Source organism: Ovis aries, chromosome 2, assembly GCF_016772045.2.
Source record: "Ovis aries strain OAR_USU_Benz2616 breed Rambouillet chromosome 2, ARS-UI_Ramb_v3.0, whole genome shotgun sequence".
Lineage (NCBI taxonomy): Eukaryota > Metazoa > Chordata > Mammalia > Artiodactyla > Bovidae > Ovis > Ovis aries.
Window position 1 is genome coordinate 231,376,702 of NC_056055.1, and position 409,558 is coordinate 231,786,259.

The 409,558-nt window shown below is 42.9% G+C and overlaps 1 protein-coding gene and 1 non-coding gene across 2 annotated transcripts; one reads left to right on the plus strand and one right to left on the minus strand.

Annotated features, from left to right (window-relative positions):
• Positions 1-10,509: 10,509 nt before the first annotated feature.
• Positions 10,510-389,296, minus strand: DNER (delta/notch like EGF repeat containing). The gene is made up of 13 exons (XM_027964863.2): positions 388,928-389,296; positions 246,522-246,824; positions 244,243-244,337; positions 241,471-241,637; positions 201,588-201,733; positions 163,515-163,668; positions 139,422-139,535; positions 105,893-106,117; positions 66,638-66,760; positions 50,652-50,765; positions 33,959-34,090; positions 18,761-19,007; positions 10,510-11,533 (listed from the first exon to the last, which is right to left on the minus strand). Exons 1-13 carry the CDS (start codon positions 389,180-389,182, stop codon positions 11,422-11,424), a joined length of 2,187 nt encoding a protein of 728 aa, XP_027820664.2. The 5' UTR covers positions 389,183-389,296; the 3' UTR covers positions 10,510-11,421.
• LOC114113326 (U6 spliceosomal RNA) lies at positions 44,810-44,918 on the plus strand. Its single transcript, XR_003588385.2, has one exon. It is a non-coding gene; the product is annotated as a U6 spliceosomal RNA (small nuclear RNA).
• Positions 389,297-409,558: the final 20,262 nt, after the last annotated feature.

Genomic DNA, 409,558 nt, shown 5'->3' on the forward strand with positions numbered 1-409,558 from the left:
CTTTTAGCTTTTTATTTATTTTGAGATTTTTATTGGAATACGGTTGGTTTACAATGTTGTGTTAGTTTCTGCTATACAGCAAAATGAATCAGCTTTATGTAAACATACATCTCCTCTTTTTTGGATTTCCTTCCCATTTAGGTCACCACAGGGCAATGAGTGGAGTTCTCTGTGCTAGAGTAGGTTCTCATTCAGTTCAGTTCAGACGCTCAGTCATGACCGGTTCCTTGCAACCCCATGGACTGCAGCATGCCAGGCTTCCCTGTCCATCACCAACCCTTGGAATTTACTCAGACTCATGTCCATTGAGTTGGTGATGCCATCCAACCATCTCATCCTCTGTCATCCCCTTCTCCTCCTGCCTTCAATCTTTCCCAGCATCAGGGTCTTTTCCAATGAGTCAGTTCTTTATATAGGGTGGCCCAAGTATTGGAGTTTCAGCTTCGGCTTCAGTCCTTCCAATGAATATTCAGGACTGTTTTCCTTTAGGATTGATTGGCTGAATCTCCTTACAGTCCAAGGGACTCTCAAGAGTCTTCTCCAACACCACAGTTCAAAAGCATCAATTCTTCAGCACTCAGCTTTCTTTATGAGTTTCAAGAGAGCAAACGCAGGTGCTCAGGGCTGCTAGAGGTCTAGGTTCAGACCTGGCACATTATGGCTTCTGCCACGATCTCTTGGCCAAAGCAAGCCAGCAGGTCAGCCTGGATTTAAGGGCCAGGGGAGGGAGAAGGCAATGGCAACCCACTCCAGTGTTCTTGCCTGGAGAGTCCCGGGGACGGCGGAGCCTGGTGGGCTGCTGTCTATGGGGTCGCACAGAGTCGGACATGACTGAAGCGACTTAGCAGCAGCAGCTTTCTTTATACTCCAACTTTCACATCCACACACGACTACTGGAAAAAAACATGGCTTTGACTAGATGGACCTTTGTCAGCAAAAATAATGTCTCTGCTTTTTAATATGCTGTCTAGGTTGGTCATAGCTTTTCTTCCAAAGAGCAAGTATCTTAATTTCATGGCTGTAGTCACCATCTTCAGTGATTTTTTAGCAAAAAAAAATAAAGTCAGCTACTGTTTCCATTGTTTCCCCATCTATTTGCCAGGAGGGGACCGGATGCCATGATCTTCATTTTCTGAATGCTGAGCTTTAAGCCAACTTTTTCATTCTCCTCTTTCACTTTCATCAAGAGGCTTTTAGTTCCTCTTCACTTTCTGCCATAAGGGTGGTGTCATCTGCATATCTGAGGTTATTGATATTTCTCCCAGCAATCTTGATTCCAGCTTGTGCTTCCTCCAGCCCAGCATTTTTCATGATGTGCTCTGCATGTAAGTTAAACAAGCAGGGTGACAATATACAGCCTTGATGTACTCCTTTTCCTATTTGGAACCAGTCTGTTGCTCCATGTCCAGTTCTAACTGTTGCTTCCTGACCTGCATACAGGTTTCTCAATAGGCAGGTCAGGTGGTCTGGTACTCCCATCTCCTTCAGAATTTCCCACAGTTTATTGTGATCCACACAGTCAAAGGCTTTGGCATAGTCAATAAAGCAGAAATAGATGTTTTTCTGGAACTCTCTTGCTTTTTCCATGATCCAGTGGATGTTGGCAATTTGATCTCTGGTTCCTCTGCCTTTTCTAAAGCCAGCTTGAACATCTGGAAGTTTACAGTTCATTTATTGCTGAAGCCTGGCTTGGAGAATTTTGAGCATTACTTTACTAGAGGGTGAGATGAGAAAAATTGTGCGGTAGTTTGAACATTCTTTGGCATTGCCTTTCTTTGGGACTGGAATGAAAACGGACCTTTTCCAGTCCTGTGGCTGCTGCTGAGTTTTCCAAACTTGAACATTCTTTCGTATTGCCTTTCTTATTAGTTATCTATTTTATACATAGTATCAATAGTGCATACATATCAATCCCAATCTCCCAATTCATCCCCTCTCCCCTTCCCCCCTTGGTGTTTATGTTTATTCTTTAGGTCTGGGTCTAGTTTTGCTTTGTAAATGTTAAGATCATCTATACCAATTTTTTCAGATTTTGGTTTACACACACAGTATAGCACAACCTCGGACTTTCCTGGTGGCTCTAATGAGAAAGAGTCTGCCTGTAATGCAGGAGAGCTGGCTTTGATCCATGAGTTGGGAAGATCCCCTAGAGAAAGGAATGGTTACCCAATTTAGTACTCTTGCCTGGAGAATTCCATGGACAGAGGAGCCTGGCAGGCTACATACAGTCCATGGGGTCACAAAGAGTTGAACACTACTGAGTACTAACTCTTTCACAGTCACAGGACAAAGAAAAACACATCTGTGGATCAAATCATATGTATGAAAGTCAAGACATAGCCTCTGAAACTGCTCCAACTACTCAATATCGAAAATGACAAAGCATCATCCCAGAGAGGTGACATGACTCACCCAGTTCCATCAGCTTGTTACAGCAAGAGTTAAGAGAAGAATCCAGGTTTGTAAACTCCCAGCCTAATGCTTCGTCAATTTCCCACTCACTCATCATTCCTTTATCTATATGTAGACATAGAGGACATTTCTGGAAGCCTCCTAATACTATTCTCACCTTTCCTCATTATAAAGGCACTGTGATTTGGGGTCTTCTCCCACCCCACCACTCACTGTATATTCCCTGTGTTCGAAGAGGTGAGGAGCTCTTCTCCCAGTTCCAAGACAATGCCACGCCCTTCAACAGTGATAGGTTCAGAAACTGGGACCTTCACCAGTGACTGTATGCCACACAAAGTTATTTGGCAGCAGAGAAGCCTGCTGAACACACTTCAGCCCGGTGGTCAAGTTCACGTCAGGGGTGATGAGCCATATTGGTAGTTTGTAGACATGACATGATATGATGACAATGGCACTCTATCTCAGCGGACTTCCTCTCCAGAACCTACAACCCCCGTCTGATCTTGAAAAAACAATCAATGGAAAAATTGCTGTAGAGGATCAGTCTATGAAGTATTTGGCCAGTACCCTTCAAAACTGTCACAGTCATCGGAAACAAGGGAAGTCTGAGGAAGTGTTGTAGCTGAACGTTGCCTCAGGAGACGCGATGACCAAATGCAATGCAGAGGTCCTGGGACAGAAAAAACACATTAAGTAAAAAAGTGAAATTTGAATCAAATATGGGCTTTAATAATGATACATCAGCAATGGTTTATGAGTTGTTACAAATGTGTTGTACTAATGTAGGATGTTAATAAAAAGGAAAACTATGGTATGTTATGTCTGCACGCTCAGCTGTGTCTGACTCTTTGAAACTCCATGAGCTATAGCCCACCAGGCTCCTCTATCCATGGGATTATCTCAGTCAAGAATACTGGAGCGGGTTGCCATTTCCTCCTCCAGAGGATCTTCCTGACCCAGGGATTGAACCTGTGTCTCCTGAAGCTCCTGCATTGGCTGGTGAATTCTTTACCACTGAGTCACCTGTGTGGTGTAAATACAAACCCCTTGTAATACCTTCACAACTTTCCCATAAACCAAAACCTATTCTAAAATAAAAATCTAATTAAAACATACACAGCCACTCTTGGCTGTAGAACAGGCTGTACAAAAACAAGCTTTGGGCATGTTTGGACTGCGGGCCATAGCATACTAACCCCTGCTTTAAATTAGCTACTTTCATTCCTATTTGGTAGCTGAAGACACTGAGCTTGAAGAGTAATTCAAATCTTATCAGAGGTCATTGAACCCTGTTATGAACAATTTCAAAGTCTGTGCCCTTTCTATCTGCAGCATTATAAGATTCTTCTTTCCCAGCTCAAAGCCATTCATGCCTCTTCACGGACTCTAGGAAAATTCTAGACTCCACAGGCTGATCATTCAGGTTGTCCACACCAGGCTCTCACAAGCCCTCCAAGCCCCTCTCCTCTTCCTTCCCACAGCCCCTGACTCTCATCTCTAAAAGAATGACTAGTAAAATAATTCTTGCCCTGTGACTCATTGGGTGATTAACACAAATACAGCACAATTTCAAACGGAGTTTACATTGCTTTAGACTGCAAAGATTAAGAGTACCCAACTTTAAATGACTTAAAACAATAAACACACTTATCTAGATCAGCACTGTCCACTAGAACTTTCTGTGATGATGAACTTGTTCACGATGGGGCTGGGCCTACATGGCAACAATTCAGTACATACGGCTCCTGAGCCCTTGCAATGTGGCTAGTGCAATAGAGAAGCTGGAATTTTAAAATTTTATTTGTGTGCTAAGTCACTTCATTCATGTCCAACTCTTTGCGATCCCATGAACTGTAGCCTGCCAGGCTCCTCTGTCCATGTGATTCTCCAGGCAAGAACGCTGGAGTGGGTTCCCATGCCCTTCTCCAGGGAATCTTCCCAACCTAGGGATCTAACCCGCATCTCTTACCTTTCCTGCACTGGCAAGCAGGCTCTTTACCACTAGCGCTAACCAGAAGTTCAAATGTAGTTAACCATATATTATGACCAACCTAGATAGCATATTGAAAAGCAGAGACATTACTTTGCCAACAAAGGTCCATCTAGTCAAGGCTATGGTTTTTCCTGTGGTCATGTATGGATGTGAGAGTTGGACTGTGAAGAAAGCTGAGCGCCAAAGAACTGATGCTTTTGAACTGTGGTGTTGGAGAAGACTCTTGAGAGTCCCTTGGACTGCAAGGAGATCTAACCAGTCCATTCTGAAGGAGATCAACCCTGGGATTTCTTTGGAAGGAATGATGCTAAAGCTGAAACTCCAGTACTTTGGCCACCTCATGTGAAGAGTTGACTCATTGGAAAAGACTCTGATGCTGGGAGGGATTGGGGGCAGGAGGAGAAGGGGATGACAGAGGATGAGATGGCTGGATGGCATCACTGACTCAATGGACTTGAGTCTGAGTGAACTCTGGGAGTTGGTGATGGACAGGGAGGCCTGGCGTGCTGCAACTCAGGGGGTCGCAAAGAGTTGGACACGACTGAGTGACTGAACTGAACTAAACTGAACTGAACCATATACGGCTAGTGATGCTGACAGAGCACCTCAGAACTCAGGGGATCTAGTATCAAAAATACAAGAACTGCAAATGCTGGCAAGGAAACTCTTGTACACTGTTGGTGGGACTGTGAACTGATACAACTACTATGAAAACAGTATCAAGCTTCCTTAAGAAATTGAAAGCAGAACTACTATATGATCCAGCAATCCCAAAGGAAACAGAAAGACCGAAAGGAAACATAAACCCAAAGGAAACGAAGAAAACAAAATCATTATCTTGAAAAGATTATCTGCTCTCATGTTCATTGCACCATAATTCACAACAGCCAAGTCGTGGAAACAACCTAAGTGTCTATCAATGGATAAATGGGTAAAGAAGATGTTTCCTTCCTTAAAAGGGAAGGAAATCCGGTCATTTGCAACAACAGGGATGCACCTGGAAGGCATTAACCTAAGTGAAACAAGCCAGACAGAGGAAAGCAAATGCCTCATGTCATTTATATGTGTGACTCAAAAAAATTCACACTCACAGAAAATTGAGTTTTCTAAGAGAGTAGAAAATGGGTTGCCATGGACTGGGGGAGGTAGGTTGGGAGGTGGGGTCTGGGAGTGGAGAGAGATTGGTAAAAGGCTGAACAGAGTTTCAGCCATTAGCTGAATAAGGTCTGAGTATCTAAAGTAAAACATGGTGACTATGGTGGTGGCTCAGACGGTAAAGAATCTGCCTGCAATGCAGGAGACTCAGGTTTGATCCCTGAGTTGGAAAGATCCTCTAAAGAAGGACATGGCTCCCCACTTTAGTATTCATGCCTGGAGAATCCTCATGGACAGAGGAGCCCGGCAGACTACAGTCCGTGAGGTCGCAAAGAGTAGGACACGAATGAGCAACTAACACTTTCATTTTCACTTCACATGGTTGATAACACCATACCGTAAAATTGAAATTTGCTAAAAGTAGGATTTAAACGTTCTCTCTCTCACACACACACACACACAAAAGATAAGATGTGTTAACCAGCTCTACGGGGGAAATCCTTTCACAGTGTATATGTATATCAGATCATCATGCTGTACACGAAATATCTTGCAATTGTATTTGTCAATTACACTTCAATAAAGCTCAGAAAAAATAAATAAAGCCCTATTTTAAACCCCACCCCCAAAAGCTCCATTTCAGCACTAAGCACCAGCTCTCTGACTTCTGCCATCCTTAGAATTGCACAGCACCCTCTCATGGATGAGGGGAGTTTGCAGTCACTACAAGCCTTTGGTCTTGACAGAAAAGCACCCAAAAGCGGGAAGTAATGGGCAGCAAGAAGTCTGTGCTCCATCTTATCGCTCTTATCAGGGAGGAAATTCATTTTAGGAAGTCCAGAGAGATTTCCTCGAAGGTTCCAGCGACCAACACTTAGCCACACACTCAGCCCAAAAGCAGAGGCAACTGGAGCAGTGGATTTCTGGCATCTCCACCCGGGAGACTGAAAGAGGAATAGAGAAATGGCAGCTGCGGAGGCATCAACAGCGTCTCCCAGGGCTGTTGTCAGCGGTTCCTTACAATTTTATAGTTACTTCATGTGCATCTTAATGACCACAACGGAGGCTGAGCAGTGAAGAATTGAAGCTTTTGAATTGTGGTGCTGCAGAAAACTCTTGAGAGCCCCTTGGACTGCAAGGAGATCAAACCGGTCAATCCTAAAGGAAATCATATTAGAAGGACTGATGCTGAAGCTGAAGATCCAATACTTTGGCCACTCATTGCCGACTCTTTGGAAAAGACCTGATGCTGGGAAAGATTGAGGGCAGGAGGAGAAGGGGGTGACAGAGGAGGAGATGGCTGGGTGGCATCACTGAATAATGGACATGAGTTTGAGCAGATTCCAGGAGACAGTGAAGGACAGGGAAGCCTGGAATGCTGCAGTCCACTGGTTCACAAAGAATCAGATACAACTTAGCAGCTGAACACCAACAAATGTACATGTTTCTTACAGCTTTTCTGTTTGCCCCAAGAAGTAACCTGCAAAATCCTTTAACTGTAAAACTATGCCTTAAACTTATTTATACCTGAAAAGGTTTTCAAGTGTTGTTTTACACTCCACCTACAACATTGTTTGGAAATAAAATCAATTCAGGCTCCTAGCCATCCTTCAGTTCCTGTAGACAATCACAGTGTTCAAATAATTATAGTCCCATGAAATGAAGAAGCAGAAGCCATTAGAGTAGGGGAAGGGTTGGTGATCCCAGGCCAGCTGGACAGTACTAAGTAGAGACCTTGGTACAAGGGTCAAAGAAATCAGCTTTTGGAAATTAAATTTAAACTGCTTGTAAATGATTCATCTGTGTATGCCATGCCCTTGCAATTCTGAAAAAAACACTAAATGATCTGGAGATAGAGCTGGACCATTTATAGGCAGTGATGCTCTGCTGCGCTCAGTCGTGTCCGACCCTTTGTGACCCCATGTGGCCCACCAAGCTTGTCTGCCCATGGGATTTTCCAAGCAAGACCCGTGTCTCTTGCGTCTCCTGTACTGGCAGGCAGATTCTGTACCATTAAGCCACCTGGGAATCCCTAGTGGGTGAGAATCCCTGTTCTTAGAAACAGTTATCCTGTCTTGTGAGAACCCACACATGAGAACAGGGCTAATTCCAGCTCCTCTACGTTGTGAGACTATCACCGGTTCAACAAGTCCTGCTTACTAAATGCTTCTTTCTTCACAAATACAGCAAAGTAAAAAGTTAAACAAGATGGCAGAGTGTTTGATACACTGAGAAGAAGGGCACCTATCTTTCTCATAACTCTTCCACCATCCACAATTCATAAGCTGCAGATCACAGACATTAACCTTATTAACCTCCTTTGCGATAAGATCTGTGTCTAAAAGAAGAACGAAGGAGACAACAGTAATCACTAAAGTGCTAAATGCTTAATGTGTACTGGAAGTGGGCTAGGTGATTTACATATATTCTGGTGTTTAATTCTCACAGGGACCCTTACTGCCCTGGAGAAGGACATGGCAATCCATTCCAGTATTCTTGCCTAGGAAATCCCTTGGACAGAGGCATCTGGCAGGCTACAGTCTATGGGACTGGAAAGAGTTGGATACTACTTAGCAACTAAACAACAATGACAAATACTCCAATAAAGAAAGAAATTGCTTCATCACTAACTCACCATTAATAAAATACAAAGTTTTCGAAAAACAAAGAGTTCATCTTTCCCCGACTCCAAAAAAAAAAAACAAAAAAAAAAAAACAAAATAAAGCCCCTCCAGAAAAACAGGATAGGCTCAGAGTCGTGTGTTCAAAGTTGTTAGCAAGGAAACAGGTGAAGCACAATTGCAATCCACTCTGCTACAAATAAATTGCCGAATAGCAGTGTTTACCTTTCCTTCACCAGGCCCTTCCAAGTGTGATTCTGTGCTTGTTTATTACATGAAAGTATGATTCAAAACAAGCTGGAAACTCAGGAGCCAGAATCCTTCTGGGCAGCCCTTGTTGCTCACCATCTGTCTGACACAGAACAAGTGCTCAGTGACAGGTATTATTATTGAGTCTTCAAATGAATAAGCGCAGGCCTTTAAATGGGTTTGGGGTTGGCCGCAGACCCTCAGAAGGCAGTCACGTCAGCTTACAACCTAAACAAATGGCTCTGTTAAATTGCTTTAAAAAGACAAATTATCACTGATAAAAGACCATTCAGTTTTCCAAGCAAGTCCTTGAAAGGTATCATACCTAATGAATTTGGTATCATATATTACCAACATATGGCACTTCCTTGGTGGCTCAGATGGTAAAGAATCTGCCTGCAATGCTGGAGACCCAGCTTCGGTCCCTGGGTCAGGAAGAGCCCCTGGAGAAAAGATTGGCTACTCACGCCAATATCCTTGCCTGGAGAATTCCATGGACAGAGGAGCCTAGCAGGCTGCAGTTCACAGGGTCAGAAAGAATCAGACACAACTGAATGACGAACACACTATATATGGAATCTAGGAAAATGGCACAGATGATCTTATCTGCAGGGCAGACGTAGAGAACGAACTTATGGACACAGCGGGGGCAAGGGAGGGTGGGATGAACTGGCAGAGTAGCACTGACATGCATGCACTGCTCTATGTGAGACAGGGAGCTATGGGAAGCTGCTGCACAGCACAGAAAGCTCCTCCGCTCGGCGCCCTCTGATGACTTCGAGGGGTGGAACGGGGGACGGTGGCGGGAGAGGGGTCTGAGAGGGAGGGGATATTTGTATACTTATAGCCGATTCACCTTGTACAGCAGAAACCAACATGATACCGTAAAGCAATCATCCTCCAAATAAAAAATAAATTTTCAAAAAAGTAAAAAAAAAAAAAGAATTTGGAAGATTAAAAATTATTTGAGAGCCTGTGTGGGAAGCAGCTCCAGATGAAGGTCACGGCAGCACTTGACCATGCCCTTGGGAGTCCACAGGAGATGGGTGGTTTCCAGGCCGTCTCCTGGGGATGGAGGTGTCTGTGCCCCGCACAGCCGAGTCTTCCCCGGGAAGATGGAAGTAAAACGCCTGCCTGTGTTCCATGGATGCTAATCAGCCCTGCTCAGATTTTGTTCTTACTTCACTTCCAAACACTCAAACTAAAAATATTACCCTATTGCACTGTATCATTTAATAATCGGAGTGTGAGTGTATCGCTATATCACTTGTAGGATTGGGGACAGATGTTCTAAGGGAAGAGAAAGAAGGAAAAGCATCGTAAATGCTTCTTTTTGCCTAAAGCCTTCCCTTGCACCTAATTTCAGAGCTTCTCTTGGTCTCACCAAATGTTCCCATGTGAAGATGAAGCAGTTTTTTTGTTTTTGTTTTTAAAGCCCCTGGGACTTCAGTGCCACATTTAGATGCAAAATGGAATTGAACACAGGGTGACTGTAAGCTGCCTTCCAGCTTTAAGGACCCAGGTGCTGCTTGCTGATTTCATTTGACACCCCTCCCCCTCACTGCCAAACCCCTGCAGGAGAGCAGCCTTTGTAAGACATTTCGGAAAGCTGTAGGTTCTCTGCACATCATGTCCAGAAGCATTTCTGGATTTCAATGTACCTCAATAGTTGCACGTGCTACATTTCACTGACAAATTCTGATGCAAGAGCTACGATGGGAATTTTTGTTATTTTTTTCACCATATAAGACAGTAGGGATGGTTCACTGACAATTAGGAGGTCAGAAGGGCTTCTGGAAGAAACAGGGAATGACTCCAGCAGCCACAAAAATGTATTTCTTGGACTATTTAAAATGTAAAAAAAAATTTTTAAGTAAGATTTTCTTTTTGTTTGATGTGTGTGTATCAGTTGCTCAGTCGTATCTGACTCTGCGACACTGTGAACTGTAGCCAGCCAAGTTCCTCTGTCCATGGAGTTCTCCAGTCAAGAATACTGGGGTGTGTTGCCATTCCCTTCTCCAGGGGATCTTCCCAACCCAGGGACTGAACCTGGGACCTCCTGTATTGCAGGTGGATTCTTTACCATATCAAAACCAAATGTTTCCTATAATTTAAAAAAGAGAGAGAGAGACAAGTGCGTCCTTGACTTGGTAACATTTATTCAATATTCTTTGAAATTAGCAAGAATCAGAAGAAGCACATATCAATCAAATACAGCCACAAAAATGTCCTGAATATAAATAAAGATGCACTATGAGATATACTCACTACTGAAGGAATCGGTATGCTCTTACAGTTACTACCTCTTAGCAAGGAACAACTCCAACATAAATTGAATTTACTCACAATACAAACACCTTGACTTGTAGAGGAAAATACAGATTCAATTCAATCACAGTTTGCCTCACTAGACCCTGTCATCATGTATGTTTTCAAGGCCTAGCTTGATGACTGGTACAAAAACGACAGGAAAACCAACAAACTCAAGAGAATGTTTCCGGTTTCTGCAAGGTTCAACAAAACAGTGCAGAAATAAGTTACTTACCCATGCACAGAATAAGGCAAAGGCTAATTTCATTCAGGTTAGGAATAGTACATTTAACTAGTTTTTCACAGAACAAACATTTCAGACTTCTTTTTAAGTTAATGGGTATACTGTATTATAGTTCATACTACAAGTGTTTCCTAACTCTACTCAAAAAGTCAGCACTCACACGTCAAATACAAACTTGTCCTTGATTAGACTTACTCTGTAACCACTGATGAAATCAATCTGGTTCATGAGAGTATCTACTGTGGAAGGTCCACACACTAGTCGAAGCCTACCATTTAGAGAGCAGAAAGTACATGAAAACGTAGCCTACAGATTTCACAAATTCCATTTTTAAAATATTTTTTTCAAACTAAAAGCTGCAGAAAATTAGTTCTTAAATAGTCTACTGAAAACTTTTGAGCAGCTAACATCTTAAATTTCTTAAGCTTTTCCTTTTCTTAAAAATATTTAAACGAATGTAGTAGCCCATCTTTTGGAAAAATAATCCCCCAAAAAGATTACAAATCTTTTGTTTTAATCAGTGTGACCAAGGGCTTGTCATCAGGGCTGTAATCCTCATAGGCGATGGGGGTCACGTCATACATCGCAGGCCGGGATTTCTTTCCAAACCTGAAATTGCAGAGAGAGGACTCTGGTTAGAGAAATAGTGGCTTCTCAAGTCCTATTAAAGGTAAATGGTGACAATAACTTACATTCAAGAATCAAATGGAACTATAAAATTCTCCAAGATATCCTCTCTAGCAAGTACAGACATTTAAGTCTTCCTGATCTTAATATTGAGTGAGTATAAACCTTAGCCTTTGGCGTGGGAGGCAAAAAATGGATTTCACACAAGGTAGAGTCCAAATTAATACTGAAGTGTGTAGGTTAAATTTTGGGAAAGCAGTCAGGCGTGGGGGCTCTTCAATAGGTTTTGAGAAAACATGTATCGATTGGTCTTTTTTCTTCTCAGACCCAGAGCGGTTTGGAGAGGTGAGTTTATTTTATATCCACTCTGATGCCTGGAATGTGGAATGGATGGGTGGGCTTCCCTAATGGTGCAGACTCCCCCCTGGGACTTGCAGGAGGGCTGGTGAGGGCTCAGAGGCAACCTGAGGTCCCAAGACCAGGAGAAAGGGAGAGGGAGGAAATGATTTCCAATAATGAGGTCTTGGTCCAGAATCTGTGTGGGCCCTCCATCCCATCCCACCCACCTATCACTCCCCAACCCCCAAGGACACGCAGGCCATTGCTTCTTTGAGCACAAAGCCTTTGTCCCAACAGATTTGTGTGTATCAAACACCCCTTGACGGCAGGTCTGATGCACAGAAGCCCAAGAGTGTCAAAATCCAATTTCAGGACCTCCCGCTAAGCCAGTGTTGAAATGGCAATTATTAAAACAAAATCAATTCAACTTCTGGGTGGTCTCTTCCCATTCAGGACTTCACCTTCCATAAAGGTCCCTGGAGTGCAATGGGATTTAAACAATCTTCCCCACTAGCCCACCAACCCTCCTCTCTTTTATAAACAACATTTTTTTAACCATTTCAAGTCCAATGAAGTCTATTAAAAAAGAAATTTAAAAGGAATCTCAGATTTTAAGAGGATTGCCAGGATGGGCCCCCAAGGATTTCTTGGGACTTGTTTACCATGGCTTTAAACCCATCTCTCCACCTTTCCTGTCTCTTCTTTTTATATCTTGGAAAGTCTGTCTTCTCACGTACAGAGATGAGAAGTGGAATCAAGTGGGAAGTGAGAAAACGTTACATTCTTCACATGATCGTTTATTTTTAAACATTTATCCATCTTGTAATTCCAATTCACTCAAGACTTACTGACCTTCAGGAGAGCAAAGGCACAAACATGCTAGATGGGCACCAGGCAAAGTACAAAGATAGAGAAATGGGGACTTCCTTGGTGGTCCAGTGGCTAAGATTCCATGCTCCCAATGTGGGTTCAATCCCTGGTTAAGGAACTAGATCCCACACATTGCCTCTAAGAGTTTGCATGCCACAATGAAAATCCCGTGTGCCACAACAAAGACACAACACAGTCAAATAAATAAATAAATATAAAATAAATATTTTTTAAGAAAGAGTTAAAGCATTTTGCCACTAAGAAACCACAGCTCTTGGAGGAAATATTAAAAAGGCTTCGAGAATATCATGCCTAAAAGGTTAGCCTCACTGAAGGTCCGGAGTTGTGTGGGCATAAGTGTGGGTTGGATTCCAGCCTGAGATGTGTTTATCTAAATTGCCTGAGGTCTGCACAATCTGAGAACAGGAAAGAAGCAACAACGTCAAAGCCAATCGGCTCTTAACACTTTCTCTGAAGTCTGAACATTTCAGAGGCTACTTTACGGAGCAAGCATTTTGACAAGATATTTCTCATAAAATAGCTCAATATATCGGTAACAATCTACCACTAATGATATTAATCTAATTAATATTGAAAATCAGGAAATCCCAGTGTAAAGGCCTCTGTATCCAAACATGGCAGCCATGGGATGGTTTCCTGCTGGAACTCCGACAAGAGGCTCAGTGAATTATTGCCTATGAATCAACTGGCTGGCCAAGAGCAAACATCCGAGCAACTTAATAGGTTGAATATAGGTTTACAATACCCGTTTTTGTTTTTTATGTGATTCCAGTTTGAAGAATAATGTTTCCTCCAAAGCTAGAAAATTGAATGCATCCATGTTAGGCAATCCATCCACATGCTAAGGGCTGTGACCTTAAATTATTGTCATGGAGCTGGATACTGACAAGACAGGTTTGAGGTTGAGTGTCCCACTGAACATGAAGGCAGTTAAGAGCTTCCATGCATCTACTGTAGACATGCAAAGTCAACTAAAGGACAAGGAGGCACTGCTTTGTGTCTACATGGGAAGCTCAGCTGTGTGCATCAGTGCTAATGGGGTCACAGAGTATAATGCTGGTAACAAATCACCGCAGATGGTGACTGCAGCCATGAAATTAAAAGACGCTTACTCCTTGGAAGAAAAGTTATGACCAACCTAGATAGCATATTCAAAAGCAGAGACATTACTTTGCCGACTAAGGTCCGTCTAGTCAAGGCTATGGTTTTCCCCGTGGTCATGTATAGATGTGAGAGTTGGACTGTGAAGAAAGCTGAACACAGAAGAATTGATGCTTTTGAACTGTGGTGCTGGAGAAGACTCTTGAGAGTCCCTTGGACTGCAAGGAGATCCAACCAGTCCATTCTGAAGGAGATCAGCCCTGGGATTTCTTTGGAAGGAATGATTCTAAAGCTGAAACTCCAGTACTTTGGCCACCTCATGCGAAGAGTTGACTCATTGGAAAAGACTCGGATGCTGGGAGGGATTGGGGGCAGGAGGAAAAGGGGACGACTGAGGATGAGATGGCTAGATGGCAACACTGACTCAATGGACGTGAGTCTGAGTGAACTCCAGGAGTTGGTGATGGACAGGGAGGCCTGGCGTGCTGCGATTCATGGGGTTGCAAAGAGTCGGACACGACTGAGCGACTGAACTGAGCTGAACTGAACTGAATGCCCAGCACCACTGGAACTGGATTCCTTGCACCATGACCTAATTAGCAGCTGAGAAGCCTCCTAATTCCTTAGGTGAGACATTGAGGTCTCCACCCAAAGCACAGTGTCTACCATATGGGGGCTAAGATGGTTTATAAAACACAATAATAGGACTCTCCTTCAGTCTCCCACACCTATCACAGTGGCGAGTGCCAAACAAATGTGCATTCCTATTTAAATTTCCCATGCTAACAGCTCTGCATATTTCCTTTGTGTCTCAGAACTGGGTGGATGTTAAGGAATCAGCTAACACCTATAGAATTCCATTTTAAACTATCAGGCATTAAACCAGTGTCAGAGCTTGCCTATGTTATGGCAGGAGTTTTCATGCAACTGTTGTTTTCAAGAACAATGCAGTTTTTCCTTATCCTAAAGAGATATATTAATTATTAAAACAATTTTTAAAAGGTGGAAGCCAAAGAAAATTACAATGTAGGCCTAGGATTAGCAAACCACAGTCTGCGAGCCAGTAATAGCCTACTGCCTGTTTTTTAAAATAAAGTTTTATTGGAACACAGTTGTGCCCATTCATAATGCCTCTGGTGCTTTCACAGGACAAAGACAGAGTTGGTCATGGAGACTTAATGGCCCACAAAGTCTAAGATGTTCTACAGGCCATTGATGAAGACTATAAGGGTCACCCGTGGTCCTCTCTCCGAAGGACTTAGCACTGTGTCTGGCCATGTTACCGTTGTAGAAGCACTAACAGCAGCTGTGCAGCGTGGTATAAAGGCAACTGACACTCAAACACCACAGTTGGTGACCAGTGCTGTGTACCTTACTTTATTAAAGAGACAAAAGACACCAAAACCAGTGTCGAAGGAGTCAAAGTATATACATTCTTCTAGTTCATGTTTCCCTGGAAATCAATAGCTAGTCAACACCTTGGAGAAGAGCAGGTGGATGTAAGCTTTAAAAAGGCCATATCAAGGGACTTCTCTGGTTATCCAGTGGCTAAGACTCTGAGCTCCCAATGCAGGGGCACAGGTTTGATCCCTGGTTATGGAACTAGATCCTTTGTGTCCCAACTAAAGATGTCACATATCACAATTAAGACCCAGTGCAGCCAAATGGGGCTTCCCAGGTGGTGCTAGTGGTAAAGAACCTGCTTGCCAATGCAGGAGATGTAAGAGATGCCGGTTTGGTCCCTGGGTGGGGAAGATCCCCTGAAGGAGGGCATGGAAACCCACTCCAGTATTCTTGCCTAGAGAATCCCATGGACAGAGGAGCCTGGTGCACTACAGTTCAAAGGGTCACAACGAGTCAGACATGACTGAAGCGACTTAGCATGCGTGCAGCCAAATAAATAAATATTTTTTTAAAAAAAGGCCCACATTGGGAGATGCTCTTTGAGAAACAGCGACTTTGTCCTTTCCCAGCTTTCTGCTTTGTCTCCCGTAATCGGTGGTCAGCCTCCGAGTGTGACCTCAGATACAGAACTTGGAGAGTCATTACTTCCCTCCCGCCAGTCTGTTACAAAGTCTTTGCAGCCTGAGTATAAGCGAAGCAGCTGAGGAGCAGATGAGTCCTAGGGCAGGGCGGAGTAGGGGGGGCACTGCTTCTCAGCCCATCATCAGCACCAACAGACGGTCTGCTGAGGTCAGAGTCACCGGACACTTCCTGGGGAAAAGGGGAACGTCACCAATGACCCAGACAGTGTTCGTCCTGTGCAGCTTCTGAGCTGCAGCCATTCTGAGCCAATGTCATCTCCAGCACAGTGGCAGGGAGACAGGCCATGAAATAGACACGCTAGCCATAGGCTGTTGCTCAAAACTAGGAAGTGCAGAATACCAAAAGGACTCTGTTTTTGTCATTGCCTTTCCAGGGTTTCCAGGAAAAGGGAGGAAAAGCACCAATCTGCCAGAGACCCAGGTACAGCCTCTGGAGAACCAGGCTGTGGAAACTCTAGGTCATAGCTAAAGAAATGTTTAGACGGGAATGTTCTCAGATATATGTGGAAAGGCACTGTAATAACATCAAAGATTTTATCTGCAGTCACTGGTGCATCCAGGAGTTTGCTGGTTAGGAATTCTACAGTAATTATTTTTGATAAAAATCAGTACCAAATAAGAACCAGGTTTGTAAACGCTTTCAAGTTTCTCCTTTCCTTCCAAGGGTATTCAGTTAAATATCTTCCCAGTGGGCTGTACAAGCAGGAAGCCCAGAAGAATCTATCTTAACTTATTCCAGGGCTGAGATAGAATACTCTTCCTCCTGGATGCAAAAGGACCTTAGCCAGAGATTCCTTTCAGGGGAGGGGTTGGGGAGGGAATCTGATTTCCTTGGGTCTCCCAATATATCCCCATATAGAACCATGGATTCTGTTCTTTCTGGGTGAACTAAGCCCTTCTGGGAAGAATTCTGAGTCACAAAAGATTTTGCCTAGTCTCTACTTTTAGGTCTTCCCAAATGGTAAAGAATACACCTGCCGACGCAGGAGACACAAGAGATGTGTGTTCAATCCCTGGGTCAGAAGGATCCCCTGGAGATGAAACGGCTACCCACTCCAGGATTCTTGCCTGGAAAATTCCAAGGACAGAGGAGCCTGGCAGACTACAGTCCATGGGGCCACAAAGAGTTGGGTAAGACTGAGCGACTGAGCACAGCAACCATAGCCTCTTCTTTTTACATTTTCACTGCTCATACAATAATTTCAAGATACTCCAAATACTCCTGCAAGCTGTACCACTGACTAAGCTGGTGCCCTGGGATGAATCTATTTCTCAGGCAGATCAAGACATCCTGTGCCAATTGCTCACCGAGAATCATCCATTCATTTCAGACCTTACATTTTAGTGAGGTCTATCACATGCCAGGACCCACTGCACGTATAGTAATAAATCACATTGCCCTTTGGGCAAGAGGAAAGATTAACTAAACTAGAAGAGATTTGCAAGGATTCATCTCAGGGTTTCCCGGAAGCTGTGTTGCTGAGGTGATTCTAAAATAGGGTCCATGACAAAGGCTGATCTGTGGAGCCTGATGTGGAAGAGGGTTGAATCCTCCTTTCTCTCTCAAAGTTACAGAAATGGGGATAGTGCTACTCCTACAAAGAAGTCTCCTTTGGCTTTGGGACAGATGCCCTAAGTCCCCCAACTTCTCTCTTTCACTGGCTCTTTCTCTAGAACCCAAGTTCTGGTTTTTGTTTCCGCTGGACTCATCCTAAGATCTGAGCCCTGGGTTTGGAGGTTTCCTTTTGAAGAAGGCTAATTTTCTGACTCCGGGAGTTGGTGATGGACAGAGAGGCCTGGTGTGCTGCAGTCCATGGGGTCACAAAGAGTCAGACACGACTGAGCGACTGAACTGCACTGAACTGAACCTTCTGACCCTCTGAGCGTCCATTCCATTCAGACAGAATTTGGATCTGCTTGTTCCTCGAACAATATTGGTCACAACATCCCAACAAAGATTATACAGATAATAGTTCCCTGGAGGTCCAATCATAAGACACCAAACTCAGCCCTCTTTTCGCTATAGCACATTGACTTTCTGAATCAGGTCCTTTAGATTGTTCTACCAATTAAAGGAAAAGATGGTGTTTTAACATTCAATATCACTATCATTTTGATATAAATATTCTTGACCAAAATCAACAAAATTAGATTAGTTGATTTTTTTCACATGTTGTAATACATTGGAGAAGTAAATACAGCATTATCTGTTTATACAATCCTTTACTATTTATAATTTGATTGTCATAACTCTTTAAGGAGGTAGTTCTCCCTTCCTACAGTTGAAGGAACTGTATTTGTGGAAGGTTGAATCATCTACCTAAACTATAATCAAGTAATGGAGCAGCTGGGCTTAATGTCAGATGTCTGACACCCTGTCTCAGGTTATTTCTATACCACACTAACTCCTGTCTCTCCAGGAATCTTTCCCCCAGACACTATTTTATACAATAAGAACTCTAACAACAGAGTGACTGCTATGTGACTTTCTTTAACTAAGCCCTTAAATCACATGTGATCATTTATAGTCACACTGAAGAACAACACAGCTAAACACATTTCAAAAAGAAACCATCAAAACCTGCTTCATACACAGTGATGAAGAGTCAAGTGTTTATAGCAGAGATAAACACAAATTAAACGAATGAATGTATCCAATGAAGATAGAAAGTTGGCAGCAAATTAGAGGGGTTTGTTTATAAAGCAGTCTCATTATCTGGTCCCCCAGTACTACCCTGAATCTACGCTTCATTCTTTGAAATCCCCTTTGCAGATGTAAAGTCCTATCCATAATGTAACCCTGGTACCTAGCATGCTGACTCCCGCCACTCACCTGGCGTGCCGGATGGAGGCGATGGCGTTGCTCAACTCGCTGTCGATGCTGCGGCAGTTGTAGAACTCCTCGTAAGCTGGCCGGGCCGAGCCCTGGTACTCAATGCGGCTGATGCGGCAGATCCCCACAATCAAAATGATGAGCATCAGGATGAAGGCGACACAGAGCGCGCCGATGATGATGTAGAGAGAGTGCCGAGGCATGTTGGTTAGACTCTCCGCCATATGTCCAGACTTCCACTGGAGGTCTGAAGGTGAAAACATGCAAATGCCTGGGTATCAGCTGGGGCCTTTTGAAGGGGAGGGACTTCCCTGTTCTCACACCAGGAACATAAATGATAAGAGCTGTCCAAACTGCAAAGGATTATTTTCTATGGGTAATCCAGATGGCAACCCACTCCAGTATTCTTGCCTGGGAAACCCCATAGACAGAGGAGCCTGGTGGGCTATAGGATATATATTAATATCCTTAATATATAAAGACCTCTTACAAATCATTAAGAAAAATCAGGAACATGCCATAGAAAATGGGTAAAGAATATAAAAAGGAATTCATCAAGGAAATATAAGTAGAAAACTGCTTGGCTTCATAATTTTTTTTAACTATGCAAGTCCTACATCAGTTCCCAAATATTATTTTAAAATTTTGATAACCACAGTAGACAAGCGTGTAGAAATAGGGACTGTGTGAACTGATACTACTACTACTAAGTCACTTCAGTCGTGTCTGACTCTGTGCGACCCCATAGACGGCAGCCCACCAGGCTCCCCCATCCCTGGGATTCTCCAGGCAAGAACACTGGAGTGGGTTGTCATTTCCTTCTCCAGTGAACTGATACACAACCCCTGTATGGACTACATAGAGTACCCTTTGACCCAGAAATTCCAATTTTCAGAATTTTTGCTGAGAAAATGGTCCTAAAAAATGTATAAAGCCCTGTGTACAAAGATGTTCATCTCAGAAACACAATTTTCAAATGTTAGATTATCAACTATCACACATTTAGAAAATAAGTTCAGAAAATAAGCACAGACCCAGATGTATTCCCTGCTCAAAGTTAACATATATTCATATATTACCTTCTTTGCTTTAAATGTTTATGGTTTTTTTAAAAGAAATGAAATGTTACAAATAAAATCTAGTGTAACTGCTGAAAAGCTAAAAAAAAATTATCTTAGCGATTTAAAACAATTGTTGAATGAGGCTTGAAACTTCTAATCCAATTCTGAGAATATTAAAAAAAATCATGATGTAAAAAAAACAGGAAATTAACAAATGATACATATTATTAACTAATATATAGATTTTGTTCAAATTTCACAAAATTTTATGCTAGTGTCTATTATTTGTTTTCATCTCTTATTCAATTCTCCACATTGCATTTAATTCCACTGAGCAACTTCAGCTGCATGCAACAAATTCAGGTAAATTCTCTTTTCATTTTTACTCTATTACCAATATTTTCTAATTTTCCTTGTGATGACTTCTTAGATACACCCAACATATAAAAGTGGACATTTAACTTACAAATACATGGGATTCTATGAAAGCATCTTTAATATCAATTTCTCATTTTGATACTAATTTTTTTCATTTAAATGCTTTCTTCTCTGCAATCACCCTCTGTGTTTTTTTCAGTCTAACTTTATTGAGGCTTTCAATGGCTAAGTCGAAGATCTCTACATCACACTGCACTTAAAAATATGTGGGTTATTTTCAAATATCTTTTGATGCTGATTTCTGACATAATTCCACAGTGATAAGAGAACAGACTCTGGATGATTTCAGTACCTTTAGACCATGAAATTTCTGCACCTGCTGTTATCCCTGGATATGCTTTAGGCTAGTTTATAGTCTAGGGCTTCCCAGGTGGCGCTAGTGGTAAAGAACCTGCCTGCCAATGGAGGAGATGTGATAGACCCAGGTTTGATCTCTGGGTTGGAAAGATCCCCTGGAGGAAGAAATGGCAACCCACTCCAGTATCCTTGCCTGGAGAATCCCATGGACAGAGGATCCTGGCAGGCTACAGTCCATAGGGTCCCAAAGAGTCAGACACGACTGAAGTTGACTTCACACACATGCACACATGCAGCTTACAGTCTATGGGAACCTGAATAGAATTTGTACCCTACTGCTGTGTGAAAACTGTATAAATCTTAATTATGCTGAATTAGCTCACAGTGCTTTGCAGGTTTAATATATCCTTCTACTTCTCTGTAGAGTCATTCTATTAATTTTGAGAATTTGATATTGAAACTCCAACTAAAAATCTTAATTTATCTATTTAAAAAAATAACTGTAATATATAGTGGAGCTGTATATAACCTTGTCCTGTATTTTCCAACTCTCCTGTAAATGTGTTATCATACTTCATAATTAAAAAAATAAAAATTAAAAAAATTACAGATATAGCTAGAGTTCTTCAACCCCATACTCTCTCTACCTCACCAACAGACAACACAATTCATAAACATGGAAAAATAGGAAACAACCTAAATATTCAACTCTTAGTGAGATGATTTTATTGTTGTTCAGTCACTAAGTTGTATCTCACTCTTTGTGACCCCATGGACTATAGCCCATCTGCCTCCTTTGTCCAGGGGATTTCCCAGACAAGAATACTGCAGAGGGTTGCCATTTCCTTCTCCAAGGGATCTTCCTGACTCAGGGATCAAAACCGTGTCTCCTGCATTGCAGATGGATTTTTCACTGCTGAGCCACCAGAGAAGGCCTAGTGAGATGGAGAGCTATTGATCAAGTAGCAAAAGAATAAAAAGAGATTACCAAACAGAACCTAGTGGTACTACAATCACATATGAGCTTCCAAAAGTGAAGTCGCTCAGTCATGTCCGACTCTTTGCAACCCCATGGACTGTAGCCTACCAGGCTCCTCTGTCCATGGGATTTTCCAGGCAAGAATACTAGAGTGGGTTGCCATTTCCTTCTCCAGGAGATCTTCCAGATCCAGGGATTGAACCAAGGTCTCCCATATTATAGGCAGACACTTTACCATCTGAGTGACCAAGGAAGTTTCAGATGAACTCCCAAAGTCTATCTATATACTGAAAAGCTCAGGATGGAGCAATGATAGTGATGAACCTATGCTGTTTTCTTACTACACTAAGCTTTTTGAAAACATCTCATTTGATCAGCACAAATACCAGAAAATATATCATTCTTTTTTCCCATTTCTATAGACAAAAGCTTAGAAACTGACACCACTTCCTGGGTGAGAGTGCTGACTGTAACTCCAGGTCCAACTTCTCAGCCTCTGCCTCACACAGCAGGGTGCTAATAATGGTGATCTCTGAAAAGCATGGTTACATGTGATTTTTACCTCCTTTATATGTCTCAGTCTTCTTCAGCTTAAAAAAAAGAATATAGTCTCTTTATAATAAAAAATAAGTGACAAGTCATTTGAAGAAAACACCCATGAGATTATCTTCCAGCATAACTAATGGAAGGCGTGTGAGCTTTGGGATCACACCAACCTTGCTTTCATCGCAGTTGCGGTATTTTTTAAAAATTTTACATATTTATTATTTTTGGTTGCACTGGGTCTTCATTGCTGCATGTGGGCTTTCTCTAGTTTCAATGAACAGGGACTACTCTCTAGTTGCCATGTGAGGGCTTCTCATTGGAGGGCTTTTCATTGCAGTGGCTTCTCTTGCTGCAGAGGATGGGCTCTGCATACCACAGTGTGCACACTTCAATAGTTTGTGACATGTAGGCCCTAGAGCTGGAGCTTGGTAGTTGTGGCCCATGGCCTTATTAATTGCTCTGAGGCATGTGAGAGCTTCACAGACTAGGAATCGAACCCATGTCTCTGGCATTGGAATGTGGATTCTTAACCACTGGACCACCAGGGACAGTCTCCAGCTGCAACACTGGCTTGACCTCCCTAAGCATCAGTTTCTTCATTTATAAGACAATAATTATAACATATCATGTTGGGAGAATAAGTTAGAAAACATGTAAAGAAAAGAAAGTCCACTTCCAGGCACATGATGGGTGGTGGTGGTCCAGTGGTGGCGGAAAAAGGAAGGATACAGAGGAGAAGGATGGTGTCCTCAAGGCACCATCTGAGTTGAAGATTACTGAGCACTGCCCTGTGCCCATTCAAAAAACACCAACCTGGACGGGCAAGGAAAAAGTAGATGGATGGGGCATAGTCTCTGTGTCTGGCACAGATAAAGAGTGTCAAATTATGTCCTGTTTACAAACCTGCAAACAAATGGAATGATCCAGGATTTGAAAGGAAGTCACAAAGGTGAAAAGGGGCTAGGTTAAGATCAAACAGAAGCTAAACTTCCAGGGGAAAAGGGTTGTCTTCTCTACTTTACCCACTCTACCACCTCTACCAGCACCCTTTCCAGGCCATCATTTCCACATTAGGACTCTGGGTGCTTGGAAATGAGATTCAAGGTATGGGTGAAAATAGGTCTGTCTTCCTGTGAATGGCAACCCCCTCCAGTATTCTTGCTTGGAAAATCCCATGGACAGAGGAGCCTGGCAGGTTACAGTCCATGGGGTCGGAAAGAGTCAGACATGACTGAGCAACCTCACTTTACACTTTACTTCCTGTGAAATCCTCAGGCCTCTTTCCACTGTTCTCTTTTAGGTGAAAGTATGGAGTCTCAGAATCAGCTATTCTTTCCCTTGAAAAGTTACAACCTTCAGAAGAGCACAAGTAAACTGCCAAACAAGGATCAGAGTGTGCAGACCATTTTCCAAGAAGCCTAAAGGGAAACTGACTCGTGCCCCGAGCCTGCGTGGTTCCTGAGAGCTTGAGAAGACCGGGGCAAGTGAAGTGACTTCTGAGTTTGTGTCCAGATCGTCTGGCCCCTGAGTTTTTCACCACAGCCCTTGAAGACTGGTTTTGCCATTTGAGTCTGCCTACCCAAGCTCACACAGCCCGTGGAACAAGAAGACTGCCTGTTTGTGCATTATTCACCATGCTGTGTGAGCCAACTCGCACACAGGCAGACAGAAAGGACATAAGTCACTGCAAATAAATGCTTGCAATGGAAGAGAGGAGGTGTTTTGTGAAACCAAGACTCCATCCCGACTGGCAGCCATTTCATTTGGCAATACCTGGTGCACATAGAGAGAGACAAGTCATCGTTCTGGCTGAAAAGGAACATGACTCACTTGATTTCCAAGTATTTCAACATTCTCTGAAAAACTCAGTTGTAGGCTGGAGTCCAGGGCTCATGGAGTGTGCTATAACACTCATGAGCATCATCACAAGGGCAGCCAATACTGTTTCTACTCCAGCTTGGTGGAGAGCTCAGATCTGATTGCTATGGCTGCCACGGGAATTCTCGATGCACACCTTCATGAAAATAGCTTACGTATCACACTGATGGCATATACATAGCCAGTACACAATTGCACAGGGCCACTGTCACAGAAAAACAAACAACTGTGCTGGGTTATGTGCTGGGCTCACTTCCCCAGGCCTGATGAGCTGTCTAAACCATTTGTATTTCTGACCATCTGTTCTATTTCCCCAAACTCTGAATTCCAAGTTGTTTAGACCTTTGAAAAAAATATCCCCAGATTTCTCCTGACATCTCTGTTTCTCCCCCTCTTTCCTTTCTCTTTGCTCTTTCCACCTTAAACTGTCATCTAAAACTTGCCTGATAAGGGAATATGGCTGCTTTGCACAGTAATTGGGTTAGTAGCCAGGCTGAATCTGAATAAATCCAACATTTGGTCTGCAAGGCGGAGGATATGTCAGCAGCAGGTGGCTGCAGCTGCCACTCCCAGATCACTGCACCACATCCCAGGAGTCCCAAGGCAGGAATCATTTACTATGTTGGCTACTGCAGAGCTCGGGGAAGAACCATGCACCAGGACACACTGGACGGCATGACCTCACCAGCCCTGGCAGGTACATGACCAGGAATGCACACACACAAGCTATTCAGGGAAAATGTCATACTCCTGCATCTCAGGGAGCATTTGCATTTCAGCATAAACTCAATTTGCTTGAGATTTGTTATTTCCTGAAGTGCTGTCGCCTTTAAGATTTCAATGGGTCCTAAAGTGGGAGCTACGTAGGAGCTGGACTCAGAGCCTCTGCTTAAGGTAAAAACACAGTCAGCCTCCAAGCTGACCCACTGACCATCTTTCCTCCACCAAAAAGAGACCTCGATCAGTTGGTAAATTTAATTCTAAAATACATAACCTATATCTGTGCTTCTTTCACTTCAGTTCAGTTCAGTTCAGTCGCTCAGTCGTGTCCGACTCTTTGTCACCCCATGAATCGCAGCACGCCAGGCCTCCTGTCCATCACCATCTCCCGGAGCTCACTCAGACTCACGTCCATTGAGTCCGTGATGCCATCCAGCCATCTCATCCTCGGTCGTCCCCTTCTCCTGCCCCCAATCCCTCCCAGCATCAGAGTCTTTTCCAATGAGTCAACTCTTCTCATGAGGTGGCCAAAGTACTGGAGCTTCAGCTTTAGCATCATTCTTTCCAAAGAAATCCCAGGGTTGATCTCCTTCAGAATGGACTGGTTGGATCTCCTTGCAGTCCAAGGGACTCTCCAGAGTCTTCTCCAACACCACAGTTCAAATGCATCAGTTCTTCAGCGCTCAGCCTTCTTCACAGCCCAACTCTCACATCCATACATGACCACTGGAAAAACCATAGCCTTGACTAGATGGACCTTAGTCGGCAAACTAATGTCTCTGCTTTTGAATATACTATCTAGGTTGGTCATAACTTTTCTTCCAAGGAGTAAGCGTCTTTTAATTTCATGGATGCGTCACCATCTGCAGTGATTTTGGAGCCTCCAAAAATAAAGTCTGACACTGTTTCTACTGTTTCCCATCTATTTCCCATGAAGTGATGGGACCGGATGCCATGATCTTAGTTTTCTGAATGTTGAGCTTTAAGCCAACTTTTTCACTCTCCTCTTTCACTTTCATCAAGAGGCTCTTTAGCTCCTCTTCACTTTCTGCCATAAGGGTGGTGTCATCTGCATATCTGAGGTGATTGATATTTCTCCCGGCAATCTTGATTCCAGCTTGTGTTTCTTCCAGTCCAGTGTTTCTCATGATGTACTCTGCATATGAGTTAAATAAGCAGGGTGACAATATACAGCCTTGACGTACTCCTTTTCCTATTTGGAACCAGTCTGTTACCTGGGTGACTCTAGTCAGATTATTTAATTTGTCCACCTCTGTATTTAAAACCCCTTCATGGATGACAGCCTTGTCATGGCGAAGAGGATTGTCTAACTCAATGAAGCTATGAGCCATGCCATGCAGGGTCCCCCAAAATGGACGGGTCACAGTGAAGAGTTCTGACAAAACGTGGTCCACTGGAGGAGGGAATGGCAAACCATTCCAGTATTCCTGCCGCAAGAACCCCATGAACAGTATGAAAAGTCAAAAAGATATGACACCAGAAGATGAGACCCCAGGTAGGAAGGTGTCCAATATGCTACTGGGGAAGAGGGGAGGGCAATTACTAATAGCTCCAGAAGGAATGAAGAGGCTGGGCCAAAGTGGAAACAACACTCAATTGTGGATGTATCTGATGAAGTGAAGTGAAAGTGAAGTGAAGTCGCTCGGTCGTGTCCGACTCTTTGTGACCCCATGGACTGTAGCCTATCAGGCTCCTCCGTCCATGGAATTTTCCAGGCAAGAGTGCTGGAGTGGATTGCCATTTCCTTCTCCAGGGGATCTTCCCGACCCAGGAATCAAACCCTGGTCTCCCACATTGCAGGCAGACGTTTTACCGTCTGAGCCAACAGTCTGACATTGTAAAGAACAATACTGCATAGGAATCTGGAATGCGAGGTCCATGAATCAAGGTAAATTGTATGTGGTCAAGAAGGAGATGCCCTAGAGAAGGAAAGGGCAACCCACTCCAGTATTCTGTCCTGGCGAATCCCACAAACAGAGGAGCATTGGTGGGCTGCAGTCCATGGGGTCGCAAAGTCAGACACGACCTGAGCGACTAATCACAAGAAGGAGATGGTAAGAGTGAACGTCAACATCTTAGGAAAACAGTGAACTAAAATAGACTGGAATGGGTGAATTTAATTCAAATGACCATTGTATCTACTACTGTGGGCAAAAATTCCTTAGAAGAAATGCTGTAGCCCTCATAGTCAACAAAAGAGTCCAAAATGCAGTATTTGAGTGCAATCTCATAATAGAATGATCTCGGTTCCTTCCCAAGGCAAAGCATTCAGTGTTACAATAATCCAAGTCTATGCCCCAATAATACTTCTAAAAAGTTTGAAAGCGAGTAAAAGTCTATGGTTTTTCCAGTAGTCATATATGGATGTGAGAGTTGGACTGTGAAGAAAGCTGAACGCCGAAGAATTGATGCTTCTGAACTGTGGTGTTGGAGAAGACTCTTGAGAGTCCCTTGGACTGCAAGGAGATCCAACCAGTCCATTCTGAAGGAGATCAGTCCTGGGTGTTCTTTGGAAGGAATGATGCTAAAGCTGAAACTCCAGTACTTTGGCCACCTCATGTGAAGAATTGGCTCACTGGAAAAGACTCTGATGCTGGGAGGGATTGAGGGCAGGAGGAAAAGGGGACGACCAAGGATGAGATGGCTGGATGACATCACCGACTCTATGGACATGAGTCTGAGTGAACTCCGGGAGTTGGTGATGGACAGGGAGGCCTGGCGTGCTGCAATTCATGGGGTCGCAAAGAGTCGGACACAACTGAGAGACTGAACTGAACTGAAAAGTGTGTTTTAGGTAGATATCACTTAGATAGCTAGAGAATTTTGGAACCATCTATTGCCTAGAATAACTGTGAGGAGGGATTTCAAGTTTCTTTATGTTTTCTATAGCTAAAAATTAGCTTGACAACCAAAGCAGTCAATGAGACTGGGAAAAGTGAACACCCTTGTTAACCTTCATAAGAGGCAGGAGGGGAGGGAACAGAAGGCAGAGCTTGAATCCCTCCTAGTGATCCCACTACTGAACAAGTATCAGTAAGCAACTACTATGTACTATATATGGACTGATGCTGAAGCGCCAATACTTTAGCCACCTAATTCAAAGAGCCAGCTCATTGGAAAAGACCCTGACGCTGGGAAAGATTGAGAGCAAGAGGAGAAGTGGCAGGCAGATAATGAGATAGTTAACCTGGCATGCTGCAATTCATGGGGTCACAAAAAGTCGGACACGACTGAGCGACTGAACTGAACTGAACTGAACTGAAACAGCATCACTGACTCAATGGTCATGAGTTTGAGCAAACTCTGGGAGATGGCAAAGGACAGGAACACCTGGTGTGCTGCAATCCATGGGGTCACAAAGAGTCAGAGACGACTTAGGGACTGAACAACAATGGCATGTACTAAGTGCCAGGCCTCACGCTGGATGCCTGGGATAAAGAGCGAGGGAAAACTCAGAGAAGAGCGTGCACATGGATCCCCTAGTCTTTTCAGAGATGTGGAAGTGCAAGCGTGCTAAGCCATGAGGGACCAAGGCGACAGTGCCTCGGGAGGGGACAAAAGCTGTGCCATCTAACTGGGGAATGAGGAGAGCTTTCATGGTGGGGTCCACAGCAAGCAAGGCTCTAAGGGGGAGTACCTATTAGCCGGGGATGGAGGGGAGAGAAGGGAAGGCTGACCCAGGCAAAGACCTGGGAGGGGTGGAGAGCAGAGTGAGGGACTGGAAGGGGGACAGGGTGGCTGCTTGCCCCCAGGTAGCGAAGCAGAGAGTGGCCAAGTGAGGAGGGGGCACCTCCCCTCAGTGCAGGGGCAATCCTGCAGCTTCCAACAGGCAATAGCATGGCCTTTGGTCTTTAGTCGTTAATGTATTTTAATAGCAGCTTGGTGTGAAAAGAATGGAAACAATGGTGGGAAGGAGGGTCTGAGGGATTTAGATTTGCATCTTTGAAAAGATGTCCCTGCCATTTACAACCACGTAGATGAACTGGAGGACATTCTGCTGAGTAAAACAGACCAGACACGGAAAGATAAATATTGTATGATGTCAGTTACATGTGCAACATAAAGAAAAAAAAAACACACACACACCCAGAGTGGAATGGTAGTTACTAGAGGCTGGAGTGGGAGGCAGGTGATGGAAGGAAGGAAGAAACAGAAAAAAAAAAGGGGAGAAAGGAAGAAAATAAGAAAGAAGGAAGGTAGGTAGGTTACTGCCAGGGGCTAGGGGAGGAAGTATGGGGAGTTACTGTTTTGCAAGATGAAAAGAGTTCTGAAGAAGGATGATGGTGATGGTTGCAATACCACATCTAGCCACAATTGCTCCCCAGAGGTCAGTGGTGTTCAAAGTATTTAATAAAGTAATTATGGATTAAGTGGGATTTGCAAATCAACCTCAGACCCCAACACCATTGCTGCCAAGAGGAGAAGTTTTATTTGCAAAGAGTCAATTTTTAAGTAAAAGCTCATGAAAAATTCAAGGACCCCTTCATTTGACTATTCCATTTTTGAGAATTTATCCTACTAATATTCTGATATTCTCACACAAGTAAATACATATATAAGCATTTTCACTCTACTATTCTTTTTAATGCCAAAACCCTGAAAATAAGTTATTTGTCAATCAATAGGGGTCTTATTAAGTAAATTATAGAGAATTTAAGAAATATTGTGTGATGTTAAAAATTGAGGAAGATCTGTACTAAGTCAGCATGGATAAGCATTCAAGATATATTAAGGATAAATGCAAGCTGCTGAACAGTGTCTATGAAAGTGAAAGTATTAATTGCTCGGTCATGTCTGACTCTTTGTAACCCAATGGACTGTAGCCCCCCAGGCTCCCCTGTCCATGGAATTCTCCAGGCAAGAATACTGGAGTGGGTTGCCATTTCCTTCTCCAGGGGAACTTTCTGACCCAGAGATTGAACCTGGGTCTCCTGCATTTCGGGCAGATTCTTTACCATCTGAGCTACCATAAAATGGGGTTTACATAGTGACTAAAATCATCGAAAGAATCCATAATAAATGGGCAACACTTGTTACCTTTGGGGAGTGAAGTGGGGGTGTACTGATGGGGAGGAAGATTAATTCATTTTACTTTGTTTTCTTATTGCAGTATAGTTGATTTACAATGTTGTGCTAGTTCCAGGTGTATAGCACCGTGAACAGGCTCCTCTGTCCATGGGATTTCCCAGGCAAGAATACTGGAGGCAATTGCCATTTCCTTCTCTGGGGGATCTTCCCAACCCAGGGATCGAACCCACATCTCCTCCATTGGCAGGTAGATTCTTCAGCAACTAGGGAAGCCCATATATAGTGGTGTATATATGTTAATCCCAAATAAGTTTTGTTTTTTAAAGAATCCTAGAAGGCAATGGCACCCCACTCCAGTACTCTTGCCTGGAAAATCCCATGGACGGAGGAGCCTGGTAGGCGGCAGTCCATGGGGTCACTAAGAGTCGGACAGGACTGAGCGACTTCACTTTCACTTTTCACTTTTATGCATTGGAGAAGGAAATGGCAACCCACTCCAGTGTTCTTGCCTGGAGAATCCCAGGGATGGGGGAGCCTGGTGGGCTGCTGTCTATGGGGTCACACAGAGTCCGACACGATGGAAGCGACTTAGCAGTAGCAGCAGCAGTTTATAAAAATGAGAACCAAAGAACTGAATCTATCTGTACAATAAAGACTGCTCATATCACTGTTTGATGGGTTTCTTTAACCATTATTAAATTCCATGCATTTGGGGACAAGGAAGCCCCAGACATCCAACCTTGCTCCTTGCCTCAGTTCCTGGAGCTGCCTGAGCGAAGTCTTATACAGCAACTCCCATCACATAGATGGATCGACCCTTGGATAATGAGATCCTGAAGGCAAGGGCTACTTCATTAATCTTTATATTCCAGGCACTATGCATGACTGAACAACAACAATGCTTGACACTTGACAATAGGAGGCCCTGGATTATTCCATTATTCCATTATTCCACTAAATACATAAATCCAAGATACCCTGTTCTCCTACTTCTCAACCGCAGAATGTTATTAATTCAATGGCTTAACAATAGATTCAACTGCTCAATATACATTGTTGTTGTTGTTCAGTCACTAAGTCGTGTCCAACTCTTTGTGACCCCATGGACTGCAGCACTCCAGGCTTCTCTGTTCTTCACTATCTCCTGGAGTTAACTCAAATTCATTTCCATTGAGTTGGTGATGCTATCCAACCATCTCTTCCTCTGCTGCCCTCTTCTTTTGCCTTCGATCTTTCCCAGAATCAGGGTCTTTTCCAATGAGTCAGATCTTTGTATTAAGTGGCCAAAGTGTTGGAACTTCAGCTTTAGCATCAGTCCTTCCAACGAATATTCAAGGTTGATTTCCTTTAGGATTGACTCAGTGTATAGAATTGGCCGATTCTCAATCAGCAGGACTGTCTGTAACTCTAACAGCACTATTGTTCTTCTGAGCGTTCCTGTTGAGATTTACCAACGTGACCTTGTATCTTTCAGGCACCCTTCTCCTGGTTTCCAGCTGATTCAGAAAATCACAGGTATTCCAGGTTAGAAAGAAATTCAGAGACCATGGGTCCCTTGGCTCACAGAGGACTAGAGACCTCATATCATCTCTGCCCACTCATGGCCCAAACTTTCCTTTCATTCCTGGCCCTTAGATCTCTTCTTTTGATTCAGGTCCATTTATCTCGGCACTGGGCACTAGCTCCACCTGTGTGTCATCACGAATCTTACACATTCATTCTCCATTCTTACAGTCAGGTCAAGGATGGAAGCAATCAACACTGAAACATGACAGAGCCTTATCTGTGATAACATTTATTTTTAACACCTTTGACTGAATGGAGAGTAGAAGTGAGATCACCAAATGGAAAGTGCTATTCTGGGAGAACAGGGGACCCAATATGTACTGGGATGTGCCCAACACATCCACACACTCAGAGTGGCCTGTGCCCTGGGCATACATCTCCTAAAAACACGATTGTCAAAGGCAAGTCCTCGCCTGCTAGCTCAAGGTATAAGGGCTACAGTAGCACAGAAAGACAGAGAAAAGGCAACTAGCATCTATTTAAGTGTCTACTGCTGCACAGCAGAGATCGGCACAAAGGATCCTTAATCTCAATCCTCCCAGAAACTTTTCTATCACCATTTTACAAGTGAGAAAGATGAGGCTGAGATATAGTTATTTGTCCAGGTCACAGAGCTAGAATATGATGTCACTAGAACATGAAGTTACCTTTCATCCTGATTATTCCATCCATGTATATCTTTTGCCTACAATATCATCACCAGAAAGAAGTAAAATTTAGTTTTTTTTTAAAAAAAAATAATGATACGATTTTACTTCAAAACTTCTCAAGGGCATCCTTTGTGTTTCTGAGTTCTTATCCATACTCTCCTCTCCTATATATTTATTTTCACAACTAGAAATTTAAAATTATACATAGATCTGCCATGCTGCTGCTGTTGCTGCTGCTAAGTCGCTTCAGTCATGTCCCACTCTGTGCGACCCCATAGACAGCAGCCCACCAGGCTCCTCTGTCCCTGGGATTCTCCAGGCAAGAACACTGGAGTGGGTTGCCATTTCCTTCTCCAATGCATGAACGTGAAAAGCAAAAGTGAAGTCGCTCAGTCATGTCCAACTCTTCACCATCCCATGGACTGTGGACTACCAGGCTCTTCCGTCCATGGGATTTTCCAGGCAAGAGTACTGGAGCGGATTGCCATTTTCTTCTCCAAGATCTGCCATGAGGCATGAAATTTGACATTTCGCAGAATTACCAAATTTTAGAATGAAAATGGGTCCCATTTTCACAAGTACTCTGAATAAGTACTTATGTACTTATCAGTACTGGGTAAGTACTCTGAGGCTCAGCACAACTAACACAAGAAGTGCCACAGCCAGGACAAGAACCAAATCTGCTGGCCCAAATCTGGGATCCTTTCCTTCAACAGATCTCACTAGACAGAATTTAATCACCCTGGACCTACTTTAGTTTTAATATCCTGCATCGAATCATAGCCCTTAGCATTTGTACCACTGGAATCTCTTTCCTTCCCTTTCTCCAACAACAGAATGTTTCTCACCTATTGTGACCAAGAATCGCTAAGACCATTCACTGTATGGGTATTTGAAAAGACTGAGGATGAGTATTTGAAAAGATTGAAGGGGGAGTCCTAAAAAGAGTTCCTCTCCCTCTCTCAAGCCCTGAGCCAAGACGAGAGACAAAGAGTAGATAGGAACACAAATACCTTTACCGGTCAAGTTGATGCTGAAGAATATGGTCCATATTTGTGGATAAAAAGGTTTCCAGATACTGACCACACCTCCACTTCAGACACACACTAAGAATTAGCAGACAAGCCCGAGCTGGACCACCAGGAGGGGTCTGTTCTTGAAACACTGCCACCTGGAGGAGAAGCGGCAGCAGGCAGGCCAGCCCAGGAGGGAGACTGACAGACAGGGCTATGTCTACATAGCTGCCTCTTTGTCTTTGTCTGATGAAGAGGAGGTGAGAAGGCCCCAGAGAAATATGCAAACTCAACTGCCTTGCCTAATTTAAATGAGAAGAAAAACACCATTCAAAGTTGAGTTTTTAGTGATTGACAAGATAACAACAACCCAATTCCAGTGCAGTTCTCATGTTCACCTTGATCCTAGTAGCTACCTGACTTTCATATTAACGTATATAGTCCTGATTCTGACACTGTCGAACTTCTGTGAGTCCATCTGCAGAGAACACCTCGCTCTAAGCAGCTCAAAATGCTTTTCAGGTTTTGTGTGACGCCCATTCTTCCTGGACTTCTTTCCGGGAAACTGATGGAACCGAATACATTTGAAGACACAAATGCGAAGTGAATTTACATTCTTTGTGTGTGTGTGTGTGTGGTGTTTTTTTTTTTTTAATTTATGCTTTCAACACAAAGATTCTCTTTTTGGATCGGATTCTAATGCTTCTCTGCTAAGCATATTTTTGGCCGTCTTGCAGCCGTGAACTCGGGATGACATCGGCGCATTCTCATCCTGGTATGAAGGCTGGATTCAGGCTCAGAAAGGAGGGGGAGCAGCATAAAGCAGTGAGCAAAAATACTCAACTGGGACCCGGGAGGTACAGGGGGCTCCGGGTAACACTCTGGGCCTCACTGCCTCTTCTAAGAGTGACATGGGGCTGGCTGGACACAGTCAGCCTCTTCGTCTCACTGAATGAAAATTGAATGGAAAATCACAGAGACTGAGCTGCAGGAATACTCACGGATTTCACAGTTTGCTCCCACCCAGCCATGTGGGCAGTGGCAGGTGTAACCATTGGGCTGGTCCAGGCAGGTGCCGGCGTGATGGCAGGGGTTACTGTCACATTCATTGATATCGATGTCACACTCTTCCCCTAAAGAGATAAAGGAAAGCAGCAGTGAGCCAGCTAGCTGCCCCAGTGGCTCTGACCCCCGTCACTTCTCTGGCTCAGCAAAGATCTATGGCTAGGTTCAAGCTCTCCATGGATTTCCCAGGTGGCACTAGTAGTAAAGAACCCACCTGCCAATGCAGGAGACATAAGAGATGTGGGTTTGATCCCTGAGTCGGGAAGATCCCCTGGAGGAGGGCAGGGCAACCCACTCCAGTATTTTTGCCTGGAGAATCCCATGGACAGAAGAGCCTGGTGGGCTACAGTTCATAGGGTCGCACAGGGCTGGGCACTACTGATGTGACGGAGCGCACGTGCTCGCCTGCATTGCAGCCCAACTGGCTGTTTGCATAAAGTTGCAGAAGTCTCTCAGAATTCCAGACAAGACATCCTTCACTCAAGTGAAACTTAAAAAAGGAAAAGAAATGGTGCCAGTAAAAAGAATTTCCTTTAATCTATCAAATTCGTGATCTGAAGCTGAGTCTCATGTCTGAATAATCCTTTCACGGTGTATGGGAGAAACAAACCTGGGTTCCTGATTTTATTAAAGAAATCATTTTGTTTTAGATGGAATCAGCTGAATCTTCTTATTTGTTTTTCTGAAGCTCCAGAAAGCCAAAAAACTCACAGTTTATGATTTTTGGGGGAGCCAAGTGTTTGACTGTGAGTGTCTGGACATCTGACTATTTTCTGGATAATTCTAGGGCACAGCTGTGTGCCTTGCCTGAGTCAGGAATACAAATGCAATCTCCTTTCCAAACCCCGGGGTACGCTTCAGGGAGAGCATCAAGCCCACCTAAGGAAAGACAGCTGTGATCTCTCAGGGGAGCCCAGGCTTTAACCCATCTTCCCTGGGAACAGTGCCCAAGGGGAGCTCACCACTGCTTGGGTCCATCCATAATGAAAATCGTGACCTGGGCTCCTCACGTTGCTACTCCCAACATCTGGGGGCATCCTTGCCCCTCTCAGAGAAAGCCTGGTTTAAACTAACAAGCCAGAATGGGGGCTGATGTCACTGTGGTCAAAAGGCCAACTTACAAGCAATAGCTTGCTATTAGAAGTTACCAATATGAAGCCATCTTTGTGTGATTTAAGGCCAAACTGTGAGTCAGCACTAAATGAGTACACCTCTAGAAGAGATGACATCAAAACTGAATACAGGATACTTCAAATTGAGGTAGTTACTTAAAAAGGTTTGAAAATGAGAAAAGCCAAGCTTTTTTTTTTTTAGAAACCTCTTGCTATCTTTTTTCAAAAAACGTTTTATTTTGTATTGAAGTATAGCCAATTAACAATGTTGTGACAGTTTCAGGTGGATAGCAAACACCCACACATATACATATATCCATTCTTTCCCAAACTCCCCTCCCATCCAGACTGACAGATAACATTGCACAGAATTCCTTGTGCTATATATATAGTAGGTTCCTGTTGGTTATTCATTTTAAACATAACAGTGTGTACATGTCAATCCCAAGCTCCCTAAATATACCTCCATTTGCTGAGATAAATGAAATAGGTGATATTAAAAAAAAAAATCTCTGATCACTGCTATCGTCATAACTAAAGCCAAGGAGCAAATCAAATATTTTGTCAGTCTTCAAAGGCAACGGCTCAGTATGCATTTGGGTAATTGCTTCCAGGCTTCTTTAATTAGTGTTAAAGTGCTTTTCTATCTGCCATGGGTTTACCTTGCATTTATAAAACCACCATATGTTGCTCACAGACCATTTTAGAGGCAGAATCTCAAACCAAAATAGTTCATGTCTGTTTCATTTCATACTTTTATCACACCTGGCATCTATTTTTAAAGTAAAATCTGTCAAATGAAACATTTACTACGTCCAGGTCCTACTAGGTTGATTATAATTCAGCAGTGTCTAAGTGAATTTGTTTCCTGCAATAAATAGTCATTTATGTCAATAGGAAAGACATGAAATTGATTGCCTCTTACTAACCTATTTCAAAGGTTGTCTTGCTATTAATGGGGCAATCACTTTGACTGGAAAAGCGCATAGACTAAACTATTACAAATGGCATTACCTGGTATAGACTAGTTGAAGAGACATATAAACGAGAACGTGCTGGGAAACAACAAAAGGATGAAATCACAGGCCCTGACAAATATACACATCAGTACTGCTTTCCATCCATTTAGCAAGACAAGCTCAATTGAGGTATTTACTAAACAATAGCTTTCTTTCCCTGGCTATCTGAATCCTGCAAATTCTGAAATAAGAAGTTTTGCCACCTTTGCAGCAATAGCTACAGAAATGACCTGACTTCTCCCTACTGCCACAGCCTGAAAGTGAAAGTGTTAGTCACTGAAAGATCAGTCCTGTCCACCTCTTTATGACCCCATGGTCTGTAACCCACCAGGCCCCTCTGTCTGTGGGATTCTCCATGAGAGACCACTGGAATAGGTTGCTAGCCTAGCAAAACTCAAAAGCCCCACTCTGCTCCAGAAGTTTAACATCAGTGTCAAACCTTTCTAATTCCCTACGTTCTGGGCAGTCCTAGAGCTGTCAGTCCAGTCCTGCTCAGATCCAGAGCTTTCCTGGGGAGATAAATGCCAAGTTCAGGTCCAGAGCAGCCCTAATGCATGTTTTGGCTCTTGGAGCTCCAAGTGGCTCTAAAATCGTTGAGAAAAGTCCAAGATCCTCAGATTTATCTCTTCTTAGCTCTCACTTATTTGGAAGGACTTGGTAGGAATAGAGAATGGCAGGGGAAAATAGGATTAACTTATTCTATAGACATTTATCAACTCTCTAAGATCCAGGAACCAAAGAACCAGGACCCAGAGAGAATTCCAAACCTACCCCAATCTGGTTTTCATCACCACCGTATTCTTAGAGCTATACTTGGGGTTCAGTGACATTAGTTTATGATGAAGCTCCATGCCAGTCAGGAGCCCAAATAGCCAGCAGCTATTTCCACAGCACAGGAAGAATCTCAGAGCAGTTCACAGTACAAAGATACCTTTGGAATTACTCCACTGGCCTATTTTACATGAACATGCCAACATTTCTACTTGAGGTCTTCATAGTGTTGCGTGCTTGGGGTAGGAATATGTGGTGATTCTAATGGTGGAGCCACTCAAGGAAAATTTCACCCAGGAGAAATCCAAAGACAACTGCTCCCTTTGCCTTAGAGTAATAATGCACTTTGTTATTAGTCTTATGCAAAGTATGTGAAGATTTATTACAAATAATGGGCTTCCCAGGTGGTGCTGGTGGTTAAGAATCCGCCTGCCAATACAGGAGACACAAGAGACATGGGTTAGATCCCTGGGTCTGGAAGATGCCCTGGAGGAGGGCATGGCACCCTGCGCCAGTATTCTTGCCTGGAAAATGCCATGGGCAGAGGAGCCTGGTGGGCTACAGTCCATGGGACCACAAAGAGTCAGACATGACTGAGCAACTGCGAACACAGGGAGTAAATTGGTTTCATTTATGTTTCTTTGTATTAGGAGTACTATATTTTTATGTCCATTTCAACACCTCACCATTCGATCTCCAAGCAATATGCATTCTAACCTATTTTAGTAGACGAGTCTTCAGTACATTATAGCATCTTTCTCTACTCATAGTTTACTTAATAAATCTTTATGTTTTTGCTGGCTTGAGCCAGATTACTTTTTTCTTGAGTTGCTTACTTTTTTTATTTGAGTGGGGAGAATCAATTACTTTTAAATCATTATTGTGCTTGAATAACATTTGCAAAGAGAACATGAAATTTCTACTTGACTAAGGCTGGAAATCAGAGTCTGAGCTTTACATCTTTTCTAATCGCTTTTCAATCTACTACTTTCTAAGAGGCAATCTGTACAGTAGGTATCACTTTTGGTAGTATTTATGCAAATTTAATTCTGTATGCTTCCCTTGGATAAATTAAAATGAGAAAGATAAGAAACCAAAAGTCACTGCTGTCAATAAATCCCTGGGTTAATAGAGCCTCCACTGAATGATATCAATGAAAGTTATTATAGCCATAGTATCTAGTGTTATAAAATTTCAGCCTGCTACGCGCCAGGCACTGGAACGGGTGCTTGAACTATAGCTCCTTCATACTGGCTGCTGCTAAGTCACCCCAGTCGTGTCCGACTCTGCGCGACCCCAGAGATGGCAGCCCACCAGGCTCCCCCGTCCCTGGGATTCTCCAGGCAAGAACACTGGAGTGGGCTGCCATTTCCTTCTCCAATGCATGAAAGTGAAAAGTGAAAGGGAAGTCACTCAGTCGTGTCCGACTCTTAGCGACCCCATGGACTGCACCCTACCAGGCTCCTCCGTCCATGGGATTTTCCAGGCAAGAGTACTGGAGTGGGGTGCCATTGCCTTCTCCACCTTCATACTGTACAAGCCTTTTATTTCAGAAGAAATGAATCTAAATAATTACTTGGAACCTCTACAATGATGGAGTAACTGGAACCTGACTTGCCTTCCCACTGTAAATAATTAGACAAGTGAACAAAACATATGTATTTAAAAAAAAAAAAAAAAACCTTTAAAACATTAGACAACAGGCAGTGTCTAACTGATTGCTGAGAGAGAGAAAGAAAACAGCGGAGTACCAACACCATCCTGGCTTTCTGCCTGGAACCAATTTAGAACACAGTGGTTTTGCTAAACTGAGGGGCATAATTGGAATTTGGAGCAGCTCAGGCTTCACAGGTGGTGCTAGTGGTAAAGAACCCACCTGCCAATGCAGGAGGCATACGAGACATGGGTTCAACCCCTAGGCTGGGAGATCCCCTGGAGAAGGGCACAGCAACCCACACCAGTATTCTTGCCTGGAGAATCCCATGGCCAAAGGAGCTTGGTGGGCTGCAGCCCACAGGGTCACAAAGAGTTGGACATGATTGAAAGGACTTAGCATGCAGGTAGAGAGTCCCTTGGGCTGCAAGGAGATCCAACCAGTCCATCCTAAAGGAGATCAGTCCTGGGTGTTCATTGGTAAGACTGATGTTGAAGCTGAAACTCCAATACTTTGGTCACCTGATACGAGGAGCTGACTCATTTGAAAAGACCCTGATGCTGGGAAAGATTGAGGGCAGGAGAAGGGGATGACAGAGGATGAGACGGTTGGATGGCATCACCGACTCAATGGACATGGGTTTAGTTGAACTCCAGGAGTTGGTGATGGACAGGGAGGCCTGGTGTGCTGCGGTTCATGGGGTCACAAAGAGTCGGACACAACTGAGCGACTGAACTGACTGAGCTATAATTTGTAGGACAGACCACCATAGAAGATAGAGCCACACAGAAAAGGAGCACCAGAGATATGCTGCACCCCTGAGTTTGTTGTTGAATACTGTGCCTGAGTCGGTAGGAATGCCACAGGCAGAGCAAAGGGGAGGGAAGATGAACAGTGTCCACAGCTCACAGAGGACTGGGAAGTATTTAAACTTTCACAAGTTGGAATACGGACATTTCACTGACCTCCCCACCACCCCTGCCCCAGGCATTCACAGAGGAAAAGGTCACATCTAAGTAGCAGGATAAAATTATCTCTACTGTAAGCACTACTAGAGTTTCACCTTCCAAAATAGAAAACAAACCTTGAAAGAATCAATCGGGTCAGCAAGTAACTTACCTACTTGCCACAAAGAAGCCCTGCACTTTTTAAAGAAATTCAGTTACTCAAAAACTTAACTCACAATGACCAGCAGTCAGACAAAAAAATACCAGATGTGCACAAAAAGCAGGAATATGGGATCCATATCCAGAAGGAAAGTCAGTCAAAATTCAGAGATCCAGAAATATCAGCAACAGATGATGGTGAATAAATAAGAAATTTGTTCAAAATGTGAAGGGAAAGCATGGGAAAGATGAGGATGAAAATGGAAGATATAAAAAAAAACCTGCATGGAACTTCTAAATATAAAAATGTCAAAGACAATATTAATAAAAAGAGAAAACTACGAATATGCTCATGAATATGGGCACAAAAACTCTGAACAAAATATTAAAGGACAGGATTCAGTGACATAGAAAAGAATTGTACACTATGACAAAATGGTGTTTATTCCAGAGAGACAAGAATTTAACTCAATATTTGAGAATCAATCAATATAATCCATCATATTAATAGGTTAAAGAAGAAAAATCATATGATAACATCTATTGATGCAGAAAAAGCATTTGGAAAAATTCAATAGTTATTCATAACTAAAGCTATCAGCAAAGAAGGAATAGAGAGTAACTGCCTCAGCTTGATAGACATAAATCTAAAAACTCTATAGCTAACATTATACTTGGGACTTCCCAAGTGACACAGTGATAAAGAATCCGCCTGCCAATGCAGGAGACATGGGTTTGATCTCTGGCTCAAGAAGATCCCCTGAAGAAGGATATGGCAACCCATTCCAGGATTCTTGCCTGGGAAATTCCCTGGGCAGTGGAGCCTGGCAGGCTTCAATCCGTGGGGCCACAAAGAGCTGGACATGACTGAATGATGGAGCGTGCACGGTAATAACGATGGAGTTGTAATGGCAAAGGAATGGAGACATAGATCAACAAGATAGAAGGGAGAATTCACACAAATATGGCCAACCGATTTTTGACAAACGTTTAGAAGCAGTTCTATTTAGGAAAGGCAGCCTTTTCAAAACATGGTGCTTGAGAACTGTACTTCTATAGGAAAAATAAAAGCAAGCCCTCTAGTTGGAAGATCCCAGAAAAGAATGCAGACTGTGAAGAAAATAATCCAAGGGTATTTACAAATGTATGACACAAAGCTCACTGAGGGGAAAAAAAAAAAAAAAAGCTCACTGAGGGGTGAGGGGCAGTGCTGACCTAAGTAACCTTGGGATGGGGCAGAGTTGGTAGCACCAAAGGCAAAAGGAGCCAGACACCAGCTCTGTACTCTCTAGTGTCCTACAAGGACACAAGCTTAAGAATTCTGATACTGCTCTGCATGTACACAGGAATTAAACACGTAAAACAATGTTGGATGGTACTTGCCAGGAATCTTGCTGTTGGTGTGGGAATTCCCAGATAAACAAGAGAGAAGACTGGAATGATCCATGTAGTAATGGAGTAGAGTTGGAGAAATTAGTGTAAATTCATGTTTAGCTTAATTCAGATATAGATGGCTATGCAAAACTCAGCAGTGGCCACAGGACTGGAAAAGGTCCGTTTTCATTCCAATCCCAAAGAAAGGCAATGCCAAAGAATGCTCAAACTACTGCACAATTGCGCTCATCTCACATACTAGTAAAGTAATGCTCAAAATTCTCCAAGCCAGGCTTACATGAACTGTGAAATTCCAGATATTCAAGCTGGTTTTAGAAAAGGCAGAGGAACCAGAGATCAAATTGCCAACATCCGCTGGATCATGGAAAAAGCAAGAGAGTTCCAGAAAAACATCTATTTCTGCCTTATTGACTATGCCAAAGCCTTTGACTGTGTGGATCACAATAAACTGTGGAAAATTCTGAAGGAGATGGGAATACCAGACCACCTGACCTGCCTCTTGAGAGACCTGTATGCAGGTCAGGAAGCAACAGTTAGAACTGGATGGAACAACATACTGTTGTTCCAATAGACTGTTGTTCCTAATAGGAAAAGGAGTACATCAAGGCTGTATATTGTCAGCCTGCTTATTTAACTTATATGCAGGGTACATCATGAGAAAGGCTGGGCTGGAAGAAGCACAAACCGAAATCAAAATCACCAGGAGAAATATCAGTAACCTCAGATATGCAGATGACATCACCCTTATGGCAGAAAGTGAAGAAGAACTAAAGAGCCTCTTGATGAAAGTGAAAGCAGAGAGTGACAAAGTTGGCTTAAAGCTCAACATTCAGAAAACTAAGATCATGGCATCCAGTCCCATCATTTCATGGCAAATAGATGGGGAAACAGCAGAAACAGTGTCTGACTTTACTTTTCTGGGCTCCAAAATCACTGCAGCCATGAAATTAAAAGACGCTTACTCCTTGGAAGGAAAGTTATGACCAACCTAGACAGCATATTAAAAAGCAGAGACATTATTTTGCCAACAAAGGTCCATCTAGTTAAGGCTATGTATGGTTTTTCCAGCAGTCATGTATAGATGTGATAGTTGGACTATAAAGAAAGCTGAGCACCGAAGAATTGAGGTTTTTGAACTGTGGTGTTGGACAAGACTCTTGAGAGTCCCTTGGACTGCAAAGAGATCCAATCAGTCCATCCTAAAGGAGATCGGTCCTGGGTGTTCATTGGAACGACTGATGTTGAAACTGAAATTCCAATACTTTGGCCACCTGATGCGAAGAGCTGACTCATTTGAAAAGACCCTGATGCTGGGAAAGACTGAGAGCAGGAGGAGAAGGGGACGACAGATGATGAGATGGTTGGATGGCATCACTGACTCAATGGACATGAATTTGGGTGAACTCCAGGAGTTGGTGATGGACAGGGAGGCCTGGCGTTCTGCAGTTCATGGGGTTGCAAAGAGTCAGACACAGCTGAGCGACTGAACTGAACTGAACTGAACGCAATGGCAATATTTATAAATACGTGGGTTAGTATACAGGCGCATTCACTTGCTGTCAGCTGAGAGGATCTAGAAGCAAAGGCATGCCTGGAATATCGAGCACAGCTTGAGGCCAGATCTTGGTTTCTAGTACCATTCTGCAATAAAAGGAACCATTCTCCTTGGAGAGATGGCTGATTCTAAGACTGGAGCAAGAAATATACAAGATAAGCCTGGGGTATCTTCACTGCCAGAAAGCATATAAAACACACACAACCACCACCAACACAACAACGGAGTATGTTCATCGGCCGGGGACAATAGGAGCCAAATGAAAGAACTCCCAATGTCCAAATCTGGAACATTCTGAGCAACAAAATAAATACAAATGTTCTGAATTCAACTCAAAATATAAAATAAATATCCATAACGTCACACTGATACAAACACATGCAGCGGAACAGACAAATCCCTCCTACAGAAGAATTTCACACGGTTTATAAATCAACTTTTCCTTCAAAGAGGTTGGTATAACTCCCTATTCCTTCAGTGTGGTCCTTCCAAAGAGTGAAATATGCAGAGTGGGGAAGAATGACATTACAGGGGAAAAACTTGATAAACACTATCTCAGCTAAATGATCAAGGTCAACGTCAGTGGTCAGAAATCATACTGATAGTATGTAGCCTTGATATGTGGGATGAGATTAGAAAGTCAACAAAGGACATGCAGGGATACTTGGCCAAAGAGTAAGTGTAGATGTAAAAAAAGGACACGAAAAGGTGTCTAACATCATTTATCATTCGTGTTTGCATCAGTCACTCAGGCATATCTGACTCTTTGCAATCCCACAGACTGTAGCCCGCCAGGCTCCTCTGTCCATGGGAGAGTTCAGGAAAGAACAGTGGAGTGGGATGCCATTTTCCTACTCCAGGGGATCTTCCTGACCCAGGGATCAAACCCATTTCCTGTGTCTCCTGCACTGGGGGCAGATTCTTTATTTGCTGAGCCATCAGGGAAGCCCATATGTATCATTAGGGAAACTTGAATTAAAACCACAAGACATCACTAAACACATATCAAAATGGCTAAAATAAAAAATGAAGACAATATCAAATGCTGGCAAGGAGAGAGATAAACTGGATTATGATTCGTAGTTAATGAGAAGGAAAAAATGGTTAAGCCACTCTGGAAATATTCTGACATCTTTTTGTTTTTTCTTTTTTTGAAAAGTCCACATCAACTACTTAATGACCTAGCACTTGAATTCCTGGGCAAATGTTACAGAAAAAAAGTGAAAACTTATATTCACACACAAAAAACTGTAAACAAAGATTTATAGCAGCTTTCTCTGTAATAGCTCAAAATTGGAAAGACCCCAGATTTCTTTCAACAGGTGAATAGCTAAACAAACTGTGGAGTATTCATACCATAGAAGGCAGATCAGCAATAAAAAGGAAGACACTTGATACACGCAATGATCTGGATGAACTGCCAGAGAATTATGCTGAGTGAAAAAACTTGAAAGGTTACAGGCTATATGATTCCATGCAGAAAATATTTTTGAAATACCAAAGTTATAAAGATGCAGAACAGATTAGCACTTTCTAGGGATTAAGGAAATTTTCCTGTAGTGGACAAGAAATGGGCATGGCTATCGAAGGACAGCATAAGGGATCCTTGTGATGGAAATGGTCTGGATCTTGACTGCGTCAATGTCAGTAACCTGGGAAAGACACTGTACTGTAGTTCTACAGCATGTTGCCCCTGAGGGTAAACTGTACACTGGATCTCTCTGCATTATTTACTGAAACTGTTCACGAAGTCTGAAGTTTCAATTATCTCAAAATAAAAACTTTGATTTTGAAAAAACAGCCAAAGGGATAAAAAAAGACATACAGATAGTCAATCATCTTCTTAAAAAATGTGCTAATGAATTCCGTTAGTTAAGTTGCTAGGATAACTTTGTACTCATATGGGGAAAAAATAAACTTCCAGCCTTAAGTCACACCATAGCCACAAAAAATTAACTCAAGACCTAAACCTAAAAGCAAAATCTATTTTTAAAAATTCTAAAAGAACACATTGGGCAAAATGTCATCATTATAAGGTAGGCAAAGAAAGAATAAACCAAAAGAGAAAAAAATTGATAAATTAGAGATTACCAAAAAAAAAAAGCACTTGCTTCTCACCAAAAAAACAAAAAACAAAAAAAAAAAAAACCACAACCCATTAAGAATGTATGGAAGGTGCTCACTTTGGCAGCACATATAGTGAAAATTTAGACCCATACAAAGAAAATTAGCGTGGCTCCTAAGCAAGGATGACATGCACATTCATAAAGTGTTCCATATTTTTGCTATATGGCTCAGGAAACTCAAACAGGGGCTCTGTATCAACCTAGAGGGTTGGGATGGGGAGGGAGATGGGAGGGAGGTTCAAAAGGGAGGAGATATATGTATACCTATGGCTGATTCACGTTGAGGTTTGACAGAAAACAGCAAAATTCTGTAAAGCAATTATGCTTCAACAAAAAATAAATTAATTTAAAAAAAAGAATATATGGATGGATGTACTGCTGGGGGGAGAAAAAAAAGAATGAATGGACAAGCCAAATGTTTATCTGACAAAGGATTTGTATCTAGAATATGCAAATTACCCTAACAACTCAATGATATGACAAAAATTCAACTTTTAAAAACTGGGCAAAAAATTGAAAAGACCTTTCACAAGGGAAGACATATGAAAATAAAAAAGTGAAAGTAGTTTCTCAATTGTGTCCGACTCTTTGTGACCCCATGGACTGTAGCCCGCCAGGCTCCTCTGTCCTTGGGATTCTCCAGGCAAGAATACTGGAGTGGGTAGCCATTTCCTTCTCCAGGGGATCTTCCCAGCCCAGGGACTGAACCCATGTCTCCCTGAACTGCAGGCAGATTCTTTACCATCTGAGCCACCAGGGAAGCCCAAAGTTACCTGAAGGGTCAGTAATTACATGAAAGATGCTCAGCATCAAAGAAAGGCAAGTTAAAATCTCAGTGAGAATAAAGCACTGATGACATTCGCCTGTGAAAATGAGCTGGAAATCACAGAATATTCTCCTGTGAACTGAAAGACAAATACTGAAAAGTAGCTGGAAAATGTTGAAGAATGACTACAGCTGAGGTATTTGTTATTTTCAAAGACCAGTTGGAGTGATGTTTGAGCCTACTTCAACTGGAAGAGTCCTCCTGCTTGCTATGATTACAGTAAGAATGATAAAGGCCTGCTGCTGCTGCTACTAAGTCACTTCAGTCGTGTCTGACTCTGTGCGACCCCATAGACGGCCTCCCACCAGGCTCCCCCGTCCCTGGGATTCTCCAGGCAAGAACACTGGAGTGGGTTGCCATTTCCTTCTCCAATGCATGAAAGTGAAAAGGGAAAGTGAAGTCGCTCAGTCATGTCCAACTCTTAGCGACCTCATGGATTGCAGCCCACCAGGCTCCTCCATCCATGGGATTTTCCAGGCAACAGTACTGGAGTGGGGTGCCATTGCCTTCTCCGAAGGCCTAGGGGTGGACTTTCCACCTAGAACATGAGTCGGACATGATGTAGCAACTAAACAACAACCAAAAGGTGTATGGCCAGTGGGGGAGGCAGAGGGGGTTGAGAGGCAGGAGGCACACAGGAAGAACATTACTGATAAGAAGAGCATGACACTGCTGTTCGGGAATCAAGCAGGCAAAGGGGGCCCAGGACAAGCCTAAAAAGACGAGATGTAGCCAGACCTCCCAGGTCTTGATGATCCAGCTAAAAGTCTTAAAGACAATGATATGCCAGTAGGTGATTTTAAGCAGGGAGAGACAAAGATTAGATTTGCATTTAAAAGGTCTCTGTAGCGGATTCATGTTGATGTATGGCAAAATCAATACAATATTGTAAAGTAATTAAAATAAATAAATAAAATAAAAATAAAAGGTCTCTTCAGAGCTTCCCTGGTAGCTCAGTGGAAAAACAATCCGCCTGCCAATGCAAGAGATGCAGGTTTGATCCCTGTGTTGGGAAGAACCCCTGGAGAAGGAAATGGAAATTCACTCCAGTATTTTTGCCTGAAAAAAAAATCCCATGGACAGAGGAGCCTGGCAGGCTACAGTCCATGGGATCACAAAGACTTGGACACTACTTAGTTACTAACATTTTCACTTTCAAGGAAATAAAAGTTTCTTTGTACTCTGGATAGGAGTAAATATTGGTACAAGGTTTCTTCCTGGAGAGCAATATGGAAATAAGTATGTATTCTCCTGGATCATGGGTTTCCATTCCTAGGAAATTAGCTCAAAGAAATAATCACACAAGTTTACAAAGACATGCATGCAAGAATATTCACTGTAATATTGTTTGCAATAAAAAGTTCCATCTCCCCAAAAGTTGAATTGAGCATGGGTTAAAAAAAGAATCCTGACATATCATGGACTGGATGACAGGACAGCCAATAAAAATGATAAACAGAAGAATATTCCTTAATGTGAAAGTGCCATTTATGAAACACACATATCTTTAAGTGAAAAATAGTCTGAACAGTATGATTGCTTTTATGTTCAAATAGATGCATTTACGGGCTTCCTCAGTGGCTCTGCGGTAAAAAATCTGCCTGCAATGCAGGAACTGCAGATGTGGGTTTGATCCCTGGGTCAGGAAGATTCCCTGGAGGAGGGCGTGGCAACCCACTCCAGTATTCTTGCCTGGAGAATCTCATGGACAGAGGATCCTGGTGGGCCACAGTCCATAGGGTCGAAAAAAGTTGGGTATGACTGATGCAACTTAGCAGGCACGCACATATGCATTTACACTACACACTGTATCTTAAACACAAACAGACCTTCAGGAAAACCCCTGGATATATGCAACAAAATGTTAACAATGGCTGTCTCCTAGTAGCACAGTTTTAAGTGGTGGGTTTGTTGTGTTGTTTTTTTTTCCCCCTCTATGGTGCTATATTTTCTCATTTTTCTTCCAAGCTTTTTATTATTTGTGGGATATAAATGTCTGGGGGGGTGGGGATGGAATGCTTCCCCAATATTTAGTTCAGTTCAGTCGCTCAGTCGTGTCCGACTCTTTGCGACCCCATGAATCGCAGCACGCCAGGCCTCCCTGTCCATCACCATCTCCCGGAGCTCACTCAGACTCATGTCCATCAAGTCTGTGATGCCATCCAGCCATCTCATCCTCTGTCATCCCCTTCTCCTCCTGCCCCCAATCCCTCCCAGCATCAGAGTCTTTTCCAATGAGTCAACTCTTCGCATGAGGTGGCCAAAGTACTGGAGTTTCAGCTTTAGCATCATTCCTTCCAAAGAAATCCCAGGGTTGATCTCCTTCAGAATGGACTGGTTGGATCTCTTTGCAGTCCAAGGGACTCTCAAGAGTCTTCTCCAACACCACAGTTCAAAAGCATCAATTCTTCTGTGTTCAGCCTTCTTCACAGTCCAACTCTCACATCCATACATGACGACAGGAAAAACCATAGCCTTGACTAGACGGACCTTAGTTGGCAAAGTAATGTCTCTGCTTTTGAATATACTATCTAGGTTGGTCATAACTTTTCTTCCAAGGAGTAAGCGTTTTTTCATTTCATGGCTGCAGTCACCATCCGCAGTGATTTTGGAGCCCAAAAAAATAGTCTGACACTGCTTCCACTGTCTCCCCATCTATTTCCCATGAAGTGATGGGACCGGATGCCATGATTTTCGTTTTCTGAATGGTGAGCTTTAAGCCAACTTTTTCACTCTCCTCTTTCACTTTCATCAAGAGGCTTATTAGCTCCTCTTCACTTTCTGCCATAAGGGTGGTGTTATCTGCATATCTGAGGTTATTGATATTTCTCCCGGCAATCTTGATTCCAGCTTGTGTTTCTTCCAGTCCAGCATTTCTCATGATGTACTCTGCACAGAAGTTAAATAAGCAGGGTGACAATATACAGCCTTGATGTACTCCTTTTCCTATTTGGAACCAGTCTGTTGTTCCATGTCCAGTTCTAACTGTTGCTTCTTGACCTGCATACAGATTTCTCAAGAGGCAGGTCAGGTGGTCTGGTATTCCCATCTCTTTCAGAATTTTCCACAGTTTATTGTGATCCACACAGTCAAAGGCTTTGGCATAGTCAATAAAGCAGAAGTAGATGTTTTTCTGGAACTCTCTTGCTTTTTCCATGATCCAGCAGATGTTGGCAATTTGATCTCTGGTTCCTCTGACTTTTCTAAAACCAGCTTGAACATCAGGGAGTTCACGGTTCACGTATTGCTGAAGCCCTGGCTTGCAGAATTTTGAGCATTACTAGCATGTGAGATGAGTGCAATTGTGCAATCCCCAATATTATCTTTGCATTTATTGATGAGAACAAATGTCCCTGCGTGTTTATAAACCGGTCAGAAACAAAACCACCTGCAGATAATTTTCTGAGTGAGCCCGCTTCCTAGTCCCAGGAAAAGCCAAAAGGAAAACAAAGGATATGACACAGATAAGCAGAAGGAAGATCAGAGGTCGCTCCTCCTGATCTTGACTGTTGGCTTCTTCCCCAGAAGCACAAACGAGGCTCCCCAGGGATGGACTGGGGTCCAGGCTCTGCGGAATTCTTCAGGGTTGGGGAGGCGGCCACTGTAGATTAGCAGGGGGAAGTGAGCATGCAAGGCACTCTCCAGCCAATGACAACACATTTCCAGAAACTTTGGTGCCCACCTTCTTCTGTCTGCCCCCTGTATATTAACCTTTCCCAACCTGCAAGCCAGCGTGACCCTGACGCTCTTGTTGGCTGAGCAAGTGCTCAAAACAGACACCTGACCTGCGCTCTACATCTCCGCACTCCTGTGCTCAGTTAACAAAGTGAAGGATGGCATCTCCACTACCCAAGGGGTTCCTAACTTCTTTTGAGAATCTGATGAAAATTTAAGAACTCCCCCCTCAGTATTTACACATGCATACGACATTCCACATCTGTTGGGGTGTGTACAGCCCCCTAGATCTTTGAGGGGTGACTTCGAAGGGCTCTTGTTAGGCTCGTTCTCCTTGCCCACAGTGACTTTTCCCACTCAGATCCCAGGAGCCTCCGAGGCTCCTCTTGAACCCAGCCCTGTCCTCCCCACCTGTTCTTCCATCAGATGTTTTCTCCCCCATCTACTCTCTCTGCCCACACCTCTCCTGTCCTCACCTTCACTACTAATTCAAGATCTCCCCCTAACGCCCCCACCATCTCTCCATTATGCAAAATCCAGATGTTAATATACGATATTTGCCTTTCTCTTTCTGACTTACTTCACTCTGTATAAGAGGCTCTAGGTTCACCCACCTCACTAGAACCGACTCAAATGTGGAGGGCAGTAAAAGAGACGCAGACATAAAGAGCAGACTTTTGGACTCAGTGGGAGAAGGAAAGGCTGGGATGATTTCAGAGACTAGCACTGAAACATATACCTTACCATATGCAAAGCAGATAACCAGTGGGAGCTTGATGTATGATACAGGGCACCCAAAGCCGGTGGTCTGGGACAAGCTGGAGGGATGGGGTGGGGAGGGAGGTGCGAGGGGGGTTCAGGATGGAAGGGACACATGTATGCCTATGGCCGATTCATACTGACTGAGTCATATTGATGTATGGCAAAAACCATCACAAGGTAGTAATTATCCTTCAATTAAAATAAATAAGTAAATCCAGACACTGCCGTATCTTTCGATAGAAATAAACCTGGTGGCGGAATGCAGTTGCTGCAGAAGACACATTTGACCCTTCCATTCTCCTTCTCACCCCCATTAGCACTGACACTTTATCAGGTGTGAGTGTAATGGCTCATGTCTCACGTTCAAAGCTACAGGTCAGAAAACGTACACAGCAAGGACAGTCTCAGCAAGTCTTCAAACCAAACGCTGATCTCCTAAGAGCCTCACTTAATGACAACACAGTAAATTGTTTTAAAACAGGTCTCCATCCAAGCGATCCCTGCTTACCTTCTGCAGTGCAATTCGTATTTTGCAATAATGTATGCATAGAGGTTTCTGGGTTTTCTTCACAGCTGCAATCTCAGGGATTCTGCACTAATTTGAAAACTCAGCTTCTGTCTCACTTGCCTGTAAATCCTGGTGCGCAGACACACGTGCCATTGAGACCTTCGCTGTCACAGGTGCCTCCATTCAGACAGCTGACATTAGCGCATGGGTCCTTGTAGGATTCACAGTGGATTCCTGCAGAGACACAGATGCAAAAAGGGTAACTTGCTAAGGTCTCCAGCTCCCATAGCCTTTGAAAGGAAAGTGTTTGAATAGGTTTGAACAGTGTGAAGGCTGATTCCCAGAGGGGTGCATGTGTGTGTGCATGTACACGCATGGGTGCACACATGTAAATGTATTCAAGTGCCCACCCTTGACTTTTGCTAGTGTTTAGTCACTTAAGTCATGGCGGATTCTTCGCGACTCTATGGACTATAGCCCATTAGGCTCCTCTGTCCAGGGAATGCTCCAGGCAAGAAATACTGGAGTGAATTGCCATTTCCTTCTCCAGGGGATCTTCCCAACCTAGGGATCAAATCCATATCTCCTGCTTTGGCAGGCAAATTCTTTACCACTGAGGCACCAGGAAAGCCCACCCTTGACTTTAAGCTGTAAAAACACACCTTACTCGAAAATAACAAATTCAGTACCTGATCATAAGTCCCATCATAAAGTCTTCTCTGTATTTTCTCTGACCCCACACCCCAAAGTCTGGGCAACAAAAAGTTAAAACATTGAAAGATAAAATTTATCAGTGACACATGCTTTCTGAGTCTCCAAAAGAAACAGAACGTAGCCAGACAGTCTACAAAAAATGTCAATATAACTGATAAACAGTATCCTGAAGGTAAAGATTTGGAGTCAGATATTTAAACGAGCTCCAGTTGTAGTTTTGGAAAACTTCAGGGGAGAGGAGGTCCTTAGACTTCATCCCCAAAGATCAAACCAGTTCACCAACAGAAAGGCAACGTGCTGCACCCATACTGTGTTCCAGACCCTTCTGCTGCGCTTTATGTATAAGGTGATCCTCGAGTCAACACTAGGAGACAAATATCCAAATGCAAGGTCACCAAGCTGGTGGGGAGGGACCCAGTGATGATGGTCACTTGAATGTGATCCTGTGCTCGCTGAACAGTTCATGAGATGGAGCTTCAACTGCCGTGGAAATATACAACAGTCTATGGAGCTCTGCACCCATTCAACAACAAACAAAAGAGGCACTGAAAAACAGTCTTTATAACAAAAACAGCTCCCATTGTTGTTAAAAAGTAGTCTACGTGTATATGTATATATGCAGAGGCTTGAAGCTGAACTGAGGGAAAAATGAATTACTTTGAATGTCACTTTGTACATCTCTACATTGTTAGAATTTTTCACAATGACTATATAGCATTTTCATAATTTTATTTTTAAAAAGAACTTTAAAAATCCAATGCTCTTTGAAAGGTAGAATTTCTGGTATTTCACCGGAAGGTCAGATAGATGAATAGACTAATCTCTTTCTTTGTTCCCCTCCCCTTTGGAGAGGAAGATAAATTACATCTTTGTAAGAAAGTATATAATGATACGCTTATCCTTTCTGACAGTCTCAAGAAAATAAAGCATAAATCAAATAATAAAAGGATATTTATTTAATTTCCACTTCCTTACTTCACTCAGATTGTACAAAAGACTGCCACACCCAGTGACTCATGTTGACACTGAAATTATTCTTGCTGGGACTTTTTTCTCTCCTTTCTTTTCTAATTTTCAATGTCTTAAGAAGCAAGGTTCAGGAAACAGGATGGGATGGGGGCGTGGAATGCAAGAGAAAAAGAAAACAGAACTCCCTATCTGTAGTCACACTAATGATTTATTGGAGCCTGGTAAAGGGAAGAGGAACTAAAGAGCCTCTTGATGAAGGTGGAAGAGGAGAAGGAAAAGCCTTAAAACTCAACATTCAAAAAATTAAGATCAAGGTATTCAGTCCTGTCACTTCATGACAAATAGATGGGGGAAAGAATGGACACAGTGACAGACTTTATTTTCTTGGGCTCCAAAATCACTGCAGACAGTGATTACAGACATGAAATTAAAAGGTGCTTGTTCCTTGGAAAAAAAGCTGTGACAAACTTAGACAGCATATTCAAAAGCAGAGACATCACTTAACTGACAAAGATCTGTATAGTCAAAGCCATGGTTTTTCCAGTAGTCATGTACTGATATGAGAGCCGAACCATAAAGAAGGCTGAGCACCAAAGAACTGATGCTTCTGAACTGTGGTGTTGGAGAAGACTCTTGAGAGTCCCTTGGACTGCAAGGAGATCCAACCAGTCCATCCTAAAGGAAATCAATCCTGAATAGTCACTGGAAGGACTGATGCTGAAACTAAAGCTCCAATCCTTTGGCCACCTGATGTGAAGAACCAACTCATTGTAAAAGACTCTGATGCTGGGGAAGATTGAGGGCAGGAGGAGAAGTGGGCAACAGAGGATAAGATGGTTGGATGGCATCAACGACTCAATGGACATGAGTTTCAGCAAACTCCAGGAGATGGTGAAGGACAGGGAAGCCTGGTGTGCTACAGTCACAAAGAGTCAGACACACCTTAGAGCCTGAGAAATGAACAACAACAAAGCATCTTAGAATGGATGCGTTTTCATTTCTTTTTATCCTTTGCCATCATATCCAACTTGTGAACAATATTCTAACAAATATTTTTCCAAACTGCCTTTCATATCTTTGCCTGACTTTTCTCCCTGCAACCACCACCCCAAGCCCACTGCCTCACACCTGGTGGGAAGCACTCCCAGCCCCCAAATATCTCCTAGCTCCCTCTCTGCCTCCAGAGACTTGATGGCACCTCCCTGACTCATCCTTAACAAACCCACAACTCACAAGGTCAAACTAATTTAAAGACTGGACTTCCCTGGTGGTTGAGTAGTTAGGAGTCTTCCTGCCAATGCAGGGGACACAGGCTCAATCCCTGGTCCAGGAAGATTCCACATGCTGCAGGGCAGCTAAGCCTTCGTGCCACAACTACTGAGCCTGCGCACCTAGAGGCCGTGTTCCACAAGAGAAGCCACTGCAATGAGGAACCTGCATACTTCAACAAAGAGCAGCCCCTGTTTGCTGCAGGCAGAGAAAAGCCCATGGGCAGTAATGAAGACCCAGTGCAGCCAAATAATTAATTAATTCAAAAAACTAATCTAGAGATTAAAGTGTAAAACTGGTAATTGCTCGTTGCTTGAGTGTGTACAGTCTCTTCACCCAGGAGTCTCTATTTTCATCTTTCCAGTGATACCCAAGTAGCGCAGGCTGAACTGAAACAGTAAAATCCAAAAGAGCATTTTTCGCTTCCAAGTGTTATGAAGAACAAGAATTCACATATTTGCAAGTCCAGGGAAGCCTGATGTGCTGCAGTTCATGGGGTTGCAAATAGTTAGACATGACTTAGCAACTGAACAACAACAAGAAGTTCCTAGGAGGCTGATCACTGGGAACCACATGACAAACAAGGCTTTTGATTATAACAGGAAATACAGCCACACCAAAGTTCAGAAGTATTCTGAAGTCTAAGAGCAAAAATATCCATTAGAACTAAAGTAAGAGCAATCAAGGACATGTTTTTCTTGATTTTCAGTAATACATTTGCCAACTTAATCTTAAAATATTCATATAACTAATACATTAACACACAAATTACCACATTCCTCAAATAAGGGTGAAAAGCATATTCCAGGCTGAATATTTAAGCATCTCAACTTTAAAAGCCTTCAGTAAGATACATTTGATGAAAACACTCAAGATAATAAGCAACTTCAATCTTTTGCGTGTTTGGGCAATGATTTTATCCTTTGTTATTTCTCTTTTTCAAAAGATAAGATATTCAGTCACTTGAGGTTCATTGAGAGTTTTCTGGCAGCAAGATGGGACAAAAACTAATCCTCTTAGCAAGAGGATAACTTTGCAGCAAGTCAGTCTCAAATGTCCCCAGAGAGCACTTTGCCAACTCATGTTTCTATACGCTGAGACTCGCTAAGCCCTTTGCAAGAAACACGTGCCATGTTGTTCAGTTTGTTGGTCAGAATTGAACCACTATGAGCTACAAATCTTAAATGCAGAGAAGAGAGAGTCATGAATACCACTGAGATGCCCAGGATACATCCCCTTCAACTCTGCTCTTCAGGGCCCCTGGGTTCCCTTCATCTGCACCCCCAGAGCCCCCATTCCCTTGCACAACACTGAGTGTCAGGCATCCTGTGTCCTCTGAGCAAAACGCTTTCCTTCGCCCTCCCTCCTGAAGTTGACTCTCCCAAGGCAGGACTCTGTTCTTCTGCCACATTGAGGGCATGTGGAGATCCCACGATTCCAGAGTTCAGTGTTAAATCACCACTTATGTGTTTTGCTGTCTGATTCCCCCATGTATCTCTGAGGTTCTTTAGAGCAGAGGCTGTATCAGACCGCGGGGAAGAAATGATGGCTATGCCACCAGAATCCTGTCCTTCCAGGAGGGGCGACAGTCTGTGTACTTTGGCCGATACACAGGTAGAGTTGCCAGAGGAGTGAGACACCATTCCAAATCTGCCTCAGAAACACCCTATTCTGTCAGGGAAAACCAGGTCCACACTTCAGACTAAGTCTGTAGAATGACGCACGCATCACCCACTGGCAAGGGACACAGCACGCACTATTACACAACTTATGTTTAGTCTCAAGCAAAAATAAACTGTAAATCAGTCAAAACTAATAAAAAAAATCATATTTTTTATATTAAGGCATAGAGCGGCAATGTTTCGGAAGAGATCTTTATTTCAACAGGGCTCTTTCTAGCAGCTAATTTTAGAATTAAAATGAGCAAAAATTCAAAGAGTCATGCTCCAATTATAAACCTCTGTTGTCATCATAATTTTTGGTCGTGATTAATATTTTCACAACTGAAAAATCTTTATTTTATCTCTAAGAAAATTAAGTCAGGTAAAGAAAATTAGCTTGAAGTGTTCTTTGAACTTCCTATTCATTTGAAGACATCATCTTACTTTATTCAAACTGCTTTCCTCCAAGAAAACTTTTCCAGGGTTTCAGCCTCACAGAGCTCCACCTTTTCTAATCTGTTTTAGAAATTACAACTGACACCTCGACCTTCGCCTCATTATTTCTTGTGTGTGCCAGTCTCAGTCTGTTCTTCTGGTTAAACAATAAGCTGATAAAAGGAAGAAACCCTGAGTTACCCATTTTTCTATCAATCACAGTGCTTGAGAATGGCTAGGTATACAATCCAGAAATTCTCGTCCACTGGTTATATAGAGGAAATAATTCTAGCCAACAAAGAAAGAGTTTTCACCTTTTCAATTACACACTTTTCTGGACTTTAAAAATCAACAACCAGGTACAATGTGATCAAACTCACAACCCAATAAACTTATTTCTGAGACTCTATCCCTCCAAAAAAAAATCCAGAAAATATGAAAATTATATGAATAAATATGTTCATTCCAGAATTATTATAGGAGCCTCACATCAGATGTAATAAGGGAATATATCACCATTTTAAATAGAGCTAGTACACTACTGATACTAGGTGTAAAATAGAGGGAAGAGGGGAAGGGGAAGTCGCTCAGTCGTGTCTGACTCTTCGCGACCCCATGGACTACAGCCCACCAGGCTCCTCTGCCCATGGGGTTTCCCAGGCAAGAGTACTGGAGTGGGGTGCCACTGCCTTCTCCATAAAATAGATAACTAATGAAAACCTATGGTTTAGCACAGGGAACTCTACTTAATGTACTGTGGTGACCTAAATGGGAAGGAAATCCAAAAGGGAGGGGGGATAGATGTATATGTATGGCTGATTCACTCGGCTGTACAGTACCAACACACACTATAAAGCAACACTACTCCAATAAAAATTAATTTAAAAATCAAGTAAAACTAGTAAAACTTGCTAACAATTTCTAAATCAAAAATAACAGTATTTATTTTCATAAATTATTTTCATTATTCATAATCATATTTTTATTATTAAAAATGGAAGTATTTTCTTTCTAACTTCTGTCACCAAAAATTCCAAGTGGGTATAATCTTGACCATTAAATTTGTTCTTCTATAAATAATAATTCAGCATAATGTGGGTCTGTAACTTGATGTTTTGGCAACATAAGGTTGATGAATGCTAACCAAAGTCCCATGGTGAATTAGCTGTGAACTAGTTTTAAAGAAGTATCAGCTTTTCAGTATATCTGAAAAGAGATCACTCTGAGTCCCTCCGTGTATTTTGTTTCTAACAATTTCATAATCCACAGTGGAAACTTATGGGCAAAAAGCTCAAGTTGCTTTGGTGTATTTTACTAGTGTGTTAAGCAGTAGTTTCCATTCAAGTACAGATAGCTATGGAGTGTTTACTTTGAGTAAGCCGCCATACCAAGAGCAGATGATTAAGTTTAAAAAAAAAGAAGAAGAAAAGGAAAAAAAGAGGGATTTCCCTGGTGGTCCAGTGGTTAAAATTCCGCTCTTCTTCATGAGTTCAATACTGGGTTGGGAAAGTTCCACATGCCACGCAGTATAGCCAAAAAATTACATTAATTAACAACAACCAAAAAAAAAAAAAAAAGCCTTTGTAGTCACTGCCATTCAGGAGATTATAATTAAGTGTCAAGAAAAGGAAAGTCTGGAGCCAGAAAGAGCTGACTACAAGGCTGACCATAACTGTCATATCAAATATCAAGAAAATGCTTTGAAAGTTTAGGAAGGAGAAATCATGCCTGTTCGGAGATCAGTATTTCAGTCAGTGGATACAGACGCAGGACAGGATGATGGCAAAGAGGAGGAGAGAGAAAGGGCCAAGAAGTGAAGCCTGCAAACAACCTGCATCCATGGTGTCCAGAGGACAAGGATTCTTTCCAAAAGACCAGAGGGAAGACTAGGGTTGGGGGTGGGATGGGGAGAGGAACAGGGCTGTGGAGGCTAATGCAGGTGAGTTTCATGAGGAAGCCTGTGATCACAGAGTGATGGGGCAAGAATGTGGAGTTGGAAGCTTTGGGATTTCAGTCTTTAATTAGGTCACTGGACAGCAAGGAAATCAAACCAGTCAATCCTAAAGGAAATCAACTCTGCTTATTCACTGGAAGGACTGATGCTGAAGCTGAAGCTCCAGTACTTTTGCCACCTGATATGAACAGCCAACTCATTGGAAAAGACCCTGATGCTGGGAAAGATTGAGGGAAGGAGGAGGAGGGGGTGACAGAGGATAAGATGGTTGGATGGCATCATGGACTCAATGGATATGAGTTTGAGCAAGCTCCGGGAGATGGTGAAGGACAGGGAAGCCTGGAGTGTTGCAGTCCATGGGGTCACAAAGAGTTGGACAGGACTAAGTGAATGAACCACAAATCCATTTAGCAGAATGAGATCCAAATTGTGAAGGGCCATGAAAGAAAATTAAAGGAAATAGAGGCGTTGTCTGTACAAACTCTAAGGAAATTTGATTGTAAAAGACAGAGGAAGAAGGGAGGAAGTAAGCAGATGAGGATGCAAAGTCAAATAAGAAGGGACTTGTTTTTTCTTAATTCACACGGAACTTATTTAGAAGTGTGTGCAGGGACATTTCTTCTTTTCTGTCTAGCAACTCAGTTTTTTTTAGCACCATTTCTTAAGGAAGAATTCCCTTCCCATTTCATAGCAATTCTTTGTTAAGTGTCATATATTATTACAGATGAGGGTTTCTAGGCCATTATTCAGTTTTGGTTAGCTGTCCATTCTCACACCCATTACATGAGAATGCAGTAATAACTGCAGCATTATAATGGGTTTCAACATCTGGCAGAAGTTCCCCCTCAATGCCTTCTTTTTCCAAAATGTTCTTAGCTATACTTGCCTGACCTTATTGCACTCATTCTTTTCAGGAAGTTATATTCATTTATTTACACTTTTTAAAAACAGAAAAGATTAGAAATCACCATGTAAAAAGCACATATGTAGAGTAAGAAGTTAAAGTACCAATCTTCCCCTCAACATATCACTTACCCAAGGTCTAACTGCAGAGGTGAGTGCTAGTTAAGAACTAATGTTCACTCATCTGATAGTTTTCTAAGTTTATACAGACTTCTCATATGTAAATACATGTTGGGAAAAATGTCTACAAAGAGGGACAGGAAAGACAGGTCCAGGGTCTTGTGACCTTCCTCTGGATTGAGGGCATAAATTGGCCCCTTCTGCTTTTCTTTTAATCCCTTCTACCTCACACCTCAACACCTGCCCATCACTCTTTTTTTTTTTAATTTTTATTTATTTATTTATTTATTTTAATTTTTATTTTTACTTTATTTTACTTTACAATACTGTATTGGTTTTGCCATACATTGACATGACTCCACCACAGGTGTACATGCGTTCCCAAACATGAACCCCCCTCCCACCTCCCTCCCCGTGACATCTCTCTGGGTCATCACCATGCACCAGCCCCAAGCATGCTGTATCCTGCTTCGGACATAGACTGGCGATTCGATTCTTACATGATAGTATACATGTTACAATGCAATTCTCCCAAATCATCCCACCCTCTCCCTCTCCCTCTGAGTCCAAAAGTCCGTTATACACATCTGTGTCTTTTTTCCTGTCTTGCATACAGGGTCATCATTGTCATCTTTCTAAATTCCATATATATGTGTTAGTATACTGTATTGGTGTTTTTCTTTCTGGCTTACTTCGCTCTGTATAATCGGCTCCAGTTTCATCCATCTCATTAGAACTGATTCAAATGTATTCTTTTCAATGGCTGAGTAATACTCCATTGTGTATATGTACCACAGCTTTCTTATCCATTCATCTGCTGATGGACATCTAGGTTGTTTCCATGTCCTGGCTATTATAAACAGTGCTGCAATGAACATTGGGGTACATGTGTCTCTTTCAATTCTGGTTTCCTCGGTGTGTATGCCCAGCAGTGGGATTGCTGGGTCATAAGGTAGTTCTATTTGCAATTTTTTAAGGAATCTCCACACTGTTAGAAAACTACAGGCCAATATCACTGATGAACATAGATGCAAAAATCCTCAACAAAATTCTAGCAATCAGAATCCAACAACACATTAAAAAGATCAAACACCATGACCAAGTGGGCTTTATCCCAGGGATGCAAGGATTCTTCAATATCTGCAAATCAATCAATGTAATTCACCACATTAACAAATTGAAAAATAAAAGCCATGTGATTATCTCAATAGATGCAGAGAAGGCCTTTGACAAAATTCAACATCCATTTATGATAAAAACTCTCCAGAAAGCAGGAATAGAAGGAACATACCTCAACATAATAAAAGCCATATATGACAAACCCACAGCAAACATTATCCTCAATGGTGAAAAATTGAAAGCATTTCCCCTAAAGTCAGGAACAAGACAAGGGTGCCCACTTTCACCGCTACTATTCAACATAGTTCTGGAAGTTTTGGCCACAGCAATCAGAGCAGAAAAAGAAATAAAAGGAATCCAAATTGGAAAAGAAGAAGTAAAACTTTCACTGTTTGCAGATGACATGATCCTCTACATAGAAAACCCTAAAGACTCCACCAGAAAATTACTAGAGCTCATCAATGAATGTAGTAAAGCTGCAGGATATAAAATCAACACACAGAAATCCCTTGCATTCCTATACACGAATAATGAGAAAGTAGAAAAAGAAATTAAGGAAACAATTCCATTCACCATTGCAACGAAAAGAATAAAATACTTAGGAATATATCTACCTAAAGAAACTAAAGACCTATATATAGAAAACTATAAAACACTGATGAAAGAAATCAAAGAGGACACTAATAGATGGAGAAATATACCATGTTCATGGATCGGAAGAATCAATATAGTGAAAATGAGTATACTACCCAAAGCAATTTACAAATTCAATGCAATCCCTATCAAGCTACCAGCCATATTCTTCACAGAACTAGAACAAATAATTTCAAGATTTGTATGGAAATACAAAAAACCTCGAATAGCCAAAGCAATCTTGAGAAAGAAGAATGGAACTGGAGGAATCAACTTGCCTGACTTCAGGCTCTACTACAAAGCCACAGTCATCAAGACAGTATGGTACTGGCACAAAGACAGAAATATAGATCAATGGAACAAAATAGAAAGCCCAGAGATAAATCCCCACACGTATGGACACCTTATCTTTGACAAAGGAGGCAAGAATATGCAATGGAGTAAAGATAATCTCTTTAACAAGTGGTGCTGGGAAAACTGGTCAACCACTTGTAAAAGAATGGAACTAGATCACTTTCTAACACCGCACACAAAAATAAACTCAAAATGGATTAAAGATCTAAATGTAAGACCAGAAACTATAAAACTCCTAGAGGAGAATATAGGCAAAACACTCTCCGACATTAATCACAGCAGGATCCTCTATGATCCACCTCCCAGAATTCTGGAAATAAAAGCAAAAATAAACAAATGGGATCTAATTAAAATTAAAAGCTTCTGCACAACAAACGAAAATATAAGCAAGGTGAAAAGACAGCCTTCTGAATGGGAGAAAATAATAGCAAATGAAGCAACTGACAAACAACTAATCTCAAAAATATACAAGCAACTTATGCAGCTCAATTCCAGAAAAATAAACCACCCAATCAAAAAATGGGCCAAAGAACTAAATAGACATTTCTCCAAAGAAGACATACGGATGGCTAACAAACACATGAAAAGATGCTCAACATCACTCATTATTAGAGAAATGCAAATCAAAACCACAATGAGGTACCACTTCACACCAGTCAGAATGTCTGCGATCCAAAAATCTGCAAGCAATAAATGCTGGAGAGGGTGTGGAGAAATGGGAACCCTCCTACACTGTTGGTGGGAATGCAAACACCTGCCCATCACTCTTAAGTTTTGAAGTTCTTTCGCTTATTGCTACTTTGCTAAGGTTTACATTCCTGTTTAAACCTAAACCTAAAGATCTCTGTAAATACCTCAAAATGAAATAATCACTTTATCTGCCCATTGAGATGAGATCTCTAACACACCCGTGTGCCTTCCAATCATTCCCAAACACCCACCAACTCACATGGTGTCACACTCTAGGGTGACCCTCCTCAATGAGTCAGACCCTTGTATAATTCCCTCCCCTTGAATGAGAACTTCTAACCAATGGCATTCAGCAATGGTTAGGAAGGTTTGAAGATGAAAAATCTAATCAATTGACTTAGAGTTAACCTTGGGTGGGCCTTCCCTAATCAGGTGAGAGCTTTAAGAGGGTTCAGGCCTCTCTTGAAGTAAGACGCTTGAAACAGCAGAGGTTCTCTCTCATCATATTCAAGAAACTGTCAACAATTCTCCAGCCACAAGGATATGAATTCTACCAACAACTTGAGGGGACTTTGAATCTGAATCTGATCCTTCCCTATTTAAACCTCAGATGAGCATTCAGCCCAGCCAATATCTTGATTCCAGCTTTGGATACCAGACCTTGAACAAGGAATCCATTAATCCATGCCTGAACGTAGGAAATTGTTAGCTAATTAAAAGGGTATTGTGTTAAGCCACTACCTTACAATAATTCACTATGCAGCAATAATATTAATAATTAATACAGTATGCATGTCTATTCTTTCAAGAGACTTTTCTTTACCACTAAATTAATTAGTATTTACAATCACATGAATGCCATCTGTTTGGGTTTATCACCACAAGTAAAGAAGTCTGCTCAACCTCCTTCTTCTTGCTGTCTCTTGTCCCCTATCCGGTTATCTTTGTTCTGATTTAGTTCCAATTTGATGAGTATACCTTGTAAAATAATTTTCTTAGACAGGGTACATGGGGTTCCTTAAGTGTAGAAAATGTCTTTCTTTATCCCTCAAACATAAATGAACCTTTAACTACCAGACTTTTTCTCTGAAAAAATATAAAACACTCTTCACTGTTGTTTAGCCTCATTTTATTTTTTTTAATATTGATTTATTTTGTGGCATCAGGTCCTGCTGCAGCACACAGGATCTTCACTACAGCACACAGACCTCTCTAGTTGGGGGGCATGGGCTCCAGAGCACATGGGCTCAGTAGTTGCAGAACGAGGGGTTAGTTACCCTGAGGCATGTGGGATCTTAGGTCCCTGACCAGGGATTGAACCCGTGTCTCCTGCATTGGAAGGCAGATTCTTAATGACTGGACCACCAGGAAAGCCCTTAGCTTCATTTTAGAGAAGGGCAGTTCAATGATGATTTGCCTTTTTTGTGTGTGTAACTTGTACTCCCTATAGAGAATCTTGCAAAAAATATTCTCTGTATTCTTGGATTTGGAAACTCTACCAGGAAATCACAAATTATATATCATCTCCTTCATTAATCCTCTGGCACTCTGTAAGCTGATTCTCTGTGAAAATTTCAGTTTTATTTATCTCATAGCCTTCTCCTTCTAGAATCTGTTTGTTTCTGGTTTTATTGCCGTGTGTTCTTCTTCCCCAGCCATCCATCATTCAGATGAAACACTATCTCTTGGATCATTTCTCCATGTTTCATGTCTTTTCACTCACGGTTTCCATTTCCTCATACTTTTACTTCTATCATGACATAGTTCCTCCTTTTGCTTCTCCAGACCTAAATTCAATTCGGAGGGGCATACTTGACTTTTTTCACTTCCCTTTTTGAGTGTTTAGAGTTGTGGGTTTTGCTGCAATTTTGTTTTTCCTTCCTAGATTTTGTTTTGTTTTGTTTTTTCCCTTATTGAGTTGCCGGTGCAGACTCCCTGGACTGGCCAGGCTTGAGGTTGGCAATGAAACAGATGATACTGGAGATTCTCCTCCAGTGCCGGACAGGCAGGTCAAGCCAGCCCTGTCAACGAGGGGTAGAGGCCTCCCAGTTTGTGTTTTTCAAGGTTCTCCAGGTGTGAGCAGGGGCCCATTCTCTTTATTTCTCTTTCTCATAGACACACTCACATGTACACACAAGGACCAGCTCAGTCTGACTGCAATCTTCTTTTTTCTTTAATTAGAGATTGTTTTATTTTGTTTATTTCTGGCTACACCCGGTCTACACTGCCACCTGTGGGCTTTCTGCAGCTGCAGTGTGAGGGCCTCTCACTGTGGTGGCCTCTCTTGTTGTGGTACTCAGGCTCTGGAGCGTGGGCTTCAGTAGCTGTGGCATGTGGGCTTAGCTGCTCCACGGCATATGGAACCTTCCCAGACCAGGGATGGAACCTGAGTCCCCTGCACTGGCAGGTGGATTCTTAACCACCGGACCACCAAGGAAGTCCAGCCAGGATCCATGAGCTAGGGAGCCCTTTGTCACATGCAGCACACCATGGTGCATATTTCCTCTCTATAAGCTGAGGGGTCTTTATGGCTCAGCTGGTCTTTGAGTCCTCTGTTCTCCCCAGAACCCTATCTCCTAACCCTGTGGTACATAAAGGCTCCTGGCACTGCGCCCTCTTCTTGAAAACCCACATCCTCAAATGCAATTGAGATCCCCTCCAGGATCTTGAGTCATCTCAAGTCAACCCTATCCTCTTGAGTCATCCACAGCAGGGCATCTGTAACTGATGGAGGAAAGTCACAGAAAAATAGAAGGGGTGGAATGAGGAACATATACGGAAGGATTAGCCTTGAGCAGAATGGGGAGCATTTGACAGTTAATAGGGAGGACAATAAAATTTGAGCAGTTGTGATTGCAGATGAGTTTGTAGGGTGGGGCTTCTCAAAGGGCAGCAAGAATCAGCATATCGGCATCATCTGAGAACTTACCAGAAATTCAAATCATTGGACCCTACCCCAGATATATTGAATCAGGAACTCAAGGGTTGGGGCCCAGCAGACTATGTTCCAGGAAGCTCACCAGCAGATTCTAACACATGCTCAAGTTTGAGAACCACTGTTGTAGGATGTGGAAAACTAGGGAAATTTAAAAATGTCTCTAAATGATAAGCTCTTTTTCATTCCATGAAGGTGAATGAGTGATTTAATATAAGGCTTGAAAGAAGCAGCAAAATTTGGAAATACCCTTTGAGAAAAATGGATTGAAAAAATAAAAGTGAGGCTCACAGTCCATGAATTTGTGAAGTCACTAGCAGGTCATCATACACAATTTCACTTTTATTTCTTGGTCATGATATCATGAGCACTGCTTCCAAGCCAGGAACACAAGAAGCATATTCGCAGTACACCTCATTAATAATTGTGTCACTTATAAAGATGAAACTTACTCTCTAAAATTCTATCATAAATTAAAGAATTCTGGGATTTAAATTTTTGAAGCACATCTGCCACTACTAACACTGTCATTGAAGAATCTCAAAATCTCTCAATCTCAAGTCAATTGAAGAGGTTTATCCAGGGTCATTCGTATGCCAACGGCACAGTGAGGATGTGCTACCTAGGTCTCCAAGTTCACTGCTCTTTTATTCTTTCCAGACTTGAGAGGATGCCCTATTTCCTGATACTCAGATCCACCTAGAACTTAAATCCATGTGGATGAAGCTAGAACACCTGTCCTCATGGGAGTTGGCAGAGTTCAGCTATAAGTGGGCATCATGCTGCTGCTGCTGCTGCTGCTAAGTTGCTTCAGTCGTGTCCGACTCTGTGCAACCCCATAGATGGCAGCCCGCCAGGCTCCCCCATCCCTGGGATTCTCCAGGCAAAAACATCAGATCTGCCAAACATACAGCAAAGATGGGGTTCAGCTTCAGCCCTTCCACCCAGGGGCTAGATCAGGTTCATCCATGTGCCCTACAAACCTTCAAGGCTCACCAGAAAGACCTCTAAATAAAGGTGGGTCCATCCAAAGAGAAGCAATGGCAGCTACAAAGCAAGGTCACTAGCAGATCAATGCTATCAAGCAGGCAGTGGTATGGGCAAAAGGTTAAGTGAAATGGATATAAATAGAGCCCTCAAAGGCATTACAAAAGTCTACACCAGCGCTGAAGTCATGGCTTAGAGAAACACATGCAGAGCAGCTGATGGCCAGGCCCCTGACACAGTGCCGGCTGAGACCAGTGAGCCCACAGGGGAGGAAGATGGAGGGGCTTATGAAGGCTGACACTACGTCCTCTTGAATTACTCCCAGGTCTTTTTTATTAGTTTACCCATGTAAGGACTTAGAACAGGGTTTGTGTGTGTGTTAGCTGTTGAGTCATATCCAACTCTTTGCAAACCCATGGACCACTGTAACCCGCCAGGTTCCTCTGTCCATGCAATTTTCTAGGCAAGAATATTGGAATGGGTGGCCATTTCCTTCTCCAGGGTATCTTCCTGACCCAGGGATGGAACCCAGGTCTCCCTCACTTCAGGGAGATTCTTTACCGTCTGAGCCACCAGGGAAGCAGAACAAGGTTTGGATGCTATTAAAAAAAAAAGTGACAATGTTAGTCACTCAGTTGTGTCCAACTCTTCATGACCCATGGACTGTAGCCCACCAGGCTCCTCTGTCCATGGCAAGAATTCTGGAGGCAAGAATACTAGAATGGGTTGCCACGTCCTTCTCCAGGGGATCTTCCCAACCCAGGGACTGAACCTGTGTCTCTTGTTTCCTGCACTAACAGGAGTCTTTACCACCAACACCACCTGAGAATATTATAAACTCTTCATCAACATCGGCCATTTTTCCAGAGTGACTTTGACACAAGTTCACTCAAATGAACTAACGCTTGCCTCCCCTTTAACGACTCATTTAACGAGAATGAATTTTTCCTGCCAACGTGTGAGACTCCACCCGCCTCCTCTCACTGAAAAGCACAGCACTGTCTCCTCACCCGGAGAGCACTTCAGGGCAGATGCCCTCCTCCCCTGGTGCCACAGCTGCATCCTCTGACCTGAGCCTGAGAGTCCACTTCACATTCCTTTTTAAGCTCAGCTTTTTACATAAGAGAGGAGAAGAGAAGAAGGATGAGAAGGAAAGGACAGGAGAGCGACGCTTCAGTTTATCAAGAAGAAACCAGAGACGTGCACACTGCTCTCCTTGGCCCCTGTAAATCATTCCACTACCAGCTTTCGATTCTTACTCAGAACAGTTTCAGGCTCCAGTCAGAGGTCTACGCACGTGTGTGGAGAAATCCATGACGTCACGGAGAGCCACGCCGGCACACGTCTGCCCCATGATGCTCACCTTTGTACTCTGCCAGGCACACACACTCGTAGCCATTGACGAGGTCCCTGCAGGTGGCAGCATTCAGGCACGGGGCGGAGAGACACTCGTCGTATTCCTCCTCACAGTAGAGGCCATGATAGCCTGAGGGACAGAAGGAAAGATCTGAGGTCAAACCAGAACCATCTAAACGCACACTGGGTCAGCCTGCCAGGGAGGCAGTGGGTGTTCAAGGGAAAGTGAAGCACAAATAGATGGGACTGAAGGAGCTGGGTCTCTCCGGATACACTGAAATGTAAATTTCCAGAAAGGTTGTGAAGAATCTGTTCTTACCACTTTTTGTCACGAGCCCAACCACTGTCATGATCCACAAATGACCCCGTTATGTCACGTCCCTGACCCAGGGATGGAACCCAGGCCTCCCTCACTGCAGGGAGATTCTTTACCATCTGAGCCACCAGGGAAGCAGTACTGTGACCAGGAGACATAGGCTATGGAACCACACCTCCTGCTGTGATCACACAGGAGGTAGCACTAGGTACAGGACTTAACAGCCAAACAGTTCCTTTCAAGGATGTGGACTCCATATTCCCTCCAATCAATTAGAAAAATAGACCTAGCTAGAGAGAGTTTTATTCCAGAAGAAAAGGATCCGCGAGTTCCTTTGTTTTCCAAGTCAGGAATGAAGCTCAGCTAACAAGGGCTTAACTGAACTTCCTGATGAAATGTGGGGTGGTTTTTTTGTTTATTTAAAATGACAAATATCTAAATTATAATATGGTACTCTGTGCTTAAAGTTTTTAACTGTTAAAAATAGAATAACAGCAATGAAGAAAAAGCAACGATTTTTCAAGAAAGATGACTCTTCCTCTCTTTTTTTGCAAAACAGGTGTTTATTCTAACGGACAAGAAGACAACATTCTTTGAGATTCACTCACGAATGTTAGGCTGTTTTTAACTTTTAAAAACATGTGTTCCTGCCAATGTGCGATGAAACCAGGCCATTTTTTTGTCTGGCCCTGTCCAAACAAAGAGAAACATGTGAGCACTTTCAGAAATCACTCTGCCTGTGTTGGTTCTGAATTCAGATAAGCAGAAAAAATAAACGCTTGCTCAAGTGGGCACTGGAACCGCCAGCTCATTTCCAGCAGCTCAGAGCCAGCCCTGGAGCTCAGAATGTCCCGTTAGCACAGGCTAATGTGTTGAATTGTTCTGTTTTTGGTGCCTATCACTAAAGTAGGTTAAGCTCACATTTGCATTATTTATGGAGCACTTTTCAAGTAAGTTGCCACTTCAGTCCTTTTTGAATTGTTTTCCATCTTTCAGCAGTGATAGTGGCTCCTTTAAGGGGACCTTGACCCTCTGAGACAAATACCCTATGGATTTCCATTCTTCTATCTCTCCAGGCTTCTTGTAGCTTCACAGAAATATTGCCTATCACCCTTTATCAGATTATTTTAATCATCTAGATCAGAGTTCTCAGCCAACCACAATTTTGCCCCTCAGAAGATATCTGGCAATGTTTGGAGAGATTTTGAGTTGTCACAAGGGTGGAGAGGAGGGGATCACTTCTGGCTTCTGGTCTAAGGCTCCTGCAAACCATCCTATGATGCACAGAACAGCCCCCAACAAAAACTCGCCCAGCTTAACAGTGAAAGAGACAGATGCAGAAACCCAGCTCTAGATTAAGAATCAGCAAATTGTGGTCCACAGGCCAAATTCATCCCTGTTTTTATAAATGAAGTTTTATTGAGACACAGTCACACCCATCCACATATATATTGTCTATAGCTGATTTCATACAATAATAAATTGAGTAGCTGCAACAGAAACATGTGGCTTGAAAAGTCCAGAATCTTTACTCTCTGATCGCTTATAGCACAAGTCAGGAATTTAGATTTCTGATCTAGATTCAACAGAAAATCTTTCTTTTTACAAGAGTTTTAGATATTAACAATTTATTAAAGATAGAGTGTGCAAACAGTTTCTTCCACTCTGAAGTCTTTCTGGATAGAAGCATTCAGTTTGATATAGTCTTACTTTATGCTTGCTTTCGGTGCCTATACTTTTGGTGTCATATCCAGAAATCAATGCTGAGATCAATTTTATCAAGGTTTTCCCCTAAGTTTTCTTTCAGGAGTTTTATAGTTTCAGGTTCTTAGATTTAAGTCTTTAATTCAGTTGGTATTGTTTTTGGTGAACTGTGTAAGTATACCAACAGGTATACATAAAGGTGTTCAACATCACTAATCATCAGGGAAGTGAAAATCAAAACCACAAAGAAGTATCACCTCATCCCAGTGAAGCTGGCCATAAGAAAACAAAGCAAAAACAGAAATTAACAAGTGTTGTCAAGGATGTGGAGAAATGGGAACTCTCATACATTGTTAGTGGGAATGTAAAAGGCTGCAGTTGCTATACAAAATACAAAAAATACAGAGATCCCTCAAAAATGAAAAATAGAATTACCATATATCTATAACTTCACTTCTAGTTATTTATTCAAAAGAGTTGAAAATGAGATCTTGCAGATACATTTGCAGTCCCATGTTCATTGAGTCATGCTTCCCAATAGCCAAGAGGCAGAAAAAACATAAATGCGCATCAACAGATGAATGGTTCCAGGAAATGTGATACAATATATACACAATGAAATTTCAGTCTTGAGAAAGAAGGAAATCCTGTCATATGTTATAACATGGATGAACCTTGAGGCCATGTGCTAAGTAGAATAAGCCAGTCACAGAAGGAAAAACCCTTCATGATTCCACTCAAATGTGGAATCTAAAGTAGTCAGACTCATAGGGGCAGAAGAGAATGATAGTTGCTGGGGTGGAGGAGAGGGGGAACAGGGAGTTGCTGCTGAATGGATATAGAGTTTCAGTTATGCAAAATGAAAATGTTCCAGAGCTCTGCTATACAACAATGAGTATGTAGTTAACAATACTGCACTGGGCACTTAAAGTTCTGTTAATAGGATAGATTTCATATTATCTGGTTTTTTTATCACAATTTTTAGAACTTACACATCTAAAGAGTTAAGTCTCTTTTGCCTTCTTCTCAGTGTGGAGCAACGACCACCAGCAGCATTTTTCTGCTCATATTTGCCCTTCCAGCAGATCTTTCAAAAATCAACTTGCAAGGATAACACATAACCCTATAAGCATCTTTGACCTCTGAATTGCGGCATTATTTATACAGATGAAAATCAAAAGCAAATTTCTTGAAATCCTCTAGAATTGTTTTTGTTTTTTGAAAACAGTATCATCATCTTTTTCCACTAGCAATATGAAGAGCAAAGGAGGAAGTTATTTTACAGAGATAATTAAGCTGGTGATGTTTTTCTTCCTTGGGGGAAAAAAAAAATAAAGATTTCACATTCTAAAACTGTTTCTTTAGAGAGGGTAACATTTAAATGTCTTTATGGAAATGTCAAGACACCCTTTGCACTGCCAAAGTACCTAAATCGGACTGTTTGAGGAAAAAGGCATCTCTTCCAAAACAGAAGGATTCTATGAAAATGAGACTGCCACCCCCTGCTGGTAATTAATTTGGGCAAACAAATTAGCTCAGGGCAGTATGCCCAAGGTCTAGAAAAATTAGGTTAGTGCAGAATTTAAAATAAAATAAAATTGAAGATCAGAAGGGTGGGATAAGAGTAGTCTCTTCTGGGGCACTGTTTTTCATCCCCAGTGATCTGATCTTTGCAGGACTTGATCCAGAATATTCAGCTCCAATCACTCCCTGAGTCTTGAGAAAACAGATTAACCAACTGGATGTGAGGAGTGACAAAGAGAGGTTAAGACAGCTGCCATGCCTAGGATGTGTGAGTGGATGATGTTGCTGTGAACGCAACAGTTATGACAAAAGGAATAAGAAGTTTTAGAGGAAGCTGACCAGTTGGATTTTGGACATGTTTAACTCGGAGTTCACTTAACCAGGTCCACGTGGCAGTTGGGAAAATCAGCCAAAAAAGCATAAGAACAGCACTTTGGATGTGAGATGCCTGGAAGATGCGTTCAAGTTTTCATCGAAGAAGAACATGCAGAGAAAAAAAGAAAAGATCAAGGTTGTATCTACATGAATGGGCAGGTGGAGAGCAAGAAGCTAGAGAGAGATGAGCAGAGATGGGGAAGAAGAGGGGAAAACCCCAAGGGGTGTGGGCATGGAAGCCAAGAGAAAATCGAGAGCCAGGGAGGGCTGGTTAACAATGTCAAAGACCCCAAAAGCAAGAATAACGACTGGCTAGGAGATCAGGAGGCCGCTGCAGACCTTCAAAACTCTGGCTCACAATGGGTGCCACATTGCCTTTTAGAAGCTATTTTGGCAATTGGGGAGTGGGAGGGACTGTTTATCACAATGACTGTAGGGTTTTATTAGAATTTGATCGAAAGTGAACATGAAAGTGTTAGTCAGTCAGTCGTGTCTGACTCTTTGTGACCCCATGGACTGTAGCCTACCAGGCTCCTCTGTCCTTGGAGTTCTCCCAGCAAGAATACGGAAGTGGGTTGCCATTCCCTTCTCCAGGGATTGAACCTGGGTCTCTCATATTGCAGGCAGATTTTTTTTTTTTTTACCATCTGAACGACTGATAAGCATTTGACTAAACACCTTGAAATATCTGGGATTCTCCTGCACAGCCAGTGGTGGTCTGGCATCCTTCACAACTTTAGACCATCCCACTGGACATTCCCATAGGTGAAAACCCTGTTTACAGCTTTCAAGGCCTAGAATCTGACTGCTTTACATGTACAATGGTTTTTTAAGAGATACTGAGCTTTCCTGGAATGTATTATACCAGTATATATATATGTGTGTGTGTACATATATAGAGACAGATAGATAGATACAGTAGATAAATCAAGAGAAGATTATACTAACAGTTATTCCCTATTTTGGAATATCACTTCATAAGAGCAATAGCTCTTAAAGAATTTATGTCACCAATAAAATACACCTATATCAGCAAACAAAACAAAACAGAGTAAAAATCCCTTCTTCGGATAATTTTTCAAAACACTCTCCAAAGCAGCGTCCCCCGCCCATTTCTCATTACAACACTCAACTGATATCCATCAGCGTACTTCCAATGATCTGAAATCGTATTAACCTTGTTTTTTATCAATTGCTGTTTCTCTTCCTTCACTGGAATATAAGTTTGAAGGTAGAGGCTGTGATGGCATGGTTCACAGCTATGCCTGCAGGATCTGGTACAGAAAGAAAGCTTAAAAAACAGCTTTTAAATGGGGACCTAAAATGCCATTGATTAAATCAACATAAGGATTGACATACACACATTACCATGTGTAAAAGTGATAGCTAGTGGGAACTTGCTGTATAGCACAGCACTCTGTGATCACCTAGGTGAGTGGGATGGTGGTAGAAGGGAGGTTCAGTAGGGCGGAGATGTATGCATACGCATAGCTGATAATGGTTTTTCCAGGAGTCATGTATGGATGTGAGAGCTGCACCATAAAGAAGGCTGAATACCTAAGAACTGATGCTTTCAAACTGTGGAGAAGACTCTTAAGAGTCCTTTGGACTGCAAGGAGATCAAACCAGTCAATCCTAAAGGAAATCAATCCTGGATAGCCATCAGAAGGACTGATGCTGAAGCTGAAGCTCCAATAATTTGGCCACCTGACATGAAGAGCCAACTTATTGGAAAAGACCCTGACGCTGGGAAAGACTGAGGGTAGAAGAAGAAGAGGATGGCAACGATGAGAAGATTAGATAGCATCACGGACTCAATGGACAAGAGTTTGAGCAAACTCCAGGAGATACCGAAAGACAAAGGAGCCTAGTATACTACAGTCCATGGGAATGCACAGCCAGACGAGACTTAGCGACCGAATAACAATAGCTGATTCACTTCACTGTACAGAATAACAATAGCTGAGTCACTTCACTGTACCGTGGAAACCAACACAATATTGTAAAGCAATTATACCCAATTAAAAAAAAACCAACACACATCTAAGATGCGTCTGTGATATGCCAGAAACTTCCAGATGCGGTGACCACACAACTAAATGGCAAGGTCTCCACCCACAAGGGGTTTTTGTCCAGTAGCACGTGAGTGGCCTCTGCTTCCTTACTGACCCTTTACCTCTGTTAACTTGTTTAACCCTCATAACATCCCAAATGATGAGCGTGACGAGTCCCAGCTGAGAGATGAGGGATGAAGAGTCGGAGAGGTACAGAAACTCACTCTAAGGCCACCCGCTCAATGCTATGGGATCTTCCTACTTTCCCGGGTTGTTGCAAAAAATAAATTGCACTGTATAGGGCTGTCATAGCACAAGAACACAGACTGGGTGACTTAAGCAACAGAAATGTATCCTGTCAGAGTGCTGGAGGCAGGAAGTCCTAGATCAAGGAGTCAGCAAGTTTGGTGTCTCCTGAGGCCGCTCTCCTTGCCTTGCAGACACTGCTTTCTCACTGTGTCCTCGAGTGACCTTTCCTCCATGGCTACGCCTCTCCATGTCTCGTCCCCATCTTATATGGTCAGATGACACCAGTCATAGTGGATCGGAGCCCTGTTCTGATAACCTCATAGAACCTTAATTACCTCTTTAAAGGCCCTATCTCTGAACACAGTTATACTGGGGGACTAGGGTTTCCACTTACAAAACATGGAGGGGACACTTCAGTCTATGACACCCAGAATCAGGATTTCTTAACTGTGACACTGTCGACATTCTGGACCAGGTCCCTACTGTTGGGAGCTCCGCACAATGCTGAGCAGCCTCCCTGGCCTCGGAATTCCCCCACCAGATTCCTGCAGCATCACCCTTCTCTCCCTCCAGATACCACCGTATATCTCCCAGAGAACAAAATACCCCTTTAGAGAACCACTGTCCTAGACCTTCTTTATAACATGACTGCAACTTGAGGAGTTTTAAAGATGTGCAGGTTTGAAACTCTGGTTGGGCACAGTAAGAGTGAATTCGTCAAGAAAAAAGATTGGGAGGCAGAACCAAGTAGTCAGCTTGCGATCATGGATCTAAGGGAACACCAGTCAGTGGGGTGACTCTGTCCAGGAGTCCCATCCTGCAGAAGCAAACAGGCACTCCATTCACTGGGCTGCAAACATGCTAGACCCAATGGGATAGAAAGAGGAGAGAGGATGGGGCCCCCGCCTGATAATTATTAGGCTGCTGAGAATCCTGTCGAATGTTCTGATGCTGGGGTGGGACTCCTCTGTGTCCTCCTGGGAAGACCAAGGTCTGCCAGGATCGACTGACTCAGCGAAGGCACAGTGAACCAGATTCCACCGTCCAGGTCTGAACTGTCCAGACACAGCGGCCGCCTCCAGGTTTAAGAGGTGCTTGCTTCCCACTCTCCCCACTGAAAGGCCTCCGCCACATTTTCTTTGCCTTCTCTCTCCTCACCATCCCAAGACAGAATCTTCCTACCAGCAGGGGACAGGATCCTGGCCCCACACCGCGTTTCTTCTAGAGCTCTTTGCCCCTCCACCCCTACTGCCCATGACATCCCACTTGGAAAAATCCCAAACTATTTGAGTCCAGTTGTAACCAAATGGCTTCACACTTTGTGTAACAAGTTGCAACCACTCCTCCCTTTGTATCACACCTGGAGAGCTATCTGTGCCTCCTGCTGCCTGGACTTTCAAAGCTCTCGGGCGAGGACCTCCCTGGTGGTCAAGTGCAAGGACTTCCCTGGCGGTCCAGTGGTTAAGTCTTCACAAATTTCACTGCTGGGGATGCAGGTCAGATCCCTGGTCAGGGAAATACATGCCACACAGCCAAAAGAAAAAAAGGAAAGAAAACTGCTTGAACTGAATAAAAACAAAAATATAACATATCAACTTAAAAAAAAATTATATGGGAACAGGAATAACAACAGGGGCTTTCCAGGTGATGCTAGTGGTAAAGAACCTATCTGCCAACACTGGAAACTTAAGAGATGCCAGTCTGATCCCTTCACCCCTCACCATCCCTGGTCCCTGCTGGTTCAGGCCAAGCTCAAAGTCAGAGTAAATCTGAAGTGTCTAGGGGGTTTTGTTTGATTTTTTTGTTTTGCTTTCAGCTCAGACCTGAGCGACTCCCTTTCACTTTTCACTTTCATGCATTGGAGAAAGAAATGGCAACCCATTCCAGTGTTCTTGCCTGGAGAATCCCAGGGATGGGGGTGCCTGGTGGGCTGCCATCTATGGGGTCGCACAGAGTCGGACATGACTGAAGCGACTTAGCAGCAGCAGCAGCAGCAGGTCGAAGTGAGCAGGGAGACAAGGAGAGCCTCTTCTCTTTAGGGTTGTCGTGTTGGATTCAAAGGCTGTCTCCTCCGCATTTCAGATGGAATGGAGAAAATGTGAAAACCCAACACCCCCTGATTCAAGTCTAGGCCACCCCCCAGGAGATCAAATTTCCAAACATCTGACCCACAGTAGTTAAAGATGTGGGCAAAGAAACAATAATCCTGTTCTTTTAAGATGACTGTGAGCTTTCAAATTGTGGCTAAACTCATTCATTGTCATAGAGTCAGCCTCTCAGCACTGCGGAGGGTCAGGCAATGCATTCACTTCACTGAGAACTTTGTTTCAAGGGAAACTGTGTGTGTGCCCATGTGTGTGTGTGTGATTCTCTCTCTCTTTGCTAGTATATTCACAGTAGGAATCTTAATAACAGAAAAACATAGGCAAGAATCTCTGCTTGCACTAATCCTATCAAAAGGTGAAATGCTGTGTTCTGAATCTAAGCAGACCTGCAGTATTGCTATTTTACAGATCTCCATGGAGTCATTATGCTCCTGGTACACACACACACACACACACACACACACACACACACAAGAAAATATCAGTGAACATGCAGGAAGCTGAATAAGTAAATACAGAGTATTAGTTGGCTGTGGAGATCAGTGCTGATGTTGCTTCTTTCTTATACACCTTAATTTCTTACCCTTTCATCACTAGGGGCTCCTGGGCCAGACAGAAAATTGATGTGAAAAGATGCAGATCAGTTAATATTTCCATCATTGTGGTTCTTACTGATACAAACATTCAGTTGGAAAGGACGATAGAGGCTAAGTTGAAGTGTTAAGATTCCTCAGCCTCCCTAGTATTTATGTTATTGAGCCATCTACAAATTTCCGCCTCCTTCCCCGTCTTCTGAAAGAATGGATAATCAAAAGCGAGCTGTAAGTCATTTCCTGACTGTTCATGTGCTGAGTCTATATTCTCCATCACTGCAAAGGCCCGCTGCCTTCAGTAGGCATGTAGCGAAGGTCGGTGACTCTCTGAGGCTCTTGTCTCCTCCATCAATTCATTCTTTAATTCAAGAAATAGTTATTAAATGCCTACTATGTGCCAGGGCTCTGTGACTTGGTGAAAACACACAATCTCTCTCTACCAGGATCATTTAAAGGGGAAAGACACCAAATAGGAATCTGAATACATGTAAAATAATTGAGTGAGTGATGGACAGGGAGGCCTGGCATGCTGTGATTCATGGGGTTGCAAAGAGTCGGACACGACTGAGTGACTGAACTGAACTGAACTGAACTGAACTGAAACAATGAGGAGCTTAGGATGCCAGGAGGAAGAAGGAACAGCAGAGCTGACCTTGGCTGAGCTCCAGGGGGCTGCCTTCTGAGGAAGGGAAAGGGGGCTGCCCCTTGAGGAAGGGACAGCGGGCTGAGAGGTCAGGCATGCGTCACATCAGTGTGGTGGGAAGAGCGATGGGAAATTCAAGGAGGCAACCAGTGTGTGTGGAAGTCCCATAGTACAGGGAGCGTGGCTCGGGGCTCCTCCTGAAGATGGGAAAAACCCACTGAAGAGCAAAGGGCAGAGAAGAAACAAGAGGCAGGCAGGTTCCAGATCAGGTAGGACCTCTAATGAAGTGAGTGAGTGTGTGTGTGTGTGTGTGTGTGTGTGTGTGTGTGTGTGTGTGTGTGTTGGGATGAGTGGTATTAAATGACAAAATCCGATTTGCATTTCAGAACAATTACTCCAGTCATCTTTTGGAAAATGGAGAGACCTGCAAGAACCTAGGTTGAGAAACCAGGTAAGAGGTTATTTCTGTAGTCCCAAGAAAAACATGGCTAGAATGAGGGTGGTGGCAGCACCAGCTACAGAATGAATGTCAAGAGCCATTTAAAAAGTAAAACAGGGACTTCCTAACCCTGGTAGTCCAGTGGTTAAGACTCTGTGGTTCCAATGCAGAGGACACAGGTTTGATCCCTGGTCAGGGAACTAAGATCTCACAAGTGGCACAGCATAGTCAAAAAAAGAAAGAAGAAAGAAAACAGGTAGTTTTGAAAGTAAAACAGCAATACTTGGTAATGAATACTATGTGAAGAGTGAGAAAGAGGGAGAGGTTGAGGATGAGCCTAGGTTGCTGGCTTGTTTTAGTCAGAGATATTACAATACCTTTCAGAAGGAATCGAGGAACTGACAGTTGTTGAGTCGCTTTCCCTGGACCAGCTTCTTTTCTAGGCATGTTCAAATACAACAGAACCCTATTAACAGGAGCAGGGTAGGGATGGGGATGGGATGTTTGTTCTTGCTACCCCAGCTACAGCAGGGGCCCCAATTAAGACTTGCATGAATTTCTTGTCTGACCTCCAGTCAATTTCTATTGATGGGGGAATATGAAGGACCCTACTCAGTATAAGCTTGATTACCCCAAGTCACCGCTTCACATGGGCAGCCAAGACCACTTCCTGGAAAAACACCAGTATCATCAGCCCTGCACTCTGATGATTGATTAGCCCAGCTCCCACCAAAAGTCAAAGTGAAAGTTGCTCTGTGTGTCTGACTCTTGGCGACCCCACGAACTATACAGTCCATGGAATTCTCCTGGCCAGAATACTGGAGTAGGTAAGCCATTCCCTTCTCCAGGGGATCTTCCCAATCCAGGGATCGAACCCATGTCTCCCACACTGCAGGCGGATTCTTTACCAGCTAGGTCAGCAGGGAAGACCAGTTTTCACCAATCAGGAGCTCAAATGCCTGAATTTTCCCACATATGAAACCCAGTTTGTTTATATTTGGCGTTTAGAAGACCTCCTCTTTTCATTTCCTCAGCCTCATCCCCGAGATCACCCTCTGTGCTGGATCCAGCGTCCTGCTTGGCAGTCACGCTCCGAAACTCTGCTCAATCTTTGATCCCAACTGTGTTTTCCCTTTAACAACTGTCTGTCCTCTTCTCATGTTCTCAGCACACAGGTGGGTGAATACAGGAGCTGCTCAGTCACAGTGGGTGAGTTGAAGTTGCCAGGAAAGTGGCATCATCGAGCAGAATAACCTTTGACACAGAAATACAAAAGAGTGGTCCTTTTCTTTACAAATGCCTGATTTGTACAAATGCAATAAAAAATGTATTCCCAAACTGACAGTGGGTTTTGTTAGGCAGTGAAACTAAAGGGATTATTTTTTATATTTCAGATATGGATGCTCATGTTTTCTAATTGTCCATAATGGAAATATGTTACCAATCCTTGTGTAATGCAAAGGGATAATATGATAGATACTTTATAGGTATTTTCTGGGTAGAATCACAACTCCAAGACAGGTGGCCAATAACCAAGGGAAATGACAACTGTGACTGGACAGCAAGGATACTTGTCATTTAGGAAAAGACTGGCTTTATTTAAGGTACTTTTTAGGTGGAAGTGAAGGAAGTGGGGCAATTATCATAGTGTAGAGAGGGGGAAATTCAGTCTTATGATAAGAGGAGACTGTTTAAGATGTAAGAATCAGTCAGCCATCACATATGGATACCAAGGGGGAAAGGGAGGCAGGGATGAATTGGGAGATTGGGACTGACGTATACACACTCCTCTGTATAAAACAGACAACTGTGAGAACCCATTGTACAGCGCAGGGACCTCGACTCAACGCTATGTGGTGACCCAAACTGAACAGAAATCCAAAGGAGAGGTAATATATGTATATGTATAACTGATTCACTTGGCTGTCCAGTAGAAACCAACACAAAATTGTAAAGCCAGTGTACTCCAATAAAATTGTTTTTAAGTTATAGACATAATTGGTAAGTATATGACAGAAAAGCAACCAACCACTACTCCAAGACAGTCCTTACAAAAATCAACAGTTGGCATTCTCCTTTGAAAACTATTTAAGAACAAAGGAAAGAGCGTATTTTAGGTGATACAGCTGACTTGGGACTTAGGAAGGGCCTCAGAAGTCCAGAGAACTCAGCAATGAACACACGGAAACAGAAGCACTTGCAAATCGAAAGGCATTTGAATCTTAAACGTGTCCGTTATCTTGGGAATTATTTTACCCATGCAGATCTAAACATTTCTAGAAGCTTCCTCTTGAATGTGCCTTCAGAATTAGGTCACAAACTAGTCACATGAAAAAAAATCATTCTCTTCCTAACTTTATAGCCTAGTCTTATAAAAGTCTTTTTTTTTTTTTCATGATGCTTTTGGCCACTAGAGGGTGGATTTCATCTATGATCTATATCAGCTAAAATGAAAAAAATGTCACCAGGGATTTTAACAAAAGGGAGCAATGTAAAGACATGTTTTACAAAAGGGAGATGTACGCATGAAAGGAAGCAAATCTGTAAAGAAGAAATACTGTTTCCTTTAATAATAAATTTTAATATTCATCTATTTCTTTTATAGTTTACAAATGCCTCGATACATCCTCTAAACATACAGTGTGTGCGTGCATGCTAAGTCTCTCAGTTGTGTCCAACTCTTTGCACACCCATGGACTGTAACTCGCCAGGCTCTTCAGTCCATGGGAGTCTCCAGGCAAGAGTACTGGAGTGGGTTGCCATGCCTTTCTCCAGGGGATCTTCCCGACCCAGGGATGGAACCCAGGTCTCCTGTGTCGCTTGCACTGGCAGGCAGCTTTTTTACCACTAGTGCTACCTGGGAAGCCCAGACATACAGTGGCTACAGTTAAAACCATCCATGATAAAGTGGTCTATTTTTCTTAGCGATTCTCTATAAAAACTACTTTTTAAAAAATGCAAATGCTTGTAACACCATGACAAAGCTCCAGGGTTCAAGATTAAGTATAACGACAAGAGAGTATCTTCAACTTCATTTTAAAGATAATTGTCATATGTGTATTTAACAATAAGTAAAATATTTTAATGGAATAATCTCATAACTTCAGTCGATCATCTAGGATGTTTATTAATACATGTAAAATAACTTGGTTTGTAGTTGAGGTGAGGATAATGAGATTTGGACAAGAAAAGGTAGGCATAAAGCCTTCAGGTTCTAGAGATTTTCAGTATAAAACAAACACACCAAGTTGGATGTGGGGCCCAACACAGACAGCAGATAGGTGACAGGGCAAAATCAAAGATCAAGGTTCTAATAGGCACTTCGGAGAGAAAATAAAACCTAGATGACTATTTTCATGCAAATATGTATGTGAACAAGTATGTATGTGAACCAAGAGGAATTTTAAAAGGCTACAGTCATGACCAACCTAGACAGCATATTAAAAAGCAGAGACATTACTTTGCTGACAAAGGTCCGCCTAGTCAAGGCTATGGTTTTTCCAGTGGTCATGTATGGATGTGAGAGTTGGACTGTGAAGAAAGCTGAGCGCCGAAGAATTGATGCTTTTGAACTGTGGTGTTGGAGAAGACTCTTAAAAGAGTCCCTTGGACTGCAAGGAGATCCAACCAGTCCATCCTAAAGGAAATCAGTCCTGAATATTCTTTGGAAGGACTGACGCTGAAGCTGGAACTCCAATAGCTTCGCCACCTGATGGGAAGAACTGATTCATTGGAAAAGACCCTGATGCTGGGAAAGACTGAAGGCAGGAGAAGGGACAATAGAAGATGAGATGGTTGGATGGCATCACTGACTCAATGGACATGAATTTGAGTGAACTCCGGGAGTTGATGATGGACACACAAGGCTGCAGTCCATGTGGTTGCAAAGAGTCGGACACAACTGAGCTACTGAACTAAACTGAAAATATAGGAACATTCTTTAAATGTTTCATTCCTTTTCATTTATTTTACAAACTATTGGTTGAAATTTATTTTAACTTGCTACCCACCCAGTGATCACAATATATTCTCTTGAGCTGTTTGCCCTCATGGGGACTTGTATCTGTGTTCATCACACTAAACCAGTAGTCCCCACAGTATGGTCCCCAGACCAGCAGCATCAGAACCTGGGAATTTGTTAGAAATGCAGGTTTCAGGTCCCACCTTAGACTTGCTGAATCAGAAACTCTGCAGGTAGGGCCCAGAAATCTGAGATCTAAATAAGGATTTTACCTGATTCTGATCACACACTTGAGAATCCCTGAGTTACAGAATAGCAATGTACCCATCTCCCACCAACTTCTGATTCTCAGAAATGTACGGCTTGATACAGCAGAGCAATGCTTTGTAATAGCCTTGGCGTCCCCTCAGCATATCAGTAAACCAACCACAAAACACACAGTCAGAACATGCACCAGTCTCAGGCATAGAAATAAACCGACAGGGAAACGCGCAGTCAGATAACCTGCCAGCCATAGACATGGGGACTAAACGAAATGACACTCTTTTGGGGAATGTCACTCCTTTGCTTCAGGGAAGAAAGCAGTGCAAAGAAATCCCGAACCAACAGCAGAGGCCACATTTGAAAAGGAAGACCAAAACGAGGGAAGGCAATAAGGATATTGCAAACATTTATGATTTCTCACTGTGTGACTAGGAGTCACATGTACCTACTCAGAAGAAGAAGTCTAAATTCAGATTAGTGCACAGAATTTTTTCTTACATCTGCTGTTGCAGCTTCCTTAACCCATGGGAACAACATTTTGGCTGAAAAGAACACTATCAGAAAATGGCAGATGAACTCATAGAAACAGAGAGGAGAATGGTGGTTGCCAGAGGCTGGGGGTGAGGGAAATTGGAAGAGACTGGTCCAAGGATATAAACTTCCATTTATAAGATGGAAACATTCTGAGCACCTAATGTATAGCTGAGTGCCAAAGAATTGATGCTTTTGAACTGTGGTGTTGGAGAAGACTCTTGAGAGTCCCTTGGACTACAAGGAGATCAAACCAGTCAATCCTAAAGGAAATCAACCTTGAATACTCACTGGAGAGACTGATGCTGAAGCTGAAGCTCCAATCCTTTGGCCACCTGATACAAAGAGCTGACTCATTGGAAAAGACCCTGATGCTGGGAAAGACTGAAGGCAGGAGGAGAACGGGACGACAGTTGGTTGGATGGCATCACTGACTCAGTGGACATGAGTTTAAGTAAACTCTGGGAGATAGTGAAGGACAGGGAAGCCTGGTGTGCTGCAGTCCATGGGGTGCAAAGAGTCGGATATGACTGAGCGACTGAACAATGATGACAGTGTATAGCATGGCGATTAGAGTTAATAATACTTACTATACTATACGCCTCAAAGTTGCTGGGAGTGTGGGCCTTAAATGTTCTCACCACAAATAAAGAAACAGCAATTAGGGAGGTGTTAACTGACACTCTGGTGGTTCTGCAATACACACACGCAGCTCATCCGCCTGCTGTCCACCTTAAACACGTTACATAGCAGGTAAATTTCAATACAGCTAAAACAATTGTTAATTTAAAATTTTTAAGGAAATAGCCATCTACCATGACTTTCACGAACCAAAAATTGGGGAATGTGATCTGACAAAGTTGTGCCATTTCTAGTGAGAAAATGCAGTTTCATGGAAATACAGCTTGGTACCAAGGTGTTTGTGTGATGGAAGGCAAAACTTGTGATCGGGACTTTTCAAGAAAATTCCAGTGCTTGGACTCTGCAATGCAGAGTAAGTATACCCGTATACTTACTTTCACTCCCGTATCACCGGGGACATTCAAAGAGACAATGCAAAGATACAATCCTCTAACTGCCTATTAGTCACTGTCATTCTCAAGTAAACATGCTGAATACTACAGATTGTTAAACACTATGGAGATGCATCATAGTCATTCAAGAATATTTTTAGAAGCGCACACCTCCCTCCCACTTGGCGGCCATCCCCCGGGGCTGCAAACTCATAAAGGCTGAAGCTGACTCTCAGAGTAAGGACTTCAGCTAAGGAACTTCATGGAGAAGATTAATCCCCCAAACTATATCTCAAAGCAACTGGATTACAAAGAACATTTTAAAATGGAAATAAATTGGAGTCAGAACTCAATGATTTCAGTAAATCTTAATCCTATTCCTATTACCTCTACTGAATGAATATTAAAGGATGCCTAATAATAAGGCATTTATTCATTTAGGAGGTGATAAAGCAGTGGAACATCAAAAGTATGGGTTTTATTTGGTGTCTTAAGAGACTAGTAGAATATGTACATTAATAACCTAAAGTGGAAAATGAAGCTTTGTTGCAGTAGAGCAGGAATGAGGCTCAAGCTACACAGAATTGTGAAGAAAAGAAGTTGTCTCCTAGATTCCTTATCACTGAGTAGGCAAGTCAGTGGGGCCTTAACTGTACTTTAAGCAATCAGTGACTACGTACTGGTTTTGTTTCTCAACCTTCCTTCTCTTCAAATCAGCATTACATACACACACGTGCGCACATACATACATACATACATACATACATACATACATACATATATATGCGCTAAGTCGCTTCAGTCATGTCCGACTCTTTGGGACCTCATGGACCATAACCCTCCAGGCTCCTCTGTCCATCTCCCATGGACAGAGCAAGACTACTACAAGCAAGAATACTACAGTGGGTTGCCATGCCCTGTTCCAGGGGATCTTCCTGACCCTGGAATCAAAACCATTTACATTTTGAAATGTTCTTTGTAATCCAGTTGCCTTGAGGTACAGTCCAGATGATTAATCTTCTCCAAGAAGTTCTTTAGCTGAAGTCCTAACTCTAACATCACCTATGTCTCCTGCCTTGGCATGCGGGTTCTTTACCACTAGTGCCACCTGGGAAGCCCCACTCATGTGCACACACACACACACACACACACACACACACACACACATATGACTCATTCACATTTTTCACATGTGTAGGTTAAGACTGTTGTTACAACAACAACAACAACAACAACAAGCCACAAATTCTTTGTAGCTTCTCCCATCACAAAATCAAGTGCATGGGCTTGGTCCTCTGATTTGCTTGTGCCAATCATACATTAGCAAACATAACAGAAAAAGAATCTGACCCTGCAATTCCATAGTTGGGCATATAACCTGAGAAAAACATAGTCCAAAAGGATCCATGAGGCCCAGTGTTCACTGCAGCACTACTTACAATAGCCAAGACCTGGAAGCAACCTAAATGTCCACTGAAAGAGAAACGGATAAAGAAGATACGGTACACATATGTAATGGAATATTATTCAGCCGTTAAAAAGAATGAGATTATGCCATTTGCAGCAGCATAAATGGACCTAGAGTGTCATACGGAGTAAAGTCAGTCAGACAGAGAAGGAGGAATATCTATGACATCCCTTATAGGCAGAACCCAAAAAGAAATGATACAAATGAACTTATTTACAAAACCAGAAAAAGACTCACAAACTTAGGTAACAAACTTCATTGCTGGGGGGGGGGGCGGCCGTGTGGGGTGGGAGGAAGAAGGGAAAATAAGGGAGTTGGGGATGGACATGTACAAACTGCTATATTTAAAATGAATAACCAACAAGGACCAACTTATAGCACAGGTAACTCTCTGCTCAATGTTATGTGGTAGCCTGGATGGGAGGGGCATTTGGGGGAGAATGGATGCATGTATGTGCATGTCTGAGTCCCTTTACTGTCCACCTGAAACTATCATAATAGTATGAATCAGCTAAACTGCAACACAAAACAGAAAGTTAAAAAAAAAGAAAGAAAAGGAAAAGTGTAAAGTGGGCTTTGTCCTTGCTTGCAGCTTTTGGGACCCAAATGCCAAACTGCCATGTGAAAAGGTCCAGACTGGTCTGCTGGGTGATGAGAAATGTGTAGCCTGGCTGCTGCCATCACTCCAGCCACTGCCAGACATGTGAGTGATGTCATCCAGGATCAGCCAAGTCCAGCTGATCTGCCAGATGACCACAAAAGCAGAAGTGAATACATTTGCAACCACACGGAGCAGAGAAGACATATCCTAGTTGTTGTTGTGCAGTCGGCCAGCTGTGCCTAACTCTCTGTGACCCAATGGACTGAAGCATGCCAGGCCCCCCGTCCCTCACCATCTCCTGGAGTTTGGCCAAGCTCATGTTCATCGCATTGGTGACATCCTAGTTAAGCCTGCCCAAATTATCAACCACAGAATTATAAGCAATAAATGTTACATTGAACTATCAAGTTTGGGGGGCGGTAGACAACATATTGAAAAGCAGAAACAATACTTCGCCAACAAAGGTCCATCTAGTCAAGGCTATGGTTTTTCCAGTGGTTATGTATGGATGTGAGACTTGGATTGTGAAAGCTGAGCACCAAAGAACTGATGCTTTTGAACTGTGATGCTGGAGAAGACTCTTGAGAGTCCCTTGCACTGCAAGGAGATCCAACCAGTCCATCCTAAAGGAGATCAGTCCTCAGTGTTCATTGGAAGGACTGATGCTGAAGCTGAAACTCCAATACTTTGGCCACCTGATGCAAAGAGCTGACTCATTTGAAAACACCCTGATGCTGGGAAAGATTGAAGGCGGAAGGAGAGGGGGACGACAGAGAATGAGATGGTTGGATGGCATCACCGACTCAATGGACATGAGTTGGGGTAAACTTCAGGAGTTGGTGATGGACAGGGAGACCCGGCATGCTTGTGGTCCATGTGGGTTTCAAAGAGTTGGACACGACTGAGAGACTGAACTGAACTGAACTTGTTACTCAACAGTACCTAACTTATACTAAGGTTTAATTACTGGGAACAGTGCCTAACTTGAAGAAATAAAACTACAGACATGAACTTTTAGGCATCAGAGAGCTGGTAGGAAAGGTATTTTCAGGGGAACATGGATGAAGGGGAGTCATATCATCAGGCTCTATGTATTCCTTAGTTCAGACTTCCTTTCAGTTGGGTTTATCCAACCTAAAAGAAACACTTTTACTAATGAATTAGACCTGGGACATTCACTTTGATCTATACTATCAAAAAACCACATTAGACTGTTTACAAGAGCAAAGACTTGGCAGCAACCTAAATGTTCATTGACAGAGGGATGGATAAAAAAGATGCAAAACCTATACATAATGGAATATCACTCAGCCAATAAAAAGAACAAAATCATGCCATTTGCAGCAACAGGAATGGACGTAGAGAGTGTCATACTGAGTGAAGCAAGTCAGAAGAGGAGAAATATGACACCCCTTATATGGAATCTAAAAAGTAATAACACAAATGAACTTACAAAACAGAAAGAGACACAGACTTAGAAAGTGAATTTATGGTTGTCCGTGGAAAGGGATAGGTAAGGAGTATGGGAGGGTCATGTACAGTTCAGTTCAGTTCGGCAGCTCAATCACGTATGACTCTTTGTGACCCCAAGGACTGCAGCACTCCAGGCCTCCCTGTCCATCACCAACTCCTGAAGTTTACTCAAACTCATGTCCACTGAGTCAGTGATGCCATCCAACCATCTTATCCTCTGTCGTCCCCTTCTCCTCCCACCTTCAATCTTTCCCAGCATCAGTGTATTTTCAAATGAGTCAGCTCTTCACATTAGGTGGCCAAAGTATTGGAGCTTCAGCTTCAAAATCAGTCGTTCCAGTGAACACTCAGGACTGATCTCCTTTAGGATGGACTGGTTGGATCTCCTTGCAGTGCAAGGGACTCTCAAGAGTCTTCTCCAACACCACAGTTCAAAAACATCAGTTCTTTGGTGCTCAGCTTTCTTCACAGTCCAACTCTCACATCCATACATTACCACTGGAAAAACCATAGCCTTGACTAGATATACCTTTGTTGGCAAAGTAATGTCTCTGCTTTTTAATAAGCTATCCAGGTTGGTCATAACTTTTCTTCCAAGGAGTAAGCATCTTTTAATTTCATGGCTGCAATCACCATCTGCAGTGATTTCAGAGACCAAAAAACTAAAGTCTGCCACTGTTTCCACTGTTTCTCCATCTATTTGCCATGAAATGATGGGACCAGGTGCCATGATCTTAATTTTCTGAATGATGAGCTTTAAGCCAACTTTTTCACTCTCCTCTTTCTCTTTCACCAAGAGGCTCTTTAGTTCCTATTCACTTTCTGCCATAAGGGTGGTGTCATCTGCATATCTGAGGTTAATGATATTTCTCCCGGCAGTCTTAATTCCAGCTTATGCTCCATCCAGCCCAGCATTTCTCATGATGTACTCTGCATATAAGTTAAATAAGCAGTGTGACAATATACAGCCTTGATGTATTTCTTTTCCTATCTGGAACTAGTCTGTTGTTCCATGTCCAGTTCTAACTGTTGCTTCCTGATCTTCATATAGGTTTCTCAAGAGGCAGATAAGGTGGTCTGGTATTCCCATCTCTTTCAGCATTTTCCACAGTTTATTGTGATGCACACAGTCAAAGGCTTTGGCATAGTCAATAAAGCAGAAGTAGATGTTTTTCTGGAACTCTCTTGCTTTTTCTATGATCCAGCGGATGTTGGCAATTTGATCTCTGGGTCCTCTGCCTTTTCTAAAACCAGCTTGAACATCTGGAAGTTCACAATTCATGTATTGTTGAAGCCTGGCTTAGAGAATTTTGGGCATTACTTTACTAGCATGTGAGATGAGTGCAATTGTGTGGTAGTTTGAGCATTCTTTGGCATTGCCTTTCTTTGGGGTTGGAATGAAAACTGACCTTTTCCAGTCCTGTGGCCACTGCTGAGTTTTCCAAATTTGCTGGCATATTGAGTGCAGCACTTTCAGAGCATCATGGCTCAACTGGAATTCCATCACCTCCACTAGCTTTGTTGTTAGCGATACTTCCTAAGGCCTACTTGACTTCACATTCCAGGATGTCTGGCTCTAGGTGAGTGTTCACACCATCGTGATTATCTGGGTCATGAAGATCTTTTTTGTACAGTTCTTCTGTGTATTCTTGCCACCTCTTCTTAATATCTTCTGCTTCTATTAGGTCCATGCCATTTCTGTCCTTTATCGAGCCCATCTTTGCATGAAATGTTCCCTTGGTATCTCTAATTTTCTTAAGGAGATCTCTAGTCTTTCTCATTCTATTGTCTTCCTCTATTTCTTTGCACTGATCACTGAGGAAGGCTTTTTAATCTCTCCTTGCTATTCTTTGGAACTCTGCATTCAGATGGGTATATCTTTCTTTTTCTCGTTTGCTTTTCACTTCTCTTTTTTTCACAGCTATTTGTAAGGCCTCCCCAGACAGCCATTTTGCTTTTTTGCATTTCTTTTCCATGGGGATGGTCTTGATCCCTGTCTCCTGTACAATGTCATGAACCTCCATCAATAGTCCATCAGGCACTAGATGGACTAGTCCATCTGTCTATCAGATCTAGTCCCTTAAATCTATTTCTCACTTCCACTGTATTTAGGTCATACCTGAATGGTCTAGTGGTTTTCCCTACTTTCTTCAATTTAAGTCTGAATTCGGCAATAAGGAGTTCATGATCTGAGCCACAGTCACCTCCTGGTTTTGTTTTTGCTGACTGTATAGAGCTTCTCCATTTTGGCTGCAAAGAATATAATCAATCTGATTTTGGTGTTGACCATCTGGTGATGTCCATGTGTAGAGTCTTCCTTGTGTTGTTGGAAGAGGGTGTTTGCTATGACCAGTGCATTCTCTTGGCAACTCTATTAGCCTTTGCCCTACTTCATTCTGTACTCCAAGGCCAAATTTGCCTGTTAGTCCAGGTGTTTCTTGACTTCCTACTTTTGCATTCTACACACTGCTATATTCTAAATGGATAACCAACAAGGATGTATTGTATAGAACTTGGAACTCTGCTCAATGTTATGTGCCAACCTGGATGGGACGAGGGTTTGGAGGAGAATGGACACATGTGTATGTATGGCTGAGTCCCTTCACTGTTCACCGGAAACTACCACAACATTGTTAATTGGCTATACCCCAATACAAAAAGGTTTAAAGTTTGGAAAAAAAAAAAAAAAAACCTATGTGCTAGAGAAAAAAATAAACTGTGATCCTGGTAATCATTAGCATCTCATTAAAATTTCAGTCCAAACAGTTAAGGACCTCTCTAGGCAACCCTCTGAAGCCAAATGGGATTTTAAATGGGGCAGCATGGTATTGCATAAGGAAGCACTTGGGTGACATGGGAGGGGACATGCTGTTCTGAAAAGTCAGTAAATGCCTGAGTTGATCATGTGCTGGACTGAAAAGGAGGTCATGTATCCATCTGCTTCAGGCAGGCAAACATGAACGCTCTGAAGCATCATTAAAACTGAAGCAATTCTGTAAAAAGTACTCAGAACAGGCAGCAACTTTCATTGTGTGCTTTCAAACTGAAAACCTAAGGCTATGATACAGAAACAAAGGAAGAAATGCAGGGCCTTGTCCCCAGGTTTTTATCCAAGTCCAAATCAGCAGAGAATTTAAAAGCACACCGAAGGCTAGAAGGCCAGAAAAAAGTGGAACATGCAGACGAATCTCCATATTAGTGGTCTAACTGGGACTCAGGCCACAGGCCACCATCAGTCACTCTATACGTCAGATATCGCCAGAGGGTTTAGAGCCCTGGGGTTCTGGGGCTCAGCAGACGCTCCATCACTGACAATGACAGCCGATCAGTGCCACTGAGGCTAGCTTGTGGGAGGTTCTGGACATCAGTGCTATCGCAGGGAGAAAACGAAAAGAACAGAAGTCAAATATGAAGAGGATCTAAGATGACGACAGGGCCAGGTGACCAGAAGCAGCATCAAAAGCATCCATGAATACAAGGATCAGCGCAGGAGACTTCCAGAAATTCAAGCGGTAAGGAAGAAAGATTAAAGAGCTACTAGACTTGAGTCCTTGGGGTTGTGGAGTCAGACAAGACTGAGTGACTTCACCTTCACTTTTCACTTTCATGCATTGGAGAAGGAAATGGCAGCCCACTCCAGTGTTCTCGCCTGGAGAATCCCAGGGATGGTGGGCTGCCATCTACGGGGTCGCACAGAGTCGGACACGACTGAAGCGACTCAACAGCAGCAGCAGACATTGGAGACCCCAGAAGTGAGAAGCACCCATCAAGAGAGACCAGCTAAGCTCAAGGGTGACCCATCTGTCACATGGCTATGCCACTATGCCTGTACTTTCCATTTGAGTCACAGGAAGGCTGGTTTGTTTGTTTGTTTTTTTTTTTTTGAATGAAGAAAATAGGGAATGAATGAGTTTTTATTACACTGCAGATTTCTGACTTCCTTTTGCATGTTTAAAAAAATATTTGCATGCACACCACTGACATCAGTAAACGGATACATCAGGCATGTTGTAGCTTCTGTATCTCCTACTGGTGCTAGAAACCAAGTAAGACAAACACACTGGTTGTTAAAAGGCACTGTAAACAGTAACGTTCCACAACAGTGTTAGTTGTTGCTGTCATTAGCTCAAAGTTATAAGAAGGAACAATGGTTTCTCATCGTTAAATTAGTCCTGAGATCCCAGTATTTATAAACTGAAATACTACTGTTCTACACTCACCCATTCAACTGTATTTTATAGCTAGCAAAGTCTTTTAATTTTAAAAAATCTTTACCTACCACTTGTATATCCTTTGGAATCCAGATTGGGTGTTCTGAACCCTGGCATGTTTACACTGCCTCCCCTTCAGGAATACATAAATATTTGAAACCATGACTATAAAAAGAGGGCTTCCCTGGTGGCTCAGATGGTAAAGAGTGTGCCTGCCAATGCAGGAGATGTGGGTTCAATCCTTGGGTCAGGAATATCCCCTGGAGAAAGGAATGGCAACCCACTCCAGTATTCTTGCCTGGAAAATTCCATGAAGAGAGGAGCCTGGTGGGCTACAGTCCACAGGGTTGAGAAGAGTCAGACACGACTGAGCAACTAACACTTTCACATTCACTACAGAAAGAATAAAGAGACAAAACAGTCCAAGACAGTAATTTAAAAAAATTCTTTGAGATTACTTGGACCTCTGCTCTGTTTTGAAGCAAACACAAATTTTGTGATTTTTTTTTTCTATTAGGAAATTTGATATTTTCAAACATACGAAAGCAGTGCAAGAGCAGCTTCTTTAATTAGGTGCGCCAAGCAGATATCATGTCAAATGAACTCATAAGTCTCAGTCACAGGTTAACTCTCAGCATCAACTGTGAAGCTGCTGAATCTACAGTGAAACAAGAGCAGAAGAGGCTCATCTTCCTAGGGGAGGCTCAGCTTCCTTGGAAGTCAAAGTTGTGTTTCTCTGTGTTGGTCAGTCACTGGACCAAACACAGCTTTGAGGTGTCCTCTTAGAGCCTCATCTCATGAGTCTAGAAGCTTGTTCTTACAGTTGCATCCAGCATAAAGTGAGTGCTCACATTCACACACACTGGGTTGGCCAAAAAGTTCATTCAATTGGTTTCTGTAAGATGTTAACTTACAAAGCACAGCTGGGTTGCTGCTAAGTCTAGCGTCTTGGTCAAGAACTTCACGTCAAGCAAATTTAGGTTAAATCTGAGTTTCTATCACTTCTACCTCTTGTTGTTTAAACACTCAATATCTCAGTTTACTCATCCTCAAATTAAAAAAATAGGAATCCTGGACTTCCCTGGCAGTCCACTGTTAAGACTCCACACTTTTGCAGCAGTGGGGCCCTGGGTGCAATTGCTAGTCAGGGAACTAAGATTCCACATGCCACCAAAAAAAAAAAAAAAAAAGGAATACTATAATACTATAACCAGGAGTGAAATAAGAGAATATTTAAGTGCTCAGCAGAGTCTCAATGCAGTAAATTCTCAGAGATAGAAGCTCCTCTGGGCAAAGCTAGTATCGAGAAAATACATCATCTGGGTCAGCAGAGCTGAATCGATGTCCCGACAAACACCAACTTAATGTGCTCATTTGAGGTAACTATTAAGACAACTACCACTTAAAAATCTGGTTAAGGGTTTCATTTTCTCAGCCAGTTATTTACCCCGAGTGAATCTGGATCACAGCTTGACCCCATTTCCTGTTTACTCTGAGATGATAGAGGCTGCTGGCATCAATCTCAGTCTCATCCTTCACTAGGGCAGAGAAATGACAACCACCCGGGGCCCATTTCATAAGGACTGTGGGGACTCAAGAAGCCATTGAGGTTAAATAGCTTTGCCCAGCCCCTGGCACTTAGATCTTTATCACTGCAGCCACCAAGAGCCAAAGCAGCAAGCAATCCCTTAATTCCACACAAAGCTTGAGCTAACCCATCATTCATAGATGCCCACCAAGCCCACCAAAATTGATTCCATCTCTGGTCTGACTCCTTGGAAAAAAAACTATGACAAACCTAGGCAGCATATTAAAAAGCAGAGACATTGCTTTGCAGACAAAGGTCCATCTAGTCAAAGCTATGGTTTTTCCAGTAGTCATGTATGGATGTGAGAGCTGAACCACAAAGAAGGCTGAGAGCCGAAGAATGATGCTTTTGAACTGTGTGGTGTTGGAGAAGACTCTTGAGAGCCCCTTGGGCTGCAAGGAGATCAAACCAGTCAATCCTAAAGGAAATCAACCCTGAATATTCATTGCAAGGACTGGTGTTGAAGCTGAAGCTCCAATCCTTTGGCCACTTGATACAAAGAGCCGAGTCACTGGAAAAGACCCTGATGCTGGGAAAGATTGAAGGCAGGAGAAGCGGGCAACGGAGGATTAGACGGTTGGATGACATCACCTACTCAATGGACATAAGTTTGAGCAAGCTCTGGGAAACAGTGAAAGACAGGGAAGCCTGGTGTGCTGCAGTCCATGGGGTCACAAAGAATTGGATACAACTGAGCGACTGAACACAGCTAGTCTGATTCCAACCTTGAACCTCCAAGGAAAAGCAGCAGAGCACAGACTGAATGCTTTCCTCGGCAGTCTTCCCCAGGACACAGAATATCCAACACCGGCACTACTTGTACCACTGCTCCATCATCTGCATTGCCTCACTGGAGCTCCTTTCTGTTCAACCCCATTTTAAAGAAGAGAGAAGGAAGGCCAGCAGGCCAATGGTGCAGCTGTTCAGTGGTAAAGCTGGAACTGAGATTCTGTTCTACTCAATTCTAAGCCCAGAGCCCTTTCCATCACACCTGGTAAGGAGGTGAGGCGTGCCAAATGTCAACTCTAAATTCCAGATTCCCAGACATTCTCAGCAAGCCCACAAAACGTTAGTGATAACAGATCATAACAACTTCCAGTCGCAAAGCAAGAGTCACTGGCTCAGTCATAAAACAGCTTAAAATGAGCCCCCATCTGACCTCCATGGCCACGAACTTAAAGAGAATTTCCTGAAATTATATGCTGGCAGTTCTTCAAGTAGAACAGTTCTCAGAAATGCACTGGTTCGTGACGTAGCTGTTATCAGCTGCCATTTCTGACTTTCATTCCAGGTAAGAAGATGTAAAATGCTTTCTGCTGGCCCCGCAGTCGATGCTAACTCCTACCACCAGAAGGTAAATCTCACCCAATAGTTCAGCCAGGAATAAATTCTGAATGACCTGAACCTGAAGAGGAGTTGTGGGAGCAGAAATCCCTCCTAATTAAAGGCCAGTTCATTAGCACTTTCATGCATATGGATTAGCCATTTAAAGCGAAGTTAAATAGATTGGGGAAAGATTTGTAATGTCAAGAATCTCATCAAAATTCCTTACGCAGCACAAGCAAGCGCCCTTCATTCATTAACACTGTCCTTCCTGCCCTCGTATTAATCCCTCAGGTCACTCATCTAAAGAAGGCAAATGTCACAAAGTCTCCCTGAACACGCCCCCAAATTAGAATCACAGTGAAATGGAGATGAAGAATGGCTGTGGTGGTAACCATGAACACCATTAAGACAGGGCCCTTACTGACAGGGCAAATCTAACCCAGCTCCTCGCTCCTGGACAGTCTCCTCTCCATCATCCTCCCCTCTCATGAACCTCCAGGGCTCTGCCCTCTCCAAAGGGCCCTGCTGCCCCACGCCACCTCTTCGGCCTCTTCTGCTGCTGCCTCCAGCTCTCACCTCAGTGCAAAAACCCCCTAATGCTCTCACCAGAGCTTCTCCTTTCTGTTTTTCGCCCCATCAATCTTGATAGCTCCCTTGACTTTCTTTTTTTTTTTTAATTTTTTTTTTAGTAGTTTTTTTTAATAGCTTAAGGACAAAATTACAAACTTTATTAAAATAAATGCAATTTATATATTCAAGTATAGCAGCTGAGTCAGAGATCGTCTGCTGCTGCTGCTGCTAAGTCACGTCAGTCGTGTCTGACTCTGCGACCCCACAGACGGCATCCAACAGGCTCCTCCGTCCCTAGGATTCTCCAGGCAAGAACACTAGAGTGGGTTGCCATTTCCTTCTCCAATGCGTGAAAGTGAAAAGTGAAAGTAAAGTTGCTCAGTCATGTCTGACTCTTAGCGACCCCATGAACTGCAGCCTACCATGCCCCTTAATCCATGGGATTCTCCAGGCAAGAGTACTGGAGTGGGTTGCCATTGCCTTCTCCTCTCCCTTGACTTTCTCCAGCACCCACACACCGGGAACTCCATCCTCATCTCTCTGGTAGCAGCCTAAAGACCAGTCCCAGCCTCAAAGAACAGCTCTGTACCTGCATATCCGCTTGGTTGGCCTGTCATTGCAAAAAGGCTTCTGCACATTCCCTGTTTCTTTGAGTTTCTCAAGTCACAGCCTCAGGGACACCTTTGACTCCACTCTCACCTCTGTTCCCGGCATTCAGCTGACACCCAAACTTGGATGACTCCACTCCTCAAAGAGATTCAGGTCCTCCTTCCATTCCCACCTCCATTCGAGCAAGACCTCACTTCCACTCACCTGAGCCTTCTGACTGGTCTCCTCGCCTCACCATCTTTTCTTTACTGTAATATCTAACTCCATCAGAATAATCTTTATGAAAGTCACACCGTCCTTCTAGTCATCCCTTAACTGTACCAAAATCATCTTGGTAAAGCAAAGATCAGTTCACATATGCAGCTTCCAAGTCTTCTTTTTCCAAACTCCTCAGCACCTAGATCGCCCCAATCTGGCCCAACCATCACTTCCAGCCTTACTTATTGTCCATCACTGCATCCAGAGGATCTTATGCCGCAGCCAATTGTCCTGTTCTCTGAACTTCTGCTCCACCCCGTCTTTTGTTCCATGGAGATGTTCCCCATCTTCCTCACCCAAACAATACTTCAATGTCCAATTCACTGGAAATTCTTGTTGAACTATCATTAATATGAAAATTTAATCCATTGGAACCCTCAGTATTTTGAGAAGCTTAATCAATTAAGTCCCACCAATGCTGTCACACCAAAGGCCACTAGGGACAAGACTGTAGTTGAGATAGTTGGGTTTGTTACTCCTCACAGCGAGGGAGCACGCACACAGTGGGAAATCTTGGGGTGTCTCAGTCAGAGGGTGCTGTGCTGTGTTGGTCGTTCAGTCGCGTCCAACTCTTTGGGACCCCATGAACTGTAGCCCACCAGGCTCCTCTGTCCATGGGGATTCTCCAGGCAAGGATACTGAAGGCATGGGTTGCCATGCCTTCGTCCAGGGGATCTTCCCCACCCAGGGATCAAACCCAGGTCTCCCACATTACAGGTGGATTCTGTACCATCTGAACCACTAGGAAAAGCCCATTAATACTGGAGTGGGTAGCCTATTACTTCTCCAGGAGATCTTCCTGATCCAGGAATCAAACCAGGGTCTCCTGCATTGCAGGTGGATTCTTTATCAGCTGAGCTACTAGAGGGTGTTAGATGGGGCTTATTATAGGATTCATTCTGCATGCTGTTGGAAAACAGGAGCAATTCTATGATTACGTCAATAAATCTTGTCTATGAGTAGGAGCAGATGTGAGCAAGGCTAAAGTTGTAGCTTGTGAAGAAGCAGCTGGCCCTCATTTTATCTGCAGTAAAAAGGGGACGTTTCATATTTTGTGGGTTGTATACTGACCTTGTTTTTCTCTGTACTTAGACAAAGTTATGAAATGGTCTTGTTTGTCTCATTTTAAGTTGGACATGACTTGGCGACTACACAACAATAATGAGTGATCACATCTAAGGACTGTGTTCTGTGTATTTATGTCCTTATGTCCAACAGGAGACACCACAGCCCAGCTGTGAGCACCAGGTTGGCGCCTAACAACTCCAAGACCTGCTTGTAAGTGTCCAACAAGCTTCCAGATGACAGACGCTGCTCCTCTCTTTCTCAATTCTTAGTGTTATCATGACGTCAATGTAGAGCCTGAGACATTTTCTGAGGCAGAGGACAGATTAGGAAAACAAGACAAGCTGCAGCTAGGTAGACAAGATCCTACCTGGGAGCCCAATGGTGAGAGCACTTATCATATTTCACAATATAACAGAAGAAGGGCCTGATAACAGGATTAAGATGTGGGGAAAAGGATAACATATTCTGTAAAAGCAACAACTCTCAAGAATAATGTGATATCCAAACCAGGCACCACCTACAGCATGTTAAACCCAAGAAATATCTTCATCCTAGTCAGTCTGATAAGGTTTTCTGGTTAATAAAGATGAAAGTTGTCCACTGTATATATCCAAGAATATTAACGCAATTAGCCATCCGTTATCAAGCTAAATGTGTTCATATCGTTGTGTGTGTACATTTTCCTTTATGGCTATTAAAGTCCTGATCATTAAGTCTTATCTTAGATTCTGTTTCCAGCAGACACTATCAGAGTGCTGATACTGCCAAATCTGAGTTTAATAGAACAAAGTGATGCCAGTTGTGACTTTCAGGCTCATCCAGACCAGAAATGTAGCTCACATATTAGGCGTATGAAAAAAAAATAGAAAAAACAGCATCTGAAATTCTTATAACTTCCTTTAAAACGATTTCATTTGGGGGACTTCCCTGATTGTACAGTGGATGAGAATCAGCCTGCCAATGCAAGCGACGTGGGTTCAGTCCTTGGTCTGGGAAGATGTCACACGCCACAGAGCAACTAAACGTGCATACTGCAACCACTGAGGCCCGTGTGCCTAGGGCCTGTGCTCTGCAACAAGAGAAGCCCATGCAGCACCACAGAGAGTAGCACCCGCTCACGGCGACTAGAGAAAGCCCGTGCGTGACAACTAAGACCAGCGCAAGCAAACAAAAATTCTTCTGGAAAAAGTCCGAACACCCTTTCTTTTATGGTCTAGACGGTCTGCGTGGCCAACCCTATGACAGAAGAATCAGCAGACACATGAGCAGCAACTCTTTCCAGAACCAGCCTGTGACAATTAATGAGCATCTGAGGTTATTCCTAAAAGATAATGCTGTTAAAAGTGCTGCACTCAATATGCCAGCAAATCTGGAAAATTCAGCAGTGGCCACAGGACTGGAAAGGTCAGTTTTCGTTCCAATCCCAAAGAAAGGCAATGCCAAAGAATGCTCAAACTACCGCACAATTGCACTCATCTCACACACCAGCAAAGTAATGCTCAAAATTCTCCAAGCGAGGCTTTAACGGTACATAAACCAAGAAATTCCAGACGTTCAAGCTGGATTTAGAAAAGGCAGAGGAACCAGAGATCAAATTGCCAACATCTGTTGGATCACAGAAAAAGCAAGAGAGGTCCAGAAAAACATCTACATATGCTTTATTGACTATGCCAAAGCCTTTCCCTGTGTGGATCACAACAAACTGTGGAAAATTCTTCAAGAAATGGGAATACCAGACAACCTTACCTGGCTCCTGAGAAATCTGTATGCAAGCCAAGCAGCAGCAGTTAGAAACAGATATGGAACATCGGACTGGTTCCAAATTGGGAAAGGGGTACATCAAGGCTGCATATTGTCACCCTGCTTATTTAACTTCTATGCAGAGTACATCATGCAGAATGCCAGACTGGGTGAAGCACAAGCTAGAATCAAGATTGCCAAGAAAAATATCTATAACCTCAGATATGCAGATAACACCACCCTTATGGCAGAAAGTGAAGAGGAACTGAAAAGCCTCTTGATGAAGGTGAAAGAGGAAGTGAAAAAGCTGGCTTAAAATTCAACATTCAAAAAACTAAGATCATGGCATCCGGTCCCATCACTTCATGGGAAATAGATGGGAAATAATGGAAATAGTGACAGACTTTATTTTCTTGGGGTCCAAAATCATTGCAGATGGTGACTGCAGTCATGAAATTAAAAGACACTTGCTCCTTGGAAAACAGGCTATGACCAACCTAGACAGCATATTAAAAAGCAGAGACATTACTCTGCAGACAAAAAGTCCATCTAGTCAAAGCTATGGTTTTTCCAGTGGTCATGTATGGATGTGACAGTTGGACCATAAAGAAAGCTGAGTGCCAAAACACTGATGCTTTTGAACTATGGTGCTGGAGAAGACTCTTGAGAGTTCCCTTGGACTGCAAAGAGATCAAACCAGTCAATCCTAAAGGAAATCAGTTCTGAATATTCATTGGAAGGACTGATGCTAAAGCTGAAGCTCCAATACTTTGGCCACCTGATGTGAAGAACTGACTCACTGGAAAAGACCCTGATGCTGGAAAGATTGAAGGTGGGAGGAGAAGGGGCTGACAGAGGATGAGATAGTTAGATAGCATCACCGACTCGATGGATATGAATTTGAGTGAGCTCTGGGAGTTGGTGATGGACAGGGAAGCCTGGCATTGCTGCAGTCCATGGGGTCACAAAGAGCTGGACAAGACTGAGCGACTGAACTGAACTGAACTGAACTGAGATTATTCATGGGGGAAAAAAAAATCCCTGTTATTTTTATTTCCATGTAGAAATCCTCAGTCTTCCCAGGCTGGACTAGTGGTTAAGAACCTGCCTGCCAATGAGAGAGATATAAGAGAAGCAGATTTGGTCTCCAGGTCAGGAAGATCCCCTGGAAGAGGGCATGGTAACCCACTCCAGCATTCTTGCCTGGAGAATCTCATGGACAGAGGAGCCTGGTGGGCTACAGTCCATAGGTCAGGAAAGAGTTGGACACAGCTGAAAACAACTTAGCACCCATGCACACACATAGAAATCCTCTAATGCCTTATAATATAAATTCCTTAAACAGTAACTTAAGGCACCCTCTGTAATGGCAGTGTTCATTCAATTCAAGAAAGTGAGAGAGCAGCATTGACATACATGGGGCTTCTCTGGTGGCTCAGCAGTAAAAACAAATCTGCCTGCAATGCAGGAGCCACAGAAGATACAGGTTCCATCCCTGGGTCAGGAAGATCCCCTGGAGGAGGGCATGTCAACCCACTCCAGTATTGTTGCCTAGAGTATTCCATAGACAGAGGAGCCTGGCAGGCTACAATCCATAGCATAGCACAGAGTCAGACACAACTGAAATGACTTAGCATACACGCAGCACGCATGCTGACACATTCACACTACTATGTGTGAAACAGATAGCTAGTGGGAAGCTGCTGTATCACACAGGGAGCTCAGTTTGGTGATGGCCTAGATGGATAGGATGGGAGCGGAAGGCAGGAGGTTCCAGAGGGAGGGGATATATGTATACATATATCTAATTCACTTCACTGAAAAGCAGAAACTAAGACAACATTATAAAGCAATTATACTCCAATTTAAAAAAAAAACAACAACAAGGTTGGAGTAATAACTCAAGAGTATCAGGCAGGGGTCAAGACCAGTGAACTCAGGCAAACCACCTTCCCTCTTAGCAAGGACTCCTTCCTGCACTGGTCACCATCCAAACGGCCTTTCGAGACCCCACCACTGCTTAGAGATCACCCTAGATACCACCTGCCACCTGTAAGGGTTATGGCAGGTCCCTGGCAACCACATGCATGTTGGCGATGTCCATTAGACTCCATGCTCTCACTTCCTCCGTCCTTGGGAGATTTCAATTTGTGATTTTCTTAGAGAACACATGGCCTATCACTTAACACTGTCCCTGAAAGATAACTTTTCCATGATTGCTCACTGCTGACATTTTAGTATTTAATACTAAAATCCCATCAGAGCTCCCTAGCCTGATAAGCTAAAAATGAGGTCTGAAAATAAAGCACCTGGCAAATCTGATTTGCAGTCATATCCAAATGGCATTTTGTCAGATGGGAGCTAATTATCAACCTGACATGATTTCAATCTGCTTCCATTTTATGAAACGGGGTCTGCGTGCTCCTCTACGAAGAGGATCAGCCTTGCCGCTCTTCAGCTCGACACCCAATTTCACCTACTCTCATGAGATTCTTCTATTATGCAAACTATTGGTAAAGCAATTACATGCTCCGAAAGATTAAGACTAGAAATTTAGCATTCAGAAAATTGTCATTTTCACCTCTTAAAATGTAAATTCTTGCCAGATGTTAAGATGCCTTTTTTACTTTACACAATGTCACCTAATGATCTGAGGAAGCAACCCCTCTTAAAGCAATTTCATCTCCCCAGTTTGATGAAAGCGTTGACTGAACTCCAACTGCCTAATGAGTGCAGGCATCCAGAAACAGGACACTTGTTTCTTCAGGCTTGTCAAGGCTTCTTAGAGGCTGGGCATTGGCCATATCAAGCGAAAAGCTCCAAATGGACACAAATGAAGGCTGGGCAGAGAATAGCAGGTGGGAAAAGAGGGACTTCACAGGAGACACTTCACCCTTTTGACTTGAGGACAAGTGCTGGAATCTCCATGGATAGAAAGCAACTGCATAACTCTTATTGCTCTTGCCAGGAAACATGCTCTGTGTCTCTCATCTAACACCCTTGCACACAACAGAAGATCATGGTCAGCACAAGGACATGGAAAGAAGTTCCTTCTGTCTAAGTACAAGAACGTCCCTGGTGGTCCAGTGGCTAAGACTCTGTGCTCCCAGTGCAGGTGAAATGAGCAAGGTCCCTGCTCCACCCACGCCCCTCAGTGTCCTCTGCCTGCCTTCTGCCTGTGGAAAATTTTAGTCAAAGAAAAAATTTAATCAGAGACGGGAGAAATGGGGAAACAAAGGAAGACAGTCACAGGAGACTACATAATAATAACATAGTCATTAAGCATAGTCAAGGATCTTTAGTTCTTTCTCAAGGGATGTAGATAATATTCTGAGCCATATCCTGTGAGCTGTCTTAAAGATATGGAAACACTAGGTGGAGAATTTTACTACACAGTGACCAGACTGTACCCAGAACATGAGCTGCTACAATTCAGAGAATTAGCTTTGAAGAAATGGTAACAAATGGACCCTGGAACTGAAGATTAACTGTACCTAAAACAACCAAGATGGTGCTGGTCAGACCACTGATGACCATTCCAAAGATGACTGTCAGAGCTGGCTGTTGTTTCTGCACGTAGTATTCCCCCACTTTGTCTATAAAAGATCTCATCCCACTGGCTGCCAGCGGTGGCGGGTCAACCTTTGCACAGACGTCTGCCACCCACTCTCCCACCAATTGCTGACATTTGAAATAAAACCAAATTTCCTTCCCACCAACCTGGCCTGCTTATTGGCTTTTGAGCAGCAAGTAGCCGGACCCCTCACTCTTTCAATAATACAGCAGGTGAGGGCTCAATCCCTGGGAACTAGATCCCACACACTGCAACTAAGAGTTTACCTGCTGTAACTAAAGATCCTGCGTGCAGCACTGAAGATCAAAGATCCTGCCACTAAGACTTGAAGCAGCCAAATAAATAAGTAAATAACAACAACAACCAAAAAAAAAAAAAAGAGTGAACGCTGGAAGGGTGAGATCAGTAACTTGTCCCAGGTCCAGTCTGTGGGTCTGCTGCTGCAACTGCAGCTGAACTGATGCGCATCTAACACGTTATGTGTGAAAATGGACACCAAGGCCCCGAAACGGCCTGCAAAGTCCTACAGGGATAGCCAACAAGTGGGGGGATCTCATGAGTCCTTTCTCCCACCCCCTCAGCTACTCCTCTTTGTGTGGACAGAGAGATACCAAGGAGCGTATTTTCTATTTAGGATCACGTAAGCCTCCCACCAGGGGCTTCCCTGGTGGTTCAGATGGTAAAGCGTCTGCCTGCAACATGGGAGACCCGGGTTCGATCCCTGGGTCAGGAATATCCCCTGGAAAAGGCAATGGCAACCCACTCCAACACTCTTGCCTGGAAAATTCCATGGATGGAGGAGCCTGGTGGACTATAGTCCATAGGTCGCAAAGAGTGGGACACGACTGAGCGACTTCACTCTCACTTTTCACTTTCAAGCCTCTGCACAAGGCTTCCCAGCTGGTGCTGTGGGAGAGAATCCGCCTGCCAATGTAGGAGACACAGGAGACTCAGGTTCGATCCCTGAGTTGGGAAAGATCCCCTGGAGTAGGAAATGGCAACCCACTCCAGTATTCTTGCCTGAGAAATCCCATGGGCAGAGGAGCCTGGCAGACTACAGTCCATGGGGTCACAAAGAGTTGGACATGACTTAGCACACAAGCCTCGACACACACGTTGACAGATATTACTAAGAAGCAGCAGGTCCTTCTACATAACTACATCCTCACTGCAAGTTTTCAAAAAACACCAACTAAATATGAGGGTTAGGTGAGTATGTTTGAGAACAGAAGTCAGAGGACAATGGGAGGAGAAACCTTCCTTCCAGAAGGAGAAAATGGCCTTCTGGTCCTGTGACGGGCGATTTTCTCCGTGGAGCTCACGGACAAAACGGGGACTCTCGGGAGACTCGTGTGGAGGATGCGCTGAGGTTCTTCTCTGGACCCTGGCCCAGGGCATTATCACTACCCCGTGTGTCATGACATCCAGAGCTCTGGGAGCAGTGGGCTCCTGAGTCGTGACATGAGGAGGACAGAAGAAGCTTGCTTCATCTGCAAACACCAGTGCTCCCAGGGCCTCACGTTCCAAACAGGTAAGGGCACTGCGCTGCACACCTCCTCCTTCGCCTTGGAGGTGCCCCGGCACGTGCCTGCCAGGCACACGGAAGGACACTGGCCCCCAAGGGGAAGCGGCTCCCACCTCCACACGGCTCTGATAGGGGAGGACGGGTATACTCGCAGGAAGTGCCCCGTGCCACGTGTAGACTACAGAAACGCCTCCACCACGAGGCTCACGTTTTGTCGTTTAGTCACCAAGTGGTATCTGACTCTTTGCAACCCTATGGACTGTAGCCTGCCAGGCGCCTCTGTCCATGGGATTTCTGAGGCAAGAATACTGGAGTGGGTTGCCATTTCCTATCGTCTCGACCCAAGGATCAGATCAGGATCTCCTGCATTGCAGGTGGATGCCTTACCACTGCACCCCCGGGGAAACCCACGAGGTTTATGAAAAACCCCCAAAATGTTACTGGAATAGTTCACGTCATGTGTCAGCTCAGCTAAGCCACAGGACCCAAATGTCTGGTCAGACGTTAGGCTAGATGTTCTTGTAAAGGTATTTTTTAGGTAGAATGAGTGTTTACAACAGTAGGCTTTGAGTAAATCATTACCCTCCCAGAAAGCAGGTGAGCTTCATCCAGTCAGGTGAAGGTCTTAGGAGCAAAGACTGAGGTTTGCTGAGGCAGGAGGAATTTGAGCTCAAAACTGTAACATAGAAATCGTGCCTAAGTTGACAGCCTGCCAGCTTGTGCCACATTTTGAACTTGCCAGGCCGCACAATTGCGTGAGTCAGCTCCTTAAAATTGGGCAGTGGTTTCTTTTTCTGTCTCTCCCCCTCTCTCTTCTGTCTGTCTGGAAAATCCTACTCATGCAGTTACCAGGCAGACTAACCAGGTCCATTCCTGCTATATTTTAGAGGATTGGGGCCCTTGGAAAAACATCAATCCCATGACTATTTAGAAAACCAGAGAAGCAGAAGCCTACATGAAAGAGGCTTTTCAATACCCTTCAAAGGCTCAATTGTATTTCCCACTCGCTCCTTAGGTGATGGATGAGTAGGAGCTGTGCCCCTGGAAAGTTCCAGACCAGGCATAGCACAGGGGAACCGGGGCACCTGGGCTGGAACCCGGACTCAGCCTGTGAGAGGGTGAATGGCCACGGACAGGTGACTGAATCAGGAATAAGGCATTTCATACCTTGGTGAAAACACACTTCCACCACATCCATCCGGCAGAGAGGGCACATAAAAGGACCAGAGACGTAAAGCACCCAGCTCAGGACCAAGCAAGACTGAGCTCACTAAATCGTACCTTATTGTAGACAAAAGATACTGATAAAACACACTTCCTTCTACTCCCATCCGCATGGGGGCAGAGAAACACATCCAAGGATAAATTTTGTTTGCTTTGGTTTGGTTGTTGTCTTTTTTATTGGAGTGTAACTGCTTTACAGTGTTGTGTCAGTTTCTGCTGTGCAGTGAAGAGAAGCAGCCATACGTAGGCATAGGTCTCCTCCCTCTTGGACCTCCCTTCCCCTATCCCACTCCTCTAGGTCATCACAGAGCACCAAACTGAGCCCTCTGTGCTGCACGGCAGGTCCCCACCAGCTATCTGTCTTACACACAGTAGTGTGTACATGGGACTTCCATGGTGGATCAGTGGTAAAGAACCACTCTGCCAATGGAGGAGACACAGACAGGTTCAGTCCCGGGGTCAGGAAGATCCCCTGGAGAAGGAAACAGCAACCCACTCCAGTATTCTTGCCTAGGAAATCCCATGGACAGAGAAGCCTGGTGGGCTACAGTCCATGGGGTCGCAAAGAGTGGGATTCGACTCAACAACTAAATACGTGTATATATGTCAATCCTAAGCTCTCAGCTCTTCCCACTCATCTGTCTCCCGCTTTGTCTACACGTCCATTCTCTACATCCGAGTCGCTATTCCTGCCCTGGAAATAGGTTCATCTCTACCGTTTTTCTAGATTCTACATTTGCCTGCCCGCCTACTATTTGCTCAGTTGTGTCTGACTCTTTAGCAACCCCAAGGACTGTAGCTCCTCAGGCTCCTCTGTCCATGGAATTTTCCAGGCAAGAATACTGGAGAGGGTTGTCTTTTCCTACTCCAGGGGATCTTCCTGAGGTATCAAACCCATGTATCCTGTGTCTCCTACATTGCAAGCAGATTCTTTACCCATCAAGGAAGCACTCTATAGATTCCACATATATATGTTAATAAAAACATACAAGGATAATTAATATAGAGTTTCAAATACCATGAAAGGGATACTGTGGGTGATTGTGGGAACTCAAAGGAAGGAAAGCTCATTCAAGCTCAGAAGGGGAAGTTTGCAGGCGAGATGGGGTGACGGGGGAGGAGGCACTCCAGGCAGAGGGTACTGCGTACTAGAACCAGGAGTGGAGCCAACCAGGGGACTTGTCGGCCGTGCACATGGGCCGGAGAAGTGGGGCGGGGATCACTGTGCTGGCAAGCATTCTAAAGAGCCAGCTCGTGCAAGGATGCAGACGTGGAGAGAATATAAATCAGGAAAGACAGAGCTGCTGGTGTGCGTTCTTTTCAGTCACACCAGGAGGCTGCGCAGACACAAACTTTAACTAGTAACTACCCTGACTTCTCAGTCTCAAAACTTTCACAATCAACAATCAGTGATACAAATGCAGAAGACATCCAGAAAATAAATGATGGAACTTGTGAACGCTTACACAGGAAGCCAGAAAAGTCCTCTAACATGAACTGTGCCCCAAGTAAGAATTTTAAATGAAGATAAAATGCTGAATGGACTGCATTCTGCTTTGCGTGCACGTGAAAATGAAAAACATTCCATTAACCTCAGAACCCAGTAATAAAAGATATACAATGCAGGAAAGGCTCTGAAGCGACCTACAGTCAATTGTCCAAAATAATTAAGCTATTATCAGTCCATGGGGTCTCAAAAAGAGTCAGACATGACTTAGGGGCTAAACAACAACAAAAAGATTAAGCCTGGTTTTCATTTTCTTCATTTTGCTGACTTAGATTTTCTTCGTTTTCTATAATGACTGTGGAATGTTCATGAAAAGAAGAAAGGGTATTTTTCAAAGCCTGCCTAAGGGAAGTCTAAAAAGAAAGGGTGTTATACTTCTCAGGCAGCATTAGTGGTAAAGAACCTGCCTGCCAATGCAGGACTTAAAAGATGAGGGTTGGATCCCTGGGTTGGAAAGAGGCCCTGGAAGAGGGCAGGGCAACCCATTCCAGTATTCTTGCCTGGAAGATGCCATGGACAGAGGAGCCTGGTGGGCTACAGCCCATATGGTTGCAAAGAGTCGGACACAATTGAAGCGACTGAACACACACACACATACACACACACACACACACACACACACACAAGTGGGGTCCACTTGGATGGACAAGCAAACCCCTGCAGCGGGCCAACCTGTACTCAGATGCAAAAGAAAAGTTAAAAATTGGGAAACGGAAGGAGAGGGCTTCCAGCCCGGCCATGGTACCCACCTGGGTCACAGAGGCACTTGTAGCTGGTGCCCACACTGCGGCACGTGCCGTGGGCACAGGGGCTGAGCGCACAGAAGTCCACAAGCTGCGCGCACGCTGGGCCCGTAAAGCCCGCACTGCAGCTGCAGCCGAAGTGCAGCCCATCGGCGTAGCAGGTCCCGTTGTTCTGGCAGGGTGCCGAGGCACACGGGTCCACCTTCTCCTCGCAGGTGGAGCCCAGGTAGCCTGCGGAAAGATGCAGAATGGTGGAGGGGTAAAAAGAGATATCACATTCCACTTAATCACCGAGAAACTCGGGCTGCTGTTCAGAACTCTGCTCCATTGTCAATTGATGAATACCACACAACCCAGCCAGGTGGGTTTTCTTTGCTTTGATAACCAAGATACCTCCATTTTGGTGGAAATATAAAATGTATGATTGCTTAGGTGTAGCAATGGCACCCCACTCCAGTACTCATGCCTGGAAAATCTCATGGACGGAGGAGCCTGGTAGGCTGCAGTCCATGGGGTCACAAAGAGTCGGACATGACTGAGCAACTTCACTTTCCCTTTTCACTTTCATGCATTGGAGAAGGAAATGGCAACCCACTCCAGTGTTCTTGCCTGGAGAATGCCAGGGACGAGGGAGCCTGATGGACTGCCGTCTATGGGGTTACACAGAGTCAAACACAGCTGACGCGACTTAGCAGCAGCAGCAGCAGTGAAATACAGGGAGATAGATATATCGGGTTGGCTAAAAAGTTAATTCGATGGGTAACACCCTATGGAAAACCCAAACGAACTTTTTTGGCCAACCCGATATGTATATCTATGTATGTACAAAGTAGAAAGATGGCAAAAATAAACTAATGGTGATTGATTTCAGGAAGCTGGGATTGGGATCAGTGGAGAGATTTCACTTATTATTTAATACACATTGCTGGAGGAAGATATTCCTTACTTTGTTTTAATAGATGAATATTCCTGAATTTAAAACCTTAAATCCATATAAAATAGGAAATGTGAAAAATATCATTCTCCCACCTTTATTCCTTTGTTCCTCACTCCTTTCTCTAGAATAACCCGCTGTTAGCAGTTTCTTGAATATATAATTGTTAACAATTTGGTCATTGCAATGGAAAAACAAACTGGGTGTATCCATACAATGGAGCACTATTACACAACAAAGAGGAAATAAATTTTCTGACGCGTGTGCCAACATCATTGTAGTTTAGTCACTAAGTCCTGTCTGACTCTGTGACCCCATGGACTGTAGGCCACCAGGCTCCTCTGCCCATGGGATTTCCTAGGCAAGAATACTGGAGTAGGTTGCCATTTCCTTCTCCAGGGAATCTTCCTGATCCAGGGATCGAACCTGTGTCTCCTGCATTGGCAGGCAGATTCTTTATCACTGAGCCACCTGGGAAGCCCTGTGCCACCATGGATGAACCTAAAGGACATATGTTAAGTGAAAGAAGCTAAATAATAAATACCATACGTTGTATAATCTCATTTATAAGGAATGTCCAGAAAAAATAAATCTACAGGTAAAATAAATCTCTATATAAAGTAGATGAGTAGTTGCCTGGGGCTGGGGTGGGAAGAGGGGCATGAGGGAGTCTATTGAGGTTGATGTAAATGTTCTAATGTTGGATTGCAGATTGTGGTGATAACTGCACAACTCTGTATATTTAATAAAAAGCACTGAACTGTACTCTTAAAATGAATGAAATTTATGACACGTAAATTATACTTCAATAAGCTTTAACTCTTTTTCATTTTAAATGTATGTCTTGTGCATATGATTTTTATTCTGTGTGTTTCAGTATTTCTCAATTAAAAAAATACATATCCTTCTACTATAGCACAGGGAACATATTAAATATCTTGTAATGAACAACAGAATCCGAAAATATACAACTAAATCACTTTGCTGTACATCAGATATTAATACAACATTGTAAATCAACTCTACTTCAATTAAAAACATTTTTTAATTATCAGTTCAGTTCAGTTCGGTCACTCAGTCGTGTCCCACTCTTTGCGACCCCATGAATTGCAGCACACCAGACCTCCCTGTCCATCACCAACTCCCGGAGTTCACTTAAACTCACGTCCATCGAGTTGGTGATGCCATCCAGCCATCTCATCCTCTGTTGTCCCCTTTTCCTCCTGCCCCCAATCTCTCCCAGCAGCAGAGTCTTTTCCAATGAGTCAACTCTTCGCATGAGGTGGCCAAAGTACTGGAGTTTCAGCTTCAGCATCAGTCCTTCCAAAACACACCCAGGGCTGATCTCCTTTAGAATGGACTGGTTGGATCTCCTTGCAGTCCAAGGGACTCTCAAGAGTCTTCTCCAACGCCACAGTTCAAAAGCATCAATTCTTCAGTGCTCAGCCTTCTTCACAGTCCAAGTCTCATATCCATACATGACCACTGGAAAAGCCATAACCTTGCCTAGATGGACTTTGTTGGCAAAGTAATGTCTCTGCTTTTGAATATGCTATCTAGGTTGGTCATAACTTTCCTTCCAAGGAGTAAGCGTCTTTTAATTTCATGGCTGCAATCACCATCTGTAGTGATTTTGGAGCCCCAAAAATAAAGTCTGACACTATTTCCACTGTTTCCCCATCTATTTGCCATGAAGTGATGGGACCAGATGCCATGATCTTAGTTTTCTGAATGTTGAGCTTTAAGCCAACTTTTTCACTCTCTTCTTTCACTTTCATCAAGAGGCTTTTTAATTATACAGACATGTATATGTGAATCTGTAGGTCTGTGTGTCCAAGTAGGTCTTTAATAATACTTGAGTAAAACCTATTCTTCTAATATTTTAAGAGCAGTTTGGAAATAAACTGAAGACTATTCAGTTTTAGAAACAAATTTAAATAACTTTATTCATATACAGTTTTTATTTCAATATTCTATTTCACTTTTCTTATCTAGATTTAAATTTATATTAACCATCTTCACACAGAATGCTCAGCAATATCGGCAACCTTTGTTGTCAAGGACACAGTGAATATATAAACCAAACAAAATTAGTTTCCACACTTTAAACCATCACTCATAAATTGACAGTATCAACTTGAAATTTTTCTGTACAGAAGTAGAAAATTCAAAAAATTTCCAGTGCTATTCAACATTTTATAAACTTCCCTGTAGCTTTTAAATTTTAAATATCATAGTAAAAATGTACCAAACAATTGGTATTGATAGCACTTGAATCCTCCAAAGGGCCCCTCTGCAGCCAAGGGTGGAATGTAACTCCATTCTTCGTGAGATACATTCCATTTTACTCTGAATGAAAAGAATATACTTAAATATGCATCATATGGAAAACTCAACAATGAAGGCAGTCCTGACCTTTCTCATTTTCCACCTCACCTAAAAAACAAGGCTGAAATTATTTTCATCATCAAGTTGTTGTGGGTTCTAAAATGATAATATCAAAATTTCTAGAACAGTTTCCAGTCCAATGCTGAATGAATGAATAAAAAATGGTAATAATAACAGTCACAACTGACATCCACTAATGGCTGAGATGTACCAGACACTTCTAAGCCTTCAAATGCATTAATTCACTTAACCCTGGGGTAATTGCACGATGTAAGAACTATTAATAGCCCTGTTTTAAAAAAGAGAAAATGGTGACCCAGAAATGTGAAGTATCCCGTTCAAGTCTACCGAGCTAGTGAGACAGACTAGACAAAGATTTTACAATAACATAACACTGTCATGTCAGAGCCCAATTGATGATGGAAGAACTGAAGATTGGGCAGGGCCTAAGGACACAATGCAATAACAGTCAAAAGTGCAGATGCCAGTGGGAGTCCAGCAGACCGTGTTGCTGAAGGAAGTGGGCCAGTTATAAAGCAGTGGGGAATGGCAGGGACAGTGGCTAACTACAGAAGGCATGGCCTTCCAAACAGGGCGGCCACGATCCCCCTGAAGCCAACTGCTGCCATTGGAATGTTAGACCATTTACCATACCTTCTGAATTTTCAAGGAATATCTGAAACCCAGATTCTTGTGTGAACCCTTACTATTTTACAGTGTTGATAAGTCATTTCTCTGGGCCCTGTATATATGGTTTCTCAGTCTGACAAAATGTTAAGCACAGGCTTTGGAGTCAAAAGACATTGGATTCAAAAACCATCTCTGCCCACTAAACTGTGGGACTGTGGGCAAGGACTTAATCACCCTCATCTGTTTCATGGAATGGAGACAACAACGCCTATAGCATATGGTTTTTATGAAGCTTAAATGCAAAAACCTACACAAACATTTGGTATGATGACTGATAAGTAGTGTTCAACAAGAAGCAGCTAAAATTATAATCCCCTTCATGGATCATAACCTTGTCATGCCAAAAGGGCTTGCATAATGCAATGAAGCTATGAGTCGTACCATGCAGGGCCACCCAAGATGTACAGGTTATAGTGACGAATTCTGACAAAACGTAGTCCACTGGAGGAAGGAATGACAAATCTCTCCAGTATTCTTGTCACGAGAACCCCACGAACAGGCAAAAAGATACGACACGAGAAGATGAGCCTCTCAGGTCAGAAGGTGTCCAATATGCTCAGCTCCAGAAAAAATGAAGCAGCTGGGCTAGAGTGGAAACGATGCCCAATTGTGAATGTGTCGGGTGATGACAAAATCCACGAAATTATGTGATTCCCAGGTTTTCCAGACTGGAGAACAATGTGGATGGTATTGTTACCAACTGCAAGGGAAAATACAGGAAGAGATTCCCAGGGCAAGCTTATGATTCCCAGGGGAAGAAAAGACAGACAGATGGATAGATGGATGGAGACACAAACAGATGGATACATTTTAAGAAAAGAAAGTAAAAGTGAAAGTCACTCAGTCATGTCCAACTCTGCAACCTCATGGACTATATAGTCTATGGAATTCTCCAGGCCAGAATACTGGAGTGGGTAGCCTTCCCGTACTCCAGGGATCTTCCCAACCTAGGGATCAAACCCAGATCAAATCCCGTACTGCAGGTGAAATCTTTACCAGTTGAGCCACAAGGAAAGGCCAAGAATACTGGAGTGGGTAGCCTATCCTTTCTCCCGGGGATCTTCCTGACCCAGGAATCAAATCGGGGTCTCCTGCATTGCAAGTGGATTCTTTACCAACTGAGCTATGAGAAAACATCAGAAAAGCAAACAGCGAAAGGAGAGTTGCCTGAAATGTCACTGAACCCTGTCTAAAAGCCAGGTGGGCTGGCCCAGACCAGCCTGCTAGAGGACAGGAGACCCCAAGGAGCAAAGCATCCAGCCCAGTGAAGCCACCCTAGACCAGTTAGCCAGCCTGTGGCTCTCTGAAATCCAGCACAAACTGCCAACCCCACAATCATCATGAGCTAAATAAATAATTGTTGTCTTAACCACTGAGTTTTGAGGTGGTTTGTTATGCCGCAAAAGCTCATTGACACACGAACAGGAGACAGCACTGTATCTAAATAGGAATGCAGGCAAGAGGGAGGCCTTTGTTTTGTTTGCTTTATGCAAAAGGACTTAAAAGACAATTGAGGGACTTCCCTGGTGGTCCAGTGGTTGAGACTTTGCCTTCCAATACAGAGGGTGCCAGTTCGATCCCTGGTCAGGGAGATATAATCCCATGTGCCTCTTGGTCAGAAAACCAACACATAAAACAGAAGCAATATTGTAAAAAATTCAGTAAAGACTTTAAAATGGTCCACATTGAAAAAAATCTTTTTCAAAAAAGGAAGAATTGATTATGTACTAGAAGAAATTTTAACTAAAGAAAGGATCAATAATGTTTGTTGAACTGAATATCTAAAAGATTCACTGCAATTGAATCAGGAATCCTGCATTTTATTATTATTAATAAATAATAATTTCTTTTCCTTTTTCTTACCAATTCAAGAAAATATAAAAACAAGATGAGAATGCATAATGTTTTATACTTTCAGAGAATCTTAATATACCTCAGGAAATATTGAAGACAGAAAATCCTTTTAACATATCCTAGTCAGAAGGAAAGATAACGTAATCTAAAATGTCATTCTGTTATAAAGGATGATGACAAAGCAAAAATGAATTCAAGCTGTATCTCAATACATTTTATGGAAATGCATGTGATTTAGGGCAATTATGGAATAATTTTCCTGGCTTCAGTTCAGTTCAGTTGTTCAGTCGTGTCCGACTCTTTGCGACCCCATGAATCGCAGCACGCCAGGCCTCCCTGTCCATCACCAACTCTGGGAGTTCACTCAGACTCACGTCCATTGAGTCCATGATGCCATCCAGCCATCTCATCCTCGGTTGTCCCCTTCTCCTCCTGCCCCCAATCCCTCCCAGCCTCAGAGTCTTTTCCAATGAGTCAACTCTTCGCATGAGGTGGCCAAAGTACTAGAGTTTCAGCTTCAGCATCATTCCTTCCAAAGAAATCCCAGGGCTGATCTCCTTCAGAATGGACTGGTTGGATCTCCTTGCAGTCCAAGGGACTCTCCAGAGTCTTCTCCAACACCACAGTTCAAAAGCATCAGTTCTTCGGCGCTCAGCCTTCTTCACAGTCCAACTCTCACATCCACACATGACCACAGGAAAAACAATAGCCTTGGCTAGACGGACCTTAGTCGGCAAAGCAATGTCTCTGCTTTTGAATATACTATCTAGGTTGGTCATAACTTTTCTTCCAAAGAGTAAGCGTCTTTTAATTTCATGGCTGCAGTCACCATCCACAGTGATTTTGGAGCCCCCCAAAATAAAGTCTGACACTGTTTCTACTGTTTTCCCATCTATTTCCCTTACAAGATCATTAATGAACACTACACGCTAAGTCGCTTCAGTCATGTCTGACTCTTTGCGACCTCATGGACTGTGGCCCACCAGGCTCCCCTTACCATGGGATTGTTCAGGCAAGATACTGGAGAGGGTTGCTATTTCTCCCTCCAGGGGATCTTCCCAACCCAGGATCCTCTCTTATGTTTCCTATATTGGCAGGCGAGTTCTTTACCATTAGTGCCACCTGGGAAATCCAGTGAACATTAGAAAAGGAACTGATTCACAGATTAAGTGCTGAGCCAATTTTCAAAATGCTATTTGTTATGGGCCAAATGTTTATGTCCCCTCAAAATTAATATACTGAAGCCTTATCCCCAAAATGTGATGACATGAGGAGGTGGGGCCTTGGAAAATCATGATTAGATAAAGGTGGAGCCCCCATGATGGGATTAGGGGCCCTGTAACAAGAGGAAGGTGTAATCACCCTCATGGCAGAAAGCAGAGAAGAACTAAAGAGCCTCTTGATGAAAGTGAAAGAGGAAAGTGAAAAAGTTGGCTTAAAACTCAACATTCAGAAAACTAAGATCATAGGATCCAGTCCCATCACTTCACAGCAAATAGATGGGGAAACAATGGAAACAGTGAGAGACTTTATTTTGGGGGGGCTCCAAAATCACTGCAGATGGTGACTGCAGCCATGAAATTAAAAGACGCTTGCTCCTTGGAAGAAAAGCTACGACCAACTTAGACAGCATGTTAAAAGGCAGAGACATTACTTTGTCAACAAACATCCATATAGTCAAAGCTATGGTTTTTCCAGCAGTTATGTATGGATGTGAGAGTCGGACTATAAAGAAAGCTGAGGGCCAAAGAATTGATGCTTTTGAACTGTGGTGTTGGAGAAGACTCTTGAGAGTCCCTTGGACTGCAAGGAGAGCCAACCAGTCCATCCTAAAGGAAATCAGTCCAGAATATTCATTGGAAGGATGGATGCTGAAGCTGAAAATCCCATACTTTGGCCACCTAATGCGGAGAACTGACTTATTGGAAAAAAACCTGATGCTGGGTAAGATTGAAGGCGGGAGGAGAAGGGGATGACAGAGGATGAGATGGTTGGATGGCATCACCGACTCAATGGACATGAGTTTGAGTAAGCTCTGGGGGTTGGTGATGGCCAGGGAAAGCCTGGCATGCTAGTCCATGGGGTCGCAAAGAGTGGGACATGACTGAGACTCAGCAGCAAGAAGACACACCAGACTTTTCTCTGCCATGTGAGGACATAGCAAGGAGGCAGCCATCTGCAAACAAGGAAGAGAGCCCTCACTAGAACCTGACCTTGGCATCCTCATCTCCGACTTTTTCATGACACAAAGAATTCAGAGCTGGGGAGCCAAAGCTTGAATCTTACTTGTGTGTGACCATGTTCATGAATTGGAAGGCTTGATATTATTAACATCCAAATTGATTCACTGCAATTACCAATCAAAAATCTCAGATGGCTTTTTTAAAATAAATTAACAAGGTGACACTATAATTTATAGCAACACACAAGGGACCTAGTACCCAAAAAATATTGAATAAAAGGACATATTTGGAGGATTTACACTAGTTGGCTTCAAAACTTAGTTTAAAGCTGCCTTAATTAAACCACGATGATTGGGTGTCTACTATTTGCAATTCAATAAATCAAATTCTGATTGATAGACCATATTGGCACAATCAAATAACTAGTTCTTGCATGTCTTAGCATCCTCATTTGTTCAGAATGGAGATTATAGAAGAGATTACAGCTGTATATATCAAGTAGTTATAGTTGTGTTAGCAGAGAGAAAGAGACAAATTCTGGTGTTAATAGTGATAGCAAAGACTGAGTTCTTTTTTTTTCTGAGTTCTTATTATATATCAGACACTATGCTAAGCAATTGGTATCTATCTTTTATTTATCACCACCACTAACTCAATTAGGGTCTACCATTATGGGGTCGCAAAGAGTCAGGCACATCTGAGTAACTGAACTGAACTGATCATCCACTTTTATAGAAGAAGGCCTAGAGACTTGATATTAGGGAACTAGTCCCCCAGGGACACTCAGTAAGTAGGAAAAGCAAGGTTCAGACTAAGGTCTATAACCACAGCTGTGTTCTCAAGCCCCGTGTTAGGCTTCCTCGCGTAAGGGTTTGCATAAAAGCACTTGAAAAGTTCAAGGTGCCATGCTAGCATGTGGAATTAGAGTCAGATTAGACCCGTCAGTGTCCTTAAGTCTCAAATTTAAAACAGCTTTAGAAAACAAAAATTACTTAGCAATGATGATTTTTGAACTCAGGGCATTTGAAATGTCCCAAGCCTGACTAGTTCTCAGTATTTCCAATATCACATGCAAGATGTTTTTTAAAATATAAAAATAAAACTTGAATCCTAAGGAGTAAACTTATTGCATGCCACCTTACCTACCAACTCCTTATAAAATTAGAAGTCATCTTTATATTCATCCAAATATTTTAAAAATCATCCAAATATCAAATTTAGAGCCATGATGCCAACCAACACAAGCCCGCCCTTCCAATGTGTTGATCAAAGCTAGACGTTAGCTAGTTTATGGTTCTTGCTACACTGCATCATACAGGGGCACTAATCTACAACTTTTCAAAATTTTGAATCAAAACTGGCTTGGAAACATGATGCTGGCCACAGAAAGCCTGAATATTGCATGAACTTAGTTTCAAAATTTAAGCTGCATCCCCAATAAGAAACACTGTACATTCAATATACATATAAAAATGTAAGTACCTTTGGAAGTGATCCCAAACTCAGATATGGCAAAATATGAAATGATTTCTCTGTATAAAAATAGGGAAGTCAGTGACCCAAAGCTAGAGCAGACAGGTGTAAAATGAAACTCTGCACTGAATTTCCAGAACGCAGGGCAGTTCTGAGAATGCTGGTAGAAAGATGCTTTACAGCACACGGCAGAAATGGCCTTGGATCATCTGAAACTGAGACTCAGCCAGAACACATTTCATCTTTCCAAGAACCATTCTAAACATGGACCAAGATTCCCATTCACTCTATTTTCTCCTCTGCCTCTCCCTCTATCCCTTTCTCTTTACACACACACACAGACACGCATTACACAGAAAGAGCTTTAAACTCTATCTCCAACAGTAGGAACTTCTCTGCATTCTCCTGTCCCTGAAGACTGTTACCAGTTCTAAAAGTAATTATTTTAGAGAGCTTTTGGGAAAGCTTCTCTTTTTATCAGTATAACCTTTGAAGAACTTTGGTCAGCCTATCAATCATCTCTTAAGGTAAATGATTCTGAAAATTCCTCTTGCAAAATATGCAAACCAAATTAGTAATGGTGGCAAAGGCAAGAATGTTGGAAAACAAAATTTAACATTCTTGGGTTCAACTACCTTCCTGGACACATACAAACTCCAAAACGTGAAGAACTCTATATGGAACAAGTGAAGTACAGTTTGGTGGAATATTGAAACATAAGTAATAAAAATAATGATAGTAATGTATCTGAAGCCACTGAAAGGTCAGTAAGTTACCATAACAGAGGGATAACATGTAAGTCCTAATTGGATGCTGATGGATTAGTACATCTGGATTTTCAATCCTACTTGAAGAGTAGAAAATGAAAGGCTATTTGATAATGTTAACCAAAAGGTGCAGAGAGAATGATGAAGATGGTGATATTTCTTATTTGGAATAGTTTATTTCAAGCCATATGAACTTCCAATGACGGACATCAGGAAATGTTGGAAGGAAAATGCAATAGCTCCAGAGAAAAGCCTCTATTTCCAACACATGGAAGCAACATCAGCAGCCAAGAGATTTAAAACAGCCCATTGCAACAAGAAGAAAGTTCAGAAAAGGATGGAGGATTTAAGGAGTACAGAAAATAGAACTGCCAACGAAATCTAACCAATGAGGGGCTAATATTAAAAAAAAACAACTTTGCCGACTAAGGTCCGTTTAGTCAAGGCTATGGTTTTTCCTGTGGTCAGGTATGGATGTGAGAGTTGGACTGTGAAGAAGGCTGAGCGCCAAAGAATTGATGCGTTTGAACTGTGGTGTTGGAGAAGACTCTTGAGAGTCCCTTGGACTGCAAGGAGATGCAACCAGTCCATTCTGAGGAGATCAACCCTGGGATTTCTTTTGGAAGGAATGATGCTAAAGCTGAAACTCCAGTACTTTGGCCACCTCATGCGAAGAGTTGACTCATTGGAAAAGACTCTGATGCTGGGAGGGATTGGGGGCAGGAGGAGAAGGGGACAACTGAGGATGAGATGGCTGGATGGCATCACTGACTCGATGGACATGAGTCTGAGTGAACTCCGGGGGTTGGTGATGGACAGGGAGGCCTGGCGTGCTGCAACTCATGGGGTTGCAAAGAGTTGGACACGACTGAGCGACTGAACTGAACTGAAGATTTAGATAATGGACTGTTGCCTCAAATTTTGTATCTGAGCCAATATTTACATGAATATGCCCGCTCAACATTTACTATATAAATAAAAAGTCAACATCCTTGAGATATATACATTATGGAAATCAGATATTTAAGAACAAAAGAAAACATTTCCAGAAGATTTTAAACTACAAAACAATAAACTCATTCTATCTAGAAAGCTATCGAGATGTCAGAAGTTTCTGCAATATTAGTAAGGAGAAAATGGATACAGCAATACTGGCATTTTCGCTGAGAGTGTAAAGATAATTTACATACAAGAAATGCTGTGCGTAGGCATTTAAAACTTAACTCATGATTTCACTGTCTGGGCAGATGGTTCAAGTCAGAAACCTGGGAATCACACCTGATGCTTTCTCTATCTTAATCCCCATATTGAATCAATCAGTGGTTATTAATTTGAGCTCCCAAATACTTTGGGAACCTGAACATTTTGTTTCATCTGCGCTTCCACCATCCTAGCCAAAGTTCCAATTATTTCTCTCCTCATCTGTTACAACGGTTCCCTCTGATGAGATTCCCTGTTCATCTTTCCCCGTCACCAATTCTCCAAAGAGCAATGAGCATTATTTACTTAGAATGTACATATTACCATGGCTTCCAATTACTGTTAGAGTAAAATTGGACCTCACCTCCATAAGCTTCAAGCCCTGCAAGCTAGGACTCACTCTGGCCCCTCTCTCTAGAAGCCAGCACACTGGCCTCCTTCAGTTCCCCAAAAGACCACGTACAGCCTTGCAACATGCCATCTCTGTGGCCTGGACATTGCTGGTCTCCTATCTGCCTCATAGTTGGTTCCTTCTAAGGTTTGGGTTCTCAGCTTCAAAGTGAGACAGACGGGTCTTCTCTGATCGTCCTAGTCTAGACAGCCCTTTCTTATTCTGTATCACTGTGGCCCGCTCACCACCTTTATAGGACTCCTTGAATCTGTGTGTTCCCTGACTATGATCTGTCTCCCATGGACTTTCTGGACGAGGAGTCATGCTGATTCCTCTCACCCTCAAGCCCCAGCACCCAGCATGGTGGCTACTCTGTAAATATCTGTGCCATAAACGGGCAGATGACTGAACACATGAATGACAGAGGACGTACTCTAACAGACATTATACATTAGGGTAGTTAGCAAAACAGGATTGATAACGATGTTATAAGTTTGGGGAGTTATGGTGAGGAAACATGAAAAAGATGTTAGGTTATTCCCTTTTTACTGATAGAGGTATAAGTGAATTATCGCTGAATCAAGCTAAAGGGAGACGGGGTAGTTCATCTAAGTGCCTTGATGAGCAGCAAAGGGAAGCAAGGATAAGGAAGAGCTTGGACTCTCCAAAATATATCTTTTAATTGAAGCGACCAGGAGGGCATACCTAGGATGATGCAGGAACAACTTGAGGCTGTTTCTTTTTCTTTCTGCAAACATTTTACTGAATGATTCCAGTGTAACGTGAGGTTGGAGGGACTGGCCCAAGCTGTCAACATGGGGTCAGTGTGTGTAGCCCAGGCTCTAGAATGGCAGAGATTCCAAAGAAAGGATTATTACGAGGGTGCGGCAGGCCAGGAAAACCTCCTGGGAGAGTTGGGTTTTGTGCTGGGCTTCAAAGGAAAGCCCGAGTCTTGGCTGGGCGGAGGAGGACAAGGAATGATATTAGAACCAGAGAAGAGGTTTTGGCTGATGTTTGTGGAAAACTTAATTGAGACCACATTTGTTCTGGTTCTCAGAAAGCAGACAGTTATGTAAGATAAAGAGGAAGAGGGAGGAATATCTAGGAAAAGCAATTACAAAGCCATCAGACGTAAAAGGCCCACAGCAATTACATATAAAATGTGACTTTTCATTTTTAAGAAAATCCATTTGAGAGAGTAAAAACCACCTTAAGGACTTTCTCTTTAGGAGAACAGAAAGACAAATTTAGATCTAAGACAGGAAAATGAAAAATAATTAGGAAATAGAGGAATCTTAAATCAACTTTTCCCCAGTTTAGCCTAGAAAAGAGAAGGCAGAAGAGATGAAACTTATTTAAAGTAGATGAATTATATGAGCAAACATAATTGGCCATTAACCATGGAAATTTAGAGGTTTAGTCAGAAAGCTCTATGATTTCCTTTGGGCATTCATTTATCGAACCTGTACTAATTGAGACCAACCATGTGCCAGGCACTGTTCAAGATCTTATATTCTGGTGAGGAGAACAAGTAGAAAGACAAGCAAACAGACATCTGGTACATACTACTGAAGCAGGTAAAGGGCAGAGAATAACGGGGAGGGGTGTCTTAAATAGTGGGGTCAGTAAGACCTAAATGACCAACGGGCATGAGCCATCTTCAAGCCAGGAGGAAGGGTTCCCACAGGTGCCAATGTCCAAAGATCATTGTGTCCAGAGGTGAATGGTGCCCCCGGAGGACAATTCTCAAGTAATTGTGCATTTTGAGGGCTTCCCTGATAGATCAGTTGGTAAAGAATCCACCTGCAATGCAGGAGACCCCAGTTTGACTCCTGGGTCTGGAAGATCTGCTGCAGAAGGGATAGGCTACCCACTCCAGAATTCTTGGACTTCCCTCATGGCTCAGCTGGTAAAGAATCTGCCTGTCTGCCTGCAATGTGGGAGACCTGGGTTCAATCCCTGGGTTGGGAAGATACCCTGGAGAAGGGAAAGGCTACCCACTCCAGTATTCTTGCCAGGAGAGTTCCATGGACTATTTAGGCCATGGAGTCGCAAAGAGTCGGACACGCCTGAGCAACTTTCACTTTCACTTTCAAGAACAACAAGCTGCCAGCAAAGAGTAGCAAGAAATGATGCTGGGGAGGCAGCCAGAGATGTGTAAGCCCTGGACCACATTTCTGATGGGTAATCACCTGAGGTTTGAGAGACATAGGCTGGAAACATGGGCTTTCCATTTCAGAAGGATTACTTGGCTATTGTGTGGAAAATGGACTGCAGAAGTTGAGAATGAATCACAAAGAGAAGCCAGGAGCTTCCCTAGGAGTCCAGACAGAACTGGAACCTGGAGCGACTTCCCTGGAAGTCCAGTGGTTAAGAGATTTTATTCCAATGCAAGGGATGCAAGTTCAATCCCTGATGGGGGAACTAAGATCCCACATGCTTGGTGTGATCAAAAGATATTTTTTTTAAAAAGCCAACATACAACTGGAACCTGGAAAAACCCAAGAGGTTAGGAATGTTGGCCAAATAACAGAATCATTCTCTCTGACATGAGAACGAGGAAAATTTCCCTGGAAGAGAGTCAGAGGATTGCCTTCCATATGTAAGAAGGATCTTGATGTCTCAGTTTATGGAAATTCTAAGTTTGGAGAAAAATGGAAAAAAAAATATCAAAGACAGGAACTAAGAAATGAGAAATGGAATGAAAATATAAGTCCCTAAATGCCTATCATACAGTACCCAGCAAGTTCACAAGACAAGTGATCTCATACACAGTATGAAACTGAGGCCCAGAAGGGTTAAGGAACTTGACCAAGTTCAGTTCAGTTCAGTCGCTCAGTCATCTCTGACTCTTTGTGACCCTATGAACCATAGCACACCAGGCCTCCCTGTCCATCACCAACTCCCGGAGTCCACTCAAACCCACATCCATCGAGTTGGTGATGCCACCCAGCCATCTCATTCATCCTGTCGTCCCCTTCTCCTCTTGCCTTCAATCTTTCCCAGCAACAGGGTCTTTTCAAATGAGTCAGCTCTTCACATCAGATGGCCAAATTATTAGAGTTTCAGTTCCAACATCAGTCCTTCCAATGAACACTCAGGACTGATCTCCTTTAGGATGGACTGGTTGGATCTCCTTACAGTCCAAGGGACTCTCAAGAGTCTTCTCCAACATCACAGTTCAAAGCATCAGTTCTTTGGTACTCAGCTTTCTTTATAGTCCAACTCTCATATCCATACATGACCACTGGAAAAACCATAGCCTTGACTAGACGGACCTTTATTGACAAAGTAGTGTCTCTGCTTTTTTATGCTTTGTCTAGGTTGGTCATAACTTTCCTTCCAAGGAGTAACCAAAGCCATCCGATAATTGACAGAAGTGAAATCCAACACAAATCTGTCTCTCTCCAAGGACCTATGAATTTCTAGCCCCAGTTTCTTGATCTTTTTTTCTTTAATAACACTTATTTTCATGAATTTTAAATAGGCTGGTGAGTGGAAACACCTAATTTCCACTTCCATACAAAGAACATCAAAGGGGTGCTAAGCCCTGTTGCCAGGTTTGACAGTGTCAAGATCGTACCAGACCCAGGGTTATTATTATCCCCTTTCTTGTGAATGTCAGGGCTTCTGTTGGCAAAGAAGGCTTTACAGAAACTTCCTTGGACTGCTCCAAGAAATTAATCCCCGAGGGAACTCTGCAGCTCTGCTCTTCAAGCAAGTGGCTCTCAACCCTGGTGGCCGTGGAGCCACCTGGAGAGTTTCTAAAAATCCAGAGCCCGGTTCCCAGCTCTGGGGCTGCTAATGTAATTGGCCTAGGTGTGGCCCGCCATCAGGATTTTTATGAGGAGGATCCACCTTTCCTTCATACAGTCTTTTCTCTGCTGGTAGACACAGTGTTTCTTTCTATTTAGTCCTGAGGAATAGAATACATAAACTATTACAAGTTTCAATTGGCTTCCCAGGTGACACTAGTGGTTAAAAAAAAATAATAAAAAAAAAACCTCACCTGCCAACGCAGGAGACATAAGAGATATGGGTTTGATCCCTGGGTTGGGAAGATTCCCTGGAGGAGGGCATGGCAACACACTCCAGTATTCTTGCCTGGAGAATCCAATGGACAGAGGAGCCTGGGGGGCTACAGTCCATGGGGTCACAAAGATTATAGTTTCATAATTGCCTTTTTTCTCCCACCCAAGATAGATTTCATCTTTGCACAGGGTATGATAGCAGTCTACTGCTACAGTGTTTACTTACTACTTTTAATCCCCTGAAATTCATTGTCCTTTATTTTGACAACCGTGTGCCAATTTTCCTCTTTTCATAAACCAAACTTGCCTCTTTGCTCAGACCTTACGCTTTGATGGAATGGACCCCAAATGCCAGATCCAAGGGTGACCCTGTGTCTAAAGTCTGGCCAGCCAAAGCATTCCATAGCATGGCCACAGTGGTTCAGGGGTGGGCAAATGTCTCAATTCAAAACAATCCCAAGTCAGCCTTATGGCTCTCGCTTTATTGGAAGAAGACAGACTCTGCCCAGTCATTTTGACAGTGGACCCAATACAGATAAGACTGTTGGTGAGATGGAAACTCAGGCTTACTGACATTGAAGCCCTGGATCAAGACATGCCTGAATTCATCCTGAATATTTGTAACATGAGCCAATACACTTCGTTGTTTTTGCTAGCCTATTTGAGTGGGATTGTTCATTTCTTTAAAATCAAGATTTTTAATGGATTCAGAGATGTTCTAAAAATTGTCTTGTATGGATGACAAATGGCTACCAACTAACCTAGCTAGTCCTCCTAAAAACATATAATAATAATAATAAATCATAAATGTAGGATAAGAGTAAGGAGAATGAAAGACATACACAGAAAAGCAGCTGTGGTCTGAGGAAATGGGGTAGAACAAGAAAAGATTTCACAAGCATCTCTAGGAGTTAGATATAATTTAGACCCTTGCAGAATTCTCAAAGGCTTCAGATAAAAGGTAAGGATGGCTTGGATTTTTTTTTTTAATTGATTGGAATTTCTTTCACCAAGTCACACCTCTTTACCTGGACCACAAGGTTTCCAGGTTTGTAAAAGTTAAATGCAACTTTTAAGCTCTTTTAAATGGTAGTTCTAATCCCAGGCCCACGGAAACAGATGATGTGTACGAGATGTTGTCTGTGACATGATAAAACATAGCAAAAAATAAAAAATGAATAAATCTCCCATTGGCAGACTCCATTTTCTCAGGGATCCTTAAAATTTGGCATTCCTCATTCTGTCCTGGCCCCTCTTCTCTTCTGGGCCATGCTCTTGCACGGAGGGCAGGGGAAGGGCAAGTGGGTGGGGAGCGTCTTATGTATATCCATGGCTGAAAATTAGGACCTGTAAGTAGAAACTTCCCAAAGTGACCTTTCCAGCCCAGCTCTCTCTCCCATGCTCAGCATCATTTTTCATTTGACAATTCCACACTCGCATCTGACTATTCCCTAGGCTCCTCGTGTTAATGTCTCATCCTCCCCTCTCATCAGAGCTGCTCATCACCCAAGTGCACCTCCATACAAGGAGGTGCCTAAAGCCTATGAAAGCTCTGCTTGTGCTGCCTGGCCCTCCTCCTCCTCCTCTTACGGCCAGTCCATCCGTGTCCCTGGGTCTCCTAAGCACCGCACAGCTCACTTAACTTACGGCAACAGAGTCCTAATAGGTTTCTCTGATTTTCTTCCTCCTCCAGGCCCTTCCTTCCCCTTCAGCCACCACGGTGGTGGTAGTTTAATCACTACGTTGTATCCGACTCTTTGCGACCCCACGGACTGTAGCCCGCCAGGTTCCTCTGTCCAAGGGATTCTCCAGGCAAGAATACTGGAGTGGGTTGTCATTTCCTTCTCCAGGGGATCTTCGCAACCCAGGGATCAAACCTTGCAGACAGTCTCCTGCATTGTGGGCAGATTCTCTACCTACTGAGGCCACCAGGGATGCCCTAAATCCCTCCCAAACACTGAAGTTCTACCCTTCCCCTGCTAAGACTATTCATGGAGTCACTCTTAGACTCTGAATCGCTTTATTATGGTGTTTAATTGGAAGAGTAGCATTGACATATATATACACGACCATGTGCAAAATGGATAGCTCATGGGAACCTGAGGCACAGCACAGGGAGCTCAGCTCGGGGCTCTGTGATGACCTAGGTGGGTGGAACGGGGTGGGGTAAGAGGTCCAACAGGGAGAGAATATATGTAGACATACAGCTGATTCATTTCTTTGTACAGTAGGGACTAGTACAATATTGTAAAGCAAGTATACCTCTAAAAAGAATAAAATAAATTTTAAAAAAATTTAAGGCCCTCGCTTATAGTCACTGGAAGTGTTGCTAAGTCTAGGCTAGTTGGGGATTGGAAATAAGGAAGCGATTCCATAAATGACAAATTCTTCATAGATATTACAATCAAATATAATTGGGTCGATTTAAAAGAACAGTGGGGAAATGCCTGCAAAGGGGCTATATTATGTAAGGATGTCTAGCATGGCTCCTAGCACATCTCCAGCCTTTATCTTCCCTCCGTCACATGCTGTGTTCCAGCTCTGCAGAATGTCCTTTTGTTCCTCAAATATGCCACCCCCCCACTCCCCTGCCCTAGGCTGTCGACCCTCTTCCTGGAAGGCTCTGGCCTTTGCCCACAGCCCTCACTGATTCATCTTGCTTCTGCTTCTCCTTTGGGTCTTGGCTGAAACATCAGCATCCTGGGAATACTTCCTGACTTTCCTCTCAGGCCCCAGCCTGGGTGAAGCATCCTTCTTCTCAACCACCCAATCACCCGGGCCCAGCCCCATCAGACCCTAGATCCTATCCTCACACCTGCTCTTCCATAAGCCCCTGAGCTGGAGCCCCACCTGTGTTATTCACTCCTGGATCCCTTGTGATCAGTTGCCACAAGTTAGGTAATCAACAACTGGCATGTGAATAATTAAATCTCTTAGTAAGTTATCATGCCACAATCGTAGGATGGAATAAAACACAGCCATTAATAACCACCCTTTAGAGAAACAATTTAACAACACAGAAGAATATTTGGAACACACACTGTTCCCTTTTAGAAACTCATTACAAAAGACAATGTACAGTGAGATCCAATTTCAGTTTTCTGAAATGTATAATAAAAAGAAGATTTCAAAGATGTGTGCCCAGAATTTAAAATGATCTCTCTGGAGGATAGAATCGTAGGGCTTTTTTCTTTGAGCTTATCTAAGCATAGATTTCTTTGATAATCAAGAAAAATGAAGAAAAAGTATATAAAATGTTATATGAAGTCCTGGGCTGTCACAGCAAAGAGAGTCAGAGTTGAAAGCAGTGATAGTGGCGAGTGGTGAGTCAGGTCATCCCAGGGAAAGGCTCTGGCTCCCAGTGACCAGAAGTGTCGCTAAGCATAGACTAGTTAGGAGCTGGACATGAGGATGGACTCCGAAAACAGCAAATTCTTCATAGAAATTATAACCAAATAGAATTGGGTCAACTGAAAAGAAGAGCAGTGGGAAAATGCCTACAGAAGAGGGCTATATTATGTATGTGAAAGTTGCTCAGTCGTGTCTGACTCTTTGGGACCCCATGGAATATACAGCCCATGGAATTCTCCAGGCCAGGACACTGGAGTGGGTAGTCTTTCCCTTCTCCAGAAGATCTTCCCAACCCGGGGATCAAACCCAGGTCTTCCACATTGCAGGTGGATTCTTTACCAGCTGAGCCACAAGGGAAGCCCATATTATGTAAGTAGAAGCTTAAACATCTGTCTTCAGATGCCTTTTCTCAATATGATATCAGGTCACATTAGAGGAGAACTAGATTGGGAAAACAGCCAAGGAAAGGTTTATTGAACCAAAGATAGGATTTGAACAAGCATTTACTTCCCAGCTTCATTTGTTCAGTTTGTTTCAGACCTGGGTCTCCCTATGAGCTCCACTGTAAGATGCTGGTAGGAGTCAGAGCCTAGATCTGAACAGTTCAGAATCAGACCCGACACTGTACCACACGGTATTTGATCCAAATGAGACAAAAATGTCCCTCTAGCCTCCTCCAATGGTTACAGTCTAGAGAGAGGTACGTTGAAGTGGATAAAATCTGATGCAGGAAAAAAAATGAAAATTCCATTTATTTTTAAGTTATTTGTTTTTTGTTGGAAAGGATCTTTGTTGCTGTTAAGAACAACTGTATGGACATTCTGCTTCTGATGTGGGAAAGTAAGCTTTGAACAAGGAAAAGTGTTAGTCACTCAGTCATGTCTGACTCTTCATGATCCCATGGACTATAGCCCACCAGGCTCCTCTGTGGAATTCTCCAGGCAAGAATACTGAAGTGGGTTGCCATTTCCTTCTGCAGGGGATCTTTCCCACTGAGGGACAGAACCCAGGTCTCCTGCATTGGAGGCAGATTCTTTACCATATGAGCCCAAACCCGAGAACAAACAGATTGGTCCACAAATAACTGAATTCCAGGCCAAAACACCCTAACACTACTTCATGACTCTGAAAGTGAACAAAAGCAGGCAGGTTGTGGAGAAGAGCCAAAATATGGACAGCATGGGCTGAGGTTCAGGTTTAGGAAGCCCCACCCTGCAGGCATCCTTAACTGGACCTATGGCCCAGAGAGGCCAAGACACTAGCCTCAGGACTTCCCTGATGGTCTAGTGGTTAAGCATCCAGCTACCAATGCAGGGGACACAGGTTCAATCCCTGGTCGCGGAAGATCCTGCATGCCATGGAGAAACTAACCAACCCCGTGAGCCAAAACGACTGAGCCTGTGCTCTGGAGCCCTGGAGCCGCAACTCCCAAAGCCTACACACTCTAGGGCCCAAAGCCACCCTAGAGTGTGGCCATGCATGAGAAGGCCATGCACCATAATCAAGAATAGCCCCCGATCGCCACAACTAGAGAATGCCCATGTGCAGCAAAGAAGACCCCGTGAAGCTAATTTAATTAATTTGCTAATTAATTAATTTCAAAGGAACAAGGGGAAGGAGTCCAGGACAGGCACCCCTCGAGGAGTGAAAAGGGTTCTGGGAAAGAAGACAGTTAGAGAAAAGGGTCCCCAAGTTCTGTATCTGAACTCTGTCCACGTCTCTCGGTGACCCCTAAACCATACACAAATGGGACACTGAAAGCCAAAGGTTGAGATTCAATTCCCTGCCTCACTGCTGCTATCACTGAGCTTGCAATGGATCTAACCAGTAAGAGTCGCCTGGTTACATTAGTGAACACTGGTTAATCCATCTTGGCTACAGTTTCTTTCCACATAAAATGATACTGTTGCCACTGTTGCAAGCTGTTGATTCATTCCTGAATTCAACATGGCTCACAGGTACTCCAGAGATACAAAAAAGCGTAGCATCACTGCCTTGAGGAAGTTGGGAGTTCCAGGAGAAAGAGCAGAGCTGCGCCCAAGCAGCTGCCACACAAGCTAGAACTTGACCAGAGAAGGAGCTTGGTGCAGCAGAGAGAACACGGACTCCAGAACCAGACAAAGCTGGGCTTGAACCCTGGACCCACCAAGACCTAGAGCCTCAGAATCCACCTTGTACAGCAGTTGTGGGGAATAAATAGTGCCCTTTATATTAATCACTTACTTTATACTAGGCACTTCCTATGCACTGGATAGGGCTTCCCTAGTGGCTCAGATGATAAAGAATCCACCTGCGATGCAGAAAACCTGGGTTCGATCCCTGGGCCAGGAAGATCCCCTGGAGAAGGGAATGGTTACCCACACCAGTGTTCTGGCCTGGAGAATCCCATGGATAGAGGAGTTGGAGGGCTACAATCCACAGGGTCACAAAAAGTCAGACACAATTGAGCGACTAGCACTTTCACATGCGCTACGTACTAATTTAGTTCTTATAACAACTCACTGTGAAGTGAAAGTCGCTCAGTTGCATCCAACTCTTTGCGACCCCCATGGACTATACAGTTCATGGAATTCTCTAGGCCAGAGCACTGGAGTGGGTAGCCTTTTCCTTCTCCAGGGGATCTTCCCAACCCAGGGATCGAACCTAGGTCTCCTGCATTGCAGGTGGATTCTTTACCAGCTGAGCTACAAGGGAAGCCCATAACAACTCACTGGGTAGATATCATTAATACCACCACCCTTACTTGTATCTTCCCTGGTGGCTCAGAGGTTAAAGCTTCTGCCTCCAATGAAGGAGACCTGGGTTCGATCCCTGGGTCAGGAAGATCTCCTGGAGAAGGAAATGGCAATCCACTCCAGTATTCTTGCCTGGAGAATCCCATGGATGGAAAAGCCTAGTAGGTTACAGTCCATGGGGTTGCAAAGAGTCGGACACGACTGAGCGACTTCACCTCACCTCACCTTACCACCCTTCCTCTAGAGATGCAAAAAATGAGGCACATGGAAATGTTTTTATTGGAGTATAATTGCTTTACAACGTTCTGTTAGTTTCTGCCGAAAATGGGAATCAGCTATATATACACATATAATCCTTTCCCTCTTGAGCCTCCCTCCCACCTCCCACTCTTACCATCCCATCACACAAGGTCATCACAGTGCACCAAGCTGGGCCCCTGTGCTATACAGCAGCTTCCCACTAGCCACCTAGCCACATGGCAGTGTATATATGTCATTTGCAGCGACGTGAATGAACCTAGAGACTGTCCCACTGAGTCAGAAAGAGAAAAACAAGAATCATATACTCATGTGTATAAGTGAAATCTAGAAAAATCGTACTGATGAAACTATTCGCAGGGAGGCATAGGGAATTTCAGTTTACTTGCCCCAAGTCAGTAAGTGCTAAAGTGATCAAACAGATTAAGACTCAAGCAGCAAGGCTGCTTGGCCCCCGCTGCTACGTTCTGCTGAAGAACAACTTCAAGTGCCAAACACAGTGCTTTGACACACAGTAGGCACTCCACAAGTGGCAGGTACCATCACGAGTGTTACTGTTACTGCTGATGCCACGTGATTACAATGGAGCCACAAGAGAGAAAGGGCTGAAGTTCACGGTGTTTACCTGCAATAATGGTAACTAATCTTCATGTGCTTGACTGGACACACACCTTGAGAAATCACAATTAGTGGTGAAATGGCAACCCACTCCACTATTCTTGCCTGGAGAATCCCATGGACAGAGGAGCCTGGTGGGCTACAGTCCACAGGGTCGCAAAGAGTCGGACACGACTGAGTGACTTCACTTGTTCTCTAGGTATATCCTTCCTCTTTTCCAAAAGAAAAGCACCAGATTATCATTGTTTATCTCTTCATTCACTCATCGCACTGTCACTTTGGACCCCCATCTGTTACACTAAACCGAGTATCACATGGTTCCCAAAGGGGAAGTATTAATAAAAATAAAGGTGAGGGACAGGCTCCGGCACTCACTAAAGTGAGTGCAGCTGGGAGAAGCAAGCAAGCAACAGGCTTTGCAGTGTTTTGAGACAATCTCAGAGAAACTGTGTCATGTGGGAAAAAGAAAGAGAACAAAAAAAGAAATATGAACTTAAAAAAAAAAGAAATATGAACTTAACCCTAAATCAAAAATTAATTAGCATGCATCAAACATAGAAATAACATTTTTACTCACACTTAATAAGTCTTAATACCCTGCTTTGTTTCCCAAAGATGAAACCATACACCACTTGGAACTCCAAGGATCTCAGCTGCTACAATTCCCCAATGAAGTGGTGATTTAGGGATAATGCCAGATTTTAAAAGAATAAGAGCAGTATTTTATTTGGGCTTTTATGAGGGCATGTTGCACGTTTCTTAAATAAATACATGCAGTTTCATATGATCCTAAGAGAGTACTTTCACCAAAGCTTACATACCAGGATCCTGGGGAAAACAACCAAATCCCAGGACTATTAATATATAAGTTCTAAATCCTGATGGGGTAATAGGTCCAGTTTCTGAACAATACACATTATCTTGGAGATAAATTTTATGACATGTGTGGCTATTGCCTATAAATCAGTTTAAGATGAAAGGCATTACCCTGATATTTGAGCTGGACAAAAGGATTTATATGGCTAGATTCCTCAAAGCTATAAAATGTAGAAAAACAAAAATAGTTTGGATAAACCCTTGGAGGGTGTTGCAGTGGGGTTTAACCTACAGGGGCCTTTGGGCTGACAATGGGTTTTAGACTCAAGCTTTCCTTAGAGTCGCTTAGAGGTTATGAAACTTCTCTCTTTAAACATCACTTGAAACAAAAAAATGGATTTATTGACTGAGCAAGGGGTTCTTAAACTGATATATTTGAATCAAAGACTTAGGAGTAGGGACCCTTAAAGGTAACAGTGAGCCCTTTTACAAGGAAGCATGGCTGGAAAAGATAAAAATGACATGACTTTCCCAAGGTGATATGACTGCATTCCCACCACCTTCACCATCATCAAACATTCATTCAGCACTCAGCCAAGCACAGTGCTGAGGGCTTCGGGTCTTTTTCTATTCTTCAACTAGTAAAGGATTTACAAATATCATTCTCCTTTCCTAAATGAGGAAAATGAGCCCAAAAATCTATAAAAGAAGTGGGTCCAGACTTCAAACCCAAGCAGTGTGACCTGAAAAACCCACATTCATAACTACGCCACTTTCCCATTCCTCATCAGGACCAGATTCAGGTCCCCTGATTTCCACGCCACCAAAGGCACCGGCTGTCCACTCTTGGCAATGGAGCTTCCGTGTTACACGATCTGCATGTCTGTACAGACGGCCACATGAAAAGGTGCTCAACATCTCAAATTTAAATGCAAATTAAAACTACAATGAATTTTTGACAAGTTTTGACAGAACTTTAGGTCTCAAAAGACTTGTGTAAGTCTACAATAAACCTGGTTTCAGGGATAGAGTAAGAAAACAAGTGAGCTTCCCCTGGTGGCTCAGTGGCACAGAACCCACCTGCCAAGGCAGTAGACTCTGGTTTGATCCCTGGGTCATGAAGATCCCCTGGAGAAGGCAATGGCAACCCACGAACAGTGTTCTTGCCTGGAGAATCCCATGGACAGAGGGACCTGGCGGGCTACAGTCCATGGGGTCAAAGAGTTGGATAGACTTAACAACTAAAACAATAACAACCAGCAGTCCCACTCCTGGGCATCTACCAAGACAAAACTATAATTCAAAAAGATATAGGCACCTCTATGTTCACTGAAGTACTACTTACAACAGCTAAGACATGGAAGTAACCTAAATGTGCATCGATATACGAATGGAAAAAGAAGATGCAGTGCATATACTATGGAATTCTACTCAGCCATAAAAAAGAATGAAACAACGCCATTTGCAGCAACCTGGACGGACCTAGAGATTATCACACTAAGTGAAGTCAGAAAGGGAAAAACAAATATCATATGATATCACTTATATGCAGAATCTCCACGCTCCCAATGGTTCAATGCCTCGTCAGGAAACTAGATGCTGCTCACTGCAACTAAGATGTGGTACAGCCAAATAAATAAACAAATAATGTTTTAAATAAAATACGATACAAATGAACTTATCTATGAAACAAAAACAGACTCAGAGACATAGAGAACAGACGTGTGGTTGTCAAGGGGAAGGGAGGCTAGGGAAGGGGTGGATTGGGAGTTTGGGATTAGCAGATACAAGCTACTATATATAAAATGGATCATCAACGAGATTCTACTGCACAGCACAGGAAATTATATTTCATATCCTATGATAAATCATAATGGAAAGGAATATAAAAACAAGTGTGTATATATACATATAGGGGCTTCCCTGGTGGCTCAGCAGTAAAGAATCCCCCTGCAATGCAGGAGATGTAAGAGACATGGGTTCGACCCCCTGGGTCAGGAAGATTGCCTGGAGGAGGGCATGGCAACCCACTCCAGTATTCTTGCCTGTGAAATCCCATGGACAGAGGAGCCTGGTGGGCTACAGTCCATGGTGCTGCAAAGAGTCAGACACCAGTGAAGCAAATAAGCACATAGCATATACATGTACTGGGATTCCCAAGTAGTTCAAGCGGTAGAGAATCTGCCTGCAAAGCAGGAGACCTGGGTTCAATCCCTGGGTTGAGAAGATCCCTGGAGAAGGGCATGGCAACCCACTCCAGTATTCTTGCCTGGAGAATTCCATGGACAAAGAAACCTAGTGGGCTATATAGTCCATGGGGTCACAAAGAGTTGGACATGACTGAGCAACTTTCACTTTCATATACATGTATAACTGATTCACTTTGCTGTACCACAGAAAATAATACATTATAAATCAGTTATACTTGCATAAAATTTTTTTTAATGTTTTAAGATCTGCAGGTCTAAAAAAAGAAAAAAAAGATCTGCATGTCTGATAGTGGATCTAACCTTGCATCCAAAAAGTGAGAGAACTGACATGTAGGTCCTCTTCTTGGTGGAAGTACTTGTCTTCATAATCGTAGGGCAAGAGCAGTTCATACAAGTTCTACTTGCCTTAATCCTAGCCAAGGGCATCACACCAGGAAATACCTTTACAGTAATGTCTTTTAAATACATTGGATGAAATATTTCCTCAAAGTAGTCATGAAGCCCCATATTCTCACGTCATCTCTGATTAGCATCTGTCTTCTCTAAAAGGTGGATGCCAGGAAGGGCCTCAGGTTCTAGGAGGCGTGCCAGCAAGATGCAAATGGTCACACAGGCAGGACTGACAAATGTGCTTCACTACTGAATGTTCTCATCACTACCCACTTCTTTTTATTCTTTATTCTACTTCAAATTTCCAAGGGAAAAAAATTTTAAAGGAGATGCGGAAGCAAAGATGATGGCTAGGCAGTAATATACAGATTGTACTTATTTGTGTATTTAGATATGCTCACATATTTAAACATACGTATTTAAATACCAATAAGCAGTGATGATAAGTATCTATAATTAAACCTCCTCAGATTTAAGATGCATTTATTTCAAAAGTTAAGGGTCTCAAAGTTGTAAACCAAACATAAAGACAAAACCGATATGAAGAGTATATTCAGAGGCAATAAAATCAACTCCCAATTACTTTATCTTTGTTATCGCTCAATAAGTCAAACCAGTCAGTTCTAAAGGAAATTAGCCCTGAATATTCATCGGAAGGACTGATGTTGAAGCTGAAGCTCCAATCCTTTGGCCACCTGATGGGAAGAACAGACTCACTGGAAAAGACCCTGATGCTGGGAAAGACTGAAGGCAGCAGAAGAAGGGGAAGACAGAGAATGAGATGGTTGGATGGCATCACTGACTCGATGGACATGAGTTTGAGCAAGCTTTGGGAGTTGGTGATGGACAGGGAGGCCTGGTGTGCTGCAATCCGTGGGGTCGCAAAGAGTTGGATACAAATGAGCGACTGAATTGAACTGAACTGAACTGAAACATAAGGAAGCACTCACGATAAGCTTACTTTTGTTTCTTATCACCCCTACTTGAACCAGAATCTGAAACTGCACTTTTCAAATAGGGACCTGATGAATATTAAGTTGAAATTCAAAGAAAAGGCAGGGCTCGTTGAAGGAAGCATAAAAATATAAGAATAAGAGAAGAGCAGATACCTTCTGGAAGGTGAGCTCATGGGATAATCACAGCACAAGCTGTCTCTCAGGCCTCCACAACCTTGAACTTTTGGAGAGAGGTTAAAAAGAAGACAAAAGTCAAAGTAATGAGTACCCAGGAAGTAGTTCAACCTCTAAGGACTCAGTCCAGATCAGATGGAAAAGGATCCTTGAAGGAAATAGGATGGAGATGAAAACGACAGAGAAGAGCAAGGATGTGATGGAACAGTGTTGAAAGCACTATCCAGAGGGAGAGCCAGGTTTAACAGCCTTCTGGATGGGGCAGGACTGTCATAAAAGGACTTCACTGTACTTAACAAAAAAAAGCGTTGGGGGTAGGGGTGGGAATTCTAGGGGTTTTTTTCCATGCTTAAGAATTTTTAGCAGGAACTTTTAGAAGTTTGAAAACCCAACTAACTTTGAATTTATTTGACTCATGACTTGGTCAAACAAAGGCCATATTTTAAAATAAACCACATTTTATTTATTTTAAAGACCATATTTTTAAATAAAATAAAATTCACTTTAAAGAATATATTCAGAGATGGTATAGGCCAAGGTTTAAGAATGCTAGTGCCAAGTTGCCTGGGTTTAAATTTCTAGTTGTGTGATCGCAGGCAAGTTATTCACTCTCTTGTGTTTCAGCTTCTCAATCTGTTCAATGGAAATATCGATAGTATTTCCTTCACACGACTATTGTGAGGATCAAATAAGTTATTAAATGTAGTGCTGCTAAGTCGCTTCAGTCGTGTCCAACTCTGTGCGACCCCATAGACGGCAGCCCACCAGGCTCCCCTGTCCCTGGGATTCTCCAGGCAAGAACACTGGAGTGGGTTGCCATTTCCTTCTCCAGTGCATGAAAGTGAAAATTGGAAGTGAAGTCGCTCAGTTGTGTCTGACTCTTTGCAACCCCTTGGACTGCAGCCCACTAGGCTCCTCCATCCATGGGATTTTCCAGGCAAGAGTACTAGAGTGGGTTGCCATTGCCTTCTCCTTAAATGTAGTGAGCGATAGCTAAATGTTGACTTTTTTAATGCTTTTTTTTACTGTGGTAAAAATCACGTAATATAAAACATGCCATTTTAACCATATTTAACTGTACAGTTAGAACCGAACATGGAACAATGGACTGGTTCAAAATTGGAAAAGGAGTACATCAAGGCTGTATATTGTCACCCTACATATATGACCTATATGCAAAGTACATCATGTGAAATGCCAGGCTGAATAAATCACAAGCTGGAATCAAGATTGCCAGCAGAATTAACAACCCCAGATACACCGATGATACCACTCTAATGGCAGAAAGCAAAGAGGAACTAAAGAGCCTCTTGATGAAGGTGAAAGAGGAGAGTGAAAAAGCTGGCTTAAAACTCAACAATCAAAAAACTAAGATCATGGCATCTGATTCCATTACTTCATGACAAATGGAGGAAAAATGGAAACAGGGACAAACTTCATTTTCTTGGGGCTCCAAAATCACTGTGGATGGTAACTTCAGGCATGAAATTAAAAGACGCTTATTCCTAGGAAGAAAAGCTATGACAAACCTAGAGAGCATATTAAAAAGCAGAGACATTACTTTGCCAACAAAGGTCTATAGAGTTGAAGCTATGGTTTTTCCAGTAGTCATATATGGATGTGGGAGCTATACCATAAAGAAGGCTGAGGGCTGAAGAATTGACGCTTTTGAACTGTGGTGTTGGAGAAGACTCGTGAGAGTGCCTTGGACCACAAGGATATTAAACCAGTCAATCCTAAAGGAAATCAACCCTGAATATTCATTGGAAGGATTGATGCTGAAGCTGAAGCTCCAGTACTTTGGCCACCTGATGAGAAGAACCAACTCATTGGAAAGGACTCTGATGCTGGGAAAGATTGAGGGCCGGAGGAGAAAGGGGTGACAGAGAATGAGATGGCTGGATATCATCACCCACCAGTGGACATGTGTTTGAGCAAACTCCAGGAGATAGTGAAGGGCAAGGAAGTCTAGCATACGCAGTCCAGGGGGTTGCAAAGAGCTGGACACAACTTAGGGACTGAACAACAAACTGAACAGCTCAGTGGCACTGAGTACATTCACATTATTGTACAACTTTCATCCTCATCCATCTCCCAAATGGCTTACCTTCCTAAACAGAAACTCTGAAATTCCCTGCCTGCCCCTGCATCTACCAAAGTACTTTCTGACTCTCTGAACTTGACAGTTCTGGGTACTTTGCATAAGTGGAATCAAACAGTATTTCTATCTAATGTATAATGGAATGCATTTTTAAGGTTAACTGAATATATGTCCTACAAACAGATAGTACCTTCTTTTTTTTTCCCTGTGCTATACAGTATGTTCTTATTAGTTATCCACTTTATACCTAACAGTATGTTCTTATTAGTTATCCACTTTATACCTAACAGTGTGTGTGTGTGTGTATATATATATATATATATATATATTATCCTAATTTCCCAATTCAATAGTTAGGACATAGAAGCAACTTGCTGACTTTTATAATTAATTCATGTAACAAATAGTTATTAGCTTCCTACTAGCATAAAATACAGAACTAAAAGCTCTGTGATATAGGATAGTTGGAGTTGATGAAAGAACGATGGATAAAACACACTTCCCACCCACAAAAAAATATCATAGGGAAGCGAAGCAGACAGAACCTATGCATATATCCAAAGAAGCAAGTGAAAACAGGGCAGATAGCAAATAATACTAGAAAATAATTACTAATCTTCTTTGGCATGGTATCATAGCTATCAAGGAGAATGTTCTTATTCTCAGAAAACACAAACTCATTTATTTGGGGATAAAGTGTGATGATGCCTATAATTTACTTTCAAATTACTTTACAAAAACAACAAACTAGATACATAAATGCACATATACAAAGTTAACATGCCAAAATGCTAATCACTGGGGAGAAAAAAAGCTGGCAGTCAAGGGTCAAGTGCTGGCTCCAAACTTCAGAACATTATGTGGACTTGAAACTCTTTTAAACTTGTTCTCACAGCATGACTGATAGGAGAAAACTTGCAGACACGGGCTGTTTTTTAAGCGCAAAGTGCTCTATAAATAATTCCTACAACAACCACCGTGGGACAGGTCCGTGGGAGGGGCTGCTTTTAAAATGCCAGTTGCTGAGAGGCTTCAAAACATGGCAATGAATCCTTCTGATTTATAGCTGAAGCCCCTTTCCCTGGTCAATCTTTAGTGAAGGTAAACCTGTGGATGAAAGTCTTCATACAAAACCTTGCTGGGAAATTCATCTGAATCATTTCAATTCACTTCTCTACACTTTATCAAGACAGAGTGGAGGAACTGATGGGCTAATGGATAAAGGAGGTCTCTAGACAAGCCTATCAACACCCAGGTTGAGATTACAGTCTATAGACCAAGGTCTCTGAGTAGAGACATGGTCAGATGACTCTGCTCACTCCCAGACTCACAGCACCTGCCCAGCTGCCATCTCTCACACTCAATATGTCCAAAATAGAACACTTCCCTTCCATGGTTTTGTTTTTTCTCTCCATGAATGGCACGACCAACAGTAAAGCAACAGAAGCCATAAATTTCCCCATCACTCCCCCTCCACCTCCATATCCATCCATCCCCAGACCCTTCTGTTTCCCCTCAAAAGTTCTCCCAAATCACCAGCATCTCTCCTTTTAAGATTCCACCTTCCCTTCTTAACAGGCAACATGGATTTCCCAAACTTCAGCAACCCTTCTATTTCCATACTTGTCTCTCTCCAACCCACACTCCATACTGGTACAAATGGAAAATTACCAATTCCTGTTTACATTTTTCAACGGTTTAATGGTAATCATTACTAGGAAAACAGTCGTGATACAATGCCTAATACTTACTGAGCACTTAGCCAGGCACCCTGCGCTAATAAGCACCTCGTCTAAGCATCTTCTCATTTCATCCTCATGGACCCTAAGAAGTGAGGGTTATTGCTGTATCAATTTTACAATTTTCTCTGAGACACAGAGAAGTATGAACTCTTACTTGCCCAGGGACAGAATTGGTTAGCAAGAGGCAGACAGGCTTCAGGCCTAAGCCTCTGCTCTCTCCCCTCTGGGTTGAACAAGACATGCCCCACTCATGCCCACAAAGTCCTAAAGCCCTGAGGACTCAGCCCTTGTCACCCACATTCCTCCCTTTTCCTTTTGCTTGTGGGGATGCCCTCAACTTTTCGCTCTTCCTCCTCACTCACTCTCCACATGTGGGCATCTCTTCTAGGTCCCCAAGGCTAAGCAGATCCTCGTCATGCATCTTAAAGGCACACATTCTGGCTTGTGATTAGGGACTTATTTGTGTCCGCATCACAGGAGGGGCCATCTCAGCTTTTCTGACCCTCCAGGCCAGCACCCAGTCCAGCGCCTGGTATGCAGGACTTGCTCAACAAGTCTTTATCAACTAGAGAAACGGAGCGCACATGAACACAGAATTCCTGGGCTGCTGCTCAAGGGTCTGGCTTTACTATCAGTGTGAAGTGAAGTGAAGTCGCTCAGTCGTGTCTGACTCTCTGTGACCCCATGGACTGTAGCCTACCAGGCTCCTCCATGGCATTTTCCAGGCAAGAGTACTGGAGTGGGTTGCCATTTCCTTCTCTATACTATCAGTGTGACCTTGTGCGAATCACCACTTCTCAGAGCCTCTGGGGTCCGATCTGAACCTTCTCCAGCAAAACTATGATAATAAAGAACTGCGGAGTTTTCAAATATCTTTCCACAAAATCCCATTCAATCCCGGGATGGCCCTATGAGGGAAGCAGGGTTCTCATGGCCCATAACCACTTAAGACAGAAAAAGGAGGATCGATCGGGTGGGGGAGGAAAACTAGTGACTGGCCAGCAGTCACTGAAACCTTCCTTTGACTCTAAGCCCAGCCTACAACCCGGGTTAGGTGGCAACCCACTCACCTGGGCTGTGGCAAAGCTTTGAGAAGCCGCCCAGTGCTCTGTACATGAGTGACCACTGGTGCTGACTCTGTCATCCTCCTGTCCAGCTTTCCCATTTGCTTAAGGCACTCGAGTGAAGAGTGGAGGCCATCCAGCACCTGTAGCGCCATCGTCATGGTAACCATGTCTATCATAGGCACGCACAGCTGGGGGATAACCAGGAGAACCCCAGCCACCCGCTCCTGTCCCTGCCCAGGGGAGCAGAAGCCAGAAAAAGGCTCCACTTCCTGAGTGGCTGTTTGGGCTTCAGAATATGAAAGCATAAAGTATACGAGGCAGCGCCCATCATGGCGCTGGGGTTACCTGGGAGTCAGTGGTCTTTTATCAACATCCATCTGTACCACTGTCCCAGTCCAGCCTCTAAGCCAGGAGGTAATTCAGGTTAATGAGTACAGAGATGTTTCCTTATTCACGAGGATTCAGCATGCAATCTCTGCAAAGGATGTCAACTGACTCTATGTAACTGTCAGTGTCCCTTCTGTGCATAAGGAGCTTACATGCTGGTTTTAGGGGGGAAAACACCTTTAATATCATGTTATTCTTATCATGTTAAAGGTTTAGGGTAATTCTTTCCATAACATTTCTCCAAGCAGAAATAGAAACAAAACTTCCTCCAAGTGCAAAATTGTTCCTTAACACCAGCTCCATAACTAGGACCATCTGTCTGCTTCTTCAGGTGAAATCGAAACAGTATGACTATTTTTTAATAAAAATTGCCTTGAATATGTGACCTTCCAGGAGACTATATGTGTCCAAGATGTCATAAGGTGGATTTAAAGACAAAAACAGGTGAACTTTATGGTGAAAAAATTTTAATGTAAATTGGTATCAAAAACCTAACACATAATTTAAAAGAAATCTTATCAAGTGAAATTTGTCATTATACAAAAATTCCATTTTATTATAAGTTGTTCATTTTCAATGTGTAAATGAAAACTGCAGAAATTTTGAGATTATATCTAATATTCAGACATACTTTCCAAGCTATTTTAGCACAGAGCTTTCAAAAAAGGAGCCATCTTATATTTTGTTTTATAAATGGGACAAAGTAGGAAGTTCTCTTGAGGAGAGTTTTTCAGAAAATTGAAGTACAAAGGTCGTCAAATTAACGTAGGATTTAAAATGGAAAATGAAAGTTATTCCTGTAATGATACTGATACTGACCTTCCAGACACTGGCAGGTGAATCCACTGAGATTAGAAACGCATGTTGCTCCATTTCTGCATGGTTCTAGGATACAGTAGTCAATCTTGGATTGGCAGAGCTCTCCAGTATAACCTGAGGAAACGAGAGATAGGTATAAAACACTCTGTCCCCAAAACCACGAACCATCCCGCAAGTCGATGGAGTTAACTGGTACCTATCCAACCAAGGCAGCAACCTTCACTAGTCTCCCAGGCACTTTGGTTTTGTAACAAGAAACAGAGTGCTTTATTTTTTATTTAAGAATATTTGCTTTCCATTGTTGTGTTAGTTTCTGCTGTACAACAATGTGAATCAGCTATATATATAATATATATAATACACATATATCCCTCCTTCTTCGACCTCCCTCCCACCTCTCTCATCCCTCCCATCTAGGTCCTCACTGAGCTGAGCTCCCTAAGCTATACAGCACGTTTCCTCTATCTCACTATTTTACACAAGGCGGTGTGTGTATGTCAGTCCTAATCTCCCAATTCATCCCACCCTTCCCATCCCCCTCATGTCCAAATGCCCATTCTCTATGCCTCCACCTCTCAGAATCATAGTTCAAAAGTCATTTGCTTTGCAAAATCTTTTTTGCAAAGAGAGATTTTTTTCACCATTAGCTCTGCATTTTATTTTGAAATATTAGAACCTTCAGAAGCTGAGACTGAACACCCTGTCCCTTTCTTCTGACCTAGAGAAAAACAGTCTCTATAATGTCTTTTTTATGACTTTTTAAAACTTTTATTTTTAAATTTTTAATTGGAGGATGATTGTTTTACAAAGCTGTGTTGGTTTCTGCCATACATCAACATGAATCAACCATAGGTATACATATGTACCCTCCCTCTTGAACCTCCCTCCCACCTCCCTCCCCAGTCCCACCCCTCTAGGTTGTTACAGAGCCCTGGTGTGAGTTCCCGGAGTCACACCGCAAATTCCCACTGGCTATCTAGTTCACATATGGTAGTGTGTATGTTTCCACGCTACTTTCTCCATACATCTCACCCTCTCCTTCCCACCCCCGCTTGCTTGACCACTGAGATGACAGTCACTTTCCCATGATCATCTCACTACCTATTTTTAAAAACACCATTAGGAAAATTGCTAGATAGGTATTAAATTTTTTTTAATTTGTAATATTTTACTGTTAGAAGACCCTCAGTGTTCACCCCCTCACCCTTCATTTTTAAAGCTAATGAAGTTGAGACACATAATACTAATCACATTTCTATATTCATCTTAATTCTAATTTGAAGCACAAACCCAACTCAGTTTTTCCTGTAAAGCAATGGTGGTTTTGTCAGATAATAACATCACCACATATGTGTGATGAGAAAAAAAAGGACCTGAATCTACTGGAATACCCATGCAGCCAAGAAGCCTTAAATAAATTCCAAATATTTTGTTAACTTTGAAAACAAAGCCCTCCCAAAAGGCAAGTTTAAGAAATAACATGCAATTATGTTTTTTAGCTTAAAGTAGAAAATGATTATGAAAGAAAATTTGGAAAATGCAAGATTTAAAATAGAAAGAGAAAAAAGTTACCCTCAGTCATGTTATTTGAGTGACATAATTATTAATACTTTGGAGAGATTCCTATCAAATATTTATGCACAGATAGTTCCTACTAAATTATAATCATACTATAACGTTTTGATCTTTCCAGGATGTACATAAAGTATATAAAAACTTATCTTTCTGAATTATTAGTTTTGAAGGAGTGTCATTAGCACCATACTTGATATTTGCAAAAATAAATCAATGAGGTTAGGGGAGAGATGATTTGCCTGAGCTTCACTGACCTGCCAATCTAGTCTAAATTACAGACTGTGAATGTGGAGGCCTTGTTTGCAATTCTACTCTTCTTTATGTGTTTTTTAAAACAGTCTAGGGAGGACTTCCTTGGTGGTCCCGTGGTTAAGACTTGTCTTCTAATGTAAGAGTTTCTGGTTTGATCCCTGGTTGGGAAGCTAAGATCTTACATGCCTCTTGGCCAAATAAAAGAAACAGAAAAACAGGAGCAACATTGTAACAAGTTCAATAAAGACTTTAAAAATGGTCCACATTGATAACGGAATAGTCTAGGGGACTCTAGCTAATTCATGGGTATGGGAAAAATAAGACAATTACGTAATCTAAAAATCTAAACACCAGGACAAAAAGCCACTCCAGAATTCAGAAGATGACATCTTACTCTAACAAATTTATGGTAATACATTTTCAAATAATAGGTCTAAATTCAGATTAACATTCTGTCCATTTAACTTCATCTAGTCTCCTCAATGGCACCCCACTCCAGTACTCTTGCTTGGAAAATTCCATGGATGGAGGAGCCTAGTGGGCTGCAGTCCATGGGATCGTGAAGAGTCGGACATGACTGAGCAACTTCACTTTCACTTTTCACTCTCATACCTTGGAGAAGGAAATGGCAACCCACTCCAGTGTTCTTGCCTGGAGAATCCCAGGGACAGAAGAGCCTGGTAGGCTGCCATCTCTGGGGTCGCACAGAGTCGGACACGACTAAAGCGACTTAGCAGCAGCAGTCTCCTCATATTTCCATATCATCCCTATGGGTATCTTAAAGAAAATTTTACTTCACCTATAAAGACTTCATTATACATCCCTAACTAAAAGTGATTTTCACAAAGATCACTTTTAACGCCTTCCTTAATGAATATCTGGTCCCACTTAAAATTTTAGTTAAATATTCAAAACTATATTAATAGCAACAATTTCTTTTTAAGAACCATATTGTCTGATAACACACATATCTTCCCATGCTTTTAATTTGTTCTTATCTAATTGATCTAATATTAAATCTATAAGCAAATTGAATCTTCAGTATTGTTCATTGCTCCAATATTGCAAGCAAGTTTAATAAGATTTCAGTCTAAGAGAATAAACCACGTTTGTGATGTGTTCAGGGATTGTCTATAATGATCTGGAGGTCACACTGGCATTCTGTGGTAGAGATTCTGAAGCTCTGCACTGCCTGAGATGGTTCTAGAATAACAGTTTTATCACTCAAATGCCAATTGTCCCCTCCAACGAGGAACACTGGTCAAGGATCAGTCACTAGCATTGCTTTCTGTTCCAGAGCTTTAAAAGGATTATATTAAAGATATTTAAAATATGAGAAACATGGAACTATAAAGGAAAAGACCCTGTGTAACTAGCTAGACTACAAAGCATATACATACTGGCATGTCTGAGTTCAGTATAATTGGAGATGAGAAACAACAGTGGAGGACTGTGTGGTTGGGGATCAGAGAGACAGAGAGGTAGGGCTGGGGTCATGGGATTATGGAATTACTAGCATCCTTAGCTGCAGGTGGCGGGTTGGTCAGCTGATGCTTGTCTATACAGGGCCAGGTATTACTACTGGCTCAAGCCAGTGGCGAGTTCAAAGTTCCAAGAGCACCCCCCTCGACTGCACTGGTCTCACTGACCGACTGAAGCCAGCTCTGGGAGAGAAGAGGTGGAGGGCAAGGAACCACGAAGACCCTGAAGCTGTCTCCAGGGACTCTTAAAGAAAAAGCGAGTCATTTCTTAGACCCTCAGAGAGCAGTGGGTGACATCCGGTCCCATCACCTCGTGGCAAATAGATGGGGAAAAATGGAAACAGTGACAGACTTTATTTTCTTGGGCTCCAAAACCACTGCAGATGGTGACTGCAGCCATGAAATTAAAAGACACTTGCTCCTTGGAAGGAGAGCTATGACAAACCTAGACAGCAGAGTAACACACAGAGACATCACTTTGCTGACAAAGGTCTGAATAATCAAGGCTATGGTCTTTCCAGTAGTCATGTATGGATGTGAGAAAGAAAAGAAAGTAAAGTCGCTCAGTCATGTCTGACTCTGCAACCCCATGGACTGTAGCCTACCAGGCTCCTCAGTCCATGGAATTTTCCAGGCAAGAGTACTGGAGTGGGTTGCCATTTCCTTCTCCAGGGGATCTTCCCGACACAGAGATTGAACCCAGGTCTCCCGCATTACAGGCAGATGCTTTGCTGTCTGAGCCACCAGTGGGATCACAAAGAAGGTCGAAAGCTGAAGAACTGATGTTTAGAATTGTGGTACTGGAGAAGACTCTTGAGAGTCTCTTGGACAGCAAGGAGCTCAAACCAGCCAATCCTAAAGGAAATGGCTGAGTCCCTTTGCTGTTCACCTGAAAACCACCACAACATTGTTAATAAGTTATACCCCGATACAAAATGTTTGGGGTGTTAAATAAATAAATAAATAAAATGCTTTTAAAAATCCTAAAGGAAATCGACCCTGAATATTCATTGGAAGGACTAATTCTGAAGCTGAAGCTCCAATATTTTGGCCACTTGAAGTGAGAAGCCGACTCATTGGAAAAGACCCTAATGCTGGGAAAGATTGAAGGCAGGAGCAGAAGGGGAAGACAGAGGACAAGCATCACTGACTCAATGAACATGAATTTGAACAAACTCTGGAACACAGTGAAGGACAGAGGAGGCTACTGTGCTGCAGTCCATACGGTTGCAGAGTTGGATACAACTTAGTGACCGAACAGCAACAGAGAGTAGGTTTACCTGCAGTTGTCAGACAAACCACTGACCTTGAGCTACTTGTGATACTCTCAGCTGGATACCTAAGGCTCACAAATCTCCCTTTCTGTGTCTTTTGTTTTTTTAATTTATGTCATAACCATGGAGTCAAAACTAAATAAGTGATTGGTAGGACTTTAAATGAAAAAAGATGATTCGATCATTAAAGCTTTGCCTGAGTTCTTCCTTCCATCCTGCTGAAAGCCAGTCTCTGTCTGGGGGAATGAAGTAATTATGCCAACCATTAATAATGTTTCTTTATCTTACCAAAGCAATGACAGGCACCCAAAGGACCTTGTTAGTAGATGGTCAAGCCAGTGATGGAGTCAACCCAGTGGTTGCAAGCAGTAGTAAGTGGTGCCATTGGGATATGTCAGGGAGGATCTGTTCTAGCACACAGACACACAGACACAGACACACACACACACACACACACACACACACGTGTATGTATCAAACTCATGTCTACTGAGTCGGTGATGACATTAAACCATCTCATCCTCTTTTGTCCCCTTCTCCCCTTGCCCTTAATCTTTCCCAGCATCAGGGTCTTTTCTAGTGAGTCAGCTCTTCGCATCAGGTGGCCAAAGTATTGGAGTCCTACCCATAGAATGTTCAGGATGGCTTCCCAAAAGCTTGGAATAAAACCCTAACACTTTACCCCATGACTCAAAACCACACCATGTCCTGGCCTCTGCCCCCTCATCCTCCCATTCTCCCCATTGACCAAAGTACTGCAGCCCCCCTGGGTCAAACAGGCCCAGCTCCTTTTCAGACTTCAGCATTGTTCTGGGGCTGTGGCCGCAGGACCACACAAGGATATGAGAGGGAGACAGGATTCAAGACAATCAGTTATGACCCTATCCTAGAAAGAGCTAGATGGTGCTAATGTTAAACCACTGTGTAACAGAAACTATTGAGAAGAAAATTAGCAACTAGCTTTGGCAGGGAGGGAAGGGGAAGAGGTGAACACACAGTGGAATTTCACCTATAAAATCAGGAGATAAGAGAGGAGAGGTTAAAACTGAAGTACATAAGGCAAAGAGGACCTAACATAATAACATGTAAGTCACCTCTAGAACCAGTTAGGGAGATGAAAAAATGTTTTAGAGAAGCTAAAAAAAAAATGCAAAATCCAACTAAACAGAAAAGGAAGTTGGCTACAATCTTTGTGGGGGTTCCAAACAAAATCAGAATAATTAGGTCAAGACTTCTCTTGAACCCAAGGGTTGTGCAATCTGCTGAAAAATCAGGACCCATTGGAGGGTCCAGCCCAGAGCTAACTGTAGTTGGAGACAGTAAGGAAAAGGATGGCCCCTGTGTGTTCATCACTGATAGGGGAAGAATTGCCCTCGATGCCCCGGTCTTGTAAGACAGCCGACTTTCCTGGAAACAACCTTGGTTGTCTAAGCATCAAATCTAACTCACCTGGGTGAAGAACTGGAATCTGCCAGAGATAATAAAGCTCTTCCCTCGGTAGGATGAGTCTCCTAACTCAGAAAGAGATGGAACCAAGTAAACAGAGGAGGATGTCATGACAGAGACCTGAGCCCTGTGACTGCCACTGGGTGTCTGGCTTAGGCTGATCTGAGCACGCTGGTGTGCAAAGAAGGTGTCACCCTGGAGAAAGTGTGGTGCATGAGAGCATCTATCAGACCTAGGATTAAAATTAAAATGCATAGCTGAGTAATTGAATTTTTATGCATTTAAAGTTGAAAAACAGGGTTAAAGCAATGCACGTGGAGATGTTCAATGGGGCTTGAGAATCACTATTGTTCATAACTTTAATTCTTGCAAGGAAAAAAAACACAAAGATTATTTCAGATAGTCTTCCACGTGTACAAGAGCCCACCTAAGACATCAGAAACCACAGCCCACCATCCCTTTGTTCCCTCTGACCCTGCACCCTTCTGTGGCTGTTCTCTCCCACTAGTCAGATCTCCACTCAGGAATCACCTGCTCAGACCTTGTGTCTCTTGAAAGTGAAAGTGTGAGTCGCTCAGTCATTTCTGACTCTTTGCAACCCCCTGGACTGTAGCCCTCCAGGCTCCTCTGTCCATGGAATTCTCCAGGCAAAAATACTGGAGTGGGTTGCCATTTCCTTCTCCAGGGAATCTTCCTGAACCAGGAATTCAACCCAGGTCTACTGCATTGCAGGCAGACTCTTTACTGTCTGAGCCACCAGGGAAGCTTCCTTATTCTTCACCTTAGTACTTAACTTTAAAGAACCCGGCTGCCAATGCAGGAGATATAAGAAACACTGGTTCTGTCCCTGTGCTGGGAAAATCCCCTGGAAGAGGGCATACAACTGAAGTGACTTAGCATGCACGCAGTACTCCACAAAACGCACATCTACCGGCTGCCTCCCCATCTAAAAGGAGATGCTGTGGGATGAAGGCTTCATCTCTGAAGCCACTTGTGGTCCTCCCAGGGTTCCTGCATGCTCCATTACAACAGATTTATCATTACCTGAAATGATATTCCTTTTTGGTTCCCTCTTGAGACCATAAACTCCCTGAGAATCAGGACTTTGTCTTGTTAATCGCTGAATCTTTAGCACTTAAACAGTTTCTGGCACAAATGAATCCATCTGCTTAAAGTTTTTGCCCTAATGCCTCCCTGGTGGCTCAGCTGGTAAAGAATTCGCCTACAGTGTGGGAGATCTGGGTTTGATTCCTCGGTTGGGAAGATCCCCTGGAGAAGAGAAAGGCTACCCACGCCAGTGTTCTGGCCTGGAGAATTCCATGGACTGTATAGTCCATGGGGTCACAGAGTCAGACACGACTGAGAGACTTTCACTTTCACTTGACCCTAATAACAGTCATATACCTTTCAAGTTAGATGTGGCTTCTCCCTAAGCAATCATACCCAGAACATCATAGGCATCATTTGCTAGTTATTCTTTTTCCCAACACCCATGAAAATGAACACATAGCTATTAAAATAAAAATTTAACCTCAAAAATGTGCTATCAAAAATCACCTTGCGCTTTGCAATGGTCTGATTTCCAATCTGGGGATACATAGGATTCCCCTGCCCCAGGCAGACTGAAGTGGGTGGAACTAGGCTGACTCTCTTTTGAACATTAGTCTCACTTCTCCAACTAGCATTCAGCACCTTCAACAGTTCCCTGAAATAAGGCATCAACAGACCTGAAACAGAACTCCTTTTACCTGCCCAAGCCCCTATTCAAGTTTAATTCCTTAGGTCTGTGATTCTCTACCAGCTGACTCTCACCCCCGGGGAATATCTGACAGTGTCCAGAGGCACTGCTTATTGTCCCACCCTGGGGATGCTCCAGCATCTATTAGGTAGAAGCCAGGAAATGTTGCTAAACACCCTACAAAATACATGACAGTTCCCTGCAACAAAGAATTGTCTGCCCCCAAATAACCCTAATGTCAGGATTGAGAAAGCCCAGTTTAGGTCAATGAGACCTTAGCTTATCAGACTAAAAACCGTTGGTTTTATTCCAATGACTCTCGTCTGCTCATATGTAGACACTGACCCTTTACAAAACAGGGAAACAGCACCTTTAGAACATTTTTACAAATCTGAATCCATAGGAATATTTATAACTCCTAGCAAGTTAAAGGGGCTTTCCTTGTAGCTCAGCTGGTAAAGAATTCACCTGTAATGTAGGAGACCTGGGGTTTGATCCCTGGGTTGGGACAATCCCCTGGAGAAGGGAAAAGCTACCCACTCCAGTATTCTGGCCTGGAGAATTCCATGGACTGTATAGTCCATGGGGTCGTAAAGAGTCGAACATGACTGAGCGACTTTCATTTCATTGAGCAAGTTAGAGACCATTTTAAAATACACTATTTGACTACAAAAACTTTAAGGTATTGAAGAATTTATCATTGTGATTGTCAGTTTGTAAGTAAAATAATTGCTTCAAAAACAGATGCTATCGGAAATGCTGATCTCTTAGGGAATCACAGGGGTTCTATTGCCTCTTTGGAGAATATTTTTGTATAACAAAAAAGATATAAGTGTTAAAATTGTGCCTCAGGAAACACATAAAATAAGGATGACTTTCAAGGACATACAGGATGATTGAGAAAGCTCTAGACTGAGGCTTAGTGCTTTTAAAGCAGTCCGACCATTAGGAATGGTGTCAGATGAAACGCAGCACACGTGCTAGTGAGTGAAGCCTACCAGATGGAGAAGATGACCTGACATCTGTAAGGAGATGCACTGAACTGATTCATTCATTCAATGGGTGTGTGACCAGGTTATATCTCGTCTAACACAGCCTGGGAACAGGAAAGCCATGACAGACTTAGAAAGCGTGTTAAAAAGCAAAGACATCACTTTGCCGACAAACATCCGTACAGTCAAGGCTGTGGTCTTTCCTGTAGTCATGTACGGATATGAGAATTGAATGTGGATCATGAAGGCAGAGCACCAAAGAATTGATGCTTTTGAACTGTGGTGCTAGAGAAGACTCTTAAGAGTCCCTTGGACAGGAAGGAGATCAAACCAATTAATCCTAAAGGAAATCAACCTTAAATACTCATTGGAAGGACTGATGCCGAAGCTGAAGCTCCAATGCTTTGGCCACCTGATGCAAACTCCTGACTGATTGGAAAAGACCCTGATGCTGGAGAAGATTGAAGACAGAAGGAGAAGATGGTAACAGAGGATGAGATGGTTGGATGGCATCACCGATTCAATGGACATGAACTTGGGCAAACTCCAGGAGATGGTGAGGGACAGGGAAGCCTGGTGCGCTGCAGTCTGTGGGGTCACAAAGAGTTGGACATGATCTGGCGACTGAACAACAAAGCCTGAGTATTTAATTTCACACTATGTTGTAGTTAGTATAAATATAATAAAAATTTATCAGTGTATATAAAGAGAAAAATAGCTATGTTTCTCTGTGAACATCAGAATGGTTTGAAGATAACCACATCCTCCTGGTGTTGTTTGATTGACAGCAACATAAAAAAAATATACCCTGCAGTTCCCCCAAGTCACTATGTACTGGCTGTACTCTTCAAATGGAGGAAAACCTGCCAGAGTTCAATGGCAAATTGCATGAAGTGTAAACAACGCTGACTAAATGAGTCAGACAATTTAAAAAAAAAAAAAAAAACAGGCAATTGACCAGTTGTTTTTCTAAACATTCTCCTTCTTTGCAACAATGGTTTTTTGGTACCATTGTTATGATTTCTCTACTGAAATAAAGACTCTTCTGCGATTGCTTTGACTCTGGGAGGTAGAATCTAATTGTTTCTTTGCAGAGCTCTCCTGAAAGCTTCCAAGGTGGGAATTGTGGTGTGAGCTATTTTTAACATTCCTGGTCTTTTAATAGCCTGGCCTCTGCAGTGAGACGAAATGACTGGATTTGTACTGAAAGTCTGATGCCACCGACAGAGCCCACCAGCTTCAGCTCTCGCCCTGGGGGGATCAGAGCGGCTGGGCAGGGCCTCAGCTGCTGCTACAGAGATGAAGTGTCTAATATTAGCAAGCAATAAATAGCAGGAATCTGTGTGCCATCAAGACATTCAATCTCAGAGGCCTCCGATATCAAAGTCGGAAGGCAGAAATTATTTAACAGAAAAAAAACTAGTAAGATCTGCTGGCAGGGAAAAACAAACACATCTGAGCAAATGCAAACATGCTCATAAAACCAAAGGCAAAGAAAGGAAGATATAGGAGGCCCATGCGCCAAAGACAATCAATAAAATACAATTAAAACGGGAATCTGCAATGGAAAAGCACGAAAAAAAGCAGACATTCAGCAGAACTGGAAAAATTAACCTCAAGGTTAGAAAAAAGAAGTAACCACATCTAATAAGCACAGAGGCAAGAGGCACAATGGAAGGACAACGGTTTGGAGAGTTAGAGGTCAGGGTGGTGACACAATGATCAGCTGAGCGAAAGCATCTGTGGGCTGACTTTGACCTTCATTCCCCTCCTGGGTGAAACAGGGATAACAATCACACCTGGCTCCCAAGACAGTTGTGATGAATGAGATCAACCCCAAATAGCAGGAGCCATTTCTATCAAGTGCACCCAGCCTGGCACAGTGTGGGTAGCTCAATATTTTTGAATGAATGAATAACTTAGGATTTTTATTTTGGCCACACTGTGCAGTATGTGGGATCCTAGTTCCTCAATCAGGGATCGAATCCATGCTCCTTGCATTGGAAGCACAGAGTCTTAACCACTGGACCACCAGGGAAGTCTCTGAATAATTTAGGGTTTTGACAGTGGTAAGCATTATGCCAATATTGTTTGTTCTCTCAGCTTTTAACAGGCAGTGGAGTGCAGTGGTTCCCCAAGTCCCCAGACCAGCAGCAGCAGCAGCAGCAGCTGGGGACTTAGTCACCACAAATGCAAATTCGCCGGCAGTACCCCATACCCACAGAATACTCAGGGGATGGGGCCCAGCAATATGAGTTTTAAGAAACCCTGCAGGTGACTCTGAAGCAGGGTTGGTGCTAAAGTTTGAGAACCACTGATCTGGAAAACTAGCAGCACATTTTTAAACATCAAATATTAATAGTATTCATTAAGAGTTACATATCTGATGCAGGTTACAAAGAAAAAAAAGATCAGAAAGTGAAAGTCAAATATTATATAACATCAAAAAGCCTTTACTGGCTGCATGTTGACATGTTTTTTTCTTTTCATGAGTGGGAGAGCCCCTAGGCTCAACTACCATACCTGTCACTGCACTGTTTCCATAGAAACTTCCTTATTCTTGAAGAGCATCTGTTGGTGACTTTTGTCCCCAGCCCCAAGCACAGAGCCAGGAATGCCATGGGTACTCACTATAAAGTAATTAATGACTGCATAAGCACCATGCATTGCTGTTTTAAAATAATCCCTTTCATCTCATTTCCCTAGAGTCCAAATAAGAAATATTAATTGAAATATTAATATAGCCAGACTAGAAATGATACCTCTGTCTCCTGATCTAGTGGTTACAAAGGGGGAGATTTCAAGGAAGGGCTTTTCATTAAGTATGTTCTGAGAAATTGAAATCAAAAGGGAGAAAACATTAATTAAAAAACTGATACAATAAGCAGGCATGTTAGGCAAGTGTCTGACTTAAAGTGACGTACCTGTTGAATTCTAAGCTTGTATAATTAACTCAAAAGGTGGTACAGTTGCCAGTGCAGGAGACACAAGAGACATGAGTTCGAGCCCTGGGTCGGGAAGACCACCTGGAGGAGGAAATGGCAACCCACTCCAGTGTTCTTGCCTGGAGAATTCCATGGACAGAGGAGCCTGGCAGGCTACAGTCCACGGACTCACAAAGAGTCAGACAAGACTGAGCAACTGAGCATGCACGCATAGAGGAGGCATTCATTGCTTCTTTCAGAAAGAATTTGGAGAGAGCAGACAGTCACATGGAGAAGGCAATGGCACCCCACTCCAGCACGCTTGCCTGGAAAATCCCATGGACAGAGGAGCCTGGTGGGCTGCAGTCCATGGGATCGCAAAGAGTCAGACACGACTGAGCAACTTCACTTTCCCTTTTCACTTTCATGCATTGCAGAAGGAAATGGCAACCCACTCCAGTGTTCTTGTCTGGAGAATCCCAGGGACGGGGGAGCCTGGTGGGCTGCTGTCTATGGGGTTGCACAGAGTCAGACACGACTGACGTGACTTAGCAAACAGTCACAAGCGAAGAGTCTAAAGGATGCTTAGAAACAGTTCCTGCCTGCAGGGAGCTTACACTCCAGAAGAGGAGAGAAGACACATTCATAGCAAACAATGAAACACAGTGAGAGGAAATCCAGCACCTGGTACCAAGTCAGGCCCATGTGGTGCCCTGTGAGGCTTGACCTCCTGGAGCGGGTGAGGGGAGGAAGGCCGAGGCCAGGCCAGGCTGTGACAGCTCAAATCTGTGTAGCAAGCAGCACGGGGTCACCAGCAAGGTGCCTTTGAAGGTTTCCGAATGCAGCACAGTCATGAAGAAGGAGTTCTGCTTCTTGTTCTCCTTTGCTATATTTGGGAAGAAAGCTTAAGACTTCCCGCCCTTCTCACTGGGAACAGGGGCTCTGTTCTGGACAGAATGAGGCGACTCCAAATGGACAAGCAGAAAGGGGCAAGGAGGGATGGGTACAGCCTCAAGGAGACAAAGAGGAGAACACAAACTCTGATCCTTCTCACGTGCTTCCTCTTACCCTTGTTTCAGTTTAATTCAGTTCAGTTGCTAAGTCGTGTCCGACTCTTTGTGACCCCATGGACCACAGCACACCAGGCATCCCTGTCCATCACCACCTCCCGGAGTTTACCCAGACTCATGACCATTGAGTCGGTGATGCCATCCAACCATCTCATCCTCTGTCATCCCCTTCTCCTGCCTTCAATCTTTCCCAGCATCAGGGTCTTTTCAAATGAGTCAGTTCTTCACATCAGGTGACCAAAATATTGGAGCCTCATCTTCAACATCAGTCCTTCCAATGAACATTCAGGACTGCTCTCCTTTAGGATGGACTAGTTGGATCTCCTTGCAGTCCAAGGGACTCTCAAGATTCTTCTCCAACACCACCACAGTTCAAAAGCATCAATTCTTTGGCACTCAGCTTTTTTATAGTCCAACTCTCACATCCATACATGACTACTGGAAAAACCATAGCCTTGACTAGACGGACCTTTGTTGGCAAAGTAATGTCTCTGCTTTTTAATACCAGTGCCCTTTATGGATCACCTATTCTGTGCCAGATGTATGCATGTAGATGCAGACGTGTGCTTAGGTGTATATAAGTATATGGGTGTGTATGCATGTGTATGTCTATATACGTTTGCACATGTGTGTGCGGACATGTTCTCTTTAACCCTTATAAGGTCAGTAAGGTTTCTTTTTGCAGACAAGACAACTTGGGCTCAGAGGAGTAAGGTAGAATCGGTGAGTGACTCAGCCTGGAGTTAAACCCAGGACCGCAGACTCCAAATCCCACACTCATTTATTCCTCCCGGGTCTTTTCTCTCCTTTTCATGAGATTTGTTTGGAAAGACTGTGAGAGCCAGGCCAGCCCTGAGGCAGAGACCATGGCAGGGAGTGACCCATTCAGGTCTGGCTCTTCTGGGTCTTAGCAGAGGACAAAAGGATGTCCTGAGGGTCCCCCGTGGTCCAGGTTGGCTCCCCAGAGAGGGAGGCCACAGAAGGAGCTGAAGCCAAATCTCTGGCCAGAGGGGAGTACAGAAGCGCTCTGTGCAAGGCATCCGACTGTGGACTCGACAGCAGTGACAACAGTAAGATCCAGTGACACTCGCCAAGCGCCCCGGGTACCCTTCCAAGCACCCCGCGTGCATCACTTACCCACTGAACTGTGAGCTGTGGCTTCTGTCACCCAGCTCGATTCACAGAGCGAAAGCTGAGACCCAGTGAGATTAATTTCCCCCAAGGTCACACCGAGGATGAGTAGCAAGAGCAGGCTTTGCTCGCCCTCGGCTGGGCTCCGGTCCTGGGCTTCTGGAAGGTTGCCCTGCAGTTATAAGCAAGGCAGTGTGGCGAGGGTGACAGGCTTATCACAGTCATTCAGGCAGCAGATGACAAGGTTTGAATCAGGGCACTGGAAGGAAGCAGTGTGCATGGCAGATAGGGAACCATCATAAACGGGGAGACTGTCCAGAAATAAACAAAGTAGCAGGGGGTGGGGGGCAAGAATCAGGGCTGAGCTTGCAGCCCGAGACATGAGGGAAGTGATGGCACCGATGATGGAACCTGGAGCCACGGGGGGAGAGTGAGGTTTGAAAGCCTGTGTGGGAGGCTGATGGAGGAGGGTCTGGAGTTGAGTCTGAGGAGGGGGCTAAGGGTTAGCAGAGCATCTCTCTGAGCCCAGTGCAGGTGCTGGGACTGGGTGACTGGCCAGGCTGCAAGGATGGGTCTGGAAGCCATCCACTTAGAGGTGATAGCTTGGAATGAGTGGCTGCTATCCCAGGAAGGAGAAGACAGCTGGAGCGGGTGGTAAGGACCGAGCTCTAGAGATAGAACAGGAGGGAAAGGAAGGCGGGGAGGAGGCTGGAGAGGCCCCTGGAGAACACACACAAGGCAGTCCTCTGTAAGGCAGGAGAACAAGGCTGTGAGAGAGAGGAGGGCTAAGAGAGAGCCCTGGCATCCGTGAGCAGGACGCTACATAACCTTGGAGAAGTAGATTCATGATGCGTCAGTTCAGCCGCTCAGTCGTGTCCAACTCTTTGCAACCCCATGGACTTCAGCTACGCCAGGCTTCCCTGTCCATCACCAACTCCTGGATCTTACTCAAACTCATGTCCATCAAGTCGGTGATGCTATCCAACCATCTCATCCTCTGTCATCCCCTTTTCCTGCCTTCAATCTTTCCCAGCACCAGGGTTTTTTCCAAGGAATCAGTTCTTTGCATCAGGTGGCCAAAGTATTAGAGTTTCAGCTTCAGCATCAGTCCTTCCAATGAACACCCAGGACTGATCTCCTTTAGGATGGACTGGTTGGATCTCTCTGCAGTCCAAGGGACTCTCAAGAGTCTTCTCCAACACCACAGTTCAAAAGCATCAGTTCTTTGGCACTCAGCTTTCTTTAGAGTCCAATAGAAAATTATGAATTGGACATAGAGCAGTGATGAGGAGGATGACAGAGGGAAGGAGGGAGAGGAGGGGAAGGCAGGGAGGAGGTGAGCACACAGAGCCACCCCAAGGACTTAAGAAATCCTTGCTTGTTTGAGGGACTGGTTTTGAGCTGAGACCTCCAGTCCTTACGGACTAGAAATCAGGGCTGGAATGGGGGAGGCGGGTGGCAGGGTGAGAAAGCCAGAAAAGTGTGGAAGCATAAGATCCCAGAAGGAGAAAGAAAGATGAGCAAGGTGGGTTCCGAGGCTCCTTCCAAGGCCCCCTCCATCCTGAAACTGAACTAACCCACCTCTTAGAACCTGCACTCATCTGCACAAGAACTCAGCACTCAAGCTGAGCGAGAGTAGGTGTAGGGACCCAGCAAATTCCACTCAGGATTTTTCTCCAGGAGGAGATGACAAACTCCAAACCCCCACTCACAGGCACCTTGGTGTTTAAAAGAGTGAAGCTGGGATGGCAACACACGCCAAGTTCCCCTCACCCCGGAAATGATGAGTTTTTAAAGTAGGCTGAAATCATCAACTAGGCGAAACAATGAAGCGCACTGATGTTGAGATGGGCTTTGTACAACACTTCCAATATTGTGGTAGTGGTGCACCACAGCCATTCTTTTCAGAAAAAAAGGAATAGCTCCTCGGAGGAAAAAAATCACCTTCTCAGAATTAGGAGGTTTTTTAATAAAATACATTCTGATTAAAGAAGTTAAATCCTGTGTCTACTATGAGCAAAGCACAGGGCATGGCACCAACCCGGGATGGAGAAATGAGTCATATGATAGATCAGCACCACCCCCAGGCCAGCCACAGTCTGACATGGAAGGAAAAAACACACAGTGTGTAAAGAGAGAAGTAAGGGTACCCAGCCCTCAATACATATGTAGGTGCGCTGGGTAGAATCCCATCTCATTTTATTCATTCATTCATTCATTCAACAAGTCTTTATTAAGCACCTACTATGTGTAGATGTGTCACCAGAATTGGAGTTTGTGTTCTCATATTTTAAAAATAATTTTATTTATTTATGTTTGGCTGTGCTGGGTCTTCATTGTCTCGCAGGCTTTTCTCTAGCTGTGGCGAGCGGGGGCTACTCTCTAGCTGTGATGCACACGCTTCTCACTGTGGTGGCTTTACTCATTGTGGGCACAGGCTTTTGGGCACGTGGACTGAGCACAGGCTCAATAGTTGTGGTGCCCGGGCTTAGTTGCTCTGCCGCATGTGGGATCTTCCCGGATCAGGGATGGAACCTGTGTCTCCTACATTGGCAGGCGGATTTACCATCTGAGCCACCAAGGAAGTTTCTAGGCCACATAAAAACCGAGTGACTGTGACTGTCTCCACATGTGGGTTGCCCTTCAGCGTGTTTGGTAACTTCCAGGTACCCTTCCTTGCCTCTATCCCTGGATGTTGTGTTTCAGGGAGACCTCAAAGCTTCTGAGGTGCCCTTATCACCTCAGTGTAAACAAGAGGCCGCCAATGGCTTGGACAAACCTGTGGCCACAGTCAATAACCTTCCCTTAGCTCCTCCTGAAGTATTTGGTACTACTGACAATCCCCTTCCTTTTGAAAATATTGCCAAAATGTTTCCAGAAAAATATCAATCACCCTCAATAAAAATTCCCCCCAAATAGAAATTTGATTGACCATAATCTACAATTCATCTCATATTGTACACCTATGCATAAAATATTTATCAGGGTTTCACTATTTAAGAAAATTAATTCCTGCTTCCAAGAAATGGGCACAAAAATCAAAATGAAAAAGACAGCAGAGTCTATTACTTAATTGACTCAGCATCCAATCTGCCATCTTCGAACATCTCTGGATTACCGATGATGCACAAATCCTCTCTGTACTGGCTTGATGTAAAAATTAAAGCAAAATACCAAAATATTATCAAAACTACAGCAAAAGCTTCTTTGCTAAAAATAATATTTTTACTTACCGAGAAACACTCCCGAGAGAAACGAGCATGGAATTAATACAATGTCTCTGTGAAGAGACTTTCTGAAACTTCTGTTCTCTGCTGACAAGAACCTGGCTTGAATTAATTCATTCATCAAACAAAACCATGCCTCGTGATCAGACTTGCAAAAATGAAAGCACAGCGGGATAAATTTTGAAAAAGAAACAGACTTCCCACTGTTGGAGGGTTCTTATGTACAGAGCTGGAGCTTCAGAGGTCAATTAATTGATGTTAATTAACCTGTAAATAGTTTTTTTTCACACAGGAAATAGAACTCTCTTGTGGAAGCATGAGTTTTTCAAGGACATTCGGAACTAAACTGAGTGGAAAATGCCTCATTTCAAGCATCCAGTCCCCTCTCTGGGGACAAAATGGCCTAATGTTTCTGCTCTTCAGAAGGTCCTATTTGATAGGAGAAAGCTGAAAGCATGACGTGGTCTTGAATCACATGTTTGTACCAGGAAAATCCTCAGCTCACAGTGTGGCTGAACATATAGGAAAAGAGTGTGGTAAGATGATCAAGAACATGGGCTTGGGACACAGAGGACCTGGGTTCAGAACCCAGTGCAACAGTTACCGGCACACGTACCCAGCACAGCAGAGACCATGGGTGCGCTCACCACACTGACTCCCTTCCCAGGCAGAGCCTCTAGGCACCAAGTGACCAGATTCTGGCAAATGGCAGGTAGCAGAAGTGATCTAAGACACGTCCAGGCACCGCTCTCAGTACATCATACAGACCATTCAGATCCCTGAGTTGCCACCTGGAGACCAGATGCCCTCATCGGACTATGACAAGGTGGAAATGAGTCTTTCCTTGGAAGTCAGGAGATGTGGGAATTGGTGTGTTCCTGCAGTACAGTTCCATGCCACGCTAATATTTTTGACCAAGTTACCACATTCTCCGTGTCCTAGATTTCTCATCTAGGAAATCAGTATAATTGAGTATTTAACCCAGAGGTTGTTCTAAGAGCGGCATTGGAAAGCACTTGGCACAGCCCTGGCATACGGTTAACACTGAGTGTTGCTGCCGCTGTTGTTCAGTCACTAAGTCATGTATGACTCTTGGTGACCCTGTGGACTGTAGCACGTCAGGCTCCTCTGTAACACTGAATAAACACTAGCTATTCGTGTGTGCATACATCTGTGTGTGTCTGCATGTGTGTGTGTACTACAGTGGAGAGAAGATGGAGAGTGAGTTTTCTGGTTGTCCAGTGGTTAAGACCCCATGCTTCCCAAAGGGGGCACAGGTTCGATCCCTGGTCAGAGAACTAAGATCCTACATGCTGCAAGGTGTGGCCAAATTAAATTAAATTTTTTTTAAAGCAGATGGAGAAGTAGATGCTAAAAGGGGGAAGAGCAGTTGTTCCCATAGGACACGAGAACTGATCAAGTAGGAATGTGCCTAAGAGAACTCAGGTAGCAGCTGAGCAAAGACAGAGTTAAGTACCAGAGTTCCTAGATCTCTTCTACCTCTGCTTGGGAGGTTCTAGAGCAGGAGGAAGGAGGAGAAGAGGAGGAAGGAGGAGAAGACCAAGCCAATGTGAAGCCACCTTTGGATAAAGTAGAAGATGACAGAGATTCTATATGCCATTCAAGAACCTCAGAAATCAGCGCCATGTCAACACCAGTGGAGATTATTTAAAGTAGCTTAAACTATGACTCTAACATATAGACACTCCTTTATAAAAACTAGACAATTGCAAGGACCTACTGTATAGCACAGGGAACTATGCTCAATATTTTACAATAATCTATAAGGGAAAAGAATCTGAAAAGAATATATATATATATATATATATATATATATATATACATATAAAAAGAATATACATAGGACTGAATCACTATACCATACACCTGAAATTAATACAACATTGTCAATAAACTATACTTCAATTTAAAAGCTTGAGTGGCTTGCCATTCCCTCCTCCAGTGGACCACGTTTTGTCAGAACGCTTCACTATGACCTGTCCGACTTGGGTAGCCCTGCACAGGCTACACACTGAGTTATGCAAACCCCTCACCACGACAAGGCTGTAGTGCTGCACTCCATATGTCAGCAAATTTGGAAAACTCATCAGTGGCCCCAGGACTGGAAAAGGTCAGTTTTCATTCCAATCCCAAAGAAGGGCAGTGCCAAAGAATGTTCAAACTACAACACAATTGCACTCATCTCACATGCTTAGCAAGGTCATGCCCCAAATCCTTCAAGCTAGGCTTCAGCAGAACATGAACTGAGAATATCCAGATGTTCAAGCTGAGTTTAGAAAAGGCAGAGGAACCAGAGATCAAATCGCCAACGTCCGTTGGATCACAGAAAAAGCAAGAGAATTCCAGAAAAATATCTACTTCTGCTTCATTGAATATGCTAAAGCCTTTGACTGTGTGGATCACAACACACTGTGGAAATTTCTTCATGAGATGGGACTGCCAGACCACCTTACCCGCCTCCTGAGAAACCTGTATGCAGGTCGAGAAGCAACAGTTAGTTACAACCTGATATGGACCAATGGACTGGTTCAAAATTGGGAAAGGAGTACATCAAGGCTGTATATTGTAACCCTGCTTATTTAACTTATATACAAACTAGATGAAGCACAAGCTGGAATCAAGATTGCCAGGAGGAATTTCAACAATCTCAGATATGCAAGTGATACCACTCTAATGGCAGAAAGTGAAGAACTAAAGAACCTCTTGATGAGGGTAGAAGAGGAGAGTGAAAAAGCTGGCTTAAAACTCAACATTCAAAAAATGAAGTTTATGGCATCTGGTCCCATCACGTCATGGCAAATAGAAGGGGAGAAAGTGGAAACAGTGACAGACTTTATTTTCTTGGGCTCCAAAATCACTGCAGAAGACTGAGCATCAAAGAAATGATGCTTTAGCATTGTGGTACTGGAGAAGACTCTTGAGAGTCCCTTGGACAGCAAGGAGATCAAACCAGTCCATCCCAAAGGAATTGAGCCCTGAATATTCATTGGAAAGACTGATGCTAAAGCTGAAGCTCCAATACTTTGGCCACGTGATGGGAAGAGCAAACTCACTGGAAAAGATCCCGATGCTGGGAAAGACTGAAAAGGAGAAGAGGGAGGCACAGAATGAGACGGTTAGATAGCATCATCAACTCAATGGACATGAATTTGAGCAAACTCCTAGAGACAGCATAGGACAGGGGAGCCTGGCGTGCTGCAGTCCATGGGGTAGCAAAGAATCGGATATGACTTAGTGACTGAACAACAACAACAGCGATTTTTAAAAATCCCTCAGAGGGAAAAGACAGATTACAAACTTGGAGAAAATATGTGCAATCCATACAACTGGCGAATGATTAGAACAAAAAAAGAAACAACTTTTACAAGCCAACAAGAGCACACACACACACACACAAATTTGAGTGAGAGACAGGAAAACAAGCAATAAACACAGGAAGAGGACCTCAGCATCCTTAGTAAACCACAAAGTGCAGAAGCCACAATGAAGCACCTTTTCTACACCCATTCCTCACGCAAAAATTAAACCTTCCGACCCTACACAGTGCTGGAGAGGATCTGAGTCCATCAGAGCACTTATGCGTTTCGTGTGGGAGTATACATGGGTGTCACCACTCTGGAAAACGGTCTGGCATGATCTCCCACAATTGATCAAGCACATTTTCCAGCAAGTCCACTCCTAGGTTCAACCTCAAACAACCCCTGGCACATATTCCAGAGAAAATACACGAGAATGTGATGACTGGTGCCTGTCCCCAGGAGAACAGAGCAATGAAACTTTACATAGCCTTCCAAAGGAAGGCTTCATATAGGTGCATTTTAGCAACACGGTATTAAGTGGAAAAAGCAAGCACCGAGAAGTACATGCAGGACACCACAACGTGATGCATGCATGATTCCATTTTTATAAATTCAAGAACCATTAAAACAAAAATAAAAATTTTCTATGGAAACATGTAAATGTTTATGCAAGCGTGCATACTCAGTCGTATCCAACTCTTTGTGAGCCCATGAACCCTAGCCCTCCAGGCTCCTCTGTCCATGGGATTTTCCGGGCAAGAATACTGGAGTGGCCATTTCCTATTTCAGGGGATCTTTCCAGTCCAGGGATCAAACCCGTGTCTCCTATATCTCCTGCATTGGCAGGCGGATTTTTTTTACCACTGTGCCACCTCGGAAGCCATGTAAATATTAAGATCATGTAAGAAGGAAGACAAAGGAAGGATCAACTCAAGGTTCAGGTTGACTGTTAACTTTGGATGGGGAAATAGAGACCGAGAGATGGGCTGGTGAGGAGACTATATAGTTAGTTATTAGGTCTAACTTCTGGTTATAGTGGTAGTTCCACCACTGATTACTGTATATTGAAATAGCTAAGTAAATAGATAAAAGTATGCTATGGATAAGAAGAGAGAGTATCACAAACCAAGCATTATGGTCATTCCAATTCTGTGCACCTGCATTCTTTAAAAATAGAAAAATCTCCTCTGAGAACAGACTTGGATTAAAAAAAAAACAAACATCAAACATAAATCATTTCAGTTCAAACAGTGACAAGCTCCACCTACCAGTTCTGATTGAGACTATGTACAGAAGGATTTTGATTCATCCTAGCATCACTTACAACAAAGAAATTCAAACTCTCTTAAAGACTCATCAATAGGGGAATGGTTTAAAACATCAGGCCACGTTCATACCCTTTCATTAATTCACCTTCATCAACACATTGCCTGAGCATTCAGGACTCGTCAGACACAGTGGGAAACGATGTAGAACAGAAATAATTCAGGTTGTGCGCTCATGGGATTGATTCAGGTGGGGAGACAGGCAGAAATCAAAGAATCACACGTGCACACGTCCACTGCAAACAGGGGAGAGCTGTGAAGGAAAGGAACACCCAGCTACAAAAGAGGAAAAGGGCAGGAGACCTAGATTGAAGCATTCAACTGAGACTTCCTAAGGAAAAGGGGTATTTAATGAGATCCAAAATAGAAACCTGGCAAAAGGGAGGCAGCAGGAAGAGCTGTCCAGGCACAAAGAAGCAGACGAGGTCCTGCAGCAGCTCGAGCACCCAGGGAGATGAAAGCCAAGGTGGCTGGTCCCTGAGAAAGGGAAGCAGGGGGGCGAGATGGGGCTGGAAAGGTGGGTGAGCGACAGATCACAGAGGAGAATGAGGTGGAGGGTCCTGGCCTTCACCCCAAGAGCCCCAGGAAGAAGGGGATTAAGTCGAAAGCAACAACATCAGATCAGATGTGCAGTGGAAAATAATCACCCAGGAGAAGGGAGAGTCTGGGTCACGGAACTGACATAATGAGAACCAGGGCTCACTCCGGGGTGGTTGCTTTGGCTCCAGCGTGTAGCATGGACAAGAGCAGACAGAGATAACGTGAGAGGTTATCTCGGTCACACAGACAAGGGGCAAAGGCAGTGGCAATGGGGCAGTGGCGATGCGGCTGCAGACAGGGGGGTGATTTGAGAAGTCTTTAGGGGGAAAGATGGAGAACACTCGGAGGCAGGAAGAGCAGGAGGTAGGGGGCACCCAGGGTGACTTGTAGAGGTCTGGCTCGTAGAAACAGATGGAACACCGGAAGCTGAGCTGTGTGGAGCTGGGAATAGAATGAGCTCAGTTTTGGAATGGCTGAGCTTAAGGTGGCCTGGAACATACAAGCAGAGACAGCAAATACAGGCAGCAGTTTGGCCTGGACATACAATGTTAGGAAACATGTGATGGAATTATTAAAATGAATAAGGTAACTCTATATATACTGACATGGAAGTATACTTATGATCAACTGGTAAACACTGAAAAAAGTAAGTTGTAAAGCAGTATGTATATTATAATCGCTTTTTCAACATACAGAAAGACAATCATTTGATCTACAAGGGAAATACCCATACTTATACATAGATACATACACACAAACACTGGTCTGGAAAACATAAACCAAACTATTAACCTACCCTTATGACCTTATAAAGTTTGAGCTTGGACAGATGCGTGAAGAACTTTTCCTTCTTTGTTTATGAATTTCTGCATTGATGGACCTTACACTGAGCAGTTAATCGCCGCAACTCCCACTTCACTCCATCCGTCTCTCCATCCCCAGCCCTTACATCACCCTGAATCCCTGCCCAGTGGCAGAGATTGGCAAGAGGATGAGGTGGCAAGGGGAAGATGATGTCAGTTATACACATTATTGATGCTAAAAAAGGAATAATGTGGTGTTTGCTTTTAAGCTGCATAGAAACAGTTATATCAAAATGTTCACTGGTAAAATGCCATTTCCTGCTCCTTAAGGGTCTATAACTGATTTGGCTGAGCAGTAAGTCAATAAGATGACTGCAAGAGAACAGAAGTCTGTGGACACACCGTCCACTGCACTTTCTTAAAAGTTACCCTTTGTGTTCTGAGATGTGAAAGTCTCATGCAGGGTCAGTGACTCCCCCATACTAACCAGGGAGTATTAAAGACTTGCCCAATTGTGCAGGATCATGTTCCAGGAGCCTGGACTAAAACATACATGAACAACAGAAAGCTAAACAAAAGAGAGGATTGGGTGGCATTACCTGCCCACCTGCATAGTTTAGCCTAAATTCTTCTTAAGTAACTTAGCAAAATCAGCCAGTACAGCACCAGCCCACACTCAGAACATATTTGAAGAACTGTCTTTGAAATATCCAGGCCTCCATCCAACCAGGAATATCATTGTCCCAGAACAGAAATGGTAGAATGCTAAGAGAGAAGCATCATAACGTCAGGAAAACAGCCAAGGGACACAATGTTTATCCCCAAGCAACTTCCTTCCTCCATTCCCAATGACATGAAGCTGGACTGATGGAACTAAATGAGACCTGGGAGGCACCTGTCCAACAGCTGGACAATGCATTGCCTGACCATTGTTAATTAATAAGTGTCTGTTCTACAGAGAGACAGACAGTAACTCTGAACTATGGAAACCTTACCAGCAAGGCAGACACAGGAGAAGTTGCGACCATCTTGCTTTTCCTTTGCATCAACACAGCTGGCATTGTTCTGGCAGGGTTTCTTCTGGCAGGCATCAAACTCTTCACAGAAAGTACCCGTGTATTGATCATCACAGTTACAGGAAAATGTTGCCTAAAACACAAACATACAGTATATATTACCTGAGCCCTCTAAAATGTGTGGTTAGCTGTGAAACTCAAAGTTCAAACATACCTCTCATTTTCATAATTATACCAACACTGAGTATTTTTATCATATCACTTATACCATGATCTGACTAAAATCAAAGCTTTCAGAGGAATAGTCTATTTCTTTACAGTTGCATTTCAAACATGTCTTTTCATTGATATGTATCCCAATGGTTTTTAATCTTCCTAAACCAGAAATGGAAATAATAATTACTTTAGGCAAAAAAATTAAGTTTTGCTGACCTGATATGGAAATGACAATTTTGCTAGAGCACATATGTTGTGCTACAGCCATTAAATGAGATGTCACTCCAACTAAAAGACTTCAGCACAGAGAGCATGTGGGACCCATCATCACCAAATGTGTTACTACACCTGTCTTTCCAGAGCATTGAGAGAATTTACCGAATCACCCTGGAAATTAGCTTCAACGTACAGCCGCGTAGATGAACTGAGTGTAAGGGAAAATAATAGGAACTATTTCATTGGGTTTGTTATATTAGTAAAGGACCATAACTCAGACCCAACAAACTGAATTTTAGTATCTACTTACCTATTTGGCTGTATTGGGTCTTATTTGCAGCACTCGGGGTCTTTCCTGGTGGTGCCTGGGCTTAGCTGCTCTGCAGCATGTGGGATCTTAGTTCCCCCTCCAGGGTCTGAACCCTTAACAAATAGACCACCAGGGAAGTCCCCAGAGAACTGAATTTGACTGGACGCTTCATTTCTGAGACAGTTGTATAATCTCAATAAACTGAACCTTCCTGCTGTCTTCCTAATGCTGGCCTGAGGGTGATGTGTCTAAAACAGACACAGATCTGGGTCCAAACACTATGTAGATGGGACTGCAGATTCTCATGAAGAATAGAGGGGAGGAGGCAAAGGAAAATGGTATAAATAAAGTTTACTGCTTAAAAAAATCAAAACAAAATTGGGGAGAATGGATACATGTATATGTATGGCTGAGGCCCTTCACTGTTCACCTGAAACTACCACAGTATTGTTAATTGCTACACCCCAATTCCAAATAAAAAGTTCAAAGTTTGAAAAAAAAACAAACCAGCCCAAAGCACCTTTTCCAGCTTTCCACATCAGGCAAGTGTTTCAGAGCCCCGCCCACAGCCACACCCAGCCCCGCCTCCCTCTCCTGGTGGTGGAAGAGGGGCATTGGTGTGTGTGTGTGTGTGTGTGTGTGTGTGTGTGTGTGTGTGTGTGTGGTGGGGTGGGGGAGGGTGGCCCCTTAATCTTATAGAGACTCTCAGGATCTCCCCCAGTACCCACTTCCCCACCAAGCACTACACCACATCTTCTGTCCTAAAAATCAAAAAGGTTGCTCTTTCTTCTCTTTGATTTTTGTCTCTTAATCAAGTTTTCTATTTCTTGTCCATCTCTTGATTAATTTACTCCTGAATGTTCGGTTTCTTTGTAGCTATTGCCAATGAGATTCTTTCCTCACTCATCGCTTTCTTGTAATTCCCATCATATCAGCTAGGGATTATCACTGATGAATAAATGCTAGTGTGCCTGTCTTCGCCTTGACTCTCAGAGTCAGAGGTTTCAGTTGATTCAGGTCAAAGGTTTCAGTTGATTCTCTTGGGTTTTCTAGATAAAACAACCTCCTTCCCCAAAAGAAGGGAACAACATTGGCAAATCATGATGTTGCCTTCTCTAGTCCTCATGGTTACATCAGTGCAGATCCAGAATAATTTTGATTTCAAAGGGAAATTTACAGAATTCACTGTAAATAGAACACTAAATAGAACACTTGGAATGACAATCAAATTTTATCAAATGCCATTTTAGCTTCTTGGAGTAGAAAGAGCAGCCACTTCAGTATTTTTGCCTGGAAAATTCCATGGACAGAGGAGACTGGTGGGCTATAGCCCACGGCATCACAAAGAGTTGAACACGACTGACCACACACACCCCTTAGCTTCTATTTTTAAAAATCAACTTTTTATCTCACCTATCAGTATATGAACTGAATGTTTAAATTCCCTACTACTGACTTCTTATATTCCTAGAAGAAAAGTCCACAGAGGTCCTTAAGTCAAACTGTTTTATGGCTGAATTCTTCTTGTATTTTTATTCTACTTGTATTTTATGACTGAATTCTACTTATACTTCTGTGACTTCCACCTAACATGCCCTATCCCCACAGACTCCTTTCCTACGAAAAACTGTCCCTTGCCTGGTGAGATCATAGTTTACACCATAAAAGTGAAAATAAAAGTCATTCAACTCGACTCAGAAAGTCGAGTCTGACTCTTTGCGATCCCATGAACTGTATAGAATTTTCCAGGCCAGAATACTGGAGTGGATAGCCATTCCCTTCTCCAGGGGATCTTCCCAACCCAGGGATAGAACCCTGGTCTCCCACACTGCAGGTGATTTCTTCACCATCTGAGCCACCAGGGAAACCCTTATACCATAAAAGGATGCCCTTTGTCACAAGGGGCTAAACCAGGAGTGGATGGAACTCTGATTTCAGCAACCAATCAAGAAGTCAAACAAACATGACATTAAGCTCAACCAAAACAGCCAGATTTTATGTAGGTGTATTTCTTTTGTTAGTTGAATTTGCTGTTGTTGAGGGAATGTGACAAATACTTACAAACTACAAAATCAAGTCCTCTTTAGTTTAAGGATACACTCTTCAATTATATCTTAGGAACCAGAACAAAACAAATAAGAGCAGCAGCTTTTTCTATTTAAGTTAAAGATAAATTGTCTGCCTTCTATTCCTATCATCTCACACCTCCTTGTAGCAAATGGAAGTTGCCTCTACATTCTAGCAGTAATTGATTCCTGTTTTTTTCATGATGTTGTGAGTTTTTTTTTTTTTCCTTTTGTGTGTGTTTGTAGAGACTATTAATAGTTGCATGCTGAGGAAAGCTCATCAAGGACTATTAGAAAAGCAGCCTTGTAATTAGGAAAACTCCTTTTCTGGAACTGTCTTCTACCTAAATAGATACTTCTCCAGAGAAAGGCACCTATTTACAGATGGCCAATAGGCACATGAAAATATATTCAACATTGCTAATTATTAGGGAAATGCAAATCAAAATTACAGTAAGGTACCACCTCACACCAGTCAGAATGGCCACCATTAAAAAGCCTACAAATAACAAATGCTAGAGAGCATGGAGAAAAGGGAGCCCTTCTACACTGTTGGTAGGAACGTACATTGATGCAGCCACTATGGAAAACAGTATGGAGGGTCCTCAAAAAACTAAAAACAGAGTTGCCATATGATCCAGCCAGCCCATTGATGGGCATATATCTGTAGGAAGCTCCAATTCAAAAAGATCCATGCACCTCAGTGTTCACTGCAGCACTGCTTACAATAGCCCAGACACGGAAGCAAGCAAAATGTCCATCAACAGATGATCGGAAAACACATGGTACAGGGGCTTCCCTCATGGTCCAGTGGTTAAGAGTCTGCTTTGGCACCAGTTTAATCCCTGGTCTGAGAACATCCCCCAGGCTGTGGAGCAACTAAGCCTGTGGAGCAACTAAGCCTGTGCACCGCAGCTACTGAGCCTGAGCTCTAAGTCCTCGAGCCACAACTACTGAAGCATGTGGACCTAGGGCCTGTGCTCCACAACAAGAGAGGCAATGAGAAGTCTGCACACCTCAACAAAGACTACCCCTTACTCACCACAATTAGAGAAATCTCACATGCAGCAATGAAGACCCGCCACAGCAAAATAATAAAATACATAAATAAATCTTTTTTTTTTTTTAGGAAAAAAGAAGATGTGGTACATATATGCAATGGAATATTACTCAGCCATAAAAAAGAACAAAACAATACCATTTGCAGCAACATGGATGGACCCAGAGATTATCATAATGAGTGAAGTAAGTCAAAAAAAGAAAGACAACTACCATATGATATCACTTATATATGGAATCTAAAACACAACACAAACTTATTTACAAAATATAAACAGACTCACAGAAAACAAACATCACCAAACAAAAAAGTGGTGGGGAAGGGATAAATTAGGAGTTTGGGATTAGCAGATACAAGCTACCATATATAAACAGATCAACAAAAAGGGCCTCCTGTATAGCACCGGGAACTATACTCAATATCTTGTAATAAACCATAATGGAAAAAATATGAAAAAGAATGTATAGGTATACATATACATATAACTGAATCACTGCTGTATACCAGAATCTAACACAATATTGTAAACCAACTATAAAAATAATAAAATAGTTAATAAATAAATAAACTAGTAAAAATAAAACAATACAAAATTTAAAATGAAAATAGAACTATTTTCTTTGAAAAATCTTGTCCTTGCTCAAATGGACAACAGTGCACAACTTTGATATTTGCAGGGGACTATCCAGACCCCCTTGTGCATCTCCACAGAGCTGTGACTGCCTTTGACTGTAAAAGCTATGCATACCCTGTGCACACAGTTCCAAGCTGGGCCTCAGCATTGTAATAAATTACTCCATGTCATTATTTTTGGCAGCTGTCTTCTAAAATTTATTTGGTTTGCATCCAGTCATTCCATTTTGCAGATAAATTTCTTTGGTCATTCAAGGGATACATTTTGCATATAATTCATCTGGCATGTTCCACGGAAAATATGTCACTTGTGAAAATAAATTACGGAAAGCCCCAAATCAAATATCTCTGAGTTAGATTTGACTGAATTTATGTATATATATATATATGTATATATATGTATATATATATATATGAAGTATAATTGAATGAATTCAAAGCTAAAATGAAAGCCACGTGTTTTGTTCTAAGCAAGAAGCTTGACAGAAATGTCAAGAAATTGTTGAAACAATAGCTTTTGACAAAGCAAAGCGCCAAACTGATTCTTAAACCTTGATTGATGGATGAGGAAGAAGATTAACAACAGTTTATATACTCGTGACCATAAAATTTTAGTTCTATCTTTGTGTATTCTGTGCCACGTTGCCCATAAAGTTAGATCTCTTCTGAAGTCCACTTGGATCCCAAAGTCCATTTGGAAAGAACAAAGAGCTTTCCTATAATATTAACAAGATTTTTAAAAAAAATAGTCTCAAGACTTTGAATTATAAGGGGCCATAAATATTTATTAGGAAACTCTATTTTTAGTGTATTTGTTGTAAAAATACTGTATTCAATTACTGACATTTGTGAACTATTCTATTAACCTTGAGAAGTTTAACCCACTCTGATAGCACCAAGTTGTGTCCTGGTTTTTTTTTTTTTTTTTTTTTGGCTGCACCATGTGACTTGTGGCGTGTTTAGCTCCCCAGCCAAAGGTTGACCTCTTGCCCTCTTCAGTGGAAGAGCAGAGTCCCAATCACTGGACCACCAGGGAAGTCCCAAGAGCAAAGTTGGTTTTTCATTTATCTATTTATTTAATTTATTTGTTGTGCTGGATCTTCGTTGCCGCCCTCAAGCTTTTCTCTAGTTGTGGCGAGTGGGGGCTATGCTCCAATTGCCGAGCTCAAGCTTCTCATCGTGGTGGCTTCTCTTGCTTCGGAGCATGGGCTCTAGGGTGGGTGGGCGGGTTTCAGTAGTTCAGGCACGTGGGCTCAGTAGTTGCGGCTCCCGGGCTCTGCAGCAAAGATTCAATGGTTGTGGTAGCTGGGTTTAGTTGCTCTGCCGTATGTGAGATCTTCCCAGATCAGAAATCGAACCCATGTCTCTTATGTTGGTAGGTGAATTCTTTACCACTGAGCCACCATGGAAGCCTCCGAGAGAATTTTTTTGAGGAGCTTTATTTCTCTCTTTCAGAGTCATAGTTTTTCAATTCTTATACACTTGCTCCCTTAAAGTGTATAGAAAACACACATCTCTTTTTGTCATCCCAGCAACATCAGTATGAACAGAGAACACCCAGCCAACTAGACACGGAAGCTCATTGTTTATAGAGTTTGCTGCTGCTGCTGCTGCTGCTAAGTCACTTCAGTCGTGTCCGACTCTGTGCGACCCCGACTCTGTGCGACCCCATAGACGGCAGCCCACCAGGCTCCCCCGTCCCTGGGATTCTCCAGGCAAGAACACTGGAGTGGGTTGCCATTTCCTTCTCCAATGCATGAAAGTGAAAAGGGAAAGTGAAGTCGCTCAGTTGTGCCCAACTCTTAGCCACCCCATGGACCACAGCCTAGCAGGCTCCTTCGTCCATGGGATTTTCCAGGCAAGAGTACTGGAGTGGGTTGCCATTGCCTTCTCCGTTCTAGAGCTTACTCACAGTGAATTATCTCTTTAATCTTCACCATGTGAAGATTAAATCCCTTTAATATTCACCCACCAGGTGGGGCCTCCCAGATCCATTTTAGGAGTTGAGAACAGACTGGACAGAAAGATGAGATAAACTGCTTAAGGTGTTCCAGCTGGTAAGTGTATGGTCACGGCTTAAATTCCTATCATCCAATTCCAAATCCTATTCCACTCACATATTGTCCAATCACCACCGTGATCATCCATGGGTACCACAGACCCATGTGGGGATACCCTTCACCCTTGCTCTAAAATAACCCCAACAACAGCTGTATTTGATTTCTAGCTCCAGATTTCTATAGCTTTTCTACCTCCTTCCTTGCTATCTGGCTGTCTTCCCCATCAGCATCATTGACTGTGCTCTTGGTTCACTGGTCCTAATTTCCCTCAGTTGTAAGAATAACACAAACTTTATTCAAATACATCAAAATAGAGTAAAAACGTCCTTCTTGAGGGTTGAATGCATCTCTTGTACAAAAAGTGCCTAGTCACTTATGGACGGAATTGGAAACTTTGCGAAGTTCTTCACCAGAACTGGAGGTCCCTGGTGTCTGCATACATGATAGACATTTGAGTGTTCATTGAATTAAGCTGACCTGATAGTCCACTCCTTAAAGGTAGACTTATGTAAGAGTTCTGTGCAGTACAAGGGTCCTCTTCATCTACTCCCTTGTCCATTTCTGATGGTTTTGTGTCTTATTAAGATAGAATCACAGCCACTTATGCATTCTTCATCCACACCTTCACACTAAAGGCCATGCTGAAAAGGATTAGGAGGACAATCCCAAACCAAAACTTAAAAAGAGCTAAAGCTCTGATAATGGAAAGGAGATGATTTAAGCCTCTCTTGGCTAATGCACACTCAAAGCCAATTTCAACTTCTGTCATGGACCAGCCTGATTCCAAACAACACCTGGGCAATCCAGAGTTAAATGTCTGAACATCTGCAAGGTCAAAACTTGGGCTAATGAGTTGATAATTGCTGAAACAGGCAATGCAGACATGGTGGTTTGCCAAACTGCTTTCTCTACTTTCAAATATGATGAAATTTTTCAGAATAAAAGATTTGCTGTTTTTATATTAAGAGTTTGGCTAAATCTCAAGAAAGGAAAGATAAAACTCTGAACACTAGAATCACATTTCAGCATCCTGTGTCCAGCTCCTCCCTGTGGGCTGTGCGATTGCATTTAGCATAGGGATGTTGTGGAAAACACTGCATGTACATCACCAAGTCCCTGTATATGAAGTCCCCCTCCAGAAATTCATTTCACATTCAAATGCAGGAAAAGCTCTGCTCGGCCTAAGGGACTGACATGTCTTCTTCTGAGGACAAAAGGAATCACGAGACAGAACATATTTCCCTCTGAACAACCCAGTTGTCTTAAAAAAAAAAAAAGGAGGCTCAGTCATTCCAATGCCAAGGGAAGGCGTGACCATGTCTCAGCTTGCCCAGCATGCCAGGGTCATAAGTAGGGCACACCCAGCCCATGTCACAGCTGGGAGAGTGGAATTCCTGCTTACAGAGCTCTGAAAATTCAGAAGATCTCCTAAACTAGTATTCCATACACAGCAAGGTCAAGTAGGGTCTATTTCCTAAGGTTGGAAAGCTCTGGAATCTTTTTACTCCCAGTTAATAGAGGAGCTCCAGTTGAGCTATTCAAATCTTAAAGATGATGTTGTGAAAGTGCTGCACTCAATATGCCAGCAAATTTGGAACACTCAGCAGTGGCCACAGGACTGGAAAAGGTCAGTTTTCATTCCAATCCCAAAGAAAGGCAATGCCAAAGAATGCTCAAACTACCGCACAATCATCACTCATCTCACATGCTAGTAAAGTGATGCTCAAAACTCTCCAATGCAGGCTTCAGCAGTACATGAACCGTGAACTTCCAGATGTTCAAGCTGGTTTTAGAAAAGGCAGAGGAACCAGAGATCAAATTGCCAACATCCACTGGATCATTGAAAAAGCAAGAGAGTTTCAGAAAACATCTATTTCTGCTTTATTGACCATGCCACAAAGCCTTTGACTGTGTGGATCACAATAAACTGTGTGGAAAATTCATCAAGAGATGGGAATACCAGACCACCTGACCCGCCTCTTGAGAAATCTATATGCAGGTCAGGAAGCAACAGGTAAAACTGGACATGGAACAACAGACTGGTTCCAAATAGGAAAAGGAGTATGTCAAGGCTGTATATTGTCACTGTGTTTATTTAACTTATATGCAGAGTACATCATGAGAAAATGCTGGGCTGGATGAAGCACAAGCTGGAATCAAGATTGCCAGGAGAAATATCAATAACCTCAGATATGCAGATGACATCATCTTTATGGCAGAAAGTGAAGAAGAACTAAAGAGCCTTTTGATGAAAGTGAAAGAGGAGAGTGAAAAAGTTGGTTTAAAGCTCAACATTCAGAAAACTAAGATCAAGGCACCCAGTCCCATCACTTCATGGAAAATAGATTGGGAAACAGTGGAAACAGTGGCTGACTTTATTTTGGGGGGCTCTGAACTTACTACAGATGGTGACTGCAGCCATGAAATTAAAAGACACTTACTCCTCAGAAGGAAACTTATGACCAACCTAGACAGCATATTAAAAGTAGAGACATTACTTTGCCAACAAAGGTCCATCTAGTCAAGGCTATGGTTTTTCCAGTAGTCATGTATGGATGTGAGAGTTGGACTGTGAAGAAAGCTGAGTGCAGAAGAATTGATGCTTTTGAACTGCGGTGCTGGAGAAGACTCTTGAGAGTCCCTTGGACTGCTCATCCTGATGTTATGGGGAGGGAGGTGGGAGGGGGTTCATGTTTGGGAACGCATGTAAGAATTAAAGATTTTAAAATTTTAAAAATAAAAAACTAAAAAAAATAAAAATAAAAAATAAAGGAGATCAGTCCTGAGTGTTCATTGGAAGGACTGATGTTGAAGCTGAGACTCCAATACTTTGGCCACCTGATGCAAAGAGCTGACTCATTTGAAAAGACCCTGATGCTGGGAAAGATTAAGGGCAGGAGCAGAAGGGGACAACAGAGGATGATATGGTTGGATGGCATCACTGACTCAATGGACAGGAGTTTGGGTGGACTCTGGGAGTTGGTGATAAATGGGGAGGCCTGGCGTGCTGCAGTCCATGGGGTCGCAAAGAGTCGGACACAGTGGAGTGACTGAACTGAACTGACTGAGTAAAGGAGATCATCCATGAAGATGATCCCCTCAGTAAGGGCTTTCTGTAGCTCCTTGATCAAATGCTTATGTTGCTCTAAATGGACTTCAGGCAAGGAAGGTGATGAATCCTAACTCATGGAACAATGCAGCATCATATTCTAGCCTGAGGTGTCCATCATCCCAAATGCACTGACCCAGAATCTATGGAGGTAGAGGTCACAGAAGCCTCATCCTTGCCATTCTAAGCCTAGGACCTATTATTCCAACTTGAGGAACTAGAGCAGCTGGTCATTCAGGTCTGAAAGCACATAGTTGACAAACACTAAAACTTTGATAAAAAGTGGTAGCTCTAGCACACATTTTCATTTCATTAAGTATAGATGAGCTATAACTAAAGGGTCAGACAGTCTAGCATGTTCTTTTAGATATATGAAATTTAGACTTTTACTAAACCCAGATTTAGCATTTCAAGGGACAGAAATGGTTATTCTGACATAAAATTTTAAGAGACTATCTGAGAATTCTATTTAGGATGTTAAATTCCCTATAAATGTCTTTTCCTGAGCCCAGGCCACATAAGAACACCTGGAGTCCAGCCATAGAGATGAACTGTTGCTTCTTACTGGGAACACAGTGAACCATCTCAAAGGAAAACTCGCGACGAATTAGTTTTAAAATTCTGGTCCATTGGCTGGGTCTTACTGTTTTATTATTCACATTTAAATAACGTACTCTCATTGCTTAAAGCTCATAATATTATTATTTTCCCATTAGTCTTAAATATACCATTGCTCTTCTCTTTGGGTCATTAATTGCAAATGTAGCAGCTTACTTTTTAAATAAAACATGCAGATCATCTAAACACTGAATTCAAGACTTGACATTCATGAATTCCTAGAATTAATTTCTTTGGCTTAAACAGTAAATTCTAAAAAATAGAAATGATAATGAATGAGATAGCCATGCTCTTTCCTTGCAAAAGACTTTGAAGTTTACTTAATTACATAAGGGAGAAGAAAGTAAATGTCTTTCAGGAAATTTTGTAGAAGACTCTTCTTGAAATTGCATATATGGGTTGGCAGAATGGAAGTGTTCACAAGCAGTTTCCCAGGGTAGGAACAAGGGGACAGACGTAGAGAACAGACTTATGGACACTGCAGAAACAGGAGATGATGGGACGAATAGAGAGAGTAATGTTGAAAACATATATATTACCATATGTAAAATAGATGGCTAATGGGAAGCTGCTGTATAACACAGAAAGCTCAACCTGGTGCTATAAGACAACCTAGAGGGGTGGGATGAGATGGGAGGTGGGAGGGAGGTTCAAGCAGGAGGGGACATATGTATACCTATGACTGACTCATGCTGATGTATGGCAAAAACCACCACAACATTATAAATCAATTATCTTCCAATTAAAATAAATTTAAAAAGAACAATTTCCAACCAAATCACTGCAACTTATGTGCTCTCAGCATACATTAGGCATAAGATTTTCACGTAATCACCCTTGATCTCCTGTTGACCAACATCTGTGTATTTATTTGCTGTAAAATTCTAATCCACTAACAAAAGTAGCGTTTGACTTTTTTTAAAAAATGGATGTCATTGAAAACTCGTCTTCTATTGAATTTCCTGGAAAAACAAATCCACCTGATCCTACAAGTAATTAACGCACCATTCTACTTTTCTTATTTTAAAATTCAATGTAGCCTCCTAGTTATTTCCTTGCTACATCAAAAGAAAATGATAAAGAAAAAGCTTTAATAAAATGGACATTTTGATGTATAAATTATTGATGAGATGGATTCACTGAAGAATAAAGAAGCTTCCCAACGTCTTCTTCAGGTTCCCTGGGCAGGAAAACTCACTATGAATTGCGTTTTGAAATGTAAAGCAAAGATGATAAACCAGGGATAACTTTCTCTCACGATGAAAAGTCAATGGGGACAGGGCAGGGTTTAAAATCATCATTTACTGCAGAAATCTCCCGTCATATGCCAACTACCCTGTAAAGATTCACTTAATCTTTGCAGCCATCTTGCAGGATGGGTATTGTTTTTCTATTTCACAAATGAGGAAACAGATTGGCGAATGGAAGCCGTCTGCTCAAAGTCATACAGCTACTCAGAGGCAGAGGAAGGCAGATTTGGTCTCCTTCCAAAGAGATCTTTACAATTTAACATATTGAGAAATGCAAGGAATTGAGTTACAAACAATGAGGGGCAGGGTTCAAACAACATTCTGAGAAAAGGGATGAGGGCAGCCTTTGCCCATTGAGAATCTGAAGGGGATGACCTCCAATGGCCTCTTCAGCTTTTACATCTGCTGGACCTGGGTTTCAGTCACTATCCCTAATAAGCCTCTAATGTCACTATCCTCCTCCAAGTGATTCCATGTCATTTTATTCAGTCACTAAGTCATGTCTGACTCTTGGCGATCCCACGGACTGTAGCCCACCAGGCTCCTCTGTCCTCCACTATCTCCCTGAGTTGGCTCAAATTCATGACCATTCAGTGAGTGATGCTATGCTGGACTCGGTTGCCATTTCCTTTTCCAGGGGATCTTCCCAACCCAGGGATCAAACTCGAGCCTCCTGCATTGGCAGGTGGATTCTTTACCACTGAGCCATCAGAAAAGCCCCTTCCATGCCACACTGGGGTGCGAACAACCGTCTTGTGGGTTTCTTTCCTGTTCTTGCTATTACTTTGATAGCAGTATCAATGGCAGGGCTGCCATAACAGAGCAGCAAGGCTGGGTGGCTTAAACAACAGAAATTTATTTTCTCACAATACAGGGGCCTGGGAAATCCAAGGTGTCTATAGGGTTGGTTTCTTTGAAGATCTCTCTTTTTGGCTTACAGACGGTCTTCTCTCCCTATGCCTTCACGTGATCCTCCCTCTGTTTATGTCTATGTCCTAACCTCCTCTTTTTATAAGGACATCAGTCATTATCCTAAGGGCTTTGCAAAATGCATATACCCTCATTGTTACCGTTATTCCAATTTTACGTTTGAGGAAATGGAGGCACAGAGACGGTGAGTAAATGGACCAAGTTCTGCCAGCTAATCAACTGAAGTGTTAAAATGTGAACCCAGGAAATCTGGTTCCAGGATCTCCCCTCTATATAAAAGAAACTACAGTCAAACTGAACCGCAGATGACCATGTAGTGTAGTAAGAAAAACACACTACACAACCTGCTGAGATGCTATTCCCAGTTCTTCCATCTCTTTGACTTTGGGCAAGAAATTTACATTATTTATGACTTGATTTCCTGTTGGACCTCAGGCCAATAAAAAGGAGAAAATGAAAGTAGATGCGCTATAACCCAAAGATTCTATTATTTATGTTGCTGGCTTTAAAAATTTAACTGTTGTAATATCTAAAGTTACACAAAGGATACTAGAGAACCCTTATCCAATAATGAAAGGGTTCAGCACAGCCACTTAACAGATAAAATGACTGTATCGGTAACACAGGAGGAGTGAGGGGCTGGGCCCCAGTCTCAGTTCCTATTTGAGTCAAGTGATGAAAATCAACAAATCAATTAACAAGCTAGATTCAGGGACCAGGATACACAAATGGAGACTAGAAATTAGGCTTGGGTAAGATCATCAAAGCCACCTTCCCTTACGGCTCAGCAGTAAAGAATCCACTTGCAATGCAGGAGACTGGAGTTCAATCCCTGGGTTGGGAAGATTCCCTGGAAATCCTATGGACAGAGGATCCTGGGATGCTACAGCCCATGAAGTCGCAAGAGTCAGACACAACTTAACGACTAAACCACCACCACCAAGCTCATCAAAACCCTCAGTCTCTTTTTTTCCATTAAGATTGCACTGAAAGTGAAGAAAAAGTGAAAGTGGCTCAGGTGTGTCTGACTCTCTGTGACCCCCATGGACTATAGATCCCGCGGAATTCTCCAGGTCATAATACTGGAGTGGGTAGCCTTTCCCTTCTCCAGGGGATCTTCCCAACCCAGAGACTGAACCCAGGTCTCCCGCATTGCAGGCAGCTGAGCCACAAGGGAAGGCCAAGAATACTGGAGTGGGTAGCCTATCCCTTCTCCAGCAGAACTTCCCGATCCAGGAATCAAACCGAGATCTCCTGCATTGCAGGCAGATTCTTTACCAACTGAGCTCTCATGGAAGCCTGCAAGACTGCACTAGTCCTTCACAAATCTTGGAGACAGGGACGGTCAACCCCTCAAATGGATGTGGGGACCAGGCAGGAGGTGTACTTGCACGTGGTCAGGTAAAGGGTGCAGATCCTTACAGAGAACCCCAGCCCCCTGTCCTGCCTGTTCAAACAGTCTGATTGCTCTAGTCTACCCATAGGTCAGTCCTGAGCAGAAACTTTTGTTCTTTTGGGGATGAACTGCTGAGTTCTCAAGACCTTTGTCACCATCTGACAGTCAAGACCCCAAGATGGGGAGACAGACCTGAAGAATTCCGCCAGTGGGCACCTGCTTCAACGCTCCTCTCCTAGCACATCCCTCTTGCACGTGGTCCCTCTTCCATATTTCCTCTCTCCATCTCCATCCTCCATCCCTGTCTCCTATTTATCTTCATTCCCTTTGGACTCCACACAAATGGGCTACTATGTTCACAGACCATGGCTAACCCAACACACTTCTCAGTTCCCATCTTTAGCCAGTACCTGAGCCTTCCTCTATACATTTGCAACTTTAACCTATGTTTACTCTTCCATACCTGGAATTCTCCTTTGCCTCAGCCTTCAGATCTACTTTCCTCTTAATACATTATTTTATAGTTCACATGCCTTTGTGGACAGTCACAATGCAGGAGACCCTGGTTTGATTCCTGGGTCGGGAAGATCCACTGGAGAAGGGATAGGCTACCCACTCCAGTATTCTTGCCCTTCCCTTGTGGCTCAGCTGGTAAAGAATCTACCTGCAGCGTGGGAGGCCTGGGTCTGATCTCTAGCTTAGGAAGATGCCCTGGAGAAGGGAGAGACTACTCACTCCAGTATTCTGGCCTGGAGAATTCCATGGGGTCGCAAAGAGCCAGACATGACTGAGTGACTTTCACTTTCACCAATCCAACTCAAAATGAGAGACTGTAGGTAAACGAAAAAGTAGAACACAGCAGAGTTGGTAGGATCATCAGTTCAGCCTTCTTTAGGGAGGATGAATACAATTCTTCATCCCCTTGCCCTCCTATTGAAAGAAGAATGCACGCAGGACTCTAGATTCATCTTATTAGTATTGGTATCACAGTCTGAACTCCAGGAAGTCTGTCTTGATTATATAATCCCTGACACCACAGCATTTAATTAAAAATATTTCCTCAGTATTACAGGGGGAAAATCTTTTCATTTTATTGTCAATGATTTTATTTATAGAGAGTCCCTGATCTGATGGATGTTTTTCTTTATTGAATTTACACTCACACAAACTGAAGTAACACCAGCAGAGGTGGGAAGGTCTTATCATTCATTTTAATTAAATCTTATCTCGCTAAATGCTTGCTGCTTTCATGGTTTTCACACTGAACAAAAGGCAGGTTATACCTAATAGATGTGTTTCTCCAGGATAATTAGAAAAGAATGATTCTAACAATTTCCAGAAGAAGTTCATCAAAAGCTCTGACTCAAGGGTGGCAAAAGAATTAGGTAAGTAAGTTCATGGGCACGGTGAATCTTGCTTGCTTCAAACTGCTTTTATTAATGTATAATATTCTCATGAATATTCTCCATCCTCCATCCCTGTGTCTTGTTTATCCCCATTCCCTTTGGACTCCATCCATAGGGGCTACTATGTTCACAGACCATGGCTGACCCAACACACTTCCCAATTCCTGTATTTAGCCAGTACATGAGTCTTCCTCTATACATTTGTAACTTTAACCTGTTTTCTCTTCTATTAAACCTAGAATTCTTCTTTGCCTCAGCCTTCAGATCTACTTTCCTCTCATGCCAAAGAATGTTCAAAGTACCACCCAATTGCACTCATCTCAAATACTAGCAAAGTAATACTCAAAATTCTCCAAGTGAGGCTTCAACAGTACATGAACTGAGAACTTCCAGATATTCAAGCTGGATTTAGAAAAGGCAGAGGAACCAGAGATCAAATTGCCAATGGCCGTTGCATCATAGAAAAAGCAAGAGAGTTCCAGAAAAACACTTACTTCTGCTTTATTGACTATGCTAGAGCCTTTGACTGTGTGGATCACAACAAACTGTGGAAAAAACTTCAAGAGATGGGAATACCAGACCACCTTATCTGCCTCCTGAGAAACCTGTATGCAGGTCAAGAAGCAACAGTTAGAATCATGGACCAATGGACTGGTTCCAAATTGAAAAAGGAGTTCATCCAGGCTGTATATTGCCACCTTGCTTATTTAACATCTATGCAGAGTACATCATGCGAAATGCTGGGCTGGATGAAGCACAAGCTGGAATCAAGGTTGCTGAGAGAAATATCAATAACCTCAGATATGCAGATGATACTACCCTTATGGCAGGAAGTGAAGAGGAACTAAAGACCCTCCTGATGAAAGTGAAAAAGGAGAGTGAAAAAGGTGGCTTAAAACTCAACATTCAGTGAAGATCATGGCATCTGGTCCCATCACTTCATGGCAAATAGATGGGGATACAATGGAAACAGTGACAGACTTCATTTTCTTGAGCTCCAAAATCACTGCAGATGGTGACTACAGCCATAAAATTAAAATGATGCTTGCTCCTTGGAAAAAAAGCTATGACAAACCTAGACAGAGTTTTAAAAAGCAGAGACATCACTTTGGTGACAAAGGTCCAACTAGTCAAAGCTATGGTTTTTCCAGTAGTCATGTATGGATGTGAGAGTTGGACCATAAAGAAAGCTGAGCACCAAAAATTGATGCTTTGAACTGTGGTGTTGAAGACTCTTGAGAGTCCCTTGGACTGCAAGGAGATCCAACCAGTCCATCCTAAAGGGAATCAGTCCTGAATATTCATTGGAAAGACTGATGCTGAAGTTGAAGCATCAATACTTTGGCAACCTGATGTGAAGAACTGACTCATTGGAAAAGACCCTAATGCTGGGAAGGGTTGAAGGTGGGAAGAGAAGGGGACGACAGAGGATGAGATGGTTGGATGGCATCACTGACTCGATGGACATGGGTTTGAGCAGGATCCTCGTGTTGGTGATGGCCAGGGAGGCCTGGTGTGCTGCAGTCCATGGCGTTGCAGAGTCAGACACAGCTGTGCAACTGAACTGATTGATTCTCAAGAAGTGATTTCTTTCGGGTGATAATGTAGTTCTCCAGTTCTGAATCAGAGAAAATCTGCATATAAATTTTGAATGTAAGAACACTAATACTGTTCAGATCTTCTTTTCAAAAGTTTCCTGGTTAATATATTTTAACCATTTTGATAGTTGAAGTTTCTTTTCTAATTCATTTATGACTCTTACAATAGGATAGTGAATTTAGGCTTTTTTTTTTTTTTTAAAAAAAAAAAAAGAAATGAGTGCTTAATTCCTTAGAGTCTCAGGATTGCCATCATCAGGAGGTGGTAATGAAATGTCCATGTGACAGTTCAGTTCAGTTCAGTCGCTCAGTCGTGTCTGACTCTTTGCGATCCCATGAATTGCAGCACTCCAGGCCTCCCTGTCCATCATGATCTCCCGGAGTTCACTCAAAATTACGTCCACTGAGTCGATGATGCCATCCAGCCATCTCATCTTCTGTCGTCCCCTTCTCCTCCTGCCCCCAGTCCCTCCCAGCATCAGAGTCTTTTCCAATGAGTCAACTCTTCACATGAGGTGGCCAAAGTACTGTAGTTTCAGCTTTAGCATCATTCCTTCCAAAGAAATCCTAGGGCTGATCTCCTTTAGGATGGACTGGTTGGATCTCCTTGCAGTCCAAGGGACTCTCAAGAGTCCCCTCCAACACCACAGTTCAAAAGCATCAATTCTTTGGCGTTCAGCTTTCTTCACAGTCCAACTCTCACATCCATACATGACTACTGGAAAAACCATAGACTTGACTAGACAGACCTTTGTTGGCAAAGTAATGTCTCTGCTTTTGAATATGCTATCTAGGTTGGTCATAACTTTCCTTCCAAGGAGTAAGCGTCTTTTCATTTCATGGCTGCAGTCACCATCTGCAGTGATTTTGGAGCCCCCCAAAATAAAGTCTGACACTGTTTCCACTGTTTCCCCATCTATTTCCCATGAAGTGATGGGACCAGATGCCATGATCTTCGTTTTCTGAATGTTGAGCTTTAAGCCAACCTTTCCACTCTCCTCTTTCACTTTCATCAAGAGTGAATTTAGAGAATTTTAGTTCCCTTCACTTTCTACCATAAGGGTGGTGTCATCTGCATATCTGAAGTTATTTATATTTCTCCTGGCAATCTTGATTCCAGCTTGTGCTTCTTCCAGCTCAGTGTTTCTCAGGATGTACTCTGCATAGAAGTTAAATAAGCAGGGTGACAATATACAGCCATGACGTACTCCTTTTCCTATTTGGAACCAGTCTGTTGTTCCATGTCCAGTTCTAACTGTTGCTTCCTGACCTGCATATAGGTTTCTCAAGAGGCAGGTCAGGTGGTCTGATATTCCCATCTCTTTCAGAATTTTCCACAGTTTATTGTGAATGTCACAAGAAGCCCTTAAATAACACAGATCCACATAAGTGCTAGGAAAAAACCTTCATCTCACTTCCTGTTTCCTGTGCACAGGCTCTGATAAAGGCTGATACACCTAGTAGTGTTGTTATACATGACAGTTCCCAGTGAAGAGGCCAATCTCAAATCATTTTCTCTAATTATAATTTTTGAATGCTTGTGTTAGAAAGGAAAAATAAAAATCCATGAGTGAGCTCCAGTTCCTCTCTTCTCTGAGAGCTGCATAAACAGACCTTTGCTATAGAAAGAGGTTCAAGGTCATTTACGTCATCTGATGAACATGTCTTCTAGGGCTTCTCAGCCTCTTCTGAAGTAAAACTAGTTTTGAACTTCCCTGGAAGTCCAGTGGTTAAGACTTCTCTTTCCAATGCAGGGAGCACAGGTTCGATCCCGGGTCAGGGAATGAAGATCCCACATACTGCACAGTGGAGCCAAAACCCAAATGTAAAACTAGTAGTTTTGTTTATTTGGCATATAACATCTGTCTCAGAAGAATGGCTCATCAGTTTCCCCTGTTTCTAAACTTAGGAAGAAGAACTGGAAACTGAACGTGAGACTCTGATGCTGACCCATCTGACAAATCTCAGCCCCCGCAAATCCAGATCCCTGTTTTCAGATCCAACACCTCCAGCTGGATTCTAGAATTACCTACTCTTCTCTGGCCTACTAAAATCAGCCCCTGCTTAAGTTAAGTTATTCCAGTTTTAATAATAGATAATGCCTTAATGTGGTACCATTTTAGGGACATTTGCATTTAAATAGGAAATCATGCCTTTATTACAAAGAATTAAGCTCAAATACTAAGACTCCAGGCATCCCGCCAGGCTGGTGCGTCAAGGAAATTTGGGATGAAGGGACCTTCCTAGATGTCCTTGACTGTTTGCGCGTGTGCGGTTGCTCAGGTGTGTCCAGATCTTTGCGACCCCATGGACTGCAGCCCGCCAGACTCGTGTGTCCATGGGATTCTCCAGGCAACAATACTGGAGTGGGTTGCCATTTCCTCCTGCAAGGGATTTTCCCAACCCAGGGATCAAACCAGCATGTTTTTTGTTTTGTTTTGTTTTTAACCACCAAGCCACCTGGGAAGAACTGGGAAGCCCCAGATGTCCTTGAACCCTACACTCACTCACTCTGCTCCCCAGTCCACTGCCTTCTGTCCAAAGCACGGGCAACTAAACCGCACCCACGTCTCTGGGCGTGTGTGTCTGTTAGTCACTCAGTTGTGTCCAACTCTTTGCGACCACATGAACTGTAGCCCGCCAGGCTCCTCTGTCCATGGGACTCTCCAGGCAAGAATACTGGAGTCGGTAGCCATTCCCTTCTCCAGGGGATCTTCCCAACCCAGGGACTGAACCCGGATTTCCTGCATTGCAGGCAGATTCTTTACAGTCTGAGTCACCAGAGAAGCCTGTATCCACGTCTAGTTATGTTTATTTTTTTAAATTCAGTTCAAAATAAAGATCCTCATAATTAAAAACAAAAACTATCTCATACTACAACTGCTGGCTGGTAACTATGTTGTGCTGTTTATTATTGCTCCTCTTGAGGAACCATTATATGTTCATGAGTCTTTCTGGATAAAATTGATATTTGTCAACAATTTCATTTTTAACTGCAAAATTAAAAATATATAGAGTTGAACAGCTCTTCAAAACAATAGATAACAATTAAGACAAACAACCAATCACCCATTTTTGTGGTCAACTGCATCCTCTCTTGTCTCAGCACAGATCTTAAAGACAAAATAAAACCAAAAACACTAATACATAGAGCATATGCTGGTGACTTGGATTCAGAAATTCAAGTATCAGCTTTCTCCCAACAATTTTCCTTTAAAATGAGAACTCTGAGAAGGAAATTAAATGTGAGTCTAGCCCTGAATGTATTCCACTAAAGTCAATTAAAATCTGTCATGCAGGCCAGAAGCATTCCTGGGTTGTTCAAAAGAGGATAAGGGTAGGCAGAGACATCCAAGGATAACAGGGTTGAATGCCAAGAGCAACAAGGGCCACAGGAAGGAGGCTGTTGATGGAGACAACAGATGCCGCTTTCATCATTTGTGTATCGCATCACCTTTTATTTCCAAAGCACTTTACAAAAGGCTCGCACATGTATGACCTCGTTTCAAATTCCATTAGGATTTTCTCCAGCACCTCTGCAAGACCTGGTCTCGCCCAAGGTCTTCCACATGCCACGGCCCTGTTACAGGGACATTTCATCTTTCCCATCGTCAGACAAGGATACTGAAGCTCTAGAGAATTAAGTGATGCAACTTCAGTAAGTGCCAGAGTTAGATCTTGACCCCTAATCTGACCTGTGTCCGCTGGCCTCCACCTGCCCACAAAGCCTCCTACTTCATCAGAATGGTCCATAGAGACATGGAAGCCCACGCTGACAGCACCTGGACCAAGTAGAGGAGCCCTGTGCACTCTTTAAACACACTGATATCTAGAGCCACCTTGAATTCTCTCTAGATGATAATAATAATAAGGCTGGACTGGCTTCTCGCTGACCTAAACAAAACTAAAATGCTAGTACCTTTGGAAGTCCTACAGAATTTTTAAATTTCAGGGACTTTCCTGGTGGTCCAGTGGCTAAGATTCTGCACTCCCAACGCAAGGGGCCTGGGTTCAATCCCTGGTCATGGAACTAGATCCCACATGCTGCAACTAAGCGTTCACATGCCTAAGATCGCACATGCCACGATGAAGACTGACGATCCCGCATGCCACAACTAAGATCTGGGGCCGTCAAATAAATAAACATTAAAAATAATAATAAATAAAATGAGATTGCAACCCTTCCTGAAATGAAGTCACCCCAAGAGCCTCAGTACCCCACATGGTAATTCTGATGAGGCAATGTCATGTCACAGGGCTGTGATGAGCAGAAAACCATTTCCACCAGGAAACAGCCATGCAACTGATGTCTCACTTAGCATCCTGTGAATTTAAACCAAGCTAAATATAATGGAGTATTTTTGATTAAATTGCAAAACGAATTGTTCTTATGATAGAAATGGAAGCATAATATTATCTAAATATGGAAGTTGCTAAAGTAGATTTTAAAATGTATTATTAATTTATTTTAGCAACTTCAAACAGCCCAGAGGCAAAAGTCAAATTCGTGTACTGCTTCTGATTTTAGATGTCACAATATGAGATTTTTTTTTTCTAGTCCTCAAAGTCTTCCATGTGTGAAGAAATTCTTAAAATAGAAGATTAAACTTTGGTTTAAAAATCAATAAAATAATTCAAGCTTAAGGAAGGGTGACGAGATTTTGAGTACAAGTTCTCACAGTCCATGACCCTGGCCTGTGGGGCAGCCCCTTCCTTAACCTAATCCAAGTTCAAGCTGGCCCAGGCATCTTTACTTCAGACTCCTACAAAACTTCTGCCAAAACTTCAGACTGTGTTCTCATCATTTCAGCCAGTGCCTTTCACAACATATAACCCATCCCTTTAATATTAATATGTTAGTTTGGGGACCTTCCCAGTGGATCACTGGCTAAGACTCCACACTCCCAATGCAAGAAGCCCAGGTTCAATCCCTCCTCAGGGAACTAGATCCCACGTGCCACAACTAAGAGTTCCCATGCCCCAACTAAGACCTCGCAGAGCCAAATAAATAAATTAAATTAATAAATATTTTTTAAAAGTACATTAGTTTCCACTAACCATTAATGCCTCTTGCTTCGATGTTTAATTTGCTTGATTTATGGAACTTTGTTCAATTCTCTACTCCTGACAACACTTGATGATTACATATTACACTTTGCTTACCAGCACTGAAACATATACAAAGGCAAACTGAGACCAGATAATTACAAAGAAAACAATAAAAGTAAAATGTGACAAAGAAAGCATATAAAGAAATGGAAATGGTTAATAGGAAAGAAAAACCAAAAACACACCAGTGAATCTGGCCCAAATTACTAAATTATAACGTGGAGACAGAATGAAGGGAGGAAAGTGAAATGTTTTTTTTTTTTTTTCTACAGATATAGACCTAAACACACACGCATGACTATTTTTGTTGTTGGAGTCACTCCATCGTGTCTGACTCTTTGCAACCCTATGGCCTGCAGCCCATTATGCTGCTCTGTCCATGGAATTTTCCAGGCAAGAATACTGGAGTAGGTTGCCATTTCCTCTTCCAGGGGGTCTTCCTGACCCACGGATCAAACCTGCATCTCTTGCATTGCAGGCAGATTCTTTAACACTGAGCCACCAGGGAAGCCCCATGGCTATCTTGGGCAAGTATAAACAATATCATATAAGCTGCTACGGGTATTTTCTCTGTTCATGTGCTTTGTTACACTGGTTTCCTGCCAAAATGTTGTGATGGTGTGAAAACAAGACATGTAACTGACAGTTCCAATGTCCTACACAGTGATGACCTCTGGATTCTGGACAGCTCTGGAACTTTCCACATTTGCAGGGGCCTCTGTGGACTCCTCAGAAACAGTCACACCAGCATTCTCTGCATCTTTCCCGCCAGCCCAAAGTGTCCCTGCACATAACACACGGTCACCGCTAAGACACAGCTCGAATCTTCTGTGCAGGACTGTGCAGCAACCAGCCAGAGGCATGTAGACGATGGTCTATTACATTCACGGAGATGACCCCAGGGGCCGGCAGTGACCTTGCTCTGCTTCTCTGTAACAAAGCAGTCGTATCCAGGGAAAGTGTTCATACTACCCATCCCAGCCCGCTTCTCCATCCTTTATTGACTTGGAAATATCCTGTTTAACTGCAGGATCATCATGAACCAGAAATTCTCCTCCAGCATGAACCTGGAACGGACACATGCTGTGGCTCAATTAAATGCTGATCTTAGCTTCCGAAAGCCCATTACATGAAAGGAAGCTGAGCACAGAACGAGTTCCCTATTGCTAATGAGTAATAGACACGCAGGTTTGGGCCAGGTTTTCAGGGACTACTCTGGGATACAAGCAGAAAGCAATCTGAGAGAAGAAAGCCACGTGACAGCTCAGGACAGCCTGACAAGTATTGGAGTAATGCCTGTCTCCGCCCCCCTGCCCCCCACCATGAAGATTGTCGATTTCTGGCCAGTTTCCAGTGGAGGCAAGATCTTCTCTAAATCTGCCTTATCTCATGTTCCCTAGAAATACAACAAGCTTCTAAATGGTTTCTTCACCCTGTTTTGTGCAGGTGAAACTCCATGTCTGACACTCAGAAGTGCTCACAGAACATGGGAAGAGGGATGGAAATGTGGAGAAATAAATGATTCTCTGGGCGTCCCCGGTGGCTCAGTGGTAAAGAATCTGCCTGCAATACCGGAGATGCGGGTTCAATCCCTGGGTCAAGAACATCCCCTGGAGGAGAAATGGTAACCCGCTCCAGTATTCTTGCCTAGAAAATTCCATGGACAGAGGAGCCAGGCAGGCTACAGTCCACAGGGTCACAAAGAGTCAGACATGACTGAGCATGCATGCATGCAAATGACTCCCAAATGGTAAGTGGAATAAACTCCTTCTGTGTGAGCAAGCAAGGCTGATGGTTTTCAGAGCCCTAAAGAAGAGCAGACCCACCAGATGTCACAGGCAAAGCCATTTAGCTGCGTTATTCCCAGGGGCTCCCACTCAGCTCGCTGACTTATGGACTGAAAAACAGGCCAAATGGATAAGCACCTTGGGGAGAGGAAAGACAAGGAAAGTAACCCACCGAGTTCTAAAGAGATGGTTTTCTTCTCTTGGGCATAAAGTCTAATCAGAGCCTTATTTCTGTATTCCAAAATAGTTATTAAAATCTAAGAATCATAGTTATCTGTCTCTGATAAAGAATTATAGAATAAATGCCTCTCCTTTTTGTAAAGACTAAGCTCTGTGGGTTTCCTGGGTGGCTCAGTAGTAAATAATCCACCTGCCAATGCAGGAGAGACAAATTCAATCCTTGATCGGGGACGATCCCACATGCCGTGGGGCGACTAAACCTGTGCACCCCAGCTACTGAGCTGGTGCTCAAGAAACCAGAAGCCACAGCTACTGAAGCCTGTGCACCCTGGAGCCTGTGCTCCACAACGACAGAAGTCACCGCAGTGAGAAGTCTGTGTACAACTGGAGAGTAGCCGCTACTCGCTGCAACTAAGCCCACTTGGCAACAAAGGCCCAGCACAGCCAAAAATAAACAAACTAAACATTTTTTAAGATGGAGAGTTGTAACAAACAGAGTATAAAATCAGAGGCTGCAAAAAACAGTCCTGGAACTATTTTATCTTCCAAGTGGAACTTTTAAAGTCCTGGGGATGTAACGTACTGCATGGTAACGATAGTTAATAACACTGTACTGCATTTCTGAAAGTTGCTAAAAGAACAGACCTTCAAAGTTCTCATCAGAAGAAAACAAAATGTGTAACTGCGGTGATGGATTTAACTATTGTGGATGGATTAAACTTATTGTGACAATCATTTAATAATATCTATATAACCAGATCATTTTGTTGTACACCTAAAAACTAAAGCAATGATGTAAGTCAATTACATCTCCCTAAGCCTGCGGGGTAGTAGCCTAAAAAAAACAGTTTTGGGGCTACGCGTAAAAGGCTGCCAGGCATACCTGCAGGGTTTTTCTCTTTCCTTGTGTTCCTCATGTCACCTATATCATGATTTTCTCAAAATTTACTCTAGAATAAAAGAGTCCCAGAGAACTTAGTCCCCTATTGTAACTGATGCCAAAAAAAAAAAAAAAAAAAACCCATGGGAGTGGGGTTTATGAATCTAAATCTCTTCGGAAGATCTTGAGAATGGTGACTTTTAAGGTCTTGGTCTGATTTCTGCGGCATTTCACAAGGTTACCAGCATCTCATCTCAGGTCCCATCCAAGACCCACTGGGTCCAGAGCTGCATTTTTAACGAGATGTTCACGAGTGCACATGAAAGCTGGAGAACTGCTGCACCAACAGGTCAAGAGGTCGAATCATCTGAAAAGGTTTCGCCCTGATGCTCCCTGCTTTTCCTTGAAGTAAACAGTAAAATTTCGCATGAAGATTCTAAAAACAAGCACTGACTCACTGTTAACACTGAAGGTCCTGCAGAGACCATGCTTCCCAGCAGGGGGAGCCCTGGAGCAAAAGTCCAGAAACCTCCCTTCATTCTTTTCCTGGTTCAATTAATATCATGAATTAGCTCTTGGGCTTTGAGCAAATAGCTTAAATCTCCCTTCGACCTCGGTTTCCTGGTGTTTAAAACAAAATAGGTAGGGAGGCCTCTAAAACCACCCTCCACTCTAAATGTTATAACCCTGGAAATGTCACCAGTGACATATATAATCCTCACCCTAATATATTTGGAATGCCACCAATCAATAATGCCTCTACAACTGTCTGTTAACATGAGGGGGACACATTTCAATATTATGGAAAACTCTGATGCCAAATATAAATTTGATGAAACATCTATCCTTTGGGAGAAAATTTTGCAATTTTGAAAATAATTTATAATGACTCAAATATTAATATGTTGTCATATTTCATTGCAGGCAAAGATATGATTATCCTTCTGTCTATTACACAAAATGCAGCAATGAGTCTCTTTAAAACTTTTTAATTTATGGGAATATAGCCAATTACCAATGTTGTGACAGTTTCAGGTGAACAGCAAAGGGACTTAGCCATACATACACATGTATCCATTCTCTCCCAGGGGCTTCCCCGGTGGTTCAGTGGTAAAGAACCTGCCTGCCAATGCAAGAGACGTGAGTTCAATCCCTGGGTTGAGAAGATCCCCTGGAGAAGGAAATGCCAACTCACTCCGTATTCTTGCCTAGGAAACGCCATGGACAGAGGAGCCTGGCAGGCTGCAAGTCGATGCGGTCACAAAGAGTCAGACTTAGGGATTAAACAACAACAACAATCTCCCCCCAAACTCTCCTCTCATCCAGGCTACCACATAACATTGAGCAGAGTTCCCCGTGCTGTATACAAGAGTTTCTTGTAGGAGGTCTGTTTAAAATATAGGAGTATGTTCATGTTTATCCCAAACTCCCCAACTATCCCTTCTCCCATCCTTCCCCCTGGCAACCACAAGTTCATTCTCAAAATCTGTGAGTCTCTTTCTGTTTTAATTTAATTTCTGTAAGTAAATTCATGTGTATCAATTCTTTTCAGATTCCACATATAAGGAATGTCATATAGGATTTCTCCTTCTCTGTCTGACTTACTTCACTCAGTATGACATTCTCTAGGTCCATCCAGGTTGGTGCAAATGGCAATAAGCAATGGTTTTTCATTACATTAGCACCAAGGATTATAATTTAGACCCAAGTCCATGAAATTCTAAATGGGCTGATCCTCGACTGTTGAAATAGCAACAGCTTGGCTGCACTTCCTTTTATGAACTCTGTATTTAGTATTTAGTATGCTTCCAATATTTATTATTCTATTTTTAGTATCCATGAAAGTACTTTGTCTCTCAAAGGCCCACAGAGTGGTTTCTGGAAATATAATCTGTGGGAGAAATGATCTATCTTTTATTAGCACATAACTGTATCTCAGACTCTTTCATTTTGGCCATTAAGCATCTATGCTCTGGGCTTCCCCAATAGCTCAGCGGTAAAGAAGCAGCCTACAATGCAGAAGACACAGGAGACACGGGTTCAATCCCTGGATGGGGAAGTCGAGAGCATAAATGCTTTCTCTGGCTCATAGATCTATTATTTGGCTCAGAAGTCTTTAATGAGTGCTGTCAATAAGCTATTTGTTCAGACAAGAGAAGGGACCCCCTCGCCTTGGAAGGACAACCTCTTAGAATAAATTAGTCTTTCTTCTTCTGTCGTGTCACCAACCCCTGGCTCATCGAGTATTTTCCCATCCACTAGTATGCTACTCTGACTCTCCCATACTGTGTTTCATTCCCTACTTAAAGGAGAAATTCCGCTCCAGTGCTGACAGAGCCGTGGGAGACCTAACCCCACCACATACTGAACAGAACTTTTAGAAACAGCTCCACAGCCTGATGACCAGCTGCTGTTTTGATGGAGAAGGATACAGTGAATGCCTGTCGGTGATGCTTTGATGGGCTTTCTCGTCTACACTCTTGCCCTGTTTCTTTCTCAAAACTCTAAAGGGTCTCAGTTCCTTTTAGAACTCTCACGAGGGCCTTTATATTCACTAATGATGGTGGAGAAAAACAGCTCTCAGAGAAGTGAAGGACGAATGAATATGGCATCTATTTCCGCCCCCTGGCACGTTGCTACCTCCTAACCTAAAGAGGAGCTCGCCCCGTGGTTTCAAAGCAAGAGGAGGGTGGCATCAAAGATTCCATTGGTTCAAATTATTCTGACCTATTTCTTTTTAAAATGATACGGAAAGGATCGGCAATACTGCTTAAAATGCGCCTAAGGGGTTCTGACAACATTCTGGGTCACACTGTCTATAATGCTGCCTTGGATCAAAGAATGTGTTCTGATTCAAGAATTTATAAAACAAATACACCACGTCCTTTCCATGGTCCCATATTTACCAAACATAGAAACCCCTAATTTCATATCTAACTGAAAACTTAAGAGAACTGGTTCTCCATCACATATTTGTTCTTTTATTTATTTTGTCCATTAGGTTCATAGATGGTTTTTGAGCACCTCCCATGCAGAAAGCACCTTTCTAGTTGTTACAATGGATACAGAAGGGAGCAGCTGTTGTTCAGTCGCTCAGTCGTGTCCCACTCTTTTCGACCCCAAGGAATGCAGCGCACCAACTTCAATCGTCCACTATCTCCTGGAGTTTTCTCAAATTCATGTCCACTGAGTTGGCGATGCTGTTCAAGCATCGCCTACGAAGGACGCAGACACAACAGCTAATGTCAACTATCTGAGATGCCCCTGGGAAGGGCCCCATGATCCCAGGTCTAAGCTGGATGTTTCTCTGGCTCCCAGAACACACCTGCAAGCCTCCCCCAAAGCATGCATCTCACTGCTCTCACCCATGATTTACTGGCCAGCATGACCCTGAACCTCCTAGCTCCTTCTCAAAGGCCATGTCTTATCTGAGCAAATCTGCATCGCCCAGAGGCTCAGGCAGTACCAAGCGACAGGCGGTGACTCCACCCTTAAAGTGGCTCAGGGAGTAAAGTGAACACAAAGAATAATGGACATTCCCTGGTGGCTCAGCAGTAAAGAATCTGCCTGCAGTGCAGGAGACCTGGGTTCATTCCCTGAGTTGGGAAGATCCCCTGGAGAAGGAAATAGCAACCCACTCCAGTATTCTTGCCTGGGAAATCCCACGGACAGAAGGAGCCTGGGGGGCTACAGTCCATGGGGGTCATAAAGAGTCAGACATGACTGAGTGCCTAAACAACAGCAACAACATGAAACAGAAGCATAAACCAAATGTGTCTCATAAGAAAAATAAAATGTGCGGGACTTGAGAAGAGAGAGTTTGCACTGGGAGAGGAGGAACAGCATCCCAGAAGGAAAAAGATCTTGAGCTGAACCTGAAACATAATTGGGCAGGTGGGAGGGCAGGGGGCAGAGGGCTGGGGCAGGGTGGTGAGACACTGGGCATTACAGGTAGAGGAAAGGGCATGAAAAAACCTTGCAGATGTGAGGGAGGAGTTGGGGAGGGGGAGGCAGGGGCTGTGAGAGGGGCTGAGGCTGCAGCTGGAAGGGGTGCCAGGAACGCAACTCACGGCTGGCGCCTCACTCTGTTCTGGGAGTCAGAACTGAAATAAACAAACCTCAGAGATGGGAATTTACCCGGAGCCCTACCAAAGGCAAAAGTTCTTGAAAAAGGGAAAAACACACAGGGGGGTGTTGACATGAGGCAGACAGACTCCTAGAAGGACAATGTTCCCTACCTAGACCACATGGGCTGTAGAAAAAGGACAGTGGGTATTACCAAGCAATAGACAAAGCACCCGGTTCAGGTCACTGATGCATTTCTAAGCCCAGCTTAACCAAAAGAACTTAGCTATAGGAAGACCAGAGCTTCCCAGGGCTTGAATCTTTGACTTCCAAGAGTAGGGAGGGAAGTCACAGAAAGCCAGGGATCTTCAGAAGCCACCATGCCACGGCTTTGCTCATGCACAAGCCCATACCTCAGGACAGAATTAAGACACTGACTCGTGAAGGAAATGAGAATGGCTTCTGGCCGTGATGACAGCCCAATTCTCTTTCCAAACAAAGTCTGAGTCGCTACTAGAGTAGCTCTAGTTTCCAATCTAAACAGCCTAAGGATGCTGGATTCAGAAGGCAGGAACTAGAGATCTCTAACGAACCTTCTAAGGATGGAGGCCTGACCCCATTTGCCTATCAATATAGACCAGGGTCAATGAACAGGAAAGCTTTGGGATATGGATTGGACCACCTCATTTATCAGCATTTATCTTTTCATTAACTCCATGCGATCTTGAAATAATTAGCAATAAAATCTTTGAATAAAATATAGTGCCTTTATGTTTTAGGGAATCAGCAGGAATAGGAAGATGATAAGCACTGCCCTTGAGACCTCTCTTTTCAGAATGATGGTCCATAATTGACCTTTGCATGAGAAGTGCCTGGCTGCCCAACAAAAGGCATCATAATCTAAATGGTGGGCCTGGAATAAGACTTCTTGTCAACAGCCTCAGGTGAATGCTAGGGGATCCAAAATTTAAAACCAATCCTTTAATTGTATGGGAAAAGGATGTAATTGGGTAGAAAGAGAACCATAATGAATCAGAGAGAAAAAATGGAAAGAATCTTGGGACAGTTAATTTTATGTGACAACTTGGCTGGGCCATATGTCTAGATAATTGATTGAATATTATTCTGAATGGGAGTGAAAGTCGCTCAGTCATGTCTAACTCTTTGCAAGACCATGGACTACACAGTTCATGGAATTCTCCAGACCAGAATACTGGAGTGGGCAGTCTTCCCCTTCTCCAAGGAATCTTCACAACCCAGAAATTGAACCCAGGTCTCCCACACTGCAAGCGGATTCTTCATCTGAGCCACAAGGGAAGCCCAAGAATACTGCAGTGGGTAGCCTATCCCTTCTCCAGCAGATCTTCCTGACCCAGGAAGCTAACCAAGGTCTCCTGCATTACAGGCGGATTCTTTATCAATTGAGCTATCAGGGAAGAAGAGAAATGAAAGGCAAAGGAGAAAAGGAAAGATATACCCATTTGAATCCAGAGTTCCAAAGAATAGCAAGGAAAGATAAGAAAGCCTTCCTCAGTGATCAGTGCAAAGAAATAGAGGAAAACAATGCAGTGGGAAAGACAAGAGATCTTTTCAAGAAAATGAGATACCAAGGGAACATTTCATGCAAAGATGGGCTCAATAAAGGACAGAAAGGGTATGAACCAAACAGAAACAGAAGACATTAAGAAGAGGTGGCAAGAATATACAGAACTGTACAAAACAGATCTTCATGACCCAGATAACCGCAATGGTGTGATCACTCACACTCACCTAGAGCCAGATATCCTGGAATGCAAAGTCAAGCGGGCCTTAGGAAGCATCCCTATGAACAAAGCTAGTGGAGGTGATGGAATTCCAGTTGAGCTATTTCAAATCATAAAAGATGATGCTATGAAAGTGCTGCACTCAATATGCCAGCAAATCTGGAAAACTCAACAGTGGCCACAGGACTGGAAAAGGTCAGTTTTCATACCAATCCCAAAGAAAGGCAATGCCAAAGAATGCTCAAACTACTGCACAATTGCACTCATCTCACACGCTAGCAAAGTAATGCTCAAAACTCTCCAAGCCAGGCTACAACAGTACATGAACTGTGAACATCCATACGTTCAACCTGGATTTAGAAAAGGCAGAGGAACCAGAGATCAAAGTGGCAACATCTGTTGGATCATCGAAAAGGCAAGATAGATCCAGGAAAACATCTACTTCTGCTTTATCAACTATTCCAAAGCTTTCAACTGTATGGATCACAACAAACTCAAAAATTCATCAAGAGATGGGAATACCAGACCACCTGACCTGCCTCTTGAGAAATCTGTATGCAGGTCAAGAAGCAACAATCTTCAGAAGACCAGATTTCCTGGTTCTAAATCAGGAAAAGAGTACGTCAAGGCTGTATATTGTCACCATGCTTATTTAACATATATGCAGAATACATCATGTGAAATTCTGGGATGGATGAAGCACAAGCTGGAATCAAGATGGCTAGGAGAAATATCAATGACCTCATGATACGCAGATGACATCACCATTATGGCAGAAAGTAAAGAAGAACTAAAGAGCCTCTTGATGAAAGTGAAAGAGGAGAGCGAAAAAGTTGACTTAAATCTCAACATTCAGAAAACTAAGATCATGGCATCCAGTCTCATCACTTCATGGCAAATAGATGGGGAAACAATGGAAATGGTAAGAGACTTTATTCTGGGGGGCTCCAAAATCACTGCAGATGGTGACTACAGCCACGAAATTAAAAGATGCTTGATCCATGGAAGAAAAGTTATTACAAACCTAGACAGTATATTAAAAAGTAGAGACATTACTTTGCTGACAAGGTCTGTCTAGTCAAAACTATGGTTTTTACAGTAGTTACATATGGATGTGAGAGTTGGACTATAAAGAAAGCTGAGCACTGAAGAAGTGATGCTTTTGAACTGTGGTGTTGGAGAAGACTCTTGAGAGTCTCTTGGACTGCAAGGAGAGCCAACCAGTCAATTCTAAATGAAATCAGTCCTGAATATTCTTTGGAAGGACAGATGCTGAAGCTGAAACTTTGGTCACCTGATGCAAAGAACTGACTCATTGCAAAGACCTTGATGCTGGGAAAGATTGAAGGCAGGAGGAGAAGGGGACAACAGAGGATGAGATGCTTGAATGGCATCACCAACTAGATGGACATGAGTTTGAGTAAATTTCAGGAGCTGGTGATAGACAGGGAAGCCTGGCGTACTGCTGTCCATGGGGTCACAAACAGTCAGAAACAACTGAGTGACTAAACTGAACTGACTCTTCTGAATGTTCCTGTGACGGTGTTTTTGGATGAAATTCTCATTTAAACCAGTGAATTCAGAGTAATGCAGATTGCCCTCCATAATGAGGGTGGGCCTCATCCAATCAGTTGAGGCCAGAATGGACCAAAATGCTGACCTTCCCCAGCGAAAGGAATTCTGCCTTCAGACTTCACAGGCAACATGAGCTCTTCCTTGTTCACCTGCAGATTGCCTCTGTAAGAATTGCAACTCTTTACTGAATCTTCAGCCCAGCATCCTCCATTAGATTTTTGATTCTCCAAGACTTCATAATGGTGGAGCCACAATGAACACCATGAATTAAAAGATGCTTTCTCCTTGGTAGAAAAGCTATGACAAACCTAGACAGCATATTAAAAATACGAGACACCACTTTACCAACAAAGGTCTGTATACTCAAGCCTATGGTTTTTCTAGTAGTTGTACACCATCGTGAGAGTTGGACCATAAAGAAGGCTAAGCACTGAAGAATTGATTGTTTCAGACTGCAGTGCTGGAGAAGACTCTTGAGAGTCCCTTGGACAGCAAGGAGATCAAACAACTCAATCCTCTAGGAAATCAACACTGAATATTCATTGGAAGGGTTGATACTGAAGCTGAAGCTCTAATACTTTGGCCATCTGATGTGAAAATCCAACTCATTGGAAAAGACCCTGATGTTGGGAAAGATTGAGCACAGGAGGGGAAGGGGGCAACAGAGGATGAGATGGTTGGATGGAATCACCAACTCAATGGACATGAGTCTGAGCAAACTCAGGAGATAATGAAGGACAGGGAAGCCTGGTGTGCTGCAGTTCATGGGGTCTCAAAGAGTCAGACATGACTTAGTGACTGAACAACAACAACAATGAACCTGTTTCTTAAAACAAATTTCTTTAATTGATTGGCTTATATATGTGTGCATTTGTGTGTATATACATGTACATATATAGAATATTAATAAATATTAAAATTACATAAATTTTCCATCTATATACATCCATATATAACACAGACACACATAGAAACATATGTAGATATAGCCTATTGGTTCTATTTCTCTGGAAAACCCTGATTAATAGACATCTCTTACTCTTGGGAGACAGAGTCATGGAACCTATCTGATCAAAAGAAGGCTAAAGGTCCACATCAGAAAAAGCCATGACAGTTACCTTTAAGGTAATTAAAGAATCATCAAATAGGCAGCAGCCAACCTTGCGGACAAAGTTCAAGAAGGAATGCTCAACAGCCAAACATTTTTGCATAAAGAGAAGATCAGAATTAACCCTTGTAACAAAAGCAGTTTTCAAACATAGAGAGCTCCCAGTCTCCAAGTTTGTCCCCCTCTCCCCTTCCCCACCATGTCCACCTGTGTATTCTCAAAGCCTGTGTCTTTTTTCCTACCCAGCAAACAGGTTCATCTGTACCATCTTTCTAGAGTCTACATATATGCATTAATATACGATATTTGCTTCTCTATTTCTGAGTCAGTTCACTCTGTATGACAGACCCTAGGTCCATGCATGTCTCTACAAATGACCCATTGTATTCCTTTCTATGGCTGGGTAATATTCCAGTGTATATATGTGTCATAACTTTGTTATCTACTCATCTGCCAGTGGACACTTAGGTTGCTTCCCTGTCCTGGCTATTGCAAATAGTGCTGCAGTGAATACTGGGATGCATGTGTCTCTCTGAACTGTGGTTTTCTCAGGGTACATGTACTGCCGTGTGTAAAGTGATGGTTAATGGAAACCCCCTGTATAGCACAGGCGGCTCAGCTCCGTGCTCTGTGATGACCTACATGGGTCTACACAGGCGGCATGGGGGTGTCGAGGGAGGTCCAAGAGGGAGGGGATATGTGCACACATATCTGGGTTGAGAAGATCCCCTGGAGAAGGGAATGGCTACCCACTCCAGTGTTCATGCCTAAAGAATTCCATGGACTGAGGAGCCTGGCAGGCTCCATGGGGTGACAAAGAGTTGGATACGATTGAGCAACTAACACAACATAGTTGATTCACTTCATTGCGCAGCAGAAACTAACACAAAACTATGAAGCAACTATACTCCAAGTTTTAAATAGAGCTCCTAAAAAGCCTCCCCAGGTTGGTGGGATATCTAAGAACAGCAAACAAACGCTTTGTCACAAACCACCCATCACTCGAAACTGTGAAATATTCTCCAGCTAAAGCACTTTCGACAAAAGAGAAATGAGTTCCATTATCAAATGAGAATAGTGTGGAAGTAACAGAATTGCTTTTATTTGAATGGATGATCTAACAAAACAATAGAAAAACAATTAGAAACAATAAAATTAAACCACCAAATACAGTTCTTTTTGTTTTGTACGATGGAACAGATTCTTGCATTAGGTGAAAGGTTGGACTATATAATTTCTAATTTTAAGAAACAATAAAAAGAAAGAATCTTGAGAACGAGTCTTTTATTACTAGCAAACTGCTCCTAAATCTCTTCAATAGCCATGACGACAATCATAGAAAACCACAAGACTCAAAGAGACACAGGAAAGATTCTCCACCTTTCCATTCTCACTCCTACCAAGGCTCGTTCAGCTTTTGAGGAACAATAAGGCTGGTTTCCAGACATTTCTCTCCAAGATAACAATGTGGTAGGTCCATGAACAACATGGTAATTCCAGCCTGACCAGTTGCTTACAGTCACCAGGGGGTAATTATCGTATCTCAGATGAGATGACTGGTCACAGTTTCCTTAAATTCACTGAAGGTAAATTCAGGCTTTGACAGAATCAACAACACTTTAGAAGCACCTGGTATGGAACTAGGAGGTGCAGACGGAGGGTAGAGGTATTATCTCTGGACAGGGCACTCAGAGCTCTTCAAAGGGGCTGGAACCCATAAGAAGCTGTGCTGACATTGGCATGGATTCCAAGGCTTTTGAGTCATTTTTTCAAAGGAACAAAGAGCTCTGACATTTGCCAAGTTGCCTGCCAGGTGCTAAATACTCCTACCACCTTTGGAATAAGTCCATTCTAAGCCACCAGGCAGAGACTCTGAGCTAAGCTTTCATGCAGATGAAACCCAAAGGCAGGCCGAATGTCACCAACAGGGATGTTTTAAGATAACCTGGCAAATGGTTTTCAGATGAAAAGTGTGACCCGAGAAGGGTCACATTATAAGAGAAAGCACTCTATGAGTCCCAGATTCCAAACACAGCCCTTGGTTCTTCATTGAAGACGTTTCCCTGCCATCCACATGGCTTTTGAGGGCTAATCAGGCTGCAGAATTGGTCACTGGCAATATTAAGAATGAATTTGGTTAGACTTTCCTGGTGGTCTAGTGGTTACAAATCCGCCTTGCAATGCAGGGGACACGGGTTCCATCTCTGGCCCAGGAACTAAGATTCCACATTCCACAGAGCAACTAAGCCCGCATACCACAGCTAGAGAGTTCATGCAACTCAGTAAAAGTTCCTGAGGGCCTCAACTGACTCCCACCATGCCACAAAAATAAAATAAATAACACTTTTTAAAAAAGCCTTCTCTTTTTGACGTCCTTTCTCAAGCTTTTATCAAGCATAGTAGAAAAGTTTTTGTATACAATATATATAAAATAGGTAAAATATATATTTTAGAAAACTTATGCATTTTTTCCTAACTAAAAAATTTATGACATTTTGATTTCACTAGTTTGACTTGGTATGAATAAAATGCTAGATTTCCCATTTAAAAATAGATATGCAATGAGCAACAAAGGTTTACTGTACAGCACAGAGAACTACAGTCAATATCTTGTGATAACCTATACTGGAAAATAATCTCAAAAATAATATATGCGTGTGAAAGTGAAGTGAAAGTGAAAGTCACTCAGTTGTGTCCAACTCTTTGTGACCCCATGACAGTCCGTGGAATTCTCCAGGCCAGAATACTGGAGTGGGTAGCCTTTCCCTTCTCCAGGGGATCTTCCCAACCCAGGGATCGGACCCAGGCCTCCCGCATTGCATATGACTGAATCACCTTGCTTGCATACCTGAAACACTGTAAGTCAACTAGACTTCAGTAAATATATATTAAAAAGAAGAGTGAATTTGGGGAAGACCCTTGTGCCTCCTCTTTGCAGCCTTACTGGGAAGATCTGGTGATTTTCCACCTCGAGAGGCTGGCCTTCCTCAGCCTCTCCCCTTCATCTCTTCCAGAACTTCCGTATCAAACAAGCACCCCACTGCTTCCATCACTTCTCACACTTCTGTATTAACTTGGATGGTCACAGAAGAGCACTCAATAGTCTTTATTTGCTTATTAATAGAATAAGTGGATAAATAAAGCTTCCCTTCAGAGGTAAAGTCTCTGCCTGCAATGCAGGAAACCCAGGTTTGATCCCTGGGACAGGAAGATCCCCTGGAGAAGGAAATGACAACGCACTCCAGTACCCTTGCCTGGAAAATTCCGTGGGCTACAGTCCATGGGGTCGCAAAGAATCGGACACGACTGAGCGACTTCACTTTCACTTTCAGGATAGAGAAGAAGCAAGTCCAAGCTGGCCAAGAGAGAAGAAAATGGGAACTACAGGGCAGGCTCAGCTTGAGAAAGAACTCTCAGGCTTCCCCATGTGATGTCAGATGCTAAAGAGAAGGAAAGGCAAAGCTCAAGTCTTATTTGTTTTTTAAGGTTTTTTTGATGTGGACCATTTTTTTAAAGTCTTTATTGAATTTTCTACAATAGTGCTTCTGTTTGATGTTTCACTCTTTTGGCCAAGAGGCGTGTGGTATCTTAGCTTCCTCACCAGGGATTGAACCCATATCCCCTGCCTTGGAAGATGAAGTCCCAACCACTGGACCACCAGGGAACCCCAGGACTCACGTCTTCCAGAGCTCATGACGCTGGTCCACAAAGGCCAGAGTGAATCTGCCTTCTCTCCCTGCCTCCTCCCCATTCCTTTCCTTACTTTTCCCTCACTTCTGTAACTGTTGTCACCACTGGGGACATGCAAAGTCTCAGGAGGGAATTAGGTCACAACAGGGAGATAGATAACTGTCTTAGCTTTTCTTTATTCTGCTTCTCTTGATTCTGTGACCAGATATGATAATTACTTCTCACAAAATCTCTACTTGATACTGAAGTAAGGGGGTCCAGCACTGCACAATTTCCCAGTATTTACCTTGAAAATTATATGGAAATTTATATATCTGTAAGTTGCATACAAATAATTGAAACCAGAAATTTGGCGATATTTTCAGCAAATGCACTTGCTCTCTCCCCTTTCATTCTTTATACACACACACACACAAACACACAACATATATGTGTGTGTATATATATATATGGGCTTCTCTTGGACTACAAGGAGATCAATCCCATCAATCCTAAAGAAAATCAGTCCTGAATATTCACTGGAAGGACCAGTGCTGAAGCTGAAACTCCAATACTTTGGCCACCTGATGCGAAGAATTGACTCATTGGAAAAGACCCTGATGCTGGGAAAGATTGAAGGCAGGAGAGGAAGGGGACAACAGAGGATGACATGGTTGGATGGCATCACCAACTCAACAGACATGGGTTTGAGCAAGCTCTGGGAGCTGGTGATGGACAGGGAAGCCTGGCGTGCTGCAGTCCATGGGGCTGCAAAGAGTTGGACACGACTGAGCAACTGAACTGAAGTGATGGGCTTCCCTGGTAGCTCAGAGCGTAAAGCATCTACCTGCTATGCAGGAGACCAGGATTCAGTCCTTGGGTTGGAAAAGGAAATGGCAATCCACTCCAGTATTCTTGCCTGGAAAATTCCATGGACAGAGGAGCCTAGGGGGCTGCAGTCCATGTATATATACATGTGTGTGTGCTTATATGTAAATATACCCTAATGTAAACACACATTTTCAAAGCTCCCAGGTGCCCCCCTCACCTCTGACGGCTTCGTGGAGCACCTTCCTCTTCCGGAGCACTCCAGGCCGTTTGCACGGCTCTCGCCCGGCACGCAGGTGCTGGTCTTCACCACCAGAGTCAACCGCAATGCCACGATGGATTTAGTAACAGAATCATTCACAAAACCTAAAAGAAAACGGGATAATAGGAAGTGTAAAGCTTGACCAACATTCCTTTGACAAGACTATGGATATAGACTACATAAGAATCAATTCCGGCAAACAAATCAAAATGCAGTAAGTCAGGCCAAGGAACAAAGCATGTGGCGAGTGGTCATTCAGACCTCGGGCCATTAAGGTAGGACATTCTTCCCAAGAATCACAAAGAACGGGTGATACCAAGGACCCCAGGCACTCCGACATCACCTGAAATCCTTTTCCTGCCCTCGAGGGGACACTCTGTCTGAATTCCAGCCCTGCTTTTGAAGCTGTCTTTTCCCTGGGAGCCACTATCTTGCAACTCCCAGTTCTCCATTCTCTTGGGTACTTTGAGTAGTCGCAAGCACTAAATCTCCCCTGCTATGGGCTTGTCCAAGCAGCTCAGTGCCCTCACAGTGGCATGCAACAGGAGACACATTTTACATTGAGTTTATTACTAAATTCTACTTGATCACCAATCTGACTGCATGGTATCAATTTCAACCACTTCAGTATTCTTGCCTTGAGAACCCCATGAACAGTATGAAAAGGCAAAAAGATATGGCATTGAAAGATGAACTCCTCAGGTCGGTAGGTGCCCAATATACTACTGGAGAAGAGTGGAGAAATAACTCCAGAAAGAATGAAGAGCAGAGCCAAAGCGAAAACAACGTCCAGTTGTGGATGTGACTGGTGATGGAAGTAAAGTCTGATGCTGTAAAGAGCAATATTGCATAGGAACCTGGAATGTTAGATGCATGAATCAAGGTAAATTGGAAGTGGTCCAACAGGAGATGGCAAGAATGAAAATCAACATTTTAGGAATTCACAAACTAAAATGGACTCAAATGGGCAAATTTTAATTAAGATGACTATTATATCTACTACTGTGGGCAAGAATCCTTTAGAAGAAATGGAGTAGCCCTCATATTCAACTAAAGAGTCCAAAATACAGTACTTGGATGCAATCTCAAAAACGACAGAATGATCTCTGTTCATTTCCAAGGCAAACCATTCAGTATCACAGTTATCCAAGCCTATGCCCCAACCACTAACGCCAAAGAAGCTGAAGTTGAACAGTTCCATAAAGATCTACAAGAACTTCTAGAACTAACACCCAAAAAATATGTTATTTTCATCATAGCGAATGCAAAAGTAGGAAGTTAAGAGATATCTGGAGTAATAGGCAAGTTTGGCCTTGGAGTACAGAATGAAGCGGGGCAAAGGCTAATAGAGTTTTGCCAAGAGAACGCACTGGTCATAGCAAACACCCTCTGTCAACAACACAAGAAACGACTCTATACATGGACATCACCAGATGGTCAATACCGAAATCAGATTGATTATATTCTTTGCAGCCGAAGATGGAGAAGCTCTATACAGTCAGCAAAAGCAAGACCAGGAGCTGACTGTGGCTCAGATCATGAACTCCTTATTGCAAAATGTGGTTTTAACCATCTAATAAACCAGGACCAATCATAGCTGAATGTTGATTGCAAAAGCAATAATATGTCATAATTATCACTGAATGACAATCTTTATGTCAAGTACAGCTATCTGTACATAGTAGATAGAAATAAATGTCAAATAAATAATAGCCTCAAACTGGAATAAGGAAATAATACTGTGAGGACTATGCATCCACAAGATCATTATTTTGCAAGGACTGATGCTGAAGCTGAAGCTTCAATACACTGGCCACCTGATGTGAAGAGCTGACTCGTTGGAAGAGACACTGATGCTGGGAAAGATTGAGAAAACAGGAGGAGAGGGGGCAGACAGAAGATGAGATGGTTGGATGGCACCATGGACTCACTGGACACGAGTCTGAACAAATCCCAGGAGATAGTGAAGGACATGGATCCTGGCATGCTGCTGTTTATGGGGTCACATAAACAGACTTAGAGACTGAAGAACAACAACAACAAAGACAGTGTACCCTTTTCTAGTAAGAATATTCATTTGTTTAGGAATAATTTTTAATTTCAAAATGAACAACTTATAATTAACACCATCATCACCCAGAAGAAAGATTCCTGCATTACCCAGAAAAGATGCTTAAGACGGGGAGTAGAAATGATTCTAGACAGCCATGTCTCTCTAAATCCCCAATTTTCTCATGTAAGTAAAGACAGCAACCCCTGAAGAGGGTAACCATAGAATTTATCATCAAAACTGGGCTCTTTTAACATCAAAAAAGGATGCTTTTTATGGTGACAGTTGGACATACGCAGACAGTGAGGCTGTCTGACAGGCTCACCCCCTGCTTCTTGAACCCTGAAAAGCATCTAGGAACAACAAATCTGCAAAAGGCAAAGCACTATGGTAGTGCAAGGGTGTTTTCAACAGGCAGAAGATGGGTTCAAAACAGCAGCAGAAAATTTAACTCCATTCACAAGCATCAAGGTTATCTTGGGAAATTGACCCAAGTTGCTGTAGAGACCCACCTCAACTTCAAGTCTGTAATTAGGAGCCAGTAAAGATGGACACGGCAAGTCGGGAGGAGTGCTTTTTACATCCACAGAGAACTATTTGCTCTCTTCCTAAGATTTCCTATTGAAAACTTTACGGTAAATCGGCTTTGGAACAGAAGGCAAAGGACAGTTTAGGCAAACACACCAGAGTTTCTACTCCTTGGCCGTGGCCCTGCACCCTGCAGACACCTCACACCTCCTCCTCACGTGCCTTCACACGCCCTGATTACCCCAACTCTGCAAGCGTTCCCACAGCACCCTTACCTGGAATACGCCTCCTCCTCCTGTCATCATAGCTCGGATTCCACCCTATCCCACCTTTACCACTAGTACCACCTGGGCTTCCTGGATGGCACCGATGGTAAAGAACCCCCCTGCCAGTGCAGGAGAAGTAAGAGACTCGGGTTCGATCCCTGGGTCGGGAAGATCCCCTGGAGGAGGGCATGGCAACCCACTCCAGTGTTCTCGCCTAGAGAATCCCATGGACAGAGGAGCCTGGCGGGCTACAATCTATGGGGTCACAAAGAGTCAGACACAGCTGAGAGACTAACACACACATTCACGAGCAATACCCCCATCCTTTCCCAGCTGCACAATGTCAATCCGCACTGTTACATGAAGGTCTCTGATTATTTTATGTCGTGAATGATTATCTATCAAGCTGCCCTTACTGAAACTTCCTTGAGGGCAAGGGACAAGTCTCAGGGAGGTGGCAAATAGTAATTCAGGATATAGATGCATATAGGACCAGCACAGCACAGACAAATCCCAAAGAGGATTTTCCAGAATGTGTTGTCAATCTGAGTGCACTTGGAAGAACAGCTATTATTAAAATACACAAATTACAGCTTACTAAAAAAAAAAAAAACAACTTTGATAGACAAATAGAATCTGGAACAACATAGGGGAGCTACCAGAATTCTTATTCTAAAAGACATTTTACCCATAAAATAATGGAGGTAAAAATCAGATAGTAATTAAAAACCTATTTGTCCATCTCTCTGCTTTGTTCTCTAGTTTCACATCAAATTACCTGAAAAATCTACATCATCTGTCCCCTTCATAAGCATTTAGATCACAGAATGTTCTCTAATTGTCCAGAAGATGCATCTCTTCAATGGTTATTTTAAAAATTCTCTTCAACTCCTTGCTAAGCCAGTAGAAATTTACATGAGTGAGCAGTTTAAATGAATGCACAATATGGCTTTCTAAATAGTTTGTTTTCATTTTCTCAGCAAACATTTCTTCACTCACTTCTACAAACCAGGCATCGTCCAGGATTTTAAGGCTACAGGGAGGGGTCACCCTTGGTTTGTGCTACTCCAAACTTTCAGTCAAGAGCAGTGGTCCTTCACTAGTTTTTGCTTTGTTTTGTTTTTGGAGTATAACTGTTTTACAGTGTTGTGTTAAGTTTCTGTTGCACAATGGAGTGAATCAGCTATAGGTATATGTGTGCTCCCTTCCTCCTGAGCCTCCCTCTCCCCTCCCCCCATCCCATCCGTCTAGGTCGTCACAGAGCACCGAGCTGAGCTCCCTGTGCTTACGGAAGGTTTCCTCTATTCCCCTCTTTAACACATGGTAATGTATACATGTCAATCCTAATCTCCCAGTTCATCCCTCCTTGCCCTTCCTCCCCCATGTCCACATATCCGTTCCCTATGTTCCCTATGTTGTGTCTCTATTTCTGCCTGCAAATAGGTTCATCTGTTCCATTTTTCTAGATTCCACATATATGAGTTAATAATATTTGTTTTTCTCTGACTTACTTCACTCTGTAAAGTGAAGTACTTTACAACTTCTTTAACCATTCAGCCATCAGTGGGTATTTAGGTTGCTTCCATGTCCTGGCTACTGTGAATAGTGCTTCAGTGAACATTGGGGTACGTGTGTCTGTTTGAATTATGATCCTTAACTAGTTTGAAACCAGATGCTTCACAATTTTGCAGGGGATTTTTCCAAGTACCTATTTCCAGGCTCCAACACAAATGACTCAGTAGCAATAGTCTGGGCTAGGCCCCTGTAGGCATGTGTTATAAAAAGACTTCCTAAGTAATCTGGACATGTGCTTCCAGTTAAGAACCACTGGTCCAATAGAAAAACTAATCTAAATCACATAAGTAGTGTTCTTGCGAAGGTAACAATCACCTTGAATTAGAGACACACATGTGAGCCTCTTGAAAGCACATTTTACACATCTATTTTTGAAAGTCTACACAACTCTGTGATATTTAGGCCATATTCCCTGACTCATCATAGTCTCTGAACTTCCGGGAGACAACTTTGATACAAGTTTCTCTATTAGCTTTATTTGCTTAATAAGCCTGAGTATTTTGACCTTCAAATCCCTCAGTAAACTATTAAAGAAATCAGTCTTTACAACAGAGTGTCACACACTCCTCCCTCATTTCTGACCATGTCACCTAATCCCCGAAAGTGAGTCCACAGCATAACAAGCATGTTATTTTCAGCAGTCACTCATCACACGGGGGAAATCGGTGCCCAGCGGCTCCTTCGAGGTCTGTTATTTCAGTAAGTTGCTTGCATCTCCCTTTGGCCACGTCTAAGGGGGAAATGCTTGGAGCTCCTCCTACTGAAAAGAGTGCATGCATGCATGCCCTGTGTGCTGAGTCTCTTCAGTCACCTCCGACTCTTTGCGACCCTGTGGACTGTAGCCCGCCAGGTTCCTCTGTCCATGGAATTTTCCAGGCAAGAATGCTGGAGTGGGTTGTCACTTACTTCTCCAGGGGATCTTCCCCACCCAGAGGTCGAACCCGCACCTCCTGCATCTTCTGCACTGCAGGCGGATTCTTTACTGCTGAGCCACCGGGGAAGCCCACTGAAGAGTAATCCCATCCAGTTTAAGTTTCCTCAAAGCGCAGCTGGGTTAAAGCAAAGTAGCCCTCAGGAGAGCCCACATGCCAGGAGCAGGAAGTGTGCTCTGTGATCTTTTCAAAAACTGGAGACCTGGTGCCATATGGGGGGCTATGAAGTTGCTCAGGCAAAAGCCTGGCTCACATTAAAAGCAGGAATCTGAATAAATCAGAATTCACTTTTTGAGAAAAGAAGTTCTTCGGGGCTTTATGGGTGATCACTGGAGAGCTGCTGAAAAGACGATGTGACTTCTTTGACTCACCCGTCAAACAATGGCACTTCTAACACGCTTGTAAAAAATGTCAAGCAAATGGTCATGAATTTTCTTTCTTCCTTAATCATGTGAAATCAATATATGTAACATAATTCCTGAAACAGGCCTGGATAGAAAGACTTGTCCTTATATACAGAATTCCAAGATCTGTAGACCAACCAATCAACTAAAGACAAAAACTGGCAAAGTCAGAGTAAGGGTGACTCCCCGGTTCTGTCTGCAGAGCTGCTTGAGAATGAGCTTGTGTCAACACCTGTGCCTTCTATGGTCTTTTCAAAAACTGGAGAACTGATGACACATGGGAGGCTATGAAGTTGCTCAGGTAAAAGTCTGGCTTAAACTAAAAGCAAGAAAGAAGGCTAGAAAGAGTATAAATACAAAAGGGAAAGAAAAAAGAAAAGAGGAGGGAAAAGAAGAGATGGGGGGCGGAAGAAGGAAGACTGAAAAAGCAAAGCAAAGCAGAAGATAGAAACTTCATGAGACACAGGAAAAGGGGACACTCAAGACAAGGAAAGCAGAAGTGGAGAAAAGGAAGTGAAGGCTTTCTGGCAAAAGTTTCAGGGGTTCTCCCACCTTTTGTCAAGGAAGAATATCTCATCATCTTCTCACGCTTGCGGCCTTAGATTCCTTCATTCCGACCACAAGGCATGTAAAATTAGAGTTCTCTGAAAATGTTCATGGGTAAACACGTGTTTGAATCATAACTGTGTTCAATCCAAGTCCATGATTCTGATTATGAGGCCAAAGTGCTGAGTCCCTCTAAGAGGAGAAATTGTGCATCCTGTGTGCATAACCCAACTGTGAGGTGGGGAGGGGTGAAAGGCCGAACAGGACAGAGCAGAGTTAAAATCACTCAGCATGTGATGTCTGAGCGCCAGACAGGAGGCAGCATTTAGGCTGAGCCCTGAAGGCTGAGGAAAAGCCAGTGAAGCAAGCTGAGGACATCATCAGATGGATGAGGAGGTCAGTGTGCCAAGGGCTAGTGCCCAGATGAGGATACAGAGCAGGAGGGGCTAGATAAGAGGGGATCTCGTGGGCCTTAGTCTGATGAGCACCCACTAAATAGTGTGGAAAACACGAGCTTTATGCTTTTTCTTTTTTTCAATAAATTTATTTTTAATTGGATGATAATGGCTTTACAATATTGTGTTGGTTTCTGCCATACATCAACATGAATTGGCCATAGGTACACCAATGTCCCTTACCTCTTCAATCTCCCTGCCACCTCTCGCCCCATCCCACCCCTCTAGGTTGTCATAGAGCACCAGGTTTGAGCTCCCTGCATCACACAGCAAATCCCACTGGCTCTATATTTAAGGAAAGATCTATTTAAGGAATGACTGAGGGCAGAGGGAGAAGAGGACCTCAAGGGTGAGACAGTTGGATGGCATTACCAGTGCAATGCACATGAACTTGGGCAAACTTCAAGAGACGTCAAGGGACAGGGAGGCCTGGCATGCTGCAGTCCATGGGGTCGAAAGAGCCGGACACGACTGGGCGACTGGACAACAACATCTGTTTTACATATGGTAATATATATGTTTCAACACTACCCACTCAATTTGTCTCTCCCTCTCCCTCCCCCACGGGGTTTACAAGTCTGTTCTTTTTCAAAGATCGCATTTTGGAGGAAGAACCAAGGCTTTTGTCTGGACTAGATGAGGGAAAAGAAGAAATCATACATAGTACAGCAACCTCATGTGCAGTGGTGCTGGCCAGTGATGAGAATTTCCACTGTGTACAGATTAAGTCTGAGATTCCCCCATCCATCCCCATCCCACCAAAAGGAGCATCCAAGGTGGTGGTCCAACATAGGACATGAGTAGTTAGAATCGTCAGGGCTGAAGATTTACAATCGGCTCTCATCTGAATGAGGGGGATTCTAAACCACTGGGGAAAAGTGAACTTCTGGAGAAAAGAGAGAGACCAGGGCCCAGAACCAAGTTTTACAGACCAATATTCACAATATAAACTTGGTGTTACGTTTATGGGCGTCCCCGGTGGCTCAGATGGTAAAGAATCTGCTTGCAAAACAAGAGACCCGGGTTCAGTCCCTGGGTCAGGAAAGATCCCGTGGAGAAGGGAATGGTTATAAATAGCTATCAGACCAGACCAAAATCATATTAGAAAACTGTATTGAAATAAATAACTACATGACTTTTCCAGAGTGTTATCGATACGAAAAGATCCCTGCATCATGCAAGAGATAAAGGAGGACACTGGGTCCATGACAGAGAAAACTATCTCAGGAGTTGTTGTTTAGTCATATGTCATGTCCAACTCTTTTGCGACCCACGGACTGTAGCCCACCAGGCTCCTCCGTCCATGAGATTCTCCAGGCAAGAATACTGGAGTGGGTTGCCATTTCCTTCTCCAGGAGAGCTTCCCCACCCAGGGATCAAATCTGTGTCTCCTGTTTGCAGGCAGATTCTTTACCACTGAGAGTGATTTCCCTAAGGAGTTTTAAAAACAACGATGAAGGAAAACTCTCCTTCATTACCTTGGGGTCTGTGAACACTCCCCAGCAACTAGTTACAATGACAGATAAAAACTGGGTTTCCTTCTCCCCACGCCCCCAACTCTTGCACAGACATACACAAACACTCCGTCCTACCCATGGCCCCACACTGTGCTCATTAATACAGTAATAAAATGTCCTGCCATCATTATGGTCCTTTCAAAACAGTGACTTTGCCAAACTCACTCCCCTGGTGCCAATGAGAAGTTGAGAACAACCGAAAGGGGGGCCCTGTCATTACTTCTGGAATGGAATGGGCCCTCATCAGTTAGCACGCACGAGAGGGCTGGCTCCAGGCCATTAGCTGTTTATTTTACCACTCGTCTTCTTCAATATTAACACCAAAGAGTCTCAAATGGACTTTGTAGTAAATACCTCATTGGGATTAAGAGCAAATGAGATTTGCATTTTCACTTCAGTGGTTTGGCTATAAAGACCGTTTTCTTTCCTGTTAAGGGGAATGCACACATGCAAAATAAAAACTCTAACCATAAGTACGTGAGCAGTAGGTGTTGGAAACAGATGGCTGAGTTTTCCTATTAAGACTTGGCGAATCACTAGGCACAAAACTATAGCCTATAAAAACTATTCACAGTCCTGGAAGTCCCATGGCTGGCACCAGATAGGCATGAAAGGTTTAAAACATCACAGCTTTCAGCTTCAGCTGGAGACCCAGGGCTTCTACAGTAACTTGGGCCTTGGGAAGGCAAACACCTCCAATTCCCACAATTTGATCCACAGAAGCAGGAATGAGATGGCGTCTCTGCGCCAGCTCTTTAACAAGGTGGGCTGGAGGCTAATGCAAAGCTTAATAAGCTGGTCAGGATCCCTGTGAATTTGTGTCTCAATACCTGGGGTTGAGAGGAAAAACCTGAGAAATAAATCACCTTTTGACAGTATCTGGCCAGAGACAAGAAGAGAGCTTGATGCAGGGTACAAACTTGAACCAAGACCAGGTCCAGGGTGGCATGATGCTACAATAAGACTTACGAATATACTTCCTGCTATAGGAACACAGCTCTCCTTCCGTGGCATGTATGCAGAATGCAGTCAGACCATGAGCTAAGCAGGGAAAGTGAAGGAGTACTGAAGAGCTGTCACTACCTTCCAAGTACAAACGCAGTGATGTCTCATTCGCTGGAGAACCTACCTGGCCAGTCTGACCATCCTGACTTTATTCTTTTTATCTTTTCTAAACAAGGCTTTCTTTGGATTTCCTTGTGAAAGTTTATGTTCTGTTGTTGTTCATTTCCTTGTCTGCTTGCTTTTAAGCTCTGTTGCTTGCAGCAGTAAATTGCTTTTTGAAAAAATCACCTGTTCAGAATATCCCATTTTCTGGGGGTTCCTGAGTCAGGTATGGCCAAAAATGCTTTCTGAATTAGAGACAAACACAACAGCCCATAATAGCAGCAATCCAAGTACTGTCAGCACTGTCACTGATCTAAGTCATCAGGTGGACTCCACCTAGCCAGAAGACGAGGAAAAATATATATTAAGCATATCATTTGCTCCAAAGGGAAAAAAGCCATTAGAAAGACAATGGGAACATATTATAGGAAAAAAATACAATTCGCTTGCTACTCCCTGCATAGAGATTGGTTTATTCTCCACAAATCTTACCATCACACACTGAAGTGAAAGTGTTAGCTGCTCAGTTGTGTCTGACTTCATGGACTGTAGCCTGCCAGACTTCTCTGTCCATGGAATTCTCCAGGCCAGAATACTAGAGTGGGTAGCCATTCCCTTCTCCGAGGAACTTCCTGACCCAGGGATCGAACCCAGGTCTCCTGCATTACAGGCAGATCCTTTACCATCTGAGCCACCAGGGAAGCTCCGCTGTCACAACGGAGCAACCCTTAACAAGCACCTCCTGACTTGGCCAATACGTCAGCAGCACCATCTCCCTATTCACCCTGCAGGGAAACCTGAACATACAATATGGACATACAGGCTGAAAAAATGAACAAAAAGGTTTAGATTAAGAGTTCTCAGGTTGACATTCTACACTTTCTCAAAAGAAGTATCTGCGCCACAGTAAAGGGTTAGTAGCTCAGAGTGCTATAATTTTGTTCAGTTTTTTCAAGGTATTCACCCTACCACACTCCTTTCTCCACTAATATTAGACTGAATCATTGGTCCTGAGTAAGACTTGAGTGTCTGAATCATGGGAGGTTACCCATTGGCAACCATTCTCCCCATGTTCAATAATGAAGTTGGGAACTGTTGCTGGGAACAACAGAGCCACCCAGCCTCTCCTCAGTGACATGGGGACAGGCTGTGTGGCCCTTCTGCGTGTTGCATTTATGAAGATTAAGCAAGTGCTCCCTTTGTCCTTCCCCGCTTCCCAGTGGCTGATACACTGAAGCAATGGTGGCAGCCAGGGCAGCCGGTTTAAATCCAGAGCTGGGATCTGTGTGCTGAGGCTCCAGGACTGCCTGCCACCCTGGACCAGACACCGCTAGATTGCAACAGGACCCCTAGAAATGGAGCAGGACCCTATGGTCCTCCCCTCTGCCCATCACGTCCTCTGTCTGCATTCTGTCTGTAGAAAACTTTTAGCTAAAGACTAAGTTTGATCAGAGAAGTGAGACAATGCAGAAGCAACGGAAACTAGTCAAGCAAACAAACAAAAATAACAATATATTGTTTGCTCATTAAACAAAATCAAGGACCTTTAGCGCCTCTAAATGGGAACCCACTCCAGTATTCTTGCCTGGAGAATCCCAGGGACAGAGGAGCCTGGTGGGCCGCCGTCCATGGGGTCGCACAGAGTCAGACACGACAGAAGCAACACCACAGCAGCAAGGGCTACAGATAATATTCAGAGCCATACCCTGCAAGCTGTCTTACAGATACTGAACCCCCCCCAAAGTGGGAAAAATTAACTACTTGGTGATCAGAAAGCAGCCAGGAGATGAGCTGCCACAATTCTGAGAACTGGCCTCAAAGAAATGGGAACAAACCGACCCAGGAACTGAAGATTAACTGTACTTAAGCAAGTTGATGCTGGTCAGACCACCGATGACTAATTGCAAGATGACCGTCAGAGCTGTGTTGTCGGTGCATGTACCCCCTCCCTCTGTCTATATACCCCTGAAACTCCCCTTGAAAAATCTCTTGCCCACTGATTGTCAGTGGGGGAATCAGCCTTTGGACAGGAATCTGCCCTCACCATCCTCTCCGCACCCTCTACCCCTTCATCACCCCTCCCTTGCCCTGTTTGCCAGCTTCCAAAATAAAGCAAACATTCCTTTTCACCAAACTTGCCTCTTAATTGGCTTTAGAGAAACAAGCAATCAGATCACATTTTCAGAAACATGAGGGAGAAATTAACTTGTAATTTAAGCACTATATTTGAGATCTCCATTACAATGGCTTAGATAGCACTCTGACCAACACAGGCCTGCAAAGAAACCACATCAAACTCCTTCTCCTGTGTTATATCCCCACTTCTGCCACTTGATGTAGAATGAATCACTGTTTAGCTACTACTTAGCATTCCAAATTCACAAAACACTAACTCCATCACTTTCCCCTCTTCTTCCTCTTCCTTATTACTTACAAAGTACTGTTGGCCATCAGATTGGCTCAGCTTATATCAGACACAAGAGGACTGGAAGGTAACTAAGCAATAGCTTAGGAAAAATACTTAATTAATATTATTCTACTGCCTTTTATAAATCCAGTTTGAACATCTGGAAGTTTTCAGTTCACATACTGTTGAAGCCTAGCTTGGAGAATTTGCAGCATTACTTTGCTAGCTATGAGATGAGTGCAGTTGTGGGGGCCAGGCTCAGTAAATCTTTAATCCAATTGTCTGATGATGGGTGGAGCTTTGCTCCCTCCCTGTTAGTTGGTTGTCCTGAGCTTCTTATTGCAAAATTCAGGCTTAAATTAAAGAAAGTATGGGGGAAAAAAAACAACACTAGGTCATTCAGGTATGACCTAAATCAAATCCCTTATGACTATATAGTGGAAGTGACAGGTGGATTCCAAGGATTAGATCTGATAGACAGAGTGCCTGAAAAACTATAGACAGAGGTTTATAACACTGAACAGGAGATGATGACCAAAACCATCACCAAGGAAAAGAAATGCAAGAAGGCAAAAATACTTTGTTGTCTGAGGAGGCCTTACAAATAGCTAAGAAAAGAAGAGAAGAGAAAGGCAAATGAGAAATGGAAAAATGTACCCAATTGAATGCAGAGTTCCAGAGAATAGCAAGGCGAGATAAGAAAGCTTTCCTAAGTGATCAATGCAAAGAAATAAAGGAAAGCAACAGAATGGGAAAGACTAGACATCTCTTCAAGAAAACTAGAGATACCAAGGAAAAATATGATACAAAGATGAGCACAATAAAGGACAGAAATGGCAAGGACCTACCAGAACCAGAAGAGATAAAGAAAAGGTGGCAAGAATACATAGAGAACTATACAAAAAAGGCCTTAATGACCCAGATAATCATGATGATGTGGCTACTCACCTAGAGTCAGATATCTTAGAATGTGAAGTCAAATGGCCTTCAGGAAGCATTCCTACAGAGAAAGCTAGTGGAGGTGATGGAATTCCAGATGATCTATTTAAAAATCTAAAAGATGATGCTGTTAAAGTGCTGCACACAACATGCCAGCCAATTTGGAAAACTCAGCAGTGGCCACAGGACTGGAAAAGGTCAGTTTTCATTTCAATCTCAAAGAAAGGCAATGCCAAATAATGTCAAACTACTGCACAATTGCACTCATTTCACATGTCAGCAAGGTAAAGCTCAAAATCCTTCAAGCTAGGCTTCAACACTACATGAACTGACAACTTTCAGATGTATAAGCTGGATTTAGAAAAGGCAGAGGGACCAGAAATCAAATTGCCAACATCTGTTAGATCACAGAAAAATCAAGGGAATTAAAAAAAAATACATCTACTTCTGCTTCATTGACTACGCTAAAGCCTTTGACTGTGTAGATCACAGCAAACTGTAGAAAATTCTTAAAGAGATGGGAATACCAGATCGACTTACCTCTCTCCTAAGAAATGTGTATGCAGATCAAGAAGCAACAGTTAGAACCTTACATGGAACAACAGACTGGTTCAAAATTGGGAAAGGAGTACGTCAAAGCTGTATATTGTCACCCTGCTTATTTAACTTATATGCAGAGTACATCATTTGAAATGCCAGGCTGGATGAATCACAAGCTGGAATCAAGATTGCTGGGAGAAATATCAACAACCTCAGATATGCAGATCATGCCACTCTCATGGCAGAAAGCAAAGAGGAACTAAAGAGCCTCTTGATGAGGGTAAAAGAGGAGAATCAAAAAGCTGGCTTAAAACTCAGCATTCAAAAAACTAAGATCATGCTATCAGGTCCCATCACTTCATGGCAAATAGCAGGGGGAAATGTGGAAACAGTGACAGATTATTTTCTTGGGCTCCAAAATCACTGTAGATGGTGACTGCAGCCATGAAATTAAAAGACACTCTTTGGAAGGAGAGCTATGACAAACCTAGATAGCGTATCCAAAATCACAGACAACACTTTGCCAACAAAGGTCCATTTAGTCAAAGCTATAATTTTTCCAGTAGTCATATACGAATATGAAAGTTGGTGCATAAAGAAGGCTGAGCTATTATTTTTCTAGTAGTCATATACAAATATGAGAGTTGGATCATAAAGAAGGCTGAGTGCCGAAGAATTGATGCTTTCAAATTGTGGTGCTGGAGAAGACTCTTGAGAGTCCTTTGGACAGCAAAGCAATCAAAACAGTTAATCCTAAAGGAAATCAACCCTGAATATTCACTGGAAGGACTGATTCTGAAGCTGAAGCTCAATTCTTTGGCCACCTGATGTGAAGAACTGACTCATTGGAAAAGACCCTGATGCTGGGAAAGATTGAGGGCAGGAGGAAGAGGAGACGACAGAGGATGAGATGGTTGGATGGCATCACCGACTCAATGAACCTGAGTATGAGCAATCTCCGGGAGATCGTGAAGGACAGGGAAGACTGGCGTGCTGCACTCCATGGGGTCACAAAGAATCAAATACTTATTAGTGACTGAATAACATCAACAACTCTGACTTTGGAAGAGTTATGTACATCTTTCTCGCCTTGGATTCCTTCTCTGTGAAATAGAATAATAACACTACCTATTTCTTTCTGTTGTTCTTATGATTAAAGATCTTAATACATGCAAAGCTTTTAAAACATTGAAGCCTATTAAAAGGACTCTATAAGTCATCTTCATTATCATCATCCCCACCATTGTCTTAAAGCAAGGTGGCTTAAACAATCAACATTTACTTCTTGCAGTTTTGGAGACTACAAGTCTGAGATCAGGGTGCCAGCTTGCTCAGGTTCTTGATGAGGACCCTCTTCCTGGTTTACAGATAGCTGCTCTTTCTCTGTGTCCTTCTATGGTGAAGAGAAATGTTGGTCTCTTCCTCTCCTTATCAGGCACTCTTCTTATAGTGAAGGCCCCATCCTCATGACTTAATCTAACCATAATCACCTCCCAAAGGCTCCACTTCCAGATACCATTTATTTGGGGGTGAGGATTTCAACATATAAATTTGGGAGGGGAGGGACAAACATTCAGTCCCTAGTAGTCAACATTACCACCATCACCATCATCACCTCCATCACCACCACCACAATCACCATCACCATCACTACCATTGTTACCACCATCACCACTATCATCACCGCCACCAACACCACCACCACAATCACCACCATCACTGCCACTATTACCACCATCATCATTATCATCACCTCCATCACCACCACTATCATCACTATCATCACCTCCATCACTACCGCCACAACCACTATTACCATCATTACCATTGTTACCACCATCACCACTATCATCACCACCACCCCCACCATCATCATCACCACCACCACCACCATCATCATTACCATCACCTCCATCACCATCACCACAATCACCATCACCATCACCACCATCATCACTATCACCACCACCACCACCACCATCATTACCATCACCTCCATCACCACCACCACCACCACCATCACCATCACCACCATCACCACCACCACCATCATTACCATCACCTCCATCACCACCACCACAATCACCATCATCATCACCACCACCACCACCACCACCATCATTACCATCACCTCCATCACCACCACCACCACCATCATCATCACCACCACCACCACCACCATCATTACCATCACCTCCATCACCACCACCACAATCACCATCATCATCACCACCATCATTACCATCACGTCCATCACTACCACCACAACCACTATCACCATCACTACCATTGTTACCACCATCATCACTATCATCACCACCACCACCACCACCACCACCACCATCATTACCATCACCTCCATCACTACCACCACAACCACTATCACCATCACTACCATTGTTACCACCATCATCATCACCACCACCACCACCACCATTACCATCACCTCCATCACCACCACCATCATCACTATCATCACCTCCATCACCACCACAACCACTATCACCATCACTACCAGTTACCACCATCATCGCTATCACCACCACCACCACCACCATCACCATCACCATCACCACCATCATCATTACCATCACCTCCATCACCACCACCAAAATCACCATCACCACTATCATTACCTCCATCACCACCACCACTACCATCATCATCATCCCCACCATCATTATCATCACCTCCATCATCAACACCAACATCACCATCATCCCCATCATCAACTCATCAACAGCTCTATCCGACAAACAACATCTATTTAAAGTTGGGTCCTGAATGAAACTTAGATTTATGTAGGTTTGAAGAAAAGGCTCTGGGAAAGTAGGTCCCTTGAGAAAATAGCAAATCCAAGATGCAAGCAAGAACATCATTTAGAGAGTTGCCTAACTCAGCACCTCTCATATCAAAACTTTGAAATAAATTTTTGATTTCATTATTGCTACTTTTAAAAATTATAGCTAGAACTTTAAGGTTTAATGTTTAATGCTTAACATTAAATATGTTAGACCTTAACATTTAAGGTTTAATATTTAAATAACAGTATATTCATAATAATATGATTTATGTTATCTGCCATTTTTAATAATTCATGAGCAAATTCTCCTTTAAAAACTAAGCTCTAAGTATATATATATATATGTATCTATTGTGACTATGGGGCTATGGCCGCAACTCATAGGATTAAAAGACACTTTTTTAAAAAGTATAACCAGTGACTAATAGAAATAAAATTTAAAAGTCCTTTTCAAATTATAAAATCCTTTTTTGAAGCAAAATTTACAACTGAGCTTATCAAATCTCTCCATGTGCCTATTTTTGACATTAAGTAATGTCCATGTAGCAAAAAAAAAGAAAATTCTCACTGCATATGAAATGGACAATTTTTTTCTTTTTTCTTTTAAATACTTATTAGTTATTTGGCTGCTTTGAGTCTTAGTTACAGCACATGGCATCTTCTGTTGTGGCGAGCATTAGACCTCTCTCTAGCTGTGGCACACAGGCTTAGTTACCCCATGGCATGTGGGATCTTACTTCCCTGACCAGGGCCTGAACCAGTGTCCCCTGCATTGAAAGGCAGATTTTTAACCACTGGACAACCAGGGAAGTCTCTGCACACATTTTTTAATGCCAATTCCTGAATACCCATTGGTAGAGCATGAAAATTAATTTGTGCTTTCCTTTGAAATTTTGTTGACTCACAGAATGTACAACTGAAATTCTTTTTATTTATTTAATCCCTTTTTAAATGTCTATCTGATCACCTTTTCATAATCAGAATTATATCACTTAATCGTCCATTAGTACACCTTCAACTCATCAAATACTACTAAATCAATTGCTAAATTACTGTAGAATTCACATACAATTGTCCACCAAGTCCAGTTATTAATACCCAATAAATGCCTCCTGATTAATGACATTACTATGAATGCCAAAATAGTTAATCACTTCTCTGTGTTGATGTGAGAGTAATGGGAGATTATAAATGCACAGCTAATTGGGCTACAGATGACTTTATAATATTAGGGAGTCAGGGGATCAGGCCTTCAAAGGAGCTAAAATGAAAAGCTGTTGATTGACATGTTTACCTTCTTGGCTGTTGTGAGCATGGTCTTTTGATTGTCTTTGCTCTAAGACTTCTCTTTGCTCCATTTTGATTCAAAATCCCACATGTAAGTGGCCACTGACAAGACAATCCTGTAACTTCAAGGTCATATGGAAGACACGGTGACCTGAATTTACAACTGTTTGGTGAGATTTCTAATTTGAGATGCATTGGCTTCTTGAATTATGCATAACAACTTCATGTTTCTGTGCAGGTATTTATTGCACTAAAAATAGAATGAGCCAGTGTGTTTCCATGAGGCCCCAGTGACGCGCCATGATTTGAAGGGAAAAAAAGGTGGGGGGGGGGGCCGGTATGCAGAGGCTGACTCCAATTCAGCCTGTTTGGCTGGACTATTTCTGGCTCCTATTAGCATTCTCATCACAAGAGTCACGCCCTCTGTCCTCAAGATACTCAGAGGCAGCCTTCTGTACCTGCTCCACTTTCAGGAGCTCCAGGAAAGTCTCCACAACTAGAGCCCTCTCCTGTCTGGCTCACAAACCCCTGGAATCAGAATTACCTACAGAGTTTATTTAATAAACTGTTCTGTTGCCTCCACCCTGACCCAGGGAAGCCAAATCTCTGGGAATGTGGCCACAGATGCTTGTGGGTTTACCACCATTAATTTTCAGGTATGGAAGCTGCTGTCTTAAGAGTGACTTCGTTCCTGCCAAATTAATGTGCATGTATTACAATAGGGACCTTACATGGGAAGAATGTATTTATCAGCTCCTTCCATTCAATGACTCCTCACTGCCACCAGGATTTTCACGTGGCCTCTACAGCCCAGCATGGGAGGCTCTTTGATCAGCTTCCCTCTCCACCATGTCTCCCCCTGTCTTGCCCTTGCTCCCTGAGCTCCAGGTTCATGGCTTTGCTGCAGTTCCTCTGAGGCTATGTATTCTTTTCAGCCACAGGGCCTTTGTACATGTGGTTCCAGCTTTCTGCCTGGAAGGGTGTTCCACTGTCTTGTCAATTGCTGTTGTTGTTCAGTGACTAAGTCGTGTCCTGTTTGTGACTCCATGGATTGTAGCCCACCAGGCTTCTCTGCTCCATGGGATTCTTCAGGCAAGAATACTGGAGTAGGTTGCCATTTTCTTCTCCAGGGGATCTTCCCAACCCAGGGATCAAACCTAAGTCTCCTGCATCTCCTGCACTGGCAGGCAGATTCTTAACCACTGAGCCACCAGGGAAGCCTTGTTAATATCTCAAATTAATCATCTTTTTTCCAGGTAGTGATCACCACTGCCCTAATGTTAGGTCAGCTACAGTCAAAGCACAGTGAGCTTATCAGAGTTGTCATTCCCTATTTATTTGTAGAATTACTTCTTTATTACCTGTCATCCCATTAACACATAAAATTGACAAAAGCTGATATTTTTCTTTTGTTCATTGCTCTATTGCCAGCGCCAAGCAGGTAGTTAAATCAGCCGGGGCTCAATAAACATTTGGGGGCGAAAGAAGGAGGTGGAAAGAACAACAAGCAAACTGAGTGTGGTGCCTGCAAATACTGGATACAGGAGAGACACAGGACCAAAGAGAAACAAAAAAAAAGAATGCAAGTAGTGATCACAGTGACCCGGGCCAGCTTCCCTGATCTCCTGCTTTAGCTCACAGCCTCTGTGGATGCAGTCAATAACAGTGCTGACCATGGAGCTAAGTGGCTTTAACCTCACCCAGGAGTTACGTGAACACAGAGCCCCAGACCAATGTAGGCAGTAAGCCTCATGATAAGCCATGCCCTGCTCCAGACTACAAACAATACCTTCAATCCCGCTTTGGGGACTGACCAAGAAAGAATAAATTATAGGCTGTCCTTGTTGCCAATCAACGCTCTCCCGAAATTAAATTCCTTAGTTCAATGTGACCATCAGCTCAGTAGGCTAATAAGGGTTTCCTTTATCTGTCCCAGAGCAGATTTTATTTATGCTTCAGTCTTTACGAAAGTCCTAGGAACACTCTCTGATCATCAATTCTGTCTCCAGCAGTTAAGGTCGCAAATTAAAAATTCTCTCCTTCTCTCTTACAAACTCTACCATTCGAAATACCAGTCTGACTGCGTTTGGACAGCCTGCATTCACTATTGGAAAATCTAACAGGAATCACAGTGTGTATGGCAGAGGTCCAACAGAAAACAAAAGGGACCTTTGTGCGGCTGTTCCCATTTGAAACAAAGAGAGAATGATCGAACCAGTCACGTGGGCCTCCGTCTTCTCAGAGCTGCCATTTCTGATGCTAATTGTAGGCCCAACTGACTAAGCAGCTGCCTGCCACTGAGGAGACCAGGCTCCCCAGAGTGAAATTCAAGCTTTGGAATCAAGCCCATTTGTAGAAGCCAATTACACTTTCACATTCTAAAAGGTATGTTTCTTAAAATAAAGACTATCACCTTAATACAAAATTAATTCATCAATTTGCTGTTGGTTTTCAATTCATGAACATGATGTACTATATTCTCCATATAAATACTAGCAATATTTCCAACTCTAAAAATTTTGTTTCTTTCCAAACTAATGGCTCATGCTTGTGTCTCCCTACATGCTCCCTCTCACATGCTCCAAGCTGTACCTTTTTTTTTTTTTAATTGGTATCCTACTTTATTTATTCATTTTTTTGAGGGGAATGCTTTACATTTCTTTTTTTTTTCTTAATTTTACTTTATTTTACTTTACAATACTGTATTGGTTTTGCCATACATTGACATGAATCCGCCACGGGTGTACATGAGTTCAAGCTGTACCTTTTATAAAAGGGTACCACTTATCAAGTCCTTTAAACCCTATATGCACATATACATATCTGTGTCTCTTTATTTGCAGATCTATGTACAGATATGCATCTGTGTATGGCAACCCACTCCAGTATTCTTGCCTGGAAAATTCCATGGACAGAGGAGCGGGGCAGCCTACATTCCACTAGGTCTCAATGGGACACAACTGAGCATGCACACTATTTACACAACATATAGACATATAAGCATCCCTGTGTATGCACATGCAACTTTGTGGTATAAGAAACATATGTGTCTTTGCGTACAAGACACATCTGTGTCTCACACATACGTATGTACACCATTTGCGTATCTGTGTATGATGGATGGACATAAGGGTGCTTACATCTACGTATCTCAACAATGTATTCCGGACGTCCCCGATGGCTCAAGGGTTAAGAAACTGCTTGTTAATGCAGGGGACATGGGTTCAATCCTTGATCCGGGAAGATCAGCTAAGCCAGATCAACGAAGCCCAGAGCAACTAAGCCAGTGCATCACAAGTACTGAGTCTGTGTGCCGCAACTACTGAAGCCCGTGAGCCCTAGGGCCTGTACTTGCAACAAGAGAAGCTGCTGCAGGGAGCAGCCCGCTTGCCACAGCTAGAGAAAAGCTGGCGTAGCAAGGAAGACCCAGCACAGCCAAAAATAAATAAATAAAAGCTATCACTAAGCACTCACAAAAAAATGTATTCTACAGAGTAAGATGACGTACACAAAACCTACAACAAGCCCAAACCAAATGTTTCTGAGGGTCATCATCTCCTTGTAGGATATCCATCTGATTAAATCTCCAGGACAGCTGATTTCGAGCATTCATTTTCACCGCCAAAAGCTACACCACAGATCTCACCATGTAATCTCACCACCATTGTCAAGACCTGCACTTCTGCTGAAAAACTTGGGTCATCACTGCCTACAAGATAAATACAAACCTCTTAGCACGGTGCAACCCACTTCATGGTCTAGCTTCTACATCCTATCCTTTCCCTATGTTTCCATAGTGTATTTTTTTCAAGATTTTTTTTGCTGTGGGCCATTTTTAAAGTCTTTATTGAATTTGTCACAATATTGCTTCTGTTTTATGTCTGTTTTTATGTTTCAGTTTTTCGATCCCAAGGCATGTGGGACCTTAGCTTCCCAAGCAGGGATTGAGTCTGTACCCTTTGCATTGGAAGGTGAAATCTTCACCCCTGGACCACCACCCCATTGTTTATTTACTGAAATCCGCTGCTCCAGGCAAATTGATTCACTATTCTGAGGCATATGCATCCGCCCTCCCACATCACTGCTCACACCACTCCTCCTAAATGAACTTCTTTCCCTCTCAAACCGACACTGGAGTTCCAGACCAAGCTTGAGATAATACCTCAGGTCTAAAGCTGAACTTTCCCCTTGGTGATGACTCTTCCATTCTGCATTCATGTAGCCCTTACAGGGACTATACAATCCATCTGATATTTAATATATTGAATACACTTCTTTGAATTCTCATTTACCATTTTGTGTGCAACGTCATTTCAAATCATTAATATCTAACAGGGGAAAGAAGCGCTTATTATATTTGCAATCTTCCTCTTACTTCCACTTCTCATGGGGAAGGACTCCTACTTCTTGGGTCAGTTCTCAGGCAAGTTCTTTGTAGTGAGAACCTAGATAATGGGCCAGAAAGAGAGAAGTAGAAGCAAACGATCAACAGAGAGGCTACACTGATACACAAAATAAACACCTACAATAACCGGAAAAGAAAGGAAGGAAAAGCCTCCAAGACTGGATGGTGGGCTGAGATTTTGGGAAGCAAACACTGAAAGTGGGAGAGAGATTTCACAAACCAAGTGCCAAACACACTGGAGACTATTAAGAGAGCAGTGAGAGGGAGATAAGATTGATAAGATTTTTACGGCACAGTAGAAATGTATTTTCCACACTCCTATTCACATGCCTTCAAAAAGATCAATGAAGATTTTAAGTGCTCTTAATTCATGTTTTGGCTGCTAGACTGTGTTTATCTGAATGTGACTGCGAACAAGAGTGAACCACAGGACAACAAGATTTATCTTGGTTACATAATGAGTATGGCGTATGTCCTGTCTGACTAGAGGCTAAAGCCCCTCAAAAACAGAACTTGGGATCTTCTATATCCTTGCATTCACAGTTCTCAACACTGTGTCCTACACATGGTAATTAATCAATAAATAGTTGTTGATGATAAGCAGGTCTGTGGATGAATAAGCAGGTGAAACAGATCCTGCATTTTAACATGGTCACGTCCCAAAGGCTGTCATCTGTTATTAGTGATGTAGCCAGACAGTATTAGTCAGTGTATTTATTTGAGGAGATTTTCCATTTGCCTACCAAGCAAATATAACTTTTGTAGGTCAAACTCACAATTACAGCATTAAAACAGGACAGTCAAGAGAGCATTGTGCTTGTTAAGGATGCATGTGAATACCAAAAATATCATGGCATTCAACACCCAAATGTCAGACAGCATTAGAGAGGAAAAGGCAAGAGCATCTTTCTGAAATGCAATCCTAATTATTTACATTCCTCACCAAAGACCAGACAACTTTCTCCAGTTGACATGCCCTACTTTGGTCCACTTACTTGCTGCCTTTAGGCTTTACCCAAGATCTTTGTGAAAAATAATTACAACTACCATGACTTTGTGTCAAAAATGTAATGATCATCTCTAAAGCATCCCTGGTAGGTTTTCTAAATATATGCCTTTTCTGGAAAACCATCTGCCCCCTTCTCATGGAAGAATTATGACTTTGTAAAAAGTCCATGATAAAAGGAACTTAACTCTCTAACAACAGTGGAAACAGTGGCTGACTTTATTTTGGGGGGCTCCAAAATTACTGCAGATGGTGATTGCAGCCATGAAATTAAAAGACACTTACTGCTTGGAAGGAAAGCTATGACTAACCTAGACAGCATATTAAAACGCAGAGACATTACTTTGTCAACAAAGGTCCGTCTAGTCAAGGCTATGGTTTTTCCAGCGGTCATGTATGGATGTGAGAGTTGGACTATAAAGAAAGCTGAGTGCAGAAGAATTGATGCTTTTCAACTGTGGTGTTGAAGACTCTTGAGAGTCCCTTGGACTGCAAGGAGATTCAACCAGTCCATCCTAGAGGAGATCAGTCCTGGGTGTTCATTGGAAGGACTGATGTTGAAGCTGAAACTCCAATACTTTGTCCACTTGATGTGAAGAGCTGACTCATTTGAAAAGACCCTGATGCTGGGAAAGATTGAGGGCAGGAGGAGAAAGGGACGACAGAGGATGAGATGGTTTGATGGCATCACCCACTCAATGGACATGAGTTTGGGTAAACTCCGAGAGTTTGTGATGAACAGGGAGGCCTGGAGTGCTGCACTTCATGGGGCTGCAAAGAGTCGGACATGACTGAGAGACTGGACTGAACTGAACTCTCTACCTCCAGGACCCTGAAATGGAAAAGCAGAATAATTTAAGAGAAGGAGATGGAAAAGGAATCAGGGGTTGTAGTCTTACAGATTTTTTTTTTTTTGAGTGACGATTAAATGACAGAAATGTCACTAGAACTTGACAATGTAATGGGGAGCATGAGGGCAGCAACCATGTGTTCATTCCCCATCCTCCTGTCCCCATTTTACTTTTACTCTGATGTGAAAAGTCAACGATCTAATGAAACCGTTCCATGTACCATCCTTTGAGGTATAAATGCAATATTGTAATGAAGCCACTTTAAATATCTTCTGCTTAAAGAGACCATACCATCCTTTTTCTGGAAACTGTGATGGTCACTTTAGTCCTCGAGGAGATCCCTAAATGTCTCAGACTGCTAAGGTTGCTGCTCAGTTATATGTAAATTTCCAGTGGGTCAAGTTAAAAGCATCTGGTCAAAAGTTGGAAGCAGGGCAAGGTGCCATTCCAAAAATAAACTAGCTATCATGAATGAAAACTGGAAGAACATTAAGAACAAATTGATAATATATTTCAATTTGTCATTAAAATGTGCAGACTCACTGATCCAATAGATTTCATACCTGGAAATGTAACCCAAATAGATCACAAGAAAAGACACAAAGATGAAGTTATCATGATGCTTGAAATTTTGTTTAACAAGGAAAAAGGAAGGAAGAAAGGAAGGAGATAATTGCTTAACAATAGTGTATTGATTAAATCATAGTGCATCAGTTCAGTGGAACACTATACAGTCATTAAGAACACTAGGGCTTATATTTATTAACACAAAAGAATGTCAATGATACATGAAGTGAAAGAAAGCAAATAACCAGACAGCATATGAATGTGTTCTGTTTCTAAAAAAGCCTGTTATGTACATGCCCACACTGCCATATAAGGAAAGCACCTGGAAGGAAATGCCACAAAATGTAAACACTGGTTGTCAGCGGGGGGTGGGGGGTTACAGAAAGTACACGTCAGTTTTTCTTACTCTTGTATGTACTACTTTTATAACAAGAAAGAGACGGCAGAATCCTCTTTTATTTTCTAAAGGAGTGTAAACTGGAAAACTACATTCTGCTGAGGAAAAAACCATACTCCCTTGGGTTTAGATATTTAGCCTTGATAATCAATCTCTTTCTCTCTCTTTTTCTCCCGTTTCCTCCCACTCCCTCCTCTCTTCCTCCTTCTTCCTTCCTCTCTCCCTTCCCACTTGCTTAGAAAGAAGAAACAAAAGAGATGCTATCGAGCAGCAGGGAGATGGCTATAAAAAAGGCCACAAAAGAATTTACTTTCTCAGTTGAAATTTGCACTGAAACTAAGGAAAGCTTTCAATGGTAAACTGGCAAAGCCCTGAGAAAGTTTATCTTTAAAGGAATCAGGGGAAAAAAATTTTTTTAATATTTTAATCAAATTCAGTGGATAAGATGTGGGTTAAAATTCACTAGCACCAACTAAGTAAAAAAAGTATTTCCTTCCAGAGTTAACAGGAAGTTCCTAGTAGTCTGGTGGCTAAGACTCCTTCTTCTACTTCTACTGAAGAGGGTGAAGGTTCGATCCCTGGTCAGGGAGCTAAGATCCTACATGCTGTCAGGACCTGCCCCGGCCCCTGGGTCATGGACAATGTACAGGTGTCAGAGCTATGCTCTTTCTTTTTGGAAGCAAAACAAAGGAAAACCTTGAGAACAGAAACTAAAGATGTAAAATTTTAAATAACCAAAAGTAAAAAAAAAAAAAAAACACTAGTATCAATTAAGTAAAAAGGCATTTCTTTCCAGAGTTAACAAGAAGTTCTTAAAAATATAAAAGTAATTTATATTACTTAATGTTTCAGAATTAATCTGTAAGTAAAATGCACTATTTTATTTTTTAAATAAAAGACTGAGAGAGAAGAAGAGAAAATAAGGAAGGCAGAATGGGAAAACAGAGAGGGGGAGAGTTTATGGTTATAAAGACATCCCTTGAGTTTGCTTCTGAAAAACAAGCAAACCCCCTCCTTCCCACTTGAGGCATCAGGCTCATATAACAGGAGAATTACTTGCACCATCTCCTTTTTTACTTATTTTTTATTGAGGTGTAATCGACATACAACAGTATATCAGTTTCAGGGGGACAACAAAGCGATTTGATAGTTGCATTATTGCGGAATGACTAGCACAGTAAGTCCAGATAATATACATGATCATCCATAGTTACAAATGCTCTTTCTTGTAAAAAGAAATTTTAAAGTCTACTCTCTTAGAAACTTTCAAACATGCAATATAGTATTAACTACAGTCACCATGCTGTGCATGGTATCATCAAGTTTACTTATTTTATAACTGGAAGTTTGTACCTTTTGACCCCCTTCATCCATTTCACACACTCTCCATACCCCACCCACTGTCTCTGGCGACCACCAACCTATTCTCCATAGGCCAGCAATCTGCCTTTCTGGGAAGCCTGATTCCAGGAGCTGTCTTGAAGGGTAGGAGAAGTGTCTCATTCATCTTCACTCACCTGCCCCAATTTCACTACAGTCTGATTAACCAATGTTCAGTGGGGCCCAATGAGTATTTTACTGTTAACTTTAGGGACCGTGTGTATTTATAATAGAGTGATTTTTTTTAAAAAATGTCTGGTTTATCACCACAATCAGTAAGTACCAATAAACAAATGATGCTCACCATGACAATATTGAGGAAGATGGCAAAGCACTGTGGTTCAAAGCCAACTAACAAGCAAAAATCCTAATAGTCATTACCAATTATAAAAAGAATACTCTTGATTATCAATAATATTGAAATGTGACTTCAATTTGAGTAAAACTTAAATTGAACAGAAATCTCCTAACTAGGTCAATGTGAGCTATAAAAATTATATCTAAATTATGCTGTTCAGGACAGACTGTTTTTGTTCTCTTTCAACTATTGCCTTTATTTGAACGTTCCCAAGTTTTTCCCCCCTGTAACAGGGAGTTCAATAGACCATATTCGACTGTGGCTTTAAAATGACCATGAAAACGTGAAATATTTGCATTTTCTTTGTTAAATCTTAACCTTTTAGCAAAAGAAGATGTTAATGATTCTACAGCTGGTATCCTTTCCAAACTTTCTTTGACAGTGTTACCCATGGTCCCCGGAGCAAGACATCTTAAAGGACAAGGTGTAAAATGTAGCAATCCCAAAAGAATGATGAAAAGTTTTTCTTTCTTTCTTTCTTCTTCATTTGATCCTCTACTTTTAATGTAATAAAAGGAGGTAAAGTTTAAGTGTCACAGAGGTGGGCTATGAAAACTTTAAAAGAAATCTTAAGATTGGTACTGGCAACTGGAAATTTTCCTCATGTGGCATTTACTGAGCAGAATAAATGTTACATATGAACAAAGTGTAGGGGCTTCCCAGGTGGCTCAAGGGTAAAGAGTCTGCCTGCAATGCAGGAGACACAGATTCAATCCCTGGGTTGGGAAGATCCTCCAGAGAGGACATGGCAATGTGCTCCAATATTCTTGCCTGGGAAATACCATGGACAGAGGGACCTGGCAGGCTACAGTCCCTGGGATCACAAAGAGTTGGTTGACTCTACAACGCTTTGCGACAAATGAACAAAATGTAATCACTCGGGTTACCAAGTGACCATCACGGTGCAAGGAGCAGTGACATGGTGCCTTCTCTCTAGACATTTATAGTCTGATGAAAGATACAAAATCAACATACCAAAAAAACTCTAAAAGTATAGGGAACAATTTAGACACTGACTTGTGTGATGCTGGCTGCAAACTTGATTATCAAAGGGGTGGGTGAAATTTAAGTGGTTGGAAATCAATGATTTTATAAAGGAGTTAGAAGAAGGAAAAGAAGACAGGGCTGAGGGAAAAAAAATGATGCCAGCTACCCAGAGAGAGAAATAAATGGGAAATTTGCAGGATTGGAGCACCAAAGAGTTGATGCTTTTGAACTGTGGTGTTGGAGAAGACTCTTGAGAGTCGCTAGGACTGCAAGGAGATCCAACCAGTTAATCCTAAAGGAAACCAGTCCTGAATAGTCTTTGGAAGGATTGATGCTGAAGTTGAAACTCCAATACTTTGGCCACCTGATGTGAAGAACTGACTCATTGGAAAAGACCCTGATGCTGGGAAAGACTGAAGGCAGGAGGAGAAGGGGACAACAGAGGATGGGATGGTTGGATGGCATACTGACTTCATGGACATAAGTTTGAGTAAAGCTCCAAGAGCTGGTGATGGACAGGGAAGCCTGGTGTGCTGCAGTCCATGGGGTTTCAGAGTCAGACACGACTGAGTGACTGAACTGAATATCTGGAAAGGGTGACCAGTAATTCCAACCACAAGATTCAGAAGGGGGAAAAGACAGCCTCATTCCAGGCTGGCATCAGTGTGCAAGACCACCTTGGTCCAGGAAAAACTGCTCCAGGTTTTAGGAAGACAGGATCCAGACCACAAGATGAGGGCCTACTATGGGCAGAGAAGCTGGACAGCATGACAGCCCTGAATGGGAACTAGAGACAGTGCGGCCTTACACCTGCAAGAAATTAGATGTTACAAACACCTCTCCTCAAAGTCCAAGGAAGTTCGATACTTGTGGACTTAGAGAGGAAGATTCCAGTTCAATGTACATCCAAGGGGCCAGGGACCTCAGAGCCCCATGTTTGGATGGTATGATATATACTCCATCCATCTCTACCAATAAGAGCTCATTAAATATTGTAGGCTTGTTGGAGGATGACCTGGAAACTGAGTCTTCATGTAACTAAGCAGGTCGGGAGAATGCAGGTTCTGACACTACGAGAATGAAAGTTTTGAAAAGTAGGCAGCAACCTGAGTACAAGAAAGATGAGCTAAGACATTTTGGAGGACCAACCCTGCTTTGCTGATTCAGAACTAGGGTGCAAATACTTATCCTCATACTAATGGTCTTAAAATATATCATACTCAATTAAGATACCATCAAGGTCTAGTATGGAATATTCTGAAATGTTAAGTGCCCCAATCAGTACCTTATATCTTTATATCTTTATTTAGCCTATTAATGTAAGATCTGAGAGGCTTGCAGAAAACACATACCATTAAATGTGCTGCGCTTAGTCGCTCAGTGATGTCCAACAGTTCGCAATCCCATGGACTGTAGCCCACCAGGCTTCTCTGTCCATGGAGATTCTCCAGGCAAGAATACTGGAGTGGGTTGCCATGCTCTCCTCCAGGGGATCTTCCCTATCCAGGGATTAAACCCGGATTTCCCACACTGCAAGTGGATTCTTTACCATCTGAGCCACCCGGGAAGCTCATACCATTAAATCAGTTCAGTTCAATTCAGTGTCTCAGTTGTGTTCGACTCTTTGTGACCCTATGGACTGCAACATGCCAGGCTTCCCTGTCCATCACCAACTCCCAGAGCTTGCTCAAACTCATGTCCATTGAGTTGGTGATGCCATCCAACCATCTTACCCTCTGTCATCCCCTTCTCCTCCTGCCTTCATCATTAACATTAGTCGCTATGCAAGGCTTCAGAGTGCTTCAACCAAACTATGATGCTTAAAAAACTCTCCTGTCCCTACTTTTTTACTCAAAAATTTCCCCTTTGATTACTGCCCACCACCTTCACCCCAGCCAGTGCAGTCCTCATGGAGTCCCCTAACTTTTGAGAATACTTTTGCCCAAATCCCTCTTTTCATCAAATTTATGGTATGAGACATTCAACTCCAGCTAAACTACTTTGACCTTACATTTTAAAGGAAAAATCTTATAGGAACAGTGTACCCAGAAGGGAAGAGAGAGAGAGAGTTCAAGAGTAAAAAAAAAAATAGAGTTTTATTAAAAGCTTCTAAAAGACTTTCTGAAAAATCATGTCAAAAACTACTTCCTTTACCTGTTGAGGATAAATAGAGAACCCAGGACATAAATTCACCCCTTTGAGCACTTAACTTTATGTGTATTTGTTCATGTTTAAGAAGCAAATAGAAGAGTGGATGGGATATTCCAAGTTTCTATTATGGGCCTGTTGAAATTAAAGCCTATTTCTATTTGTACTGACCATTAGTCAATTTTAAGCACTATTATTAAGTTATCTTAATTACACAGACGCCTGTGCCATTAAATTGTCACCCACTGCCCTTTGCACAGCCAAGAATAATCTTTTGCCTGCCCACCACAAACCCTGCCCCCATCCTCCTGGAAGAGTTAGCTACTCCTTAGTCTTTGACACACCCCCTTGTCTCCTCCTCCTCTCTCCTTGCCCCTTGAACTCAGAGACCACACCTAAATCAATTTCCCATTTACAGATAAGCACAGGGTCTGAGTGCAGATGTGTGGTAGTTGGAACACTCTTTGGCATTTCAAATGCTAGCAAAGTAATGCTCAAAATTCTCCAAGCCAGGCTTCAACAGTACATGTCCAGAGAACTTCCAGATGTTCAATCTGGATTTAGAAAAGGCAAAGAACCAGAGACCAACTTGCCAACATTCACTGGATCAGAGAAAAAGCAAGAAAACTCCAGAGAAACATCTACTTCTGCTTCATTGACCATGCCTTCAACTGTGTGGATCACAACAAACTATGGAAAATTCTAAGTGAGATGGGAATACCAGACCACCTCTACCTGTCTCCTGAGAAACCTGTATATAGGTCAAGAAACTGAAGCTGAAGCTCCAATCCTTTGGCCATCTGATGTGAAGAGTCAACTCATTAGAAAAGACCCTGATACTGGGAAAGATTGAAGGCAGGAGGAGAAGGGGTTGACAGAGGACAAGATAGTTGGATGGTGCCAGGAGCCAGCATGGGGAATCCATGGCAAAGGTCATGAGGAAAGGGGCCTGACAAACACAAAGGCGGGATCAGGCCTCAGGGATCCCCCTGGACTTTCTTGAGCATCTACCCCCAAAACCAGAGTCTGCCTGCTTTACTGTGTTATGCTTTCCACCAACTCCTCTGACATTAACAGGGGGCTGTCCCCCCACCACCTTAATTTAGAGCTTTTAGATAATAAGTCTCCTGGGCATAATAAGAGTGTTTCAATCCAAAACCCCTCTGATGACTTTCTAGCCTGCCTGACAGGTTTGTCTGGACTCTTACAGCTGTGCATGTGATTGTTTGCGGCCTCCCGATCACGAGAGGCACAGGAAGCTTAAAACATCCTAGGAATGTAGCGGCTTGCGAGGAGTCAAAATCATTAGAATAGGACTGATTAAGGGTTTCATTGTTGAGCCAATACTTGCTGCCAAGTTTTCATATCTTTTATTTGTTGATATAGTTGGTATGTAGAAAAGACAGGTAGTAGCCCTGGTATTAGCAACTCTAGATCTTTGAGTTAAGTACTTTCTTTGTTATAACCCACTGCACCTTTGTTCTATAGGAATGTAACTTTATTTAGTACTTTGAGGGTAATGCAGATTAAAGAAAAAACACTTCAAGGGAAAATGAGTTTTCTGGTTGATAGATATTTATCTAGGAAAAGAGCCATAAAAATGTTAACAGGCCCCCTGGCCAGAAGATGATGTAAAACCACCTAAGACCTTTTGTATATGGCAGAGTATGCAAAAAGAAAGCCTGGTCTCAATGATGGTCAGGACTGCTGCCCCTGCATAACTCTGCATATTCCATTATTTCTTTATGTACAACTTGGGGTATATAAGCTGCCTTTGAAAATAAAGTTGTGGGTCTTACACCAATGCTTGGCTCCCCCATGTCGTTCTTTTCTCCCTTTTCAGGCTGAATTCCCATCTGGAGCATAGAGGCTCGCCATGTCTACTTATTTGCCTGGGTTTCTAAGACCCATGCGAGAGGGAGCCCAAGATGGGGCACTCTCCGCTATTCAAGCAGGTGCCTGTGGCCTACACAGACAGTGCAAGCTCCTTGTCTCGGAACTTTATTGACTTTCTATGTAAACAAAGGAATTACAGCCTCTTTTCTCCTCTATTTTCTCCTCTACACTATTCTTTCCTAATCTCTCTTTATATCTCTAAATAAATAAATCTCTCCTCGCCGACTCTGTCCCCGCTTCGAATTCCCTGGATCCAACGGGGCTGGACCCTGGCAAGATGGCATCACTTACTCAATGGACATGAGTTTGAGCAAGCTCCAAGAAATGGTGAAGGACAGGGAAGCCAGGTGTGCTGCAGTCTATGGGGTCCCAAAGAGTCAGACACGACTGAGTGACTGAACAACAACAGCAGTGCCTGAAAACTAAGGCATTCAATGCAGATTTTCAAAACTAATAAGGAAAGATTTCCCCCAGTTCTGCTGCTTGCTGCTGCTGCTGCTAAGTCACATCAGTCATGTCCAACTCTGTGCAACCCCATAGATGGCAGCCCACCAGGCTCCCCCATCCCTGGGATTCTCCAGGCAAGAGTACTGGAGTGGGTTGCCATTTCCTTCTCCAGGGGATCTTCTCGTGTCTCCTGCATTGGCAAGTAGGTTCTTTACCACTGAGCCACCTGAGATGCCCACAACAGCTTAACAAGTTGGTTCTAAAAAGACACAGATGTCTCTGAGAATCCAATGAAGTTTGACCTTTCTCCTAAGAAGGCTGCACAAATACACAAAAGTCTATAGTGCATTTTAAGAACTTCCTGGGCCCCGTGAAGTGAACTTTGACAGCCACAACTATTGCAAAACAAGGGGCCAACTGAGCCCAAACTAGGAACTTCCACCTATGAATAACAGCATCCATCCACTGGCTGCATATTGAAAATTTCATTTAAAAAAAAAAAACATACCAGAATAAACAGACTACAAAAGATTGTATCTCCAAGGAAGCATCATGATGTCACTGAAAACAAATGTAATAGGTAAGTCCATGAAGCTTTAAACCCCTGGGGCTGTGATGGTCTATTGTACCAAAACCATCTTATTCAGTTCAGTTCAGTTCAGTTCAGTCACTCAGTTGTGCCCGACTCTTTGTGACCCCATGAATCGCAGCACGCCAGGCCTCCCTGTTCATCACCATCTCCCGGAGTTCACTCAGACTCATGTCCATCGAGTCCGTGATGCCATCCAGCCATCTCATCCTCGGTCGTCCCCTTCTCCTCCTGCCCCCAATCCCTACCAGCATCAGAGTCTTTTCCAATGACTCAACTCTTCACATGAGGTGGCCAAAGTACTGGAGTTTCAGCTTCAGCATCATTCTCTCCAAAGAAATCCCAGGGTTGATCTCCTTCAGAATGGACTGGTTGGATCTCCTTGCAGTCCAAGGGACTCTCCAGAGTCTTCTCCAACACCACAGTTCAAAAGCATCAATTCTTTGGTGCTCAGCCTTCTTCACAGTCCAACTCTCACATCCATACATGACCACAGGAATAACCATAGCTTTGACTAGACGGACCTTAGTCGGCAAAGTAATGTCCCTCATTTTGAATATGCTATCTAGGTTGGTCATAACTTTTCTTCCAAGGAGTAAGCGTCTTTTAATTTCATGGCTGCAGTCACCATCTGCGGTGATTTTGGAGCCCAAAAAAATAAAGTCTGACACTGTTTCCACTGTTTCCCCATCTATATCCCATGAAGTGATGGGACCGGATGCCATGATCTTCGTTTTCTGAATGTTGAGCTTTAAGCCAACTTTTTCACTCTCCTCTTTCACTTTCATCAAGAGGCTTTTACCTCCTCTTCACTTTCTGCCATAAGGGTGGTGTCATCTGCATATCTGAGGTTATTGATATTTCTCCCGGCAATCTTGATTCCAGCTTGTGTTTCTTCCAGCCCAGCGTTTCTCATGATGTACTCTGCATAGAAGTTAAATAAGCAGGGTGACAATATACAACCTTGACGTACAGCTTTTCCTATTTGGAACCAGTCTGTTGTTCCATGTCCAGTTCTAACTGTTGCTTCCTGACCTGCATACAGATTTCTTATTACCTCTATAAAAGTCTCAACCTTCATTGTACCTGCTCAGGTAGTGAGTTATTTCTCCTTATTTCTCAAGAGAAGAAAATCAGTAGAAAGCACGGCTTTACAAATTATCATTTTGCAAGAGCAGAATCTTTTTTATTGGAAATTCAGAATCAAGGAAATATAAAGCATTCTACAGCTCCCAGGTGGCACAAAATGGTCGTGGGCAGACTGGGATCATTTCTCATCAAGTTATGATGTCAGTTACAAAGATCTGAAAGTCACTGATTTCCAGTGGTTAATCTGTTATTGAGTGCAAGTTCACAGAAGAGATGAGGTCCAGCTGACCGAGAAGATGGCAGACTAATGTCTCAAAATAACCATCTTATCAAGGTCTGGATGCCAGGTTTTTGTTTGTTTGTTTGTTTTTGTTGTTTTTGTAGATCAGAGATGCAGAGATGGGGGGCGGGGGGAGGAGATGAGGAAACAAAGTAAAAAGGTCATTCATCTTGTAAGTATGTCCTAGAATGACAAGGCTCAGGCAGGGGATGTGTTAGTTTCTTCCTTTCTGTACCCATCCACAGGTGGACAGTGTCCTGAACAAAGGCACTTCAGTTTAACAGGCAGGCAGAGGGGCAGAATTCCCTGAGGCAGGTCATTATGTATGATTATAATAACAAAAATCAACAGAAAGCAACTCAAAGAAAGTTTCAACATGAACATCTTCGTTCAAGATTCAACAAATCTATTAGATATAATCCTGAAAAAGTGATCCCAGCTCCTAAAGTTCAGTTCAGTTCAGTCGCTCAGTCATGTCTGACTTTTTGCAACCCCATGAATCACAGCACGCCAGGCCTCCCTGTCCATCACCATCTCCCAGAGTTCACTCAGACTCATGTCCATCGAGTCCGTGATGCCATCCAGCCATCTCATCCTCGGTCGTCCCATTCTCCTCCTGCCCCCAACCCCTACCAGCATCAGAGTCTTTTCCAATGAGTCAACTCTTCGCAGGAGGTGGCCAAAGTACTGGAGCTTCAGCTTTAGCATCATTCCTTCCAAAGAAATCCCAGGGCTGATCTCCTTCAGAATGGACTGGTTGGATCTCCTTGCAGTCCAAGGGACTCTCCAGAGTCTTCTCCAACACCACAGTTCAAAAGCATCAATTCTTCGGCGCTCAGCCTTCTTCACAGTCCAACTCTCACATCCATACATGACCACAGGAAAACCATAGCCTTGACTAGATGGACCTTAGTCAGCAAAGTAATGTCTCTGCTTTTGAATATGCTATCTAGGTTGGTCATAACTTTTCTTCCAAGGAGTAAGCGTCTTTTAATTTCATGGCTGCAGTCACCATCTGCAGTGATTCTGGAGCCCCAAAAAATAAAGTCTGACACTGTTTCCACTGTTTCCCCATCTATACCCCATGAAGTGATGGGACCGGATGCCATGATCTTTGTTTTATGAATGTTGATCTTTAGGCCAACTTTTTCACTCTCCTCTTTCACTTTCATCAAGAGGCTTTTTACCTCCTCTTCACTTTCTGCCATAAGGGTGGTGTCATCTGCATATCTGAGGTTATTGATATTTCTCCCGGCAATCTTGATTCCAGCTTGTGCTTCTTACAGTCCAGCGTTTCCAGCTCCTAAAAGGACAGCACTATTCCTTCCTTTGTAAAGTTCAAATGGATCGAAAGTTATAAGGGCAGGGTTTTTTTGTAAATTATAAACAATATACTATTGGTCTAGATAAAACAGAAATGTATTTCCTTTTAAAATATAACTTAGAGATAAAAATATACTAAAAACTGTAAGAAAGAATGATACAAAAGTGGTAAAAGTGATGAAAAAACAGTAGGTAATGAGCAGGAAAAGATAATGAGGAAAGTGAAAGAAAGCAAATACAAGCAGCTAGACCACCGCAAAGAAAGGAAAGAGTGGAGAGAGGATGAGCTAGAGGGAAAGAAAAATAAAATCAAAGAAGAAGAAAAATAAAATATCAGATTGAGGAAGCAACAAATACAGACCATAAAAGAAAAAAGCAAGAGGGGAAAAAGCAGTGTTTCTCTGAGCAAATAGGTCGATAAGAAGCATCAGTAAAGCACACATGCTCTGCTGGGTTTTCTGATCAGAAAGAGAAACAACTATGAGGATCTTCTGGAGTCATCTGTGTGTCTGTAGGAATTTGTAAGAGTTCACAGATATTTGAGATTTGGGAGTCCGTGTAGAGTAGAACTTCAGCTGGCTGTTTTTCTCCTGTGGAGCTCCAAGTGAGGAGAGTTTAAATGAGGTTTTCTTTCTTTCTTTCTTTCTTTTTGACCAAGCTGCACAGCTTGTGCAATTTTAGTTCCCAGACCAAGGATCAAACCGCAGGCCCATCACAGTGACAGCGTGGAGTCCTAATCACTGAACTACCAGGGAATTCTCTAACAGACAGATCTGGCCATCTGAGGAACAGAGAGGGTGGGAGAGTGGACGAGGTCCAGGTGGGGAAGGTAGCAGGTGACTGGAGCAGAGGTCCATTGAGTATGCGTTACTTGCTCAGTTGTGTCCAACTCTTTGCAACCCGTGGACTGTAGCCCGCCAGGTTCCTCTGTCCATGGGATTTTCCAGGCAAGAATACTGGAGTGGGTTGCTATTTCCTCCTCCAGAGGATATTCCCCACCCAGGAATCAAACGTAGGTCTCTTGCATTGACAAGAGGATTTTTTACCATCTGAGCCACCAGAAAAGCCCCCATTGAGTATAATTGGAGGAAAACATGCCTAAGGACAGGGGACAAGAGGAAATAAAAGCTTAGAGAAGGAGTCCAATGGGGCTTTCACCCTAAGGATATGGAGACCTCCAATAGCTCTCCAACCCAGAGAGCTGGTTTGGCTCCACCTCCTGAGACCATCCATCAAGGCAATGTCTGCAAGCAATAGCAAGTAATACAAAACTGAAGAAAGACCATACATCAGTCAAGCAAGCCACAACTGCATTTCATGGAAATGCACCTGGAACCATGAATCTTCCCTACTTGGGAATCCAGAGCACTGGGTGAATGGATCCTCACAGAGCTAAGAGCACCTCAGACACCTCGCAGGGAAAGGTGCGAAACAAGGTCAATTCAGTTCTTTAGCACAAGTGTGCTAGTCATGTCCGACTCTTTGCGACCCCATGGACCGTAATGCCAGGCTCCTCTGTCCATGGGATTCTCCAGGCAAGAATACTGGAGTGGGTGGCCATTCCCATTCTCATTCCCGAAGCAAGTATCGAACCCAGGTCTCCTGCACTGCTGGCAAGTTTTATAGTCTGAGCCACCAGAGAAGCCCCTTTAACCCAAAAATATTGCCTGAAGCAAATAAAATATTTGGAAAAGACACATTTAGGGAAAACAGAAAGGATGATTAAGAAGAAGGTGGAAGAGCTGAAGTTGGGTGGACCGCACAGGAGCAAAGGGGCGGGTACACTGAGGCCCAGAGGGAAGAGCTACCCATTGTGTTACAATGTTAAGTCACCTCTTTCTTTCCAAGAAACAGTATAAATATTCATAAGGTCATGGTAATGGAGGAAAACTGGAAGAAACTGAAAGGAGTAGCACTGAAAAGGTCAGAGGTAAATACATTCTCATCATTGGAATGTGTAGAATATTAACATGAGACTCTCAGTGACAAACTGTAGAAAAGAACATTTATGAGAAGCTGGTAATAGCAACCAAATTTGTCTCTCAAAGACAGAAAATGGGCTCCTCTGCTCTGTTGCAGAGAAATATTAAAACTCCTGGGAACCTCAGTTATGGACAGGAATCTACCGGGAGTGAGGGAAAGAAGGCGGTTCCGGAGACGGCCTCAGGCTTCTTTCTAAGACGCAGCAGTGACTGACAGCGCCACAGCTCCACAAGCAAGCTTTCCCCACCTGCACTGGCATCCCTGCATTCATCCATCGGACAAATGCCATTGTATCCTTCAATATCGTTTTTTGGTTCTTAGCTAAAATGTATTCATACCTACAGAGTCCAGTATTGCAAAAAAAGAAATTATTATAAGAAGCTGCTTTTTAAAAAATTAAACTCTCAAAAAGAAAGTTAAAAACACGTCAATGTAGGAAGCAGAAGGCTTCCACAATGATTACAAAAGCTAAATCTTGTTTCTTTAAGGCAAAAAGAATTTGTAAAAGAAGTAGCTGGCACTGTGGAGGTGTCCCCAAACTCTCACTGAGGAAGCAGACGCTTTCTCTCAGAAGGAGCTCGTGAAACACGACGCTACCTTTAAAAAGAGTAACACTAAAAGCCACATAAAATAGGAAGCTCTAGAGAGGAAATCTAAAAAGATAGCAGATCACAAATTTTCACAATGGAAAATAATGATTTGGAGAAATAAAGGATCAAAATCATGGTCTCCTCATCATAACCTATATAAGTTTTGAGAAAGAATTCCTTACCTGAGTTATCAATATGTTAAATTAATTTTTTGGAAATTACTCCTCCAAGGAATAATTCAACCAAAGGCATGTTTTTCTGTGAAGTTTTCTGCTAGCAAAAGGAACACAAGTTATGTTGGAGTTCATAAAATTCCTTGTATCTCAAAAGAATAAATTAATATTAACATTGGAAAATCTTTCTCTATTAATATTTATCCCTACTCCCATTGTCAGTCTAAATCACAGTTATGTTACAACCCAAAGTAATATAAAATGTAAGATAACATTTCAAGTATATATATTTTGGCAAAATTAATGACATTTTAAAGAGTAGTAACAGCTCATACATTTTCTTGAAAGAGCTTCAAGTCATAGAACAGGCTAATCTACTAAAAAGAAAACCTTACAAGCTTAATATAAAATTAAATTGAAACTATATATCAAAATATACAAACCATTTCCTCTTAAATAAATTGTTACAACAGACATGGATGCAAATAATAGTTACTTGTATCAGGGAGTAAAATTGAGATTTGACTGTTGACAACACATTACATACTTTCTAATAATCTATCTTAATAGCTATCCATCTTAATAGCCAAAAATGGATCCAAAGGTGATTACTGTCCCTCTTTCACCAGCATGTCCACATCCCAAGCTGATTTCTTTTTTACCTTCTCTCCATCCAATAAAATCCCTGCCCTTAACTCCAGTTAGATTTCTAAAGATTAGGAAATGACCTTATCATCAGAGAAGGACCCAATATAAAATAACACTATAAATTATATGATCTGAGCATTTTATTTTCCCAGTTTATCTTCATTATATTTGCATCAGACACATCTCTTTGAGAATACATCTTAATGCTTCTATTTAGTTTAGCAAAATATTTAGTGTACCTCAGGAAACAATGGTGAAATTAACCAAAAGCATCCCTAACATTTGTAATTTATACTTTTACATCCATTTTCATTCAACCTTTTCAATACCCCTGCGAGACAGGTGCTGCCTCTGCCCTCTGGCTCCCCCGTCCTCAAGCTGAAGACTGTTAGAGAATACGACTGAACAAGACAGGGTACCGAGAGCAAGATGCAGCAGCCACGTGGGCGCACTGGACTGGGATGGGCAGAGTCTAAACTTGAGCTTGTGTCTTTGAGTGGCAGCTGTAGGATGCCACATGTCTAACTAAAATCAGGATGCTGTTGACATGCTAAGGGGCTGGACTTCAAGTCCCATCCCTAGGATGAAGATAATCGACAGCACAGAGTTCGAAGGCTAAGCCAGGGAAAGTCTTGTGGGAACTGCCCAAGTGTAGTCCTTGAGGGGGCAGGAGGTAAGAGGGGCAGAGGAGGTCAGGAAGAATCACACTTTCTGAAGGCCATTTCTCCTCCAGGACAGAGGAATCTAAAAATCGGCTAGTTGGACAAGTGGCAGTTTAGAGAAGGTTAAATGACAGGTTTAACCATGTTCAAGAAAATGTAAAAACTCAGAAGTGACCCATGGAGGAAGGTGGTATGGGCAAGAGGGACCCCCAAAGAAACTTGGGATTCCCCCGAGTTATCCTGAGTCAGAGGCTCAGGTGCGATCAAGCGCTTGCTCAGGTGCTGAGCCCCTGGCTCTGGGTCAGGCCAATAGCAAGTGACAACCAAGCTTCCCCTGAGACACTGACATTCACTGCCTCCAGTTGCCCACAGTTCCAGGAGAAAGAAGACTGAAGACTCAAAAACAAAGCTGAGACTCAGAGCATTGGATGCCAATGACCACACACCAAGGACACTCGGCTCGGTGTTGGGATACAATCTCCGGATTCCAGAGCCCACAGTTTCCCCATTTTGAGCCACACTGGAAATTACATCTCAGAAGCCAATTTTGATTATATGTGAAACCTCACCTAGAATGGAGGAAATTTTGCTGAGGGCTGGAATTCAGATTATCTGAGCAAAATTCCCTACATACTGTCTCTAACACAACAAACTGAGGTCAAGTTGAATCCCACGCAGTTTTAGATACAAGATTTCCACAACTCACCAATGAAGTGATTCTGCCCCAGGGCAAGCATCTCCTCCAAGAGAACAAGGCCCCCAGGAGCCTGGAGGAGGGTTACGCTCCGACCATCGATGAGGGAGCACTGCTGAAATCCCGTCGCCGTGACCTTCCACAGCAAAATCAGCGAGGCAGTGGCGTCTTGCCGAATTCTGAAAACGAGAACGACATCAATGGAAACTCCCTTTCAGAAAAATTCATCTTAGAATCAGGCCATCAGGTTAACACTAAAAATGAAGATGATGTATACACCCATAAAAGTATCAAGAAATGGATGACATGATCTTCTAAACAGGCACCCGCTTTATGTGGACTCATGATGATCAATTCCCATGCTGTTAAAAACACCCATCTCCCACTTGATCAAAAATATACCACAAAACCACTAATAGGTAATCTAGGTCATAATTTTCATCAATAATAAAAGGGTCTGTTGAATTTAGAGACAACTTATTCCATGCGTGTGTGTTAGTCACTCACTCATGTCCAACTCTTCGTGACCCCACGGACTACTTCCCACCAGGCTGCTCTGTCCATGGAATTCTCCAGGCAAGACTATTGGAGTTGGTAGCCATTCTCTTCTCCAGGGAATCTTCCCGACCCAGGGATTGAACCCTGCATTGCAGGCGGATTCTTTACCATGTGGGCCACCAGGGAAGCCCAACTTCTTCCATATCCACACGATAAAGAGTTCTGCTAGAATGTATTACACCTGTGTAACACATCCCAAATCACCTGAGTTTGCTGCTAAAATAAGTGAAAGTGTGTCAGCTCCCATGCTTCAGGTCTCCCCTGGTTTTTCCTTGTTTTCAAGATAAAATCCAAAGAATAAGATGCCCTAGCAGACGAACCCACCCAGCCTCCATGCCTCTCAGTCTCGGATTGTGCCATCCACGCAGTGGCCACAAGGAGCTACTGTGTCTTCCCCCAGGACATCCTATCCCAGCTCCCAGCCATTGCTTCCCCCTCCCACTGGGAACCTGTCACTCTTCAAGGCCTACCCCACTAGCACCCCTCCTCCAGAACCTTCGCCTTTCTTCCCAGCACTGGTAGCTGCTACTCCTCCCTCTGTGCCGCTGGGGAAGGGGTTCACAGTGCACAGATCTGATCCCTCCCCACCCAAGGCAGAGCTCTTGGCTTGCAGCAAGGGTCTCAATAAAGGGTCGTTAAACGATCAGATTCACCAATAAAGGAAAGCGTAAGGGGCTAGCAACCCTCCCACGTGAACCCAGCACCCAGAGATTGTTCTGCACTTCCATCTTACTCAACCTGCTGCTGCTGCTCCTGGGTCACTGCTGTTTCTGTCTAACACTGCAGCCTAAGGGTCTTGGGAATTTCAGAGTTGCTGTGGGGGCAGTGGGGAGTGGAGAGGAAGGCAGCATTTAAAAGCATAGACCAGAAGTTTCCCGAAAGGCTTATGCAAGTAAAGCAACATGACCCAGACAAGAAAGAACTGGGGCATGGTTTCATAAACATAAAGGAAACCAATGATTTCCCTGAAACCAGCTCTGGCTGGTGGGGTTTCCGTGTCCTCAGTAGGAGCAACAGAACACTTAGGACAGGGGTCCCCCTACTGGTAGAACTCGGAGCTGCTCCCAGGCCTCACCCTCCTCCCTGCCAGACATCTTCCCTGTGTCCATCCTGGCTCTTTCCCACCAGGTGACTTCAAGGTGGGGGCAGGGGATACAGAGGTAATGGAACAAAGCCCCTCGTCCAAACATTTTTAGAGACTCCTTTGTTTAGAAGACAAGGTATACAAAAATGACCCTGCGTGGTCCAAGTGAAGAGTGCCCACTGTCCTCTTTCAATGGAGTCACTGCAGTATCCTGGTTAAGCTGGGCCAGGTCCTCCCCCTCCCAAAGTCCTACCCTCTCTTCTGAAGTCCCTGAAGACTAGACAGCAAGTGCCCATTTGGGTACATGACAGGTAGCTTCCCTGGGAGCTCAGCTGGTAAAGAATCTCCCTGCAATGTGGGAGACCTGGGTTTGATCCCTGGGTTGGAAAGATCCCCTAGAGAAGGGCATGGCAACCCACTTCAGTGTTCTTGCCTGGAGAATCCCCGTGGACAGAGGAGCCTGGTAGGCTACAGTCCATGGGGCCTCAAAGAGACAGACATGACTGAGTGACTAAGCATAGCACAGCACAGGGTGGGGAGTTGTCAGACAGGTCAGGGGTGCTCCATGCAGCCTCCACCCCCACTCTCCAGCCTCCACCCCCACTCCCCAGCAATGCACAGCACCTGCTGTCCCCACAGGTATTGTCAACACCACTTCCCTTTGCCTCCTCCCCACCCCCTGCAGTGACATCGAGCAGTATGTAATTTGAAGGAGCATAAATTGAAAACACAACAAAACACACATCTCACCTGCTTGTTTTTAAAGAGATAATTGCAATGCTTGATGTTAAACGTGGGGTAAATCATGCATACGAATTTAACCTATGGTCCATTAAAATCTGAAGAAGCCAAAGAATCTGGGAAGCAAAAGTCATTGAAGAAGTGAAGGATCTGGCTCTAGACCTTAGCTAAGGCTCCTGGGTTTCTTATCTCCCACCTAACTCATCCCACCCAGCATCCCTGGAGTCTCCTCTGAAATCGCCTCTGAAATCTAGTTCCTAAGGGACACAGGCCTCGTCTATACATGGAATTCCATCCCTGGTTCCCACTGGGCTGACCCATTACAGGCCAGTTTTGTGAACAGACGCCACCCAGCAGCCAGAGTACCGATGGTAACCACATTTCACTAGGAGCTTTCTTACTTGACCGAGGTGTTCTGTGGGACTTCAAAGGATACCAGACGGCCCCCTGCAGAGCTGTTGGCACTGGCATTCCCACAGGCAATGTCTGGAACCACCTGGAGGGGAAAAAAAACACCACAAAAAAGACAGGTTATTAGGGTTAATCTTGGGGCAAGATCCTATTAGAGAGCAAAACCCCAAGGACCGCCTCCACTCCATTCCCTGGATGATGCTGGGGATCGTGACTCGAGAAGCCAAGTGAAATCTTACAAACGCTAACCACAGTGAAAGCTTTGCCATCTGAGTTTGTGAAACACAAAAGCTTTGCTGCGAGCAGTCTGCAAATTACCAGGATGACTACACGGCTAATAGGATGTTGCAGGGAAGGGCGGGATATCGGCCCCCTTCTCCCTTTCATCCTGCGCGCAGTCACGGGCCTCTGCTCTCTGCTCAGTCTGGGGGGTAATGAAGGACTAAATGCTTAGAGAACAACGAGACGGCCTTAGAGGAGTAGCTTCCACATCGTGGGTAGAAATCCAAAAGACTAGAAAAGCAAGCCTTCCAGAGAGCCACAGATAGAACGTGTCTGGTCCAAATGACCCTGCTCACTTCACAGGTGGATGTGGGAGCACATGCTGAGGCCAGGTAGCTGGGAGCTGCCCTTTTCTGTCCCCTGTGGACCAGACCTTCATTTTTAGGTGACGTGTTCCGGAAAGCATTATACTGATGTGCATTTAGGAAAAGGAGCTCGAGGGGGGAATTGTGCTCATCAGGAAGCATATTGCTAATACTTGAGCTGTATCCAGTGACGGGCTTCTGACCCGTTCATTCGTTTATTCCTCATGCTATGACCTGTGCTCATCCCCTGAGAGTTGGCATAAAAGGATATTAAAAGCATTTGTCATCACTGAATTAACAGAGGGCAATAAAGAAATATGCTCAGCACTTTCACCCCATTCCCAGCATGCACAACTTATTGTCCAGAAATATATTCACGTGTTCCTCTGGCACTTGTAACTTGCTTATTGAATGGCCTAAGAGATCACGGCATGATAGGAAGGTGAGGCATTTCTTTTTCACATTTACCAACCGCAGGAGAGCATGGTTGGCTGGGGAGATTTTAACTGTTGGCTGGGGAGAAATTTTCTTTAAGGGACAGTTCCTTGATAAACATAGGACCAAACCTAGTTCAAATTCAAGAAGTGTGTCATTCAGCAAAGAGGTATTAAAGTCCTAACTTCAAAGCCTTGATTGTAAGTTTGAAATCAGAACAAGTTCTCAGTTTTTTAGGCAGCATAAAAACACTGCCCTTCAACCTCAATGGGCCTTCACAAATTGTGTGGCAATGAAAAAAAGTGGGTTAATTGGTTAGAATTACCTAGGATCACAAAACAAGAAATGCTGCCTTACTCTTTTATAACCATAATCAGAATTTCTGGACATATTCTTTGGCTCTAAAAATGCTATACAAAGATCTATGTGGGCATTTTTTTTTTTTCAGGTAAGCTAAAAGCCTGTCATAACATACAACCACAGGTCTATACTGATAAGGAATACTATATGGAATGGAATTGCACTTTATCAATGTTAACTCAAACCCACGATTTCCATTTGTCCAACTTCAATTCTTCTAGCTAGCAAACTTATATTTTATGTTAACTTTTAAAGGTCTGCTGGAAAATCCTCAGCGTGAGACTTCTGATGGGCTTGAAGGTACAATAAGCCAAACCCAGACCAGACAAGACTCAATGAACAGAATCTGCTGTTGCCAAAATGAATCAAACTTGGAAATTTCACTCTTAAATGTACTGCCAAAATATTTTAAAAGTCAATAATATGTTTTTTTTTCTAAATCCCACTGAACTGCTGCAAGTAACCAACAACAGAATCTAAACAATAACAAACTAAAACTGAAGCATAAAATTCCATGGAGGAAAATTAGGTCAGTAATTGAGAGTCTATAATATGTCCATTGATAATACTCTTCATTGAGCTGCCTGTCCCAAACCTAAGATTATCTCACATAAAGGTATGTGGATATCGTTTCAGAAAATAATTTCATTCATTTTCTTCCTTGTTTTTTCTTCTTATGCTCATAAAACAATCATAATTGGCATGTCGTATTTACATAACCAAGAGAGATTTCCTACACGGAAAGGCAGACAGGAAAAAAGTATGGCATCTTTTGTTCAATGTGTAACTTCAAGGCTTTCGATTCTTATTGCTAATATTAGAACCACTGGAATGATTTTAACCATACTGGTTTCTTACATAAAAACATGTTCACTTAATGTTCTCACCTCCACTTGATCCCATTTCATTTCTACAACTTTCTGGCCTGTTTTCGGCTGCCACGTCGGCAGGGTGATGGTTGCCTGAGAGCGTGGGAGCATTATCTCGGGCTCCTGGGTGGCAGGGACAGGCTGAAGCTGCCTGGGTGCTGTGGACTCGGTCCAGCCAGAGGCGGGGACGCTGGAAAGTGCCTGTTCACAGTTTGGACCTTCGTAGCCTTCATTGCAAATGCAGAGGTAGCCATCGCCGCTGCCGCTGCTGCTGCAGTTGCCATGGTGACAGGGGTGGCTGGCGCAAGGATCCGCAACAAGCTGAAACGAGACCATAAATGGGTCAATTATTCCCTCATAAGGAATGTGGTGCCTTTGCTGGGAAATGAGTTCCGTGACTCAGAGCTGCTGGTCTAAAAGAAATGTTATTCCTGTGGAATATACATTTTAAACTATTCGTGCTGTTGAGGGGTGGGGGGCATCTCCCAAGGTCATCACAACACTAACCCTTCCGCAGATAACAGATGTCTAACAAAGAACTATGTAGTTAGTGAAAAAGAGCCTCCCCTAATCCAAGGCCCTAAATCAAGCTGATTTCAGGAACACTTATTTAGAGAAGTTTTCTAAGGCGAAAATAGTTAAACCAGAGACTCGTTAGGAATATACAAACTTCGATCTTTTTAGCTGCGGGTCAACGGATACAGGAATCTAAATTGAAATCTCTTCTTTCACACCCTGAACCACTGCAAGGTCTCCTTATGAGAAATGACTGCCCAGTTTATCGCCTCTACAGATGCACTTACCTATGTCTTCCAATTTCCTACCTGATGAACAATTCTTTTTTAAGGTGATATTTAATTAAAGGCTTTCCAAACTGATCAGCTGGCATGACAACTGCAGGTTAGAAGGAAGCATGGTGGTGACTTCTGTTAAGCAGAGTTTGATGAAAGTTTCTAACCTCATTATTTGAAAGGGTGATTACAGAGATATGTGACCCGGCTGCAAATGGAAGATAAAAATTTAACTACATATCTTTAAATTATGCTCCTGTTCTAAGAAAAGTGTTTATGCCTGAGTTCCTTGCTGACCTTTGAGTTGGCTTTGTTATCACTTACAGATGTTACAAAAACAATATGAAATGAAACACCATAACAGGGCTTCTCTCCAGACAGCCCAAGGGTTGAGGCATGTTCACCGAGCTAATTCCATTATTATTTGCTTCTATGATAACAGAAAATTAGACTCCTATCTGATGTACCCCTGGCTTCCCAGGGCTGATAATAGAACAGAACTGAATGAATAAGAGACTGCAGAAAAACAGGACCTTCGACTTCTCCTGGTGAAATGAGTTCATGCTTTAACACACATAGATAGAATTCTGCCTGGAAAAACAGCTACTCGCTCTGCTAATTACCCTCATCACACAATTTCCAGCAAACTCCTTTAGGACGATTAAGGGATTTTGGACTGAATAAAACAGCTCCCAAAATACCACACTGTTAATTCTGTGCTCTCACTTGGAAAAAGCTTCACAAAATCTCAGATACAAGTAGACAGGTGGGTATCTGAAGAAAATATTTAAAGTGTAAATATTTTAACATATTTACAGTTTTTATCAACTCAAAGTAAAATCCAGACTCCTTCCAGGGAAGACAAAGCCCTCCCTAATCTGGTCCCTCCCCACTCCTGATGCCGTCTCTTCCCCCACACTATCCTTGTCCTTTACACCCAACCCCTCCACCTTCTTTCTGTCCTTGGATTATGTCAAGGTCATCCCCACCCCAGGGTCTTTGCACCTGCTGGGCCGCACCTGAAATGCTTTCTCTCAGACTTTTCATGCTTTTTTCTTCATTTTGCAGAGTCGGATACAACTTAGCGACTGAACAACGGCAACTACCCTCTTCCACAAAGTTCTCTGCTCAACCGTTACCTCTTCCAAGAAGCCTTCCCTCACTGGAAAATCTAAAGTAATCCCTTTTTTTCTCCCACAGTGCCTGGATTTTTCTGCCGTGTTCACAGCTCTGTTCCCAGCATGTTGACAAAAACAGAAAATGTGGTGGGGTTTCCTTTTAAAAAGCATTGAAAAGATAAAAGCAGACAGATGACTTGGTTTCTGAAAAGCAATGGGTGATGAGGGACAGACTGAATTGCTCCTTTAGTCCTGATATGTGCCTGTGCTTTGGATTTATTTTTAGGAAGGCTTCCTGGAGTGGGTATCATCTCAAGAAGGAGGAGGAATTTAATTCTCTGGGATAAAGGAGGCATGTAAACCAGGTTTCTGACACCAACTCTTAAAGCAAGGTCAGAGGTGGACCTCATCACAAATTAAGACTTTTAACACATGCCTAAAAACACAGACATATGTTTAAATCATTTTAAAAATTGTAGAGATCACTACAAAGAAATAGGTTCTGGAAGTGGAAACCTCCATGGTGCAGCTTAGGGAATGACATCACTAAGACAAAGACCACCTGTCTGATGGTCAGAGCAGCCCCAGGGCTTCTGTCCCATCGTCACAGCCCACTGCTGGAGACCACCAGTCCTCAGAGACTGTCTAGGTGGGTCACTGCATACAGGCGTCCCGTCGTGGGCAGTGTGAGCGTGGGTGCTGGTGGGGAGAGCTGGGTGGGAAGGGCAGGCTCCCAAGTTCACCAGGCCCAGGAGGCAGCTCCACCAGGTGAGGGAATAAAGAGCTGAAAGAAAAACATGCTGAGGATGAGCAATACCATCTAAGTGCTGCTGTCTGGGCCTCATAGATGAGAGGAAAGCAAGAATAGCAGATAAGATTCAGTAAGGATTGACTTATGTAGAAGGTCTGAATATTCCTTGGAAGGACTGATGCTGAAGCTGAAGCTCCAATACTTTGGCCACCTGATGCGAAGCGCTGACTCATTGGAAAAGATCCTGATGCTGGGAAAGACTGAAGGCAGGAGAAGAAGGGAGCGACAGAGGATGAGATGATTGGATGGCATCACCAACTCGATGGACATGAGTTTAATCAAACTCTGGGAGACAGTGAAAGACAAGGAAGCCTGGCATGCTGCAGTCCTTGGGGTCACAAAGAGTGGGACCCAACCTAGTGATTCTACAACAACAATGTAGAAGGCCAGGAGAAATGCTCTTAGTAAAGAAAAGAGGACAGAAGCTAAAAATTAAACTATTAATTGTATAGATTTCTAAAGAGACTCAAAACAGTGAATCCTATGATGGTGCACACACGTACACATATGCGCTGAAGACAAAGCAGAGTGTTAATTGCCCTGGGAGGTCACTGACCCCTTCTTTAAAATAATTGTGTCATATTTATGCTACTTCTTGGGCTTTCTGCTAGTGGCTTCAATAACAATGTCAACTACCTGCTCTTCTATCCTCTAACACTTCAGACTAGTTTCACTTTAAAAAGTCAGTTGCCTAACAACAAATATAAGATAAAGTGCAATCATGAACCTTTAAGCAAAATCTTGGCATCATAAATATTTATTGTAAGTCCTGTTTTTCTGTACACAGCCTATTCAGTGTTTGGTTTTTTTTTTTAAGTTTGTATGTGTATTTTATCTCACAGGGAAAAAGTCCTATTATAGATGTCACTACTGCCCTTGAATCCATTACATGTGAACCATAAGCAGAAAGTAACCAAACTGCCAAGATATCATAACTAACAGACCTGACTTTGGGAATACTCAAAATTTAACAGGTGATAGCTTCTGGTTTCTAACAATGGGGGAAAAGGATAAAGACATTGTCATATCAGCAGAAAGAGTAAAGAGAAAGCTCACGGGTTAATGGTTTCCTGCTTACAGTAAACAACAAGCTCATGTATTAAATACTGTATGCTCTTTTCATCTGATTAATTCATCTCTTTAAGCCAAATTCTTTCACATCATGGAACTAATCTAACACTATTCACATTTTATTTCAACTCTCCACCTATGTCAGATAATTGATGCTACAATCAAGAGCACTTCTGGGGTGTAGACAGGGTAAGGTGGAGGCCAGGCCAGAGAGAAGGTGCCTGCCAGCCCCGGGTGATATGAAGACAGTCTCATGTGACACTTTAGCAGTGACCTGCTTTCTTTCCTTAAATTGTCTGCTGCCCATATTTTTGGCAATTCCAGTGCCCTCTGCAGCATATGAACAGAAGGATAAAAGGTCAAACTTAAAACAGGTATAAAAAAGGCCCACTTACAGAATCATTAAATACAAGAACATCAAAGCTACCAGAGTCACTGCAAAGTGCTGCATATGAACCTCTTCGTCTGTGTTCCTTGGTGATGGGGACCGGGGGAGGGGGTTGCCTGGGAGTCACATAAGCACCTCACTGGTAATCCTTCTATACTAGTTTAGACACTAAAGTGCCTAAATGGGCCTCCTTCCTACTTCTCCTGTGCTTTTACAGAAAACTCAATGCATCGGTCAGTAATTCAAGTGATGTTTCTCCAGCCTCTATGATGTGCCAGGTAATGCCTAGAAGAGAGGTCAAGAGGATGAAGCAAGCCTAGTTCCAGCCTCCAAAGAACTCAGTCCAACAGAAGGGTCAGACAAGTGAGCGGAGACATGCCTTGAGCTGGCTAATTTCAGCTAATGCCCTGCGGGTATGTGTGTCAACCATTATGGTCCTGTGTTTTATTGAGTTAAAGTTGCTAAAACTGACAGTTTTAGTGAGGTAGATGAACCTAGAACCTGAGTGAAGTCTGAGAGAGAAAAACAAATATTCCATAGTAATGCATATAAATGAAATCAAATGGTACCGATGAACCTAAAAATGGGAAGAAATAGAGCCGTAGGCATAGAGAACAGACCCATGGACACAGCATGGGCAGGAGAGGGTGGGACAAACTGAGAGAATAGCATTGAAATATACACATCATCATGTGTAAACTAGATAACTAATGAGAAGCTCCTGTATAACACAGGGAGCTCAGCCTGGTGCTCTGTGACAAGCTAGAGTAGGGATGGGGTAAGAGGTAAGTGGGAGGTTCAAGAGGGAGGGGACATATGTATTTAAAAAAAGAGAAGAAAATATATTTTTTTAAATGAAGACATAATTTTTTAAGTTCCTAAGACTGAAAGAGAGAATGGGCTTGATAACTACAAGTCTGAAATGAGCCAGTCTCTTAGATGGCAATGGCAGCTCTCACAAAAGACACAGTAGAAAGGAATGTTCTAGTGGAAAATGGAGCCAGCTGAGCACCCAGCATCCTGGTGATCACCCTGGTGTACAGGTAGCCAAGCGGTTGGGGCAAGTCCCTTGCCTTCCCTGGGCACACATCCCTCCAGCATCCAGGGTCTGGGGTGGAACATGTCCAGATCGGCTCCAGCTGTTCTCAGAGGGTCCATAGGAGCACAGAGCACCCTGGGGTCACCTCCCTCACTCATTTATACCCACACTCAGTTAGCAGAGTCATCCGGGCCACGGAAAGGGTGTTTGAGGAGGAGAACCTACAAACACTGATGGAACACACAACGTGGCCCGGGCAGTTGAGGCAGGTTACCTGGGTGGGTGGGGGACACGGTGGCCTCAGTGCACTTAGACAGGAGGGTAGGCACAGAATAGAAAGAACTGCGAGGGAATTTCTGTAAGTAAAATGGGCCAGAGTTTTTGTAATTTGAGCAGCAGAATCAATTGAGGAAATTTTAATACAGATTTCGATACAGATGTTAGTACTGTTGGAAGAAGAGATGCCTTAATAAGTAAGGAGCAAAAACAAAAACCTTAAAGCAGGATTTTTCAACTTCTGCACTAGTGGCTCTTCGGGCTGGGTAATTCCTTACTGTGGAGGCTGCCTGTATATTGTAGGATGTTGGACAGCATCTCTCATCTCTACTTACTAGATGCCAGTAAGACCCTCCCACCAACAATGACAGCTGTGAACCCCAAAAATATCTCCAGACATTGCCACTGTCTTCTGGGGAAAACCACCTCCAACTGAGAACCACTGTCTTAAAGGAACAGACTGAAGCATTTCATTCCATCAGTATGCTTTGACTATCCATGAGACTCCATAAATGGAATCAAAAGGCAACAACATGGGAAAATATGTACAACCTACTACATAGGACTAAACCCTTTATAATACAAATTCCTAGACATCAATTAGAGAGAAAAGCCTCAGTAAAAAGGACAAAGAAATAAGCAATATTCAGAATGATTTGCAAAGAATCATGCCATTTTTACATTATTTTAAAACACAAAACACAATATTATGTGTTTGTTTATTGGTAGGTGGCTCAGTGGTAAAGAATCTGCCTGCCGATGCAGGAGACACAGGTTCAATCCCTGGGTTGGGAAGATCCCCTGGAGAAGGAAATGGCAATGCACTCCAGTATTCTTGCCTGGAAAATCCCATGGACAGAGGAGCCTGGTGGGCTATATATATAGTCCATGGGGTTGCAAGAGTCAGACATGACTTAGCCACTAAACAACAACAACTCTTTAAGTACAAAAACAAACTTTTAAAAGTAGAAGGGACCGTTGTTTTAGGAATTTAAGCTGCAGAATCCTCTAAGGGACATTATAAAATACAGATTCCCTGGCCCCAAGCTGTGAATGAAATACTGAGGACAAGGCCTAGAAAGCTTTATCTTTCAACATTCTCCAGAAGATTCTGGAGCACTATTCCAAAAACCAAAATTCAGAATTTGTCTGTGTAAACCAGGGGTGGGCAAATTACAGCCACAGGCTGGAGCCAGTTTGTTTCTGTAAATAAAGTTTTATTGGAACATGGCCATGGCCATCTGTTCATATTTTACCGATTTTGCACAACATCGGCAGAATCCGGCCCACAAAGTCTATACAATATTTATTATCTGGGCCTGGAGTTTGCCAATCCCTGACCCAGAAAAGATGAATTTGAGGATTCACAAAAGGAAGAAAACAAACAGGTGGGCTCCTCTAGGAAGACTTCAGAGAAGAAGACAAACTTGAACAGGGCCATGATAAAGTTGCTAGCAATTCCATCTAATTGTTTCTCCTTTACTAGAGTCGTGTGCACTATGAGATTCAATCACAGAGGGACCGTTCACAATACAGCTTAAGGTAGAAAAGGGATCAGATGTCCTTTTTTTTCCTTTACTTTTTATTTTATACTGGAGGATAGCTGACTAACAGGGCTTCCCTGGTGGCTCAGTGGTAAAGAATCCACCTGCCAGTACAGGAGACTCGGGTTCAATCCCTGGGTCGGGAAGATCCCCTGGAGAAGGAAATGGCATCCATTCCAATAGTCTTCCATGGGAAAACCTGTAGCCAGAGGAGCCTGGTGGGCTCAGTCCATGGGGTCATAAAAGAGTCAGACATGACTTAGCAACTAAACAACAACAGAAATAACTGATTAACAATGTTGTGAAAATTTCAAGTGGACAGCAAAGGGACTCAGCCATACAGACAGGTACACACTGCTACACCCACACGTCCTTTCAGTTTTTCATATCATGTTTCTCCACCCAAAATAGAGATTGCACTGGTTAGAAATGTCATCTTCATGCTGAAAGACAAACGAACATTGTTGGGGTCCAACTGTCATAGTATTTTTGTCTTAAAAATGAATTTTTCCCACTTTCTTCAATAAAGATCTCAACTATATTCCAACACCAACTGCTTACCCACTAGGAGTAAAAATGTGTGGAAAAAAAAAAACCATTATAATGCTTATGCCAGTTAGTAGTCTTGGCCAAGAAATGCATCCCATGAATTTTTTTTACCAAATCCAAATAACAAAAATGCTCATTCACTTTAAAGAAGCAAGAACTATATATCTTTGTGTGTGTGTGTGTGTGTGTGTGTGTGCATGTGTGTGTGCTCAGTTGCTCAGTCATGTCTGACTCTTGCTACCCGATGGACTGTAGCCAACCAGGCTCCTCTGTCCATGGGATTTCCCCAGTAAGAATACTGGAGTGGGTTTCTATTCCCTTCTGCAGGAGATCTTCCTGATCCAGGGATCAAACCTGAGTCTCCTGCATTAGCAGGTGGGTTCTTTACCACTGAGCCACCAGGGAAGCCCATATATCTTAGTGAAATACACTAAGGAAACAATTCCCACGTGTTCTGATATTGCTTTATTTCTGTATTAGGAAATTACTTGAAAAATTATTCTTGGACTGATCTGGGTAGCCCATTTCTACCCCCACCCCCCACTCCCCCAGTTCAGAGTCACTTTCTTAAAATCAGCCTGTCCTGGTTTTGGCATGCAAGTTGAGTCACATCTGTAAGTAAGCCGAAAGGAAACTGCAAGCAGAATTCAGACTTTTGACATGAAACGAGTCCATTAAAAATAAACCACTACCTATCTAATTACTTTCCAACTTTTCTATGGAATCTCTTTAAGACCTGATACTTTGGGAAATTACCTTGAAATTGCAGTCCCTTTGCTGTAGTCCAGGTAACACACACAGTCAATACTCCTACTGATGAATCTTTAATCCCTGTTCCTTGCAGATATATCAAAATTAAATAACTCTTCTTCAAAAGCCTGGCAAACTCTCTGTCGCTTGGTGTCCTTATTCAACTACATTCTAAAGGATAACATTCGGCTGCATTTACTGCCATAGGCACACCAGCCTCAGTGAAATGCTTCTTGTCTTGTTTTTCTTTGAACCATTTGGAGATCATTTTCTTGAATCAGAAACTCACAGAACAATTCCAGCACATATATTCTTGTTCCCTCTCTCATCAGAGACACTCAGACCTCCAAGCAAACTCTTGACAAAACAACAATGTCACGAATACAGGAACTATGTCAACTTTTACCTCCTTGCTTATTCACCAAAAGGAGCCTGCAGCAAAATGGGAATTAAATAGCTTATGAAGATCATATAATCATCTCAACCAATGCGGGAAAATCATTTTATTAAATTCAACATCCATTTACAGTGAAGACAGTTATAAAACTAGGAATAGAGGAGAACTTCTTTATTCTGGTAAAGAGTATCTATTAATACCAAAAAAAAAAACCCTTCAGAACATAATGGTTATCAGTGAAATGTTGTAAAGTTTCTCTCTGAAGTTGAGACCAAAAGAAGGAATCTGCTTTCACCACCTCCACTGAACATTACATTCAAGGTCCTAGCCAGTGCAAGGGAGTAAGAGTAAAAGAAGTTATAAAGACTGAATAGGAACAAAAGTGTCATAATGGGCAGACTACGTGATTATGCATGCAGGTAAGTTATTAGAATATGGAACTTCACCAAGTTTGCTAGATACAAGGTCAACATTAAAAAAAATTTTTTTTGAAAGAACAATTGCATCTCCATGTATCAGAAACATAAAAAAAAATCTTCTTAAAAATGTGGTCTACAATATTTTTTAAACCCTTAGGAATAAATCAACCTGAAGAAGTACATGGCCTCAACAGAAAGCTATAAAATAGTGAAGCAGTATTTAGAGAAATTAAAGACAGTATATATAAGTGGAGAATCTAGTTAGGGACCAGAATACTCATTTTTACAAAGATTCCAATTTTCCCCAGTGACCTACAGATTCAATGCAACCCCAAAAAAATCACAATGGCATTTCTTTGTTCTGTAAAATGTCCCTAAATAGCCCAGACAGTCCTAAATAAGAACAATGGAGGAGGGGTTGGTCGCCCTCCTCTGAAACTTTAACGCTATAGTAATTAGGACAATAGAACAGAGAATCAAGAAACAGAATAACCATACGAACACTTCATTACTGGACTAGAATAGTGTGATAAATATAGTCCTTTCAATAAATTGATAACCATATGAGGGAAAAAATTAAGCTTAGCTCATCCATCACAACAGATACAAAGATAAATTGCAAGTGATCTGAAACTAATATAGATTAATTATACTTCAATTTAAAATTTTTCTAACTTAAAAAGTTTCTAAAATATTTCTAAATAAGTTACATTAATTAATTAAATACATACAGGCTTCCCTGGTGGCTCCGATGGTAAAGAATCTTCCTGCAATGTAGGAGACCTAGGTTTGATCTGTGGGTCAGGAAGATTCCTTGGAGAAGGAAATGGAAATCCATCCCAGTATTCTTGCCTGGAGAATCCCATGGACAGAGGAACCTGGCAGGCTACAGTCCATGAGGTTACAAAGAGTCAGACAGGACCGAACAACACACACACACACACACACAAACACACACACACACACACACACACACACACACACACAAATACATGCAACTGGATAGATGACAGATAGGTTGATAGGGGATTGTAATCTAAACATACATGCATGAGATACGCAGACAGTGTGCTATGAAAAACAGAGAATAGGGCAGTGAACTCACTACAGGACTCTAAGAAGTCTTCCTGTGTAAAGTGTCAAGGGTTAAAGAGGAGCTACCCAAGGAAAGAAGAACAAGAATGGTGCTTCCTGCCAGAAAGAACAAGTGCAAAGTCCCTGAGGTGGTAAATGGGTGGGGTGAGGGGGGAACTACAGATGGTTCTATGTAACTGGAGAACATACCACCGGTCTGCCAAGGAGTTTTAAAAGCAGATTTTGCTCAAAAGGATGATGACCAGTTGGAAGCATCTGGCCTTTTGTTCTGAAGGCAAATCGATCATGAGTTTTAAGCAGGGATAGGGGAGATGAAATATTTTAGATAAATGCCTCTAGTAAGAATGGGATGATGTACTTGAGGAGGCCAACCTGGAGACACAAGGATGTATCAGGAAACCACTATCACCAGCCAGCTGAGAAGGGATGTGAGTCATGTCTAGGGTTGGGTCAGCATAGTTGGAAACGTAAAGGTGAGCTGGAGAATCCATAGGACTGGAGGATAACTGATTGCGTGTGACAGGTGAGAGAGGAAAGGCGTTGTGTTGAGGAACTCCAGGGATTCTGGCCTGGACAAGCAGGTAAAGGGTAGGGTCACTTATTGAAATACAGGTTTCAGAAAGAAGAGCAAGTTCATGAAGGAGCAGGGAGCCGTGGTTTTTGGTATAGGGAAGAAAGATATTTGGGTGTGTAAGAGACATCGAATAGGGGTGTCCTTAAGAGATTGTCAGTAAGATCTGAATCTCATGGGGAAGGGATAAGTTGATGTTCCCAATTACCAGAATATTGGGGAGGGGGACAGGGGAATCCTGCATACATGCACGATCATTGAGGGGGAGCCTCAGAGAGCTTGGGAAGAGTCCGCTGAAGGAGATAGGAAACCATGAGCACAGAGAAGGGAAAAAGAGGTTACAAGCAAAAGAGTTAAAATTTGTTGAGAGCCCATGTATGTCTCAGGCTTCCCAGATAGAGCTAATGATAAAGAACCCACCTGCCAATGCAGAAGATATGAGAGATGCAGGTTCAAACTTCAGTATTCTTGCCTGGAGAATCTCATGGACAGAAGAGCCTGGCGAGCTACAGTCCATAGGGTCACAAAGAGTCAGACATGACTGAAGCAACTTAGCACGCACTCATGTATAAGGCAATGGCACCCCACTCCAGTACTCTTGCCTGGAAAATCCCATGGATGGGGGAACCTGGTAGGCTGCAGTTCATGGGGTTGCTGAGGGTCAGGCACGACTGAGCGACTTCACTTTCAATTTTCACTTTCATGCATTGGAGAAGGAAATGGCAACCCACTCCAGTGTTCTTGCCTGGAGAATCCCAGCGACGAGGGAGCCTGGTGGGCTGCCGTCTATGGGGTCACACAGAGTCGGACACAACTGAAGTGACTTAGCAGCATGTATGTCTCAATTCATTTGCTTTTAACAATCCAATGAAACAGATCCCATCCTCGTTTTATCTGGGGAGCTAAGGCTTAGAACAGTTAAGCAGCTGGTCTAAAATCACACATAGTAGGTGTCAGAGCCAAGATTTGAATCCAAGACTGAGCGACTCCAAATTGTAACTCTTTCCCACATAGCCTGGAGAAGGGAAAGGCTATCCACTCCAGTAGTCTGGCCTGGGGAATTGCATGGACTGTAGAGTCCATGGAGTTGCAAAGAGTCAGAGATGACTGAGCGACTTTCGCTTTCACTTTCCCATATTCCAGAGCCTCTTATTTTATCTCATCAGGTCAGTGACTGAATTTCAGGAGAGTATGGCTGACAACCAGAGGCCACAAGGGGAGGGTAACATGATTACTGGAAAGTGGACCCTGGATTTGACACTGGCCACATGACAAGGGCAATTTGGGTAGCTCGAGGGGTCAGAGGTCACCTTCCAGTGAGTCAGGAAGAGGAAGGAAGACACTCAGGACACCGTGGGAGAGAGGGGATCTGGCTCCAGTCGGCTGTGAAGGGCTTCCAGTTAAACAGACCACAAACCCAGCTCATCAGACCTTAACAAGAATATGAATTGAGCCCACCCAGCTTAGAGAGAGAAGACGCCTGCCCAGAGGCCCGGGTTCATGGTTCTCTTCAACACCCAATTCGGCACACATAAAATGTGAGAAGCCTGAAGGCATGCCCAGGAGTGTGGAACCCATAGGATTCTGCAACCTGTCCAGGCAGGGTGAAGAACTATGACACGTCCGATTTTCATTGGCATTTTTTCTGGCAAACAGCCCCCAGGAAAACTTCTAGGAATGTGTCTGCTGGATGAACCACAAGCTGACCGAGTTTCTGGAATGCATAGAAGAGCAAAGTCTAAACCCCAAGAACACAAACAAATGGAGCTGTCCTACCCAGACAAATTCAGAGAGAACATAGCATGTGACGTGCCCACAGCAGAGAACCAAGGTGCAGGGCCTCGAGGATGTAACCTAAACAGGTCACACTGGCAGTGAGAGGATATGGGGGAAGCTGACTTTTATCCTGAGAGCAACTAGTTCATTAAAGTCAGGGGTGGAACTCTCCACAAGTATGTGGGACTACACCTTTCTGGTTGACATTTCCCACCCATCAAGTGAAAGAAGCACATTTTGTTTACATCCCCTTTTTAAATTGTCATCAGAAATATCTTTGCCACCTGCCAACTTTCTAACCAACGTTACAACCTGAGACACACACCCTCAGTGTTTCCTGAGATGGACAGGTAACTGCCCTCGGAAGAGACCCTAGTAAATACCATCCTGCCGAAAGCAGTGTCAGCTGAACTCCTCATTTTTTTTCACCTTTTCTGCCTTTTTAATTAAAGTGAGCTGATTTACAACATTGCATGAGTTTTAGGAACTGCACTCCTATTTTGAGAATTTCCTGCACGCAGCATTCATGACATGGTTAGATGGCATCCCCGACTCAATGGATATAAGTTTGAGCAAGCTCTGAGAGTTGCTGGCGTTCTGCAGTCCATGGGGTTGCAAAGAGTCGGACACAACCGAGCGACTGAACTGAACTGAGCATTCCTCTTCCTGAAAGATCCCAGAAGCTGCTGGCAAAGATGATGGCACCAGCCTGCCTTTGCCCAAAAGTAAACTCAATGTTCCTTCTTGCCTTTCCTCCTGGATGACAGAGCAGCACACAGATTCCATGAAGATGCTCCAGCCACACAGCAGCCATACAGAAGCTTCAGGGAAGTCAGCAAGAGCCCAAATACAGCAGCCTCTGTTATTCCAGTGGGTTTGGTTGCCATCCTGGAAACTTTGGGAAGATGATGACATGTATTATACCAGACTGGGGACTCGAGTCAGTCTCCCTCTTTCAAAAGAGCATTCCAGCGGCCTAAACCATTCAACCTTTTTGGTCCAACCACACCGCAGTCATTAAAGGTCTATTTAGAGTCAAAAAAAAAAGATCCTTTAACATTTGTTGGGGGCCCCAAAGTAGTCTCCAAATATTAACATGTGTTGATTTCTTTATTATTTAAATTAGGTGTAAATGACAAATGACACTTCTGTGGGGTAGCAAGGAGCTGCAAAACCAGGCACATAGTGGGTATTCCCTAAATATCTATTGAAACGGAGAGGACCTTGCTTTCATTTGGACCATTCTTCACACAATCTGCCAGGCTTGAGAGCCCAGGATCCTTAAGAAAACTTGGGGCAGAACTTACTCCTGCTGTGAAACCGGGGTCACCTTGGCTCTCGCTCTAAGCTCTAAAGTGCTCTGTACGCTTGTCTACCTGCGTGGCCTCCTGACTACGCTGATGTGTGCTTTTCTCTCTGCAGGCACAAAAATTCCCTCTGCTCTGTTTTCAGTTTTTCTAAACTTAAGTGGAAATAGCTGCTCTGATTTTAACAGCCATCTGCTCCAGAGATGAGGACAAGGGTCAGTGGCTCTGAGGCTAAATCTCAAGTCTGTTGTCCAACGTCATTCACCTGGAGGTAAGCCTTAAGTGGCGCTAGTGATAAAGAACCCGCCTGCCAATGCCGAAGACATAAGAGACTCAGGTTCAATTCCTGGATAGGGAAGATGCCCTGGAGGAAGAAACTGCAACCCACTCTGGTATTCTTGCCTGGAGAATCTCATGAATAGAGGAGCCTGGCAGGCTACAGCCCATGGGGTCGCAAAGAGTGGGACATGACTGAAGCGACTTGGCACATACACAAAAGCCTTCTAGAATGAGCAGCCTTCATACAGAGATCTTCACTTCTTAGTGAAGCTAGGAAGCCTCACCTCCTTAGAAAGGTAGGAAGGGAAAAAAAGATGAAATTCAAGCCACCAACAGCAAGGCCTAGATTGTCGTTCAGCCGCTATGTTGCGTCTGACTCTTTGTGACCCCACAGGCTGCAGCACACCAGGCTCCCCTGTCCTCCACTATCTCCCAGAGCTTGCTAAAATTCATGTCCATTGAGTCAGTGATGTTATCTAACCATCTCATCCTCTGAATCCCTTTCTCCTTTTGTCTTCAACCCTTCCCAGCATCAGAGTCTTCCAAAGAGACGGCTCTTCACAAAGACAGTCAAAGTGTCGGAACTTAGCGTCAGTCCTTCCAGTGAATATTCAGGGTTGATTTCCTTTAGGATTGATTGGTTTGATCCCCTTGCAGTCCAAGGGACATCCCTAGATATCCATTAGCAATTGTTTTTAAGTCCACAAAAGCCAAATACCCCCAAAGAGCATGCATGCTCAGGTTAGTCATCCTAGGACATGGTTGGAAAGAAGCTCTCTGATTGGCTAACATCTACTACCAGGCCAATTTTTTTTTCCTTGAGGAAGCTGAGAGGGTCTTAAACATGAAAGATGAAAGAAAGCTAATAAAGGGATAGAACAGGCTGAGAGTGAATGAGGTCATCCATGGAAGCCCTGTCAACCAGAAACAGCCATGAGTTGTGACACCCAGAGAAGAGGAAAGTGACGAATAGAGATTAGAGTGTCTGCAACCTGGGAGTTAGGGCAGGAGGGGCGGCGGCGGTTTATTCACTAAGTTGCGTCCAACTCTTGTGACCCCATGGACTGTAGCCCACCAGGCTCCTCTGTCTGTGGGATTCTCCAGGCGAAAATACAGTGACTTGCCATTTCCTTCTCCAGAGGATCTTCCTGACCCAGGAATCGAACCCAGGTCTCCTGCATTGCAGGCAGATTCTTTACCGACTGAGCTATGAGGGCAGGAGCGGAGAACAAGGACAGAAAGCCGCCACCACCTTAACTGTGCAGCCCTGTGAACACGGGACTGTTTTTACCTGGAAACAGAAGGGAGAACATTCAAAGTGCATTTCAGGGCATTGTCTTTAAGACACAGAGCAGTTTTCTCAATCATGACAAGATAAACCTTAAATCAGTAGATAGCTGACACCTGTGTAGTCATGTCTACAGAAGCAATACGACAGACGTGCTGTAGTTTCAAAGACACTCAACTCATACAGATGATCGCTTTAAAAACACAAATATTTAGCATTTCCAATTAAGTTATGAAATTAGAAGGGTAGAAAAACCAGACTGGAAAAATAGTCAGTAGGCATAACCATGAGAATTAGGGTTTTTCAGCAAACTCATTTTTGAGCACAGAGCATCTCCTGAACTGTTTTAGTATGTTGATGAAACCAATCACATTTACTAATGCTTTCCAAGTTGGACAATGTGAATTAAGTTACTGCATAAAGATTATAGACACCGTGATTTTCCCGGCATATGTAATACAGGCACACAGAAAATAAAAGCTTAATTGATGGAATTTTCATTACTCAGGACTTTTATTATATCAGATTAAACTGATGGGCAGACCCTTCTCTGGCTAAAATCATTTAACAATTTTAGATAATATAGAATATAGTTTAATTCAAAGGTGAACTTTAAACGGAGGCAGGGGAGAAGGAGAACCTTCAAGTTTCAGAAATGATAAGAGAAGAGGACTCGAAACCAGAGCCATTAGCTGTTCATTGACCACAGGGGTTATGGACCTAGAATAAGACCTAGGGACTGGGGAGCTGAACTCTAGAAATCACGCAGGGATGGAAACGTGGCCATGAGCCCAGGAGACATAGCGGAGCTATACCTGAGTCCATAGTGAAACCTCTTAGGGTCATGCTGCCTGCTTAAAAAAAGGCTAGTGATCTGGAGATCCCACAGGGGAACCAGCTGAAAACCTGGCATAGCTTCAGGGCTTGGGGATGAAAAAATAGTTGTCCAGAAGTAGCCAAGACCTTCCATATAAATATCCCATGAAATTGACAACAGCCCCTTGATATGGAACCCTAAGCCAAGAAATGCACATTGAAAAACTTGATCAGAACCAACAGAGTGATGGAGTGACACTTTCACAACAACAGAGTATAAGACACACACACATGTGCACACACTGACACATACTATAATGAGCTCACAATCCAAAATCACAATTGCACAAGGAAACAAACCACCATCAGCATGTGGAACTACAGGTGAGATTCAACAGAATCCTTTCCCTTACTGCATGAACATACGTTTATATATCTTAGGATAAAATAGATGCTTATTGCCAAATGCCAAAGAATGTTCAAATTGCAGCACAACTGCACTCTTTTCATACGCTAGTAAGGTAATGCTCAAAATCCTCCAAGCTGGGCTTCAGCAATACATGAACCTAGAACTTCAAGATGTACAAGCTGGGTTTAGAAAAGGCAGAGGAACCAGACATCAAATTGCCAACATTCATTGGATCAGAGAGAAAGCAAAGGAATTCCGGGGCGGGGGGGAATCTACTTCTGTTTCACCAACTATGCTAAAGTCTTTGACTGTGTTGTTGTTCAGTCGCTCAGTTGTGTGTGACTCTTTGTGACCCCATGGACTGCAGTGCATCTGGCTTCCCTGTCCTTCACCATCTCCCAGAGTTTGCTCAAACTCCTGTCCATTGAATTGGTGCTGCAATCCAACCATCTCATCCTCTGTCACCCCCTTCTCCTCCTGCTTTCAATCTTACCCAGTATCAGAGTCTTTTGCAATGAGTCGCTCTTCGCATCAGGTAGCCAAAGCATTGGTGCTTCAGCTTCAACATCAGTCCTTCCAAAGAATATTCAGCATTCACTGTGTGGATCACAACAAACTGTGGAAAATTCTTAAAGAGATTGGAATACTAAGCCACCTTAATTGGTCCTGAGAAAGCTTTATGCAGATCAAGAAGCAACAGTTAGAACCAGACATGGAAAAACAGATTTGTTCAAACTTGAAAAGCAGTACATTAAGGCTGTATATTGTCTCCCTGCTTATTTAACTTCTATGCAGAGTACATCATGCAAAATGCAGGGCTGGATGAAGAACAAGCTGGAATCAAGATTTCTGGGAGAAATATCAACCTCAGATATGCAGATGATATGGCAGAAAGTAAAGAGGAGCTGAAGAACCTCTTGATGAGGATGAAAGAGGAGACTGAAAAAGCTGGCTTAAAACTCAATACTCAAAACACAAAGATCACGGCATCTGATCCCATCATTTCATGTAGATGGGGAAAAAGTGGAAGCAGTGACAGATTTTATTTTCTTGGGCTCCAAAATCACAGTGGTGACTGCAACCATTTAATTAAAAGACACTTGTTCTTTTGAAGGAAAGCTATGACAAATCTAGACCACACATTAAAAAGCAGAGACACCACTTTGCTGATGAAGGTCCACACAGTCAAAGCTATGGTTTTTCTAGTAGTCATGTACCGATGTGAGAGCTGGATAATAGAGAAGACTGAGCGCTGAAGAAATGACACTTTCAAATTGTGGTGCTGGAGAAGACTCTTGAGAGTCCCTTGACCTGCAAGAAGATCACACCAGTCAATCCAAAAGGAAATCCACCCTGAATATTCATTGAAAGGACTGATGCTGAAGCTGAAGCTCCAACACTTTGGCCACCTGGTATGAAGAGTCAACTCATTTGAAAAGACCCTAATCCTGGGAAAGACTGAGGTCAGGAAGAGAATGGGGTGAAAGAGGGTGAGATGGTTAGATGGCATCACCGACTTGATGGACATGAGTTTGTGCAAACTCTGGGAAATACTGAAGGACACGGAAGCTTGATGCACCACAGTCCATGGGGTCATGAAGAGTCAGACACAACTTAGCATCTGAACAACAATAACACAAGATGCTTACAGTATATTTGAAACATTTGGAGGATTCCCCACTTAACTTCCTTGATAAACTGGCCTGACACTTTTGATAAGAGGGTTTCTACCAAAGAATACCAATAGCTTATAATAGCTAAGATTTATGAGTATTTACACTGGGCATTGCACAGTTCTCAGTGTTTCTCATGTTTTAACTCATTTCATTTTCACTATAACTCTACCAAGTAAACAGAATTATCTGCATATATATCAGGCTCGGAGAATTATAATACCGGTCCACGGTCATCAGCTAATATGTAAGAATACTAATCCAGGGACTTCCCTTGAGGTCTACCGGTTAGGACTCTGCACTTTCACTGCCTTCAGCCCAAGTTCAAGTTTGGACAACTAAGATCTCAAAAGCTATGTGGTACATAAAAAAAAAAAAAAACCATTAATCTAGGTCAAAAGACACAATTCCAACTCAAACCTCATGTCCTTTTTTCCCTAATTTGTCAAATTGATTTAAAAGCTTAAGTGGAAGATGAAAGGACCGAGTATTTCCAAGATAATTTGAAAAAAATAAGGATACATTTTCCTGATCAGATATAAAAATTTACTAGATGTCTATAATCATTGTAAGAGTATAGTAGTGATACAAAGATAGACAAATTAAACAGTACATCATAAAAGAGAGCAGAAACTTAGCATATAAAGGAACGTACTATATAACAGGAAACGCATTAAAAATCAGTACAGGAAAGATAAAGTATTTAGTAACTGGTGCTCAAATAATTGCTGATCCCTGTAGCTAAAATAAATGTCACTCATGCCATATATATCCATATAAAAATGAATTCCAGATGGATTGATATTAGAATGCCAAAATATATAACCTGAAACCTTTTATATCAGAGCTCTATAAACTACAGCTCACAGACCAAATCTGGCCTATTATCTGATTTTTGTACAAAAGTTTTATGGGGACACAGTTGTTCCCACTAGTTTACATATTGCCCATGGCTGCTGGCATAGAGTTGAGCAGTTGCACAGAGAAAATGTGGGCAGCAAAACCTAAAATATTTACTCTCCGGCTTTCTGCTGAAAGATTTGTTGATTCCTATTCTAGATGAAAATATAGGAGACTGTTTTCATGATATCAAAGTCCAAAAGAATCTCTAGAGTAAGATAAAATATGAATATATTAAACTGAATAAAAATTTAAATAAATGAACTAGAGTTACATCTGACAACCATGGGAAAAAACCGCAATAGTGAGTGAAAAAAATCAAGTTGCAAGACAGATGCAGAATGACTCTTCTATGGACATTTTATATCTGTGTTGTAAAAATATGAAAATGCAGAGAGAAAGCTTACATATCACCAACTCAGAATATCAATTCTTTCTGGAGAGGAAGGGAAATAGGGTCAGGGAGGAGTTTGCAGCTTACACAATTAATACACAGAAATCTGGTGCATTTCTATACATTAACAATAAAAGATCAGAAAGACAAAAAATAATCCCAGTTCAGTTCAGTCACTCAGTGGTGTCCGACTCTTTGCAACCCCATGAATTGCAGCACGCCAGGCCTCCCTGTCCACCACCAACTCCCGGAGTTCACTCAAACTCACGTCCATCAAGTCGGTGATGCCATCCAACCATCTCATCCTCTGTCATCCCCTTTTCCTCCTGCCCCCAATCCCTCCCAGCATCAGGGTCTTTTCCAATGAGTCAACTCTTCGCATGAAGTGGCCAAATCAGAAAGAATAAGATACCTAGGAATCAACCTACCTAAGGAGGCAAAAGACCTATGGTCTGAAAACTGTTAGACACTGATGAAAAAAATCAGAGATGACACAAATAGATGAAAAGATATACCATCTTCTTGGATTGGAAGAATAAATATTGTCAAAATGCCTATACTATCCAAAGCGATCTACAGATACAATGCAATCCCTATCAAATTACCAATGGCATTTTTCCCAGAACTAGGACAAAAATTTTTTAATTTGTATGGAAACACAAAAGAGCCCCAGTAACCAAAGTGATATGGAGGAAAAAAAAAAAAAAAAACAGAGCCAGCTAAACCAGGCTCCCTGAGTTCAGACTACACTACAAAGCTATAGGAATCAATCATATACACACTTTACTGACTTCATTGATGAGCTTTAGTAGTTTTCTCATAGAGCCTTTAGTATCTTTAGTATCTCATAGCATGTATAATATCTTGTCATCTGCAAACATATTGGGGCTGGTGGATTTTAATTGTATCTGTTAAAAAAATCTGAAGCAAATATGACATAATGATGTTTGCTGAACCTCAGTGGTAGATACTAATCTGTGCTTTTTTGTGTGTTTGAAATATGTCTTAATAAAAATTAAGTTGAATCTGTGATCCTCATCATTAACAAATATTTATGAATACTTGTGTGCATTTATCTAGCCCAGAGCTCAGAACTCTATGATTTACAGGCCAAAGCCAGCCCACCATGTCTGTCCAGCCTGTGAAGTAAAATGACTTTACATTTTTAAAAGGTTGAAAAAAATACAAAGAAGGGAAATATTTCATATCATGTGAAAATCATGTAAGGTTCAAGTGCCAGCATCCATCAATAAAGTTTTATTAAAATTTCATTAAAATAAAGTTTTATTTAAAAATTAGGAATAAAACTACCATGAAAAGTGTTCATCACTCAGTTGTGTCAGACTCTTTGAGATCCCAAGGACTATAGTCCATGAGGTTTTTCTGTCCATGGAATTCTCCTGCCAAAAATACTGGGGTAGGTTGCCATTCCATTCTCCAGGGGATCTTCCCAACCCATGGATCAAACCAGGGTCTACTTCATTGCAGGCAGATCCCTTACCATAGGCTCTAGATTCATCCACCTTATTAGAACTGACTCAAATGCAGTCCTTTTTATGACTAAGTAATATTCCATTGCATACATGTACCACAATTTATTTATCCATTCATCTGTTGATGGACATCTTGGCTGCTTCCATATCTTAGTTATTGTAAATAATGGATAAATAAGTTGTGGTACATATATACGTATGTGGCATGTACATGTAAACAGAATATTATTTGGTCATAAAAAGGAATGCATTTGAGTCAGTTCTAATAAGGTGGATGGGTCTAGAGCCTATTATACAGAGTGAAGTAAGTCAGAAAGAGAAAAATAAATATTGTCTATTAGTGCATATATACGGGATCTAGAAAGATGGTACTGATGAACTTATTTGCAGGGCATCAGTGGAAACGCAGACATAGAGAAGAGTCAGATGGACACAGTGGAAGGAGAGAGTGGGGCAAATTGAGAGAGTAGCACTGAGACATAACATACACATGTGAAACAGAGATAGCCAGTGGGGATTTGCTGTATGACACAGGACGCTCAGGCCAAAGCTCTGTGACAACCTAGTGGGGTGGGAGGTGGGAGGGAAGTTCAAGGGGGAGAGGACATATGTATACCTATGGCTGATTCATGTTGATATATGGCAGAAACCAACACAGTATCGTAAAGCAATTATCTTCCAATTAATAAATAAAAATTTTTTTAAAGAATACAAAACTTATTCTTGGCTGCTCCCACCCTAGATCAGCAGAGCTGAGTAACTGCTACAGAGACGATATGATTCACGAAGCCAAAAATATCTACCGTTCAGCTCTTTGTAGTAAAAGGTTGCTGAGCCTAGCACTAGGCCAGAGTCTCTGCTCCCACTGTGCTGGCGAAAGGACTCAAATGATAAACACTGTAGACACATCAACACTGTCACACATCGCTGCTCATATGTATCACCTAATGCAGAAAAAGACAAAGGCAATTTATCTACAATCCACTTTTTATAGCTTGAATTTTTAAAAAAGCTAAATGATTATAGAGCTCCCTCAAAGAGACAGAGGTAATGTCTGGAAATACTTTTACTATCCTCTTCCCCAGAATTATATCACCGATTCAACTCATCAGCTAGAAATATTCAGGACATGAAACTTTATCCATCAGAAATCTCCTGAGAAAAATCCATCAGTCTTGCAAAAACCAGAATAGGAATTAAAGTAACTGTTTAGTGGTAGAGATGACTCTTTTACTGTTGTTAGTGTCTCTGGTTCTGTGCAGAGTTAAGATATTAAAACTGACCTGGTGCCATCTGCTGTGATGAAGAAAAGTTATCAGACTTTGGAATGCGCCACACCCAATACGCCTAAAAAGCTCAGGTCCAGAAATAAACATGGATGTGTGTCCTTTATCAATGAAGAGTGTGAATGGTACAGAGAAGGCAGTGTTTGTGGTCCACTGTGTCATGGTGTAGATTTTGATAAGAAACACTCAAAACAGCCCCCAAATCAGTGAACCCTAAATCAAGTGGTTTCCTGAAAAGCAGTCAGTTTGCCTAGAAGAGTATTAGCCAGACACCCGTTCACCCGTCAGGACTGAGACCCATGTTCAGAAGGATGGTCTGTCTTCCGTATCTTTCAGAGGGGCATCAGCAGCTGATGCTCCTAAGGATGACCCAAGGCCCTAGAGATCACGATCCATGGGTTTCCATTGCTCCATCTGGCCATGCACAGAGGACAGCATTTCCTTGACCATCCACAGCATACTGGAAGACCACTCAACAGGACCAACTTCCAGGCTAGGGTCCTTCCATTAGACTGGCACACTTTGGGCAACTCCAAGCCATTTGCCCACTGTCTGATGGCAGCAGCCAGTGCATACACTCCTATATCTACAGTTCCCATACTGGGTGTCAAACATCATGGGCCGTTGCAATCAAGTCACAACACCACCCAGGATTATGCAGATTTCCTTGTAATTTTCTAGGAGAACGCAGGACACACAACATCTACCAGACATCGAGAATGTCCAGCTGGAGGTAGTTCATAGCGCCACCATTCTCTTCCACTACACTTCTTTTTACAATTTATTTTATGGACGTACAGTTGATTTACAATGCTGTGTTAATTTCTGTTATACAGCAAAGTGATTCAGTTATCACTGAATGGAAAAGAATATGAAAACTAATATACATATATATGTATATAACCTTTTTCATATTCTTTTCCACTATAGTTTATCACAGGATACTGACTAGAGTTTCCTGTGCTATACAGTAGGACCTTGCTGTTTATCCATTCTGTGTACACTAGTTTTCATCTGCTAATCCCAAGCTCCCAGTTCATCCCTTCCCCACACACCCTCTCCTGTAGCAACCACAAGTCTGTTTTCTCTCTCTGTGACTCTGTTTCTGCTTCGTAGATAAGTTCGTTTGTGCCATATTTTAGATTCCACATATATGTGATAACATATGATATTTCTTTCTCTTTCTGACTTACTTCACTTAGTATGATAATCTCCAGGTCTGTACATGCTGCTGCAAGTGGCATTATTTCATTTTTATGGCTATTATTCCATTGCTTATATATGTATCATGACTTCTTTATCCAGTCATCTGTCAATGGACATTTAGGTTATTTCCACGTTTTCATTATAAACAATGCTGCTATGAATATAGGGGTGTGTGTGTCTTTTTGAATTATGGTTTTGTCCAGATATATGCCCAGGAGTGGAGTTCCCACTACTTTTCTTTTGATGCCATCATATCTTTTCAGCTGGGTTTGCAGCAGTTGCCATGATAAAAAAGCAAATAATCCATGAAAGTCATCATGAACAGGAAATGAGGTGGTGGTGATCAATTTGAGGAGCTGTGAGTACCCAGAAGGCACCACATCCCCCTTAGAGGTTATCTGAGAATGAGACAACAGTTACCATCTTTTTCTTTCAATGCATGTGCATTATTTTTTCAAACAGTTACAAAGTTGTTAGGGCCAAAGTTGGTAGTCCTAACTCTACTCACAAAGATTCTCTTCTTGACCAAACTCTCCTTAAGCTCTAATGAATTTTTCAGTGAAAGTGAAAGTTGCTCAGTCACGTCCAACTCTTTGCGACCCCATGGACTGTAGTCCATAGAATTCTCCAGGCCAGAATACTGGAGTGGATAACCTTTCCCTTCTCCAGGGGATTTTCCCAACCCAGGGATCAAACCCAGGTCTTCCGCATTGCAGGCAGATTCTTTACCAGCTGAGCCACAAGGGAAGCCCACTGAATTTTTCAACTAGGTCTCAATTTTTGAACTTCTGTGTTTGTATCTACACTGCACAGTTTTAGCAAGAATCCTATTAGGTCGGTTTAACCAAAATCTCCCTGTGCCCTCAATGTTTCCTGTGAGTAATTTTCCATCCATTGATACCCACCTCCCTCTGTTATAAACTCCCATTTGCCCAGGCTGTATTCATAACTAAGCCCAGTTCTGTACTAAGGTCCCTTTTCCCTAATGCAATTGTCTTGAATAAAATCTGTTTTCGCTCTTTACCCACTGTCCAGCTCTCATTTTTTCTTTAATATTGTTTTGTAAATGGAACCACTAGATATTTATTTTTGGCCTAACATTCTGTGAAAAATTTACTGTGATGCTAAGACCACCATAAATAAGGCAGTTTGAGAACCTCTGGCTTATATCCAAGAGGCTGTTGTGAGGTAATCCATAAAAGTTTTGCATCGTGTGTGTCGCTCTATAAATGACTTCCATAAAAAGTAAATTTCTGCCACTTCAAATTATAGAAAGTACAACAATCTGGAGGCTCAGCTGTCTACTTCTCTTCATCTCCTAAGAAAGCCAAATAGCTGACATTTCAAGAAAATTGTATACAGGGCAAACAAGAACAAAGTTACTGATCAATGACTGAAATCAATGGGTTGATGATGCATGAGACTGACCCAGCTCTGAGCAATTCCATACCACTGTGAGAAGCAGGCAGGCAAAAAGATTTCATCTCCAGTTTAGGGAGAAAAAATCAAGGTCCTAGGAGATCACATGAGTTCACAGGGTCCCTAAGTGACAGAATATTATTCAGCCATAAATAAGAATAAAATCTTGCCTTTTGCAATGATATGGATGGACCTTGAAAACATTGCTAAATGAAATAAGACAAATCCCATATAATCTCACCTACATGGAGAATACTTTTTAAAGAAAGCTCATAGATACAGAAAATAGGTTGCCAAAAATGGGGGTGGGGACAAAATGGGTGAAGAGGATCTAAAAGTACAAAATTCCACTTATAAAATAAGTAAGTCCTGGGGATGATGACTATACTTCACATGTGAAAGCTGTTGAGAGAGTAAATTTTAAAGGTTTCCATAAGAAAAAGCATTTTTCTATCTACGTATGGTGACAGATATCCACTAGACTATACATTGTTGAGAATATCTTGCAATATATACAAATATTAAAATCTACATGTGAAACTGAAAGAAAGTGAAAGTGAAGTCGCTCAGTCATGTCCGACTCTTTGCGACTCATGGACTGTAGCCCACCAAGCTCCTCTGTCCATGGGATTCTCCAGGCAAGAATACTGGAGTGGGTTGCCATTTCCTTCTCCAGGAAATCTACCTGTGATATACCTCAAAAATAAAAGTGTTAGTTGCTCACTCCTTTCCAACTCTTTGTGACCCCACAGACTGTAGCCTGCCAGATTCCTCTGTCCATGGGATTCTCCAGGTAAGAATACTGGAGTGGGTAGCCATTCCCTTCTCCAGGGGATCTTCCTAACCCAGGGATCAAACCCACGTCTCCTGCATTGCAGGTGGATTCTTTATCATCTGAGCCAACAGGGAAACCCATATACCTCAAACTAATAGGTCAATTATACTTCAGTAAAACAAATTAATTTTTTAACGTCCCAGAGAGCAATACACTCTAAAGGCAGAGGTGTCTGGTAGGGCCAGCTACTGCCAGCAAGGGTACCTCAGGTCAGGGAGAGGAAGGTTATGAGTGAAAAATTTCAGCAGATTCTGGAGTAAGGATTTGCCAGCTGTCCACCGCAGGTGTTCACTGAGAAAGCTGCAGCTCCAGCAACCTAGCTTTGGGCCCAGCACAGACTGGAATATTCTAGGATCACGCTCCTTTGCACCTTGCAAGAATGACCTGGAGATGGGAGTTGGCAGCACCCAAGTGCTCAGCTCAGCTTCTGTTCTGACCAACAATAGGCTCGATGAGTTCCAAACCACTTATGTTTGATCATTGGTGCTCACCTCTGAACTTCCTGGTGGCTCTTTGGTTAAAAAAAAAAAAAAATCCGCCTGCCAATGTAGGAGACCCAGGTTCCATCCCTGGGTCAAGAAGATCCCCTGGAGAAGGGAATGACTATCCGCTCCAGTATTCTTGCCTGGAGAATCCCATGAACAGAGGAGCCCGCCAGGCTACAGCCTATGGGGTCATAAAGAGTTGGAAACAAGTGACGAGACGGGTTCAAAATTGGAAAGGAGTACGTCAAAGCTGTATATTATCACCCTGCTTATTTAACCTCTATGCAGAGTATATCATGCAAAATGCTGGGCTGAATGAAGCACAAGCTGGAATTAAGATTGCCAGGAGAAATATCAAAAACCTCAGATAGGAGATGATACCACCCTCGTGGCAGAAAGTAAAGAGGAACTAAAGTACCTCTTGATGAAAGTGAAAGAGGAGAGTAAAAAAAGTCAGCTTCAAACTCAACATTCAAAAAATGAAGATCATGGTGTCTGGTCCCATCACTTCATGGCAAATAGATGGGGAAACAATGGAAATAGTGACAGACTTTATTTTCACGGGTTCCAAAATCACTGCGGATGGTGACTGCAGCCATGAAATTAAAAGACACTTGCTCCTTGGAAGAAAAGCTATGACCAACCAAGACAACAAATTAAAAAGCAGAGATGTTACTTGGCTGACAAAGGTCTGTTTAGTCGAAGCTATCGTTTTTCCAATAGTCCATGTATAGATGTGAGAGTTGGACTATAAAGAAAGCTGAGTGCCGAAGAATTGATGCTTTTGAACTGTGGTGTTGGAGAAGACTCTTGAAAGTCCCTTGGACTGATCAAGCCAGTCAGTCCTAAAGGAAATCAGTCCTGAATGTTCATTGGAAGGACTGATGCTGAAGCTGCAATTCCAATATTTTGGTCACCTGATGCAAACAATTGACTCACTGGGAAAAATCCTGATGCTGGGAAAGACTGAAGGCAGGAGGAGAAGGGGACGACAGGATGAGATGGTTGGATGGCCTCACTGACTCGATGGACATGATTTTGAGCAAGCTCCAGGAGATGGGGATGGAGAGGGAAGTCGGGCGTGCTGCAGTCCATAGGCTCTCAAAGGGCTGGGCATGGCTGAACGACTGAACATATGTGTTCACCTCCAGATCCTGTGAACAGTTCTATGAATTTATTATATTATCACATCTATTCACATATATAGGGAGAACAGGATGAACTAATATGAAATTTGAAAGTGACAGCCCCACCTGCTACATCACTGTGTGTTATACAGCAAGAACCTAGTCCAATATACAAAATTATTTTTACTACAACATATGTTTGCATATTTAAGACAAAGTACAAGTGACCCACTGTAAAACAAAACAATGACTCAGCTCTATTTAAAATTCTATCACATTTGTGTCCTCGTGACAAGGTTTACATTGCAAAACATCTGAGATGAAGTCCACTTATCAGTAATTTTATGGTCTCTAATTCTGCAGGGAAGATTTTTGACAAACAACGTTATTAAAAGATATAATTTTGCCAACTATAATATAGATTAATAGCCAGCTAACTCTATAAATATTGCTTCCAAAAATAGAAGTTTTGCTGGTAAAGGGAAGAAATGAAATCCAAACAGCATTTTCAATACCTGCAGTAGCATTTTTAGTAGTTTGGTGATCAATGGATACTATTGTAAGAAAACACGAGCAAGCATTCGAATATGTGAGTGCAAGAGTCAGATTATCTAAATTATAGTCACATTATCCTCAGCTTATGAGATGTGACCCATCAGGATACTGCGTCGAAAATAAAACTGATGATAGAAATTCTCATATATTGAGCGAATGTTCTGCAGCGGTGCTATAATCATTACAAACATTGTTTCTGAACGTTGAAATGTCCCTTTAGGCAAGTGTTATCAACTCTATTTTATAGGTGAGAAATATGAGACTCAAGAGCCACGAACATATCACAAACATACAGCAGAGTAAAGAATCAAACCCAGGTTGCTTTTACTATGTTTTACCTTTCAAAACAAAAAAAAAGATGAAGAGCTGCTAAGTCTTTCAGATGATTTTTTTTTCCCCCTATTAATCCTTCACCTTTCAGGAAGGACAGCTAGAGTCAGGTGAATCCAAGCACATCTTTGGATACAAATGACTACACCTATTAAGGCCCAAAATCATTAATCTTCATTTTAGCTGCCCCTCAGAACTGCTGAGCCTTAAATTCCTAATTATACATGCTGAGGAAGGCCTTCAGGGCATAGCCAAAGCAAGTAAGAAGTAAAGCAAAAATAATTTTACATTTGGGCACCCCCCAAAATTTGTGATTTATACTTGAAGATGAGTGTCTGGGAATTTAATATATGTCAGAAAAAAAAAATATGAAACACAACTAGATGGAATGTTCACGTTTTCCCAACTAGATGGAATGTTCTCCTTTTTCCTAACCTGCCCAGCCTCTCCAACATCCACTACCCCTGAGAGCAAATGGGGCCAGTTCGATGCTCATTCCACCCTCAGCTTCATCTCTGCCCTGCTTCCTAACCTCTTGCCAGACCCTCCTATGGGACAGTTTATTGGCAAAGTCACAGTTTCTTGGAGCAAGAGGAAGGTTCATGGACCAAAAAGACTTTCTTGCAGTTCTGCTGGGACTAGACCAGGGTTGTCACTAAGCTAAAGGACCAGTAAAGAACAGTGCTAACAGCCTGGGCTCTGGGGCTTGGGTTCTAGCCCCACCTCCTCTGCTGACTGAACAGAGATGTCGAATTGCAGTTTCATCACATATAAAATCAAGGTGACAGTCCCCACTTTCCTCATGGCTGATCAGGAAAATCGAATGTACTGGGTAATAGATTTTGGGCTTCCCTGGTGGCTCAGTAGTAAAGAATCAGCCTGCCAGTGCAGGAGTCTCAGGAGACATGGGTTTGATCCCTGGGTCGGGAAGATCTCCTGGAGAAGGAAACAGCAACCCACTCCGGTATTCTTGCTTGGGAAATCACACAGACAGAGGAGCCTGGTGGGCTACAGCCCACAGGGCTGCAAAGAGTTGGATACAACTGAAGTGACTTAGCACACACATAGAAAACACAAACAAGCCCTGCTTCTTAGAGTGATATTCATTATAAAGTGGTCATCTTTGATCCAGGGTACTGATGTCAAAATGAAAGCACACATTACATACCATTTCAGTCAATTTCACATACCTCCCCAAAAATACACTCATAGACAGTGTGTGACCCTCCTTCCTGTCCCTGTGCCTATAAACACCACTGTAGAAGAGAGGACACTGCCATGGTGAACTCCATCCACTGTAGAGTCATGTCCATCTCAGGGTAAAAGGAGAGAGTTTTGTAAAGGCTAGGCCCTTGGAAGGTCTGACATCTACAGTGCAATTAATCTCTAATACCCTGGGGTGACACCAAAAGAATTGACGCTTTTGAACTGTGATATTGGAGAAGACTCTTGAGAGTTCCTTGGACTGCAAGGAGATCCAATCAATCCATCCTAAAGGAAATTAGTCCTGGATATTCATTGGAAGGACTGATGCTGAAGCTGAAACTTCAATACTTTGGCCAACTGATGCGAAGAACTGACTTATTGGAAAAGACCCTGATGCTGGGAAAGATTGAAGGCAGGAGGAGAAGGGGATGACAGAGGATGAGATGGTTGGATGGCATCACCAACTCGATGGACATGAGTTTGAGTAAGCTCCGGGAGTTGGTGATGGACAGGGAGGCCTGGCGTGCTACAGTCCATGAGGTTGCAAAGAGTCGGACATGACTGAACAACTGAACTGAAGTAACTGAACACCATACACAAAAATAAACTCCAAACAGTATAAAGATCTAAATGCTAGCATTAAATACCATCAGAGTTTTCAGGAAAATATAGACTGAACATGCTTTGGTGATAATTTCAAGAGAAAAAAGCAGATTGGTACTTACCAGTGACAAGGAGAAAAAGAGAATGAAAATAACTGTTTAATATATAAGGGGTTTTACTTTGGGGTAATAAATGTTATGGAACTAGAATGATGAGAGGATTATACAACATTATGAATGCATTGTTTTCCACTGAGTTTTTTACTTTGAAATAGTTAATTTTATGTGAATTTCAAAAAAAAGAAAAGCAGGCATTGCTACCTCACATTAGTTTCAAAATATGCAAATTGAATTCCGTAAATAGGAAATCCTTGATCCTTGATCCTACTTGATCTTATTTATCAAAGTTCAACATTAGCTTGATGCAAAACATCAGGCTAGAGAGCACGTTGACTTGAAAAGAAAAGAAATTGCACCCTTCCTTGATTCTATAACAATAAACCTGCATTTGGATAGATATTATGACACAGTTTCCAGGATTTAGATCCAATTTATTCAAATAATTGCAACCTAATTATATAGAACTATTTAAAATACCAATTTGCTTCTCATTTGCATTAAAACTTTGTCACCTGTGACAATTATTCCAAATATGTTCTCATAATTTAGCTAATGAAAAATTAGTTATTTTTCAAATTAGTTTTGCTTAGATACAACTGTTCTTGGCAACTTAACAGTGCTCTGAAAACTGATGCTAAAAACAGACCTATCAAACATATTAGTCGTATTCCTTCATACTTCAAATTTTTACCAGAAAAAAAAATTGAATTTGTTTTCTAAAATTGTAAGTAATTTATTCCCGTACCTCATAAAGAAGCCAGAAAACAAGAGTGTGTGGTAAGCATGAAAAGGGGTCTGGATCAGAAAGCCGTCCCCAGTTCTCTGAGCCTGGACGAGTCACCTGATCCCTAAGCTTTGGTTTCTGCATCCGTCAGATGAAGATAACCACCCTTTTCCTGCATGAAAGGCTGCTCCGAGTGGCCTTCAGAGCCCAAGAGCTCCATATTCTAATAGGCAAATATTTCATGTATGATATTCATTACAACTCCTTTTTTTTTTTAACTACTTACGCTACCAGCCTGGAAATAGTTGATCCAAAATTCCATAGTTTCCAGAGGTGATGGAAATATTTAGTATTATTATACAAAGAGCTACATGGTATAAAGGCCCCCAAAGAAGTCAACATTTCCAGTCTAGAGAGAAGATAATGCGAATTCAAAGCAATTGATTCGGGCAAGAGCTCTCACCAATTCCTCCGTGAGGAAAAGACAAGACTAAGACAGAGAACACACCAAATATGTTTTAACATGTGTTTTATATGTGATGCCAGAATATATGTGAGCTCAGTAATTCTCAGCACAACTTCTGCTGGCTTCATGAAGACCCTTTTTCCAGGACCCTCACATAATGTGAAAATGTAGCTCACCACGTATCAGCATCACAGAGCTGAAGCCTGAGTGATTAAAACAGGACATGCAGGCCACCTCCTTGAATTCTGACTCCAGCAGGTTCAGTTCTTCCACCCAGCAACATGCTCCAGTGGCCTTTCAAATTCTTATGTTGCAGATTTCATATTCTACTTGTGACTCTATTTGTCGACTATGGTTAAAAAATTTAGTAAAATTGCTTAATTTAGTAATTTGGAGGCATGTCAATTAAGTAACTGTCATATAAGCCAAATGAAATGATATTTCTCTTTCTAAATTCTTTTGTGTTTTTCTTTTAACACTTTAATGTGGTCTCATAGTCTAATCATAATTTTGTATATTAATTCACCTACTTAGCACACGCTATTAAATATAACTGAAAATATAACTATGGTTTTTCCAGTAGTCATGTATGGATATGAGAGTTGGACCATAAAGATGGTTAAGCACCGAAGAATTGATGCTTTCAAATTGTGGTGCTGGAGAAGACTCTTGAGAGTCTCTTGGACTGCAAGGAAATCAAACCAGTCGATCCAAAAGGAAATCGACCCTGAATATTCATTGGAAGGACTGATGCTGAAGCTGAAGCTCCAATACTTTGGCCACCTGATACGAAGAGCCAGCTCATTGGAAAAGACCCTGATGCTGAGAAATATTGAAAGCAAAAGGAAAAGGGGACAGCAGAGGATAAACTGGAGAAACAGCATCCCTGACTCAATGGACATAAATCTGAGCAAACTCCAGGAGATTGTGGAGGACAGAGAAGCTTGGAGTGCTACAGTCTGTGGGGCTGCAAAGAGTCGGACACAAATTAGTGACTGAACACAACAAAACATCTAAACTGTCTCAGCGTCTCAGCATCTAAACAGAAGAAGTAAAGGAAAAAATTAAATATATATGTATATGTGTATATATACATATACATTACATATACAAACTTTATTCTGTTGGAAAAATCACAAAATTGTCTTCAGGATCTTTTCTAGACAACGATGCATGAACAATCATGAAGGGTATTAAGGCCGATATTATTACCCTTTGCCCATCACCAAGTCAAGAATCCTACATACTTTCCCTCTGAAGAGAATGGCACAACTCGCCCAGGAGACATACAAGGGCACTAAGACCCGGAGGAGTGAAATAAGTTACTCATGGTCTTAGAGCTGGGGCAAGTGTCTCATTCCCTAACCCCGTCCTCCTCATCACCGTGAAACAAATCCATGACCAAAGGGGAAACAAAAGTGCGGGTGACGGGTTTCAGAGAAAAATCATCCAAAGCAATCATAAGAATGAAGAAAACTCAGGAGAACCACCAAGATCGCTTCTACATCAAAGCATCATTCAGCATCTAAGTCATGTTCATAACAGAAATCAAAAACCTTACACAATAGCAGCTGACATTTAGTGTGTGCTTAGAGCATACCAGACATGTGGCATATATTAACTTATTTAACCTCCTCTAATAGCATATATTAACGCTATTTAACCATAGCGTACCTATGAGGGAGACACTGTCATTATCCCCATTTTACAGACCAGGAAACTGAGATCAAGTGGTTTGCCAACTTGCCAAGGGAACACAGCTACAAGTGGGGAAACAAAATCAGAAACCAGGAAGTCTCCAGAACCTGAGATTCTAACTATGCCACACTGACATAGTCCTTACATTATCCACTATTTACACAATGGCTAGGAACTAGGGGTAAAGAACCCACGTGCCAGTGCAGGAGACGTAAGAGACACAGGTTCATTCCTTGGGTTGGGAAGATGCCCTGGAGGAGAGCATGGCAACCCACTCCAGTATTCTTGCCTGGAGAATCTGCATGGACAGAGGAGCCTGGCAGGCTACGGTCCATAGGGTCACAAAGAGTCGGACACGACTGAAGGGAGTGAGCACAGGAAACGTGGAACATGATTTAGAAACTGATGCTAACAAAGAATGCTTTGACAGTTGAGGAGGAAAGCTTCATTTACCTGGAAATTTCACTTTAGAAACACTCACTTCATAACATAGCCAGATCACATTTTTACAGTTTAAGTCTCAAACTCCTTTTTCCTACTATTCTGACATTCCCAAATGTTTTCATCTTGAAGATTTAAAACATATTTTTTAAGAAAAGTAAATAGAATCAAAAAGTTTTTAAAAATTTTTTTAAAGGGAGGGAGGAGTTTTAAATATCTATTAACTATTTAAGGAAAGTCTCTGACCTCTGAGGGTGACTGGCACCGTATGTAACTCTTTAATTATAGCCAGGACAAGACATGCACGTTTTATTGGCTTCATAATATACGAAACAGCTGTGAGTTTTCATAATTAAAACATCAATGATAACAGCAATCCTTAGTCACAATATTCTAGTATTAAAACTGAATCAAACTCAGATTCTTTACCTAATCGGTATTTCATATATACACACAAATCTATTTAAGTCTTTCCCCAAGTTTTAATCAAAATAAATATCCAAGTGACTTTGAGATTAGCTAAAATTTTAATTAGGTTAAAAAAAAAAAAAGGACAAACTTCCTATGCCTTGAATTGCAGTAATGTTACTCAGAAATGAGTGATCCGACCATTTCCTGACCTGTCCACGTGACCTTCAGAGGTCCCTGCGGGTTCAAGGATTTGCTTTTCAGCCTCACTCACAAAGGACAAAGTCTAATTTGTGCTCACTCAAAGGACAGCTCCACCAGGACACCGTGAAAGAAAACCACCCAGGTCTTCAAAGGCTTGAAGGTCACCGCTGGAGGAGAGACAGATACGAACAGTCTGCTAAGAACTGCACCTGAACAGGAACAGATGTTTGTGAACAGCTGCATGTATCTTATGGAATGAAAGGGGACTCAGCGCCGCTGACGGCTTCAAACTGCGGGACACTATAACACTTGACCCTCTCCTTCAGGTTTTAGAAGAAAATATAACATGAAAATAGGAATTACTGATCATAATTTTACACTGGTTATTAGCAATTAATAATGTTACTTCTCAGACGTCTAATCACTAGGTAGGTGGTCTTTCATGCAGGTTTATTAGGAATGACAGCAACACTGCTAGACATACTGTGTTTGCTTATTCTGAATTTGACAGGTTAACCTGGTATGAAAGAAGAGAATCAGGTTTTTGGCTTGATTTGTTTAATTTTTAATTTTTTGTTCATCATGGATTTTTTTTTTTTACATCAGTGTTTATTTTTATTTTTGGCTATGCCTCCTGGCATGTGGGATCTTAGTTCCCTGACCAGGGATCTAACTCATGCCCCCTGCAGTGTAGGCACAGACTCTTAACCACTGGACATCCAGGGAAGTCCCAAGAATCAGGTTTTAAACAACAAAAGTGGCCCTGGCTTCAAGCCGGCCCCTGTACTTTTCTAGCTATATAATGCAAGGCAATTTTTCTGTCTCTAGCTCTTAAAATGTAGCTAATATCAGAATTTAATTCAGAAGATTGTTTGGCATTGCATAAGAGAAAGCATAAAAGGCCTTTAGCACAGTGCCAGATACAGAGTAAAAGTGTAAATATGTTAGCCAACATTTAGCACTATTTTGAATCCTAAGGACGCAAGGATTAAATGGCGATGAGTTTATGGATAAGCAATGCAACTTTTTTTTCTAGTCTCATCCCATGGGTCATTCTCAGCCTGCTCTGCTGTTCCATCCTTGCCATTGTTTTTGAAAAAGGAAAAACCTTGAGATATTAGGTAACTGTGGATACTTGTATTATTAGGAAACTGAGAAGTACAGAAAAATCACCAGGGGGGAGTTTCTTCACAGGTGAGAAAGCAGATTCATGGAGCTAATACGGAACATGTTGAAACTTTGTTCTGAACTCAGATGACTCAGATGAAGCACAGGTTTGCCAGCCCCTCCTGGGACTGAATAGCTCCCAAGACATGCAACAATGAGAAAATAATGGAAAAGGAAGAATTCAGAAGCAATTAAGAAATTGCCAACAGGAAGGACTTAGCAAAAGTAGACATTATCATTACTAGTTCATTTTTTGTGTGTATCTCTTTGGCTCAAATGACTTTCATATCAAAATTATAATTATGAACATCAGTACAATCCACACATTGACCTCACTGATGACAGTCTCCTTACTCTGACAGATTAAATGTCATCCGTCCAGTTTCAGCCATCAGCATCTCTTTCAATAAGGGTTCTTGTCCATCACCGTACTGAGTGTGATGAAATGTGGAACAGACTTGAGACAGAAGCATCTCTGGATGGTGCTGGGTGTTGGAGTCTTTTGGAGACAGGTACTGTTCTCTTTAGCTTTCCTGACAGAGATCCCAGCGTAGTCCTGGGGAAAACACCCACCTTGTGCTCTGATGGGGCACAAGACCCTTTAGAAGTACTATGGACTGAACTGTGTTCCCGCAAAATTCATCCATTGAAGCCCCAACCCCCAGTACTGTTGACAAAAGTCCCTGTGCCAATGCTGAACCATCAGAGTTCAGAGCAGAGGAAGGTTTATTGCAGGGCCGAGGAGGAGATGGTGGCTCATGCCCTAAAAAGCCCTGAGCTCCCCAAAAGGTTTCAACAAAATACTGAAAAGCCAGGTGAGGGAGGGGGTTGCCAGGTCTGTGATCACCTTGGGCTCGTTTCTCTCATTAGCTGATGGTGACATGGCAGGGTGGTATCAAAAGGGTTAAGTTTATCAGTCCTTAGGAGAACTTTGACTGTGTGGATCACAACGAACTGGAAAATTCTTCAAGAGATGGGAATACCAGACCACCTGACTTACCTCTTGAGAAATCTGTGTGCAGGTCAAGAAGCAACAGTTAGAACTGGACATAAAACAACAGACTGGCTCCAAATCGGGAAAGGAGAATATCAAGGCTGCATATTGTCACCCTACTTATTTAACTTCTATGCAGAGTACATCATGCAAAATGCCAGGCTGGATAAAGCACAAGCTGGAATCAAGATTGCTAGGAGAAATAAATATCAATAACCTCAGATATGCAAATGATACCACGCTTACAGCAGAAAGTGAAAAGGAACCAAAAAGCCTCTAGATGAAGCTGAAAGAAGAGAGTGAAAAAGCTGGCTTAAAACTCAACATTCAGAAAACTAAGATCATGGAATCCAGTCCAATCACTTCATGGCAAATAGATGGGGAAACAACGGAAGCAGTGAAAGACTATATTGGGGGGTTCCAGAATCACTGCAGATGGTGAGTGCAGCCATGAAATTAAAAGATGCTTGCTCCTTGGAAGAGCTATGACCAACCTAGACAGTGTATTAAAAAAGCAGAGACATTACTTTGATGACAGGGGTCCATCTAGTCAAAGCTATGGTTTTTCCAGTAGTCATGTGTGAATGTGAGAGTTGGACCATAAAGAAAGCTGAGCGCCAAAGAACTGATGCTTTTGAACTGTGGTGTTGGAGAAGACTCTTGAGAGTCCCCTGGACTGCAGGGAGATTAAACCAGTCTATCCTGAAAGAAATCAGTCCTGAATATTCATTGGAAGGACTGATGCTGAAGATGAAGCTCCAATATTTTGGCCACCTGATGCGAAGAACTGATTTACTGGAAAAGACCCTGATGCTGGGAAAGACTGAAGGCAGGAGAAGAAGGGGATGACAAAGGATGAGATGGTTGCATGGCATCACTGACTCGATGGACATGAGTTTGAGTAAGCTCTGGGAGTTGATGATAGACAGGGAAGTCTGGCATGCTGCAGTCCATGGGGTCACAAAGAATCAGACACAGCTGAGCAACTGAAATGAACTGAGGAGGCCTGGGGCTATGTGCTTAGGGTCCTCGAGTACTTAACATTTTCCTTTTGTTGGAGAGGGGAAGGTGTTTTACATCTGCAAAACAACTCAGGAAATGTACATCAAATACTATTATCTAGGTACTTCAGAGAGGAGCTAAAGCAGAGGATTATCTTCCCCTTAGGGGAAGGCCCGTCCTGGGAAGGCCCCAAGGGGTCCTGCTTGGTTACAGTACTTCAAAATGTAACAGTATTTGGAGATAAGGCCTTTAAAGAAAGGATGAAGGTAAAAATGAGATTGTTGGGGTGGGGCCCCTATCCAGTAGGATTGGTGGCCTTATAAGAAAATGAAGACACCAAGGACGTGGGTGCAGACAGGAAAGGCCAGAGGACACATCCAGAAAGTGGTCCTCTGTGAGCCGAGAAGACAGGTCTCTCTCAGCAGAAAGCAAACCTGCCAGGACCTTACTCTTGGACTTCCAGCCTCCGAGCTGTAAGAAACAAGTCTCTGATAAGTAAGCTACCCCGCCTGTGCTATTTTATTATGGTAGCACTAGCAGACCCCTACATGAAAGCTCTGCCAGCTTCCAACAATAAGCAAATTCCTTAACGACCCCAAGAACAAATGCTTTTACTGTTTTAGTATTACAGGTATTAAAACAAAAATGATAAATAATAACTATATGATTATCTGTGGCATGGGACTTTATTGCAATAACTTTCTAACACGGTTCCTCACAGTCAATCTTTTTCCCACTTCAGTGTGCTGCTGCTGCTGCTGCTGCTAAGTCACTTCAGTCGTGTCCGACTCTGTGCCACCCCACAGACGGCAGCCCACCAGGCTCCCCCATCCCTGGGATTCTCCAGGCAAGAACACTGGAGTGGGTTGCCATTTCCTTCTCCAATGCATGAAAGTGAAGTAGCTCAGTCATGTCTGACTCTTCACAACCTCATGGACTGTAGCCTACCAGGCTCCTCCATCCATGGGATTTTCCGGGCAAGAGTACTGGAGTGGGGTGCCATTGCCTTCTCTGCACTTCAGTCTACCTCTGTGGAAATAAAATCTTCCCAAAGCACAGCCTTGAAAATTTCTGCTCAGAAATTTTCTCAGGCTTCTCATTACCAAACAAACGAAACTCCCATGCAAGGCTCTGGAGATTCAGGCCCCAACACGACCTTTCCAGCCACACCTACTACAATGCTCCCTACACATACCCCATCCTCCAACAGGCCTGCCTGCTGCCACCTGGTCACCCCTGCAGTGTCCTTGACTCCTTGCCTTTCTTTCTTTATTTTTGGCTGTGCTGGGTCTTCACTGCTGTTGTGCGGATTTTCTCTAGTTACAGCAAGTGGGCCTTTCATTGCAACGACTTCTCTTGTAGCACAGCACAGGTTCTAGGGCACAAGGGCTCAATAGCTGTGGCACACGGACTCAGTAGCCTCGAGGCATATGGGAGCTTCCCAGACTAGGGATGGAAGCAGTGTCCCATGCATTGCAAGGTGAATTTTCAACCATTAGACCACCAGGGAAGTCCTGCCTTTCTTTACTATTTTGTTAACCTAGAACTTATGGACCTCTATAGTTCAGAAGGCTCCAAAGAGTCTAAGAATCCACTGAAATTGTATGCAAATATTCACATATCTCTACATGTGAGCATTTTTTTCCAGAAAGAATGCTCATCATTCTCATTAGATTTTCAAGGAGCTTGAATTTTACCTGAGGCCTGTAGTCCTGGAAAACTGTGTTGGCTGAGAAACCCTGACCTTTAGTTTGCATGCATGCTCAGTCCCTTCAGTACTGTTCGACTCTGCAATTCGATGGATTGTAGCCCACCAGGCTTCTCTGTCCCTGGGATTCTCCTGGCAAGAATACTGGAGTGGGTTGCCATGTCCTCCCCTAAGGGATCTTCCCAACCCAAGAATCGAACCTGCATTTCTTGTGTCTCCTGCATTACAAGCAGCTTCTTCACCGCTGAGCTAGCAGAGAAGCCCAATCTTCAGTGTAGAAACTGTTTACTACAAAGAACCATCTTTCACATATGACTTAAATCTAACAGACACCAATGACAAGGCAAGACGCAGACAAACTCTCCATACTCCCATTTCTTGTCTCAAAAACGATTAGCTGAACTGTCCCCATAGACTCTTCTGGACAAAATCTGCTAACCTGATTTAACCAAACACTAGCCAGGCTTCCTTCCCTGCAGACCTATGAACTTTGATCCATCCTCAGCCCGAGTGGCATCAGAGTACAGCACAACCTCTTTAAGGGCCCCTGGTGCAAGGTGAGCTGAACTGTGTTCCCCTGTTTGTTGAAATCCAAATCCTCAGTTCCTCAGAGTGTGATCTTATTTGGAAATCGGGTCTTCGTGGATGTAATTAGAGAAAATGAGGTCACCCTAATTAGTGTGGGCCCTGATCCAATATGACCAGCAAACTTGTAAGAAGAGGAGACACATAGACACCCAGGGAAAACATCATGTCAAGGCATAGTGATGCAGCTACAAGCTGCGGGACGTCCAGGCCTGCCAGCTGCCTCTGAGAGCCAGGAGAGGGGCAGGCATCAGAGTCTCCCTCGGGGCCTCCAGGAGGAACCCACCTTGCCAGCACCTTGATTTGGGACTTCCAGCCTCCTGAACTATGAGTGAGTAAATTTCTGCTGTTTTAAAGCAACTGATTAGTGGCATTTTATTACAGCAGCTCCTGCAAATTAATACAGCAAAAAAAAAAAAAAAAACCAGCTGTTCAACTGCCAGGTCACACTACCTGTGGATGCTACCCTTGCACCTACACTCTTTCTAGACCCATTTACTCCTCCCTATAAAATACTTTCTGCTTGCCCTTTGAGATGTTTGCCAAGCTTACAGTCATAACATTCTCCGTATTACAAAATCCCCCTCGTGGTGCAGTGGTAAACAATCCGCCTGCCAGTGTAGGAGACTAGGGTTTGATCCCTTAGTTGGGAAGATCCCCTGGAGAAGGAAATGGCAACCCACTCCAGTATTCTTGTCTGGAGAGTCCCATGGACAGAGGAGGCTGGTGGGCTATACCCCATGGGATCACAGAGGGTCAGACACAACTGAGCGCACGCACACACATACACACACACACACACACACACACACACACACACACACACACACCTCCTCTTAAACAGTCACTCACCTTCTCAGCTGCAATAGCCCTTTCCAAGGAAGTCTCTCCTTCCCTAAAGCCCAGGCTTGTTTTCTTCCTGACAAGCTCTATGGTCCCTAAGTGGTTAAGAACCAGTTTGAGCCGAATGCCCATCCTCCCTCCATGCAACTCTGCAAGGCTATTTCCACACATCCAGTCTGCCTCCTCTCTCACCAGCAGAAAGGAGAAGAGGAGTAATGTTGAAGTATTAACCAGTGGATTGAAAGTGAAAGTGAAAGTCACTTAGTCATGTCCAACTCTTTGCAACCCCATGGACTGTATAGTCCATGGAATTCTCCAGGCCAGAATACTGGAGCGGGTTGCCGTTCCTTTCTCTAGGGGATCTTTCCAATCTGGGGATCAAACCCAGATCTCCCACATTACAGGCAGATTCTTTACCAGCTGAGCCACCAGGGCAGCCCAATTAATAGGTTCTCTACCCCCAAAACCACCTTGTATTTCAAGATCCTGAGCTACTCACCCTTAGAGGAGGGCTACTACTTGGGCTACAGAAAGGAAGTGTTAAATCGTGGCATTTGGGTTTCAAAAGTCATAATACGGGAAGTCCCTATTGGCCCAGTGGTTAAGAAGTTGCCTGCCAAAGCAGGGGCATGAGTTTGATCCCTGGTCCACATGCTGAGGAGTAACTAAGCCCTTGCACCCCAGCTACTGAGCACGTGTTGCAACTACTGAAGACTGCATACCCTACAGTCCATTCTCTGCAACAAGAGAAGCCCCTGCAATGAGAAGCGCTCACACCACAACAAAGAGCAGCCTCCACTCACTGTAACTAGAGAAAGCTGGCACAAAGAAACAAAGACCCAGCACAAGCAAAAATAAGTAAAGGAAATATTTTTTTTTTAAGTCACAATAAGGAAGAAGGCAGAAAATGCTGGACAGGTCTTGTTCATTCTCTCTATTGCAGATGATGAAGAGACTCTGTGGGCCAGAGCAGGAGATGGGTGCAGAGTTGCTTTCATTTGAGAGCATAGATGGTTGCCAATGTCAGAGGTCTAGCCAGAACCTGGGGACATCCTGCCCCAATGCAGGGAGTGCAACCTTAGTGCAGCTCACCCTTCCCCAAGCCGAGGACCTCCCATGGGCTGCAGCCAGCTCCTCGATCCAGAAGTGACCACGAGTGCACTCAGTCTCCATCTTATCAGCCCCGTGAAGTCAATCCCCTTCCAATGAAGCAGAGCCCTCATGACACCCATCCCCAGTGGGACAGATGGAAAGAGAAACCCTGACAATGCAGGGTGGCGGGTGGAGGCATTATAAGGAAAGATGACTCCTGGACAAGGCAAGATTGAAGGAACCCAGCAGGAAACCTAACACACACTCATACACTCTCTCACACACACACACATGCACACTCACTCACACATGCACACTCTTACACATTCACGTCTCTCACCACTCACATACTCTCACACACTCAAACATGCACACTCACACACACATTCTTACACATTCACATACTCTCACACACATGCACTCACACATGCAAGCTCACACACTGTCTCACACACACATACTCTCACACTCACACACACGCACACTCAAACACACACTCATACACACATGCACATACACACTCACTCACACACTCACACATGCACACTCACACTCACACACACACTCTTACACACACATTCACATACTCACACACCCCTATATGAGCCCAACGCTGGAACTCTCCCAAACCACTTCATCTGACTTGGGTTCTGGTACACTTACCCCATGGAAATTCATCTTTGCAATTTTTTGGTAATAGCTTAACCTAACAGTGGGGAAACAATCCTATGTTCATTTCAATTACTGCAACGTTTTACTACCAAATGGAGAAGGAAATGGAAAGCCACTCCAGTATTCTTGCCTGGAGGATCCCACGGACAGAGGAGCCTGGCAGGCTACAGTCAATGGGGTCGTAGAGTCGGACACGACTGAGCACCTAACACACACTTTATTACCAAAAAGGTCACATCAAACCCTCTTGGCCGCCACCTAGTTTCACCAGCCTAGTCTCAGAGTAAAGCAAGTACATTCACACACTAGTGCTAAAACTCTGCCAAAGCCAAGGATGACTCTACTCAGTGTAACTCACCAGTGTTTTGCAAATCCTGCTCTCGAATGCACACTTGCAGTTTTGTGTCCAGTTAAGAAACAGCGACCAAGAAGGACTAGTATACAGTTAATAGCTTTATTGTTATTAGTATCTGATGATTTAGTTGATTATATCAGTAACAAAATAATTGGGGAAAACCATAAAAGCTGGGGATGTCAAGGTGTTATTTGTTATACTGGTGGCTCACTCTTTTGATGTTTGTAAATATCTCACCTCTGAAACTAATTAAGAGAAAACTAGTTGATAAAAGGACCCAATGTTCTCCCCCTAGTAGTTTGGCAAAAACAAATCCAAATTGAAATTCTCAGCAGTATCACACTAATTTCACAATGTGGACACCATCACTAAGGAATAGGAATAACCTCATCTAAATGTGGGGTGGGGTGGCATATTCATTTTAGAGTGCTTGAGAAACACAGTTTTCTTAATTTTCAGTTATATAACAATGACATAAATAGCAAACAACACAGGAGTTCACAGAAATCCTGACATTTTTCAATAAATTGAAAATACCTGGAATAAGCACCGTGCTGCAACCAGCTGCACACACATGGATTGCATATGAATGCTAAGGCCTTTCAAGAACGCTTGAATTTATTTTTGTAAATGGCCTCTATAATCTCTCTATGACATTAGAAACACTATTACTCTTAGCATACCATTTTCTTATAAATTAGACAAATATAAACTTCAACTTCGTCTGGATTTGAATCACTGAGGCCTGGCGTGCTGCAATTCATGGGGTCGCAGACAGTCGGACACGACTGAGCGACTGAACTGAACTTAACTGAACTGAATGAAGTCCAAGTTAATCATATATTCGTCTCATCAGTCTGTGGTTCAGCTCCAAAGAAGCAGTGCTTCTCAGCCTCCTCTGACATCAGCTCCATCACCATCACCACCCCCTGCCCACCCCTCACCACCCCAACAATGCCCCCAACCCTGGGAGCTGACACAGGCCCCACCCTGGGCCCAGCATACCAGAACCTTCAGGTACGAAGCATATTCAAGGCATCCCAACTGCTTGCAGTGCACAGTCAAGGGTGAGGATAGCAGCCTAGACACACGTATAACTCAGGGCCTGTCTCAAGCTCGGCCGAGGCCTCGTTTGGAGGGTTGCTTGAATCAGAATCACTTGGAATGTGTACCTGAGATGCAGGTACCTGAGTCCCACTTCGAATTACCACGTCAGCATCTCTAATAGTGGTACTCTAAGTCCCCATGGGTCTCCTCCTCCACCAATGCCAACACCAGGGCTTCTGGGTTCCCCATTGTCCTCTGTGGGGACCCAATTCTGGGTCCCTCGATCTTCAGCTATTAAGAGCTTCCCATTCACCTGGACATTGCACTGATGGCAGAATTTGCCCAGAATATACCTTCACCTTTTCTAGCCTAGCTCCAAATTCTTTTCTAAAGTAGAATTTGCTTTTCATTTACTGTAAAAAAGATTGTTTTCTTTCCATCCATCTCACCATTACCCATGGAGACAAGACAAACACTTGAAAATGGACCTTGACAGGCCAAAGGAAAATCTGTAGGCTTCCTTCTCACCCTGCTCCTCACAGTTTCACGTATTTATCTCTAGGAATCAGACATTCTGCTGCTAAAAGGCACATCCTAAATGTTCAGTGGGCTTCCCTGGTGGCCCAGCAGTAAAGAATCTGCCTGCAATGCAGGAGATGCAGGTTCAGCCCACACATTGGGAAGATCCCCTGGAGGAGGACACGGCAACCCATGTCCTAGACTAGAGGCAGTGTCCTTGCCTGGAGAATCCCACGGACAGAGGAGCCTGGCAGGCTACAGTGTATGGGGCCGCAAATGAGTCGGACACAATTCAGGGACTAAAACAACAACAAAATGTTCAATACTGTCCAGTATTGAGTGTTACCATCCATTAATCTGGGCAGTCAGGTTTCATATGAATACCTAACACCTAAGACAGGTCTTCATAGATTCACAGAGCTTCTAGATTAGAAAAGACTTTCAGTTCAGTTCAGTTCAGTCACTCAGACGTGTCCGACTCTTTGCGACCCCATGAATCGCAGCACGCCAGGCCTCCCTCTTCATCACCAACTCCCGGAGTTCACTCAGACTCACGTCCATGGAGTCAGTGATGCCATCCAGCCATCTCATCCTCTGTCGTCCCCTTCTCCTCCTGCCCCCAAACCTTCCTAGCATCAGAGTCTTTTCCAATGAGTCAACTCTTCACATGAGGTGGCCAAAGTACTGGAATTTCAGCTTCATCATCATTCCCTCCAAAGAAATCCCAGGGCTGATCTCCTTCAGAATGGACTGGTTGGATCTTTATGCAGTCCAAGGGACTCTCAAGAGTCTTCTCCAACACCACAAGTCATTAAAATCCAACTCCCCAGCCATCCAAGCTTCTTCACAAGCATTCTTCAGACAGTGCATTAAAAACTCCTGGAGATGTAAGTTTCCATGTTACTCTTTCCATGCATCTCACCCTCTCCTCCCCTCTCCTCATGCCCATAAGTCTATTCTCTATGTCTGTTTCTCACTTATGGCTGATTCATGTTGAGGTTTGACAGAAAACAACAAAATTCTGTAAAGCAATTATCCTTCAATTTAAAAAAGTAAAAAAAGACCCAACACAGCCAAATAAATAAATATTTTAAAAGAGGAAAAAAAAAACTCTTGGCAAGACAGCAGAAAGCTGGTACTCACCTAATTTTTTCTTCCTGAGCACCTGGTAAGAAGTGTGTCCAAAAAAAAAAAAAAATGACATAGCAGAGAAGGAAGGCAAAAATATAACCAAAAGGAAAACAAAAACTTCAGTTAGAAATGAAGTTAAGGAAGAGAAAGAAAGCAGAAAAGTGGTGTAAGCCATGACAGACCTTGGGGGTGGGTGTGCTCAGCCACGTCCGACTCTTTGTGATGGACTAGGATCCGCCAGGCTCCTTGTCCATGGGATTTCCCAGGCAAGAATACTGGAGTGGGTTGCCATTTCCTTCTCCAATGCATGAAAGTGAAAAGTTAAAGTGAAGTCGCTCAGTTTTGTCCGACTCTTCACAACCCCGTGGACTGTAGCCTACCAGGCTCCTCCATCCATGGGATTTTCCAGGCAAGAGTACTGGAGTGGGGTGCCATTGCCTTCTCCAATGCATGAAAGTGAAAAGTGAAAGTGAAGTCGCTCAGTTTTGTCCGACTCTTCACAACCCCATGGACTGTAGCCTACCAGGCTCCTGCATCCATGGGATTTTCCAGGCAAGAGTACTGGAGTGGGGTGCCATTGCCTTCTCCAATGCATGAAAGTGAAAAGTGAAAGTGAAGTCGCTCAGTTTTGTCCGACTCTTCACAACCCCGTGGACTGCAGCCTACCAGGCTCCTCCATCCATGGGATTTCCCAGGCAAGAGTACTGGAGTGGGGTGCCATTGCCTTCTCCAATGCATGATAGTGAAAAGTGAAAGTGAAGTCGCTCAGTCATCATCTGACGCTTTGAGACCCCATGGACTATATAGTCCATTAAATTCTCCAGGCCAGAATACTGGAGTGGGTAGCCTTTTCATTCTTGAGGGGATCTTCCCAACCCAGGGATCGAACCCAGGTCTCCTGCATTGCAGGCAGATTCTTTATCAGCTGAGCCACAAGGGAAGCCCCAGAATACTGGAGTGGGTAGCCTATCCCTTCTCCAGGGGATCTTCCCAACCCAGGAATTGAACCCAGGTCTCCTGCATTGCAGGTGGATTCTTTACCAACTGAGCTATCAGGGAAGCCCACACACTACTATATATATAATAGATTAAAAAACAAGGATCAACTATATAGCACAGAAACTATATTCAATATCTTGTAATAAACTATAATAGAAAAGAATCTAATATATATATATGTAAAACTGAATGACTTTGCTGTACACCAGAAACAGAACATTGTAAGTCAAATACACTTCAATTAAATAATAATAATAATAGCTTCAAGAGACTTTCAAAACTTTTCTTCATACCAAAAATAAAAAATCTCTTCACACCTCTAGCAAATTAACAAAGCATAAAATAGTCTGCATCTTAAATATAGCCATTATGTCCTGATTTCAACAAGATCAGGTATGTTTGCTGCACACAAAAATCAGCAGTTTCCACCAGCACTGAAATAACTTAAAATCACTTTCTCTCTGCATTTTTTAGGCTGTGGCATTTAGCCCTCACTTCCAGGCAATCTTGACAGAGCCAGAGTTGAGCTGCATCACACCTTCGTACTTGTGTACATTTCTGGAGGCTATACAAAATTATCATTTCAAATCATGCCCCTTAATTTCATTCCTGCTGAGGTTAGCGCAATGTACTCTGGGACTCCAACCTCTATTATGCCTTCTTTCAGTCGATTTTTTCCTCAGATTTCCAATATGTAAGCAAATCCCCTAAAGTCATTCTAAGTAAGAGTAAGGCACCCACTATTATTTCATTTTATTATATTGAGGATAAACAAGACTATACGAGAATTCTCTAGGATGAGGACATTTCTTTCAAATAGACCTCTGAACCCTAGGCTAAATAGAAACTGCAACCAAACCAAACAAAATCTGCTTCCCCAAAGAAGTTCTCTTTTATTTTATTCTCCTGGAGAATCAGTAAGGACTGGGAGGGAGCAGTTAGGGAGGGGAGTATGAAAAATTGAATGTAGGCTGAGATCAGCTCTTCTTCCTCCCAAAGGTCCTTGTTTCCTCCATCTAATCCCACACTTTCCCCCACTTCTTCCCTTATAGCCACCTCCTCCATCCTCAGGGACATCAGACCTTATCAACCCAGCCTCCTCCACAGCTCAGATAAAACAGAAGTGTCTCAGCCAGAAAGGACCACACTTCAGTCGCTCAGTCGTGTCTGCTTCTTTGCGACCCCAAGGACTGCAGCATGCCAGGCTTCCCTGTCCATCACCAACTCCTGAAGCTTACTCAAACTCATGTCCGTCAAGTCAGTGATGCCACCCAACCATCTCATCCTCTGTCGTCCCCTTCTCCTCCTGCCTTCAGTCTTTACCAGCACCAGGATCAGCGTCAGGTGGCCAAAATATTGGAGCTTCAGCTTCAGCATCAGTCCTTCCAATGAATATTCAGGACTGATTTCCTTTAGGATAGACAGGTTTGATCTCCCTGCAGTCCAAGGGACTCTCAAGAGTCTTCTCCAACACCACAGTTCAAAAGCATCAATTCTTTGGGGCTCAGCTTTCTTTATAGTCCACCTCTCACATCCATACATGACTACTGGAAAAACCATAGCCTTGACTAGATGGACCTCTGTCATCAAAGTAATGTCTCTGCTCTTTAATATGCTGTCTAGGTTGGTCATAGCTCTTCTTCCAAGGAGTAAGCGTCTTTTAATTTCATGGCTGCAGTTACCACCTGCAATGATTTTGGAGCCCAAAAAATAAAGAATAGACCACAGTCACTGTCAAAGGCTGGAGGGTAGAAGAGATGGAGGGAAAGGAAGGACTCAAGAGCCAGAGGAAAAGCCCACTTTCTGCATAGGTAGGGTTTAAACCTTAGAACCAACACAGAGACTCTTCTCAGAAAGCTTACATGTTATAAATCAAATATGTTATCAGCAGGAAACACAAATTACTGTGGAAATGAATCTGAGTTTGAATCGAGAGGAGAGCCTATGGAGATGCTGGAAACATTTCCCCAGTGTGTAAAACAAGTAAGATTTAGAAATGGGAATCCATAAAGCACCACTGAAGACCACCCAAAGAATTCCAGCAGGTTAGACTGGAAAGAGAGTTGCAACATTGTTGGAAATAAAAAGCTCACCGGGTAGGGCAGGCTGGAAGAGCCTGCACTAAGTAATTTTCACAACAATAGTTGGACCAGAAGTTTCTGTTAACTCCAAGGGCTAAAAGGAAAATATTGAGTGATACAGAAATACATCATTCAAACCATTATATTCAACTCCATAAAATTGACTGGAGGATAATACATAGTTTGTGAGCTAAGCAAAATATGTATTGACTGGTTTTCTAAATTTTATAGACAGGAGAGCTAGACAAAGCACAATTTTAATATCTTCTCCTATTTGCTTATACAACCATTATTTAAGACCTTTGCTGTAGCCCTTTTAAAAAATTCAAACACGGGTTACCAAAAGCAGTAAGCGAGAATCAAGCAATTACAGAGAATCAATGTTACTTTTATCATAAAAGCCTAATGATAAGGAAAGATCATATTGAAGCTAAAAAAGAGGCAGCATTTTCCTTTCCCACATTTGCCTTTTTGGGAAACAGTATCAGCCCTGAAGGCAGATCAATAAATCCATATATTCCACAAAAAGCCACTTGTTATTAGATATTTTAATTGATTCATCATAAAATCTGGACTTGTTTCACGCTAATCTTTTCACTCCAAGTAAATACTGAGCAGTTTGAGTATTGAAACTGTCTTTGATTACAGTACATATATTTTCTCCACATTCATAAAGAAGAGATCATGTAGAAATGTGTATTTTAAGAGAAAGCCTACCCAACTGAAGTCACCTTTTAAGAATATGAGAGCATTTCAGAGCTGATGGGAACCACAGAGATCATCAACATGACCCCATTATCAATCAGGTTAAAAACCAGGTCATGAGAGTTTAAATAACTTACCCCAAATCCCAGCACAGGCAATGCACTTTTCCTTTTCACTAAAACACACTGTCCCAGTGAATTTACCAGAATGTCTTTTTGTGTGCAGGGTAAATCTTTTAGGTACCTCAACTTGGACTTATCTGCCCCTTCAAATTAGCCTCCAGAAACAATGTTTGGTCCCAAGGCATTGTCTGACAGGAAACTGGTGACTTACGGGTTCTTTCAATTATTTTCTGCACAAGTGCCTAGAGAATACTGATTGCAAATACACAGACATAGATACCACAACAGGCCACCTAAAATCAATCGTTTCATTTATTTCACAACTTTAGAGATAAAGGTTTTGGCTAATGATGGCTTTTCCTGACGTTAATAAAAGCTCACCTACTTGGTACTCAAACTTCTAGGCTTCTATCTAGCTCTTGAGGAAAATAACTTTTAAATATTTAAAGAAAATAAACAGGTATTTGGGCTTCCCAGGTGGTGCTAGTGGTAAGAACCCACCTGCCAATGCAGGAAATATAAGAGACACGGGTTCGATCCCTGGGTCAGGAAGATCCCCTGGAGGAGGGTATGGCAACCCACTCCAGTATTCTTGCCTGAAAAATCCCCAGGGACAGAGGAGCCTGGAGGGTTACAGTACGTAGGGTCGCAAAGAGTCGAACATGACTTAAGCCACTTGGCATGTGTGTGCACGCACACACTAACAGGTATTTACCACCTATTAACAATGAACAACACCACAGAAGGAAAGACTCAAGATGACATGAGTGAAGCCATGACTGATTAGAATGCCCTGTGGAAGAAAGAGGTCTGATGAACAGGTGATACCTTATAAATGGCACTTGTTTGCTGAAAAGTTAAGACATGGAGAAAAGAAGCTGCAAACAGAAAGGCAGGCGGTGAGAAGGAAAAGAGAAGAACCATTCCAGAAGCCATTCATGCACTGATACGAGCGGCAAGCTGGGAGCAGTGTAACAAGGCGAGGAAAGGGACTCTCACAGAAAAGGAAGCGAGAGAAGAGCAAAGGGGAATGGAGGGAAGCAGGCGGCAGGGAGAAACTCCAGCATCTGGGAGGGGTGAGAGGCTGAAATGGCACATGGTGGTGGTGAGATAAGACAGACTGTATTTTCCAAAATGGCGCAACAATGACTCGCAGCCAGTGTCCTCTTCTGCAATGCGACCTCTCCTCTTTCCCACCAGGAGCTGGAGTCTTTGTCTACATTCTTTCTTTTAAAAAATGTTATCAGGGTGTAGTTGATTTACAACGCTTTAGTAGCTTCAGGTGTACAGCACAGTGAATCAGTTATACATACACACTTAGTGAAGTGAAAGTCACTCAGTCCTGTCTGACTGTCTGCGACCCCATGGAGTCCACCAGGCTCCTCTGTCCATGGGGATTCTCCAGGCCAGAATACTGGAGTGGGTTGCCATGCCCTCCTCCAGGGGACCTTCCCAACCCAGGAATTGAATCCAGGTCTCCTGCATTGCAAGCCGATTCTTTATCATCTCAGCCACCATGTAAGCTCAAGAATACTGGACTGGGTAGCCCATCCCTTCTCCAGGGGAACTTCCTGAAGCAGGAATCAAACCTGGGTCTCCTGCATTGCAGGCGGATTCTTTACCAGTTGAGCTACCAAGGAAGCCCACTGCTGCTGCTAAGTCACTTCAGTCGTGTCCGACTCTGTGCGAACCCATAGACAGCAGCCCACCAGGCTCCCCCGTCCCTGGGATTCTCCAGGCAAGAACACTGGAGTGGGTTGCCATTTCCTTCTCCAATGCATGAAAGGGAAAAGTGAAAGTGAAGTCCCTCAGTCGTGTCCAACCCTCAGTGACCCCATGGACTGCAGCCTTCCAGGCTCCTCCATCCATGGGATTTTCCAGGCAAGAGTACTGGAGTGGGGTGCCATTGCCTTCAGTAGGTCTTTATTAGTTATATATTTTATATACTGTAGTGTGTATATGTCAATCTCAATCTCCTAATTTACCCCTCCCTCCCTTCCCCTCGGTAACCATGAAATTGTTTTCTGCATCTGCGATTCTATTTCGAAAAGATACACACACTTCAGTGTCCATTGCAGCACTGTTTACAAAAGCCAGAACATGGAAACAACCTAACGCACACTGACAGAAGGATGGACAGCGAGGATGTAGTGCATATACATAACGGGCATTACTCGGCCTTAAGAAGGAATGAAATGATGCCATTCGCAACACAGAGACAGAGAGTGTCATGCTGAGTGAACTAAGTCAGACAGAGAAGGACAAATATCGTATGACAGCGCATACACGTGGAATCTAAAAAAAAAAAATAGTACAATGAACTTATTTACAAAACAGAAATGGAGTTTCTCGATGTTGTTGAATGTGGGAGATTCCATGGCTGTTCCTGTCCACAGAGCAAGGTGGAAGTAATATTACACCAGTTCCGGAAAGGGTCTTACTTGGCCAGGTAGCTACTGCTTCCTGCCTCTTGGAAGGTAACCACCATGTTCAAAGGGAGACTGCCCAGAAACCACCATACCATAAGAAGCCTAAACCACATACCGTTGTACAGTCATTCAGTCGTGACAGACTCTTTGCAGCCCCATGAACTGCAGCACGCTAGGCTTCCCTGTCCTTCACCATCTCCCGGAGCTCAGATTCATGTCCATTGGGTTGGTGATGCCATCCAGCGATCTCATCCTCTATCATCCCTTCTCCTCCTGCCTTCAGTCTACCCAGGATCTGGGTCTTTTTCAGTGAGCTGGCTCTTCACATCAGGTGGTCAAAGTATTGACCACATGGAGACACCATAAAGTACAAAACCCTAAGACTGGAGATGGAGAGTTAAGGAGAAACTGAGAGCAGTGAGGCGCCAGACTTATGGGGAAAGAAGCCGTCTCAGCAGCAGATTCCCCAGCCACAGGAACTCCAGGTGACACCTCTCGGATCTGAGACAAATCCCTCAGCAGAGGCCTTCCCAAATTCCCAGCCCACAAAACCCTGAGCAAAATAAAATAGCAGTTTTAAGCAAATAAATTTTGCAGCAATTCGTTACATAGAAATAGATACCCAAATAACTGAGAGCACCACAGTAACAATTCAAGTCTGACAGAAAAGCATATTTTGACAGATTTTGGATGCCTGAACCTTTTGTCCAAAAGATATCTTATTCGGAACCCAAAAATAAAAGACAGAAAAAAAAAAAAAAAGAGGTGCTCCGATTTAGGAGAACAAGGTGGCAGGGGCCCCAGGAGTTCTGCTCTGTAGTTCAGCACGATCCTGGAGCTAATTAGTTCTGAACCTGTCAGCTCCAGAGAGGGGACCCACGACACTCACCCAAGAGGCCCTGACTGTGAACCACCTCGCCAGGCAGCATCCAGATGCAGGCAGAGAGCTCTTGATCTTCGCCTCGACAGCCAGAGGGAGCCTGGTTCTAACAGTAGGTGGGAGCCTGAACCCAGGACATGAAAGAGATAACTGCCCTTAGACTAGCTGCTTTCCCCATCTCGGGGCCTGGCACTGACTCATCCAGTTCCCATTCTGCACAGTTCCTCTAACTTATTTTCAAATAATCTTAACAACCTTTTAGAGACACCAGCAATTCTACATCCTGCTCCTTCCTCTCTCCTCAACCTTCCCCTTCCTCTGCATTGCTCTCAGTGAGAAAAGGGAGAACAAGAAATGGAAAATTGTTCAGCATGGTTTTGCAGGATGTTTGGGTGACTGGAGACTCTGACTCCAACCAAACTCTAGATTTCCTAGTCCTCGTTTTGCCAACCACTCACTGGGCCGCTGGGCCTCCATTTTCTAAGCTGTAAAATTCATGTGATAGTAATAGAACCCTGCTCATAGAGCTGATCAATACTTAAATGAGTAATATGTGATAGTCAGGGCTCGGTAAATGTTAGGTCATGACTGTCATCCTAGCTGAAGCTGACAGCTTTCCAATATTTTAGTAAGGAAGACTTTGTAGGTAACACCTGAGATGTACCATAGATAGTTATGCTTAAGTTCATTTAAAGTATAAGACTCTTGGGACTTCCCTGGTGGTTCAGTGGTTAAGACTCTGTGCTCCTAATGCAAGGGTAATAAGTTCAGTTCCTGGTTGGGAAGCTAAGATCCCACATGCCCAAACATGGCCAAAAAAAAATTTTTTTATGAAAAAATAAAGTACAAGACTCTTTACACATTACAGATAGCCTTTCAAAGACCTTCTTTGCATTTTACTGAGGAGGACTTACTAAGGTGACTCAACTGCCGTGTGGTCAGCACACTGAGGCCTCACTGGGTAGAAATACTAAGCAGAGCTTTCGAAATGGTTGCCTCCCCCTGCGTTAGTCAAGTTAGCAACTCCAGGGCATGGGATTGAATGTCAGCTTTTAAAGGACCCTCAGGCAATACATGGAGTCTAGTGTAGCAGAGACAGAGAGCTTCCTTTCCTCCCAAACTGAAAGTCTTCCTAGATAAGAAGACTTGTACTAGAGCAAAAACAGCCAAATGTCAGTGCAATGACCCAGTGTTAACTCATTTTCCTGTGTCACAGCAAAACTGAGAAAAAGAAGTTAATGTTTGAAAACTCTGAGTTGGACACTCTGGGACAGCACCCAGGAATGCAGCCAGATGGCCTCTGAATGGTCTCTAGGGCCACACCTATGGGTGCCCTGACCTCTGATATAACCATCGTCATAGCAACAATTACTGTTATTGCATCTTCATAGACCTGGGCATTTTTAGAGAAAGTGACCAAAAATTATCAAACATGACATTACAAAATTATTATCACTTGTAGAAAATGTCTGAAGTTACGGACCACAGAAGTTGTGCCTGTTTTAAGCCATCTTATTTGTAAGCATAATCTATTAATTTTCTATTAAACACAATCTAATAATTTTCCAATGCTTATCTGGGTAAGGTTTGTACACCTTGTTTTAACAGGTGACCACTCAAAAAACACACTGAACTTCAACAGAATTTATTCATTGTCAACACCATTTATACCAGTGGGCCCTAGAAGTCTTATAGATTCACAGAAAATAAACTTTCCTGACAAGATGTTGGAAATAGTCTCCTTTCTAGCTATTATAAACAGTGCTGCGATGAACACTGGGGTACAATGTTCAATACAGTATTGTAAAGTAAAAAAATAAAATTTAAAAAAAAATTGGAGTATAGTTGCTTTACAATTTTGTGTTAGTTTCTGCTGTACAGCCAAGTGAATCAGCTGTACATACACATATGCATATATTTCCTCCTCTTTGGATTCCCTTCCCATTGGGTCGCTACAGAGGCACTGAGTAGAGCTCCCTGGGCTCTACAGTAAGTTCTCATTAGTCATCTGTTCCATACACAGTGTCAATAGTGCATAAACGTCAATCCCAGTCTCCCGATTCAACCCACCTCCCTCCTTTCCCTCTTGGTGTCCATACATTTGTTTTCTGCATGTGTGTCTCTTTTTCTACTTTGTAACTTGGAAGAAGACACGTCAAGCTACTAATGGGACTTCCTTGGTGAATAAAATAGATAAGAAAGGAAAATGGGGAAATTCTTTGTGCACTTCTGCAGAGTGAATATTTATATTTTCATAACTTAAAAAGATTAAAAATTATTGAAGCTTTCTGGACTCTGATTTTTCTCACCTGAAAGATGACAAGAGTAGACCACCACTAAATGATACAAAGACATTGCTTTCAGCTCTTAAATCTAGTGTTATCAAAAATGCTCCCTGCACATTTACTCCCTAGTCCATTTACTAGGACTTCCATTTGCCCATCTTAGTGAAAGGGCAAAGGAGAAAATCAACAGAAAGTTGCTTAATCTCTCAGTGACTCAGTTTCCTCATCGGCAAAATGGGAATAATAACAGTATCTACCTCAAAGGGTTGTTGTAAGAATTACATTAGCTAAGAAAAATAACTGGCAAAAGACAGATTCAGATATCAGCTACAATTATTTTTACTATTGTTGTAATTATCATTTCTATATCAAGCAATAAAATTTTTCTGCCAGTATTTTCCCTAACCTTACTAACATAAGCACTGTAGAATATTTTGAGCTAATATAAATTATTCTGTCAAAATACACAGCTATGATTAAGTATATTTCTCTGATTAAAATGTTAGCACCAAAGGCAATGCCACATTGGACACAAAACAGTGATTTTAGCTGGTAAGGATGAAAAGTCAAACACGGCATCATTTCTACACCAATGGAGTATTAAAGAAAGTATTCCAACCTCCAAAGAATTCTGGAAAAAGAGCTCCTACACAAGGCTGTGAAAATTCAAAGTTACTCATGTTTTCTATCAACATTTTACAAAACAATGAGTAGGAGATTCTAACACATGCATTCTAAAGCTAAATAAACATTAACTATAATATAGCACTTGCATACTAAATATCCAGCAGCTCACAAAGCGAATCTGGAACTGAGACCAGAGTGAAGCAGCTGAAGAACTCTATTCCAGAAACATTTACCAAGACTCACCTCCTCCATAAAGGACTAATATATGTCAGCTCTTCCAAAATTAATATGCATATTTCACTCACATACAATCAAGACTCAAGCAGAAGTTTAGGAGATGTGTAGTAGGGGAAACTAACAGAACAATTAAAATTTTCATTTAAAAGTGAGGAATAACAGAATATAAAGAAAGTTCTATCATGTTGGTGTCTGGTAGACACCCACACAATACTGTAAAGCAATTATCCTTCAATTAAAAATAAATAAATTTTTTTTAAAAAGAGATTTCTAGAAGAATTCCAAAGCAGCACTATTGAAATTGTGGTATCAATACAGAAAATCCAAAACACAGAAACAAAAATATCAGTCCAGAAAGGATGTTAAATAAGAAACAATCCAGAAAACACAGCCAAGGGCTAATATGCTTATCTGAAACAATAAGAACACCATCAGGCCCAAATATCCAAAGCATCTAAGCTTCCCCAGTGGCTCAGTGGTAAAGAATCAACCGGCAATGCAAGAGATTTGATCCTTGGGTCAGAAAGATTCCCTGGAGGAGGAAATGGCAATCCTTTCCAGTATTCTTGCCTGGAGAATCCCCATGGACAGAGAAGCCTGGCGGGCTATAGTTCACAGGGTCACAAAATGTCAGACATGTCTGAGTGACTAAACACACACACACACACACACACACACACACACATACACGCACAGCATCTAAAAAGATAATTCACAAAGTAAAAACTCAAAAAAACCAACTACCATGCGAGAAAGTTCAAGCCTACCAATAATTTAAAATGCAAATTAAAACAAGATATCCTCTTCCCCTACTTAATTAGCAAAAGTAAATACATTAATAATGAGCAGTAGTATATCAAATGTCAGCAAGTGTTCAATGAAACAGCTGTTCTCAGCACTGAAAAAGAATTTGGGAAGTCTATCAGGCCATAAGTAAACAAGTGACATAAAATAGCTTTAGTTTGGGACTTCCTTGGCAGTCCAGGGGTTTAGACTTCATGCTTGCAGTGCAGGGATACAGGTTCCATCCCTGGTCAGGAAAGCTGGATCTCACATGCTGCAAATTTGAAGAAAACCGAATGTGTGGCATGAGAGAATTGGTTCAACCAATGGTGGTCACAATCACCACACAGAATATTGCAACCACTTAAAGCAAACAATATGGACAACAAAATAGAAAATGCAACCAATGGCAGGTTAAGTGAAGAAGCAGGATATAAAACTATTCATATACCAGGTTTATGACTTGTTAAATATGTTGAATATTAATTAGTAGGAAATAAGCAAAAATTATGAATTGTGTTTAGGTTATGGGTATTTTTCTCTTTTTTTGCTAAACTTATAATGGTACAATCCCATTTATTGCTGTAAATGTAAAACTAAAAGGCTATTTAAAAACTAAACAATTATAAGAATAAAACTCCTTTAGAATAAAGGAAAAGTGGTAAATAATCCTTCTGCATCGATGCAGGAGATGCAGGAGGCCTGGGTTCGATCCCTGGGTCAGGAAGATGTCCTGGAGGAGGGAATGGCAGCCCACTCCAGTATCCTCGCCTGGAGAATCCCATGAACAGAGTCTGGGGGGCTACAGTCCAGGGGGTTGCAAAGTGTTGGACATAAGTAACCATACAGCGCACGTGCAGAAAAGCCAAAGTGAAGCTAAAATAATCAAAATGATGATTTGAAAATTTAGAACACTGAAAATAAACCCCAACTAAAGGTGAAATCTGAGGTTTGCGAACTGGTACAGAAATAGCAAGGCTCATTCCAACCTGGGGAGCATGCCTTCCCAGCAGCTCCCTTCTATAGCTGTCTCCCCAGAGGCAGGGCAGAAAGGACAGGCTTCAAGCCACTCTAGTTTCTGTCCCCACTGAGTCAAAAAATCCACATCCAAGAGAGGTCAGCTCCATCTATTAGTACAGCACCCTCTCTGGACAATACCTCATTCATGCAGAGGACCTAAAGCAAAAACAACCTGAAGCTAAACAAATAAGCAATTGCCTTAAAACACAAGACACCAGAATATCCAGCCACTTGCAAATGCTATGAAGACCCTTGAGTTTAAGGAGTAAGTTATAAACTCCAACCCTCAGCATCCTGTGATTTTGTCCTCAACAAAGAGACAATGCCACACATACACAGCCTAGGAAAAATGTAAACTTCAGGTTAAGTGAGGAGGCAGGACATAAATTAAATGTAGACTATGACTTATGGGCTTCCCTGATGGCTCAGATGGTAAAGAATCTGCCTGCGATGCAAGAAACCTGGGTTTGATCCTTGGGTCAGGAAGATCCCGTGGAGAAAGGGATGACTACCCACTCCAGTATTCTTGCCTGGAGAATTCAGTGGGCAAAAGAGCTTGGCAGGCTACAGTCCAAGGGGTTTCAAAGAGTCGGACATGACTGAGCAACACTTTCACTTTTAGTGATTAGAAAGAAAGGAAGTGAAAGTCGCTGAGTTGTGTCTGACTCTGCGACCCCAGGGACTGTAGTCTGCCAAGCTGCTCTGTCCCTGGAACTCTGCAGGCCAGAATACTGGAGAGGATAATCGTTCCCTTCTCCAAAGGATTTTCCCAACTCAGAGATCAAACCCAGGTCTCCCGCATTGCAGGTGGATTCCCTATCGTCTGAGACATCAGGGAAAGCCAAGGTTCCCTGATTAGAACCTTGTATAAATTTTTGAACAAATACGAAGAGAGAATAAGCCAAAAATTTTAATAGCTGTGTTTGAGCTATAGATTCTTCTTTTCTTTCTTTATTCCTTTCTCTCTTTTTTTTGCCAAACTTTCTCTGAAATGAAGATGTTAATTCACTTTGTAAGATGAAATCAATTGGCAGGAGGTAAAATCTCCCATTACACACGAGGAGACAGAACAAAGAACAGCACTCAGCTCTTCTCACTCCCAGTATAAAATTCATTCTACTCTCACTCCACTCCTATAGTATTTCTTCCTTAAAAAATCTGGAGAAATTATTTTTCTCAAGCAGTTAAGTTGTCTGCAGGCTAATTTTGAAAGTAGTATGATTTTACTTGTGAATACTGAAAACATCTACCCAAAGAAAAGAAAAATAGAAAAGCAGGACATTTTATAATGATATATTTACATTTGTTTTGGTGAATTATTTTCTCTTTGGAACTGATGATGTAAAATTCAAAGTGAAATCACTTTTTCTAGAGGAAAACAGATTGGCATTTACTGCCATTTCACAGTCTGGGTAGAAATGGGAACTGGGGAATTGCCCATCTTTTCTTCTCTGATGGCCTCACAAGGCTGCTGGACCAAAGGAGTCTGTTGTCATCACCACGGCAACCTGGTAAAGCATCTTCCAGGGAGCCAGGAAGAGGAACCTGCCTCCCTAGTCAGGTTCACACTGGCCTGTCTGTTCATCCTCTTCCCATTTCCCCTTCTACCAGTGGAAACCCTTCAAGATCCAGCCCAAATCCATCTTTTCTGCAAAGTCTCCTCCATAACATTCAAGAAGAGCAGTGATCTACTTCTTTGAACCACATCTTCTAATGCTTGCCTGTCAACTGAGTTTCATCTCAAGCTCCATTGTGATCTGTGGCAGTGGAGGTGCTGAAAATGATTCTGTGCAAGGTTAGTACTCTGTACAAGAACAGCTATACTAATTATTAACATAGTAAAATACTTTCATTCTTTCATGCTGCTCTGAGAACACTTGTATCCTCCCTTCTCCCTTTCTACTACTCCCTTGGACACTCTGGTTTTTTCCCTGTAAATCCTTTGATTTCTTAACAAATCCAGCAACTAAGGGGTTAATGCCTGGTGCCACAGGGAAACTCCAGCCTTCTGGCAAGGGTTGGCTCTGGTTGGTCAAACAGTACCAGGTGTGAAGTGTCTTGGCTTACAACCTCTTCCTTTGGAGGTCCTGAGGTTCAGTAGGAAAAAACTTTCACATTGATTAGCAATGCCTGCCAAGAGTGTAGAAGTTGGAAGAGAGGTCGACATGCTGAAAGTTGCTAATCTGATTAAAATGTCTGCAGCTCTCAGCCTGGCACTTTAATACCATCCTAAATCCCACTATTTTTGCTTCTCATGAGGAAAGGGGATTGAAGGAGGGCAGGAGAAAGAGTATAAAGGCAGGAAAGAAGAGAAGAGCATCCATGGCATAATTGGGGCAGTTTTCTATTCTTGGTGAGCAGGCTGCCGTGCGCAACCTATTGAAGTAACTGCCGATTTTAAAATCACCAGATCCTGATCTTTTTTGTTTCCTGTTTGCGATGCCCATAAGAACACCATTTCCTTAACTCCTCTGTGCAATAGCAATTATATTAATAATGACACCACTAAAAACAATACTTTTATAGCATTTACATGTATTAATTTACTTATTCCTCAAAAAACACACTGACGGTTATTTTAATACAAATATTTTAAATTATGTATTATCTAACTTTTTATCTTAATTTTATTTTTTATTTTATTTTCTTTACAGAGAAGGAAACTGAGGCACAGAAATGTTAAGTCATTTGGCCTCGGTAACACAGCACAGTAACTGTGGTGTTGGAGAAGACTCTTGAGAGTCCCTTGGACTACAAGGAGATCCAACCAGTCCATGCTAAAGGAGATCAGTCCTGGGTGTTCACTGGAAGGAGTGATGTTGAAGCTGAAACTCCAATACTTTGGCCACCTGATGCGGACAGCTGACTCATCTGAAAAGACCCTGATGCTAGGAAAGATTTAGGGCAGGAGGAGAAGGGGACGACAGAGGATGAGATGGTTGGATGGCATCACTGACACAATGGACATGGGTTTGGGTGGACTCCAGGAGTTGGTAATGGACAGAGAGGCCTGGCGCGCTGCAGTTCATGGGGTGGCAAGGAGTAGGACAAGACTGAGCGACTGAACTGAACTGAACACAACTCAGAAAGAGTAGGGATTTGAACCCAGGCACTTTGACTCCAAAGGCTGCAATCTTCCATGGAAACTATAATTTCTACAAGATGTTTGCTGGAGCGAAATGTCTGCTCCTACATATTAAATTTGGCATTTTCCTGAGTGAAGCAAAATGAGAACAGCTTCCTGAGAAACCCCTGCCCTGCTCTATACCACGCATGGCTCTCCCCAGACAGAACAGGTTCACTCAGAACCCCTGACTCAGGAGTGCCCTGGGCTCCAAGGCCCTGGTCCCAAGTCAGGCAGGTAGACAAAGCTGCCAAGCCACAGCAAAGACCAGTTTCCACGGCAGAAAGGGGTTCACATCAGGACCGACAAATGAACAAAAGCTACCCCTAGGGGACCAGAAAGAAAAGAACAGGGAATGCTGAGTAGGGAAGATGAATTAGCACTTACAGAACTAGGAAGGACCTACTTTAAGCTCTGAGTTTTACAGAGAAAACTGGGACTCAGAGAGATGACGGGACTTGCCCAGGAACAGTTATTGATTACACTTATCTAAATTCAAGTCTCCCTCCCCAAGTCATGCCACATGAGGACAGGTTTAAAAGTACAAAGCAATGACATGACAGAAACTATTAACTGGTCCCCTAAACTGGGCTTTGCTCTGCTCCTGGACACAGCAATGGACTACATTTCCCAGCCTCCCTTGCAGCTGAGTGCAGTCATGTTACTGAAGTATAGGTCAGAAGGGAAGAAGATACTAGAGCCACTTCCAGGCCCAGACATACAAACCATCTCACCTATTGCTCCTCCAGGCTCAGTCTCCTTTCAAAGTGTGACCTTGGATAAGGCTGTAGAATTATTCTTAACCTGGTCCCTGAATGTCTGAGTGGAGCAGACATCTTCCAAAAATAACAAAACAAAATCAACCATCAAACCTCATCTCTGTTTAATTATTTTATATTTTATTATCATCGGGCTTCCCTGGTGGCTCAGATGGTAAAGAATCTGCCTGCAATGCAGGAGACCCAGGTTCAATCCCCTGGAGAAGGGAATGACTACCCACTCCAGTATTCTTGCCTGGAAAGTTCCATGGACAGAGGAGTCCGGTGGGCTACAGTCCATGGAGTTGCAAAGAGTTAGACATGACTAAGCAACTAACACTTTCACTTTTTTTTCGTTTTCATCTATGCTCTTGAAGGTACATCTATTGTATCTGTATGATGGGAATTCTATATAATGGCATGCTAGTGTGCATCTGTGCACTGAGAGACACCAACTTCATAGCATGAAATGAGCTGTAGTGGGAGTATTTACAACACAGAAATTGGCAAATGCTACAAATCAGGGCTCTTTTTTCTTTTTTCTGGAGAGTCAGTTGTTAATTTTACCACTGCTGTTGAGGAAAAATGAAGCCTTAACATGATCTTCTTAATTATTTCAAATGGACATAAAGACATTAGGCCTTTGGGTTAGCATGAAAATACTATCATTTTTAACTTGTACATTTACTTCATTAAGTTTATTTCAAAAATTACTAAGTTGCTTTAAGAAAATTATTTAACATTCTTATTACCATGTTAATAACTCAGATAGATGCCACATGAGCCTATTAGTGAAAATCTGAACTCATCATCTACTTTCTATTCAGAGTATACATTTGCTAATCAGAATTTCTCTTCTTTAAATTATGAGTAATCTCTTATAACTAACATGATGGGGGAGGGTGGGGAACTGTAGTGATTTATAGGATATCAATTCTTTTCAATTGATCTACAGATTCCAAGCAATTCTAATTACAATCCTGTCAAGCACTTTACAGCTATTGAAAAAAACTGATTTTAAAATTTATATGGAAATATATAGAGGACTAAAAGAATCAATTGATTTTTTAAAAAGAATGAATTTAGAGGACTAACACTATCTGATCTCAAAACTGCCATAGAGTACATACTATCTACAGTAAGCAACACGGTGAAGTACTAGCCTAAAGACAGACAAACAGATCAATGGAACAGAGTTCAGAAACAGACAAAAATGGTTACTGATTTTTGGCAAAGGTATCAAGGTAATTTAAAGGAAAAAGAACACTCTTTTCAACAAAAGAGTGCAGGACAGTTGGTAATCCATATGGAAAACATTTCAAATCTCTTTTTTAATCTACACCTTGTAATATGCCATCTGTATAAGTGGAAGGACAGAAAGAGAGGCTTAAAAATGTATCTTCCCAGGTGATATGAATTTAATTTCAATCAAAACACTCATAGATATTTTCTAATTATTGAAATAAATTGATCAAATGCAGGACTTACCTATCAGGACCTGTTAAACCTGTAGCCAAAAGTCTAAAATAAAACAAAAATCCTAATAAGAATTATATCTTTTCACTACTCAGTCAGATGGCCCTGCCCACCAGAGCAAGATCCAGTTTCCCCCACAGCCAGTCCCTCCCATAAGGAAGCTTCCACAAGCCTCTTATCCTTATCCATCAGAGGGAAGATAGAATGAAAATCACAAACACAGAAAACTACTCAAACTGATCACATGGGTCACAACCTTTTCTAAATCAATGAAACTATGAGCCACCCTGTGTAGGGCCACCCCAGACGGGCAGGTCATGGTGGAGAGTTCTGATAAAATGTGGTCCACTAGAGAAGGAAATGGCAAACCACTTCAGCATTCTTGCCTTGAGAACCCCATGAACAGTATGAAAAGGCAAAAAGATATGACACTGAAAGATGAACTCCCCAGGTCAGTAGGTGCCCAATACGCTACTGGAGAAGAGAGGAGAAATAGCTCCAGAGAGAATGAAGAAACAGAGCCAAAGCAAAAACAAGGCCCAGTTGTGGATGTGACTGGTGATGGAAGTAAAGTCTGATGCTATAAAGAACAATATTGCATGGGAACCTAGAATGTTAGGTCCATGAATCAAGGTAAATTGGAAGTGGCCAAATAGGAGATGGCAAGAGTGAACATCAACATTTTAGGAATCAGTGAATTTAAATGGACCAGAAAAGAAGAATTTAATTCAGATGACCATTATATGTACTACTGTGGGCAAGAATCCCTTAGAAGAAATGGAGTAGCCCTCATAGTCAACAAAAGAGTCCAAAATGCAGTACTTGGGTACAATCTCAAAAATGACAGAATGATGTCTATTCATTTCCAAGGCAAAGCATTCAATATCACAGTAATCCAAGGCTATGTCCTAATCACTAATGCCAAAGAAGCTGAACAGTTCTATAAAGATCTACAAGACCTAGAATCAATACGAAAAAAAAGACGTTCTTTTCATCATAGAGACTGGAATGCAAAAGTGGGAAGTCAGGAGACACCTGGAGTAACAGGCAACTTTGGCCTTGGAGTGCAGAATGAAGCAGGGCAAAGGCTAACAGAGTTTTGCCAACAGAATGCACTGCTCACAGTCAACACCCTCTTCCAACAACACAAGAGACGACTCTACACATGTACATCACCAGATGGTCAATACTGAAATCAGATTGATTATATTCTTTGCAATAGAAGATGGAGAAGCTCCATACAGTTAGCAAAAACAAGATTGTGGGCTGACTGTGGCTCAGATCATGAACTCCTTACTGCAAACTTCAAACTTAAATTGAAGAAAGTAGGGAAAACCACTAGGCCATTCAGGTATGACCTAAATCAAATCTAGATTATACAGTGGAAGTGACAAATAGATTCAAGGGACTAGATCTGATAGACAGAGTGCCTGAAGAACTATGGACAGAGGTCCATGACATTGTATAGGAGGGGGTGATCCAAATCATCCCCCAGAAAAAGAAATGCTAAAAGGCAAAATGGATGTCTGAGAAGGTCTTACAAATAGCTGAGAAAAGAACAGAAGTGAAAGGCAATAGAGAAAAGGAAAGATAAAACCATATGAATGCAGAGTTCCAAAGAAGAGCAAGGACACATAAAAAGCCTTCCTCAGTGACCAATGCAAAGAAACAGAGGAAAACTATAGAATGGGAAAGACTAGAGATCTCTTCAAAAAAATTAGAGATACAAAGGGAACATTTCATGCAAAGATGGGCACAGTAAAGGACAGAAATGGTATGGACGTAACAGAAGCAGAAGATACTAAGAATAGGCAGCAAGAATACAGAAGAATTATACAAAAAAGATCTTCATGACCCAGGTAACCACGATGGTGTGATCACTCACCTAGAGCCAGATATCCTGGAATGTGAAGTCAAGTGGGCCTTAGGAATCATCACTATGAACAAAGCTAGTGGAGGTGATGAAATTCCAGTTGAGCTATTTCAAATCCTAAAAGATGATGCTGTGAAAGTGCTGCACTCAATATGCCAGCAAATTTGAAAAACTCAGCAGTGGCCACAGAATTGGAAAAGGTCAGTTTTCATTCTAAACCCAAAGAAAGGTAATGCCAAAAAATGTCAAAACTACCGCACAATAGCACTCATCTCACACACTAGCAAAATAATGCTCAAAATTCTCCAAACCAGACTTCAACAGTATGTGAACCGAGAACTTCTAGATATTCAAGCTGGATTTAGAAAAGGCAGAGGAACTGGAGATCAAATTGCCAACATCCATTGGATTATAGAAAAAGCAAGAGAGTTCCAGAAAAACATCTACTTCTGCTTCATTGATTATGCTAAAGCCTTTGATTGTGTGGATTACAACAAACTGTAGAAAACTCTTAAAGAGATGGGAATACCAGACCACTTACCTGCCTTCTGAGAAATCTATGTGCCAATCAAGAAGCAACAGTTAGGACTGGACATAAAACAACAGACTGGTTCCAAATTGGGTAAGGAGGACATCAAGGCTATATATTGTCACCCTGCTTATTAAACTTCTATGCAGAGTACATCATGCAAAATGCCAGCCTGGATGAAGCACAAGCTGGAATCAAGATTGCTAGGAGAAATATCAATAACCTCAGATACGCAAATAACACCACCCTTACGGCAAAAAGTGAAAAGGAACTAAAAAGCCTCTAGATGAAGCTGAAAGAGGTGAGTGAAAAAGCTGGCTTAAAACTCAACATTCAGAAAACTAAGATCATGGCATCCAGTCCCATCACTTCATGGCAAATAGATGGGGAAACAATGGAAACAGTGACAGACTGTATTTTCTTGGGTTCCAAAATCACTGCACATGGTGAGTGGTACCATGAAATTAAAAGACACTTGCCCCTTGGAAGAAAAGCTATGACCAACCTAGATAGCATATTAAAAAGCAGAGATGTTACTTTGCTAACAAAGGTCCGTACAGTCAAAGCTGTGGTTTTTCCAGTAGTCATGTATGGATGTGAGAATCGGACCATAAGGAAGGCTGAATGACAAAGAATTGATGCTTTTGAGCTGTGGTGTTGGAGAAGACTCTTGAGAGTCCCTTGGGGTGCAAGGAGATCAAACCAGCCAATCCTTAAAGAAATCAGTCCTGAATATTCCTTAGGACTGATGCCGATGCTGAAGCTCCAATTTTTTGGCCACCTGATGCATGGAGCCAACTCAACAGATAAGACCCCGATGTTGGGAAAGATTGAGGGCAGGAGGAGAAGGGGATGACAGAGGACCAGATGGTTGGGTGGCATCACTTACTCAATGGACATGAGTTTGAGCGAGCTCCAGGAGATGGCGAAGGACAGGGAAGCCTGGCGTGCTGCTGTCCAGGGGTTTTCAAAGAGTTGGACATGACTGAGCAACTGCATGGCAACAACCAAGGCAGATAGTCATTTCTTTGGAACAAACTCTCAGAGATTATGTAGAAAACAGTGTTGGAGAAATAATCTCATTTAACCCACTCACTGATTTGAGAAATTATTTCTGAAGCAATAAAGGCAAAGAACCCAAAGCCTCAGGGCCAGGTATCCAGGCTCCTGCTCTAGGGTGAGACTCAGGGAGTTTCTCAGAGTGTCTGCCCCCGCGTGCTCCACCTGCATCACAGCCACCTGGGGAACCCGTGACAGGTGGACACCTAGGCCCCATCCCAGGCTCCTGAATGACAGCCGATGGAAGCGGGCCCAGCTTTACTGACCAACCACACTCTCCAAGGAGGACTAATGCACATGGAATTTAGTACCTCTGTGATCATACCCTCCTTCATGGATCACAGCCTTGTCATGGTGAAGGAGTTCGCGTAACTCAATAATCTATGAGCGATGCTGTGCAGAGCCACACAAGACAGATGGGTTATAGTGAAGAGTTCTGAGGAAACATGGTCCCCTGGAGGAGGGAACGGCAAACCACTCCAGTATTCTTGCTGCGAGAATCCCACGAAAAGTGTGAAAGGCCAAAATAGATATGACATGGGAAGATAAGCCCTGTAGGCTGGAAGGTGTCCAATATGGTTTTTCGAGTAGTCGTGTATGGATGTGAGAGTTGGACCATCAAGAAAGCTGAGCGCCAAAAAACTGATGCTTTTGAACTGTGGTGTTGGAGAAGACTTTTGAGAGTCCCTTGGACTGCAAGGAGATCAAACCAATCAGTCCTAAAGGAAATCAACCCTGAATATTCATTTCAAGGACTGATGCTGAAGCTGAAGCTCCAATACTTTGGCCACCTGATGGGAAGAGCTAAGTCGCTGGAAAAGACTCTGATGCTAGAAAAGACTGAAGGCAAAAGGAGAAGGGGGCAGCAGAGGATGAGATAGTTAGGTAGCATCACGGACTCAATGGACATGAATTTGAGCAAACTCTGGGAGAGAGTGAAGGACAGAGGAGCCTGCCATGCTGCAATCCATGGGTTTGCAAAAAGTCAGACACAACTTATTGACTATTGAACTTATTGACTTATTGAACAACAAAATGATCATACCATGAAAGCTCCAAGAAAAACAAGTAAAAACAAGACAAAGCTATGGGAAAGCAACTTTTGGAATGAGAAAACAGTATTTCTTATTAGAATACAAATTATCCTAGACTTTTTTCTGACAATTTTTTACATGTTGAAATGTCTTCTCAGGAGACTCAAGGACATTCAGTAAAGAATAAGAACACTGAAGGTAATTTCTAAAGATATTATAAAACTAAAAATAAGCTTTTGAGCCTTTATCTTGACATCCTGAAAGTGGCTAAGAGCAAAGCTCTTACGAGGCTGGGACCTCAGGCTTCATCCACACAAAACCTGAACAGTTGGCCAAAGGATGGGGATGGAGCCAGGAAGTGAAGACAAGGCCTCGGACCCTCAGGACTCGGGAGCAGGGCTCTGACGGCAGCCTGGTGTTGGGCTCTGGAGTTCCCAGAACTTGCAACTTTTCACCAGTTAAGTAACAGAAACCACAAGTTCTGGCTTCCTCCTCCAAGGCACAGCTTCAATTTGAACCTGGATCTTAATTACCAATAGGTATTTATGAAAGAGGCCTTGAAGAAAAATTACATCAGCAGATGCCCCCATCCCCCCACACCAGCATCTATTTCTTTTCACAGCCTATGCCCTCTTCTAATGTACCACCTACACTACAGCACCATGAGCACCATGCAGAAGCTATTTTATTTTCTATTTTACTGAAATATAGTTGATTTACAATGATGTGTTAGTTTCAGGTATACAGCAAACTGATTCACACACACACACACACACACACACACACACACACACATATATATAAGTATATAGGTTCCTTTCCATTAAAGGTTATTACAAGATATTGAGTAGAGTCCCCTGCGCTCTACAGTAGGTCTTTGTTGGTTACCTATTTTATATATGACTTCAGTCTGACTCTTTGTGACCCCATTGAGTGTAGCCTGCCAGGCCCCTCTGTCCATGGGATTCTCCAGGCGAGAATACTGGAGCGGGTTGCCATGCCCTTCCCCAGGGGATCTTTCCAACCCAGGGATTGAACCAATGTCTCTTATGTCTCCTGCATTGGCAAATGGGTTCTTTACCATTAACGCCACCTAGGAAGCCTGTTTTATATATAGCAGTGTGTATATTTTAACCCCAAATTCCTAAATTATCCCTTTCACCCCCCATCACCTCTGCAGAGGCTATTTTAAAAGCTTACAAGACTGAAAAAAAAAAAAAAGAACTATAAAAGGCTAATATGGACCCAGGTATGTTTTCACAAAACAAGGTCAACTCCGCTTTGCTCCTATTATGGCCGGTCTTCATCTTCTCAGCTCTAAGCTCTGATCTGCACGTTTCAAGATTACACTACCATACCATACTTCCCACTCACAGACTCATAGCTTTGTTGAAAGGATTAATATAGAATTGTGCCAAATTATTTAAAGATAAGTGAACAGGGAGCAAAATATTATCATTAACTGATACATGAAGAGAAAGTAGCTCAGCATATCCCACGGGGGGAAAAAAACCTTCAGAAGAAACACTTTTTTCTCTGCTTCTGCTTTACAATGAGGTTCAAGGCAATTTCAAATATCTATGATAATTTCTAGAATCAAAAGACAATTCCAAATCAATTTATTTTTACTGTGTTTCTCCATCATGGTCAACACAGAGAGAGAAGAAATATCACAACATGCTCTCAGCCTCTGAGGCACTAATTGTGTCAGAACAACGTATGCATGATGGAATGAGGCCACACCAGAGACTGGATGTCACAGACAGGTCACTGGGATTATGGATGGCTCACTGGGCAGTGCTGAGGACCCAGGAGAGGTTGGAGACCAGGAATACCTAGCAACACCTGTCTCCAGACTGGGTGACTTCTCCTGGCAAAGCTCATCAGCCTGGGTTTGAAGAAAGGAAGGTTAACATCTAGACAGATGTGGGTTGTGATTTTGCTGAGCTGGTGCAGCAGAATGTCCAAAGGAGTAAGGATGCTGAGAGCATTGGCAAGAGGTTGGGTCAAGTGATGGATCATGGGATTCTAGGTGGCAGGTGGGAAGGGAAGATAGGAAAGAGTTCTCTGGAGTGTCTAGGAGGAACTGGGCAGGAGAAAATGAAGACTTGAAGGCCCTGGAAGGGTCTCTCTCCTTCCGGGTCTCTCATATTGTAGGCAGATTCTTTACCACTGTGCCACCAGAAAAACCCCAGCCCAGCCCCTTGGGACATGTAAGTTTCTTTCATGTTCATTCAAATACCTTCTAGGTGTGACCTTCACCAGGCCTGTTCTGCATCCAGAACAGGGTTGCTGGAGCCTCTGCCCCTCACGCTGCAGGCTTCTCGTAGCATCTAAGACACCACGTGCCACGTGCAATGGGAGAGGGCACAAACCACAGACACATGGGTCTGAAGGACAAGGTTGGGAAAGAGGGCTAGTCTTCCCCCCGGTAATCAACCGGAAGCAAACTATCCTGAGGAAATCTAGTCCTTTCATCGCTTTCCTGGAGACGAAGGGATAAACCAAAACCTTGGCCACATGGCTTTTAATCCTTTTCCTGTATGAAATGAAAACATCTCCTGCCATATTAATCAACAGGAAATGTCACAGCCAGCGATTTCTGGCCTCCACATGTGAATGAGGGCTCTCAAAACTGTGATCCAGCTAATGCTGCTGCCCGCCACAGCGACTGCTGAGGAACTGGGGAATGCAAGAAACAAGGTAGACAGTGAAACAGGATTGGTCACAGATAGCTGAGGGGCACATGAAAGGAATTAATTCAGCGAGGCTAGAGGCTTGCATTTTCCCATACTTGCTGTTGTTCAGTCACTCAGTCGTGTCTGACTCTTTGCGACCCCAACTGCAGCACGCCAGGCTTCCTGTCCTTCACCATCTCCCAGAGCTTGCTCAAACTCATGTTCACTGAGTTGGTGATTCTATCCAACCATCTCATCCTCTGTCATCCCCTTCTCCTCCCACTTTCAGTCTTTCCAAACATCAGGGTCTTTTCAAGTGAGTCAGTTCTTCCCATCAGGTGGCCAGAGTGTTGGAGTTTCAGCTTCAGCATCAGTCCTTCCAATGAATATTCAGGACTGATTTCCTTTAGGATTGACTAGTTTGATCTCCTTGTACCCCAAGGGACTCTCAAGAGTCTTCTCCAACTCCGCAGCTCAGAAGCATCAGTTCTTCAGTGCTCAGCCTTCTCTATGGTCCAACTCTCACATCCATACATGACTACTAGAAAAACCACAGCTTTGACTGTATAGACCTTTGTCAGCAAAGCAATGTGTCTGCTTTTTAATTTGCTGTCTAGGCTGGTCATAACTTTTCTTCCAAAGAGAGTTAAAACCATCTTTTAATTTCATGGCTGCAGTTACCATTTGCAGTGATTTTGGAACCCAAGAAAATAAAGTCTGTCACTGTTTCCACTGTTTCCCCATCTATTTGTCATGAAGTGATAGGACCAGATGCTATGGTCTGCATTTTTTGAGTGCTGAGTTTTTAGCCAATTTTTTCACTCTCCTCTTTCACTTTCATCAAGAGGCTCTTTAGTTGTTCTTCACTTTCTGCCATAAGAGTTGTGTCATCTGTATATCTGAGGTTATTGATATTTCTCCTGGAAATCTTGATTCCAGCTTGGGCTTCACCCAGGCTGGCATTTTTCATGATGTACTCCGCATGTAAGTTAAAAAAGCAGGGTGACAATGTACAGCCTTGACATACTCCTTTGCCAATTTGGAACCACTCCACTGCTCCATGCCAGTTCCTAATTGTTGTTTCTTGAACTGCATACAGGTTTCTCAGGAGGCAGGTGAGGTGGTCTGGTATTCCCATCTCTTGAAGCATTTTCCACAGTTTGTTGTGATCCACACAAAGGCTTTAGTGTAGTCAATGAAACAGAAGTAGATGTTTATCCGGAATTCTCTTGCTTTTTCTATGATCCAATTGATGTTGGCAATTTGATCTCTGGTTCCTGCCTTTTCTAAACCCAGCTTAAACATCTGAAAGTTTTTGATTCACATACTGTTGAAGCCTGGCTTGGAGAATTTTGAGCATTACTCTGCTAGCATGTGAGATGAATGCAAATACGCAGTAGTTTGAGCATTCTTTGGCATTGCCTTTCTTTGGGTTTGGAATGAAAACTGACCTTTTCCAGTCCTGTGGCCACTGCTGAGTTTTCCAAATTTGCTGGCATATTGAGTGCAGCATTTTCACAGCATCATCTTTCAGGATTTGAAACAGCTCAACTGGAATTCCATCACCTCCACTAGCTTTGTTCATAGTGATGCTTTCTAAGGCCCACTTGACTTCACATTCCAGGATATCTGGCTCTAGGTGAGTGATCACACCTTCGTGGTTACCTGGGTCATGAAGATCTTTTTTGTATAGTTCTTCTGTGTATTCTTGCCACCTCTTCTTAATATCTTTTGCTTCTGTTACATCCATACCGTGTCTGTCCTTTATTGTACCCATCTTTGCGTGAAATGTTCCCTTTGTGTCCCTAATTTTCTTGAAGAGATCTCTAGTCTTCCCCATTCTATTGTTTTCCTCTATCTCTTTGCATTGATCACTGAGGAAGGCTTTCTTATCTCTCTCTCCTGCTATTCTTTGGAACTCTGCATTCAGATGTGTGTATCTTTCCTTTTCTCTTTTGCGTTTCACTTCTCTTCTTTTCTCGGCCATTTGTTAAGACCTCCTCAGACGGCCATTTTGCCCTTTTGCATTTCTTCTTCTTGGGGATGGTTTTGATCACCACCTCTTATACTGTGTTATGAACCTCCGTCCATAGTTCCTCAGGCACTCTGTCTATCAGATCTAAATTCTTGAATCTATTTGTCACTTTCAGTGTATAATTGTAAGGGATTTGATTTAGGTCATACCTGAATGGCCTGGTGGTTTTTCCTGCTTTCTACAATTTAAGTCTGAAATTGGCCATAAGGACTTTATGATCTGAGCCATAGTCAGCTCCCAGGCTTGTTTTTGCTGACTGTATAGAGCTTCTCCATCTTCAGCTGCAAAGTATAATCTTCCCATACATAGAATGCTAAATTCCTTAACTTGATATCTGATCTTTGATGCTCAAACTGCTTGCTCCCTTTATTGCAAACATGTGTATAGCCTGACTTCCCCCCTACCTCCTTAGAGTAGTTTTCTCAGAGCTCCTAATATGATGTCTCCCAGGCTTGGAGTCCTAAACACTCCCACCAAATGACTCTCTACTTTCAGGTTGTGACTATATTTTTCCAGTTCAGTTAAATCAGTCAGTCATGTCCAGCTGTTTGGAATCCCATGGACAGCAGCATGCCAGGCTTCCCTGTCCATCATCAACTCCCCGAGCTTGCGCAAACTCAGGTTCATAGAGTCGGTGATGCCATCCAACCATCTCATCCTCTGACTATATTTTTGGTCGACACCTGTTGGCACCTGAATCTGAATCTCCGCTTCCACTTTCCTTTCCCCGCCTTTACAAAAGCCACAGTGAGCAGATGACAACCAGGGCTCATGTGCCCAATAATCCCACCATGAGTGTGGATTATTTCCACCTGCTAATTTTAAGACATTACAACAAGAAGATGACTACAAAAGTCCCACCAAGTGCAGGCTAGTACCCAGCTTGGACTGCCAAGAAAAGTCTATAATAAATAATAAAATAGTAAAAAAAAAAAAAAAAAAAAAACCCTGATGTGGAAAAGCACTGCAAACACAGATGGCTCACTATGTACAATAAATAATGAGATCCTGGTTTAATTCAGAATCCCAAACATCAAAACTGGGAAGTCAGATAACCATCCACTTCTATCTGTGTTTTGCTGATGCCAAGCAAGCGCATTATGCTTCTATCTGCAATTGTGCAGTTGACATAATTTACAGGAGAAAGGCCTGAGCCAGCCATCTCTGAGTTACTAATGGGATGGACGAAACATCTGACAGTTGCTTGTTATGTAACATTACAGTCGAGTTTTCTGAAGGAATAAAAAAAGAATTAACAACATAAAAGCAATCACATTCATCAAGTATTTTTGTGCATCCATTTAACACCTGCTGACTGAACACTCTATGTGCTGGGGAACCAGACAAGCTCCCCGCCCTCATGCAGTAGCCCAGAGGCAATAGATAAGTCATAAATATTTAGTACCAAACAATGCCAATAAGAGGGCTTCCCAGGTGGTGCTAGTGGTAAAGAACCCACCTGACAATACAGGAGACATAAGAGACACGGGTTTGATCCCTGGGTCAGGAAGATCCCCTGAGGAGGGCATGGCAACCCACTCCAGTATTCTGGCCTGGAGAATCCTAAGGACAGAGGAGCCTGGTAGGCTACAGTCCATAGCATCTCAAAGAGTTGGACACACTGAAGCAATTGAGCATGAGCACATAGTGATAATAAGAAGAAAATAAAACAGTGGGGAGAATTGGTTGGAGGGTCCCAGAACTGTCTCTCGTAGGGGTTGGTGTGTAGAGAGAGCTGAATGTAACAGTGATCTGGAGATGAGCAATTCAGGTAGTGGGAACAGCAAGAATGATATCTGTCTCACTGCTATAAAACTTCGTCATTGCAAAATGTTTTATTTCAACCATAATTGAAAAAGACACATGTACCCAAATGTTCATTGTAGCACCATTTACAATAGCCAGGACATGGAAGCAACCTAGATGTCCATCAACAAAGGAATGGATAAAGAAGCTGCGGTAGATACATATAAGAGAATATTACTCAGCCATAAAGGAATGTATTTGAGTCAGTTCTAGTGAGGTGGATGAACCTAGAGCCTGTTACACAGAGTGAAGTCAGTCAGAAAGAGACAATCAAATATTGTATATTAACACATTTACATGAGCTTCCCTGATAGCTCAGTTGGTAAGAATCCGCCTGCAATGCAGGAGACCCCGGTTTGATTCCTGGTCGGGAAGATCCCCTGGAGCAGGGAACAGCTACCCACTCCAGTATTCTGGCCTGGAGAATTCCATGGACTATATAGGCCATGGGGTAGCAGAGAGTTGGACACAACCTAGCAACTTCCACGCTCATATTATTCACATTCATTCACATGGAATCTAGAAAAACGGTACTGATGAATCTATTTCCAGGGCAGGCTATATAGACACAGACATAGAGAAAAGACTTGTGAACACAGCAGGAGAAGGAGAGGGCGGGACAAATTGAGAGAGTCTCACTGAAACACATATATTACCATACATAAAACAGGCAGCTAGTAGAAAGTTGCTGTATAACAAGGGAGCTCAAAACGGTGCCGTGACAACCTGGAGGGGTGGGATGGTTCAAGAGGGAGGGGGAATATGCATATTTACGGCTGATTTACGTTATTGTACAGCAGAAACCAACACAACATTGTAAAGCAATTATTCTCCAATTTAAAAAAAAGTAAATTTTTTTTCTCAGAATTCAACTTCCCCACTTGTATCTGCTACATTAATATTAAAACTTACATTTCAGAATATCCACATCATTGCAGATGGGTATATAAACTAGGAAACACTTGGAGAATGCAGTCTGGAAATATGTATCAAAAGCTATTACAATTATCATAATTGTATGATTCAGTAACTCTGTTCCTAAGATACGGTAGAAATGCATTCAGAAATGTGCACAAAGGTTTTTGTACAAAGGTATCTATGACAATCTACATCAAAGCTATCTATAAACTTATAATAGCAAAAAAATCAGAAATGACCTCAAGGTTTAACAACAGAATAAATGTTAAATGGTTACAACAGCATGTAATGAAATAGCCAATAATTAAAAAGCAGGTTTTTGTACAAAATTTAATGAGATTCAGAAATGCTCATGAGAAGTTGAGGGGAAAGGCAGAATATAAAACCATATAAATGATTCCAACTTGAAATCAATGATATACTTCAATTCAGTTCAGTTCAGTCGCTCAGTCATGTCCAACTCTTTGCGACCCCATGAATCGCAGCACGCCAGGCCTCCCTGTCCATCACCAACTCCCGGAGTTCACTCAAACTCATGTCCATCGAGTCAGTGGTACCATCCAGCCATCTCATCCTCGGTCGTCCCCTTCCCCTCCTGTCCCTAATCCCTCCCAGCATCAGAGTCTTTTCCAATGAGTCAACTTTTTGCATGAGGTGGCCAAAGTACTGGAGTTTCAGCTTTAGCATCATTCCTTCCAAAGAAATCCCAGGGTTGATCTCCTTCAGAATGGACTGGTTGGAGCTCCTTGCAGTCCAAGGGACTCTCAAGAGTCTTCTCCAACACCACAGTTCAAACGCATCAATTCTTTGGCGCTCAGCTTTCTTCACAGCCCAACTCTCACATCCATACATGACCACAGGAAAAACCATAGCCTTGACTAGATGGACCTTTATTGGCAAAGTAATGTCTCTGCTTTTGAATATACTATCTAGGTTGGTCATAACTTTTCTTCCAAGGAGTAAGCGTCTTTTAATTTCATGGCTGCAGTCACCATCTGCGGTGATTTTGGAGCCCCCAAAAATAAAATCTGACACTGTTTCCCCATCTATTTCCCATGAAGTGATGGGACCGGATGCCATGATCTTCGTTTTCTGAATGTTGAGCTTTACTTACATACATATATAAATAATATTCTGGGGAAAACATGCTAAAAGGTGATTACCTCTGACTTTAGGAGATTACAAGTGTTTCATTTTCTTTAGAGTTCCCTAAACATTCTCTTTGTTCCACAAAGAGCATGATTGACATTTATAAGGAAAAAGCTAAAGAGATAAAAGTATACCAGTGTTATAGCTTTAGATTTTTTAGATAAAATGAGGGGCTCACAGTTAGAAATGTACCAGGAAAATATTAAAATGTCCTCAGGAAAACCTAGAGTGTAATTTTAGTGTATTGGGGAGGCACTGAGTTCTTCACCTCTATCTTTGAGTTTGGACTTTTCTCTCTCATTTACTGATACTGTTGCTTTCCCATCACAGTCCTGTGGGCATCCTGAGGTCACTCACTGCATGTGGTTCATAGTAAATGCTCAATAAACGCCAACTGAATCATGTAAAGTTGCAAGTTGGAGGTAATCAGTCCTACTATTTAGAATCTTTTATCTACTGTCTAAATGGAGATTATTGTTTTGCCTTTAAGTCAAAGCATATACTATTCTTAGAGAAACACTTAAGTTGTTTTGCATCAGATTCAGCATTTAGGGCTTTCTCTTTGCAACATCTTTGAGTGCCTGAAATAACTGCAAGCTTTTTTGTGTTACAAGTAGGTTCTATACTGAGTCTGTCCAAAGGCACTGTAGTTAGTCCGTTTCTTCATATCTTTCTTCATTTCTTCACCTCAGAGATATCAAACGACTTAGCTGTTTTAGAATATCTCATTTTTCTAAAGAATTCTCCTTTTTGAGTCTTGAGTCTTGTGTTGGGAATGGTAAGGGTATGCATAATAGTCATTATGATAATAAAAAGAAGTTTGTAACAACTACTAAATGGTAAATAGGCTTCCCTCATGGCTCAGGTGGTAAAGAATCTGCCTACAATGTGGGAGACCTGGGTTCAATGGTAAACATCACTTCATGTATATGCTGTGATTATCTGGGACGTTATTTCTTTCTGATTCAAATATAAAAGCTAACAGATCTTTCTTTGAAAAGTACATTTTGCCCCATAATAACTCATCTCCTATATACTCACTGTTCCAAACACTTTTTTTCATTAATGTGCAAAATCTTCCTCTGTTGAAAACGTGCCTGCAATTAGAGTAGGCTTTTTTCCCTCCCAGAGATAATGTGTCCCTGCTAACCTGTGTCAAGAGGCCAAAATCCATGAATGAAGCATACACTGTCCTGAACTCATTAAACTGAACAGATGGCTGACACTTGGAATTCTTCCCAGTAACAGAGACCAGAAGAGAGGAGGAGGTGAGAAAAGGCTAGACCACAACTGCAGGTTAAGAGGGTCTCGGTTAACACTCTTGACTCATCTAATCCACAGTCATTTCAGGATGTATTTCTACTGCAATCAGAAACACCATTTTCTTATTTTAAGGTTAAAAAGAGCTAACAGCAAAGACTGAGTACAAAGATGCTTTGTAAGCTTAACTGTACATTTATAGACTTATCAGTATTATTTATTAAAATGTTATCCTCCACAGGAAGGAGAGCATTAGGTATGTAAAAGCAATACTTCAAAATGAATTCTATCCAGTTATATGCAGATAAATGTTTAACAGTCAACTTTCTGAAAAAAAATATCCTGCTTTAAAGGATTTCCAATTTCCATGGTATAAATACTCCCACCATCTCTAATTTTCAGCTACCAATGTGATGTCACTGAACTCCAGCTTGTAAGGAGATGTCTGGGATCATCCTTGCAAGCCAGCAGGAGCCGGCTCCAACACACCATTGGCTTTAGCTAACAGTATCTCTCATAGGGATGTGAGAGTTGAACCATAAAAAAGGCAGAGCACCAAAGAATTGATGCTTTTGAATTGTGGTGTTGGAGAAGACTCTTGAGAGTCCCTTGGACTGCAAGGGGATTCAATCAGTTCATCCTAAAGGAAATTAACCCTGAATACTCATTGGAAGGACTGATGCTGAAGCTGAAACTCCAATAATTTGGCCACCTGATGCAAAGAGCTGACTCACTGGAAAAGACCCTGATGCTGGGAAAGACTGAAGGCAGAAGGAGAAGAGGGCAACAGAAGATGAGATGGTTGGATGGCATCATCAACTCAATGGACATGAACTTGGGCAAACTCCAAAAGATGGTGAGGGACAGGGAGGCCTGCATGTACAGCAGTCCATGGGGTCATGTAGGGTTGGACGTGACTTGGTGACTAAACAACATCGTGGAACTACACCAGGACTACAGCAACTGAGATCATCAAAAGGAGGGAATATTTATATCCTTCGATGTGATGATAGAAAATGTCTAATACCTGCAGGTCACTATACTTTATATGCAGTAAAGGAGAACTGTCCTTAACTCTTTCCTTTCTGTTCTCCCTTTTCACGCCTTAAGGAAGAGCATCAAAATCGACAGGTCAACCTCCAGATGATCCCCATACCCACAAAACAAAGTCACTTGTTACCTTCTCTCCCACATATGGTAACTAAAAAGATTCCATCAGCTACAGATTCAACTCTTATAACTTCCCCACTCCTGGTGAAGAATGGAAATATCCCCATTAGGTTATTCTCTGACACTCATACTGTAGTGTGAATAAAGCATCTGAGAAGGGGTTTTGAAGGCAGTTTAGAAGGGACATAACAAAAGAGTATCTTCTACTCTCTGCTTTAACGGAGACCATCATCACCAAAGAAAGGGAAAATTTTAGAAATGAAAATGTATTTCCCTATTTGGTAATCTTGCCTGGGGCTACTCCTGAGAAGTGGCTTCACCCTGGTGGCTCAGATGGTAAAGAATCTGCCTGCAATGCAGGAGACCCAGGTTTGATCCTTGGGTTAGGAAGATCCCCTGGAGGAGGGCATGGCAACCCACTCCAGTATTCTTGCCTGGAGAATTCCACAGACAGAGAAGCCTGATGGACTACAGTCCACGGGGTCACAAAGAGTCGGAAATGTCTGAGGGACAAATACTTTCACTTTCAGTCTTGAAAAGCAGCCTTCACCCAGACCCTGTCAGAACAGAGCTTCTTGGGTAGAGATCAGGCTTGCAATGCCAGATCTCTCTGGAAAAGAGGGACATCCCAGCCTTTCCCTCCTGCTACTGTTACTGAAAGGTAGGGGTCTGGCTGCTCACCACTCAAAAGCCAATAAACAGGCCAGGTTGGTGGAAAAGAAACTTGACTTTATTTCAGATGCCCTACTGGGGTTGGGGGAGGGTGGACATCTGTCCAAAGGCTGACCCCCACCACTGGCAAATCAGTGGGCAAGAGCCTTTCTTTATAGGCAGAAGAAGGGGGCTACATGCAGAAACAGCACAGATGGCTGTCACAGTCACCGTGAAATTGGTCATCAGTGGTCTGACTAGCAACATTTTGACTGTTCTAGTTACAGTTAATCTTCAGGCCCAGGGTCAGTTTGTTTCCATTTTCTGAGGCTGGTTCTCGGAATTGTGACACCTTATGTCATGGCTACAGTCTGGCCATCAGGTGGTTAACTTCTCCACCTGGGGTTTCAGTATCTATAAGACAGTGCACAGGATGTGGCTCAGCATATTATCTAGAGCCCATGAGGGAAGTATGGGCCCAAGGGGCTCAGATGGTAAAACGTCTGCCTGCAATGCAGGAGACCTGGGTTCAACCCCTGGGTCAGGAAGATCCCTTGGAGAAGGAAATGGCAACCCACTCCAGTATTCTTGCCTGGAGAATCCCATGGATGGAGGAGGAGCCTGGTGGATACAGTTCATGGGGTTGCAAAGAGTCGGACATGACCGAGCAGACTTCACTTCACTTTCATGAAGGAACTAAAGGTCCTAGGTTATGCTTAATGACTACATTATTATTATTTGGTCTCCTCAGACTGTTTTCCTGGTGGCTCAGATGGTAAAGAATATGCCTGCAGTGTGGGGGACCTGGGTTCGATCCCTGGGTTGGGAAGATCCCCTGGAGGAGGGCATGGCAACCCACTTCAGTATTTTTGCCTGGGGAATGCCCATGGACAGAAGAACATGGCGGGCTACAGTCCATGGGGTTGCAAAGAGTTGGACACGACTGAGCAACTAAGCACAGACTGTTTTCCTTTGTTTTTGCATGTTCTCACTTCTCTGCTCAAACTTGTTCTTTGACTAAAGCTTTCCACTGACAAAAGGCAGGCAGAAGACATGGAGAGGGGGAGATGGGGGCAGGAAAGGACCATAGGGTCCTGCTCTGTTTCACAACCCTCCATGAACCCACCACTTGAACACTTCTTTCTGTGCCATTTGCTTTACCTGGTACCACTCTCTTGCCAGAATGCACTCTACCTGCCTGCCCGGAGTTACCCACCATGGTCCACTGTGACTTCCAGTTGGTGCTCGCCTCATCTGACAGTGTCTGATTGCTGAGTCCCTTCCTATCTTCCCCGCTTGTATGGAAAGGCCCGAGGACTGGTCACCATGGACAGCTGTGAAATGCTTTCCGTAGAATCTCCAGTGAAAGTCGCTCAGTCGTGTCCAACTCTTTGTGACCCCATAGACTATACAGTCCATGGAATTCTCCAGGCCAGAATACTGGAGTGGGTAGCCTTTCCCTTCTCCAGGGCATCTTCCCAACCCAGGGATCGAACCCAGGTCTCCAGCATTGCAGGCCTATTCTTTACCAGCTGAGCCACTAGGGAAGCCCAAGAATACTGCTGATCTCCAGAGCTGGGGATAAATACGGGGTGTTAGGGGACATGTAATTGTCTTACTTGCCTCTCCTCCATTTGTCCATCTGCCATGAGCACCAAGATTTCCCTTGGGGATGCTCAGTGGATGGTTAGTCTGGCCTTAAGTCTGGTCTATGACACAGCAGGCCCATTAAGTCTTTCCCTAATTCTAGTCGTGAGTCAAGGGACTCCAAGACAGAGCTGAATTGTCCCAAGGGCAGCTGCAGGAAAGGACACTTCCCCACACACCCCAGCTCCCCTTCTTGCCAAGGTCAATCGCTCAGCTTCATTTTCAACTCTGAGAGTGGCCCTGCAGTCCAGGGCCTTAAATTTTCTTTTCTTAAATTAACAGATTCTTTTTTCCTTAACAGCAGTGCATTTTCACTGCTTGTAACCAAAAGACTCTTATTGACACAAACTCATTTATGAATGAGTCCTGGACAGACGGGGTACGCGGGAGTGAAGTCTTAATCTTCCATGTGTTCTTACAGTTCTCAGAGGACCCCTGAGTGTCTTCGTCCCAGCTGTGGCCATGAGCAAGCCCTGGAGCCAATCTCTCTCTCTCTCTCTCTCTCTCTCTCTCTCCCTCTGCTCTGTAGAATCTCAAGACACTATCTGGGTCTCAAAGAAAGCAGAACTGCAGGAGGAAACCCCTTTTGGGAAGCAGAGGTGGAGAAGGGCCCATTCAGATCTGTTAAGCTGCAAGCCCCTCCCTTGGCTGCCTATTGCAGTCTGTCTCAGGTTAACTCAACACAGGGCAAAACAAGAGAATAAACGTACATTTCACCAGAATAGTGATCTAGGAGTCTTTTATTCCCAAACCATGAATAAGCACAGTATCAACCAAGGGGACTTCAAGGACCTTCTGTAGGTGACACCTCAGAGTAAATCTCTGAGTTTCAAAGGGGATTATGAGGAAGCAAGGAGTAGTCAAATGGAAACTTGACATGGAGCAACATACAGGTTAGCACAATCCATGGGGACCGTTCTAGTGTCCAAGTGCCAACAACCATGATGCTCTTAAGATTCAGCGTTATAGCCATAAAGCAGCGGTAGGGACAATTAAATTAGGCACCCTGATGGCAGAGAGAAAATCGGTGGGGAGTATCATGGATTTGTCTCAATTAGGAAAGGCAAATGACAGGCCTTTGACATCTGAGCTATTACTGGTCATTACTGCAGCACATCATAAAAAGGAAAACTGTACTCAAAAGAGATTTACTTCATGATAGAATCAAAGAGCTAGAAGAAACATCAAAAGAAAAATGGAGCCCTGTCCCCTGCAGTCAAGAACGATTTGAAATTAAGTCAGTGAGAAAGGCAGCAGGAAACATAAGGTCTTAGATCAGAAAAAACCTAAGTTCAGTCTCAAGTTTGGCCTCAATGAGGCAGGTAGGCTGAGCTTGTTTCTCAACCTCTCTAAGTCCCCTTTCCCACATTCCTCATCTGTGAAATGAATAAGACCACCACTTTGCAGATTGACTCTGCAGGATACAGGAAATAACAGGCAAAGCCAATTTTCATATGAAGTTCTCCATGTGATCCGATGAGAGCACCAGGCCTTCCTCAGGACACCACAGAGGGGATGAACCAAGGACCACCTGCACATCAGTAAACCAGTCTCCTCAGCATTATGTTAAAGAGCGAGATGGGAGAAAAGAAGAGCAGTCATTGTTACAAAGAGCCATCAAGCGGGGATGGGAGAGGAGCCATGAAAAGAAGGTGACCCGACCCTGCAGCATCTCTGGTGACAGAAGGAAGCTCCAGGCAGAAAGCAGCATGTGAAAGACGGCAGAGAGCATGAGCTCAGCTGAGGGGGCAAAAATCCATTTTTCTCAGCCTCCTATCTTGTGTGTTTTAGGTATGAAAACGCAGTCATCAACGTTGAGCTTGCAGCGTGTCTGAAAATAGTTCTTCACCTGCTGCTGCTTTTTTCCATGGGTTACAAAGGCTATTGTTTATTTCAGCAGATGGAAGAGAAGCTGTGAAAAGCTGTTCACAGGGTGCAGAAGGGAGCACACAGAGGCAGGGACCTGGGGAGTATGCTAATGAGTGGGGTCGGGACGATTAGCGCCATCGCGAACACAAGATCTTTCTTCTCCCGGAATCTGTTAGAGCTTAAGCATCAGCATGCTAATTTGGACCTGCGTCTCAGTGGGCACGCCGCGAGCATGTCCATTAGCTTCTGCAGTCTTCCGAACTGCACTCGGAAAACCCAAGGTTTCTTTTCATGTGTCACAGAGTAACTCAGAAGCTCTTAAGAGCCTGAGAGTCAGAGGTCTGGGGAGAAAAATCGTTTGTCATTTCTGGCTCTGGGTGGCAGCGCCCCTGCTGTTGACAGCTGCCACCCATTCCAGATGGAGCCGGTACCCGAGGCTGAAGCATCTTTGGGGGGAGAGCAGTGGGAAAGGTGTTTGCTCTCTGCAGCCCAGAGTCAGCCATAAAAGTACTGAGGTTTTTGTTTCAGCGGTGTTGAGAATGCTGGCGCCAAGCCCATCAGAAGCTTCCCCAGAGCCACTTGCCACGAAAATAAAAAAGTAAACAAATGCTCCATCTAACTTTCTCTGTGGAGGGCCAGTATCTTCCATGTCCTCTTTTCATAAATATATGAACCAAGTCATGCTTGATCACAAGTTGTGATTATCACCCCACTGTATAGCTCCCTGCCGAACCCAAGTGTTTTCCGCTCCTTCCCCGAGCAGTTCAAATTGACGAGAAAGAATATTAACTGAGGCTTATTTTACACTAAATTAGCTAGCAAAACAAACACCCTCCCCATCACCAAGCAGGAAACAAAGGGGGAAGGCCAGCTCCTGTTAAGCTTCCAGAAATCCTCCTCCTGAGACTGACTTCTTTCCTTTTCCTGCCGTTTCTTAACATTCACAGCCACACACGTGCTTCATAAGCCTCACGCCATCTGGTTAGTCTAAGAGGAAGTAAACAGCAGAGGAAAAAATATGAGGCATTAGGACTGGCTAATGGTTGAAAATCCCCGCTGTACAATTAGCCATGCTGCAGAACGCCAAAGAAAAACATGAACGAAAGTCATGAGGAAGGGTCGCAAGGTTGCCTTAAATCCATATTTAGAGGGAGTTTTAGGGAAAGAATATGGCAGGGATTGGGTTTTACCTTGATACGTGTTTATTACAAAGACAATAATAATGCCTAAGGAGACAATGAGTCGTTTTGGAAATCCCATGCCGAGGTAATTTTTGTCTGGTTTGTTGACAACTACCAGTGGTTGTGGAAGCTGATCCCTTTCCCAAGATGGCCCTGAATTCCAACCATCTGACCCTTGAGTACTATTAAGCTTATGGGCTGGATGAGTCTCAGATTTTGGTTTTTGGCTTTTGCTTTGGCTGTGCTGGGTCTCCCTTGCAGCCTGCAGCCTTCTCTTGTTTTGGCACTCAGGCTTATCCCTGCAGCATGTGAGCGTCTCTGGTCCTGGTGCATAGGCTCTTCAGTTACAGGCTGCAGGCTTAGCTGCCCCTCGGCATGTGGGCTCTTAGTTCCTGGACCAGGGATCAAACCTGCATCCCCTACATTAGAAGGCAGATTCTTAACCACTGGGCCACCAGGGAAGTCCCTCACGTTTGGGATTGGAATGCTGTTGTTCAGTCACTCAGTCATGTCTGACTCTTTGCAACCCCATGGACAGCATGCCAGGCCTCCCTGTCCCTCACTATCTCCTGGAGTTTGCCCAAGTTTATATCCATTGAATCAGTGAAGACTCTTGAGAGTCCCTTGGACTGCAAGGAGATCAAACCAGTCAATCCTAAAGGAAATCAACCCTGAATACTCACTGGAAGGACTGATGATGAAGCTGAAACTCCAATACTTTGGCCACCTGATGCAAAGAGCCAACTCATTGGAAAAGACCCTGATGCTGGGAGTGATTGAAGGCAGGAGAAGGGGATGACAGAGGGTAAGATGGTTGGATAGCATCATCGATTCAATGGTTTGGAATAGAAGGCTCCAATCCCTACAACAAGACCAAGGAATTCTTAGTTACAGAACTTGCCATCAAATTAACACATTTCACAGCTTTGAGATTAAATCAGTATGTCCTAGGAAACAACCTGAAACTCAGCCTAAATATATTACTGAGGTCATATTAACCAAAACATCAGCGTGTCACTTCACAAAGTGAAAAATTTAGTTTGAACCCAACTGGAGTGTTGAATTTTATAGTCTCAAATTCTACAAGGAAAAAAAAAATCTACATAAAGAACTAGCAGCTGGCAACTTGTAGAAGATCTTTCAAATTTGGTACTGAGACAGATTTAAGAGAATGAAGAATTTACTGACCTAGTTCTAAAACACTGCCAAATCCCAGGACATTTCCCCATAATTGAGTAGCACTCACTGAAACTTATACTGGATCCATTACAACTATAAGCAACAACCCTCAAAGCTGCAAAATGTCTTTAGTATAATAAAACCAAGCACAATCAAGAATAATCCAAAAGAGTGGAATCAAATATATAAAAAACAGCAAAAAGAATTCTTAAGTTTAAAAATTAATAAATTTTAAAAAGGATGTAAAAGAAATGAAATCAAAGGAGGGACTATTAAAAGTAGGAAATAAAATGTTAATAACTAAAACCAGAAAAGCATCTTAAAGAACTTCTCAGGGGAAGGAGGAAATAGTCATTTAAACACCATCACATCCAGGAAAAGAAATTTCACAAGGTCTTCACAATCCTAAGATCTAGGATCATAGAGACAAAAAAGAGGCAGTTCAGAAGGTCTAAATGAGTAAGACAAGGAATATGTTATCACGGCACACAAGGTATTCACAGCACAGGAGTACTTTGGCTCTTTCAAAAAAAAAAGTAATTTGGTTTCATTTGGGGTCCATGAAAAGGATGAAAAGGTATACTGGGGTGCATTGAATGGTGGCCCCCAAAATGCTATGTCCATCTCCTAACACCCAAAACCTATAAATTGTGACCTTATTTGGGAAAAGCGTATTTCAAAGGCTATCATAGATCTGGAAATAAGGTGTCCTAAATCCAGTAACAAGCTAAGAAAAGATGAGATGAGATGAGGGGAGGGGAGAGGAGACAGGCAGAGACACAGGAAAGGCCATGTGAAGATGTGAAGACCCATGCAACGATGAGGTTCAGAGTAAGTTATGCTACCAGAAGCCAAGGGACTCCAAGAACCACCAGGCCCTGGAAAAGACAGAGGAGGATCCTCCCCTGGAGTGTGTGGAAGGAGAGTGACCCTGCCCCATTTATATCTGGCTTCTGGCCTCCAGAACTGTAAAAGAATCAATCTCCATTGTTTTGAGCCACCACACTTCTGTGGTGGTTTGTGGCTCTGCAGCCCTAAGAAACCAATGGGCCTTCCCTGGTGACTCAGTGGTAAAGAATCTGCCTGTCAAAGCAAGAGACATGGGTTCAGTTCCTGGGTCGGGAAGGTCCCCTGGAGAAGGAAACAGTGACCCACTATTCTTGCCTGGAGAAGTCCATGGACAGAGAAGCCTGGCGGATTACAATCCACGGGGTTGCAAAAGAGCCAGACACAACTTAACGACTAAACAACAACAGGAAACTAACACAAGCACCTTAGCTATTAATTACGTACCGAAAAGCCACCCTGTGCTGGTCGCTACCATCTATGATCTAGTGGGAAGAAGATATCCTAGTGGCTGGAAGCAAAAGCTTTCAGATTAAGGAGACCAAGACTGAATCCAGATTCTGCCAATCACTCGCTGTGTGACCCTGGACATGTTTCTTAAACTCTCTGTGCATCAGTGTCACCTCCGAAATGGTGAGTGGTATAAACAGCCCCTATCTCACAGTGTTGTTGAGAATAAATGAAATTGTCACTGCAAAAGTGCATGTGCAGGGGCAGATGAATGGTGAAATACAGTCCCCACGGCTGATTCAGTGCCATACTCCTGGATGTGAGCGCTGGGGGTTCATAAATAAAACGAGAGCTCACTGTTAATGACATCTACCTCTTTGAATCTGTTCTCAGCAAACTTCTTGTCAATAATTAAAACAATTCCGCAGTCTTGATATCCACACTTCTATTTATAACACTTAAAATTATCAGCTTCACTCTCACTATCACACCTAAGCACTTATTCATTAATTCTCGCAGGAGGAAACATGTTTTTGAGATGTTTCAGTGTCCTGGACTTATGAAACTATAATGTGATTTATTTACTTTCCGAAAAACACGAAGGCAACAAATTTTCAGTTTCAACTTTACTTTGTTGAAGTAACAAAAGTCATTACGATCCTAAAGATATTTACCCTATGATAGTTGATCATGGTTAGCTAGGTAACTGTCACCATTCATTCAAATGTTTGCTTAGTACCTACCGTGTGACAAGACCACAGTACACAAGATTGTGATTTTTAGAATGATGTTATTTTTGGAAACATACTTCCTTCAACTAAGCTTTTGTGTACAGACTCAAAGGAGCTTCTCCATCTCAGAGTTAAAATACTTGCCTGGTGTGACAAGCAGTTATACATAGGCTAGTCAGCCCCTCTGCTAAATTCAGGGGAAGGGAGAAATTCATTTAAGAATTGGAGTCAGGCTTGCTACTCCCTAATTTTGAGGCATGCCTGCTGTGTTAGTCAGTTCTCCAGAGAAACAGAACCAGTAGAAGAGATAAATTATAGATAGCTAGAGAGATACATGATATAGATAGATAACAGGTAGATAGACAGGTGATCGATAAATAGGTAGGATATATATGTGATATAGATAGATACACAGATAGGCCCCATGGATCCCGGTAGCCTGCCAGGCTCTTCTGTTCATGGAGTTTTACAGGCAATAATACTGGAGTGGGTTGCCATTTCCTCCTCTGGGGGATCTTCCCAACCCAGGGATTGAACCTGAATCTCCTGTGTCTCCTGCATTAGGAGGCGAATTCTTTACCACTGTGCCACCTGGGAAGCACCCGCCATATGTGATATAGACAGATGGATAGATAATAGATAGGTAGATAGATATGTGATACAGATAGATAATAGGTAGATAAACATGTGATAAGTAGGTAGACAAATATGTGTTAGAGAGAGAGACAGATAGATGTTTAAGAGGAGATTTATTACCGGAATTGGCTTCCGTGTTTACGGAGGCTGAGAGGTCCTCTAACCTGCCATCCATAAATTGGAGACTCAGGAAAGCAGAGGTTTAATTCAGTCTAAGTTCAAAGGCCTGAGAATCAGCAGAACCAAGAGCATAAATCCAAGTCCAAAGGCCCCAAAATGGAGTAGGGGAACCATGGTGTAAGTCCAGGTCTGAGTCCAAAGGCCCAAGAACCAGAAGCATGGATGTCCAAAGACAGGAGAAGCTGGACTTCCTACCTCAAGCCAAAAGCGAATTTTCTGTTCCTCTACCTTTCTGTTCTATGTGGGCCTTTAACAGACTGGACAAGGCCCACCCACACTGCCTCCCTAAATGATATGTTTGTACTCAAAGTCTATTGATTCTAATGCTAAACTCTTCTGAAAACACCTTCACAGACATACCCAGAAATATCTTTATTTTTTTCCCAGCTATCTGAGCATCCCTTTACGTGTCATGTTGACACATAAAACTAACCATCACACCTGCATTTCAAGTAAACTTCATGGTAATTAGTAAAATACAGTTCTTCCTTACAGCCTTAGAGACATTTAAAATTTCCCAAGCCAATGTTTGAGCAAACTCTGGGAGATAGTGAAGGACAGGAAAGCCTGGTATGCTGCAGTCTATGGATCATAAAGAGTCAGACAAGACTTAGTGACTCAGCAACAACAAGCCAATGACTGGGGACAAGCAGTGAAAAAAAGAAAACACTGAATTAAACTGGAATCAAACAGAATGCTGCTGAATCAAACACAACCAGGTGAAGTTCTAGGAAGACCTCATTCTGGTGGGAGAGGAATGTTCAAGTTACCTTAACTGTCTGGTAAGCCCAGCCTTCACAAACATATAGGCTATGGATGTGAAGGAGTCTGATTTGACTGTTTCCCCTCTCACTCTCCCTCCTGTATACACCAATTTAACAGAAGCAAATTTTATCCAGGTGTCTTCTGAAGCAATTTTCATTTTGCCTGAAGATGTCAGAGAAGCCAGGACACCCAACCGACACCATTGGTCTCATTTGATCTGGTTCATATGCTCTGACCAGGTGGGCAGAGAGGTAAAGAATCTGCCTGCCAATGTAGGAGATGCAAGAGACGCTGGTTCAATCCCTGGATCAGGAAGATCCCCTGGAATAGGAAATGGCAACCCACTCCAGTATTCTTGGCTGGAAAATTCCATGGACAGAGAAGCCTGGTGGGCTATAGTCCACAAGGTCACAAAAAAAGAGTTGGACACAACTGAGCAATTGAGCACACACACTCTGACTGAGGATGCAAGCTGCCCAGTATCTTGGAGCTGGGTGTTAATGAACATGCACTTCCTTCTGAAGAGCCCTTTGCAGCATTCTCCTACAGCTCTGCAAGCCCAAGTAGGACCTCTCCACGGTAACAGCCTGACTGAATCTTGGAACGATGCTTCCAACTATTCATACAAGCTAAAAATGAACACACATCATTCAACACGAATTCACTCACATGAATTCATTCATTATAAGACTTTATTAAGCACTAACAATGTGCCTGTTATTAAAGGGTATTTCTGAAAGGAGGAAGGGTTTTATTTTCCAACTGCCCATCAGAAAGACCTTTGATAAACCCAACTTATTGACTGAACAACAACAACAACCCCCTAATCTAAAAGACAACCAATTCAAAGAATCAGTACCCAGACACCAAAAATCTAATCAGAAAACAGCTTGCTTTGATCCCCTGTCTTTCTAGTTTTAGGAAACATTCTGGTCAATTTCTAAGACTATCTTAGTTTGGGGGGAAAAAAAAGGCATAACTTCTGTAGTTCAAATTGCACAACACGTCATTGAAAATGAAATAGTAATGGAAGGTTTAAAAAGTAGACCTTAAAAAAAATAGAGGCCACAAAATTAGCCAGCTTCCTACTGAAAGAAATGTGCTACTTTTTTTATAACATCACTTCGCTACATCTGAATTTTGTCCTGAAGGATGCAGTGACCTACATAGAACTAACACTCTCATTATCAGAACTCTGCAGCACCCAGCACTGGCCGTCACTGATGAAGAACAGAGAGACATCCTGGAGTTGCAAGGCTAAACAAGGTTGTGTTTTTTGTCCTGAGACAAGGATGGAGTGTCCTTTCAAGGTCTCTGAAACTAGAATTCAGTAAACAATGGAAGGGGGCGATAGAGAACAAGATGGTTGGAAGGCATCACTGACTCAGTGGACAGGAGTTTGAGCAAACTCTGGGAGATGGTGAAGGACAGGGAAGCCTGGCGTGCTGTAGTCCACAAGGTCCCAAAGAGTTGGAAACAACTGACTGACTGAATCCTAAATGCTGGAAATGAGGACCACATGGAAGAACTAATTTTTAAGCCATTAACCTTTTTTCTAAAACAGTAAATTTATTTCTTTACATACTCACTATAGACACACATGTAAAAATTACTAAAAACCTCACGAAGATTCTGAAAAGCTTATATTTGCACAAAGGATAGCTTCATATCCGACTCAGTGGCAAGTCCAAACTCCTGACACTTGTAAGCACTTGCTATTTATGTAGGACAGAAACATTTGACCTAATTTAACCCCACAATGATATAAATACTTCTAATTTGTAGTTTGGTCACAAGATCTGAACTCTGAGTCCTGGACCTTGAGCCCAAAACCATGTGACATTGAACGAGTCAGTATTTTTACCACTCAGATCTGCTATGATCTGATCTCAATGAGCGTTGCTTAAACAGTCACTTTGAGAGACTGATATGAGATATAGATCATCTCCACACAGACATTAAAGTTTACCATCAATTCTGCGATAGTCAAAAGGAGCCACAGATGAAAAACAACATTATCTAAACAATCTCTATGATCCCTGCAGAGCTGAAGTGTTATTGTTATTCAGGAGGGCAACCTATTGTATAAGTTATTGTGTATGTTATATATTATATACCACATAGGAGAATAAATGTTAACGTCTTTTGTTCAGTCACGTCCCACTCTTTGCAACCCCACCGACTGCAGCAGGCCAGGCTCCACTGTCCTCCATTATCTCTCGGAGTTTGCTCAACTTCATGCGCATTTAGTCAGTGATGTTATCTATCTCATCCTCTGCCGTCCCCTTCTCCTTTGGCTTCAGTCTTTCCCACCATCTGAGTCTTTTCCAATGAGTTGGCTCTTTGCATCATGGCCAAAGGATTGGAACTTCAGCTTCAGCAACAGTCCTTCTAATGAATATTCAGGGTTGATTTCCTTTAGGAATAACTGGTTTGATCTCCTTGCAGTCCAAGGGACTCTCAAGAGTCTTCTCCAGCACCACAATTTGAAAGCATCAGTTCTTCAGTGTGCAGCCTTCTTTACCATCCAACTGGAAAGCTATGACAAACCTAGATAGACTATTTAAAAGCAAAGACATTTCTTTGCTAGCAAAGGTCTATAATAGTCAAAGCTACAGTTTTTCCTGTAGTCACGTATAGATGTGAGACTTGGACCTAGGTTTTATAACCAGGCACAAAATGGAAAACTGCTTCTCCAAATTTTTGGCATATCAGCCTGGGGAAAAAAAAAAAAAAAAAACCCTAGTCACACTGTACAAGGTTCACTGCAGCAGAATAGTACATGCTAAGGCTTTCCATGGAACCCAACAGCCATCATATATTGAGCCTAAAGTTCCAAGATCAAGAATTCTCAAACGCAGAAAAGGAGATCTGATTTTAACTGACTGTTCAGAATTAAGCTCTTTAAGGATGACCCAAAGAAAGACTTCCCTGGTGGCTCAGATGGTAAAGTGTCTGCCTGCAATGTAGGAGACCGGGTTTGATCCCTGAGTTGGGAATATCCCCTGGAGAAGGAAATGGCAACCCACTCCAGTACTCTTGCCTGGAAAATCCCATGGACAGAGGAGCCTGGTAGGCTACAGTCCATGGGGTCACAAAGAGTCAGACACAACTGAGAGACTTCAATTTCACTTAAAGAAACATGAGCTGGACAACAGTCCTTAGTGAAATGTAAAATATCAAAGAGACTAAAGAAAAGACTTCATAAGAATGACATTCATGAAAAGAAATCAAATGTTAAGAAAACAAGCAAATATTTGATTTCTAACGCAGCAAAAAGTAAAACCTACCAAAATTAACCTTAAAATCAGAGCAACTAACATAAGACCGTGGGAGTGCAAATGTATTTTTTAATTAAATGTTTATGTGGAATATTCAGATGACATAACTCCATAGTGATCCCCCCCACACACTTTGAGAAAAGGGGAGGAAATGTGTGATCTATTGGTGTTAGGATTCATGATTCATAATCAAGAGAAATGTGATGCTCAAAATCCTCCAAACTAGGCTTCAGCAGTATGTGAACCAAGAACTTCCACATGATCAAGCTGGGTTTAGAAAAGACAGAGGAACCAGAGATCAAATTGCCAATATTCATTGGATCATAGAGAAAGCAAGGGAATAGAAGCAGAAAAAAATCTACTTCTATTTCATTGACTACGTGAAAGCTTTTAACTGTGTGGATCATAACAAACTGTGGAAAACTCTTAAAGAGGTAGGAATACCAGATCTTAGCTGTCTCCTGAGAAACCTGTACGCGGGTCAAGAAGCAACAGTTAGAGCCTTCTATGGAACAACTGACTGCTTCAAAATGGAGAAAGGAGTATGATAAGGCTGTTTATTGGCACCCTGTTTATTTAATTTACATGCACAGAACATCATGTGAAATGCCAGGCTGGATGAGCTACAAGCTGGAATCAAGATTGCCAGGAGAAATATCAACAACCTCAGATATGCAGATGATATCACTCTAATGGCAGAAAGAGAAGAGGAACTAAAGCTCCTTTTGTTGAGGGTGAAAGATGAGAGTGAAAAAGCCAGTGTAAAACTCAGTATTAAAAAACTAAGATCATGGCATCCGGTCCCATCACTTCCTGCCAAATAGAAGAGGAAAAGATGGAAGCAGTGACAGATTTCCTCTTCTTGGACTCTAAAATCACTGAGGATGGTGACTACAGCCATGAAATTAGAAGACAACTGCTTTTTGGCAGGAAAGCTATGACAAACCTAGACAGTGTATTAAAAAGCAAAAACATCACTTTGCCAACAGAGGTCCATATAGTCAAAGCTATGGTCTTTCTAGTAGTCATGTATGAGCTGGACCATGTGAGAGTTGGACCATAAAGAAGGCAGAGCACTGAAGCATTGATGATTTCAAACTGTGGTGTAGAAGACTCTTGAGAGTCCTTTGGACTGCAAGAAGATCAAACCAGTTAATCCTAAAGGAAATCAACCCTGAATATTCATTGGAAGGACTGGTGCTGAAGCTGAAGTTCCAGTACTTTGGCCACCTGACACAAAGAGCCAGCAAAGACCCTGGTGCTAAGAAAGATTGAGGGCAGAAAGGAGAAGAGGAAGACAGAAGACGAGATGGTTGGATGGCATCACCAGCTCAATAGACATGAACTTGGGCAAACTTTGGCAGATGGTGAGGGACAAGAAGGCTTGGCTGCATTCTGTGGGGTTGCAAAGAGTTGGACATGACTTGGCAACTGAACAACAACAGCAACAATTGAGAGAAATGAAACTCCATATCTACATCCTCATGGTGCCATGCCAAGATCTAGACATGGGAAAATTCTGGCTTTTTTTGTCCATGACATCAAATAATTTGTTAGACTGATTTTTAATCCAGTTAATATTTGGTTTAGCATCATATAGCTACAGCCAAAGACTTGTAATAATCAGTTGCACTAAATTTGGTCCTATTTGTGTCAATTTTGTGAGTGTACTATTCCCCAAAGTGCTAGGTTGACAAAGAAAATCAATAACCTCATTGGATAAAGAAGGGCACAATGTCATCAGAGGAACTAGGGCAGGACTTTCCGAGTCAGCACAGAGAAGACATCCAAGGCCACTTCTCCTGGTAGGGATGCAAGCTATAGTTAGTTCACTGAAGCTGAGACCTGGAACAGCACTATCCAAGAGGGCACACGTTTGACAAACAAAGGCAGACCCAGGGAGAATGATAAGTAACTCCAATGGAGTATCATTATCTGCCAAGTACTGTTCTGAGAGGTTTGTATGTAATTAATTACTAATTATGCTGCTCCCATTTCTAGATGAGGAAATGAGAGCATAAAGAAGCCAAATAACTTGCCCAAGTTCACCCAACTAGTAAGTGGCAGAGACAAGACACAGAACCAGGCAGTCTAGGTTCAGAGACCGTCGCTCTTACACTACGGGAATGACTCTGAGGCAGGAAGTAAACACTCATTTCATCTCCCCTCCCAACTCAGGGCCTCCAACCTAAGGTGGCCTCATAATCTAGGATTGGCTCAGCCTCCTAAAAAACCAAGGACAGTACAGCTCTCCGTCTCCTCTGCTGACCACAACAGTCACACCAGACTCATCAAGTTAACAGAGCTGAACCAAACCAGGCTTCAGGTAATCAAGCTTCAAAACCTGTTAAAGTAAGATGCAAAAGCAAACTCACCTGTGAAATAAAGTAGACTTTTCAGAGTGGGAGACCACTAACATAGACCAATGCACTGACATTGGATTGAACCAAAATAAGAAACCTGGGCTATCTCTGCAGCTGCCTCCAGCTACAATCTTGGTCTGTTCTTCCTGTTCTGGACATTGTCTTATTAGCCTGTAGCATGAGAGGGTGGAGGCAGATAGTCACTAATATCCCCTCCAAAGCTAAGACTCCACAGCACCTCCCCAGGGCTTTGCCTCAAGGAGACACTGGATCCATTGAACGGGATTGAAAGCAACCTTCAATTGCTCTTTCCCTATCAGAATAGTTAGCTTTGATCAAACACGAAAGGAAAATGCCACCACAGTTTAATTCTTAGCTCTTTCTTTGATCTACCAAAAAAGGAAGTGCAATGAAGAGTGTAATTGATTTGTGACTTTATAAGCCCAAGCTTCCCCCCAATTAAAGCACTGTTTTATGTTACAAGTCAATCAAAAGGAGTTTTCGCCTAATGTTAAAAGTAAACACACTTGTATCATTCCAAAGTCAACTGTTCTCTATTACCTGATTCAGTCCCAGGACTGATCATGGCATTCACTTCCTGAGTACACCACCAAACCAGTCATCACTTACCTAAACAAAATGGTTTGTATGTTGCATTCTCAGGGGAATTACAATTTGACATACTTGGACCCTGCATAGACAACCTGCTGCTGCTGCTAAGTCACTTCAGTCATGTCCGACTCTGTGTGACCCCATAGACGGCAGCCCACCAGGCTCCCCCGTCCTTGGGATTCTCCAGGCAAGAACACTGGAGTGGGTTGCTATTTCCTTCTCCAAGTGAAAAGTGAAAGGGAAGTCGCTCAGTCGTGTCCGACTCTTCGCAACACCATGGACTGCAGCCCACCAGGCTCCTCTGTCCCTGGGATTTTTCAGGTAAGAGTACTGGAATGGGGTGCCATCTCCTTCTCCACATAGACAACCTAAATGGGTGCAAAATGAGGCCTCCGTGTCTCAAGAAGATTTCACTTTTCATATTCATTTTTCTATAAAATTTTTAAAAGTAATACCAATAAGATGAAATCTCGCTTGTATTGTGCAAAGCAGAAGTGCCATCTGTTTACATCTCCCATTGCTATCTAGCATCTTCACTAATGCAGTGCAGGAGATTAAGTGACAATGTATCATAGGACATTCCTTTTAGAGAAGAGTTAAGATTGCAGCCATGAAATTAAAAGACGCTTACTCCTTAGAAGGAAAGTTATGACCAACCTAGATAGCATATTCAAAAGCAGAGATATTACTTAGCCAACAAAGGTCCGTCTAGTCAAGGATATGGTTTTTCCAATGGTCATGTATGGATGTGAGAGTTGGACTGTGAAGAAGGCTGAGTGCCAAAGAATTGATGCATTTGAACTATGGTGTTGGAGAAGACTGTTGAGAGTCCCTTGGACTGCAAGGAGATCCAACCAGTCCATTCTAAAGGATATCAGTCCTGGGTGTTCATTGGAAGGAATGATGCTAAAGCTGAAACTCCAGTACTTTGGCCACCTCATGCGAAGAGTTGACTCATTGGAAAAGACTCTGATGTCGGGAGGGATTAGGGACAGGAGGAGAAGGGGACGACAGAGGATGAGATGGCTGGATGGCATCACTGACTCGATAGACATGAGTTTGAGTGAACTCCAGGAGTTGGTGATGGACAGGGGGGCCTGGTGTGCTGTGATTCATGGGGTTGCAATGAGTCGGACATGACTGAGCAACTGAACTGAACTGACTGAAGATTTAAGGAGAGTGTTGAGACCAGGAGATATGGTTGGTTTTTAAATTTTTCATTGCGAGTTATAGGAAGTTAAAAAAAATAGGTCTGCAATATTTCTTTAGTAATATGTGATGGTCAGCTTCCATTCATAGCTACTGATCTCTACAGTGGATCCTATCCTTTCTGCACATGCAGCCCAAGTGGGGACAGGGGATTGTTAATTGCTGCCTATTTGCAACCCAGCTTCAACTAGAAGGTAATCTCCAAGAATAAATTACCAAGAGATTCCATCAGAGCTCTGGGACTCCATAAAAATATCTCCATTTCTGACCTCCATATTCAAAATGCATCTGACATTGAAAAAAAATCCTTTAACTGGTATTGTACCAGTAATTGCTTCATTGTCCCTGCTCATATTTCGGTTCTTGCCTTGCATCGATGCTGAGGGGGATTCATAAAACCATGTGCATCTGTCTTTTTTTTCAGCTGCAAAGATTTCTATTCAATGCTGAATTATTCCAAACTGAATAGGAATGTCCTCCCAAAGTATACTTTGAGTAAGCAATTTGCCCAATGTCAGCAGTCAAAGAAAAATTGCTAAAATAAATACAGCTTTCACTAAGAGCCATTTTACATACACTGGTGGGATGCAAGTACCATTCGGAGCATCAAGAATGGTATGGCCAACAACTGAACCAGAAGACACATCCTCTGCAAAGAGCCCCACTCTAGAAGCAACAATAAAAAACTGACCAGAAAGGGACTTCCCTGGTGGTCCAGTGGCTAGGACTCCACACTTCCAATGCAGGGGGCCTGGGTTCAGTCCCTGGTCAGAGAACTAGATTCCACATGCCACAGCTAAAGATCCCCAGGCTGCAAGTAAGACCTAGCACAGCCAAGTACATAAATAAATTCATAAATATTAAAGAAAAATATGAAATATTTTTAAAAAATGACCAAAAGGCTAGCTTATTCCTCTGCAATTTTTTTGGAAGAGTTGAGAAGGCTGAGTGTAGGGAGATCCAAGGCCATGGCAGTTGGGTCAGTGGCGGGGTGGGGAGGATATATATTTACACATAGCTGATTCACTTCGTTGTGCAGCAGAAACTAACACAATATGGTAAAGCAATTATACCTCCCCCCACCAAAAAAAAAAAAAGACCAGCTCATCATGCTTGTCCCCAAAGAGGCACATGGAAGCACAAAGGAGCTCAGTAATTTAACTTTAAAATGATAAATAAAGGATCTAGAAATTGATCCCAACATCTATGATAAGTCTATTTCACACTGTCTTCCTTTAAAAAAAACTGGCATCCAAAGTGAAAACAAAGCATTCTGCAAAGATTAGTGGATTCTTTTACTGGAGCCAACCAGTCCATTCTGAAGGAGATCAACCCTGGGATTTCTTTGGAAGGAATGATGCTAAAGCTGAAACTCCAGTACTTTGGCCATCTCATGAGAAGAGGGGGGGCTGACGACCCCCGCCCTGTGGGCTCCGTGTCAGGTGTTCTCCTCTTGGGGTCGTTGGCCGCTCTCGCCTGAGGCGAGGTTGGGGGGATGGAGGTTGCCGGCGAGGCTTAAAGCGGGCCCCTCTGGTGACTGTCCTTGCCGTGCCTCCCCCCGCCCCACCTTGGCTCCACGGATCGATGTGGTGTGGTCGTGTTCTCCCGGGCCGAGCCTAAGCCGTGCCAGACGAGGGACGGGCGTTCCCAGTGAGCGTGTCCGCTCTTCTCGGTCTGTCATTCAGAGTCATTGGAAAAGACTCTGATCCTGGAAGGGATTGGGGGCAGGAGGAGAAGGGGACGATGGAGGATGAGATGGCTGGATGGCATCACAGACTCGATGGATGTGAGTCTGAGTGAACTCCGGGAGATGGTGATGAAGAGGGAGGCTTGGCATGCTGCAATTCATGGGGTCGCAAAGAGTCGGACACGACTGAGTGACTGAACTGAACTTACTGGGTAGAAGAAAGGGTACTTTCACACCACTCTGGCCTGAGGCCACAAAGTTATGCAATGAAAAAGCACTGGGCCTGGGTCAGGACACCTGGTGTCTTACTCTGTCTTCCCAGTTTCTTGGCAATTCCCTTTAAGCACTAGTAATATATAATTTTTAACTTCTAAAGAAATGAAAAAGAAAATAAAATTGAACTCTGGGGGAAAAAAGAAAGCTACATTGAACTATTTAGTCCTCTAAGCAAACTTGAAAATTCTTTATCAGATAAAATAGTAACACAACACTCCCCTCCTTCTGTCAAATAACTCAAGCAGCTTCAAGTCAGGTTCTTTAATTTGTGGACTGGCTCCCTAACCAGCTTCTCAGGTCACGTTTTCTTGGGGACCATAAACCTCACTAGAGTGGATTTCCTCTTGTACGAGAATTGATGCTACTGTCCATCTAGACCAGATTCTGAAAGCCTGTGAGCTAAGAAGCTCTTATAAGATGACCCAAGTGGAGATCCTAAGAAAAGTCATCAAGGTGAGAAAATGAATTCAAGACAACAAGTCTTGCCAGATTTAAGACATTCATTAAAGAAGAATCCAAAAGAAAAAAGTCATAGTGCCAGAGGATTCTAGGCAAGCCAGTCACTGTTTTACGTGTTGATCACCAACTCCACGAGTAGTCAGGGCAGGCAAGGGACAGAGCTGGCCAGCATAGCTGCAGAGCACCACAAAGAGCAGAGGAAATGGACAAGTCATCAAAAACAGAAACGGAAAACAGCCAACAGCGCCATGATTTCTTAAGTGACTCCAAAGCATCTACTGAAAGTGAAACTGCTGGGCGCTAAGTCATGTCCAACTCTTTGAGACCCCATGGACTGTAGCCCGCCAGTCATGGAATTCTCCAGGCAAGAATACTGGAGTGGAAAAAGAAAAAGAACAGAATACTGTAGTGGATCGCTGTTCCCTTCTCCGGGGGATCTTCCCAACCAACGGACCAAACCTGGGTCTCCTGCATTGCACACAGATTCTTTACCAACTGAGCCACCAGGGAAGCCCAAAATTAGAAAATAAATATAATATGGGGACAATATGTAATCAATAATGTAATAAAAATTTGAATATGTAATTAAATGTTGACCTCAAAATAGTTATAATGCAATGTTAAAAAATGCCATGTCAGTGCTTAGCCTTTTCACCCTACTCAGCACCAGATATAGGCTCTATTCTGACTTCAGATTCAGCTCTGCATTTCCTTAGTGGACTATCTATATCAAGGTAAAGATGACACATGATACACTGAGCAGTTTTTATCTGATTGAAACTCCAATACTTTGGCCACCTCATGCGAAGAGTTGACTCATTGGGATAGACCCTGATGCTGGGAGGGATTGGGGGCAGGAGGAGAAGGGGACAACAGAGGATGAAACCGCTGGATGGCATCACTGACTCAATGGACGCGAGTCTGAGTGAACTCCGGGAGTTGGTGATGGACAGGGAGGCCTGACGTGCTGCAGTTCATGGGGTCGCAAAGAGTCGGACACGACTGAGCGACTGAACTGAACTGAATCAAACAAATTCACCAGGAGAGATAAAATTTCCTCAGTTCTGAACTCAGAAGAAATTTCCAGGTGTAATCATTATATTAAATACATTTAACATGATGGATAACATCCACAAACCTTGTGTTATAGAAAGCAAAAACCCATAAGGTTATTTCTTCCCATGACCTTCAGTAAAAACTGAGGGCATATTTGCAGCAACAGGATGGACCTAGAGATTATCATACTAAGTGAAGTAGACCAGACAAAGACAAATATCATACGATATTGCTTATACATAGAACCTTTTAAAAATGGTACAAATGAACTCATATAGAAAACAGAAATAGGCTCACACATATAGAAAACAAATTTATGGCTACCAAAAGGGGAAAAGGTGGGGGGGAACAAATTAGAAGTTTGGGATTAACATATACAGACTGCTGCTGCTGCTGCTAAGTCGCTTCAGTCGTGTCCGACTCTGTACGACCCCATAGACGGCAGCCCACAAGGCTCCCCCATCCCTGGGATTCTCCAGGCAAGAACACTGGAGTGGGTTGCCATTTCTTTCTCCAATGCAGGAAAGTGAAAAGTGAAAGTGAAGTTGCTCAGTTGTGTCTGACTCTCAGCAACCCCATGGACTGCAGCCCACCAGGCTCCTCCATCCATGGGAGTTTCCAGGCAAGAGTACCGGAGTGGGATGCCAATGTCTTCTCCGATATACAGACTACTATATACAAAATAGATAACCAACAAGGGACCTACTGTATAGCATAGGAAACTATCCTCAGTACTTTGTAATAACCTATCAGTTCAGTTCAGTCGCTCAGTCGTGTCCGACTCTTTGCGACCCCATGAATCGCAGCACGCCAGGCCTCCCTCTTCATCACTGTCTCCCGGAGTTCACTCAGACTCACATCCATCGAGTCCGTGATGCCATCCAGCCATCTCATCCTCCGTCGTCCCCTTCTCCTCCTGACACCAATCCCTCCCAGCATCAGAGTCTTTCCCAGTGAGTCAACTCTTCTCATGAGATGGCCAAAGTACTGGAGTTTCAGCTTTAGCATCATTCCTTCCAAAGAAATCCCAGGGCTGATCTCCTTCAGAATGGACTGGTTGGATCTCCTTGCAGTCCAAGGGACTCTCCAGAGTCTTCTCCAACACCACAGTTGAAAAGAATCAATTCTTCGGCACTCAGCCTTCTTCACAGTCCAACTCTCACATCCATACATGACCACAGGAAAAACTATAGCCTTGACTAGATGGACCTTAGTCGGCAAAGTAATGTCTCTGCTTTTGAATCTACTATCTAGGTTGGTCATAACTTTTCTTCCAAGGAGTAAGCGTCTTTTAATTTCATGGCTGCAATCACCATCTGCAGTGATTTTGGAGCCCAAAAAAATAAAGTCTGACACTGTTTCCACTGTCTCCCCATCTATTTCCCATGAAGTGATGGGACCAGGGAAAAGAATCTGAAAAACATATATAATATGTGTGTTTAACTGAAGCGGGCTTCCCAGGTGTCACTGTGATAAAAAATCAGTCTGCAATTAAGGAGAAGTGGGTTCCATCCCTGGGTTGGGAAGATCCCCTGAAGGAGGAAATGGCAACTCACTCCAATATTCATGCCTGGAAAATCCCATGGAAAGAGGAGCCTGGCAGGTTACTGTCCCTGGGATCGCAAAGAGTCAGACAGGACTGAGCAACTGAGCGCACACACATAACTGAATCACTTTGCTGTACACCCGAAACTAACACAACATTGTAAGTCAACTATACTTCAATTTAAAAAATTTAAATAAAACTTTAAAACCCGAGGGCATAATGGTAACCTGATTCTATTAATACAATTCTATTGTGAGCTAGAAAAATACCAGATGCATCACTTTATAGCTCTGAGACTTCGTACAGGAACAGCTCCTTCTAACATCTGCCCAGAGTGAGACAGCAGGTGACTCGCCACAGACATCACCAGCAGACACCTGAAAGGAACTGACCAAATGCTAGTCGTCTGAGGACAAAGCCAACAAATGTTTCATTTGGGAAGGAACATGTAAGAGTCACCTTGACGGAGGCCACCTGATATCCTCAGGGAAACGTGTCACCAGAGAAGCCTGGTGATTAATCTAAGACTATCTCCAAAACATCTCCATGTTGTGTCTGATGCTCAAACAAGCACTCAGCTGCCCTTGACTTGTCCTCTACATCAAACACGGAAAAGCTTCAAGGGGCAGGATGACCCAAACTCTGTTCTGTCACAAACGGCCCCCAGAAAATGACTCCTGTCCAATATTTCCTTTCAGCAGGACTGTAGCAACCAGGAGTCATCAGCAACAAAATGCCCACTGGAGTCACTGCCAACTGGAAGTGACCACCCAGCACTGTCCTTTGAGATGCAGAGCCCAAACGAGCAGTGTGGTTTGACCACTCTATGAAGTGACACACAGCAACCTGGGAAAAGGAAGCAACAGATGAGCCAGCAGAGAGCTTCTGACAAACCTATGTCTTCGGTAACGCTGAGTATAGCAGGGCTTTGTTTGGGGTTTTTAATTATTTATTTATTTTTGTGTATTTGGTTGTGCCAGGTCTTAGCTGCAGCACATGGAAACTTCCATCTTTGTTGTGACATGTAGAATCTTTAGTCACAGCATATGAACTCTTAGCTGTGGCATGTGGGATCTAGTTCCCCAACCAGGCATCAAACCTGGGCCCCCTGCACTGGGAGCCCAGAGTTTTAGCCACTGGACCACTAAGGAAGTCCCTGAGCTTAAAGGTTTTAATTGAAAAGCTCATGGGAACAAACAGATACCTTTAATGACGATTACAGAAATTGTTCAGGGTCATGTACATGGGGGCGCCCATGATTAACACTAGCATTTTTCTTAATTGCTTCTTTGGTATTATGCTTTCACAATTTAGGGCACAGTTTTACCATCATAAATGCCCCAATAAATGACAGCCATGTCAGAGTTCTGTGTCCCCCAGGCTTGTCTTCTGCCTTTTCTGACAAGGGTGTTGTGTATTAAAATGACAGCTGAGATACTTCCATATGGCTTAAACATTTTCAGCAACACAATTATATTAAATGTGTAAAAAAGAGAGTAAAATGTTAATGTAATAAGGAAGGAGGCAGGAGAAAAGGAAGAAAGAAAAGAGAAAGAAGAAGGAAGGAGGAGGTAGGTGGGCAGGTGGGTCTGGAAAAAGCAGAGACGGGTCACTGTCTCTCAGTCAAGGTGACTACAAGCTCCAGCCTCCACACGGGAATGCGAACAGAGCAGTCTGTAAATGTGGCCACGGAGGGGTCTGCAGGAGATGACACGTCATCTGGGGACCCTGAACTCAGAGAATTGATGCCATCCTGTAGCCAACAAAAGACACGCACCGGAGCATTGAGAGTTTCTGAAGCCCAAACTATGCCAAACGGTGTCCATCACTTCATCCAGACTTAGTGTATTTTACAGAATAGAGAGGATTTGAGGCCATGCTCTCGAGATGGTGTCCAGCCCCCTTCAGACACAGACTCACCAGCCAGAGGAGGCAGCTGTAAGAAGCACTGCTGCTTCAGTGCGTTCGGCCTCGAATGAGACGCCTCCTTGAGAGGCTGCCCCAGGGGCAAGGTACAGACCCAGGATGCTCCCACATGGCCTTAATCTAATCTGCTTTCGTACTCGTCCGAGGAAAGAGTGTCCAGGCAGACCATGCATGACTTTGTTTGCACAGAAGGTGAAGGAGCAGCTTCTAACACCTCGATTGGGAAAGGGTATACGGTCTCCATACCAAACAAGAACAGACCTGAGAAGCAACTGAGGCATGAAAAGGAAGAAATGGGGAAAAGATCACAAAATTTTTTATTAATTTTTATTGGTCATTACAGAGTATTGAATAGAGTTCCCTGTGCTAAAACAATGGGTCCTTGTTATTAATAGTTGGCTTCCCTAGTAGCTCAGCAATAAAAAACCCGCTTTCAGTGTACGAGATGCAGGAGACCTGGGTTTGAACCCTGGGTTGGGAAGATACCCTGGAAAAGGAAATGGCAACCCACTCCAATATTCTTGCCTGGGAAATCCCAGGGGCACATGAGTGGGTACAGACCATGGGGTTGCCAAGAGTCAGACACAACTTGGCAACTACAGAACAACAATTCCAGCTAGGCTCATTCATCTCATGGAGAATGCCACCAAGACTCTAGAGAAGGAGCTGGTAGGCATCCCTGGGAAAATACACCTGCAGCATTCAAAACATCAGACGAGCTCGACTGTGGGAATGAAACAGATATTCCATGGGGCTCCCCAAGGAACCAGAGCCTTATTAAGAGAAGTGGATGTTATTGCATGAGCCATGCATATCTAAACAGTAGGCACCATCAATTCTGCAGTAAAATTTTATAAGAACCACAAATGCACTAAGAAAAAAACTCATACACTAGAAAGTCCAGAAGCAGGCTTGTGTTTAGCACTGCACTGTCCACTAGAACTTTCTGTGGTGATAGAAAGATTCTACTCTGCACTGTCCATATGGTAGCCACCAGCCACAATGGCTACTGGGCTTGAAGTGTGGCTACTGGGACTGAAGGACTGAATTTTCTATACATTTTTTCCAGCTCAGTTCAGTCGCTCAGTCAGGTCCAACTCTTTGCGACCCCATGGACTGCAGCACTCCAGGCTTCCCTGTCCATCACCAACTCCCATAGTTGGCTCAAACTCATGTCCATCTAGTCGGTGATGCCATCCAACCATCTCATCCTCTGTCGTCCCAGTCCCCTCCTGCCTTCAATCCTTCCCAGCCTCAGGATCATTTCCAATGAGTCAGTTGTTCACATCAGGTGGCCAAAGTATTGGAGTTTCAGCTTCAACATCAGTCCTTCCAATGAATATTCAGGACTGATTTCCTTTAGGATGGACTGGTTGGATCTCCTTGCAGTCAAAGGGACTCTCAAGAGTCTTCTCCAACACCACAGTTCAAAAGCATCAATTCTTCAGCACTTAGCTTTCTTTATAGTCCAACTCTCACATTCATACATGACTACTGCAAAAACCACAGCTTTGACTAGACAGACTTTTGTTGGCAAAGTAATGTCTCTGCATTTTAATATACTATCTAAGTTGCTCATAGCTTTTCTTCCAAGGAGCAAGCATCTTTTAGTTTCAAGGCTGCAGTCACCATCTGCAATGATTTGGAGCCCAAGAAAATAAAGTCTGTCACTGTTTCCATTGTTTCCCCATCTATTTGCCATGAAGTGATGAGACCAGACACCATGATCTTAGTGTTTTGAATGTTGAGTTTTAAGCCAATTATTTCACTTTCCTCTTTCACTTTTATCAACAGTCTCTTCAGTTCCTCTTCGCTTTCTGCCATAAAGGTGGTATTATCTGCATATCTGAGGTTATTGATATTTCTCCCAGCAATCTTAATTCCAGCTTGTGCTTCATCTAGCCTGGCATTTCACATGCTGTACTCTGCATATAAGTTAAATAAGCAGGGTGACAATATATAGCCTTGACATACTCCTTTCCCAATTTGGAACCAGTCTGTTGTTCCATGTACAGTGCTAACTGTTACTTCGTGACCTGCATACAGATTTCTCAAGAGGCAGGTAAGGTGGTCTGGTATTCCCATCTCTTTCAGAATTTTCCACAGTTTGTTGTGATCCACACAGTCAAAGGCCTTGGTGTAGCCAATAAAGCAGAAATAGATGCTTTTCTGGAACTCCTTTGCTTTTTTGATGATCCAACAGATGTTGGCAATTTGATCTCTGGTTCCTCTGCCTTTTCTAAATCCAGCTTGAACATCTGGAAGTTCTCAGTTCATGCACTGTTGAAGCCTGGCTTGGAGAATTTTGAGCATTACTTGCTAGCATGTGAAATGAGTGCAATTGTGTGGTAGTTTGAACATTTTTTGGCATCGCCTCTCTTTAGGATTGGAATGAAAACTGACCTTTTCCAGTCTTGTGGCCACTGCTGAGTTTTCCAAATTTGCTGACATATTGAGTGCAGCACTTTCACAGCATCATCTTTTAGGATTTGAAATAGCTCACCTGGAATTCCATCACCTCCACTAGCTTTGTTCATAGTGATGCGTCCTAAGGCCCACTTGACTTTGCATTCCAGGGTGTCTGGCTCTAGGTGAGTGATCACACCATCATGGTGAGTGATCACGCCAATATTTTTTACAATTAGTTTAATATTAAATAACCATACACATGTGGCTACTGTCTACTATACTGGATAGGCCACATCTGATCTCAACCATGAAAAAAAGGCACAGTGAAAAAGACTGGCAAAATGTGTGAAATGATAATAGTGGTTACCTGGGGGCTCATTTTGTCTTCTTTTTTATACTTTTTCTATATTTCTAATTTTTTTCTCACTGGAGTGTAGTTGATTTACAATGCTGTGTTAGCTTCAGGTGTACAGAAAAGGGATTCAGTTTTATATATCTGTGTGTGGTGTGCGTGTGTTCCGTTTCAGATTCTTTTCCATTATATGTCATTACAAAATACTAAATATAGTTCCCTGTGTTATACTGCTGTACAGCATAGGAAACTATATTCAACAGCATCTTGCTTATCTGTTTTATATATAGTAGCGTGTATCTGTTAATCCTAACTCCTAATTTGTCCCTCCCTTTCCCTCTCCCCCTTGGTAACCATGAGTCTGTTTTCTGTCTGTGAGTCTATTTTTGTTTTGTAAATAAGTTTGTTTGTCTCATTTTTTAAGATTTTTTTTTTTTAGAACACAGTCTAACACCATTGCTCAGTTGCAAAATCACGTCTGACTCTTTGTGATCCCATGGACTGAAGTCCGCCAGGCTCCTTCTGTCCATGGGATTTCCCAGACAAGAATACTGGAGTGGGTTGTCATTTCCTTTTCCAAAGGACCTTCACAACCCACAACACATCTTTTGCATCTCCTGCATTGCAAGCATATTCTTTACCACTGACTCAAAACCAGACAAATGAAAAACCAGATACTACAGAACTCCTAGAGGAAAACACAGGCAGAACACCCTTTGACATAAATCATAAATTAGTAATATTTTGGAAGATCCATCTCCTAGAATAATGGAAATAAAAATAAACAAATGGCACCTAATTAAAAGCTCCTACACAGCAAAGGAAACCAAAAACCAAAAAATAAAATAAAATAAATAAATCATAAACAAATTTTTAAGACTACCAATGGATGATGAAACCACTGCTGCTGTCCACGTAACCATCACTCACCGAGAGGCAGGTTCAGATCCACCTGGAGTCCATGGTGCTCCAGCCACACTGGATTTCCTTTGAGCACTTGAACATGCCAGGCTTGTCTTATGTAAGCCAGCAAAGCTTTCTCCTGCTGTAAGCAACATTTCCAAGTCTCCTCTCTGGCTCCTTAAAATTCGCTTTTCAGGTTAAACACCATCTCCTGCCAGTGGAGTCAGCCAGTCCCCTACCACACTGCCACTTCACTTCATTCTCTGCACTGGACTATCTGCTGTTTTCTAGTTTATTTACCTGTTTACTATCTGTCTTCCCTGAACTAGAAGATAAACTCCAAGAAAGCAAGAGTCTTGTCTGTTTTGCTCACTGCCCTCTGCCCACCACCAAGCACAATGTCTGCAACTTATTGGTGCTCAATCAATATTCACTGAATGAATGGCTACAGTCTCCAGACTTCATGGAGAACTCTGCTTTTTAAGACTTTACATGTGAGAAATGGGTGGGTCCTGGGGTCCAGCTGCCAGGTTCAATCTGGGAAGATAATCACTACCTCTTCTCCATATCCGTTTCTTTGTTTGCTGCTCAAGTAATAAAAGTAATATTACTGGCCAGGGGCTGGACAGTATTACTTGGGGGCTGGACAGTAATAAGAGACCTTACCAAGCTGTGAGAATTCACATGAAATAACAAAGGTAAAGCCCTGAGCCCCGTGTCTGACATAGACATGCTCAACATCAGCTGTTACTGGAATTCAAAACTCTCTGCTTTGTGGGAGGAAAGTAAGACAAATTTGCAGAAATCGTTGGTAAGAGGAAAGGGAATCAAAACTTCAACCAGCAGCTTCTAAGGTGACTCCTTCTGATTGCTATCTACTGGCACGAAATGAACCAGGCCAAAATCGAGGCTTAAAAACAATGGTAACATTGACTTTGACCACATATCTATGATTTGAATCAAGCTCAGCAGAAACAGCCCACCTCTGCTCTACTTGGCATCAGAAGTCAAAGCGAGGCTGGCCTTGTATGCAGACTTGCTCAGTCTCATGACCTGGGACATCTCTCTCGGTCTCAGTGTAGTCTCCCCAGCATGGCAGGCTCAAAGAAGCCAGACTTCTAAGATAGCAGCTGAGGGCTCTAAAGGTACAGAGAAAGACAGACAAATGGAGAAGAGGTGGAGAGCTGTGTGACCTCTTCTAACCCAGAAATCACACTCTCTTCACAGAAGCAGTCACAAGGCTTGCACGTGTTTAAGGGGAAGAGATATGGACTCAACACCTCAATGGAAGAGTGGCACATTTCTAGAAATATCTATGGGACCAGAAATATTGTTGCAGCCATTTTTGGAAAAGACCATTTCCCAAGACTGCCAACTATTTGCTAAATATTCCTTCATCAGTGGCCACGTCTTTGCAAAAGAATCTTTTGGGAAAACCCATCACTGACCCCTCCTAAGCTGATCTCAGGTGCACGATGCCCAAGGAGATGGGGGCACCAATGCCCACTGCTCAAGTCCGTCATGAACCACAGAGAGTTGTGCAAAACCTGACAGACCAAGTGGGAACATCCTGCCCCAGTGCTGAGGTGGGCAGGGGCAGCTACCTGCGGGCTGGTGCCCAGGCTCCCTTGCCTCTGACTGCAGGGGCACTGGCTGAGCCCACAGGGAAGGAGAGAGGAGGCTGAGGGAAGGGTATCTGTTGGGCCAGCTCCCCCAAGCAACTCTCCCCAGGCTGGCTGCCTCCATCCATGAAGGGCTCTCACTCCATCGCTTTAGTCTCCAAGTTCAAAATCGGCTCCTCCCTCCCTCACCCCTCAGACCTGTGACAATACAGTGGCCATCATTAGCCCTGGGGCACTGCAGCAGCCCCTGTGGCTTGTTCTACATCTTGCCCACTTCCGTGCAAGTGGCTACCTTATTAAACTCTTCTCAAAGTGCACAAACTTGAGGAGGTCATCTGTTTCCAGATGTGCCCCGGCCTTGCCCAGACCCTTCTCCTATGAACTAGTAAGTGGCCCAAATCCCTCTTCCTCCTCCATGCTCCACTCTTTGGAGGGGTGTTCACCAGGGTTATACCTTAATCAGGTCACACCTGCTCATTTATCCATGAATAACCATGAGCACTAACAGTGATGGCAACAGCTAGATTCGGGAGTGAGGGGAAACCTTGTGGATGCCTGCTTTCATGGAGCTTACCATTCACCTGCCATGTTGGGTTTTATTTGGCCAATATATGTCAAGCAGCTAGTTTCCAAAGCACTGAGACCTAAGGTATCGTGACAGACTTTATTTTCCTGGGCTCCAAAATCACTACAGATGGTGACTGCAGTCATGAAAATAAAAGATGCTTCTTGGAAGAAAAGCTATGACCAACCTAGACAGCATATTAAAAAGAAGAGACATTATTTTGCCTACAAAGGTCCGTCTAGTCAAAGTTATGGTTTTTCCAGTAGTCATGTATGGATGTGAGAGTTGGACTATAATAAAGGCTGAACGCTGAATAATTGATGCTTTTGAACTGCGGTGGACGACAGAGGATGAGATGCTTGGATGGCATTACCGACTCAATGGACATGAGTTTGAGCAAGCTCCAGGAGTTGGTGATGGACAGGGAGCCTAGCATGCTAAGTCTATGGGGTTGCAAAGTGTCAGACATGACTGAGCAACTGAACTGAACTTGGATAAAACAAGCTAAGGTAAAACCTATAACATTTTCTGAACAGAAACAAATGCATTGCTTTGGGAGGGGTTGTTCTGCAACTTAAGGATACTTGGAGAATTCAGGTAGCGGCAACTGAAAAGACTGGGCAGACAAGGCTAAGGAAATCATGTCACCCAAGAGGCACTAACGAGTGAAGTGGTGTTGCAAAACCTAGAGCAGCATTGTTCAACTAGAAGGCATCAAATTCTGCCAGCCACCTCAGTTCTGCTAATCCCGAATCATCTCTGGAACTTAAGGCCTCAGAAAAAAAAGGAATATCAACATATTTCAGCAGCCACAGACCATACGTCACACAGGTTCCCTGTACAGAAATTAGGAGGGGAAGTGATTGACAGAAAGATACCAACAGTCACAGTTAGAAGGATATACAATGTGATTGCTGGGAAATGATGCAGAAAGGCATTGAGAGCTCTTTCAAATGGATCCAGCGAGCAGGGAGACAGAGTGCATACTATTCTCAGGCAGAGTGAGAACTTTCCAGGCTCTCCAAGGTTCCCTTCACAGCCTGTGAGGATTTCAGTCTCACACCACACACAGCGTGAAAGATTCACCGTATGTGAGAATCCCCCTTCCTGAATACTCCTGATAGCACCACTTCTCTGCCCACCAGGAACAAAGTGCCTGCCTGGAGTCTATTCCCGAGCAAGACTATCAGAGGAGAAAGGAGAGGGAAATTACTCTGATATTTAGGATGCAAATCATCTTTCACTGTAATTTCTCCCTAAGATAGTCCAAGAATTAATCTTCACATTCTTCCTTAAACAGTAAGGTACGTAGGGGAGAAGGAATGAGTAGCTATAAAAGGTGCTAAATGAGACTTCCTTGGTGATCCAGTGATTGAGACTTTACCTTCCAATGCAGGGGGTGAGGGCTCCATCCATGGGCAAGCAGCGAAGAACCCACATGCCTCACAGCCAAAAAACCAAAAACACAAAACAAACAATACTGTATCAAATTCAATAAAGACTTTAAAAATGGTCTACATCAAAAAGAAAAACTTGTATAAAAGATACTAAATTATATTTTTAAACATATTTAATATGAAAATATTTTTATAAAAGAACTTCATTGATCTCTAATTTCACCTGTGCAAAGTTTCTCATGGGAACATCTCTCTCTACTAATCCTAGCCTAGTCCATGTTTTTTGAAGATTGAAAACACAATTATCATCATTTGTTAAAGCTCCAACTCTCATATCCATACATGACTACTGGAAAACCATCCATACATGAGTACCAACACAGAGTCTGACAGAAATAGTTATCTCAGGCATAACGGGTACTTCATCCACAGAATCTTATTGTCCAGACATTCATCTAGGCAGAAAGATTCTCAAAACCCACTAATGCCTTGTTCCGCTTGCCTAACAGTTCATCTGGTCTTGGATCACATTTGGCAACTGTCTTCACGTTTCCTTTGACTCTTCTGTATTTGCTTGCCCATCTGCCATTCACTCAAAACTGAGCTTCGTTATGTGGCAAATTAGTCCACTGATCACCTGTCCCAATATCTCTCACATCGAACCTGAGGCCGATTCCTTTGTTCCTCAGGAGCACAACTGGCCCAAGCCCTCTCACATTAAAAAAAAAAATGGGATGATTCCCTTTCACTCTAGAGGGTCCTGCTATGCAATGAAAGCAATCTGACTCATTAGAAAAAGAGCTGTCAAAGCTAGGTCTCAGATTTCCCTGGTGGTCCAGTGGGAAAGAATCTTCCTGCCAATGCAGGGGACATGGGTTTGATCCCTGGTCCAGGAAGATTCCATGTGCCATAGGGCAACTAAGCCTCTGCACCACAACTACTGACCTCATACTCTAAAGCCCAGCAGCCGCAACTGTTGAGCCCTCCTGCTGCAACTACTGAAGCCCATGTGCCTAGAACCCAAGCTCCCCAACAGGAGAAGCCATGGCAATGAGAAGCCCATGTACCGCAACTAGAGAAAGCCTGAGCCCAGCAGTGAAGACCTAGCACAGATAAAACTTGAAAACAAATTTCTGTTAGATCTCCTACAACTGCAAAGAATCGGAAGACATCTGATTCAAACCTTCATAATCATGAAGCACATGATCATGAATGATTCTGGATTCATTCACCAAATCCTAAAATACTAGATAGACTATGGGGGCAGGCACCGTGTACAACTTCAAGAATAGGACAAATAAAGGGAAACTCAATGTTCACATAGAGTAATAACAGTATGAAACTCATTCATCTCAAGATGCAGTCCCAGGTATGTAAGAAAAAGGGCTAAGAAAGAATCTAGACATTTGGCACCATGAATTGTTAATAGTAATTGACATGGGTGGCTATTCAAAAAGACCTCATCTGCAAAGCTGTCTCAGAGAAGAGAGCATCCTCCCATGGTACATCCTTGGGGGTCCCGTTGGCCAACTCTTGTGTTAAATGGTCCATGGATCTCACTCATGCTGGTGACTCCTGTGTCCTACATAGCAAACTGGATGCAACTGGTAATCAGGAATGACTGGAGAAGAACCACTGACCCCCGGATGACCACGTCATTGCCAATTTCATCCTTCGTTGGAAGCATAGGTATCACATGAGTACTGAATCTGATGGGCTAGAAACTTGGTCCAACACTGGAACACTAGGCAGGCTAAAGCCTTCATCTTCCCCACCAAAGGTAAACAGGCAATTTCTATGTGCCCTTTCAATCAATGCTGTATACCAGTGGCTACAAAATTAGTCAAGGGACTTATTTAACTTTTCGACAAAACTAACTTTTCATACAGCTTATCTTTCTCAGCAATATCATTTCTCTTGAACGTAATAATCAAACAAATTCCTTTTCCAACAAGTGTACAAGTTGGAGACTGTGAGAAGAACAGAGAACAGTTCCAAAAGACCAATGGATATTCAGCCAATGAATATCCAATTAAACCTACTATGTGCTAGGGTGCTGTGTGAGTAGCTGAGGATACCTTGATGAAGACTGCCTTTGTGAAGAGGTTAGCTTGGGCAAGAGGAGTGAGAGCAGGGAGGATGGGCAGGTATCAAGGAATTGAAGAAACTATTAATCCACAACATGACAGAATTTCCAAAGGAGAGGTATACATAGCGGTGTGCCAATAAAAGCTTAACAACCAGCTTTCTGGGAGAAAGGAGCCCTGATCTGAAATCTCTGTGAATTTCCATGGTGCCAACAGTCCCACCATGGCTGATTTCAAATTACCAGCATGACATCAAGTGACTGGAAAACCTAACAGTCAGCTCTCAAAGACTGGCACACTCCAGCTCCAAAAAACCACTGATAAAATTATGAGGCAACTGACCTGAACAAGTACACAAGAGGCTGGAGAAACAATAGACCATGCCCAGATTCTAACACAAAGTCACAGACCCTGAACATCCCATGCTTGGTACCATAATAGGGTAACAGTTCACTGGATGCACCTGGGAATATTAATACCCACAGAAAAACCACTGACTCTCAGATCACGGTGGGAGATACAATGACAGGTCAAGGCCATGCTTTCTCCACCCTGGTGTTGCTCCTGTACGTCAGTCATGTTCTAAGAAAAGGAGTTTGGTCCCTCGTAGAGAAGAGTATCCAAACTCAAACAATTAGGTGTCCTATAGATTACATGATTTATAGTAAATTCCTTCCTGGATATCTGTGGATGACCAAAAACCATCTCGGTCATTTATTGAGTAAATCCTATATCCTTCACATAGTTACCCAACTCAGTTCCTGAGTCCTGGGGAAGCCATGGAACACCATCCGAGAGGAAAGAGACTCAGCAAGTTTCTCTCAGAAGCATTATTCTTTCAAACTTTGGGAATCCTTATCCCACTTCCTCATTCAAATTCAGTGGAGTTCATTAAGCAGGTTATGGAATATTACACCCTCCACTAAAACCCATGCATCACATAATACATTTATAATTATAAAAACACAATTATATATATTTTTTTAGTTTAGCAAATGTCATCTCAAGAAATTGGAAACAGGCACGACAGATTGCCAGATGCTATGCACACATTCCAGAGAAAATCATGTTAGAGGGGAACAGAAATCATCCAAAATGTAAGCAAGATGAGGGGTGGGGAGCTGGCTCATGAGAAGAGAGAGTTCCAAGAATCGCAAATCTAAAGGCCACGGCTAAAGGCTACACCGTGTTTAGAATGAAAATGACATTTGAACAGGTGAGAACATATTTCAAGACTAGTTTATAAATTTATGCTGCACTCTTCCCCCCAACCCCAGCATAAAATTCAGCAGACTCTAGACTGAAATTTCCTAAGAAACGTTACACATAGAATTTTTAAATTAAGACTTGGTTAGTATTTATTCAGCTCTCAAAAACTTCCGCATAAAACTCAATATTTTCTAAATACAGTTCAGTTCAGTTCAGTTCAGTCACTCAGTCATGTCTGACTCTTCACAACCCCATGGACCGCAGCACGCCAGGCCTCCCTGTCCATCACCAACTCCAAGAGTTTGAGTAAACTCATGTCCATTGAGTCAATGATGCCATCCAACCATCTCATCCTCTGTTGTCCCCTTCTCTTCTTGCCTTCAATCTTTCCCAACATCAGGGTCTTTCCAAATGAGTCAGCTCTTCACATTAGGTGGTCAAAGTATTTGGAGTTTCAGCTTCAACATCAGTCCTTCCAATGAACACTCAGGACTGATCTCAGTAACCAAGGGCAATTTTCATTTGCCTAAGTTTGCTTATTGAACTGTAGCCAAATATTTCATGGAGGTCATTAAAATATTCAGGAAGATGTTACTGATCTTATTTTCAAATACTTCTTACTGATATAACCAGCTAAAGAAAATGAAAGTGAAGTCACTCAGTCGTGTCCGACTTTTTGCAGCCCCATGGACTGTAACCTGCACCAGGCTTCTCCCTCCATGGGATTTTCCAGACAAGAGTACTGGAGTGGGTTGCCATTTCCTTCTCTAATCAAGTAGCATTTGAAAAGTTATACCAGCCACTTCATTTCAAAACCATCAAGTAGGACAGAGAAAACAGTGAAGAAAGAAATGAGTAATGACAAGAAAACCAGCCACAAGGAAAGGTCAAGACCCGATAATCAACAAGGATGGCAGACTGGTTGTAAATGCAACTGCTTTCCATTAGACTGAACTACAAAAATGCAAAGATGGGCAACAATTTCCAGACAGACTAAGGGAACAAATCTATTTTGTGAGGTAACTAATTATTTAACATCTTAATTGCAGGATATAATAGCATGAAGTTTGACTCATATCATAGCTAAACAAGTACAAAAAAAAAAAAAATCCAGACCGATGACAAAGTGTCATCAACTGAATTCCTGCTAAGTACTAGTGGTTCAACTGGTGGTTTTTACACATAATTTATTTAAGTCTTACCCCACCTTCCTAGACACATAGTTACTCCCATTTTATGGATTCGGAAAATGAGGCTTGGAAGTCTTTGGTCATCTGTCAGTGGTAAGTAATTTTAAAGTCTGAATTCCAAAGTGGGTATTCTGACAGTTTGCTATCTCCCCTATAATTAAAGCTCTTACTTTTAATAGTTATCTAGTATTCACCAAGAAATCACAGAATCCATAAATTAAAAATGTCAAAGAGAGTGTGGTGTAAAGAAGACTATGATTTCCTCAATTTGAAAATCCGTTGTGCTTAAATTTTTAAGTTGGTTGTTTAGAAATCAAAGCATGTTTTCCTAAAGAGGAAAGGGAAGAGGAATAATTGGGTTATCAGATTAGCCCAGGAAAGCTAAATTTGTAATGATGATGGTGATTACAGTGGTGGTGATGATGGTGATGGTAATGATCGTGATGGTGACGGTGGTGACGGTAATAGTGGTGGTGATGATGGTAATAGCGATGGTACCATGATGATGATTTGGTGATGATGGATTAGAGTGACGATGATAACACTGATGGTGATGGTGATGGTGATGGTGATGGTGGTGACAATATAAGCATGTCTGTCACTCACCCTGTGCCAGGCACTCTGCTAAGTACCCCTTACAACCATACTGCCTATCCTCAGAGCCCTTGAACATATACATGACCAGCGGTTCTCAACCAGAGACACTTTGCAATGTGTAGGTATGATTTTTAATTCTCATGATGTGAACATATCAGGAGAGGGAAGGAGGCATTTATTGCCCAGAGACTTGGAGGCCGAACTCGGAAAACAAGCAGGATGGTTCTGATGGACTGTTACTGTGAAGGAAGTCAATGAGCCACACTTCCCACAACTGAGGCCTTGTGTAGACCCCTGCTCTTTAGTCTGGACTGGAGCTCTGATCTGCCTCGACCCACCGCCTGCAGTGGAAGTGACACTGTGCCAGGCCTGGGCTTCCACTTTAAGAAGCCCCGGAGGCTTCTGCCTTTCTGCCCTAGGGAAGCCAGCTAAAAGTCCCACTCACCTGGGCCTGCCATGCTGTGAGAAGCCCAATCCACCCCACAGAGAAGTCACGTGGAGGAAGACAGAGGTCTCGGCTACAGCCTGCAGAGCATCCAGCCAAAAGCCAGCACCAACCTGCCTTTCATGCAGTCACATGGCCCTGCCATGGTTCCTCCAGCCCAGTCAGGCCCAGTGAATGCCCTGACTGAATTACATGTTCATGAGCAAATCAATAAAACGGTTGTTGAGTTAAGCTACTACATTTGGGGGATCATTTGTTTCTCCACAATAGATGATCAAAACAATGATCGCTGAGCCCCCAGACCCAAATAAGCCTCTGCTTATCAGTGGGGGGTGGTGAAAGATGGCAGGAAAGAGAAGGGGTCTCTATAAACTCTCCAAAATCTCCCCAGTGTCTTTAGGATGACATAAAAAATTTACAAAGTTTCCATCATCTAACCACAAGGCACTTCTCAGATCCCATCCATTACAGAAGCTTCCTGTTTAAGGGAGATGCTGTTGTTTTTCCATTTTACAGACAAAAAAACTAAGGCTGACCGAGTTTAAGAAACCTGTCCAAAGCTGCCCAGAGAGTGACAAGGCTGCACCGGGACCTGTGTGACTCCTGGCATACGGCCCCCAGACCTAGTTTTCATAGGCCACAATCTGCAGGGGAAAAAACAAACAAAAAAAGCTCCTACCAAATCTGGTCTTCATGATTATGACCTACTTAGAGCCTATGGTTCATCACAAATCAAAGCATCATGGGCTATTTTCCAACTGAAACTAATTTAAAATAATTCACTTTTTGAGAATTATAATGAGAATCCACAGTTAAAGATAATTTAGATAAAAGCTGTTCCCGTGACCTAGTAAAAAAATAAAGAGACTGAGCATATGGTTTGGAATAAATGTGATTCTCTAGAATGCAATCGGGATAATCACTGAATTATTATAATCATTCTGGGGCATGTTTTTATCTTTGTTGATTTGTTCCTATCCACCAGGGCTGTGATTGGGCAATAACTCAACAAGTTTAGAGGACTCTGGTCTTCAGTTGCCTAGCAACCCACAGCTCTGAAGAGACTGAAGAATGAAAGGTTCATTGGTAAAATAATGCTGTTTTCAATTCAACAGTTATTTAAAAGTTTTAGAATTATTAAAACTATTCTGTCTAAATAAAGTATGTAAATGACTATTCCACAAGATCCATCGTCATTTTTATTTCCATCCTACCCTGAATGTGGAGTTAATCACTAAATGGATGATGCAATTTTACTAATTTGAACAAAAATATGATGAGAACAGTGTTGAACACGGCTGTTTCAAATGCTGAATGTCATTGTTCCTTTCCTAGCAGAGCTCTCAACATTGTTGGGAAAATTGAAGGAAAAGATGCATGTCGATGACAAAGGCAATGCCTGTCAAGCTCACCCAACCAGGTTAGCTGTTGTCACCACCAACATTCTTTATAAACAAAATATACTTATTTATTTGGCTGCATTGGCACACAGTTGCGGCTCATAGGATCTTCATTGCACAGTGCAAGTTTCTCTAGCTGTGGCTCACAGGCGCCAGGGCATGGGAGCTTAGTAGTTACAGTACACAGGCTTAGCTGCCCTACAGCATGAGGAATCTTAGATTTGCAACTAAGGATCCAATCCAGGTCCCCTGCATTGCAAGGAGGATTCTTAACCATTGGACCACCAGGGAAACCCCAATCACCATCATTCTTATCTCAGCAAAGAAGAACAGATCAACTGGCCTGTACAGTTCAGTTCAGTTCAGTTCAGTCACTCAGTCGTGTCCAACTCTTTGCAATCCCATGAATCTCAGCACACCAGGCCTCCCTGTCCATCACCATCTCCCGGAGTTCACTCAAACTCATGTCCATTGAGTTGGTGATGCCATCCAGCCATCTCATCCTCTGTCGTCCCCTTCTCTTCCTGCCCCCAATCCCTCCCAGCATCAGAGTCTTTCCCAATGAGTCAACCCTTCGCATGAGGTGGCCAAAGTATGGAGTTTCAGCTTTAGCATCAGTCCTTCCAATGAACACCCAGGACTGATTTCCTTTAGAATGGATTGGTTGGATCTCCTTGCAGTCCAAGGAACTCTCATTTCTCCAACACCACAGTTCAAAAGCATCAATTCTTTGGCGCTCAGCTTTCTTCACAGTCCTGTACAGAGAACTTAGCAAATAACATATATTCCACAATAAGCACTTGTCCATTCATCCTGGTGATTGTAAATCTAAGAGTCAGTTTACACTCTTCATTCATTCATTTATTATTTATTCATTCAGCAAACAGTCATGCAGCAACTTCAGGTGCCAGGCATGAAGCAATCACTCCAGGAGACATGGCAACCAGCCTCAAGGGAAGATGAGAAACAGGTAAACCAACAGTCTCTCAGTCATGATGAGAACTGGGATATGGGAGGCTCAGAGGCAAAGAATCTGTCTGCAGTGCAGGAGCCCCAGGAGATGCAGGTTCGATCCCTGGGTCGGGAAGATCCCCTGGAGGAGGGCATGGCAACCCACTCTAGTATTCTTACCTGGAGAATTCCATGGACAGAGGAGCCTGACGGGCTACAGTCCATGGGGTCACAAAGAGTCAGACATGACTGAAGCAACTGAGCACACACGCAAAGATCTCTATAAAGTGGTCAGAGGAGGACTCTTTCAGGAGGTGCTATTCAATAGTATCTGAAGGAGAGCCAGCCCTCTCCTTGACAGAGTCAAGGATAGAGAAGTTTCTGGAGGAATGTCACATACAAAGGGCTGGGGCAGAAAAGTGTGTTGTGAGCCTCTCCCAAGATGGAATGCACGTGGTAGGCACAGATCGGAGGGAGGCACGAGACGGAGATGGGCCTGTGTCTTCATGAAATTCCAGAAGTCCCATTTTAGCAGCAAACCACCCCACTCTCACTCCGTGCAAAGTGGAGCCTACAGGGGGGAGGCTGCTGCGCATGTGGCACGGCTGTTGACTGCCCTCCATCCCCACTCCACCCCCCACCACCCAGTCAGCTGGGCCCCGCACCCAGGTTCCACGCCAGCTTTCACCAGCCTTGGGTACAGAGAGGCAGAGTCCAGGAACAGCCAGCCAAAGACATGAGTCTGGGCCAGCTCAAGCTGGGAGGAGGGAGCAGGCAGGAACTCCAGAAATTCTAATAAACCAACAGAAGCAAACCCCTGGGTTTCTGCCCTGGTACCACATCCTGAGCCTCACTCGGCCCACCCTCCGTGTTTGTTCAGAGACCAGCAGACTCCTTCTAACCACCGACAAAGAAACCCAGCTGCAGGCTCCCACTCAGCTAGAAAACAAAACCCTGCGAGTGGAGTGAGTTGGTGGCTTAATACCACCCCTCCCCCCCACTCCCTAACAGTCTAGACAAGGACCTTCTGGAAGTCCTAATCCAAACAAGTGGCTCTAATCCTGGAAATCCCAGTCACGCCAATATGTTAGGGAGGAATAACTTTCATGGACTTTGTCATCAGCTCCCTTCAAATCACAGTGAAGTATCAACAGACACACTGCAAAACGCCAAATTTCTACATAACTGAGAGGCACAGAGTTCAACTGGTTTTATAGTCAGTCTGTCAAAAGACAGCGTGTGCTTCATTCCAGTGTCATTTTATGTACCTTAAACTAACTGTGACTACAGCACTGGTTCTTTTCTTTTTTTTTTTCTTTTCCATTTAATATCGTAAGTACAAGTTATCTTTAAAAAATACCTTTCCCAATGTCTGGGGCTTCCCAGGTGGCTCAGTGGTAAAAAAATCTGCCTGTCAATGCAGGAGACACAGGAGACATGGGTTTGATCCCTGGGTCAGGAAGATCCCCTGCAGTAGGAAATGGCAGCCCACTCCAGTATTCTTGCCTAAAAATTCTATGGACAGAGGAGCCTGATAGGCTACAGTCTGTGGGTTGCAACTAAGCACGCATTTGCAATGTCTATATAAATCTCCATCACAGAGCTACACCATTACTGAAACAGTCTCCTATTAACATGACACTTTGGAACTTCCCTTGTGGTCCAGCAGCTAAGAGTTGGAGTTCCCAGTGCAGGGGACCCAAGTTCAATCTCTGGTCAGGGAACTAGAACCCACATGCCTCAACTGAAAGACTCCATGTGCCACAACTGAGACCTTGCACAGCCAAATACATACAAATATTTTTCTAAAACTTGACATATAGCCATTTTCTAATTTGGGGTTATTATAAATAACGCTGTGATGACTACCTCTGTTTATAAAATTTTGTTCAAATTTCCAACAACTTTCTAAGAACAAACTCCTAAAAGAGGTATTCCAGAGTCAACAGACATCAAGATTTTTGACCCATATAGTCTAATTGCCTTCCAGAAAACTAAACCAATTTTTACAACCCAACATCCAAAAAAGTGCTCATTTCACTTCTAGGGATGTATTTTCAATGCAACTTGAAATTATTTTAATCTGTCACAATATTTTAATATCAGTAGCTGCCAAATTTAATGATAAGGCTAATAGAATAATTTCCCATAATATTTGTATATCTGGCACTGCTTTGGGCCAAAATGATCTCCAGATGGATTCTCACTCAACTTTATCTTAACTGTCATCATTTCTTTCCTCCTTTTCTGTCCTCTTAGTCTGGCTGGTAATTAAAATTGACCAGCAAGAGTTTGACAACTTTTAGTCGTGATGTAGAATCTATGCCAATCTTCTACCTTAGTAAACTCACATCAGCAAACACGTGGCCTGAAAACGTCTCATCTCTCATCAAATTTACATAAATAATAGTCTTCCCTAATGTATTTCACCAGAACAGCACAGGCAGGGGATTGTGAGCCCCTCCTATGACTAGAGACACCGAAAGGACCTTCCTGGGAAAGTCTAGTCCTCTCCCGGTATAAGCTGGGTCCTGTTGAGTCACCTTGAAGCCCAAACTTACCTACACTAGCAGGTAACCCCTCCCACCCTGGATTCTCTGAAGCAAACATCAGGTGCAGCACAACATTCATGCAACTTTGAACTTTATAGCTTTGGCTACATTGAACAGGCCACTTTCCTCCCCTTAAATCATGCAAATGAGTGAAGAAGATGGAAATTTCCCCCGTGTTGACTTGAAGACTGAGACGCAGCAAAGTGTGAGTTGCTGCTGCAGCCACTCCCACCCTGTCAGGACCGGCTTTGGGGTCCTGGGATCCTAGGTCTGTCATTTGTGGCAGATGCCTCTAAATGGTGGACTCAATTGTCTCTAGGAGCTTGGCCCCTGAGGCAGCAGCATGAATCCTGAATGAAACATCATGTCTCGAAGACTGACCTTTAGCACGTATGAGAATTTCATCTATAAGACCGGTTCCTGGGAGGGATCAGAAAACATGTGTCAGCTGAACACATATTTTAAACAGATTCAAGAATCCAAGCTGAATATATACGCTGGAAGCTGAAGGTCCCTGTGTTCCTCCACTTCCCCCTGCTTCACCCTCCCCACCTTGGCCTTGGTTTAGAGCTATCTTCTTTCACCTCAGAGGGAGTTAGTTGATTCCTATCTTGCTTCTAGCAGGTGGCTTTGGCAGAGCCGTGACTTTCTAACGATGCAAAAGTTTAGACATATTTCTCCTGTGAAAACCCATTTAAACATATGCAAAGTTTAAAACCATTTTAAAATGTGTTTCTTCACACAATTTATCTTAGCCTTAAAATATCCTGGAAGAAAAGAAGCAAGATGACAGTGTTCACATCAGCATACCAGCAAACGCTGGAGATGTAACCTGGCAAAAAAACAAGCCAGAAAAAAATATATGTTGGTCCCATTTAATTCAAATTGGATGAAGAGGAAATGCCACCACCTACCAGTGTGAAACTCTCTTGGCACTCCCTGCCTTCTGAAAGTGCATTCACAGACAGGCATACTATCATTAATTGGAGAGGCTGGGCCAATGGAGGGGGCAGACACCACCAAAGGCCCTCTCTGGCCCCATTGGACAAATGTAAGAGCTCCTACCACCAAAATGATCACAGCCTTCAATGGAACCTTGGAGAAGCTGAAAGCACTGATATGATGTAACTAAGACCCAGAAAGGTTAGGTAGTTTCCCACTGCAAGCTAATGATGGAATCTAGCCTCCTTATGGGCTTCCCAGATGGCATAAATGGTAAAGAATCCACCTGTGGAGGAGACACAAGGGACACAGGTTCAATCCCTAGGTCAGGAAGATCCCCTGGAGAAAGAAATGGCAACCCATTTCAGTATTCCTGCCTGGAAAATTCCATTGACAGAGGGACCTGGCAGGTTACAGTCCATAGGGTCACAAAGAGTCAGACATGAGTGACTGAGTACATACACATACACAGTCTCCTTACTCCCCACTAAGAATTCTTCCTAGCTTACTATCCTGGTACCAAGACTAAAAAGTTTGTTCTGTTCAAATGCAGGATTCCTAATGGAACAACCTTTGGCAAGCATAACTGGAGTAATTAAATTTGAAGGCTGCAATTATTTTGCATCAGTGGGTCATTGTAGTCTTAGGATGTTTACAAGTAAACCTTCCAAAGCATGTTAAGCCCTATGTTAAAGCTTCTCTTCCACGCTCAGATATCAACTAAGTACTCAACAATGCAGCCAACTAACTCCAGTAATTTCCCCAAAGAAACATATGCAAGACGAGAATGTGTCATGTTGATTAATCATTTGTCAAGTTCTATAGAAAATAATGCATAAAGGGAATTACCAGACAAAGCCCAACTGATCTGATTCAGACAACAGTATAACAAATGTCTTACTTTCTCTCGAGCAACAAAAATTGAAATTTGGAACACAATAAAGCAATGGAGCCAGTATGAAGCCTTGAGAGAGATCATTACAGATCACGTAGGCTCTAGCAAAATGCTTCATTTGCGCTATAATATTGGCCCTTATGACAGGCCAGAACTGTTCTTATCAGTGGAAATATTGAACCATAAAGCACATATTCAAGATTCAGTTTGAAGACAACTGACTTTCCACCGCAATGATTCTCATTTAAAGTCAACACAAGGGTGACAGAGACAAAGAAAAGGCATCTTCACCAGTCCACTCCAATCACCCTTGCAGAGCAACATAAACAAAAACACACTTCTCTTCTAGTTGCTTCTAGAGGGGTCTCAAAGAAAGGAACCAGGAAAAGTATACCCTTTGATTCTTTTTAGAAACTATATCGGATGATTCTGCAAATATTTGAGTCCACTTTCTACAGGCATTAGAGCAAAATGCACATGGAAATTTATTTTTGAAAAAGAAAAGAAACAGTTTAGGAAATTTTCCTATAAAGAAGGAAAGTTCCTGGGCTGGCAGATGATGGATCAAAGCCATGTGTTCAGCTGGGACCTGAATCACTGTCACCTTCATAACAACAAGAAGAGATACACTTGATGGGGTCTAATTTAGAGCTGAGGGAAGCGAGGCTCAGAGACAGGATGTAACTTGCTCAAGGTCACAGAACCAGGATGAAAATCCCTGGATCCAAAGAGTGAAGGGGCTGAATATGTAATGCGCAATCCCATGGCTGGATAAATAAGAGGAGAGGACAAGAACATAGAATTACCAATTTAATGTGATCATGGCAGACCTGAACTACAACAGTTTTCAGGGAAGGCTTACTTTGTCTTGGAGCAGACCAACACAAGCGAAGAAACCAAACCAAGCTCTCAACCAAGAAAGCAGAAGAAAGGTGATATTCCAGAAGGGAGAGGAATGACTCGAAAATGTGCTATATAACCAGGCCAGTGGTCCTGGACCATAGCTGCCCATCAGAATCACCTAGGGGGTCCTTCGTCAAAAGGCCACCCAGACACCACACCCACCCCATGATTCTGATGTAATAGGTCTGGAGTAAGGCCCAAGCATCTGTACTTTTTTAAGAGTAAATAACATTTTTTGAGCATTTAGTACACAGATATTTGCATTTTTAAAGATCCTCTGGTGGTGGTGGTGGTTTAGTCACTTCCAACTTTTCTGACTCCACAGACTGTAACCTGCCATGCTCCTCTATCCATGGGGTTTCCCAGGCAAGAATACTGGAGTGGGTTTCCATGCCCTCCTCCAGAGGATCTTCCCCACCAAGGGATCTTCCCCACCAATGTTCGCATCGCCTGCATTGAGGACAGACCTTTACCATCTGAGCCACTAGGGAAGCCTCATCCAATATGTAGCCAGGGTTGAGGACCACTGATGGAGGAGGCAAGATGTTTTGTCCCCCTTTGCCTACAAGACAAAATATGCCTTACAGATATCCCTGAGTCTCAAGGAATGACAGACTTTTGCTCTTCTTTGGAAAAATCATTCCACCTCCCTGAACCTGCTTTAACATCTGCCCAATAACAAACAGGTGCAGAGAACACATCTAATTCATCTCGGATCTCCCAGTGCCAGGGCCTGGATGGAATCAGAGTTTGATAAAATACTTTTGGCTGAAGTGAGGGAAGCTCATTTTCTTTAAGTAAACTTTTTTTTATTTTAGAATACTTTCAGATTCACAGGAAAGTTGAGAAGAGAGCACAGAGAATTAGCATACACTCCATAACTTGGTTCTTTTATCACTGATATCTGGCATTAGTTTGGTATCTTTGTCACAATAAATGAACCAGTACTGACACATTATTACCAACTAAAGTCTATTCTTTATTCAAGTTTCCTTAGCTTTTTCCTAATGTCCTTCTCCTATTACAAGATCCCATGTTACAGGTGGCCTTTATGGATTCACAGGCTCTTCTTGGCTGTGACAGGTTCTTTCCCAGACTCTCCTTGTCTTGATGACTTTGATAATTTTGAAGAGATTTTGTAGAATGTCCCTCAATTAGGAACATTAGGACTTATCTTCCTGCTGATGTCAGAGCCACAGGAGTTGCGAGTTTTATCCTTGGGTCAGGAAGATCCCCTGAAAGAAGAAATGACAATCCACTCCAGTATTCTTGCCTGGAGAATTCCATGGACCAAGAAGCCTGGTGGGCTACAGTCCATGGGGTCACAAGAGTCAGATATGACTAAGCAACTGAGCACATACACAAATGTTTCTATCAAGGACTTAACCACCATTTTCATCACAATTGAATTGGGATTGTGGATTTGGGGAGAGGAAACCCGTAGGAGTAAAGTGCCATTTTCATTACATCATGTCAAGGGTTGTCGCTGTTGTTCAGTCTCTAAGTCATGTCCTACTTTTTATGACCCCATGGACTGCAGCACGCCAGGCTTCCCTGTCCTTCACTGTCCCCAGGAGTTTGCTCAAATTCATGTCCACTGAGTTAGTGATGCTATCTAACCATCTGTTCCTCTGCCACCCCCTTTTCCGCCTGCCTTCAATCCTTCCCAGCATCAGGGTCTTTCCAATGAGTCAGCTCTTCACATCAAGCGGCCAAAGTATTGGAGTTTTAGCTTCAGAATCAGTCCTTCCAATGAATATTCAGGGTTGATTTCCTTTAGGATTGATTGGTTTGATCTCCTTACAGGCCAAGGGACTCTCAAGTCTTCTCCAGCACCACAGTTTGAAAGCATCAATTCTTCAGCACTCAGCTTTCTTTATGGTCCAATTTTCACATCTGTACATGACTACAGAGTGAAGGTGGGAGGAGTAGGGGGTGACAGAGGATGAGATGGCTGGATGGCATCACCGACTCAATGGACATAAGTTGGAGTGAACTCTGGGAGTTGATGAGGGACAGGGAGGTCCGGCATGCTGTAGTCCATGGGGTTGCAAAGAGTTGGACAAGACTGAGCAACTGAACTGAACTGCACATGACTACTGGAAAAACACAGCTTTGATTATATGGACATTTGTCGTCAAAGTGATGTCTCTGTTTTCTAACATGCTGTCTAGGTTTGTCATGGCTTTTCTTCCAAGGAATAAGTGTCTTTTAATTTTGTGGCTGCAGTCACTGTTTGCAGTGCTTCTGGAGCCCACAAAAATAAAATCTTCTGCCATTTTCACTTTTTCCCCAGCTATTTGCCATGAAGTGATGGAACTGGATCCCATTATCTTAGTTTTCTGAATGTTGAGTTTTAAGCCAGCTTTTTCACTCTCCATTTTCATCCTTATCAAGAGGGTCTTCAGTTTCTGCCATGACAGTGGTTTCATCTGCATATCTGAGGTTGGATGAATCACAAGCTGAAATGCCAAGGGGGCATGCTATTACCATGACTTGTCACTGCTGATGATGACCTTGATTGCCTAGCAGAGCCTCTGGTTGCTCTTAAGATCACTCATTCACCTGATCTGCACAGTGCGTTCTTTGGGAGGAAGTCACTCTATACAGTCCACAGTTAAGGAGGGGGGATTAGGCTCCCTCTTTAAGGAACAGTATATCCGTAAACTACCTGCAATTCTTCCACAAGGGAGAGTTGTCTGTTCTCCTCCATTGATTGATGGATTGCTTTGTGGTCCTCTTTTCTAGCCAGTTATGTTAACATCTCTCCCACAAAACAACAAGCTGTCTCTCTGTCCTAAGAAGTGGCCAAGCCAGAATCTGGGTCTTCTGATCCCAAGTCGCAAGCCTCCCACGACATCAACCACTGAACTGTTCCAGTCCCTGGAATAATCACTCTTGCTTCAGAGTCCATTAACTGATGAGGGGACTTCAGCTCATTATTGCCTGTAATCCTTTTATCAGTTTAAATATCTGTGTCATCAAGATGAAATGCATATCAGCTAAACAATTCTGAACAGCTCTAGAACACCAGATACCGAAACACATGCACATTTTCTAACATTGTGTGTGTGTGTGTGTATGTGTATGTGTGTAAGGGTGGGTGTAAAAATAGATATTGAGAGTCCTCCTAAAACATATAGTACAATATTTTGAAACTACCTGATCAAATATGCTCTCCAATGTAAGATATTAAAATCGCTTTAAAAAAAGAACAATAGAGATTAACATGGCAACAAAATTTATACACAAGCATCATAAAAAGTACCCTTCCAGGAAGTCCCAAGGAGACAGAATGCAAAGAGGCAGACAGGAGGAATTCATTTTTGGAGAAACACCATTCAAGTATGAAGAATCATCATAAAGAGAAAGGCAGCAGGCATATTGGGAATCCATTGACTTTATTCTCAACAGCTATTACCCCTTGTTCTGAGAACAGTATATGATTCCTTTAAAAAAGCATTCCTTCCAATCTTGGTCCCCAAAGTCTGACTAGGGTTAGTCCTGTGCTGGACACACAACCAGGGCTGGTCAATGCTCAGAATCTAATCTCTGAGCCACAATGATTGGCTCAGAGACACACATTTGACCCATGTCAATCAACCAAAGCTAATTTCAGGACTTTCCCAAGCAACTGGAAAAAGAGGCTCTTTGTCCCCTTGGGGTCACTGGCAGTAAGGATGGTGTGAGCCTGGAGCTGCCAGAGGTCACCATCTAGAATCTGAGAATAAAGTCAAAATGGAGGAAAGTGGGGCAGAGAGATAGAGAGACTCATGGCCCAGATGACATTATTTGAGTCCCTGATAGCATAGTGTCTACACTTTTCAGTCCCATGAAACTAGAGACTTCCTTTCTTGCTTGAGCTATCTGAGCTTTCTGTTGCTTGCAACCCAAGGACTTCTAATTAACACCTGCTATAAGTGTGAAAGAATCTTGATCTGGCCTGGTTTTCAAACCTCTCTCATCTTCATTTTTCTCATCAATAAGATAAGAACCTCAGACATAATCACTGAAGTCCTTATAAGAGTGCTTAATACATTCTTATTTAAGACTACGAGCTTCCCAGGTGTCTCAGAGGTAAAGAATCCACCTGCCAATGCAGGGGACTCAGGTTCAATCCCTGGGTTGAATTTCCTCCTTCCCCTGGAAGAGGAAATGGCAACCCATTCCAGTATTCTTGCCTGAAAAATTCCAAAGACAGAGGAGCCTGGAGGGCCACAGTCCATGGGGTCCAAAGAGTCGGACAAGATTGAGCAACTGAGCATGCACACACACAGTTATGTCTACTTAGCAAAACACTTGATTGTACTTCTGGTCTACTCATACTCACGGAAACATACAAAATTCACAGTCACCTTAAAATTAGTCATTTTACTGGCTTTTAGCTACGGTTATTCAAATTACTGAATTTTGTGAATTACAAGTGATTACTGCAAGTTAATTATTATTCTAATAAAACTCATTTTATTTTTAGAGGTTTTCTATCAGTTAAATTACAAAATTACACTTTTAACAATGATTTCCGGAGGTGTTAGGCAAAAGCATTAAGCCATGCAAGAAAATTGTTTCTGATCCAGATGAAAATGGTTTTATGTTGAGACCACCTTAAAACAACAGCCTGCTTGTCTAAGATGTCTCTTAATTGCCAAAAAATAAAATGATGCAATGATTACAGTAAGTATTTCACCATTTTAAGTCTTCAACCAAATGGGATAAATTTCAGTGCCAAGCTCAACATCATGTATAATGAATTTTTCTATACATGGAAGGATGTGCAGAAGACAGCTGTGGTAACATGAAGACAACACCACATATGTAGACAGGGGACTCCAGTATCAACCCAGCCACTGTGTGACCTTTGGTAAATCACCACGATGCTCTGTCCACTCCAGTCTCCTCACCTATCAAGCAAAGGAAGTGCCTCCTCCAAAGAAATGTGAAGATTAAAAAACATAATACAGAGAAAGGAGCCTCACACACTGCCATGCACATAAGTAACTGAATACTGAATGTGAACCTGAATGCCCGTAAGAACCTACATACACTCTTATGGGCAGTTCCCACCATACTTGCCCAGAGGACTGTCCTTGTGATCCAAATGTCTAAGCTTAAACTCCTTGGTGAAGAGAGCCCAAAGACGGGAAGCAAGCAATATTCGACTCCTGACTCTGACGTTCGTCTCTTTGGTCTTCACTTTCTTCTGCAAAATTAGAGAAATGGCCAAGATGAATTCTAGGATGGTTCCAAGCTCTAGAAGTCTACAAAATGTGTTGCCATCTGTCAGTTTGAAAACTCGTGAGCTTCCAGGGTGAAATCTGAAACTAACCCCTGTAGAGTGAGGACAAGGCAGACCCCTGTGGATCAGCAGGTGGCAGATTTAATAAGCAAAGAAACTTAACTATGAGGTATATCTTGGGCATCACAAGACAGATTTCCATCCCTGCCCTCCAGAATCTTAAAAGTTATGTAGAGGTTCAGCCATGTCTCCAGTCCAGATGGTCTCAACAACACGTTGCCCTCAAGGTCATGTCCTTGAAGATGGCTCTCATCATGGTAATGGTGGGCAGAATGCACATTCCAAGGATGAGATGGGGATGGGTGAGGAGCTACCAATTGCTCAGGGTAAGCTGGAAAATCAGCTAGCAGTCAAGTCTTCTCAATGACCTCCTCCAACACCATTTTAATCAGTGCCCAGAAACTGGCTTTCCTGGTGGCTCAGATGGTAAAGCATCTGCCTGCAACACGAGAGACCTGGGTTCAATCCCTGGGTTGGGACGATCCCCTGGAAAAGGAAATGGCAACCCACTCCAGTACCCTTTCCTGGAGAATTCCATGGACAGAGGAGCCTGGTAGGCTACAGTCCATGGGGTCGCAAAGAGTCAGACAGGAGTGAATGATTTCACTTTCACTTTCAGAAACTGCCAGTGAAAGGATGAGTTCCTTAGATTACTAACCTTGCTTTGAAAGACAAAGAGCATCATCTCCTCCCCCTCCCCCAGCATTCTACAAAAAGCGTGTTTCAGTGTCAGACTGTGAGTAGGTCAGGCCTGGAAGATTCCAAGTCATGGAAATGGAGGGACGAATGGAAAGCAGATGGTTAGGCTGAGCCCTTGACCTGAGGATTCAGTTTGTTTTATGAGCTTCTGTGGGCCACACTGTCCAGAGTTGCCAGAACTGCCAGCTCCTTGAAGGTATTTGTTTGTTTGTTTCTTTGTTTAGGGTAGAAGGCTGTGCACTAAGGGCCATATTAAGCTTTGTTGTTACTTTTTAGTCGTGACGTCATGTCTGACTCTTTGTAACCCTATGGACGGTAGCCCATCAGGCTTCCTCTGTCCATGGGATTCTCCAGGCAAGAATCCTGGATGGGTTGCCATTTACTTCTCCAGGAGATCTTCCCAACCCAGGAATTGAACCCACATCTCCCGCATTGGCAGGCAGATTCTTTACCACCGAGCCACCAGGGAAGCCCCCATATTGAGCTTACAGAACACCCAATTCCCACTCCTTTCTAAACCAGGCTGCCCGAATCCCAATCCCTGAGGATATTACCTAGGTTCAGGCTGGAAGAAACAAAAAGCCTGGCAGTGGTTGCTAAGCAACGAGTGATCTCCAGCCTGCAGCCCTGCAGGCCCATCACCAAGGGCAAGGGGTCCGACCTCCTTGCCCACTCAAATTTCTCATTTATACTGAGCTCATTAAAAAACTAGCTATGTCAGTGCTCTACATAAACCCACAGGAGCTAGTCCTTAACAAACAAGCATGCTCAGATGGTACAGCATGATGACCAGAGAGACTCCACACTGTGCCACATCGGGCACACTGCATGTGCCCCACGGGTGCCAGGGCCTAGAGAAGGGGACTGCACCAGGCATGTGAAGGTCAACCAACCAGATGCCAAGACCATCCTCAAGCTGTATGTGGCTACTTAGGATCTGGATGGCCCTGCTTTTTTTTTTTTTTTCACTTTCTGGCCTGATTTTCTTCTCAGTGAAGTGAAGCAAGCGGACCAATGACATCTAGAGCTGCTTATTCACAGTGGTTCCAGTACTCCTGGCCAGCTCCCTCCTTCTCCCAAAGGAGTTCAGCAGACACAGGTACTAGAATGTGGCTTGATCGCTGGGGTCGACGAGCAGGGCTCGGAGCCCAGGCTGAATCAGGAGACATAGCTCCCCAGTGCACATGTCTTCCTGGGAGGGAGCCCCAGACACTGAGCTGTTTCAGGAAGAGACAATGGAGTGGGCAAGCAGAATGTCATGAGAACTGGGGCCACAGACCAGGCCGGGAATGGACTACCTGGGATGCTGTGTGCCTGGGCAAGGACAGAAGCAAGAAGACATCAACCCTGGCATATAAGATCCCCTGGAGGAGGGCATGGCAGCTCACTCCAGTATTCTTGCCTGGACAATCCCATGGACAGAGAAGCCTAGCAGGCTACAGTCCACAGGGTTGCAAAGAGTCAGACACAACTGAAGCGACTTCATATGCACTCAAGTACTGCACAGGGAACTCTGCTCGATATTCTCTAATGGCCTATATGGGAAAAGAATCTCAAGTGTGGATATACGGATATGGATATGGATAACTGATTCACTTTGCCGTACATGTGAAATCAACACAACATTATAAATCAACTGTACACCAATAAAAAAAAATTTAAGCCTCTTCCAAACATACAAAACATCTCAAGGGTCCACTGAAGGTGAGGGAAGCAAGGAAAACCTCATGTAAGAGATTTTTTTAAAGGAGTCAGCACACTGAGCATAGTTTTTAGCCCTCTTAAGGCTGAACATAATGATTTTTTTCCTTAGAAAGCAAAAACAAGAGTGATTTTTCTTTCAGTCAGTATAGCCCCCAAATCTCCATCCTACCCCCATCCTACTCCTTCTTTATAAAAGAAAACATAATAATATTAAATTTACTTCTCTCCAGCTGAGAGTTTATTTTAAGCCTCATAGAAATGCTAATATGAGTTCTCATTTCTCTGTCTCACTTATTATTTCTCTCATTATGAAGCTTTTCTACAGAAATAAAAGAATTCCCTTTTGCACAACCAAAAAAAACCCCAATGGCCAGTTTTAAAGAGTGAAAATGAAAATAGAGGACCACAAAAATTCCTGGTCAGGAAGAAAAGGGGTTGTTCTCAAGGGAAAAAGTGCTAAATATATAACATGAAATTAAAGCATAAGGGAAATTTGCATTTTGCTGAATATTAAGATGAGTCTTTTTCTGCCCAAGCCTGGATAGAGAACACTTTTTGAAATCAGACCATTACACCATCAAAAACTTCTAAGAAATACTCTGTTATCCAATAATGCCATTAAGATTAACTTGGTGATTTTAACAAAATACTAAGAAACCCATGCCAATTATTAAAAGGGAACTTTGCTGAATAGTGCTTTTTTTAAAATGAATGAAGCATCTTAATAAAATGGTTACAGTGTTTCAGCTTCAAAAAAAAATCAAGACAAATTACAAGTATTTAAATATGATTTAGAAGATCCATGCCAGCCTTTCTTGAAATAGCCATAAACTAGGGCTAGTTATGTTTAATTATACATTCTAAAAAGACAATAGGATCAGTCCTGTCAATATAAATCTTGGCCAAAACAGAATTCTTTAAAAGCAAACTCCTGGTTCAAATTAGGCAGTTCTCAAAATGTTGTACAATATAGTACTGGTATCAAACATTAGAATTCTAATTAAAACCTATTGACCATGATGAACTTGGATGTATAAATAAGAACAAAAAATGATAAAATTCTAAAGGGCAAAACAATGAGCATAAACAGAATCAAAAGAGAAAAGATAAGTAGGGGAAAATATTAATAACACAAAGGACAAAGGGCTGATTTCCTCATTAACAATGAACTACTGCAGATCAACATTTTTTTTTTTGGCACACCAGGCAGTAAGCAGGACCTTACTTCCCTGATAAGAGGTTGAACCGATGCTCCCTGCATTGGGCGCATGGAGTCTTAGCCACTGGACCACCAGGGAAGTCCCACAATAGATCAGTTTTAAAAATGAACAACCCAAAAGAAAATCAGGCAGAAATAAAAATAGGCAATTCATTTAAAAAAAAAAAAGTTTTCTTTCATTGACAATTTTTAAAATGCAAAGAGAACCAGGAAGATACCATGTTTTATCTATCGGTTAACACATAAAAATAAATCAAAATCTGGGATACCAGGATTAACAAAAATATACATGAACAGGCATTCTCAAATGCTGTGCGCAAATGAGCAAAACTGTTCAATCTTTCTGGATGGCAATTTAGCAATACTTATTAAAATGCTTAATATATGTAACTTTTGACATACATATACATATATATACACACACATATGTCATTGCATATAATTATTTACATACATATATAGTCATTGCAACATCACTTATAATGGAAAAATTAAAATAGTGCACTTCAGTAAAAACTGAGTACATAAATATTGACATAATGGAATACTATTCATCCATCAAAAAAGACTGAGCTTGCTTTCTATTTTAAGACATGGTAAGATTTTCACAACAGATTAAGAAAAATATCTGCAGAATAGTATGCATAAGATTATCTCTTCTTTATATAAAATAGCTGCATGGATATATGAGAATTTACATATGCTTCACATGTGCATAAATGTACAGAGAGGACAATGTAAAACTACACACCAAACCATGAACAATAATGACTGCAGAGGTGTGAGACCAGCAGAAGAGGTGGGAAAAGGGTAAGATAAGTTTATCAGTGGCCTTATTGCCTATATTTTTACATATTTTTAATGCCATAACACAGTTTGACAGTTGCCCTTGAAAGGGACCATGAAGATGTAAAACTTTGAGCTAAGTTATTATTTTAAATGCAAGCTAATAAAATTGGCCTTGTGTAACTATTTGGCAAGAATTTAAATTGTCATTGAGGAACTCTTCAGAGCAAAGCTGGGAATCAGAGTGGGGATTAGTTAGGATTTTCAGGTAGGGTTGTCAGACTAAGCAAATTAAAACTACAGAACTCCCAGTTAAATTTGAATTTCAGAAGAACAATGTGCAGTACGTGGGACACAAAGGAAACAAATTCATTTTTATGTGAAATTCAAATTTAACTGAACATCCTGTATTTTATCTGGCACCCCTATTTGGGAGCTCCTTCATGGTCCCAGGGTGGTTCTTGGTACATGCTTTAGTCCATGCCCAGAAGTTCCTTGTGCATTTAACTAGTTTCTTCTTCCTCTGTTCCAGTAGTTATTTTATTTTATTGGTGGAAGACTTCTTCAAGAGTCTCTAGGAGAACAAAGACATACAAAAGTTGGACTCTCATCGACATACTCTTGAAACCGTCTGTAGGTTCCAGGTTAAGAACCTTAGTTTCTATCTAGATGTGACATGCTATCCTGAGTCTTGAATTTCATGTCATCTCAACCAATTTAAAGGACTCACACAACCTGACCCCAAGGCTTACTCTAAAACTACAGTAATCAAGGTCATATAAAACTAGCAGAAGGACAGATATATAGAGTCAATGGAATGGAATAAAATATACCCACATATGTCCCTTCAAATGATTTTCAACAAAGATGCCAAGATAATTCAGCAGAGCGTCTTGTCAACAATTATTTCTGAAACAATTGGATATTCCTATGCCAAAAATAAATAAAAGCTACTCATACACTAAACCACACACCAATACAACTATTATCTCTAAATGGGTCAAAGGCTTAAATGTAACACCTAGAACAATACAAGTCTAGAAGAAAATATAGGAGAAAAATTTTCTGCCCTTGGGTTAATCAAAGATTTCTTACATAGAACAGAAAAAGAAGCACAAATCAAAAAAGGAAAAAAAATTATACATTACATTCCATCAGTTCTAAAAACCTGCCCTTCAAAAGACACTGTCAAGAAAATAAGAAGACAAGCCACAGATTAGGAGAAAATATTTGCAAGTCACATACTGACTAAAGGATTTGTACCCAAAATATAGAAGGAATTCTCACGACTCATTTGAACAAATATTTCATCCAGGAAAAGGTATGGATGGCAAACAGCACATTAAAAAATACTCAATATCATCCATTGCTATGAAAATGGAAATTAACACAGCAGTGTGATGCTGCTACACACAGGTATTAGAATAGCTAAAACCTAAAGCGCCAATGATACCAAGAACTGATAAGGATGCAAGCAACTGGAGCTCTCACTTAATGCAAAGTAACCTGCTGGGAACCAGCTTGGCAACTTCTTGTAAAGTTTAATATGTCCTTACCATGTGACCCGGCAATCCCACTCCTAGGTACTTAGCAAAGAGAAATGAAAACATGCCCACTTAAATGTAGGTGAATGTTTACAGCAGCTTTATTCATAATCACCAAAAACTGGAAACAACCAGAAAGTCGTCAACCAGTGAAAGGGTAAATTAAACAGTGGTGTATCCATACAGTGGGGTACTATTTAGCAGTAAAAAGAAAAACTGTTGATTCATAGAACCTCAGAAGCCTTACACCAAGCAGAAGCTGCACGCCTATTGTGTGATTTAATTTATACAATGTTCTGGAAGCCACAGAACTCTAAGGACAGACATCAGATCAGTGGAGGCTGGGGCTGGGGAGAGGGTTCACCACAAAGAGGCAAGCTGAAATTTATGAAGGTAATGAGCTAGTCTATATCCTGATTATGGAAACAGCTACACAACTATACTTCAAAAATCATAAAACTGAACTCTTAAAAGGGTGAATTTTACTGTATGCAAATTATACCTTAATTTTTTTAATAGAGTCTGAAAACCCTTCGTGTAAGGAATAATCAGGAAGGTAAGTTTAAAGTTAGAGAGTTTGGTTTTCTTTTCATATTTCCTATATCTTCCCTTTCTTGGGTAGTATATGGAAGATATACTTAGCATTTTCTTATATTAATAACACTTCACTTTGCTTAAAAATTAAGGATGCTGTGGGAGAGACACTGATGCAGCCTTAGGGTTGGACCCTAGAGCCTGGCTACAAACACCCCCTGAGAAGAAAAACTGTGGAAGGACTTGGCAAGGGGGACCAGGACCAGTCTTTAGCTCAGTCAGATAAAGATGGAAAAGTAAATTCTTTTCACCAACGTTTATGAAAATAGTCAGTCAACCTCTCCCTATGTCATGGGCCAGATAAATATTTTCAGCTTTGTAATCCATCTTGTTTGTTGCAACTAGCCCACTCCGCTGTACTTAAATGAATGGACAGTACTTAAACCAATGGGCGTGGCTGTGTTCCACAAAGCCCGACGGATATTGAAAACGGAATTTCATATCATTTTCACGCATCCCCAAACCTTATTCTTATTTTTGTTTCTAATCATTTTAAAATGTTAAAACCATTCTTGGCAGGGGGCCTGTCTGCTGTAGGATGCCTAGTGCTCCTGGAGTCCTGAAGCCAGCAGTCCTGTCTGGGGTCCTGTTCTGCCCTCACTCACCCTGGGGAGCATCAGTGGCTGACTTAGAGAAGCCCCTCCTCTTAAAGACAACGGCGCTCCGACTCACATTGTGATTGTTGACCAAAGATAGGTCAGTGTTCAAATGAAGCAATGAATGATTCCATAAAAGGCTAGGTGGCCTGCGCATGCTCAGGCCACATTGTTCTCTGTTGTTTGGCACCTACCTGGTAAGGGCGCTACAGAGGAGAAACTAACAAAAGTGAATGCAGCGGGGAGTCAGCACCAAAATCGGAGCTTTCTAGTATCTGATATATCACAACCGAAGAAAAGAATCTCTACTGGCGGAATTTTAGTCCTTTTGGAAATCAGGTAGAAATATATATATATATAATATATAAATTATATATACATATATTATATTAAATATATATATATATATCTCCAAGGGAAAAGCATGAAATAAACAAGATTCCTCTTACAGATATACACAATGGCTACTAGCTCTTAATAGGTGTCTCCTCTGGGCCAGTCATTGGGCTGGATACTTTTCTAATCCACAACAAATCTCAAGGTTGGCATTGGGATCCCATTTTCACAAAAGAGAAAAATCAAGCTGCAGAAAAATGAATTACTTATCCGAGGACCTTCAGAGTCCACCCTAGGTCTGATTCCCTCGCCTGGACTCTTAACAATCCAGCACATGCCAGCTTCTTGGAGACTTCAAGTCCACTTGAAGATGTAAAATCTTTGCCATTGGAGGAAAGCATGAGCCAGAAATTCCAGGCCATCTGAAGCTAGGGGCTTTTGGATGAGAAGGTCCAAGAGCAGGTTGGGATTTGTACTCTTTTTCCCTGCCACATGCCACAAGCAGGGCAGGCTGCAGGGGAGATGTTCAGAGTCTAGAGGGGGCTTCTCAGCCCCGGTCCTACAGTAAAATTGCTTGGAAGACATTTTAAAATCCCAGGTGCCCAGACCCTACCAATTAAATCAGAACCTGGGGGTGAGAGTAGAGGGATCCAGGCACTCACTGATGTTAAAGCTCCCAAGTAACTCTAACATGCAGCCAGGGTTGAACACCAGTGTAAATAAAGAAGGAAGGAGGAAATACAAAGAAAGTCTAGGGACCTCCCTGGCAGTCCAGTGGTTAAGACGTCGCCTTCCAATGCAGGGGGTGCAAGTTCGATCCCTGGTTAGGGAACTAAGATCCCACATTCCTTGTGGCCAAAAAATTCAAAATATAAAACACTGCAACAAATTGTATGTAAAATATTGTAACAAATTCAATAAACACTATAAAAAATGGCTCACATGGAAAAAGAAGATAAAATAAAATTTCTCTTTAAAAAAAGCTTTTTAAAAAATTCTATCCACAAACTTTACTGTGCTGTTGGACTTTCTGTTTGGGGGGGCAAATTTCAGATGTTCCTGGCTCTGGGTTAGGCAGCACTGACCTAACACTGACCACAGCCGTCTCCTGAATCAGTAAGATCTAAAAATATAACTCAGCCATTCCGTTTTCTGACTCAAATACCCTTCAGCTTCAGATAGGTTTTCTTTCCTGTTTGATGCCTGAAATGAGGGCATAAACAAAAGCACTTTGGATGGTACTATGTCACATGAGAAGCTTAAGCTAAGAAGCTAAAGACAGAAATGCGTCTTTGTCAGGTGGCCAAGCTGAGAAAAATGATGTTTCCTAAGAATGCACCAGATAGACCAAATAAGAAATCACTCCATTTTCATAATGCCAAGAAAAACAACTGTTTCTTTCCCTTCTTAAAGTCGCTCAAAGGATTTAGATGAGCTTTATCCGTTTGTTTCAAAAGAAAACTTGAAGTCACTGAGAATTTTCTGAGAAATTGTCTCTTTCATAATAAAAAGAACAAAACATTTATCAAATTTTCAGCACAATGAATTTTTTCATTTTAAAAACTGAGGTTGTAGTATAACTCATCCTAGTAGGGAGGAAAAAGTTGTCTGTTGCTTGAAGGGAAACAATCACAGACACCAAATAGACTAGTGTAATCATATTTTATATGAGAAACATAATCTTTCTCTTAGCAGTATACCTTGTATTTATGCAACATTTTACTTTTTTTCTCAAAAAATTTTGAAATAATTCTCCCATACATCTTTATATTTATTGAAAAAAATTCACAATTTCCCATTTATTAACTGTACCTTTTCTAAAAAGGAAAATAAGACAAGCATTACTAGCCCATTTTGGAGATATGAGCACTGAACTTCAGAGATGTTCAATTTCTCTCACAAGTTCACAAAACATGAATACCTATAGAAAAGTCAGAGGAAGGAGCAATGTCTCTTGACAGCTAACATAGAACATTTTGTACAATCACAATGTGAACTGGTGCGTGTGCTTGCATGTGTGTGAATCTGTGCAAAAAGTTCAGTAGAGAAGGCTGATGCGGTGCAAAGTGCTAGAATCCCTTGTTGTTTTTTGTTAGCAAACTTCAATCAAAAATTCATCAGAAGCAGAACCATTATTTCAAGTTAGTGTGTTTAATCAAAGAGAGGATTATAGAATCAGCTTAGTGGGTAAAACTGCATAAAAAGCGACTCCAAAAACTCCTTTTTCCTCCAAGGGAAGAAATTGACACGTTTTCATTTTAATCCCAAAGGGTAAGATTCCCAGGGAACATGACAAGAAAAAACAAACAGGTGTCTGCCTGTTTGAATATTTGGCAAAGAATCATTTCATTAAAACAAAAGAGCTTTCCAAACAAAATAACACAAATTTAAACAATCCTTACATGTGAAGGAAGGCTCAGCGGAAGGGAGGCATTCCTGTACCACTCATCGAAAAGAAAATTTGGCCCAGCAGCTGCCACCTCTGATACCTGCCTGCTTCCCCAAATGAACCAGGAAGGCAAGAACAGCAGCTTCAATAATTTTTTTTTAATTTGAAGTGTTTTTCAAATCCATCAGAAATACTTAGGTGTCTTTTATGTGGTATCCATATGCTTTCATGACAGCAAAAAATAACTTCAGCCAGGCAGGACCTATGATTCTAACTCTGCAGGAAGGTCCTGCTTGGTAGGCAGCACAAGGAGAATTTTCTGTGTCTTTATCAGTCCTGAAGCTTTTCGTTCCAGCTGGGAACAGCCATCTGAACCGTGTTTCAGAGCAAAACAGGATGTTTTAGAGGAAAGCCAGACTCAGAAATCACTCCATCCCCTCTTCACTGATAAGACTCAAAGAGGTTATGGTGCTAATTTAAGGTCACATAGCTAAAAATAACAGGGACAAGACTGGACTTTCATCTTGGCATCCTTCAGACTCTACAGCTCTATTAATAACATCAAGCCAGCCACCTGGTTCAAATCCTACACTGACTAGCAGGGTGACCTTGGGGCGGTCATTTAACTTTTCTGCACTTTATCTAAATAATGGGGATGGTTCCAGCATCTAGCTCACAGGACACTAGGAGAACTCGGGAGCTATATCTGTAAAGCCCCTGGAATAGCACTGGCACATAGCAAGAACTTGAGAAAAGAGTTAGCAATCATCATCATCGTCACCACGTCTCTGTAGGTTGGATTTCCATATACATCTTTAGAATCCATTGGATCCTTAGGGTTTCATACTTTTCAGTCTGTTCTAACACTTTAAAAAAGATGTATCTTAAGATGTATCGCAAGTCTGGACAGGGTCTTGCATGGCTTGAACCTCTAGCCAGTACCAATGGAAAGAGCACCTAGGCCATCTTATCAGCTTGCCTCCATGTGGACAGAAGGGAAAGAGGGACAGATGACGCTTGACAGCAATCAAATATCAAAAAAAACAGAATCAGACCATTCATCACCAACCCTATGAGGCAGATCCCATCCTCAAAGACGAGGAACCTGAGACGTGGCTTAGATTGCCTGTAACAGGAGGTTCAGTGGGGGCGGCTCAGCTTCAAACCCACAGATTCTCCTTCACATTATTCACACCACTTCCCAGAGCCTGGGTATTTCCGTCACCAGCTGATCCCGGAAGCACTGCCTGGAGCCATGGCCTTGCCCGAACATCAGCCAAGTGACCACACAGAAGCTGAAGACAGCCTTACTCCATTTTAAGCCCAATTAGTGGTTCATGGCTTTCTTAACCTTGCAACACATACCCAAAATAGAAGGAGAGGGAGGAGGGAGAGGAGAAGAGAAAGAAAGGAAGGAAGGAAGGAAGAGAGGGAGGAGGCAGGGAGGAAGGGAATCTCAGAGTTAGGTTCGGTGTTTCCATTGCTGACATTATTCTCTGTAGCTGGGGGAGGGGTGACACTCACTGTCTAAAGAATTCTCTTCACGTCCAGGTAGAATTCCATATTCAATTTATCCAGCAAGCATGCCGGTCTGTTTCAGCAACCATATGGTCTGCAACCGCCAACATCCATTTCCCTATCTGTAATTGAGTATGTGTAAGGGGCTTTTTCCTCTGTTTAACGTCTCTATTCAGATTGCCTTTTTCCTCCCTCAATAGAAAATGAGTCTCGAGTGTTACTGCAAGATAATGAAAGATTCAGTTAGAATTAACAGGAATCCATTTGTTATGGGTTTATAAGAGTCCGAATCATCTCAGTTAAGTTCTCCTGGGTAACCAAGTCAGATCAGGTTCCAAATTTGCTAAGCTTTCCTGTTAGAATTACAGTAACTCCAGCTCTCTTCAACTCAGAACTCTGGACAGCCAGTACAGCTTCTCCTCACATTCACACAGCTAAGAACTTCTCAGATCAGAGCTAGAGATCTGACTGTTTTGACCAACTGTTCTGTAATATTTGTGCATCAGTTCATGACTCGTCTCTGAATAAACACAATCTATGTCAAACCCCACTTTAGGACAAAAAATATTTATGCTTCTCTGTGAATCATCTTTAGGAAGAACTAAAGAGGTTTTTCTCTCTCTTAAAGATTTCTTATATTTTTAGAGTTACCAAAAGAATAAGTCCCAGAGTTGGGTTAAATTCCCTATGTTCAGTCTCCTCCCATATACTTAAACTGATGCGCACTCTAACCTACCTTCTCCTGTGCATCGCTACTACACTCTGAGTCCAAATCAACTATTTCTTTCAAGGACAGATTGCAGACATGGAAATGTGAGAGTGGCTTGATGGAAGCAATTAGGCAACTCATTTCTCCAGTAAACACCACACACATCATCAATCAACAGGGGAGATCAGTGAGCAGGATTTCGTCCTAATGGCTCATATGGCTCCAACTGGCATCTCCCCAGAGAGTCCTCATTCCCCAAATTTACTCCCAGGTTCATTCACACACTCATCATTATCCCCTCTTCATCCTGTCCTCATGTCATCAGCTCATTGGAACCAGCTAACAAAGAGGAGCACAAAACTGGAAAGATAGGGTCAGCTTGACAATTTGCTACTACCCAGAAGGAAAAAAAAAAAATTCTAGAAAATAGCAAAAGTTGTCTGTCAAGGTCAAGCTTCTCAGTCCTGTTCACCTCTAACTAAAAAATATTAAAGCCTAACCCACCCTATCCTATCAAACCACATCATACCACATGTGGCCTCTTCACCACAGGAATAAAAGTACATCTAAGCATTCTCAAAGTAACTTTTGGGGCATTCTATCAGATTTACATGAAATTAACTCCTCCCCTCCAAATGGAGGGAAGAAAGCACTTGATTCCAATTATGTTCCACGTTCACTTGGTTTAATTTCATCATTTCAGATAAATCCACTCTTTGCCCCTACCTTGGAACCAAGACATGGGGGTTTTCTACCTGCACACCCTGCCAAGTCACCTACTGAAAACGTTGGTGTGAAGAGTTCAGTAGGTTTCACGGAGCTTTTAACATTCTTTAAACCAGCCTCGTTTATTATCTGCCAAATTCTTCTCGAAATCCCAAACCCACAGGCAGTAGCTGGCCATTTCCCATCCCTCGCCTGGCCCCATGCTTCCTCGAAGCTTCCCTAAGCCTGGCTGCCTGCCCTAAATGTGCGCCTCCAGGAGAGCCGGCCGGGAAGGCTGCGCACCAAGCCCCACTCGCCACGTCCCCTCGAGTGTTTCCTACGGCTCTAGCACTTCCTCCTGAGCTCAGAAAGGGCTGGCCGCGGGGAGGCAGCTGACCTCTCCATCTCCAGCTGCCTTGTCAGAGCCCTCAAGGGGATTGGAAAGGAAAGGAAATGCCCGACCACCGGGCATGGAGCCTGCCACTCCCGGGCGGTCTTACAGCTCATCCTCAGGTCCAGCGGGACAAAGAGTAGGGGTCACCTAGACACGAACATCCCGCCAGGGTCGCTCGAAGGCTGGCCCTTCTTTGCTGCCAGGGCGGGCACCAAGACCCGGCTCTAGCGGAGGGTGGCTCGGCCAGGGCGAGAGGGGCGCGCCACTTGGTGGTTCATGGTCATGCCAGAAGTATGAGGGCCAGGGTAGCCACCAGGCCCTGGAACGGAGCGCCCCGAGAGCCCCGGGCTGGCACGGCCGGAGAACCAGGATAGGCAGAGAAGAGACACTTGCAAGGTCGGCCAGGGGTCCGCGTCCACGCGAGCCAAGAGGCCACTTCCATCGCCCACCCCGAAAAGGGAGAAGCTTGGGTCAGGCCCCTGGAGCCCCGCACTGGACAGCGCGCAGTGGCCCGCGCCGCGCCCGCCGCGCCCGCCGCGTCCACTCACCTGGCAGTTGGTGCCAGAGACCCCAGCGGGGCAGGTGCAGCTGTAGCTGGGCTCGCCGGCGGCGGCCGGGGACTGAGGGTCGGGCGCAGGGAGCTGGGAGCACACACCCCCGTTCTGGCAGGGCTGCGCGCTGCATGGCCCCGGCACGGGCAGGGGCGCAGCGGGCACCGGGCTGGCCAGGCAGCCGCTGCGTGGCCCCGCGCCGAGTAGCAGCAGAAGCAGCAGGGCGGGTGCCGGGGTGCGGCGGGGCGGCATGGCCGACGGAGAGGGCGAGGGAGCGGGAGCTGGGGCGGCGGCGGCGCTGGCGGCGGGAGCCGTGGTGCTAGCGGCGAGAACACAGCTCAGTCCGGCCGGGCGCCTCCTGCAGATGCGGGATGAGCGGTTCCCGGGGCAACGGCGGGCGGGGCCTGTGGGCGGGGCCAGCGGGGGCGGGGCTCCGGGCGGGAAGGGGAGGGAGGGAGGTGGGTATCCTTTCCCCCAAACCAGGAGTTGGGGCAGGCGGAGCAGAGAGGCCGACAGGGGGCCCCCAGCCACGAGGGGTGCGGTCAGAGTCGGGGGTGTGTCCAAAAGCGGCTCTAGGGGACAGCGATGGTGATGTGGGCCTGGCGGGGAGCTCGGAGGGGCTCGGGAAGAAAAGAGGGGCGGACGGGGTCAATGCCAGCGCGGGGAGGACTTTACGGGCTTCCAGGTGCCGAGCAGCGCGGGCCCGCCGCGGGGCGAGCAGGTGCCGGACTGGCCGCAGCCGCCCGCGGCCCCTCCGCGCGGAATCTGCGAGGCCGTAGCGGGGACCGGCCTTACCTCGTTCTCGGGGCTCCTTCTCCACCCCACCGCCCGCCACAACACTCCCCCCGACACACACAGCCCTCCCCGCGCCGCCTCCCAACCCCGGCGCCCCGACACCCGCAGATCGGCGGGGCTGGTTAGGAAGTGACCTTGTGTTCTGCGCCGCGCTCCCCGGGGCCCCTGTCCTTGGTGCTGACCGAGAGCCTTCCCTTTGCCGAGGGCGGAGCCGGCCGCGCCTCTCGGAAATGTCTGGCTGTGGAGTGGGAGAGCTGAAAGAGGCCTCGGGATCAGGGTGTCCAATCCTGCCTTTGAACCGAGGAGGAAACTGAGGCCTAGTCGGGCTGGACTAGACCCCAGTGGGTCACTTGACTCCCAGCCCAGGACACGGTCGGTTTTCTGAAAGAGCAGTTCAGAAGTGCAGGTTCGCAAAGGTTCTGCCAGGGTTTACTATGGAGCCCTGAGTAAAGGAAATGTTCCTCCCGACCTACTTGGGTAGGGGGGACGGAGAGGGGAGGGGGAGGCTCCTCTAAACGTCCGAGTTAGGCTGACTCGTGCTTTGACCGCTGGGCGGTCAGGATCCGCCGAGGAGATGAAGCCCACCTTATCTCCCCATCTGACCTTTCACAGCCTCTGCTACGGATGGGCTCCCAGGAGCTAGTCACCTTGTCTTTAAGGTGGCCGTGTGAGAAAAGAAAATGGGACCCTCTTGGATTAACAGGATTGCCCGAACTGAATTAACAGTTCGGGCAAATTTTCTAGACCACACAAATAAAGTTTTACAAAAGCTGAGCAAGTAAGAAAGTAGAGATGACGCGTGAACCCAGCATGAAGGTTCCACAGATGAGCAGCCAGGGGCTGATAAAAGTCTCCAGTGAAAACAGGAGCCAAACTGCCCGGCCTCTCCCCAACTCGCTCAGACACAGGAGCAAGTGTCAGGCGGTTGTGCTTTAGAAGATGTCTAAAATCCATGTGGCCATTACAAAACAAATCAGTGAAACCCAGACTAATCTGCCTGCAGCTGGAGAACTCACACCTCCAAGTGGACCCAAACAGTTATTGCATTTCCCTCACACCTGCTGTCTTCTAGCCCAGAACTCCTGTTTTAAAAAAAAAAAAAAAAAAATCTTAATTTTGTGCCGCACCAGCACCCTCTGCTGGTACTCCTTTCGTCATTCAGGTGCTTCTGTGCCGGTGGAGTGCCGCATTCTTTCCTGAAACTAACTCTTAACCTTAAATTCTGGAATAATGAACTAGTGCTGCTCATTCGTTTCCACCAACACACACACACACACACACACACACACACACACACACACACTGAAGTGTAAGGTTGTGAGCTAATTAAAATCACACTTTAGTTTGCTATATTTTTGCCTAACCAACTCTTTTGGGGATGAATTTCATATCACTTTGAACTATGAAAGAAGTAACTGGTTTTATTTTCTGGGTGCTGATTTCTGAATTTTCAAGCTAACACTGAACTTTTATAAAAATATATTCTTTCCGTCTTTATCTTTAAAAGGCATATTATGAAAGAGACAGTACAAAACCATTTTTATCCAAGTAAAAAAAGACTAAATCCAGCCCTCTTGATTGTAAGAGGAACTATGCAATTATTTCTGGACAGTAAAACATGGTATTATGTGCCCTGGCTGCAAAACATCCACACACTAAATACCATGCAAGTGTTCACTGTTATTATTGCTGTTGTCTCTCGTGGAGAAATGGGTCTTTTCTTTGGTTCTGAAGGTTGATTTGGTGTTTGGCTGACAGTTTCCACCCATTGGCAAGACCTCTAAATACCTAACCAAAGAGCCTAACTAATATATTACTATGTCTTATTAACATAGTTATCAAAACAATGCTGATTCTATGTTTAAACAAAAGCTCAAAGTTCAATTATCCAGACCTTTGGTTCATATTATTCCAAACTTAAAAACATCTAATCTTCTCACTAGCTCACCTTATTTCCTTTTTTGATAGAGATCCTACTTTAATAAGTCAAAGGCAAAATACCCAGATAACGTCTAGATTTCAGCAAACCATGTGGTAGAATTTCCCAAGATCCTCTCATGGAGAATGTGGATATGAAACCATTGAACAACTGTAGTCTGAACATACTAGTCAGCAAATCACTACCAGGCTAGAGGAAGTTTTTAGGGAAATGCCATAGACTCTCAAAATTTGGCAACTAATACAATTCATATCAGAATCAAGATATAAAAATATTTCAACCAGTTAAAATACTGAACTAAAATAAAGAAAAAGGAATATTAATGAATGACTGTGTGTTTGGCCTTAACTGCTATTTGCCAATACTTGTACCTCTATGCCTTCCAAGAACTTCTTTGTAGGGTTGTACTTTTCAGACCTCTTGCAGTTAGGTGTAATCACGTGACTTGTCTTGGCCAATGAAATGTGAGGGAAAATAGCACACACCACTTCCAGATGGAAGCCTTTAAAATCCAGTGGAAATTCCCTGGCATCCAGTGGTTAAGACTTGGTGCTTCTACTTCAGGGGATCCAGGTTCAATCCCTGATAAGGGAACTAACGTCCTACAAACTGACATGCGGCCCAAACTAAAATAAAATCCAGTGCATGGCTCGTAACCATGGTGACCCTTAAGATTCTGAAAGTTGGAGACTATGTCCCTGAGCAGGGGCAAACGTGGTGAAGTGATGGGAACCTGCAATAGACATTGTGATGTAAGACATAAGCCGTTGTAGTGTTAAGCCCCTCAGTCCCAGTGATGTTAAGTAACTCCAGACCACACACAAGAAAATGTCAAGGCAGGACTGACTGTTCCCAGTAGGGCCATGCAGCTCAACCAACTATTTTCAGTGTGATCTTTCTGCAAGATAAAAGGCTGCATCCAGTTATGGATTCCAAGGTCTCTGAATTTGATGGAACAGAGACATTTTTAAGAAACAGTTTGGCTCATTTCTTTTCCAGAGTGATAGCTCAACTCAATATACTTTCGATGTTACAAGAATGTTACAAACCCATGCACGCATGATTCTTTTTATTTTTTGCCTTTTGTCACAACAGGAGAACCACATCTTCCCAGGCCAGCCCAGGTTCCTAGGCAGCCACTTGGGGATCACTTGCCTCAGTGAGAACAACACTCATTGTAATAGTGAGGTTCCCAGGTTCCAAACTCCAGAGCATCCTGTGGGAATGCTAACCTGACATATGGTGTGATGGTCCATAGACTCAGAATCTTGTATTTAGAACAATCTGCAAAGGCTACCTGGTATGACCTCCCAGGGTTTGAACTAAGGTCCAAGCAGGAACACTTATGTGAGGTGGTATATCACCTTCAGCTCACCTGGGGCTCCACAGGCACTATCATACAGGCATAGCTCATTTCATAAGTAAAGACTTTGCTTTACTGTGCTTCACAGATACTGCATTTTTTACAAATTGAAGGTTTGTAGCAACTCTGCTTCAAAAAAGTCAATTAGCATCATCATTTTTCTAACACATTTGCTCACTTCCTGTCCTTGTCACACTTTGGTAATTCTTGCAATATTTCAAACTTTTTCATCATTGTTGTGTTTGTTATGGCGATCTGTGATCAGTGATCTTTGATGTTATTACTGTGACTCACCGAAAGCTCAGATGATATTTAGAATTTTCTACCAACAAAGTATTTTTAATTAACGTATAGAGGTTTTTCTTAGTCATTATGCTATTATACACAACAGACTACAGTATAGTGTAACCATAACCTTTATATGCACTAGGAAACCGAAAAATTCCTGTGACTTACTTTATTGTGATATTCACTTTATTGTGGTGCTCTGAAATGGACCCTCAGTAGCTCCAAGGTGTGCCCACATGCATCTATTAATGATTAAGCATTTACCACCTCATTCAAGGAACTGAAGTTTTCTGCAGTCATCAGCAAGTTGGACCCTATGCCTCGCACCAGAGTTGCCTGTCGATGGTGACATCATTACTGCTGCCTCTTTCCACTTTCAGTTATCCGCTAAGGTTACACAGTATATTCTTGCCCCCTGCAGAGGGTGGGCCTGGATGCTGGATTGAACCTGGAGTCAGCTTGAAAGAAGAAGTCAGCCCCACAACCCAGACAGGGGACACATTGCCTGGTGTCAATGTTCTGCCATAGAGAACAGCACCAAACTGCCTACTCCGACCAGAACAGTAGTATCAGGACCCACAATGATGCCGAGCAAATTAGGCTCTTTGACCTTTAGATGCCATGTAATATGGAGACAGAAATACCTTTGCTGGAGGAGGTCAGTAAGAGGATGTGACGCTGATTGAGCAGAACAGGGCAATGGCTCCTTACTCCCTCCTATCCTTGAAGTATATTTCCCCACACACCCACAGGAAGCCATAATGTCTCAAAGACAGAGACTTGAGAGAGGAAAGTGCTGTTGAGATCATCTGGACCAAATACGAGACTGAACTGAGTTAAGGCCTCTGTATCAACTTGGAAGATTCTAGTGGTGGGTGCATGGATCTACTTGGTCTTGCAGTGCCCAAGACATGCCTCATATGTACCTTCTCTTGCTTATTAATGTTGCCATTGGCCAATCCAGAGTGGTCCGCCTCCACTCCTTTCTCTGCTTTGCCTTGCCCTCTGAGTTATAGGGCCAGTTTCACATTTCACCCAAGAAGTCTCTGATATTTTGAACCAATATTATAATTTATAAAGATGTTGAACGAGATGATAAGAGCCATTAATGTGGTTAGTTCAGTTCAGTCACTCAGTCGTGTCCAATTCTTTGCAACCCCGTGGACTGCAGCATGCCAGACTTCCCTGTCCATAGCCAACTTCTGTGAATATGGTACCATTAATACGGTAATAAGCATTAATATGAGTATATTTCACATATTATCTCTTTGAATCCTAATGCTAGCACAATGAGGTACAAACCAGGATTTGTGCCCAATTTTAAAAGGACAAAATTGAGGGGCAATGAGATTAAGTAAAAGATCTAAAGACTTCTGCCCAGGGATGCAGCACGTGAGTTCAGTGCTGATTAGGGCCAACTCTTCCTCATGGTCGTGTCCAGGTGGACAAGCTCAGCTTCTTCACTGACCAGTACAAGCCTTTCAGAAAACTTGATGAGAAAGCCTCACTGCACTAGGACCAGAATATTTAGAAAAAGATCTAAAGTCTTACAACAAGTAGAGTGGCCAGGACTCACAGAGAGGATTCTGGCTGAAGAGCCTGCACTTTGCACTCTGCATCTGTTATATGAATCTCCTGCAATGCAGGTCTGATACAGGGGAGATACTGCCATATAAATATATATGTGCCTCTGTGTGTGTGTGTGTGTGTGTGTGTGTGTGTGTGTGTGTGTGTGTATGCTGTGCTATGCCAGTCATTCAGTCGTGTCCGACTCTTTGTGACCCCATGGACTATAGCCTGCCAGGCTCCTCTGGCTATGGAATTCTCCAGGCCAGAATACTGGAGTGGGTAGCCGTTCCCTTCTCCAGGGGATCTTTCCAACCCAGGGATCAAACCCAGGTTCCCCCGCATTGCAGGCAGATTCTTTACTGTCTGAGCCACCAGAAAAGCCCATAAACACACACACACACACACACACACACACACACGGTATATGGGCTTCCCAGGTGGTGCAGTGGTAAAGAATATGCCTCCCAATGCAGGAGATTCAAGAGATGCGGGTTCGATCCCTGGGTCAGGATACCCTGAAGGAAGAAATGGCAACCCATTCCAGTATTCTTGGCTGAGAAATCCTATGGACAGAGGAGCCTGATGGGCCACAGTCCATGGGGTTGCAAACAGTCAGACACGACTGAGTAACTGAGCACACACACAAACATATATGGTATATATGTATGTACACATGTATATATGTGTGCATCTGTGATGTGCGTGCATCTTATCTCTATATCATGCATGTTTCCTATATGGATGTGCATGCGTGCTAAGTCACTTCAGTAGTGTCTAACTCTGTGGCCCCATGGACTGTAGCCCAGCGGGTTCCTCTGTCCATAGGATTTCTCAGCCAAGAATACTGGGATTCTCCAGGCAAGAACACTGGCGTGGGTTTCCATTTTCTCTTCCAGGGGATCTTCCCAACCCAGGACTCAAGCCCACGTCTTTTAAGTCTCTTTCATTGGCAGGCGAGTTCTTTACCACTGTCACCACCTGGGAAGCGCTCATGTATGGATGTTCGATGTGCATTATGTATGCGATGGCATGTGTCTATGACGTATGTACTGTATGTATGTATCATGCATGTGTATGAGTGAACACGTAATTCGTGCACAGTGACTGCTGGGCTTTGGTTACTGTTGGCGGAGGCTCCGGAAGGTTTAGTCTATTGCTCACTTGCGTTCCTTGTAAGATGCACTACTGCTCCTGCCTTGCAGAGTCACAGGCTGTGAAAGTGGGCTGGGACTTTGACCGTCTTTTCTGAGGAGTAAGATGAGACACTGAGAACATGAACCTGCTCCAGACTGCGCAGCGCAGAACCCGAGCGAGGCCCCAGTCCTCTGCGCTCCGCAGCATATGCTCCTGCAGTGAGGCTCCTTCCGCCTTTCCTCCACTCTCAGTATTTCCTGCTTACATGTGTGAAAGCAAAAGTCACTCGGTCGTGTCTGACTCTTTTGTGACCTCAGGGACTGTAGCCTGCTAGGCTCCGCTGTCCTTGGGATTTCCCAGACAAAAATACTGGAGTGGGTTGCCATTTCCTTCTCTGAGGGATCTTCCCGATCCAGGGATCGAGCCTGGGTCTCCCGCACTGTGGGCCGATTCTTTACCTTTTGAGCCACCAGGGAACCCCATTTAAGAGGCAATCAAATCAAAAGGCAATGTAAAAATGTACTACTAACTACATGGGAGTTTTAAGTGCCCTTGAAGAGTCTTCACAAAGGGTAAGTATGATTTGCGTACATTCCAGTCATAAGTACCAGAACCACTTACTCTTTTAATTAGTAGCACCCTTTTTGTAATTAGTCATTGAAGTGTTTTAGCATATGTGCTGTGTGCTTATTCGCTCAGTTGTGTCCGACTCTTTATGACCCCATGGATTGTAGCCCACCAGGCTCCTCTGTCCATGAGGATTCTCCAGGCAAGAATACAGGAGTGGGTTGCCATGACCTTCTCCAGTGGATCTTCCAAACCCAGAGATCGAACCCAGGTCTTCCATATTACAGGGAGATTATTTACCATCTGAGCCACCAGAGAAGCCCATTTTAGCATATATATCCAGGTTATTTCACTCTGAATTATCATTGAACAATTCCTAAATGCCATGTTTAAGATATGCTCACATTTACTTTCTTCCCACTAGATTTGTCCTGATTTGAATTCAACCACTATTCTAGCAGCTGTTTAAAACAGTTTTAATTTCTTTTACATTATTACTCTAATATTGATTTGATCTAGGGCAAGTTTAAATGAGAAGTCTTGAGTAAAAACACAGCAAGGAAGCATATCTTTCCTCTATAAATATTTCATAAAGCACTTCAACTACCACCAAATGGAAATCAGATCTTTTCACAAAGACCCCTGAGAACATGAGAATTATGTTAAACTCAATAATTGTTTTTAGTTTCAACTTGCTGTTATTATGACAAATGTACCATACTGGAAGACAGGACTGTTTTCAAGAAGGAATCCACAGCTACTGGCTTGAAAATCAGGAGGTTCAATTCCAAACCTCCCCTTTGCTCCTAAATTCACTCCAGGACCATGAAATAGAATGCCATGATATAGCTCTAATGCATTCCCCCATGGCAATGCCCACATTGGCTTTGCTGACATAAAAAAACACTTCATATTTTCAGTTCCATATGGAAGATTTTTTTCTTAATGACTTAAACAAATTAGGAGAAAATGTGTAGGATTCCCTTTTTTCGTCTCCATCACAAGACTCTATCAAACATTTTGATCTTTGAAAATCTAATAAGTGAAAAAAAAATCCCAGTGTACTTTTCAAATGTATTTCTCATCATGAATCAAACTTAACATCTGTTTGTATACTTCAGAGACATGTGTATTTTCTTTTCTGTGAGCTGATTATTCTGAGAACCAAAACCATCCACCTTCATACACAGCTTGAACCTGAGATGAAACAACCCCCACACACATATACACACCCTACAATCACAGTGTAGACTCCACAGACTTCGCTATTCCCCTATCTTCCCTTGCATTGCTTTACTTTTCCAAGACATGCCTTTCCAGGCTAATAACTTGATTACCCATTACAGAAACTTCTTGAAAAATCCATCTATTCTATAATAAAAACCACCAACACTTCAAGCTCTAAAACCCTTTGCCTCAAAATACTCGGCTTGCTGCTTCCACCTACCCAAATCCTGGTGTATCACAAGTCTCACTCAATCCCCACTAAGCCCCTTCATTGAACGATTTGCCTTAAACCAAACTTTAAATCTGCTGCAGCATCCAGCTTTTCCTCTCCCCGTCTAAGACCATTGCCCACACTCTGCAGTGCAGAGAACTCCGTCTCTGAACCACTGCCTGTTCTATTGTGTTATTAGCTTCTTTGTCTTTATTTGTAGGAGCTGGTTCATGAAGCCAAAAGAAACCCAACTTGGCAGCAGGAACACGAAAAAGAGGGAGCTAGAAAGAAACAGGATTGTGGGCCATGATTTGGAGCTTAGGTTTTTCTTCTTTCCTTCCAGAGGGGAAGCCAAGGAATGATGCAATTGAATTAGCATCTTAAGAAGATCAGTGTGGATGGAGAGACTAACTGCCAAGGAGAGTAGACAGGGGAAGTGCTTGTTATTTGATTGCTGTTATTTAGTTGCTAAGCCGTGTCCAACTCTTTTGCAACCCCATGGACTGTGGTCCGCCAGGCTCTTCTGTCCATAAGATTTCTCAGTCAGAAATACTGGAATGGGTTGCCATTTCCTTCTCCAGGGAGTCTTCCTGACCCAGGGATCGAACCCGCGTCTCCTGCATTGGTAGGCGGATTCTTTACCACTGAGCCACCAGGGAAGCCCCAGGGTAAGCAGTAGAGGGCAGCTTAAACTAGGAGCCTAGCAGTGGAGATGGAGAGAGCAGTCAGGTTTGGGATGTATTTGCAGCATGGAAGACACTTTGAATGCACTGGCTGGGGGTTGTGACTGAGAAAGCGGAGTCAAAGATGACCTCCAGATGTGGGCCCTGAGTGAAGTGAAAGTTGCTCGGTCGTGTCCGACTCTTTGCGACCCCATGGACTATATGGTCCATGGAATTCTCCAGGCCAGAATACTGGAGTGGATAGCCTTTCCCTTCTCCAGGGGATCTTCCCAACCCAGGGACTGAACACAGGTCTCCCACATTGCAGGTGGATTCTTTACCAGCTGAGCCACAGGGAAAGCTGGATAAATGGAGTTGCCGTTTCCTGAGATGGTGAGCCGTTAGGGGAAGAAACGGGCAGGGGGATCGGGGGGTGGGGTGTTGTGATGGAGGTAAGGAAGTAGATACTTCACTAGGGGGTGGTTGGGCTACCTTTACCAGCAGTGTTGAGTGACAAGTGATGCTGCTGCTGCTGCTAAGTCACTTCAGTCGTGGCCTACTCTGTGCGACTCCGTAGATGGCAGGCCACCATGTCCCCCGTCCCTGGGATTCTCCAGGCAAGAACACTGGAGTGGGTTGCCATTTCCTTCTCCAACGCATGAAAGTGAAAAGTGAAAGTGAAGCCGCTCAGTCATGTCCAACTCTTAGCAACCCCATGGACTGCAGCCTACCAGGCTCCTCCGTCCATGGGATTTTCCAGGCAAGAGTAATGGAGTGGGGTGCCATTGCCTTCTCCAGACAAGTGATGGGTTTGAGCTAAATAAGGGCATAGCTAAATGTTAATTTCTATCTCATGTCCCATACATAAAGTGTTTATCTACTTCTGATTATTTTATCAGTAAGGATAAATTTGACCCATGAATTACTGTTTTAAACCCACAAAATCATATTATGAGGTCCATGTAGTACTTTCCTATCACAAATTTCCAAAAATAGTGCCCCGGTTCGGACTCATGTCCTTACCCAGCAAACCTTGTGCTCTTATCAAAAGGGCAGTGTGTCCCTTTGCGTATCTGTTAGAAATCTTTTCAAAGACACTAATGAAATAAGAGGAGGTTGATTTGGGGGAAAAAAAAAAAAAAAGAATCTAGAAAATCTTAGGTTAGCTGCTCTCCAGGTAAAATCAGCAACTCAGAAGATGGTTTGTGCACATTCTGTTTTTGCTGACAGTGCACACGAGAAGGCAGATTTATTTTATATAGAATGTAATTAAGTCATAAAGAAAAGCTAAGGGGTGGGTAAACGGCAGGAGTTTTTCTCTGTGAGTCTTGAGTGCTCTAGCTTTCCTGGGCTGGGGTCACTGCCTGGTCGTTAGCTGAATCACTAAGTCCGCGTCACCATCAATGTCATCACAGCATCATGTGACCTTCTCTGTGTCAGGGGATAGGACGTAGTCCCAAGCATCCGTCAAAGATGTGAATATTAAAGAACATTAGTATAACTGTGAGCCATACCAACTGTGATATTTTTCTCAAGATTAAACCAATTTATTTAGATACAGATGTCACAGACTGATTAAAAACTACTCAGTAGCAAAGATTCTATTTGCCCCTGAGATAGAAATTAATAGGCACAGGCCAGACAACATTTATATGTGCATGACAGCTCGTCAGAGGCGCACAGCACAGGCTCAGGCGTTTTTCTGAATGTACAAGTTAGCCCAAGGTGAGCCCGCCCCCTCGTCTATGGAAAACTGCTTAAATGAATGCTCATAATTTCAGCTTTTACTACATTGCTTTGTGAAACACTCAGGATTTTGTATCATCGTCCTAGTTATCAACTACGATGAATTTTTAGAAATCCAGTATTTAGGAATTTAGGAATTCACCACATAATCCAGGGTCCATAGGATATTTTTTAATTCCAGGAAAAAAGAAAACCAAATTTTTTTTCTTGGTGCTGACTCATGCTTACATTCTGGGAATAAATCCCAAAGGACCATGGATGGAACTAAATGCTTTCAAGCTGTGGGGTCTGAGCAGGGCTCAGGGATGGTGGCTGGGGGCATCTTACTGGTTACAAGGTGAGCTAAAGGTGAGGCATTCAGGAGACAAAGAGTCCAACCAAAAGGTCAGTTCGTGTGTAACACAGGGAGCTCAACTTAGTGCTCTGTGACAACCCAGAGTGGTGGTTATGGGATGTGGGGTGGAGGGAGGTTCAAGAGGCAGTGGACATATATATACTTATGGCTGATTCATGTTGTTGTATTCTTACTGAAAGAGTGTGTGGGTTCTGGCTGCTTGCCGCTCAAAAGCCAATAAACAGGCCAGGTGGGTGGAAAGAAAAGTTTGCTTTATTTCAGATGCTGGCAACTGAAGCAGGGGGAGGGTGGCAGATGTTTGTCCAAAGGCCACTACCCCCAGTGCCCCACTTACCAACAAGCAGGGGGGTGAGAGCGTTTATAGACAGAGTTGGGGGTGGGTGGTGCTGCCTGCAGAAACAGCACAGTCACCTCTAGCAGTCGTCTTCAAACTGGTCACCAGTAGTCTCATCAGTACCAAAAAATTGATGCTTTTGAACTGTGGTGTTGGAGAAGACGCTTGAGAGTCCCTTGGACTGCAAGGAGATCCAACCTGTCCATCCTAAAGAAAATCAGTCCTGAATATTCATTGGAAGGACTGATGCTGAAGCTGGAACTCCAATATTTTGGCCACCTGATGCAAAGAACTGGCTCACTGGAAAAGACCCTGATGCTGGGAAAGATTGAAGGCAGGAGGAGAGGGGACAACAGAGGATAAGATGATTAGATGGCATCACTGACTCAATGGACATGAGTTTGAGCAAGCTCCAGGAGTTAGTGATGGACAGGGAGGCCTGGCGTGCTGTAGTCCATGGGGTCGAAGAGTCGGACATGACTGAGCAGCTGAACTGAACTGAACTGAGTCTGATCAGCATCAGCTTGGCTGTTTTAGGTACAGTTAATCTTCATGTTCCAGGATCCATTTGTTCCCATTTCTTTACTTCCAATTCTCAGAACTGTGGCAGCTCATATCCTGGGTACAGCCTGGTCATCATGTAGTTAACTTTACCTGGTATTCTGGTATCTATAAGACAGCTCACAGTATATGGCTCAGAATGTTGTCTATAACCCTTGAGAAAGAACTAAAGGTCCTTGACTGTGTTTAATACCTACGTTATTATTATTTAGGAACTTCCCTGTAGATCATATGGTAAAGAACCTGCTTGCAATGCAGGAGACCCGGGTTCAATCCCTGGGTCGGGAAGATCCTCTGAAGAATGGAATGGCAACCCACTCCGGTATTTTTTGCCTGGAGAATTTTATGAACAGAGGAGCCTAGTGGGCTACAGCCCATAGGGTTGCAAAGAGTTGGACATGCCCGAAGCGACTCAGCATGCACACATTAAAAATTTTTAAATTAAAATTTAAAAAATTAAAAATTAAAATTAAAAAATAAGAGGAGAATTCAGAAAAGGGGAATATTCCAAAGGCAGATAAATATTTGAAAAGAGGTTCATCAGTATTAGTCATCAGGGAAATGCAAATTAAAATAAAAATTATTACACATTTCACTGGAATGGCTAAAATTAAAAAGACTGACAATGACAAGTATTGACAAGGATGCAGGGCAGTGAGGACTTGCAGACACTGCTGAGGGGATGTAAATTGGTATGACCACTTTGGACAACTTTTTAGTGGTACTTGCTAACATCAAACACAAACATTCCCTGTGACTTGGCCATTTCACTCCACGATTTTACTCACATCCCACAGAAATAGAGATCAAAGGTTCCAAAAACCATGTTCATTGCAACTCTGTTTGTAATAGCCCCAAACAGGAAACAACCGAAGTGTTCATCCAGTAAATAAATGAACAAATTATGGTATATTCATTTCCTGAAATAAAAATTAACAAACTATAACTCCATGAAACAACATAGTTGAATCTCAGAAAATGTAGAACAAAATTAATACATAATGTTAAAAGTCAGGGGTTTCCCCTGGTGGCCTAGTGGTTAAGAATCTGCCTTCCAATGCAGGGGACAGGCGTTCAGTCCCCGGTCAGGGAGGATTCCACATGCTATGGAGCAACTAAGCCGGTGCACCACAACTACTGAGCCCCAGTGCCTAGAGCCCATGCTCCACAAGAGAAGCCATCGCAATGGGGCGCCCACACACTGCAACTACAGAGGAGCCTGAGTGCCCCAATGAAGACCCAGCGCAGCCAAAAATAAGTAAATAAATACACCTTTAAAAAAAAAGTCAGCTTAAGGGTGTCTGGGTGTCTTAGCAGGGAGGGAAGAGCTGACAATGGGAGGAAGGAATATCAGCATTCTGGGGAGCTGGTGTTGCTTCCATTAAAAAGTATATTTATTTATTTTTAGTTATTTAGTTGCAACGGGTTTTCTTTGTGGCATGTGGGATCTAGTCCCCTGACCAGGGATTGAACCCAGGTCCCCTGCTTTGGGAGCTCAATGTCTTATCCACTGGACCACCAGGGAAGTCCCTGTAGCTTCCATTTTTATGTGGGTCATGGTAACATATGTGAGAATTCATGGAGCTGTGTCCCCTTATGATTTGTGTACTTCTCTGTGTGTTCATTTTACTTTGATAACAATTTTTTAAGTTTAAAAAAATTGGAGGGAAAACCTATAAAGGGTAGTTTCAAGGTCCTGTAAGAAAGCCCCGATGACCACACAGATTTTTCCCCATTTGTTGAACTGAGCCTTCTGACTTGACCACTAGATTCTTTCCTTTAAACTGTTTCTCTATGCAACATACATGAATTCAACAAATTGAGAACTGCCAGAATACAAAGATGAAAATGATTAAGAATTCACACCCTAAGGAAGCAGAACTGCTTTCTCATTCCACACTCTTCTGAACATTTTACACACATCTTCTCGTGTAATCCACGTCTTTTCTTTCATTCTCTCAATAATGAAGTTTGTAAGTCAGTGGCAGGGCTCATACTCAGGCGATCTGCAGAGCAGACATCTGCCTTGTACACCAGGCTCAGCTATGCGTCATGTTTACTGTGGTAACTCCTGCTAACCCATAGCAGACATCAATAATCAATCACGATGCTCTTCACTCCCAGGCCGCGATGTGGGACTCCCCAGCCTCCCATCAAAGCTCCCTTGACAATCATGACAGCACAATGAAGATCAGCCCATGGGATGTCATTTCTCTGCTGTTCTTGATGCTTTGTTACTTTGTCCCTCTTCATTTGAAAATATTCTTGGAAAGATTGTTTATTTGCCTCTGTCCATGAATGGAGAATTTGAGAGTAAGTGTGGATGAAAGAGCAGAGCAGAAAGCAGGCACTCAATACAGGTCAGGAGCTTTCAGGGGGTGCTGCAAGGTGGCTAAGGCCCTGCAGGAAATTTATTTAACCTACTATATTGCCTTAAGTAGAATTAGCCTTGGAAATAAAACATAAGCTGATAAATTAATCCTCCTGGAAATTAGGGGCAACTGAGAGAGTCGGAAGTCATCAGTGCGAATTTAAGTTCCAATTATGTGCAAAAACTCTGTGGTGTTAAAAACCCAACTCCTGATGTCAGCAGAACACCTGATCAGTTCTCAAGTAAGAGGATATGATCTTAGGAGGCCTTGGCCTGCAATGGCTTGGAGCAGGGCTTCGGACCAGAGACTGAGGCTGGCTCATGGCTGTGAAAGCACCAGATCCTAGCCACTAGACCAGCGGTCAGCGACAAGGGCCCTGGCCCTTCAGCTTTGCAGAAAAGAATTTCCACAAAGACAATAATGAAGCCAGTCAAGTATTTACTAGGAGGAAAAGAGTACAGTACTTGTAGACAAACACACGGGCAGACTCAGAGGGCGAGTCCCTAAGTTGCTAAGTCTCACCCTCGAGGTAGTTTGAATTACTTTTATGGAGTATTTCTTTTGGGCTTATGGGATGTTCCTTTGGCCAGTCATCATGATTTGCCCGGTTCACAGTCTATATTTGGAGTATCTCAGGATCCTCCCATGTGTGCAGGTGCATCTCCTAGTCAAGATGGATTCTACCACAAAGGCCTATGGGTAGAACATCTCTTGACATGACTCCCCTTTGGCTTCCAGGGAGCCTTATCTGCTCGTGTGTGGTTGGGGGGTCTCCTGACTTCAGGAATGAACCTCCTCCCTTAACTGTCCTGCTATTCTTGTCTTGGAGTTTTGATCACTAGAGAATGAATCTCCAATTGCTTTACCCTGGAGGGGCTGAACTTCCTCCTGCCTCAGATTTACCAACACAGTCATTCATCTTTCATTATTTATGTTGGTGACTGACCCATCCTATCTGCATGTAATCTGAACTCAGCCGAGCAAGAGGCTGCTTCCCTCGTCTAATGAGACTTCTCTTTCTGGGGACTGACCATGCTCTGTCCCCAGAAAGACAGGCAACAGGACAGTTGTTCCAACACTAAAGGTAAACAGTAAAGATGTCACAGCTCAGGAACTTCCCTGGTGGTTCAGTGGATAAGACTCTGCGCTCCCAATGCAGGGGCCTGGGTTCAATCCCTGGTCAGGGAATTAGATCCCACATGCTGCAACTGAGACTCGGTGCAACCAAATAAATATTTTAAAAAGATGTCGCAGCTTAGTGTGGAATTCAGTAGATTTTTTTTTTTTGCTTCCTTGTGTATATAAAAGGGCAAAATACTTCCAAAATATGTTTGAAAAGCTTTCAAGCTCTTGCTGTTGTTGCTGCTGCTGCTAAGTCACCTCAGTCGTGTCTGACTCTGTGCAACCCCATAGATGGCAGCCTACCAGGCTCCCCTGTCCCTGGGATTCTCCAGGCATGAACACTGGAGTGGGTTGTCATTTCCTACTCCAATGCATGAAAGTAAAAAGTGAAAGTGAAGTCACTCAGTCATGCCCGACTTTTAGCGACCTCATGGACTGCAGCCTACCAGGCTCCTCCATCCATGGGATTTTCCAGGCAAGAGTACTGGAGTGTGGTGCCATTGCCTTCTCCAAGCTCTTACTAGGTCACTTTAAATGTGATTTTCTGTATTTTGCAGACTTCTACTTCATTGATCTATAGGATTTCTGGCCAGAAATACCTTAGACTAGCTCATTAGCACTGTTTCCATGGACATTAAAACTGAAGCAGAAAGAGGGACCCAGTCAGAGACACATGACTTAGAAGAGCAGGTTATGCTGCCTTCCGACTTTCAGTTGGGGATGAAGAAAGTTGCCTGCCGTTGTTGTAGTAGTTCAGTCATTCAATTGTGTCTTCATTCAATTGACTCTTTGAGACCCCATGGACTGCAGCACACCAGGCTTCCCTGTCCTTTACCATCTCCCAGAGTTTGCTCAAACTCATGTCCATTGAGTTGGTGATATCATCCAACCATCTCATCCTCTGTCGTCCCCTTCTCCTGCCCTCAATCTTTCCCAACATCAGGGTCTTTTCAAATGAGTCAGTTCTTTGCATCAGGTGGCCAAAGTGTTGGAGTTTCAACTTCAATATCAGTCCTTCCAATTAATATTCAGTGTTGATTTCCTTTAGGATTGACTGGTTTGGTCTCCTTCCAGTTGCTTGCCGAATCAGTAAACAACGGATGTGGTGTCCACCAATCCATCAACCACTACAGTCAACATCTCCCAACACCCCCGCCTCCTCAGCACTGTGCACCCTGAGGGGATTCAGGATGGAAAAAAACAGGATACTTGCCTTAGATAGCTAAAGTGCATATCAGAAGAATGATTTCAATGAGCTCAAAGTCTTGCATATTCCCATACAGAGAAACACACTAAATCCATTAACTTGAGATGTCTAGTTTTTCTTTAATTAACAGTCATCCTTTGATGCCGACCACCTGGTTTCTGTTGAAAAAACTTCTATATATCTGGGCTCCTCCCTCCCTAGCCACCTCAGAGCTATCTGAGAGGCTGCCTCCCAGGGAAAGTCCTCAGAAAGTCTGTCAAAATATAATTCTCAGCTTTTAGGTTAGGCGTTTTTTTCTGTTGACCACAGTCCAGGAGCCTCTATACCTCCTCCTCTATGATCTTCTAACCATGAAAAACACACATGTGTATGGATGTGCGCACACACACACACACACACACACACACACACACACACACACACACCACCTCCCAGTCTACGCAGAGGGAGTTTGCAGGAGACCTGGAAAACAGAAGATCTCTGTCTTTAGCACCTGTCCTCTGTGTCCCCTACCCTCTCCTCCTGACTTCTCAACAACCCCTACCTCTGCTCAGGTCAGATTCTCATTCAGAGAATTTCCTTCTAGCTAAGCAAAGAAACAATTGAGTGAACTCTACCTATCTTTCTGATGGTTATGTTATGTGCATTAAAAAAAAGAAGTTAGGTAGTACACACATACACACACCATTCTCACCATAAGAACTGCTCCCAAAGCGTGGAATTTTAGATACAAGCGAAGAAGTTATTACAATCAAACCTCCGTATGTGTGGGTTATACATGGAGAGGCAACTTTGCTAAATAAAACATCTCATATAAGGGACCAGCATCTGCAGATTAGGGTGTCCCTAGGTGGGGAGGGGTCCTGGAACCAACTTCCAGTGTGTATCAAAGGATAACTGCACTTTTATAGTGAGGTGGGGGGAACTTCCTGTTGTAGCCACACATTCCGGGAAACAAACTCACTCAGAAGGACAACGCAGATAGTGAAGTACAGTTTATTACACCAGCGGGCTCAAGGTAGTCTCCTCTTAGCCAAGGACCCTGACCAGTTTTTGTGAAAACCTTATATACCCTAAGTGTATAAGGTTCCCTGAAACTAGTCTGAACAAAGGAAAAGGAAAGATACAATCAAAGTTAACCTGTGATCATATGCCTTAAGCCTAGGTAGTTAACAGTGGACAATTATCAATAGGCCTGTGGTCAGACCTCAATAAGCAAAATAGATGTATGATTCTATTTGGTTGCACGGATAATTAGGGCATTCTTTTAGGCAATGGAGAGCCCTGGGGCTCTTCCTTCCAGGGGCCTGGTTTTCCAGTTGGGAGGGACTGGGGGCAGGAGGAGAAGGGGGCAACAGAGGATGAGATGGCTGGATGGCATCACTGACTCGATGGACGTCTGAGTGAACTCCGGGAGTTGGTGATGGACAGGGAGGCCTGGTGTGCTGCGATTCATGGGTCGCAAAAAGTCAGACACGACTGAGCGACTGAATGGAACGGAACTGATGTCTTTTCCATAGATACTGGGCATATAGCTCAAAGCCCACAGTCCGGCCCAAGATGGAGTCCTGCTTTCAAGATAGAGCCTGTTCTGTTTCCTCCTTCATTTCTACAAACTGCTCCTACTATGGTGGCTTTGGTCTACAAATTCAACTGTATTCACACCCACCCTGTGATCTATCCCCACTTCTTCACACACACACATCTATTACCTAATCACTGTTGAAACGTTTCTGAAATTGTGGAATAAGGACGTCAATCCATGCCTCCATAAAAGCAATGAGAACACTGGGGAAATTGTCAAAAACAAGTTTTTTAGAACTCTGGAAATTAACCAAAGATGTGCAACCATCAAGAAATACTTATTTAAGGAAGCCTGCTGAGTCTCAGGAAGAGCGATGAGCTTTGTCTTTTCCTTGCCCTAGTCCTGTCCCCATTTCCCCAGCTCCCCTGTAGCCTTGAAAACTAACAACCCCACAACTACGATCACTGTGAAGATGATCAGCCTTGCAACCACTGGAGGGACGAAAAAGTGTCTGGAGCTCCTCTAAGCCTAACCCCAGAGAACTGTCTCCATTTGACCTACCTAGAAGCATCCTGAAAAGTACTCTTCTCAAGGTTATCACTGGGTGACCTTACTCAAAACTCACTCTGTTCAAACAACCCTACTCCCAGGGCATTTGCAAACAAGCAGAAGATAACATATGTCAGTTGTTTAACACTGCAGATGCCTGAGGTAGAAATAGCACTTGGGACTGACTGAAAAACTTTTTTAAAGCTGGGAAATGAGATGCCCATGTGTTTAGTCATTTCAGTCGGGTCTGACTCTTTGCGATCCTATGGACTATAGCCTCCCAGGCTCCTCTGCCCACAGGATTCTCTGGGCAAGAATAGCGGAGTGGGTTGCCATTTCCTTCTCCAAGATGTCCACAGAGGGCTTGGAAAAGCTCTGACATATACCTGGGAATCTAGTAAACTGTGCATATTCAGACCCATGCGCATGCCTAGAAAAGACCTAAAAGACCCTAATCTCTCCCTTCTGTCTGACTTTGAGTCACTCTGGAAGCCAGAGAGGAAATCTAAGGTAGAATTGTAAACTGCAAGAATAAAGAGCTTCTTTATGAAAGTGAAAGAGGAGAATAAAAAAAGTTGGCTTAAAAACAAAGATCCTGTCCCATCACTTCATGGCAGTAGATGGGGAGCCACTGGAAACAGTGACAGATTTTATTTTCTTGGGCTTCAAAATCACTGCAGGTGGTGATTGCAGCCATGAAATTAAAAGACGCTTGCTCCTTGGAAGAAAACCTATGATCAACCTAGACAGGCTATTTAAAAGGAAAGACATTACTTTGCCAGCAAAGGTCAGTACAGTCAAAGCTGTGGTTTTTCCAGTAGTCATGTATGGATGAGAGAGTTGGACCATCAAGAAAGCTGAGCGCTGGAGAATTGATGCTTTTGAACTGTGGTGTTGGAGAAGACTCTTGAGAGTCCCTTGGACTGCAAGAAGATCAAACCAGTTAATCCTAAAGGAAATCAGTCCTGAACATTCATTGGAAAGACTGACGTTGAAGTTGAAACTCCAATACTTTGGCTACCTGATGCGAAGAACTGACTCATTGGAAAAGACCTGGATCCTGGGAAAGATTGAAGGCAGGAGGAGAAGGGGACGACAGAGG

Excerpts from the sequence above, each read along its gene's own strand:
- DNER (XM_027964863.2), bottom strand. The coding sequence starts at position 389,182 with ATGCCGCCCCGCCGCACCCCGGCACCCGCCCTGCTGCTTCTGCTGCTA. Across the intron at positions 139,536-163,514 it reads CTCCTGTGTCTGCCTTGCTG|GTTATACTGGAGAGCTCTGC; the intron begins GTAAGGTTTCCA and ends TCGTTTCCTCAG. Across the intron at positions 66,761-105,892 it reads CAAGTGCCTCTGTGACCCAG|GCTATCATGGCCTCTACTGT; the intron begins GTGGGTACCATG and ends TCTGTCCCTCAG.